Genomic DNA, 567351 nt, shown 5'->3' with positions numbered 1-567351 from the left:
TCTTTTCCAACACCACAGTTCAAAAGCATCAGTTCTTCCGTGCTCAGCTTTCTTTATAGTCCAACTCTCACATCCATACATGATCACTGGAAAAACCATAGCCTTGACTAGATGGACCTTTGTTGGTAAAGTAATGTCTCTGCCTTTTAATATGTTGTCTAGGTTGGTCATAACTTTTCTCCTAAGGAGCAAGCGTCTTTCATGGCTCCAGTAACCATCTATAGTGATTTTGGACCCCCCAAAAATAAAGTCTGTCACTGTTTCCCCATCTATTTACCCTGAAGTGATGGGACCAGATGCCATGATTTTAGCTTTCACTTTCATCAAGAGGCTCTTTAGTTCTTCACTTTCTGCCATAAAGATGGTGTCATCTGCATACCTGAGGTTATTGATGTTTCTCCTGGCAATCTTGATTCCAGCTCATGCTTCATCCAGCCCAGCATTTCTCATGATGTACTCTGCATAGAAGTTAAATAAGCAGGATGACAATATACAGCCTTGAAGTACTCCTTTCCCTATTTAGAACCAGTCTGTTGTTCCATGTCCAGTTCTAACTGTTGCTTCTTGAACTGCATACAGATTTCTCAAGAGGCAGGTCAGGTGGTCTGTTATTCCCATCTCTTTAAGAATTTTCCAGAGTTTATTGTGATCCACACAGTCAAAGGCTTTGGCATAGTCAATAAAGCAGAAGTAGATGCTTTTTCTGGAACTCTCTTGCTTTTTCGATGATCCAGCAGATGTTGGCAATTTGATCTCTGGTTCCTCTGCCTTTTCTAAATCCAGCTTGAACATGTGGAAGTTCACAGTTCACATACTGCTAAAGCCTGGCTTGGAGAATTTTGAGCACTACTTTACTAGCCTGTGAGATGAGTGCAATTTTGTGGTAGTTTGAGCATTCTTTGGCATTGCCTTTCTTTGGGATTAGAATGAAAACTGACCTTTTCCAGCCCTGTGGCTACTGCTGAGTTTTCCAAATTTGCTGGCATATTGAGTACAGCATTTTCACAACATCATCTTTTAGGATTTGAAATAGCTCAGCTAGAATTCCATCACCTCCACTAGCTTTGTTTGTAGTGATGCTTCCTAAGGCCCACTTGACTTCACATTCCAGGATGTCAAACTTATAAGTAATAACTTATAATCAGCCACTTCTCTAATCTCTATTTTTCACCAGATTCAAAAATACAGTATTTCCTATCAAATGTTCTACCACAGCAAAACTTCCCCTAAGTGGTTGTTTCGCTTCTAATATGTGAATTTCTAGGAAAGTTCCCATAGGCAGAGCCTCTACTATTTTTTCTAGAAGCTCATCTAGAAAGTAGGCATCAGGGACTGTATTCTACTTACAGCTGAGAAGCCTGTGTAGCTGTTACCAGAGTCAGCAGACCCTCAGGGCTGAGAATAACACCTCAAGGCTTCACACCCCCTCCCCACTCCCACCGCCAAGTCCATCGACTACCCGCCCTTCACTTCAAGTCCATGGTAACAGAACACAGACTGGCGCCTGATTTTCTCCTTTAGATGTGTCAGGTTACATACGTCTGGACTACACTTAAAAACAGAGGTGAGGCTTCCCTGGTGGCCCAGAGGTGGACAGTGTGCCTGCCAGTGCAGGAGACACAGGTTCAGTCCCTGGTCTGAGAAGATCCCAGATGCCATGGGCACCCAGAAGCCCACGGGCGACAAGTCCTGAGCCTGCGCTCTGGAGCCGGGGAGCCGCAACTACTGAGCCCGTGCGCCCTGGAGCCCTTGCTCTGCAACAAGAGAAACCACTGCAATGAGAAGCTTGCTCGCCTCAACTAAAGAAGAGCCCACGCAGCAACAAGGACCCAGCAGAGCCAAAAACAAGTAAATAATACAATTATTTAAAAAAAAAAAAAACCCTGAAGAAAAAAGCTAAATATTAACTGAGATTTAGCCAAGCTGAACAGAAAACATTATCAGTACTCCTAAGGCAAAAAGTGAGTAAAATATCATTCAACAAAATGCTGCAACTTGATGACTGGGCTCCATCTGCTCCCAGGACAAAGATTTTCAGCATGAGAGCTGATGACGCAGAGCCTCAACTCCAGGTGGGAGGGGAGGGAGAAGCTCTGTTTCATCTCTCTCTGCTCTCCTGGTATCACTGAAGGACCAGCCCTGGGGGAGGAAAAGACCTCTTTCTGAGGAGGCATGTCTGGTCCAGAGGGGGAGGATTGGTGTCCAGATCCTGCAAGGACTGGAAGAAGAAGAGGGGTGTCCTGGTTAGAGATAAGATCGCCCCATCCTTTCAGAGAAGCCCGTCCAGGAATGGGATGCAAGGCCCACTTAAAAAGAAATCTGGAATGACTTCCTAGGCTTTACCCACACCAGTTACTCAGTGATCGTGGCCTCCAATCGCTTACGCAATAGAGAAGGTCCCTTGTCAGTGAAGAGAAATAGAGGAGTGTGCTGTGATCTACCAAATAACACGGCAGTAGTTTGCGCGCAGGAGACGCAGTGGTCCCAAGTCCTTACAGGAATAGGTTACAAGGTAGCCAGTACAGGGGTTCTGAGAGGACGGCTAGTCTCAAAAGAGGATTAAGGGCTTCCCTCATAGCTCGGTCAGTAAAGAATCTGCCTGCAGTTCAGGAGACCTGGGTTCGATTCCTGCGTTGGGAAGATCCCCTGGAGAAGGAAATGGCAACCCACTCCTGTATTCTTGCCTGGAGAACCCCATGGATTGAGGAGCCTGTTCGGATACAGTCCATGGGGTCGCAAGAGTCGGACGCGACTGAGCAACTAAGCCACCACCACTTCCCTGGTGGTCCAATGATTAAGACCCCGAGCTTCCACTGCAGGGGGCATGGGTTCGAGCCCTGGTGGGGGAACTAAGATCTTGTTTGTTTCCTGGCATGGCCCAAAACAGGAAGGTCGGCCACCAGCTCTGCAGGACTACCTATAGACGCGCCAGTACCCCAAAGGGCAGCAACACCCTCTGGGACAGTACCCCGCCTCTGGTCTGGGAGGTGGCTGGGTATCAGTTTCTTCAAGGCTCCCTGTCCCCCAGGCCAGGGAACATGGTCCATTTCTGAGAAACCAGATATTTTTTTCTCATGAGTGTTCTTTTTCAATAAGAACCCCAAATGGTTCTTATATAACACAATGAAAGCTTAGCTGTTTTCTTACCCTTCACCAGCATCCACTCCTCCGGCGAAATGGACCATCTTCTAAGGCTCTCAAGTTCTAGGACTTCCCTGGTGATCCAGTGGTTAAAACTCCACACTTGCACTGTAAGGGTATGGGTTTGATCCCTGGTTGGGGAGCTAAGATCCCACATGCCACGTGGCGCAGCCTAAATCAGTAAGACTCTCCAGTTCACCTCAACTGGTACCTTCGCTGCCCTGAGTTTGCTTGGACACATACAGACCACGCCACCAAGCCGGGGCACGCACGTGGGGAGCCGGGGCACGCACATGGGGAGCCAGGGCACGCACATGGGGAGCCGGGGCACGCACATGGGGAGCCGGGGCACGCACATGGGGAGCCGGGGCACGTGAAGAACGCATTCACATGTGTGCATGTGACATGCATGCACACACACAGGAAGTGGACGTGTAACACACACTCACACGCACACACAGCACAACCTCTGTATCTCTGGGGCAAGATCTCAGATTCGGAGAATCGCCAAGGCTTTCAACCGAGGAAGAGAACTAGAATCTGACTAACTCCTCTGAAGTCTAAGGATGTTGAGTCATCTCTTTCTCGATGGGGAAGGAGGACATCGTGCCGGTGATAACTTTTCATCCAGAGGGTTCTGTGCCAGGCCACAGACTGCACACCGAGCCCCAGCCAACTGTCCCTGCAACAACACTTTAAGTTTGAAAAAAAGAAAAGGATTGGCAAAAGGGTGTGGACAAGTCACTACAAATCATTCCCACCGGTCAACCAACCTCAAGCATGGGTCCTGCTCATAGCAATACTTTTGCATAAGAAACACATGACAACTTCTTTGCATAAAAATCACTTCAAATAATTTTTTTTAATTGATTCTTACTGAGGACAGTGTTTCAATAGGCATTCCCCATCCCCACCCCCCACCATGGCTCAAGCAGTAAAGAATCCACCTTCAGTGCAGGAGACACAGGAGGCGTGGGTTCAATCCCTGGGTTGGAAAGATGCCCTGGAAGAGGAAATGGTAGCCCACTCCAATATTCTTGCCTCGGAAAACTGCACAGAGGAGCCTGGCAGGCTACAGTCCATAGGGTCACAAAGAGTCGGAGGTGTCAGAACACTCAAACACATCAACCAGAACCACCAACCCGCCCCTCCCGCCATCCACTGTGCCAGCTTCCTCATAGAAACCTGAGGCTGGACACTTCAGGCGAAGCTGAGACGCTCGGCCACCAAGAAAATGAATCACAGCTCTCTTTCTCAACCATGAACGCACCTCCACGAAAGCATGTCTTCAAGATAAAAGAAGTCCTCCCTTCACCCACTGTTCCACCCTGTCCGTTTTCACAGCTCGAGACAGCTGCATCAGCTCATCCTGTGCATTTGTGCATTTTTTTGGCGGGGGCGGGGGGGGGGGGGAGTCGAGAGAGGAATGCAGCGTGTGGGACCTTACGTCCCTGACCAGGGATCAAACCCACCCTCTCCACTGGAAGCATGGGATCTTAACTGAAAGCAGGGGACCACCAGGGAAGCCCCTCATCCCATGCATTTTTAAATACCAGCCAGTATGTGACGGGGAAGAGCATCTTTTTAGAGCCTTCCTTGATGAACTGAGTGGCTCAAATGGTAAAGAGTCTGCCTGTAATGCGGGAGACCTGCATTTGATCCCTTGGTCAGGAAGATCCCTGGAGGAAGGCATGGCAACCCACTCCAGTATTCTTGCCTGGAGAATTCCACGAAGAGAGTCAGACATGACTGAGCAACTTTCACTCTCTTTAAGGATGTGATGGGGAACAGCATGTTCTTAGAGCCTTCCTTGATGAACAGGAGTCTCCAGGGCTCATTCTCAAGATGATTTAGAGTTAGCTTAGTTCCAGCTGCACTGCCACTTTAAAGTCTAGACACTTCTAGAACAAAGGCTCAGACTGGATTAAGACTCAATTTGGCTTCCACTTACAATGCTTTCTTGGTGTTTTATTTTTTCTTTTTTTTGCAGATTAGTCTCCTACATTCCAATAGTTCCCAGAGTAATCGAAGTTCATGAAAAAGATAATGGAGACGTCAAATTTCTGACTAAAAGAGAGAACGAGGAAGTTGACGATAGAGGCTTGTCCTAGGAAGGCCAGAACTGGCCTGAACAGAAGGACGTGGTGGGGAGAGCTGGAGGGTTTTCTCCATATGTCGGTAGAGTCTACCGTAATAATGGAGGACGATCCGAAATGCAAGCATGCTGTTTTGGCTGTAATGGGTGCATATGTGTTACTATTTGTGAATCCTAAAATGAAAAACAGTTCCTGGGACCAGACTGAAGTAAGTTCTGTTGAAAAAGAGAGAAAGTCATCTATTTAAAACGCTCCACTTTCCATAGAGAAGGAAACAATGTGGAGATGTCTTTGCCTTATTTGAATAAATGATTCATCAGCTAAAAGAATAAAACCAAACAGTCTCGCAAATAGCTCTCCCAAGTGGATGGTGCTCTATTATTCATTACGGCCCCTCTGGGAGGTGACAGACCTCAGCTGTTTCACGGTCCTTCCCTCCTGTACCCTCATGCGACCCCCTCTGCTTGCTCCAGGGGCTTCAGGTGGCACCAGTCACAGCCTCAGGCACGCCGTGTGGCGTGGGGACTGTCTTTGCAACAAGGAAACCCCATTCCTCCTCGGTCTTGGACACGACAGCTCTAGTCCAGAGCCATCCTGGACCTGAGGCCCTTTGCCGCAGTGTCTGCACCTGGACACCTCTCCTCCAGCAACAAAATTCAAAGAAGCTGTGCGGGACTGAAAACAGCTGCGTGCGTGCACAGGGGGGCGAAATCACGGACCAAAGATACGAAAAGATCCCCAAAATCCCTGCTGTCGCTTCTGAAGGGCCAGGAGCAAACAGTGGGTGTCAGAAGCAAAAGCCTGCAAGCCGCCGCCAAGGGGGTGGGCACGTCCCGAAGCCACACCCCCAGCCTGACGCCCTGAACACACCCCCTACCCTCGCCCCATATAAGGAACAAGCTAGTTCTGGGGAGTAAGCAAGGGGCTCTGTTGTTCTCGCTTCTCCTGCTGTAGCAGGGGCCCCAATAGAGCCTTGTCTGAATTTGCTGTCTGGCTTATGATCAATTTCTATTAATTAAGGAGGCCAAGAACCCTTGTGGGTATCAGCCTTGCTCATGCTTCTTCTCCATCTCTCCAGCCTCCCTATCTTGGTGTTGCCTCAGACAGAAGCAGTTTATTAACAGCTCCTGGAGTAGGAGGGAAAGGTTTCCAGTTAGAACAACCTGCTAAGGACGATGCGTTTGGAGGAGGAAATCAGCCAGGTCCAGCCCCACAGGGCCGCCACTCTCCCCAGCTGATCCCGAGGAAAAGGAATGATTCAACTCCCCAGGATGATCTGAAAGCCTTTTGCCCTGGAAGGGTCTCCATTCAAGTTTCCAAGAGCCGAGAACCGTCTCACTAAGAAAAAGCAGAGTGCGGATAAGTGGTGCTTTCAGAGCTCGCTGAAGATGGTCTGGTGTGAGGTGCGTCCTCCTAGTCATCTTCACTCCTTGTCCCAGAGTCACTCTATCCAGCCTTCTCCAGCTGTCACGCACCATAAAAACAGCGGGGTTTTAGAAACAGCAGATCAAGCATCATCAGAGGAGACTGAAGGCTCTTCACACTCGCTCTCGAATGCAATTCACCCTCCGTGTCTGCTGCTTTGAGCGGTCCCGGCATCGTTCCTGGCTCTCCCTTTCTGAAGGTGGTGGAGGCAATGGGAGGCTTCGGGCTCCTTTCCATCCCCATCTTTGAAGGCTTAAAAGAGTTTTATTTCTCCTTCCATGCTCTACCCATACCAGGAAACCTGGGACACCCGGGAAAAGCCTCCAGCAACCTCGAAGGCAAAAAGGGTTTTAACTACGTGCTGTGATGGGTGTTTTTTTTGCCTTTTCATACTGTTCATGGGGTTCTCAGGGCAAGAATACTTAAGTGGTTTGTCATTCCCTTCTCCAGTGGAACACATTTCGTCAGAACTCTCACCATGCGGTCCATCTTGGGTGGCCCTACACGGCATGGCTCATTGAGTTAGACAAGTCTGTGATCCAAGTGATCAGTTTGGTTAGTTTTCTGTAATTGTGATTTCCATTCTGTCTGCCCTCTGATGGAGAAGGATAAGAGGCTTGTGGAAGCTTCCTGATGGGAGGAACTGGCTGTGGAGGAATCTGGGTCTTGCTCTGATGGGTGGAGCCATGCTCAGTAACTCTTTAATCCAGTTTTTTCTGTTGATGGGTGGGGCTGTGTTCCCTCCCTGTAGTTTGGCCTGAGGCCAGACTATGGTAGGGGTAATGAAGGGAATGGCGACCTCCTTCAAAAGGACTTCTGCACGCACTGCTGTCTTCAGTGCCCCGACCCCATGGCAGGCCACTGTGGTCCCACACCTCCGCCAGAGACTCCTGGACACCCACAGGCATGTCTGGCTTAGTCTCCTATGGGGTCACTGCTCCTTTCTTCTGGGTCCTGGCGTGCACAAGGCTTTGTTTGTGCCCTTCAAGAGTCTGTTTCCCCAGTCCTGTGGAAGTTCTATAATCAAATCCCACTGGCCTCCGAAGTCAAATTCCCTGGGGGTTCTTAGTCCCTTTCACCCATCCCCAGGCTGGGAAATCTGTTGTGGGTCCTAGAACTTTCACAACAGTGCAAGAACTTCTTTTTAATATGTGGAGAATAGGTGTGTGCCGAAGCCAGAAATTGTTACTATTCTCATGGTATCTTGGTATATTTTTGCTAATATGTTATTCCTATGAGCTCAGTATTTAGACGAAATAGCTAATGCTGCTTATGTTTTCAAATAAGCTACACCAGCCTTTGTAACTGCGTGAGCTTCTGTCAGATAAATTTATTTCGATCTTCACTGTTATAATTGATGGTATATACTAGAAACCAAAGAGCAAACTTTTTTTTTTTTTTTAGTGACTTTATTTTTGCAAGTGTACTGCTTCAGAAACCACCTCCACAAGAAATCACACTCTCAGTGAAGGAACGCAGGGCGAGGTCTGTTCATGAGGCCAGCCATGTGGACTCAGCTCGGTTCCTGCCTACTTCTGAAAAAGATCCCACAGATTCAGGAAAATGAACCAGAGTTCCAGCTGACATAACCTACCTAAAATGGGGAACAGGAAACTTTAGAATTTTACAATTTGTCTTAGAACTCCCAGCCCAGCGAAAAGCATTCAAGACATTTTCTAGATGTCTTAGCCATTATTTGCCTGTTAGCAAAAGGAAAAAAAAAAATCAAGGCTTAAAAACAGGCAACCAGGGTCTTCCTTGGGGTCCAGTGGTTGAGACTTCTCCTTCCAGTGCAGGGGGTGTGGGTTCGATCCTTGGTCAGGGAGCTAAGACACCACATGTCTCAGGGGCCAAAAAACCAGAAGATAAACAACAGAAGCAATACTGTAACAAATTCAATAAAGACTTTTAAAATGGTCCACTTCAAAAAAAAATTTTTTTTTAAGTCCCATTTAGTACAATGACTTTTTAACGGCCCCATCTGATTTCTTCCAGATTTGGTAAAATAGTTTAAGTAGCATGCAAAGTCACAGTAAAGCAGATGACCAAAGGGATGCTCTAAGAATGTCATAAAGACATGTCAGCTTTGCCAGCACAAGACTGATGACAGAGAAATGTCAAGAGTTTTGAAATCAGGTCAAAGAAAATGACTTTCTATCATCTTCTCATCATGTCTTTCACTCAAAATCAAACATTACAAAAATTTCCAGGTGCTTAAAACAGTCTTAAATATGAGTTAGACTGTTAAAATCAGAAAAGGAAATTAGCTAGCTTTTGGAGGGCTCACAATGCACTCCCTTTTGGAGTCCTGTTCTAAGCACTTTATATTCACCGTCATATTCAATTGCCACAAGAGCTCTATGAAGTAGGTCCAACTGTTACCCCATTCTACAGATGAGGAAACTGAGGCATAGCAGTCTTACATCCCTCGCCCAGAACCCAATTTGTTAACCGCATCACTGCACTTTCACTTAGGGAGGTGTGACCTGGAGCTTGTGACATCCCCAAACCCCTGCTTTCCTGTCTGCAAAACTTGGATCATACTACCTACGAGACAGAGCTGTATAAAGACTGGCTGAAAGGAGACATTACAGATAACTTATCACATTACCAGGTACAGAGGGGTGTCCAATAAACATGAAATTCCCCTCGCCTTTCATCGCAGCAAGAAAAGACCAGAAACTTCTGGGTCATTAAACCACCGAACATTTTCCAGATTGGCTAATATTAAACCACGGCTTCTGATCCTGCCATTAGGAAAACTCACCTGGCCCTGACATAAACTGACCGCATGATGCAAGATAAAGCAAGCCCAGCACAGGAAAGTAAGCGGATCGTGCACCGCCCAGTAAGGCGCTAAACGATTTCTGTCCACACAGTGTTCTTGCCTAGAGGGCTTTCCTCCTCTGCTAAGCCTCAACTTGTCTGCACCCGAACAGACAGGGGATACGAGGTCTCCCCTTGCTAAACAGGGGTTCCTGTTGTCCAGTTGTTGCAGAAACTTCGGGTGCACGATGTGTTCTAAACTGCTGAGCTGTTCATTCTTCCCCCGGGGTGATATCAGGGCTGGACTGGGGCCTGGTGCTAACGGGGCGGGGGAGTCATGGCGCTAATCTGGGGTCTATAACCATCTGCATGGCACACAGTCCAGCTAGAAACAGATGGCACACTCAGAGGGGTTTAACTAAAATGAATGTAATGGGAGGAGCTGCACACAGAGGGATGGGGTGAGGGCAGACAGAGCTGGATGAGGAGCCTGGAGTCCAGGCAAACATGGAAGACAATCACCAGCCGGAGCGCTGAAAAGGGGGAGGCTACGAGAGCCCCCGAGAGCTGCCTCCACGGGGGAGGCGGGACCAGGAGCTGTGCCTGCGATGTCACTCGCCACAGGCAGAATCCTATTACATTCCTTTGCTCCTCTCCTGAGACAGGCTGGGACCTGGGACCCTTTGCTGTAAGGCTTGCACCCGGACACACATCTCCTTGAGCAACAAAATACAAAGAAACGATAGCAGACAAAAAATAACTGCAGGCATGCAGTTGGGGCAAAATTATGAACAACGAGATACAAAAAGACCAAAAATCCAACTGCCACTTTTGAAGAGCCCAGGGCAAAAGCAGAGTACCGCACATGCCCCCTGCACACTGCACCACCAGGGAGGTGAGCAAACCACCTAAGCTACCCTCCACTGGACCCCCGGACCCACCCCTACCGTTACCTCATACCTCACCAAGGTGCAGGAGGGCATAACTGAGGGGCCCTGGGGGCCTTCCGGCCTTAAAAGCACTCTCTACATTCTAGGAGGATAGGGACTTCCCTGGTGGTCCAGGGGCTAAGACTCCACACTCCCAATGTGGGGGGCCCAGGTTCAATCCCTGGTCAGGGGAACTAGATCCCACGTGCCACAATCAAGAGTTTGAAAGCTGCAACTAAAGGTCCTACAGGCTGCAATGAAGATGGAAGATCCCATGTGGCACAGCCAAATAAATAAATATAATTTTTTAAATTAGCAAATTCTAAGAGGATAAACTAGGTTTTCAGAAAATAACCCCTGGACAGCTCAGGAGCGGCAAATGGAATGCAGGATTAGAGCTCCACCCACTCACACAAGATGCCAGGCGGTTAACACCCAGAGATTCTGCTTTGGGCAGACGACGCAGAATGCAACTATGTGAGCCTCCTTGGCAAGACATAAAGTCGTGCGCACGGCTTTTCAAATTCAAAGGTCAAGTAGCATACTCTTCCATGATCCGCGCCTGTACCAAAAACCTATCAGAAGAAGATTCAATACATTTTAGCCAAGTGGTGGCATTCTCCCCCAAACTCTATTTGCAGACACTCAAAGAGCAAATTTTCCCAAGTCTTAAGAACTCAGAGTTTTTGATCACCCAGCCTCAGGCCAAGCAGTTTTCCATTTCTGATTTACCTGGTAGAGCTTACAAAACAGCAGAAGCTAACAAAGTCCACAGTCCAGGAGAGACAAGGCTTCCCCCAAGCACGCCTCCTCCTGAAACGGCAGTTTGCGCGGCGATCTGATTTCCCTGCCGGAGTCTTTGAACTCTTCGTGGTCTAAGTCCTCATTAACTGACACATGATTGTAGGTTGTGTGAGTCCCGGGATAAGACAGGATCCTGCCAATGGTTTATCCCCAGGAAAGGGAGACTTGACAACTGCTTCCTCCCAAGTTATTCTTCCAATTATGCTGTATCCAAGAGGAAAATATCCCTTCTTTCATCATTACAGTCAAATATTCTCAGGTGGCAGCTATGGGTGCCTGGGAGGCCACATACTTCGCTAAGCAAGGTGAGGGCAAACTGAAGTTGCTCGGTTGTGTCCGACTCTTTGTGACCCCATGGGCTATAGCCTATCAGGCTCCTCCATCCATGGGATTTCCCACACAAGAATACTGGTGAGGGCAGGATTACTGCAATAACATGTTGCTGTTGTTGTCGTTGTTGTTGTTCAGTTGCTAAGTCACACCTGACTCTATTGCGACCCCGCGGACTATGGCCCACTGGGCTCCTCTGTCCATGGGATTTCCCAGGCAAGAATCCTAGGGTGAGTTGCCATTTCCTTCTCGAGAGGATCTTCCCGATCCAGGGAGCAAACCGGCCTCTCCTACATTGCAGGCAGATTCTTAACTGCTGAGCTGCCAGGGAAGCCCTGTAATAAAAAAGCTCCTCTTACAGATGTGTCCTTCAGTTGAAAACATTCAACCACACTGGAAGGGACCACCTTCCCTTGAACTCATCCTGACCCTTAGGATTGCTGTCCTAGAGTACACAGCCCAGAAGCAACGAGAAAAGGAATAAGAAGGTGAAAATGACCACAAGACTCTTCTCATTTCATAAATAACATTTAAAAGCCCAAAGAGTTCACATATTCTGGGGGTAAGGGGAGGGCTGAGCAGATTACGAATGAATTCAACATTTTTGCAATTAGAGTAATGAATCTAATCATTTCCTTTCTTTCATAGTAATTCTAAAATAAGATGTATTTTGAATGTTTATAGACTCGTCAGCATACCAATAAATTACTACAAAGTTAAATTATTTTTCACACACTCAACAAAGAGTGAGTATCTACTGTGTGTCAGACACAGTACTATGTGTACTGGTCTAGAAGCTGAGAATTTGATGAGACAAAAGACAGATCAGATCTCTTCTCCAAGCTGAAGGGGAGACACTCAACAAACAGATGCATAAATAAATGAGCATGTATCACAACACAGCGACAAACGTTATGATAAATGTGATACGTAGACAGTAAAGAGCGATGCTAAGGTCGTGGACCCCAGAGCCAGACAGCCTGGTTTATTTCTCGGCTCTGCCACTTCCTCAATCATTTGGGGGAAATTATATAATCTCTCTTGGCCCCAATTTCCCCTTCAATAAAGTAGAGATAAGAACAGGATCTAGCTCAGGGGGTTTTCTGTGAGAACTGAATAAGGCAGTTCATTTCCAAGAGTTTATAACAGTGGCTGACATATAAAAAGTCCTTTAGAAATGCTAACGCTTCCTACTTTAAGTTGGGGTGACCCGGGCAGTCTTCTCAGAGGAGGTGACCCCACGTGAACATCTGATAAAACAAACAGGCAGAGTGAAAGCCTCAGAAAGGGGTGAGTCAAGCCTTCTTTATGAAACAGAAAGGACACCAGTGAGGCTGGACTAGCACGAGAGGGAAGAGGGGGCTGAGATGCGGCCAGTCACGCAGGGTCTTGATGGTCTTTGCTAGGAGTCGGAACTTGCCCCAGAAAGGGGAGAAGCCACTGAAGGGTTGAAGCAGGGGACACCCAGGGCCTGGTTCACACTTTTGAAAGATGCAGCTGCTTTCATAACAAAGAGAGTTACTAATGGGTCAGGAGTAGAAACGGGGAATTAGAAGGTAATCCGAAGGACTTCCCTAGGGGTCTGATGGTAAGACTCACGCTTCCAACGCAGGGGGCGTGGGTTCAATCCCAGGTTTGGGAACTAAGATCCCACCAACAAAAGAGAAAGCAATGTAAGTGGCTCAGATGAGAAACTGATGACCTGGTCTCTGGTAGTAACAGTGGAAATGGAAAAGGCCAGGGATTAGCAAATTACGGGCCAAAACCGGCCCCTGGCTTGCTTCTGTAAATGAAGTGTTCTTGGAACACAGCCATCCCCATTCACTTACCTACTGTCTACTGCTGACTTCCTGCTATGGTGGCCTTGTTGAACAGTTCTTACGGAGACCACAGGGCCTGCAAAACCCATTAACTCTCTGACTTCATAGCCAAAGTTTGTCAACTCCTATTTTGGAGGAAGAGTCTACAGGATTGGAAAATGGATCAGGTGTGGACAGAGAGAAGCATGGAGGATTATTCCTGGGGTTTTGGCATGAATAACTCAGTGGTGCCACTTTCTGAGACAGGGTTGGCTTGGAGAAGAGAATAGGAAGGGTGGCAGGAAGAGAATGATTACTTTGGACGTATTGGGTTTGAGATGCCTCTTAGACACCCAAGTGAAGAGTCTAAGGAGGCGGCTAGATGTATAATCCAGGAGCCCTGGGCTGGAGGAACAAATGCAGGAGATATCTGCAAACACCTCTCCCCTTCTCTACACTTGCACTGCCATCATAGTCTCCACCTGAACCCTTGGGGCGACCCTCTGAGTCTTTAGGGGACTGGGCAGGATGGCATCACCTAGTCAGGCACTGCAGACTGAGAAGGGACCCGTGCTAAGGCTGAGCCTGGGCCCCTCCAATGTTACGAAGTCATGCAAAGCAAGAAGAGCCAGCAAAGGCGACTAAGAGGAAGTGCCGAGTGATGGAAGATGCTGTCTTGACAGAAGTCAAAAGGCAACTGTGTGTAATAGGCTCTAGGTTCACCCACCTCAACAGAACTGACTCAAATGCATTCCTTTTTATGGCTGAGTAATATTCTGCGGTATATATGCACAAATTCTTTATCCACTCATCTGTCGACAAACATCTAGGTTGCTTCCATGTTCTAGCTATTGTAAATAGTGCTGCAAAATTTGCTGTATGATGCAGGGAGCTCAAAGCCAGCACTGTGGGACAACCTAGAGGAGAGGGATGCGGAGGGAGGTGGAAGGGAGGTTCAAGAGGGAGGGGACATATGTATACCTATGGCTGACTCATGTTGACGTATGGCAGCCACTAACACAATATTGTAAAGCAATTATCCTCCAATTAAAAGAGAGGCAACTGTGTCAATAAGGGGTGGGTCAGCCATGCTGAAGGCTGCTGAAAGGTCCAGAAACGAAGTGACTGCTGAAACTGAAACTGGCGAGATGGGGAGGGCGGTCTTTCAGTGGAGGCAGTGGTGATGCAAGGAGGCCTAACGGGTGGAGCTGGAGAAGAGAAGTGGGGGCGTCTTGTAGGGACAGCAATTACCAAAGGCCGAAACGTTTCATTGTGACGGGGGGAGAGGTGGGCATGCTGGAAGGAGACTGGAAGACAAAGGAGCGTCTTTATAAGACGGGAGACGCTAGGGAATATTTTTGAGATGATGGAAACCATCCCGCTGAGAAGGAGAAAATTATGGAGCAGAGAGAAGAGCGTGAGCTCCTTGAGAGGTGGGAGGGGTGAGATGCAGAGTTGGACTTAGGGGACTTAACTTGAGGACCTTCCTGATTACTTCCATCTTCTCCACACATGTGCGAAAGCTCATCGGCCAGGGCGGAACGGTGGAGCAGGGAAGAGAGTGCAGGACGCTTCAAGTGAGACGGACTTAGAGGACAAGCTTATGGTTGTTGGGGAGGAGGGGGGAAGAACGTGGGGGAAGGGACAGTTAGGGAGTCTGGGATAGACACGTGCACACTGCTATACTTAAAATGGATAAGGGTGAGGAGGGAGGAGAGGGGGGTTCAGGATGGGGGGACACACATCTGTGGCCGCTTCATGTTGGCTGGTGTGTGGCGAAAACCACCACAATACTGTAGAGTAATTATCCTGCAATTAAATAAACTTTAAAAAGCAAACAGATAAAAAATAAAATGGAGAACCAACAAGGACCTACTGTATGGCACAGGGAACTTTGCTCAATGTTATGGGGCAGCCTGGATGGGAGGGGAGTCTGGGGGAGAGTGGATACAGGTATATGTATGGCTGTGTCCCTTCGCTGCCCACCTGAAACTGTCACAACATGGTTAATGGGCTTTAACCCAATACAAAATTAAAAGTTTAAAAAAGAGAAATGAGAGATTGCTACAGGATCATCGGCTGTTCATCAAATATCTCTTCGATCCTCCATTGCATCAACAGAGCTAACTAACATAGCAGGCGCTCAAATACGCACTAATTAAGGGTCCAAACTAATGTTTGGAGTGGGATTTCTGATATCTCCTTTTCTAGTGAAGGTGTTGAGTTTGTGGGCAGTCCAGACGTCCAGGCTCTCTGCATCAAATGTGATGCCTGCCTGGCTATTTGTTGAAGGCAGGGTCTCCGGTATCTGTAAACAGTTAAGTCAAATAACCATCCCTCCCACGACAAATGTCACCTCTAGTTGACACAGGCTGATAAACATTGACACAGAGATGTTAAGACGACTGTCGGAGGCATTCTTACCCTACTAGCATGTCAGCCAAGGGCGAACACCCAGTGTCTCAATCACCCCAGGCAGTGGTTTGTGACTGGATCTCCTGTCCCGCCCCAGGCACTCCTTTGATCGATACAATCGATCCTATACCAGAACAAATCTCCCTTTCTTTTCTTTGCTATCTGCTCATTTGCTGTCAGATTCCTCTCCTTTTTTCCCTCTACCTTCTTGCTTTCTCCTTTTCCATTTCTCCTAGCTTTGTGGTTATTGTTTAGTCACAAAGTCATGTCCAACTCTTTTGCTGCCCCATGGACCATAGCCCACCAGGTTTCTCTGTCCATGGGATTCTCCAGGCAAGAATACTGGAGTGGGTTGCCATTTCCTCCTCCAGGGGATCTTCCCTCCTTCTCCAGGGATGGAACCCCCATCTCCTGCACTGGCAGGTGAATTCTTTACCACTGAGCCACCTGGGAAGCCCTTCTCCTAGCTTCAGTTCAGTCAGTTCAGTCACTCAGTCGTGTCTGACTCTTTGCAACCCCATGAATCGCAGCACGCCAGGCCTCCCTGTCCATCACCAACTCCCAGAGTTCACTCAGACTCACATCCATCGAGTCGGTGATGCCATCCAGCCATCTCATCCTCGGTCGTCTCCTTCTCCTCCTGCCTCCAATCCCTCCCAGCATCAGAGTCTTTTCCAATGAGTCAACTCTTCACATGAGGTGGCCAGAGTTAAATGTCTTATTTTAATGTCCCTTGGTTACTCTGTCTCTTCCATTTATCATCTCTTCTCTGTTGTGCTCAGCCTCCATTCCATCCTAAATCTATAAGAGAAGCGCCCTTCCTCCAGCATCATCCGTGGACAGACAGACCTAAGATTCAGCAGGCTCCCCTTTGAGATTGAACACGGACATGCCAAAAAGGCAGCCACCTGTCATAAAAGAAGAGCTATTGGGACTTCCCTGGTGGTCCAGTGATTAAGATCTCACCTTCCATTCTAAGGGGTGCGGGTTCGATCCCTGGTCAGGGAGCTAAGATCAGGCATGCCTGGCAGCCAATAAAACAAAACATAAAACAGAGACAGGGACTTTCCTGGTGGTCCACTGGTTAGGAATGCCCCGTGCAATGCAGGGGACTCGGGTTTGATCCCTGGTCGGGCAACTAAGATCCCATATACCATTGGGCAGCTAAGCCCACACACCACAACTAGTGAGCCCACGTGCCACAACTAAGACCTGAGCGGCCTAAAGAAATAAATATTTTTTTAAAAACAGAAACAATATTATAACAAATTCAGTAAAGACTTTGGTCCACATCAAAAAAAATCTTAAGAAAAAGAAAGGTACTGAAATGAGGCATTGAAGTGGTTGTGATACAGGTCAGAACCATCTTACTGCTTTTAGCATTTCAGCTATTAGGTGACCGATGACAGAAGCCCCTTCTGCCTTTCCCAGCGTGGCCTTTGGGCAGACACTTCGTGACTATGCGACATGTAGGTAGGACGCTATTCACTCACTTTGCAAATATTTATTGAACCCTTCCATCAGGGAGCCAAGGTCCAGATGTGAGGCCACACAGTGCATAAATGAAGGAGAACACGTGGGATCTGCGAAAATGTGTTTTTAAAAACCCTTCTATTTTAGGCATGATGCTGGCTGGCTTGCGGTATTTCTATTTAAAAGGGAGGAGAAACCTGCCCCCTCAATGTTCTGAGGGAGATAAGAGTGCTGACGGGCCCAGAGAAAGGGAAAATGTCAGAACATGTTCCCAGTTTTCAAAGACAGCCCTCCAGCACGAAGACAACTGGGCCCCTGGGCACGGCCGCCCTGGGGTCACTGGCTCCCGCGTCACTGGACACCACTGCAGCCCGGGGCCTGCATCCGCCTGAACCTGCAGATCCTCACTCCTGGGCAAAGGGCAGGAGGCAGTGCGAGTGCCGTCTGAATTTTGCTTCGTTTTTGTCTGCTTCTTCTGGCTTTTGATGTTCTGAAATTTTCTTTGAAGCTAGTAATGTGACAAAGATCAAGGACCGCAGAGTCAGACTAACTGAGATCCGAAGACTGACTCAGCCACCGACTGCCTGTGTCATCTCGGACAGGTGCCTCGCTCCTGATGAAACCCTGTTTTACAATCAGATGAGTGGAAGACAAGCTATGCTATAGAAGTGCTGTGAGAATTAAATATAATGCATGCAAAGTGCTGAAGTGGTGCTTGAAATGACAGCTATTATTATCGGCAGAATGCTAGGTTTGATTTCAGGAGCCCAGGGTGATCTAAATGTCATCTCTTGAACTTAAAACGCTGCCTGCTTAAAATCCTACCCCAAAAGATTTAAGGAGAAAGGAGGAAATTTTGTCCTCAGGAGTTGGCGCACTATGCCTGCCAATGCAGGGGTCACGGGTTTGATCCCAGGTCCGGGAAGATTCCACATGGCATGGAGCAAAAAAGCATGTGCACCACAACTTTTCAGCCCACGCTCCACAACAAGAGAAGCCGCTGCAGTGAGAAACCGCACACCGCCAAGAGCAGCCTCCACTCGACCCAACTAGGGAAAGCCCACATGCACACGCAGCAACAGAGACCCAAAGACCCAGTGCAACCAAAAATAAATAAATATATTTTTAAGTTAACAACAACAAAAAAAGAGTTGCCACAAGATACACATATACACATGCAGTCATCTCTAAATAAAATGAAAAGATGGCAAAATACTGAGTGAAGGAAGTCATACAGAGAAGGTGAAATATCATAGGATGTCCTTTATATGTGCAATCTAAAATGAAATGATACAAATAAATTTATTTAGAATATAGAAACAGACTCATAGACTTAGAGAATGAACTTATGGTTGGGGGAGGAGGCTGGGGGAAGAGACAGTTAGGGAATTTGGGATGGACATGTACACACTGCTATATTGAAAATAGATGACCTACTGTGTAGCACAGGGAACTCTGCTCAGTGTTATGGGGCAGCCTGGATGGGAGGGGAGTTTGGGGGAGAATGGATGCGCGTCTATGTGTGGCTGAGTCACTCCGCTATGAACCTGGGACTATCACAATATTATTAATCGGCTCTATCTAGTATAAAACAGTAAGTTTTCTTTTTTTTAAGATGGCAATAAAATGAGGAGCTACCTTCTACTTGTGCGCTTCCTCGAAGAAAAAAAAAAAAAGACTATTTCACATCTCAGCCCTGGCTCCCAGCCCAGTGCCTTGCCCAGTTGCTGGAGCTGAACTCCGTGCCCACATCCTGGTTTTACTGGAACCACGAAGCAGGAGGCGGAGGAAGAAGAAAGCCTCACTGCCACATCCATGCAGAGGGGCTGGGAAAGGGGCCGTGGAGAGTGAAGAGTCCAACACACAGTTCCCGCAGCCCCTGGAGTCCCCCAGCGCCCAGGCAAGAAGCCGGCTTGGTGACAGCCTCTGTTGGGCTCTCGGATCTGCAAACAGAAGAGCAACAGTGGCATCTTCAGGGCAGCCGGGGGAACTTGGCTGGGGAGGCAGAGAGAAGGCGTGCAGAAAGCCCTGCCTTCGGAACACACTCTGCTGCGATGTCAGCCTGCCCTTTCTCTACCTGAAATGACAGCTGTGTGCGCCAGGGCCGCCCACCCCATGCCAACCCTGAGGCCCCCGCACCCAAGCTGATTGCTGACATTCCTCCCGCTTGCTGTTCCAAAGATGCCAGCCAAACTCTCATTCGTGGATCCAGAAACTCAGAGGGTATAGGTCAGTTGGAGTCTCTAGGGCAAGCAACTGAAAGTGTTTTGATTTTGAAATATATCAATAAGATATTGGACTGCCCATAAAACCCCTGGGGAAGCTGGGGAACCCTGCTCAGCAAAGAGACAGGAACCAAGGAAAGTGAACCTTCAGAATCTAATCGAAACACAAGACACTGGGGAGGTCACCCCTGGCTGTTGCTGGCAGCTGGATGTTACAGTTGGATTCAGTGTCTCTGCTGCCCCGGGAGAGTGGATGTTTGTAGGGGACACCTCTGTCACCGCCAAAATGAAGTCTCCCTGCTCCTTGACATCACTAGCTCTCCATCTAAAGTCCCAGGAGGGTTGTGTCTGATCGGCCAATCCCAGCTCAGCTGCGAGTGGAACAGAGAGATGTTGCCAGACAGCGGTGATTCTCAAACACAGAAGAGAGATCCTGCGGGCGATGGGAAGCCAAGCAGCAGCAAGTGTCCCTACCAGATGGGGTTGCAGTGACAACAAAGAGCAGACCTGCCACCAGGAAGCGCTTTGAGTTTGTGGGACGTTGCAAGAGAAAGTAGAAAAGGAAGTCAAAATTCTAGGTCTCAGTGCTTGTTCTGTCTCTGATTATGTGGCAGGAATAAATGAGCTTCTCTGGGGTTTTTGTCAGACAGAATAATTATCCCTACCTCCTTTCCAGGGCTGAAGTGTACATGGGATCACGTTGTGGATGGACTTTTGACAGTTACACCTAGTAAATCCATTCTGGGTTTAAAGCCTCTCTGGGTCCCAGGTTACCCACCTGTCAAATACCCTAGGTTGCAGGGCTGCTGCTGCTGAGTCGCTTCAATTGCGTACGACTCTGTGCGATCCCATAGAGGGCAGCCCACCAGGCTCCCCCGTCCCTGGGATTCTCCAGGCAAGAACGCTGGAGTGGGCTGCCATTGCCTTCTCTGAGGTGGCAGGGCTACGGTGAGGTAAACTAGAATACTATCTCTGTGCAGTTGCTAAGTCATGTCCCAACTCTGCAACCCCATGGACTGTATCCCGCCAGGCGCCCCTGTCCATGTGATTCTCCAGGCAAGAATCCTGGAGTGAGTCGCCATTTCCTCCTCCAGGGAGAGTACTATAAAGGAATGGCTCAATTGACAGACTGAAATTTTTTGATGCCTGGGATTTGTCTCAAAATCATGGGGATGGTGGGAGGGAGAGGATGTGGGGCTGGGGCATTCATGAGGCTGACCATGACTGAGTAACTGTAAGACCCAGCTGGTGGACATACCGGTATCATTCTCTCTGCATTAATGTGCATATGAAATCTCCAATAATTTTTTTTTGGGGGGGGCAAATGAAGGGTCTTGGAAACACTTAGAAGAAACAGGTCATACTCTCCAAATTTTATTATGAGTCAGTTAGGCGTCCTCCCCACCCCCACCCCACCCCTCCTCCCAGGCATCGTTTACTCAAGCAGGCATTTGAGTCTTTTCCTCACTGCCCACTACCCTCCTCGCCGCACTGGTGCCAATGTAAGGTTCTATCAGGGGAAACATCTTTGAAGGTACAACACTGGTTTGAAACCAAACCCAAAAACCCAAAAGAAATAACCGAGCAATGAAAACCAGAAGCAAACGAGCGCGCGCGCACCCCTGCGCTCCGACCGCGTCCCGAGCATCTGTGAAGTTACTTTCCAATGAACGAAAACGGACTCCCAGGTCCCTCTTCCTAACATCGCATTCGGTGGATGCCCAGAGGAAACAACGAACAAGGACGCCCCAGAAAGCTGCAGGCTGAGAGCCAGGGATGGGGGTCCAGCGGTCAGCTCCGTGCGCCCACCCGGCTCCCAGCCCGACCCGGACACGGCGCCGGCCGAGGGCCCGGAGGAGAAGAAGGCCGACCCAGGGGAAGGGGACGGGCCCAGTGCCATCGACCCCTCGCAGGGGAAAGACCGCGATCCGGCGCCGCCGCGAGGGGCCTGGCGAGGGGACCAGAGCATCCCGAGGAGGGGTTATAATCAGACCGCCGGCGCTTGAGGACATTTAATCGCGACGGGGAAGCGCTGCACCAGCGCTAGGAGAGGCTTCAGACCTGAGTGAGGCTGCGCCCCAACACACCTGCGGGCTCAGCGACCCAACAGCCACACAGGCTCCGTTTTTAAAAAGTGCCGCCCAACCACTGAAAAAAAACCAGTTTAAAAACAGTGCCGCCCATCACTGGCTCCGCCCCTCGGCCGCCCCGAACAAGCCCGGCCCCGCCCCCACCCACCGGGCGGAAGCGCTTCCGCCCTCAACCAAGATGGCCGCGGGGCGGCGCGGCCGGGCGGAAGTGCCCTGCTGGGGCGCCGACGCGTCCATCATGGCGGCCGCGGCCGCCTCTCCGGCTCTGAAGAGGCTGGACCTCCGCGACCCCGCGGCGCTCTTCGAGACCCACGGCGCGGAGGAGATCCGCGGGCTGGAGCGCCAGGTGCGCGCCGAGATCGAGCACAAGAAGGAGGAGCTGCGGCAGATGGTGGGCGAGCGGTACCGCGACCTGATCGAGGCGGCCGACACCATCGGCCAGATGCGCCGCTGCGCCGCGGGGCTGGTGGACGCCGTGAGGGCCACCGACCAGTACTGCGCCCGCCTCCGCCGGGCCGGCTCGGCCGCGCCCCGGCCGCCGCGGGACCCGCAGGTCAGCCCCGCGCCCGCGCCCCGGCCCGGCGGGCCTGGCCCGGCGGGGAGGCGGGCGCCCCGGCCGGGGCCCACCCGCCTCAGGAGGCGCCCCCGCCGCCCCCTGCCCCCGCGGCCGGCGTGCGGCACTCCTGCCGCCCTCCCCGCGTTGCTGGCCGTTTCCCCGCGGCTCCTCGGGAGCCTCCCGGGCTCCAGGCCTCGCCTCCCTCACCTCAGTCCTGGGGTCGCCGGGCTTCCTTTCTCATGGAAACGCTGGGTGTTCAGCCCTGTTCCCGGTTTCCCGACATCGTTTCGGGAACAGTTCTCCCCCGTGTCGACCACCTCCCCTCCCCGCTCGTTCCTTCCTCCCGCCCCCCACCCCCACTCCACTCCCAGGAACAACTTCCAGGCTGCAAAGAGGCCTGCGACCCTTTGCAGCAGGTCGTTGGAGGGTAGCCACCAGTCCCCGGGCTCTCATCTTTTAATAGAGGAACAGGTTCATTTTAAGGAACTAAGGTGATAAGGAATCTGCCTGCCAGTGCAGGAGACACAGCAGGTTCGATCCCTAATCCAGGAAGATCCCACATGCCTTAGAGCAGCTAAGCCCCCTGCAGCATAACTGTTGAGCCTGTGCTCTTGAGTCCGAACACCCTAGAGCTGGGGCTCCACAAGAGAAGCCACTTCAATGAGAGGCCTGCACACAAACTCCAAAGTAACTCCCTCCCTCACCGCCCCCCCTTCACCCCGCCACCCCCCACGCCCCCTTCACCCCCCCACCCCCGCCCCCGTGAGAATCGGTGGATTCAAAGGTCCCTGGAAGAAAGCAGTGGAAGGACAGGCAACCCTTGACCACCAGGCTGAGATACTCAGTTCAGTTCAGTCTCCCATTTGTGTCTGACTTAGAACTGGGCAAACATAAGATCTACATGACCTTTGAAGAATGTCATTTGACAGGAAGGGAAAAGGATAGATTGGAGGGGAGAGAGAAAGCACAGAGTGCAAGAGCAAGGTTTTCGGGTCCACGTAAGGGTGAGATGACCATAACCTGCAGTGGAACCCGGGAAGTGACGGCGGGAACCTGGGCGCAGACGTGTCAGCAGAACCATCAGAAGGACGTGGACTTCCTGGGATGTGGTGGTCTGTGCAGACATGTTGAGGGAGGTCAGATGGCTGTAATTTTTGGTAGGAAGATGAGCCTCGTGTTAAATGTAGTGATTATAGAATGAAACAAAGTCCCAGGGGAAGTGTCCAGACACAGCAGAAGAGGCTCGATGGGCAGTGGTGAGGTCTGCGTGCTGTGCTGTGATCTGCATGGAGGTGACGCTTCAGGGAAGAGAGCGGTGAAGAGAGAGGACAGACTTAAGATGAGTAGAGGCATGAGGCTGGACCCAAATTCAGGGGAAGGTTGGTGAAGAGGAACAGCCAGCAGCGAAGCCCACAAGGCAGTCACAGCAGCAGGAGAAAGTGTAGGAAGCATGACCATCAAACGCAGCAAGGTCAAAAGCTCCCTGGAGGGGCGACGCGTGGGCTCTGGGCCGAGACACCCCAGGGGTCCCTGATACCTGCCTGTGGGGTGACCAGATTTGGTTTGCCCCTCTGTGGGACAGGGCAAAGGTAGACCTGGTAGGAAAAACTTAACTCCAGTAATTCTGCTCTTCCAACCTCGATGCCTTGCTGAGCGGCACTGAATCCAAGTTCATGAAAGTTCCGTACCCCTGGACCCCCCATACATCTCCCCTAGCCGGCCCCACGCTGACCTGGCTCTTGTTTGTCCTGACTCAGCTCTGTGCCTTTGCCTGCAGCCCCAGCAGCCATCCCAGGAGAAGTTCTACAGCATGGCTGCCCAGATCAAGCTTCTCCTGGAAATCCCGGAGAAGATCTGGAGCTCCATGGAGGCCTCGCGGTTTCTCCACGCCGCCCAGCTCTACCTGCTCTGCTGCTGCCTCCACAAGCTGCTGCAGCTGGAGTCTTCCAGTTCCCGACACAGCCCGGTCCTCTCCCGGTTCCCCATACTCATCCGGCAGGTGGCGGCCGCCAGCCACTTCCGGTAAGTGGTCCGCCAGCAGGACCGTCTCTGGTGATGGCCATGCTGCACTGCTCTGATTTTATGGAGCGTGTCTTCTCTCTCCACATGTACTAGGGCTCTTCTCCGAAGATGTCAGAAGCTCCCTGTGACCTTTGCCATCATCTCTTTAGGTCAACCATCCTGCACGAGAGCAAGATGCTGCTCAAACGGCAAGCCGTGTCCGACCAGGCTGTGGCCGAGGCCCTGTGCTCTGTCATGCTCTTGGAAGAGAGTTCTCCGCGCCAAGCCCTGACCGACTTCCTGTTGGCCAGAAAGGCAGCAATCCAGAAACTTCTCAACCAGCCTCACCACGGTGGGCGTGGCTTCTCTCCTAGATGTGGGCCTCTGATGTGGGGATGGAGCAGGATGAGCTGAGGGAGTCCAGAGGGTTCTCTGTTTCTAACTTTACCGAAGGACGCTGCTAAAAGAAGGTGGTTTCTTCTCACAGGTGCTGGTATCAAGGTGCAGATTTGCTCGCTGGTGGAGCTGCTGGCCACCACTCTGAGCCAAGCGCACGCTCTCTTCTACACTTTACCAGAGGGGCTGCTGCCAGACCCCTCGCTGCCGTGTGGCCTGCTCTTCTCCACGCTGGACAGCATCACCAGCCAGCACCCTAGCGGTGAGCTCTTAGCCAGCCTCTTCTATTGCCTGGTTCATTCGTTTATCGGGCACCTGCCATCTGCCAGCTGCTGTGCTGGGCCCTGGGTATACCGCAGTGGATTGGACAGATACGGCCCCACTTTCGTGGAGGTCACAGTCTAGGGGTGGAGGCAGATGTTGAACTCACGAATCCACAGTATCTGCTTAATATCAGTCCTGGTCATTGCTCTCCAGGCTGAGTGCAGCTTGACTTGGTAGCAGTGAAGGGAGGGACCAAAGTCAGGATATTTAATTGCCCTGCAGCATGTAGGATCTTAGTTCCCCAGCCAGGGATTGAACCCGTGTCTCCTGCATCGCAAGGCAGATTCTTAACCACTGGACCGCCAGGGAAGCCAGGACAGGATATTTAAACTGAAACCTGAAGGTTGAGTAAGAGGCAAAGAAGAGAGTTCCAGGCAAAAGGAAGAGCAGGTGCAAAGGTCCTGAGGCCAGGAGGATGTTTGAACTTGAGGACGTGAAAGGAAGCGGGGGCAGTGGTGGGAGGGGAGGAGCGTGAGGAGGTGTGCGGCCGGTTTCTCTCGTGACCAGTGAACAGATGCTTTTATTTGGTGGCATTTGTCCTAGTTGGAATTAGATGCACGTGGCCTTTACGTGGCAGTGGTTCCCCGAGCGGTGGAGCAGATGCTGAGAGCTCACTTGAGAGGCTGTCACCACGAACCAGGTGACAGGTGGTGGGGGCAGTAGAGACGGAGCTGACTGGACAACGCGGACGTGTGTTTAGGAGATGGTTGTTGAGGGATTGGCTGTGGAGAGTGTGGAAGGGAGGTGTCCACGTTTACTAGAAAAGGAGACTGTTCTGGTTGGAGTACAGTTGACGCACAGCGTTGTGCTCATTTCTGGTGTATAGCACAGTGACTCGAACATTGCTGTTCAAGCTCTGTTACAGTTTATTGTAAGACAATGAATACAGTTCCCTGTGCTGTTAGTAGGGCCTTGTTTATCTATTTTATATATAGTAGTTTATATCTGCTAATCCCAAACTCCTAACCTTCCCCCCTCTTTTCCCCCTTGGTAACCGTAAGTTTGTTTTCTATAAGTTCATTTGATCATTTTTTTAAAGTTCCACTCTGAGTGATATCATCCGATGTTTGTCTTTCTCTTTCTGACTTGCTTCAATTTGTGTGATCATCCCTAGGTCCGTCCGTGTTGCTGAAAATGGCATGACTTCATCTTTACGCCCAAGTAGTGTTCCATTGTATATATAGAGCACACCTTTATCCGTCCCTGTGTCAGCGGATGTTTAGGGTGCTTCCGTGTCTTGACTGCTGCAAACAGCGATGCAGTGAATGTTGGGGTCCATATATCATTTCAGATTATGGTTTTGTCCAGATGTGCACCCGGGAGTGCGACTGCTGAATCTCATGGTAGCTTTATTTTTAGTTTTTTAAGGAACCTCCACACTGTTCTCCGCGGTGGCCATGTTCCCGACAGAGTAGGAGGGTTCAAAAAGGAGTTGGCTTAAAAGGGCCGATGATGACTTTACTTTTGAAAACCTTGCCTTGGAAACAGCTGAGACCTTGGAATGGGACTAGAGAGGACGGGCAACTGTGGGTCCAGAGCAGAGCAGTGAGCGGTCCGGCGAGAGACACACCCGCCTTGCATCCGCATGGCTGTTGTTTGAGGCCTTGGAGGTGGATGACGTCATCAGTAGGAGGAGCTGGTGGCGGAGGACCGAGCCTCAGGAGAGTCCAGAATCAGAGACAAGAAAAAGGAAGAAGGGAAGGGGGCAGAATGTGGTGGCAGGCAGACGTGTGTCAGTTGGTCTCATCTATCCTGCTCTGTCTTTGAGCTCAGCAACTGCTTTTAAAATGCGAGGATGACACAGCCCTTTTTTCCTCCTCTCTCTCCTTCCCCTTCTGTGCCACACTCCCTCCCAGATGAGGGGGCCCCTGGAGCTACTCTACTTTTCTTTCTCCCCCTGTTTTCCGGGGTCCAGTCTGGCTGCCCCTAGAGAAAGACTGGGTGACTTTTGGAAACCCCTCCCAGGTCCTGTGTTGACTTCCCGGTGACGCCCCCGCCTTGGTCCTCGTCTCCCCAGGAAAGGGTGTTGGTGTTCTGCAGGACGAGATGAAGCTGTGCAGCTGGTTCAAGCACCTGCCCGCGCCCGTTGTCGAGTTCCAGCCGGCTCTCCGGACGCTGGCGCATCCCATCAGCCAGGAGTACCTGAGGGACACACTGCAGAAGTGGATCCACGTGTGAGCAGCTCCCGGGGCAGCGGGAACCGCCAGCACCGCCGCCTCGCATGGCCATGGGGAAGCGGGAGGGGCCGGGCCTTCCGGCGGGCCTTGGGGTCGGGCCGGCCCCCCATTCAGCCACCTCCCACCGCCCTCACAGCCGCTAGCCACCTCCGGGAGAACCAAGAAGGAATGTGTGTTTCAACATACTGTGTGGAGGATTTTAAACCCCCTGAGTCCTGCCACTCCTATGCTTTTATTTAGAGCAGTTGTGCTTTTTTAACTGACGTCTAATCTATAGTGTGGTGTTAGTTTCAAGGGTACAGTAACATAATTCAGTTATGCCAATTCTGATTTCCGAATTCTGAAAATAACGTTCAGATTCTTTTCCATTATAGGCTACATGTGCTGCGTACAGTTGCCTGTGCGATACTAGGTTCCTCTTGTTTACCTGTTTCCTGTACAGTACTGTGTATATGTTAATGTCAAATTCTTTGAAGTCATGCTCTGGGGCTCTAGACTTCCTTGGAGACAGGCCGGTTCAGGGAGTAAGGGTCGGCCTGGTGAAGGGGCTGGAGGCGCCACCTCCCATCCAGCCAGAAATGCTATTTATATATACATATATATATTTTTATAAACATGCTGAGACATACAGACATTTATATTTATATAGTAGGACTCAGTTGAGAGGTTTTCAAGTAGAGTCCAGCTCTTTTTCTTAACAAAGGCGAGGAGACTATGTAGCCCCAGAGAAATGCTTCTGTTGCAGGTGTAATGAAGACATCAGAAACGGGATCAGCAGCCTGCTGATGTACGTGACAAGCACGAAGGGGCTGGCGGGGATCCGGGATGCCATCTGGGGGTTACTCGCCAACGAGTCGATCCACCACAGCTGGGATGTGGTCTGCCGGCGGCTCCTGGACAAGCCGCTCTTGTTCTGGGAGGACCTGATGCAACAGCTGTTCCTTGACCGGCTGCAGGTGAGGTGGGAAGTCCACGGGCCAGCTGCCCGCTGGCCAGTCCTGCCCGGTGCCACCTTTTGACTATCTGGGTAGATTCCCACCGCTTCCTATAAGTACGTTCTTTCCCTGCCAACTTATGCCCCGGGTGACTCTTCTGAATAATGAGCTGTAAAAATGAACAGAGTCTGCTGCTGCATAAGAGGCCAGGCCCCGTCGGGTGGCTGGGGACGCGTCCGCCCCCATCAGTGACGACGCACCCCTCTGCCACCGCCGCCGGGCTATCTCTGAGCGTCGGGGAGAACACAACGCTGGGGTCGTCTGCCACTCGGTGCTCTAGGTTGAGATTTCCTGGAAGCAAGTGGGATTCGAACTCTTCTCCTGTTCTCTTTCAGACTCTCACCAAAGAAGGCTTTGACTCCATTTCCAGTGGTTCCAAGGAGCTCCTCATTTCAGCCGTGCGGGAACTTGAAGGCAGCAGCGCGGCTTCAGGCAGGCACCTCCACTCCGAGCACAACATGGCTGTCTTCCTGTGGTCCGAGAGCCCCGGCGACCTGCCCCCTGATGCCGCCTGGGTCAGCGTGGCCAGCCGGGCTCCGTTTCAGGGCAGCGGGCTCTCCATGAAGGCACAGGCTGTTAGCCCTTGTGTGCAGAGCTTCTGCTCCGCCCTGGATTCTAAACTGAAGGTGAAACTGGAGGACCTCCTGGCCTACCTCCCCTCTGGTGACCCGTCGCCCCGCCAGGACACCTCCCCCGCGGCAGCTGAGAGCTGCGCCTTCGACAGATTCGCAGACGCGGAGACCGTGCAGGAGACGCTGCGGACGCACTCCACGGCCTGCATCCAGGACATCGCGGACTGCATCCAGGCAGAGCTGCAGAGCATCGAACAGGCTATTCAAGGGCAGCAGGACGTGCTCGATGGGGCGAAGCTGCACTCTGCCCTCTTCATGGCCCGACTATGCCAGTCCATGGGGGAGCTGTGTCCCCACCTGAAGCAGTGCATCCTGGGAAGATCGGGGAGCCCCGAGCAGCCCGCCCGGGATTCCCGGGCTCTGAAGAAACAGGGGAAGGGGAAGGCGCAGGAGGTCCTCCCTACACAGGCCAGGTGGCAGGACGTGAAAGAGCTCCTCCTGCAGCGGAGCGTGACAGGCTACCGGGTGTGGGGCTCGGCGGTCGTGAGGGTGAGTGACACGTTAGCACGCTCCTTCCGTGCCTGCCAGGCTTCCTTCCCCACCTTGTCCCTCTCTCATAGTCCAGGCTGGCCAAGCTCAGCAAGGCCTTTTAATAGTAAGGGAATAACCATTCTTGTTTCACAGTTGCTTTATCTCTGCCAGAGAGCTCAAGTGTAAAAACTGCCTATTTATTTTAGCCTAGATTTTAGAGACTGAAACACTGGATTCTTTTTTTCTTTCCTTTGATCTCATGAGAAGGAAAGACTTTCTTCCTGGACAAGGGGCTCTGTTCTCTGATCTTCAACGTAAATATAATCCCTGTCGCCTCCACTGGGGTCTTCAGAGGGGTCTCCTGTGTAGCGTAGTCGGCAGGCAGACCCCACCGCTGGTATCAGCAGTTGGTCAGAAGGAAGTGATCTCGGCCACTCGCCATCCACAGGCAACCTGTGCGGCGGAAGCTGGCCGCACGATCACTCAAGTAGTTTGACGCAAACTCTACAGAGGCTCTGAGTGGTCTGTGTGGATATCTGGGTTTCATCACCAGGTTCTGGCCCATGGATTCGCCCAGTCATTACTCGTAGACGATGCTGGCTCTGTCCTGGCCACAGCCACCAGCTGGGAGGAACTGGAAATCCAGGAGGAAGCGGAGTCTGGCAGCAGCATCACGTCCAAGATCCGACTCCCTGTACAGGTGAGCAGGGGCCACCACGAGGGGCCTGTGAACCGAAACGGGGGAAGCCTGCTTTGTGGGAAGGAGCGGCTTTAGGAAGGATCATCCAAATGCGGCTCCTGAGGAAGAGCGGATAGTATGCGCGCCTTCCTCCTGTGGGGCAAAGTGGGCGGACAGCCAAGCCCGTGGACGGTTTGAGAAGCCCATTCAGCTCCTCTCCTGTTGTAGCACAGACTCTCTGCTAGAAAACAGCTTGCCCTGCAGTGGACTCTGCAGCGGCGAGCAGCGTGTCGGGTCAAGCCCAGGGCACCGGGGGAATGAGGGCAGACGCCACTCGGGCCTGTCCACTGGTCTGCTCTGAGGGGGCGGACTGGCCGGGTCAGAGTCCCAAAGCAGAAGCCTCGTTAGGCTCCTGGAGCCCACTCTCCGCACGTCTCATTTAATCAGTGCAAGTTGGCAACTCAGCATTCCTTTGTCCCTCTAGCCGTCCTGGTATGTCCAGTCCTTCCTGTTTAGCTTGTGCCAGGAAATCAATCGAGTTGGAGGCCATGCCTTGCCAAAGGTAACCCTGCAGGAGATGCTGAAAAGCTGCCTGGGTCAAGTAGTTGCCGCCTACGAGAGGCTCTCAGAAGCCAAGCAGCTGAAGGTAGGCCTGCCAATTTCTTCCTGTTAAGAACAGAAGTAAAAGCCCCAGGTTGCTCTTGGGTTTGGGCAGCTTTCATCCAGGAGTCCAGGTGTTAAGGCCCACTCACCCTGGACAGCCTAACGCAGTGGCTTCCGCCTCTGGGAGTTGACTCACCCCCACTCCCAGGGCCAAGCAGCTTCCATAAGGCGGCAGGGACGAAAACTTCAAAGTAGAGATGTGCTGTGCACACCCAGCCATGTCAGGTGGTCAGGCAGGCTCTGGGCAGATCATTAACCCGTCTGCTCAGGACTCGCTGCGGGCACGTAGATGGGGCGCGGGGGCGGGGGGCGGGAGAGGAGCAGCAGAGCCCACCTGTGTCAGGGGCGTGCATCGCCCAGCCCCCCGCCCGTCACTTGCTGGAAGCCCCCTACCTCCAGCTTACTCCCATTCATCAGTCCTGTTTCTAAGATGGACCAGCTCCTGACTTGGGAAAGAGTTCAGATGAGTCTTCTCTCCTGAGCGTCCTCAAAAAGGCCTCCCCTTTCATGCCGGGAGCTTTTTTCCTTTAAAGCGACCGTCTGCAGCACCTGAGACCTTTTTCTAAGGACCGGCTCTCCTCCCTGCCATTAGCTTTTTAGTTTTGTTCAAGACCAAGTATCTACTGTAAGTTGCTTTTGTTGTTGTCATGAGATAAAACTGGCCTTCTGAGTATAAAAAGCTTCTGAAATAACCAGCTGAAACACAGACAAAACACGAAGCTGTTTATTCTCACCTTAATGGGTGGGGATGGGAAATTCATTTGCAGAAAGAAGGTGCCTTTCCAATGACCCAGAATCGGGCACTGCAGCTGCTCTATGATCTGCGTTACCTCAGTGTCGTCCTGACAGCCAGGGGTGAAGAGATGAAAAGCGGCCGCTGCAGACAGGACCCCAGGTAGCCGTGCCCACCCTCCCAGCGCGTCTCTTCCTGCCTTGCACGGCCCCCTTCTGCGAAGCCGCGGGAGTCCGCCTCTTCCTGCCCATTCCCTGTTTATTCTCAACACAACTCAGGCTCACGTTACCAGCAAGATAAAGAATGGCCACCCACTGGATCGATTCCAGGGTCGGTAGTTCGGTCTCGTTCCTCTGAGTCCGCCTACCAACTGTTAAGTGTAACTTGAGCCTCCAGTGCCCTTCCTGAAAACAATATGGGGAAGTTATGTACTTGACTTAGAAGACATCCCACCAGGTTCAAACTCCTAAGGATTCTTTAAGCACAGTGATCAGTGACAAGTGGAGCTAAGGCAGCAGTTACGGAGAACAGACCCACCCGTTCCAGGACTTCTCCAGCATTACAACAGCCTGAGCTTGGTTTCTGTCCTACAAAAGCTGGAGAATGACCATCTTAACCCTTTCGTTAGAGTTGAGAAAGTGGCTGACTACCTGGAAACGCTCATCGACCCATTTGACCTGGACGTTTTCACACCCCACCTTCACGGCAACCTCAGCCGCCTGGTGCAGCGGACCTCCGTAAGTCGTGGGAGAACACACTTGCTCTGAGTGAAGGGCCAGGGGCTCAGGTCACAGCCCAGACCTGCCCACCGCGTAACTGAGGGGTGGGGACAGCCAAGACCCAGCTGAATTAGTCAGTCACGGGTGGAGAGAGGTTTAGATTGAACCTCAAACCTCACAGCCCAGGCAATGGGATGACCCCTTTAGTTGTGGGTAAGGACTATTAAAGTTTTATCAGGGCTTTAGAAAGAGGAATGAATCAGAGCTACTCGACTCTGAGACTCTGACCTGCCGGCAATGATTTGCAGTATTAACACACTCAAGAGAACATGCCCCCACCCAAGGATGGTTAGAAATAAAGCAGTGACCGATTGCTAACAGGAGCAGTTTTCTCTCAATTGGACAACGCAGCACGCAGCCTGTCACCCTGTCCCGTCTCTCATCCCGCAGGTTCTCTTTGGACTGGTGACAGGTCTGGAGAACCAGTTCACCCCCAGGAGCAGTACATTCAACTCCCAGGAAGCCCACAACATCCTGCCGCTGGCGTCAAGCCAGATCAGGTGAGGACGCCGAGCGGCCCCTGCTTGGCCCCCAGCCCCCCGGCCCCTCCGCTGAGCCGCCTTCGTCTTGTCCGACAGGTTTGGGCTTCTTCCACTGAGCATGACAAGCACACGAAAGGCCAAGTCAGCTGGCGGAAGCATGGAAACCAAAGCCCAGGTGAGTGTCCGACCGAGAGTTCCTCCCCAGGGAGCCCGCCCCGCCTCCCACCAAGCCGCCCGCTCAGCCCTGCCTCAAATAACCGATCGGGACAAGTGGCAAGGTGCACTAATGCTGCTTTTAATGGCGGCGCAATAAGGAAGTACACGATGTTACTAGCTTGAGCTAAGAGGTTTTAAAAGATGCCCACTGACACTATCAAGTAGCCTCACAGTAGAAATGACTCAGGCTGCCACGGCTGTAGGAAATGTGCAGGACGGACCGGGATTACAGCTTGTGATTAAGATTAAGAGGGTAGAAGAATTAACTGCTAACCCAGCACTATGACTGTACTTATTTGGGGGGAAAAAAAAGGCTCTGTTTCAGCGATGGTTTCGTCTCTCATTTCTCTTAGGCGGGTAGGGAGTCTGCTTCCTCAAGTTTCACCTGTTCTTGTTGATGGACGTTTTGTCTCAGCAGGCTGCCATCTGCTAGGATAGCTGCGGGAGTCCTCCAGGGGTCTCTGAAGTGTGTTGTGTACAAGTGTGTCTGAGAGCTCACACAGCTCCCCTCCTTCCAGCATGTAGTCCTCGTTTGCTCTCTGGTTAGATAAAAGTACTCGCAATGTCTCCTTTCCATATTCCCTGCCATCAAACCCAGTCAGGTCCAAAATCCTCAATCAACACCAGGTTTTAAAACTTGGAGATGGGAGTAAAGGGGGGAAAAAAAGGTCTGTGCACAAGCCTCCCGCTCCTTAGCCCAGACCTGTGCTCTTAGCTTTCCCCACAGCTGTCCACGTTCCTTCCAGTAGCTGACTGTTCAGCTCTGTCCCCGAGAGGAACACGCCACGGGGAGGAGGCACACACTCCCCTTCCTCCAGTCCTCGCTCCCGGTGTCGACTGTCCTGCCACAGCCCCTCAGTCTGCCGCGTGTCCTTTCCCATCTGGACTAAGCAGTGCCCTCCAGGAGCTGGCCGTGCTGCTCAGACCCGCCGTGTGCACGCCGCATGGACCCCTGAGCGGAGTCGGGGGTGGGCGGCTGGAGGTCCAGGTGACATTAAGGCACTTTCCTCTCCATACAGCGGCAGGTGGCGCCCCCGGCGCTCTCCCGAGCAGACGACCCCAGGCAGGCCGGTTCCCTGTTCAGGCAGCTGGTCGCTGACGAGGAAGACTCGGCCGCACCCTCGCTGTTCAAACTTGGGTGGCTCTCCAGCATGACCAAGTGACGAGGACGCTCCGTCTGTCTAAATAAATACTCCTGCGTTATTTCTCCTAGAAGTGACTCTGCCCCTTTGTTTCTGAGCCACACCAGTCTCTGTGGTGGCCACGGTGGGATGTGGCCCCCTCGTTCCTACTGGGGCGGGGATGACTTTAAGCGTAGAGCCAGTGAAGTCCGTGCCCCAGAGTTCACAGCACTCGTGACTCCAGACCTCCGTTCCTATAGCTTAGACTGCATCAGCCTTCACTGGTGCCTTCTCACACCGCAAGGCGGAATTAACCAGGGAGCTCACACCAGCTGTTGGGGGACAAGGTGGTGCCTGAGACCGGAAGTCACTTACGTGTTCCGTAACTGTCCAAGCTGAGCAGTGTTTCCTAAGTCTGAGACGCAAGCTCTGGAGGAACAACAGTTGACAAGGTATCTGGGGTCCATGAATCAGAAAGCCCCTTCTCTCTGGAAATAAAAATATATAGCAGAGAAAAGACAGCTGTGGGAAGGGAGCTGACTCACTCACAGCCTATCCGGGGTCTGGCCGCCCTGTCCCAGAGGACCGCACTTCCAACAGGACGTCCACGTGCGAAGAGGTAGCATGGCAGCCGCTTCAGTGCAAGACTGGTCCAGCTCTCTATTTTTTTCCATGGAAAGTAGATCCTCTTTACTAGTTCATTTAAAAAATTGAAGATCCTGCAGTTTTAAAAGGCCTTTTTACATAAAGTAGAATTTCTAACTGACAGACCTGGAAAGCCGTCTAAACTGGACAGACTACGGGTTCAACACACAGATGGTGTGTCCCCCTGTGGCTCCCTTGAGACCCACCCTTAGAAGAATCCTATAAAAACTGCTTCAAAGCCCCTTGGAAATCGCAATAGTGCAGCAAACCACAAGTAAACAACAGCCTGTTAACCTATTATCTCAAATATAGACTGAAAAGCCAACAGGCATTTTTTGTGCAATTTTTTTTAAAACATCGTTAACTTGAAATATCAAATCTGCACAGCACTGTCCCTTCACAGAAGGCAAGAGTCTGCCGGCGCGTCACGAGGGAGGCCGTCCCCGGTGCTGCAGGCTGTGGAAGTGGGCCTCCTTCAGGGTCTGGTTGATGTGGAAGTAGGGGCCTTGGCACAGCGCAGACGGCTCAGGCGCGGGCTGTGGGGTGTGGGGGCCAGACCCGGCGGCGAGGTGGTGCAAGCTGCTCTCCGGCCCGCTGGCCCTGTCGGGGCTGTTGATGCTGCTGCTGCTGCTGCCGCCGCTGTCACTGCTTGAAGACTGGAACAAGGAAAGAGACACACATCACAGTCAGGCTGCTGGGGTCTCAGGAGCTCTACTGGGGTTTAACTTCAGATACCCTGGGCTTTCCTGGTGACTCAGACGATCAAGAACCCACATGCTGATGCAGGAGACCTGGGTTTGATCCCTGGGTCAGGAAGATCTCCTGGAGGAGGAAATGGCAACCCATTCCAGTATTCTTGCCTGGGAAATCCCATGGCCAGAAGGGCCTGGCGGGCTCCAGTCCACAGGGTCACAAAGAATCAGGACCAGACACAACCGCACACCCACAATTAAGCGACGGCTCCAGCAACTGGGCCAGCAGCGCCCTCCTCCACTCACAACTCCACACGACACTGTGCCAGAAGGGATCAGTGCACGAGGAGCAAGAACTCCGGAGGTTAACGCTCTTGTGTAGCATTTTCTTGGGGAGGGACACATCTAAATTTATATTCCCTTAAGACAAAAACATTGGTTTTGAAATGCCTGCCTTCCATCATGTGAAACCCACAGATTAGAAAAAAGACTGGAAAGAAACACATCACAATAGTTCTGTTAGATGGAGGAATTCTAGTTGGTGATTTTTTTCTACCATTTCCTACAACTGTTTGCAGTGTTTTCATTATAAAAATAAACACATATATGCTGTTCCAGATACTTTAAACATGATTTTTAAAAAGCTAGTTCTATTTATTTTCTGATAAAAAATTATACCTAACAATATGTATATAAACTGAAATGGCAAAGAAAGCCATGGTCACGAACGTCCCTTCTTAAATCAAGAAATATCACGGTCCACCAAATCATTTGCAGTTACTTATAGCAGCAGCAGCAATTACTGTACATTTACCTGAAGACCTAAGAAGTCAAAGCCAATTCAAACAGAAAAACTGTGTTCCATGAAAAGTCTCCCCTGACCTAGAGTAGAATCAGCTAGAACTGCCGCCGGCATACCCAGCTTAGCATGCCAGGTGACAAGCAGGCCACTCCACTAGGGAAGAAACCCACCACCAAGAGCATTTTGCCTCCTCTTTGCTTTTCTTTGCCACTTCTCATTACAACCACTGTCTGAAAATTAAAGCAAGGACTAGAATCCGTATCTAGCAAGTCAAGTTTACATCTTAGATTACTTCACACTCTAACAGCAAAGCTGACACTACTCTGAGAAAATGCAGTTCTCGCAGATAAACAGAAAAGACGGCTGTGCAAATGCTGTGAAAAAGGGGAACGAAGGGGACAGAGACCTTCAACTTCTAGTCTAAGTACTTGTAGCTCAGTTTTAAAAACATGTCTTAAAATTTTTAGAGCGGCCTTGTTTATAATAGTTAAAAATGGAGACAACCTAACTGTCTAAAACTAGAAGCGACTGATTAAACCGCAAAGCGACACACACAGAACGCAACACAAGAGCTGTAATCCGCAACGACGAAGCTAGGCAGCGGGCTAGCCGACGGCGAAGACGCACACATGCTGAAGAAGACCTTTAACACCGTCTTCACAGGCTTCAGAATGATGTACAGTAAGTCTGCTGGTTTTCAAAGCGCTTATGTATACACATAAGGACACCAAAAATATTCTGGAAGGACAGACATGCCAAAATAGCGTTTAGACCTACTTTTAAAAAATCTTTATTTTCTATAGCTTCTACAAAAAAATACTTCTTTTAAGGACAAAATGCAGTCATTAAAAGAACTAAAGAGAGCTACTTCAAAAGAGAGTAAGGTCTTCAATATTTTTCTAACTCTAAGACTGAGACTTAAAGTAATACAACGATACTGTCAGTAAGATTTTAGGAAGGCCGTTTCATCTCATTTAATCTAACAGCTTAAGAACCTCTGAACTATTCCAGCTGAATCATTAGCAGACCGACAGCAGACTGATGGTGCTTTTAGACTAAGAGAACCTACTGAGAGCCTAGGAATCCAGGTGGATGCACTTTGTATGTCGTTTAAATACACATAACCCTTCCACACGTGCCGTCATTAAAGGCGAGAACGAATCTCTCAGAGGGCACTCATTCCTACTTCTGCCTTCTGAGACCAGTCCTGGCACTTGGGGGACGGGGCCTTCAGGGAACATGTCACCATCCACAGATGGGCCAGCAGCAACCGGCGTAATATAAAACAGTGCCCCATGATCAGGGTACTGGTTCCGTGAGGCTTCCTCTCAACAATGCGCGAGTATATTCGGTATGTACAGGTCACAAAATGAAGCATTTCTATGGGACCACTTCAGAAAGTCTGAAAAGTTACTCTAATAGATCTTAACTTTATGGGATAAAGGAAAAACCACTATTTCCTTTTAACCCTGAAGGTGTAGAACTAAATTTTAAGTCTCTAGCAAAGCCTTAAGATATATGCAGAAATCAATCGTTTTGTCTTATAAAACTGAAAACCTGAGACAAGAAAAAAAATTGCATTTCCCCCACTTGGTAGAGCTTTTCTGGATCGGATTGTTTGGAGGGCCAGGAAGGGAAAAGCATCAGAAAAAAGCACTCAAAAGCCTGAGAGAACGCAGAGGGACACGCACTGTTTCTGGCAGAAAGAATAGGTCTAAATCGTGGAGCAGGGAACAGAGAAGCCGAAGCTCCTTCTCTTAGTTCACGCGGCTCCAGTGATACAGCAGAGGGTTAGTAAAGAGAGCCTGGTGCTCAGCTAGGCTGCCCTGAATTTTACTTTCCCACAGTGTGAAGTCAGTTTAAGAGAGAGCCCATTTAAACCCATGGTAGGAACAAAATAACTCTGAAGACTCTTTCTACTAATAACCTTTAGAAAGTCCCCCAGGCGGGACTGTTAATTAGTGAGTCTCTGCTTCATAGAGAGAGAGCTGGGATACACGTGTACATTTATTACCTAGAGCTGTATGCTTTCTCTTAATTAGAAAAGCAGAGCAACATCGTATTTTATTTTCCTTCAAGCCCCGGCTTCCCCTCACATCCATCTCCAGGTTCAGTGGTGCTTTTAATTTACATGAGCCTGAAAAGAAAAAAAAAAAAATCTTGCTGATTGTATTACACACTCCATCCCTGGAGTGAGAATGAAAGTTCACCCTAAGGCCACTGCAGAATGCGAGTTACGTGCACGAGGTGCTCCCAGCCAAGTCCATCACGGCTTCTAACTTGAAACGGTGCCCTCGAGTGCCCAATGACTTGAGAGAGCGCCAGGTCTGCTAATGCCAGTGGGCCCATAAGACTCCAAGTAAGTTCAGCAGGCCAATTAAAACTACTTCCTAAATATGCATGGGAAGAAAATACAGGGGTCACTTTGTGTCCATAAGTAACTGCATATCCTTACAAGAGAGAGTTGGACCACACCATCTGTTTGAAGTTTCTGCCTAAAAACATGTATGTATCCTCATTACTCAATGAGACAACAGTCAGGTTCAAGATGAAACTGCTTGGGTAGCTATCCGTGCTCGGAGCTAATGCAAGGTATCACAAATATTTCAAGAACTTGAACAGTGAGCCTTCCCTGGTGGCTTAGACGATAAAAGAATCTGCCTGCAGTGTGGGAGACCCAGGTTTGATCCATGGGTTGAAAAGATCCCCCGGAGAAGGAAATAGCAACGCACTCCAGCAATCTTGCCTGGGAAATTCGACGGACAGAGGAGCCTGGTGGGCCCCAGTCCAGGGGGTCAAAAAGAATCGGACACAACTGAGTGACTAACACTTCTAAAACTTTTGAGTGTTCCTCCATTTTGAATGGATCTTTTAAAAAGTTACTGGGTCAATGCAAATGTAATTATGGTTTCGGACCGTGAATTTTACATCAGTATCAGTCAGTTCAGTTCAGTCGCTCAGTCGTGTCTGACTCTTTGCGACCCCATGAATCACAGCATGCCAGGCCTCCCTGTCCATCACCAACTCCTGGAGTTCACTCAAACTCATGTCCATCGAGTGGGTGATGCCATCCAACCATCTCATCCTCTGTCGTCCCCTTTTCCTCCTGCCCCCAATCCCTCCCAGCATCAGGGTCTTTTCCAATGAGTCAGCTCTTCCCATGAGGTGGCCAAAGTATTGGAGTTTCAGCTTTAGCATCAGTCCCTCCAATGAACACCCAGGATTGATCTCCTTTAGGAGGGACTGCCTGGATCTCCTTGCAGTCCAAGGGACTCTCAAGAGTCTTCTCCAACACCACAGTATAACTAGGCTCAAACATACCTTTATTAAACAAAATAGGAACTATTTCAATCAACACATTTTCCCCAATGAGAAATCGGTTTGTTTATTTCTGTTGCATAAATATCCCTGCTTCAGGATTTGATGAGCTCCTGGAAAGCATTTTCTGCCTCCTGCTGGTTGTGGAAGAGTTTTCCCTGCAAAAGGTTGTCAAGACACTTGAAGAAGTGGGAGTTGGTTGGCAAGAGGTCAGGTGAACACAGCATGTGAGGCAACGTGTGAAGCACTGGTTGCCTGGCATGTGATCAGGTGCTGTCGCGGAGAACTGGGCCTTCTCTGTTGACCAATGCCAGGTGCAGGCGTTGCAGTTTTTGGTGCATCTCATCGATTTGCTGAGCGTACTTCTCAGACATAATGTTTTCGCTGGGATTCAGAAAGCTGTAGTGGATCAGATCAGTAGCAGACCACAAACAGTAACCATGACTTTTTCTGATGCAAGACTGGCTTTGGAAAGTGTTTTGGAGCTTCTTCTCAGTCTAACCACTAAGCTGGTCGTCACCAGTTGTCATATAAAATCCACTTTTCATCACACGTCTCAATCCAATTGAGAAATGGTCCATTGTTGATGCACAGGATGTGAGATGATGGCACTTCAAACTACGACTTTTTTCATTTCCCGTCAGCTCATGAGACCCCCGCTTTCCGAGCCTTTCCACCTTTCCGGTTTGCTGCAGACGCCGCAGGACCGTAGAGCGGCCAACAGGGAGTTCTTTGGCAACTTCCCGTGTAGCTGTAAGAGGATCAGCTTTTATGATGGTTTCAGCTGACCACTGTCGATTTCCCACGGCCGGCCATTGCGCTCCTCATCTTCAGGCTCTCGTTTCCTTTCCAAAACTCCTTGAACCACCACCGCATTGTACGTTTGTTACTGTTCCTGGGCCAAATGCACTGCTAATGTTGCGAGTTATCTCCACTGCTTTACAAACCATTTTGAACTCAAATAAGGAAATTACTAGAATTTGCTTTTTATCTAACATCATTTCTATTGTCTAAAATAAATACAAACAGCAAGTAATAAGTCATATTAAAAAAGATAAAACCCACAAACGCACATTAAAATGACGTATAACATAACCTCATTTATCTAGAATGTATTCCCATGTGTATGTGTGCTACGCCACTTCAGTTGTATCCAACTCTTTGTGACCCTACTGACTGAAGCCCGCCAGGCTCCTCTGTTGATGGGATTCTCCAGGCAAGAACACTGGAGTGGGCTGCCATGCCCGCTTTCTTACCCGGAGATAGAACCTGGAGTCTCTTCCATCTTCTGCACTGGCAAGTGGGTTCTTTACCGCTTGCACCACCTAGGAAGCCCTGTATTTCAATATCAAGTGGCAAATTTCAATGTTGCAAAACTGCAATTACTTTTGCAGCAACCTAATAATTTCAGTTACTTTGCTACAGGGCTGTTTTTTTAATAGTTTCTTAAATTTATTTATGTTTCTTTTGGCTGTGCTGGGTCTTCACTGCTGCACAGGCTTTTCTCGAGCTGTGGCGAGCAGGTCTGCTGTCCAGTTCGGGCGTGAGGGCATCTCCTTCCGGGGGCTCCTCTATTCGCAGAGCGCAGGCTCTAGGGCACGCGGCCTGCGCAGCTGCAGCTCCTGGGCTCCAGAGCACAGGCTCAAGAGTTGGGGCTGCACGAGCTCAGCCGCTCCATGGCAAGTGGGATCCTCCCAGGTCAGGGACCGAACCTGCGTCTCCCCCAGTGGCAGGTGGATTCTTTACCCCTGAGCCACCAACGAAGTCCCCTGCTACAGGGTTTTCAGTACACAACCTTGACACAGCACCCCGAGTCTGCCAAAACAGTTTTGTCTCAGGCTGGTCGTACTACCCTAGACAGGTTAACGATGAGAATGAGCAAAAACAAAGTCTTAAAATACCCTCTTACAAAGCTATGCTAAATATTCCCAGGGTCATATAAATTAAAAAAAAAAAAAATCACCTAACATTCTGCTAATTCTTATAAGTTAAGACAAACGGACTTATGGCATCCTAGTTTTAATGATGCACAGATCCCTCTGGTTCTACTGTTTTTGCCATGCCTCTGCACTCCTAATAAAACACCCTCGGGGTTCCAGGGAAATGACATCAAAGATTTCCCTTCTAGTAGACACAAGAACAAGACAGAGGCTGTTCCAGTTAAGCCACCTCTGCTTTATTTCCACATCTTCTCGTTCTCTACCTGCTGTGATTTTATAATGATCCAAAAAATCTTTAAAAGCTCAGTCTTGGTAAGTTAAAAGTATTTTTAAAAAAAGCGGGGGGGGTGGTGGTGAGACCTCTGCCGGTCCAGTGGCTCAAAGTCTGTGCTCCCAATGCAGAGGGCCCTGGTTCGATCCCTGGCCAGAGAACTGGATCCCACACACCGCAACTAACAGTCTGCATGCCACAGCTAAGTCCTGCCTGGCACAGTGAAATAAAGTTGTTTTTTTTTTTAAGTTGGAGTCTTTGTATTTAAAAACAGTACAGCTTTCATTCACTCAGGTAGCAGTACTTCTTGTAAGGCATTTACCCACACACCAGAGGCCAGATTCAGTGGAAGTGTCCAGTGGCGTTTTTTAAAAGAAAGATGTTCAAGCTGAAAAGAAAGAGCATCATTCTTATAACCAAAGCTACAATTCAAACCAAGACGGCCAACCTAAGAAAAGGTCAGCCTAACTCAATTAACTTCAGCTAGTTTTTACCCATCCGGTCACTGTGTGAGGTCAGGGAATAGGGCTTTCTTTGGAAAGGACTCAACAGGAAGACGCAAAGTAACCAATTACTTCACTTACTCACCAGACAGAAAACAGAACCTGCTTTAGACCTGAACTACCAGGAATCATCTAGAATGGCTTTCAAAAAACTTTTTTATTCCTATACCTATAAACTATATCTCAATTTTCAAAACACTACCCTAAAGCTCCCAAGTCATTAAATCTAAGCCACTGGAGTAAACATTCAACGTCTTCAAGGCAAAGACTGATCAAAGCTGAAAAGAATACCAAACCCCAATTTCTTTACTAAACTTGCTTTTGAGGTAATATAGTTTCAGAGCATTAACTGGGGGAAAAATATTCTTCTCTGTTCCCACGATTCAAGAGAAGTCCAGGGCCTAGCAGCACTGAGCATATTTAGCAAAGTCCCTCAGACCTTCTGATCTGTCTTCCAGGAGATGCTCACACTGTGGGTAGCTCACATTCTGGGGCTCACTGACCTGCCTCGTACTAGCTATGTATCTCTGGGCAAGTGACTTTATTTTCTGTGGCCCAATTTTTCCATCTAAAAAGTAGAGATCATAACACCCACCAAAGTGACAGGAAGAAAATGTACAAGTAGATTCAGAATTTCTCTTTACGTAACTAATCTGGCAAGTCGGTTCACATTCTTCAGCTTCCTAGAATCAAGGAAAAAAGAGGCCCATACCATCTCCATTTTACAGATAAGCATGACTTAACTTGTGGCACAGGTCAAAATAATTCCAACACCTCATGCCTTATTTCCCAGTACCTGGCAATATTATTACATGTAGGAGAAAACGGTGAGCTCTGGAAATTAACCAAATGAAAGTTGTTCATGTGACAAGAAAAAAATTCTAAACTTAAGCATTTCAGGAAAGACAGGAAATGTTTCTCTTAAGTGTTTTAAGGAAATATACCTTGCTGGCCCTAGCTTAGAATTAAAAGATGCCATTTTCACTAATAATAGACTTCATTATGCAAATTAGTAAAATTAAGAATCCACTAGTAATGACTTATCATTATATTCCCCTTTGTACACAATTGTCAACGAGCACCCAAAGGTCCCTAAACTGGCTATTCTTACACTATAAACATAATGATCTACTCCAGTGGCAGATTTAATTATTCAGGACTTAACTTTCCATTTTAAAGGTATCTCCCCCTGCCATTTGCTGCTCCAGCACTCCCTGGGTTTGCTCAGCCACATTACTCAACAGCACCAGACGCCAGTAAATGTGACGAAACTAAGGGCCTACCAGCAAGTTCAGGTTACCACGACAGGTAAAAAGTACCTGTGCTGACTGTTAATTATTACCTGGGCAATCCAGTCCACGCTTCCGACCAATAACTACAGAGTGGTTTAATCGCTGAATTTCTCTGGACAAGTAAGAACAACACACATGAACCCACAGGCTGAACAACAATACACCAACTTCTTCCGTGAGACCAATGCATGGCACCAGAAAGGAGTGAAGGTCATTCTCCACAAACAGCAACCAAGATACAACCAAACCTAATACTAGGGAGCAGTATTAAATATAAGAGATCAGAAATGCTTGATTTTTTAAAAAAAAATGACCATTTACACTCCTGCTCTCAAGCAGTAAAACTGTAGACACAGGAGGAAAAAAGATCAATACAAAAAATAAATAAATAAAAAGATCTACTGTACCTTTGAACTAATGCAAACATCAAACAGCAGTTCTGACATACAGGCACAAGTAAAGAATATTTACACTGGTATCATGAAAGCAATCATCACACACTCTTTTAATGAAGTCTTAACTCAAAAGAATCGTGGAAACTCAATTCTTATCGTTAGATGTTCATGGCAGCCTTTAATCTTTGGTTTTTTCCCATCTGTGAAATTCCCTAGTTATTACGTTAACCTAAAGCTCAACACTTTCCTACTACTCTAAAGGGGGGGGGAAATGATACGAGGATTTAAAAGGGGGGATAAAAGCTACGGAAAACTCAGTCTCCATGTAGAAGGATCGAGTCTGCTCTGGGGTGCATCAGCTGCTCTTGAATGAAGATTACCTACCTGACAGTTACTGATTTTTTCCCTCCTTGAGGGAGTTACTTTGGATTTCTGCTAAAGACCGAATATAGATCAAATCCTACTATCAAGAACTAAAGTACAAAGTATTCTGGTTATGCGAGAATTGGGAGGCATGGAGTTCTGCTTTAAGTGACAAGGCTGGGGCTTAGGGACCTTTGCAGGGAGGAGTTTCTCTCTTAGGTCGACAACTGTTGAGGGTCAAAGCTTCAGGTGCGTCATTTATTAATAATAGCAGCATCTGGTCAGCTTCCCTGCCCCACTGCAGACCAGGCATTCAAGTGCACAGGAGGGACACAGAAGCACCCAGGAAACCTCAGTTCAGAGGCTCATCCCCCGAACAGTGGTTGGGACTTTGCCTTCCAATGCAGGGAGTGCGGATTCCATCCCTGGTTGGGAGCTAAGATCCCATATGCCTCGAGGCCAAAAAAAGCCAAATCATAAAACAGACACAATATGGCAACAAATTCAATAAAGACTTTTAAAATGGTCCATATATTTTTTAAAAAAACTTTAAAAAATAAAAGAAGTTGTGGCTTCTGAAATACCAACAAGGGTTCAAAGATGGGCTTTCAGAGGTCCATAAAACCCATAACATACAAATTCTGGGCATGTGTATGTATTACTACATGCAAACACAGGCTGTTTTGCTGTGGAGAAGGTGGGTAGCATCCTCAAAACAGCCATGACTCAGAAGCAAGAAAAAAAAAGGTTAGAAACACTGCAATCAAGTCAGATCACTTTTCTCTACTCAAATAATTTTCATTCCCCAGAAGTGGCTCAAGCAGTGAAAACAGCAGGTGCTCTCGACCACACTTCCTACCTCTGTGTCCCAAGAATCGTGAAAGACAGGATTTCTACTGCTCCTTTTGGTCTGTGGGGGGAGATGGTGGTCTTCTTCACTGCCATTCCTTCTCCTTTTCCTGGAATTAAGCCACAACGAGAAGAAAAAAGAATTGGTCTTCTGCACACTTCAAACTGTAATTTAAACATATTAAATTTGCCCTCTTGCCTGAGAGATAGATCGTCATATGATAATCCAACAGGCAAAAAAGTTAGAAGAGCAAAAATGAAAAACAACAGGAGGAAAGTCAAGCTTAAATTAGTACAACTAATTTCTAAGAAGAAGCCTGACGATTTGAAATGCTTACTGGGAATAAACAAGCGCAGGAAGACATTGATGACTAAGCTCTCCAACTCTACCTAACGAAGGTGATCTCGTCCTCCATTTCCTGAAATTACCATTCCAAGTTATCCTAATTTTACTCCTGTCCATGTGGCAACATCTAAGACGGGAGTGGCTGCCTTTGCCTATTTACACTTAAAATCCTTATAAAACGGTGCTACAAAGGAAGAGCATTAGAGGTTGGAGGCAGCCTCTCTTCTTTCATTCTCTTTCATCTCTGATTTTCCCCCAATTATCACATTAACACAAAAGCTCTCTGCCCTCTAACGCATCAAATTACTTTTCTGGACAATCACTGCAAAGGCAGCTCTCCGACACATTAACTTGATGGCTGGCTGCACCACCTGGTATTGTTAGAGAAGTTACTTTACCAGCTTGTTACTGTTACACTGCAGCACCGGTTGCTTAAAATGTCCAGGTTTAAAGAAAAATCACACCTCTTTCTCAGTCAAGTACTCTGAGGTGTATGATGGAGACAGAGTTTGCATGTTTTCTACGCAAAAACTAGTGCTGGTAGGACTTCTAAAACTCCAGCTAGAAAACAAATTATTAAAGGAGGTATACTTTTAAGTCAAACTGCATGGAACTTTGCTGCCCTGGTGGCTCAGCAGTAAAGAATCCACCTGCAATGCTGGAGCCACAGAAGACTTGGGTTCAATTCCTTGGTCGAGAAGACCATCGGAGGAGGAAATGGCAACCCACTCCAGTACACTTACCGTGGACAGAAGAGCTACAGAAAATTCTACTGGACAGAGCTGGTGAAAGGTTGATTTATACAAAGCAGCATAAGCTGTTATAATGAAAGCTCTTCAGGGTTCAAGTTGCTCTATCTAGAGGGTAAGAGAGCTTTGTGGAAAATACTGAATTTGAACGCACAGTATTTTCAATACAGTTACACATTCTACGTGAGTAGAGGGGCTTTGATCAGGTCTGGACGTCGGCAAAAATTTATCACCCTAAGCTCAATTCTCTCTCACTTGTGAATGCATCTAACGTTATTAATCGATGGGTATGGACCCAGTTTAGGCTTGGAAAGATAAATATGGGGGGTATGATTCTGAGGAAGCACTAGCCAACCAGCAGGGACTACACCGGTCTAAGCCTCAGTTCAGTTCAGTGTGTTCGACTCTTTGTGAGCCAATGGACAGCATCATCCTAAGACTCAGCTGTTTACAAAAGAAGATCGGCTCCTCACCTTTCTCTCAGGGGATTAGATCTTACCTTGATGTACTGGAGGCTAAAAACTAGATAAATATCAGGCTTTAATAATCATTAAATGGATGTGCTAGTTGAACCAAGAAATCGCTACACCCAGCTTCCGCCCAAAGAGAAACTCCTCGAATGATGGCGACGGCCCCTCAACTCCTCTTTTATCAGCGTTCCAACAGATGATTGTGCCGGGGCTGCTGAGTCACAGCCAGCAAACTCATGGCCTGACTACAACTTTCCAGTTTCCTCATTTATAATGGGAGAGAAGGTTACTATCTTTCCAGTGACAAGACGATGAACGTCAAGAGGATGGGCTGGTTTTGAAGATTTCAATTAAACTGAGAAAGTCACATGAAATATCCCTGCTTCATAATTAGCTGATGTCTTCAGGTACCAGAAGATCTCTCCGGCCTTTTGGGAGTTCTCTCCTTTGGATGGTTCTGGATTAAGAATGAGCCCTATATGTTCTTCATTCTCCTTTTTCTAAGCTCTTTGCAGAATTCATCCTTGAAGCATTTCTTTCAACATCATGAATATTTTACAAAACCATAGCTTCATGTTCAACATAATCAGTCAGATTGTAACTTTTAACATTAATGCCATAGGCCAGGTTATAATTTGATCAGTCACCCTATAACTAATTACATTCTCCCTAGCCATTTAGTTACAGATTATTGTTTAGCATCTGTTACTTCTCAGGATGGCAGAATATATCACTTTTCATCACTTCACTTCTCTCCAACCCTCCTGTCCCCTCCTAGAGACTGAGCACAGAAGAAATCCTAGAAAACAGAGACTAGTGGTTTTCAAACTTTATTTTTAAAATGACAGAACTATTTCACCCTACCAAAAAAAAACCCTTCAATTTATGGAAGAGACACTGCATGTTTTAATTGGAGTAGGGACCTCCCTCCCACACCGGGGTTCCCTGGTGGCTCAGCTGGTAAAGAACCTGCCTACCAACGCCGAAGATGCAAGAGGCTGGGCTCGATCCCTGAGTCGAGAAGATCCCCTGGAGAAGGAAATGGCAACCCACTCTGACATTCCATAGACAGAGGAGCCTGCTGAGCTACAGTCCATGGGGTTGAATAGAGTCGGACACAACTGAGCAAGCGCAGGCGCACATACCCATACCCACCCCTCCTGTATGAAGATCCACCATCACAGACCAATGCTTCCTCTTAAAATTGAGGAAACAGATCCGCAGATCTGAACCGACCTGAAGATGCTAAGACAGCTGGATCTGATCCACTGTACTACACAACACATGGGAGCAGAGAAAGCACTGCCAACTCACGTGACTTCTTTCACAGTAAAGAAGTTACCATGTGAGACTGTGTGAACGAGATAAAAGGAATCTGCTAGGAGTATAAGTGCATCCAGGGTATTTGTGTACAGCACTGGATAAAAGGAATGTTTTTCTGAGAAATATTTAGACTTTTTCAGATATGTGAGACATCCCGAGGGACTGCTGGAAGTACAAACTGGGTGTGGGAAGGAAAAAACTGGCAGTTATATCAGGCTTACTATACGTAAGGATCCCGTGACTAATCTCAGTAGCAAGTTGGTACACTGGTCCCCTAACTTCAAATTGAGCCCACTCTTCTTTCATATACAAGTAGAGGTTTTATGGCCCTCTCACTACATGACCCAAATCAATATGCAAACGTTTGGAGAACTCTTGATTCTCACTATTGCCCTAAAGAACTTCCAAGATGCTTTCCAGAATCTCAACCCTATGAATTAATACGCTCTAGGGTCAGGTCCCCGTGGAAAGACTGTCAATTACATTCAAAAATCACTAAATACATAGAGGGACAAAAAAAACCTACAGCATAATTTACCAAGGCAATCCCAGTCTCATTCACTTAAGCCTCACTGAGATTATTTTGGGGAAAAAAAAAAAAAGAAGAGAACAGTGAACCTAGAAGTTCAGTTCAGTCGCTCAGTTGTACCCAACCCTTTGCAACCCATGGACTGCAGCTCTCTCAAGCCTCCAGGACCATCACCAATTCCCGGAGCTTACTCAAACTCATATCCATCAGGTCGGTGATGCCATCCAACCATCTCATCCTCTGTTGTCCCCTGCTCCTCCCGCCTTCAATCTTTCCCAGCATCAGGGTCGTTTCAAATGAGTCAGTTCTTCGCATCAGACGGCCAAAGTATTGGCCTAGAAAGACCCAGGTAAACCAACTGAGCTTTCTAAATCTGCTTCCTGATCAGAAGAACGAAAGATGGGACTTGGTGATAATCTACAGTTTTCAGTTCAAACTCCACGATGAGGGATTTTTCTAATTTCGAATAAAGTCCATCTTCTCCATTCTGGGGTACAATCCCAACTTTTCCCTCCCTAACCTGTTCACAGAGGTGAGAAATGAGAAAAAGGAAAGGAATCTTCAGCACCCTCTAGGTTAAGCCCCGGCTCCAGGCTCGGAGGAAAAGTGCGTCGCAATATAGCCCTACCTCCCGCCTTCGGAGTCAAACGGCTCGGCACCCAAACTGTTTAGAATTCTGCCTGCTCTTCACGCTACGGCCAAGGAGGGAAGCCACAGGTCATGACTTCAGCCCTAGCCCATTCTGCGTCCACGACGGCCCAGCAGGGCACAAGGGCTTCGATCTGACCTAACCCTTCCGTCCTGCGGAGTTAAGCCCAGTCCTTCTTCCCGACCTTGGGGAGACCGGCTACCCGCCCCGCCGTCCCCTCAAAGGCGCCCGAGAGGCTCCTCTCCAACATCGGCCATTCCTCCCATCCCCCCACCCTCCTAAATTTAGGACAGGGAAGCTTTGGGGCCCCCTTCTCTCCGCCGGGACCGACCGGACTTCATTCCAAACAGGGAAAGATGGGGGCCTGGGGGAAGAAAGATGGGGTCGAGGGGTGACCCGGGCCCTGAGGAGTCACCGCTCCGGCGCCCCCGGGGATCAGGTTCCCAGTCAGCCGAGCATCCCTCCCCTCTCCCCGCCCGGACAGCAAGGCACCCACACGGAGACTCGCAGGGCCCAGGCTCGCTCGGACCCCGCGTCGCACCCGCCTCGGCTCCGTGTACCCCAGGACACAACACCGGGCGAGGGGCTGAGGGGAAGAGGGTGCCCTGCGGACTCACCTGGGGCGGAGGCGCTCGCTCATGGCAGCAGATGGAGACGAGCGACGCGGCGCCGCTCCGCGAGGAGAGGGAACCGAGGGGGTCGTGTTCCGGCGGCCGCCACGCCCACCCCCTCGGGCCTTGGCTCTGGCCGCGGCTCTGGCGGAGGCGGCCTGCACTGAGTACCCCTCGGGGGGACCCGTCCCTCCGCTACTTCCGGCGTCTGCTCCGCGCCCCCCCATGTCGCCGCCGCCGTGGTACCGCCCTCCCGCGAGTGCGCAGTGGCGCGAGCTCGGCCGCGCCGACCGGTAGCCCCGCCCACAGGAAGAGGCGGGCTCGGGGGGTGGGGAGGAGCGACCAGGAGCCTCTGGGAAAGAGGACCTCGTTAGAGGTGGCCCGGGCTTTTGCCTGTTCGCAGCCGAGACGGCCGGCGTGAGTCCAGCCAGGCTTCAGTGAAATTAAACCGTGTCATAATCATATGATACAAGTCTTTGATTTAGATCCCTGTGAAGCCATAGTTTAAAAAAAAAATAGCGGAGAAGCATCAGGCAGCCGTGTAGACGGCTTGCCCCGGGGCCTAGTCCAGGGAGTTGGGCCGCGTCGCCTGGGCTGCGCTGAGGGAGCTCGTCGCGGGAGTTCCTGGGGTTTTTTGTGTCTCGCGAGGTGAGACGCCGCCCGGGCGGAGTTTCTACAGGCGGCGGTGCTGTCTGTGGCCTCCGCTGTAGGCCTGGGCGCGGATGTGGAGGCGAGAGGAGAGTGAGGGGAGGGCTTTCTGAAGCCGAAGGCTCGGCGCCCCGGCGCCCGGGGCTGGGGGAGACTGCGGGGCGGCCGGCCGGAGCTGCTCGGTGGTCCCACCCAACTCCCTGGAAGCCGCCCGACCGCTCTCCTGAAAAAGCAAGGGAGAGGGGGGCGAAAAGCCCACTGGAGGGCGCGGGAGGGAGGGCTCTGAGGTCAGCCCGGTGCCCAGGAGGCTGGTCACACGTCTGCTCTCCAGGACCCCCAGGTAGAAGTGCCCTAGTGGTGACCCCCGTTGTTTTGGATTTGCCCCAATAGTTTGTTCCTCTCATTCATTTCATTCCCTCGAGTGACTGCCCTAATTGTGTCTTCCAGAGGCTGACCTTAACATCGAATTCACCCTGCCCGCCTGGCTAACGGCGGTCGTGGAGCGTGCAGACACAGGAGAAACAATCGCAAAATTAGCTTCCTTCTACAAAAACTCAGGTAAGAAAGTAGTTAATGTAATAGGGAAGGACCTTTGTTTTCCAGCGCAAATTAATCCCTAGAAGGATGCTACTTATAATCTCAAATTATACCTAATGGCCCAACTCTGGGAATCCTACCTCCCAGGTTATGAGCTTGAAGCTAAAATACCTGTTTAGCTCCAAGGAAACAGCCTAACCGGGCTCACTTGTGAATGACTGCAGGCACAGGAAATGAACACACCCCCTCCGCAGGGTGATGGGAACCAGGAAGTGTTTGACTTTCCTCCCTCCCCTTTGAGGGTTAAAGAGGCCTGAATTGTAACTGGCAGCATGGTTCTTTGGGACACAAATCCACCATCTTCTCAGTCTGCTGGCTTTCCAGACAACGTCACTGGTCCTTGTACCAACAATTCCTCTGGATTTATTGGCCTGTTGTGCAATGAACCAGAGGAGCTTGGACTCAGTAACATTAAGGCACCCGCGTTGAGACGTTATAGCTCGACGGTACAGGAAAGATCTCAGGAGGATTCAGTGAGGATGGAGAGCATGTAGGCAGACACCTCTAACAGAGGTCTCAATCCCCTTCTAAAATCATTAGTCCAAGGCCTGTGCACTGACTTCCGTGGTGTGTCTTTTTGTAAATAAATGGTCCCTGTATATGTGTGCTTAGCCCTGTTTGACTCTTTGCAATCCCATGTTCTGTGTCCTGCCAGGCTCCTTTGTCTATGGGATTATCCCAGCAAGAATCCTGGAGTTGATTGCCATTTCCTTCTCCAGAGGATCTCACAGGGATTGAACTTGCAGCTGCAATGGCAGGCAGATTCTTTACCACTGAGCCTCCTGGGAAGCCCAAATGGTCCACAACATTTATTATATTATCTAAGGGGTACTTCCAAAGTAAGAAAAATTCCTATAAAGTCTATCGGCAGAAGAGTTTTATTTTGCCTGACTTCATGTAGGACAAGGTGTGTTGGTTGCTCTAATATATGGGTTGGCCAGGGCCAGGCCCAGTGCTCAGTTCTGAGAATACAGCTGTGCCCAGGAGCTACCTTTTCCCTACCCTTTGGAACTTAATTGAATAAGAAATGTAAACAAATAACTTTCATCTGAGCTTTGGAATGAAATGCTACCTTTTCCTGACTGGAGAGTATAACAGAGGCACCAATGGTATGTGGTTTAAGTATTTTTCATTTTTTTGGCGGCAACATACAGCACGTGGGATCTTAGTTCCCCAATTAGGGATCAAGCCAGTCCCCCCTAGAAGCCAGTAGAAGTGCAGAGTTTAAGGAGTTTTTTTTTTTTCAATGTTATATGGCATAAATTTCACAAAAGTGTCAAGCTAAACAAATTTCCCATTAGTCCATTGTCGTACAAACCGAGTAAAAAAATTGGGACCATCTTCCCTCCGTTTATGTATTATGTACATTAGCCATACTTCTGTGTGTGTGTGTATGTATGCATGTTACTAATGTGTTAAACGTTAGTAGCATTCTCATTTTTCATGCTTAGGTAATTGAAGTTACCTAAAGTTCTAATGCTTTCTTGCACCGCATGGATTTTTCTATACATACTGCTATAGTCTTTTATTCTTCAACTTTCTTCCCTTGAATGATGTGTTTTATAACAATTTCTTTACACTCGTGTTATCCAGTTGCCTTGCTACAAAGTTAAATAGCAAATATTTCATTCTGGCTGGCATTTTGGACACCTTTTCCTTCCACCAACCATTAATTCACTAGATATAAGTCCTTTTGCCTGGCTCGCCTCCTAGTTAGGGATGTAGAAAAACCCCTTTGGTCATCTTTTGTAATGATTGATTCCTAGAAGACCTTAAAAAATCTGAAATAACAAGAAGAAATGGAGTCAGGAACATTGACCTTAAAGTCCAACTGTGTCTGTTTTATACCTATAGAAGAAAAAGAATGAATCAAAATAAATGTTTTAAAATGTCTTTTAGCCTGGCTTATTTCAAATGAATTTAAAAGGTATGACACCTAACTAAGGCGTGAGTATTTACAGACTGTATGCTTCCTATCTCCTTGCGTTTGTCTATTCCAGGAATAGGAGAGTGCTGTTTCACCCGGGATGGAACTGTGTCCTTACTGTAAGAAGCCATTTAAACGATTGAAATCCCACTTGCCGCACTGTAAGATGCTAGGAGCAACTACGCCTGCTGATCAAGAAATTCATCAGTGTGAGACAGCTACACTCACACGTGGTAAAAAAATCAAAATGCCAATCAGAGACTCAATTAAAGCAAAAGAGAAAGAGTTAGGGACAGACAGTAAGAAAAGACATCTGGAACTGAAAGGGAACAATTCAGAACGGACAGTCAGGTCCCCTTCAGCACGAGCTATTGGTTTGGAAAAAGCAAGTCATAAAAAAGCTGATGAAGACATCAAGAGTCAAGTTAAGCCCTCCCTCAAAATGTTAAAGGATACTAAACCAAAGGTTGCTTTCCAGGGAGAAACTACAGCTCAGTTTTCTGCGTCAGCAAACACCAGTTCTACAAAAGAACTTGCCAAAGCTTTGCCTCAATCAGGAGAAAGTAGAAATAACCCTTCAGAAATTGAAGCACCTTTACCTCCTGGCCCAGTGGCACCTTCTCGGTTGAATCACGATAGGAAATATTCTTCAGCCTGCCTTAATGATGTGCAAGCCACTTCAGCTGATTTAAGATTGGACAGGGTAGATGCCTCAGGACAGAACCTCATAGAATTATTCAGTGCACCTCTTGGTGATGGTCATAGTTCTGTGAATTGCAGTCACAGGGTTCAAAGAGGAAGCATGTCGTCATCAGGCAGAGAAAGAGACTCCAAGGCCAAGGATCACCTCTTAGGAGTCTCTACTGATAGAGACTTCAGGACTGTGGCAAAGAGTGCAGAATCACAGATTGCTGCTTTTAAACTTAACCCCTTAGGTAAAAGCCAGGGCAGGGAGAACCAGGGGAAAGCACTCCACCTTGGAGCAGAGACATACGGGAGCCAGGGAGGTGCGGAGAAAAGTGTATCTGTGACAGAAAGGCAGGATTGGGCTTCCCTGAGCCATGATTCAGTCACAGAGAAGAAACCTCGAGACAGAGGTTCCGGTTTACACTTGCTCCCGCTAACGGGGACAACTTGCCCTGAGCGTCTCCCTCTAGCACAGTCACGTAACCAGAGTCCCACCTCTCTGGCTGTAAAATTTCTCCAGGAAGAGAAAGCAGAAGCCGGCAGCCGGAATCGAGTCCCTGCTGTGAAGGCGTTGATGGCGGGTGAGGAGTGGGCTTCTCTGACAGCTAAGCTGGGCTCTCAGCCCCCAGCATCGCGCCCCCAGGGGCTGCAGTCTGCACATTCAGCCCAGCACCATGCTTCCAGAAGCCCCTTGGCTGGTCAGACCCTGTCGAGCGCCCTGGGGCTGGAGTGGTTTCCAGAGCTCTATTCTGGTTATCTTGGCCTCGGGGTGCTGCCAGAGAGGCCCCAGCGTTGGAGCACTCTGGCCCAGAAGCCCCTGCTTGTCATCAGTCCCCAGGGCGAGAAACTCTCCCAAGGTAAGCACGCTCAGGAGTAAGCTCGTCCAGGCGGCTCCATGCCTTCTGAGTTAATGGGTTAGCATCCTCTGTACCCTCGCATTCCAGGGCCCCGCACTTGTCACTGCTCTCAGAACATGACTTCCTGCTCCCAGGGGTCAGTTTTAAGGATGGTTCATCATTCTCCCCTCCCCCCCACCAAGAGCTGAAGGCAGGACTACAGCAGGCTGGCCGGCAATGCTGATTAACACTTGACCCTCTACACTTGGAAGAGGCACAGCTTCTTCTAGAAACTGGGTGGGTTTCCATGCTGACAGACTCAGGAGAAGCATAAAGACTTCAGGGTCTGCTGTGCTTAGATTTCAGGACCAGGTTGGGCAGAAAATGGGTTCTGGGCATGTGGTCAGACACAGCACCTGGCGGCTCTGGCAGCAGATGGGGTGTTTGGTTTGGGGGCGGGCTGGGGTTAAAGCTGACCTGGGAGGCAGGGCAGTCAAGGCAGCGGAGGTGGGGGGTCAAGGACGAGCGGCTGAGGTCGGGGGAGGGGTATGGCCAGAAGTGGGCAGTCTGCGCTTCCAGAGTTGTGGCCGAGAAGGATTTTGTTCCCGTCTGTTGGTCACAGCCTGCGATGCGAGCTCAGTTTGGGTTTCTGTATTGGGGAATGTGTGGCCATCACATGGCCTCTGATTCTGTTATAAACCAAAAACCGTTGAAGTGGGCTCCACCATTAATGTTCAGACTTCGATGCTGCCAGTGAACGAACGGGAGAGGCCAGAGGAGACCCTAGTGACCCTTCAGTTAAAGTCAAGATTTAATTTGTCGTTTGCCCAAGGACTTCAAGGCCATGGAATCTACAAGGATTGAAAAGGGGCGTGGCTTCTCAGAAAGCGTCATAGCCTCACCCAGCAGTGGCTGTCCCTGACAGCCACAGGTTGAAGTTGAATTTGCAGGCAGTCTTTGCGGAGGAGCTTGGGCCATATAGGCTCTGGCTCAGGCAAGACCTCGGATGAGCCTTCCTCCTCTCTCGGAAGCCATTCGTCCCTTGGTACTTACAGGCAGGGCCAGTGGGGTAACAGTTCCTGAGGTAACTGTATGTGCTGGGATACCTGTGCGTTTGCCTCAGTTACCTTAAGTGATCTTATGCCAGTCCTGGGAGATGGCTCTTACCCCTTTTACATATGAGGAAACTGAGTTTCAGAGAGGGTGAGTAACTGGCCCAGGGTTCAGTCAGTCTCGAAGGTCACTTGGGTCTCTGCTAGGCGTTTCCAGGCAGTGTTTCTCCTGCTGGGCTGTTGGGCTCTGGGCTGTAGTCACTTACTTTTCATTCAGAAGGCAGCCCCAGCGCACAGCTAGTCCTTGCATATCAGGTACCCAAGCAGACCCAGGTGAGGGGATTGCCCGACCGAAAGGCACCCGAGGCCTTCAGCTTGATGAAGCAGGGTAAAGTGAGACGCTCTCGTGGCCAGAGAAAAGTGGCTGTGCTTGGAGACCCAGGTGTGGCCATCTGAGGGCACCCGGAGCTGGGCTTCGCTAAATCAGGAGTGAGGGAAATGAGCCTGTGGGATTCGCCGGCACGAGGAGCTTCGAGCTTCGGGGAGATAGATGCTCATGGATGTAACTACCAGGAGGAGTCATTTCCTGGTCTGAGAGAAAGTGGATTTCAAAAGTCCAAGATTTCGATCTCAGGAGACTCGACAAGGCCCAGGGTCTGAGATCCCTCAGCAGTCCACCAGCCGCCTTGAGAGCGCCGGCTGGGCCTTTGGCAGAATTCCAGTGCTTTGGCTTCAGGGCAGGAGGTTTGAGAGATCTGTTCCCAATCTGGACAGGTAAAAGTGTCACATGGTCATTTATGATTCCTAGCCGTCATGCCCAGAGAATGATCTGAAGTAAAGCCTCAGAACCTACTTCCAGACGTGTCCTCGGTGTCTCTGAAGATGAGCCACGTCTGAGAAGAGCTGCTGGATGCTGGCGCTGATGCAGGCCCCTGGCACCCAGGAGTGGACTGGCAGGGAGAAGGTGGTTTAGGGGAAAGAAACCAAAACACAGTTTGTGTAACTACAAAAAACAAACCTTGCCTGATGGGGAGACCAGAAGGTCAAGTAGGAAAACCTTGTCTGGTCCTGGGTTTTCAAAGGCCCAGAAACCACTAAATAAAGGCTGTTCTCTAACCTGCACACGGGGGTGCCATCAGTAGGGTGTCCATGTGAGGGCTTTGAGGAGGGGCACCTGTGGGGAACAGGCAGGGAGCGGTGGGAATCAGAACCTGAGCAGAAGTCTGACAGGCCGGGGCTAGGTCCCCTTGTCGACCAGAGGAGCCCATAAAAGGGGGTGTTGAAGGGAAGCACGTGTGAGTAACCAGTAGCCTGAGAATGAGAGGTGAGTCGAGCCATGCCTCTGGGGTTATAGCCAGGCCAGAGGGGTGACGGGAACGGTTAAGGCACAGACCGTGGCTGCGGGTTTCTGACGTCTGTGTCAGCGGAACCCCGTCCCAGTGGGGCCAGTTGCAGAGCAGTGTCGGGGGTGAGGCGGCAGAGGCCGGCCGTGCGCAACAGCCCCAGGCGCACGACCATTCCTCAGGGATGGAGGTCAGAACCCAGAGCATCAGGGGGGTAGGCAGGGAGTCACGGAAAAGAGCTCCAGCAGGACCCCTATGGGCTTGGGCCTGGGCTCTCCCAGCAGCGGGCTGCTTACATATTCCAGCTCTAGGCCTCAACTGACGTCATCCGCATCAAGTGCCTGGACCTGGAATGAAGTGAGCGGGCTCAGCCGGCTGGAGAAGACCCCGGGAGCCGCTGGGGTCCTGACACTCCAGGGAGAGGTGGTGCCGTTGCAGGCTTCCCAGAGCTGAGCCATTTTTCCAAGCTGGATGGGTTTGCCGTGCTCTGTTTTCTAAGATGTGAATCTTCAGCTTGCCAGAGAGATAGCTTTTGTGTGGTTTCTGAGAAGCCAGCATGGTGCTTGTCATTTTTAATAAATGGATGATCATTTGCATAGTATTTTTACATCTGCAGCAACTTCACCACACCTGCCAAACCAGTTGTAAATATTTAATTTACACTTGATCCTGGTGAACCAAACCGAGACCAGAGAACCAGCAATAGTAGCGATTCCCAGCCTGTCATTAAACGTGGAAAGCCGCAAGGGCAGGGGAACTGTAAGTACATAGCAGAAACCTGCCTTCCTGGTTCTGCTTTAGTTATTCTCATATCGAACATAAATAATAAGCATGTGCTGGTCAGCGGTGGTGATGGGCCGATACAGTAGACCTGTCAGCTGTCGGCAGTAGTAATGAGTAATCACCAGGACAGTAGCAAGCCGTGCTGTTTGCTGAGAAGGTGTTCAACAGGCGAGAGGAAGTAGAAGTAACTCACCAAGCCTGTCCCGGGGGTCATCTGGGCGCTATATTCATCAGATGAGAGATGATCCAGGTCCCGATCCCTCCGGCCCCTTAGTCTGCCGAAGAACCTTTTCTCGTCACCGACTAGGTGGTTTGGCCTCCGGTGCTCACACGTCCACAGCCCAGGGCAGACTGTCACCCACGACTTGGCATGTACTTTTCCCGCAGCCTCGCCCTGGGGACCTCGGGCACCGAGTGCTGGGGAAGAGGACGGATTTAGATGAGCTGTCACAGTGACTTCTGTTTGGAACCCTAGTTCCTTGGTTGGAAAGAAGCGCGACGGCGGTGAGGAGCTTGGAAGCCCCGGCCAGCTCCTCTCTCAGGAGGCTCCTGGGAGCTGTCCACACAGGTGAGGCCCGAGTCGCGCCTGCGGGGCTCTCTCGCTGGTTCCAGACTTTCTCTTCCTTCAGCCAGGGCTGTCACAGCCCAGCTCGAGAACTGGGAAAGGACGGCTTGCGAGCTTCCCAGCTTCCTCCCTGCCTTTCTTCATCCTGGAGTCTGACGCAATTAAAGCACTGAAGTGAGACAGCTGCCGTTTATCAAACAGGTTTCATTTTTTTTCAGTACCTGCCCACCTCTGCTGTCCCCAAGTGAGGAAGGCTCAGCTGCAAGACCACTTGTATTCAGCTCCTCCCCATGAAACTTTTAACCAGACTCCCAAAATAAGAGTGACTAATTGAAATTGATTAAAATTAAGCTCTTTTGGTTTTCGCCTTTTCGTTTGTTTAAAACACACATATATAATACAGTGGTATGTAAATTCCTCGCGCAGCAATTCCTTTGCCTGAGCTGACCGGGTGACTTGAGTCCCTTGCAGACAAGGGCCCAGTGGCCTGCCCTCTAACATGAGCCCTGCTTCTCTGCCAACAGGCTGGATCCGGTGCCGCACCAGTGTGAGGAGCGGAGTCGGCGGACTCACCTTGCTCTTCACCGGCTGCTTCGTCCTCTGCTGCAGCTGGAGCTTCAAGCATCTGAGTAAGCCTCGCTCTGCATCCTCAGCAGCAGGCCACAGCCATGACGCACACCGCTGAGGGCTCCTCTGAACTGCGTTTTCATTTTTCAGTTTGGCACTGTCTGACACGCCCTCATGAACAAGCTGTTGCCCGAGGCTCTGGGGTATTTTTTTGGGAGGTTTTGGTTCTAATGTCCTTGATCAGATGTGACTAGAGTTTACATAGCCGCTCTTCTGCTCCATCGACGATGGTCGCAGGAGATCGGGTGCGCTTTCTCAGTAAAGCTGTTGAGCTGTTTGCCTGTTGGAAGATGAGGGCTCTCCTCTTTGGTGACTTTCTGATTGCTAAGAACTTCTTTTTAGGATGGAAACCAAACAGCTTTATATCCTGAGAGATGAGAAGCGAACGCAGCTGTCACTTGTCAGTGTGTCTAAGGCTGAGAGCTGTTTTATTTAACGGACTTTTAACATTAAAGGGAACCACCACCTTTCTAGTCACGCATTTCAGCTTGCTCCAGATCTTACCAGAAGGAAAATGCCTAGATTGCACTCCTCTTTTAATTCCAGATAACATTTGCTCACTTTTAAAAAGTATTATTGTATTGAAGAAATCAGAAAAGGCCCAGTATTCTTCCACAACAGACAAAATACAAATGCTTTCAGATGAAATTTTTCAGTGCAAAAGTGTAAGATCATTATTAACACTAGAGGCCAGTAGAATTCACAAACTTCCAGAATGTCAGGTTTGACCCTGAGCTAGGCTTGGCGACTAATTCAGTGCCAGGACAGAGGGTGTGGGTCAAGACGTGCATCACGTCTGCAGCAAGTTCTCACATCCTGACTAGCCAGCCACGGCTGCCCACCGACGCCTCATACACGTGGCCATCCGTGAGAAGAAAATTCCTTTCTGATCACGATGCCTGAAATCCCACGTCGTTCCACAGGGAAAAAGCCTCCCCTGAAAAAGAGACCACTCAGGTAATGCTGGAGTTTCTGTTTCACATCTTTAAATTGAGACTGAGGAAAGTGAGGCAGAAACTTACCCCTGTACCTAAGACTTTATTTCTAAATTTATAAAACAAATACAGGGGGATGATCTTCAGGGGCAAGAGGTAGAAGCCGTCAAGGAACTGCCTCGTAGACCCTTATGTTTGTCTCTCTTTATCCCAAGAGCTGCAGCGCTGGCGTAATCAGCGCTGACCTGGACGCCACGGAAAGTTCTGGCGCTCTGAGTGAGGACGGCGGAGACTGCAGAGCGCGTTTAAGGGCGGAAACTGCCCGGCGGGCACTGAGGGGGCAGAGAGAATAAAATGGCTGGAGCCCAACCATTCTGGAGGAGCCAGGTGTTTTTTTTAATTTGGACAGGTCTGGTTCTCTATGGATATTTCTTTTGGCTTGTTCTCAAAAGTGACTGAAAGTTTTGGAGAAAAACTTGAGGTTGTTTAATAGTAAAGGCGGATGTTATTCAGGGAGATGACAGGAGTTCATCGTTAAAAATTTAAAATAGCTGTTTCCTCATTCTCGGTAAAAATAATCCCAATTCTAAATCATTTCTCCCCAAAACTGTTGTCTGCATCTTGGCATCGTGCTGTTCATCTCTGCCGGATACTGGTTCAGAAGAGCATCTGAAGTGGCTGGAAGTCAGCTCACGTTGGACCCTTCCCCTTGGGGGCGGGTGGGCTCCTCCGGGTCCTTGACCAGCTCTCAGCAGCTCTGAGGGACAAGCAGAGGGTGGGCTCAGAGTTGCAGGTGAGCCTCTGGAAAATCCTTGGCGGGTGATTTTTTTTGCTTTTTCTTTTAAGCTGATTAAAACAGCACACTCCACTGAATGTTAAATCATCTTTTCCACATCTGCAGTGACTGGAGCAGTGAGTAAGTGGATTCTGCTTCTCAGCTCTTCCTGGAAGCATTGCAGAATCCGATCCCTACACCCCCCAAGAAGCTGAGTGAAATATTCACATATTCCTCCCACTTCGTTAGGGCTACGTAAGGAGGGTGGGTTTGGGGGTTTCTTCCCTGGTCAAAATATTCCACGTTGTTCTAGTTTTATGACTTCTGCTTTGGACCCTAGACGATAACTTGGATAAAGGCATCGTGGAAATCCAGTGTAGATCGCACGGATGGATAAGGTTTTCTGATCCTTTTCTACTATCAAGGGTTGATTATGTCTCGGATACACGTGTGCCCCTATTGGACCAGTGAGTCTGTCTGGGTCTCAGCTTTGCTTGTGATCCTCAGGCCAGAACACGCATTTGCCCCCACTCCTCCAGAACTACAAGAAAGCGGGTGTGCTGTTGTAAAGCCAGCTCTCACGCATTTGCACCTCTCTCCCAAGAACTCGATACTGGCTTTATCTCCCTTTTCTGTTCTTCAGTCCCCTGCCTCCCCACCCTCTCTGATTGTCCCCAGTGGGGGTATAATTCTGCCTCAGATTCTCCTGGGTAAGGAGAAGGGGTAGTGGGATTGTCCACAAGGAAGACTTCACAGCTGAGGAAGAGTGTGGTATAGGTATAACTAAAATAGAGAGAGGTCAGTGTGCCTGAGAACGTCACCGGAAGCCCCTCTGGAAGGGCTCTGTGGCCTGCCTTTGTAAATGCCCCAGGAGATGCGCGGGGAGGAGGCCCTCCCGCAGCTCCGGCTCTGCCTCACTCGGTCAGAGCCGCTTGGTTCAGAGGTGGGTGGGAACAACTTCTGCGCAGGTCCTCTCCCGCCCCAGCAGGGTCCGCAGACCATGAGAGCCCACAAGCACGGGCCTCTTCGTACGTGAGGTCTCCGGGACACAGCCCGGGTTGTTGGTGAGGTGCTTGCTGGCCGTCACAGTAGAGCCTGCAGCGCTGAACGTGGTTCCTCTGTGGCCCTCCACAGAAAGCCTGCCGACCCCTGCCCTGGGCCAGCAGGACCTCACAGGCTCCTCCCTCAGAGGGATGAAGACCACCCAGGGTCCGCCCTAAAGCGTTCAGGGCTGGGACATGTTTCAATAGGAGCCTTTCTGAACTCAGTACCTGTCGAGATCGTTTTCCTCACTACTGTAAAGAAACCAGTGCATTAGTGGGAGCTTCCCGGGGTGAGCAGCATCGCTTAGATTCCACTTCCAGAGCGGCTGCATGAATTCCCACCACAGCTTCCAGCCACGTGCCAGGAAACGCAGCCTGAGAACCCACCTCCCCTCCCCTGCTGCAGCTGAGGCCATGGTGATGCCCAGGCTCCCCCGTCCTGGACTCCAGGGCAGGTCCCGTCACCCACCGGTGTACCACAGCACCTGACCACCCTGCTGTAACTCACGTGGCCAGGGAAACGGCGGGTGTCCCTGCTGCCCACTTGAGATTAATCCTGCCTTTAGTGGAGAGAGTATGTTTTTCTATATATATATAAAATTCTCAGCTATTGCGAATGAAATCTTCTTGTATCATAAGTGGAGTGTTTTATGGGAAGCCCTATCTGCTGTCACTTCTTTATCACGCCTTCCTTTCCTGGTTTACCTAAGTTACCTGGTTTACCTGGTAACCTACCTGTAACTTACCTGGTAACTTCCTTACCTTACCTTTACCTGGTAATCCTCAGTTACTTTTAATACCTGCTTCTCCTCCGACACAGTGTTGCTCCTACATATTACTACTGCCACTCTCCATAACAAAGATATTTCTAAAAAATATTCCTCTTCTGGTTACGTGCCTCTGCTGGACACTCACCTGTGAGATAAGCAGCACATCTGTTCTTGGACAAGTGATCTAACTTAACTGGAGCCTCCTTGTTCCAGGCCATAAAACGGGGACAGTTACACCTGCCCTGCAGAGACTGGGTGAGATGGGAAGTCTCAACATAGTAGGAACAAAACACCACCACCTTTGCCGACACCTCCTGTGGCCTCGTCCTGCGTCCACATGCTGAACTGGAATCCAGCAAGAGGCCCCACCTCCATCCAGCCAAACTCTGGCTACCACCCAGGCGCTTGCTTTCATCAGCCAAGCCCCGTGCACCATTCTTCACCTGCCGCCCGCTCACGACCACCCAGGGAGGCCAGAGCAGCCGTCACACTCCCCTAGAGAGAGGGTGCAGGCTTGAGAAGGTTGGTGGTCTGGCTGCGTGCCGTGTGTCACATACCCGCCCAGGGAGGAGCTGTCTGCTGGGCCAGCGTGCTCTTGGACGACCTTGCCCCCCGCCCTCTCCCCTCCCACCAAGTGGGACGAGGCCGCTGCCTGTGTCTGCAAGACCTGCAGGCCTGGTCCCTTCACACCGCCCCTCTTCTCTTCCTCCAGCGGCCCAGCCTGGCCTCCCTGCCCCTCACCCTGGGGGTTAGGCTGCCCAGGGGCTGACTTAGACGATGACACAGATCACACGGTGCTTGCTGCCCCACGTCACTTCCTCACCTGGGGCAAGCCTCATTGGTACCATCTACCTCCCCTCCCTGGCCCCGTGATCCCTCACGTAAGATGAGCACAATCAAATCCTGAATTTAGGGAAGCCGTTCAGGGAAGCAGCTGTTGTGCAAAGGAAACTTGATTTAACCGCCAGTTTACAGCAGCAGCTCAGGCCACATGCAGCGGATGTGCCCAGGAGCGGCGTGCGTGCGTGCGGCCACGGGGAGCCGAGTGGGCTGCACACAGGTGTGAGCTGCACCCTCAAGCTGGCTGTGCAGGCAAGGCGCTCCACCGCTCTATGAGTAACTCGCTGCCACGGACAGTGAGCCCCCACTCCTGCTGCGTCTTCAGCAGCTCGCTCACTTACAGGAGAAGAGAAGCGGGAGGCAGGCTGCTTCGGCCTCTCCTGTGCTGGTTAGGGGGCAGCAGGCTTGCTGAGGACAGGGCCCAGCACGGCCTTCCGGCGTCTTCACTATACATAGAAGGTCCTCCAGTTCCCCAGACCAACGTGGGGTCTTTTTTTTTAATGACTCTTACCAGTTGACTTTTACAGCTCATCTTTCAACACTAAAAGAGAAAAACTTAACTGTGTGACTTTTTGTAAATTCACACCCCAAGAGAAAAAAAGTGCCAAATTGTCTCAGGCACCATAGGAGACCGTTAGCTGGCTTACCAAGGAACCTGGCTTCTACTCTTAAATGAAGTTCCTCGTTTGGCCTGAGAAAGGCCTTGAGATCCACGCCCAGCATCGCTAACCCAGAGAACAGGGCTGGACGCGTAAAGAGGACAGCCATTGTGTGCAGAGGGCGAGCCCCATGCCCCTCTCACCTCTCATCCCAGCAATACTGCTGTCTTGCAAAACAGAGAACGCAGAGGATAATTTAGAGTCTGTCTCTTGAAGGTGTGAAACATGATGGGTTTCTTCCTGATGAACCAAAGATAGCAACCAAGAAAGGTCAGGTGTGGGCTTCCCTGGTGGTCCAGTGGTTGAGAATCTGCCTGCCAATGCAGGGGACACAGGGTCAATCCCAGATCCAGGAAGACCCCACAGGCTGCGGGGCAACTAGGCCTGTGTGGGAAACTACTGAGCCCCCGGGCCTAGAGCCCGAGCTCCGCAGCCAGAGGAACCTCCGCGATGAGAAGGCCGGGCTCCGCAGCTAGAGAGGAGCCCCCCTCACCACAAGTGGAGACCCAGCACAGCCAAAAATAAAATGAATTCTTTAAAAAATGTAAGATGGGTGACATTCCCTTCCTTACCAAGCTGCCCCCTCCCCCCACCACATCTTAGGACCATTATGTATAAATAACTCAAGGGATCATTGGGCAGCAAAACACGGCCTGAAAGATGTTTAACTTGTTAGCCTTTTAAAGAAAGAAAGTCTGTCTGGCAGGGGAAGCAAATAAAGTAAGGTTGAGACCTTACAATTGGAACATTTGGTTTACCAGCCAAATTGCCCCATTCTCTTTTTTTTTTCATTCTCTCTTAATTCGCCAAAACCTGAGTCTGGCTTCTTAACCCGCTGCTAATCACCCCTCCCCTCGTCCTCAGCCAGCAACAGCGCAGCCCCATCATCACTCACCCTGTAGCACAGGCCCCACTCCAGCACCTGAGCCCCAGGCAGTGGGCGGCCCCTGACTCATGGGGCCTCGTCTGAGGATGAGGAGGCAGGCACTCTTGCCAGGGAGCGGGGCTCGCAGGGTTCCCAGGCAGGAGGACGTATGGAACCCAGGGGCTGCTTGACAAGCTGCAGATAAAGTGAAGCCAGGAGAAAACACCGCAGAACGCCCCCCCACCCCGTGTACAGACACCCCCCGGGTACAGACACCCCCCGTGTACAGACAAGGCGGCTTTACGCAGAGGGCCTGGCCAGGCGTTCAGGCAGTGAATGGCCTTGTTTTACAGCTTAATTGCCGAAAGCATCCCTTTGGATGGAGGTTAGAAATGCGCTTGTGAATTCCCCAGTGCAGACGATCACATCCCCGCTGCCATCAGCTGTCCCACTGGGGACCAGCAGGGGTCGCCCTCCTCCCCTGCCAGCACCACAGCCTAGTGCTCCGGAGGGAAGCCTCATGCCCAGAGGTGTCCAATCCTTTGGGAAACCACGGACTGTGGCCCACCAGGCTCCTCTGTCCATGGGATTTCCCAGGCAAGAATACTGCAGTGGGTTGCTATTTCCTTCTCCAAGGGATCTTCCCAGCCCAGGGATCAAACCCACATCTCCTGTTTCTCCTGCACTGGCAGGCAGATTATCTACCACTGAGCCACAAGGCGTAGCACTGGATACAGAACCCCTACTTAACAAGAGTTCAGTAGCTCCCCCCAGCACCCATGCTCCCCATTTGGCCTCTGTCAAACTTAACCAGCATCCAGCCATCCCCACCAGGGACCAGCAAGCATTTTCTATAGAAACCCAAACAGTAAATATTTTTGGCTTTGCAGGCCATCTGGTCTGTGTTGCAGCTACTCAACTCTGCCATCACGCCGTCGTAAGCGTGAGCACAGTCAGAGACAGGAAATGTAAATGATGAGCTTGGCCCCGTTCCAGTGGAACTATTTATAAGCGTTGGAATTTTCATGTCCATGTGTCAAAAACTACTACATTGGGTTTTTCTTCTTTTTTCTTCACAACCTTTAAAAAAAAGTCACCCTTAGGTTCCAGGCTGTACAGAAACAGAGGGCCCGATTCGCCCCGCAGGCTGTGCTTTGCCGACTGCGGATTATCGTTCAGTAGCTCAGTTGTGTCCGATTCTGCAAGCCCACGGACTGCAGCGCTCCGGACCTCTCTGTCCTTACAGTCTCTTGGAGTATGCTCAGACTCGTGACCCCGGATGCAGGCCCTCATTATCAAGGCTTGTTATCAGTGGGAGCAGCGTCAGTTCCCACGGGGACAAGCCACAAGCAGGGTGGCCCTGACGCAGAACAGCTCTAGACCACAAAGCCTCAGCTTGGCCGCAGGTTCCTTCATTAAAACCCACACGTGTGTTAATTGAGCCAAAGAGGGAGAGGGGCTCAGGGGCTGAGACGCTCTGCGGAAAGCAGAGATGACAGAGGTGCAAGGGGGTCTGGGAGGAAAGACCCCGTATGAGCACCTTTCCCGGGATGGGCATTCAGAGCAGATGGTGTGACAGTGAGAGCTTGTGGGAACAGTGCAGGGCTGGGGAGTCAGGGTTCCCCAGGGAGCTGCGTGCTGGGAAGGAGTGAGCACGCCGCCCCCTGCCTGCCTGCACTCACCTTCAGGTAACTTGGGTTGAATGAAACATTCATCTTGGGACTGAAGGAGGCATGGCGAGACAGACAATCACAGCCTGGCTCTAAGCCCCCCTTCCCACCACCGGCTCACTAACACCCCCTGCACGAGCCTGCTGCCCCGATTGCGTGTTCTCAGAACCCCACAGAGAAAGGCCTGAGCACTAACAGAGTTCAGCACGGCCAGCAGGACCAAGGAGAGGTGGGCGCAGGAGGAGCCCCGCCCCGAGAACCTCAGGAGTGGATGCTGGCCGGACGCTTCACTCCCCACCTCGGGAAATGAAAGGTATGGAAGGCTCTAAAAGCCACAGCGGGCCCAGCACAGGGTGGGGGCGGGTCGGGGGTTGGGGGTCGGGTTGGTCTCTCACACTTACTGTGCAAATTGGCATCTGGGTCCTTCCAGGCAGAACCCAGCTAAGTAGTTGGTACACTTTGTCCTGCAGACATGTTGGTACTTACACAGCAAACCTGCTGGGCAAAGAGAGAATGGCCAGATGGATTTTCTTTAGCAAGGGAAGCGGGAGGCAGAGCCCACAGGCCGCCTCAGGAAGGTGCGTCCCTCCCCTGCCAGGAGACACCCCCACATCCCCTGGAGCCCCCTTTCCGTCAGGGCCTCACCGTGCTTGCAGAAACCTCGGTTGTACCACGGACAGTCCTGGGTCTTGAAGGCCGGCTTCACGTGGAGGAATGGACGTTCCTTGTTGCGGTCCCCTGAAAATCCCAGGAATCCTTGCGCACAAGCAGGCACGTCTTCAAGGTCACGTCCACCCTCCAGGAACAAGACTGCCCCTGCCCCGTGCATATAGGCCACTTGCCTGCCTTCTGGGGGTCAGCACTTTTTTGAGGACAGCAAGAAATTTCTCCTCCCTCCTGCAAGCTAAGAAAGGTGGATCCCACGCGTATTGGCTCACTGGGGCTTGGGTATGAATACACTCATCTGGAGGAGGTGGGGCAGGGCCAGATGTTCAGAAGGAGGGATTGGAACTGAAGGTATTCAGAGGCTACTTGGGAGAAGGAACGAGGAGAGGTGGGGAAGAGGAGACCCCTAGCCAGCAGCTAGAGATCCGGGAAGACCCCGACCCTGTGTGGAGATGTTGCTCCTCTGTCCACGGGATTTCCCAGGCAAGATACTGGAGTGGGTTGCCAGGCCCTCCTCCAGGGGATCTTCCCGACCCAGGGATCGAACCTGCATCTCTTATGTCTCCTGCACTGGCAGGCGGGTTCGCTACCACTAGCGCCACCTGGGAAGCCCTGTACCATGGTTAAAGCTTCATCTCTACGATGAAACCAATAAGGCTTCCAGAACCTACATAGTTCTTTCTGGGGGAAATGCCGCAAGAGCAGAGCACTGCTTCAAAGTTGACACAGAGATGAAATAAACAGGACCCAGAGGGACACCTGTGGTCTCACGGAGCCTGTGCTGTAACCTGTCTGTCTGTGGCTCTGACCAAAACTCCTGGTTCCTAGGAGGAGCCAGCCTACTGGCACAGACCACCAGGAGTTTGGGGAGGGAGTCTAAGCCCGCTTAGCTTCCGCGCAAGGCCTCAGGGGCTCTGAAGGGACCAAGAGGGAAGATTCAGCCCTTTTTTCACCTCATTCAAGCAGAGAACTAGGGAGTGTTTCCAATCTCATCCTCCTTAAAAGCCTACAACTTATCAATGAAAGATCAGAAGGAGAAATTAAGGAAACAATCCCATTTACCACTCCATCTAAAAGAATAAAATACCCAGGAATAAACCTATCTGAAGAGGCAAAAGACTTGTAGTACTCAAAAAACTAGAAGATGCTGATGAAAGAAATCAACAATGATACAAGCTGATGGAAAGATATACTGTGTGCTTAGACTGGAGGAATCAGTAGTTTTAGAATGACTGTACTGCCCAAGGCAGGGGTCGCCCCGATGACTCCGTGGTAAAGAATCCGCCTCCAATGCAGGAGACACAGGTTCAATCCCTGGGTCAGGAAGATCTCCTGGAAGAGGAAATGGCAACCCACTGCAGCACTCTTGCCTGAAAAATCCCATGGACAGAGAAGCCTGGCGGGTTACAGTCCACAGGGTTGCAAAGAGGTGAACATGACTTAGCGACTCAGCACAACACACAGTGCCCAAGGCAATCCACAGATTCAACACAAGCCCTATCAAATTACCAATGCCATTTTTCACAGGATTTTTTTGTTTTATATCTGTGTATGTGTGTATAATAGATAACCAACAGAGACCTACTGTATAGCATGGGGAACTGTACTCAGTATTTTTTAATAACTTATAATGGAAAAAGATCTGAAAAAAGTGTGTATATATATATAAATGAATCACTTTGCTGTACCCTGAAACTAACACAACATTGTAAATCAACTGTACTTAAAAAAAGAAAAAAGAAAAAAGCCTGCAACTTAGCGCTTTCCAGGGCCAAAAGGAACACCACAATGTCAATTCCACTGGTTTCCAAACAGGTCTATTCTACACCTCGGGCTTCTGCAAAGCAAGGTCTCGCCTGAGCCCAAAGAACGCCATGGCTGCCCCAGAATTCAACCCTCGCCCTTTCGCAGTTCTCTCATTTCGCAAAGGAGGACACCGTGGCTCAGAGAGGAGAGACCCCGCGTCCACACTGTGTGCTTGCAGCTGTCCGCGTGGGCTCTCGGCACAGCGCTCCCTCTGGGCTCCGGCCTTCGGAAGAAGGGAGGTGACCCCCTCTCCCCCACCACCGCCCGCGACTGGCGAGCAGGGGCAGAGGCGGCCTTTTCCGCGCCGCCCGGTGCGGCTGTCCGTTCCTCTGTCCGCCAGCAGGTGGCGCCCGCACCCCGCCTGCCGTCGGCCGGGCCGCAACGGCTGGTACGCTTGCGACGGACACTCATCCACTTACAGGGCCAGGACCCCCGCTTCCTAGCTCCTTTCAGCGGCCCTTTCCCGCTGCTACATCTCCCCAACAATAGTTTTTAAGTAAAACCATTCCTTCCAGTAAGACCGATAATTACACTTTGATATGCACAGTATATATAATAGAGATATTCATTCATTTACTCCAAGAGCCAAAAAAGAAAAAACCTGGCTTACACATCACAACCCTGGTGTCCACACAGGCCCTCACGCTGGGGATTGCTCCAGGGCAGACAGGGACCTGGTCCTGTTCCCAAGCCAGGCCCAGCACGGCCCCCAGTCCCCCAAGGAAACCAGGCAAGGTTAATTAAAAGAATAAAGAGTCGTTTAAGCTTATGACCAAGGGGGACCAGGCTCCGGATAAACTCGGTCCTTTCCTACAAGGGACGCAGCCCTCACAAACTGCCGCCACTGGCCGGGAGGGGCAGGAAACAGGATTTGAGCCTGAGGGAAGCTCTTGTTGACCCTGAGAGGGGGCGCCTTCTTCCTGGATACCCAGGACTCCCCCCAGCCCATCAACACTAATGAGGAACAGCTGCCCGCAGCCCCGCTGTCATCTCAAAGCCCAGCCGCCTGGCTCAGAGGTGTCCCTGGAGGCTGGCCCCTCTCCCTCCGAATCCCCCTTCCGAATACAGTGTGAAAACCACTGGACTAGATAATCCTTAAGGCTTCTTCCAGCTCTGAAAAGCACTGAACTGTGAAAGTTTATCGGGAAAGCTAAGGCCTGAACCCATGCACAGATCCCGTTCTTAAAGGAGGTGGTGGCTTCCCCCTGCACGGCTCCTCGACGGCAAGAGAAAGACTGGGGTCAGAGGGAGGGGACGCGCGGGTCCGCAGCTGACCACACAAGGTCCCTGCAGGGGCCGAACTTCTGAAGCTCGTGACTGCCCCTTCAGTGACGTTCTATCCCTTCAGTGACGCTGCGGTAGTTTAGTTGCTCAGTTGGGTCTGACTCTTTGCCGCTCCATGGACTGTCCCATCCTCTGTCCGTGGGATTTCCCAGGCAAGAACACTGGAGTGGGTTGCCGTTTCCTTCTCCAGGGGATCTTCCCGACCCAGGAAACGAACCTGGGTCTCCTGCACTGCAGGGGGATTCTTTACTGACTGAGCTAGGATGGGAGCCCCCAATCAGTGATGCCAGTTTTCCGTTTAGGGAAGCGATGTGAAGCTGTCTTCTGAAGAAGTGAAAAATAGCGAGACGGTTGAAAGAGGCGGCAATGGGGCAGGTGCGTCCAGCCCCACCGTGAAAGTGTGGGCTGTTTGGGAAACACTGGCTCCGACCCTCCCTGGGGCTCCAGATACTGCCTCCTTTCCAGACAGCCCGTCTGGCTGTGTGATTAGCCGGACGGGGCAGGGTAACAATTCGGCCTTTGATTCCCGCCCCACCCTCCCCTTCCCTGGGGCGGGGTGGGGGTGGGGAGGATGGGCTTCGTGTGCCTGAGCCTGGCAGGGCAGTGGAGCAGGGCTCAGAAGACAGGTCCAATTTTTCTAGAGGGTTGGAGAAGCAGGGTGGCCTGGGCTGCCACCTGGGAGCTCGAGACCTCCTTTGGGGGCCCTTCCCAAACCTCCTTCCCCTCCCTCGGGGCAGGGGGCAGCACAGGAAAGGGCATCGCCCACCGGACTTGAAGGAGAATTGGCCCTCGGGCATCCTGGCGACGTTGTACTGGTGAAGGAACTTGCACTGACTGGTCGCCCTTCTTGCACGCCACCGGCTTCTCCCTGCCCCCCCTCGGTCGTGCCACAACGGGCACAGCTTCCCTGGGGACCCAGAGCACCTGGCTGGGGGCTCCATGCACCCATAGCCTGGCCCAGCTCAGCCCTAGCAGGAGGTACTGGCGTCCCTTCCCCTGGCAGAGGCTAGAACTGGGGGCCAGAGATGGCTTAACAGCCCCCAGCCCTCTCTGCCCGACATGATGCTCTGGCCCTTCTCGAACCGCAAGAATGCCCCCCCAAAGCACCCATCACACCCCATCCCCTCCAGCCTGACTTTGCAGGGGTAAGGCGGAGGGTGGGGGGGTGTATGGTTTCCAGCCCTGGTCTTTCCAGCCCCCAACCCAGCAAGGTCCCAGCACAAAGGAAGAACTCGTTAAGGGCCTGCGGAACTCATGTCTTAAAAAATAATACAAATGCTATGTTTCCTGATTCCGGAGATCTGACGTGGTGACGTGAGAGCCAACCTTGTAACAATTCAGAAGGAAATGGAAAGGTTATATTTCGCTCTTTGTCGGTCTTCATTCAGGCTGTCTTGCCATCGGCAGGAAAGATACCCCTCGGTTTCTAAACAGGACCAGTGTTGTGCTGAGCCAACTCTCTGGTAGCATTTTTGGGGTGTTGGGGAGGTGTTCTTCTGATGGTCTTACTCTCCACCTCTGGCCATTGGCTCACCTGGCTCTGACCTTCCAGACCTAAGAACACTTTTATTTCTTTGCAAGAGGGTATCTCTGTGAAACCCTGCTCTAGAGACTGGATGGACCAAGCTGAGGATTCAAAGCCTGGAGTGACCAACCAGTTCATTTCTCCTCCTCACCCCACTGTCCAGGGCCGCCCCAAACATAAACTAGTCACGTGGCCACACGGGCTCCCGGTCCCCTGCCTGGCCTCCCAGCTTCCCCAGAGCAGAATCACTTGGATCCTAAAAGCAGGTCCTAAACTCATTCCGAGTTTCTCAACCTGGCTCTCTAGAAGAGACCCCCAAACTGGAGGCAAGACTTCTGGGGGCAACTGGATTTCTACAGGAAGAGCCCGTGAGTGGTTCAGAAGCCAAAAGATGGGAACCCCTGATTTATGTCAGCCCCTCCTCACAGAATGTCTTCACTGGGGGAGACGGGTTTGGAAGAGTGAACGGTTGGGCCCCATTGGGGAGGGGGAGACATGTTTCTGAGACTGCAGCCTGAGCTTTCTTAGGACACAGGAATGCAGGGGGCCGCTGAACAGGTCCCAGATTAACTCAGAGGGGCAGGAAGGAAGACCCTCTCCTGGCCAGGGGAGAATTATGAACTCAGGGGCCTCCTGGGAGCAAACACCTGACACCCACAAACACTCCCCCCTGCAGCTGGGCAGAAAGAAGGGAGTGTCTCCTTGCAGGCAGCTGTGCCTGCCCTAATGGGTGCTATGCAGTCAGGGACATCCCTGGGAGGTGGTGGGTGGCCCCCTTGATGGCCCCACACACTTGCCCTTTGCCCTGAGAATGAACTCATGCCCCTTCCTACCTCCCCTTCCTCACGTGCAAATCCAGCACCCCAGTCCCAGCCAAGCTGAACCCCTGCCAGCCCTCACCTCTGCCCACTCACCTTTCTCGCAGAGCCCTTTGGTGAAGAAGGTGCACAGAGCTATGCCCGACTCTGGGGGCGAAGAAGGCAGAAGGGACGCTGTGGCGGCCGGAGGGCCTTCACTCCCTGCCCTCCGAGGCGTGGACCTCTAGGTGCTGGCCTCCGGTAACCAGCCTCTGGACTCAACAGTGCCCTGAACTCTGCAGTGGAGACGAAGGACTAGGGGCCCAAGGCCAGCCTGGCGCTCAGGCAGCCCGTGGGGTCGTCCCAGTTTCTTTCAATTGACCCCTCTAGGGTCTCTGCTTGACCAGCAGCCAGCCCCATTTTCTGGCTTCCTGGAGAGGATGTAAGGGGGGACGGGGGCTGCCTGAGAAGCAAGGGGCTATGCTGGGGGCCCCGGAAGGACAGGACGGTGGGCCCAAACCCTCCTCCACCTCCCTGGTGAGCAGCTGAGAGGAAGCTGGGGGTGGCGGGGGGGGACTCGGGGTCCCGGCCGCACTGTCCATGGCCTGAAAATCAGCAGTCCAGTGCCCTTCTGCGTCTCCACGTCCTTCTCAAAGGCAAAGGCCAGCCGCTCCAGCCCCACGATGCCCTCCTGCACCCTCCCCGCCCTGCTGAGGCTGCAGAAAGGCGCTCAGGCCTCCAAGGTGGACCTTGTTATACAGCTCCTCGGAGCCCCTTAAAGGGCCAGGCTCTGCGGAGGCCCTCCACCCCGCCGTTTCCTGCTCCTGCCCCACGCAGGGGCGCAGAGCCCGCGGCCCCACACTCCACCCAGGGAACACAAGACCCATGCCCGATGCGCGATGCTAGGGAGAGACGAGCGAGCCCCCCACACTGCTCGTCTGCAGGCTCCCAAACACGCAGATGTCCCCAAACCTGTGTTCAGGTGACTTTGTGGGGTTTTTTGGCTCAGCACCGGGTCTTGGTTGCAGCGTGTGGGCTCTAGTTCCCCGACCAGGGATCGAACCCAGGCCCCCTGCATCAGGAGCTCAGAGTCTTAGCCACTGGGCCGCCAGGGAAGTCCCCCGGGTTCACACTTTTCACGTGAAGGCACAGCCGCTGGTGTGAGCTGTGAGGAGAGTTGCACAAGCCAGCCCCAGCGAGGCTGCCTTAATGCTCTGATTCACAGGAGCTGGAGCCCGGGAGCCGGAGGGCGAGGGGGTGGGGCGAGGGTGCGGCAGAATCAGGCCCCCGCCCGCGGGGACCCCTGACGCCCCTCCTCCGGCCTGAGTGACAAGCAGGAGCGAGCTCTTCACACGAGAGCAGGGAGAGAGGAGCAATCCGGGGGAATCGGAAATCTCTGAATGAATAGCGCTTTGTTCGCCCGGCACACAATCCCGAGCCGGCCGGGGCGGGCCGAGCGGGCCGCGGCCTCCCAGCCCGGATTCCGCGGGCCACCCGCGCGCCTCCCGCCCCTGAGAAAGCGCTTTGTACACGAAATCTCTATGCAAATGTTGTTTTGTAATCACTACACCACCCCTGCCCCCAGGCCCGGGACGTCTGCAGAGGCTCTCAAAGGAGCACTTGAGGACTCTAACCCGGGCCGGCCTCCACCTCCGCCGCTCTGGACCCCGCGGCCTTCCCCCTCCACCGGGCTGAGGTCTCTCAGCGTTGCGGGGGAATGGACGCCCGCAGCACAGGCGCCCTCCTTGCTGAACAGAGCGGGCAAGGCCGGCAGCACCCCGCAGGCCCGCAGCTGGGCCAACAGGACGGAGCCTGCTGGCTTTTGTTTCTGCGTGGCCTTCGCTCCCAGGGTTGTCGTTGTTGTTTTGAACTCGGGTCAGAAAAGGAAACAGACGGAGAGATAGGCCCCTAGAGCCCCGGAGGGGAGGGGTGGGGCAGGGACAGGATCCAAGAGACTCCAGAGCTCGGGGCTCCTGCCAGCTGCACCCCCGGGAGGCAGAGGGCCGGGGTGGGGGCTGTGGGAGGTGGGCTGAGGGTCCCTGGGGTCGGGACCCTGCTTCTTTGGGCCCTAGCCACGGACATTGACCGGTGCCTCCAGAACACCTTCATCTGTGGACATGGGTTCATGGCGGGCTCCCTCCGGCCCACCTGGCAGGGAGGCGGGGACGTGGGGAGAAGAAAGACCAGGCAAAGCCAAGGGCACACCGCTGGGAAGATGGTCGGGGGGGTTCACACCCAGGTCTCTCTCCATAAACACCCCAGAGCATCTCTGTGCCAGGAACTGGAGACCCCGAAACAGGACTGAGACCCTGCCTTCAGTCTAGGGGGAGACGTTCACCGGCACAGGTCTCCCACAGCAGGACAGCAAGGCAAACAGAGGCACAGGTGCCAAGAGGGGCGCTCGCTGTTCAGGGCTGGGGAGGGGTGGGAGGCTCTCAGAGGGGGGGTCTGGTGACGATGGGGGAGGGGAGGGAATGTGTGTGGGGGGGTCAGCAGTGTGAGAGCAGGGGCGGAGCACCACGGCAGGCCAAGGCAAAGTCAGGGCCTTGGTTTGGTGGAAGCATCGGCCCTGGACCTGGAGCGCCTTTTAGGACTCTTCCCTATTTTGTTTTAATCATGAAGCCCATGGGGAGCTCGTTCAAGGCTAGGAGAGTCACCCACACAGCACCCTGGAGAACAGAGTGTCAGGAGACCACTTCACGGATGGTACAAAATAACAATTATAGTCCTGGAGACGTCTTTGGGGGCGCCTCCTAGCACCTTGGTGGCCCGCAAAGACGTCATCATAAGGGCAGACAAGGAGACAGCCCCTCATCCACCCCAGCCCCGCCCTCCTGTCCTGGCCAAGGCCCCCCACCGCCCCCCACCCCCAGAAGGTGCATGCAGGGTGACACCGGTGGGGTCCCTCCTCCCCGGCCTTGCTGTGGTCAGTGCGGCGTGAGTGACAGCTCTGTGCACGCAGGCTGTGAGCTTCCCCAAGTCCCCCCGAGTGGGCCGCCCGGTCTCCTCCAGGAGGTTCCAAGTCCTCACCTCTCCTGCCTGTGGCTGTGACCTTATTTGGAAACTGGGTCTCCGCAGACACAGACGCAATTAAATTAAGGATCTCAAGGTGAGATCATCCTGGAATTCAGGTGAGTCCTAAACACAATGACAGGTATCTTAGAAAAGAAGGCGACTGGAGACGTTGAGATGCAGAAAAGCCCCACAGAAGAAGCCTCGAGACGCCGGGAAGAGACAGGAGGCACCTGAGGGACCCCACGGAACAGGGGCTCCTCCCGCAGGGGCTCTGGAAGGAACCAACCTGTGAAGCTCCACGCGTGTGCCAGGTGTGCCCAGCCGTGTCTGACTCCTCGCACCCCCTTGGACTGTAGCCCTCTGGGCTCCTCTGTCCATCTCCAGGCAAGAGTGGGTTGCCATTTCCTCCTCCAGGGGATCTTCCCCACCCAGGGATCCACCCTGCATCCTTGGCATCTCCCGCATTGGCAGGCGGGTTCTTTATCACTGCACCACCTGGGGAGCCCTTTGACACCTCAACTGTGAGAGTGAATTTGTTGCTTTAAGCCACCGCTTTTGTGGCCATTTGTTACAGCTGCTTCAGGAAACATCTTCCCACCTGGAGACTGAGCTTCCGCAATTCCTGCCCTTTTTACAGAGGCGCAAATAAGCATGCAGACAAGTTGGGTGATTGGCAAGGTCCCACAGCTAATGAGCATCACAGCTGGGAGCTGGGGGGACTTCCCTGGTGGTTCAGAGGTTAAGACTCCGCACTTTAGGGAACAAAGATCCCGCATGCCACGCAGCCAAGAAAAAAGTAAAGAAAAACTTGGACATGACCTAAATATCCATCAATTAGTCTGCCTGGTTGAAAAATTATTTTTTAAAAAAAGAAGAGGAATTGAGAGTCAGATCTGGAGGTCTCCCATCTGGCAGGCCCTTCGCATCTTCTCTGTCTCAGAACTGGGGAGCTGCCCACCCCGCACCCCCATTTATATTCCTCCCTCAGGGTTCTGGAGTGGACCATGGATCATGCAAGGATAAAAAGCCAGCCCCAGACCAGGGGAACCCTGGCAACAGCTGGGGGCGGGGGCTGGGCTGGGCTGGGGGTAGGGGAAGCTCTGGCATGTCCCCTCTGGAACCTCCCATCTCCTCTTCTGTGCCCTGGAGCTGATCCCCCAGCATTTGTGTTTTCATTTATTAATTAATTCATGGCTGCAAAGTGGACGTGCAAATCACTGTACAAACAGTGGTGTTCATTTTTAATCACCATTATTACGAGCTTCTTGTTGAACTCAGACTGTGGATTTCCTGAGTCATCAGCCCCACGCTCCTTTCCATTTATGAACGTACAGCTCTGAAAAGCAGGGGCTTCAGGGGCTCTGCAGTTCTCCGCTGCCTGGAACTGGCCGAGGTCATGGAAGTCATGAGCTCTGCCAGTCCTGGGATGGGTCCCAGCCGGGGCTTTTTTGGGTAGCGTGTGGCCACACACCCCCTGGGTACCCATGCATCTGCCTTACCCCCCACTCGAATGCTAGCACTGGCATCGGGCAGGTCAGGGTTCACACCTTGGTTCTGTGGGTCCCCAGCCTGCTGTCCCAGGCCACCTCTCTGAACCTCAGATTCTGCGTCAGTAAAAGGGCGTGGGTCACATCTGGCGTGACCTCCAGGGGAACTGAGGTTGGTGAGAAGTCTACGTGGATGCCTGACACAGCAGATAGGTGCTGACCCGATGTTTAAGGGCCCAGGTGTCCCGCTCCCAGGTCCCTGGGGCCACCCTCCTCCAAATTTATTATTCCGTCCAGCCCCTGATAAAAGGTTCTTCGGGGTGGGGGCAGGAGACTCCACGCCGTGCAGGTGTTGCTGGAGGGGCTCTATGTCCAGTAGGGATGGGCCTGGCTGCTGGAGAGCTGTTGGGGGAGGGCAGAGGGCAGAGGAAGCGCCACCCCACCCACCCCGGCCGTGACCCTCAGCTGCTGCTCTGGGCCAGGAACAGTGGACCCGTGTGCCCTGCCCCTTTGCTGCTCTTTGTGCCCGAGATGCCACTTGGCGGGGACAGCTGTTGGTCTCACAAGAGCCACTGGACGTGCAGGGCGGGGATGTCCAACAGCAGGGACGGTCCTGCTGTGTCCCTGCCCCAGAGCTTGGCCTCTGGGAGCCCACGGTTCTAGAAAATCTGCTCTGGGTGGGGCATCCCCTTCCCCCAGGGGCGCAGACCCAGTAACAGGGCTGCTGACCCTCCCACATTGCTCATCACGGCCTCCTCCAGTCTTCTGCAACCGCTCAAGTGGCTTCTACCCATTTTGCAGATAAACCAAGGCCCAGAGAGGTGAAGAAACCGCTTAAAGCTCATGCAGCAACTGGGTGTCAGAATGGGAATCTAGACTCCTGACTCTGTGTGTGTGTGTGTGTGTGTGTGTGTGTGTGTGTGTGAGTGGCTCAGGCGTGTCTGACTCTGTGACCCCATGGACTGTAGCCTGCCCGGCTCCTCTGTCATGGGATTCTCCAGGCGAGAATACTAGAGTGGGTTGTGATTTCCTCCTCCAGGAGATCTTCCTGACCCAGGGAACAAATCTGCATCACAGGCAGATTCTTTACCGTCTGAGCCACCAGGGAAGCCCAGACTCCTAACTATTGAACCTACTTCAGTCAGTTCAGTTCAGTTCAGTTCAGTCACTCAGTCATGTCCAACTCTTTGCAACCCCATGAATCACAGCACGCCAGGACTCCCTGTCCATCACCATCTCCCGGAGTTCACTCAGACTCACGTCCATCGAGTCCGTGATGCCATCCAGCCATCTCATCCTGTGTCGTCCCCTGCTCCTCCTGCCCCCAATCCCTCCAGCATCAGAGTCTTTTCCAATGAGTCAACTCTTCGCATGAGGTGGCCAAAGTACTGGCGCTTCAGCTTTAGCATCATTCCTTCCAAAGAAATCCTAGGGTTGATCTCCTTCGGAATGGACTGGTTGGATCTCCTTGCAGTCCAAGGGACTCTCAAGAGTCTTCTCCAACACCACAGTTCAAAAGCATCAACCTACTTACTGGACTACAAAACCCCAGGGAGAAAGCCATTTGTTCACTTCTACAGTTGAAAAGAACCAGTGCTCACTGGCTTGGGTGAGCTTCCCGAAGACCACCAGCTCCGTCTGCAGGACCGCAAGCTCCTCCAGTCAACAAAACTGAAGTTCAAGAAAGGCATCCCCCACCCCATCCAGGCTGGTAAGACTGCTAAGACCTCCGTGACCCAAGGCTGTGCCTATGGGATGGCATGTGGATTGTACTTCTAGCCTGAGAGTCAAAGAAACAGGACATTTGGGGCTCAGGGAATCAGTCCCAGCCCAGGGAATGTCCCAACAGCTTCTCTCTTCCAATGAGAGAGAGAGACTGAGATTTGAAGGTACCACACTGCTGGCTCTGAGGTTGAGGGTAGAGGCACAAGCCAAGAAAACAGCCTCTAAAAGTTGGAAGAGGTGAAAAAATGAATTCTCCCCTGGAACCCCCAGAAGGAAGGCAGGCCTGCGCGAACCTTGATCCTAGCTCAGTGAAGGCCCTTTCTAACCTCCAGAACTGTGAGACAATACGTGTGTGTTGGGCTCCCAGGTGGTACCAGGGGCAAAGAATCTGCCTGCCAAAGAAGGAGATGCAAATGACTGGGGTTCGACCCCTGGGTCGGGAAGATCCCCTGGAGGAGGAAACGGCAACCCCCTCCGGGATTCTTGCCTGGGAAATCCCATGGACAGAGGAGCCTGGCGGGCTACAGTCCACGGGGCCGCAGAAAGTCAGACACTGAAGCCACTGAGCGGGCACCCATTTGATACAGTAACAACATGGAAAAGCAGACAGACAGGAAAGCTGTCGGTAACAGGCAGCGGAATCCTACGATGCAGGACACAGAGGGACTGGGGAAGAAGACCACCTTGGTCTCACCTGGGCAGCAAGGACGGGGGCCCAGGAGGCCATGGAACGGAGGCGAGGCAGGCGGTAAAGGATGGGATTCCCAGCATCAGCGCACAGGCGGATCCACTTCTGGCCCTGGGTGGCTGGATCCGGCTCTCCAACTCTTGCGAGACTTTCAAGGAGCTGGGACAAAAAAACAGACCAAAAAAGGGACTTCCCTGGCCGTCCAGTGGTTAGGACCCTGAGCTCCGGGCTGAGGGGCAGGGGTTCAGTTCCTGGCCAGGGAGCTAAGACCTCACATGCTGTGTGCGGCAACGAAAAAACGAACCGACAGACAAATCCCCCGAAAAAGTCAAGGAGCTGGGAGCTCGGGAAGGGTCTTGAATCTGAGGCCTTGGGAGTCACGGAAGGAGCTGCCTTTGCAGCCTTGGGTCTGCTCAAGGGTCGAGAGTCACAATAGACCGTAATTGTGAGCAAGGTTCTAGTATCTAGTTCCCACATCTGGAGGGACGCTCCTGCACCCCTCATCCTCACTCAGGGGAGGAAGAGGAAGGTTTCTGTAGAACACAGGCCACCAGCTGGTCGCAGACACCATGATGGATGAGTCCTCCCTGGCCCGGCCTGGTGCACTCACTTTGATGGATGGGGGCCAAGGTCACAGGTTCGATCTGCCTTTGGGTCAATTGAGTCCAGACGACAAAGTCCATTTTCATCATCAAAGACTACCCTCTGGTCTGTTATCTCCAAATGATTCTTGGGTCACGGGGCAGACAGACAGGGTGCAGATGGAAAAAACCCTCCAGCCCTGACTGTTGACAGGGAGTCAATGGTGCCCACTTTGTGTGCAAAGCCCAGGGGGTGTGGGTGGCAGGAGTGTGCGAGCAGAGGGCAGCCGCCCCTCCCCACTGCCAGCCTGGACGAAGCATCCTGACCCCCGGGTGGGGGGCTGGGGAAGAAGACAGGGCCGCAGGCGGCAGGGGGGTGGGGTGGAGAACCTCGCCCAAGCTGGCCTTCCTGCCTGTCAGACGGTCGTCAAGCCCACCCAGCTGCCCTGGCCTGTGTTACTCCTTGGCGTGGCCCTGAATTCTATCTCTGGTCCAGGATGCCCCGTCTAGATGAGCAGCTCCAGACACATGGGGAGTCACCCCCATCAGCTCGGGACCCACGGATAGGGCATACACAGCAGACACTTATTTTTCTCAGTTTGGGAGGCTGGAAGTCCAAGGTGAAAGTCCCACCTCGGTCGGCTTTTGCTGAAGTCTCTTTGGCTGGCTTCTCGCTGTGTGTGTCTTCACATGTGGATAGAGAGTGAGCTCTGGGCTCTGCTCTTATCAAGACACTAGCTTTATCACAAACTGGCCTTCCCTGGTGGCTCAGATGGTAAAGAATCTGCCTGCAATGCAGGAGACCTGGGTCCGATCCCTGGGTTGGGAAGCTCCCCTGGAGAAGGGAATAGCAACCCACTGCAGTATTCTTGCCTAGAAAATGCCATGGACAGACCATGTGTCACAAAGAGTTGGACACAGCTGAGCAACTAACTAAGATGGTAGGTGTTGCAGGAGGGCATCAGAGGGCAGACACACTGAAACCATACTCCCAGAAAACTAGTCATTCTAATCACACTAGGACCACAGTCTTGTCTAACTCAACGAAACCAAACCATGCCTGCAGGGCAACCCAAGACGGGCGGGTCATGGTGGAGAGGTCTGACAGAATGTGGTCCACTGGAGAAGGGAATGGCAAGCCACTTCAGTATTCTTGATTGAGAACCCCATGAACAGTATGAAAAGGCAAAATGATAGGATACCAAAAGAGGAACTCCCCAAGTCATTAGGTGCCCAATATGCTACTGGAGATCAGTGGAGAAATAACTCCAGAAAGAATGAAGGGATGGAGCCAAAGCAAAAACAATACCCAGTTGTGGATGTGACTGGTGATAGAAGCAAGATCCGATGCTATAAAGAGCAATATTGCACAGGAACCTGGAATGTCAGGTCCATGAATCAAGGCAAATTGGAAGTGGTCAAACAAGAGATGGCAAGTGTGAATGTCGACATTCTAGGAATCAGCGAACTAAAATGGACTGGAATGGGTGAATTTAACTCAGATGACCATTATATCTACTACTGTGGGCAGGAATCCCTCAGAAGAAATAGAGTAACCATCATGGTCAACAAAAGAGTCCAAAATGCAGTACTGGGATGCAATCTCAAAAACGACAGCATCTCTGTTCGTCTCCAAGGCAAACCATTCAATATCACAGTTATCCAAGTCTATGCCCCAACCAGTAACGCTGAAGAAGCTGAAGTTGAATGGTTTTATGAAGACCTACAAGACCTTTTAGAACTAACACCCAAAAAAGATGTCCTTTTCATTATAGGGGACTGGAATGCAAAAGTAGGAAGTCAAGAAACACCTGGAGTAACAGGCAAATTTGTCCTTGGAATGCAGAATGAAGCCGGGCAAAGACTAATAGAGTTTTGCCAAGAAAATGCACTGGTCATAGCAAACACTCTCTTCCAACAATGCAAGAGAAGACTCTATACATGGACATCACCAGATGGTCAACACCGAAATCAGATTGATTATATTCTTTGCAGCCAAAGATGGAGAAGCTCTATATAGTCAACAAAAACAAGACCAGGAGCTGACTGGGGCTCAGATCATGAACTCCTTATTACCAAATTCAGACTCAAATTGAAGAAAGTAGGGAAAACTGCTAGACCATTCAGGTATGACCTAAATCAAATCCCTTATGATTATACAGTGGAAGTGAGAAATAGATTTAAGGGCCTAGATCTGATAGATAGAGTGCCTGATGAACTATGGAATGAGGTTCGTGACATTGTACAGGAGACAGGGATCAAGACCATCCCCATGGAAAAGAAATGCAAAAAAGCAAAATGGCTGTCTGGGGAGGCCTTACAAATACCTGTGAAAAGAAGAGAGGCAAAAAGCAAAGGAGAAAAGGAAAGATATAAGCATCTGAATGCAGAGTTCCAAAGAATAGCAAGAAGAGATAAGAAAGCCTTCTTCAGCGATCAATGCAAAGAAATAGAGGAAAAGAACAGAATGGGAAAGACTAGAGATCTCTTCAAGAAAATTAGAGATACCAAGGGAAAATTTCATGCAAAGATGGGCTCGATAAAGGACAGAAATGGTCTAGACCTAACAGAAGCAGAAGATATTAAGAAGAGGTGGCAAGAATACACAGAAGAACTGTACAAAAAAGATCTTCACGACCCAGATAATCATGATGATGTGATCACTCATCTAGAGCCAGACATCTTGGAATGTGAAGTCAAGTGGGCCTTAGAAAGCATCACTACAAACAAAGCTAGTGGAGGTGATGGAATTCCAGTTGAGCTGTTTCAAATCCTGAAAGATGATGCTGTAAAGTGCTGCACTCAATATGCCAGCAAATTTGGAAAACTCAACAGTGGCCACAGGACTGGAAAAGGTCAGTTTTCATTCCAATTCCAAAGAAAGGCAATGCAAAAGAATGCTCAAACTACTGCACAATTGCACTCATCTCACATGCTAGTAAAGTAATGCTCAAAATTCTCCAAGACACGCTTCAGCAATACATGAACCGTGAACTCCCTGATGTTCAAGCTGGTTTTAAAAAAGGCAGAGGAACCAGAGATCAAATTGCCAACATCTGCTGGATCATGGAAAAAGCAAGAGAGTTCTAGAAAAATACCTACTTCTGCTTTATTGACTATGCCAAAGCCTTTGACTGTGTGGATCACAATAAACTGTGGAAAATTCTGAAAGAGATGGGAATACCAGACCACCTGACCTGCCTCTGGAGAAATCTGTATGCAGGTCAGGAAGCAACAGTTAGCACTGGACATGGAACAACAGACTAGTTCCAAATAGGAAAAGGAGTACGTCAAGGCTGTATATTGTCATCCTGCTTATTTAACTTCTATGGAGAGTACATCATGAGAAACGCTGGACTGGAAGAAACACAAGCTGGAATCAAGATTGCCAGGAGAAATATCAATCACCTCAGATATGCAGATGACACCACCCTTATGGCAGAAAGTGAAGAGGAGCTAAAAAGCCTCTTGATGAAAGTGAAAGAGGAGAATGAAAAAGTTGGCTTAAAGCTCAACATTCAGAAAACGAAGATCATGGCATCCGGTCCCATCACTTCATGGGAAATAGATGGGGAAACAGTGGAAACAGTGTCAGACTTTTTTGGGGGGGGCTCCAAAATCACTGCAGATGGTGACTGCAGCCATGAAATTAAGATACTTACTCCTTGGAAGAAAAGTTATGACCAACCTAGATAGTATATTCAAAAGCAGAGACATTACTTTGCCGACTAAGGTCCGTCTAGTCAAGGCTATGGTTTTTCTGGTAGTCATGTATGGATGTGAGAGTTGGACTGTGAAGAAGGCTGAGCGCCAAAGAATTGATGTGTTTGAACTGTGGTGTTGGAGAAGACTCTTGAGAGTCCCTTGGACTGCAAGGAGATCCAACCAGTCCATTCTGAAGGAGATCAGCCCTGGGATTTCTTTGGAAGGAATGATGCTAAAGCTGAAGCTCCAGTACTTTGGCCACCTCATGGGAAGAATTGACTCATTGGAAAAAACTCTGATGCTGGGAGGGATTGGGGGCAGGAGGAGAAGGGGACGACCGAGGATGAGATGGCTGGATGGCATCACGGACTCAATGGACGTGAGTCTGAGTGAACTCCGGGAGTTGGTGATGGACAGGGAGGCCTGGCGTGCTGCGATTCATGGGGTCACAAAGAGTCGGACACGACTGAGCGAGTGAACTGAACTGAGCAACTAACGCACACACACCCACTCTTGTGCCCTCATCTAAGCCTAATCATCCCCCCAAGGCCCCACTTCCTGATAACCACCCGCTCCGTGCAGCCACCTTTTAATACACCTCAAATCTGACCCCAGGATGAGAAATCAGAAAACCACCTCCGTGGGACTGCTACTCTGAGAAGACCCTCAGAGTTACATGTTACTGGCTAAGATGAAGAGCCAGCTTTCTGAATTAAAGTAGGTAACAAGATGCAAGTATGTCCATTTCCCTCCCAGAAGGCTCCATAAACATTTTTATACTTTGAATTTAAAAAAAAGTGACCTAAAAACCTTTTTAAATTGGGATTTTTTTGCCTTTACTTTTTATTTATTTTCACTTTTGATCTTCACTGTGTCTTTGGGGGGAGGTGCTGTGCTGGGTCTTCGTTGCTCCCTGGGCTGCTCTCTATTGGCTGCGAGCAGGGCCTGCCCTTCTTTGTGGTCCAGGCTTCTCATTGCACAGGCTTTAGGACAGGCGGGCTCAGTAGCTGTGGATTTTCGCCGCTAGAGCCCAGGCTCAATAGTTGTGGCACATGGGCTTAGCTGCTCCTTGGCACGTGGTTTTTCCCCAGACCCAGGATCGAACACCTGCCTTCTACATTGGCAGGCAGATTCTTCACCACTGAGCCATCAGGGAAGGCCCTGGCCTTTATTTATTTATTTTTTTAAAAAAGGAATTCCCTGGCAGTCCAGTGGCACCACCCAGCGCTTTCACTGCAATGGGCCAAGAAAAAGAAAAGGTATCCCACCACTCTGATAAGAGCTGTGGTTTTCATTACCGCGGGGATGTTCAGCAATGTCGGGGGCCATTTTGGACCGACGTGGGGCATGGGTGGCTGGGGATACTCCCAGCATGCAGTGGGCAGAGGCCAGGGACTCACCTGGCTCACCTGCTCACATCCCCACGGGGCGCAGGACAGCTCCCGACAACGAAGAAGGATCCAGGCCCCCTCGTGCCCACAGTGCTGAAGCTGAGAAATCCCGCTCTGTCTGGAAGAATCGAAACTACCTCTCTCGGATGAATGATTGGGTGGTTTGGGCCTGGCCCTCCATAGTGTTGGTTTTATTCATCTGTGCCTTGGCATCAAGCCCTTAAGCAGACTCGCAGAGATGGCGTTTGCGTGACTGAATGTGTTAGGAGGCTATTTGCTTTTTTCTTTTTAACTTTTGATTTTCTGTTGGGGTATAGCCAGTTAGCTGTGTTGAGATAGTTCCAGGTGAACAGTGAAGGGACGCTGCCATACAGATACGTTTCCATTCTGTTACGAGACTGTACTGGGGACACTGGCTGAGACCCCAGCCCTGCCCTCTTATCTCACAAGAACCCCTCTCAGAAAGAACTCAGTGTCAGAAAAAGCCGCTTCTGGAATTGTTCCAACCGCGTGGCCTTTGTGAGTCTCGTACCAGGGGGATTTCCCTCTTCGCTTTGACTGGCAGGAAGCTCAGAGCCCGCTCTGCGGTAGCGCACTTCTATGTTCCACCCTCTTGGTTCAGTTTGTTCCAGCCTAGTTTTTTCTCTGATCTATTTTTATCCCATTGTATTTTACATATTTTTGTAAGCTGCCTCCAATTCCTTGGGGGAACAAAGCAGGATAAAAAATAAAAAAAAAAAAACACAAAATTCAGCAGGGCCCAGTGGCCTCGGCTTTTTTTTTTAAATATATACAACATAGTGAATGTCACTTCAGTGTTGGAGATCCCGAGAAGGCAGCTCTCCGGCTCCTCCTGTCTCCTCCTGGGAATCTTGGAGAACAGAAGCTCTGTGTGTAAGAGCAACAGGCTTCAGAGGCAAAACCTCCAACCTCCATCTGCCTGCAAATACCTTCCCTCCCCTGAAGCCTTCTCCCCAGCTCCCATCTGGCTGTTGGCGGGAAGCCACAGGGCCCCAGGAGCCTTCGAAAGGGAAATCGATCGACAAGCTCACCCGCTTTCACTCCTGACTTTGCTCTCTTGAATCTTTTTCTTTTCATTCTTTTTTTTTTTTTAATTGAAGTATAGTTGATTTACAACATTGTGCCAAACTCTTCTGTACAGCAAAGTGACTCAGGTATATATATATTATTTTCTAAATATTCTTTTCCACTGTGATTTATCCAAGAAGACTGGATAAGCTTGTTTTTCAATATTTACTTATTTTGGCTGCTCTGGGTCTTAGTTGCGGCATGCGAGCTCTTGGTTAAGGCATGTGGGATCTAGTTGCTTGACCAGGGATTGAACCAGGTCCCCCGCCCTGGGAGCTCAGAGTGTTAGCCACTGGACCACCAGGGAAGTCCCAGGACCTTGTTTATCCACACTTTTCTGCGTCTTGACTCAGGGTCTTTGGGGTCTAGGGATACTCTTGTTGCTGATCAGTCACTCAGCCATGTCTGACTCTTTGCAGCGTGGACTGCAGCACGCCAGGCTCCCCTGTCCTTCACTGTCTCTTGGAGTTTGCTCAGATTCATGTCCATTGAGTCAATGATGCTATCAAACCATCCCATCCTCTGCCACCCTCTTCTCCTCTTAGGGGCATTTTGCATGTAGGTTATTACTGCAAGGGAGGGGCCATGCCAGGCAGGGTCCCCACCTGAGTGTGGACTCCGGACATTTGGGAGGCAGCCGTGTGAAAGCCAAGTTGAGACAGGGAAGGGTGAGGGTGTCAGGTACCCCTGGAAAAGCCAGCCCTGCCCCCTCTGGCAACCAGCACATTCCTGGCTCTGCCCTGCGCAGTCCACCTGGTCAGGCTGTGCCTCCTCTGTCACACCAGAGCCAAGCCAGCCCAGTCCGCCTCCCAGGGTCTGCTCAAAAGACTGCAGCCAGTCTTCCTTCTCCAGCCTCTGTCTTCCCATCTGTAGAATGGGTGGGTGGGCGGTGAACCAGATCCTAAAATGTGCCGATCCTTAGAACGCCCCTCTCTGCAGGTGTCCTGACCCCTCTTCTTCTTCTTTTAGTCTTGGTTGTGGCATACGAGATCTTTAGTTGCGGCATGGGGGATCTAGTCCCCTGACCAGGGATCGAACCCAGATCCCCTGCAGTGGGAGCAAGGAGTTTTAGCCACTGGACCACCAGGCAAGTCTGTGTCCTGACCCCTTTTATCCCTTTTCTATTTCTTGTGTCCATCTCCTGGGAACATGGCGCAACCCTGGTGAAGAGGAGGAGGTGGCTGGGGTGTGAGAATGGAGTCAAAGGGGAGCCCTCTGGCACCAGCCTGGTCCCCAGCCAGGAGGAGGGCGCGAGGCTGTGGCTGGAGACAGAGGCCAGCCCCAAGCAACGCCAGGAAGGGCAGAGGCACCACCTGCAGAGCCCTTTGGACGATGTGAAGCGGCAGTAGCTGCTGAAAGGGTCCTGGCACTGCCAGCCCCTCCCCTGGCTGCAAACACACCCCTCTTCCTCTTGGGCACACCCCGACCAGCCCAGCTGTCAGCTCAGCCTTTCTGCACCGCTCTGCCCAGTAGGGCACTGGCCCCACCTGGTCATCCCAGGCTCCAAAGTGGACATCACCAGGTTAGGATGGATAGTGGTTGCAAGCAAGGGCTTTGGAGCCGGTGCCTGGTCCATATCCACCTCCTCCACTTTCCAGCCCAGTGGCCCAGCGGCAGTCTTACGACACACACAGCCCTCACATGATCACAGCAGAGCCGTATGCACCCAGTAAAGAGCAGAGCCCCTCGACGGATCGGGGAGGCCGAGGGGAGGCGCCTTGGCAGTGGCTGGACCAGGGCGGGGTTCGTCCTAAGGCATCTCTGAGCCGCGACTGCAGCCCTGCCTGGTGCAGGTTTTGGGGGTCGCATGTAATTTTCGGAAATGTTAGCTGCCATCTGAATTAAAATTACTGAGTTATTACCCAGAGAGAGTTCCCAGCTCTTGCTTTGAGCTGTCAGAGGTAGAGGGAGCCCTACAAAGGAGCTCAGAAAGAGAGATGCTCCATGGGGGTCCTAGGCTTCTCAGGCAAAACTCAGAGGCCGAAGGGGAGAAAGGACCACCCCCCAAGCCCCTCAACGACTGCCCTGCCAGCCCCAGGGAAGCTCTGGTTCATCTGTTTGTATAACACCTCATGACAAAAACAACTGTGGTTTTCTTTTTTTTTTTAAGTTGAAAGTGACTGAACTAGAACCTAAATTTTAAAGATGAAGAAACTAAAACCTCCCAGAGAGGGAACAGAACGGGCCCAAGGCCGCACGACGAACCAGGGTCCGCGCTGCTGGCTGGGCTGGGCTTGCCTGGTTATCCTACACTTGTCTGGTGGGCGCATTGGGCCCTGGTCGGAAAGCATGCTTCCGAAGTGTGGGTCCAGCCGGGCCTCTGCAAGCCCCCGGGTGGTCCTGAACTGTCAAGGAGGTCTGCAGCTTTGGGGGAGGGGCTGGCTGCTCCCAGCCCCTCAGGGATCTGGGTGAGTGGCTCCGGGTGCAGTGGGCGGCTGGGGGGTGGGGAGGGGAGGTACACGATGTCTCAGAGGCATGGCCCTCTACACCTGCTTGAGCCTTTGCTAACAGGGCATTCCTCTCTCCAGTCCCCCCGGAGCTGGGAGACCCATCATTCCCGCTGGGCTTGGATGTCCCCCCACAACCCGGGCCACCACCCAGCCTACTCATAACTTCATGCCTCTCATTACCTCTAATGAGCCAGTCTAGGGACAGAGGGACTTGGCGACATTTTAATTACGCTTCTAATTGCTCCCCAGGAGAATGATGAGCACATGCCTGAATTTCTCCCCGGGACAGGAGCAGGGTTTCCCAAACTCAGATCTCAGCCACGCCGGGCCCCCAGGTGGAAAGGAGGGCATTGGAGGGGCAAAGACAGCCCCACCCAGGCTGACAGTCGTGCCCTAGGGATGCGCCCACGCAGAAGGGAAGGGGTGAGGGAGGGGCTGACCGCCGGGCTCCCGGGGTCCCACTCGGGGCTGACACACCCCGGCTTCACTTCTCCAAGTCACGAAGCTTTGAGGAGCGTGGAAAGGAAATCAGCCCTGTTGACTCTGCCACTTGGTGACTTTGGAGAAGGTGGCCCCGTGGCCTCTGGAGCACGTCTCTTCTACAAAATGGGGACACCAGAGTCTGCCTCCCAGGCCAGGAGATTGAAAGGAGACCACACCTCTGTAAGGGGATCCGCCAGGTCAGATGGGAAAAGGGAGGGAGGGCAGGGAGGCCCCTTTGCTGACTTGGCTTGTGTGTTCTGGTGCTGACAGCTCCCGCGCGCGACAGGCACCTCCCTGGGTTTAGGAACAACTCGGTAAACATGAGGCTCAGTTGTGTCCAACTCTTCGTGACCCCATGGACTGCATGTAGCCCGCCGGGCTCCTCTGTGGGATTCTCCAGGCCAGAACACTGGAGTGGGTTGCCATGCCCTCCTCCAGGGGATCTTCCAAACCCAGGGATCGAACCCAATTCATTGCAGGCGGATTCTTCACTGTCTGAGCCAGCAGGGAAGTCCTGAGAGCAGCAAGATTCCCATTTAACAGACAAGGAAAACGAGGTACAAAGCAGAACGGTGACTAAGTGCCTGGGGACCCCAGCTGGTGAGCAGCAGCTCAGACACCAAATCCCAGAGCTCCCAAGGGCCTGCCTGGGCAAACGGGCGCACAAGGCCGAACCCTTCGAGAAGCTGGAGAACTGTGCAGGAGGGGCAGGCCCCCGAGACAGAGAAGCCACCTCAAGCCCCCGAGAGCCATGGGGGCTCGGGCCGCCACAGGCCCCCCATCTGCACCCTCCTGTCTATCCTCCCCCACATTCTGAGATAACCCCAACTCCAAAAGCAGAGACAGAACACCAGGCATGCCGTAGAGCCTTTTATTTTCCTGTTTCCTTGCTCTTTTAACATTTTCACAGAAAAAAATATACAGTTTGGAATCTGGAACTGACCACTGTCTAGGTGGGTGTCAGGGCAGCTGGTGGGGGGCAGGGGGGCTGCACGGCTGGAAACCAGGGGGCACCTGAGGGCACTCCCTCCATTCAAAAACTAAGCTACAGTCTGAGTGCGTGTCTGCCTCCGCCCTGGCTGCATCCCGTGCTGGTTCTGTCTGTCCGTCCCCCTCCCTCCCTTGGCTACAAGGGCACATGGGGAGGTGAGTCAGCTTGAACTCTGGAGGCTCACACCCAAGCTCAACTCAAGGACACAGGGAAATCCGAATTCCAGAACGAAAAACACTAACTTTTTAGTCTAAGTATGTGCCAAATCAGTCACAGGGCATACTTACACTAAAGAGAGTATCCTCTGCACGCCTGAGATTCTAATTTAACTCAGCATTCTGTTTTTTCGTTTTGTTGCTAACTCTGGCAACACTGCCCTTGTGGCTGTTGACTCAGAGGTGGGGAAGGGGGTTCCCTGGTCAGAGGCTTGAGAGAAGAAGGGGAAGTAGTCAGTCCCGGGCTGGGGGAGGGGGAAGGAACAACCCAATTCAAAGAAAGCTTTTATACCCCGCCCCCGCCCCCCCTAGGAATGACAGCTCTTTTAATAATCATTTTCCAGAAATTTCCTACACTGGCTGCCTGCCCAGTTGTTAATAGCTATGGGGGAGGGGGCCAGGGAAAGACACACGCAGACCACCCCCTCCCACCCCATACAGCTCTAAATAAAGTTTGGAAGCACTTAGTATAAACGCCTTTTTCTAAAAGGGTTCGTCTTCCTCCTGATGGCGGGTCTACAAACACCGCTTCAGGTATTGCTCTAGAAAGATTTAAACACAAGAACCAACAGACCCAGAGGGACAGAGTCAGGGCTGTGGCCTGGCCTCTTGTCATCCTGGAAGGCCCCGTCTTGATTGAAAATTCAAGCCGCCTGGAGCGCTCCTTCGGTTCTGCATCCCGTTCGCGTCCCGGAAGGGGTCGCGTTTAGTGTACACTTTAGGTCCGCTTTGCCTCCAAGGGGTTCCCCGTTGCAGACGACCTGGCACAACAATTTATTCTGATGGCCACTGCCAGTCACGGCAGAAACGCCGGGACAAAAGAGGCGAGTCAGCTGTCCTCAGCCCTGGTGCCCCCGCTGCCCCGTTATTGCCGCACGTGGCAGGGACTCGGGTTGCCAGCGAGCATCCACAGGAGGCCTGGGGGGCGGGGAGAGCTGGTGTCTCCTGCATGCACGCAGCCCCGTCCGAAGAGCTCTGGGGCAGGGCAGGGTGTGCAAAAAAAAAAGTCAGGCACCCAAGCCAGATGCAAGTCCTCCTGGGCCCCCAGGCTCGGCGCGCACCCCTCATCCATGAGGCCCAGGGTCAAAGCCTTGGCTGCCTCCGCGGCGTGGCTGGGGGCAGGGAAGGGACCACGCCCAGAGACCCCCACCTCTGGGCAGCCTCACACTCGGATCTCATCCTCCTCCTCCTCGTCCATAAAGGAGAACTCGGGGTCGGGCGGCTGTGCAGGGAGGGTGGCAGGGGCGCGGTCCGGCCCCCGGAAGGCCGGGCTGCGCTCCTCCAGGACGCCCGACGTGCAGCTGGACAGCGAGCTGCTGTCTCGAGTGGTGTGGCTGCCTGCGCTGCGGGCCGAGCCAGGGCTGGGGGCCGCCGCCGCCGCCCACCCCTCATCCTGCAGGGTGCGGGAGGGCACGTCTGGGCCCCCCTCACCTTCCTGCCCTGCCGCTCGGGGCCCTGGGGCTGGGATGCCGGCTGGGTCCCCGTCACCATGGTAACCGTCGTCCTCTGGTGCCCCCTCCGGCTCCCACTCGCCCCCCTTGTCCATGACGCTGAGCACGTCGCCCAGCATGGAGGGCCCCAGGTCGATGTGGAAGGACATGATGGACTCAGCATGCTTCAGCCCGAAGCTGGCCTTGGGCACCATGGGCAGATCCGCCAGGTCCCCGAAGGCCTGCTCCTCCAGGAGTGGGTCTGGGGAGTGCGGGGCGGCGGCCCCGTTCCGCTGAGGCGCCGCCTCCTCTAGGCTGCCCTCCGCGCTGGCCTTTTTCACGGGGCTGGACGACAGGCTCTTGGGCAGCTTGCTGGAGCCCTTCTCTGTGGCTTCCTTCTCGTTCAGCTGCGGCAGGGACATGGCGTTCTTGACGAAGAGGGCCGAGTCCCGCAGGGAGCCCAGCACGTCCCGCTGCTCCCTGTCTCCCCGGGTCACCGACTGGGACCGCTTGCTGGCCCGGAACTTGCGGGACAGGAGGCTGCGCTTGGAGGACGACGAGGAGGAGGACGGGGCCTGCTCGTCCACAGACTCGCCATCCAGCTCCCCGGCCTTGCTGTTGAGGAAGGAGGTGTCCCCGAAGGCATCCCCCGCCCGGCCCACGTGCATGGTGTGGCGGAAGTCGCCCAGCGGGGCGCTGATCATCTCGGCAGTGAGGTCCACCCGCGAGCGGCGCTTGGAGTGCACCGAGCTGGACACCAGCTGCTTGAGGATCGGCATCTTGCTGGGGTGGAGGACACAGGGGGGCCCTCCCAAGGCAGCAGGTGGATCGGGGGTCAGAGGTGAAGTCCGGTGGAAGTGGATCGGGAGTCAGAGGTGAAATCCGGCGGGGGTGGATGGGAGAGGCGGGGGTCAGAAGTGGATCAGGGGGTTGGAGGTGGATTGAGGGTCAGAGGTGAAGTCTGACAGAGGTGGATCGGGGGCTCAGAGGTGAAGTCCGGCGGAGGTGGATCCGGGGGGTCAGAGGTGAAGTCCGGCAGTCACACGTGAAGTCCGGCGGCCAGAGGTGAAGTCCGGCGGCCAGAAGGGGCAATGAGGAGAAGATCACAGGGCTGCAGGAAGAACACAGCAGGGCAAGGGTTAACCCAGCTGTCTCCCCAGCACCAGAGCCCATCCGGCCCAGGGGCTGCCATTTACACCTCCTCCTCCCACCCAAGTGAGACAGTGTGAAATAAGCCAGCGATCAAATTCAGAACCCTGCCAGCTCCCTCCTGCACAGGCTCTGGGGCTAAGCCAGCGCCCTGTGGAGTTCAGGTAGCCACTGACATGCCTGTCCTGATGCTAGAGAGAGAGCCGCTCTGTCGTCTCAAGGACCCTGTCTCCCCCCACCCCACCTGGATGCTGCCAGCTAGTGGGGGAGGTGCAACGGGCAGGCAGCAGACTAGGGAGGGACTTGACTACTGCAAACGACCAGTCTGGAGACAAGCTTTAAGTTCTCTGCTGCTGCTAAGTCGCTTCAGTCGTGTCCGACTCTTAGCGACCCCATGGACTGCAGCCCCCCAGGCTCCTCCATCCATGGGATTTTCCAGGTAAGAGGCCTGGAGTGGGGTGCCACTGCCTTCTCCAGTTCTTCCTGCTGGCTGACCTCAATCCCTGTGCAGTTAGTGGATGCCTCAGCCTGAGTCACAGCCCCGAGAGAAGGGGTAGGACAGGACAGGCCCCAGGGAGGCAGGGCAGACACCTCCATGGACCTGGGCAGCCCGGCTCACTCTCTGAATCAGAATGAGGGTGGGGCCGCCAGGAACCACAGAACCAGCTCCCCAGCCCTCCGGTTCTCACTGGGTGTCCCAGAAGTGAGGACCCCGCCTGCCGCACCTCCTCCGTGGGGCCCTGAGCTCTGCCAAGGGTCCACCCTCTGCCTGCGTCTCAGGGACCAAGACTGGGAAACGCTGTTTCTTTAATCATTAGGGGTGCACAGGGCGGTAGGGACTAGACAACTGCAGACACCCCCAACCCCCAGGATGTTTAACCTGAATCAAAGAACATCCTCGGGGAGCCTAGGAGAGCCTCCGAAAGCTTGTACCCCCAGCCACGCGACTCCTGGCAAGGACCAAGGTGAAGTCCGATGCTGAAGCCAAACCAGCCCCAGCAGCCCAGGGCTGAGCAGAGCGGGGAGAGGTGGGTTGCCTCTGGCAACTCAGGACGCCCCACAGCGTTTCCTCCTCACTCTTGATTCTGCCCCAGGCTAGCCGCCACATCCCACCCGGCCCTGCTTCCCCTCCCCCCATCCTTCACCTTCTGGCTGAAACAGCCCGCCCGGGACCACCCAACACAGACCCCCCCTATCTGGTGCCCGGTCCCTACCTCCCTCCTCACCTCTCCCTGACCCCTGTGGTCTGCCCAGCCCTGAGCTTGTCTCCTGGACTCCGAACTGGACACAAACAGTCCCCTGCCTGGAACACTGGTCCCCTGGCTCACCCAGCATCCTCAGGGCTCAGCTGAGATGTCACTTCTTCCAGGAAGCCTGCTTTAGCCCAGCGAGATCCCCCGGCCTCCTGGTCCCCCAGCCCCCGCACTGCGGATGGCCCTGGCCCCAGCGGGCACTGGCTGTGTCGTTCTATAGCTGCTGGCTGGACTGTCATCTCCCCACCAGACCATGAGCTTCCGGAGGGTTGCAACAGGCCCGTCGCCACTGAAGCCCGTCTGGCGGTTCTTGGCACAGTCGGTCTCCAAACACCTGTTGAAAAGCCACCACCCACCCGGGTCTCTGGGTTGCTGCCTTTCTGCCTTCCTGAGCCCAAGGACAACGACACCTCAGCCTACAGCTCTGGGGCTCCGGGCCTGACCTCTCTAAGCCCTCCCACTCCCCCCCCAACCACGCGCTCCTTCCTTGTTCCTTGTCCTGCAGCGGATGCCCAGTCTGATGGTTCCCCTGCTAGCACGTGCCCCCCCCGCCCCGCCCCCAGGCAGTCTCAGCACTCGTCACTCCAGCCAACAAAGTTCTCCGGGGCTGGCAGGCAGCAGGAGCCAGGCACTGGGGCTCACCTGCCACATGGGTGATGCAGGCTGGCAGAGTCAGGTGAGGACATCTCTGAAAGGCCTTGAGGTGACCCCCCTCCTCACCAGACCCTTAGGAAAATTCGCTTCCGCCACCCCTGACCTCACCCCTCCCTATACCCTTGGATCTGACCTCTAAACTATCAGATGTGGAGCCACTAGACCAGGTTTTGACAACTGTTTTCCATGAAGGTCCAGACAGCAAAGATTTTCAGCTGTACGGCAGTTATGGTCTTGTTCTCAGCTACTCAAATCTGTCTTTGCAGTGGTAGGAAAGCAGCAGTAGGCTGTATGTAAACAAATGGGCGTGGCTGTGTCCCAATAAAACTTTATTTATAAACACAAGTGGTGGGCCAGATTTGGGCCATAGTTTGCTGCTGCCTACAGTAGATGCAGGGCCATCCCTTCCACATTTATCCAGCAGAGAGTCATCGTATGTGACTCTTGGGGGCAGCAATGGGGTCTCAGGCCAACTTTAGGGAAAACTCTTTGGCTAATCAAGAGTGGAGTGTGTCAGTTTCAGAACTGTTCACATTGAAGGAAATCAAATCAGGTCTCTAAGGCACTCTGGATACTAGAGGATCCCACAGGCTTCCGCTGCCATCAGGGCAGTGAGGCAAGAAGAAAAGGTGAGGGTCTGTGTCCTCAACCTGCCTGCAGCTCTGCTCCTGCCTCTGGTCACAGAAGCCTCGGCTCTCAGCACAAGTGCTTCATTTTCTGGATGAGAAAACAGGCTCACTGCAGCGAAGTGACTTATCCAGGTTTATGTGCCAAAGGGCAGAGCTGGGCTGGAGGCCGGCCTCCTGCTCCAGGCCTCTTTCTGCTCCTTGCCAGGCCTCTTTCTGGCCTTTGGTGGGTAGCACTTCCCGTTAGGGACCATTTCCAACTCCCTTCCCCGACTGCTGGCTGGAGAAAGTACCTGTCATATCGCAGAGACGCTGACCCTGCTGATACCTGGAGCCCGAGAGTCCTCGGTGGTGGGGGCTTATCCCGCTTCCTGTAGGCTGTCTGGCCGCATCCCTGGCCTCTACCTGCCAGATGCCAGCAGCACCCCTTCCCCCACTATGACTGTGACAACTAAAGCCTCTCCGGATGGGCCGAGCGTCCCCCATGGTGGGAGGGCGGGAGCACCTGGGTTGAGAATCCCAGTCCTGGAGTGAGTGTGTATGCCTGCTCAGGCAGGAAAAAAAAAGCGGGGGGTGGGGGTGGGAGGGAGGAACAGGGGAGGAGACGAAAAGGATCTGAGCTGTGGGATCTGTGACAGGAACCTCCAGAGTTGTGTAAGAGTCTCAAGCTAACAGCAGGAATCCCCAGGCCCAGGGAGCAACGTCAGGCGCTGCGGTTTCCCCGAGCTCAAGTGCTTGTTAGAGAGAGTGGAAAGGACACCGCAGGCCCCGCTGCCCAGGACTCAGCCGGGATGGTGTGGACCGCCATGGACCCCTGCAGGGGCCAGGGGTCCCGGTCATTGTGGCTCCAGGACAGGAAGGGTCCCCACCATCCTATCACCCTCTGCCGGGACATTCTCAAGGGGAGAGCTGGAGGTCAGGGTTCAAGGGGCCGGCAAGGAGAGCCCTAGGCCCCTGCACAGCCCTGCACCCCAGGAAGGCAGGGCAGGTCTGGCCAGCGCTTATCTGCCACCCCTGGTCTCGCTGCCTGGGGGTGGGGACAAGGGTTTGTGGCTCCTGAGAAACCAAACCATCTTCGACCTCCAGCATGAGAACACCCCAAGTCCTGAGAGCGGGGGCCTAGGTGGAGTCAACCCACTGGGCACCCTGCCCAGGAAGGAGGACCCGCAGGACCCAGCAGCCCTGGGGCCCTACAGCTGCAGCTTCAGGACTAGTCAGAGCCCACTCACTGGGCTGTTTCAAATCTCTGGTCTTACGGCACCCTCATGACACTGTCAGCCTAAGCTCTGAACAGGGAGCAACTTGGGGGTGAAGAGGTGAAACTCTGAGGATAAGAACAAGCAGGTGGTCTGCACCAGGTTGGGGGGCGATGCTGAGTGCCACCCAGAAGGGGACTGTGCCCAAGGGCGCCATGGCCTCAGGAAGGGGCTCTGCTAAGCCCTGTGACTCAGCTCAGGGGAAGTGGCTAAAATAGGCAGCCACTCCCCATGGCACACCCTGGGTGGGACGCCCCCGCCCCTCTCCTCACCCGGGAAGCCACATCCCACTTTCCTGGCCGAGCAAGGGAAAACAGAGCCACATCTTGCCTCTCTCCCTGACGCCCTCGCCTCCTCTGGAATCCGATTCCTCTCCTCTTGGCCCACTGAGCACAGGGCAGGCCAGGCCAGGACACTGGTTGGATCGACTCTAACCACATCTTCTGTCGTCTTCCCTGGCAGGCTGTCCAGAGGGCACTTCCCCACCTCATCACTAGCCCAGTGGCTCCCAGACAAACCTGAGCTCCTCCAGGGCAGCTGGACAGGCCTCCCAGTGTGCAGCTGGCCTGTAAGCTCACCGGGTACATGGAGGACTCACATTTCCACACCCACGGCCACAGCTACCTGCCCCCTCCAGCATTTCTGCTTCTAACCACCCAGGCCATCCCCAAGCAACGTGGCTGGACAGAAGGGGGCATTCGAGCTCAGTTGTGCTCTGGGTTGGATACAAGAAGCTTTTTCAGGCAGAGACGAAGGGAAGCAGGAATTCAGGGCAAAGAGGATGGGTGCTTGGACAAGGCTATGGTTGTGGAGATGGACGGGGCCAGGATGAGGGTGCGACAAAGGAGCTGGACGAGGCGGGGTGTGCTAGGGTTAGGACACATCCAGGGCCGGGTTTGGAGGTGGATACCCCAGGGCCTGAGCATCCCCGATGGGGGAGGAGACGGAGGACAGACTCCCAGGGGAGCTGGAGCCCAGCGGGGGGGGGCGGTCTCACCTGGTAGGCCAGGGGCTTTTCACTCGGGGGGTGCAATCAATGCTGTACCGGGAAGAAGCTGACTTTGCAGAATGGGACGGGGCAGTGGGGTTGTGCTGAGAACATCCGACAGCTGGAAGAACACGCTGCAGGGGATTGTGCAAGAAATGCGGGCGCCAGGGGGGCCATGGGCGCCCCGAGGCTCTGTCGCTTTCTGAAATGCTCACCCGCCTTATCCTGAGAAGATAAGGAGTCCCAGAGAAAGCGGAAGACTGCTTTATTCCAACAGCCGGCCGGCCAGCCAGCCGGCGGCAGAGGGAACCAACGAGACTTCAGGAGCTTTGATGCCTGTTGCTACACAGGGCTGGAGGGACTTCGGCGGGGCCGTGGGGTCACTTTTGCTGCCTTGAGTGTATCTGGAAACTTTTCGTCCCCTCACTAACACTGCCAGCAGCCCTCTCTATTTGAAAGTCTGCTGTTGCCACAAGGATGTTAAGAAGCCCAGTCTTAAAATAATTTGAGCCTGAATAGCCACAATTAAATTAAGGGAAGGAAAGAAAAAAAAAAAAGAGCCCAGGATGGAAGCACGAAATATCATTATTATAACTCCTGTACCCCTTGTGTATCTGCGGAGCAGCCATCTCGGAGATGAAGAGTCTAAATTAAGAGATTTGCCCTGGGGTCATGGACAGAAGCCAGGGCTTTATTCCCACAGCCCAGCTCCCATCACTTAAAACAGTGATGCATGACCCAGAGTGTGGGGACCTCAGCACATTAAAGCATGGAGCCTGTAATCTCTATACACATGCACACAGATACATATTTTATGGATTATAAATGAGGCTATTGTCAATCCATGCATCAGTTAATAGGTTTGAGTTTTCCTTAAAAAAAAAAAAAAAGCCAAAATACGACATAGTAGTTCTTGTGTTTTTCTTCCCACATCTCAGTGGATTTTTTATTTTTTTGGTTATAAAAAAATTATTTTGGCCATGCCACATAGCACGTGGGATCTTCGTTGTCCAACCAGGAATCGAACCCACACCCCTGGCACTGAGTCTTAACTGCTGGACCACCAGGGAAGTCCCTCAGTGGATTTTGTGTGCACCCCTGGGGGTGGTGCTACAGGATGGTACCCACAATGTCATGTGACACCCACAGACCCATCCACAATGCCTTCAACTTCAGAGATTCCCAAGACTGAGAGGGGAAGGACAGCCCAGAGATGATCCCATCCAGTGGCCTTGACTGGGCTATTGGGGTGGAGAAGAGTACTTGCCCAAGGCCATCGAGCTGGTGGGGAACCCAGGGCGTGCTGACGCCCAGGCCCCCGTCTCCCAGTCTCGATAGGTCCTCGCAGATAACACGGGCTTTGACTCACTCCAGGCATGGCGCCAGACCTTCTTCAGTCTGTTACCATCTTGGTGGCACTGAGCCAGGAAAGGGGAAGAGGAGGACTTCCCTCCCACTGAACAGCAGGTACCAGGTGCCACCAGGCAGGGAGGGAGGTACAAAACCCCAGCCCAGGAGCTGCTCAGAGTCAAAATGACCCCAGACGAGATGGTCTTGGGGCATCGTCAATTACAGAAGTTTCTTTAAACACTCAACTTTAAATCCAGAAGGATCCAGGAGCCTCCACAGTGGGAAACGCACCCTCTGGAACTATTTCAGAGCAGAAAAAAGTCCCCAACACAGATAGCCACTGACGCCTCATTCATAATATCAAGAGACTGGAAAGAGCCTAACACTCAGCAATGAGAACATGGTTGAGAAAACAAGGACACATTAACCCAACAGATTACCTGCCAGCACAACAAGCAGTCTATGAAGACCACGCAGGACGTGGAAGACGATCACCAATCGACCTCAACTTAGACTTGTTTACGTGCAGTGATCGCAGACGGCACATACATACGCGTTCTCGAAGAAAGGCAAAAGGGCAGGCAGAGAAATTAGAGGAGTGACATCAGGCTGGAGAGGAAAATGGGCTTTTGTAAAAAAAAAAAAAAAAAGTTTCCTTTAATGTGGCAGTGCTGTTTTGATAATAATAATAGTAAAAAATCCCAAAGCATCAAAGGCTTAAGGAAAAAATTTTAATTTCCAAACCAGCTTTAAACTATCAGATTCTCAGGCTCCGGCAGCTGCAGCCCATACAAGGCACCGTGTAGGGGCTGGGAGGAGAAGGGCAAGGGCGTGGGGCTCAGGCCACATACTTTCAAATCAAACGATCAAAAAATCTCCCGTTGATGCCTGTCCTCTTTCTCTCTCCCTCCCCCTAAATCCGCACCTCCCCCAGAAGGACAAGTTTATCACAAGTTTATTATGTCCTCGTTTTAAACTGCCTGGGAGGACAAAGTGGGCAGCCTATTAAACTAGGTGGCAGGGGAAATAGGGAGCTTAGGACCCACTCCCTGCCCCCAGGAACCTGCTTTCCAACAACTAGCAATACAGAAATGACAACCTCCACCTCCCACCTGGGAGACTGGCCAATTTCCAGTGACACGAAAGCCCAGAGCTGGAGCCAGCCTCCCAGCGGCCATCCCCCAGTGGTACCCTGGGCAGGGGGCAGTTTGGTCCCTGTTGCTTCCACAGCCCCAGCCCGGGTCTCCTGATGGCTACCACAGAACAGAGGGAACGCGAAGAGGCGGGGGTCACCTGAGGACACGGGGAGGACACCCCAGGGCCCCAGGCACTGGCCGACCACCAGCAATGAAGAAATAGGCATGCCGTTAGCAGTTCCCATACACCGGGTGCCTGCTGTGTGCCAGGAATTGTGTGGCGGCATCATTAAATGTAGGCCCCTGGCCCCGCACGCAGGGTGTTGCAATTGCCCCTATTGTACAGAAGAGAGAAACCGAGGCTTGGATGGAGTGAAGGCCCTCATGCTCTCTCTCAGCTACTAAATGGTGCTTTGAGCCCGTTTCTGGCAGACCTTGGGACACAACCTCCAGCTTATTCAGATGTCCTCAGCTGAGAATGTGCTCATGGACAGAGAGATGGCGATAGGGTGGGATTAGGCAGGCTGTTTATCTGAGACCTGGGGACCAAGACTCACTTGACGGACACCCCCATCAGCCATCTGCTCCCAAGGATGGTTCAAACGGGCCCCTCCTTACTCCAGATCTCATCCCAGCTTCCTGCTCTGAGGACCCTCCCTGGGAGGTGAGAGGTGGGGAGGATCCCCTGAAGCAGAAGCCAGGACTCGCCCAGCAGAGTCAAGAGTGGGCCCAGCACGAAGCCCCACTTCACGTGTTTCTCATGCCTGTCCCTGTTCCAATCTCCAGCTTGTGTTTCTCGGTAGTTGCCGGAAAGGAAGGCCAGGACCTGGACCCCATCCCTGTCCTGAAACCTCCCAGGCTGGGTGCCTGGCGCTGGCTCCACCCTCCCCGCCTCTCCGAGTCAATCTAGACCTTGGGTTCATTGGCCCACGGGAGCTACAAGTCCCATTTCCTGGAGATAAACATACTCTGGTGAATAGATTCTTCCCGGAAGGAAGGGAAAGTGAACAAAGCCCCAATTTCACTACATGCTTTCCGCAGCAGCGAGCAGCCACCGCCCACTCTCCAGACATCCCTGGGGGAGGGGGGAGGCGGGAGAGGAGTGCCACGGGGGAGGGGGATGAACTGGCTCCAGGTAATCAGGACACTGGCATGGAGCACAGACCTTAAGGACCCCACTGTCTGCTGTCTGTCCAGGTGTTACTACATAACATGGGCCCACACTGTCCAATACAGCAGTCCCCAGCCCGGTGGCCATGGGGCATTTGAAATGTGCACCCCAAATGGAGTCCAGGTTGTAATGTCCAAGTTGACCTGTGCTAAAGGGTTAAATAGACATTGGACTTCAAAGACTTAGCATCAAAAAAGAGTGCAAATTAGCTCATTTTCCACAACGGATGGCAAGTTAGAATTGATCTTTTCAAATGATAATATTTTAAATTATTGTCAAATGATAATATTTGGCATACACCGAGTTAAAGAAAATGGTCGTTTCACCTCTTTGTATTTTTGCAAATGCATCTATTTAAACCGTAAATTATATAGGAGATTTGCACGCTACCTCTCTGCGATAGTGCCGATTTAAGATGTTTTTCTCCGCCCCTCCCCCCACCTTTTTTCAAAACACAAGCAGCACTTTCCAAGGCAGAGGGATGAATAAAGCCAACCACTGTTCGCATTTGAGTGAAAATGGTTACATGTTCATAAATACTGCTACATTATTTTAGATAAAGTCCTTCTAGCCTCAGTTTTACATCCAGCAGGCCACTGAAGAATGCTAGGTTGCTTCCGTTTCCTTCCAACTCTGTAACAAGCAGCCTTCCAGCTAAGTCTGCCCAGGTCCATTTCCGGAGGATACATACCGATAAGTGAGTAAAATTACTTTTGTTTCTCTTGTTCACTTGCTCACCAACATAGGGATGACACTGTTTTTTTCCAATACCAGGCATTATGGTGCCCTTAGTTGAAAACAACAAAACCACGATCACCACCACTTTGCAAACTTATAATCTGCATTTTCATTTTTCCCATTACTAAAGAGGGAGGGCATTTTAGAAAATATTTCTCTAATGAATTGCTTGTGGAAGCCATTTTACCCAATTTGGGGGCAAGGTGGCAGGGGGGTCCTTCATCTTTTCCATTGGATTTGTATGACTTTAAATCTTAAGGCTCTTAGGAATGTTGACGATATTTTGCAGATATTTCTACAAGTGTATCATATGCCTGTCTACAATATGGTGATTCTGTTGTTTTCTTTTCCATGGAGTGCTCATTAGTTTTTGCATGGTTAAATCTGTTTTATAATTTCTGGCTCTAAAACCATGAAGCAAAGACCTTCCCCACTCCCAAGTTTTATGAAAGTATTCACTTCTAAAACTACCAGGTAATGTAATGATGAAAAATTACTCATGGAGATAAAGATATTAGTAAAGGAAATACAAAGATGTCTGTGGCTTGAAACTGCGGGTCATTTAAAAATAGATAAAAAATTAAAATATAGCCAAGTTACTGATTCTGTATAAAACTGGTATAAATGATGAGTACAGGATCAGATGCTACCTTCATCAGATATATATAGATATAGATAACACCACCCACGGTTTCTCTGGACTTCCTTTCCTGCTTTTTTGTTTTTACTTCAGTTCAGTTGCTCAGTCGTGTCCGACTCTTTGGGACCCCATGGACTACAGCACGCCTCCCTGTCCATCACCAACTCCCGGAGCTTGCTCCAACTCATGTCCATTGAGTCAGTGACGCCATCCAACTATCTCATCCTCTGTCATCCCCTTCTCCTCCTGCCCTCAATCTTTCCCAGCATCAGGGTCTTTTCAAATGAGTCAGTTCTTCACATCCTGCTTATTGGTCTCTTATTTATTCCGAAACCAGGTCTATACTATCAGCTCTATGAAATTCGTTTTGAGTATTCAGTAGGATAATATCCCTGCTTTAACTTTTTTCCTGAAAACTTTTTGGCTTTTCTAATGCAGTTAGTCTTCCCGAAGGACTTGAGACACACTTTATTAAGTTCCAAAAGAAGTCCTGATGGAATTACGTTGGGATTGAAAGCAAACAATAAATTAATTTGGGGAGAGTTGATGTTATCACAACATCATGTCTTCATATCCATTTATCCAAGTCTTTTAGATATTCCCCATTAAATTCTGTGGTTTTTTCCTTCCTACAAGTCTGACACACGTCTTGTTGTGTTCACTCTGAGTTATTCTATGGTCTTTCATTGTGAATGGGTTTTATATCCAGCCCCTTTCATGTAGCTGTATCTTCTGACTGGTGGTAGCTGGTATATGGGAAAGCCGCAATTTTAAAATTTCTATCTATTTAATGTCTACCCTACTAAGCTTGTACTATCTTTACACACCCTAATCAACCATATGATTAAATCTTTTGAGCTTTGCAAGTACACCAACCCAGCATCTGCAACTAATAATAATTCTGCCCCCTCCGTTCCTCATTCTTATCTTGCTCAGGGTGCCACCATTGCCAACATAATGTTGGCTAGGCGCTCGGTTCCTGGCATTACAGCTGTCCTGAACCCAAGTCACCCAGCACAGTAGCCCCGCTCACATCAGGCTGTCGAGTGATCGAAATGTGCCGAGTGCCCCCAAGGAACTGAGTTTTTAAAGCTTCTTCCATTTTAATGATTTTAAATGAAAAAACTGATGCTTGATTCAGTGATTGGAAAACCCAAGTATGTTTCAAACACCTTGAGGGTGTGAATCTACTTCCCAATTCTGAGGGGGTATTTATGAGATTTAGCATCCCAGCTGACGTGTGCTACAGGTGTGTAAAATATTGGAGAAGGAAACAGCTACCTGCTCCAGGATTCCTGCCTGGAAAATCCCATGGACAGAGGAGCCTGGCTGGCTACAGTCCATGGGGTTGCAAAAGAGTCAGATACAACTTAGCGACTAGACAAACAACAAGTGTAAGATACACAATGGACTCTGAAGACCTTGTATAAAAAAATGATGTAAAAATGATGTAACAATATCTTGTTAATATTTTTTTATGATTACATGGTGAAATGACAGTATTTTGAACATGCTGGCTTAAATATAACATTAAAATTGATTTCACCAGGGCCCTTCCCTGATGGTCCAGTGGTTAAGACTCTGAGCTTCCAATGCAGACATGTGAGTTCAGTCCCTGGTTTTTGGAAACTGGAGCCCCATGTGCTACACAGCATAGCCAAAAAATTAAAACAAAATAAAAATGTATTTCATCAGTCTGTAGTTTTTTAAATGTAGCTACTGGGAAACTTAAAAATTTCTTTATGTGCCTGGCATTATATTCCTATTGATGATGCTGTGTTAGAGGTATTTCTGTTAATCATGATACTCATCACTGGATTCATGAAGATATTCTCAACCATCTTAGAGAATTTACAGTTCTCACAGTTTTAGGAAAACGATGCCAGTCACTTAGGCTGAGTTGTGGGAAAACGCACTGCAGTTTGGATAATTAACTTACCCTTTGATTGCAAAAAACTACAATGTCCACTCTGGCTTAGAGATTAGGAAATGATACCTTAGACCCTATCGTGGACCTCAGATGGATATGCCCCCCCTGGACCGTAGGTCATGGAGGAAGTATGAGAAATAAAATGGAGATCAAAATAGCTTTACCCTATACCAAGCTGGCTGCTTTATCTTGTTTAAGCTTCCCTTTTGGAGGGGCAAGTAAGAACACCATCCTAGGCATTTGAAAGACCCTAAGTGCTCTTCCCAACAATCCCATGGAGTTACCAGCATCATTCCCATCTTACAGATGAGAAAACTGAGGCTGAGAGTTACATGCTTCCCCTGAGCCACACAGCTGCTAAGGACAAGTCTGCCTGATTCTGAACCCTGGGCTTTTCCGACTTGACCATAAGGTGTATCACGGGAGCGCTGTAAGCATTGCTGGGGGTGCTGGACTCAAATCTGACGAAGGTTATGGATTTGGTTATGAGCACCCACCAGACAACCACTTTGCACAGAATTTCAGGTTAAAATAGCGCAAGTCCAGGCTTCTCATTCCCCACCACTGCAGGGAAAGGACAAGACACATCCCGTGACATATAGACCACAGCCGCCCCCCACCCCAGGAGGTCCATGGTGTTGGGCAACCATGCACCTCCTGGGCTGGGGATGGGCCATTCTCTCTCCACCCTGCTCCCTCTTCATCCCAGAAGCCTATGCCTTGGGCCAGAGGAAGGAGAGCAGGAGGGCCGGCAGGGAAGGCTTGGCATGGAGGGAGAAAGGCCCTGCCCCATCACTAACCAGGAGTTACAGCCTCTCGGGAGGGAAAGGAGTGAGCCCTGACCTGGGAGTGACAGGAAGCGACAGCTCTGGAGCCAAGCCTAGAGGAGCCAGCGGCTCAAGGGCAATCGGCAACTTCACTTGTTTACCCCTCTTCCCGGAGGGGTAGGGGTGGGTGTCTGGTGTGTGGGTGTCAGTGTGTTTCTCCAGCCACCCAGCTCCCATCACAGAGGGAAGAAGCTGGAGGAGGGGAGGAAGAGGAGTGCCTGCAGGGGGCCCATGCTCCTCCCTCCTGCCCAGGGCCTCAGAAGGAAACGGCTGGGCTTGAAATCAGATCGGCCTGATCTTGTTTGGTTTCACTTGGCTTCTCCTAAGAGCAGAGTGCTCAGCTGAGGGAGGAGTGGGGCGTCAAAGGACGCCCTGGGTATCCAGAGGGAGCCAGGTGGATCAAGGCTGGCTCTAGAGCAGGCTGGTGAATTTCCACCTTGACTCTGTGGGATGGAGCGTGCAGCCTGGGGGACCCTGGAGCCAGACTCTCCCTGGTGACCAGCTGGCTCGGCCACACTGGGCAAGTTACTTGTGCCTTCGTGTCTTTATTAGTTTACAAAGCGACTGAGAACACCACATACTTGCTAGCACTGCTGTGAAGATGGAATAAGCTAACACAGGTAAAGCCCTTACACGAGGATTCGTAAGGGGTGAGCACTCACCCGTCTGCTGTGAAAATGATGCTATAACGTGTTCTTTTTCAGCAGGTGCCCCATCTCTACACCTTGAAAAGTAGAATTCCTGCATCCCCTGGGATTCTCTGCCAACGGTCACTCCCCAAGCTCAAAGAGGACACGTACCTTCAGTGTCGCCCGAGGGCTCCTATCCGAAAGGCCCCCGGGCTGACCCCTTGCACAGTCCTTGGGGGCACCAGGATGAATTGTTGCGGGGTGCGGGTATCCTCGGGGCTCCCAAGCCCAGCTGTAGACTGCCTAGTCCAGACCAGCAGGGGGATCACGCAGCCCCTGGGCTTGGTCTCCTTCCCCATGTGCCTTCCCTTCTCTCTTCTTTACCTTTTAACCTTTAAAGAAACAGGAGGAGGAGCCTGGCTTTTCTCAGACGGGACTTCAGCTCTTTCTGATTTCAGTTCAATATGGAGGATGAGGCCCTCCCGTTCCTCCCTCCCGTTCCTCCCTAAGATGTAGGCTAGCGAGTTTAGAAATCGGGGGGACCAGCTACCAGAAGCAAATAATGGTTGATTATCAACATGATTAACCCCCAGTTAGGACCTAACCCGGTCCTCATCAGAGGTGTCCACAGACGGTGATGCCAGCCCTGAAGGGGTTCTTTTGTACCCCCTCTGGCTCTCCATTCCCACCATCTGACTGAGACTTCAACCCCAAGGGCAGGGGAAACACAGGGGCTTCTCTTGATGTCTCAGTGAGCCAAGGAGAACGTTCTGAGGAACAGAGAAGGGTTGCAGGGAGTGGAAACCTGAGTGTGGAGAGGAAGGAGGGGCGGGGAGCAGACACCTGACCACAGAGCCCGGCTTCACTGTCATGGATCTGAAACTGGGGTCTGCAGACCAAGTCTAGTTACCCCAAGAGCTGCCTGGATGCAGGTAGAAGACCCCTGAGATGCTCCCAGGGAGGCTAGAGGCTGCTCTGGCAGACACTGTCTGCCACCCTGCTGAGTAGGGGAGGAGACGGTGGTCAGAGCGGCCCTGGCTGAGCAAGAGATGCTGTCCCTAAGGTCAGCCCCAGGGCTCCTTCTCGTCCCAGCTCTGCGGCTTCTCAGATGCCCTCAACCCCCGAGGATGAAGGAATGAGAGGAAACGCCAGCGGTTTCTTACCAGCTGGGTAACCCCAACTGGGCTCACCTGACCCGAAAAGGAGCCCCTTTCTAGCTTGGGAGGCTGAGTGGGGGCCACCAGAGCCTCTGCTCCTGGCAAGAGGGGTTCTGGACGTCAGTGCTGCCTCCCTGGCCTGGAGCCCCGAGCTGCAAGCTGGTAGTGCCCGAGGAGAGACTCTGATAGAGTTCCTGGACAGAAGCCCAAGGCTCCTTGTATTTTAAGCTAGAGTTTCAGGGACTCAGTGAGTGGGAATGCCGGATCCTTCAGGGCTCGACTTCCTCCTCGGCACCCCGTGAGCAAAGGGCCATGTCCAGTCACCACATGAGTCCCTCCCAGCAGGATCCCACCCTCCCTGAGTCCCCAGAGGTGCTGGCTCTGAGGACACTCTGCCCACGGGTCCAGGGCTCGGTTCCCTTTCCCAAGGTTGCGGAAAGGCCTCCAGCACATAGGTCAGGAGATCGAGGCTCTCACAGCTTCCAGGGCCAGATTGCTCAACTCCTCTCCCTCCGCCCCCAAGCGTATCTCTGGCATCAACCCAGATCCTGTTCCTCCAAGGGACAGGCTCCTCCCTCCCCCCACAGGGACAGGATCCTTTGAGCCTGTGGAAGCTCCAGCCACTGGAGGCTGGAGCCACTGCCTGACAGCAAGTCTGGCCTCTGAGGCCTCCGGTCCCAGCTTGATCCCACCTTCCTGCGCAGAGGAGAGGGGGCAGGGAGAGGGCGAAGGGCGGCCTGCTGCAAGCACCTTGCCCGCCACACCTGGGCACAGCCTGTCCTGGCTGCAGAAATCAATCAGCCGTTCCAAAGGCGGAGGCGGCGAGGAACCCTGAGCCAGGGCCAACCAGAGGTCCTACCGAAGGCTCCTGAGGGTAAAGAAAGGTCTAGGGTCCTTCTCCGGGGGTCAACATCCGCCCAATCCCCCCCAACCCCACTTCTCAGACAACAGTCTCTGGGCCTGGGGCTCCCCGGTCTCCAGTCCTGTGAGGGCTGGACTATCAGGTTCCATGAGGCAACAGGACCAAAGTCAGTTGGGTGTGTGCCTACATGGGATTGGGGTGAGCATTGATGAGTGGGTGGGTGGGAGAGAGAAATGAGAGGGAAATGGAAGAGGAGTCAAGAGAGAGGTGGACATTCCAGAAAAAGATGGAAAGAATCCTCCAAGTTGAGGCCTGAACTAGGGAGCATCCATGAGCACATGGTCACCCATGAGCTGGAGCTCCAGGAACTCAGGGAGAGGGCAGAGCGGCCGGCGGAGACTCCAAACCCCAGGCTCATCTCATCACACCGACCCCCTCCCAGTCCCTGCAGGGTCCCCAGGATCCCTGGGAAGACCAGGAGAAACTGACCGGGGGTCTCCCAAGGTTTACGGAACCCCCATTTGTGGGAAGGAGCAGCTGTCCCCAGGGAGTGGAGGGGCAAAGTCCAAGTTCAGAGGAGATAAACCACAGTAATCGGGTGATCACACGGGCTCCTCACACCGGGCAGCTGATGAAAGCTGGGACCCACAGGCCCTGCCCCGCCCCCAGACTCACACAGGGTCCTGGCTACCCCCAAGGGATGGCGCCTCCCTTGTCCCAAGTCCTCTTACTGCCTCTGGAGTCCTGGGGCCACCTAGAGGCTTGGCTAAGTCCAGGCCTGGTCCAGCAAACTCCCCTTTTCTGGGGGAAACCCACAGCTCAGCTTCCCCCTTCCTTTGTGCCCTGTTCTTTGTTCTCTTAAAATTCAGTCCATCCTGCCGGGGGGTCCCCTCCTCCACCTCGGCCTTGGAAAGGGGCGGAGGGAGTAGGGAGTTATTAGAAACCCAGACTCTGCAAAGAAGTTGCGTTGCTGGAGGCCCTCCTGTAACCGGGCCCCTCATTGTTTACGCGGGCTGGATGGCGGAGCTTGCTCTGGTCCAGATGGCCGCTGGAGGGGGCGGTCAGGAAGAGGAAGATACCACCCCCCTCCCACCACCACCGGCACCTAACCTCCCCAGGAGAGGAGCAGCGGGCTTCACACAGCTCAGGGACCCTTGCCCGCCGTTCAGCTGCTCAGCTAAAGGGGCAGAGAACAGACACCGGAGACGCAGCCCAGGGCCGTGGGAGCCTGTCAGATCGCAAGCGTGACAAGAAAAGAGAAAGCATTGTATTTCCCCTTCGTTCTCCCGGGGAGAAAAAGAAAACTTCCCAGGCGCAGGCTACGGCGTCGCGTCGGGAAACGAGGAATCTGGTTTGAGTTAGCCGAGAGCACCCCTCCCCCAGACACACACTCACACACACACATACACACACGCCCTGGCCCGTCCTCCCCCGGGAAGCCCGCCGGCCCCCCGCTCCGATTCCCGCCCAGCTCCCCCGGCGGCCCGGACACTCACCCGCGGCGGCCCGGCGCGCAGAGCGGCTCACCCGGGACGCGCCCGGGGCTGGTGGGGGGCAGTTTTGTGCCCCCGGACGGAGGGCGCTCCGGGGAGGGGGCGGGGCTACAGACGACCGATCGCGCTCCACCGCTCGGAGCGGGTGATTAAATCATTAACCGGCCGCTCCCGGCTCGAGGCCAGGCCCGGAGCGTTCGGCCGAGTCCCGCGCGCGGCCACGGGCCGGGCTCGGAAGCGGCCCCACCCGGCCGATCGGCGCCGCGGCCGTCCCCCTAGCCTCGGCCTCCCGGTCTCCCGAGGAGGCGGGCGCACGGGGCGGGGCCGGGCGAGCCGGGGAGGGAGGGTGCGGGGCGGGAGGAGGGTTTGTTCGCTCGGCCGTTCCCTCCCGGGCGGCTCGTCGCCCCTCTCCGCGCGGCGCGGTGACACGGGGCGGCGTGTGCTGCGGCGAGTGTGCCAGGGCGAGTGTGCACGCCTCTGCCACTACGCGCGAGCGATCGGGTTCTGATTCATGGAGAACTCTGCACACACGCCCCACTCTGGGGCACCGCGCGCCGCCGAAGGCTGTGCTCCCGCCCCAGTGTCACCCACCCGGGCGAAGGGGTGGACCGTTCAAAGCCGGGTGGTCCCCCGTCCCCACCCCCCCCGAGCAGCGCCTGGATCCGACCGGCTAAGCCCAGTCTGGGGAGGGGAAATCGACCGCCACCACCTCCCTCCCCAGCCTGGATCTACTCGGACACCGGTGCGTGGCCCCGGGCCCCAGCCTGGCTACCCCGGAGCGGGCGCAGGAGTGGGGACACCCGGCCCCGCTCCACAACCCGCCGCCCCTATCGCGGCTTTTTCAACCCCCTCCGCCCCCTTGGTCGGGGGCGGGGGGGAATCGAGGTCCCCACACCGAGCCCACCCAGGCCCCGCAGGGCGCCGGGGGACTGTCGCGGCCAAAGGTGGGGTAGGGGGGTACCCGTCGCCTACCTGGGTCCCCAGAGACGAGAGCGCCGGGTCGGCGCAGCTGCGCGCTCAGCTCCGTGGGCTCAGCGAGGCGCCGGGGCTGGCGGCCCATGTCCGCTCGGCATCGGTTTGCCTCTGGCTCTCGGGCTCGGGGCTGGGAGCCGCTCGGACACTCCCCTCCCGGGCTCCGCCCGCGCCCCCCCCGCGCTGATGTCACCGCGCCGCCGCAGCCAATGGCCGCTGCGAACCGCGGCCGGGCCGCCCGGCCTCCTCGGTTCAAATCGCAGAGCCGGAGCCTCCGGGAACGGCGTGTGCCGCGGTTCCGGCCGGTGGGGTCCCGGCGCGCCCCCGCCTGGCTGCGCTCCGGCCTTGACCGCTTCACCTGGGGCCTGGGGGTCAGGGGCGCGACGCCCTTCGGGGGCCTAGCGCGAGCTCCCCCGGCGGCTCCTCCGGGCTCGGAGCGGAGACGGGACCCGATAACCCCCGCCCCTCCCTCCCCGTCCCAGTGCAGGAAACGCGGGAAGCCCCCGGGGTCGGCGACGCTGCGGGCAGGGATCCTCTCCGTCCCGGACTCTTCCTGGAGACAAGGCGGGGAGGGCTCGGCCCCGAGGCCAGGCCCGGGGTGGGCGTTCGGAAGACTCGGGCCGGGGGCCCTGTCTCTGATTGTCCCGATTTCCCACATCCGTGCCCCTAGCCCCCCGAGTGTTCGCCCAAACTAAGCTTCCCTGTGCGGCAAGTGAACCTCGGGGGCCAAGCACTCCTGAGACCCGCCGCCTGAATCCTATGAGAATCTCTGTAGAGAAGTAGCTTCCACTTGAAAGCGATCGCTGTTAATAAACTGCCTCAGGAGAGAAGAGACAGCAATAAGTTAAGCTCTCTAGCTGTTAGCAGCTCCCTGGCCTGGGGTTTTAATTTTCAGGGAAGAGGGTCAGGCCGTGCGAGGCTGTAGACTCCCTCCCACTGACCTTGGATGGGACCCCCTCACTTCTCTTTGGGCTGGTACCTTCCCCCGCAGGCTCCCAGGAAACCCTCCCCCAAGGCTGGCATCCCAGGTCCCTTCCACCTGAAATCAAAGCTTAAGTTTTATCTGTCCCCCCAAACTTTCTGGATTCTCTGAGACACCTCCCCTTTCCCCAACCCTTCCCTCCATTGTTAACTAATTGTTTTGTCCTCAGTAATTGGTTCTCCTTTTACAGGTGTCTGAGGTTTGCCTTTCCCAACTAAATGGCCTATCAAACAAGCGTCCCTCCAGGACAAAGTCTTTGAAATTCTTCCACTCCTTATCCGAACTCAATGCTTTGCATCTGAGGCTCCTTCCACAATCCTTGAACATTCATTGAGGTTTGCCTTTGGGGATAAAGATAAATTGAGTCCAATCCCTGCCCTCAGCATGCCCTCAGTGGATGCAGGTTGCTCCAGGAAGGAGCTCTGTAGATACTACTTGGGGCTTCTTGGTGGCCCAGTGGTTAAGACTCTGGACTCCCGCTGCAGGGGAAAATGAAAGTGAAACGTCACTCAGTCATGTCTGACTCTTTGTGACCCCATGGACTGTACAGGCCAGAATACTGGAGTGGGTAGCCTTTCCCGTCTCCAGGGGATCTTCCCGAACCAGGAATCCAACTGTGGCCTCCTGCATTGCAAGGTGGATTCTTCACCAGCTGAGCTACCAGGGAAGCCCCATTGCAGGGGGCGCAGGTTCAATCCCTGGTTGGGGAACTAAGATCCCACATTGCCATGTGACAGGGCCAAAAAAAGTAAATGCTTCTAGACACTCGGGGCCATTGCATTGCCAATACCCTGGCAGGGAGTCTTGATTGAAAGAAAATGCTGGGAAGGATAAATTAGGAATTTGGGAGTAACATATACACACTACTACACATAAAATAGATAAACAAGGACCTACTGTAAAGCACAGGGAAGTCAATATTTATGATTCACATATGATTCACATTGTGGTATAGCAGAAACCAACACAATACTGTAAACCAATTATCTTCCAGTTAAAAGTAAGTTTAAAAATATTTGTAAAAGCAATGTGGGAAAAGAATGAATAAATAAATGAATATATATATATGTATATATATATATCACTTCGCTGTACGCTTGAAATTAACACAACCTTGTAAATCAACTATGAGTGAGTAGAAGTGTACGTTTCTCAGTTGTGTCTGACTCTTTGTGACCCCGTGGACTGTAGCCCGCCAGTCTCCTCTACACAAAAATCCTGCAGTGGGTTGCCATTTCCTTCTCCAGGGGATCTTCCCAACCCAGGGATTGAACCTGCATCTCCCGAGTTGCAGGTGAATTCTTTACCCTCTGAGGCACCAGGGAAAATCAACTACATACTTCAACTGAAAAAATAAAAAGAAAGTGCTAATTTTGCCTGATGGTTGAAATCCCATTTCTGGGATTAGGCCTTGGCTTCCTAATCATTTGCTGAGGCTAAGTTTTGCTTCTGCCTTTCAGACTAGAGCTGCCTAGAGAGAATCAGAGGAAATTCACAAAATGGAAAACTTGAAGCTTGAATGCCTATCTTGAAATTTCTGGCAACTTCTAAGCCCCTGACTTTGGAGAAGGATTTGAGGTCTTAACTGCACCTTTGGTGAAACTTGACCTGTAAGCCTTTAGGCCGGGACGTGTGTCTTGGCCTGTTCTGCTGCTGGGGCCTGCCCGGGACTCGGCGGGCGTGATCCTCACAGCTGCATGGGCCTGCCTCCCTTGACCCGGCCACCCCCCTCGAAGCACACAGCTCCCAGCCATTGTGCATACTGGGTGCTGGGCATTTTGGTTCACATAATTTGACCCCAGCCTTCATGAGATCCCTTATGCTGGTTAATCCTGTTCCCTTGCAGAGAAGTCGGAGGCCTGACTCACTCAGGTCTGGTGTTTGCCATGAAGCAGGATTCCGGGCAGGTCATGTCACTTTCTGGAAGCTCTATGACTTCCCACCTCTATCCAGAGTCCCCCACCCCCTGAATTTCCTTCTTCTGACGTTAGATGAGAAGGTCCCGAAAGGACCCCTCAGGGTGTCACCGGGGCTTTGACCATAGCACAGTTTGGGACGGAGCCTGGGTGGCCCGAGGCCCTGCCCCCTCCCTGGGCTTTTCACCCCCACCGTTCTGGGCAGAGGCTCCTCCTCACTTCCCTGTTCTTGGGAACCACCTGGGGCCCTTTTTGGGGGCCTTGGCCACCTCTGCAGTGCAGTCAGGGGAAATCCCCAGGATACCAGGGCCCGGGGCTCAGAGAGAGGCCCTCCACCACGTGGCAAAGGCCACTTCTGGGGCCTCTTTTGCCCCAGGCTTCAGGCAAACGAACATCCCCCCTCCCTCCACTCCACTTCCCCCCTGCCCCCTCAGAGTAACACATCAGAGCTCTGGGGCAGCCAGCACACACCAGTCCAGTTCAGTCACTCAGTCATGTCCAGCTTCTTGCGACCCCATGGACTGCAGCATGCCAGGCCTCCCTGTCCATCACCAACTCCCGGAGCTTGCTCAGATTCATGTCCATAGAGTCAGTGATGCCATCCAAGCATCTCATCCTGTCGTCCCCTTCTCCTCCTGCTTTCAGTCTTGGCCAGCATCAGGACTTTTTCCAATGAGTCAGTTCTTCGAATCAGATGGCCAAAGTATTGGAGTTTTAGCTTCAGCATCAGTTCTTCCAGTGAATATTCAGGGTTGATTTCCTTTAGGATGGACTGGTTTGGGTCAGTGCACATAGAGAATTAGAAAGCAGGTCAAGGGACCCTTGGGGACAGGATGATATCTGATTGTTGGGGTTTTTTTTTTAATTATTTCTGTCAATTTTGGCTGCCCTGGCTCTTCCTTGCCACTCGTGGCCTTTCTCTAGCTGCAGAGCACGGGATCTAGAGCTCAGTCGTGTAGCACATGGACTGCTACCCCGAGTCATGTGGACTCTTTGTGGAGCAGGGATCGAACCTGTGTCCCCTGCATTGGCAGGTGGATTCTTAAGCACTGGACCGCCGGGGAAGGCCTTGACTGGTGTCTGAATCGCCAGTCTGGGTCAGGACTGAACCAGGTTTAGTAACCCCCATTCCCTGCCCCCCTGGAATGAACTCCCTGGGGCTCATTTATTCTCCCGAGACAGCAGGTCCAGAGGACTCAGGGGGTGAGGAAGCTGCTGTGTCTCAGGAGACCCCTGGCCCGGAAGAAGAGATGCCGTTCACTGGACTGGGGACTGTCTGGGGACAGGAGGCCACAGGAGGGCTGAACTGAGCCGGGAGAAGGTGATGAGGGGTGTCACTGGGTAGTGGCAGGGCAGGGAGGCTGTGGAGTTTACTGGAAATGAGTCCACACGCGGGGTCGGAACCCCTGGATTGTGTGACCTCGGGGGCGGCAGTCTGTCTGAGTCACAGCTGCAGGAGCTCACAATCCAGACCAAAGGTGGTTATCAGTCGGTGGAAGCTGTCCGAGGCTTCCCTGGTGGCTCAGGGGTAAAGAATCCGCCTGGCGATGCAGGTAGACACGCGTTTGATCCCTGGGTGGGGAAGATTCCCTGGCGGAGAAAATGGCACCCCACTCCAGTATTCTTGCCTGGAGAATCCCCACGGAAAGGGGAGCCTGGTGGGCTGCGATCCACAGGGTTGCACAGAGTTGGACAGGACTGAACACGCACACACAGAAAGAAGTAAAGCCTGTGGCCCTGCTCTGCCAACTGTCGAATCTGATGGAGGGGAACCAGTTACAGTTACCATTATTATTGCTGAGTCAGATCTCAGGTTTCCGGGGCACTGTGGCCAGGGGAAGGACAGAGGGCACAGCCCACCCTGGCCTCACCCCACTTAGGAGGCCTGTCAGTGTATCACCAAGCTGTCAGCACGTGGCCCTGACCGCTGAGCTGGGCTACTTCCAGGAGGTGGGAGGTGACACCACGTGTCTTATTTATCCAGGAGGGAGAAAAGAATGCACAGGGAAGATGTCGCAGAGGTCTGGGCTCCTCAGGGCCTCAGCGTAGACGTCAGGGAACGACAGGAAGTTTGGAAAGTGGGGGGACCCCGGAAGGAAAGCTCCATGTGGTCCCCAAAGTCCTGAAGCCCAGGGTTTCACCCCCCAGTGACCCCCAGGGCCAAGCAGGAGAGCCCAGGCTTGTCCCCCCAGCAGAGGCGGGACCTTGCATCTAGACCAGGACCCCAGGCCCCGGGTGCAAGTCCCACTGTGGCTCACTGACCTGAGACAAGTCACTTGAGCTCCTGGGGCTCAGTTTTTTCATCTGGAAATGGGGACTGCACGGTGTGAAGTTGGTGGATCACGCAGGTCAGAGGTCAGTGTAAAGCTGGGACCGCACCAAGGCCCCCACATGGACACCAGCCAGTCTCAAAAGTCAGGGCCAGGTTAGACCTTGTAGAGCGAGTTTACTCCTGAGCGCCCTTCCTTGGGCACAGAGCCCTGCTAGTGTTTCCCAGAAGTGAGCTAACAGAAAAAGATGAACCACATTATCGGCAAGAGGCGGTCCTGAGCCGCTGATAAAGGCTCTGCGGGGCTCCCCCAGACGGACATGCTTCTGTCATTGTCTCCGGGGAGCTCTGTTGGAGGGCGGCTCCTGACAACCAGATATGCTCCTGGGCCTCCAGAGGGATGAGCAGAAAAGGGACTGAGGAAGAAAAGAGCATCTGTTTGAGCCCAGAAAAGGCTGGTCTTCTCCCCCGAGAGACCGCCTCGGAGGGAAATGCAGCCTGGAAGAAACGCACTTAAAGAAGGCGGACTGCTGTTGCGTGTTGAGGCTCTACCGGAGGCTCAGAACCCTGCACTTCAATCCTCATTGCCATCGTGAGTCCCATTTTTCAGACGAGAAAGAGGAAAGATTATGGGGCTCTCCTGGTGGGCCAGTGGCTGAGACTGTGCTCCTGATGCGGGGGCCTGAGTTCCATCCCTGGCTGGGGAATTCGATCCCACATGCTGCAGTGAAGACAGATGACCCACCCAGTACAGCCAAATAAATAATTATTTTTTTAAAAAAAGAGAGAGAAAAAGGCTAAATAACTCGCCCAAGATGACACAGATAAGTCCAGATCGTACACAGGAAAAACCCAAGCAATGGGGCTCTGGAGTCCTCAGCTCCAGCTGCAAAACCACAAAGCAGCAGGAAAGGAAACAGATTCTCGCTGGAGCCCGAACGATCTTGTTACTGAACCGAGCCATGGTGGGCAAGGGACGGTCATCAGGGGCACCAGCATACTGAGGGGACAGACTCCCATCTGTCAAAGAAGGGTTCACACTGTTTCAAGGAGAACCGAGGCACTTTGCTTCAAGGCAGTTACAATGATGTCACCCTCTGCCCCCTCCCCACCCCCAGCCCCAGCCCACGTCCACGCTGAAGACCTCGATTAAATCCGTTCCTGGAGCCCAGCGCACAGCCCAGGGGTGAAGAGGCACTGAAGACGTCATTCAGCATCCTCTTTGTCCCAATGTGATATGACACGTTGCCCAGAGGTTCCAGGGGCTTAAAGGAACAGCATCCTCAAACCAGCAGGTCTTGGGGCCTGTGTGCACTTTGCGGGGGTGCTCTCACCTCCTTCCCTCCCTTTGCACTGACTCCCAGGTCCTTGCGTTGATCATCTGGGGCTTGTGTTCTTCTGTTGGACCCTGGCGTCTCCCTACCTTCTGGGCACACAAAGGGAGGCTCTGAAAGAAATTAGGCTTAAGCGATATCTGTTTTGCCCCCTTGAGTCTGCCCTCTACGTTCAAGGCAAAGAGATTATGTGTTGATCCAGTGGCTGTAAAAAAGAGGTGAGAGTGGAGAAGTGTCTGACATCTCTGTACTCCTCCTCCTCCTTTTTTAGAAAATTGTTTACTTGGCTGTTTGGATCTTAGCTGTGGCTCATGGGAGCTTTAGCTGTAGTATGTGGGACCTAGTTCCCCAGGCAGGGATTGAACTGGACCCCTGGCATTGGGCGTGCAGAGTCTTAGCCACTGGACCACCAGGGAAATCCCTCTATATCCCTTCTCATTTGTGGGGAGAATAAGGAAGATGTGTAGAGAAACATGTTTGTGGGCTGGGTGTAACTGTCAAAACTCATCATGGCGGCTACAGAGTTTGTTTTCGCCAGGGTTTTCAGTTCGCTAATGTGGTCTTGGCACACACGTGTGTGTGTGTGTGTGTACATATGTATGTCCTTCCCCTGCCCCTGTGATGCCTTTGAGTCATAACAAAAGCTCATCCTAGCCTGATGTCAAGGCTGATTTACTCTCCCCAGCCTGACAGCTTGATGCCGCGGGATGCTAGCGCTCTCTCCCCTCTCAGCCCTCTGTCCCTTCCACAAGCCAGTTGTTCTCCAGAAAGCAGTCACGGCTGAAGGCAAAGGACATGTTAGGTAAGCTGGCAATAAGAGTCAGTTTCAGGCAGCAGATTTCTGAGTAGCAAGTCAAACCTCAGCTGAGTGGCAACTAGGGAGTCTTCCAGCAAAATAAAATATTTCTCGTCCAAGGCCAGTGGGAGGTTACTCAGAGAGAGAACTGTGGTAAGGAGGCTTATGGGTCTCGAAATGGAATTTATAATAAATTATATGAAAAGTAAAAGATGCTTGGTCATTGGAGGGAAAGCGATGACAGACCTAGACAGAGTATTAAAAAACAGAGACATCAACAAAGGTCTGTCTAGTCAAAGCTATTGTTTTTCCAGTAGTCATGTAAGGATATGAGAGTTGGACCATAAAGAAGCCTGAGCGCCAAAGAATTAATGCTTTTGAACTGTGGTGTTGGAGAAGACTCTTGAGAGTCCCTTGGACTGCAGGGAGATCCAACCAGTCCATCCTAAAGGAAATCCACCCTGAATATTCATTGGAAGGACTGATGCTGAAGCTCCAATATTTTGGCCACCTGAAAAGTATAAGGCAGATTCACATAAAATGTGGCTTTCTCTTTTTTGTTGGAGGGCACTTTAGCAGGATCTTAGGGATTGAACTCGAGCCCTCTACAGTGGAGGTGCGGAGACCTGACCACTAGACCACCAGGGAATCCCCAAAATGTGGATTTCTGGTTCTCGAAGAACCTGCAGCACAGGGCCCTCCTCCCCGGCAGCGGCGAGCGCCACCCCTTGCAGGAGGCTGTCGGGCTCCCTGGCTTCCTGGGCCTCCGTCTTCTGAGGCCTCATGTCATCTAGTCGCTACGCATGCCTGTTATGTTATTTCCCTTCCTCTCTGTCGGCTGCTCTTCTGTGGGTCCTTGCTGCCTGCTCCTGGGGCATCTGTGTGTCCCCCTGGGTCGGGGCCGTGTAGACACAGCTCCCTGGGGCAGAACCCCAGGAAGCCCCCTCCCCACCACCGGGGTGAGATCCCTGTGTTGTGACTGGACCAACTCCACCCCCATCCAAGGGCAATGGAAACAGCCGGCCACTGATTCACAGCCCCGCATCTACCAGACTGGTCCAGGCAGGAGGACGAGGCTGGACAAGCACAGGCAGCGGGGTGATTACAGACGGCAGGCCGAGGTGGGGACGGGAGGTGAGCGGGGAGACTGCAAACAGATGTGCTCACAGCCACCGTCTAGAGCTCAGCACCCCGCCGCCCCCACGGGGCTCCTTCCAAGAAATGACAAGGGGGCTTCCTCCTGAGGAAGGTCCTCTGCCTTCCCGCTTTTCCCAGCCACCCTTGTCTTCTAGAGTCTTCCCGTGCCTTCCCAGCTATTGGCTGGCCAAGTCCCCTAACAATACTAAAAAAGGTTTCCCGGGGGCTCAGCGGTAGAGTCCGCCTGCCAAGCAGGGGGTGCAGGTTCGATCCCTGGGTGGGGAAGATCCCCCGGAGAAGCGAATGGCAACCTACTCTACTATTTTTGCCTGAAAAATTCCACGGGCAAAGGAGCCTGGCAGGCTACAGTCCACGGGGCCACAGTGTCGGACATGACTGAGCACGCGCGCACACACAGACACACAGACACACACACACACACAAACACAGAGTGAGCAACGCCAAGGCTGCCAGCCGTATTTTAGTGTCACCTCTGGTGCTCTGAACTCAGGAATGACTTTTTCCCCAGAAGAGACAGTGGAACAGAAGCAGTCCAGGACCGGGGAGTCAGAGCTGTGGCTCCAGCTGGGGTCCCCACAGGGGTGTGGGCAGGTCCCTTCTCCCCGAGGAGTGCTGAGCGCCTTTCGAACTGGGGCACTTGGTGATTGGACTTAGACAGTCCCCAGGCATGGAGGATGTCACTGAAGACCCTGGTCCTTTCCCCTGGGGCAGGGGACTAGGGCCTCTGTAAGACGAAATGAGCTCATGAATGTGAAGCACTTGGCAGAGTGTCTGGTGAGTGTGAACTCTCGCTCTTACTTACGTGCATTGTTACCATTCTTGAGTCGCTAAGTCATGTCCCACTCTCTGCGACCCCATGGACTGTAGCCTGCCAGCCTCCTCTGTCCATGGGATGTTCCAGGCAAGAATACTGGAGTGGGTTGCCATTCCCTTCTCCAGGGCATCTTCCCAACCCAGGGATTAAACCTGTGTCTCCTGCATTGCGGGCAGATTCTTTACCACTGTACCACCTGGGAAGCCTATTATGTGTGTACTTGACTGCATTTGAGAGTCCCTTGGACAGTAAGGAGATCAAACCAGTCAATCCTAAAGGAAATCAGTCCTGAATATTCATTGGAAGGACTGATGCTGAAGCTCCAATCCTTTGGCCACCTGATGTGAAGAACTGACTTATTGGAAAAGACCCTGATGGTGGGAAAGATTGAGGGCAGGAGGAGAAGGGGGCAACAGTGGACAACACGGCTGGATGGCATCACTGACGCAACGGACATGAGTTTGAGCAAGCTCTGGGGGTTGGTGATGGACAGGGAGGCCTGGTGTGCTGCAGTCCATGGGGTCGCAAATGGTCGGACACGACTGAGCGACTGGACTGGACGGAACTGGCTGCATGTGGGTGTCCTCCAGGCTGCTCTGCTGTTGGGTCCTAGAAGGAAACGGGGGATGGAGAGCCCGGCCTTGCGAGGGTGTGTGGACCTGGGCTAGGCCAGAAGCCTGCCTAGGCTCCCACGGACCAGGCACACGTCAGCCTGAGAAGACAGGCAGGTTCTGCCCCCACCCCCTGCTCCCCATCTGTCCCCCCGGCCCCCTGCCCTTACTCAGCGACGGCCACAGAGGGAGCGAGGCCCCCGGAGTTCCGGTCACCAGCATCTGTGATTAATATTTTGCAGGTTAGTGGCGGGTGAGGGTTTTTCCTGACCTCGGGGAATGACTGTTGTTTGGCTCTCAGAGGTGGAAACAATTTAAGAAGGGGGGAGGTTGGGGAGAAACAGGAAAATAAGCATCCCATGGTTGCCAATTTCACTCAGGGCCTGGCTGGCAGTTTTCTAGAGAAATCTAAAACTGTTGGGGGAGGAGCGGAAGGGAGGCCTGAGGTCTGGGCGGTGCCCACCTGGGCTTCTGCCAGCCTCTGCGAGGCCACTGAGCCACGACTCCCAGAGACAGATGATGTACATCGGGGCTGCAAGCAAAGCTTATTACCTGTTCCCTGGGGCTGCCGTAACAGATGACTGCAAATGGGGGGTTTAAAGCCACAGAAATGTATTCTCTCACAGTCCCGGGGGCTGGAAGTCCAGAACCCAGACGTCAGCAGGACCACGTCCCCGCTGTGAGGCCCTGGGGAAGAAGCCTTCCTCGCCTCTCCCAGTTTTAGGTGACCCGACCATCCTTGGCACCCTTGGCTTGTGACCACATCCCTCCAGCCTGTGCCTCCATCTCCAGGTGGCCTCCGTGTGTCTGTGTTTTCTCTTCCCCTTCCAAGGACACCAGTCACTGGCCCGAGAGTCCACCCGAATCCTGTGTGACTTCATAGCAGCTAAGACCCTGCAAAGACCCTGCTTCCAAACAAGGCCATAGTCAGAAATTCCAGGTGGACATGAATTGGTGGTGGGGGCATGATTTAAACTGGGCTTCCCGGGTGGCTCAGTGGTAAAGAATCCGCCGGCAGTGCAGGAGACACAGGTGATACAGGTTCCATTCCTGGGTCGGGAAGATCCCCTGGAGGAGGGCTGAACAACCCACTCCAGTGTTCTTGCCTAGGAAATCCCAGGGACAGAGGAGCCTGGTGGGCTATGGTCCATGGGGTCACAAAGAGTCAGAAGGAACTGAGCACGCACGCAGACTCTTCATCCTGTTACAGCACCCTCAACTTCCTAAACCCCATAAGGTCCCGCAAAGTATAGACCAGACCAGGAGTCAGCTCCTGAGGTTGTTTTTGTATGGCCCAGGAACTATGAATGATTTTCACATTTTAAAATGATTCAGCAAAAATAAAAACCAGAATGATATTTCGTTACTTGTGAAAACGGTACAAAATTCTATCTCCAGGGCTCATTAATAAATCTTGATTGGATCATAGCCAGGCACATTCGCTTAGGTATTGTCTTTGGAGGCCTCCTGGCCCCCAAAAGCCTGAAATATTTACTATCTGGCCCTTGACAGAGAACCTTTGCTCAGCCCTGCAGGCGGACATCGTTATCCTGAAATAATGTTTCCTGCCCGGCCTGTGGCCACTGGAAGGGTGGAGGCCTCTCCACGGGCTCACGGGCTCACGTCTCCTCCTTTAGTTCAAGCAGTGTTTGAACCTGGGCTGAGGGTGCTTGGAGGTTAAAGACAGGAAGCGGTGGAGCCTGGTGGACCTGGGCTGGAACCCTGGCCTTCACCCGGCAGGCACGTTCCTCCACCTCTTCAGTTCTGTTGTTGTTCAGTGGCTAAGTCCTGCACAGCTCTTTGTGACCCTATGGACTGCAGCACACCAGCCTTCCCTGTCCTTCACCATCTCTCACAGTTTGCTCAAATTCAAGTCCATCGAGTCAGTGATGCCATCCAACAATCTCATCCTCTGTTGTCCCCTTCTCCTCCTGCCTTCAATCTTTCCCGGCATTGGGGTCTTTCCTAATGAGTCAGCTCTTTGCATCAGGTGGCCAAAGTACTGGAGCTTCTCCAGGTCTAGGTGTTCTTATCTGCTAAAGGAGGAAGAGGTGGCATTCCTGCATTCCTGATGAGCCTGCAATGTGGATAACGAGGCTGCAGAAAAAGCTTTCGGCACAGTGATGGGCGGGGTCCAGTCGACAAAGACCATCTGGTATCGTTTTTTGTCTTGTGGCTCCAGTTGGCTCAGGAGGTTACAGGCAAAAATGTCAAAGACCTTTTACATTCTCTAACCTACCGGAGGAGCTTCCCAGGTGGCCCGGTGGTAAAGAACCCGCCTACCAACGCAGGAGATGTGGGTTTGATCCCCGGGTCGGGAAGATCCCCTGAAGAAGGAAATGGCAACCTGCTCCAGCATTCTTGGTGGGAAATCCTATGGACAGAGGAGCCTGGTGGGCCACAGTCCAAGGGGTCGCAAAGAGTGGGACACGACTGAGTGACTGAGTATACAACCTGCCAGAAGTTCCCAGGCATCCTGGGGAGAGCTCCCCCAAAGCCACATGGGTCTAATTACACCCCTGTCAACACTGAGAAAAGGAAGAAAGGGGAGCATCTCTCCTCTGCTGGGGGGTCAGAGTAGAACTCTCCAGGAAGGCACAGGTTCTGTGTGCCCACCTTGCTCTCTGGCCCTGGCGGAGCCTGGGCTGGGTAGACTGCATCCTGACTTCCTGCCGAGTGTGGACCACAAGGATCCCTGCTGGAGAGTGGAGGATGGAAGGAGAGCCAGTGGAGAGAGGGTCGTGGCTCTCCAGTGCCGCCCACTGCCCACCACCCCCAAACTGGCACTGTCAGGCTGGCTTCATCCCGCCTTCTCTGTCTGCAGGCTCCAGTAACTTCCTCCCTCCATGGCAGGCTCGGGGTGGAAGTGCTGCCCAGCTGTTCCTAACCCCAGGTCCTACGGTTCACCCTGTGGCTCCCCCAAACCACATCGCAACGTGATACATGGTCTATGAAACTTTCCTCGAATGGCCCTAGTTTGATCGCCCTGTTGCCTTCCAGCATGTCAGTTACACTCTAAAAAGTCTTAGCTCTGCCCTGCAAAATCCCCCGAATTTCTAAGATGCAGAAGTTTCCAACTGACAACATTTCCAGCTTCGGAGAGTCCTGAGGCCGGGTAGAGGATGACTTGGTGAGGGAGCCGACTGCTTGAACCAGAACTGTGCCTAAAGCCATGAGCTCTTGGACGACTTCACATAAATGTCATTTTATCCACCAACAATAGCAATAATGCCTTAAATGTGTAGCGTGTTTTACGGCTTACAAATCACGCTCACGTGTAATCTCCCTGCTGACACCCAGACACTCTCGGTGAGGAGCCCAGTGCAGTTTTCAGCATCTCCCTTCTCTGGTGGAAGAATCTGAGGGTCTGTAAATTTGGCTTGAGCCCCTACATCTGGTACACAGTGAGGATCGGAACCAACTGGCTGATCTAACATGTAAAAAAATAGAGGCTGCCTGGTTAGATTTGAATGCCAGATAATGACAAACAATGTTTTAGGATAAATATATCCTATGCAAAATTTGGTTTGTATTTTATCTGTCAACCCTAAGTGGACCCTAAGTTTTCTACGTTCAAGGCCTGTGCGTTCTGTCATAGCAACTGTGCCGACCAATAAGATTAATACAGATGGCTCAGCCCAGCTCTGATTCCCCCCACCCCACCCCCACCTCCGGATTCCTACCAGATGTCACAAATAATTGGTCAGTCTGGCGAAGTGGGAGGGGAGGAGGATCTGTCTCTTGTCCTCTTAGACATATGTATAAACAAGGCCTCCTCCGTCGGGAAAGTGGGCAGGGCAGCTTCCCAGACCTGGAGCCCTCGGTAGGGAGAACTGGCCTGGAGACCACACAGACCCTCAAGTGGCAGGATAAAGAGTCAGAAAAAAATAAGAGGGGGGAACTTGCATCAGGACCCTCTGAATCTGGGGTCATGGTATCCCCCTGCCCCCAGCCGAGGTGAAACTGAGCAGAAGGCCCAGCACTGGAAGAAACCCAACTTGCTGGCACCTCCACACCACCCAAGTCACACTTGTGTCCAGTGGATGGTCCTTGGGTTCTCCCGGACCTTCAGCATGCAGTCCCAGGGCCCCACCTGCAGGGCATGTGTCAAGCTGGGCCCGCTGGCCGCCTCCACTGTCAGTGACCACCCACCAGGAGGAGGACCAGGTCATTTATTGACCCAGTGAAAGGGAGTGTCATAGATAATTACAGCAGGACAGAAGTTGTGGCGCAGAACCTATCTTGACCCTATTCATCGGCTGCTTTATCTGGGCTTCACAGGCGCTGTTGAGCAGATTATTAATACAAACCCTTCAATACTAGGAGGCGGCAGGCAGTTTGTGCAGGGGTGGAGCGGTGTGTGTGGGGGGTGTTCAGCCAGCCCAGCCCGCACTGTCTTGCAGCAAACACCCCCCCACCTGCCATGAGAAGGAGCCCTTCAGGTCAGAGTTAGGTCAGTACTAGGCTGGTCCCACGTCCACACACCAGCCTTCAGGGCCAAGTCCAGAGAGGTCGTCCTGGCATTCAGATCCTCGGGAGCAATGGGTGATATTCTTTGGGCTCTGACCCTCTGTGTCCTCTGGGTTGACCTGGGCATTGGCTGAACCTCTCGCTAAGAAGGAATAAACCCCAACCTGAGGGGCTTAGTTGACTGTGATGGTCAACTTTGGGAGGAAAGGGAACCAAACACTATTTAGTCATTTTCATTCCCAGGGTACAGATAAGCTTCTGAGCAATTGGCTTTAGACAACCCAGGGGGAAGTGGTGAGGCCTCCTGGGTTTCCTGGCCTCTTGGGGCCAATGTGGGTGGGTGGGTGCCGTGTGTGCTGGAAGCCTTGGGGCAGGCAGTTGGCAGCCCTTCTTGAATCTGGTGAAGCCAGTCGGCTGACGGAGCTGGAGCTGACCCAGGCTCATCTTCCGTTACCCTCATATATTGCACCCTAACACAACCTCCTCCATAACGCATAACCTCCAGAACAAGCTGCTTTAAGTGATTCCTCCCTGCCGGAAGCGAGGATGTCAGAAGGAAAAACAGCAGTTGAACTCTCAACCTGCAGACTGCAACCACACCTCAGAACCAAAGTGCTTTGCCATCAAGATGGGGAAACTGAAACACAGAGCCTCTGATAGTTCTGGACGCGCCCTTACGTGTGCAAGACAGAGAAACTGGGAAGGAGGCGGCCAGGATGTCGCCTCCAACTAAAAGTTTATTTCTCTGTGCTTTGTTCTGTGAGTCTGATGTCGCAAGGGCAGAAGTTGCATCCGTTCCACAGACAAGGCAGGGGAGGCTGGTGGAAGTTGAATTCAAGCTCAAGTTGGAATTTCTGGGAACCTAGGTCTGCCAGCCCCACACACTATTTGGTTAGCCTTGCCAATCAAGAGTCCTTTTCCTGATTGGTGATGCTGAGAGTTCTTAGAAAAGAAATCTGAGAGGCCTCTTTGATGTTTTCCGGGTGAGGTTACTTTTGCTCAGTGGAGAGAAGGAACATTACCTATAATCCAGGCAGGTACATTGTATCACCCTGTGTCTCATTGGTTTTGGAAAGCACCTTCCTTTCCCCTCCCCCCTTGCCTCTCAGCAGATTCACCGTCCCCATTGTTTCGGTCAAGGAATTGTCTTTTTTCCCCCTCTCTCTCTAGTGTATTTGACTGGTATCGTTGCTGGAAACAGTCATATACCGTGCCCACTGGCCACAGATAGGGAGGGGCCGGTTGAGGATTAGAAACGCTGAGACTGAATTCCAGAACACCAAGAGGCTTCTCTTGGGTCTGCTGCTGCTAAGTTGCTTCAGTCATGTCCAACTCTGTGCGATCCCAGAGATGGCAGCCCACCAGGCTCCCCCGTCCCTGGGATTCTCCAGGCAAGAATACTGGAGCGGGTTGCCATTTCCTTCTCCAATGCATGAAAGTGAAAAGTGAAAGTGAAGTTGCTAAGTCGTGTCTAACTCTTAGCGACCCCATGGACTGCAGCCTACCAGGTTCCTCTGTCCGTGGGATTTTCCAGGCAAGAGTGCTGGAGTGGGATGCCATTGCCTTGTCCATCTCTTGGGTCTAGAACAAACAAGCTTCTACCACCTGGAAGACACGCTTTTTGGTGGCTCAAGCCCTTCCTTCAGATCCCATTGTTTCCTTGGCTCTTCTTGTCAGTGTGGTTGGTGGTAGATTACCTGTTTCCCCTGAGAAACTAAGAGGGATTTCAAGGGACCAGGCGTGTGCATGCGTGCGTGCTCCATCTGGTCTGACTCGTTTGTGACCCCATGGACTGTAGCCCACCAGGCTCCTTTGTCCATGGGATTTCCCAGGCAAGAATACTGGAGTGGGTTGCCACTCCCTTATCCAGGGGATCTTTCTGACCCAGGGATCGAACCTGAGTCTCTGTGTTGCAGGCAGATTTGTTACCAGGGAGCCACCTGGGAAGGTGGGGGGATAAGTTAGGAGTTTGTGATTAGCAGATACTCGCTGCTGCTGCTGCTCAGCCACTTCAGGCGTCTCAGACTCTTTGCAACCCCAGCGACCATAATCCCCCAGGCTCCTCTGTCCATGGGATTCTCCAGGCAAGAATACTGGAGTATTCATGAATAATGGGTTGCCACTTCCTTCTCCAGAGGATCTTCCCCACCCAGGGATCTAACCCACATCTCTTAAGTTTCCTGCAATGGCAGGCAGCTTCTTTACCTAACAAAGGCCACCTGGGAAGCCCAGATACTTACTACTATATATAAAATAGATAACCAATAAGGACCTACTGTATAACACAGGGAACTCTACTCAGAATTCTGTAATAACCTATTAGGAAAAAGAATCTGGGGGAAAAAAAGGTATATATATGTATGTGTATAACTGGATCACTTTGCTGTTCACCTGGAGCTAACATAACAGTGTAATCAACTGTACTCCAGAAAAAGAAAAAAAAAAGATACTTCGAGTCTCGGTCTGCAAGTGACCTCTCTAGAACCAAGCCCACTCTTCTGACTCATTCTTCTGGAATGTCTTCCCCTTGCTATCCTTTAACCGAACATCCTCAAATCAGTTGGCATGGACTCTAAGCTAATGTGGTTGGGTTCGGTATTGTGTACAGTGTGAAGGTTTTAGGCGGTCAGAATCGCCCTTGAAAATCCCTTACTCACCTTGAAAACTAGTTACAGAGTGGGCAGGGCTTGTCCTGTCATATATACAGAAGCTCCCTTCTCTGACCTCCACTTAACAAATTAGCCGTATTAGCTGATTCTTTCTGCTAAACATGAAGAAATTCATCAACCTCCAAATGCCGAAGGCTAATGGCCTGCTTTCTGCCATACCCACACACTCCCACTCCTACCAAACTGAGTTGGATGTTTACAAACAGTCGCTGAGCACTGTTCCCAAACTTGTTTATGCCAGTTGTGCTTTTTATAGTAATTACATAATTTAATGAAATATGATGTAAGTGAGTAGGACAAGCATGAAAAAGGAGACGAGTACATCGGATGCTTTGGAAAAGAAGTACTTTGATAACACAAAGTTTCCAAAATGAAAGAGTGTGGAGTTAGTCATGGACAAGAACTGTAGAGCATTAGGGAAAGAATAATAACATCTAGGAGCTTCCCTGGAGGTCCAGTGGTTAAGAATACATGTTCCACTGTGGGGAGCACAGGTTTGATCCCTGGCCAGGGGACTAAGATCCCACTGGCTGTGGGGCATAGCCAAAAACAATCAAATCAAATAAAATCTAGGATTTGGCTTTTATACCAATTCATCATGTCTACTCTGGGACGTGGAGATTCTCTGTATTCACCCATTCCCCCAATTCTGGGGATAGCAGTTGGTCCTGAGACTTCCGTTCACTTCTTTTATGAATCTAAGAAGTGTTGATTTTTCCATTTGCTTGGTTTCCTACTCGTTGTTTGAATGGGCTGGCACTTTCCAAGCTCCTCACAAGCCAGAAACTGGAAATCTTCAGTTCCAAGTTCCTGTACATTTTTGCTTTACTTTAAAGAGGCCGAAACTGGAATTCACTGATGATACATTTTAGATGTGTAAGAAAGACCAAAACTCGACACACAGAAAAAAAAAAAAAAGGAAAAGCGCTACATCCACTATGAACAGATTGGTGGATTAACCTACATTTTCAAATTTTAAGTAAAAATAAAGTGAAGAAGGTACATACCTACTTACATGCTTTAAATTCCCTGCTTGAATTATGTCTTGATTGGTTGAGTAGCCTTTGTATGTATAAATATCTGGCATGCACTATACAGGGCTTCCCAGGTGGCTCAATGGTAAAGAACCTGTCTGCCAACGCAGGAGATGTGAGTCTGATACCTGGGTTGGGAAGATGCTCTGGAGAAGGAAACGGCAACTCAGTCCAGGATTCTTGCCTGGAAGATCACATGAATAGAGGAATCTGGAGAGCTGCAGTCCATGGTACCGAAAAAGAGTAGGATGACTTAACAAACAAAACAAAAAACTCATTATACAACGTAGACTAAATAAAAGACGTGTACTATGTAAAACTGAGCGGCATCACAGGTACTATTTTATTATGATGATTTTCACTTTTGGCCACACCCATGGCACGCAGGATCTCAGTTCCCTGACCTGGGACTGGACCCATGCCCCTTGCTTTGGAGTGCAGAATCTTAACCACTGGACTGCCAGGGAAGTCCTGCATTATCTGTTCTATTAAAATTATTTCTCATCACTCTCTCTTATTTGAATCCATCTGACTTAACTTGTGGGAGAGGAATGTAGTTGAGCCTAAGACCTGTGTACTCAGAAATTCAGCAAGTCAAGCCCTAACTCTAAATCCGGGTGGATTAACTAGGATAGAGTCACAGCGGTTCTTGCTACATCAGATCACTAGGATATGAGGTGCTGGCTTTGTCAAAAGTAAGGTGGAAATGAGCAAGAAAGTTACCCTCACGTAGCAGAGAGGCAGCGTTTATCTCTAGAACCAGCCTGCTTTAGAACAAATCCTGGTTTTTCCAATACTCAGGGGCGAGCCACTTAAGTTCTCCCTGATCCAGTTTCCCTCCCAGGGGGTAAGCACAAGGATTCTAGGAAGTTAATCAATGTAAAGTGATTACAGCAGTGTCTGGCACAGGGTAAATGCCACAGGAGCATTGTTGTTGCTCAATTGTGTCCGACTCTTTGCGACCCCGTGGACCGCAGCACACCAGGCCTCCCTGTCCATCACCAACTCCCGCAGCTTGCTCAAACTCATGTCCATCAAGTCAGTGATGCCATCCAACCATCTCATTCTCTGTTGTCCCCTTCTCCTCCTGCCCTCGATCTTTCCCGGCATCAGGGGCTTTTCCAGTGAGTCAGCTCTTCACATCACGTGGCTGAAGTATTGGAGCTTCAGCTTCAGCATCAGTCCTTTCGGTGAATAGGAGCATTAGCAACTGCTATTATTGTTCATCATTATCATTTTGCCTCTAATTGGGCATAATCTAAGAGGCTCTTATCTTGAAAGTATAAAATAGGGACAGTTGCTGGTGATTCAGTGGCTAAGATCCCACACTCTTAATGCAAAGGGCCCTGGTTCAATCCCTGGTAAGGGAGCTAGATCCCACATAAGAGATCCCACACTCCACAATAAAGATGGAAGATCCTGGGGGCAACCAAAATATATATAAAATATATATATATTTAAAGTGTAAAATAAACAAAACAGTGCATTTCACTTGAAGGCACAGACGTCCACTCACCCGTGAATTAAGAAAGCAGAAAAAAATTTGAACCTTTGACTCTCTTTGCAAAACCACAGCAAGGCTAAAAATGGGTGTTTCAGAATCAGATTACTTGAGAGTGATATGGGGGTGGGGTTTCCCTCCAGGGAGAAGAATGAATGTTGCTTCAGAATTCCAAAAAAAAAAAAAAGTTTATTTATAAAATACTGACAAGTTTGACAGGACATGGGACCTCTTGTGGTATATATTTCAAATCAATTTCTTTGTTACCTTTCATTCAAAAAATAAACCTGCTAACAAGCTATATGACATATATATATATATTTTCTTACAGATAGACACCTGCCATAATGAATACTCTCCCTATAATTTTTCTTATATCTTTTAAATCAAAAAAATAAAGATTTGTGTTGGTTTTTGTTTTTGGAGTCTATATGTGTAAAAGAAGGTAACACATTTAAATGCTTTTGGTTATTTTTACAGAAACAAAGAGAAGGGGGGCGTGTCCCAAGAGGGCACCTGTGCTGGGGGGGTGGTCGGGTGGCCGCTGGGTAGGTCCCCACAGAGGCACTGGGGAGCCAGAGGCGGGTGTTCAGGTGGTCCCCCTCCCCGCTGGTGCCCTCCAGCCCCTCACAAGTGTGGGCACCTTCTGCTGGGCACCAGGTGAGGGGAGCCCCTGCCCAGAGTGGGGCATGGGAGGGCGGAGGGCTCTGGCACCTTTGAAAGCTCTGCCCAGGGAAGTGCGGGCAGAGACAGAAGGCCTCGGGCCAGCGAGCTGCTGGGCGGGGCAGCAGGAGGCCTCCTCTTCCTTCTGAGTCTGGGCAGTGTCAGTCCGGAGACTGGAGGGGAGGCGGCCGGTGCCAGGACTCCCCGGAGCCCCGGGAGGAGGGCGCTTCTGGAGCCCCGGGCAGCGTTTTGGTCGGTCGTCTTGGCAGTCTGGGTGCTGAAGGGACGTGAACACAGGAGGCGCGGCCAGAAGGGCAAAGGCTGTGCTAGTGCGCCAGGTGTGAGCTGCCCGGGGCAACACCAGGTTTCCGGCGGGCACGGCGGGGCAGGGCCAGGTGAGGAGCCAGGTGCTGTCCCCAGGTGAGCCCGCTCCAGGCGGAGTCAGGCCAACACGGGGTCTGACGTCACGGGCCCAAGAAGCCAAAGGGCAGGGAGGCTCCCCGTGACCCACGGGCAGTGCCCACACACACCTTTCCAGCGCGGCCAGGTGTCCAGACAGGAGCCGCCACTGCCCCAGCAGATATGTAAACACGGACAGGATCAGTCCTCCGGGAAATCTAGAGGCCCACGGCTGGGAGCCGGGCTTCCAGGTGTGGCTGGGGCGGTGGAGGCACCGTTCCAGGTGGGTGGGGATGGACGGAGGGCGGGACTCTCACCGGGGGCCGCCCGCCTCCCGGCTCCTCGAAGAGCCCTGGTTGGCAGTGTCCTCGCCTTGCCCTTTCAGACAACAGAGCCCAGCCTCTCTGCCTGTGTCTCACTGGAGGCAGTCGGCCCCTCCGAGGGGGTTGCTGACGCAGGTACTCCGCGCAGTGTGTGTGTATCCGCGCGCGCATGCGTGAGCCCAGGTGAGCGAGAGCCCAGGTGAGCGTGGGCGCCGCCCCACAGGTGCACGCGAGCGTCAGCGCGGGTGTGGAGGCGCGCGTGGGGCGGGGAGGGCGAGCGTCTTAATGCACAAGGTGACCCGTGGAAGGCAAAAGGGATTTGGCCTCCTGTGACCTGTATGCGAGTGTACACACAGTTTCTCCCAGTCCCGGCTCCCTCCCCCTAGTCCCGGCTCCCTCCCCCCAGTCCCTCCCTGGCCTGGGCAAAAAGAGGTTCTTCATGTAAACCAGGAAGAACTTTCTATGGTTCAACACACAGCAGAGAAACGGATGAGGTGGTTCTAAAGAGAGAGGGAGGGAAGGGCAACTGCCAGATGAGTCTCAGGCCTGTGTCCTCCCTGGGGGGAAAGACCCTGCTTCCCTTTCTAGACCCCCTGAGCTGGGAAGGTGCTGTTTGGACCCCAGAGGTGGGTCAGCCTGTATGTGGAGCCATCTTCCCACTTTTCCCCATCATGTTTCCTGGGGGTCCCAGTGCCTGGGGAGGAGCCCCCAGCTGGGTGGCATGACCTTTCCACCGGCCCCCGGCCCTGGTTCCATTCCAGGCACCCGTGTCGGTGGGGAGGGGGACAGCCCTGCAACGTCCTTGGCTTCTCAGCTCCTTCCTCGTTCTCCACGTTGCCCTCAATGGGGCGTGGCCTCCTCCCCTGTGGTCAGCCTGGCAGGCGACTGGGACTGGAGCTCCCCACTGAGGGGTCCCACCTCGGCCACCCCTCTCCCAGAGCAGCCTGGGGGGTGGGCCTCTTTGCAGGGCTCCGGGGTGGGTGGGGTGGGGTGGGCACCCAGGGAATTTGCTGGAAAGGCTCCTCCTTAAACCCTTGCATCCGGAAGCTCTGAGCTGATGGGAAGACCCAGGACACCAGAAGTAGCTTTTTAAAGAACATTCCTCAGGGCAGCGTGCGTGCGTGCGTGCGTGCGTGCGTGCGTGCGTGTGTGTGTGTGAAAGCTCTGCCTCCCATCAGCTATAATTGTCCCGTGGTCCCATCTGACCTGCTCCTCTGGAGTCCTGTCTGTACACCCCGGGAGCTCGTGTCCAGTTTGGAGGAGGCCCCTCCTTGCTGAGCCGAGTCTGGAAGACGTTTCTGAGGGTTTCGGTGGCCTCTGCCTTTGTAAACCAGGTGCTGGGAGCTCCAGCCTCTGCACCAGGGACTTGGCCCACCCCTTGGGCTCCTGTGCCCCTGTGCTGAGGCGGCAGGGGTCTTAGACACGAAGAACAGTAGGCTGGGAATGAGGGACACAGATCTTAAAGTGAGTGTCCTGCTGGCTAGGAGGACCCAAAGAGATTTCTCCTGGGGAGGATCCCTGGACCCTTTTCCTTGCGAGTGCATGGTGTGTCTATGTAGGGGGTGGTGGTGTGTGTGTGTGTGTGTAAAGGTGTCATGCCTCACCCCAGCCTAGCCTGCAGTCCCTTTTCTTGTCTCTGTAGCCCCCTTTTCTGTCTTCCTTTAAGAAGGTGGGGGGGCAGATGGTACCTGAATTAGAAGAAGGAAAAAAGTCCAAGCGTCCTTCTTCCAGTCCCGACGGCCTGCCCCACGCTCCGTTATTCCAGGGATGCTGGGCCGGCGGCCCCCCCCCACCCCGCCCCCCTCCCCGCTCCCCATCCGCTCCATTCCGAGTCCATCTCTCTGAGTCTGTGCTCGGGGGATGGGGGTGGGTAAGTGAATTCAAGTAAAGGAGTGACTGGGTTCAGTGGGTAGGAGTTGGGAGCATCCCCCCAGCCCCAGGGACCTCCTCTTCCTTGTGTTCACAACAGAAAAGTCAGTTAGGAGCAAGGAGCTGGGTAGGCAGTCTCACCCTTGAGCTGGTTTCGTTTTCCTAAATAAACCAGATGCCTGGTGGGGACACTGGGCGGGGGAGGAGCCAGGCTGCAGGGGGCGGGGGGAGGGGCGCCTGCCCCCCAGGATGCCCGTCCTGGCACCAGCCAGCACTGGGTCCAGAGCTGCAGCACATGGGGAAAGGAGCAGCCGGCTGGACTTCCAGAAGCTTCCTGGCCCCGGTCACGCCCACCTGACGGCCCTCCAGTCCTTGCCTTCCCTCCCTCCTTCCCTCCCTCCTTCCCTCCATCGGCCTAAACTCACCGGTGTCCACTGTAGCTGCCCCCACCCCGCCCCCCGCTCAGCCTCTTGAAGCCGCAGCGAACCCCACAATCTCGAAGCCACACACGTCCCCTTGCGGTTTTTCTCCATGCTTCTCCACACTGGCTTTGCTGGCCCTGGAATCTCTGGAAAAATAAACTCAGGAGGTGAAAAGTTGACTTGGTTTCTTGGCGTTTTTGTTTTTTGGCAGGCGGTGCGGGGAGGGGTGGAGAGGAGCTGGGTGCCGTGTTTTCTTTTTCCTCTTCCACCGACGAGGACGAGGACGACATCAAACGAAGGATGAAAACCCTGCGATGGGGGCCCGGGAGCCGGGGGCGAGGCTGCTGGGGGGACGGTAGAGGGTGCTCTGCTGGCTCGGGGGGTTCTGGGGGTTCTGGGGCGTTGGGGTCCGACTGGCCTTGGGCCGGAAGAGGCTGCCCTGCTGGGCGCTGCTGCTGTTGGAGAGGGTGGCGTGGTCCGGCTCGCCCGGGTCACTCTCCGTGTAGCTGTAGGCCTGGGCCCGAGAGATGCCCTTCTGCTGGCGGCGCCAGGAGTTGTAATAGGTGGGGTCGCTGATGTAGTGGTTGACAAAAGAATGGGCCTTCTGGTGGCTCGCGTCAACCTCGTACTCGCTGTCGCTTCCCTGGGAGGACAGAGAACCGATGGGGTGTCAGTGACCCTGGGGACGGGTCAGCACAGTCAGGGCTGGGAGGCGCAGAGCACTCCGGGCCGAATCGCCTCTCAGTCTCCTCCGCGCCCTGCACCGTGAGCATCTCAGCCCCGAGTCTGCCACGGGGGTGAAAGGCATTCAGAACACGCGATGGGTAGGAAGTGTCTCCCCCAGAGCTGGCACAGAGCCTGCGGACACCGACGTGACCCACAAGACCCAAGTTCTAAGCTTTTGAAAAAAATCAAAGTGAGGGATGGGATGCCAGGTGGGAGGGAGGGAATATATATGTTATATGTTATACACATATATGTTATATGTTATACACATGTGTTATACACGTTATATGTTATGTTATACACATATGTTATATATACACACACACAATATATGTATATATTAACACTTATAGTTGATTCATACTACACAGTAGCAACCACCACAACACTGAAAAGCAATTATACTCCAATTGAAAAATAAATTTCGATTAAAAAAGAAAAAGAGCTCCATGAATCAGTAAAAGAAAAAAAATCAAGGTGAAATTCACACTGCACTGTCGAGGGTCTGATTCACCGGCATTTGGTAGGTGCACACTGTCGGGCAGCCATCACTTCTTTTCATTTCAAAGCATTTCCGTCATCACCCCAGAGTAAAACCCTGTGCCCACTAAGCAGTCGCTCCCCACTTCCTCCTCCCCAACCTGCTCCCCCCAACCCCACCCCTGGCAACCACCCATCCACTCTCCTCTCCGTCTCCCGGATTGACCCATTCTGGATATTGCATAAAAATGGAATCACACCACGTGCAGCTTCTGTGTCTGAGCTTTTTTCATTTAGCATGGTGTTTTCCGAGGTTGCACGCGTCATGGTTCTTTCCTTTCTGTATTTCTGATGCTTTGTTATTTTTGCTGACCCTGGAGGGACTGCCCCTCCCAAGACTAGACAGGTCTTAGAGAGCAAGCAGCTGTTTATACCCAGAGCCCCTGCCTGCATCGCCTCCTCTGATGGGAGCTTACACGCTGACTTGGACCCACTATTGCCTGCCTCCAATCATCCCAGGGTCAGGTACCAGACAACTAGGGGCAGCCCCTACCCTCCAGGGTCCCCTGAATTCATTCAAACTCTGCTAAGCCTGCTTGCCCTGCCTCTGCTGCTGCTGTTAAGTCCCTTCAGTCGTGTCCGACTCTATGCGACCCCAGAGACGGCAGCCCACCAGGCTCCCCCGTCCCTGGGATTCTTCAGGCAAGAACACTGGAGTGGGTTGCCATTTCCTTCTCCAATGAATGAAAGTGAAAAGTGAAAGTGAAGTCACTCAGTCGCGTCTGACTCTTCGCGACCCCATGGACTGTAGCCCACCGGGCTCCTCCATCCATGGGATTTTCCAGGCAAGAGTACTGGAGTTGGGTGCCATCGCCTTCTCCGGCCCTGCCTCTGGGAATCTGAATACAGGGCACGGGGTGAGTTTTCCTGTTTCCTTCCTGCTCCATCCGCCTCCTCACCAAGACTGGTACCTCGTCGTGTGGCTCCACGTGGCCTGCTGTGCCTGCTCTTCTGGGGATCTGTGAATAGCAAGCTATCTTTCCACTAGCAGTCATCTCCTGATCTGCTGGCCTCATCAAACCTGAAGAATAACCAACCAACACTTAAAAATAGAGGTTCAGGGACCTCCCTGGTGGTCCAATGGTTAAGAATCCACCTGGCAACGCAGGGGATGTAGGTTTGATCCCTGGTTGGGGAACTAAGACTCTCCATGCCACGGAGAAAGGAAACCTGAGCACTCTGGAGCCTGAACACAGCTACCGAGCTGGCACACCCCAACTGGAGAGTCCGCACGCTGCAACAGAAGCTCCCATGCGCTGCAACCAAGACTCGATGCAACCAAATAGATAAATAAAAACAAATCTCTAAGACAGTAAATAAAGCAGAGGCCCATGCATGATACACTGAGCTCCAGTCCTGGTCCAGCCTCTGACTTACTGTGTGACTGGGGACAAAGCCAGGACCAGATTGGAAGGCCTTCAGAGGCTCCTGGCGCTGAACAAAATGCTGATGCTCACCCACGTGTGATCCAAAATAAAAGCCACACTCAGTTACAAAAGAAGCATGAGAAAGGTTATCAACAGAAGTTCTGAATTTTCACACGGTGATGACCCTGAGGCTCTGGGGGAGAAATAAAAAAAATTAAATTATCCTTAATACGGTTGATATTCTGGGGTCCTTGGCCCATGCTCTAGCTGGCTTTTGGGAAAATCGGTGCAAGACAAGAGTCCATCTGGTTTGTAAAGTAACATTCGACTCTGAATTGTGGAGCTAAAAATATCATGTATCTCTTCCCCACCCCCAGCTCCCAGCGATGTTTTGAGAACTAAAAAGACAGCAGATGGAAAGGCCTTTAGAACTCTCTGGAAGGGATGCACTGGTTTTAGTGAACAGTACATGCTCAACAAATATCATTCCAGAAGACCAAGCTCGAGTTGCCTCATCTCTGCCCAGTGAATACATGCTTAGAGGCAGTAAATTCATTTTATCAGCCAGAGTGGGATACACATTGGCAAAACCCTGCAGTCCAGTGAGCCTAGTATAAACAAGTCCGGGATAATCATCTGTGTCTTGCTCTACAGGCGAAGAAAATGGAGGGCTTCCCTGGTCATCTGATGATTGAGAACCCACCTTCCAACGGAAGGGACGCCGGTTCGATCCCTGGTCTGGGAAGATTCCACATGCCTCGGAGCAGCTAAGCCCGTGAGCCACAACCACGGAAGCTGGAGCGCGCCTAGATCCCCTGCCCCACGACACAAGAAGCCCCTGCAGAGGGGAGCCTGCGCACGGCCACTACCCACCGCAGCCAGAAGCTAAGCACAGAAATCTTAGAAAAGGAAAAAAAAATGTGCCGGGAGCCAGTGTGAGGAATCCCGCCCGTGACAAGGTCATGAGGAAGGAAGCTGACATACGCAAGGCGTGCTCAGACTTCAGGGACCCCTCTGGAAATTCCTAAGCATGTACCCCAACAAAAATCTGCCGGTTTTTGTGCTCTGCTTTTCCACTCTTCTGACATTTTCTGGAAAAAGTCAATTCAGGGCTTTAGTCTTCTGCATTTGAAAGAGTGTTTCAATCCAAAAACCCCTCTGAGGGCTTTCTAGCCTGCCTGCAGGACTCGTACAGCTGCGCATGTGATTGTTTGAGGCCTCCTGACCGCAGGAGGCACAGGAAGCTTAAAACATCCTAGGAATGTAGGAGCTTCCGAGGAGTCAAAATCTTTAGATTAGGACTGATTAAAAGTTTCATTTGTTGAGTCAATACTTGCTGCCAAATTTTCATATCCTTTATTTTTAGATATAGTTGGTATATAGAAAAACAAGTAGTAGACCTGGTATTAGCAACATTAGATCTTTGAGTTAAGTACCTTCTTTGTTATATCCCACTGCACCTTTGTTCTATAGAGATGTAACTTTAATGCTTTAAGGAGATGCAGATTAAAGAAAAACACTTCAGGGGAAACAAAATTAACATTCATTAAGGAAGAGAGCCAAAAAGTGTTAACAAGCCTCTTGGCCAGAAGATAATGTAAATCACCTGAGACCTTTTGTATACAAAATGATGTACAGAAAGAGTCTGGGCTGCGAACGCTACATAATTCTGTGTTACCCATTGATCTCCATGTTTTATCAAAAGTATAAAAGGCCTTCTGAACAATAAAGGAGGGGACCAGTTTCTCAGACCAGTTTCTCGGACCAGTTTCGCGAACTAGTCTCTCGGCCTGGTTTCTTGGGACTCTGGCTCCCCCCGTGTCTTTCTCTCTCTCTCTTCTTCTCTCCCTTTCCCTCTCTCTGCTCTTTACTTTAACTTCAGGCTGAATCTCCACCTGGGGCGCGGAGGCTCGCCAGGTCTACTTACTTGCCCTGGCTGTTAAGACCCGCACGAAAGGGAGCTTAAGGCGAGGGACCCTTAGATAGTCAAGCGGGCGCCGGTGGCCCAACGTAGATGGTGCAAATTCCTTGTCTGGAATTTTATTGGTCTTCTGCGTAAACCAAGCTATTCAGCCCTCTTCCTCCACTTAATCTTCTTACTACACTATAGTTTCTTAATCTAATCTTATATTAATAAATAAACAAGTCTTTCCACGCCAACGCCGTCCACCCTTCGAATTCCCTGGATCCACCGGGGCTCACTATAGTTTCTTAATCTAATCTTATATCAATCAATAAACAAGTCTTTCCACGCCAACGCCATCCACCCTTCGAATTCCCTGGATCCACCGGGGCTGGACCCCGGCAAAAAAGAAAACGGAGCGTTGCCCTTGCCGGAAGGTTCTGAGCTATGTATGGGAAAGGTAGTGTGCACCTGTTTTCAGGAACTCCAAGCCCTTTACGGCATCTAAGCCTTCAAGAGAAACGGGTGCAAAGCACAGAACTAAAACCACACCAACTCTGGAGCAGGCTCTCTGCCAGACAGGAGGAAACGCTGACTTGCGTCTTTAAATTTCACACCTCTGTGCTGCAGCTACGATGACGCTACTACCTGAGTGCTGATGAGAGAGTGATGGTTTTGCCCAAGGAAAGGATGAGCTGGACCTGAGCGTGGACTGGCCTGATTTTCTGAAATGTACACACGCTCTGAACTCCCGAACTCCTGCCTGGAGGTCACAAGATGGGAAGGGGAACTCCTCTGTCCTCGAGGGGGATGTTAAATGCTCCCAGACTGCTCTGCTGATTCATGTGCTCTGGCTCTCCTCCTCCCTCCCCCTCCCCAGCCCCCACAGCGCTCCCGCCACCCCAGCAGGCACTCCCAGGACCCCCACCGTCTTGGCAGGCAGGGCCGGCTGCCCACGACAATGGAGAGTCCCTCACTCGTGCTCCCTGTGATGCAGAGCAGCACAATACAAGCGCTTTCTTTGCCGACAGCCCAGCTGCCAGCCCGGGAGCGAACAAAGGGGCTGCAGAGACCGCAGGGCTCCGTGTGCCAAGGGCAGGCAAGGGGGCCGGGGGTGGGCTCCTGAAGCCTGGGCCGCAGTGAGGCCGGCCCAGGGGCAGGAGGTCTGAGCCAGTCGTGGAGGATACGGGAGGCTGGTGGGGCGCGGTCCCTGGGGTCCGGGCGCAGTGAGGGTCTGTGAGTGTGGGGATTGAGAGAGGGCCCCCACAATTTTCCCTGCAGGTCAGCTCCCTCTTGGAGGGCACCCATCGACCGGCTGGAATGGTTGCTAGATGTTCCAGAACTTCAGCCAGCCCCAGGCCCCAGCCTTGGAGAGGCATCCCCAAATCACTGTGGGTCTGGAGTGAATGAGTCTCCAGGCTCGGGGGACGGGTGGGGAGACAGAGGCACCACCTGATTCTGTCCCTTCCCAGCTGGGTAAGTGTGGGCCTATCACTTATCCTCTCTCGGCCTCAGTATCCCGGTCAGTACAATGGGTGGGTCCTGACGTTAACGGGATGAACTGAGCTAATATATGCGATAACAGCATAAAGGTATCATTAGGGGGAAAGTGAAAGGGGTCTGTGTGACATGGGGCCTGAAGCCCCTCTGGGAAGGATCACAGGGGCACAGGATAGGGGAGACAGACTCATATTTTTAATTAAATTTCTTTTTGCCGCACCGAGCAGCTTGCAGGATCTTAGCTCCCTGACTAGGGACCGAACTCACACCGCAGACTTACCACTAGACCGCCAGGGAAGTCCCAAGGAGGGGCTGACCCAGTACTCAGACACTCTGGGAAGGAGAATGCTTGGTTCCTGCCTACCCACAACCCCACTGCCACCCCCAGGATGAAGCTGCGACTAGCAGGGTGGGGAAGGAGCCTCTCTGGCCCTCTGGGGCCCAAACCAAAGCCCATTTATGAAATCATCTCCTGCCTTAAGGAGCACCTTAAGTTAAGTTAAGCACCTACTGTGTGCCACCGGACTGGGACACCAAAGCCAGCAGAGGAGGGGTGTGGTGGGGCGGGGGTCGGGGGGCGGCTAGAGTCTGGCCCGCCCCTCCCCCAGCTCCCCAACACCGCAGGAGGGGGTCTCTGCATGCACTCCCCTCTGTCTCCACCTCGGAGAACATCTGTTTCTTTTCTAGATGGGGGTGGGGTAAGAAGAGAAGAAAGCAAGCGGGGTGGGGGGGGGCAGGGGCTCCCACTCCTGCTTTCAACTCTTGCCCAGCCCTCAGTAATTGAATGCAGCTTCCCAGTCGCCGGCCCAGCACAAAGGGGGCCTTTCATGGCCAGTCCCTGGCTGCCAGGCAATCAGGCCACCGCTTCAGCTCCCAGGCCTCTTAACAGCAGCTCAAAGCCACTCCATCAGCAATTACCGGGGCCCGGGGAAGGGGGAGAGGGCAGCCTCCAGGCTCAGAGCGAGCGAGGTGGGGACCTGAGGGAGGGAGGACCCTGAGAAAGGGCCGAGACAAAAGAGAGGGAGCAAAGGAAGGCCTTTCTCTTTTCTGCTTCTTTCTGGAAGCAGGGACAGTGGTATCAGATCAGCAGGAGACAGGCAAGTGCTGTCCTGGGCTTGGGGACCAGGCAGAGAGCCCTTGGTATGTGTGTGTCCCACTTTCTGTGACCCCCTGGACTGCAGCCCGCCAGGCTCCTCTGTCCACGGGCCTCTCCAGGCAAGAGTGCTGGAGTGGGTCGCCATGCCCTCCTCCATGGGATCTTCCTGGCCCGGGACAGAACCCTCATTTCCTCGAGTCTCCTGCAGGTGGCTTCTTCACAAACTGCGCCACTGGGGAGTCCACCTGGGAGCCCTTATCTTGTGGAATCTCGGAAGCCTGGTGGGAAAGTGTTGCCCCAGGTGGGGTGTTATGCTGGGCAGCTCCTTTGGAGACTGGCAGCTGGAGCCCCTCCCTGACCCGTGGTCCAGGTTCCCCCCGGAGGACATTTTCCTCCAGGGTTCTTGGGCTCCTTACCCCTCCCAGGTGCTAGAGAGGGCCCAACCTGTGCATGGCCACTAACTCCAACCAGGCCTCCCCCAGGGGTCATGGGTTAAGAAGTGCCATTCTTAAACAACCCTTAGAGCCACTCCTGGCTAACTCTTCGGATTGGGTGCTCAATAAACAATATACAATCTAACATGTCCTATGTATTGATAACATAAAGGAAGCTGAGCGCCGAAGAATTGATGCTTTTGAACTGTGGTGTTGGAGAAGACTCTTGAGAGTCCCTTGGACTGCAAGGAGATCGACCAGTCCATCTTAAAGGAAACCAGTCCTGAACATTCACTGGAAAGATTGATGTTGAAACTGAAACTCCAATACTCTGGCCATCTGATGTGAAGAGCTGACTCATTTGAAAAGCCCCTGATGCTGGGAAAGATCGCAGGTGGGAGGAGAAGGGGACAACAGAGGATGAGATGGTTGGATGGCATCACTGACTCAATGGACATGAGTCTGAGTAAACTCTGGGAGTTGGTGATGGACAGGGAGGCCTGGTGTACTGCAGTCCATGGGGTTGCAAAGAGTCGGACACAACTGAGCGACTGAACTGAACGGAACTGATTGATAATTCCTTTTTCTTATAGGCTCAATTTCACGATAATGAGCTTACAGGGCTGACCCAGGACATCACAGAGAACTGAGTACTGATTAAGAGAGGCTTGCCATTGCCTTGGAATTTCTCTCCCACTGAGATTTACTTGTGTGCTAACTATGTGATTTTTCTACCCATCGTGGGCTCTGACTTTGAAATGAGGCTGGACGGTGGCCATACTTTGTCTTTAGAAGTTCCATCACAGAAGCCTCAGCCTTTGTGGGTCCCCCTGCCGGGGAACCTCCTTCTCCTAGACCCCTGCAGACACGGCCCCCAGCCCCACCCTGTGCCTTCTGGAGGGAAACCGGCCCCTCCCTCCTCCAGCCTCCACCCACAGCCCCACTCTGGGCTTTCCCACGTGGCAGCATGTGTGTTTGTTTATAAGAAGCCTTGACTTTGTGTTTATTCCCATATTACAGGGAAATGGCTGGGTAGCTAGAAATGGAAGAATCCAGTTCTGGAGGGTGACTTTTCGGTGGTCTGATTGAGAGTTCCAACCAGGTGGCACGGGCGGAATTCACTCTCCGGGGGCCTGGGGGGCGGGGACTTAAGAAGACAGCCAGCCTGGGGGTCGGGGGGTGGCTGCTGACCCTGAAGGAGGTGCCCAGGAGGACTAACAGCGCCTCTCCTGTGAGCCCGGAGCTAGAAGTCGTGAGGCTGGGTGCTGCTCGTTCTGGACACTGACGTGCAGTCCAGCTGCCTCTCACGGGGCCGAGCGAGCAGCACAGGGAGTCATTTATGGAGAGCGCTGGCGTCTGCAGAGATGCAAGGGCCCAGGTGGACCCTGGGAGGTTCGGCCACCAGTCCGTGTCCCCCCGCCCCAGGGCACTGGTACGCTGAGCATCACTCAGCGGACATCTGAGGGCGGCCAGCTGCTCTTCTCCTGTCTGCCCCCCACTCTAGCCCACACGGAGCCTGGATCCTGAGTTTGCGTGTTTGGACTTGAGTCAACTTGCTTACGGATAAGGCAATGGCATCCCACTCCAGTACTCTTTCCTGGAAAATCCCATGGATGGAGGAGCCTGGTAGGCTGCAGTCCATGGGGTCGCTAAGAGTCGGACACGACTGAGCGACTTCACTTTCACGCATTGGAGAAGGAAATGGCAACCCACTCCAGTGTTCTTGCCTGGAGAATCCCAGAGACGGCAGGAGCCTAGTGGGCTGCTGTCTATGGGGTCGCACAGAGTCGGACACGACTGAAGCGACTTAGCAGCGGCAGCAGCAGCAACTCGCTTAAGCTCTCTGACCCGTTTTCCCATTCGGACAAAGAAGATGTGACTGAGGCCTGCCTCGGAGGGGCGGGTGAAGCTACCCTGTGGTGGGGCGCTCGGGTGGCCCACGGCGGGTGCAGCTGTTGTCATCAGCCACTGCGAAGGGCCTCTTTGAATGTCTGAGATCTGATGCTGGTTGAAAAGGACTAACTTACAACCACAAATCTTTGATTCTCTATCCTGCTAACCATACTTGGTCTTGAGTCTGTTCAGCCTGATGACCTTCTCCAATGACCCTTTCATGGTTTCAACAGACACGCACAGAGTGATTGCCTCCCAGTGACATGCAGCATGTTGGGGGTACGGCATGAACAAAACTGTCACGGTCCCTGCCCTCAGGGAACTCGTGGCGGTGGTTATGTGCTGTGTCCAACTCTTCTGACCCCATGGACTGTAGCCCACCGGGTCCCTCTGTCCATGGCATTTTCCAGGCAAGAATACTGGAGGGGTTGCCATTTCCTTCTCCAGGGGATCTTCCTGACCCAGGGACTGAATTCAGGTCGCCTGCCCTCAGGGAACTTAGCTTTCAGAGTAAATAAACCCAGGGATTCCCTGGTGGTCCAGTGGTTAGGACTCTCTGCTTCTACTGCAGCGGGCACTGGTTCAGTTCCTGGTCGGGGAACTAAGGTCCCACATGCTGCTAAGGTCCCACATGCTGCGTGGTGCAGCCCCCACCACCCCCCCAAAAAGAAAAAGGACAGAGTAAATAAACCCAAGTCAACTGAATCCAGCCCCAAATCAAACCCCGAACTATCCCAAAGGCTGCACGCGGAGCTCCAGGTCTGGGCTGTGGTCCTCAGATCTGGCATTCTGGAACCAGAAAGCCTCCTCTCTAGGGTGTGTGCTCCCAGAGAGGGCAGGGGGCAGGGTAGTGACTGGTCCCAGTTTGCTATGGAAACAGTGTTCAAGTGAAGGGCTTGTTCTGAATAAATGAGACCAGTAGCTCCAAGGAGGGTTCGGGGTGCTCTGTCCATCCTGGGGTGACTTCTGAAGTGGGGTGCTCCTGGGATGGGAATTCTTCTCCCAGCAACTTCTTCAAGGCTGGGGGGCCCTGGCATGGCCTCAGGGGCCAGCTCTGTGTCCCATGTCGGTGTCTCCCAGACTCACGCAGGGTGCTCACAGAGAGCTCCCGGGACTGGGGCAGTCCCTTGTGGACTCAGAGGGTTACTCTCTGAAAGGTCGGGGCTCAGCTGATGAACGTCGATCACAACGCCCTCTGCAGAAGGTCAGGGGGGCTGAGCAGAGTCAACAGGGAGCCTCTTCTGCCGGCCACCACGATGCCCTCTCCACAGACGGGAAGGGGCTCAAGAAGCCCTTGGTGACGGCTCCACTGACACGGGGAATCCCTTCAATCTTGTTTTTTTGGCTGCGTTGTGAGGCATGTGCGATCTTAGCTTCCTGACCAGGGACTGGACCTGTGCCCCCTGCATTGGAAGCCGAGAGTCGTAACCACTGAACCACCAGGAAGTGTCCCTCTACCTTTCTGACTTTTACCTTGGGAACCGACAAGCCAAAGGCTCATCACCACCTCTGGGGAGAGAGAAGAGTGCTTCAGGAAGCACGGCCGAGTGAGTGCCAGTACGGGCGTGGCAGCAGTTAACTACTCACAACGAGATGCCACAACCTGGATCACGTGGGTCCCCATGTAAACCAGGCTAAGCTGCGTCTTGGCCCCTGCCAGCTCTGAGCTGTGGTGTCAGCTCCAGCCTCACCGGCTCTGCCAAGGCCGATGGTAACCCTGGAGCTGAGCAAGATAGCAATGAGCAAGAGAGAGGCCTTCAGTCCACGGGGCTGCGACCGGCCCCCAGGCTGGCTGGCACCTCCTGCCCGGGCAGCAGCCCCACTTCCCGCTGGCCTCTCTTCCTTCTCACCCTCTCCCAGGACCGGACAGGAGGTCCAGGGCGTGGGACACCGTGGCCTTTTGCGGCCCTTTCCTTGGCAACCAGCAGGCTTGGCCAAGGCCAGGAGGGCTGGGGCGAGAGGCTGTAACATCACTCGGCTGGAATGCACCAGACTCCCTCTCCCCAAAGCCTGGGGCAGAGTGTCCATGCATGACCCTGCCTGACCACCCAATGGCAGCCTCTCTAAAGCTCCATGTCTCCCAAAGGCACCGTCCCCTTCTCAGTATTAAGAGCTGACATTCATTGAAGGTAACCTCAGCAAATCCTCCCCACTGTCCCACGAGCCCATTCTGCAGCGAGAGAAACTGAGGCTTCAAGATATTACTCAGTGCACACATGACGCCCTTGACTCCTGGGCAGCAGAGCCAGGACGCAACTCGGGTCTGAAGCTCCAAAGCGTAACGCCTTAATGGTCCGCACTACTTCCCAACCTTGGGGGCCCAGCCCCCCGCTTCTGGAGCTCATTCTGACCCTGACTAGCTAGGTTCAGCTGTTCTCCAGCTCTGGCGAGCAGGGCTCCGGTGTCTGCATCCCCCTCCTTGTCTTGGAGGAGAGACAGGCCAGGACGACCGGGGACGGAGCGTGTCGGGGGGCTCCTGCAAGACTCTTGCTCTTGGGAGTTCCAGGGACCCCAGCAGCCCAGGGGCAGACTGAGCACTGCTCGGACTTGGCGGTTGACCTCAGTGCGCTGTCAGGGGGATTTCCTGGGGCCCCTCGGTCTTTCCAGCCCATAAAGCGAGGAGGGCAGGAAGCGGTGGGCAGGCCCATAGTCCAGGGTGGGGGGCTTCACACATCACCCCCACCGAGAGTGGGCGCCAGGCCCTCCTGCCCCTCACCTGAGAGTCGGAGATTTCCGAGGGCTTCTCCGTCAGGCTGCTGCTCTCCGCCGGGATGAGGTCGTTGTACTTGGTGACGTCCTCGTCAGAGTAATGAAGGCTGCCCGGGCTGGGCCGAGGGGGAGACCTGGGGAGAGTGGGGGGCTGAGGGGAGACTTGGGGAGAGTGGGGGGCTGAGGGGAGACTTGGGGAGAGTGGGGGGCGGGGGAGACCTGCGGAGAGTGGGGGGCGGGGTTAGACCTGGGGAGAGTGGGGGCTAAGGGGAGACCTGCGGAGAGTGGGGAGCAGGGGGAGACCTGGGGAGAGTGGGGGCGGGGGGGAGACCGGGGGAGAGTGGGGGGCGGGGGAGACCTGCGGAGAGTGGGGGGCTGAGGGGGAGACCTGCGGAGAGTGGAGGGTGGGGGAGACCTGCAGAGAGTGGGGGGCTGAGGGGAGACCTGGGGAGAGTGGGGGGGGGAGACCTGGGGAGAGTGGGGGTGGGGGGCAGGAGGTCCTCTGCGGGACCCTCCATCTCTCCTTCCTGTGTCTGCACTTTGACAGGCCTGGGCCCTGGGGCGCAGGGTCTCGGGCTGGAGGCCCCTGGGTGGGTGTGTTTGTTTGTGTGTGTGTATGTCCCTAGGGCTTGTAGGTCCAGCACCAACCTCCCAGTATGTGTGTGTGTCTATGTGTGTGTGTGTATCTGTGTATGAGTCTGTGTGTGTGTGTCTCTCTCTCTAGGACGTGTGTGTCTGTGTGCCTGTGTGTGTCTATGTGTGTGCCTGTGTGTGTTTATGTGTGTGTGTGTCTCTGTGTCTATGTGTGTGTGTGTCTATGTGTATCTGTGTGTGTGTTTATGTGTATGTGTCTGTCTATGTGTGTCTGTATGTGTGTGTCTATGTGTGTCTGTGTGTGTGTCTGTGTGTGTGTCTATGTCTGTGTATCTGTGTGTGTCTATATGTGTGTCTGTGTCTGTGTGTGTGTGTGTGTGTATGTGTCTATGTGTGTGTCTGTATGTGTGTCTGTGTGTGTGTCTATGTGTGTGTGTCTATATGTGTCTGTTTATGTGTGTGTCTGTGTGTGTCTGTGTGTGTTTGTATACATGTGTGTTTCTGTGTGTCTATATGTGTGTGTGTCTGTGTCTGTGTGTGTCTATGTGTGTGTTTGTGTCTGTGTGTCTGTGTGTCTATGTGTGTGTGTGTGTCTCTCTCTGTGTGTGTCTCTGTGTGTGTGTGTGTCTATGCATGTCTGTGTGTGTGTCTATGTGTGTCTATATGTATGTCTGTGTGTGTCTGTGTGTGTGTCTCTGTGTCTGTGTGTGTCTGTGTGTGTGTCTATGTGTGTGTGTGTCTGTCTATGTGTGTGTATCTATATGTGTCTGTTTATGTGTGTGTCTGTGTATGTGTGTCTGTGTGTGTGTTTGTATATGTGTGTGTGTCTCTGTGGGCGTCTATATGTGTGTGTGTCTGTGTCTGTGTGTGTGTGTTTTTGTGTGTGTCTATGCATGTCTTTGTGTGTGTCTATATGTATGTCTGTGTGTGTCTGTGTCTGTGTGTGTGTGTGTCTGTGTGTGTGTCTATGCGTGTCTCTGTGTGTGTCTATGTGTGTGTGTCTATATGTATGTCTGTGTGTGTGTGTCTCTTTGTGTGTCTGTGTGTGTGTGTGTGTCTCTAGGACTTGTAGGCCCAGGACCAACCTCCCACCCTGGCTCAGGGCCTGGGGCGCTGGGGAGGCTGCACCTTGATTCTGCAGCGGTGCTCCCAAGGCCCCAGGCAGGGGGAGTCTTGGCAGTGAATGTCACACAGCGTTTCTGGGCCCCACTGAGACCCCCTGGCAGTGGAATCCTAGTCTGGACACATGCCCCGCAGACAAGCTCCCCAGGTGACTCTCAAACTCACAAGGTGAGCTCTAGAGAGTGGACGCCGAGGGTCGGGGGAGAAAAGGGGCACACGGCCTCCCTCCTTCCATGTCTGCTCAGAGACCAGAGACAGGCTAAGGGCCGCCCTACCTTCGAAAAACCAGCCCTGGAGAAAGCTGTGCACTTCCCGGGGAGTGAGAGGCCTGCTGGGTGAGTCATCTCACAGACACCCAGGACGGGGCGCCTCGGGCGCTCCACCTGCTTTGGGGTGCGTGAGAGGCAGCAGGCTGGGCTGGGAACCGCGCAGGCTCCCAGGGGCCCTGGGCAGGTGGCTGGGGTCCCCCATGACTCTGCCTTACTCATGTCTTCCCAGGAAGGGGTGCCAGGGGGCACTGCCCAGGGCCCGATGCCCTGTGATCAGCCCCGTTGGCTCTAGGAAACCTTCCTAGCACAGAGGCCCTGAACCCCGGCTGCCCCGCCCAAGCCGGAGGTGGCTTCCTGCTGAAATGCCACTCTGAGAACAGTCTGGTGCCTGGTGACCGTGTCACAAGCAATACCCCTGTCTCCTGCAACCCCCTGTACCGTATCTGCGTGGATATTATGCCAATCAACAAAGCTGCATCTTTAAGCTACTTAGAAACAGCATAGTTAGCAGTAGCATCACTAGATGAGACAGGAAGACACAGGATACTAACAGGAGGGGGGATGGGGGGCCAGGCTAACACTGTCTCGGCGACATGCGCCGTGCCTGGGTCAGGCCTCAGGAGCCTGGGGATAGTTCGGGGCACGTGGGATTTCTGTGTGTACACAGCGATGAAGGGGACACACAGGGCCTGCGGTGTGTGTACACTGGGGGTGTGAGAGGCGGGCGAAGCGGGCTGTGGGTGAAACGCCCTCTTGTTCCATGTGGCAGGGCCCTGGAGCCAGCCTGGCAGGGCCGCGGTGGCCCTGCTGGGCCCGCACCACGGCCTCAAACAGCTCTTTCTTTGGAAAGCTGGCTTTGGCAGGAGATGAGAGCTCGGCCTGGCTGGCCTGCGCACCCCTCCCGTGGAAAGTCCTCCTGCTGAACACACACGTCGCCTCTTCCTTTCAGGACCAGACAGAGGGAAGCTTTGTGAGCTGGCCCTGGGTGAGGCATCCCCTCAGTCCCGCGGGCACCTCCGATGAGCGGCGAATGTTAACGGGGCCGAGGCTGGAGCCCCTGAGCTGCAGCCCAACCTCTCCCTCATGCTCTCGATGCCTGAAATTGCCAGGTCAATCAGGTGACGCTCAAGTGAGCCCTAGCAACTGACCCTGACCTTGGAAATGGGCAGTCTGGTGGGCCACAGCGGGTGGGGCTAGTAGAGGCCCTGGGTGGAGAGGAGTCAGGTGAATATAGCAGCTGGTGCAGCCTGGTCCTTTCCTGGTTGGCTCTTCTTGGATGCGGCCTTTTGAGGACAATGTGGGGTATGTAGACTTCAAGGGTGGGTGGGAGAAAGCTGCCTACAGCCACAGAGGGTGTGAGTAGGTGCCTGGGGAGAGGGCATCCCCTCTTTCCAGAACAGGAAGGTCAGGCGAAGGCAGAAGCAGTCATGGGGGACTCCTGGCAGCTCTTGAGTGTGTCTGCCCAGCCCATCTTCGCTGGGTGCCTCTCACCTTTTGGGCCAGTGGCTATCAGGGCTTCAGGCCTGTACCAGGAGCACTTGGCCCCAAACAGCAGTTAGTGGTTTGCAAAGTTGTGCAAGCGATTTGCATCCTGCTGTGGTTGGCAGACACCCTCTGTCCCCAGCTCCTCGTGACTTTCTCCCCACCCCGCTGTGGAGCTGCCTGGGCCTGGCTCTCTGCCTAGTGACCATTCCCAGCGAATGCTGCTTCCCGGGGGGCTGTCCTGGTGGCGCAGTGGTAAAGAATCTGCCTGCTGGTACAGATGTGGAGGAGGAAATGGCAACCCACTCAGTATCCTTGCCAGGGAAATCACATAGAGAGAGGAGCCCAGCGGGCTAGTTCATGCGGCCACAAAGAGTCAGGCACAACTGAGCATGCTGCTTCCAGGACGAGGTGAAGCCAGCTGCATGCTGCCTGCTCTGTGGCCCAGGCGATGCCGGCCCCACCTCCACCCGCCCAGGACCCCATGCAGAGAGCCCATTACCTGGTATACAGGCCATTCTTTCGGCAGAAGGAGTTCTTGACAGAGAGTCGCCGGTTGTTGAGTTCCAGAGCAGGAAAACTGCTCTCATCCAAGCTCATCATCTCGCCATGACCCAGCGCACCAGTCTTGGCACTGTTGCCTGGGGAGGGCAGAGACTGACGTCCATCACTCACTCCATCCTTTTAGACCGGGTGGCCCCTTTCCCCTATGGCTGGGCTGCCCCCTCTTTCTTTTGTTAGGGTTGAAACCAAAACTGGAGATGGAGATTGTGAGGCTGTGTGCAGGAACCCTAGGAGACCCCCACGCCCATCAGAGCAGGTGCTTTTCCAGGAGAGAGACCTCCCCAACACCACCTTTGCCGGAAAGGGAGATGGTCACGAGAAAGTCCGGTCCAGCCAGCTCACCTGCGTCTGTCTTCTTGGCATACTTCTTGCTCTGGCCTCGGATGATGAGCACAAAGACGAGGAGCAGGATGAAGATGAGGCCAACGAGGGCGATGACCACCAGGAACCACCACTCCTCGTAGAAGGGGTTGGCTTTCTGGGCTGGAGCATGGAGTGGGCGTCAGGTCCGTGGTGCTCAGACCCGTCCTGTCTCCAAGCCTCCGGCTCCAGGTGGGACCCGACCACCTGCTCTCACACTTTACGGGCAGGTGAGTCTGTGCCCTCTGAACGAGATAGAATCTTGGCTTGGTAGGGATGGTTTCATCTCAAGGGCCAGCTCTGGTTTATCAGTAAAGGGGTTGCCTGGAGGGCTGGTTTGAGAAAGGGCTGAGGCCATTTCTAGACTGACTGATTAGTGATGTCTGCTAAAGACACAGGAGGAGGGAGTGAGTTGAGAGGGTTTCTCGACTCCTGAGCGCTGGGATTGATTAGTGATGTCTGCTAAACACACAGGAGGAGCAGGGTCTGTGTGCTTGCTATTTTTTCTTTCTTATTTTTCCTTGCCACTTATGGCCCAGAGGCTACCTTGATAGATGTCAATGTGTGTTAGAAAGGTGCTTGCCTGGCCTGTGGTGGCCCTGGGACAGTTTCTCTCCCAAGGTTCAGTAGGGACAGAATCTTATCTGGTAGCCGGGAGGGTGGACATGAGCAGGTCTTCAGAAAGGCTCCTCCAGGGAGACTCCCCTTCTTTCAAAGCCCCCAGGACTGTGCTCCCTGCACCAGGCTGGTACTAATCCATGTTGCTGACTGAGGGGGCTGGCTCTTCTATTTCAGGCTTGAAGTGCTGACATCCTGTCATTTGGTTCTATCAATCAGGCCAAGGGCAAAAGCACACGGCTCCTGAAACTGGCCCAGTGAGTAGAAACTTTGAACGCTATTCCTGTCTCGGGGGAAGTGCCTATTAAAAGTGATTAGATGTGGGGCTGCAGGTTTCAATATTGGTCCTCTGTGAGCTTGGAGGTGATGGGAAGAGAAAGGCAGGAAGGAAGGGGGAAGGATGGAGCCCTGCCCTCGCAGGGAGCTGCTCGCTCAGGCCTGAGCTTCACAGGCTGCGGGCTCTGTGTTGGGGGGTGGTTTGCATGGATACACACAGTGTATGACCCGCCACCCTTGGATTTCCTGGGTGATGAGCCCACGGAAGCTCCCATCTTGGGCCCGCCCACTCATCCTCAAGCCGCTGGGCCCCCTGCCCAGGGCTTCTGGAATCCTTGGAAAGGAATTCCCAAGACCTCTGCCCTCTACATCCTTCTGGAGTTGAAGGCCGACTCGGGCCCCAGCCCAACACTCTTGGCTTCGGAGAACTGAGAGGACAATGCCTTCTGGGTCCCCAGCCCAGTGTTTCTGGGGCTGGTGCCTCGCCTCCCTCGTCCCTGCCCCAGACCCCCCACCCCTCACCCCTCACCCCGTAGGTGGTACCTGGCACAGACTGGGAGGGGCTGCTGGGCGTCCCGAAACCGTAGTCATTGACTGCGATGACCCGGAAGTCGTAGCTCACACCTGGCTTGAGGATGTCCATGCTGAATGTGTAGGACGTGACCTCCTTGGGGATGTCTTTGATGAGAATGTCCCAGAGCCCCTCATCTGTGGGGGGACAGAGACGGAGGCACCTATCAAGAGGGGGCAGTCTGCCTGACCCTAACCGGTGCTCCCTGACCCCAGGCCTGTCGGGCCTGTTCCCTCAATACCGAGGCCCCTGTGCTTGGCACCGAGTAGGTCCTCGGGAGATACTTTTTATAAGTATCTGACCCTTTTATTCTTTTTTTATACTTATAATTAATTAACTAATTAATCCCAGCCATGACTGCAAGGAAATCCAACCAGTCCATCCTAAAGGAAATCAGACTTGAACATTCATTGGAAGGACTGATGCTGAAGCTGAAGCTCCAATACTTTGGCCACCTGATACGAACTGACTCATTGGAAAAGACCCTGATGCTGGGAAAGATTGCAGGCAGGAGGAGAAGGGGACGACAGAGGATGAGATGGTTGGATGGCATCACCAACTTGACGGACATGAGTTGAGTAAGCTCTGGGAGTTGGTGATGGACAGGGAGGCCTGGTGTGCTGTAGCCCATGGGGTCGCAAAGAGCTGGACAGGACTGAGCGACTGAACTGAACGGATGCCATGCAGCCTGTGAGATCTTAGTTCCCTGACCAGGGATTGAAGCCAGACCCTGGCAGAGTCCTAACCACTGGAGCACCAGGAACTCCCTCTCCCTCTTTTTAATTAAAATTTCTGCAAAATATTGAAAAATGTATCATAAATGGAAAACTTTTTAACACCCAATCCAACGCCACCTAACGCCACCTAAGGCTCCAGTGAAGGAGCCTCACCTTTTTCTTGTGCAAAAGAAATCTATAGATTCATTTCCCATGACAGTAAAAAGTGCTGGCCAGCAGGCTTTTAAGAGGCTGCCTAATGTGCTATCATAAATCCCAGGTGGCTCAGACGGTAAAGAATCTGCTTGCAATGCAAGACACCTGGGTTTGTTCCTTGGGTCGGGAAGATCCCCTGGAGAAGGGCACAGCAACCCACTCCTGTATTCTAGCCTGGAGAATCCCAGGGACAGAGGAGCCCGGCAGGCTACAGCATGGGGTCACGAAGAGTCAGACATGACTGACTGATTAAGCACAGCGTTCTATCATAAAGGTAGGCCCTCCTTTACTTGGGGTTCCCTGGTGGCTCAGATGGTAAGAATCCGCCTGCAATGCAGGAGACCAAGGTTCTATTCTTGGGTCTGGAAGATCCCCTGGAGAAGGAAATGGCAACCCACTCCAGTATTCTTGCCTGGAGTATCCCATGGACAGACAGGCCGGATGGGCTACCGTTCTTGGGGTGGCAGAGTCGGACACGACTGAGCGACTAACACTTTCACTTAGCCAGGACCCTATTTTTCTGCTCCCTTTCCACAAAAGCCACACAGGGTAGTGCTCCTGACTGCAGTCTGCCCCTCCTTGACACCCCCACGCAGGAACAAACGGTGTGGCCAGACCACAAGCTCTGAAATGAAACGCTGTGTCTCCGGTCTGCAGCCCCGGGACTTGGCTGATGTGCAGCGCGGGTCCCGTGGATCCCAAATGTCAGGTGGGTCCCTCCCTGGTCTGCAGAACGTGGCTTCTCATGTCTAGTCGGTTCTGCCCAAACCAAGTACAGTGGTGCAGGGGGAGCTGAAGACGAGGGCGATTTCACCCTCAGAATGAGGGATCTGCATCCCCAGCCTTCAGGGAGTCCTGGCTCGATCCTTCCTCTTATGCTCTGCCCTTGATTGCAACTATGTGGACCGAGTCACAGCCCCCAAACCCAGAACACCAGGTCCCACGCTGGGCCTCCCAGGGAACGCTGGAAAATCCACAGGGCTGAAGTCCCGGGCCAACATTCCACAGCCTGGCACCCCGGCAGGCCAACTTGAATGGAAAAAACAGGCTCCAGGCCCTGGATGGGAGAAGCAGGAGGTGGTCTCCCGGCCAAGTGGAGGGAGGGACCATCTGGAGTGAGGAGGGAGCCAAGGCTGCCTGTATGTTCCGGCTACACATTGGATCTGAGCTGCTGGACATAATAGCTGTTTACATGATATTTGCGACTGCGATTATTAGCCCAAGATTAAGGCAATGACCGGGTGCTGGCGGCTTCCTGGAACTGCTGGAGTGAATTATTTGCTATCGAGATGATTAGCGCTCAGCCACCCTGTGGTACTAACCACGTCGCTGGGATGTGCCAATGGCCCCATTAGAAGTATTAGCTCCCAAGATGCCAGCTTCCCAATTAGCATTTGCTGCTTGTGCGGGAGCAACACAGTCTTCTTTTTGCCTTTCTTTTTCATCTTGGGTTACCTAGTCATGCATCCATGGAACATCGAGAACAAGCCTCCAGCCTGCACTAACTCGGGCACCTCTGATGAACTGGAAACCTAGCAACGGAGGGAGCTGGCCAAGGGCGGGAGCTCCTGGTGGGAAGAGGCGCTTGAGGGGCCGCCGTGGGTGTCACTGTGACCCGTCAGTGACTTATCCAGCCTCGCCTGATGCCTTCAGAGGTTCTCATGATTCGATTTCAGGCTCGAGAGGAGAGCCCGGGACGTGATAGGTACTGTGGCGAGAGCCGGGAGGCAGAGATGGCCTTCAAAGGCGCGCTGGTTCTCCAGGGGACGGCCAGCCTCCTCGTGGGGCTTTGGTCAGTGGGGTCGCGTGGAGGCGATGGGCATTTAGCCAATGGGAGCCCAAACCTTCGTTCCTCTGGCTTCTTGGATGACCCCCCCGACTCGAGCTGGTCCTCACCCGGCGATAAGCCCTGTTCCCCAGGGCCTCCAGGGTGAGCCTTAACTAGGGTGTGAGTCCCGTGTCCCACCTGCCACAGGGGCCCCCCTTGCTTCCCCCGGCAGAGCACAAGCGCCTGGTCACGTGATAACCCCCAGCCGGCTCAGTCTGGGCGGACGTACCTGAAGGCCGAGCCTCGAGGACGTAGCGGGTAATGGGCCCTTTGCCTGGGTCTCCGCTGGACCAGTGAATGGCAATGGCTGAGCTGTACCGCACGATGATAGGCACTCCGGGTGGGCCGGGGGCACCTGCACGCACACACACGGTGGGCGAGGGGATGCCCCAGAGCGGGGCCAGGCACCCCGCCCGTCTCCCTGAGCTCCAGTAGGAGGACCCAAGTGCAAAACCCTGGCCAGGGTCTCTGGAACCCCTCCACGTGCCGTGCCCCCAAGAAGTGTATCCCGGCCAGGCTTGCAGGACCTGACTTACTCTCCACTGGGTCACCCACAGCCCCCGCCTTCCAGGAGAGGTGTGTGGGGTGATGCCACAAAGGCCCCCAGCTGCACTGGCTCTAAGGGCGAGGCCAGAGAGGAGGCCGAGGCCACAGGAGGATCTGGGGCCCCTGCCACCATGAGGGAGGAAGGACCTAGCCCTGCCCCGGGGATGGGCTCTCCTGGGGTGACAGATGCCTCAGGGGCCGCTGGGGGTGCCAGCCCCAGGGCCCAGAGCATGAGGGAGGAGCTTGCTCTGTAGGCAAAGGACAGAGCCTGCTCTGTCCGCAGAGCATCCTGTGCCCCTTCCTCGCCAGGGGGCCCTGCCTTGCTGGCTCCTACGGCCCCCAGGGGCCCTGCCTGCTGTTCCCCCATGCGCCTGGAGCCCTGCCTCCTGGGAGCCTGGACACAGCATGTGCTTCCTCCATGCTTGCAGGACAAGGGAGCAAAGCAGGCAGTGGGGTGTGGGCAGCAGGCTGGCCCGGGGCCTTGGGGGAAGGAGCCGAGAGCACAGCTTCAGACTGAAGCGCCTCCAGGCCCCGGGGGAGGTGACCGGCCAGATGGCAGGCCAGGGGCTCACCTCCTGAGCCTGGCGGCTCATGACCCAGCCCTGCCCACGGCCTCGGAGGGCCTCAGAGCCTGCCTGCCTTCCTTCCTTCCTCCCTTCCTGCACCAGCATCCTGCCCACAGCCCAGGGCAAAGGTGGAGGGCCTGGGGCCTGTGGGACGCTGCCCGAGGCGGTGTGAGCAGTGGGGTGGGGTGGGGCTCCCAGGACCCTGGGCTCTCACTCCCTCCAGGGCAGCACCTGGGGTGGAGTGCAGCTGTCGTCCAGACGAGAAGCTTCCAGCCCACCCGCGGAGCTGGCCTGGAGGGAAGAGGGTGCCAGGCTGCACGTCCACTGACCCCTCCTCCAGCGGGCGCAGCGCGGCGCTTTCTCAAAGCCTGCTCCTTCACGCTTCCTCCCCGCCCCCCCCCCCCCAACCCCGACACTTCAGGCCTCAGGTTAGAACACCGTGTCCTCCAGGCGGGCCTCTCCAGGCCCCCCGCCCCTGCTCTGTCCCCCTGATCCCCCGCCAGCTCCCTTCCTGCTTTTGTTTCCCTGGGAAGCGGCTCAGGTGAGAGGCGCCTGCCTGCCTGGGGAGGGGCTGGGGGCAGGTGGGAGGGCAGCTCCCTGGCAAGCTGCCCGCTGCAGCCCTGCAGGCTGTGTTCCAACCCTGGGAGCCTTGGGAGCCAGACTGCCCTTCTTCAGAACCAGAGGCGGGGAGAAAGCGCCCAGTAAGAGAGTGAAGGGTGGCCGCCTGGAACCCGCTTCCGCTGGGCAGCAGAGGCCACCCGGCCGGGTCAGCCCCTCTAAGCTCAGGGAGGCGGGCAAGGAGGATGGGGAGGAGGGGCTTCAGGGGGAGCATGGTGGGGGGCTGTGTATGTTCTCGGTGGGGGCTGGGGGACAGGAATCCAGAGAGTCTGGGAGGCGGCCTCCACATCAAGAGAGGACATCCAGCATGAAAGAGGCCCTGGGGGGCTAAGCCTCAGCCTCAAGAAGAAGAGTTCCCCCAGCCTGAGGACAACCCCAGGGAGGGTCACAAAGCCCAGACGAAGCTACTCTTTCCTCCCTGGTCCCCAGTGTGCCCCATCACCCCGGGACCAGCACACAGGGCCTGGCCTGCCCCCTGACGCTGCCCCTCTGTCCCCTGTCTAGGGAGCATGGGGCCAGCAGGCTTCCCTGGACCCGGTTCCATACCTGCAGACCCCCAGAGCCCTGGTTCTCACAGTTGGTACCCGAGAGCCACTTGGGCTCTTTTGTTCAAATGCACATCCCCAGGGATGCTCGGGCCCCAGGAATCAGCATTATCACGAGAACCCTAGGGGTTCTGACATCAGTGTCTCCTTGAGAAATGCTCTGATGGCACAGGTGACCCCTGCAGCCCGGCTGGCCCTCCCTCACAGCTGGCCACCCCACCCCTCCTCTGCCTCAGCCACCGTCAGAATCCTACGGAATGCTGGTCTCTTTTCCCACGCGTCCATACAAATGCCGCTCCCCATGCGGTGTTCTGGAATCGCTGCCTTTGTTTATTTTGTTTTTAAATTAAAAAAATTGTTTTTAATTAATTTATACGGCTTCACTGGGTCTTAGTTGCGGCAGGCAGGATTTTGATCTTAGCTGCGGCATATGAACCCTCAGGTGGGGGCCTGTGCGATCTAGTTCCCTGATCAGGGATGGAACCTCCTGCGTTGGGAGCGAGGGGTCTTAGCCAATGGACCATCAGGGATGTCCCCCCTTTAAGTGCCCCTCTTCTCCTCCCCGATCCTTCCCCTCAGGCCCACCCCACGTCAGAAGGGGGCCCCACACCCACCCAAGGCTCCCCTACCTTCTCCAGGGCCTGTGGTGACGTTGGCTTCGATCTCAGGCCCGTAGGTGAAGGTCTTGGCTCTGATGCGGAACCTGTAGGTCATCCCCTCCGCCAGGTCCTTCACCTTCAGCCACAGGGGGCTGCTGCCCTTCACATCCACCGTCACGATCTTACTGACTCCTGTGGGGAAGCACACGGCCTGTGAGGGCCGCAGGCCCTGGCCCGGGAGGCCGGCGGGGAGGGAATGGTCAGCGCTGGCCAGGGCCCGCACCCCCTGGAGTCAGGCTGGGACCAGCACCCTTGACCACATGGAGTGTTTCCAAGACCATTTTCAGAACAGAGTCCTGTAAGCTGTCCTCAAAAATATATACATTTATGCTGCCTGCCTGTCCTTTCTTGAGTGAAAAACCACAGCGTCCTTTAGCATCTGCAGGGAAAAATCAACTCTCGTTTAATTTAACCATCGTACCTCACACATTGGTTCCCCCACATCCCATCCCTTAGAAATCACGTTCCAAGGACCATCTTTTAGGAAGTGCTTCAGTAAAGACAGCGCCATCCGGAGTCGGAGGATACACACGCGTGGCTGTACCCACAGCCCAGGACAACCTCAGATCCGGCCCGGCTCCCTCCCTCCGCAGCGCCAGCGAGAGCTGGGGGCTCACGCTGGCCCTCCATCAGCTGCACCCACCAGGCTCTTCAGGGCCAAAATGAGGACGCTACGGCGCCCCGAATCTTAGCTACTAGAGGGGAGGCTGGGACGGTCTCTAGGAGGTGAGAGTTTGTGCTCTGTGCCTCCCAAGTCAAAGTCCTCCAGCCTCTCCAGGACCCGGTTTCATCTCCCATACCCACCGAGGAGCTGGTCACCCCAGGAGACAGACTTTGCAGCCAGCAGGCTGGCTTCAGAGCACAGGGCTGGCCCCGGCTTCTCCGGGCACGTCTCCTGCCCTGGCTTCAGTCTGTGCTAACGAATGAGGGTATCAGCAGCATCTTAGGCAGGTGCTACGAGGTGGAAGAAAATAACTGAGCACCTGGCTGGGGGGTGGGAATGAAGTCCTGATGGACAGATTGGTGGGTGCTCCAGGGGGGCTTCCCGAAGGGGTCACGAGGCTGCGGGGTCACGGGGTCGATGTGCCGTGAGACCTGGGATGCAGCCCTGGGTACACGCCCCTCGACTTGCTGGAGCAAACCCCTCACTGGCCTGGGTCTTGGTCTTCCCTACAGGGAGCCAGGGGTGCGTCCTTGTTCCCTGCATCCTAGTGAGGCCTGCTTGCTGCCGACCAGAGTCTGGGGCTGAGGTGGGAGCGGGGCGCAGGCACACTGCTGGCCCAGCTGGGCACCGTCTCACCGGCCCAGGCTTGAAGTTCTCGTTAGTGAGCTGTCAAGGGCGGATGGGGGTCTGGAAGGCCTCGGAGGTGCCATATGGTCCAGATGCCGCTGGGCTGAGTGACAAGCGGGCGAAGGGACCACACTCCTCCGGGTGTGGACCCCCGAGACACCCCGAGAGCCCGTCTGGCCCTGCGTCTGGCGCCCATGACCCCTGTCTTCTCCTTTCTGCGGGAGGAACAGCTCCTTTCCTGGGTCCCACTCCTGACCACACCCCTGAGGCCCTGCTGGGCCCTGGAACTGGGCACAGGCCTCCCGGGGCACAGTCTCCTTCCTGCCTTTCTGACTCAGCAGCAGTGATTTCAGCTGCGGTGGGGCAGCCCCTCGGGGGCCCGGGAGGTGGGCAGGGTCCTGTCCAGGGCCTGGAGGGAGGGGTAGGGCAGGGGCTGTGAGGAGGGCTCTGAGCGTCGCTCACAGGACCAGGGCTCAGGGCAGCAGCGGGCAACCTGCAGAGCCAGGGGCTGGAGCCGAGGCTCCCAGAGGGCAGCGAGGTGCATTGACCCCCCCAGACTCCTGAATTTGCTCAGGAAGAGGCCCCAGAGCTTTGATCAGAGTCTCAGAGGGGTTCCTGACCCCACGAAAGGCAGAGAAGAACTAACTCGGGGTCAGGTGAGTCCCTAAGGCTGGGGGATCATATGTAGGATGGAACCTTGGGGGGTGGTCCATCTTTATTTTTAGTCTTTTTTTTTGTTTGTTAAATTTCTATTCTTTAAAAAATAAATTTATTTATTGGGCTGTGGGCTGTGATTCATTTGAAAAGACCCTGATGATGGGAAAGATTGAAGGTGGGAGGAGAAGGGGATGACAGAGGATGAGATGGTTGGATGGCATCACCAACGCGATGGACATGAGTTTGAGCAAGCTCCGGGAGTTGGTGATGGACAGGGAGGCCTGGCGTGCTGCAGTCCGTGGGGTCGCAGAGAGTCAGACTGAACTGGACTGACAGTCCTTCACTGTGGCATGCAGAATCTTTCAGTTGCTGCAAGTGGCCTCTTAGTTTCGGCGTGTGGGATCTAGTTCCCAGACCGGGGACTGAACCCACGGCCCCTGCATTGGGAGCACAGAGTCGTAACTGCTGGACCCCTGGGGAAGGCCCCTGGTCCGTCTCCATGATCCATCTCGGGATGGGGTATTCTGCCCAGGTGTTTTCCCTTCTTCCCCATCTCGATCCACTGATGGGGAGAGCATACTTAACAATTCTCTCCTAGGGCTCAGGAGGCCGGGGCTGCTGCTCCAGTTTGCCCTCAACTTGCTGCTGTTTGACCTTGGCCCTGCCCCATCCCTGCTCTGCCTCCGTCTCCAGTTTATAGGTGGCGAGAGGCTCATCGCTTGGACTCTGCGTAGTGACGGTGGAGCAGAACCATGCAGAGGGCAGGTTTGGGGAGCCCCGCTGGAAGGGGGCCGCACTCACCATCCACGGGGGTGCAGGGCTCGTACACCAGCCGGTAGCCCTCCAGGACGCCGTTGGGGAACTCCGGGGGCCCCCAGGACACGTTCACGGAGGTGGTGGTCAGCTCGCTGAACCTGACGGAGCTGGGAGCGCTGGGGGCTGGAGGGAGAGAGCAGAGGGGCTTTGTTTCCTCCCTTCTGGAAGTTCAAAGCCCTGGGTCTGGTTCCGAGGAACCAGCAGGGGCATGTGGGTCCCTGGACAAACAAGAAAGCGGGGTTTCATGTGAGAGAGGGCGGGAGGGGTCGCTTGAGGGCACCAGGCCCCTCCCCTCCCTCGCTGACATCCTTAGCAGACTTCCCAGGGTCAGGGTCCAAGTACTAGGAGAAAACAGGATTTTGTTTTCAGAAAGTTGGAGAACTCAGGCTTCCTCCTGATAAGTGGCCCTGAGAGCAGGACCCCTGGAGTTGCTGCGGCGGGGGCAGGGGGGTGCCAGGTCATGTCCTGGCTTCCCTGGCAGGGGGGTGCCTGGGGCTTAGAGCATCAGGTGGGCATTAAACAACCAGCCCTGCCATGGACACAGCCTCTCTCTTGTCCTGGGGCCCCAGGGATTATGGCCAACAGAAACCATGCTGGCTGAAGAAGCCGGAGCCAGGACCTGTCAACTCTCTGGAAGATGTTTTCTTGGCCTGAGAACCCGACCCTGAAAACATAGGAGGGGAGAGGTCTGAGGGGGAGGACAGAGAGGAAGTGTCCAGCCTGTAGCATCCTGAGCTGGCTCCGGGGGGCAGGGGACAGCCAGGCTATTATTGTCCAGCGCCGCCTCCCCACCGAGCTAGGGCTGATCCGGCCCGGCTTCCGCTCGGGCCCCGGGAGGCAGCGTCAGTGAGCCGTCTGTCAAGGGGGGAGGTCAGGTCTGCAGGCCCTTCCTGCCTCCGCTCTGCGCGAGGGACGTGAGGCGGAACACTCCGTTCCGGTGACGGAAGCATCCAGGCTCCCGGGGGTCCGCATCCGGCCAATGACACTGACAGAGCGTGGTGGGGCCAGGCAGACAGACCCCCGGGAGCCAGGCGGAGGAAGGAGTGTCCCCAGAGCCAGAGCCGGTCCCCGAGGAGGACAATACTTGGGAACGGACTCCACGGGGTCTTGTCTCTCTAAGAGAAAGATGATGGACCGAAGAGGGAGCAGCAGCTTGAGAAAGAGGCGAGGTTTGGCCCAAAGGCTTGTATTCAAATCCGTGAGGAGGAAACTGCACGGCAGGCAAAGGAGGGGACTGAAGCGGTGAAGATAGCCCAGGACTTGCTCAGACATCCGGGGCTCCAGCCTCTGCTCTCCGCACCGACCAGCGGGGGACCATGAGGGAGAAGCCTCACTCCTCGGGTCACCTGTGCTCATCGTGAAACGGGCCCATCCGGGGGTTCCGACAAGATCAAGTGCATAGTACTACTGAGAAGGCGCATGAGTGTGTGTTTGTGCTAAGTTGCTTCAGTCATGTCCTACTCTTTGTGACCCCTTGGGCTGTAGCCTGCCAGGCTCCTCTGTCCAAGGGGTTCTCCAGGCAAGAATACTGGAGCAGGTTGCCATGCCCTCCTCCAGGGGATCTTCCTGACACAGGGGTGGATGCATCTGTTACATCTCCTGCATTGGCAGGAGGGTCCTTTACCCCTAGCGCCACCTGGGAACAGCAGCTCAAGTGGCAGTGATGCCGTCTAGAGGGGTGCCCTGCATGTGTGGGCTGCAGGGCTCACACCCCGCCTGCTCCTCCCCTGCGCTCCCCTGCAGCCTCCTAACGGACCTCCCCGCCCCCATGAGCCTGTCTTCTGTTCAGCAGCCAGAGCCATCTTTCAAAAACATAAGCCAGATCCTGTGGCCCAGCTGCTTACTCTCACCAACGGCTCCCAGTCGTGCTTAGAATTATTGCCGGACTTCCTCCCGAGGCCCCCAGACCCTCTACCCCCTGACTCTCACTCCCGTTCTCTCAAGCTTCCTGGCCTGCACTCTGGTCTCTTGGCCCCTCCAGCCTCCAGGCCTTGGCACCTGCTGGTCCCTGGGCCCGGAACCCCCCCACCTCCAGGACTTCCCGTGACCGGCCTCTTCTTCCCACTGAAATCTCAGCCCGGATGTCAGCCGCTCAGCCGGGCCTCTACGGGCCAACCTCTCTGAAGCCATCTGTCCACCCCTTGCCTCTGCCCTGAGACCGCTCACAGCCCCTGCCACCTGAGGTTAATTCCTCTAGATGCTTGTAACCAGCCGACTCCCCCGCTAGGAGGAGGGGACTCACAGGTTCCTTCGCTGTTATGTCCCCCACATCTAGCACAGTGCAGGCCTAGAGAAGGCGCTCAGTAAGTGAACAGTGGCATGATCAGAGCTAGGGAGATAAAAGCAAGTTGGGTGGGAACAAGGCAGGGAGCAGAAGGGGGCTGGCTGGGCGCGGACCGGCCGTCAGCAAGGAGGGCTTCGGTGGGAAGACGAGGGGAGGAAGGGCTAGATTCGGGGGGCCTGGCCAAGGCTTCCTGGGGATAGTGCCTCTCTTATTCTTTTTTTTTTTTTTAGTGTGTTTATTTATACAGCTATGCTGGGTCTTAGCCGTGCCTCTCAGGGTCTTTGATCTTTGTTGGGGCATGCAGAATCTTTAGTTGCAGCACATGGGATCTAGTTCCCTGACCAGGGATCGAACTCAGGCCCCCTGCATTGGGAGCGTGGAGACCAGCCCCGATCGCTCAGCTGCCTCCTCCCGCCCCTGAGCCCAGGTGCCAGGTGGGCCCCCCTCGCCTCCCCATCCGCCCCTGGCCTCTCCCCCACCTGCTTGCTGGGTCTGGCCCCGGGTGGGGGTGCTCCGAGGCCCGTCCCCGGCGGCGTTGAAGGCTGCCACGCTAACCATGTAGGTGGTGTAGCCTGTCAGGTTCTTGAGCTTGACGCTGTTCTCGGCCAGGAAAAGCGTTTTCACCCGCTCAGTCAGGTTCCGCCGCTGGGCCTCCCAGAAATAGATCTGTGGGCACAGAGGTGGCAGAGTGAGGGAGACCATGACCCAGCTTCCCCCTGCCCGTGCCTGATCCCAGGGTCTAAGACACACTGCCGCTCGAACTATCCACACGCCTGGACGGCAGGTGCGAGTCACCCAGGAAACAGTTCTTGTCGCTTAGCCCCTCAGTCATGGTTGACTCTTGGCGACCCCTCGCACTGTACCCTGCCAGGCTCCTCTGTCCAAGGGATTTCCAAGGCAAGAATACCAGAGGAGGTTGCCATTTCCTCCTCCAGGGGATCTTCCTGATCCAGGGATCTAACCCACGTCGCCTGCATTGGCAGGAGGGTTCTTTACCGCTGAACCACCTGGGAAGCCTAGGAAATAGTATTTAAGAGCTGCTTTACAAAGCCGTCCAGAACCTTGGTTTTCACAGCGAATCCTTCAGTCCCTGCTAGACTGTAAACACCACGAGGGCACAGAGCCCGAGTCTGCTGATGGCAGGCTTGTAGGATTTAGCGCAGCCTGGGCACTTAGCCCTCAGAAGAGTCACTGTAGGTTTAAACCAGTTCCGTTCTGAGGCTCCGGACTGCAGGGCAGGTAGACTCCACCCCAGCAGAGGCGGGTTCAAGGGCCAGCCTATCGGCATCACCCGGGAGCTGTCGAGGGGTGCAGGCCCCAGCGAGCCACGCACACGGCAGTTTGCACAGCCCGTGGTAGAGGTGAGCACGCCTGGGCTGACCCCAGGGCACTGCTGACTCGGGCAGGTGACTTCCCTGTGCTGCAGCTGTGTCCTCTGTACAGCCGAGGTCAAGGACACACACTTCCTAGGACCAGCGTGATCGAGGGCAAAGAAGGGAGACGCACAAGGCTGCAGGCAGTTTTAGTCCAGGAGCACAGCAGGTCCACAGCGCTTACAATTACAGGTGACCCTAGCACAGCACGGATCTGAAGTGCCTGGGTCCACTTCTTCATGGATTTGCTTTCAACAGATCAGTACAACAGGGTCCGCGGTGGGTTCTATCAGCAGATATGGAGAGCCGTCTGTGAAACAATCCCCTGAGGATTCCGAGGGAGGGCTCTACTTCATATTAACCGGGGGTTAGGGCTCGCTAAATCCCATGGACGGAGGAGCCTGGTGGGCTGCAGTCCATGGGGTCGCTAAGAATCGGACACGACTGAGCGACTTCACTTTCACTTTTCACTTTCATGCATCGGAGAAGGAAATGGCAACCCACTCCAGTGTTCTTGCCTGGAGGATCCCAGGGACGGGGGAGCCTGGTGGGCTGCCTTCACTGGGGTCGCAGAGAGTCGGACACGACTAAAGCAACTTAGCAGCAGCAGGGCTCGCTAGCCGCGAGAGAGGCCGCGCATCCTTCCCTAGTTTCAGAACTCTGCGACCAGAGCAGGCGGAACGCAGGGAGCCTGAGGCCGCGGGGATTAGAGAGCATTTGGCACCACCTGCTGGCCAAAGGCGTTTCTGCATGCTCTGGGCGTCTCAAATTTCTCAATTTGCCTGGAGAAAGCTCATAAAAGTGAGAAAAAGCTAATAAAATTGCCCCCACCTGGCATGTGTGAACTGGCAGTTAGGATGCCTCAGTACTATAAAATCCTTGTTTTTTTTCCCTAACCCCTCCCTTTTTCTTTATTTTTCCAGTCTTCTGATGGGTAGATGTGTGGGAGTTGAGATAGTTTCATTAAATCCCTCGTTCATGGGTTCACTGTTTGGAAGGAATAAATGAACCCTCTTGGAGTGGATTCAGGGAAGAGGCAAGGGGCACAGACATTTTGGGGGAGGGTTCATGCTAGAAAGGGGCCAACCGGGAAAAATGGCTGAAGCAAACGTGAGGTCAGGAAGAGGCGTTCAAAAGATGGAACATGTTTTAGAGCGAGAAAACTGAAGATGCAGGAGAGGGGGTGCCAGTTGCTCGCATCACGTTCTTGGCACGGGGGAGGGGGGGTCCAGGACCCACGGCCACCTCACATCCATAAATGGGCAGCCTCTGCAGGTGGGTCTCGCCGTGAGTGCTGAATCCAGCAGACTTCTGTCAGATGACGATTCGATGACATTTGTGCAAAACAGCCCAAGGACCTGAGCCTTGAGCACCCCAGCAGGTGGCATACGGCCAGGTTGTTGTGCGGGCCGGTGGTGGCCAGGTGTCTGCAAGGAAACGGCTCCCCGGAGGGCCCACATCTTTGGCTCCCTTGTGTCTTAAGCACTCAGAATCATGCCTGGCACACCTGTTGGTGATCAATAACTATTTGCTGATGGATAAACACTGTCTGCAGACGGGAACAGGTGCGGGAATGAATTATAGCCACTACTTTCTATCTCTTCTTCTCAATTCCATGCCCGCTTTTTGCAGCTGAAGTAGAATCGCTTTATGCCGTTGTTAGTTTATGGTGTCCAGCCATGTGGATCAGCTACATGTGAATGTAGATCCCCTCCCTCTTGGAGCTCCCTGCCACCGACCCCTTCCCAACCCTCGAGGTCATCACAGACCACGGGGTCCCTGCCTCTTCTGGCTTCATCACAGGCACCAGGCTGTACTTCAGCCTCAGTTAAGTCAGGTCCAAGCCCACACGTCACATAGCTGGCTGTCGCTGGAGGAGAGTCACACTTTCAGTTCACGGGCACGGCCTCGAGTGGCCGGTCACCGTGCTACACCGGTCTGGTCCACCCACTGCAATATCCCACCTCGCGGCTCCACGCATCTCTTCCCCGTCCCTGCTTCTAGCTGCGGGCCCTTCACGGAGCACCAGAAGCCGTCACGGGATACTCCAGACCCTCGATTCCCCACCTGGACCACCTCCCACCCTGTGTCCCCACCTTCTGCCTCCCTCCTGCGGCTAGGGCCGAACTGCCGGCTCCCTACTGAGGTGACCCCACCTTCCTGCGCTAAATCCCAGGCCCTGTCACCTCTTCCAGGGCGTCACCCACCAGAGCTTCCTCTCGTCCCCGAATCACGAAATTCTTCCTCTTTCCAGAACTGTTTCTATCAGCACACACGAGTTACTCCTCCCATCTTAAAACCGCCTCCGTTGACTGTCTTTTTCCAGCCTCTACTCTATTTCGTCACTTTTCTCTAAAGCAAAGCTCCTCAAAAGGGATGTCAGTACTGGCTACCTCTCCTCATTCTCTCTCGAACCCACTCCAAGCAGGCATCCCCTGCCCTGAACTCTTATCAGAGTCACCTGTGAACTTGGCCTGTTTAATGAAATCATTCAGGGCTCTGGAAACTCCTGTAAAGGGCCAGGTAAGAAATATCTTAGGCTTTGCAGGCCACACGGTCTCTGTTGCACTTATTCAACTCGGCCTTGTGACTTGAAAGGAGCCAAAGGCGATCTGTAAACTAATGGGTGTGGCTGTGTGCCAATAAAACTTTATTTATAAAAACAAGCTGGGGGCCGGATTAGGCCCATGGGCTGTGGTCTGCCCATCCCTGAATCACTGCCTCCTAGGTCTCTTCTTGCTTGAGCTCTCGGGGATGGTACATCTGCTTCCTCTCTCCTTCTGAAAGCACAGTCTGCATGTGGGTTTTGAGAACTCGATCACTTGTTTTGGTCCTGGGGCTCAGTTTTCAGACGTCTGGTATTTTCTATCTAACCATGTCTAATCTCCAGGCTTTTGGTACCATCTGTGCGCTGAAGGCGTTCACCATTCACATCTCCAGCCTGGAACTTCTCCCTTGGACTCTGCACCTGTGTGTCCAGCTCCCTTCAGCGTTTTCCCATGGATATCCAACAAACATCTTGAACCTCTTCCTCTGGCCCCTCCCCCCACAGTCACTGCCTCCTTTTTTCCTGCTCTGTAGCTGGAAGCTCCATTATCCAACTGCTCGGAAATCCTCATTGCTTCTCCTCCTCTCACGCTCCACGTTCAGCTCATCAGCAAATTCTGTTGGCTCTATCCTTCGTGGGGAAGCAAGAGCAAGCGCTTCTCACAGCTACTGCTTGGTCTAAACCCCCATCACCTGAGGCTGCCGCCCCCTCTTCATGGTTTTGCAGTTGCCCTGATGCAGACTCCCCTCAATGCAGCAGCCAGCACAAGCTTTAAAACCCAAGTCACCCAGGGCCGTCTTCTGTCCCCAAGCCCCCCATGGCTGTCATCTCATTCAGCCAAAGCTCAGAGGGCTCCGGGTGATGCACTCCGTCATGCTGGGTCTCTCTGCTGGGCTTTGTATGCGCCTAGCATCCACTGACCCCAGGGCCTTCGCTCGTCAGTCCCCTTGTTCAGAACACTCTTCTCTCAGATCCATGCGATTCACACCCGGTTCACCTTCATCTTTGCTCATGTGGCAGCTTCCCATTAAGGCTTCTCCCGAAGACCCTGTTTGAAGTCCCAAACATGCCCCTTAACCTGCTTCACTTACCACCAGCTGGAGCCGCTCTTTGCTTTGCGCGTCACTAGCCTTCCTCCCCTACAGTTTAAGCTCACGCTGTCTCTGATTTAATCTCAGTATTGGGAACACAGCTGGGCACAAAATAACTACTCAATAAACACGTGTTCCTGAAAAGGCCGGCTGTACCGACCTGCTTGCCCCCACACACGTCACAGCTCACCCTGGCGTGACCACTGGCTGGTGGTGTGAACACATGGTTGACGTTAAGGTCGACGAGCATGGATGCTAACGCAGGTCTTGTTGCTGTTAAGTCAGTTGTGTCTGACTCTTTGTGATCCCATGGACTGCAGCCTACCAGGTTCCTCTGTCCATGGGATTCTCTAGGCACAAGTACTGGAGTGGGTTGCCACTTCCTTCTTCAGGGGATCTTCCCAACGCAGGAATCAAACCCATGTCTCTTGCACTGGTGGGCGGCTTCTTTACCACTAGGGAAGCCCAGTGCAGGTCTGGGAGGCAGCAATGCTCTTCCCCTCATCAGCGTCTATGCTTGGTTGTGATGTTCCCGAGCGTGTGGGCCTCTGTGGCGTGATGCTTGATGCCTGGGCACCCACACATTTCTGGGGACTGTGCATTAATTGGAGGCGTTCCCATCTCCCCAGCCTGGTGTCTGCCAAGCTAGAGCAGGCCCCGCCAGGCTCCTTTGTCGTCCTTGGGGAGGCATATGCTAGGGGTGCAATATTTAGTTCTCTCAGCTGGCGCTGCTCAGGAGCATCATCCATCTTCAGAGCCTCCTTGGCGAGATATCTCTCCTTCTCGCTCCCGCCTTCTTCACCCCATACAGAGCCAGACTCCTATATATGGGGTCTCCACGAGCCATGTGACCCAGCAAGGCCCCCGCCTGTGCGACCAGGGCTGAACCAGGAAGCTCCCGGTGGCTCCCACCCTTGCCACCTTGCCACTACACTGGACTGCCCTCTGGAACAACAAACCACCGCCAGGAATCAGAGCAGTGCTGGACGCTGGCGTGGGAGCCAGGCTTCAGACACGGCCACAGGCTGATTGTCCAGCCAAGCAGCACATCCTTATTGTCATTACTGTTGCCACCTCCTCCAGAGGCTGGTGGTTCAGACGGTAAAAAATCTGCCTGCCATGAGGGAGACTTGGGCTGGGAGAATCCCTGGAGGAGGGCATGGCACCTCACTCCAGTGTTCGTGCCTGGAGAATCCACATGGACAGAGGAGCCTGGCGGGCTACAGTCCACGGGGTCACAAAGAGTTGGACACGACTGAGCAGCTAAGAACATCCCAGTGGCTGTGTGCCCAGCGCTCCCTCCCCACCCCCTACACGGCGAGGGCCAGCAGACCTGGAGTTTGATGCTCTGCTGCCAGCTTTTTTGGTGACCTCATTGAGCCACTAACTTGGGACTCAGTTTCCTCATCTGTGCAATGGGTACAATCATTATACTCTACCAGTTTTAGCAGGCTTTCAGGCATCTTAAGTGAAAACTGAAATGTTAGTTGCGTAGTCATGTCCAACTTTTTGTGACCGCTGCCAGGGTCCTCTGTCCATGGGATTCTCCAGGCACGAATACTGGAGTGGGTTACCATTTCCTTCTCCAGGGGATCTTCCCAACTCAGCGATTGAACCTGGGTCTCCTGCCTTGCAGGCGGATTCTTTACCATCTGAGCGACCAGGGAAGTTCTAAAGGGCTTAGCAAATACTGGAGATGAATAGAATCCTGTCACAACCTGTCATAACACATGTCATTGTCTAAAATCTAGAAATAACTTTAAACAAGAGATTTCTAAGACCTTGTCAATTCAATTAGCATCCATACTGTAACTAGAGTTGGCCAAATAACCACTTCAAGGGGTCTCACGTTGGCTTCGGGAGCTGGTGGGCTGGGCGGGGGTTGTAGATGCTGCGGGGATGGTACAAGCTGGGGTGTGGCCCAAGTTTCTAGCATCTGAGTGCCACCTGCCCTAGGGACACCAGGAGGATGGGTAGCGTTTTGCTCCAGCTGCGTGTATTTCAGTGGGTTGGATGCAAACAGCCAAGAGAGTGAGTGTAGACCCAGGACCTCTGCCCCTCACCACACCTGGGTCCCTCCCAAGCCCCGCCGGGCCCTGTGTCCCCGGGACCCCCTTCCCTGCCCGAGCACCCCTACCTTGTAGCCCTGGATGTCCCCGTTCTGGCTCTCCAGCGGAGGCGGCTCCCACGTCACGTCCAGCTGTGTGGCCGTGGGGCCATGGACGGCCACGTTGCGGGGCGCTGCTGTGGGCACTGTGGGGTGAGAGGGGTCCTGAGTGTGCAGGGCCCCCTCCAGGGAGGAGGCGCTGGGCTGGGCCGGGCCCCTAGATCCCAGAACCCCTCCTGCTGGGCTTCTTGGGGCGGAGGAGGGCCGGGGTGGGAGGGGGCTGGAAGCGCAGCTGTGCTCACCTGCCTCCCCGACAAAGACCTCGTGCGGGGGGCTGGAGGGCCCCTCGCCCACGGCGTTGTACACGCTCATGCGGATCTCGTAGCGCCGGTGCTTGTTCAGGTCTGCGGGCGACAGTCGGGGAGGGGCGAGACACAGAGCTCATGTCACAGAGGGCGGAGGCTGCGATGACGCTCCCCTGCCAGACTGGACCCTGGAGTGCAGGCCCAGGAAAGGACAGGGAACAGCTAGGGGGCGGCCGGCCCGCGGCGGCGGACGCCTTGGCTCATCCCTGGGACCCCGCACAGGATGCGACCATCCCAGACACTTTTAGGACCAAACGGGCCACTACAAACATTCACGCTGGGACAACAGGTGCGAATCCAAAGTGTCCTGGACACGCTGGGTCACAGGCCACTTCTTCCCTGCCTGTCCTGGGCACCCTGATCACAGGGGTGCCAGGTTCCCAGCACCTCCCCATCCCCCCTGCCCTCCCTTTCCCCAGGCTAGTCTCCCTAAACCAAGTCTCAACATGGGGGCAGGGCTCAGCCTTAGAGAGAGGGGCTTACTGGATGTGAATTCGGCGCTAAGAAGCCCTCTGTTCCTGCTCACTTCGGGGTGTTTGGGGGAGACACTTAGAAGCTGGGAGAGGGGGCAGCTGCAGGAATATGGGCCTGACACCTGGGGGGGTCACTGTGCCTGCTGAGGGGGCTCCTCTTTGCTCCCCCCGACCCAGGTGGGCGTTCTAACCACCCTGACAGCCCCAGGCCTGCGCCCACGAGGAAGGAAGATGAATAACTCAGTCTAATGTGGGCCCCTAATGGGAGGCCCCCTGGCTCAAGGCTCTTGGTCTTGGGGAGAACCAAGCACCCTCCGGGATATTATGAAAACAGTGAGGGCAGGGCTCCAGGGCACTGGCCAGGGACCTGTCCTGGTCCCTGGCGGAAGAAGGGGCTCTGCTCACTTCAGGGTGGAACTCGGCGGACAAGACAGCTGAGCTGACAAGTGCCTCTGATGGATGAGACGGACGGCAGCAGCGTGACCCCCCACCCATCCAACCAGCGGGACCACCAGGTCCTGCCGCGGACCCCGTCACCATCCCCGGCTCCCCAGAGCATAAGGCCAAAGCCATTTTCCTTTCTCTTCTGTCCTGATGGATGAGGGCTGGGGCAGACCCTCCCGGGAGACCCCCTACTTTTCTGTGCATTTCAGGAAAGTCGAGTGTGTGCAGGAAGGCGCCTTTCCTCAAGCAGCCTGAGGTGGGCGTAGCCCTGGGCTGCAGGCCGGCGTCCTCGGAGGCCCCTCTCCCCTCCCCGTGGGAGGCCTGGCCCGTCGGGGAGCTGCTGTGCAGGGGGACTTACTGTCCAGCTCGTACTGCGTGAGGCTGGGCCGGCTCAGGTTCCGCATGGAGTAGAAAGCTATGGGGTGGGGTCAGGGGGGTGGTCGGGGCAGGGGGTGGGGTGCGGAGGGGGCCGGAGGGAGACAGCAGACAGAGGAGGTTAGTACACACACCCACCGCGCCACAGAGACCCTGATGAGGAGGCGGGATGGGAAGACACATGCAGAGGGAAGGGCCTTCCAGATTCCTGAGTTAGGGGCTGGGGCGGGAGCGGGGCGGGGCGGGGGCAGGCAGCTCCCAGGATGATGCTGCCCCACCCTGGCGTGCACCCGCCGGAGGTCACAGGGCACCAGGAGTCCCTGGGAGCCCAGTACCCCCAGATGGAGACGGTTCTGAGGGACCCTCTGGGCCCTTGTCTAAAGGCTGAGTTCCTGCCGTGATGGAGCGGTGTCGTTAATTTCCTCATATGAACCAGAAGCCATTTTACTACTAGGAAATATGACTGTATTATACACAGGCCTATAAAATCACAACCACCAGCACATGTCTGCCAAAAGATTAAAAAAAAAAAAAAAGAATGCAAGCTGTTGGATCAGCTACTTCTGAGTTTTTTTCTATTAATTTTCCTTGGCTCCGCGTTCAATCATCTTGTCTGCTAATACCCTCTGGAAGACAAGGAGCAGAGGGTTTAAGAGAAGGATGGAAGGAAGCGTCAAGACGGATCAAGAGGATCTTAGGCTGCTCCTCCGCTCCCACCCGTCTCTGATCTGGTCCCACCGCCCATCCAGGGACTGATTCCTGTGACCCCTGCCCATCCCCAGCAAGAATCAGTGGGGGGTGGACCACAGCACGCCATCTCCCAGACTGGCTCGACTCAGTCCCAAGCCTGTTGCCTCGGGGCCACCCTCCCGCTCTCCCCTACGTCTCCTATTCGCCTCTACTTGGGCCCCCTGCCCCATCACCAGCCGTCATCTTCAAGTTCCCGAAGTAACTGTCCTAACCGAAAGCAGGGCGCATCCTTCCTTAGCTTGAATGATTCTGCGGTTTCTACTTGGCTTCTCGCGTCTTCCTTCCAGTTGCAGAGGCCGGCTGGGCTCCGAGGACCCCAGGGCAGAACAGTAACCTCCCAGAGGAACCAGAAGGGGCCAGACTGCTGCCCTTGGGACGCGACCACGCTTGGTTTTGAGTCCTTCCCACCTCAGGCCCTTTGCACATGCCAGGACCCCCCCACCCCCGCTTCTTTAAGACCTGGAATCATCCATCAGGGCCATTGCCAAGGGCATCCCCTGGGACGTCTTTTCTGACGCCGGCTTTAGGCTCCCCTGGAATGTGCCCTTCACAGCGGTCAGGCCAGCGGTCTTAGACGCCCCTACCAGGGCTTTCTTCTCCAGCACCTGGCTCCTCCTCCAGCCCGCTAGCTCTGAGAACGCAGGGACCCTGTCTGTCTTGCTCCCTGGTATCCCCCGGTGTCCGGGGGCGTGTGAAGTGCTAAGGAAACACGCACTTGGTGACTGAACGGGACGGGCTGAGACGCACACACGGGGAGGGCGGCAGGGTTCCAGGGTAACCAGGTTCCGGGAAGCTGGGAGGTTCAGGCTCCGCCCACCCCAACTCCCTCCGCTGTCACTCACAGGTGAGCTCCGCCCACTTGGCCCCTGGGTTGTTGATGCCGCGCAGCGTGAAGCCCCTCATTCCGTCGTAGAGCAGCTCTCGGTAGCGGATCCGGAAGCCCAGGAGGATTCCGTTGATCTTGTCCTCCGACGGCGGCTGGAGGGCAGGGGGTAGGAGGATGGAGCCGGCTGGGCTGGACCGCGGCGGCAAGTTCCCTTCCACTCGGCCCCTCCTTCCCTCCCTCCCTCCCCACACCGCCTCCCGCAGGCCTAGAGCAGGGACTGTGTCTGGACCAGGAAAAGGAATTGAAGTGGCACTGAGCAGCTTTAATTTCCGAGCATTTCCGGCGAGGTTATTCCACCCCTGTAGCATTCTCTGTGAGGCAGGGCACGGCAGGGATCACGACGCCATTCCCACCGCACAGAGCAGAAAAACGAGGCTCAGAGATGGAAAGGAGCCTGCCCAAGGTCACCCAGCATCGTGGGGGCCCTGAGCACGACTCTGGATGCAGGGCGAGTCTTAGAGTGTCATTCCTTGTCTAGAAACTTCCTCACATGATCACCCACCCTGGCCAAGATCTCTTGGAGTTTCCCAGGAGTCAGGGAACTAGGTAGAGGCCCCGCCCTGCTGTTCAGCGAGACCCAGGGCGAGCGTGTCTCCCTGAGCTGCGCCTCTGTGTCTTTATCGTTTTCTCGTTTGCTTTCTGCTCCCGTCCTCAGATGAGCTGGAGAACAGGCTTCTGGAGAAGGTGGAAACTACCTTTTATGACACCTCTTCTAAAAAACCTGCTGCAACAGTTCAGCCTTTTATGAGCTCCTTAATTGCGTCCCTGGCTGCATCTGGCACCTCCCTGCTGCTCACTCCATCAGGACGCCCCGCCCTGCTCCAGCCTCCACTGGCTCCTGGTTGCTCCAGGTCATTTTCTCTTTGGGGACCGTCCTCCTCAGGGCGGGCCTGGGGATGGGGGAGGGTTGGGGAGGGTCCCTCCTGTTTCCTCCTCAAAGGCTTCTCCTTCAGGGGATCGGCAGGTGGGCAAAGGTTGGCACCTGCCCCTCTAATCCTGAGAAAAGGAGACACTAGTTCCTGGTTTTGGGGCCTCTGGGGGTGACTGGACCCCATGGCTGGACTTCAGGGGGTTGGGGAGGGTCGTGAAGGTACCCAGGGGCAGCCGGCTCTCTGAGAAGTGTCCTGGGTCTTCCTCCGGCCATGTGAGAGGCAGTGCCCACATGAGCAGTGGCTGGGGGTGGGCAGGGATGGAAGGGGGATTCTTTGTACCTGGACGGTGGGTTCCTGCTCACAGGTCAGAGCCCGGCCCGGGCACAGGTGAGGCACACACACCTGTGTCTGGTCTCTGTTGGGAACCCCTTCACTCAGAGCAGGGCTGGGTTCACGGAGACCCTGGACGCCCCACGCCTGTCTCTGTCCGAGGATTCTGCTGACCTCAGGGCACCTAGGGCCAGCCAGCAGCTGTGTGACCTGGGACTTTCTCATCCCCTCCCTGAGTCTGGGTCCTCATCCACACAAGGGTATGTGGCGGGATCTGATTACGGGGTGAGGAGTGAAGGGTGTGTCCGTATACATGTGAGCATGCGTGTCTATGCACGTGGGCACCGTGTTCCAGTCCTGCCGGGGCTGGTGAATTGCTGGTCCGAGCACAGACTGTGACCGAGTCTGCGTGGGACATGGGCCCCTCCCCGCCTGCCGGGCGTACCTGCCATCGGATCAGCACCGAGGTGGTGGTGTGGGGTGTCACCGACACGATGGTGGGCGCTTCGTCGGGGGCTGTGGGGAGAGGTGGGCAGCTGAGCTCTGGGGCCCCTGGGAGGCCATGGGGACCAGGTTCCACTGACCCTGGTCCTGTTTCAGGCATAGTCCCCACCCCCACCGCCCGCCCCAACTCCTGCGCAAGAATAGCCAATGTGGATGGGGAGAGGGGCCGGGACCCTGACCCCAGCGCAGACCCGAGGGCCTGGAGCCTCCCCTCTCTGCCCCCCACGGGTCTCCCCACGCTGACGCGGCTTTCTGGGGTTGGCCATGAGCTCGGAGATGTGAGGACGCCAGGCTGGCTGAGGGTGCTGAGCCCTGGAGAAGGTCCCTCGGACCCAAACCTCCTTGGGAGTCTGCCCAGGGAGCCAGACCAAGGATCTAGCAGGCCTAGGGTCCTTCCATCTTTGGAGGCCTCCTCGCCACAAAGAGAATGCCCAGCACCCAGCAACTGCCCAGGGGACCGAGAGAGAGACCCAAGCAGAGGGTGCTGACCGGCTTGCAGGGTGGTCAGGGGCTCTGACTCCTCGCTGAACTCGCTGTCTCCGATGTCATTGGTTGCCTTCACGCGGAACTTGTAGGATGTGAAGGGCTTGAGCCTGTAGAGGAGTCGGAATAAATGAATGGGGGAGGTGTCCCTCTAGGTCCCCCCAGGGCAGCCCCAGAGGGCGAGGGTCCATTACACAGACAGGAACATGGAGGCTCAGAAGGGCGGTCTGCTATGAAGGCAACAACCTGGGGCTTAGGCCAGGCCCTGGGGCCCCTAGACCGGGCCAGCTCGGGGCGTGGCCTCACCCTTGGTCCCAGCTAGACGCCAGAGGTCCCCAAGTGGAAACGTCCACATATTTCCTACTTCGGAGGGGCCTGCAGGCGGAGTAACCCCACTGGGAGCTGATCCTGCCCCTAAGAACTGCCAGCCCGCTCTTGCACTTAGTAAATTCAGGAGGGGCTGAGGGTCTCAAGAGTTAACCAGCACTTCATCTCCATGAGGCTCATTTCCTCTCCAGGCAAATGGCTTCCTTTTTGATTTATTGGGGGTGCGGTGGGGGGTGGGGAGGAGAAGAGTATTGCTCAAAACTCTCGGTCACGTCAACTGGAATATTAAAAATACAATAGTATAAAATACAATACAATACAATAAAATACAATACAATAAAAATTCCTAGTAGGAATTAAATTGAAGGCAGGATTTCGGAGCGGAGCTCCACTCCCCTATTAAAGATGGAGAAGGAGATGCCGGCTGGCTGGCGGGATCCAGCTAATGAAGAGTGGCCAGCCTCTCTCGAAGGAGGGGCTTCTAGACTCCAGAAATAGATAATTAAGAGGCAGCCCTAACAAGGCTCCAGGGAGGGTGGGGAGGGAGGTTCAGACACAGCTGGAGGGGATGTGTGTGGATGGGGAGGGGTCTGGGGGATGGGGGCTATGGAAACCATGTGGGGCTGGGCTCCGGGCCCCCAGGAGTCCCTTTCAGGGTGGTGCGGCCCCGGCTGGGTGGGGCAGGGTGGAGAGGCTGGTGGCCAGACTGCGGGGCCTCACCGGTCCACGAGGAAGGTGGAGGCGTTGTGGCTCACGGAGGCTGAGTGCAGCGCCCACCGGCCGCTGGGCAGCTCACGAGTCTGGATGGTGTAGTAGCGCACGGGGGACAGCCCGTCGCTGCCCGGCTCCCAGGACAGCAACACGCTGCGTGCCTTCACGTCCTCCTGCTGCACCACCGGCTTGCTGGGGGGCTGCGGGCGGTCTAGGGGGGTGCGCGGAGCAGGGGGCAAGCCGGTGAGCAAGCGGCAGGGGGATAAGAGAGGCACGTTCTTGCCCACCTCCCCAGCCCACTTCCACGCATAGTGGACCCGACAGTTAGCACTGGGGCTCCTGGTCAGCGGTGGTCCCCGGACTAGGAGAGGCCTGGGTGTCTGGGAATTCACCCCACTCGCCCCCCAGGGCTGACAGTGAGAGGTGTGGACATCGGCTCCTTCGACCTGTGTTTGCACGGGGCTGTGATGGGACCTAGGCTGGCCCTGATGGAGTGGGGCTGAGCCCACGTTCCCTCCACGGGACTCGGCATGTCTACCCCCTGTGCATGGTTCCCTCTCGTGTCCCCACGCCCTGTGGCGGGGGTTTTCTGCACTTTGGCTTTGGGTGAATGGGTCTCTATTGACAGGGCCCGTCCTGCACACCGTGGGCTGTGTGCCCACACCCACTAGATGCCAGGACGCCTTCCTCTCCAGGTGTGACAACCCAAAGGCCTCCAGACTTTGCCCAGTGGCCCCCGGGGGGGGGGCCAAGTCACCCTGGTTGAGAACCACTGTCCTGGGTTTTTTTTCTGGGAACACTGTCCGATAAGTCAGGTTCACAGGGGTCTGGGGATCAGGCCTGCTGCTGGGGAACCCGATCCGGGGTGGGAAGCCGGGTCAAGGCCACAGGGCAAAGGCAGCCGGGGCTCCGGGCTGCGGCCCCGTTTTGTACCCAACTGGACCCCTCTGTCAAGGGGGCAGGGAGTGAGGAGGGAAGTTGGCCTCACCAACCCGCCCTTTGGAAAACCAGTACCGGCTCAGAGCAGGGTCCTGGGAAGGGGACCGCCCCGCCCAGCTCCGGAAGTCTACTGGAGCCCGTGCCGGCCTTGGGGACAGAGAGGGGAGCCCATTCTTCATTCGGGACCAGGACAAGAGACTCACAGCTTGTCACTGGCCCACCCCTGGCGGGGCACCAGGAAAGGGGGTGAGTGCCTGATCCCTCCCCAGCCCCAGGGGATGGTTACCTCTCTTCTCGGTGGTCACCACCAAGGCCTCGGCAGCCTCTCCCCACCCCTTGCGGGTCTGGGCCGTGATGCGGAACAGGTAGACAGACTCCGGCTTGAGGCCGCTGGCCGTGAACTGGCGGGCGCTGGGCGCGAGCACCTCCACAGCGGCGGCGTTGGCCGAAGTGGCATTGAGCCGGTGGGTGATCTGGTATGCTGCGGGGCGGGAAGGGGGGTTGCGGCGCTGGGAGGCAGGGCAGGCTGCCCCCAGGGCCCCAAACCCGAGGCCGCCGCAGCATCTGCCCTCGAGCCACTCTGGGTCGCTCTTACATCCTCAGCTGCCCCCTGGGGAGTGTGACTCTGGGGGCCTTGGACCGGTGCGTCCCACCCCTTACCCAGCCCAGCCCCCAAGGAGGACACTGAGGCTCAGAGAGGCCAGACCACCTGCCAGGAAGTGACCGAGCTGGAAGTCCAGCCAGCCCAGGTCTTTCTGAGTCCAAGTCACGTGCCCTCCCCACCTCCACTCTGCAGAGGCGTGACTATCACCGGGAGGTGCCGGGATTGAGAGCCCTGAACTGGACACACGTGGTCCAGTCCCCACGTTACAGGTGAGGGGCTGAGGCCGTGGAGGGGAGCAGACGGGCTTAAGTTCACACGGCTGCTGATCTCAACTCTGCACCTCCTCCTGCATGTGTGAGTGTGTCTGTATGTGTTAGGGGAGGAGCCTTGGATATGAAATGATGCTTCCCATCTACAGCATCCCTGCTGGGGGCCGTGGGCCCCATTTCCCACCTGTGATAGCCCCTGGGCTGAGCCTGTCAGGGTACCCTGACCTGGCCACACTTGGAAGCCATGGCCGAGGTTTACCAGATGGCCCGTCGCCTGGGGCCCTGGGGTTCTTGGGGCACAGAGCTGATCAATGGTCCTTCCTGGCCCTCTGTGGGGGTACAGAGCTAATCAATGATACTCAAGAGACCTGAACCTGACCGTGCCCTCCAGCTGATAACCTTACAGACAGTTTTTAAGTTGACGTTTAGTCGATTCACAGTGTTGTGTTGATTTCTGCCGCGCAGCAAAGTGACTCAGCAATACGTGTACACGCACACTCTTTTTATAGTGCGCTCTTCTATTACGGTTTATCCCAGCGCACTGAACACAGCTCCCCGTGCTCTACAGTAGCGCCTCGCCGTCCATCCACCCTAGGTCAGCGTCTGCTGACCCCAAACTCCCCCTCTCCCCCTCCCCCTGGGCCACCACAAAGCTGTCCTCTGCCAGACTGAGATTTCTAGTGGGAGAAGTCAGACCCTTTCTCGGGGATATGTGAACACTGCCTGGGCTCAGTCTCCCTCCTGCCCACGCAGAATCTGCCTCCTTTGTTTCTTACACCTCCTGCTTCTGTGGCCCGGGCCCGGGAAGGGGAAGGCCTTACCAAGGATGATGCCGTTGGGGGCAGCGGGGGGCTGCCAGACCAGCCGCACCGACGTGGTCCGCACCTCCGGGAACAGGATGCCCACGGGGGGTCCCGGGACTGGGGGGCACAAGGGAGGAGCAGGTGACCGAGTGGCCACCGCTCGGCCCTCAGACCCACCCTGCTCCCGCAGAACAGCTCGGGGGAGGCAGGGGATGACCCACCCTGCTCCCACAGAACAGCTCCGGGGAGGCAGGGAATGACCCACCCCGCTCCTGCAGAACAGCTCGGGGGAGGCGGGGGATGACCCACCCCGCTCCCACAGAACAGCTCGGGGGAGGCGGGGGACGGGCCGCTTGGCTCAGTGAGCTGCGGGGGAGTGTGTGTCTGCGAGTGAGCATGGGGCAAGGACATGTGATCAGGGAGGTTTACATATTATTTGGCAGGAAGTAGAAGGGACCCAGGCTGCAGTCGGGGGGAAACGGAAGTGCCCATCCCGAGCCAGCACTGCTCTTCTTTCCAGACTTCTGTCTGGAATCCCCAGATCTGGGGCGCCCTGTCCCAATAGCTCCCAGCGTGCTTCCTGGGTCTGTTCCCCGGATCCACCCTCCCCAGGGTGCAGACTTGCCCTTCTGGACCCAGGAATGGCCAATGGGCGGCTGTTTCAGGGCACACATGTGGATGGAGATGGCTACAAGCCGGAGGGGAAGGAGTGAGGAGGGGAGAGAACCAAGGTGATGGGGGCACAGGTTTTCCTGCGCCGCTTCCATCCCGCCGAGAATGCCAAGGAAGCTGAGATTTCTAAATTTGAACTTGGCCTTCCAGGTCATTAGGAGGGTATATTTGTCAAGGCGGAAGGATAGAACATATTTAATTTAACACATCATTAGCTTGATTTATCGCTTTCGAGAGCAGAGACATATGGTGTTTGGGCTTCTTTTGGCCCTCTCAGCCCGACCCCACCGATGTTTGTGCTGAGCAGCGTGTGAGGATGCGTGTGGGCAGGAAGCGGGGGAAAGGGCCTGTCAGGGCGGCCTCTGATGGGGCGTTTTGCCGCAGAGACGGACGCCTGGAGCTCAACTGGCGTCACTCATTGGCAAACAGGACCCGTAGGCTTGTGCAAAGGGAAAATCAGGCCTTTTCCCTTGCACAGACCTGCACTCGGCCTGAGCCTGCCCCCAGGGACAAGGATCAAAAGGGGCGCAGATTCTCTTTTCTTGCCTCAGAGAGGCTGGATCAGACGCCAGAAGGCCCCTGCGCTGTCATCTCTTCCTCAGGGATGAGGTCTGTTGCTAGCCTTCCCTGCAGTGGGCAGGTGGCCCTCAGAGGCCCGCTCCCCCAGGGGAAGCCTGAGGCCACGGTTCCCTTTGGGGCAGAGGGAGACCCCAGGAGGGGCAGGGCTGGGCAGGGGGCAGTAGGGAGTGGAGCACAGCTCCAGACCCCCGGGGGTGTGACCTCACCGTCGTCCAGGGTCCGCTCCAGAATGGGAGGGTGGCTTGGTCCCCCGTCGCCGATGCGCGTGAAGGCCAGCACCTGGATCTCGTACAGCACGTACTTGCCCAGGCCTGTGAGCTGGGCGCTGCGGGAGGAGTTCCCTTCCACCAGCCAGAACCGGGGCGGGGCGTCCGAGTCCTTCTCCTTGTACAGCACCTGTCAGAGCCCAGCGCAGGGTCAGGGCCGTGGGCCGGGTTCTGGTCTTGCCAGAACGTCTCCTGTCTCCTCCCCAGGAGCTGGATGGGGGGCGGGGTGAGGATGAGTAGGTGGACCCGGGGCCCCTTGGAGGGGCTTGGTCCCCGGGTTACAAGCTAGTGCTCGGGACAGGCGGGGGACACAGAGATGTACTAAGCTGCAGAGCTGGAGATTCCTCGGGGAGCATCCGGCTAGGAAAGCAGGCCCAGAGAGGGGGCCTGACTTGCTCAAGGTCACACAGCCAGGAGCCACAGCGCTGGGATGTCTCATGACTTCCAGGCTGGGGCTGTAGGTGCAGGCTTGGGAGGAATTCTAGAAGATGATGGAAACTGAATCTGGGCCCGTGGGGCTGAGAGTGAGTGGCCCAGTGTGGCCTCCTGGGGCAGGCAGAGCTGCCCCCCCAGGACCCCCCAACCCTCATGGGAAGCTTCCCCACCCGCAAGGGAGGACTCCCTGGTTGCCGTGGTGATCTGTGGACGCCAGCAGGCAGATCCCCTGTGTCCAATCTGGAAGGCAGCGTTCTGGGCGTCAGGGGCTCGCCAGGACTGGGTGCCTGGATGGGGAAGCAGGGAGCCCCTCACCTTGTAGCCCAGCACAAGCCCGTTGCGGTCGGCCTCGGGGACCTCGTTCCAGCGCACCAGCATGCTGCTGGAGGTGGTGGCCAGCGCAGACACGTTGGTGGGCCCGGAGGACGGCACTGGGGGAGGGGGGAGAGGGGAGGAGGGGCTCAGGACCCAGTGTGGACCCCGCAGCGGAGGGGTGGAGGGGGTCCAGGGAGGGGACAGGGGCGCGGTCCCCAAATAGCAAACTAGCCCGCGACCGTGATGCTCTTGGCTCCGGAGCATCACACGTGCTGCCTCTGGCGCGAGGTGAGCCCCCTGTGACCCCCGCTCAGACTCACGACAGGATGAGCCTGCATTTCCTGCCAGTGCAACCGCGGGGGGCGGGCGGGGGGGGCCCAGTGGGAGGGGAGCCGTCATTTAAAGGGCGTCAGGAGGAAGCCACAGGGTACCCGCCACGTGCGGATGGACGAGGGCTGCCTGCAGGCTGGGAGCGCCTATTCTGTGGGTGTCCCCTTGCCAGGCCCCTGTGAGCGGCTGCTTGTATTTCTGGAAGGTTCTGAGAGCTAACCCAACCTGCTCCCCCTTCCCCTCCCCAACCTCCAATCGTGGGGTCTTGCAGGCATCACTGGGGTCAGGGTTAAAGGACACAGAGCCAGAACTATCCTCCTGGGAACATGTCCCCCTAACTTGGGAAACAGTGCAGGGAAGGATCAGGTACTAGAGACATACACACACACACAGAGAAACCACACATACACGCACACACACACATGCAAACATACACACACACAGAAACCACACACACACACATACACAGAAACTACACACACACACAGGAACCACACACACACACACAGGAACCACACACACACAGAGGAACCACACACACACACACACAGAAACCACACACACACACACAGAAACCACACACAGACACACAGAAACCACATACACACACACAGAAACCATACAAAGACACACAGGAACCACACACACACACATGCACACACACACACAGAAACCACACAAAGACACACAGGAACCACACACACACACACATGCACACACACACAGAAACCACACAAAGATACACAGGAACCACACACACACACACGCACACAGAAACCACACACAGACACACAGAAACCACACACATACACAGAAACCACACACACACACACACAGAAACCACACACAGACACACACACACACAGGAACCACACACAGACACACACACACACACACACAGGAACCACACACACGCACACCACACGCACACACAAGAACCACACACACACACAGAGAAACCACACATACATGCACACACAGAAACCACACATACACACAGAAACCACACACACACACAGGAACCACACACACACACACACGCACACACACACAGAAACCACACAAAGATACACAGGAACCACACACACACACACACACCACACGCACACACAGGAACCACACACACACACAGGAACCACACAAAGACACACAGGAACCACACACACACACATACACACGTACACAGAAACCACACACACACAGAGAAACCACACACACACAGGAACCACACACACACACACACACACACACACAGGAACCACACACACACACACACGCACACACACACAGAAACCACACAAAGATACACAGGAACCACACACACACACACACACCACACGCACACACAGGAACCACACACACACACAGGAACCACACACAGACACACAGGAACCACACACACACACACACACAGAAACCACACAAAGACACACAGGAACCACACACACACACATACACACGTACACAGAAACCACACACACACAGAGAAACCACACACACACAGGAACCACACACACACACACACACACACAGGAACCACACACACACACAGAAACCATACAAAGACACACAGGAACCACACACACACACACACACAGAAACCACACACACAGAAACCACACACACACAGGAACCACACACACACAGAAACCACACCACAGAAACCACACACACACACATGCACACACACACACAGAAACCACACACATACACACAGAAACCACACAAAGACACACAGGAACCACACACACACACACACACAGAAACCACACACACACACAGAAACCACACAAACACAGGAACTACACACACACACAGAAACCACACACACACAGAAACCACACACACACAGAAACCACACCACAGAAACCACACACACACACATGCACACACACACACAGAAACCACACACGCACACACAGGAACCACACACACACAGGAACCACACAAAGATACACAGGAACCCCCCCGCCCCCCACACACAGAAACCACACACACACACAGAGAGAAACCACACACACACACACACACAGAAACCACACACGCACACACGCACATACGCACACAGAAACCACACCAGACACATAGAAACGACACACACACACAGAAACCACACACACACACACAGGAACCACACACACACCCACACACACACACACAGAAACCACACACACACACGTACACTCACACACACACACAGAAAGCACACACACAGAAACCACCCCCCCACGCACAGAAACACACACACGCACACACACACATACACACAGAGAAACCACACACACACACACAGAAACCACACACAGAGAAACCACACACAGAAAGCACACACGCACAGACACACACACACACAGAAACCACACACACACATGCACACATGCACACACACACACAGGGCATGCTCTGTCAGACGCTGAGCACAAGCAGGCGAATGAGCCCAGGACATTTCTGCACCGCAGCTCCAGCCTTAGGGACCCAGGCGGGGTGTCCCCAGGCCACAGGGAGGTGGCCTGGGTGAGGGGCGGGCACCCGGGGCGGTACCTGACTCCCGGGTACGGCCCGTCACCGCCGGGCTCCAGGGCCCACTCCCGACAGCGTTGAAGGCCTGCACCTGAGCGCGGTACTCTGTCCACTCCTCCAGGTCCTCGATGGTGCACTCACGCTCCACGCGGTCGTGGACCACGTGGCTCAGCGTCTTGCCGTGGCCGTCTGCCCGGCTGTACTTGATCTTGTAGCCCACCGACTCGGGGTTCCCGTTGTATGCCATCTCCGGGAGAGGCTGCAGGAGGGGTGGGGGGAGGAAGACTGCTGTGAGGCCTGCCCCACGCTGTGCAGACCTGCCAGGCTCGTGTGGCCTCTTCCAGGGAGGCTTCGGGATTACCCAGCCCACTGTCCAGCCTCTCTGAGCATGGCTTGGTTGTGTGACTCTGTGTTTCTGACAGCCCCACCTTCTCCCTGAGTCTCCCCTTGGGCTCAGAGGAGAGGCAGAATCCACTCTACAGTGCATATTACAAATTTATGACCCTGCCGAGGGGGCTGGCCCAGGAGGAGCGGCGTAAAGGCTGTCTAACACCTGGCACCTCTGGCCATGGTCTCTGCCACTAAACTCCCACCCTCAGCCTGCCAGCTGCTGCTGCTGCTGCTGCTAAGTTGCTTCAGTTGTGTCCGACTCTGTGCGCCCCCATGGACTGCAGCCTACCAGGCTCCTCCGTCCCTGGGATTCTCTAGGCAAGAACACTGGGGTGGATTGCCATTTCCTTCTCCAATGCATGAAAGTGAAAAGTGAAAGTGAAGTCGCTCAGTCGTGCCCAACTCAGCGACCGCATGGACTGCAGCCTACCAGGCTTCTCCATCCATGGGATTTTCCAGGCAAGAGTATTGGAGTGGGTTGCCATTGCCTTCTCCGAGCCTGCCAACAGATACTTATTTAACAGCCTACAGCATGCCCGATCTCAGCCCGTGTCTGCCCTTGGAGAACAAGCATGCGGAGACACCGTCTCTACTATAGGAGCCGCTGTCAGGAAGTCCTTCCGCCAGCACACCTCCGTCTCTCCTGTGCATTTTCAGCCTCCCTCTTCTTGGTGTCTCAGTGAAGAGGAAAAAAAAAACCAAACAGCTTCCTCTCCTGGGCCTGTGACTAGGCTGGTGAGGCTGAAGCCACTGCCTTAAGTTCATCTGGATGAACTTGGTGGTGCTGACTCCAGTGGAGAGGTGGGCCTGTCAGGGGCAGCCTGTGACCCGGGCAGGCGCTGGAAGACTCTTGCTCTGACGGTGGCAGGGCTGGAGCTGGGGTGCTCTCAGCCCTCACTGGCCCCCGCTCTGCTTCCCTAAAGAGCCCCTGATCCACGGGCCCCCACGTTCTGACCCACTTTCTCCAGGTCCTCAGCCTATGCCTTGCCGCCTCCATACTCCCTCCCCGGCCCCCCGCTCCTGCAGACACTTAGTGAAGCAGACCAGAGACCATTAAGGCAGCGATCGATGCGCCTGAGAGCTCGAGCTGGGCCCACGTCTCAGGCTCCCTCACCTGCTAAGGAAAGGTAATGGGCCACGCCATTAGGGGGGCCCCGAGGGGCCGGGGCCCCGCACTGCCCAGAAACTGCCTCCTGTGCCCCTCCGGCCCCCACCCTGGGTATTGGACGCCTCAGCCTTTTAGTACTTGGAAACCTTAGAGCAAGGAGCAGGGGGCAAACGGAGAGCCAGCCTGGAGGGGAGTGCAGCAGAGGAAGGAAGTGGGGATGGGGGGTGGTGGGCTGGGCAGGTGGATAGCTTCCCGCGGTACCCACGCCTGGGGGGCTCCTTGTTCATAATTAGTGCTCAGCCAGGGCTGACAGCCACTAGCACCTCCATCAGGCTGTTTATGAAAGGTAGCAATGACCTGATAAAAAATAACCCTGATAAGCTTTGGTTCTGATAAACCAAAGCTCGGTGCTTTTTAAGTTGAGTTTGGGACAACTAGTAAAGATCTTTCAGTTCAGTTCAGTTGGTCAGTCATGTCTGACTCTTTGCAGCCCTGTGGACCGCAGCACGCCAGCCTCCCTGTCCATCGTCAACTCCCAGAGTTTACTCAAACTCATGTCCATCGAGTCAGTGATGCCATCCCACCATCTCATCCTCTGTCGTCCCCTTCTCCTCCTGCGTTCAATCTTTCCCAGCATCAGGGTCTTTTCAAATGAGTCAGTTCTTCGCATCAGGTGGCCAAAGTATTGGAGTTTCAGCTTCAGTGTCAGTCCTTCCAATGAATATTCAGGACTGATTTCCTTTAGGATGGATTGGTTGGATCTCCTTGCAGTCCAAGGGACTCTCAAGAGTCTTCTCCAACACTACAGTTCAAAAGCATCAATTCTTCGGCGCTCAGCTTTTTTAGTGGAGGCCAAAAGGAGTTGTGTGGGGACTTCCTTGGTGGTCCAGTGGTTAAGAACTCACCTTGCAATGCAGGGGACGCGGGTTTGATCCCTGGGCGGGGAGCTAAGATCCCATACGCCACGCAGCAACTATAGCCCCTCCCCCGATACTACTGAGCTCACGTGCTGCAACTAGAGAGTCTGTTCGCCACAACTAGGATCCCACATGTGGCAACTAAGACCTGATGCGGCAAGATAAATAAATCAATAAATGATTGTTTAAAAAAACGAGTTGGTGGCTGGAAGGGCCAAGTGAAGCAGAGTCGGGCAAGCTCCCCCTGAAGCTAGGGTTCCTGGGTTTTCTAAGAAGCCGGGCTGTGCCGAGCTGGCCCCACGTCTCCTTGCTTAGGAATTCCTCCTGGCTTGCTGCTCTCTGGGGCTTCATCCCGGGAAATGCTGTCCCGGGGGGAATGTTCTCTTTTGTTCCCCAGGAACAAAAGCATGCTCAGGGTTTACGGTGGTGGGTTTTGGGGCCAGACTCCCTGGGTTGGGATTCTGAGCCCTGCTGTTAACTAGACGGTGTGGGAGGATGGAGGGAAGGCTACTTGGGAAAGTTATCCCACCTCTCTCTGCCTCAGTTTCCTAATCTGTAAAGTGGGGCCAGGATACTGTCACAGGCTCCCAGGGGGAGGGCTCAGTGTCCAACACTGACAGCACTCAGAACACTCAGAACAGTGCGTGGCAGGAGGGGAAGCCCTCAGCCGTATCACTAACTTGTGCAGGGTCACGTGGGGTAACGACCCTCGACGTGGAGCCTATGGGGACAGAGCTTAATGCCTCTGCCAACTCCCCCCGAACCTCAGGAAGAGCCCCTCACTCTCCGACTGGGTGGGCAAGACTGATTGGGTCTGAATCCCAGAACCACCCCAGGGAGCTGTGTGACTGGGTGAACGCGTAACCTCTCTGAGCCTCAGTTTTCTTAGCTGTAACTTGGGATAGCTGTAACTTGCAGGATTATATGGAAGAAAAAAGGCAAGATGCTTGGCACATGGCAATGTTCAATAAAGTGTTTTCTAACTTCTCGTCATGCAGAACGTTTGTTCGTTTGGCTAAGACTGATGGCCGGAACCGAGAAGAGGGCTGGAGGTGAGCCAGTGGATGCCCGCTTCTGCAGGGCGATGAGGCCCAAGGCGACGTCCCGCCCCCACCGCCCTTGGCGCGCTCGCGGGGGCCTCACCACCCAGCGGAGCCACAGGCTGGTCTCACTGGCCGTGCGCAGGGTCACGTTGGCCGGGGCCATGTCAGGGGGTGCCTGGAGGGTCTGGATCTTTCTAGAAGGCTGGCTGGGTGGGCTGGTGCCCACGATGTTCACCTGGCGCATGCGGAAGCTGAGCGGGGGGGAGAGAGGGTGGGCGCAAGGGTGAGGGCAGGCCCCCAGGGCCGAGCCCACCGCCATGTGGGCAGCCCCTGGCCTCCGCGCCCCATACCTGTAGTAGGTGAAGGGGTTGAGGTCGGGCACCTCCATGGAGCGGGCGTCGGGCTCGTTGGGGAGCTGGTGGATCAGCTGCCACTCGTCTCCCTCCCCGACCACGCCCACCTGCAAAGAGAGACCCCCTTAGAGCCGGCCAGCCCGCCAGGCTGAGCTGGGGGTGCAGGCCGGCCCATGCAAGGCTTTGACAGGGCTCACCTGGAGGACACCAACTGGGGCCCCCTTCTTTCCAGGCCCTTAAACATGACTTCAAGGGTGACCCCGAGCCCACCTCCATCAGAATCTCATGGGACGCTTATTACAACACAAACCCATTCCTGGGCCCTGCCCGTGAAAGCGTCAGAAACCCTGGGAGTGGTACCCAGGAGTCTGCTTGTTCAGTAAGCGTCCCAGGTGATTCTCCTGAACACCCGGTAAGTTTCTAAAACTCCAGCTAGGGGGTTCCCTGGTGGGCCAGTGGATAAGAATCCGCATGCTGACGCAGGGGACACGGGTGTGATCCCTGGTCTGGGAAGGTCCCACGTGCTGCGGAGCAGCTAAAGCCCATGTGCTTCAACTACTGAGCCTGGGCCCTGGAGCCGCGAAGCGCAGCTGCTGAGCCCGCCAGTGGGAAGGACTGAGGCCCTTGCTCTAGAGCCGGGGCTCCACGAGGGGAGCCAGCGCAGCGTGAAGCCTGTATACCGCGACTAGAGAAAGCCCACGCGAAGCCACGGAGACTCAGCGCAGCCGAAACCCCCAGCTGGATCAGAGTTTCTGGGGCTGGGACCCAGGCACTGCAGTTTCTGGACGCTCCCCTGTTGCAGCCAAGCTGAGAACCCTGAGTGCAAAGGAGGCAGCTGGTCGCAGGTCGCCACCCTGATCAGAGGGTGTGTGTGTGTGAGTGTGTGCGCGTGTGTCTGCACGTGTGTGTGTGAGTGTGTGTGCAGGTGAGGCAGAGGGGAACTGTGGACGCTCTTGGTGTACCTGGCCTTCTGTACCTTGCATATGGACTTCACACTGGTGTAAAAACACGCACAGTTTGCTCTCAAGAGCAGGGGCACGGCCAAAGCGAAGGGCAGGCTGCCCGCTCTCCCCTCCGCAGGCTCTACCTGGGCCTCCACCAGCCAGCGGGAGATGGAGGTCTTCCCGTCGTAGCCTGGCTTGAACTGCAAGGTCACGGAGCGCGGGCCGATGTTGGAAATGCCCAGGTTGGTGGGGGCTCCGGGGAGTTCTGGAAGAAGGAGACAGGGCAGAAAGGCAGATTAAGAAGAAGGTCCTTCCACGTCGAACAGGGCTCTCTGGGCACAGAGGGGGCTATGTCACATACTTCCTAGAAACCTCCTCCTCCGAGCACGACCGAGGCCTCACCGCTGCCCCCAACACAGGCTTCCGTCCTGCATCTATGGCTCGCTGTGTTCAGACCGGGGACGGGGCAGGCTCGGGGCTGAGAGAACCTCAGGGCCACGCAACAGGGGCTGAGCTTCCTAGAAAGAATCCTCCTCTCCATCCACCCATAACCCGCGACAGTGCTCCCCAAACGATGCTGCCTGAGGGAGATTTGGAGGAGGGGTGAGGGGAAGGAGGAGGAGACCTTGTATCCTGACCAGGAGCCTTGAGGTTCAGGATGAACAGAAAGAGCTCAGGTGCCAGGGTCAGACTGTTTCCGATGCTGTGTGTCTTTGGGCAAGTTCCTTAACCTCTCTGTGCCACAGTATCTTTCTTGGTAAAATGGAGATGATAATATCACCTACCTCAGGGATACCGTGTGTGTGTGTTAGTTGCTCAGTTGTGTCCAACTCTTCGCGACCCCATGGACTGTAGCCCACCAGGCTCCTCTGTCCATGGGACTCTCCAGGCAAGAATACTGGAGTGGGTTGCCATGCCCTCCTCCAGGGGATCTTCCTGACCGGGGATTGAACCTGTGTCTCCTGCACTGACAGGCAGATTCTTTACCATCTGAGCCACCAGGGTTACTGGGGGGATTCAGTGCATTGATGCATGGAGCTCTGGGCTGGGTGAGCACTTCACCAACAGTCAGTGCTGCTTTAAATTATCAAGTAATTTAATAACTACCTAGTGGCAAGGACGGTAAGGAATCGGCCTGCAATGTGGGAGACACAGGTTTGATCCCTCGGTTGGGAAAGATCCCCTGTAGAAGGAAATGGCAACCCACTCCAGTATTCTTGCCTGGAGAATCCCGTGGACAAAAGAGGAGCTGGGCAGGCTACAGTCCGTGGGGTCACAAAGAGTCGGACACAATTGGGCCACAAACAATCTCCTTGTCACCGTTATTATCACGTGGGGTCGGCCGAAGCCCAGTTATCTCAACCATCCCGGTGGGTGGGCGGCTCCAGGCATCCTGGCCACATGGCACAAACACAGACTCACAGAGCCAGAGGGGAATGCGTGGGTATCTAGATACAGACGAGGAAACTGAGGCACAGGGGCACGTGACTGGCTCAAGGTCGCAGAGTCTGGCAGAAGCGGGGCTGAGAGGGGGCCTCAGCTTGCTCTTTAAACTGGGGGTGGGATTATTCACACCCTGCTCTACCCCGCTCCCAACTCACATTCCCACTAGCTGGAATCCCATTTGGACCCTTCAGGTGGCAGTGAGATTTCCTTCCCTGAGTCACAGATCCCACTGCGCGATGCAGAGCCTGGTGTGGGCACTGTGGGGGAGGGGGGCAGCGGCCAGGGGCGGAGGAGAGAAGGGTGGGGGCCTGCGGGGTCTGGGCTCCCCTGAGAGCCAGACAAAGAAGCAGCAGAGCCCACCCAGCCTTGCCATCATGAGGGCGAGGCCAGCCCTGGGGGGACCCAGGGACCACAGACCCCAAGGAGGGGCCGGCTGTGCGGGACGTAAGCGCCCGCCATCAGGAGGAGAGCGGCAGGAGCCGGGCGCGGGCGGCGGGCACCCACCTGGAGGCACCCCCGAGGAGATGGTGGAGGCCGACACCTGGCCCTGGCCCTTGGCGGTCATGGCGGCCACCTCGATGGTGTAGGTGGTGAGCGCGGTGAGCCCGGTCACGCGGTATTCCAGGGTCACGTTGGGCAAGTAGTGGGTCACGCGCGTGTTGGTGCGGTTGTACTCCTCCCAGGAGATCCGGTAGCCTGGGGAGAGCCCGCAGCACACTGTGAGCTCAGCTGCAGTGGCCTCGGCCTTCTGCTCTGCTGCTCATGTCCCCAGGAGTCTGGCGGTTGGACACGCGCTGGAAGCAAGGTGCCTCCGGGGAGGTGGGAGCATCGTGGGTCGGAGGGGGGCGCCCTCGCTGTGTGGGGATTGCAGACACGGTGAAGAGCTGGGGTGTGTCACAGAGCAGAGGGGCTGAGAACCTTCTCTGAGTCTTCTCCAAAAAAGACTGGTCTGCTGAGAGGCTCTGGAGGGACGCTGGGTAGGCGGTAGGGGGATGGACAGGATGACCCTTCCTGGCCCGGCTCACGCCCCGCGTCGGCAACACTGAGGGGCCTACCTGTGAGGATGCCGTTCCTCTCCCCTGGCTCCTGCCAGCTGACCTTCAGCGAGGTGTCCAGGACGTCACTGAAGCTCAGGTGTCCCACAGGCCCAGGCACTGCACCCCGAGAAGGCCCCCCACCCCACCCAAGGCCAGTTAGAGCCAGAGAGAGACCACCGTCTGCAAGATGACCCGTGGGGCTCCAGGGGCACCCCAGGCTGGAAGACAAGAGCAGGGCTGCCCTGTGCCTGGAGCGCACAGCCTGGCCCGTGGAGGAGGGGGCGCGTAGGGAGTCGGGGGCAGAGGGAGCCGGGACCGGGGGCTGCCTACCATCCTCATGGGTGCGCACCAGCTGCGGGGTGCTGCGGGGCCCGTCCCCGGGGGTGGTGAAGCACAGCACTGAGGTGAAGTACTCCGTGAACTTCTTCAGGCCAGACACGAAGCCCACGTGGATGCTGTCTTGAAAGTTGGGCCGGGCGGTCACCATGGTGACCTCCTCTTCCTGCTCCGGCTCCCAGGCGATGAGCTGCAGAGAGGCCAGGCACTCAAGCAGGGCGGCAAGAACGGGACCAGCAGAGGCCCAGCGCTTTTCCAGAGGCTGGGCCACGGACAGTGTCCAGGAGCCCAGCTCCCCAGGATCCCTCCTCCTAGGGATGGGAGGCCGCGTTGGTACCCACAGGCCCCTGGAGCATCTGTCCTCTGGGAGCTCACTCTGGGGTGCTTTTCCATTCCCTGAGTGACTTACTCTAAGCAAGGCAGCCGGCAAGGTGCTTTCAATGAATCATCTCTCATTCAGTCCCCACGGCAACCCCGCAGGGAGGGACTTGACCAAGATCTGCTACATAATTTGCAGATCCAGAGAAAAATGCAAATGGAGACCCCCTTGTTTAAAAATTGTTAAGAATTTCCGGAGACAGCAGCAAAGTGCTGAACCAAATATGCAGTCCTTCCGAGTATGGAGACTTGAGTGGCTACATAGGCACGAAGCCAGTCTTGTTTTTCACTGATGATGATAACAGGCTCAGAGAGGCTGAGTGACTTCACTATATCCCACAGTGGCTAGAAGCTGAGGGTCTCTCTTTCCAATACCTGGACTCCCTTATCTTTCTCTGTTTGGGCTAGGGCAGTTCTCCCGTGGAACTTCAGTGTGTAGTTAACTCTAATCCTTTTAAACTTGTTCTGAGTTGGGACTTTAACCTTAACCATCTGCTAGAGGTGGAGTGTCAACAGGAAAACCCTGTCTGGAAATTCAGCATCACTTTTCATTTAATCTCCACTCTGTACATCCCACCCATAGCTGCATTAACTCCCCGCCTCCCCTTCCATCTCTTCCTGCCTCCTGTTTTTTAAAACTGGAGTGTAGCTGATTTACAGTGTTGCGTTAATTTCTGCTGTAACAGTGTACAGGAGAAATCGCCAAGTGATTCAGTGATACATATATATGTGCGCATGCGTGCCAAGTTGCTTCAGTCGTGTCCGACTCTTTGCGACCCTGTGGACCATAGCCCGCCAGGCTCCTCTGCTCATGGAAATTCTCCAGGAGAATTCTGGGGTGGGTTGCCATTTCCTTCTCCAGGGGATCTTCCCAACCCAGGGATCCAACCTGCGTCTCTTACGTCTCCTGCAGGGGCAGGCGCTTTCTTTACCACTAGCGCCACCCTGGAAGCCCCATACATATATACACATTCTTTTTAAATATTCTTTTCCATTACGGTTTATCACATGGTTCCCTGTGCTGTAGAGGAGGCCCTGTTGTTTATCCATCCCAAATATACTGGCTTACACCTGCTAATCCCAGACTCCCGATCCATCCCTCTCTCCACCACCACCCCCCACCCCGAGGCAACCACAAGTCTGTTTTCTGTCTGTGAGTCTGCTTCTGTTTCACAGATAAGTTCCTTTGTGTTATGTTTTTGATTCCACTTGTAAGCGATATCCTACGGCATTTGCCTTTTTCTTTCTGACGCCCTCAGTGTGATCGTCTCTGGATCCATCCATGTGGCCGCATCTTTCTGCCTCTTGGTCTCTTGCCCCCCACTCCTTTTTCTCTGGGCCCTTTGTCTGTCTCTAACAATGACAGCTGGTCTCAGAGATTTCCTCCTTTATTTGAAGTTGATTAAATAGCAATTAATGGTGAAAAGCAACACGGGATGAGTTTTAATAAGCCCGGGTATTTATAGACATAAAACAATACCATGCCAATGTTTCCTGATTAACTCATGCCCATAACAATGCTTAATCTGCTCCTTTTCATGGCCGCCTGTTTATAAAGGATGTTTGGAAATTTAATTGGTATTGTGAAAAGATAGCCGATAGCAAGTTAATTAGACACTAATTAGACCCTAAAAATACTAATCAGAAATACTAAGTGGCATTTAATAAGTATGTTAAATACCCTCCTTATTTCGGTTATCTTGTTTCATAGCAATTAAATTGCTGAACTTCTTTGGAGTAGATGAAGAAACAAGTTTGATGTTCTAATTTAATTTAATTAATGTAAATTCAAATTAATTATGCCATTAGAATTAATTGCGCGGTGTATTCTCCAGTAAGTGCAAAATCTAGGTAAATATAATCTTACTGGGTTTAGACCAGTTATGATCACTACAATTAAAAAAAATATATAAGGGACAAAGAACGTCCCGACAAATGCATAGAAACAAGATCACAGGGAACTGTCTTGAGAAATGACACGGAAGACGCGCACAGGGTGACGAAGCCTGGCGCGGTGGAGTCACGCCCGGGGCATGCGCACATACAGGCCAGAGACCAAGATGGCGGAGGCGGCTTCAGAACGTTTACTCTGGAGTGTGGACCACCTGTCCTTCCACAGCTGCACCTGAAGAGGAGGGGCTGAAGGCTGAGGGCTCTCCCTCAGGGCCCGGAAGGCAACAGAAGCGTCTTCCGTGCCCTCTAGTGCCCTCAAAGGGGCTGGGCTCCGGCAGCCACGGGGTGGAGTCTGTGCTCCACGTACACGCACAGGGCCTGGCAGTGGGTCAGTCCATCACCGACGAGGCCCATTTCACCATTGCAATGAGGACGAGATGGGAATCACTGTCCTGCGCTGTTACAAAACCAAAACCAAGGGGCCTCCCTGGTGGTCAAGGGGTTAAGACTGTCTTCAATGCAGGGGACATGGGTTTGATCCTTGGTCAGGAAACTAAGCTCCCACCTGCATGGGGAAACTAAAGCTCAACTCTGTCATTTACTGGGAAAGTCAGTCAACCTCTCTGAGCCTCAGGATTATAGGAGACACTATCGGCTACCCTGATGGTTGTAGAGAAAAGGGCTGAATTGATGTGTCTTTTTTCTGATGGAGGCAGTACAGTACAGGCTCGAGTGTCCAGGATAGTACGTTGGGCCTGCTAGATACTCGAGTTAAAAAAAGAAGGGGAACTTCTCTTTTTCTCCCTCCCCTCCTCTTTCTCTCTATTTTTCTATCTCTTTGCATTTGCACAGATTTGTATAAAACATCCTGGAAGGATATGTAAGAAATTAACAACAGTGATTCCCTGGAGTGGGGAGAATTTCAAGGTTGGGTGGGAAAGAAACAGGCAGATGAGGGGCTGGGGTGGGAAGGGGGTGGGACGGAAGGAAGATTTCTGTTCTAAGTTTGCCTTTTTTTATGTTTGTTGGGTTTTGAATTGGGTAAACATATTTCTGGTTGAAAATTAAATTAAAAAATGAAAAAAATAATGGGGCAATTTGGCAACAGCAGCAAAATTATATATATCTACCTTTTGACTTAGCAATCTTATGTCTAAGAATCTATTCCAAAGTTGTACGTGAAAATATGAAAAGATGTACGCATAAAACTATTCACCGTGGAAATGTGAAACAACCAAAGATAGGAAACAACCAAAATGTCTTCACTAGGGAGCTGGTTGATCAAACAATGTGAGATCCACCTCATGGACTACAATGCAGATTCTTTTAAAAGGAACGTGAAGTATCTCTATATACTCCTACAAAGTGATCTCCAGGATACACTGAAAATAACAGCAAGATGGAGAAAGTATGTATTGTACGTTGTCATTCATCTGAGGTGAGGAGACACATTTATGTATGCATGCATTTGTTTCTGTTAAAGAAATGGAAGGGAAAATCAAACCAAACCAACACACAAAAAGAAATGAATTCTACTGGGAAGGAAGAGAACCAGAATTCACGCTGATTTTCTTGGAGTTAACTTTTCTTTGTAGATTTAACCTTGGAACCATGTAAATATGCTCCATAATTACAGAACAAAATTAAATGAAAAAATCAATCCCTAAAAATCAAAACCAAAATGAAACAAATGAACTTCATAGTGTATTGAGTTGTAGCAAAAATCAGAAAGAAACCCTTTCAAAGACTTTGCAGCACAGAAAGGGGTAGCGGAGTATATCTTGCTGGGATACACCCTAAAAACAGAGAGACCTACAGATCATCTGAAACTATTTTCAGTAACCACAGTGTTGATATTACTATTCTGAAACTGTTGTGGGTGTCTGTGGGATCAAGTAGGTCAGTGATTCTTTGGTGTGAAAAGAATTCGATTTTTACTATGGAGAAAAGAGAGAGAAAAGACCCATGAGATTATTTTAAAAGAAATCTGAAAGTCCTGAAACTGAATTGGAAGTATATGTTTTATCTTTTAAAATAGTATTTTTCAGTTGTCCATCCACAGAGCTTCAAAACAACAGTCAATGCTAGAACCAGGAGCATCCCCATTGCTCAGATTCTGGTATCTAACTATCATTTAAAAGAAACAAGGGTTCCCTGAAGATGTGGCTGATCCCAGGCACGCTGCAGGGGAAGAAGATAGTTTGGGGCATCCTGTCGTACCAGAGAGCAAGGAAGCTACCAAAGACTCCTGGGGCTGGGACTTCCCTGGTGGTCTAGCGGTTAAGAATCTGCCTGCCAACGCAGGGGATGCAGGTTTGATCCTTGGTTCGGGAAGATTCCACATGCCTCAGATCAACTGAGCCTGTCGCCACAATTCCTGAACCCACGTGCTGTTAACTCCTGAAGCCCGTGCACCTAGAGCCTGAGCCCAAAGCAAGAGAAGCCACCACAGTGAGAAGCCTGCACGCAGCAGCAAAGACCCCACACAGGCGAGAGAGAAAAAGAAGGTGCCTGAGCCCACAGCAGGACTCAGCAGCTCGAAGAGGCAGGCGATGGGTCAGTCTGGCATCAATAAAAGTAATAACAGCAGTGGCTTGAAACATAACAGACGTATTAAAAATCCCTAAGGACATAATAATACTAACAACAACAACAACACGGATGCCTCCTTCTGCCCCCATCCAAACTCATCTATCACCTTAGAAGATGCTGAGGAACCAGTTCATTCCTCTGAAAATTGTTAACTTACGGAAAAGACTTACCATGCTTTTCCTAGATGAACTAAAACTTCAGGTAACCAAAAACCTGTTAAGGGAAAAATTCTTTTTCGGGGGGAGGGGGTGGGGGGAAAGTATTTCAGCTCATAAATTGAGACAAAATCACAACATTCACGTCTCCTCCTTTTGCAACCCCTACTGAGATAACGGACCACACAAGGACCATCAGTGGCCACTACATCCTAGAAAGAGAGACAGTCGGATGCTTTGCCGTCTAATGAAAATGCACAGCACCATCTAGGAAGTAATATTTTGAAAAAAGATATTCAAGCCTGAATCTGATCAAACGTCTCATCCTAAATTCCAATTTACTGCAAATATACTGTTCAAAGGAATAAATTAAATGACCCCACAGGGATGCAATCAGCCGATCCAGCCAGGCTGTGGAAAATTCTATACGATAAATGACTAAGTTTCTTTACAAAATAAACTAAAAAGGAGAAAAAGGGGGACAGAGAACCCGTGGACCAACTGAAACCTAGAAAACGCCAACCAACTGCAGCTGTGTGGCTTTCCTTTGGATCCTGAGGCAAATAAACCAACCAGTAAAGGAAATGATTTGGAGACCAGGAGATTTGAACACTGACTGGGTATCTGATGCTATTAAGGGGACCATTGATATTTGAAGGCACCATAATGAGAATGTGGTTACTGTGGTGAGGTTTTAAGTAGAGACTTTATAATGTTTCTCTGCGGGAATATGAACGGATGAAAGGATACAATACCTGGGATTGTCTTAAAAATATTCTAGGACAGAGGCTGGAAAATAGAGGGAACAGGGCTTCCCTGATGGTCCAGTGGTTAAGAATCCACCTTCCAATGCAGGGGAAGCGGGTTCCATCCCTGGTCAGGGAACTAAGACCTCACGTGCTGCAGGGCAATTAAGACCTCACGCAGCCATGTAAATAAATAAGAACAAAATAGAGGGAACATGCTGGGCCATGTGCTGGTAACTGTTGAAGCCAGGGTGCGTTATGGTTTTATCTAGTCATTTTAGTTTCCTCTCTAACTCTGTAGATGTTTGAAATTTTTTCACAATTCAAAGGGGAAAAAAGGTCCCTTCTTACTGAAGGATGGAAGAGATAAACACTGCTTTTTTTTCTCCCTGTGACACTGAAGGTGGAAGGAGCAAGAAGCAAAATTCCCACCTGTATCATCTGCACTTGGAGAAAATCAGTTACAGTCATTATTTGACAATTAAATCACATGACACTATTTTTAATACAAGGCAAGGTGTAGGCTCTGGAGTTGGAATCTGAGCTTTTCGGTTACTTTGAACAAATTACCTGTCCTCACGCCTCAGTTTCTTCCTCTACAACATGGGGTGATGGGAACGTCCCTGGTGGTCCAGTGGCTGAGACTCTGAGCTCCCAATACAGGGAGTTGGTCAAGGAACTAGCTCCCACGTGCCGCAACTAAGAGTTCACACGCTGCAACTAAGACCCGGCACAAATCAATGTTTAAAATAAAATAAAACGAGGGACGTTCCTGGTGGTCCAGGGGTCAAGACTCTGTACTTCCAATGCAGGAGGTGTGGGTTCGATCCCTGGTCAGGGAACTAAGATCCCACGTGCTGCACGGCCAGAAAATAATAAAAATAAAGAAATGCAATGGGGGTGATGATAACAAGCCTTCCTTCTTAGGGCTCTTGTGCACCTTGCCCAAGACAAGTATGGGAGAGAAGCCCATACTGCCTGGCGCTAGAACGTGCCCTGTCTAAGCACGAGCGAGTCTTCCTTACCTGTTTTTATGCTCCAGCTATTTGGCCTCTTCCTTCCCGCTGACTTTCAGGGAGCAGGGAGTGGGTGCTGGGCATTGCCCAGACCTGGGAGTCAGGTGGGCCTCTGTAGCCCCCTCTCTGGCACATAATGGGTCTTTGCACTAATTGTCCTGGCCACTGAGCTGGTCTCCTTGGCCCTCTGGGAGCCATTTGCCTTAGAAGTTTGCAGCCCAGGGCTCCCCAGGGTGGAAGGAAACTTAGAGTCAGCAACAAGAAGCTAATTGTTCCCAGCTCAGCTCCTCTGCACGATTCGAGCCTCCCCCTTCCCTCCCCTGCCGCCCCCCAGAGTCCCAATTAAGAGGTTTCTCCAGCCAGCCAGCACTGTCGGTGAGAGCTGCAGCCTCGGCCCAGGAAGGCCGGCTCGGCCTCGGTGATGCACCTTCCCGGGAGGAAGATGCCACAGCTGGAGGGTGTCCCAGCCCAGACCCTCCCTCCTTTTTGCCGTCCTGTGCCAAGTCACTTCAGTCATGTCCGACACTGCGGCCCCATGGACTGTGGCCTGCCAGGCTCCTCTGTCTGTGGGATTCTCTAGGTAAGAATCCTGGAGTGGGTTGCCATGCCCTCCTCCAGGGGATCTTCCTGACCCAGAGATGGAACATGTGTCTCACGTCTCCTGCACTGGCAGGGGGGTTCTTTACCACTGAGCCACCTCCTTGGTTCACCAGCAGAAAAATCCTCTCAGTGATTTAATCTCAGTCTCTTCCTGTCCACCACCTTGACCTTGAAGCAATAAAGGCTGAGACTGCAGGTCCTAGAAACACTCTTGGTTGTTGCACATGGGTGGTTTAAGAATGTTCTGGAAGTGTCTGCGGTCACTGCCAGGTCGCCAGATCCCTGGCCTCCAAGCCAGAGCCCGAAGTTCTTCCCCCCGCACGACTGGCTTCCTGGTGACATGTGTCACCACCCCCCGCCCCCCGTGCTGCCTGCCTGCGTGAGAACATGGAGAAGGCGGCCGTCTGCACACCAAGGAGACAAGCCTCAGACAGAACCAACCCCGAGGACCCCCGGATCTCGGCCTTCCCGCTTCCAGAACTTTCAGGGGATACACTTCTGGTGTTTAAGCCGCCCAGACCGTGGTGCCGCGTGAGGGCCGTCCACGCAGCTAGTCCACTTCCACTCCTGTTTCTAGCGTTTCCCTAAGGCTTGTTAGGTGTTTGCCATTCTGCTCAAAAAATTACAAATATCCTCATTTAATCCCCACATAGCCCCAAGGAATAAAAATTAGCATCATTTTCATGCACAAATGAGGGAACAGAATGTATCTTGCTTCCCCAGCAGCTAGACGTGCAGAGTCGGGCTCAATAAATATTTACTGAAGGAAGGGTGCTCAGATGGACTATCACACTCGTCCAGGTTGCCGGCGAGAGGCAGAGCCAGGACTCTAATCCAGGCTCTGAGTCCTAGTCCAGCCCTTAAACACACTGCGGGGGTCAAGTACAGTCCAAGGACTTGCACGCTCCCCTTAGCTCACGGCTCAGGGGTAAGAGGCGCGTTTTAGATTTTTCTGATAGGGCCACGGCTCTGCGGAGGGTCTGCACCTGAAACAAACCTGGTTTTGTTTCTAACCCAGTCTCACTGAAACTGCGCTGTTGCACCTGGTCACAGACAGGTCAAGGTCTGTGCTCCCCGGGGCCTGGATGTGGACTTGGGGACAGCCCAAGGCCCTCTGCCTTGATCACGTACATGTCCTCTGCTTGGCCTGAACCGGTGATTTCAGAAACAGCGGGGATGCCCTCCTGCACCCTCCAGCTTCGCTCGTCTCCAGCCCGAGTCCTCCTTGCAGGCTTCCACCCCGGGCCAGGAGAGACCTCACGTACCTTGTAGCCCTGGTTGATGCCGTTGATGAACTGGGGGCTGGGGGCATTCCAGGTGAAGCGGATGGTCGTGGAGTTGGTGGCTTCGGCGTGCACGTTGCCCGGAGGGACTGTGGGGACTGGGGGAGAGTAGAGAGGTGGGGGTGTGGGTGGAGGGGCCACTGTCTGTCTGTCTGTCTGGCCCAGGGAAGCAGAGGAAACACATGAGGTTTGCAGACATAGCTTTATACTGCCCCTCCCCCCACCCCCCAGCCATGGAGACTTGAGATGCTCTCTTGCTGTAGATTGCCTGTGTGCTCAGTCGCTAAGTCGAGTCTGACTCTTTGTGACTCCATGGACTGTAGCCCGCCAGGCTCCTCTGTCCACGGGATTCTCCAGGCAAGAATACTGGAGTGGGTAGCCATTCCCTTCTCCAGGGGATCTTCCCAACCCAGGGATCGAACTGGCGTCTCCTGCTTGGCAGGCGGACTCTTTACCACTGAGCCACCTGGGAAGCTTCTGTAGATTAGTTTGGGTTTAATAAAACCGGTCTGGCCCATTTCACAGGATGCCCATAAATACAAGTGATGAATCTGAAAATGCTCAGGGTGGTTTTTAGGTATGATGCTAAATGTAAGCTGTTTCATGATCCAGTTAATGGGAAACTTCGCAGAAGGTCCCTGTGCCCCTGAAGCCTCTGCCTTCATCACACCCACCCCAACCTCTTCATCTTCTCCTCCATCCTCCCGCCCTACAGGGTAACTGGGCACAGCGTCCAATAGCCTGCTGCTGCTGCTGCTGCTGCTGCTGCTAAGTCGCTTCAGTCGTGTCCAACTCTGTGCGACCCCACAGACGGCAGCCCACCAGGCTCCCCCGTCCCTGGGATTCTCCAGGCAAGAACACTGGAGTGGGTTGCCATTGCCTTCTCCAATGCATGAAAGTGAAAAGTGAAAGTGAAGTCGCTTAGTCATGTCCAACTCTTAGCAACCCCATGGACTGCAGCCCACCAGGCTCCCCCGTCCATGGGATTTTCCAGCCAAGAGGACTGGAGTGGGGTGCCAGTGCCTTCTCCGGTGCAATAGCCTGGGGCTGGATTAAACAGGTGACATGGCTGAGGCGGTCAGGACTGGCGCTGCTGCTGCTCGGTCGCCCGGTTCTGTCCGACTCTTTCTGACCCCATGGACGGTAGCCCTCCAGGCTCCTCTGTCCATGGGATTGCCCAGACAGAGATACTCTAGTGGGTTGTCATTTCCTTCTCCAAGGGATCTTCCCGACCCAGGGATCAAACCCAGATCTGCTGCACGGCAGGCAGATTCTTTACTGTCTGAGCCACCTGGGAAGCCCACGTTAGGACTGGGCGAGTATAGGATCCCACAGGCACAGAGCTTGGAGAAGGAGAAGCAGCGGGCACTGTGCCCACTCACCCCCCTGTAGCGTCCACTCGGTGACTTTGCTGCTGTAGACGCCCAGCCCGGCGCTGTTGTAGGCGGCCACCTCGATCTCGTAGTTGGTCCAGATGATGAGGTCCTCGAGCAGCAGGTTGTTGACTTCGGCATCCGTGATGTTCTTATACTGGTACCCGACAGGAAGCCCGGCCAGGCAGTACCTGAGGAGAAAGCCAGGATGCCAAGGGTGAGAGTCAGCCTGCGTGGCCCCGTGTCCAGGAAACTGTGATGGTGGAAATGGTCCACATCGGGTAGCTGCTGGGCACCTGAGATGTGCTTAGGTGCAACTGAGGAATTACATTTAATTTAATTTTCTCGTCATTTAATTTCTTTTTATTAATTTAAATAGTTGCAAGTGACCAGAGGCTACCCTACTGGATAACACAGGTCTAGGGGATGTGTCTGGACTACTGTTTTTGATGGGGGAGGAGGACGTTGGTGGGATGGTTAACAGGATGCTGAGAGCTCCTGGGAAGATCTCACTGGTTTCAGCTTTGTGGGGTCATTGATGGGAGAGTGGTCTCCAAACTTTGGGCTGATTTTCCTTTTTGCTCTAGGAGAATGGCTCCCTTTTTTGACAGCCACTCACTTTGCTGGAGACAAAAGTCCTGAGGCTACCTGCTCTACCAAGTTCCACCCTCCACTGGGAAGAGAACACAGGGAGATAAAGAAATGGGATCTGAACAGGCACATTTTGGAGGATGGATAGCTTACGGGAGAACCACAATGCCCATGTACTTTCGATTCTAACTATTAGGGAATTAGAGGCCCCAGGTTACTCTGAGGCATCACGAAGCCCCACATCAGCGGTTCTCAAAGCCTTAGTGTGCGTTAAGGACACCTGAAAAGCTTGTCAAAACACAGCTTGCTGGGCTCTCCCCAAAGTTCCCCATTCAGTAGTTCAGGGGTGGGAACTGAGAATTTTCATTCCTGTCTAGTTCTCATACTGACACGGCTGGTTCAGGGACCACACTCTGAGAACCGCTGCCCTTTAGTCACCAGAAAACCCACAGCACAATTAACTGACTATGGAGTAGCCAAACCAATAATAACTTCTTCCAAAATTAGGGGCTTTCAATGCTGTGAGTGTTCAGGAAAGAAGTGTATGGGAAGTTGCCCAGCATTTTGCAACCAGCCCGAGTTCAGAATATTGATGAGAGTTCTCAGTAGTTTCAAATAACAGGCCCAAATTTTCTTTTCTGAACACCAAATTTTAGTTACAACTTAATAATATGCTTTTAGGTTACCAATAAGGAGCCTGGTGGGCTACAGTCCATGGAGTTGCAAAGAGTCAGACACGACTGAACGACTAATACCTTCACTTCTTCAAAGTGTCCACAGTTAAACTGAAAAATAAAAGGCTATAAAACTGGGCTTCATTTTGCCATAAAGACCAAAGAAAGGAATTCCATGTTTTTTTTGGCCGTGCCATGCAGCATGTTGGATCTTAATTCCCTGACCGGGGATCAAACCCATGGCCCCCGCAGTAGAAGCACAGTCTGAACCACTGGACCACCAAGGAAGTCCCCAGATTTCCATGTTTTAACCATTCTTGGCCAAGTAGTTTACCCACTGGGGAAACCTGGCCTTGGAGAGTTGCCTGTCTCCCTATAGCCCTGATGTCTGACAGACTTGCCCATGCATACAGCCTTAAGGAGACTTCACTGTAGCTCCTCTCTCACCATTCCTATTGGATTCAGAGGCTCTCACCGCTGGAAGTTCTTCTGGATGTCTAGCCTCAATCCTTCCTAGTGTAGGGTAGGCATTTCTTGTCTGGTCCTTGTTAGAGAAGGACCTGCCACGAACCTGCTCTATTTCCCAACCCACTCCCAACCCTCCCCGTCTCTGCCCCCTTCTCCCCTCTGCTGTCCTTGGGGTGGATGCCTACCTGATGATGTAGCCCTTGAGGATGCCGTTTTGGTGGTTCTCAGGGGGCGGCTGCCACTGGATCATGATGGACTGGTTGGTCCGGCCACTGGCGATGACGTTCTGTGGAGGGGCTGTGGGGGGCTCTTCAGGAAGGGAGACCCTGGAAAATACCAAGGACGGACAGGTCTTTTCACTCCTTGTCTCGACGGCAAACACGGAAGTTTAAAGGGATATGAAGAGACCCCACCCCTACTCAGTCCCTGCAGACTCTGCGCAATTGCTGTGTGCCTTTGGGCAAGTCATTTAACCTCTCTGAGCTTGTTTCTTTATCTGAAAAAGCAGTATAATAAAGCTCCATTTGTCTGCTTTATAAAAGTGGTTGAAGCTCGAATGATGCAATGTCTTTTCAAAACACTCCCTGTTGGCAAATTGTTGTTCAGTCGCTAAGTCACGGCAGACCCTTCGCGATCCCATGGACTATAGCCTGCCAGGCTCCACGGGGTTCTCCAGGCAAGAATCCTGGAGTGGGTTGCCATTTCCTCCTCCAGGGGATCTTCCCGACCCAGGATTGAACTTGCGTCTCCTGCAATGGCAGGTGGGTTCTTTATCACTGAGCCACCAGGAAAGTCCCTGGAAAGCACCAGATGAGTGTATTTTCTGTGCGGTCGAGGGACCCAGGCCTCGGTTTCCCATTTGTCAAAGAAGCTGCCGTCGGGTCTGGTGGAGGTCATGAGTGTTTGAAAATTTTAGAAGTGTTTAAAACACTCACCTCCCTGTTACCAGCTGGTGGTGAACTCGAAACAGGCTTCCTCCACTAACCAGCTGGACCTTGACCCGGGTTGGGCAGGCCGGGTAGGGCGAGAGTTTGAGCCCTCCTCCGACCCCATACCCTGAAGCCCGGGGCCACTACATCTTTCTCTGGCATGGCCTGGCGACGAGGCGTTCCACCTCCGTGGATTTTTCACATAACTGACAGGCATCCGCGAACAATAAGAGTTAATTATTTCTGATGATGCCTTTCCCTGTTTGTTTATTTTTGTGTGTGTCCCAGTGGATAGCTTTTCTAAAATGTACCACACCCTGCCATGTCTTTGTGCAGTCCCGAGTGAGGGTAATTTAAGCTTTTGCTGTGTGACTCAGGGCCCTTAGGATGCAGATTCAGTAGGAAGATGACTCAGTGTTACAAAGGGAAGCCTGAATGACTGGAGAAGTTATAGGATGGTTTCCCTGCACTGCAGGGCTTCCTGTTATTGGGAGTTCGTGGCTCTGGAAGGTTGAGTCTGTGTTTATTTGGTTCTCGGCACCGCCCCTCATGGTCCAAACGTGGCCTGGCCCACAGCAGATGCTCAATATACAGTAAATGAGGGCCCTCCCTGGTGGTTCAGTGGTTACAAATCTACCTTCCAATGCAGGGGCGCAGGTTTGATCCCTGGTTAGGGAACTAAGATCCCACGTGCCCCGGGGCAGGGGGCCCATGAGCCACAACCACTGAGCCGGTGTGCTCTGGAGCCCTCATGCGACAACTCGAGAGAAGCTTGAGGACTGCCAGGAGGGATCCCAGGGCCACAACTAAGCCCTGCTGTAGCAAGAAAATGAAAAGAATAATTGCAAAAAAGCAAAACAAAAATGGTGAATGACTAAATCTCCATGCCACTTCCTCCCCCTGCTAGAGTGTCACGCCTCAATGGCGTCTGGCTCGTAAAAGCCAGAAGGACTCAAATTCACGGGAACTGCAGGGAAAACCACAATGACTGGTCTAACCTGGGTGTGGGGAGGGGTCTGGGTACACATTTGAGAGCAAAGCGCATTCATGGCTCCCTTAGCAAAGATTATGACTGCTTATTTCTGGGCTCTCGATTCTGCTCCATTGATCTGCGTGCCTATTTTATTTCTGTGTCTGTGTGGCTGTGCTGCCCGGCTTGTAGGATTTTAGTTCCCTGAACAGGGATGGAACCCAGGCCATGGCAGTGAAACTGCTGAGTCCTAACCACTCAGGGAATGCCCTGTGTGTCTCGTTTTGGAAGAGTGGCTGTGTTGGTGACTATAGCTTTGTAGTATAGTTTGGAATCAAGGAGTATGATGCCTCTGGCTCTGTGCTTTGTTCTCAGGATTGTTTTGGGTATTTGGGTATTTTTTGTGGCTCTATACACATTTCAGGATTGTTTTTTCTGTTTCTGTGAAAAATACCATTGGGATTGTGATAGGGATGGGATTGACTCAATAGATGGCTTAGGGTGATACAGACATTTTAACAATATGAACTCTTCTCAATGGGGAAAGGACAGTCTCTTCAATAAATGATGTTGGGAAAATTGGAAGTCCACATGCAGAAGAAGGCGACTGGACCCGTATCTTACACCCATCACAAAAAAACTTTTTTAACTTGAAATGGATTAAAGACAAACTTGAGACCTGAAACTACAAAACTCCTAGACTAAAACGTAGGGGGAAAGCTCCTTGGCATTGGTCTTGGCAGCGATTTCCTGGATATGGTACCAAAAACACAAGTAACAAAAGAGAAACAAATAAGCAGGACTATATCAAACTAAGAAGCGTCTGCACAGCAAGAGAAACGACAAGATGAAAAGGCAGTCTACAGAATGGGAGAACATATCTGCAAACCATATATCTGATACTGGGTTAACATCCAGAATATATAAAGAACTCATACAACTCAGTAGCCAAAACCTAAACATCTGAGTAAAAAAATGCACAAATGGGCTGCACAGTTTTTCCAGAGAAGACAAATGAATGACCAATAGGTCCATGAAAACATGCTCAAGATCACAAATCAACAGGGAAATGCAAATCAAAACTACAGCGAGGAAGCACCTTACACCCGACAGAGTGGCTATTATCCAAAGACAAGAGATAACAAATGTCGGCAAGGTGGGGCTAAAAGGAGCCCTTTAGGCGCTGCTGGTGGGAAGATGAATTGGTCTAGAAACTATGGAAAACAGCATAGAGGTTCCTTCCGCCCAAAATTAGAAGCAGTACTACATACAATCCAGCCATCCATAGGACCTCAACAACGTATCTGCACCCTCTTATTCACTGCAGCGCTGTTCACAGCAACCAAGAGATGAAACCAACTTAAACGCCCCATCAAGGAATGACTGGTTAAAGAAGACGTAACATAGCTACACAATGAAGTATTTTCCAGCCACGAGAAAGAAACTGCCATCTGCAACAATACGGATGGGCCAGGGGGCACTGTGCTCAACGAAGGCAGTCAGCAGAGGAAGACAAACACTGCGTGACCTCACGGCTACGTGCAATCTGGGCGAGCCGAGCTCAGAGAAACAGAGGAGAGTGGTGATTAATAGGGGCTGGGGGTGGAGGGAATGGGGAGATGCTGTTCAGAAGGTGTAAACTTGCAGGGGTAAGAGTAACCAGTTCTGAGGAGAGAATGCACGCCTGGTGATTATAGCTAATGACACTGTATTATCCCCTTGGAGGTTGCTAAGAGAGGGGATTTTAAATGTTCTCACGACAAAAAAGAAGCGGTAATTATGTGACAGGATGGGGGTGTCAGCTAACACCACAGGGGTAACCATTTTGCCATATAGGAGCGTGTCACACCACACTGCACGTCTCAAACTCATACTGCTTCATGCCCATGATATCCCAATCCACCTGCAAAAAAGCATTATAAAAAAGAGCAAAGCACACAGCTCTGGGGCATGGGATTGGGGGTCACTGTCACTCTGACTGGATGTCTCCTTTCTCATTAGAGGACGCTGCTTGCCCTACCGGGATCTAGGTGGGTAGATATGTGCCTCCTACATATAAGTAGGTATTAGAGTGGATGAGCTATGTTGCTGTTCAACTGTCGTCATTTAAAAAAAAAAGGCTTGTTGAAGGCTTCATGGGGTCTGAGCCATGCAAAGCATTGCACACGGAGGTCCAAGGGGATCCTTGGTGATTCTGGAACTTTACGTACACTTGGTGACAGAGATGTGGAGCAGAATGGGGTGACTGTTGGAACTTGCGTGCCTCACAGAGAGACGCACAGCTCAACCGGATTAGTGCTTATCCCTTGTCAGGCGCTGCTCACAGCCCTTCACTCGTAACGCCTGATTTTTTTCTGCCTCCCTGTGAGACTGGCGTCAGTACGGTTACCCCCATCCGTCCGAGAGGAGCCACCAGGACGCGCCTGGGCAGCCGGGGGCCCCCCGCCACGGTGGTTTTGGCAGCAGATGGCCCCGCCCGGCCCCCACCCTCCACTGGAGCCCCCGATGCCCACCCTGCGCCCCTCACCTCTCCGTGTCCTTGCTGAACTGTCCCTTCCCCACGTCGTTGACAGCGCAAAGACGGAACTGGTAGGACCGTGCGGGGACCAAGCCCTTGACGGTCACTGAGGTAGTTTCAGGGTCCACGCTGGCCAGGAGCACCGTCCAGGGGGCATCTGCCGGGACAGAGGGTGGAGGCAGAGGTGGGCATCTTTGGGGGGCATGCTTCCTCCTGCTCCCACTCCCTGCAGCGCTCCAGCCTCATACTTAATGCCTCTCGCCCAGCTTGGTCCAGTAGAGACTGGCCATGTCACTTTCCTGGGTCCTCTTAGCCCGCGTGTCCCAGGCGTGGAGGGTACTGACTGAGGCCGGAGCCGGGCTCACCAGAACTGAGATGCACTTGGCCTTCCTATCCTATTTCCCCCTCAAATTGATGAGCAAGCTGTATTTAAAACACCCTTCAAGTGATGCCTGCTAATTTGGGAGCTCACAGCTTGGGGGTGGAGGATAAGGAGAAATAAGAAGAAAACTAATGACCGGCGTCTGGGAGACTTCTGGGCGCTGGGCTCCGGGGCCAGCCAGTGCCTCACCCTGCTCCCTCATCACAGGACGCAAGGGAGGCGGACGCCGCGGCTCCGCACTGGGGAGCGGGCCGCCCTGCCTGCGGTGGGTGCGGGGTGCGGGCGCGGAACCTTACTGTTCTCGGACATCTCCAGGACGTAGCGGATCAGCGGGCTGTTGCCGTCGAAGGGCTTGGCCCACGTCAGGTTGATGGCCCTCCTCTCCGAGGTACTGAGGGTCGCCACAGGGTGCTCGGGGGCATGAGGCAGCTGCCTGGAGGAGACAGGCGCGGTGGGCCCCCCGGGAGGTCTCGAGTCAGGGGGCGCCAGGACTCGGTCTGAGCCCCCGTGACGTCTAGCACTCAGCCCCCGGCCGAGCCTTCCGCCCTCTATCCAGAGGCCGCGTGCCGGCTTTGGAGCCCAACCGGCCAAAGCCGTAACCCAGGCTCCCCGCCCTAGACGGCGGCCTCCCCGAGCTGGGAAAGGCCCGGTCAGGCCTCCCCGGCCCCTCGCTCCTGCGCCTCCGCGTCCCGAGGCGGGCAGGCCGCCCTCACCTCACGCGCAGGTGGGCGCTGCGGGAGTCGTTGCCGCCGGCCGAGAGCACCCGGCAGGTGTAGGTGCCGATGTCCCCGGACCAGGTCTGCGAGATGCGCAGGGAGCCGCTGCCGTCCAGGCGGACGCGGGGGTTGCCCTCCGTGCTCAGCACGACGCCGTCTTTCTCCCACACGTGCCTGAGAGGGGGAAGAGCTGCTCAGGAAAGAGAGGCAGGCGAGGTGGGGTGGGGGCTGCCGGGGGTGGGCTCAGCCCCGGGCAGGTCTGGAGCAGGGAGCTCCAGAGGCGGGCCCCAGGCCAGGGCGGGGCTGGGGGTGGGCACCGACCGTCACGCCTGCGGCGGGGGTCTGGGGGAGCGGCTTGGGCCAGGAGCGGACCCACATCGACTCAGCATCCAGTGTTCACACCTTCAGTTCAGGTCCAGGTCCCAGCCTGGTTGCTTCTGACCCGAAGCCACCACCAAGCCTCCCAGAGTGGGTACAAGCTATTCTCCCAAAGAGGTTAAAAGATTAGGGCTGGAAAAAGGATGAACGCGTCCGCCTAGACTACATTTGGGGATTAGTTTTATGAAGAGAACCATCACATCAATGCGTCACTGTGACAAATTGACCTCAGTGTCCAAAAAAAAAAAAATCACTTTAGCTTTGGTCAGTCAGTACAAAGGGGGACTTGAGAAATTACACTCACGCCCGCGCCTGACAATGAGAAATGCCTGCTCTGGGTTTGTTCTGGAGGAGACACTATAATTGTCAGCAACACACACCGGGTGCCAGCTTCTGGGAGGACGCAGGGCGGCTGCCCCCCAGGGAAGGTGGATCAGGGCAACCAGGGCAGGGGCTGGGCTGGGGCACTTTGCAAATAAGCCATCAATGACTCAGTGTGGGGGCGGGGACTGTCTATACAGCCCTAGAACTCTCTGGGTTTAGGGAGGCTGAGATGGCTAGACAGAATGAGCCTGTACTATTTTTAACTTAGTTAAAAAAAAAAAAGTCAGAAAAGTAGCAACCACAGATGAGAAAAGAGTAGGAAAAAAGGAGAGAAAATTCAACAGATATCCCCCGTTGTTGTTCAGTCGCTGAGTCGTGTCCGACTCTTTGTGGCTCCATGGACTGCAGCATGCCAGGCTTCCCTGTCCATCACCAACTCCCAGAGGTTGCTCAAACTCATGTCCATTGAGTCGGTGATGCCATCCAACTATCTCATCTTCCGTTGTCCCCTTCTCCTCCCACCTTCAATCTTTCCCAGCATCAGGGTCTTTTCCAAGGAGTCGGCTCTTCGCATCAGATGGTCAAAGTATTGGAGCTTCAGCTTCAGCAACAGTCCTTCCGATGGATATTCAGGGCTGGCATTTGAGGGTAAACCTTCCAGACGCCTCTCTCCTGGCCCCTGGGCAGTTACTACAGTGCTTCTGTGTTCTGGGCTTGAATGTTCCCTGGCCACGTACTGTTGCTGTGGTGCTGGGGATGTCTATCAAATGCGGTGTGCCTCACCTTTCTCACTTGTCATATGACAGAAGAAACACCATCCACCCCATAGGGTTGCTGTAAGGACTGTGTGAGTTAATATAAAATATTGGAGTAGCGCTGGAAACATGGTGATTGGTAGAAGTTATAATATATGTTTCAGTTCAGTTCAGTGGCTCAGTCATGTCCGACTCTTTGTGACCCCATGAATTGCAGCACGCCAGGCCTCCCTGTCCATCACCATCTCCCGGAGTTCACTCAGACTCATGTCTAGCTAGTCAGTGATGCCATCCAGCCATCTCATCCTCTGTCGTCCCCTTCTCCTTCTGCCCCCAATCCCTCCCAGCATCAGAGTCTTTTCCAATGAGTCAACTCTTCGCATGAGGTGGCCAAAGTACTGGAGTTTCAGCTTTAGCATCATTCCTTCCAAAGAAATCCCAGAGCTGATCTTCAGAATGGACTGGTTGGATCTCCTTGCAGTCCAAGGGACTCTCAAGAGTCTTCTCCAACACCACAGTTCAAAAGCATCAATTCTTCGGCACTCAGCTTTCTTCACAGTCCAACTCTCACATTCATACATGATCACTGGAAAAACTATAGCCTTGACTAGACGGACCTTTGATGGCAAAGTAATGTCTCTGCTTTTCAATATGCTGTCTAGGTTGGTCATAACTTTTCTTCCAAGGAGTAAGTATCTTTTAATTTCATGGCTGCAGTCACCATCTGCAGTGATTTTAGAGCCCCCCAAAATAAAGTCTGACACTGTTTCCACATCTATTTCCCATGAAGTGATGGGACCAGATGCCATGATCTTCGTTTTCTGAATGTTGAGCTTTAAGTCAACTTTTTCATTCTCCTCTGTCACTTTCCTCAAGAGGCTTTTTAGTTCCTCTTCACTTTCTGCCATGAGAGTGGTGTCATCTGCATATCTGAGGTTATTGATATTTCTCCTGGCAATCTTGATACCAGCTTGTGTTTCTTCCAGTCCAGCGTTTCTCATGATGTACTCTGCATAGATGTTAAATAAGCAGGGTGACAATACACAGCCTTGACGTACTCCTTTTCCTATTTGGAACCAATCTGTTGTTCCATGTCCAGTTCTAACTGTTGCTTCCTGACCTGCATATAGGTTTCTCAAGAGGCAGGTCAGGTGGTCTGGTATTCCCATCTCTTTCAGAATTTCCCACAGTTTATTGTGATCCACACAGTCAAAGGCTTTGGCATAGTCAATAAAGCAGAAATAGATGTATTCCTGGAACTCTCTTGCTTTTTCCATGATCCAGGGGATGTTGGTAATTTAATCTCTGGTTCCTCTGCCTTTTCTAAAACCAGCTTGAACATCTGGAAGTTCACGGTTCATGTATTGCTGAAGCCTGGCTTGGAGAATTTTGAGCATTACTTTACTAGCTTGTGAGATGAGTGCAATTGTGCGGTAGTTTGAGCATTCTTTTGCATTGCCTTTCTTTGGGATTAGAATGAAAACTGACCTTTTCCAGTCCTGTGGCCACTGCTGAGTTTTCCAAATTTACTGGCATATTGAGTGCAGCACTTTCACAGCATCATCTTTCAGGATTTGAAATAGCTCAACTGGAATTCCATCACCTCCCCTAGCTTTGTTCGTAGTGATGATTTCTAAGGCCCACTTGACTTCACATTCCAGGATGTTTGGCTCTAGATGAGTCATCACACCATCGTGATTAGCTGGGTCATGAAGATCTTTTTTGTACAGTTCTTCTGTGTATTCTTGCCACCTCTTCTTAATATCTTCTGCTTCTGTTAGGTCTAGACCATTTCTGTCCTTTATCGAGCCCATCTTTGCATGAAATTTTCCCTTGGTATCTCTAATTTTCTTGAAGAGATCTCTAGTCTTTCCCATTCTGTTCTTTTCCTCTATTTCTTTGCATTGATCGCTGAAGAAGGCTTTCTTATCTCTTCTTGCTATTCTTTGGAACTCTGCATTCAGATGCTTATATCTTTCCTTTTCTCCTTTGCTTTTTGCCTCTCTTCTTTTCACAGGTATTTGTAAGGCCTCCCCAGACAGCCATTTTGCTTTTTTGCATTTCTTTTCCATGGGGATGGTCTTGATCCCTGTCTCCTGTACAGTGTCACGAACCTCATTCCATAGTTCATCAGGCACTCTATCTATCAGATCTAGGCCCTTAAATCTATTTCTCACTTCCACTGTATAATCATAAGGGATTTGATTTAGGTCATACCTGAATGGTCTAGTGGTTTTCCCTACTTTCTTCAATTTGAGTCTGAATTTGGTAACAAGGAGTTCATGATCTGAGCCACAGTCAGCTCCTGGTCTTGTTTTTGCTGACTGTATGGAGCTTCTCCATCTTTGGCTGCAAAGAATATAATCAATCTGATTTTGCTGTTGACCATCTGGTGATGTCCATGTGTACAGTCTTCTCTAGTGTTGTTGGAAGAGGGTGTTTGCTATGACCAGTGCATTTTCTTGGCAAAACTCTATTAGTCTTTGCCCGGCTTCATTCCGCATTCCAAGGCCAAATTTGCCTGTTACTCCAGGTATTTCTTGACTTCCTACTTTTGCATTCCAGTCCCCTATAATGAAAAGGACATCTTCTTTGGGTGTTAGTTCTAAAAGGTCTGGTAGGTCTTCATAGAACCATTTAACTTCAGCTTCTTCAGCATTACTGGCTGGGGCATAGACTTGGATTACCGTGATATTGAATGGTTTGCCTTAGAGAGATCATTCTGTCGTTTTTGAGATTGCATCCAAGTACTGGATTTCAGACTCTTTTGTTGACCATGATGGCTACTCCATTTCTTCTAAGGGATTCCTGCCCACAGTAGTAGATGTAATGGTCATCTGAGTTAAATTCACCCATTCCAGTCCATTTTAGTTCGCTGATTCCTAGAATGTCGACATTGACCCTTGCCATCTTGTTTGACCACTTCCAATTCGCCTTGATTCATGGACCTGACATTCCAGGTTCCTATGCAATATTGCTCTTTACAGCATCGGACTTTGCTTCTATCACCAGTCACATCCACAACTGGGTATTGTTTTTGCTTTGGCTCCATCCCTTCATTCTTTCTGGAGTTATTTCTCCACTGATCTCCAGTAGCATATTGGGCACCTACGGACCTGGGGAGTTCCTCTTTCGGTATCCTATCATTTTGCCTTTTCATACTGTTCATGGGGTTCTCAAGGCAAGAATCCTGAAGTGGCTTGCCATTCCCTTCTCCAGTGGACCACATTCTGTCAGACCTCTCCGCCATGACCCTCCCGTCTTGGGTGGCCCCACGGGCACGGCTTGGCTTCCTTGAGCTAGACAAGGCTGTGGTCCTAGTGTGATGAGATTGGCTAGTTTTCTGTGAGTGTGGTTTCAGTGTGTCTGCCCTCCGAGGGCAGATGATATATGGTTACTGATACAGTATATTTTGAGTATAAATAATACCTGGTTGCTGGTGTAGAGCACAGGGAGCCAAGCTGGTGCTCTGTGGTGACCTCGAGGGGTGGGACTAGGGTGGGTGAGCAGGCATTCCAAGAGGGGTGGGATATATGTAGACGTATGGCTGATTCACTTTGTTGCACAGCAGAAGCCAATACAACATTGTAAAGCAATTATACTCCAATAATATAAAAAAACAATACCTAGCTATTCATCCATCCTGATTTTAAAGCTGCCGTTTCCACCCAAGACAATATCATAAATTCCATTTAATGTGACATTTCTTCACCATGGTTCACTTGGCTGCAGAGCACTTCAAATAATCATTCCTCTGTAATTGATCCTGTAATGATGGGCATCCAATTTACCTCCTTGTTTTCTTTTTTTTTTTTAATAAAATTTTTTTTGGCCACATCACACAGCCCGTGGGACCTTAGTCCCCAGCCAAGTATTGAACCTGGATTCTCTGCACTGGAGGCAGGGAGTCTCAGCCACAGGACAGTCAGAGAAGTCCGAAGCTCCTTGTTTTGTGATCTTACAGCTAATGCTGTGATGAACACCTCTATGGCAAAATATTTGCCACATTCTAAATCACTTCCTCGGGTATAAATTCTCAGCAGTAAATCACTGAGTTAAATGTTAAGGCTTTTTATACAAATTTTGCAAATCACCAAAAGTAATCACCGTCAGTTCATCTCTTTGACTAGAGAAGGATCATCCTCATGGGTACTGACAGGATAGGCAGAATTTTACTGAAGTGAATCTAGCTGCAGAGGGTAACGCCTGCTTATGAAACAACCTGTGGCAAGCAGACACACTCTGTCCAAGACACCAGGCATTAGGAAGCAGCCATCACTGCCTGCAGGTGCTTGTGCCAAAACAGCTGAGCCTGAATCTAAAGATCAGCTTGTTCTTTAGTTGCTAAGTCGCGTCCGACTCTTTACAACCCCCTGGACTGTAGCCCGCCAGGCTCCTCTGTCCATGGGATTTCCCAGGCAAGCACACTGGAGTGGGTTGCCATTTCCTAACTCCAAGGCATCTTCCCAGCCCAGGAATTGAACCCACATCTCCTGCACTGCAGGCAGATTCTTTACTGCTGAGCCACCAGAGAAGCCCCCATGATCAATTACTTACATCTAATCAGAAATACAAGGGATAGAAGAAGAAGTGAGCCACAGCATGAAAAAGCTGCTGGCCAAATCCAGATGTGGGCTATTCTACAGCAAGGATATTCTGCAAATTATGGCCCACTGCCTGTTAGTGTAAATAAAGTTTTATTGGCACACACACACAGATACACACCCATTTGTTTACAGATTGCTTATGACTGCTTTTGAACTGCAGACACAGACGTAAGAAGCTGTGACAAAGCCTATATGGCCCTCAAAGCTTAAAATATTTACTCTCTGGCTCTTTACAGAAAACATTTGAGGATGTTTCTCCTATAGAACCCGGTTTGTCCAACTTATTAAGTGCATGAAAACAAGACAAAAATGAAAACCAAAATAGAGACAAAAATAAAAAGACAGGGAGCCATGTAGAATAGAAGAGACACAGCAACTAAACGTAACGGGGGGATCCTGTTTAAACCGTGAGTGAAACTAACTCTGTGTACAAAGGCTTTCTGAGACACTCATGGTGGCTGAAACACGGGCTGGTGTCAGAAGAAGCCAAGGAATTGTTCACTGTCTCAGGTGTGAGAGCGGACGTGGCTGTTATGTTTAAAGAAAAGTCCTTTTTAGTAAGAAATGCACATAGACATATCTAAGGGTGAAACTGCATTTTTGAAATTTGCTTTTAAAAGAGCTTTGCACTTTAAAAAAAGCGTGGGGAACATTCACGAAACAAGATGGGCAAATGCGGATGATTGTTGAGGCTGAGAGGTAGTCCAGAAGGACTGAGGATGCAATTCTCTCTTCTCTGGGGTATGTTTTAAAACTTTCATAAGAGAATGTTAAAAAAAAAAGAACCCATCAGTCCTTTTAACTCAGGCGACATTTCCCCCCAAATAATCCATAAAGATATAGCTGGCTGTTGAGCAATTTTGATGAGTGGTTTTTAGCTTTAAGTAATATTAGATAGTCCTCAGGAAACAGAAGACGTGCAAAAATATTTAGTTATAAGGGCATTCAGAACGATATTTCCTAATATTAGCAGCAATTCAGAAATAATCAAATTACCCAGCGTTAGGGAATTGGTAAGATAAATTATGGGGCGTCCACACAGTGGAGGACGGAATAGTCATGTAATTGAGTTTACTCAAAAATATTTATTGACAGAACAAGAGGTTCGTAACAGGTTCTTCAGGGAAAAAGCAGAGAACACAGTGTTTTTAGTTTCTTCAAATGGCATTCAAATATTCCTGTCACTACAGGAAGGAGAATGAAAGTGAAGTCGCTCAGTCATGTCTGACTCTTTGTGACCCCACGAACTGCAGCCTCCCAGGCTCCTCTGTCCATGGGATTCTCCAGGCAAGAGTACTGGAGTGGGGTGCCATTGCCTTCTCCAATGCATGAAAGTGAAAAGTGAAAGTGAAGTCGCTCAGTCGTGTCTGACTCTTAGCGACCCCATGGACTGCAGCCCCCCAGGCTCTTCTGTCCCTGGGATTCTCCAGGCAAGAGTACTGGAGTGGGGGGCCATTGCCTTCTCCAGTGCATGAAAGTGAAAGGTGAAAGTGAAGTCGCTCAGTCGCGACCTCGTGGACTGCAGCCCCCCCAGGCTCCTCCGTCCATGGGATTTTCCAGGCAAGAGTACTGGAGTGGGGTGCCACTGCCTTCTCCCAGACACCTCAGGGACTTCTAAAATTACTGAAGTCTGGGGGCCCATCCCACCCCTAAGACTCCCCTCCCCTCACCTGGGCGATGGAAGGCAGACAAGGGCGGGAGATGTGGAAGTGGATTTGGTCACAGATTTTTGCCAATTTAGGGGGATGGAGGGACTGACTCTGCTCTCTCCTCCATCTAGAAAAGATTGTCCTAGATGGGTAAGTCCATCCTAATGCGAGGTCTCCTCCAGTAAACTGGAAGCACGATTTCTCATCTGTAGTTCACTGGGGGGCCTGGAATGTGGGCCTACAGCTATATTGCAAGGGGTCCCTGAATCTCTTTGTTCACAGGAATTGTCCAGAGTACAAATAAAATGTGCAAGCATTTCCCAAGTATTTGTAGATAGTTCAGTTCAGTTCAGTTGCTCAGTCGTGTCCGACTCTTTGTGACCCCATGAATCGCAGCATGCCAGGCCTCCCTGTCCATCACCAACTCCCGGAGTCCACCCAGGCCTACGTCCATTGAGTCCGTGATGCCATCCAGCCATCTCATCCTGGGTCGTCCCCTTCTCCTCCTGACCCCAAACTCTCCCAGCATCAGTCTTTTCCAATGAGTCAACTCTTCGCCTGAGGTGTCCAAAGTACTGGAGCTTCAGCTTTAGCATCATTCCTTCCAAAGAAATCCCAGGTTGATCTCCTTCAGAATGGACTGGTTGGATCTCCTTGCAGTCCAAGGGACTCTCAAGAGTCTTCTCCAGCACCACAGTTCAAATGCATCAATTCTTCGGCGCTCAGCCTTCTTCACAGTCCAACTCTCACATCCATACATGACCACAGGGAAAACCATAGCCTTGACTAGACAGACCTTAGTCGGCAAAGTAATGTCTCTGTTTTTGAATATACTATCTAGGTTGGTCATAACTTTTCTTCCAAGGAGTAAGCGTCTTTTAATTTCATGGCTGCAGTCACCATCTGCAGTGATTTTTGGAGCCCCCCAAAATAAGGTCTGACACTGTTTCTACTGTTTCCCCATCTATTTCCCATGAAGTGATGGGACCAGATGCCATGATCTTTGTTTTCTGAATGTTGAGCTTTAAGCCAACTTTTTCACTCTCCTCTTTCACTTTCATCAAGAGGCTTTTTAGTTCCTCTTCACTTTCTGCTATAAGGGTGGTGTCTTCTGCATATCTGAGGTTATTGATATTTCTCCTGGCAATCTTGATTCCAGCTTGTGTTTCTTTCAGTCCAGCGTTTCTCATGATGTACTCTGCATAGATGTTAAATAAGCAGGGTGACAATACACAGCCTTGACGTACTCCTTTTCCTATTTGGAACCAATCTGTTGTTCCATGTCCAGTTCTAACTGTTGCTTCCTGACCTGCATACAGATTTCTCCAGAGGCAGGTCAGGTGGTCTGGTATTCCCATCTCTTTCAGAATTTTCCACAGTTTATTGTGATCCACACAGTCAAAGGCTTTGGCATAGTCAATAAAGCAGAAGTAGATGTTTTTCTGGAACTCTCTTGCTTTTTCCATGATCCAGTGGATGTTGGCAATTTGATCTCTGGTTCCTCTGCCCTTTCTAAAACCAGCTTGAACATCAGGGAGTTCACGGTTCACGTATTGCTGAAGTCTGGCTTGGAGAATTTTGAGCATTACTTTACTAGCATGTGAGATGAGTGCAACTGTGCGGTAATTTGAGCATTCTTTTGCATTGCCTTTCTTTGGAATTGGAATGAAAACTGATCTTGTTTTTTCATTCCAATTCCAAAGAATTTGTAGATAATATTTTATTTATTAATAAAACACCAAAGTCTTCCTTAATTAACAGAGCTTTTTGTTACGATAAAAATTTTCAAGTGACGGATGCTAAGATGATAGTGACTATTTCTGTAAGTGTCTGAGACCCACAGCTGTGTTCTACGAGGGTAATGTGTGGGTTCTCTTGGAAGACATTTTTACAGTTGGTATATTAATGTTTAACAACACTCTGATAAACCCCAGGATAAGCAGGTTCTGGATTATTTGATGGCCACGTTCTAACCACACCTACGTGATTTCAGGGCTCACGTCCGTGTTTGTGTGGTACCACACGATGACTGTCCAAAGGGCCGATGTTCACTGTTTAATGAGGTGTTTCTTTAAGTGGGGCCTGAGTCAGAGCCTCTGAGAAGGGGTGTGGGGCTAAAAGTCTAGTCTCCTTGAATGTATGCTGGTGCAGCCACCCTGGAAACCAGTCGGGAGGTTCCCTATGAAACTAAAAATAGAGCTAGCACATGCGCCAGCAATTCCACTCCCGGGCGCATATCCAGACAAAACTCTGCTTCAAAAAGATGCCTGTGCCCCAGTGCTCACAGCAGCATTGTTTACACCAGCCAAGACACGGAAGCAACCTAAATGTCCATCAACAGGAATGGATGAGGAAGACGTAGTGCATATATCCAAGGGGACACCGCTCGGCCCCAAAAGAGAACTTAACGGTGCCATTCACAGCAACGTGGATGCGATTAGAGGTGGTCATACTAAGTGAAGTAAGTCAGAAAGACAAAGACAAATATCACACGATGTCACTTACGTGTGGAGTCTAAAACTTAACACGAAGGATCCTGGCTCTGAAACAGGCACAGACTCAGGCATAGAGGGGGTAGACTGGTTGCCAAGGAGGGGGGCGGTGGTTGGGGGAGGAATGGAGTGGGAGGCTGGGATTAGCAGATGTAAGCTTTTATACATAGAATGGATAAGCAACAAGTCCACTGTATAGCACAGAGAACTATATTCAAAATCCTGTAATAAACCATAACGGAAAAGAATATTTTTTTTAGAGAAGAATGCGTGTGTATGCGTAGAACTGAATCACTGCTGTGCACCAGAAGTTAACGCAACACTGTGAATCAACTGTACTTCAGTAAAAATAAAGGGAAATGAGGCAAATATAAATATCAAGAAATAAAGCCTAGTACCCTTGGCTTCCTGGGGTCCCACCTGGCACGGCCCCACGGCCATATGCCTAGTGGCCACCAGGTGGCGCCCCAGGACGCACTCGGGTCCCACGCGGCGCAGCCGAGACTCCAAGGGGCGTCCCTCACTGCCCGGCCGGCCAGCTTCCTGCCAGGGGCTTCAGCGGTGACGTTGCCCATAGAATAGAACAGCACGAGGGACTATTTATTTCTATGGAGGCAGTTACTTTTTTTTTTTTTTTAAAACACAGCATCCAAAGCTCAAGAGAGTCTGAAGGGGCTATTTTCTCCCAGTTCTGGCTTGGAAACCTTGCCCAGCACAGCCCAGGAAGTGTTCCTGTGCCCCGCCTGGCGGGTTCCCAGCTTGCAGGCCTGTCTTGGCTGCTCCCTGCGCTCCCAGGCCTCCCCAGGGGCTTTCCTGGTTGCACCCGGCTCCCTCCAGGCTTGCGAGGTCTGGGCTCCCATGGAGGACGGCAGGGGCAGCCCCTGTCTGGGCCCTGGGCCCCTCACGAGCATCTCACTGGGGGTCACCCCAGGGCCCTCCACTGCCCCAGGCATGTCAGGACCCCCACGCCTCTTCACCAGACCCGTCTGCTATCCACAGGTGGGGAGAGGGTCTAAGATCTGTGGGCGAATGCTAGCAGTGGGGTCCCACGCATCTCAGAGCTTCCGCGTCTCCCCAGACAGAGGCTTCTTCCTCTCCCGCTCCCTAAGGACCCCGCCCTCTTTCCTATGTTTCTCCAGCTTTCACCCCCTCCCCCCACCCCAGGCTGCCCCCTGCAACTCAAGCTGGCTCAGTCCCCAGGCATGTACTTCGTTGCTGTTCCGTTGCTCAGTCGTGTCGGACTCTGCAACCCCATGGACTGCAGCATGCCAGGCTTCCCTGTCCTTCACTGTCTCCTGGAGTTTGTTTGGAGGCAGGCCCATTGAATCGGATGGACATGCTTTCAATCATCACATCTCTGCTGCCCCCTTTGCCTTTTGCCTTCACTCTTTCCCAGCGTTAGGGTCTCTTTTGGGCCGCAGGGTCCCCAGGTCTCAGTCCTGAAGTGAGTCTGTACGTGGCTGCTCCCTGACCTCCACGGGCCGCACTTACCTCCCTGCATGGACACTCAGCCAGCAACCAGCGACCCCCGAAAGCTGCCCCTCCCCTCTTGCCTCCAAGGGGCCTCGGCCGCAGGAGTACCTGACGGTCACTCGGGGGTCGTGGGTCACTCCGCACACCATGGAGGCCTGGGTGCCCTTGATGACGCTCTGGTCCTGGGGAGGCCTGGTGATGCGGGTCCGGGCTGAAAGACAGCGGGGAGGTGGCCTGGTGGGAAGGTGGACAGGTGGGCCCTAGGCGGACAGGTGAGATGCAGGTGTGGTGGGGGGTCCTTCCGGTGAGCTGGGCCCCTGCGGCTGCGCTCTACAGTGGACTGGTCCACCACGGCGAACATCCCAGAACACTAAGAGCCACGGGAATTCTGGGAAGTGATGCTCATAGCGGGGCTCTTTTAATTTCGTGCCCACGGGATGGACAAAGAAATAGACGCCTGGGGATGATCATGGCCGTGCTCCCCGGGGTCCAGCCAGGGTAAAAACAGGACCTCTGGCTCTAAGACATCGCCCACCAGGCCCCTGGCACTCAGGCTAGGAGGGCGGCCCACCCCTCCGTGTGGCGCCAGACCCCAAGGGGCAGGAAGGGGCTTGGGAGCTTCCCCCAGAGCAGGGGCCAGGAAACCATAACCTGGGGGTCAAGTCCGACCGGGGGCCCGCCTGGGTAAATCCCCTCCGTGCTGGCACCCAGCCACGCCTGCTGCGTTCAGCACTGCCTACGGCTGCTTTCCTGATGAAACGGAAGAGTTTGTGGAGCTGTGACAGAGACTGTCTGGCCCACGGGGCCTGAAATACTTCCTCTCTGGCCCTTTCCAGCAGAAGTGTGCGGATCTCTGCCCTAAGGCCTACGCGCACAGCTGTTTTCTCTCTGCTCGGCAGGAGCAGCGAGAGCCCTGCCCACCCAGCACTGCCCTGGGGACCGTGACCTTCCTGCTCCGTCCTCTGAGCTCCTCTGTCCAGGTCTCAGGACCATGTGGGCTGGACAGACAGGTGGACGTGGGGCCGCTGGGGCTCATACACGCTCAGTGCACGCTCACACACAGGCGTGGAAAGGACCCCGGCCCGGCCTGGGCACTCACCCCACACCACCAGGTCTGCCGAGGCTTCGTCCGCCCCTCGCGAGTTGGTGGCCAGACAGGTGTAGGTGCCGGCGTCGGAGATGTGCGTGGGGCTGATGAGCAGACTGCCCGACTCCAGGAGTGTGAAGCGCGGCAGCTGGACCGAGCCACTCGCCAGAATGCGCTCCCCTGGGGGACATGGGCACGGGTGGGCTCAGGCTGCCGGCCCGCTGCCCCCTGGCCACCCCCTGGCATTCGGCCATCACCAGGGGCCTGGACCACACCTCACCACTCCCCTGTCCCCCTGTCCCAGGGTGAGCTCCCAACTTTAGGAAGGCCAACTGCATGTCCCCTGGAGGGGGCATGGCGAGGGTGGCAGGGCTGCGGACCAGCCTGGTTTCGGACCTGGGGACAGACACAGGACATGCGGTCCCAGAGCAGGGGGCCTGCACGGAGCCCGGGCTCCTGCTGTCTCTCCTCCCACCACGCTATCTGCCCTTCAGCAGGGAAGACCAGCGCTGCCTCCCGCCGGCGAGCACAGCCCTCAGAGGCAGCTGGCACCTGGGCTGGGGGGAGCGCAGACAGCTGCGACAGGGTGGTGACGGGCCGCCTGCAGAAGGATGCTTCTGGAGTCACCTTCAGGGGAGCGCAGAGGAGCGGCAGGCGGGAGCAGCCAGCGAGGGGGTGTGGCGGGGGGCAGCGCTGGTGGGGACAGACCTCCCACTGGGGACCCGGGGACCCTGGTGGCTGGAAGGAGAGAGGGAGGGAGACCCTTGAGTCAGAGTGTGTCTGAGAGTGTGTTGGTGGTGACCATACCTATTTATAAGAAAGTCGCACCTGCCTGTACCGAGGGGACTGTCCATGTGCAAGCTTGTGGGTGAGTGGGTCCCTTTGCACACGTGTGTGGGCATACTGAACTGGTGAGTGTATCAGGTGGGCATGTTTATTTCTGGGTCTGGGCACACACCCCACCAATACTGACGAAGCAGCCCCTCTGGGTCACTCTGTTCTAAGCTCCAGGGAAACGGCAGGGGACAAAACTGAAAGCCTGGAATCGTGGGAGGCGGGGTGATCAGTAGACTGAATATGCCGATGACCTTGTGTATTAAAAGGTGGGGAGACCGAGCAGGGAGGGGGCGGAGGGAGGCTCTGGGTGAGAGGAGGGTCATGAGGGCAGAGGCTGGGGGTGTGAGTGAGTGACAGTGTGTACCTGTGTGTGTGTCCCTGGGGAGGGTTGTTACATGAGTGTACAATGCGGAGGCGTGGAGGAGGCCCGGGGTGGGTGGACTAGGGGGACAGCTTGGGCTTTGCTGGCTTTGCCTGGGGAGGGGGTGGGCCCCCCTCCCCATACTAACAACCTCCACCATGGAATTACGTCAGCCAGCACGGGCTGGTCGACTTCCCAGACACAGTGCAGGCCCTTCCCAGGCACCCGCTCATCTAGTTTCCATGCTGCTCCCAGGGACACATCCCACAGCCCCCCAGTTTATAGATGGGAACGTCAAGGCTCCGAGTGAGTAAATATCTCACCCAAAGTCATGGGTCTCACCAGAGGCAGAGCCTCTGGAGCCTGGAGCCGGACAGGGCAGCACATGGTGCGTCCCGTGTGTAGAAGAAGCCCCCTGGGGTTGTGCAGTGCACGACCTCCCCAACTGTGCCCGGGAAAACCCCCCTGGCTGGCTCTGGAGCTGAGCCCCAGGGCTGCCAGAGACTTTTGGCTACCCTCTAAAGTCAATCAGTCTCAAGTACCTTTCTGCCAAGTGATGGCCGGCCGGGGTGCCCCCGAAGTCTCACAGGCCAGCACCACTGACATGCCGTCGATCACCGTGCTGTCCAGGGGGCCCCTGGTGATGTTGGGGGCGATGCCTGCAATGGGAGACAGTGGGGTGTCTTAGCCGCATCCAGTCCTGTCCTGCCCCCGACTCCCATCGGTGTGGGTCCCTCTTCAGGGAAGGATGCAAGTGTTCTGGGAGCACCCGGTGCTGGGAAGAGCCAGAGTGCCCACGAGTCCCCCCTCACCACCTGCCCCGTGGAAGGACCCTGGAAGGGTCGACCCAGGAAGGACGCCAGTCCCTGCCCTGCCTCGATTCTCAAGCCTCCATCTGGTGGAAACTGAGGGCTCCCAAGGGCAGCTGACACCCTCCATGACAAGGGAAATGGGATCACCTTTCATTAAACAAGAAATCGAGGCTCTGGTTTGTAAAAGGAAAAACCAGTGCCGGCCACAGAAGCAGCAGGCGTGACAAGCCAGAGGGACCCCGCTCCGGGGGGAAAGCCTTCTGGGATCCTATTCTGCATCTACAGCAGCCTGTTCTCAAGAGGCCCCTGGCTCGGAGGAAAGCTGGGTGTGTGTGTGGGGGGAGGGCGGGGACTCGGGCAGGACAGCGAAGGGGACTCACTGGTGACGGCCAGGTAGGTGGAGGTCTGGGCCTCGCCGGCTGCGTTCCGGGCAAAGCACTGGAGCATGCCGGTGTCGTCGGGCACCAGCCCGCTGATCTGCAGGCCCCCATCGCCTCGCTGCCGGAAGCGGCTCAGCCTCCCTACCTCCACGACGGCCGCATCCTTGTACCAGGTCACGGAGGGCGGCGGCACACCTGGGGGGTCGAGCGCCCACCATCAGCTACCTGCGAGGGATGCCCCGGCCCCGGAGGCTGGGCTGCAAGTCCTTAAGGTGGGGGGTGGGGCAGAATCCCTGGTGTGTTCTGGTTTCTAGAAGCTTCTCAGTGCGTGCTTGTGTGCTAAGTCGCTTGAGCATTGTCCGACTTTTTGCAACCCCATGGACTGTAGCCTGCCAGACTCCTCTGTCCATGGCGATTCTCCAGGCAAGAATACTGGAGTGGGTTGCCATGCCCTCTTCCAGGGGAGCTTCCCGACCCAGGGATCAAACCTGTGTCTCCTTTGGCTCCAGCCCTGCAGGCGGATTCTTTATCCGCTGAGCCACTGGGAAAGCCCGAACCTTCTCAGAGGTGCCACTATTGGTCTTGGAAGCGGGGAAAGCTGTTTTAGATTCTCAAATTCTCATAGAGTAGGCATTCCAAGCAAATTTACAAGTTCCCGGGGTTAGTTCAGCTTGGAAAGGCTGGACATACTGTATTTTCTCCTGGGATATTTAGTGGAGTCTTCTGTATGCTCTGGGAACCTCCAGCCGGCCTTTCCAAACCCAGGCGAGCACAAGCCCAGTGTCTAGGGGTTCACAGGTGGAATGGGGGTTTCTTCGGAACCCCGTCCTGCCTGGTCCGCACAGGGAGGAGTGTGGGGGCTCTTCCTAACCCCTCAGCCTTGACCGAGCTGTGTCCCCAGCCTGGCACCCCTTCCCCACATCCCCTGACCCTCCCATCTCTCCCTCTGCATCTCTGCTCAAAGGTGACTTCCACAGAAAAGCTCCCCAGGCTCCGTTCGAATGACCACCCTCCAGCGCCGAGCCCATCAGCCTGCCTGCTTCTCCTTCCCCCGCACTTTTCAACCCCGACACCCGTATTTCACCCACTCCAAGCTACGCCTTTGTTCGCATCGTAATGTCTCTGAGACGAGGACGTGTCTTACAACCGACAGCATGTCATAATTTAATTGGCAGCCTTTTTTCTTTCTTAGTGGCGCATAAAATAATGGGGCATCTTACAACCCATGGCATTGTAGATGAAATGAAATAAGGCATCTTTATTTGTTTATTGGTTTGTCTGTCTCCTTCATGAGAACGCACAGTTCTGTAATAGCAGGGATCTGGCTCTTGGGTTCATTCTGTGCCTCTCCAGCCCTGAAAACAGTCTCGGCACACGTTGCTCAAAGTATCAGATACTCAGTCGTGTCCGACTCTTTGGGACCCCCATGGACTGCACCCCGCCAGGCTCCTCTGTCCATGGGATTCCCCAGGCAAGAATACTGCAGTTCCTGACCCAGGGATCGTGGTAAGCCCACCCCCCACCAAATGTTTGTCCAATAAATCACTGTCTTCCCCGTGTGTGATCTCAGGACGGGGATCAGTGTGCCCCCTCCTCCTCCACGGGCCCTCCCTCCTGCCAGGGTTACAGTCTCCTCTCTGCTCATCCTGTCATCCCATTACCCCAGATTGCACCCTGGTTTTGGGGTGTCTTTTAGCTCAGCTGGACTCAAAGGAGAAGGATGGGAAAAGCGGTAAGGGTGCAAGAACTCTGAAAGGGGCTGGGGGTTAAGTAGAAACGGTCGGAGGAGACGAAGCAGAATGGCGCAGAGCCCAGGCAGAGACACAGCCACGTCCTAGCAGTTCTGACGTGACGACAACACCGCATTGTCGCAGCTCTCACATTACGGGCAATTTGAGTCTGTCACCTGTCCTGAAATTACGGTAATTTGGATTCATTTGTAACCTTCAAGTTATGGTAACGCGGGGTTGATTTCCAGCCCTAAGATTACGGTAATTTTTCCTGTTTGCTTCCTGGGGTGTCTGCTTACAGCCAGACTGACTCTGCGCAATGGTGAGAGGGTGGTGGGCTTTAGAAAAGTCCGTGTCAGGGAGGGGAGAGGTTGAAGGCCCCCTTCCAGCCAGGCCACCAGGTTACCTTTGGCGCGACAGGGGATGTCCACCACCTTCTCCATCTCCGCTGTGATGTGTCTCTCTGGCTCCTTGACAAACTGAGGTGGCTCTGCAGGAGGAGGGACCGGGGGAGGGGATCAGAGCCATGCTCCTGCTGATATGGCTCCTGATCGGGTCACCCGTGCTGCCCCTTCACGTCGGGAGGACTCCAGCACTCCCACCCCGTCTCACCCAGCACGGACAGGTAGGCGCCACGGACGACGGAGGGGACGCTGCTGCTCCGCAGGACGGCCTCACACTCGTAGTAGCCGGCATCGCTGGCCGTGGGGTTGGGGATGGTGAGCCGGCGGTTGTAGTCACTGATGCCGCTAGACAGCAGCGCCCCATCCTTCTTCCAAACGATGTGCAGCTTGATCAGAGGCCTGAACGGGCCGAGGGACGAGGCGGTCAGCTACAGAGCCTCCCAGAGGCTCGGGAGGCAGGGCAGGGCGTAGTGAGGCATGCAGGCGCCAGGGGCCGGGCGCCTGAGTTTGCCCTGCCCCTGACACTTCCTAGGTGCAGGCCGTTGTGTGCGCTAGTCCTTCAGGGCTCTGGGCCTCAGTTTCCACGTCTGTACAATGGGGACAACTATGCCCTGCTCCCCGGGGGTTGTGGTGAGGGGAGACCTGGCCCCATGATAACTCGTGCTCGAGGGCTCTCAAGAGCCGGAAATTGGCCCTTCCACGTGTCTCTCTGCCTCCGCTCTGCCCCATCCAGTGTAAGTCAGTGGATGGGAAAGTGTGGAAGTCCGGAAATGCACATCCGGGCTCTCAGTTGCAGCATGCAGGAATCTTTAATTGCAGCATGTGGGATCTAGTTCCCTGACCAGGGATCGAGCCCAGGCCCACTGCTTTGGGAGCACACAGTCTTAGCCACTCGACCAGCAGCAAAGTCCAGCTTTCCTCTTGCCCGTGCCTTCATACAAGGAGGCCGCGGCAGCAGAGGCGAGCAGCTGCTCCCCAGGCTGCTCTGGATGTCGGACGCGAGTGGACCCCGCACCAACCCCAGGTGTCCTGGGCTGGGATCCTCTCCTCTCGGGTGGGCCCTGCTTGCGTCCGGCAGCTCTCTGACCACCGGCCCATCACCCCTCCTCCAGGCTAAATACCCCATCTTCTTTCGTGGGTCCTCACGGGACATTTCTGGACCTTTGTGAATTCCACCTGGTCTCCTTGGAGCCCACATCAGGAGTGCCCACTGGGGTTAAAGGTCGGGGGGGGCGGGGGCAGGACCCACCTGGCATTGGCCACACACTCCATAGTCACCTCTGAGGTCCCGGCCACCACGCTGGTGTTCTTGGGAGGAATGATGATGGCTGGAGCGATGGGGTCTGCAGGGCCGCCGACATCTGGGGAGAGGAACAGACGCTGGGAATCCCATCTGAGCCCCACCTGTGCCAGAGGGACGCTGCGGGAGACCTCTGTCCTAATGGGGGGGGGGTGGGCAGACGCCCCAAAGCCCCAGAGCTGAGCCTTCAGGCCCTGACCCCGGGGACCCTCCCCTCTTCCATCCTCCTCTGCTGGTGGGTCTCTGCACAGTGTCCAGGCAGAGCCCACGGGAGACCTCAGGATGCAACCCACGTCCCTCCATAATGCAGCCATGCCCTCGTCCTCATCTCCTGTCCTGGCTTATTTTGGCCTTCAGAATCCTTCCCTCCAGCTGCATATATGCCGTGACAAGAACAATATGTTGTCAGTAAGCCGACCACATCTCATCAGCTGGCTTCTTCATTTGCCACCTCTTCCACCAGAATGCAAACTCCCCATACTGGGCTGAATACTGTCCCTCAAGTTCATGTTCATGACAGCTGTGAATATCCCCTTATTTGCAGAGAGGGGCTTCGCAAGTGCGGTCAAGTTAAGAGGAGGTCCTGCTGCGTCAGGGTGAGCCCAAAGTCCAGCACGATAAAACAGGTGACTACTGAGAACGTGCTGTACAAACAGGGGCCTCTATCGGAGGCCTGTGGCCACCTGAACTGGAAGGAAATCCAAAGAAGGGGGGAGAGATGTATACGCAGGGCTGATCCACCTTGTTGCACAGCAGAGACTAACATAAGACTGGAAAGCAACAATAAACTCCAAGAAAAATTAACTAAAAATAACACGAAATAAAACTGTCAGTCGCTCAGTCATGCCCAACTCTTTGTGACCCCATGGACTGTAGCTCGCCAGGCTCCTCTGTCCATGGGATTCTCCAGGCGAGAAGACTGGAGTGGGTTACCATTTTCTCCTCCAGGGGATCTTCCTGACCCAAGGAACAAACCCGCATCTCCTGTCTCCTGTATTGGCAGGTGGATTCTTTACCTGCTGAGCCATTAGGGACACCCAGTAAAGGCAGGAGACTTTGCTGCTTTATTCTTTGAGTCTTTTGAGAAGAGGCCAGGCTCTTCTCTTTGTGGTCGGCCCAAGCCCCGTACTGCAGAAACTCCACTATGTCCTGTACACCTGCTCCCTGGCTCCTGAAAATACAAGCCCGGAGGACTTTTTCTCTCATTACAAATCCATCCAGTTGGTGCCTGTCCAGGAGGCTCCGGAGGTGGCAGGCCATAATGACTCACACGGCCCCGGGTCAATGGCAAATGTACATCCTTTATGGGGAAGTCAGATCGCCCGGTCAGCCCTCGGGAAAAGGTTTTCCTGCCGGGCCTCCCAGGCCTTGCTGGGAAAGGCCCTGACAGTATGGGAATAAAAAGTAAAAAATAAAGTAAAATGAAGGGGGAAAGAAAGGAAGCGTATAAACCAAAATAATTGCAACAATATAAAAGCCTCATGTAGGTGCCATAAAGAGCGATCGGATTGAAAGCTGCTGATATAGCCGAATCCATAAAAGTGTGCTCTGCGTTGTTTATGACACGCCGGGCCCCGCAGGTTCCGAGGCCCAGATTAATGGGGCTCACGGAGGAGACAGACAGTCAGAGCCCCACGGCCCTGGTGGGTAAACAGAGCCCCTGGAGTTTAAAAATATGGGGGTGCCCCACCCTGCCCCGCCGGACCTGGGGCTGCCTTGTTGGCTTCAGGAGCTTAAAGAGGAGACTGACAGCCCTCGAGGGTCCTGGGGCCTTGTCCAGGCCCAGGTGGCAGCTGGCATGGCTCGAGGGAAGGGGCCCCTTCTGGATTCAGCAAAGGAGGGCCTGGGGCTCAGGAAGACCTGGTTCAGAACCTTGACCCCCCCTACCCCCGCCACCCCCGGCATCCTGGGCATGACCCTGGCTGCTCTCCTCACCCCCCAAGTCTGTTTTCTCAGCTGCAAAACAGGGGTTAGAAGTCACTGCCTCTCAGGGTTGTGTGGGTTCAGCCCCTGGCTCGACAAACCTTCTCTGGCCAAGGGCTCAGTACACGCCAGGCTGTGTGCCAGGCACAGGGATTCCCCACCAGGGGAGATGGGCAGGGCTCCGTCCCCCTGGCTTGCAGTCTGAGAGAAGTCAGATCAGCGCTTAGACATTCATGAGATTAAAGGTGGCTGCCACAGGCGCCTGGAGGGAGGATCCTGGGGCGTGGCTAAGTTGGTCAGGGGCTGGTGCAGAGTGCCTGGCCCCTAGTAGGTGCTCACCAGGTGACAGCCCCTCCTCCGGGGAGTTGTCTGCTGTGCTTGGGGCGGGGGTGGGTTTTTTTTTTGCTTCTTCCCCCCACCCCCAGCTCAGCCTGGACCAAATGACGGGTCCAGAGGCCACCAGGAGGTGAAGTCATGACTCTCGGGGGCCACGTGACCGAGGGAAAGAGCACATGGATACTAAGGGCTTCAGGAGGTCAGCAAAGCCTCCAGGGCCTGGGGGACGGAGAGGGACTCAGGGAGCCAGAGGGAGAAGAGCATTCCGGAATGGGGGCCCTGTGTGGGTGCCGGTGAGACGAACTGGGGAGCTGGAGGTAAAGGTGGGTGCCAAGCCCAGGTGGCCTCAGAGCGCCAGGAAGGGTTGGGGGAGAGCGCCTCCCAGCAGACGTGAGGGTCCTGGCCCACATGCCGCCCTGCCCCCAGCCCCCTCTCCTGACCCGTCAGGGCGTCTCCTGGCGGAGCCCGTTATGTCCTCAGAATCCTTCTTAACCCAGAGCCAACAACGGATTGGTTCTTGAGGTCGTTCAGTCGCTAAGTTGTGTCTGACTCTGTGACCCCATGGACTGTAGCCCGCCAGGCTCCCCTGTCCAACGGGCTTCCCAGGTGACTCAGCGGTGAAGAATCCGCCTGCCAATCCAGGAGATGTGAATTCGATCCCTGGGTTGGGAAGGTGCCCTGGAGAAGGAAAAGGCAACCCAACCCGGTATTCTTGCCTGCGAAATCCCATGGACAGAGGAGCCTCGGTACAGTCCACGGGGTTGCAGAGTCGGACTCGACTGGGAGACTAAACAACAAAGACAGCAGGCAGCAGACTGGAGCAGGTGGAAGGCAAGCACCATTCTCCATGCCTACTAGGGGAGGCAAGGCAGATCTGACTGGGGGAGGTCGGATCAGGGCCAGATTACTGAGAATTTACAAACTGGGCTAGGAGCTGGGAGTCGGCCCCAGGCGAGTTCACGGGCACAGAGCGGTGGGCAGACGTGAGGATAAAGCATCTCGAGCTGGGGCCTCTTTACAGAGAAATGTTAAGCCCAAGAGGAGGACACTCTTAAATCCTAAAATTCTTATCCCCAGCCCTGGGAGATATGTATATTATAGTGTCCTTTCTAGGGAAAAGGCAGCTGAGGCTCAGAGTAGTGAAGGGGCTTCCCCAAGGCCACACAGCCATGGTCTCAAGGCTCGGCCTCACCACTCCTGCTCCCCTCGCTTGTGCTGCGGGCTCCCTGTTTTCAAAGAAGGGAGATGGGCTGGAGACGGTGGCGGGAGGTCAGAGTGAAGGTGCTCAAGGGGGGGTCTTCAGGAGCAGGAAGCTGGAGTTCCCCGGGGGTGGGGGGAGATGTGCCCGGAGAAGATAGGAAGGGGGGCTCAGGGAAGCCCAGGCACCAGGTGTGAGGCAGTGGCTGCTGCTGCTAAGTCGCTTCAGTCGTGTCCGACTCTGTGCGACCCCATAGACGGCAGCCCACGAGGCTCCTCTGTCCCTGGGATTCTCCAGACAAGAACACAGTGGAGGCAGGGACAAAGGGCTGAGAACCAGGCATCATCCGGGGGAGAAGGAAGCAGGAGGCTGGAGACCTGGGTGAGACAGGGAGGGTTCTAGAAGCTCAGTTTTCAAGGTGCCAGGGAGGGGGTCAGTGGGGCTGAGCCCTGAGCATCAGGGAGAATCAGGGTGGAGGAAGTGGGTTTCTAACCGGGAGGTCGTCAGGGATAAGGCCTGAGAAAGCAGGGGAGTGGGAGGGGGCCAGGACTGGGAGTGAAGACCTGGGGCTGCGTGACCTCTGCAGAGTCGAAAGAGCCAACAGCAGGTGCTTCTCGCCAAAACCGGGGGATGTGTGCGCCTCTAGACATCCAGGGAGTGGCCAACGGGCTGAGTGTTGCAGGCAGGGAAACCTGGTCCCATTATCAGCCTCGTACATCATTAGTGAATGTCACCGGGAAGTAAATTGCTTCACCTCTTCACCTGTTTCCTCAGCTTTCTCATCTGTAACTCGTGGAGGGGAGTAGCAGCCTGCCTCCAGGGACTGCTGTTAATGACGGAACAGCGGTGCCTGGATGGTGCCCGGCCCACGGGAGCAGTATAAAGGGAGGCTCTCGGTGTGAGGGGAAAGCTGAGGGACCGCTCAGGTGGACCCGCCCTGGGAGGGCGCACCTGACTGCCAGGGGCTCTTTGTCAGGGGTAGGGGTGGGCTGACTCCAGGTCTCCAGGAGGCCGGCCAGGGGGAGGGGGCAGGCACAGGATGCAGGGCATCCGCTCTGGGCAGTGGAGTGAACGGGGCCCCAGGGATCCCCTGGAAAAGCTGCAGGCAAGGCAAGCGCCAGCATCTCCCAGGCGAGCTTGTGATGTGGGTGGGGCCCTGGGACAGGAGGAAGCTGGGGGGTCCCCACCCAGGGGTGAAGCTGGGTCTCAGCCAGCTGCCCCAGGACAGTTTTGATGATAGGTATGGTGGGGGGCACCCACTTCGACCCGTTATTCGCCGTCACTTCACTGAATCCTCCCAACAATGCTTTGCCACAAGCATCATGTTGGGTGTGTGCGTGTGTGCTTAGTCGCGTCCGACTCTTTGTGACCCCGTGGACTGTAGCCCACCAGGCTCCTCTGTCCATGGGATTTTCCAGGCAAGAATAACACAGCAGGCTGCTATTTCCTCCTCCAGGGGATCTTCCCAACCCAGGGATCCGACCCATGTCTCTTGCGTCTCCTGCATTGCAGGCGGGTTCTTTACCCGCTGAGCCATCGGGAAAGCCCATGCTTTGCCACAGGCGTCCAGATGAGGAAACTGTGGCTCAGGGACCATGTGACTGGACCACAGGCCAAGTGGGTGGAGGGCAGGGAGACAAGCTGCCCCTCTGCCCTGGGCCGGCTTCCAGCTGCCCACGAGCCTGGGGCCTACCTGCCCCATCCAACATGGGGGTGGGGGGAGAACCACAGGGGGCCGTGAGCTCTTGAGTGACCGATGTCCCTATGGAAGGGGATTGAATTTTATCTGATTAAAAGCAGATCCCCGAGTCAGTTATTAGAACACTTCTAATTATGTATAGAACAATTTGGGCTTCTGATCCCACCTTTCTAGCTGTACATTTTATGAAATCTAAATACAGATCATGTATTCCAGATGAAAATCCAGCATCCAAATTTGAGGAGATGTGCTTTAAGTGTAAAATACACACGGATTTTCAAAGACTTAAAAAAGAACCAGTGTAAAGTAGCTCATTAATATTTTCTATCTTGATGGTATGTTCAGCTGATTATATTTTGGATATATTGGGTTAAATAAAGTGTAATTAATTTCGCCAATTCCTTTTTCCTTCTGAAACAGTGAGCTACTGGCAAATTTTAAATTGCATATGTGGCTCATATTATAATTCTGTTGCATGGTGCAGCTCTGATCAGGACCCAGTGGGACCACCAGCCAGGTACGAACTTGTCAAGAGCTGTGGTGGTCCGAGTGAGGTCACCTGGCTGACACCTGGGCAGGGGGCAACTCTGGGGGTCACTGGCCTTTGCTCTCTCCATCTCCATCTCCAAAGAGCATGGATGTTTCCCGAGGGATGAGGGATGCGAAGAGGCTGCCTGCCCTGAGCAGAGAGGGGGTGAGGGCGCAGGAGTGGGGAGCGGAGGGCGAGACAGATGAGGGAGATGCTGCTGGAGGTGGGCGAAGTCGCAATTGCTCCCAGGAAATTGGCTGGCAGGCCGGCAGCTGGGGGATTTGTGTCAGCGACAACCACCAGAATTTGAAGTGCAGTCACTCGTGGGAGGAGAAATTAGCTGAAAATCAGCTGATTCTGCTCTCAATCCAGCACAAATCCTGAGAGCAGGGGGCGAGGGGCAACAGACAATGGTGTGGAGGAGGCTCCGGCAGACATGGGAGGGCCGAGGGAACCCTGCCTGTTTCTTGTGGGCCCCCCGGAGGGCTGGGGGAGGGGGCAGAGAGCGAACGACCCCCCTGCCCCCACCACCACCTGGGCCGGCCGGGAGGAGGCTGGTGCTGGGAGAGGAAGGCAGAGCAGAGTCGGGGGAGGAAGGCTCCAACCTTGGGCTCAGGGTCAACTGAGTCACCCAGGGAGATGCCTGACCTTGACTCGGACCAAATGGCTCGATTCCATTAGACTCCAGGTTTTCAGAACACTGGAAAATACATGGAGAAAAACACCCCCTCTAATGGCTGCTTTTCTCATAGAAACCGCAGCCCCAGACTGTGGGCTGGGCCCCCAGGATGCCAGGATGAGCAAGATCCTGGCTCAAGTCAATGTCAGAAGTCACACCTGTGACCCCCATGGGTCAGCACGCAGACTGGAACTCTGCTCCTCGCATCCAGGTCTCTTTCTCGGCAGACAGGGGCCTGGTCTGGGGGAGGGGGTCACTGCAGATATGGGAAGGGGTTCTGCAGGTGCCAGAAGGCCCAGGCACGGGCAGGTAGGGACTGGGGAATGTTCTGGGCTTTCTGCAGCTTCCCAAGGGGCTCGGTGGTAAAGAATCCACCTGCCAATGCAGGAGACGTGGGTTCTCTCCCTGGGTCAAGAAGATCCCCTGGAGGAGCAAATGGCAACCCACTCCAGTATCCTCTCTGGAGCATCCCAAGGACAGAGGAGCCTGGCAGGCTAGAGTCCTTGAGGTCGAAAAAGACACGTCTTAGTGACTCATCAACAACTGGGCTTTCTGGGCCCTGGAAGACAGAGGCTGGGATCAGAGGAGGGACATGGGAAGGTCCTGCGCTGGCTGGCACCCTCCTTGTGCTGCTGGTGGGGACGTCCCCGCGGGACCGTGGGTAATAAATGAGCCGGCTTGTGGAGCAGCAGCTGTGCAGATGCGGAAGACGTGAACATCTGGCTCCCGCAGGCGGCGTGGCGCTCGGCCGCTGCAGGAAGCTCTGGCCCCATCCCACGGACTCGGCGACTCCCCACCTCCTCTGCCTCCCGGGGGTGGTGTGTGTGTGGGGGGCTAGCGGGGCCGGGGAGAACGCCCGCTCCCCCACCCTACCCCACCCGACATCTCCATCAGGGCCGGGAAACCTGCCTTTGGTCTCGGCTAGACAAACGCTTCTCCGTCAAGGAGACTCAAGGAGTCACCCTTTCCGTTTGCTCCCCTCCGCACTCTGCCGCTGAGGAGAGGCTTGCCTCTCTCCTGCAGGGTGCGGGACAGTCTCTGGCGATGGACAGGGGAACTTTGAGGCGGGAGCCTGGGCAGAGAGCCTGTGTTCTCATCAGCAAGGATGGCTCAGCTCTGACTGCAAGTGGCGCCTCTTATGTGCCAGCTGAGTACAGGCAGTCGGCACCCTTCTTTAACAACGAGCTTCCCAGCTCCTGGTGGGCTCTTGCCAATGGCCCCTGAGCCCCAGGGGTGGCTGTAACCCTCTCATGCACACACTTTTCCCAACATTTCATGCCTCCCCCGGGTCTCCAGGGGGCCTGCCGACGACCAAGCTAAGTGTCCCTGCTCCTGAAACCATCTCAGATTCATGGGGATGGAGTCCAGAGTTCAGCACCCTCCTGGTTCCCCGGCTCGCGCTTCCACAGCTGGCACGCCTCCTCCTCTGGACGGCTCCTCCCCTGCCCTTTCCCAGCCTCCCCCCTCCACGCCATTCCGTCTTCCCCACGAGCCCCGGGAGCCCCATTCCCAAGATTTAATGACACGCTGACTTACTCTCCACGGCGAGAGTGATGGGCTGGCTCGTCTTGTTGTCCCCGTTCTTGTCGTTTACAGCCTGCACGTAGTAGCGGCCCGCGTCGGGCGCCACGGTCGACAGGATGACAAGCGTGTTCTCCAGGGTGATGGCTCTGGGAAGCAGAAAAGGACTCCTCTGACAGGCGGGCCTCCAGGGATGCAATGCGAGCAGGCACATGAAGCCAGGTGCCCAGTAGCCCTTTCTCCAGCCCACCCCCCGGCACCACTGACTGCCTGAACTCCAGCCACGATTAGTTTGCAGAGAATCCCAATACTTCACCAGCGCTGGGGACCAGATACAGAGCATGTCCAGGGGTCTGAGACTGTCCAGGCGACGCTGCTCTGTGTCCACCCCAGGCCTGGCTAGGGGCCGGAGCTCCCCCAGAACTCTACCCTTGCGGGTCATTTCTGCCCCAGGAGGGTCCAGAACTAAAGAAATTCCTTCCCCAGAATGAATGCATGATGAGAGATGATAGTACATCTAGAGATGAGCAGACCCATTCCAGAATCACTGCCTTAGCCTAATCCTGAATCTGTTCAGGCTGATTCAAAAGCCACGGCCTGCCTCTGACACAGCCGTCTGGGGTTCACACGTCCCCCTCAGCCCCCTCTTAGGGTGAAAAAAGGAAGTGAAGGTAGTTGCTTCAGTCGTGTCTGACTCTTTGAGACTCCCACGGACTGTAGCCCATCAGGCTCCACTGTCTACAGAATTCTCTAGGCAAGAATACTGGAGTGGGTTGCCATTCCCTTCTCCAGGGATATCTTCCTGACCCAGGGGTCAAACCTGGGTTTCTGCATCGAGGCAGATTCTTTACTGTCTGAGCCACCAGGGAAGCACCTCCATTTCCTTTACCCTGAATCCAGCCGATTAGAGGGGCTGTCAGGGCTGGTTGAGAGGGAAAAGGGAAACCGGCTGGGCAGCGGGGCGCAGCCCCTCAGCCCCCACGTCCGCAGGTTGGGTGAAGGGCTTGTCCAGGCGGAAGCTGGGCACCCTCCAGGTGTGGGGGCAGGAGCCCTGCCTGGGCCGGCTCTGCCCAGCATCTCCTCTCCCTCATCCTCCTGATGACGAGCAACAGCATTAGTTTGTCGAGTCTATCTCCGGATTTTAATGTGATATGCCCGAGACAGCTGTTAAACATCCTTAATGTTAGTTTAACAAGGACAAATCCAGTTGAATTCTTTTCAAATTCTCCCATTAGGTGAATGTGACAGACTTTTAAACGGGCTCTCAAATAACCCCGTGAATGCCTCTCCAGCTTGGTCTCTCTCAGCCAGGCTGGGCCAGGGTCCCCCCTATTCTGGTTTTTGGGATTCCAGTGCTGGGACTTACATTGCCTGCTGCGCTCCAGGAAGTGGGAAGACTAAGCCTTCCTCTCCAATTCCAGGGAACCCTAATGATGTCCTTTTTTTTTTTTTTTTCTGAAGAGGTCTTTTAACCTCCAGCTAATCCTAAAGGAAGTCAACCCTGAATATTCATTGGATGCTGAAGCTGAAGCTCCAATACTTTGACCACCTGCTGTGAAGAGCCAACTTACTGGAAAAGACCCTGATGCTGGGAAAGATTGAGGGCAGGAGGAGAAGGGGACGACAGAGGATGAGATGGTTGGATGGCATCATGCACTCAATGGACATGAGTTTGAGCAAGCTCTGGGAGATGGGGAAGGACAGGAAGCCTGGCGTGCTGCAGGCCATGGAGTCACAAAGAGTCGGACACGACTGAGCGAGTGAACAGCAACAAGTGGGGTGATGGGAATGAGGACAGCGCCAAGCTGAAATATTTTCAAGTCAACACAGTGGGACAGGGATGGCGACCATGTCCCCATGAACGTGCCCAGAGCCCCCAGCGGAGAGCAGGGAACCCGCTGCAGGGACCTGGTCCTTTAGTGCAGCTTGTGGAGGTGGGTGAAGGCTGCGGGGGAGGGAGGCTACCTAATCCCGAGTCTGTTTCAGTTCAGTTCAGTCGCTCAGTCGTGTCCGACTCTTTGCGATCCCATGAATCGCAGCACGCCAGGCCTCCCTGTCCATCACCAACTCCCGGAGTTCACTCAGACTCACGTCCATCGAGTCAGTGATGCCATCCAGCCATCTCATCCTCGGTCGTCCCCTTCTTCTCCTGCCCCCAATCCCTCCCAGCATCAGAGTCTTTTCCAATAAGTCAACTCTTCGCATGAGGTGGCCAAAGTACTGGAGCTTCAGCTTTAGCATCATTCCTTCCAAAGAAATCCGAGGGCTGATCTCCTTCAGAATGGACTGGTTGGATCTCCTTGCAGTCCAAGGGACTCTCAAGAGTCTTCTCCAACACCACGAGTCTGTTTAGGTTGACTCAAAAGCCACAGCCTGCCTCTGACACAGCCTTCTGGAGTTCACATGTCCCCCTCAGCCCCCTCTTAGGGTGAAAAAAGGAAGTGAAAGTGTTACTTGCTTAGTTATGTCCGACTCTTTGCAACCCCATGGACCATAGCCCACCAGGCTCCTCTGTTCGTGGGATTCTCCAGGCAAGAATACTGGACTGGGTTGCCATGCCCTCCTCCAGGGGGTCTTCCCAATCCCAGGGCTGAGCCTGGGTCTCCTGCATTGCAGGCAGATTCTTTACTGTCTGAGCCACTAGGGAAGCTCTAAAGCTCTTTAAGTTGGCAGGAAATAAACTTCCACGGTGCTAAGTCTCTGGGTTCAGGGGTCTGTCTGTGATGCGGCCAGAGTGGCTCTGCCTGCCTCTGGAGGAGAGCTCTGTGTCCGGGACCCCCGGGGCCTGGGTTTGAGTTCCCAGTGAGCGGAGTCAGCAGAGGGCAGCGAACACAGGAGGCTACTGAGAAAGGTCCCCGGGCTCACAGCCTTCAGCAGGATGACCATCCCCTTGATAGATGGTTCTGGCACGACCCTGTCGCTCACTTCCAAAGCGCACCAGCTACCTGCGGCACTCAGGAGGGCTTCCAGTCGGCTCGCCCAGGGGCACCCATGCTGAAGGAGGCTGCCAGGGTTCTTGCAGGGTATGGACGTCAGGGGTCCCCTCTCAGCAGAGGCTGGGTTACGTTCTTCAGCCACACTCCCCTGGTTTCAATTTCTTGGGTCTGTCCCACTTCTCTTATTGACCCTTCCGTTCCCTCCAATGAAGCCAGCCCTTTTTTCCCGGCTCCGGGGGTGTGGGGCAATTGATCATTTAATTAGGAGTAAAATAAATCACCCTAGAACCTGCCCCCAAACCCTCAGCGTGCATCTTTGTTAGGAATCTTGTCTCCTTTCCAACAATGAGTATCAAGGAAGGGGTGGGGGTGGGGGGGGCTGCTAATCTCTGCTTCCGCCCCAGGAGGGACAGCGGTCCTCTGTAGATAGCGCAGCTCCTGTGCCCCGACGGCTGATAGCGCTCACCAGATGCATATCTCCGGCAAACAGACACCAGAGGATTTGTTTCCAGGGACCTTTCCTCTGGGTTACGAATATTAATCTGCTATAATTGCTGAGATAAAAATGCCCTGTATTCTCGTGTGTGTTTGGTAGGAGGGCTGGAGGGGGTGGACGTGGCCAGGAAGGTGTGTGTGAGGGCGTTCTGTTCTGGTGACAGCGGCTGTTGGGAATGAAAAAAGGGGGGGGTGATGGCAGAGGCCAGGAACGGCCAGAGGAGGTGGGAAGCTGTCAGGAAAGGGGTGATGGGAGTGAGGCTGCAGAAAGAGCTGTGTCTAATGTGGCAAACCCCGGAGACAGATGTCCACTCGGGCCCTCCGGTGGCAATGGCGCACGTGGTTCATCCACGCTGGCGCTCTTCCCGCGGAGTCTGAGTCTTCAGGGTCCTCCTCAGCACAGTATTCCTGCAGCCACTCCCAGTCGGGTGGAGGGCCCGGGAGATTGGCTCAGAAAAGGGAGTCGGGAAGCGGCCAGGACTTGCTGCCTGTCTCAGCACCCACGTGGCAGGGCGATCCCCTCCTGCGACTCAACCTTGTCTCTGCGTTAATGGTCCTCACTCGCAGCTTTTATTGAACTTTCACTAGGCCTAAGGGAGCCTGGTCCTCACACACAGCATGGGTCCACCTATGAACCCGGGGTCCCCCTCAACCACCACCTGCTCTGTAGCAGCAACCCCACCAGGTGACTCTCTAGGTCTCTCAAGAGCAGAGTTAATTTCCCTTCATCTTTAGTCTGACTTCTACCACGTGACTTGCCTTGACCATTGGGATGTCAGCAGAACCTTGACTTTGCTGGTTCTGTGACTGCCAAGAGGAGGTGTTAGGGCCGGCTGGCTGGAGGCTGGGGCAAGCAGATCAGAAGGAACCCACCCAGACATTCTAATCAGCCAGCCCCGAACAAGCGAGAGAGCCAGGCCAAGCTCACCAGTCTGCTGATGTGAACAGTAAATGCATGCTTTTCTCATCAGGCCGTTGGGACCGCTTGTTATGCAGCACTATTGTACCTGGAGGTAACGGACGCGTTCCAGGAGAGTGGTTCTCAACTGTGGCTGCATGCCGGAATCACTGGGGAGCTTTTAAAAATCCCGACATCTAGGTGCATACACACTGTTTCCATGCAATCAGAGCGTGTGAGGGGCAGAATCGAAAGATCAGTACATTTCAAATGGTGCCAAATGATCTCGGATGGTAGCCAGGTTGAGAATCACCAGATCAATTTTCCACAAGTACAATCACTTTATCCTGTTTAGCCCCATGTCTTTGTCCCTGCTCTCAAATAATGTCCACGCAAAAGAGAATTAAAGATCCTGATTCTGGTGGTCCACTGGTTAAGAGTGTGCCTGCCAATGCTGGAGAGACGGGCTCAGTCCCTGGTCTGGGAAGATGCCCCATGCCACAGAGCAGCTAAGCCCGTGTGCTGCAGCTTCTGAGCCCGCAAGCTGCAACGACTGAAGACAGCGTCTTTAGAGCCCGTGCTCGGCAACAAGAGAAGCCATCACAATGGGAAGCCCTCTCACCGCAACCAGAGAGTAGCTCCCATTCCCCGCAACTAGAGAAAACCTGGGAGAAGGTGATGGCACCCACTCCAGCACTCCTGCCTGGAAAAATCCCATGGACGGAGGAGCCTCGTAGGCTGCAGTCCATGGGGTCGTGAAGAGTCGGACATGACTGAGCGACTTCACTTTCACTTTTCACTTTCATGCATTGGAGAAGGAAATGGCAACCCACTCCAGTGTCCTTGCCTGGAGAATCCCTGGGATGGGGGAGCCTGGTGGGCTGCTGTCTATGGGGTCGCACAGAGTCGGACACGACTGAAGCGACTTAGCAGCAGCAGAGAAAACCTGTGTGTAGAGATAAAGACCCAGCACAGCCCAAAATACACAAAGACATACATATCTGGGCTTTCCTCACAGCTCAGTTGGTAAAGAGTCTGCCTGCAATGGAGGAGACCCCAGTTTGATTCCTGGGTCTGGAAGACCCGCTGGAGAAGGGATAGGCTACCCACTCCACTGTTCCTGGGCTTCCCTTGTGGCTCAGCTTGTAAAGAATCCACCTGCAATGTGGGAGACCTGGGTTCAATCCCTGGGTTGGAAAGATCCCCTGGAGAAGGGAAAGGCAACCCACTCCAGTATTCTGGCCTGGAGAATTCCACGGACTGTATAGTCCATGGGGTCACAAAGAGTCGGACACGACTGAGCGACTTTCACTTCACATACGTAGTTTAAACAAGACACTGAAACCATTATACAAAAAGGCCCTGACTCTGGAGTTGGTGAGCCTGGAACCAGCTGCGTGAGATTTGGCAAAGCAGTTAAGCTCTGGGGGCCTTCACTTTACCATCTGTAAAATGGGAATAAAATCAGCAGCGTCCTAAGGTTCTCGTGAGGGTCATTCATTCAACAGATATTTCCTGAACGTTCACTCTGGTGATCGAAAAGTCAAGGAGACAGAGCCCCTCTCGCTGGGAGGCGCGTGTCTGTCCTGGAGCAGAGGGTGATGTGTGGTGTGCATAGCGGAGGCCGGAGAACCCAACAGGTGCTCCGTACTGCCACGGCTCTTGCCAGGATGTTACTATGTTACACGATTATAACATCTCTCGTGGAACCTCATGCTTCCCGAAGGCAAGAACTGGCCATCTCGGCTGGTGCTTCCTGCAGAGACCGGACAGGCTCCGCCCTCAGCGGACCTGTGGCCCACGTGGACCAGGACAAGGGTGGGCTTCCCCCTCTGCTGGGAGCAGGGGAGAGTGGGAGTCCAAAAGAGGAACGCCTCCGCTGGCTGTCTCCCGGGGGCGTCAGGAGAGCCACTGTGTCCCACCCTTGACCCCTTGCCCGCCCTCCTGGGAGGTGTCGGCTCCATCCCTCTGCCCACAAGCCCGGCGGCCACCACCCCTGACATGGGCTACACAGAAGGGCCCTTGTTAGCGCTGAAAGGACCTTGTGTTCCTCTCCCTGCCAGGCCTCCCCTCCTCCCTGCAGCCAGAACACACAGCCGCGCACACCGATGGACACCCAGACACACCCGCCCGCCCAGCAGAAACACCCAGAGCAGTCCACCCTGCCTGGGAGATGCCAGCGCCTGCCTGTGGGCCCTGAACCCTGGCCTGGAGCCACAGGGATGGAGCCTCTGTCTGTGCCAACTTGAGCTTTTGGAGTGCTCTGAGAGGCAGAATTATTCTCCAGCTGAGAGACAGGGGCCAACACCCTGGGATTCCCCAGGAAGGCCGAGAGCTGTCCTAGTTCCAAGTCTTGGCCCAGGGTTTCCCAGAAAGGCCCCCTGGGAACCCGGCTGCCCTCCCTGGGGATGTCCTCCACCTGGCTCCATCCCAGAGTGGAAAGGACCTTGCATCCTCAGCATCTGGGGGTTCTGTGTGGCCCCAGGTCGCCTCTCCCGGGTGGGGCTGGCTTCTCACACCCGCCCCCGGGGGTGGGATGGGGTGGACGCTCACATGCGGCTGCTGGGCGGAATCTTGCGGCCATCCCGAAACCAGGTCACCTGCGGCCGCGGGAAGCTGGAGATGCGTGGGGCACGGATGACAGCGGCCTCTCCGTGGGAGACGCTCTGGTGCTTCTCGCCCTCCTCGAAGCTCCCCATGTCTGCGGGAGGGAAGAGCACACGGAGGGGTCAGCGACCGGAGGTCAGCAACCGAGACTGCCCGGCTCCTGGGTGGGGAGTGGTGGGAGCCCAAGGAAATTACAGGGCAGACACAGGGTGGCCACCGGGGAACAGCCGCCGCGTTTGGACCACCTCACGCGGCCCCCTCACCCCCTCCCTCACGACGGCGTGCTCCGCTTGGTGCTTTTGGGCTTTATATCCATTTACGCCTGTATGTCCATGAATCAGTGGATTCATTCAACAACCAGGAGACGTCGGTCATTATTTCAAAGAGTTTACAATGGAAAAAAAAAACCTTCTGAAACACGCTGGTTGACGTGTCCAATAGCATGCACATGGTTGGGATGGGGCAGAGGCAGGATGTGAACTCAGACCCTGGAGTCTGTCCCTGGTCCCCTGCCCTGTACTGTGGCAAGGGTTTAGGTGTGGGGTGAAAGGCACTTCTGGGGGCCAGCTTCCTGGCCCTTGCATGTGAGCCTGCACAGACGTGTCAACACAACATCATGTTGCTCCTTTAGAAGCATGTCTACCCCATCAGCAGATAGAGAGGGGACCATGGGTCCCAGCTCTGATGTTCCATCAGCCCGGAGGAAAATGGCAGAGATGCAGGTGGGAAGGCTTGATTGCCCACCTGCCTGCTGGCGTCAGGGTGGGCTTCGACTCTAACAGCAGAGGCTTATTTATTTCAAAAAAGAATGTGTATATTTATGTTGTGCTCGTCCTCAGCTGCTAAGTCATGGCTCACTCTTTGCGACCCCAGGGACTGTAGCCTGCCAGGCTCCTCTGTCCATGGGATTTCCCAGGCAAGAATACTGGAGTGGGGTGCCATGGCCTTCTCCAGGGGATCTTCCCAACCCAGGAATTGAACCGGGGTCTCCTGCATTGCAGGCAGAGTCTTTACCAGCTGAGCTCCAAGGGAAGCCCAAATATATATATATATATGCATATATAAGTCAATCACTTTGTTGTACATCTGAGACACGGCATTGTGCACCAATTATACTTCAATTAAAAAAGCTGGCTGCACCAAGATTTACCCTCATCCATGTCCCCTCCCCTTGAATCTGAGGGATCTGTGAGTAAAAGTGATGCTATGTGACTTTCCAGGATAGGTCATCAGAAGGATATAGCTTCCACCTGGCTCTCTGGACACTCCAGCTTGGAATCCTGCCGCCACGTTGTAAGGGAACTCGGTCTAGCCCACACGGACCCAGAAACAGCTTTTGTGCAGAGGATCCGAAGTCCCAGACGACAGCCAGCATCAACCCTGGACACGTGACTGAACATGAGAGCCCTCAGGTAATTTCAGCCCCTAGCCTTTGGTTCTTCTAGTTGAGACCTCAGTCATCAAAGAGCAGAGACAAGCTGTTCCCATCATGTTCTGTCCAGACTCACAGAATCTGTGAGCAAGTCAAATTATTGCGGTCCACCCCCTGGAGAGGGAAATGGCAACCCCCTCCAGTATTCTTGCCTGGATGATCCCATGGACAGAGGAGCCTGGCAGATTGTAGTCCATGGGGTGGCAAAGAGTTGGACATGACGAGCGACTGAGCAGTGCCTGATGTCTGGGGTTATTTGTTATGTAGCCATAGAGACAGGAAGAGTATATTAAAGCGGTAAAACGGTCTAATATTCATTGTATCAGAATATTGGAATCCTATGCATTTTTCACAGTTTTAACATCAACCTCTCCAACAAAGATTACCTCTGCCACCCAAATAGTTGCTGACCCTACACCAGGTTTCTTTCTAGTTGGACTTCACATGGCTTTTTCATTTCATCTGCATAGTAATACGACAAAGCTCAATTTTCCTAAATGCGTATCTTTTAGTTGTTTACTAATTTTTATTACTTGGCTCTGTCTATAAAAAAATTGCATCAATAAATCACATTGATTTCAGTCTTCACAATAATTTTATCTATTTAAAAAACTTTTCACAGAACTCTGAAGATATATTTGAACAATTTAAAGCAATTTCATGGTAATGGTGTTTCTTTCTTCTCTCTCGGGTTTTATTAGCTCCATTTCGTCAGTGAGGAAATTAAAGCTCATGGAGATAGAGTGGTTTATCCAGCTTGAGCAGTCAGGGCGGGGCCGGCCAGCGGCCAGCGAGCGTCCGGACTCGCCCCTGTCTTGGCATGCCCTCGCCTCCTCCACGACTTTGCCCCTGCATTCAACTTCTTCATACACCTTCTTTATCCCTTTCTGCTACACTGAAATCTTCATGAGGCAGTTCTATTTAATTACATTCATGAGGAAATCCCTCTAAGGTACCTGGCCCCATACTCTGCACACAGCAGTTTCCCTCTAAACTCATCAGATACCGGGACTTCTCTGGTGGTCCAGTGGCTAAGACTCCTGGCTCCCAAAGCAGGGGGCCCGGGTTCAATCCCTGGTCAGGGAACTAGACTGCAGATGCTGCAACTAAGGCTCAGGGCAGTCAAATAAATACATGTTTAACAAGTCACCCAGTACTCTCACGGACAGCGCCGAGTCCCCTCTGTGGGTCAGGCAGGCTCTGCGACAGGTGCTGGGAACTTACGGCAGGGTTAAGGGAAAAATCACAAGAACAGCAACCGGCAGCCCCGCAGCGGCACATTGAGACAACAGTTAGGACGGAGAAACAAGGTTTCTCTACGAGAGGAGGCATCAGAGAAAATCTGCTTTATCTACTGGGAGGTGGGGGAGGCTTTTTCTAAAAAAATGATTTCTGTCTGGTTTTCGGCGGTGCTGGTCTGCGTTGCAGGCGGGCTTTTCTCCAGCCACAGCGAGCGGGCGCTCCTCGTGCCGGTGGCTGCTCCAGCTGGGGGGCAGGGACTCTAGGGCCCGTGGGGTCCAGCAGTTGTGGCTCCTGGCCTTGTTGCTCCGTGGCACGTGGTGTCCTCCTGGAGCAGGGATTGAACCTGCGTCCTCTGCGCCGCACAGGTGTATTCTTTACTGCTGAGCCACGAAGGCGGCCGGAGGGAGGCTTTTTAAAGCAGCGCTATATAAAGGGTAGGTGTTAGCCGCACGCGTGTGCGTGTGCCTGTGTGTGGTTGGCAGTCGTAAAGTCCAGAAGGAGGAGAAGGTGTGAAGACTAGGAGGCAGGAGAGAAGGGCTAGTTAGAGAGAATTTAAAAAGCGCCTGTGGGGTCAGCTGGTGGAATAGATGGATGAATGGCTGGATGGAGGGATGGAGGAAGGGAGGGATGGAGACACGGGTGACTGTATGTACATACGGCAGGATGGACGGGTGAAGGGCGGGCAGAGCTGACCTTGGTCCAAGCCTTGCCGCTGCTGCTCCCATCCGCCTTTCCATCTCACAATCTCCCCTCGCTGTGGCTCTGAGACCCCCGAACCCTCCTGATTCTCTCCACTCACTTTGCCAACTGGGCTTGCTAGGTCTTCCCAGGGAGCCCCTTGTCTCTGCTCATGGGACCCAGGGCATAGGTATGTGTGTCCCGAACACCAGCTGCAAGGGGGCTGCTTAGCCAGCCACTGCCGGGGAAAGGCTAGAGAGAAGTGCATGCTGGTGGGGCTGGGGGTCCAGGATCTCCTAGGGAAACTCACTCCCACTGAGGTGGAAACACAAGGATTTATTTACTGCACTTCCTCTCGGCGATGCATGCTGGTGAATAAAGCATACCGTGCCTTGCAGCTCTGATCTAACGCCCTAGGAACTCCCCTGAGAGCAAAGATGTATAGGCCTGGGGCCCAGCTAGACGGGGCCTAAAAATTATTCCTAATGTCTTTGTTCTATCTTAAAAGGTCTTGTAAAGCATGCATTCCACTTCAGAGCATATTTACCGCTTTTAGCTATTTTTAAATAACTTTTAAATAACTTTAGTTATTTTTAAATAACTTTTTTTGGCCATGCCACACAGCATGTGGGATCTTAAGTTCCTCAACCAGGGATCAAACCCGTGCCCCCTACAGGGGAGGCGTGGAGCCCTAACCACTGGACCACCAGGGAGGTCCCACTTTTAAAACAATTTCATCATGAAGTATGTCATGCATAAAAAAAAAGAGTGAATATAATTTTATGAATAGTTCAAAGAAGAAGAATAAATGCTCACATACCCACCACTGGGAAAGGCTGAGGGCAAGAGAAGAGGGCAACAGAGGATGAGATGGTTGGATGGCTCAACGGACATGAGTTTGAGCAAACTCCAGGAGATGGTGAAGGACAGGGGAGCCTGGCGTGCTGCAGTCCACGGGGTCGCAAAGTGTCAGACACGACTTAGCGACTGGACAATAACAGCAGCAACAACCCACCACCCAGTTTAAAGAACAGAAGACAAACCAACCTCACCTCCCTCCCCGACAGCCTCCTCATCACCGCCACGCCCCCCAGAGGTCTAATTGCCATCTTGGATGCTCTGTCCATCATACCATTGCTCTCTTTCTTTCAAGTTTCCCCGCATATAGATGCATCCTTGAACACTTTATGGATAATTTAGCCTGTTTCGAAGCCCTCTGGATTATCTTGTGTGTCATCTGCTCCGCAACGTGTTTGTTGGGGGCTCCACCTCTGTCCTTGTACTCGGCTTGGTCATCCTCAGAGCCGCCTGGGTGTTTGTATATCAAGACAGGGTGGTGCTGCCGCAGGCGGGCTTGTTATTGATGTTTCGGTGTCCTGCTAAGAACAGTCTTGTGTGGGCCTGCTAGCACTCGTCGCTGAGAGAATCTCAAGAGGATGTGCCTAAAGGTGGAAGGGTTGTAGGCTGTGCACACATCGATCTTCTGAGATAAAGCCAAGCTGTTTTCCAGATTTGCATCAATCTGCCAATTCACACTCCCGTCAGCAGTGGCGGGAGTTTCTATTAACACCTGGTCTTGCTAGGCTCTTTGGTTTTTGCCCGTCTGGTGGACATGGGATGGTACTTCATTGTGATTGTGAGTGTTTCTTATGAGGCTGCTATTTCTCCATCCAGTCGCGGCTCTAACTCCAGCCATCCACGACTTCCACTGCATCCTAGGTGACATCCAAACACCCAGCTGCATTTGAGAATGTCACCCTTTGTCCCCAGGGCCCCACCTCCTCAGCCATATCTCTTTCTCCCTTCTTCCACATTTAACAGTCCACTCAGGTTGAGGATTAAGAAGAATGGGCCGACCGCTGGCATTCTGGACATCAACCCCAGCCCACGGGACAGTGGGGCTGATGCCCTCAGCTCTCATTTTGCACAGGGGGCTGCTAAGTTGCCCCGGAAAACAGGGAGCAGGAGCCCTCGGCCCTGTGATGGGTAGGCGGGGCTTGTTGCTGGGGCTGGGGGTTCCAAGTCTGAGCCATCGCCCACCCAGGGAGGCTGGGATACCGTCAGGACATTGCTCAGATGAGGAGGACTAAGAGGAGCCTACAGAAGCTGGGAGGCCTGGCGTGCTGCGATTCATGGAGTCGCAAAGAGTCGGACACGACTGAGTGACTGAACTGAACTGAACGGAACGGAAGCTGGATGCTGACTCCAGAAGGTTCTCCCAACCTTCTCAGCCATTTAACCCACTTGCCGCATGCCAGAAATTTATGGCAGCTTCACAAAAACAAAGAGACTCAGGGTGGGGCCAAGAAGAGAGATGGGCGTGGGGGGTGATGTTTTATCGACTTCTCTTTAATTGCTGTAATTAAAAACACGTAAAGAAGCTTTTTGTAACGACTTTGCCATCATCATTAGTGGTTAGCACAGCTGCCTTATTAATTTCCCATTAGAACCCGATTCACAGCCCTTCTTTGGAAAGTGGGGGGTGGGAGCCAGGGGTGGGGCCTGTCGGGCCTGATCTGACCCAACCCCTCTGCTGAACCCCCAGGACAAAACCCTCCCACCCTGGGGGGCAGAACTGGTAAGAAGGGAAGATGCGGGGTCTGGAGAAGCATCGGTACCCTACCCATCCTCAGAACGGCAAGCACCTGGGTGACAGTGTAAACAGGAGGGCCAGACAGATTCAGGCAGTGTGCCGGGCACAAAAGCCCAGGAGAGCCCCAGGACTGCGATGGGTGGGGGAGGGGAACGATTTAAGGTGGCACCCGCTGTCAGGGTCCTGCAAGCAGACGGTGAGTCCCTGAGAGGGAGTGCCTCCTTAAATTTTCCATTCTCCTCGCCTCACCCTAGTCCCAGCCCTGGAGAGCAGAGGAGATCAGACAGAAAGAGAAAGGCTGTGGATGCCTATTCCAGGAAGCCTTCCCTGGTTGGCCTGGCAGAGAAGAAAATGTACTCGTCCACCCCGAGGGTTCTCCGGGCTGGGGGCCTTTCATGATGGTTTGTGTGCACTGATTGTTAAAAATCTTTATTGAATTTTGTTACAATTGTTCCTGTTTTATGTTTTGGTCTTTTGGCCTCCAGGAGTGTGGGATCTTCCCTCCAGAGACCAAGGATCAAACCTTTTGATTAGAAGGCGTCTCTAACCACTTGACTGCCAAGAAAGCCCCTTGTATGCACTGACTGTAGGCACTAACAGTAGCATTCCTTTTTCACAATGAGGAAACGAAGGCACAGAGAAGTTAAGTAACTAGCCCAAGGTCACACAGCCAGGGATAAGTGCGTGCTTGCTTGCTCAGTCGCTTCTGCCGTGTCCGACTCTTTGCGACCCTACGGGCTATAGCCTGCAGGCTCCTCTGTCCATGGGATTCTCCAGGCAAGAATACTGGAGTGGGTTGTCATGCCCCTCTCCAGGGGATCTTCCTAACCCAGTGACAGAACCGGGGTCTCCTGCATTGGCAGGTGAATTCTTTACCTCTGAGCTACCAGGGAAGCCAAAGGATAGGTGAGGGGAATTTGAGCTCAACGTTTGTTCTTGGGTAGGTCCACGGCTGGGTCCACAGCTCTAGTCTTTGGTTGATGGGGGGAGGAAGGAGGAGGAAGATGGTAGAAATACCGGCTGTGGGACCTTGGGTTGTCCCCAGATCACCTTTTTTTTTTTTTTTTAATTTATTCGGCCACATCGGCTGTCAGTTGTGGCACGTGGGACCTTCCTGGATCAGGTGGAATCTTTTGTTGCAGTGCACAGATCCCCTACCTGTGACGTGGGCAGCACGTGGGCTCCTAGTTCCCTGAGCAGAGATTGACCCCACATCCCCTGCCTTGCAAGGCAGAGTCTTAACCACCAGACCACCAGGGAAGTCCAGTCCTCTGACCTTTCTGAGGCTCAGTTTCCCCCTCTCAAGATGTAGCTCCCGGGACACACCTTCCTACCTCGGAGACCTGCCCTCAGGGACCCACGGAGGGAAGGCATTTGCACAAAGACACTGGAGGGTGGGGCGCTGGGAGGCTCCTCTGTGGTTCCTCGGCATCTCCTTAGGGACGCGCTGTCCAGCTTGGACCTGTGGCTCTGATTGTTTTGCAGGGTCTTAGGTGTGTGCTCACCTTTCCAGGGGGATGGAGGTTGTGCTTCCTTCTCCACCTGCAACCCCTCCATTCCCCAGGTGCCCAGAGCCCTAAGCTAGTCAGAGGCTAGATCAGGGCTGGAATCCACGCTTCCTCTCCCCATCCCCACGAGGGTCATGACCTGGCACGTGAAGAACCCTGAAGCCCTCTGTCAGCACTTTCTGTCTGCTGGTTCCAAAGCCGGGGACGGGGGTTTGATTCCTGGTCGGGGAACTAAAACCTCATATGCTGCAACTAAAGATCCCATGTGCTGCAACGAAGACCAGGCACAGCCCTCAGCTGCACGCAGGTGAACAAAGAGGCAGACCAATCCAGAAACACATTTGCACACTCACATGCATGAACGCACACCCACACTCGAACACAGACAGACACACTCCTAGGCTGTCTGTGGCCCGACCCACGGCTGCCTCTGCACTGTTGGGTTCTGGGAACCCGCTAAACGGAGCTCCGTGGGAGCCCTCCAGCCAGCAGCCCTGACCTGTCATTTTAATTCAGAGCTTTCCCGCTCCTCTGAGGAAGCCGAGGTGTCCTTAGTGCTGATTTACGGGACAATCGGTCCTCCGCTTCTGATTACGGCTGCTCTCCATAGTTATTGTAAACACTCCTCGCCTCACTTAAGGCTTTCTTCTCGACTTCTCTCCCCTGCTTCCCTCCAAAGTAGCAAGCTCTCTGCTGCGTTAAATCCGAGTCAAGCCCTAGTGGGCCCTGCATGAGGGGGTATCTTTAGTTTTTTTCTTTTTTAGAAGGCAAGCTACTTTCTTTTAAAATTTTTATTATTTTAAAATTTTATTTTTGGCCATGCCCCACGCCATGTGGGATCTTAGTTCCCCAACCAGGGATTGAACCTGTGCCCCTCCTGCATTGGAAGCTCAGATGCCTAACCACTGGATCACCAGGGAAGTCTCAAGGGGGTCTTCTTTGTAAAAAAAAAAAAATCAGGGCTCATTAAGGTTTCCCACACTCCCATGGCCCATTGGGCAACCTTAGATGTCTCCCCCTAAAGACCCCAGAATGAAACGGCCCATACTGAGGCTTATTTCTAGCATACGGGGTCCGCAAAGGGGATACTGAGTCATGGTGGGGGGTGCAGGTGGAGCTGATTGGTGCAATGGGTTCTCCTGAGGCTTCTCTCTCATCCCCCATCTGAGGACGCTCTTCTGGGTCCTGGTGGCAACGAGGGGAGGCTGTCACCTGAAAGGCTCAGCGAGGGCCTATTCCTTTACCCTCTGCTCCCTCCAGGAACTCTGACTGCTCACCTCCCCTCTCCCTCTTAGAGAGCTGAGATCCACCACGAGGCATCTTGCAGCGCTTCCCGAGACTGTGGGGACCTCCAAGCTCTTACTGCTTCAGGGCTGGGCGAGCTGGAGGATGGAAAATTCCAGGTTGTGGGGGCGCATGCGTGCTACATCTCCTCAGTCGTGTCCGACTCTTTGGGACCCATGGACTGTAGCCCTCCAGGCTGCTCTGTTCATGGGATTCTCCAGATAAGAATACTGGAGTTGGTTGCCATGCCCTCCTCCAGGGGATCTTCCCGACCCAGGGGTCGAACCTGCACCTCTTGCACCGGTAAAGAAGCAGGGGGCTTCTTTACCACCAGCACCGCCTGGGAAGGTCATGGTGGGGAGGGGGGATCCTGGGAAATCTGCCAAGAAGACCCTGGGGAAGTCTGCCATTATGAAGATTCCCCAAGTTGGAGGCCAAGCCCAGAGGAGACCCTCAAAGCAGGTGGCAGGCCTCCTTTTCAAAAAAGAAGCAACTGGTCCCTTCTAAAGAGTGCTGGGGACTTCCTTGGTCGACCAGTGATTAAGACTCTGCCCTCCCAACGCAGGGGACATAGGTTTGATCCCTGGGAGGGGTATTAGGATCCCATGTTTGGCGCAGCTATTAAAAATAAATAAAGGAGTGCTGGACTCACAGCCAGCAGAGGTGTTCCATGTGTCGGCAGTGTGGCTTTGAGAGCCTGGGCCTTGGTTCCGTCCACTGTAAGTGGACGGCACCAGCCCGGATAGTGGGAAGGGCCTCCACGGGCACCCACCAGAACGGAAGGCCACGGCTGGGGTTTGGCTCTGCCCAGCATGTGGCCGGTGGGCAAAGACCCTGCAGATGCTCTCCGCTTCACGGGCCCCTTCCCCCGGCCCCGCGCGGTACTCACAGGCCACCTGGACCTCCGTCTGTCGCTGCAGCAGAGCGCCCATCCGGTTGCGCACGATGCAGCGGTAGAAGCCGGCGTGGGTGCGGTCCAGGCTGGTGATCACGTACCTGGGGGCAGACGAGACAGCCAGTGAGCAAGTCAGGCAGCCACAGGGACGCAGGGTCAAACTGGGGGTCAGAGGTTGCCACATCACCCTCTTCCATGACCAAGGGCGCCAGGGAGCCCTCAGCTGTACCATGGGGGTGACAGCAAGGTCCTATAAGAAGATCCCTTCCAAAGGCTCTGGCTCAGATGCCTAGGAGCAGGCCTGTGCTCCAGATGCCATCCGGGCAAAGCCATCTGGGCAGGCTGTGTGGCTTTCTGTACGTGTGGCCCCGTGGCCAGAGTGCATGAACACAAGGGGGCCCCAGGGGATGCTCTCGGGGAGCACCTTACTGGCCCCAGAGCTGCAAAGTCTGGTCCTGGGAGGAGGGCAGCTGGAGAGCAGCTGTGCGATGCACTCACCCGGCTGGGGGCAGGGAGGAGGCCAGGCTCAGTTTGCGAGGAGCTTCTGGCAGTGAGACGTGGCAGGTGGTGGGTGCTCTTGGGTATGGAGGGGCTAGTTCCCTTGGCCCCCACCCCATGATCTCCCTGCTGATCTGGGCAGTGACTAGCCCAGCAGCAACCTCTGAGGGTCCAGGGGCTGGTGCCTAGGATGCCTCCCCTACTCGTGGGTGTCCTCGGGCTTACCCAACTGACTGGGGGAACAAGCTCACTGCACCCTGCCACCAGGCTATGCCAACCCTGGAACAGAGTAACATATTTGTAGGCATTGCCAGGTTTTCTTTTGCATGAGTTCTCATATGAACCTACCACCGTCACCACCACCACCACCACCATCACCACCATCAGCAGCATCATCACCACCATCATCAGCACCATCATCACCACCATCAGCAGCATCATCACCACCATCACCACCACCACCACCATCACCACCATCACCACCATCATCGCCATCATCAGCATCAGCTCTCATGATGATGAAGCAGCTGCCACTTTCTGAGCACCACCTGTGCTTCAGATGCGGTATTAAGTGCTTTTTGTTTATTTCTCTCTCTCTTTTTTTGCTGTGCAGCTTGTGGGATCTCGGTTCCCCGACCAGGTGTGAAAGCTGGACACTTGGCAATGAAAGCACAGAGTCTTAACCCCCGGACCTCCAGGGCGTCTCTCCATTCCTTTGTTCACCTCACACAGCAGTTCCCAGACTACTGGACATCATGGACCAATAACATTTAAGCCATTGTAATACATTTTAATCTGAAATTTTGTGTCACGCCCACGACACTAGCTTCACTTCCTTCATTTTATGCGGATGGGGAAGAGGTCGTAGGTCTGAATTTGAGAGTCTTTTTACCCAATCACGCTACTAACCCTATGGAGGGGATACTTCTACTATACCCCCATTTTAGAGGTGAGGAAATTAAGGTTCAGAAGTACCCATCATTGACTTGTGGTTTCTGAGGCAGTAAGAAGCAGCGCCAGGGACTCATGGAACCTCTCTGACTCCAAGCCCAGCTGCTAACCTGCTCAACACTGACGTGCGTGCAGGCATGCTTAGTTGCTCAGTTGTGTCCGACTCTTTGTGACCCCCTGGACTGTAGCCCGCCAAGCTCCTCTGTCTATGGGAATCTCCGGGCAAGAATACTGGAGTGGGCTGCCTTTCCTTCCTCCAGGGGGATCTTCCTGACCCAAGGACAGAGCCCACATTTTCTGGGTCTCCTGTATTGCAGGCGGGTTCTTTATGGCTGAGCCACCCGGGAAGCCCGCAGCACTGACATCCGACCACACAGGACCCAACATTCGGGCCTGGGATGGCATGAGCCCCAGACTCACAGGTGGGTGTGTGCTAAGCCTGCTCTGACTCTGCAGCAGTATCACCCAGAACCTCCTGGCTGTCCGAGTCTCTTATCTCTGCCCCTGGTGACAGCTCTTATCTGTCCCTCACTCCTGTGCTCAGCGTGATGTTGGGAAGATAGCGGGTACCCAGGCTCTGGCAAATCTCCCGTTCTCCCTCTCCCCCACCCTCAGGCCCATCACAGGCCCATGGCTCCCTGGGGGAGGGGGAACGACAGCTTTGGATAAACTGTTCCGGTCTTAAAACCGATGAAGTGACCTGGCAGGGAAGATAGAAGGAGAGATTGACTGGAAAAGCTCTCTATTTTTAAAAACGGAATCAGATACTACTAAAAAGCACCAGGGAGAGAAGAATGAACAGAAATGACCAAACTCACAAAAAAGATGCTCGGCCAGTGTCACAATGAAAGAAAGTCCAATCAAAACAAGACAGTATTCAGATGGCACCAAATTTTCTTGTACGATTACACCCACGGCTAGAGTGAGGTGGAGGTGAGGCTGACCACAGATCTGCTGATGACAGAGTAAGTTGGTCCAACCTTCGGGGCAGAATCGATCCAAATCAGAATATTCAAGTCTTCTGACCCTGAGGCTAGACTCCAGGGAGCTGGCCTTTTATCCGTACTTACAAAAATGTGGCAAAAACCAGGTATGAGGATGTTCACTGCGGTTTGCTTGTAACAGCAGAGACAAATGAGAACCAGAAGCAGCATAAACATCCACCAGAAATGGAATCGAATCGATTAATAACGCCATAGCCATAGAACGAACAAAGAACACCTCTATGGGACGAGACAGAACAGCCTCCAAGACATACAAAGCATGAAAAGGAAGTTGAAGCTGGAGACGGGGGATATTTATGGAAATAAAAACATGAGAAAGTAAAAAGCTAAATAATATCACAGCTGAGTATTAGGGACAGGAGAGAATGTATTCTTATCTCTTGATAAGTTATTTATTGATACAGCCTGCCAAATCCTTAGTCTAATGTTTAGGATCATAAAAAGAATTTTGAGTTTGTGAGCCAAAAACAGTCAGGGAACAGTGTAAACTGTGTAACGGGTAGGTAAACTGGAATAGTGTGTATTTGTATATATTTGCACAGAGACAATCACATATACGGGCTTCCCTGGTGGCTCAGTGGGAAAGAAACTGCCTGCCAATGCAGGAGATGCAGGTTCAATCCCTGGGTCAGGAAGATCCCCTGGAGAGGGAAATGGCAACCCACTCCAGTATTCCTGCCTGGAAAATCCCATGGCGGGAGGAGCCCGGTGGGCTACAGTCCACGGGGTTGCAGACACGACTTAGCAATTAAACAGCAACAATAATCATGTACCCATTCTGGCTTGGACATAAACATTTTTCAGGATTCTTCATCTCTTGCCTTTTGGGAGAAGTATTGAAGACTCAGAGGAAGGTAAACTTCTGCCTCTGGAGTTTATGTCTTTCTGCACCATCAGAATGTTCTTTATGGTGTGCATATATTGCTTTTATTTTAAAAATAAAATTAAAAAATGCACTTTGAGCATATAATGTCAGTATACATTATAAAAAAGACACCAGGGACTCATTGGATCTGGGGTTTGTCTGCTGGTATCGGTGATGCGTAGTGAAATTTAAACTTTAATAAAAGTTGATTTCGGCGTAAAGCACGAGTTCCTTTGCTTCAGCCAGGAAGCCCCAGGCCCCACCTGGGGCCCTGAGGAAGAGCCGTGGGTGCAGGTCTGCCCCTCCCTGAGACCAGCAGAGGAGAGCTGGCTCTGGGCCCCACCTCAGCCACCTCTGTGGGAGGGGGTGGGCATCCTCATTCCTGCATCTGTGGTCGGCCTTGGTGTGGGGTGGAGCCCCTCTCCCCGAGCTGTCCCTGGTGCTCCCCTCCCTGCCTGGGAGAACTATTTCTGGCTTGTAGGCAATATTATTTAAAGTAACAGTGCCGCCCACTGCCTTTCCTACCAGGGAAACCCGCTTCGCTCCACCCAGACTGCCTCCCCGTGGGTGGAAGAGGCAGCTGGCCAGCCTCTCGATTTGCAAATCCAGAGTGGCTGGTGGCATCACAGCATCGGAGCATCCAAGATAATGATCCTGACAGGTCCTCATCCCCCACAGGGCTCTCTCCTGGGCCCCGGGATGCCCACAGCTCCATCTGCCCCGCCCACCTGCGGCTGCCGGCCTGGCAGGGAACTGGAGGAGCCCAGTCCCGTCGAGGTTCCTTCCAGGGGCAGGGGGATGGCTGAAATGCTTTGTGAGGAGGGTGTACACGTGATTGCCCATGATGGAGCCTAGCACTAGAGGGGGCGCTGGGGCTTCTGATGTTGAGGAAGCTAGGCCTGACATCTGCTTCTGCACTTTTCAGGGGTTTGACCTGGGCAAGTGATGGAAATGCACAAACCTCAGTTTTCCCATCTGTAAAATGGGGACAATAATGGTTATCGTGTACATGTATATGTATGGCTGAGTCCCTTTGCTGTTCATTTGAAACTATCTCAACACTGTTAACTGGCTATACTCCAACACAAAATAAAAAGCTTAAAAAATGGCCACCTTTTTAAAAAATTGAAGTATGGCTGCTGTACAATATTATAGAAGTCACAGGTGCACAATGAAGTGATTCAGTTTCTAAAGGTTATCCTCCATGTGGGGGAGAATGGGCACATGTATCTGTATGGCTGAGTCCCTTCACTGTTCACCTGAAACTATCACAGCATTGTTAATCGACTATATGCCAATACAAAATAAAAAGTTAAAAAAAATAAAGGTTGTACTTCATTTATAGTTAGTATAAAATATTGGCTATATCCCGTGTTGTACAGTATATCCTTATAGCTTGTTTTAAAGATTTGTTTTTTTGATGTGAACCATTTTAAAGTCTTTGTTGAATGTGTTACAATATTGCTTCTGTTTTGGTTGTTTGGCTGTGAGGTATGTGGGATCTTAGCAGTCTGACCAGGGGTCGAACCTGAACCCCACGCACTGAAAGATGAAGTCTTAGCCACGGGACCAGCAGGGAAGAGCCGCTTTGTAGCTTATTTTTTACCTAATAGTTTTTCCCTTTTAATCCTCTACCCCTTTGCTACCCCTCTCCACTTTCCTCTCCCACTGGTAACCGGTCTCTAGAGCTGTGAGCCTGTTTCTTTTTTTTATTATATTCACTATTTTTTAGATTCTATATATAAGTAATGTCATATACTGTTTGTCTTTCTCTGGCTTATCTTACTTGGCATAATGCCCTCCAAGTCCATCCATGTTGCTGACAATGGCAACATTTTCACTCTTTTTCATGGCCAAGTAGCGTCCCACTGCATGGAAATACCACATCTTCTTCATCCACTCACTGGTGATGGACACTGCGGTGGCTTTGATAATGGCTGTCTCTGATGTAAGCCCCAGACTCACATGCCTTGCACACGGCAGGTGCCATGCCTATGCCTGTCACACGAGGGTGCAAATGGATGGGTCACTGGCGGGGCGTGGAGAGCGCTGGGGTGAGGTGGAGAGGGTCAGAGGAGAGGATGGAGAGGGTGCGGAAGGACCCTGCTCCCTACCTGAGTGAGACGCAGTAAGAGAGCCATGCCAAGCAGCAGGGGAGCACGGGTTCCCCGGAAAATTTGTTGGCTCCCCGTGGGCGTGAACCCCGACTGTCTCAGCCACCCACCGCGGATCTGCCATACCCGCTGGCTTCCTCACCCTTTTTTTAAAAAAAAAATTTAAAAATTTTTATTATTTACTTATGTGGCTGTGTCAGGTCTTGGGAGTTAGTTGCATCATGAAGGATCCAGCTCCCTGACCAGGACTTGAACCCTGAGCCCCTGCATTGGGAGCTTGGAGTCTTAGCCACTGGACCACCAGAGAAGTCCCTTCTCATCCTTCCTACTGGTAGAAGGGTTTTGTCTCGGTCCTCAGTTTCTGGCAGACCCTGTCCCCTTGCCCCCCTTCTTCAAGGACACTGGGGACAGCAAAGGAATGACCCCTCCTTTTCCAAAGGCTGCCCCCCCAGCCTCTTGGTCACCTGTTTGTACCCTCCTCCTGGCTCGTCTGTCACCTCACTCTCCATCCAATGAGGAACAGCTGCAGGGGTGTGGGGACACCTGGATTTACCTGTCTCTAGGCCCCAGCACAGGACCACTTATTTATTAATTATAGGAAATATATTCCTGGGGTTTAAAATTCAAAGAATAAAAGAAAAAGACACAGCACACCTCTCTCCCATCCCTGTCCCCAGGTGCATGGTTATCCTCAGCTCCTAACACACACACACACACACACACACACACACACACACACATGAAACCACTGTTAGTTTCTTGGGCATCTTTTCAGAATTATCAGGCAAATGCAAGTAAATTCCTCATAAGGTGAGGAATCTCCTGGATGGGAGAAGCTTGACTTCCTCCCAGTTAAAAGGAGCAGGTGGTGCAGAGAGAGCCTGGAGGGTGGAGGTGGAAAGAGAGACACATAGAACCCACCCGTCCTGATTTAGCCCAAGGGACCCTGGTCACGAAGCTCTCTCCTCCAAGATGAAAGGCTGGCTCGGGGTGGAGGGTGCATGGCGACAACCCAGACAGGAGCCAGGATGGACAACTGGATTTTTAGAGACACAAGACGGACAGTGGCGAAAATAACTGTCTGAAACACGTGGTGTCTTCTCCAGCACACAGGGAAATGCACAATGCCCTTTTTGGTTCGAGTCCTTGAGTGTCATGGTTGATATTTAAAATGATTCTTACTCACATTAAATAAGATATTTCAATTCCACAAAGCTGTCAGGAGCTGATGCGGACACCAGAAATAATAGGCCCACTCTCCTTGTGTTGTCCTCGTTAATAAATCAGATGCGAGAGACGCGTTGCGTGGTGCTCACATGGGGGAGGGTGCGTGTGCACTCACATGATGTCTATATACATACACGTGTACAAACACACACGCACGTGTTATATATATACATACACGTGTACAACTCACACCTGCGGACACACATATACACATGTGTATACGCATGGCATAAACGCACTCATGTACACCCAGATGGTAAAGAACCCGCCTGCAATGCAGAGGACCCAGGTTCAATCCCTGGGTTTGGGGTGGGATCCACCTGCAGGGTGGATGCAGGTGGGGCCGCCGTGGATGGAAGGGGGAGAGGCCCCTGCCTCTGACCACAGAACGTGGGGGATAAAGGGATGCCGGGTCCAAGACGCCGGTCTCTGCATCCCTCTTTTCTGGCCTCAACTTGCCCCTGCGCAGGCGGATGGGGTGGCCACAGCACAGGTGAGCAGAGGGGCAGGGGGCCCAGGGCTTGCTCGAACGCACAGGTGTCTGCAGCACCCACAGCGTCAGGGAACAGCGGGCACCAGGCTCATAGAGACCCCGCCGCCCAGAGCCCAGAGCTCCCCTTTGGCCCCAATTCTATCAAACTTCCAGCTGTGTCTAAAGAATACAACCACCGTCACCTCTCCACATGCTGCTCTCCAGCTCATGGGGAACCCCTCTGCCTTCAGCTAGGAAGTTGCCTCCAGGAAGCCTTCCTGAACGTCCTCTGGGCTGCCACAGGGCTCTGCCTGGTGCACGGTTCACCATGTAGTTTAATGAGCCGTGTACTTGTATGCGAGTCCCGGAGGCACCTGCGCTCCCCAAGCGTCACGCCTGGAACAGTACATGTTCAGTGAATGCTCCCTGAGTGAGTGAATGAGACGGCCAGCGCAGAAGGCCAAATTGTGCCCCCAAAGACAGTCACGGCCCGTGTAGGGGGGCGAAGGGTGGGAGGTGCGGGCGGGTGGCCACAGCACAGAAGGTCTGAATGTGAGATTTCACAAAGGACCATCCCGGCGAGGACAAAAGGACTCTTTAGTCCTGTCTCCTCATCTGTGAGATGACTCCGACTCTAATCACAGTCTGAGAGTGAGTCTGACGCAGTCCCAAAGAGTGATAGACTGGACGAATCCCGCTTTGGCCTCAGATTTTCACTATAATCCTACCTGCATCACTTGTTAAGCAAGGGGCCTTAGATAAGGGGCTGAACCTTCTTAAGCCGGGGGCACTCCACCCGTGCTCCAGCCGCAACATAAGGGCGGCTGCTTTATAAAAAATGCGAGCAGGACTTCCCTGGCGGTCCAGTGGCTAAGACTCCACATTCCCAATGCAGAGGCCCAGGTTCGATCCCTGGTCAGGGAACTGGATACGGCAGGCCGCAATGACGATCAAAGATCCTGAGTGCCACAGCTAAGACCCGGTGCAGGCACAGAAAGAAATAAATGTTAAAAAAAAAATAAAAGAAAATACGCGTGAAGGTAGTTCCGTTCTGCGGCTTGTTTTGTTACCACGCGTTTGTGGCGATGCCACAGATACATGAGGGGAGAATCGGAACATAACTTGAGCTTTGCATTTGCTGTGTGAGCTTTTGTCTGCAAGAAACACTCAGTAAATCCAGAAACCTGCCCGCAGGTGAATGGAGCCACATAGTTCCCGGGACACGCACACCTTGGGGGCCTCAGCTCATGGGTGTGTTACAAGCTCACCTGCCCACATCTGGTCTTATAATCCTCTTTCCATTGCAGACAACCCTCCTTGCACCCTTCATGATAACTCAACAGCTACAAACCACCGACGCCCACTTCCACGAGCAGACTTCAGGCCCTTTTGAAGGCCAAGTACATTTACTGTGGCCTTTATGCATTTCTTACCCACTGAATGTTCGGGGGCATGAGTAATCACCCTCATCACGTTCCTCTTTTTTTCCCCATGTGTCCCTAATGAAGCTCTGGGTGCGCTTCCCAGGTGTCTCAGTAGTAAAGAGTCCGCCTGCCAAGCAGGAGACAAGAGTTGGATCCCTGGGTCGGGAAGATCCCCTGGAGAAGAAAATGGCTACGCACTCCAGTATTCTTGCCTGCGAAATCCCAGCCTGGTGGGCTACAGTCCGTGGGGTCACAAAAGAGTCGGACGACTTAGCGAGTAAACAAGGACAATGAAGTTTTGAGTGTGGCTCTCACCCCAGTCCCCCCACTAGCCCTGTGGTTTTTAACTGCACGGTTTTGGAGTGTGGTGACGTCTGCCATCGTTTCTATCTCATTTTAGCAGAACCGGCTGCGAAGCTCTAAACTCAGTGTCTGACATTTGGTAAGCACTTGAGAACTGCGACTTTATGAGTCTGCCATTGCCACTAATCACTGGACCCAGACTGGAGAGTCCACAAAGTGCCAGGCACTGCATTAGGCTCTGGCGTCAGCAGTGCTAATGACGACCGCAATAACAGCACAGCCATAGTCCTCCTGGCATTGGCGTCCCCCCCAGCTCCTCAGCTTGGAGGACATGTTGTCCCTGCTGCCATACCCTGCCTAGCAAGGCCCTCTTCCCCAGCCCCACAGCCAGGCCCTTCATTTCCGTCTGCCACCGCCATCCCTCGGACATCTCAGGATCTCAGGGGAGAGAGGGAACAAGGACTTGCTCCTCTTACAGCAAAAGTGACTGTTGCGGCCGCTTTAATGGGCACAAGGGATGACGGGTAATTAATACTAAGGAGGGCAGGGCCAATGTGCATGGTAAAAACATTCCCTGAAGCGGGAGCCTCCTGTGGGCATAGAGTGTGGGGGATGCTCTGCCCGACCAGCTCGCGCTTCCTGCATGGCTGAGTCCTGCTCCCTGGTCTCCACCAGGCTCCTGATTTCCCCAGGACAGATTTTGGGGGGATTAATGAGTGAACGCCGGGAGTTGGTGATGGACAGGGAGGCCTGGAGTGCTGCGATTCATGGGGTCGCAAAGAGTCGGACACGACTGAGCGACTGAACTGAACTGAATGAATGCTGATGAGGCTGGAGGATGAACCACTATCCTTCTGGGGTGCCTCCAGCTTGCTGGGCCAGGTCAGGTGGGGGGCACTGGGCAGAGGCGTCCCTGGACGTCCCGCCGTGCCTGCGGTTGGCAGCTTGGGTGGGGGGGCAGGGTGCCTGATGAGCTGCCCGCTCCCTTCCTGCCCAGACCAGGCTCAGGGTCAGGATGGATGCCCTTCCTGTCTACCTGGGGTGAGGCTTCAGATGGCCCTGTGTCTCTCTTCTCTGAGTCCCGAGGCTCAGGCATCCAAGCGGGGCAGGTGCCCACTCCCTGAGCCCTCCCCTAGCTCCCGGCTCTCTAGGTTATATCTCCTTTTGGGAGAGTCTTGGCCACACTGCCACTGAAGTCAGAAAACAGGCTTGAACAACTACTAGAGTCCAGAGCTGGGCTGGGGACTTGGGGGGCAACAGCTCTCGGGGTGGTGGGCACAGGTGAAGAAGGAGGGTTGTGGACTGTCTGTGTGTATTACTTGCTGTGTAACCTTGGGCAGGCTGCCAAATCTCTCTGTGCCTCCATTCCCTCAGCCATAAAACAAGGGTAATAATAATAATTATCATAAACAAACCAGGCAGTTCTACCCACTTTACCTACAGAATAATGCATGTACTCCCCTTTACCTATCCTATGAGATCAGAATTCATCTTATCCACATTCGGCAGGTGAAAAAGATGAGGACACCAAGGCACAGAGAGACTAAGCAACTTGTCCAAGATCACACAGCCAGTGGGCCTTCGACTCTGTGCTCTTCACCACGACACCATGGTCCCTACCTGCAGGCACGGTGCAAGGGTGACATGACATCTCACCCGCCGTGCTTAGTAGGACAGGGCCTGGCATGAGGCAGGCAGCAAGCACGTGCTGAGAGTTAGCTGCCACTGGGATTACTCATGTTACTGCCATTCACTCACTGTGTCCTGGGAGAAAGGAGCTCTGCCCTCAGCCCCTCTGACAGTCTCCTAACACCTGCCACAATGCTCCTGTCCTGCTTGCCAGCCCCAGGAGCAGCGTCCGAGCTTCGGCTGCCATGCCATCCAGTGTTGGAGCTAGGATGGCGGCTGCCCTGAGCCCCAGAGCCCAGAGCTGAGCCCCTACCTCCTGTGCTTCCCAACATCTGCTCAGACCCTGGGCAGCTGGCCCCACAAAGCATCCCACCAGCCCTGATCGTTCTGGCCTGGGTCTAGCCTGATTTGCCTCCACCCTCTACTCATCCTCTTTGGACAGGCAGCCGCTTCATAGCTTTGCAGCCACTCCAGGCAGGATGTGGCAGCTACCCTCCGCCCCTACTCCCTAAATCCGGCCTGGCCTCAGGACTTCACCCGCAGAACCTGGTGGAACATTACAAAGCCAGGGCTCAACAGCCTTGCAGCTTCCACGTTTGCCTTCCCAGACCACTGCCCCAGACTACCATGGCACGAAGGCTGGTAAGCCACAGGGAGAGACCAGCAGCCCAGCTGTCCTCGCCATGACCTGCCAGCCTCGTTGACCGCCCGCTAAACGCAACGTCATGAGAGCACGCAGGAGGGACCAGCCCAGAAACAGCAAACCACGGTTGGGTGACTAAGGTTTGGAGGCAACTGACTAGGAGCTGTGGCCGCGGCCAGGCCGGGTGTGCACCTGTGGGCGGGGTCCTTGCTCTGTTCCCCGGGGGTCAAAGGCCAAGGAGCAGCTGCAGCGGCTGAGCTTCTGGACGAGGCCAGCTGCGGGCTGACCGCCAGGGACTGCGCCCGACCTCTTTTGGGGAGGCTGGCTTTCTTGGTTGCTGCTTCTTGTTCTGCAGGCAGGAAGCTCCCACCTGCTGCCGGCTCACACTGAGCTGGGGAACTCTCGGGCATTTTCCAGCCCCCAAGGGCTGCTGGTTAGAGCCGTAAACCCTGCTTTCAACCCCACCCCTCCTCCAAGCCCACCCCCAGGAGGTAGGCTTTAAAAAAATAAATTTGCTTATTCACTGGGCTGTGTTGGGTCTTCGTGGCAGCATGCAGGGTCTTTGGTGAGGCACGCAACTCTGCAGCTGTGGTGCAGGGGCTCCGCAGTGCAAGGCTTCTGTGGCTCTGAGAATGTGGGATCTCAGTTCCCCAGCCAGGGATGGAACCCACATCCCCTGAATTGCAAGGCAGATTCTTCACCACCTGACCACCAGGGAGGTCCCAGAGCACTTGGGCAGCCAGCTGGGAGCCGGTCTCTTCCTTGGCCAGGATGGCAAGTTCAAAATCACAAACTCCCCCGGCACCCCCTCAGTCAGAAAGCAGAAAGTGGGTCGCAGCAGAGACTCCTTTTGGGGGAATGAAGACCCAGGGGAGGGACCACTTGAATCCTCCCACACTGAGAAATCTCATGAACAGGTCTGATGGGTCTCTGAGGGGTACGGGTGGGGAGACGGGGAGTCAGGCACCAAGGCAGCCCCCAGGAAGCAGGGGTCATTACCAACTCCCCAGGCATCCGTCTAGCCCATTTGCCTGCCTGAGCACAGAACTGAGGCAAGATATAATTAGTTTCTGTGTCCTGGCTGAGAGCCAAGGCGGGAGGGGGCACCCCTGGGAAGATCTGGGGAGGCAGGAGTCAAGAGGGAGGCTCTCAGGGCAGCCTGGGGTCTCCAGCCCAGCTGTGTGGGAAGGAGGAATGAGCATCTCATTTCCATGCACTGAAACAGCCCTGATGAAAAACATACGTGCCTCTGCTGGGACCTCCCTTCCCGTCCCTCCCGGAGGACCTCGGGCACCACGTGACCGCTGCCCGATGCCCATTCTCCTGCACTGGTTACCAGGGATTCGGGCCAAATCCAAATCCATCAATTTCAGGTGATGGATGATCAAGCCCGCCCTAATTTTCATGTTAAGCTTCCTAGTGGTAGAAATAAACAGCCTCGGTTCGACCGAGAGGAGCTTTCCCTGGGAGCCTTTAATAAAGCAGTGGATGCTTCCTCTGGGCGATCGGTCTGCACTCTGGAGAGTCTGGGTGGACGAGGCCACCTGCCCCCAGGGCTGCCCGGGTCAGAAAGTAGGAGAGGAGCAGGGAGAGAGGGTGCGGCTCCTGTGTGCACACCCGTGTGTTCTAGGCTGTTCTGGGCAGGGGGGCTGCCACTGGGTCCACGTCCTTCACTCCGCCCCTGATTTGCAGCAAGACCCTGGATGTGTCCCTTTACCCCCGGCTCTCAGATTCTCCATCTGTAAAGTGGGAAGCCTGATAACAGCCTCCTCTGGCCCCCAGGGAGCATTAAATGCACTAAGGAGGGCTCACGCATGTACCCGGGTGTCGGGTCACACCTGGTGCCCAGGCGTGGCCTGTGGATGGGCCCCCCAGAGCTGCGCCAGCCGCACAAGTGTCAGTGAGCTGAGGACACTGGAGTGGCCCCTCCCCGCCTGCCCCCTCAGGGGAAACTCATGGCCTCAGGGAGGTGGTCTTCCTGCCTGCCTCCAAGGGTTCTCAGGACTGTGATGCCTCGGAGCCACACGCTGAACCACGGGGACACACGAGGACTCAGTGGGTACCCAAGGGGAGAGAAAGGAGCAGACAGAGCCTGTGACCCGGGGCCTGGCCACAACCCTCACCCCCAGCACAAGCTGTCTTCCCTATATCCTGAGATGCTCAACCTGCCAAAGGAAAAGCCCCCGATCTAATTGGATCGGGGGGTCCGCCTTCTCCTGAACTTGTCATGGTGAAATCGGAGCGGTGCTGAATGGAGACTGGGGAGGGGCCTGGGCTTCGGCTCTAACCCTGGCATCTCCGGGGCAAGTTGCCCGCACCTCTCACGGTGTTCCGAGACTTAGGCTCAGGCTTGGCCCCGTGGCCAGGGAGCCATCCTGCGGTCATGGTTCTCCCCCCGCCCCAGGCACGTGGACCCGGGACCCCTCCACCCCAAGCTCAAGTCCAGCCAGGCAACACCTACCATCCATCCCCGGCTTCCTCGGCAGTGGGGGGCCCACCCCCCTCTCCAAGCCAGGACCCATTAGTGAGAGAGTGAGGAAACTGGTTGCTATGGAAACCGAGACAGCCAGTGTTTTAGAGACTCTCGTTTCCTTTTTTCCCCCCTCTCTCTTTCCCCTCACATTTTGAACTTACTCATCTTAATTGGCATAATTATTGCAACGGCACCCTGAGGCGGGGGAGCCAGCCGTGCCCCTCACTGCCCACCCCTGGCCCCGGCCCTGCGGGGTCTCTCTGCCTCCTGCCTGCCCCTCTCCCGGCATCTCCCGTCACTCACCAGCGGACCCTGAGGCCGTGGCCGTGGCCGGTGCCCTGGGGCCCAGGAAGGACCTGTCCTCAAGCATGGCGAGGACTCCACCTCAGGGTGTGGGATGGGCCAGGCTTTCGGGGCCTCCGGGCGGTGTCAGGGGGCGTTCTGGGGCTCCTAGGGGATCAGGTCAGGGATGCTATGGATAACAGAGACCCCTTCCACCAATGGCCTCAACCTCCACCACGGCTTTAAAAAGCGAGACTGCCCAGTGGAGACCAGGGCACAAACAGTACCAACACCTGTGGAGCCGGCGCCTCCCGGTCACAGGGCGGATGAGCTCCGGCCAGGCATCCCGGGGACTCAGAGGCTCTGCCTGGGTCTGGGCAATGGATGTCACACCTGCCTTGCTCATCCCACTCCAAGGACCAAACACGGCGTTGATGAAAGCAACTCTGTGCCACAGGAAGTACAGACAGCTTGGGGCGGGAGAGACCCCCTGCAAGAGGGGCTGGAGGGGGACGAGCCCTCTCCGCCCTCCCCCTCCCATGCCAGGCCCCTGAGCCCGGCTCCAGCAGGGAGAGTCTGCATGCACCGGTGCCCAGCTCTGCTGCTCTGGTTCTCAAAGGCGGGGTGGGTAGGTAGCCTGCACCAGGGTACCTTTGGCAAGATCTGGAGAACTTTTCGGTTGTCATATTCGGGGGAGGCGGCTCCCAGCATGAAGTAGGTCCACACCCTATAACACAGGGCAGCCCCTAACAACAAAGAATGACTGCGTCCCCCACAAACATTAAGAACGCCCAGGTCGAGAGACCCTACTCTCCTTATACCATCCGCGGAGGGCCCCTCACACTCGGCTCCCACCCCATTGCTAGGGCCCCCCCGGATGCACAGGTGGGGTGAGCTGGGTACCTCCCAGCAGCCTCCCAGCAGCCTCCCTCCCAATCAGGATCCTCAGAGGTGGGAAGAGTGGCCTCGGGGCCGGGGGCCAGGGGCCGGACAGCTTGGCTGGGGGGTCTCATCCTCCTCCTGGCCTGCCTCCCCCACCCCTCCCGAAGGATTCTGACATTTCTAAACTCGTTAACTTTTAATTACTACCTTCCCTCTGCCTGAGTACACTGGCTCCATGCCACGTACATCTCTATTAAAATTCAATTTATGCCCATCATAACTAATTCCTGCACTTCAGCTTTCTCACCAGCAGCCTTCAACGTTCAGACAAGATGTCCAAACTCACGGTCGAACTGGAGTAAATCTCCAAAGAGGCTGGTAACACGCAGACAGGGTCTGGTTTTGTTGAGGAAGAAGGGGTCCAGACTTCCCAGGAGGGTGGGAATGAGGCCGGGGCAGAAAGAGTACGGTGGGGAGAGAGGCGGTCCAGACACCAAGCACACACTGGCTCCTGGGCTGGAATCAACATTTCCAAAGATCAGCAGGAAGGGAGTCGCAGGTGGGGTGGGGTGGGGAGGGAGCTGGCATTGCCTTTTGGCTGATCCTCCTCGCCGAGCTCTGGGCCAGGTGGACAGACGGTCCTAATTCTCCATCAGGTGAACCAATGAGCATCTCCTGATGTTCATTCATCAGGCTTGGAGGAAGGAGACCTCACTCGCCTTAGTCCTGTGACTTTGAGCTTTGGGCGGGGAGCTGAACCAGGAAGATGTGTCCCTCGTGTATGGAGATGGCTTCCCTTAGGAGCTGGCGATGTGCAAGGACTGAGAACAAGAACTGAGGTGAGCATGGCCAGCGCAGGACAAAGCAGGGCTGGACGGCCGTCTGGAGTGTTCGTCATCAAGAGTTAGGGACGTCCCTGGTGGTCCAGAGGCTAAGATTCTGCGCTCCCAATGTAGGCGGCCCAGGTTCGATCCCATATTCGTAACTACTAGAACCCATATTCGTAACTAGGAGGTCAGATGCCTCAACTGAAAGGTCTCACACGCTGCACCTGGGCTTCCCCGGGGGCACCGGTGATAAAGAACTCATCTGTCAACGCAGAAAACCTAAGAGACGTGAGTTCGATCTCTGGGTTGGGAAGATCCCCTGGAGGAGGACAGAGCAACCCACTCCACTGTTGTTTCCTAGAGAATCCTGTGGACAGAGGAGCCTGGCAGGCTACAGTCCATAGGGTCGCAAAGAGTTGGATGTGACTGAAGTATCTTAGCACGCAGGCACGCTGCAAACTAGAAGATTCCGTTTGCTGAAATGAAGACTGGAGATCCTGCGTGCCGCTACTAAGACTTGGTGCAGCCAATAAAAAAACAATGAAAAAAGAGAGTGGATGTGTGCGAAGCACTTAGAGCAGGGCCGGGTCCACGCTCTGCTCCACGTATCAGCCATGACTGGTTCCTCCGTGGTGATTTAGGCTAGCTGGGGCTGTGCCCTGGCAATGCCTCTGCCCTAGGGGAGGGCAAGCAGGGTGAGAGAACTCAGAGCCGGGGCACAGGCTCAGGGTCCCAGAGATCCTGGGTGAAACCTGGCTCTCCAGGTCTGGCTGTGTGACTGTGGGCAAGTCGCTAGGCCTCTCCGAACGGTGATTCCTAACTTTGGGGCAGAGATAATAATAATGGCACCAACCTCCCAGAATCGCTGCTGGGAAGAGCCTGGCTTGGTTCCTGGCCCCCACGTGGTGTGTGCCCTCTGGGAAGCCCACCAGCCTCTGCCTCCCTGGCCTCTGCCGCCTGCCCTTGCTCGTGTCTACGGGGAGGCTGGGAGAGAGGACGGGGTCACTGCAGCTGGCCCCGGGGGCTCCCTTTCATCCTCTCCTCTGAAGGGTTTCAAAAGCGGCGGCCGCTCTGCAGGAGTCCCCTACTCTGTGGCCACAGCAGGGCTGTCACTAGTGGGGGTCTCTGCCTTCTCCCCACCCCCGAGCCAGGTGGCTCCCCGATGCCATGCCCCCCCAAAGGATGTCAGGCTGGCGGAGGGGCTGAGGACCCAGCGGGGGCCAGCCAGATGCCAGGCCTGGCTCACCTGAGCCTCCCTGCTCCCCACCCCCACCCAGTAGGCCCAGCCTCAACTGGTCTCACGCCTTCATCCTTGCACCCCAGAGGGTCTGAGGGGCCCCCTGCTTCTCGCTTCTGGGGCCAGAAGAACAACACACAGTGACGAGTGGGGCCAAAGGAGCCCCATCAGGGACCTGTGTGCGTCGGTGCAGAAAGGGCAAAACACTCAGGTGGCAGGCCTCCTGGATTGGCCACTTGCTCCCTGGACGAACCCAGCCACATTCCTGAACTTCTGCGAGCTTCCGCAGAAGGAGGGTAAGAACACCTCCCAGTGTTGCTGTGAAATGATGTATATTAAGTTCTTGAAAGCGAGTGAGCCTGAATAAACAGTAGTTCTTCTTTGGATTCGTGTGCCTGACTAGGCGTGGGAGTGTGTGTGTGTGTGTGTGTGTGTGTGTGTGTGGTCTGCCTTGCTGATTTGTTTTTCCTATGTGATTTAAAAATTTTATTTTTACTTTATTTTTTTGGCTGCCTTGGGTCCTTGCGCCTGTGTGCAGGCTTGCTCTAGTTGCATTGAGCGGAGGCTGCTCTCTGGTTGCAGAGCGCAGTCTGGAGGCCCGCTGTGGCTTCTCTTATTGTGGAGAATGGGCTCTAGGGTGCTCGGGCCCAGCTGCAGTGCGCAGGCTTCACTGCCCCACGGTATGTGGGATCGTCCCAGACCGGGGATTGAACTGGTATTCCTTGCATTGGCAGGAAGATTCTTAACCGCTGGACCATCAGGAAAGTCTTGCCTATTTAGGTGTGAGAATACTTACAGGAGGAGGCACTACTGGGCGGGACAAATAACGCGGTTGACGGCTCTGCCAGGACGTGGTTACAAGGACGGGAGGTTAAGGTCTATGCTCCACCCTCCCCATGGCCACTGCCTCACCTGCCGTGTCTTCAGCTGGTGGGAGAGTCCCCATCCATGCAGCCCTGGCCAGTGACACAGACACCAATGGAGCCTGACCTGATTCAACCTGGAGAGACGCCCCCGACGCCCCACGGGAGGGAAGGGTGCGAGGGATGCGAGAGCAAACTGGCACAGCAGGCTCCAGGGCAACGCAGAGGACCTGGCCTTTATGTGAGCTACCACCCCACAGAGCCAGGACGTCACACAAACACATCTATGCTTTGCGTGCTCATAGCTCATAACCACTAAACCGGAGAAGGCAATGGCACCCCACTCCAGTACTCCTGCCTGGAAAACCCCATGGATGGAGGAGCCTGGTAGGCTGCAGTCCATGGGGTCACTAAGAGTCAGACATGACTGAGCGACTTCACTTTCACACATTGGAGAAGGAAATGGCAACCCACTCCAGTGTTCTTGCCTGGAGAATCCCAGGAACGGCGGAGCCTGGTGGGCTGCCAGAGTCAGGGGTCTATGGGGTCGCACAGAGTCGGAAATGACTGAAGTGACTTAGCAGCAGCAGCAACCACTAAATACATGTATGAGACCTAAGGAATCACATGTACGCAGAGCACCATGACGCCTTAGTGGCTGTCGTTTAGTTGTTAAGTTTGTCTGACCCCATGGACTGTAGCCCGCTAGGCCTCTCTGTCCATGGGATTTTCCAGACAAGAGTGCTGGCGTGGGCTGCCATTTCCCTTGGAGACACACTCACCCGCACATGACATTTCTGGTGGGTTTGCTCTTTGTCTCCTTATTCTGTTAAGACGACACCCGCTGTAACCTACCAGCTACCATCATTTCATGTCTGTCGCACCTTGACTGCATAACCCTCTAGAGTAGGCATGACTGTGCCCAGTTCCAAAGTGAGAAAACGAACTCAGGGTGGCTAAGCATTCCTGCCCAAAGTCACAGAGCTAGTCACGGGAAAAGCATGAAAGTATTCAGGTGGGCCTAACCCCAAAGTCCAGGTTTTTTCCATTCCGCCCCTAAGGGTGGATTTAGACCCACAAACCTTGCAGAGTTCCTGGCGCTCAGAAAGAGGCCAGGGCTTTCCTCCGTGTGGCTGTCTCTCTCTTTCTCTCTGTCCCCCCCTCCACACACACACTCCACACATCCCTGGCTCATTCTGGGACAGAGCCCACTGAGAATAAAGATCCTCGGAGACTGGATGTGCATGCTAACTCCTTCCTTTGAACACGGAATGGGAAACAGTTAAATTTACAACGTCGCTCCCAGTTTTATTTTCTCTCAACTTGCTGAGTAAATTCAGCCATCTTTCTGCCTGAAAATTGGATATTATCACCCAACTCAAAACCTGGGGTTTGCAAGAGACAGGAAGGCCTCAGCAGAAAGCAGTGGTCAGAGAATCATGGTGAGAAGCTGACTGATCTCTTACACGACGGGGTTTTTAGTATGCATTTATTCCCAAGGGGAAATCAGAATCTTCAGTTGAGCCAGAAAGCAAGAAAGTGCTAGAAATCCAATGGGGACAGGTCAAAAGCACTCCAGAGCCGGGTTGAAGAAGCTCCGCTGGCCAACTCTGGGTGACTATGAATGTCCAAACGAATAATGATGGGAATGGATTAAAACACAGATGAAAGATTATCCATGAGTACATATAGGTGTTACACTATTTTAAAGGGGGTGAGAAAGGAAAGGTCTCTTTCATGAAATAACGCTAACTAATACAAGAAAGGATGGAAAAGGTGCTAATCACAACTATCTTGGTAATAATTGATTCAGGTGAGACTCATCAATGGATGTCAAACCACTGGCTGGGAGATTCCTGGGGAGAAGAATATTCACACAGTCTCCAGTTATCATCCAAAAGGGAGAAATTACATCGATACCCTGACAAGGGAGAAATCTGTGAATGTCATCTTGACCAGTTGAAAAAACCTACCGTCGCCGATAATGGGACAAGCTGACATCAGGTGCATGTAAGTGTGAAGTGTTGAAAAGGATGAACATCTAGAGAATATCCCTGCCAAAAAGATGAACGTAATTATGAGGATATAACTGGACAAATCCACACTGGAGGACATTTTGCAAAACTGGCTGAACTCTCAAAAATGTCAACGCTGGGAAAGACAGGAAAGAAAAATGAGGAATAGTTGTGGAGTCTAAAGAGTCATAACAACTAAACCCAGTGCGTGGTCCTTGATTAGATCCTGTATTAAATAACAATAATAAAAATGTCCACACAGGTATAATTGGGACCCATGGAGAAATCTGAATATGGACTGTGTGTCAGATAGTAATATTATATTAATATCAATGTGCAATTTCCTGAGCGTGAAAATTGTGTGGTAGTTCTGTAGGAAAACGCCTTCTTCTTGGGAAATTTTACTTAGGGGTGAACTGACATAATATCGGCAACTAATTTCTTTTTTAAAAAATTATTTATTCTTATGTATTCGGCTGTACCAGGTCTTAATTGTGCATGTGGGCTCTAGTTCCCTGACCAGGGATGGAACCAGAGCCCTCTGCATTGGGACCACGGAGCCTTAGGCACTAGGCTACCTGGGAAGTCCCAACTAATTCTTAAATAATTCATGAATGCATATATGTGTACACAGAGCAAGAGAGAGTGCAGGTGATACAAAATATTAACAACTAACGAATGGTAAAAAGGTATGCAAGTGTTAATGGTACCATCATAGTTTTTCCAATATTTGGAAATTTGCAAAATTAAAAAGCAAAGAAGGAAGGAAGGAAAAAGCACCCTGCCCTCCCCAGGGGCGGAGGCGGCGAAGGGACTGGTGGGGGAGCTTCTGTCTGTCTGCCCAACAGCCTTTTCCTTTCTTCTGCTCAGAGTTCTCATTTTCACTTCCACCGCTGGGCTCTAGGGGGTGGAGCTGCTGCGCAAAGTCCCGGGACTGGGAGCAGACTTGCGATGCGACCTGACCAATCACAGCTCTCCGTGCTGGTGCCCCACGGGGATTGGTAGGGGCAGATCCAGGCTGGACCAATAAGAATCCTTCCCTGGGTCTTTCTACATGGATCTCTTCGTACAGGGAAGTTCCTTCTACTCAGATCATGTGGCTGTAAGCCTAGGATTCTTGGACTTCTCAACGTCTCACTGCGTGAGAATAAAGTCTGAATCCAGAGGCAGGCACAGCTGAGCAGCCCTGAGCCCAGAGGCCCTGGCAGTATCTAGTTCTTGGTTCTGTTAATAAGTCCTGAGACTCCAGGAACTGCCAAGGCACCTGAAGCTCTTCCTTCATTCTGCGGTTTACTTGCATGGTCTTATGTAAATAATTAGAAGGCAGAGTATGTGGAGATGTATTAGGGACAGAAACGAAGGGCAGAGAGAGGCAGAAATGAATGTGTGTGTGTGTGTGTGTGTGTGTGTGCACGCGCGCACGCACGCACGTTGTGTTTGAGAGATTTACTGAGAGCACACAGGTATTCTATCCGGAAAGGCTTTCCCAAAGAGCTGGGACCCTGGAGGAAACAGCAAGAAGGTTCTGAAAGGGACAGTATTCTAAGCGGAGGAGACAGGACAGTTTGGACAAAGGCAGAAAAGAAGGCTGTCCTGGGCATAAAAAGCCTTCCTAGGGGTGAGGAGGCAAGAGACTGAGCTCCTCGAATGGAAGTTCATTTATGTCCCCCTGAATAACTCCCATCCAGCCAAGCTCTGAAATGCATCTTTGTTCTCTAGAACTTGCAGGGTACGGTTAGCAGAAAGATGCTTAGGATATATATACATGGAGGAGGCGATGGCAACAATCTTTCTTCAATAAGAGGCAGCGTGGGTGGTGGTAAAGAATTCAAGCCCTGTGGTCATCTGACTTATATCTGAAGCCCAACTCAGTAACTTGACCTTGCGTGGACTGTTTAAGCCTCAGTTTGCTCATCTGTAGAATGGGGGAGAAACAATGGAACCTACCCATAGGACTGCTGACAGGATTAAAGGAGATACTCTCAGAGAGCCTATCATAACATCAGCCGTGAAATAAATTCTTTTTTGGTTGCCAATGATTATTATCATCATTACCATCATCAACAACACCTGTACCCTGACAACAATCCGGATGCTTCCAGGGTCAGGGGGCTGACGGGGTCCAAAGAAAGCTCATTCCATCACTGGGCGAATCTGAACCTGAAGAGCCAGGATGTGCTTCTGTGTAACACCCACCCCCTTGTCCTCGCAGTTTCAGGCACCAGAAGAACCAGATAAGGAATCAACTCTCCTCCTCCTGGGTCCTGCCTCCGGCTCCCTGCCAGCGTAAATCCAGGGCAAAGACACCACTGAGAGTGTGGTATGCCATCGGCGTGCTCTGGGGGTGCCCACTCAAGCACGTCCACCATCCAAGAGGCTCCAGGGGCTCATCATGGAAACTGTTAAAACTGCCCAGGGTGCCACAGAGCTTTTAGGCATGGTTCTGGGACCCCGACTGAAAACCATCACAGGGACGGCACAGGGAGGCCCCTCTGGTCTCTTTGTGGCTCCCTGGAGAACCAAAGCACAGAGTGGCCAGACGTGGAGGGCCTCCTTCATCCAGGCCCAGGCCTCTCACCACCCACAGAGGGGAGGGTGGTCCTCCTGCCCTGGCCCCTCCTGCTCTCTCATTTGCCAAAGTGGCCACTCCCAGTGAAACCCAGCAGGAGCTTGTGGGGCTCCTGGGCACCAAAGTCTTCTTATGTGACTGTTTTCTTCTGTGCAGGAAACAGCCTTCTGCCTCCATGACCTTCCCTGAGGTCCAGAGTTGCTAATCAGGGAAGGGAGGGGTTGCAGAGACAAGGGAGGTGTGGACAAGAAGCAACAGTGGACGCTTGGGGTGGGGTCCTGGCTCCACCTCGAGGCACAGAACAATATCTTTGAACTCTTTACAGAATTAAAGCGGTAGTGTTGGCCTCCCCTGTGGCTCAGATGGTAAAGAACCTGCCTGCAATGCAGGAGGCCTGGGTTTGATCCCTGGATCAGGAAGATCCCCTGGAGAAGGGAATGAAAACCCACTCCAGTATTCTTGCCTGGAGAATTCCATGGACAGAGGAGCCTGGAGGGCTACAGTCCATGGGGTCAAACAGTCCAAATAGTCGGACTCGACTGAATGACAAACACACACAAAGTCCAGGCAAGAATACTGGAGTGGGTTGCTATATCCTTCTCCAGGGGATCTTCCCAACCCAGGGATCGAACCCAGGTCTCCGGCATTGCAGGTGGATTCTTTACCACTGAGCTACCTGGAAAGCCCACTTACAGAAGGAAAAGTCCCAATAAAAGGAAGATGAAGTATTTAATGAAGCATTCTTCATTTCAGAGGGAAGGTCACAGCTTGATAACCTCAAGAACCACAGAAACTCATCAGGAGACCACCTAAAGCCAGATTAAGGGAGTGCACGCCCTAATCTGATCAGCAACCCCACCCTTGAACCACTGCTATAAGTAAGTGAGTAAGTGAGTAAGTGAAGCTCAGTCGTGTCCGACTTTTTTCGACCCCGTGGACTGTAGCCTACCAGGCTTCACTGTCCATGGGATTCTCCACGTAAGAATACTGGAGTGGGTTACCATTTCCTTCTCCAGGGCATCGTCCTGACCCAGGGATCGAACCACTGCTATAGAACTCCCCAAATCCTCCTGGGTTGGGACACACAGTTTTTGAGCCTGCTATGTCCCCTGATGAACTATGGAATGAGGTTCGTGACATTGTACAGGAGTCAGGGATCAAGACCATCCGCATGGAAAAGAAATGCAAAAAAGCAAAATGGCTGTCTGGGGAGGCCTTATAAATAGCTGTGAAAAGAAGAGAGGCAGAAAGCAAAGGAGAAAAGGAAAGATATAAGCATCTGAATGCAGAGTTCCAAAGAATAGCAAGAAGAGATAAGAAAGCCTTCCTCAGTGATCAATGCAAAGAAATAGAGGAAAACAACAGAATGGGAAAGACTAGAGATCTCTTCAAGAAAATTAGAGATACCAAGGGAAAATTTCATGCAAAGATGGGCTCGATAAAGGACAGAAATGGTATGGACCTAACAGAAGCAGAAGATATTAGAAGAGGTGGCAAGAATACACGGAAGAACTGTACAAAAAAGATCTTCACGACCCAGATAATCACAGTGGTGTGATCACTCATCTACAGCCAGACATCCTGGAATGTGAAGTCAAGTGGGCCTTGGAAAGCATCACTATGAACAAAGCTAGTGGAGGTGATGGCATTGCAGCTGAGCTATTTCAAATCCTAAAAGATGATGCTGTGAAAGTGCTGCACTCAATATGCCAGCGAATTTGGAAAACTCAGCAGTGGCCACAGGACTGGAAGAGGTCAGTTTTCATTCCAATCCCAAAGAAAGGCAATGCCAAAGAATGCTCAAACTACCACACGATTGCACTCATCTCACATGCTAGTAATGTTCAAAATTCTCCAAGCCAGGCTTCAGCAATATGTGAAGTGTGAACTTCCTGATGTTCAAGCTGGTTTTAGAAAAGGCAGAGGAACCAGAGATCAAATTGCCAACATCTGCTGGATCATGGAAAAAGCAAGAGAGTTCCAGGAATACATCTATTTCTGCTTTCTTGACTATGCCAAAGCCTTTGACTGTGTGGATCACAATAAATTGTGGAAAATTCTGAAAGAGATGGGAATACCAGACCACCTGACCTACCTCTTGAGAAATCTGTATACAGGTCAGGAAGCAACAGTTAGAACTGGACATGGAACAACAGACTGGTTCCAAACAGGAAAAGGAGTGCGTCAAGGCAGTATATTGTCACCCTGCTTATTTAACTTATATGCAGAGTACATCATGAGAAACGCTGGACTGGAAGAAACACAAGCTGGAATCAAGATTGCCGGGAGAAATATCAATAACCTCAGATATGCAGAAGACACCACCCTTATGGCAGAAAGTGAAGAGGAACTAAAAAGCCTCTTGACCAGAGTGAAAGAGGAGAATGAAAAAGTTGGCTTAAAGCTCAACATTCAGAAAAAGAAGATCATGGCATCCGGTCCCATCAGTTCATGGGAAATCGATGGGGAAACAGTGGAAACAGTGTCAGACTTTATTTTTGGGGGCTCCAAAATCACTGCAGATGGTGACTGCAGCCATGAAATTAAAAGATGCTTACTCCTTGGAAGAAAAGTTATGACCAACCTAGATAGCATATTCAAAAGCAGAGACATTACTTTGCTGACTAAGGTCCATCTAGTCAAGGCTATGGTTTTTCCAGTAGTCATGTATGGATGTGAGTGTTGGACTGTGAAGAAGGCTGAGTGCCGAAGAATTGATGCTTTTGCACTATGGTGTTGGAGAAGACTCTTGAGAGTCCCTTGGACTGCAAGGAGATCCAACCAGTGCATTCTGAAGGAGATCAACCCTGGGATTTCTTTGGAAGGAATGATGCTAAAGCTGAAGCTCCAGTACTTTGGCCACCTCATGCGAAGAGTTGACTCATTGGAAAAGACTCTGATGCTGGGAGGGATTGGGAGCAGGAGGAGAAGGGGACAACAGAGGATGAGATGGCTGGATGGCATCACTGACTGGATGGACGTGAATCTGAGTGAACTCCGGGAGTTGGTGATGGACAGGGAGGCCTGGTGTGCTGCGATTCATGGGGTCGCAAAGAACTGGACACGACTGAGCGACTGAACTGAGCTGAACTGATGTCCCCATTTGCCTGGCAAAACAATAACGCTATTCTTTTCTACTTCACTCAAAACTCTGTCTCTGAAATTCAAACTGGCACCTGTGTACAGCGGCCGAGTTTTCGGCATCACCACCAAGCCCATCCAGACCAGTGTTGGGGTAGAGGGAACCTGGGCACCAGGGTCACCCCAAACGCTGGCTTCCTGGCTTCAAGAAGAAAAGGAAGGTTTCCTGGGAAGGACAGATCCTCAAGCAATTAAATCCCCCTCCTCTCATTTGCCTTCCTATCTGTGATCTGTGTCAACATCCCCAGGGCAAGACAATCTTGTTTCCCCAACAAAACCAATTATGCACATCAGGCCTAGGGATTAAGTACCAGGCACAGGGTCGGGAGCCAATCAGACTGGGCGGGATGGGGGGACAGGAGCAGGAATGGGGGAGAGCCGGGAGAGAGGCTGGGTGAGAGAGGCTGGAGGCCGTCTGGCTTCGGGGGTGGCTGCCTCACGCTCACTCTTCCACCTGCCCTCACTGAGACCTGAGCCTCTCTCTCTCTATGTGCTCCCCTTTCTTCCCACTTGCCGTGTCCTGGGGAAGCGGGCCCGGCCAGCCCACAGCACCATGCAGGGCCATAGCAGGAAGCGGAGATGAGTCCAAACGCCCATGGCGCCCCACTTCCGTGTTCCCCCTGAATTTCCCTCCCGAACAGAATCTATCCATCACTTATGGATCCCGGGTAGTCACATGCCACAGCTCTCTGTTGGACTCAGGCCCCTCCAACAGCTTCCCTGAGACAGCAGCATCTTCTCAGTAGGGAGCGGGTGGGGATCTGGTCACAGCTCACGCTGGCATTGAGCTCCTCTGCCCCGTCCAAGGCTGCCTGGACTACCCTATGGGGCAGCGCCCCCAGCCCACCTTCCAGTCATCCTCTGCTGGCTTAGCCGGCAGATTCTTCTCACCCCAGGGCAAGGCTGCTTTGACTTCCCCCCGCCCAACCTCCTGCAACTTCCGCCATCCCAGCCCCCCTGTAGCCCTGGCCAAGAGCGTCCCTGAACTGCCATCCCAGCCCGCTCCCCCTTCAGGTACCACTGCAGGACACGGCAGGACCCTGGCAGCCGGGAGGGACGGGGCGGCGCGCTTGCCTGTACTCCAGGGAGAACCTGGTCAGCTCCCGATTGTTGTGCAGCCACTTGAACTCCAGCGGCCAGCTGCCCTCGGCCATGCACGTGAGCACGAGGCGGTTGCCCTCCAGATGCACCTGCGTCCGCGCCGGCTCCGTCTTGAAATAGGGGGGCACGTCATCTGCGGGGAACAGAGACACCGAGGCGCTGGTTACCACTTCTCACCTGCCTGCAGCCACTCACCTGGAGCCCGTCCTCTGCAGACCGGGCAGGCGCAGCGGGGAACGGGCGAAGGTCCTGTGCCCGGGAAGGGCCGGAACTCAGGTCAGGGCTCGTAGGCAGAGCGGGTTCTCCCCGCCAGCCTCCTCCCAGAAGCCCCTGGGCCCAGCCCAGCCAAGCACGAGCCCCCCGCAGCTCCCCTTGACACAGACAGGGCACGCAGGACCCCAGGCTTCAGGGGACCACTTAGACCAAAAGCTTTGGGTGGAAACAGAGGCTTTCTGTCTTCCGGCCAGTTGGAAAAGGGGCAGAAGTGAAGTAGATGAAGGGGTTGACAAAAGAACTGGGAGACGCAGCAAGGGGGAGAGGGCCGCCACGCCCACCCTTGAGCAGACCCGTGTTTTAGGGGAGGGGCTGGGCTGGGGGAGGGGCCCGCACTGGAAACAACACAGGGACCAAAGCACTACTAGGTTCTGGGTTGTTCCAGGGGCTTTAACATCCTCTCACGGATCTAGCTCACAGCCAGACAGGATCAAAATCCACCTTTCAGAGAGGGGTTGGAAACCCGCCGGGGGTCACACAGCTGGAAGGCAAGCAGCCAGCCCTGCAGGCTGAGCACTCAACCCTGCACTTGAGCATGAGGGTGAAATGGAGAGGAAGATGGGTTTAAGGCACCCACACGCGGACTCGACGCCTTTGCGTCTGAGAGATGGAGGAAGTGAGCTCCAGGAAGCACTGTTCACCAGCTCATCCAGCGAGCACACTCTGTGTGGGGGCTCTGATCACCTGCTCTCAGGGGTACGGCCCGGGGACCCCGCAGCCCTGAGCTGCAACCAGGGCGAGTCAGGTCCAGGCCTGAAAGTGAAAAGTGAAAGAGAAGTCGCTCAGGCGTGTCCGACTCTTTGCCACCCCATGGACTGTAGCCCACCAGGCTCCGCGGTCCATGGGATTTCCCAGGCAAGAATACTGGAGTGGGGAGCTGTTTCCTTCTCCAGGAGATCTTCCCGACACAGGGACTGAACCTGGGTCTCCCACATTGGAGGGAGACACTTTACCCTCTGAGCTTGCCAGACCCAAATCCAAGCACTTTCCACCCATCACCCTGCCCGAAGGGTGGGCGGTGCGCAAAGCCAGAAAGCTGCTGGCAAATCCGGCACTGGGCACCTCCAAGCCTTGTGGGAGAGGGGTCCCGGCACCACACCCTGTCTGTGCTCAGCTGCCTGGCTGTGGACATGCATTCACCTCTCTGAGTCTCAGTTTCTCCATCAGGAGACACAGGAAGAGAAGCAGCCACTGGGATATCTTAAGAGTTAAATGGGATAGTGTTAGTCACTCAGTTGTGTCCAGCTCCTTGCGACTCCATGGACTGTAGCCCACCAGACTCCTCTGTCCGTGGAATTCTCCAGGCAAGAATACTGGAGTGGGTTGCCATGCCCTTCTTCAGGGGATCTTCCTGACCCAGGGATTGAGCATTGCATTGCAGGCAGATTCTTCGCCGCCTGAGCCACCCGGGAAGCCCATTGTTAAATGAGATAACAATTGTGAAAATTCTAGGTCTGTGCCTGGCCCAGAGTAAATGTTCTGCAAACGTTCGTTTCTTTTCCAACATCAGAGAGCTGGTGTTCCTGGCAGGGAAGGAGGTTCCATCACCCTCAGCGCTGGCTGAGGTTCCAGACAGACTTCGGTCTGAGAGTTAACGACCCACTAGGAGCCCAGACAGTGAAAAACACAAGGCATTATTCTTCAGGCCTCAGATATGGGACCAGCCAGAGAAGAGAAAGGGGCACTTGTCTGGGGTCGGAAGGCAGTGACTCAAGGGTGGAAGGGAGTGAACCCAGCTGTGGCCTGGCAGGCCGGGTCGGGGTGTGTGCAGGGGCTGGGGAAGCAGGGCCCCTCCTGCATCTCAGGTGGAATCTTTGGAGGATCAGTGGGGCTTGGTGGCCTGGATTTCCACTCTATCCTCTCACCCTCAGATTTAACCAGGGTTGGGCATCCTTGGGTTTCAGATAAGTTTACGCATTTGTGACAAAGCCTCAGTCTGAGCTTATGCACAGACGGACAACTCAGGACAAGCCGAATGTCGGCTTGGGGCCCAGGTCCACCAGCTGGCTGCAGAGATTCCCACCCAACCCCAAGGTCTCTCCATCTTCACTAGAGACTGTGGGGAGTCTTCCTGGAACCCCAACCCTGCTACAGACCCTCCCTGTGGGGGCCACTGGAGGGCAGGCCAGGGGTGGTCCGATGGCGGCTGGAGGGCAGGTGCAGACGTGCAAGGGGCGCACCCTGGACCACCCTGCCCTCGGCCTCTCTCCCGCGGGTGCCGGTGTTCCCAGCCCGGAGCTGACGCTGCTCACTGGCACGTCTGCCCATCACGCGTAACAACGGTCATGTGAGCACGCTGCCTTAAAGACGCCGAGGCGGCGCCTCTCCTAGAGTGTGTCCTGAGGGGGTGTCTGCCACCCCCGGTCCCTCATTTCTGGGGTCCTCATGCATCTCTGGAGCTGGTGAAGGGCAGAGAGGCAGGCAGGCCCTCATTTGCCAAGAAAAACGATCCTCCACCCTCGGAGGCAGCCGGCTCCTCTCAGTTTAACAAATGGGCACATTCGCACTTCAAAGGCGCATTCATATTCTCCAGCAGCTTTCAAGAGCCCTTTGAATCGCGTTCTTAAAAACCCTCTGTTAGCTCCTGTCATCCCTCATTTGTTTTAAAACAATAACGCTCCCAGCCCCCAAAGATCAGATCCCTTGGAGGTGGGCTGACTCAGAGCCAGAGGAGTCGGTGGTGGTGGTGGTGGGGGGGTGGGCGGCGGGCATGTTTGCACACGCACACGGGCACACGCGCCCGGCACCCACACACCAGGCCTCTGCCACCCGGCTCGCGGGTCATGTGCCCCCCACATCCGCAGTCGCCAATGCATTCCTCAGGCTCTCCTAGGGGTGCCAGTCTGGAGTCAAATGGCTTCTGCTTGGATGGGCTGATTCCAGAGGCTGCTGGAGATAATGACTTGAGGGAAGAGGGGAGGTGGGGCGTTAGCCTTTCCTGAGAACCTGCTGGGTACCCAGATCAGAGCGTCTTCCCTCATTCCAAGCGATCCCAACAAGGCCTCCTGGCTGAGGCCAAGGCTCCTAGCCCCAAGACCCTGAGATGTGGCCACACCTCCTTTTCCCGAAGATGAAAGGGCCCTCATGTCGGGACTCACATCGGGATACAGGGATTTGGGAGGGAGGCCCACGCAGAGCTGAGAGCAGGTGTGGCAGTGAGTCCTGCCAGCCTGTTTTCCTAGATGGGCCGGCCCTGCCCCAAGGCAGGGGGGCTGGGAGTGTGTGAGCTGTGGCAGGAAAGACTGATGGGGAAAGGATGCTGGTGGGAACAGCGTGTGTGTGTGTGTGTGTGTGTGTGTGTGTGTGTGTGTATGTCTTTGAGCATGCGTCTGTATGCATCTTTGTGTGTATGTATGTATTCACGTGTGTGTGTCTGTGTGTTTACGTGTATGTGTCTGTGTGTCCACATGTGTGTCTGGATGACTCTCTGCATGTATATCTGTGTGTCTGAGTGTGTGTGTGTGTCTCTGTATGTCTTTGAGCATGCGTCTGTATGCATCTTTGTATGTGTGTATGTGTTCACGCGTGTGTGTCTGTGTGTTCATGTGTGTGTCTGGATGACTCTCTGATTGCATGTGTATCTGTGTGTCTGAGTGTGTGTGTCTGTGTGTTCACGTGTGTGTCTGTGTGTTCATGTGTGTGTCTGGATGACTCTCTGATTGCATGTGTATCTGTGTGTGCGTGTGTGTGTGTGTGTGCGCGCGCGCACGCACTTATGTGCAGGAAAAGATTTCTGCGTCGTGGCCGCACTGGTGGGTAACACAGATCATTGACCTTGGGCAAATGACTTTGACTTTCTGCATTTCAGTGTCCTTAGCTGTAAACTGGGGATATGTTTGTTGTGAGGCTTTAATTAAAAAACATAAAGTGCTTAGGAAAGGCAAGTGACTGGTGTGTGCTATGGGAGAAGCAGTTATTACTGCTCTTGATCATATAGGCAGGGGGGCAGATCCCCTGAGGGGGGGAGAGCTCATACACTCTTAGCAGGGGCCAGTAGCCTCTTAACCTTAGTTCTGGGATTGTGCAGTACACAACTTGGACTACTGTACACAACAGCCCTGCTAGCCACACTCTCAGTGGGGAAGGGGTAATGGAGAGTGGAGAAGGGTCGACAGAATCAACGTTCCACAGATGTCATTCTCGTCAACTCTTCCTCACTTTGAAAACGTACACCTGGAAGATTTCTTAAGCTAGACAAAATGATTCAAAAATTCACACTGAAGAAAACCACAAAAGAATAGACAAGGAAATTCTGAAAAAGAACGGCAAGTGGAAGAGGTTAGCACACATACCAAACTGTATCAATAAAGCTGCAGTCATTAAAGCAGTGTGTTCTTTTTCAAATGGACTGATGAAGCGATGAACCAGAGTCTAGAAATACACCCCAGTATATATGGGATATTTAAGAGAGGCTTAAAGTAGAATTTCAGGTCAGTGGGGAATAGATCAATTATTCAACAAATGGTCTTAGAGCAACCAGGATGCCATTTGAGGGAAAAAAATCAAGCTGAATCTACTCCTCACACTTTACCACAAAATAAATGCTAGATGGATCAATGTTTTAAACAAAAACAAATGAAATTCTAAAAGAACTAGGAAAAATCACAGGGGCTTAAAAAATACACAATCTCAGCAAAACAAAGAATTTGCCAAGTACTTTCTAAGTACTACACAAACTCCAGAAAGTCATAAAAACAGATTGATACCTTCAACTCTATAAAAATCTTGCATGGATAGAAAAAAAAAACAACCCATAAACAAAAAGCAACAAATGACAAACTGGGGGAAAATATTTGCAACTTCTATCATGGACAAAGAGCTCATTTTCCTGATATAAAAAATATTCTCATAAATCAATAAGAAAAAGATGAACAAACCAACAGAAAAATGGGCAAAAGATATGAACCGTTCACAGAGAAGAATTACAAATAACTTGGAAACACAAAGATGCTGAACTTTGCGATAAGAGAAAGGCAAGGCAAACTCAATAGGATACTTTTTTTCCCTATCACTTTGGCCAAGATTTGAAAACACGATAAAACCCTGGGGCTGGCCAGCCTGCGGAGATCCAGGCCTCATGCACACAGCTTGGCAATTCCATCAAAACTAAAAATGCACCCCTCCATCCACCAACTCTTTGAGGAATTTCTCCTTCACACACACACACACACACACACACACACAAGTGACAGCTTTGCACGGGACACTGTATTTTGTAATAGCGAAAGCTTGGAAATGACCTGAATGTCTGTCAAGAGGGCGCTGGTTAAAGAAATGATTGCACCTCCAAACAGTAGAATTCTCTGCACCGAAAGGCTCTGGAACAAATCCTGAGACCTACTGTTAAGTAAAAACAGCAAGGTGTAGAATGGGGTGTGTAATTGGCTATCACTTGGGCACACTTTTTTTCTTCAAGGATAAAAATAGATTTGCTTGTACAGGCACAGGCTTCTTCTAGAGGGTCACGTAAGACACTGGGCTTAGTGACGCTTTAGGGAGGAGAACTGGGGGACTGGGGCTGGGAGGGAGAGGCCCACACTTTTATTCTGTGTCTTTTCGTAACTTTTAGAAAGTGTTTTAAGCTGTTGCTGTTTAGTCGCTAAGTCATGTCCAACTTTTTGCAACCCTATGGACTGTAGCCCTCCAGGCTCCTCTGTCCATGGGACTTCCCAGGCAAGAATACTAGGGTGGGTTGCCATTTCCTCCTCCAGGGGATCTTCCTGACCTGGGGGTAGAACCTTGCTGCGTCTCTTTTTCGAGAGCAGGCTTGGAGATTCTAACAGAGAGCACAGCTACTCATATGCTTGACCAAAGATGGGTCCTCCTCTGTCAGGGATGGCTGTCCTCTTTGACCAAGTGTGCAGCTTCAGGAGGGACGCATGTAGGGCGGTGAGGCAGGAAGGGGACACGGGCCTAGCCAGCCAGGTCAGCCGAGTCACCCTGGTGATCAATGGGGGTGACGGACGTCGCAACCAGATCGCCCTCACATCCCCGAGTCTCTCTTTCCGGGCAGGCAGGCTCTTTACCGCTGAGCTACCAGGGAAGCCCCACTGTGCCCTATAGGTATGGATTATTTATTTATAATCAGCTGGTAAAGAATCTGCCTGCAATTCGGGAGACCTCGGTTTGATCCCTGGGTTGGGAAGATCCCCTGGAGAAGGGAAGGGCTACCCACTCCACTATTCTGGCCTGGAGAGTTCCACAGAATGTATAGCCCATGGTGTCATGAAGAGTCAGATACGACTGAGCGACTTTCACTTGGCATTCATTCACAATCAGCTGTATGCACATAGACGCAAACACGTTTGCGAGTGGAGAGGATGCGCGGTCACGGGCAGCCCAGCTGGTCATGCAGGAGAGGACGGGTCTTCCGTGTGCCCGGGACTCAAGGGTGTGGAACGGCTTGGGGCGGGGAGGCGGGTCCCTGATCACCAGAGCCTAAGCTTCTTCTCAAGGAAGAGCCACCAACAGAGGCGAGCAAGCGGCCTTAGTCCTGGGCTTCCGCCTAGTTCCCCAGACAGGGGCCCCTGGCCGCCTGCTCCTCTGAATTCCCACTAAACACCCCCACCGTCATTCTTCCACTGCCAGCGCCAGGCGGAATGGTCCCACACAGATGCTTACCGCAGCTTTAACCTCTCCCCTCCCTTCAGCCCCTAGCGCAATAAGGCCATATTTCTCTGGAGCCTACCTCCATGTCTCCTGGGATCTGACCTCCCAGCCAGCTCAGCCCTGGGAAGCCCACCTCGCCTGGAGCCAGACCCCCGCCGGCTGGGAGTGCCAGCCAGGGTGAGGACCTCCACTCACCACTAATGCTGCTGATTGGCCAAAAGATGTCTGTGTGCCCTCCAGAGCCCGCTTCATGGGGCACCAAGCCTGGACCACGCCCTCCCCAGCTCTGAAAGACCCCACAGCCTCTGCTACTCAGCCATCTCGACTTCTCTGGAAAGCTGGGGACAGGGTGCAGGTTGGGATTCCTGCAAACTTCTCGCCTCACCACCCCCTAGCCTCTGCACTAGGCTAGACTGACCTCTGTGGTCCTGGATTGACCTCCGTGGTCCTGGATTGACCTTCGTCCTGGATTGACCTTCGTGGCCTCCTAACTGGTCCCCACCCTGGATCTGGCTGGAGCGCAGGTCAGAGGCAGCGGCGGCCCCCAGCAGGCCCCTCTCCACCCTCCTCTCCCCACACTTCTATTCCTGCTGCCTCGATTTCACACGATCGCGCGAACTCCCCACACATGAAGTGCTTTACGTCCATTGCTTCAGTTAAGAGTCACAGGGACTTCTCAAGCCAGTGCTACCTTTGTTCCCAATTTACAGATGAAACTTACTCGTTCATACGACCTAGCCACATAGACGTAAACCCAGATCTGGCAGGCTTCACAGTTTGGAATCTTTCTGTAGGTGACATGGGGCCTCCCTATGAGCTGTCCCACTCTTCACACCCCGACCTGTGGCCTCACAGGGGCTAAGTGAGGGATGGTGGCCTCTCGGAGGGATTGGAAGTCACAAGCAGGGGCTACACTGGCTTGCTTTCAATGTCGTGGGTCAGGCCTAGATTGGGGGTGAGGGTGAACCAGATGGGCTGGCCAGGCATGGTCCAGAGGATTCTGGAAGGATAATAGGCCACGATCGTCCAGGGAAGAGCGGTCCACCTAGGGGTGAGCATTATGGTGGGCTTGGCTAGTGTGGTGCAGGCAGGGAAGCCTGGGGATAAGACTTCAAAGGGTCCAGAAGATGAACAGATGTGGGTGGGAGGGGTCAAGTAAAATGAGGCAGGGGCTGGTGTCCTGAGGGCTTCTTGGGAAGGAAAGGCAGACCTGGGGTCCCCATCTCACAGCTCTGCTCGCCACCCAAGCCCCCAAGCGCACCCTTTCCCAGGGGGCTGGCTTGAAGGTCCCAGTGGAAGACAAGAAACTGAGTTTAAATGCCCTTTTTTCTCCAAGTAAAGTGTGACCTTGAGCACAGTAACCTCCCCAGCCTTACTGGTCTGTTCATGCAAGAGATTCCAACCTCTGCCCCAGAGGCTCCTGGGAGAACTAAGTGAGCCAACCTATGTCAAGTTCAGAACACAGTGCTTGACCCCTATGGATGCTCCTTTTTGCTCTTCAGGCCCCTGGAGGTGATCACAGGAGGAGGAGGAGATGGGGAAATGGGGTCCAGCTGTAATATCACAGTCCCACCCATTTTCCCCTGACTTGGTGGCACCCTCTTACAGAGCCCATTGTCTCCTGAATGTCCCAAGTCTGAGCTTTTAGAATTCAGCTCCCTTCAAACTGGCTCAAGAGCCAAGTCTGGCTTCGGGATGGCTTGTTAGGCCCTGAGCAAAGGTTTGGGACCGGGGTAGGAGCAGCTGGAGCTTCTGCACCACGCCTGCGATGCCTTTTCCTCTGAAACCCAGGTCAGGGACGTGCTGAGCCTGGGAGCTGCCAGGGCTGGGGCTCAGGAGCAGGGAGCTGGGGGCCCTGAAGGGCGCCATGCAGAAGTCTGTTTGAGCCCGGCCCCCTAGAAATGTTCGGGGTACACAGGCAGCAGGCAGATGCTAGCAGGCAGACAGGGGATGCCAGGCTCCCCAGCTGTTCTTCTCACACCCCGTGCCTGACACGCCTGCCTGCTCCTGCCCACCCCCAGCCCCTTGGTCTCTCCCCTCCAGCTCCCCTTCCCCTCCCTGCTTCACCCACAAATGAGATGCTAATTTATGCCCCTTTCCTGTCTCCTAGCAGATGCCTGGCCCAGCTCAGCCCGGTGCTGCCTGCATGCCAAATGCTTCATTAGCCAGGAAAGAAGGCCCTCGCCCTCCTTAATCTAATCCTCACCGGTGACCTTCAGGAAACCGGGCACCTCCTGACGTTGGGGGCCTGGGAAGGCGCAGCAGTCAATTATACCTCGGCCTCCACAGCTGCAGCCGAATGGATTTCTCGCTCAGAAAAGCGTGTTCAAAAAGCATCTAATGGAACGGATCATCAATTTGTTTGAATACACATCTAATCTGATTAAGGAGGGGCCCAGCCACCAGGGCAGCCAGGGCAGCCGAGCCTCGACACGGCCCTGGGGAGTGGTGAGCCGGGCGGAGGGGCCCAGCCTGGGGAAAGCGGGGGTTTGTGTGTCCCAAGCACCCCGCCTCCATCTCCCCAGCTGGCCGGCCCACTGTACATCAGCCAGAGAGTCTCCCTCCTGCCTGCTCCCTCTTCAGGGCTCAAAGAGATGGGCTTCGTAACTTTCTTCCTGACGTTCAGCGCCAGGGCCCCCAGACGTCTGGGGTTACGTCCCTTACAGCAGGTAAGACACAGACAGGGGTGCATGCGTGATGACGCCCAGGCTCGTGTGTCTTCCACGGGAAGATTGCGGATGGGACCCTTCACCTCCCGGGCCCCAGAGCTGGGCGGTGAGTCTGGCCTTCAGGAGGCCCCAGAGCCATGGAAAAAAAAAAAAAACAAAACCAGACACGGGAACTTGCGGTTGAACTTGGCCAGGCCACTTCCCTCTTGAGAGCTGATAATCTTCTATGTTCTTCCCACTCTGCACGTTCTGGACAGTGGGTTACAAGCCGGGCCCCTGGCGTGGGGTTACCTGGATCTGAGTCCTGGCTCAGCTTGTCGTTGTTCAGTCCCTCAGTCATGTCGGGCTCTTTGCGACCCCATGGACTGAAGCCCACTAGGTTCCTCTGTCCATGGAATTCTCCAGGCAAGAATACTGGAGCGGGTTGCCATTTCCTCCTCCAGGGGAATCTTCCCGACCCAGGGATCAAACATGTGTCTTCGGCATTGGCAGGTGGGTTCTTTACCACTGAGGCACTTGGGAAGCCCCCTGGCTTGACTACTCTCCAGCTACGGGACCCTGGATGTCTCTCTGTAACCCTTCCGCATCTCAGAGTCTACAATGGAAAAAGGGGATAATAGCGGTGCCTACCCCATAGCCTATGGAGAGGGGTAAGGCATTCGGCCAGCACCTGCACGAAGAGCCCACACAAGGGGAGCTCCTATTATTACTTGGTGTAACCTCTGCAAACCTATCTCACAGTCGGGGGGCCTCCCGTGGAACCACACAGGTAAATAACACAGGAGCACTCCCAGCCTTGCATGGAAAAAAGATGGTTCTCATTTCCGATGGGTTTATTCTGCAATTAACGGAGGGGTAGGGAGCCCTGCCATACATTTCAGCTGCAGGGTTCAAAGATTAAACTTATACCATTGATTAGAATGCTTTTATCTAACGGTGCTATTATCATTTCAGGGTATTCAGATTCATTAGAGCTATAAAAATGGTGAGAATAAAATTCTCCCTAACTCCTGGAATCCCTCCCAAGAAGCTCCGTGATGCCACGTGGAGGACGCTTGTCTTCCCCCTGGTGACCCTGAGGTGACTCACTTGCAGCAATTCTGCAGCTTCACAGCTGGAACTTAAGACAACCCCGCACCTCAGGGTGGGGATGAGGGGCTTGCCAAAACTCAGGTTTAGGGGTCAGCTGCCTGGCCAGGCCCCAAAGACACTTGCCCCCCCTGGCATCGGTCACTCCTCCAGCTGCTTCTCTTTAAGGTCCCCTCTCAGGTGAGCTCTCTCCATCGAGTGGGTACCACTCTGACCTGCTCCCGTATGCTCGGATGATGGAGAAACGCCCACCTCCCACAGGCCTGGGGAAGCCGAGAACAAGGGCTAGGCGGCTTGGAGATGCTTCTGGGAGCTCACAGCCGTTGGAAGCCGTGTCTACCACAGCCAGCGACCCCTCCACCAGACGCAGGGTGCAGAAGGGCTGGGTGTCCTGGGAGCAGTGGACAGTGGTCCTAAGCTTCACACGGCACATCTCCCAAGGGTGATCCCCCTTTCTGCCTGCTTCCTGCCCTTGAAAAAGGCCATGACCTCAGGGAAGATGGAGCACTGGGCCTGAGGAAGGGGTGTCTGACTTAGCATCAGGACTGATCCAGAGGAGAGGCTGGGCCGGGCAGCTGGCCTCCCTGCTCCCACATGGGCACTTGCACTGGTGCTTTCTCCCCGCCTCGCCTTCCCTGGGATCAGGCCGGGGCTGGAGGCAGCTCAGCCTTGGGAAAAGGGAAGAGAAGAGGACGTGTTTGTGGCAAGCCTAACGCTCGCTGAGCTCCCTGTCTTTTCTCATTTAACCCTCACGGCCACCTGTGGCAGGGGGCGGGGGTGGGGGGGCTTACGCTTCCTGCCCCTTTTATGACTCTCATCAGAGGAGACCTGTGATCCAAGCTTCAGAGCCGGGTTTCGAACCCATGGCTGCCTGCCCTCCTGTGAAGCCTCCGAGGTCAGCGCCGCGCCTGGATACCAGGGAAGGAGTCTGCGGCGGGGCCGGGAGGGGGAGGGAAAAGCAAAGCTGAGCCTGCCTCCGCGCAGAGGCTGGGAGATGGAGCCGCCACCGGGAAGAGCACGCATTTATCAGGCTGCTGACCCCGGCGCACCGGCGTTTTGTGGCGCGTAACAAAGACTGCGGAGCAGAAAATTGGAGTTCAATTTGCCGTCCGTCCCGTGCAGCGTGCAGCCCATTCCAGCCCCTGGCAGGCACCTCCGCACTTCATCATAAATAATAACACCACGCGGCTCGATGGCCCTTTCAGCAGTTACAGGCCCCGAGCAATTTACAAGCTGGATGATACACGGGGGCCTGCACGCGCCTGCCTGCTGAGCACGTGGCCCCTCCCCAGTCACCTGCACGGGCACACGTGCCAGCGTCCTGCCTGCTGCCACTGCCTGGGTGTAGTGCCCAGTGGGAGGGAAATAGACCCCGGGCAGCCCTGAGCATTTCCCTGGGCTCCTTCTAAGGCCCTGGTCATCGGCAGGAAGCACCCCCCTCCACCACCAGCCTGGCAGGGACCGAGTCCTCGCTGCCCCTGCTGGACCAAGAGTAGGTGCCATCCATCTGTCTCTTTCCTCCTCTTTCAGAAAGAGACTCTGAATCCCAGGTGGTGCTAGTGGTAAATAACCCACCTGCCAATGCAGGAGACATAAGATACGTGGCTTCGATCCCTGGGTCAGGAAGATCCCCGGGAGGCAGGCAGGGCAACCCACTCCAGTACTCTTGCCTGGAGAATCCCATGGACAGAGGAGCCTGGCAGGCTACGGTCCATGGGGTCACAAAGAGTCAGACACGATGGAAGCGACTTAGCGTGCATGCACTGGATCTCTGATCCAGCCTTGCCTCTGTTACACGAAGTTTCTCTCCTCTAGACCTCACGGGGGAAGGTGGGGGTACAGGAGTCATCGGGACCCACCCCTTCAACCTCCCACTTAACAGAAGAGACGCCCAGGGGCCCCACGTCAGTTGCCTCGTGGAGACCAAGCCAGGAGCTCGGGAGAGCCAGGTGGAGGAAGCCCCACCCAGGGGCTTGGGTGACCAGCCAGTTTCCTCTAAGCAGGCCTGGGGTCTTTCCAGTAGGCAGGGGCTTTGGGCGGAGCGTGCCGGGGGCCCCCTTTCTCCCTCTTCCCATCAGAGTGGAGCCATGGGTATGAAACACCCCAGAAGAGGTGAACGCAGAGACAGCACAGAAGTCGGTAGCTGCCAGGAGGTCGGGAGAAAGCGGGTAGGGTGTGATTGCTTAATGGGCAGGGGGGTGGGTGTCGTTGCTGGGGGATGAAAGTGGTTGGGAATCAAGTAGAGACGGTAAGTGTCTCACATTGCAAACGCACTCAGTGCCACAGAGCGGCTCCCTCGAAAGCGCTGGTTTTGCCTATGAGTCTCATCTCAGTTGAGAGAAGGCAAGACAGCCTCATCACAGCGCGTTTCTCTGTCTCCTTCACTCAGCAGCCCCCCCGGGCTCCCGCACCCTCTCTGCCCCCAGCCCCCTGTTTCCCTGGGGGAGGCTGGGGAGGGCTTCGAAGTGCTCTTTCACACCCTAAGGGGTGTGCTGGCCCCTGCCTTCACCTCCTCCCCTGACGGGATGCTCAGGGTCCCTCCCAGTTCAGGGGCCTGCGGGGCCTGCTCTCCGGGTCACGGAGGGTGGACAGGAACTCCAGGACGTCTCACGGGAACGGGGCCAAATGCCCATCCTGGCCTCAAACACCCTCCCCAGCTGCTGCCCAAGCTGATGGGTTGAGTGCACGAGGGCAGACCGCCTCCGCTTTGCAGGTAGACACAGGCTCCCCGCTCTGCGCTTCTGAACTGAGTCAGAAGCTGAGTTTTCTGAGCAGTTGCTTCCTCAGTGTGGGAGGGGAGTCCTGCCTCACCCCGCCCGCTGGGTCTCAGGAAGCTTTGCTGGGATAAAACTTAAAGAAAGCAGGCCCAGAGGCCTGGCTGAGTGTTCACTGCCTGGGGCCTGGGGCGGGCCTCGCTCCAAAGGCCTCCCGTGGTCCATTCACCATCCTGGATCCAGGATGGGCCAGCGTCTGGCAGGGTAGGTAGGGTCCCCCCACGTCTGGTGCCTGGGAAGCGGCCAGGGTGGGGTTATAGGTAAACATCACGAGTGAGTTTTCTTGATGCTCCCACAAAACCCAGAGTCACCAAAAGCCAACAACCCAGAGTGTGAACGGAGGATGAGAAGTGGAGGACGCAGGCTCAGCCTGAGGTGCAGGAGGTGGGGGCTGACCCCACGCGCAGGTGGGGATGATGGCCGGGGGCTGTCTGGACCCCCATCCCCCAGGCTGCAGCTGCCCCCGCGACCCACCTGGCTCTGGCCGGCCTCCGCCTGCTCACGTGCGCCGGTAGCAGGTGGCTTTTCTGGACGGCAGCCGGGCTGGCCAGCTTGGAGAAGCCGAGGGCCAGAGCTGGCTGAAAGGAGGGGAGCGGAGGGGAGGGGCAGAGACAGGCAGTGGCCCCCCATCCTGTCCCGGGGGGCTGCATTCAATACCCTTGCCCGGGAGCCAGCCGGGACTCACCGCCCCGCCTCTCCATTCTGTCCCTTTGAAAGCCCAGCGCCCATCTGTCGTGTGTTAGAGGCGGCCGAGCTGGAGGCTGCAGGCGGGGGTGAGGGCGTCTGCCTGCCGCTGTTGATCCCGATGGTCACCCGCCCAGGGGAGGTCGGGGGCAGCCTCTCTCCTCAGCAGCACCCCTCCTGCTCTTGCTCCTGAAGGCGTGTCCCCAGATCTCATCAGGCTCCACAGCCCTCGCTGGAGGAGCCTGGGCCTTGGCAGCTGATGCCAGCTGCAAACAAGAGAGAGACAGGGATGCAGGAAAGTCATGCTAACGAGACACAGGCCAGGTTTACCGAGAGCGCCTCCACGGGAGCCGCGGTCCATGTCATGATGGGGTTTGTGTTCCTAGCGCTGGTCCCCAGCCCTCCTGTGTGAGGGGCGAGGCATGGGGGTGGCTGCTGGGGCTGGACCTCAGAGCCCTGAAAGCTGCAGGCCAGCCCGTCCCAGCTGTGTCTGTGGCCTCTCATGGGCTCCACGCACCCCAAACTGGAAGAAGCATCTCTCGAACTCGCCTGGTCCAACCCCTTTTGTTGGCAGATGGTGAAACGGAGGCTCGGGGGTTTCAGTTGAGGTCCAGCTTTTCTGATACCAAGTCCCTCTACCTCACTTGATAGCTCTTGGCCTCACTTCTTCCATCTATAAAATGGGCACAAGGGCTTCACTGATGCCCACTGCCCTCTTTCCAAGTTTAACTCCTAGATGGAGCAAGGGCTGGGTGCTTTGGAACGTTCTTCATGTGTCTCTGACACACTCCCTGTTATGGCTTGAATGATGTCTTCTCAGAGACACACTGAAGTCCTAACCCTGGTGCTGTGTTTAGTCACTTCAGTCGTGTCCGACTCTTTGTGACCCCACGGACTATAGCCTCCAGGCTCCTCTGTCCATGAGATTCTCCAGGCAAGAACACTGGAGTGGGCTGCCATGCCCTCCTCCAGGGGATCTTCCATTTCTGATACACGCCCTCCTGTGGCTTGAACTATGTCCCTCCAAAGATACACTGACGTCCTAATCGTGGTACCTGTGAATGTAACCTTAGTGGGAAATACAGCCTCTTTTCGGTGGGGGAGGAGGGGAATACAGCCTTGGCAGATGGGATTAAGTGATGATGAGGTGATCAGAGTAGGCCCCCCTCCGATATGACCGACACCCGGGGTGAGCAACCCAGGGGAAAAACAGGCATGTGATGCCAGTGCAGAGACTGGAGGGAAGCCTTGATAAACCTGGATAAGAGGAACGCTGAGGACACCAGGTGCTGGAAGAGGGAGGGAGCGGGGGAGGGCTGGCCCCGACAGCGTTCAGAGAGCACGGCCTTCAGAACTGAGAGAGCAGACACTGCTGCTGCATTAAGGCACCTAGTTGCTGGAGCGTGGTTATGACAGCCTTCAGAAACTAAGCCCTCAGGACCTGGAGGGGAGGGATGGGAAGGGAGATGGGAGGCATGTTCGAGTGGGAGGCGACATGGGTAAATATGGTTCATGTTGATGGTTGGTGGAAGCCAGCGCAATGCTGTAAGCAATCATCCTTTAAATAAGTAAATAAATAAATAATAGGGGACCTCCCTGGGGGCCCAGCGGTTTAGACTCTGCCTTGCCGTGCAAGGGGCGTGGGTTTGATTCCTGGTTGGGCTTCCCTGGCGGCTCAGGTGGTAAAGGATCCACCTGCGATGCAGGAGACCTGGGTTGGATCTCTGGGTTGGGAACATCCCCTGGAGAAGGATACAGGCTACCCACTCCAGTATTCTGACCTGGAGAATTCCATGGACTGCATGGTCCATGGGGTCTCAGAGTCAGACATGACCGAGTGCCTTTCACTTTCTCTCACTTGGGGAACTAAGATCCCACATATGCGTGGCCCAGCCAAAAATTAAAAAAAAAAAAAAAAGCCAGCTTGGAGCAGAGCCCCCAACTCTATGGGGTTTTCACAGCTGCTCCCCCAGAGAAGCGAGCCCCTCCTTCGTGTTCACTGAGCCTCCCTGGGAAGCCCCTGGGGCCCCCTGTCTTCTGCCGTGAAGGCACACGTCTCAGCCGTTTCTGTGCCCTTGGTCCCTTCCCTGGCTGCTGGCACAGAACAGAAACCCACCACCAAATGGAGGAAGACAGAAGGCAGGTCTCCTGTTTCCAGAGGCTTCTGCTATAATTTCTGACCACCCTACCTCCGACGCATCACGTCCTGTCCTTGGTGTCACCCCTCCACGTGCCCTCCTGGCCCCAGCCTCGTGCCAGCTGCCCTGCGACGGGGCCCCGGCTCTGTTGATGGTGACTGACGACACCCCGCATGCCCGGAAGCCCAGGGCGGCAGGACCGGCTTGTTGGCAGGAGGCAGTGGAGTGACAGACAGCGCCACACGGCCTTTCCAACTCATTCCCCGGAAGCCCAGCTTTTCTGGGAAGGAGAGCGGGGTGGCCCCCACCCCAGCCACCCACGCACATGGGTGCCCCCCTTTCTTCGTCCTTCCTGGGACCAAAGCCCCAGCCTCCCCGCTGGGGCGCAGCCATGGGCAGGACGTTTAGCTCTCCCGGGCTCAGGAAGCGGATACGATGTTCCTTGCACTCCCCATTTTTCTGCAGCCTTTAGTTGCTTCAGTCGTGTCCGACTCTTTGCGACCCCACGGACTGTAGCTCATGAGGATCCACTGTCTGTGAAACTCTCCAGGCAACAATACTGGAGTGGGGAGCCATTCCCTTCTCCAGGGGATCTTCCCAACCCAGGGATCGAACCTGTGTCTCCTGCATTGGCAGGCGGATTCTTTACCACTGAGCCACCAGGGAAGCCCCCTTTCCCTGCAGGGAAGCCCCCAACTGGAGACAGTAATCTAGGAGTCACTCCCTTACTGCCCTCTCCCCTCTGGCTCGACTCCCCACCCTGACCCAGCCAGGGTCCCACGTCCCCGGAGTCAGCCTCCGTCCACGGCTACGAGGACCAGGTGTCTCTGTGTGTGAGCCCTGAGCCCACGGAGACACGGCAATCCCATTACACAGAGAGGGAAACTCTCGCTCCAAGTCACGGAGTATCTTAGCCCACCCAGGCCACAGAGGCGGTCGGCGCAGGCACCGGGAGAGGGACACAAGGCGGTCTGTCCGCAAAGTCCACACTCCTTCTACCGTGACGCCCGAAGCAGGCTGCAGAGGTGAGGGAATGGAATCTGGGCACTCTGTCGGTGACCACCCGTGAGTCCCAGGGAGGCAGGGATGAGGGTCACAGCTCCCGCCATGAGCACACAGCTCCCGTGGACGGGGGCTGGACTGTAAACCGTCACACGCGGCATGTGGTCGGGGTCAGCAAACCCACTTCCCCAGGACCTGCATGAGCTCACGCAGGCCGGCTAGTTCTCCAGACCTGTCTCCCTTTGGGTCATGGCCAAGGTCATCTCTGATCATTGTTCTCTGGGAGGGGGGAGGCCAAGGTGTCATTGAGGGCTGGCCCTTGGGAGAAGAATTCAGGATGGGCAAGGGTCCTGTCCCCAGCAGGGTGAGACCCAGGAGAGGTGCTCATGGCGAGCTGACATAGGACTGGGTGGGCTCTAGAAGATGCCCTCCAAGGGCTGAGGCCAGGAGGGTCCCAGGAGACCTCAGGCATGCTGGGGCATGGGGAGCAGAGGGCCACCCGGGAGCTGTGGCTTGGTGTTGGGTAAACCCAGTGTGGGAAAGGGGGTGGGTTTACAGGAAGGCTACCAGCTACTGGAAAGGACAATAAATTAATAGAATAGGGCTGTTTGGCTGGTGACAAGGGATAAAACATGCGGTCCGAAAAAGCCCCATGGGAGCCTGTCACAAGGATGAATGAGAAGGCGAGATGGGGAAGGAGCCGGGAAGAGGCGCACGGAGGCCGAGGAGGCACAGGGCCCCCGACCTTCCTGTCTCCCCTCCTGACTCTCACCATCCCCCTTCGCTTCCCTCAACTCGACACACAGCATCAGGCCCAGAGCATCCTCTCCAGACAGCCCGTCCTGTCCTAGAACCTGCTCCTCCTGGCTTTCACTGGCCCTTCCACCCCACTGCCCACGCAGGCCCCCCATTCCCCACTAGAGGTTTTGAGCCCTGGACGCCCGTCTCACACAGAGGCTCTCAGTTGTAATCCAGGGTATACATTCATTCCTTTGTCCCTTCACTCTCCTTGCTAATTCAGCAAGTTTTATTGAGCACCTACTGTATGCGGGACGCGGCACAATGAGCCTCCGTCCTCTGGCTGTTCACAGGCTCACGGGGAGATGGGCAAGCCCTGTGATGGTGGAGGGAAGCCCGTGACACATGGCTGGGCCTGGAGGGTCCAGCAGGAAAGGTGGGACCTGCATCGGGCCGAGGAAGGCTGTCTCGGGCAGAGGGTGTGTGTGCAGAAGCCAGGAAGCGTGAGGCAGCAGTGGCTTCTGGGGACTTCAGGTGTTTCCATACGACGAGGACAGAGGGTGAAGGATGGCGGCTGCTGGGCATGAGAACTGAAGCGTGGCTGGCCCAGCGGCCACAGGAGCAATCTGCAGGCTGAACTTGGCTGTGAGCCCTGGCTTCTCCAATTAGGAGCTGCACAACCTTGGACAAGTCACTTAAACCTTCTGAGCTGATTTCTTCATTGGAGGAGAACAAGGTGAAGGTCATAGCTCCTGCCTCGCAGAATTGGGGTAAAAGGAAAACACGAGAAAATGCAGAGGCATCTGCTGGCCGGGTGTTTGAATACATGATTTGGGAGGGTAGGGGTCTCAGAGAATAAAGGGGCTTATGGATTGCACTCAGGAGTTTGGATGTCAGTTTCTGAGTGTGCGTGTTGTGCGTCTGTGCACACACGTGCGTGCATCCTGGGGGCTTGCTAGGGTGGTAGGACCAGCCCAAGCTCCATCTCTAGCCTCTCCCAAGTCTAGTCCCGTTTTGTTCCCTGGATCCCAGAGGAGAGTCCAACACAGTTCGAGAAGACGAAGAAGCTGAGGATGGTGTGGAGCAACCCTTAGAAAGGTTGGCGTAGAGGACACACACCTTCTCAGCACAGACTGTCTCAAGGTCATGACTCATCTCACCAACACTTTCGCTCAGCAAACACCAGTTACAGGAAAGGCCCCGGAATGCAAAGACGGACACGCAGCCCCACTGGGAGGCCCTGCAGGCTGGCTGCAGAGACAGCATTCTGGTGGGTGAGGTGTCTCGGAGTACCGCAAGCCGCGGGCGTGGGGACCACGTCCTGTGGGTCCTGGGGGCGGAGGGGGCGCTGAGGATTACTGGGACAGTCGGGGATCCTTGTGAGTCATTCTCTCATGGGTGAGTCCAGTGGTTCTGGGCTGTCACCTCTGCCCCGGTCACCTCGTGACACCTTGAGACACAGTGGGGACCAAGACCACACAGTCTCGGAGCTCATGAAGTGACAGCCGCTTTTCCCTGTCCCTCCTGCAGGACAGGAACGGAAGGAGGCAAAAGCAGATGCCAAGAGTCCATCGGGCAACTTCCCTGGTGGTCCAGCAGCCAAGACTCTGCACTCCCAATGCATGGGGCCCAGGTTCAACCCCTGCTCAGGGAATTAAATCCCACATGCCGCAACTAAGAGTTCGCATGCTACAAGTGAAGATCGGACGTGCCAAGACTAAGACCCAGCACAACCAAATAAATAAATATTTTTTAAAAAAGAGTCCATCAGGGGCTGCTGCTGGGGATTCCAGGGAGACACGATCTCCAGGGAGCAATACCTTCTTCTGGAGACTTCACTGTGTTTCATTTCTGGGGGGAAAGTACTTCCCTGCCCAGAGAGAGAGAGAGAGAGAGAGAGAGAGAGAGAGAGAGAGAGAGAGAGAGGACCTCCGAAGAGAGGAGGCTTTAGCTTGGACCCTGCTGGTGGTGAAACTGAGCAGGACACCATTGGGGCTCCTGGGCATGGAAGCCTTTTCATGTCCCCTGTTCCTCGTTTGTAGGGAACGGACTCCACACTCCACGAGCTTCCCTGAGTCCCACAGAGAAGATTCCAGCGGCGGGTGATCAGGGAAGGGCGTGGAGGCAGAGACAGGGAAGAGCAGCCAGGGAACAGCAGTGCAGCTTTGGGGCAGCTTTGGGGCAGGTCTGGTCTGTCTCAAGGGATACACACAACAGGATCTTTGAGCTCTTTACGGAACTGAAACCCCCAACAAGTGGAAGATGTCAGCGATCTTTATTCCAGGGGAGACTGGTGCTTGTGCTCAGTTGCTAAGTCGAGTCCTCCTCTTTGCAACCTGTAGCCCACCGGGCTCCTCTGTCCATGGGATTTCCCAGGCAAGAACACTGCAGGGGGTTGCCATTTCCTCCTCCAGGGGATCTTCCCAATTCCGAGACTAACCCGTGTCTCCTGCACTGGCAGGAAGATTCGTTACTGCTGAGCAGCCAGGGAAGCAGGGAAGGCCACCTGAGGCCAGATGAAAGGAGCCAGAGAAGCCATCAAGAGCTCACCTGAGGCCAGACGAAAGGAGCGCAGACTCTGCACACACCCCAATCTTCCCAGCAACCCCAGCCTCGGACCACCGCTAGAAAAACCCTCACCAAATCCCCCTGGTTGGGACACACAGTTTTCTGAGTCCGCCGTGTCCCCCTCTGTCTGGCAAAACAATCAAGCTGTGCTTTTCTGCTTCGCCCCAGACTCTGTCTCCGAGATTAGATTCGGCGCCAGCGCACAGAGGTCAAGCTTTCAGCATCAGTTGCTGTCGGGGCGCAGAGGAGTATGGGGGCTTGGGAGCTATTCTGGAGATAGATGGAGAAGGTTCCTTGTTAGATCGGAAGTAGGGGCCTGTCCGAGGGAGAAGGTCAGCAGTGATGGTTCCTGAGACTCAAACCCTGGAGGAGAGCTGGTTTGGGAGAAAATGCTGAGTCTAGTTCTGGGTGCATGTGGGTGTCCAGGTCTGGGATCTGGGGCTGGAGAAGGGGCCGTCGAGGATGCATCAGACAGAAACGGGAGCACCACGACGAAGGGGTTCTGACCACTGCTGAGCACAGCTCCAGAGCCTCAGGGAGCTCTTCGCGCGCTCTGGGTCCCACGGCCCCCTTGATGGTCTGGGCACACGCCGAGAGAGCACTGCCTCCCGTGAAGTGCCCGCCTCGTGCCAGGCTGTCCCAGGGCCTCCAAGGGCCGTCTCACTATGTCCGCACGGCGGCCTTCAAGGTCATCGCCGCCCTTCCAGCAGACGGGGAAGCAGCCGGGCAGTGAAGCTGAGGGTCTGCCCGAGGTCACGAGGGTGTGACCGGCAGAGGCGGGACTCACACCCACACCTGGCCAAGTCCAATGCCCAGACCGGGTCCCAAGGCAGCCTCCCACCTCGTCAAGCGCGAGGTGAACAGGGGCTGTCTGCACTGTGTTCTCCTAGGAGGGTTTAAGAATCAGGAGGTGTGACTGAGCCCCTCTGGTGGCTCAGTGGTAAAGAATCCATCTGCCAATGAAGGAGACCTGGGTTCTATCCCTGAGTTGGGAAGATCCCCTGGAGGAGGGCATGGCAACCCACTCCAGTATTCTTGCCTGGGAAATCCCAGGGACAGGGGAGCCTGGCAGGCTGCAGTCCATGGGGTCGCAGGGTCAGACATGACTTACTGACTAAACAACAACCGAGAACCAGCCCTCCCAGAAGGGCAGAGCTTAGGGGACTCACAGCCCCAGGACCTCCCAGCTGCCGGGCACCTATGACATCACCCCTCTTCTTCCAAAAGAGTCCAGGGGAAGGGCCCCAGTGGGGACGGCAGGGGCCCCTCCATCTCTCCCCCCATCCTGCTCTGTCTCCCTCTGTGGCTGTGTCCACCCATCCCCCATCCCTCCCCCACGTCTGTTGACTTTTGGACGCTGCAGAGCCACCATCCGCAACAGCAGGTCAATCTCTCCGTGGCTCGTCCACTTAAAACACATCATTTATCCCCTCAAGGTCAAAGCGTTTATTTCCCGGTGAGAAGAGGGCTAAGAGAAGAGTCCCTCTGGCCATGCCCCATCCCAGATAATGTATGGACTGACCAGTACATCCACCTGCTCTGCGCTGAGGCATAGATGCAGGAGAGGGCAGGTGAAGGGGCTGCCTCACCCTTCCTCCTCTGCCTCCTCTGGGGCCCCTGAACTCTCCTCAATTTCTGCAGCCCCCTCGGGTGGTTCCCTCTTGGGAATGTGTGTGTTAGTCACTCAGTTGGGTCTGACTCTGTGACCCCATGGACTGTAGCCCTCCAGGCTCCTCTGTCATGGTGTTCTCCAGGCAGGAATACTGGGGTGGGTTTCCATTTCTTCCTCCAGGGGATCTTCTTGACCCAGGGATTGAACCCACGTCTCTCGCATTGCAGGCAGATGCTTTACTGTCTGAGCCTCCTTGGAAGCCCTCTCACACTCATGGATCCTGAGTATTTCTTTTCTCTGTTCTTTCTTGAGTCTTCTTATATGCTTTGGACCACTTAAGCCTTCTGTAAGTATCTCCTTTGGGGAGACTCGACTCTCTTTTTATTTTTCATTTTTCCTGTTGTTGCTGTCCCACACAGCTTGTGGGATCCTAGTTCCCCGACCAGGGATCAAATCCGTGGCCCCCTGCAGTGAAAGCCAGACTGGACTGCCAGAGAAGCCCCTTGGCTCTCTCTTTAGTCACAGGGAGAAAATACTTCTCAGTCCAGAAGAAAGATGATTCTGGGGAGAGGAGGGCTGGATTAGCTTGCATTGAAAAGCTCTTACGAGCTGGCAGCAGGGCGCCCTGTTAATGAGTGACCGGGATGGGGGCACTGAGCTTTAGCAGAGGGCAGCCCGCGCTGGATGAGGAGGGATTGCCTTTGGCCCGTTGCCATCGCTGGGAGCTGGAGGCTTTGGAAAATCCACTCCAGCTCCTCAGGCCTCGAGTTTCTAGTCAGAAACTGGAGGGAACAACGTCCAGATGAAGGGTGGTGTCGTCATTAAACAGGATAGGCTGGGGAGCCGACTTAGAGAAGGCTTTTAATATAAGGGAGCCAGGTAGGCTGGTGTACTTGGTTGGACAGGATCCCCCTTGCACCCAAATTCATGGCCACCAGGAGCCTCAGACTGTGACCGTCACTCGGAAACAGGGTCTTTGCAGATGGAATTAGGTGTGATGAGGTCATACTGGAGTAATTCGTGTGTGCTAAGTCGCTTTAGTCGTGTCCGATTCTTTGTGACCCCACAGACTGTAGCCCGCCAGGCTCCTTCGTCCATGGAATTTTCCAGGCAAGAGTATTGGAGTGGGCTGCCATTTCCTTCTCCAGGGGATTTTCCCAACCCAAGGATCAAACCGGGGTCTCCTGCACTGCAGGCAGATTCTTTACCATCTGGACCATGGGCAAGATAGGATAGAAGCCTCCGTAACGCTGGACTATTCCCATCTGCCTGTGGGGCTGGTGAAGCTCAGTGTGGAGGGTGGGGGCAGACCCTTCCATCCACCCCCGCGTGGTCTAGGTTGAACCAATACTTAAAGGTGGGGGAAGCACGTTTCTTCACACTTTGCTCCAACATCTTATTTCATTTTCGGTGTCCTCATTTTTCTCTACAAGACCCACAGAAGACCAACGGCCCCAGAAACAAGTGTAGGGATAAGCTTGGGATGGATCTGGTCACTGGTGGGGCCTAGACTGCTGGTTGGATGGAAGCAATCATGTAAGAACCGCACCCTCGTTGGCTCATCTTAAATTCTGTCTTGCTCTTACTTTCACCTACCTGCCTCTAACTTTGTGGCCACTGGGAGTCTTAACACATGTCACGGCACCCTATTACCTTTTAGGAGGAAACTGATTTGGGCGAAGGCTGGTGGGAATGCCATACCCCTTGTGATGCCTACAGAGCTTCCAGCTAAAAGCCCTCGGGGAAACGTAGCCCCTTCTGTCTTCCAAACACGAGGCTCCAATTTCTCCTAATCAACTCCAAGAAGGCTTATGGGGTGTCTGGCCAGCCGACCACCCCTGAAACCCTCTGAACTGGGTTGCCCGTCGCCTGCTCCAGGCCCTTCTCTTGCCTCTCTGCCTCCTGGGTTTGTTGTTCTTTTCACTCCCCAGGTTCTGAAATGCGGGTGTTTCCTGGTTCCTGTTCTCAGCCTTCTCACACCCACCCTTTCCCTTTGGTAAGAAGATCCACCTTTTTTTTTTTTTTTTTCTGCTGTCAGCTATTGCTTAGATAGCTGATGCCTCCCAGATCTTTCAGCCTCATCTCTTGCCTGAATGAACTGACCTGATTTTGACGGCTGCCAGGCTGCAAGGTGTTCCCAGGTGGCGCTAGTGGTAAAGGACCCGCCTGCCAATACAAGGACACGAGAGACCTGGGTTTGATCTCTGGGTCGGGAAGGTCCCCTGGAGAAGAAAACGGCAGCCCACTCCAGGACTCTTGCCTGGAGAATCCCATGGACAGAGGAGCCTGGCAGGCTACAGTTCACAGGGTCGCAAAGAGTCGGACATGACTAGAGTGACTTAGCACTCACCCACAGGCTTGTAAAAGTCAAAAAACCCAAAGCTGAACTCAGGTCTCTGCAAGTTCATAGAATTCTCCTAATTCTCCGGCACAATCAGTAGTGTTTGTCCCCCATCCGAGCCACAGACAGCGGTGCCCACCCATGGCTCCTGCATCCTGTCACCCATCTAACTATCCCTCAAATCCACAAGACGCCTCTGCCCCTTCTCCCTTCATCTCTGCTCCAGGCTTCGTCTGCACATCCCTGGCTGGCCTCCTGGCCTTCAGTCATTAGCTTGAGCTCCTTAATTAAAGGGATTTCCAATTACGCGCTTCCTGCTACAATTCCTTCCGTGGCACCCCGTTGCCAATAGATAAAACACTCCTTAATGAGGATTGCTGTGGTTTAGTCGCTACGTCGTGTCTGGTTCTTGCGCGACCCCACTGACTGTAGCCTGCCAGGCTCCTCTATCCATGAGATTCCCCAGACAAGAATAGCGGAGTGGGCTGTCATTTCCTCCTCCAGCGGATCTTCCCGACCCAGGGCTTGAACCCTTGTCTCCTGCACTGCAGGCGGACTCTTCACCGCTGAGCCCCGCTGTCCCCGCTTAATGAGGAATACAGAACCCTTTAGTCACTGAACCAGAAACGTGATGAATGTTCTGGAAATACTGGTGAGATGGAAGAAGCCAGCAGCTGTGGCTTCCTACCCGCCCACCACACACAGCCTGATCCCCCGGGTCTGCTCCTGTTGATGCACCACGTGGCTTCCCCACCCACCTCCCCTGGGCGCTGCGGCCCGAGCCCCAGGGCTGGGGGGGATGCACACCTCCATCTCTGCACTGTCACCTCCATCGAGTCACCTTCGAGTGATCTCTTACGCATTTTTCTCTCTGTTTGGACCAGGGTTCTCACCTGGGGTTGAGGGGGAACACCTCCCCAGGGGACACGTGATGCTGTCTGGAGATGTTCCTGGTTGTCACGGGTGCAGTGGGTATGGAGTGGTATTAGCACCTAGTGGGGAGACCCAAAGACGCTGTGATGCCCCATATAATACACAGGACTGCCCCACGATGAGGAATGATCTGGCTCCAAATGCCAACGGCGAGGGGTCCCGGTCCAGACTTGGGCTGGGTCCACGTCCACGTGTTCCTGTGCTTGGGGGCCTACCCGGGTGCCGCACGCTGGTGGAATGAACAGCCCGGCGCTCTGCCCCAGCCCCAGAGCGGGAGCCAACCGCTTCCCCCGACAGGAGGCCTGGGCCCCGGAGGAAGGCTGCTGGCCGTCTCCCAGCCCCAGAGTCAGGTGCCGGGGAGGGAGGGGGCCCCTGGGAGCCCTGCCTTCCGGGAGAAGCAGCACCTCCGGGAGCCTAACAAGCTGCCAGGGCTGGGGTAACGTTGCCAGACGTGGAACCGCCCTTCTTACCCGCAGGGGTGCCAGGCTGGCGAGACAACAGGTCTGTTAATTAGGCTACAATGGCAGCCCCGGGGGATGGTTTCTATGAGGGAAGATGAGGCCGAGGCTCCCTCTTGCACTATTGTAGGTGGAGCCCGATGCTCGGCTTTGTTGTTTTCCAGAGAAGGAAGACGTCGGCCTGGCACTGGAGCGGCAGCGTGGGGTATCAGAGGCCTGCTCCCCACCCCAGGCCGCCCCAGCCCAGGGAGTTCTCTGTGGCCTCAAGCCCAGCAGTTGGCCCAGGTGAGCACTTAAGACATTTAATAAAGAGGGGCTGGGGCTTCCCTGGTGGCTCAGACAGTAAAGAACCCACGTGCTAAGGCAGGAGACCCAAGTTCGATCCCGGGTTGGGAAGATCCCCTGGAGGAGGAAATGACAACCCACTCCAGTATTCTTTGCCTGGAGAATCCCATGGACAGAGGAGCCTGGCAGGCTACAGTCCAGGGGGTCACAAAATGTCGGACACGACTGGGTGACTAAGTGTGCTCGCGTGCAGTAAAGAAGGGTATGAACGTGAGTGGGCCTCCTCGCCCCTTTCAGGGTCCGCCCTGGTCCTCTCTCGCCATTTCCCTGGATGCTCCGTCTCTCGCTCCTGTCTCTCTTGGGGCCGCTCCCTCCAGCCCTCCCCCCAGCCAGATGCCGCTCAGCCACGCCAGACACAAGCAGTGCCCCTTTCTGCGTCCCCTTGAGTTGGGGGTGCTGACGGGGTCGTGCCAGCCACCGCATCCCAACCCACCTCCTCTGCATCTCCGGTCCTGCAGCCCTGGAAGCAGATGCCGGCAGCCTGTCTGGCCATCGGTCAGTGGCTGGCGACACAGGTGTGTGTGTCCCCGGCGAGAGTGTAAACAGTCTGGGAAACCCCAAGGCCCTTATGACACTTCCTGGCTTCGGATCCACTGTGTTCCCCGCAGTCATATCCACGGCGGCTCCCCTTCGCTTACATTACTCCCTTCCCAAGGTGCTCTGTACTGCCACGTGGACTCCCCCGCTACAGAGCGTCGGGGACACTGACCGGACCCCAGGCACCAACAGGCACCCTCTCTGCAGACCCCGCTGGGGCACCTGGCACCAGCAGGCACCGCCCCCTCACCTCCTCCAGCCTGCCCTCCACTCGGCTCCTCCAAGGAAGTGCCTCTTTTTGAGACTCTGCCCCAGAAGAAGGGTCATTACTGCTAATGCCTTCTCTCCCCCATCTGTTGTGACTGTTTACACTCCACTTGCTAATTAGAGACTAATTAGCTGGTGCTGAAATTCATCACTTTCCAAACACAACACAACGTCCGGAAGAGCACAGCGATGCAGGCAACATCTGCACCTCTGCTTGGAGCCAAGGCGGTCCTGCTCCCCGCTCTGCTCCTCCGGCCCCCTCCTCCCCGCTCCGCCTCCTTCTTCCTCATGGTCCTCCCTTCCCCTCCTCTTCCTCACCTTCCTCTTTCTCCCCCTCCCCTCCCCCATCCTTCCATAAGGCCCCTGAGGGGCTGGGGATACCTGCTCCTGTATTCAGTTCCCCCAGCACAGCACAGGGCAGCGCAGGGCTCCTGAAAAAGTCCCCCGCACTCCCCTCTGACGGAGTGAAGGCGGGCATGAATGAATGAATGGGGGCCCAAGAGGAGCTGCGGCCAGAGAACAGGGGAGCAGAACCCCCGCCCCCGCGAGCAGCCAGACAAGAAGCCGCTGCGACTCCGTGGACGATGACGCTGGACGGGGCACGGGCCTGGGGAAGAGCATCCCTGAGGGGCGGCCAGTGTGGGAGGGATGCTCCGGGCTGGGGACCCGGCCTCTGGAAGGCCTCTGGGGGCCCTGCCTGTGGGCACAGGGGCAGAGGGCAGCAGAGGGAGGAAAGATGGACAGATGGAAAGAAGATTAAGTTGCAAAAAGCAGGACAGCAGACAGACAGAAGCCCAGAGAGAAGGAACGGAGCCGGGGGCGGCGGGGTCCGAGGGGAGGCTGCAGGGCGGAGTGGAGGCCCCAGCTTGGGGTGAGGATGCCTGATTGCATCTCCGTGGCCCCCGGGGCGGCCTTGATTGAAACCATCCATTTGCACAACTGTTGGGAGCAGAGAGGGCCCGAGCGCTGACCTCTCTTCCTCTCTCATCTCAGAGCACGAGGCTGCTATTCCCCAAGCTCCCTCTCTGCAACGTGGCGTGGGCAGGGGGGCCGGGAGGGGCAGTCCTGACTCCTCCGAATCATCCAGGCCTCCCCGGGGCACACCAGGAGCTCAGCGGCCTGCTGCCCGGGGTCTCAGGAAACTAGGGGGACACCGGCCTGGGCCTCAAGAGGCAAGCCTTGCTTCGAGCGTTAGCTGGGGCTGCAACAAGGAAGCTCAACAGCTGGAATCTAGGGGGACTCTCATGGGGACATCCTCAAAGACACCATCGGCCCCTATAGGCCTGGCCAGGGAACCAAGGTCACCTCGACTCCAAACCCTCATCTGCATGTGGGAAACAGGTTCACGTGTGCAGGTTGTAGGGAGTCTCACCTGGGCCTTCCCTGAGGGCTGGGTTACCGGAGACAGCCAGCCTGGGTCTCTGGAGACAGCCAGCCTGGGTCTAACTACTTCCTGGCCACTTTCTTGCTGTGTGGGTTAGGGTGCACTGCCTGACTCCTCTGAGCTGGTTTACCCATCTGTAAAAGGGAACGTCGACATCTCCCCTGTAGGGAGGCTGGTAGAACAAACGAGACCCGTTTCCCCTTTTCAGCCCAGCGTCTGGAATCTCTAAGTAGCGGTGAGCGGTGGCGGGCCTGGCAGACTGCAGGCTGGCTGCCCCGCCGAGAACACGGACCACTTCCTTCTTCCCTTCAGTCCTCATCCGCAGCAGTGAGCTGCGGAGCATTAACAAGCTCTTCAGGGCTCCCCTCGTAGCTCAGTCAGTAAAGAATCCGCCTGCAAAGCAGGAGACCCAGGTTCGATCCCTGGGTCGGGAAGATCCCCTGGAGAAGGAAATGGCTATGCACGCCAGTATTCTTGCCTGGAGAATCCCATGGATAGAGGAGTCTGGCGGGCTACAGTCCATGGGGTCACAAGAGCCTGCCATGACTTAGTGACTAAACCGCCACAGGAAAGATAAAGAAGCCTCGATTCGCAGTGCTTGTCAATGTCCGTGGTGTAAATACTCCCAGCCTGACCCATTTCAAGTTCTCAGTGGGCATTGCTGGGCATGGGCTGGGAAGAGAGGCACAGCCACCACCCACATGTCATCCAAGCAGGACCACGGAGCAGAAATCTCTGTTGGTGGCTGTGACTGGCGGGGGCTGCAGGGGAACTGGACCAGGCCAACTGGGCCCCTGAAGCCAAAGCTGCTCGGAGCGCAGGTGGTGCTGAGTGTACGAGTGGACCTGGCCTTGCGTGGGCATGGGGGGAGGGGCACAGGCAGCCGGGAGTAGTGCACGCCCTGGGTGAGGACCACATCCGCCCACAGACACACCTTTCTTCCTGACTCCTCCTCCTCTCTCCTCCCCTACCCTGACACCTTCCTTTGCTCCCGTCTTTTAGACACTTCCCAGGTGGCTCAGTGGTAAAGAATCTGCCTACCAACGCAGGAGACACAAGAGACATGGGTTCAATCCCTGGGTCGGGAAGATTCCCTGGAGGAGGAGATGGCAGCCCACTCCAGTACTCTTGCCTGGAGAATTCCATGAACAGAGGAGCCTGGTGAGCTACAGTCCACGGAGTTGCAAAGAGTCAGACACAACTGAGTACATCTTTTAAACACTTGGTGCATTTCAGGCGCTCTGTCTACCCTGCAGACAGGCCCAGTTCCTGCCCCACAGACATCACGAACCACACCAGTGGGTCTTACCTTTGAGCCTGCATCTGATTCCCTGGGAGGACATAAGATGCTTGGGCCCCGCCCCCCACAGGGTAGAATGCAGCAGGTAGAATCTGCATTTCTGACAAGTTCCCAGTGCTGCTGGGAACAAGCAAGCAAGTGGAATCCCTGAAGCAAGTGGTTGCCCCCCCGGGAGGTAAGTGATGCTGGGTTGGGGAGGGCTCGGGGTGATCGGGTTCAGAGGCTCTTTTCCATCCCAGGAAAGGCCTGACTTGATTCCTCCTTTGCCTCCCAGCCCTAAGCCCTCCCCAGTCTAATTAAGAGACAGTCATCAGCCTCGGGAGGAGTAAGGCACCCCCTCCCACCTCTCCCCTCTCCCCGCCCTCCAAGCTCCAGGCTAGGCCACCTGGGCACCTCTGACCACCCCTCTGTAGCAGGGTGAGATGCTGATGCGTTTTTAAGCAAAGGGAGAACGGGCCAAATAGGTCACAAAGAGACAGCAGGAGCCCCCATCCCCCAGCAAACGAGGGACCGAGGGACCGTCACTTTCCCCTCCTTCCGCCCACCAAGGCCTCCGGGGGGGGGGGGGGTGGGGGTGGGGGTGGGGGTGGGTCCCTTCCCTGGGCAGACGGGTGGAGCCGCCATTAACAGAACGCCTCCCAGCCCTGCCCGCGATGGGGGCAAGTGACCGAGGCTGCTGGGGCGTCTTCCAAGTTGGGGGGCTGTGATCAGGATGCGAAAGCCAGCCCCCTTCTCTCCACGGTCACCCTCTCTCCCTTCCTGCTGACACCCTAATCCCCCAGCCTCCTGAGTAACTAATCCCCCCAAATGGGATCAGGTCTCCGTCCCTTCGCTTTATTTATATAATGGGCTCGGGGACTCCGTCCTCTCACAAGCTTGGGGGCCGCGGGGTGTGGGCAGGAGTGGCCCCTGGGGTGCCGGAGCACGGCCCACCCTGAGGCTTTGGGGACCCTGGGGATGCCCTTGACTCAGCGGCTCGGGGCAACGATGTGTGGACACGTGTGCATGTGTGCGTGCGTGTGCGTGCGCGTGCGTGCGTGTGCGCCCATGTGTGTGCGTGTGCGCGCGCGTGTGTCTGGGCGCTCGCTTAATACTCAGCCGCAGATATTAATCCCTTTTTATGTAGAGACGATGGATCACAAGCCCCCGGAAATCAAACCTGAAACGTGGCCAGCCTCCCGCCCCGCTCCCCTCGCCCCTGCCACATGGACGTGTGCGCTCACGACGGAGATAAACGGAGAGGCCATCAAAGCAGCTTTTCAATCTGCCGATTCCGCGTAGGGGCCTTCAGAACTCCACGCTGCCCGCCCCCTCGGCCCCAACGCCTGCCGCCTCCGCCTTCCGCTCCCCACTCAGCTCCCCAGCCCCCACACTTTCATCTCCCAAAGTGAGATCTATTGACCCGGCTCATAAGGGATCCTTTTATGGGCTCCAGATCTGATAATGGAGAGGCCAGCGGAGAGGGTGAGAAGGGGCAGAGAGGTTGGCCTTGCAGCCCAGATGGAGGGAAGGGGCGGGGGAGAAAGGGCGGGGTTTTGTCGGGGGCGGGGGCGCGGGGCGCTTTCCTGCCGCAGACTGAGGCCTAGGCCAGTGGGCATGTGCCCAGCCTAGGGACAGCATCTCCATTCACGACGCTCCCCGACCCCCCATACCTCCAATGGCTGAAGGAAGAGGATGAAGAAGGGGAGGATGGACTTGGTCTTTCTGGGAGGCTGACCCCGGCCCGGCGCATGGCACCCGCTGCCTGAAGAAGGTAGGCCCGTTTAACCCTGCAGGATGGGTGGCCCTCTTCCCATTCTGCACATGAGGAGAGAATGGGCAGGTAACGTGCCCTGGGGGCGGACAGCTGGTACCCGGGAGATGAAGATCCACGACCCCCAGGGATGGTGGTTCTCACCCCTTGGCAGGAAGGGCCATTGGGTTAGAACACGGACTCAGAAGCCAGACAGACAGGACTCAAGTAGTTGCCATGATTGTGCCCATTTGATGGAAGGGGAGACTGAGGCACAGAGAGGTTAAAAACCTTCCTAAAGGCACAGAGCTGATGACCCTTATACCCGAGTGTCTGTCTCCTGAGCTGGTAACCTATATACCAGGGTGCCTGCACCTCTCCTCTGCTGGGCCTCCCCACTGGGTCTCTCTGCCCCCTTTTAAAGGGGTCACTAAGGGACTTCTGCCAGGAAGCCACTCTGAGAAGCTAGGGCCTTACACCAGGATCCCAGTCCTTAAATATGCAAGGACTGCTTTTCAATAAAGACATAAATAAGTAAACATGTGTGGGTGACGTTAGCGAAGAGGACTCGCTGAAGGAACCACCTTTCAGCCTCCTAATAAAGAGAATCAAACAAGGTCAAGGTCACGTTCACAATCACGCAGGGCCATGCCGGCCCATGCTGCGTGCTCAGTAGGGGCTCCTCCTGAGAAATACAATGAGTCCTTTGAAAGCAGCAAACTCTGCCGTGTGAGCGTGTAGGAGAGGAGGAGGAGGAGGGCAGGGAGTGACATCTATTGGACACCCACTGTATGCCACAGCTGTCTCTTCTCAAACAGAGGATCAAGAAGACTTCAGCCCTAGTATCCCCAGGACTCAGACTCCCCCACCCACTGCCCTAACCTTCAAGGGACTTAGTTCCCCACCCCTCAATTCTATTCTGGTCCCCTCCGTACACCCAGGAGTGTTACCTAGGGTAAAGTGACCCCCCCCCAAGAAGAAGGGGGCCAGGGACCTCAAGAGAAGGGCAGACAGAGGACAGGTGGGGTGGCCCCCATCCTCAGCAGTGCCCAGGCCTCCTGCCTCGCTTCTCTGTAGCCTCCAGCCCCAAAGAGGCAAGGAAGCCGCATGTGCACCGGCGCCCACCCCGCCCAGCCCCTAAGCTCTCAAAGAACTAAGGAGAGGCACTGGGGACATTTCCTTGTCGCTTGAAATTTGTTTGGCCATCACTCACCGGACAGGCTGAGCAGGTCCCTTAAAGAGGAAAAACAACCATAAATAGGAAGAGTGAGAAATCATTCGTTTGTCATCAAGGGGAGGTGAAGTCTGGGAGGGAGGCAGCCCAGCGGGGCCTGGGCAGGGTCAGCTGGAAGGGAGAGGATTAAACACTCAGTGGTACATCAACCCTGCTCCACTGCACACAGCTGGGCACGGGAAGGGGCCGGGAGGAGGAGAAAGCAGAGGTTGGGAACTGGGGGCTGTGGGGAAAAAGAACATGGGGGTCTCAGGTCCTGCAGGGGTGCTCTGGTGAAAAAAGATGACCCGGCATCACAGTTACCAAGTCACTCTCTTGAGGGGGAACAAGAGTCCTTGATGGGTTGAATTTTGTCCCACCTGAAAGATACGTTGAAGGCCTCATCCCTGGTACCTGCGAACGTGACCTGCTGTGGAAACAGGGTTTTTGCAGATGTATCCAAGTTAGAACGAGGTCCTTCAGGCGGGCCCGACTCCAACAGGACTGGTGTCCTTCTAAGAGGGGAGACTCTGGACACAGACCCCCAGGGAGGGAACCGTGTGGCGGCAGAGGCAGAGGCTGGAGGGATGCTGCTGCAGACAGGGTTGACCAGAAGCTCAGAGAGAGGAGGAAAGATGCTACCCCGATCTGCGGGAGCCTGGCCCTGCAGACACTTTGAATTTAGACTTCTGACCTTCAGAACCGGGAGACCATAAACCCCTGTTGTCTATGGGAGACAACAAACCAGCTTGTGGTACTGGGTTACAGCTCTTAAGAAACTCACACAGGCCCCAAGAGTGTTCGATGTCCCTGACTTGACTTCTCCAATAAATTCCCAACCAACATCTTTCATCGCCTTCCATCTAAAGCATAGGTGCCACCACTGACCTGGTTGCTGGGGCCACAACCTAGTAGTCAGCCTTGATCCTCTGTCTCCTTCAGCCCCACATTGAACCAGTTACTAAGTTCTAAGTTACTAAGTGGTTGCTGTCTCTAAGACATATTCCAGAATCCAGCCACCTCTCCGGCCCCACTGTTAATTACGACTCACCTGGTGGTGCCACCGTGATCTCTCGTTTGCAACCCCTGCCCCCACACTCAGCACCAACTATCCACAGCCTCTGGGGGCATTTTCCAAAGCAAGTGCAGTCCAGTCTGCCCCCATGTTTGACTGTCCCAACTGCCAGGGGACCCCATGATTCCACGCCTGTGTGTGTATTCAAAAGAACTAGAAGAAGAGGCTTTCAGGGATATTTGGGGACTTCCCTGGTGGCTCAGATGGTAAAGAATCTGCCTGCAATGCAGGAGACTCGGGTTCGATCCCTGGGTCGGGAAGATTCCCTGGAGGAGGCCATGGCAATCCACTCCAGTATTCTTGCCTGGAGAATCCCATGGACAAAGGAGCCTGGCGGGCTACAGCCCATGGGGTCACAAAGAGTCAGACACAACTGAGCAACTAACACACACTGATGATCCAGTGGTTAAGAAGCCGCCCTCCAAAGCAGGGTACGTGAATTTGCTCCTTGGCCAGGGAATTGGGACCCCACACTCCTGGGGGCCACTAAGCCCACGCCCAGTCACCAGAGAAGTCTGAGTGTTGCAATGAAGATCCAGTGCAACCGAAACAAGAGAAAATCATTTCTGAAAACATTTTAAAAAGACACCCACGCTCTGTACACCCACGTTCATTGCCACATTCTTCACAAGAGCCAGGAGGTGGAAGCGACCCAGTGTCCACTGATGGACGGACGGCTAAACAAAGTGTGGTCTACCCACATAATGGAATAGGACTCAGCCTTAAAAAGCAAGGCCGTTCCGACGCAGGCTACAACATGAATAAATCTCGAGGCGAAAGATTACGCTAGGTGAAATGAAGTGAACGGGAAAGTGTTGGTCACTCAGTCGTGTCCAACTCTCTATGAAATAAGTTAGACACTAGAAGATAGGATATGGTTCCCTTCGATGAGGTAGCTCAAGGGGTCAAATTCATAAACACAGAAAGTACAAGGCTGGGTGCCAGGGGCTGGGGAGGGGGCATGGGAGTTGGGGTTTACTGGGGACAGAGTTTCCATCAGGAAGATGAAAAAGTTCTGGAGATGGACTGTGGTGATGGTTATACAACAAAGGGAATGAGCTTACCACCACGGAACTGTACGCTTAAAAATGCCACAGTTTATGTTATTTTTTTTTTACCATAATAAAGCCATTTCAATAAAAAAACTCACATTTCCACAGCTTCCCAGTGACCCTGGAGTAACACTAGAGCCTCCGTCCACGGTCTGTGCAGCCCCCCGGGTCTGGGGGCCTCGGACTCCTGCTTTTCGAGCCCTCACTCAGCCTCCCGACAAGCCGCAATGACCTGCCCTCCCTGTGCGGTCAGCTCTCCGCTCGGGCCGCCCCGGAGCTCAGCAACAGTCAGCTCGCCCCAGGCACCTCCCCGGACCACCGGGCTGAGCTGGCCCCTCTGTGCCCTGGGCACGCTCCTTCACATGGCTCTGAGCAGCCACGACGACCTGAACTTGTGCACAAGCTTTCCTGGCTTACGGCTCTTCTGGCCTGGACATGAGGACCGGGACTCAGCTGTGTGCTCACAGCTGCTTCTCAGAGTCTAGACAGAGGAGGTGCCCAGAGAGCAAAGGGGTGAACTGGTGAGTGGCTGGACAGGTGAATCATTCCATCAGAGGCAGGAGGCCCAGGGTAGCAGGGAGGCACCCAGTCACACCCCCGTCCACGTCAGTGTAGCCAGGGAAGAGCCTTAAGTAGTTTCTAGGCTGTTTCTCTGGAATTGAGGCTAGGCTGCTTGTAGCCAGGGGGGACACTGACTAAGCTTTTTGGAACCCTCTCTTGCAGGCAGGCCTCGGGGATTGCACGGACATGGCCCTGGGCACCCAAGTGAACACACAGGAAGGGAGATCCTCCAGGTACTGCAAGTCTACAATAGGCTGGATCCCTGATGGAGGTTTTACACTATTTCCCCATTTTGTCCCCACAGAAAACTGAGGCTCAGATGCAACTGAGGCTCAGAGAGGTCAGGCTACTGGCTCAGCAAGACCCCATAAGCAGCAGCAGAATCGAGATTCACCCTTGTTCTGTGTCACCAGGGTCCCCTGCTCCTGACCACGAGGCAGCCCTACCTCTTCCCCTCCAGATAAGTCGCCATGCAGTCAGGGAACCAGCTAGAGTGGAGGACGAGACACACGGAAGCAAGGTGTGGAGAGATGGTATTGTGTGTGCAAGTCAAGGCTGAGGTTAGGTACAAGACGGAGACAGGAAATAGAGGAACCTCCCCCTTGGTCTTAGTGTGGTGGTCGTTGTTACTGAACTTCTTGTTTCGGGATAGATCGAAATGTACAGAAGAGTTACGAAGACAGTTCAGAGAAGTTCACACACAGCCAATAGCGTTCCCTACATTGCATGTTATCACGTGTGACTGTCACAACTAAGGAACCAAGGCTGATACCTTCTAAGTAAAACTTCGCCATCTACTCAGAGTCTTGTTAGTTTCCCCCTTATGGCCCTTTTCTTTCTTTCTTTTTTTTTATGGCCCTTTTCTGTTCAAGGGTCCCCTCCTGAATCTCATTCCCTACTGTTAGTCAATCAGTCGTGTCAGACCCTTTTGTGACCCCATGGACTGTAGGCCGCCAGGCTCCTCTGTCCATGGGATTTTCCCAGGCAAGAATGCTGGAGTGGGTTGCCATTTCCTTCTCCAGGGGATCTTCCCCACCCAGGGATCAAACCCGGGTCTCCTGCACTGCAGGCGGAATCTTTACCAGGTGGTGGCTCCTAGAAGCCCCTAGGCTCCTGGAATCAGTCACAGTTTCTGAGACTTCCTTCTTTCTGATGATCTGATAGTTCTGATGGTCTCGAGTAGTTTATAGAAGGTCTCCCCATTAGGGTTGCTTGGTTTGTTTTAATGCTTAAAGACTAGGGGGAAAGGATGCTACACACACACACACACACACACACACACACGCTAAATAAACACACTTTGCATCCAACTTCAACTCCTCCTGCTGTGACAATGATACTATTAGAGCTTCAATGAGGTTTATCTTTTATCGCATTTCTGATGTTCCTGGCAGAATACGGTATCAGTTACGCCATTTATTAAAACACCTATTTTATGAATGAGGACATGGAGGCTATCTGGGAAGCTTAAGCGTGAGGGCACCAAAAAGCGGTCACAGCATCCCCGACTTGGGTCCCCAGGCCAGAGCCCCTCGTCTGCCTCTGCCCCACGGGGCTTCAGTCTGCCTACTCTCCGAGTCAAGCCCCGTCTGGGAGGCAGGCAAAGGCACACGGAGAAGGGATCAGTGGTCCAGCATCGTCACTAGAGCAGGGGCAAGAGATACGCCTCAGAGCCCCCACCCCAGCCAGAGAAGGAGGTGCCCAGCTGTGGCTTCAGCTTATGCCCCAGCTGCCACACCCACAGCCCCGATACAAGGCTGTGCTGTAGTTGTGGTCGAGCGAACTGCCAGGGGCCAGGGGCCCAGTGCACCGGTCTCTGCCAGCTGCTGTGGGATGCCCTCCTCCCCCTGCCCCCTGCCAGTGTGGGAGGGGAATCCTCATGGCTGGGGATTGGCCACTGCTCTCGAGAGGGCTGGAGTACCCGTGAAGGAGGGAATCCCGGGGGTGTGGAGGGGCTGGGCTGCTGCATGTGCAGAGGGCTGACGGCTAAGGGCTCTGTGGCCTCCTGAAAGAGGGATCAGCGCCAGGCCTCAGCTCTCCCTGCTGGCCGAGCAGATGCGGAGGCGCGGATGATCTCCAAACCACAGGTGACACCAGAAGGACCAAGGTGAGCAAGCTTAGCAGGTGCGGCTCCCTGTTGAACGCTTCACCCACGTCATCTTTCAGCAGCCTCACCCCGTGTATCCCCATTTCACAGGTGAGGCGCCTGCGGCCAGTAGAGAGGCCAGGCACCTGCCGGTGGAGAGCCCCAGAGCCGGCTCCAAGGTTGGAGCTCACCCCGCCCTCCCAGCTTCTCTCTGCTGCCTCTGCATTTCTCCTGGCGTGTTTACCTTCCCGATTTAGCCAGCTTTTGTTTGGTTTGATATGAAAATGAGTTTGCCCAGAATGCACAGCAGCAGGAAGGAAGGGGGTTCAGGGCGGACCTGACCGAGTGGCAGGAAGGAGTGGAATTCAAAGCAACCTGTCACCCAAGGAACAGGAATGGGGGTCCACCCCCAGAGCATCCGGGATGGATTCAGATGCCAGTGTGGGAGCCTCGTCCCTGGGGCTCAGTTTGGTGAAGATCACGTGGGGTCTGAGGTCTGGGGCCTGGGTGCCCTGTTCTTGACCGTGCGTCCTGAGGACAAGCCCCTAAATCTCTCTGAGCCTCAGTTGCTTCTGCTGATAAACAGGGATCGCTGCACCTGTTTGATGGGGTCCCTCTGAGTCTGGGGAGCCCCTGTTGTAAACTGCCAAGGGCCATCGACTGGAGGTTGTATTTCTGGAGTCTCAGCTCCCAGGACCTCCGAAGTGCCCGGGACCCACCATCCGCATCCTGGCGGAGGAAGGGAGCAGGTTCCCAGATCCCGGCGGCCTCTCTGTATCTGGAAGGCCCATCCTCCAGACTGCCCGGCCCTGGCAGTTCTGGGGATGTGGCTCAGCTGGGGAAACAAGGCTGACGTTGGCACCTGCCCCCTCTGTGGGAGGGGAAAAGGGAGGGACAAGACAGGCTGGGGTGCTGCCACCCGGGTGCCCCTACAGCAGCCCTGGCAGAACGCTGCTGGTGAAGCAGGTCGTTAGGGCAGGAGGGATCTCCCAGCTGGGGTCACCCGGGCTGGGAGTGGCTTCCATCTCCCCAGGAACAGGTGGGGACATGGTGGGCTGACAAGGCAGCAAGGGGAGACTGAGCCCCCAGTGGAGGGGCCGCAGCAGGGGGCCCTGGGCCTCTCTGGCGGTACTGGGCCAGGCACTTGCCCACCAAGCCCCACCCACAAGGGGCCTGAAGCTTAGGCGACTTGGTGGTTTTCTTTAAGACTACAAACTATTGCACTTCCCTGGTGGCCCAGAGGTGAAGGGTGTACCTGCTAATGCAGGAGACACGGGTTCCATCCCAGACCTGGGAAGATTCCACGTGCCTCGGAGCAGCCAAGCCCCCGCACCGCAACTACTGAAGGCTGCGTGCCCTAGACGACGTGCTCTGAAACGAGAAGGCACTGCGGTGAGAGGCATACGCCCTGCAACTAGAGAGGAGCCCCCGCCCGCCGCAGCTAGAGAAAAGCCCGAGAAGCAACGAAGACCCTGCGCAGCCAAAAACAGGTAAATAAAACCTGAAACACAGAACATAAGCTATCAAATATGGAATTGCGTGTAGTCTCAGAGGCGTCCTGAGGCTTAAGTTCATTAGCTTCGTGAGAAATTGCCTTTGACCCCAAAAGGTGCCCGGCGGTGACCAGAGTCCGGCAGATGCTGAGATGTCATGACCCTCACTGGGAAACACACCCCCTGAGCAGGCCCCAGGGCGCATGCCCCACAGACTCAGTGGACCCTGGGTCACTCAGGGAGGGGCAACCCCAGTTCTTCCCCACCCTCCTGCCCAGGTCTCCAGAAGGGCTGAGGAGGGAGGAGACGGAGGTAGAGCCAGATGGGGGGAGGCGGATGGACAGGGACTGGCGTGAGCAATGCTCATCTTCCCGCTCAGGTGTGGTGTGTGGTCCTCCGGGGATCACCAGACCCCCACCTTGCCTGGGAAAGGAGTCACACTCTGAAGACAGACATCCCCCAACTCCAGACCCCGACAGAGGAGACCTAGAATCTATTTGAGCGGCGTCAGGCAGGTTCCCTTCTCCCACTGCGCAGAGAATCACTCTGCCAAGGTAAATATCAGGTTCCCCAAACCTTCCCCAAGATGGGATGCAGAACTGTCATTACAGAAGATGAAGCAGGCCGGGGAGGTCCATCTTCTCGCAGAGCTGCTGATGCGGGTCAGAGCACAGGGCAGGGCCTGGGGCAGGGTCCGCCAGCCTTCCGCCCCTCAGAGTCTAGCTGGATCAGCTCCAGGGGGGATGGGGGGTTGCAGGGGGGCAGGGACAAGGGCCAGGTGTGTCCTCCAGAAGCCCCCAGAGGAGGGGAGGCCAGGCAGCCTCTATGCCCTGGGCGGTGCCCTCAGCCAGCATGGACCAGGCACCTGCTGGGTGAGGCCTCCCCTGAAACCCTGTGACCGACGCCCGCCATGGTGAAGGTGGGGCGTGGAGGCAAGGGCCCTGATCACACGCGAGCACCTCAAACTGCAGGTGGGGAGAGTGTCTGGGGGATGCAAGGAGCACCCCATGGAGGAAGTTACCCAGCATGATCTTAAAGGAGAAGAGAAAGGCCGGCAAAGGACGGGAAGGTGTATGGTGCACTTGGGCAACAGGGACTGGTTTTTAAGGAGCCAGAGGTCCGGGCACAAGGAGATGAGGAGATACTGAAGGTTATTCCTTGAGGATGGTTATCTTTGCCGTTGGTGAACTCGGAGCTGGCCTGGCACCCTCAGCCTGCAGGCAGCAGCTCTGGGGACTCACTTGGGAAGCCTTCTTTGGCGTGCCCTGGCGTGAGGGCTGCGCCCTGTCCCGTGTGTCTCCCCCTCTTCACAGATCACTGGGCCATCAGCAGAGTCTGCAGCAGGATCTGGCATGTAGCAGGGGCTTCATCTATTGGACGGATGGATGGATGGATGGGTGGGTGGGTGGATGGATGTATGGGTGGGTGGGTGGGTGGATGGATGGGTGGGTGGGTGGGTGGGTGGATAGATGGATGGGTGGGTGGATGGATGTGTGGATGTGTGGATGGGTGGGTGGAGGGATGGATGGGGGGGTGAAGGGGTGGATGGGTGGGTGGGTGGATGGATGGGTGGGTGGATGGGTGGATGGATGGATAGATGGGTGGATGGATGGGTGGATGGGTGGGTGGAGGGGTGGATGGATGGGTGGATGGGTGGGTGGAGGGGTGGATGGGTGGATGGGTGGGTGGGTGGATAGATGGATGGGTGGGTGGATGGATGTGTGGATGTGTGGATGGGTGGGTGGAGGGATGGATGGGGGGGTGAAGGGGTGGATGGGGGGGTGGGTGGATGGATGGGTGGATGGGTGGGTGGAGGGGTGGATGGGTGGATGGGTGGGTGGGTGGGTGGAGGGGTGGATGGGTGGATGGGTGGGTGGGTGGGTGGAGGGGCGGGTGGGTGGGTGGGTGGGTGGGTGGATGGGTGGGTGGGTGGAGGAGTGGATGGATGGATGGATAGATGGGTGGATGAATGGCCACAAAAGCCTCGCAGTCCCAGAATCCTGCCATATCACACCAAGAATCACACTAAGAACCACCTCAGATACCATCACACCCAACCCCTTCAGTCCCAGGTAGGAAACAGAGACCTACAAAGGGGAAATGACTCCGATGAGACCACCGAGGACAGCAGGGGCATAGCCATGGTTCGAGCCCAGGTCAGGCCCATATGGCTCAAGCCCCGGCCTACAGTCCCCACGGTCGGCGTCCAGGCCCACGGTCTCTGAAGTCAGAGCCTGGGCCCATGGCCCCCAGGGTGCCCCCATCCCCCCACAGAGCTGGGGCCTTCCTAAAACCACAGCCAGGAGAGGCCAGAAGGGATTCCTGCGTGGTGGAAAGAAGAGGTGCAGGGAATAGCCTTGGGGCTGGGAGAGGGTCTCTGAGGAGGCCTGGGGGTGGGGTCACACTCCTCTGCCTCTTGGGATTGGGTTGGTCAGACAAGCTGGGAGACCATGGTTCGGAGACCGTGGTTCTGGAAGAGGCAGGCTGCGATTGGGGAAGGCTTATGTAACCCAGAACTTAGATGAGGGCAAGCCCCACCATACACTCGGACCACACCTCAGAAGGTGACCGTCAAGGGAATGGACAGACAAACCGCAGGCTGGGGGAAGGGTTTGCAAAAACACGTCTGATAAAGGACAGTTATTCAAAATTACAAATGAGAAAACAAACAGCTCAGTTAAAAAATGGGCCAAAGACTCAATAGGCACCTCCCCAAAGAAGAAAGACAGATGGCAAACAATCATATGAAGGGATGCTCCACGTCCTGCGTCATCAGAGAAACGCAAATTAACATAACAAGCTACCCCCTCATGCCCACGAGAAAGGCCAACATCTAAAACCCTGACAACATCAAATGCTGGCGAGGGTGTGAAGCAACAGGAACTCTCATTCCTGCAAATGCTACAGCAAAAACGTTGCGGCAAAATGGTACAGGCACTTTGCAAGACAGCTGGGCAGTCACCTACAAAACTAAACATTCTCTCACATGTGATCCAGCAATCGTGTTATTTTACTCAAAGGAGCTGAAAAACTTGAGATTACAGAAAAGCCTGCACGGAATATCTACAGCAGTTTTATGAATAATGGCCAAAACTCGGAAGCAATTACGATTCCTTCAGTGTGTTTGTACATGCTCAGTCACGAAGTTGTGTCCAACTCTCTGCGACCCGCATGGGCTGTAGCCCACCAGGCTCCTCTGAACGCAGGATCTGCGGCAAATGGATACATAAACTGTGGTCCCCCCCAGACAATGGAATATCATTCAACACTAGAGAGAAATGAGCTACCAAGCCATGAAAAGACACGGAGGAACCTTAAAAGCAGAGCGAAATCACTATGCACTGACTTAATAAAAGAAGCCAATTTGAAAAAACGACATACTGTATGATTCCAACTGCACGACATTCTGGAAAAGGCAAAACTATGTAGGCAGTAAAAAGATCAGTGTCTGCCGGTGGGGAGGGGGGCAGGGGGGGATGACAGGGCAGAGCACAGAGGATTCTGGGGGCAGAGAAACGACTGCGTGCGATGTTGTAATTGTGGATACGTGTCACTGTACATCTGCCCCAGCCCACAGACTGGACACCACCAGGAGCGCACCGCCATGGGAACCCTGCACTCTGGATGGTAACGCCGTGTGGACGTCGGGCCATCGACTGAAACGAATGTACCGAGCTGGTGGGGAACGTGGATAGTGGGGGGCGGGGGTGCTGTGCGCGTGGGGAGGCAGGGGGTCTCTGCGAATTTTCCATACTTTCTGCACAATGTAAAAGTGAACCTAAGCGTACTCTAAAAATGTAAAGTCTTAATTTTATGTTTCAAATTTTAATTAAAAAAATATATATATATATTTTTGCCGAGCCGTGCCGCATGTGGGAACTCAGTTCCCTGACCAGGGATGGAACCACACCCCCTGCATTGGAAGCATGGAGTCCTAACTGCTGGACTCACCAGGAAAGTCCCATAAAGCCTTAATTTTTAAAAGATACCAACTGCAGAGACATGGAGAAAAGGAGCCCCAGGGGCGTTTTGGCTGAGGCTGGGGAAGATCCCAGGGAGGGGGGAGAGGGAGGAGATGGGTCAGCCGTGCCGCCCCTGCCACCCACTCCCTCCCCAGCCCGGGGTGGGGGCAGGATGAAGGGCCCGAATTCAACCTCAGCTGGCAGGCGGAGGAGGGAAGGATCAATTAATTCAATTAATTCATTAGGCTGACATGTCTGCGAACATCGCTCCCGGGACTCGAAGGGCCTGGCAGCCAATGGTGGTTTAATGGGCACTTTCACTCTGAGATGACACCTGGGCCAGCTGCTCTTTCCAGGGCAGGAGACTCGGCTCGAGACGCGGGGAGCCACTGGCAGGCTGGTGCTCTGAAGCGGAGGACAAGGGGGATGTCCTTGGGCTGGGAGAGATCGCTGCTCAGACAGCCCCTCCTCCAGCCCTGGGCGACCAGAGGGGAGCAGGACACAGTCGGTGGGGAGACGGGCCTCAGGGTCCCTGTGGGTCCACGGAGGGGCCAGGCCAAGTGCCCTTAAACCCCTTTCAGTTCTGACCTTCCAGGACTTGTGATCTGGAGGGGAGCTTACATCTCAGAGTCCGTGGATGGTTTCTAAACACCCAGCCACTCTGGTGTCGGAGACCGGAGAACAGGGCTGCTCTGAGAGGTGCAGGCGCATCCTTGGCCGCAGAGCTCAGCAGCAGCAGAGGTGGGTGAGATCCAGCACCTTTAGCGGCTTCCCTGTGCCGTTCCCCTGGGAGCGAGGAAGCTGGACCCAGGCTCCAGGTGGTCACATCCTAGTCCCTTGCATACATTTCCCGGAGCGTCCGGTGCTGGCCCTCCTATCTATCTTAGGAACTTAGGGCAGGTCTGTAGCAGGCGGGTGGAGCCAGTCACTGCACCCCCTTCCCTCCTGGCAGGGCCTGCTGGTCCCACCTCAGATGGACTGTCCCACCCATGAAGATGTCCCTAAATGCTCCCACTGGCCTCCGTCAGGCTCCTGGTCATAAGGCAGAGAGGGAAGAAGAAACATGTTTCAAAATGCTGGGGATGGTGCTGTCCGCTGATCACGTGTTTCATCTCGCTTAGATCCGTTGAGTTTTATCGGCCCATTTTACAGACTGAGCAAACTGAGGTTGAGAGTGGTTAAGTCATATGCCCAATGTCTCAGAGTTAGGGGGTGACAGGGGTAGGATTCCAGCAAGGGTCCTTTCTGTTCCCCCAAAGCTTGGAGGACTCCAGGCATACCCCTGCCTGGGGAGGAGACGACCCTGCTGTTGACCCCCATCCCATCAGCCCCTGCCCAGCAGAATGTCCTGCCAGGACAGCCACAAACCCGGCTTCCTTGCTCCTCTTCCAGTCCTTCCCGACAGCTCCCAAGGCACAGGGCAAGGCCTCCCTCTGGGGCGGGCAGACAAGCCTGATCTTGTTTCGGAGATGCTGAAACTGATGCTCACAGTCCATGTGGCACAGAATCCAGGTGTGCTGTGTTCTCTGTTGAATGATCTTCCTCCCTCCCTCCCTCCGCAGCTCTTGGTGCCCACTGGGCAGCGTGACCTGCTCGAGAGAGAGCTGTCTCCTCCTGAAGACATGGTGTGGTCACTGCCCCGTCCAGGGCGGCCAGTGTGTGGGAGATCAGGTCTGCCTCTCACCAACCGTGTGACTCAGGCACACTCAGCCCTGCTGCTGCCCCGGGGCTGGGGGGGCCCTGGCCCCAGCCACTGGCTCAGACCCCCCGAGACGTGTCATCCACGCCTGCAGCTGCCGCTGTCAGCTTCCTCCTTCTCAGTGCTGAGTTTCAATGACGACCCCAGTTGCCTTCTAAAGAGATGCATCAAGGACTCCCGTCACCATGACGCCACCGGCCTTCTCACTGTTTGCTGAGACACCGGGCACCAGCAGCCCCTGCCCTGGCCCTGCTGCTGGCTGATTAAAAAAAAAAAAAAGAAAGAAAATTGCTTTCTCTGCCAAAGGAAAAAAAACCCAGCAAGTCCTTCCTTGTGAGGAAGCTCTTAGGCTGACCAGAGAAGCTGGAGTGGGGAGCGGGCAGGGGGCAGAGGAGGGAGGGGTGGGAAGAGAGGAGGTGGCTTTCTCTTCCAGGCAGCCTTCCTGGATTGCTGTGGAGCAGATGGCTGGCCAGCTGGGGTTGCTCACTATTGAAGAAGAAAGCTTCCCACTACTTCATCACTCAGGGTTCTGGAAGTAATCTTTTAACTTTTTGCTTGTACTTGATAATTAATTTTTATTAAGTAATTTGATCCTTCATTCATTCACCCAGAAACCATTCTCTGAAAACCTGGGAAGTCCGGGGCACTGTCAACAAGGTTCAACCCCTGCCCTCGGACTGTTTGCAGGCCAAGGGTTCGGATGAGGCACCATAAAGTGCTGTGGGGGGCGAGAAGTGGGGCAATCCAGGCTGGAAGCATCAGGGAAGGCTTCTTGGAGGAGGGGGTATCTAAGTCAAGACTTGATGGACAGATGGGAGTCAGCCAAACAGAGGTGGGGGCGTGCTCTAGAGGGAGGGGACACATGTGCAAGACCCAGAGGCAAGATGGAACACGGCAGGTCCCATGTGACTGCATTTGACTGGTTGGCAGTGGCTGAGGGCTTCTGGCATGGATAATGGCTGTTGGTGCCCTAGACTGAGGCTGGGAACCTTGGAAAAAGTGCCGGCAAGTTCCCACAGTCTTGGGGGTGGGGGTGCTAGAGTCAGCTTGTGTTGCCGCATGAAAGCCCGTGTGTATATCTCTCCCCAAATCTCTGTTCAGTCATTTCAGGTTCAGTTCACTCGAGTTCAGTCGCTCAGTCGTGTCTGACTCTTTGCGACCCCATGGACTGTAGCAGCATGCCAGGCCTCCCTGTCCATCGCCAACTCCTGGATACTCAAACTCATGTCCATTGAGTCGGGGATGCCATCCAACCATCTCATTCTCTGTCGTCCCCTTCTCCAGCCTTCAATCTTTCTCAGTCTTCAAATGAGTCAGTGTGGCCTGAAATCAGTCATGGCGGGAGCGCTTACACCATGGAAACTGGCAGATGCTACAAGCCCAGAGCCGGCAGTTAACACTCCCCAGCACAGCGCTGCTCCCCTCCACTCTCAGGTACATTCAAGCAGAGGAAGTTAGTAGCAGGATGTCAGAAGAGGCTCTGTGCTCAGGAGAGTAACTGGGGGTGGACCTGGGTTTAGAGATGACCGGTGTAGTGACAGCAAGTGACGAGCCACCCAGGGAGGGGCAGAGTGGTGAGGGAAGGGCAGAGGAGAGTCTGAGGGTTGAGCTCTGAGGACCCGAGCCTTCACAAGGAACCAACCAGCAAACTGTTGGAAATGGTCCGCTCTGAGCGTTATTCCTCGTGACACCCACCATTCTTTAGCATCAGTATTTCCTGGGCACCAGTCTTCCTAGAGGGAATTTTCCCTGCTCAACTGTGAGTTCAGTGAGGATGAAAAAAAAAAATCTGACGAATTCACAGATGGACTTTTGAATGAACGAATGAATGGAGAAAACTGTGCCCCTCTTGGTGGGCTGTCTGTTTTAGAGCATACGCTGCCAGCATCCCAGGGTTCAGCTTAGGTACTTAGTAAGTCTTGTAGGAGGTGATAAGGCAGAGAGTTAGTGAAGAGAGGCAGGATGAGGGTTAGTCGCTCAGTTGTGTCCCAGTCTTTGTGATCCCATGGGCGCTAGCCCATCAAGTTTCTCTGCCCGAGGATTCTCCGGCCAAGAACACTGGAGTCGGTTGCCATTCCCTCCTCCAGGGGATCTTCCTGACCCAGGGATTGAACCCAGGTCTCCCGCATTGTGGGCAGATTCTTCATCATCTGAGCCACTAGGGAAGGACGGGAGTGGACAGGAAGTGGTCCTGTCTGTGTGACCTTGGACCAGCCACTAAATATCTCTGAACCTCAGATCCCTCCGTCTGTAAAATAAGAACAATGACTCCTACTTCACAGAATAGAGAATTCAATGAGATGAGGAAGCTGATAAAGGTGAGAGTACCTGGCACACAGTAGGTGCTCAACCAACATGTACCTCCTGCCGCTCTGCTGCACACAAGCCCTGTGTTTTCCGGGCTCCAGGTCACCTGGGGTCCAGCTGCGTCACCCAGCCTGCCTCCTTGCCTGTTCCCTCCCTCCCTCCATGACTCTCCGTGCTCTTTTCTGGTCTCGTGCCCTGATTATTTCTAGATCAAGGTGAACTGGCCCGGCTCAGAAATATGCCTGATGGAGCTCTGACTAAGAGGACTCAAGCTGAACTTGGCGCTGTAGGGGGCAAGGGGAAGACGTGGGCAGAAGGGGCAGGGAGCATGACTCCCCCTGGCCTCTCAGCCACTCTGCTCCATTAACAGAAGGTTAATGGCTCTGTAATTTATTCTTCAGGATACTACCATTCCAGAAAAGGGCCCTAACCTCCTAACTCTTTGCCCAACTGGGAAAATAGCTCAATTACTGTGAAATGAGACGCTGTCCCATGTGAATAGATCAGCATAAAATGATCAGTAGAGAAGGCTGGACAGGAACAGTCACCTCTCTGGACACGGCAGCCTCCCCTAGGCAGTGGGAGGGCTGGAAGGGGCTGTGGGGGCCTCTTCCACTCCTACCCCCTGGCCAGGGCAGCCCCTCTGCCGCCATTCTCTCCCAGCAATGTTCACAGGGCAGGTGTTTAGCTGGAGTACAACCAGGAAACAGAAATGACTTGATGTATTAACACCCAGGAATCTGCTATAGGGCACTGGTTCCAGGGGAGCTGAGAAGGCAAACGGGGACAGGGAGGGACGCAGAGGCTAGCAAGACAGGAATCCTCACCAGGCCTAGGAGGGAAGGGTCCCAGAGGAAGCAGGGTTATCAGAACCCTGGGTGGGTTGCCGGGGGCAGCTAGGACAGGGCCACCTGTCTGCCAGGAGCTGGAGTCCCAAACAAAGCAGAGTGCTGCAAGGAATTCCAGGGGTGACTCAGAGATGGGGGCACACCCCAGCTTCCCTCTCTTTCCCACCCGCCGGCACCTCCCATCAGCCACGCTCAGCCCGAGACCAGCTGCCTCAGAGCCTGAGAAACCAGGAAGACAGCCATCTGCGATCCAGGACAGAGCAGGGGAAGGCCAAGGAAAGGATCTGAGAGGGAACAGCCCAGGAACGGCACAGGGGGTCCGGACGGTAGCCTGAAGCCACAAAGCAGGCAGGCGGGGGGCCCGGAGCCCCTCGCCCTTCCTTCCTTCCTGCCCCGCACCAAGGGCTCAGCCCACAGGGATGGACAGAAGCATTTGGCCCCTACCAGCTCCCTGTGCCTTGCTGATAAATGCCAGGGAGCTCCCGCGCCCAGCCTGATCCATCAAGCTCCCAGTGGCAGGTTGCAGGGCCAGAGACCTTGCCCATCAGGTGCTTAATCTCTCAGACAAAGAGCAGAAATGCAGTCCGAGCCGTGGAGACACATAGCACATCAAGGGCAGCTTCCAACTGTCTGAGTCAGAGCCCCGCGGCTCCTGCCAGGAGCGGAGAGGGAGCCTGTCTTTGGTCTTCCCTCCTCCGACGTCTCTGGAGGAGATGGAGGGAGGCCCGGAAAGGAAACCAGAGCTTTTTTCAGGCCTTTCCCGGCTCTCCTGTCTTGTTCCTCTCTGCTTAACCTAGCCTGGCCCAAGCCTCTTCTTTCTCCCTTCCGCCCTTCCTCCCACGACAAGAACCGAAAGCCTCCTAAGCATCACTCGTTCTGCGGGAGCCATGAATTCAACAGTGAGCAAGACAGGCAAGGTGGTCCCCACCTTCACGGTGCTTGCACACAGGGTTTCCAGAACTGCCCCCACAAGGGCAGGAAGAACCTCAGGTCTGCCCCACCCACCCCACCCTGCTGCTTCCAGAAGGAGCTGAGACCCAGGCCACCCACAGACCCAGTACAGGCCTTTTTTCCCCTGAACCCCTTTCCTGGAAGGAGGAGGTCGGAGAAGGGGGTGGGTGGGGAGGCACTGGACTCAGAGGGCTGTGATTGGATGCCACCAGGCTGACAGACAGCGGAAGAGACCAATGCAGATGGGCGGGTGGCCAGAGTGACAGTCAACCTAGCATCTGCGGCGGATGCCACGGCGGGTCCCGGCTGCCCGCCCCCAGCCCTCGGCCGGCTTCGCCCTCCCGTCTGGAGCGCAGCCCTAAATCTCTCTGACATAAAATATCGTCGGAGAGCCGCAGCACGGAGAGATTAAAAAACAATAGAGAGAAAGCGAAACTCTCGACTATAATTACCAGCCTCTAGCCGGCAGCAGCAAAGACGCACTAAAATTTTAATAGGAACCACTGCATTTAATTTAACGACACATTTTTTCAATTACCAGAATAATTGTTTTATTCATAAAATGAGTTTCAATAAAGAGGGTCATTTTCCTTTGTTTTTATTATTCATTTGTGCAACATATTTGAGATAGGATTCCCTCGTGTGAAGGCAGCTTGGAGGGGACCCGTGACATCTGTGTCATGAGTGAAAATCGGAGGGGGCAGGGGGGCCCCCCGGAGGGGTGGGCGTCCACACAGTCCGGGTGATGGCTGAGTGTGCTCCGCCAGGACATCAACCTCTGTCCCCTGCACCCCCCACCGGAGAACCTTCCAGAACGCACTGAAGTTCACTGTCACCAGACCCCTCTGACCTCTCCAGTCATACCCACCACTCGAAATTTACTGAGCTCCCTGTGGCCACTGGGAAGGATCCAAAAAATTACACTGCTAAACTGTGAGACAGCCAGAGCCCAGGGCCGCTTGGAGGAGAGGGAGGAAGTGAGCAAAGATAGTAAGTTAAAAAAGACAGCCTGTTGCTGGGAAATTGGGAGCCCCCGAGCCTCTGTTCCTGCCCTCCAAGCATCCGACCAGATGACTGCAATGACCATCACTTCCTGGGTGCTGAGCCCGTCCTACCCAGATTAACCTCCCAGCACACAGCAAAGCAGGAGCTGTTGTTCCACCCACTTTAGATACGAGAAACCGAGGCTCAAAGAGAGGAAGCTCCTTGTCCCAGATCTCCCTGGGAGGATGTGGGGACAGGATCTGAACCCGGCCAGGCTGACCGCAGAGCTTACACAGGATGCTACGTACGACGGCAGCTGGCCAGCTGGCCTCGAGGTAGGTTGCTTCTCAGAGTGTCCTCTGCGACTTCATCTTTGAATCAACTCGTTTGCGCTTCTCTCTCTGGCTTCGTTTACACTGCACTCTAAGCTGTCTCCCGGGCAAGCCCTCAGCTCGAGAGCCCTCACTCCAGTCCTCCGGCTGGCACTCAGAGACAGCGCCAGCTCCCAGGCTAGTGCAGACGGTCCCAGCCTCACACGGCTCCCAGGGAGGGATGGATGGATGCAGGTCAGTGTGGAGGCCGCTGTGGAGGCTGGGAGAGAAGGATCGGGGGAGCCCTGGGGTACCCCACTCTGGGCATGGAGGTGATGCTGAGCACGGAAACACGCTTGGTTGTCTGTTCATTCTGAACCCCATTAGAGCCAAGAGTGGAGAGACAGGACACAAGGAACCAGCGGTGGGAACCCTCAGCTGCCTCCATATGGAAATTGACATTGACGAACCAATGTCGGTGTCAAGGCCTTTAAACACGCATTACCTATTAGTCCCCATGGCTACCTTGGAAACTGGGTATTATCATCCCTGAGTTAATGACAGGGAAACTGAGGGCCCAAGAGGTCAAACAAGTTTTGTCCAGGACCATGCCATTCACGGGACTTCCCTGATGGGCCAGTAGTTGAGAATCTGCCTTTCACTACAGGGGACACAGGTTTGATCACTGTTTGGGGAACTGAGGTCCCACACGCCACCAGGGAACTGAGCCCACGTGCGCAACTTGAGAAGCCAGGAAGGCACAACTACAGAGAAGCCCCCACGCACCACGACCAGAGCCAGGCTGCGGGGCTTGCATTGGGTGAAGGCAGGGAGAAGCACGTCCCAGGCAGGGACGACAGCTCTCGCGAAGGTGCAGCAGGTGGATGGAGCCCACGGCCTGGAGGGGGTGCGTGTTGGGAGCTCGCCATCAGACCCTGGACTCATGCGGCCTGTTGCCTCCTCTGTCGACTGAGCCAAGTGCAGGAGAGGAGGGGCCCTCCCATGGACGCTTGTCTTGGCCAGGTCCCTGCCCTGGGCTGCGGGGGGAGCTCGGAGGTCAAGTCCAAGTCCCACCCCTGCCATTGGGCGAGCACTGGGGCTGGCCTGGATCTTTCATTCTCTCCCTCTGCACCTCAAAGCCTGGAGCTCAGATGGAGTTGGGGGTTGAGGAAGGGCCGAGGTGCCGGGGGTGGGGACCGGGAGTGGGGCTGCCAAGCACCAAGATCACATAAGCAGCAGATGTCAGCGGATTAGCGGCTCTGCCTCCAAAGCTGCCGGAGCCACTTAATATTCTGCAGACGGATCGCTTCCCTTTCATAAAAAGCAAACATTGAATTGAAATGCTGCAGACTCCAAACACCTGGGGAGGGCTGGAGGCTGGAAGCCGTGAATCTAGGGGGAGGGGTCCGGGGAAGGAGATGCAGGATGGGAGGGACGGGGTGTGGGCCTCCCTGCTGGCCAAGGAGTGCCAGTCCCCCCGGAAGGGGAGCTTCGGGGGTGCCTCGGCCCTGGGTTTCTGAGGCTCCCAGAAAATACCCAGGACTTTGGAGGGCATTGCCCGGGGGCCGGGGGTGGCTCGGGCCGGGGATGGACTGTTGGGAAAAGCCATGCCACTTGTTGGAAGTCGCTGTCATGAAGGGAGATAGATACTCGGGGACCATTCCTCTTCTTCCTCCTGACACCATGGACTGGGGGCGGAGACACAGCCAGCGACATGGGAAGCAGCAGGTTGGCTCCAAACAAGCAGATCAACAGAGCAAAACAGCAAACAGCTTTTGCTAAATATGAATAATTCCGAGAGCCCAGTGAGCTTTTATCTTATGAGCTTTTCTCTCTCTCTCTTTTTTTTTTTAAATAAAGGAAGATGACTTCCTTACATTAAATGGAGCTCACCACGTCCAGCCAGGACAGAGAAAAACAGCTTTCTCCCTCAGCCTCACGTGAGACCTGGAGTAGCTGGGCACAGCCTGTTGTTATTCTAGTCGACCCCATGGACTGCAGCACTCCAGGCTCTTCTGTGCTTCACTGTCTCCTGGATTTTGCTTGAAATCATGTCTGTTGAGTTGGTGATGCCCTCCAACCATCTCATCCTCTGCTGCCCTCTTCTCCTTTTGCCTTCGATCTTTCCCAGCATCAGGGTCTTTTGGGCATAGCCCGTTATTAACAGGTGGCATTTGCTTGGGTGCTGGCTGGTCAGAGGCCGTGAGTCACCTTCGGTTGGGGCACTCACATCTGACCAACATGGGACTTTTTTTTCAGCACACCTTTTGTGAAAACGATTTCTTAATTCTCGTGCAGCTGTTGTTCTTTGGTTATTCCATCTCTGTTCCCTTTGTAAACCTGTTCTGATTTTAACAGAAATACGGTCAGAGGAACAACCTAGCTTGTCTGAGAAGTACAGCATGGAGACCCAGCCGCCTGGGTTCACATCTGAACTCTGCCATCTGCTGCCTTCTGATGGAGCAGGGAGGATGCAGGGCAGAGAAAGGAGAGGAAGGCCTCACGTTCTGCCTGTGACCTGGCACAGAACATAGGCTCTCAGCCCACAGGTCCGCCGGGCAGACGTCGGAGGAGCCGGAGAATCCGAGGACGCGCGCCTGTGGTTGGCTCTGTATGTGGTCCCGCTGGGTTTCCTGTACAATCTCCCAGAATTCCTCCATTAATCACAGTGACCCTACCCAGGTAGCCATGGATGCTTTGTTCTGAAGCTAACTTCACTTGGAAGAAACAAAGGGAAGAGGGAAAGAAAAAAAGAAAGGACAGAATGGAACAATAATCAAGCTATGTCCAACATCTGCGTGGCATTAAAAACTTTTGGCCATTCTATGCAGCATGCAGGATCTGGTTCCCTGACCAGGAACTGAACCTGCGCCCCTGCAGTGGAGGTGCAGTCTCAGCCACTGGACCTGGCGCTTTAACACGTCCAGGCACTTCTACATGGACCGCGTCTCCTTTTCTCATCCAGCCGGGGACGTCGCAGCTTGGGCATTAGCCCATTAGACAGATGAGGATACCAAGGTCCACAAGGTCTTCCACAGGCATGTGCTGAATCAGGGGTCAAGCCAACAGGGCTTCCAGCAGGAGCCTCGAGGGAAGGCTGCCGGCTGGGGTCCTGACCCTCCCCCGTGGGGGTTCCCGGCCCTGAATCCTGGGGTTGTGAGTCACGCCACATAGGAGGGATGCCCACCTCCCAGCCCCTGCAGCTCCAGGCCTGCCTGCTTCCAGGTTCTTCCAGCCAGTGGCCTGGGTCCTAGGATGGGGTCTCATTTCAAAGGATGAAAAATCAGCCAAGAAACAAAGTAAGAGAGGAGAACACACCTGAGAAGGAAAGGGACCGCCTTCTCCAGCCGAAGAAAGAGAAAGCAAAAGAGTACTTCTGTTCACTGCTCAGTTGGAACCGCCCACCTTCACCAGGGCCCCCCGTGTGCAGAGGCCAGGAACTGAAATTGTGTCTGAGTCCAACAGGGACTCAGGGGTCACAGCGGCTGGGAGAGGAGGACCTGTCCCACCAGACAGATGTCCGGAGGGAGGGACCTCGACGGGACAGCACGCGACACAAGCTCACCCACTGACAGCGACTCTGGGAAGAAGCGCTCAGCCTCCTGAGCTCAGGCTCCTCACTAGTGACGCAGAGCTGACAGCCGAGTGGGCTACAGAGCTGGTCAAAGAGTTGGCAGGGCGTCTGGCACAGAGCAAGGAGTGGATGAATGGAATGCAATAAAGTATAGTAATAACATTATAACATAGCATAATATACATTACATTAGAAAGGGTATTCTTTTTGAGAGTTCTTGAGGCTGAGAACTTTCCCCTGACACAGGAGAAGGGGTTGGGAAGGATACACAGGTGAGGGTGCTCAGCTCCCCGCCAGGACTCGGACCATGTGGGGGCTGACAGCACCCCTCCCCCGCTCCCTCTCCCCCTCCCCTCCCCCATTCCCCTGCTCTAGATAAACTACATCTAGGGGTGTCTGCCCTCCAGCCTGCGGAGGGCCTCCCCACGGCCAGGTGGGCGGACCCAGCAGGTTGGGCAGGTAAGGTGAGCCCCTCCCGCGTCTTTCTGTTCACACCTTCCCATCCTAATAGATGCAGGGTCCTAAATGTCTGCACTCCAGGGTCATGGACCCACAGAGACCTCGCCCAGACAGGACACAAGACAGGGCGAGACAGCCCGAAGCCTTTAGTCCCCAAAGCGCGGGCATCACTGGTCACCGTGGCCAATTTACAGCATCTGGTCTTGACCTTAGGTCAGCATGCAGGGTTGGGGGTCCTCTAAGCTGTCACACAGAGGGGAGGCGGGTCTGTGCCCCAAAGTCCAGCCCCAGCCTTGCCTGGAAAGAATGCAATCTGGAAACCAGTGCTCAGGATCCAGACCCACAGGGAGCCAAGTTCAAACCCAGGCGGGATCGAACGGCTCGGCCCTGAGAGCCTCGGTATCCTCGCCTGGGAGATGCAGGCCCCGCTCAGCTGTGTCCGACTCTCTGTGACCCCATGGACTGTGGCCCGCCAGGCTCCTCTGTCCACGGGATTCTCCAGGCAACAATACTGACTGGGTTGCCATTTCCTTCTCCAGGGGATCTTCCTGACCCAGGGATGGAAGTTGGCAGGTGGATTCTTTACCACTGCGCCACCTAGGAAGCCCATCCCTTCTAGTACCACTGCCTTAAACCAGGAGAAGAAACTGCAGACAGGAGTCATTAAAATTTTAATAACCAGGAACACAAGGTTCCGCTTGGCTGGGACGACATCTGGGCTGTGGGAATGAAGCAGGGCTGGGTGAACTGGCTGCTGAGACTGCGCCTGGCGTCCACCTTCCAGCGGCCAGGACACGGAACGTTCCAGAGATGTGGAGTGCTATTTCCTCAATATTTAAAATCTCGCATGATGATGGAGGATCTGGGCTCAGCCTACAGGGTGACGGGAAAGCTGGCTGAGATTTCGGATGTTCATACCCTGCCCGGTGCAGATCAGTCGCCCCAGAAATGCCAGCTCCCTGCCCTTCCCTTGGGTCTGACTCAGGAGCACCAGGCTCCCCTCCCAGGAGACAGGCCAGAGCTCCCTCCTGCCAGCGAGAAAGGAGCTGGGACACCCTTGGGGGTCAGGAAGCAGGGAGCGTGGATGATGCCAGCAGGCCTGGCTGGCTGCCTGCTGGACACCAGGGCCCCCGCTCCCCCGCAGGTACAGGAAGAGGGGAGGAGTACAGGAACCCTGCCCTGTTCCTACTCACCCTGCCCAGGCTTTGGGGGATCTGGCGGGCGCCCCACCCCAGATACTCACAACTTGTGCATTTCTAGCTGTGCCAGGGGTGGGGCTGGGGCAGCTATTTTGGGTCTGGAAAGAGCTGTGGTGGGTGTGTGAGGAGGCAATGACAGGGTTGGCAGGGCCGGGCCCCCTCTTCTGGCCTCTGTCCACTCATCCCACCCACCCCTGCGCGTGGTCAGCCCACGGGACGGCCTCTCCCAGATCAGGGAGGGGGAGGAGGAGAGACCAAGAAAGGCACTTGGTTAGGAAGAGGAGACGTCAGCCCAGGGTCTGGGAGGTCCCCAGATGGTGAGGTGGCCGCAGAAAAGCAGCCAAGAAGACACGGTTTCCTGGGCTGCTTCAGAGCAGAAGCAGCCGGCGTCCTTCTTCAGGCTGTACTGTGTGGTTGTCACATGGTCCCCAGAGGTACACGTTACAGGGCTCATTTGGGGGGTGTGTGTGATCACTGTGTCAGGGGGACTATCTTCCAGTATGTGGCTCAGGGCTGGCCCCTGCCCCAGCCTCCAATGGCCAAAAGACTGGACAAGGAGCAAGTGGCCCCAGAGGGCTCCCTGGGGACTGCTGAGACCCTGCCGCCCCCACCCCCGCCCCCGACAGCTGGCTTCCCCTAGAATGAGCCTCTGCTCGCAAGGACTCTGTTTCAGGGCCAGAATCAAGGTGAGGACAGCCAGGCATTGGGGCAAAATTTAAACGAAGGGTGGCAAAAATCTGAGTCATCAAGATAAATATTTTAATGTAACATTTCAAAAAATACAAATTAACGTAAGACATTCCACAATGAACGAAACAGCAAGATGTTAAGTAAAGTCAGGCTCTGATGGCGTTGGCGCTGGGGTAGGGGGTGCGGTGAAAGGGCAGGGGCAAATTCAGTCTTCTGGGGACATTCTGATATTTTATTCATCATGTGACTTTCACATTAATTTGGATTTTTAAAAAATACTGCATTAAAACGTTATTTATCTCGATGACTGAATGTCTTGGGCACCCATTCAATTTTGTACTTGAGGCCAGAGCCTCACTCATTTGATCCTTGTTCCGGTCTTCCTCTGTTCGCTTTTTGTATCCAATTAGCCTGCCTCTTCCCCCCACTTCGCCTGTAAGAATTAGGGCAGGTGGAAATAGGGGAGAACGGCAGCCACACGCATTCTGAATGGAGCATGACGTCAGATGCTTCTCAAAGGAGAAAGAAGAGCCAGGGGGGTGGGAGGCAGGCAGGTGGGAGAGGAGGGGGTGGAGGCTGTTCTAGTGTCTGTCCAGAATGATGCATGAGGGCTGGGGAGACAAGGGGTGAGTCAGGGGGTCTGGGGACAGTCAGAAAGAGCAGGGAGAGGGGGACAGAACCTGGGCATGGAGGAGGTGGTAAGGAAGAAAGAGAAATATCACCAAGACGTGCTGAGCATTTTACCACGTGCCAAGGACTGGTGTGTCCGTGTTCTATACACTTTAACACACACTCATGCCTCCATCCTAAACATCCTGAGGAGGTGGGCTGACTTATTGTCCCCATTTTACAGATGTGCAAGTTGAGGCACACAGACGCTCTGGAGCCCACAGCACCCCGCTGGCGCTGGAATACCACCTCAGGCAGTCTAGCTGGAACCTCAGTGCTCTCACTATTTCCCGGGGGAGGGGGGACGACGGCCCCGCCCAGGTCCTCAGACCACTGCTGGCAGGGAACCTTGGGCAGGCACCCACCACACCCGGGAGATGCGTGGCCTCCGGGCAAGGCTGGACTGAGACAGAACCAGCGATGGATAACTTCGCTTTGAATCAGAGATGCGCTCTCCCAGAAGTCACAGGCAAATCTAATTTTTATAAATCATGTCCTATCTCGAATACCTTAGGGGAATTCATAACTTTAAAAAACCTGTCTGTGTTCCTTTATAATTGCTGCCTAATATAACTCTCAGTTTGAAATGCCATGAGCAACTCTGCAGGGCAACAGGACTCCAAAAGGGGCTCTTCAGGTGTACGTACCATCTTGGGGGGAAGGGAATAAATAAAATCCTATTTCACATGTCCTAGGTGAGTTTATTTTTTTCTGCTTTCTTACAGTAAATCTTTTTGTAACTCTTTTTTACAGCTATCCTGTTTTCTATTTTCCTGTCATTTCCAGACCAATTTCTTGAATTTGCTTAGACTTGTACCAACACAGCAGCCACTAGCCTCCTGAAGCCATGGAAATTTTAACTTGTCATTGAAATGACGTAACATTTTTAAATTGACGTACAGTTGCTTTATGATGTGTTAATTTCTTCTGTACAGCAAAGTGATTCAGTTCTACATACAGACGCATTCTCTTTAAAAAATCTTTTCTGCTATGGTTTATTATAGAATATACAGTTATTCTGTATATTATACAGTATATATATATATATAACTGTATATAGAGTTATTCTGTATATTATAGAATATACAGGACATATATATATTTTATATATAGAATATACAGTTCCCTGTGCTACACAGTAGGAGCAGGTTGCTTATTAAAATGAAATAAAATTTAAAATTTAGTCTCTCAGTCACACTGGCCACATGAGGCTGGCGCTGCCACGTTGGGCTGTGCAGAATATAGCACATTCGAATCACCATAGAAAGCCCGGCTGGACAGGGCTGGCTTGCAGCATGAAGTCTGTCTCCTCTCCCTTTTTTTTTGGCCACTCCACGCTGCAGGTGGGATCCCAGTACCTGGAGCAGGGACTGAACCTGTGCCTCCTGCAGTGGAAGTGTGGCGTCTCAAGCTCTGGACCACCCGGGAAAGTCCAAAGTCCCCCTTCTCTTAAAGTGAGGCTCTTCTCAGTCTGTTTGAGCTGAGCCTCTGGGATGTTCAGCTATACGTGATGAACAGCTGCTGTGACTAAGGTCCCTGGGTGGGTGCAGGCGTGACCAGGATCAACGCCTGCTGTCCTCCCGTGTGGCCTCGTGAGACCAAATGCCTGGGTCTGGGGCTGCTGGTAAAGGTGGCAGACCAAGCTCCCTCCAGCGGACGACAAGTGGCAACAAGTGTCTGAAGGCCCTGGAGAGCCGCCAAAAGCAGGCGACAAGGAGGGGAGTCAGTACTCAGTGACTTTTCCATGGGGCTCTGCTGATGGCGGACTCCAGCCTCTGCCAAGGGGGACAATGAAAATCCAGACGAAGTGAAAGTGTCAGTTGGTCAGTTGTGTCCGACTCTCTGCGACCCCATGGACTGTAGCACACCAGGCTCCTCTGTCCATGGGACTCTCCAGGCAAGAATACTGGAGTGGGGAGCCATTCCCTTCTCCAGGAGATCCTCCCAACCCAGGGTCTCCGAACCTGGGTCTCCTGCATTGGCAGGAGGATTCTTTACCATCAGAGCCACCAGGGAAGCCAGACAGAAAACCTGAAATCTTACTGACTTAAAGAGCCAGAAAACAGAGTTTGGAGGGACTGCAAATCGTCGGAGTGTGAGGGTGGGAATCCCAGAAAGGAGACTCAGTGGAAGCAGACTCAAATTCTGTGTATAAACTGTGCCCAAAGCATTGGCCAACCTGTGAAATATCCAAGCACGGGCCGCTCTAAGCAGCTCAACAAAGGTTAGAAGAACTGAAAAGAGATTTCTGCTACTGGCCACCACATGGGAGACAAAGTTTGGAGCTTGAGTCCAGCCAAATTAACCATTTTCGTTTGCTTTTAATCAATGCATTTGAGGGTAACATAACAAAATCCGAAGTCTTTACAACACGTCATTCACAATGTCCAGGATATGGCCCCAAACTTTCAGGCACACACACACACACACACACACACACACACACACACACCCAGAAAAATGTGATCCAACATAATAGAAATCAATACGGACTGTTTTACAACAGCTGTTCTAACTGTCCTTAAGGACATAAAGGAAAATATACCTGTAATGAATGTCCAAATAGGGAATCTCAGTGGAGAAATAAAAACTATTAAAGAGAATCAAATAAAAATTCTTGAATTGAAAAATACAAGATCTGAAATTAAAAGTTGATTGAATAGGCTTAACACTTCATTAACGAGAACAGAAGAAAGAGTCAGTGAATGTCAACATGGCTCAATAGAAAATATCCAACCTGAAGAACAGATCGGAAAAATACCTAAAACCAAAATAACAAAACACCAAACCTGGGGCCTCAGGGACTGTGTCTAAGCACCTATAAACGGAGCCCCAGAAAGAGAGGAGAGAAAATGCGGGCAGAAGAAGTGTTTGACGAAATAAAGGCTGAGTATCTCCCAATCTGGGGAAAGGCAAACTGCAGAGTCAAGGTGGTCATTCAAGGAGGACAGATACAAAGGGTAGTAGCCATTAACCCAATGACCCACAGAAGTGACCACCACCCCTGCTTTACCTTAAAACCAATGGACAGCAGGGTCCATCTCTCTGTCGGCTTCATGTACACTGTGATAGACAATATGACAATATCCTGTCCTCTCTAGACAGTGCAACAAAAAGGCTGAGGCTACGAAAGCTCTGTACTTTTGCACACGTTTTCCTAACTGACATTCAACAACTGTCTCCTGAAGAGCCAGGAACTCTCATCTCCATTTTTATTTTCTTATTAATTAAAAAATCGGAAATTGGCACTAAGGTTCAGAGACGCTGAACGACTCACCTACGATCACACGGCAAGTGGCGGGGCCAGGGCTGGATGTCCAGCTCCAAAGCCTATTTTCTTTCCTCCATGAAAAGTGAGATGGTGGGATGGCATCATTGACTCACTGGACATGAGTCTGAGCAAACTCCGGGAGTTGGTGAAGGACAGGGAGGCCTGGCGTGCTGCAGTCCATGGGTCGCAAAAAGTCAGACACGACTGAGCGACGGAACAACATCAATGATGAAAGTGTTAGCTGTTCAGTTGTGTCCGACTCTTTGCGACCCCATGGACTGTAGCCCGCCAGGCTCCTCTGTCCATGGGATTTCCCGGGCAAGAATACCGGAGTGGGTAGCTTTATATCCATGTGTATTCACCCTGGCCACACACTGGATTCACACATGTCGGGAGCTTTTAGAAACAATCTCTGCGGCAGATGAATCGATCAGAAACAGCAGGCATTGGGTCCAGATGCTGGAAAATTTGAAATCACCCCTCCAGGTGATTTTCAGGCATGGCCTGGGTTGAGAAACACTGTGGCTGTTATGCTGCAGTCTGGAAAATTCCAGGCAGAGGAAGAAGAGTGGGTCAAGCTGGTTCACACAGGTGGGCAGTGAGAACCTTCGGTCAAGGCCCTCAGGATAAAGGTCCAAGTCCCAGCCCTGTGAGTTTATAACCCTCTACCTCTCATCTTTCTCCTGGACTTCTAGGAAGTGCAGAGCTGTCCCCCGCTCTCGGCTCCAGAAGATATGGGAGTGATAAAACTGTCGGAGGAGCTTCTCCGCAGCAGGGCTTGAGTTACAGGAGGCTGCAGCGTCGGACGCAGGACACTTACTCTGGGTGAGGAACGAGCAGTGAGACCTCAGAGCCCTAACTCTCCCAGGCTCTGCTGGGGGAAGGCAGAGAGTCGGACAGCCCACATTACTCTCCTGGGAGCTGCCCGGTGGTTCTGGGGAGAGAGCGAGCCTGCGCTGAGCAAGGCGGACGCAGGACAAACGCCCCCTGGTTTGCTCTGCCACGTCCCCTTCCGGTCCCTGTGGCCTCTCACGCCTCCTAAAGCCAGCCTGGCCTCAGGACGCTGCTCCCACCACTGGTGCACTCGGCCCCGCGTCCATAGGACCCATCACTGGCTCTGTTTCCCTAAAGCCCAGCACAGAGCAGAGGCCCCAGAGATCGTTTCTGAGAGCATGTGAGGGTGAGTGAGGCTGGCCCCTGCTGCCATCTAACACGAGGTTAGCCAAAACAGGCCAACCGCCACTGCCAAAACAAAACGGGAACAAGACCGGAAGACGCCCTGAGCACCCCTCTTACAGTGGTGGTGATGCTGATGGTGCTAATGAGATGCTGGTGGCGACGCAGGCGCCACCCTCCACTGAGTGCCGGCTCCACCCTACCTCTTCCCCACTGCATCCTCCAGCCACCCTGCCAAGGGGACTGCTTTGGCTCCACCTTACAGACAGGAAGACTGAGGCTCAGAGACCGAATACCGCTTGCCTGTGGCACAACTGAGAGCAAAGCCAGGTCCATCTCCAATGCAGAAGCCCTTAGGGGGCGGCCCTACTCTCCCATTCCCGTGTTCCCCTCAAGCCTCGCTGAGCGGAATCAAGTTTAATCCCCAAAGGCCGCCCTGACCAGGCCTAGGCCTCCAGCAGTGTAGCCAACCCCAATGCCCTGTGTCCACTCTGGGGTTCCCACTCTGGGTAGCTCCCTGCTCTGAGCTAGCTCACGGCCTGGGGTCAAGGTGGCTACTGTGTGACCCAGCGTGGTCCCCAGGGGCCGTCCATACTCAGGCAGCTGGCAGCCCACCCAGGTCCGCTCCTGGCTTATTGATCTGGGCCTGGCGGGGAGCAGGCAGGAGCCCAGCCTTGTGGCCTGATGGGCACTCCCAGTGGCCTGTGTCTAATGACCGCAGAAAGCCATTACAGCCCACTTAGCTGTAAACAGCTCTCCACGGCACTCATTAGGGCCACTGAGATGCAGCGGGAGCCCTCCCCCTGCAGCACGAGGAGGTGTGTGCCAAGCTAGCAGGGGCTGAGCCTCCTTCTTACTGGAAACACTGCTTCCAGCCCGGCCCGGCTTCCGGGAAAGGTGAGCCCGGCTGGGTCCTGGCCAGCGGCCCTGCCCTCTGCGACCAGGGTCTCCCACGTCAGCGGCTCTGTCATTCCCGGCGCAGCAGGGATCAGGCTTTCCATGCCCCAGGGCTGGCCTGACATTCAACCTGAAGGCTAGCCAGCCTGCCAGATCCCCCAGGATCTGCCTGGTGCCCTGAAAGCACTGGCTGGGCCGGTCCACCTATACACACCCTCATGTCTATGGTGGGGACGTCCCACCTGTCATTAGAAAGGATGGGCACTTCTGGAACCTAAACTTTAGGCAAGTGAGACCCCAGGTGCTAGGATCAGGTACCGTCTCCCCTCAAATCAGAGCTCAAACCATCTCAGCCTCGATCCTAATAAAATCACGTAAGGGTTCCAACAGATAGAACAGAGCAACAGGCAGATGCCCTCATCCAAACAGGGATAAGGGTGGGGGTCCAAGCCTGTCTATCTTGCTGTCCCCCCACTCCCCACCCTGATCTACCCACCGCTTGCCATGATGACTGAAGCACCTCTGAATTCTGGGGTCCTAGGGACACGATTTAATAACCTTTGACCCGGCCTGGGGGCTTCTCTGGTGGCTCAGCGGTAAAGAGCACCCCTGCAGGAGACGCAGGAGACTCGGGTTTGATCCCTGAATTGCGAAGATCTCCTGGAGTAGGAAATGGCACCCCACTCCAGTATTTCATGCCTGGGAAATCCCATGGACAGAGGAGCCTGGCGGACTGTGGTCCGTGGAGTCGCAAAGAGTCGGACACGACTGAGCACGCGCTCGCGCACGCTGACAGAGGTAATGGACGTAAAATGAGAGCATACGGGTGGGCTCTAATCCAGCACGACTGGGGCCTTACAAGAAGAGAAGGTTAGGGCACAGACCCACACAGAGGGAAGACCACGTGAAGACTCAGGGAGAAGACGGCGGACTGCAGGCCTTGGACAAAGGCCTTGGAAGGAATCAACCCTGCCGATACCTTGATCTTGGACATCCAGCCTCCAGAGCCGGAGACAGCTGTCTGTTGTTAAACTGCTCAGTGGGTGGCTCTTTGTTACTGCTGCCCGAGCAGCCGTCCCTGACCGTCAGGGGTGGGTCCTCCTTTCTCTAACCCTCCATCTCATCCCATGCTTCTCCTGGTGCACACAGACTAAACCACCATCAGGCATTCCTTTCTGCTGGACCATGGAGCCCGTTTCTCCCATCGCTCGGCCTAGGATGCAGTTTGCTCTCTGTGCTGAAATCTGTTGTACCCACTCCCGGGTGCCAGCGGCCCTCTTGGGTGTGGCTCTAGCACCCCGTCCCGTACCCAGAGCAGGGAACTGTGGGCTGTCCCCTCTCTGGCGGGGTCAGCCTTCCTGCCCTCAACTGCACCTGCTTCTCTATGATACAGCAGCTCGCACCGAACCAGGGCCAGCTTTCCACGCATGAGGCCCAGGCGGCCTTTGAGTCCTGTTTTCAGAAGAGGCCATGCCGGGTATCATGCTCTGTGGTTGCTGTCTTCAAATTCTCAATAATTGTGTTTTGTAAGTGAGGTATGGATCTTTCTTGATTTATAATGGAGGTCACCATGAGTTGAAAATGCATTTAGTACATCTAATGAACATCACAGCTGAGCCTTGCCAACCTTGACTGTGCCCTGAACACTTAACATTAGCCTACAGTTGCACAAGATCACTTAACTCAAAGCCTGTTTTATAATAATGTGTCAAATATCTCATGTCATCGACTGATTGTTGAAAGTGAAGCACAGAACAGTGAAGCTATCTGGGTACAGAATAGTTGAAAGTGCATTCATTTTTGACTCGCGTGATAGCGGGGCTGCCTGGAAGCTGCGATCACGGCTGCTGTCCAACATCATGAGAGAGGATGGGACCATATATCGCCAGCTGGGAAAAGATCAATGTTCAAACCCTGCAGAACAGGTTCGGCTGACTGTGCATCATTTTCGTGCCATTGACCAAAGTCGAAACGCTAAGCCGAGCCATCGTTAAGTCGGAGACCCTCTGCGTTGGAAAAATAGCCGGTGCAGGTGAGCAGAAGAGAGATATGCAGAAGACAGCAAAGAGCTGGATGCTTCAGGAGCTATAACAGCACTTTTAAATCTACTTTTCAAACAAGGGCCACTTTTTCATTCTGGCCAGGGTCTTGCAAACTATACAGCTAATCCCACAGCAGATTTAAGAAAAACTCTTCAGCCCCCAGGGCATCTCGCTCGAAGTGCTAGTAAGGGGAGGCTGCTCTTAAGGATTTCTCGCCTTCCCGATGGGACCTGCGCTCATTCTTGCACCTGCGACTACCTGAGCTGACCCTGCTGTGATTCAAACGCCGCCTGCCAGGCTCAGCTCCGACAGTCCGCTTTCCACGTGCCACTCAGTCACTGATGGAAGTGGTGACCCTGCAGAGTCAAGGACATGCCCCTCGCTACCATGCTAAGACCGCCCTCCCTCCAGACGGACACCCATCCCAGGATAAGCTGCCACCCACCCTATTCTTTCTATTATTTTGTGTTGGAGTACAGCCAGTTAACAATGGTGTCACAGTTTCAGGTGAACAGCTTAGGGACTCAGCCATGCACAAACCTGCATCCATTCTCCCCAAAACTCCCTTCCCATCCAGGCTGGCTCGTAACACTGAGCAGAGTCCCCCGTGCTGCTCGGCAGGTCCGTGTCGCTCGGTTCTCCATTTTAAATGTAGCCGTGTGCACACGTCCATGCCAAACTCCCTAACTATCCCTTCCTCCCATCCTTCCCCTTGGCCGCCAGAAGTCCATTTTCTTAGTCTGTGAGTCTGTTTCGGCCACCTGCCTTCCTGAAGAGGGGCACCCCCTGGTTAGATGCCCCTCCTCGTCTCTCACAGGAAAACCGCCCTCCCAGCCTGGCTCCAGCCTGACTCAGGACCTCTAGGACTGGGCTGAGGCTGGAAGCTGGGGTGAGAGGGTCATGTTATTGGGGATATTTGGGGGACTGCATGGCTCACACTCTGAATCCCGACCCGGGGCTCCGATGGGTAGGGTGGGGACAGCCCCTCCTCTATATGACCCAGCATCTCTTGGGAGAGGGGAGAAACAAAGCAGAAAGTGAGCACACAGGCACGAGCATTTGGGGGTGTGCGCTGGGTGTGTGGCAGGAGCGTGTTGCCTTCTCTTTCCAGGCTGGCAACAGCTGGCGCTGCCTCTCAGAGCCTCTGGCTGTGACAATTACCAAAATGTTTACTATGTGTCACTATTAATAATGCAGAAGCTCCGCCAGCCTCCCTTTCAGAGAAAGAGAGCACCGCGAGAGCGCGGCCAGGCTCTCGGCAAGAGTCCCGCTGCCCTCCGTGCTCAACCCTGACCCTGCCTGGGCACCCCCCACTTCTCCTGCTCAGCCGGCCTCTCCCAATCAGAACAGGGCTCTCTCCCCACCCGGGTATCCCCCTGGCCCTTCCGATGCAGGCTTTGGAGCTACTCACTCAGGAAGTCTTCCAGCAGATTCCACCCCCACCCTCCACAGAATTGCACTCTCGCCTCCGTGTGTATAAGTGAGTGTGAGGGAGGCTCGTGTCTCACCGGCCTGCCCCCTTCCCCACCGGCTCTGTGAGCACCTTAAGGTTGAGACCTTCTCTTCCCGCCGGTCCCTCAGGCATGGCAAGCTCCTGCCCATTTGCCCCAGGAGCTCTACCCAGGCTATCTCCTCCCCCAGCAAATCCATCCCTCACCTCTTTGCCTAGTAACTCCTACACATCTTTTAGGGATCAGCTTAAATGTCCCCTCCTCCAGGAAGCCCTCCTGGACACCTCTTCTAGATCATAGATCCCCCTTTTGAGTATTTTTACAGACTCTTGTAACTTGATTAATCACTATGAAATTAAATAATTTCACCTAACGTTGTCTTATCCTCTAGACTGTATGCCCCCTGAGAGCACACTGGTTTTCGCCTGTGGCTGTGTTCTCAGCATACAGTAGTCACTTAATGAATGAAGGATCGCCCAAAGACCAGCCCTGATTCTTGCAGCCTTAGTAACAGGCAGAGTCACTGGTGCTGCTGGCTTCCCTCCAGCTCGAGGGAGCACTTTGGGCTGCCAGTGAGTGCTGCAGGGTCTGACATGGGGGTTAGGTGCCCCTTCTTCTGGAACATACCTGCACCTCTGTAAGGCACCCCATCCCCATCATAAGACACAGCTCCCCAAAGCTGAGCAGGGAGGGCTCTGGATAATAGACACCCCCCACCCCAAGCAAGTCACTGTTCTCTGGACCGCAAAGGCTGGGGGGAAAGTCAGAAGTGGCCCCCTGGGCGGGATGTCCTGGTTGTGCTAACAGTCCCCAGCCCTCACACCTGCCCACAAACGAGTTCCTGGGGGTAGAGGGTGAGAGCGCCCCTGCCCATCCACAGCTCCATCCAGGACTCTGCCCTCAGCTCGGAGTCCAGAGTCCGGAGTCCAGGCGGATGAATAGGCATGCGGGGGTAGGGGGTGGGGGAGGGTGAGTGCCAGGCTCGCCCACAGCTGCTGTGCCAGCCTGCCAGCCACCAGGAGCCTGTCTCTTAAACACAGATTCTGACTTCGAACAACAAGATGCCGGGGACACAGTCTCCCTGGACAGCCGGATCGGCAGAGGCAGCTTGGGGTGGGGGAGGAGCCCTCTAGGGAAGAGGGCTCCCCGCCCAGTGGCTCCCCAAGCACACCAACCCCTACTGCCCGACTGTCCCGCACACCAGCCAGCCTGCAGAGCTGGGCACGGGGACTCAGCCTCACCAGGTTCTCCCGGCTCCAGGACAGGGGAAGGGGTAGCCGGGGGCCCTGGTGAGGGTGTGGATGGCGGCAGGGGGCAGGGGAGGGGCTGACCAGTAGCTTTACTCAGTATCATTTTTTCCAAAGAGTCATGTGTCCTCAGAAGAAAAGGGAAGACCTCTGCCGACCTGAATATCCAGCTGTGGACCTGCCCACCTTCCCCTCAAAAAGAGGATGATGGCCGATGCCCAGGAGGCACCACGCCACCTGTCCTGCCCTGCCTCCCTCCTCCTGCCGCTGACCTGAGCGAGCTGGGGCACAAGGTGAGTCCTTCTGAGCCTTGAGCTCCTCCGTCTAAAATAAGAGGGGCGTGGACCTAGAGATTGTCACACTGAGTGACGTCAGACAAAGAAGGAGAAATGTCATATGACACCCTTATATGTGGAATCTAAAACGAAATGGTACAGATGAACTCGCAAAACGGAGACTCACGGGCTTCAGGAACAAACTTAGGGTTGCCTGTACGCACTGTGGATTTAAAATGGATAACGAACAGGGAACTACTGTGCAGCTCTGGGAACTCTGCTCAGTGCTCTGTGACAGCCTGGATGGGAGGGGGGTCTGGGGGAGAGTGCATGGCTGAGCCCCTTTGCTGTCCACCTGAGATAGTCACAACATGGTGAGTCAGCTATGCGTGCGTGCTGGTTAAGTCTCTTCAGTTGTGTCTGACTCTTTGCGACCCCATGAATCGCAGCACGCCAGGCCTCCCTGTCCATCACCAACTCCCGGAGTTCACTCAGACTCACGTCCATCGAGTCAGTGATGCCATCCAGCCATCTCATCCTCTGTTGTCCCCTTCTCCTCCTGCCCCCAATCCCTCCCAGCATCAGGTCTTTTCCAATGAGTCAACTCTTCGCATGAGGTGGTCAAAGTACTGGAGCTTCAGCTTTAGCATCAGTCCTTCCAAAGAAATCCCAGGGTTGATCTCCTTCAGAATGGATCTCCTTGCAGTCCAAGGGACTCTCAAGAGTCTTCTCCAACACCACAGTTCAAAAGCATCAATTCTTCGGCGCTCAGCCTTCTTCACAGTCCAACTCTCACATCCATACATGACCACAGGAAAAACCTTGACTACACGGACCTTAGTCGGCAAAGTAATGTCTCTGCTTTTGAATATGCTATCTAGGTTGGTCATAACTTTTCTTCCAAGGAGTTAGCGTCTTTTAATTTCATGGCTGCAGTCACCATCTGCAGTGATTTTGGAGCCCCCCAAAATAAAGTCTGACACTGTTTCCACTGTTTCCCCATCTATTTCCTATGAACTGATGGGACCAGATGCCATGATCTTCTTTTTCTGAATGTTGAGCTTTAAGCCAACTTTTTCGCTCTCCTCTTTCACTCTGATCAAGAGGCTTTTTAGTTCCTCTTCACTTTCTGCCATAAGGGTGGTGTCATCTGCATATCTGAGGTGATTGAGATTTCTCCCGGCAATCTTGATTCCAGCTTTTGTTTCTTCCAGTCCAGCGTTTCTCATGATGTACTCTGCATAGAAGTTAAATAAGCAGGGTGACAATATACAGCCTTGACGCACTCCTTTTCCTGTTTGGAACCAGTCTGTTGTTCCATGTCCAGTTCTAACTGTTGCTTCCTGACCTGCATACAGATTTCTCCAGAGGCAGGTCAGGTGGTCTGGTATTCCCATCTCTTTCAGAATTTCCCACAGTTTATTGTGATCCACACAGTCAAACGCTTTGGCATAGTCAATAAAGCAGAAATAGATGTTTTTCTGGAACTCTCTTGCTTTTTCCATGATCCAGTGGATGTTGGCAATTTGATCTCTGGTTCCTCTGCCTTTTCTAAAACCAGCTTGAACATCAGGAAGTTCACGGTTCATGTATTGTTGAAGCCTGGCTTGGAGAATTTTGAGCGTTACTTTACTAGCATGTGAGATGAGTGCAATTGTGCGGTAGTTTGAGCATTCTTTGGCATTGCCTTTCTTTGGAATTGGAATGAAAACTGACCTTTTCCAGTCCTGTGGCCACTGCTGAGTTTTCCAAATTTGCTGGCATATTGAGTGCAGCACTTTCACAGCATCATCTTTCAGGATTTGAAATAGCTCAACTGGAATTCCATTACCTCCACTAGCTTTGTTCTTAGTGATGCTTTCTAAGGCCCACTTGACTTCACATTCCAGGATGTCTGGCTCTAGATGAGTGATCACACCATCGTGATTATCTTGGTCATGAAGATCTTTTTCATACAGTTCTTCTGTGTATTCTTGCCACCCCTTCTTAACATTTGCTTCTGTTAGGTCCATACCATTTCTGTCCTTTATCAAGCCCATCTTTGCATGAAATGTTCCCTTGGTATCTCTAATTTTCTTGAAGAGATCTCTAGTCTTTCCCATTCTGTTCTTTTCCTCTATTTCTTTGCATTGATCGCTGAAGAAGGCTTTCTTATCTCTTCTTGCTATTCTTTGGAACTCTGCATTCAGATGCTTATATCTTCCTTTTCTCCTTTGCTTTTCGCTTCTCTTCTTTTATTAACATGCTCCTCTGGAGGGGCATACTCCTCTACCTATGGGGTCTCCCAGTTCTGACCTTCCAGGCGCGCTTCTTCCCCTCCGACTCTCTCCATCCAAGGGGCTTCCCTGGCCCTCCTGCCATCCCAGCCCAGCCCAGCGGTCTCCAGCACAGAAGAGGAGAGGGTGATTTATAAGAGAAGGGCCAAAGGTCTCAGAGCCTGTTGATCTGTTACAGGTGACAGATGCTGGCCGCTGCTCCTCTGTCCTTGTGGCTGATTAGAAAGCGTCTCTGGTGGAGGATTAAAGGGGGGCGGGAGCGAAGGGGGCAGAGGAGGATCCGGCACGGCCAGAGAGCTCACCGCATGGCCAGGAAGTCCACCCTCCGCTCAGGTGGTCCTGCTGTCCATCATGGGGGAGGCAGGGAGCTATGACCCAATGCTGGCTTCTCCCCGTCACACTGCCTGGCACCAACCCACCAAGTCTGCAAAGCCACCAGGCAAGGAAGGGTGTGCTGTTCCTGTTGGAGAGGTGAAGAATGGGAAGCTCAGAGAGGTCAAGTAACTTGCCCAAGGCCACACAGCTATAGACAGAGCCAGGACTGGGACGTAGATTTAGAATGAATCCTCTGTCTCCCAGGCTGTGCACTTCCTGCTGTGGTTTCCAGGGTCCAGGGCGATTCCGTGTAAAGGGCACAGGAATCAGGAGCTCATTCAAGTCAGCCTTCCAACCCAACAACCGCCATCAATAAGCTACGTGATCTTGGAGAACTTGTGGTCTCTTCTGGGGCCTCAGTTTTGCTGTCCGTGAAGTGGATGATACAGCATTTCTCAACAAACTTGACTCGGGATCACTGGTGGGGGCGGGGCGGTGGTGATTAAAATACAGATTCCTGGCTCCACCTCCAAGTATTCTGAGTCTTGGTCAGGACTGGATGCTGCTGACGCTGGCGGTCTGTGGACCACGCTCAGAGCAGGTCTTCGCTTGTGGGTTCCTTTCTGATCTCAAAATGCCATGGCTGTTAGAAGCCTGGGGATGACTGGAGGGCAAAGTGGAATCCCAGACAGTGATCAGGGCTTGTGTGGATTGGACTGTGGACTGTGTTACTCGCTCAGTCGTGTCCAACTCTTTGCGACCCCACGGACTGTAGCCCGCCTGGCTTCCCTGTCCGTGGATCTCTCCGGGCAAGAATACTGGAGTGGGTTGCCTTTCCCTTCTCCGGAGGAACTTCCTAACCCAGGGATCGGACCCTGGTCTCCTGCCTCGCAGGCAGATTCTTCACCGTTTGAGCCACAGGGAAGTCGTGATCAGGGCTTGCTCCGGACCAAACCTCCTAATTCCCACCAACCCTGCAGAGTGTGCTGGCTGCATCCTGCGGAGTTCCTCCCCTAACAGCTCCCACCCTCCACCAGGCCTGGCCACCCACTCATGCTGTCCATGGGGAGCACCCCCCCGCTCCATCCACCACACCCTGAACACAGGGCTCAGTGCCAGCCGACAGTGGGCAGCAGCGATGAGAAGGGGCTCCAGAGCCATCTGTTCACTGGGATCTGGAAACGTGGCTCCAACCCTTGGGAGCTGTGCAGCCCTGGGAAAGTTACTAGACCTCTCCGAGTCCCAATTTCCCTGTCTCTAAAACAAGAATAAGCCTGGAGCAACGTATAGGATAACACCGTCCACGGTCAAGGCACACACGCACGTTGGACCCATACAGCCTCACAGGTGTAGATGTGTGTAGACCGGATACTCCTGGAAAGGTACAAGAAGCGGGCAGCTGGACCTTTAGCAGGAAGTTAGGTCAGTGGCAGAGAGGGAAGACAGTGGTCCCCAAACACCTTTCTGGAGTGCTTGCATTTCTTCCTGCACGTTCGTAGCATTCTTCCGAAAATGACCGTCTCCCGGCTCACCGGGCTGTGGTTCGGTGATCACAGGCGGGCTTGAGCGGGACGCCCGCTGTACGGTGAGTGCTCGGCACGCTGCCAGCACTTCCTCCGGGCCCTTCCTCCGCCTTCTCCCTTTCCGGCCGCCTGGCTCTCCCGGGCCCACCTGCTGGTCTCCTGAACCAGAGTGCTTCTCTTCCTCCCGCTGCCCCTTTTATTTATTCATATTCCCTTCAAAAGGCAGGCGGGTGTGTTTGGACCAATCCATCCACATCCCTCATTCTGCTCCATCGGCCCCCTCTGTCCACCCTTCTCTCCCTCACTGAGACCAACAGCGTAAATTCCTTCTGGCTAGTAATTAAAAGCAGCCTCTTCCTTGGAGTGAGTGTACTTGCCGTAAATTAATAGCGGCCTTCTTAATCAAATCTTATCTCCTCCTCGAGCCATAAACACACGGAGCTAGAGTTGGTATCTCTGGGCACCCAGCTGTGAAATTTAATTTCTGATGCTTCAGCAGATGTCGTGGGGTGGGTGGGTACCTATCTGGGGCGGGGGGCAGCCCCACCTTGAGTCCTGGCAGCAGGCCCTGGGCCGACCAACTGGGTATACTGAACCGCCTCCGCGGATGTTCAGAGGCGGAGCGCGCCTGGCTCTTAAAACCTGACGGTGCAGAAGTTTAATCGTCGTGATTATAATCCCTGGCATTCATGTAGCTTATATTTTCATACATTTTTATCCCATCTGATTCCCATGACAGCTCTAGGAGGGAATGGGCTGGGAGTATGAACCTCATTTCAGAGACAAAAAATGAAGTCGAACATTTTTCAGAGTCAGATCTGGGTGGAACACTTGCTCTGCCGCGGTTTGACTGCCACTCTGACCCTCCAGCTCTTCATCACTTCAGGGGGATTTGTCCCATGGCTTTAATGCGAAAACGGGACAAAATGTCACCTGTAAATGGTCTGGTACAGCTCCTGGTAGGGGCCACACAGGTTAAAGATCTTCTCCTTTTTTTTTTTTTTTTTTTTTGGGCAGCACTGCACAGAATACAGGATGCCTGACCAGGGATCAAACCCCTGTTTCCTGCAGCAGAAGCATGGCGTCTTGACCACCGGACCAGCAGGGAAGTCCCGGAAGCGTCTTCTGCTAACTGACCCCTCCCAAGATCAAACATCCAGCCACAAATGAAAGCGCAGACCCTGACTCGAATCCTACACCCGTGGAATCCCATCTTGCAACTCTGGAGCCACCGGGCTGGGTCCCTGAGCAAATTCCACCCAGCCAGCTGGACGCTCCCCTCCTCACCATGCGAGTCCAGCAGCCACAGGCCAGAGGCAGAGCCAGGAGCTGCCCGGACGTGATCACGGGCGGGCCAAGGCAGAGCCTGGACGGGAGACGCCCCTGCCAGACCCGCGGCCACTGCCGAGAGGCTCTGAGCGGCCCCCGCCTGGGGCGGCCCCTTGGCACCGGCCCCTCCGCGGGTCACCCTGGCATCACCGCTCTGCTGAGCCGCTGCGCCTCTCCGGCGATGGCCCTCGGGCCACGGGAAGCCTGGTGGCCGTCTCTGTGCATTGTCTCTGTCACCCTGCAGGGTCTCACGTCATCCTGGCTCGGGTTCACTGACCGACCCAGACAGGGCTCCACGGCCACTGCTGAGCTGCTCGCTCATTCCGAGCCAAGTGTCGCTGTCTCTCCAGGCTCCTCTGGCCCTTCAGGAAATGAGCCTTTCTGTCTGGGTCCAAGTGGCCCCACCCTCGGCTCCTGGGCAAACAGCCAGCCCCAGGCTTCCCTGGAGCTGGCTCGTGGAATTTCCCTGAATTAGTTGCTCCTGGCCTAGAGCATGCAGCCCTTCTCCCCTCAAAGTCTTCGCACTGCCTTTGAGCTTGTTATAATTGTTTTGAGTTTTACTAGAATCTACACATTTGTTCCAGATTCTTGACATCCACAGGGCGGCACCTCTGCAGGAAACTCTGTTACTGTCCCCTCTCTTCTCAGTCCCACCCTCACTAACCCCAGCATCTCTAAAGCCTGACCATCTTAGATTATGCTTACGCGGTAGTTCCAAAAGTGGGGCTCCCCGGCACAGCCGAAGCGGCAGCACCTGGGAACGTGTTAGAAGGGCAGCTTCTGGGGACTCCCCCAGACACCAGGAATGAGCACCTCTGGGGGTGACACCACGCAGTCTGTCTCTGAGCCAGCCCTCCAGGAGAGTCCGATGCATTCTCAAGTTAGAGAATGTTCTAGGGCAGCAGTTCTCAACCATGGGTGATGCAACACCCACCCACCCCACCCCACCCCCGATGGCAGGGCAGAAGTCTGGAGACATTTTTGGTTGTTACAGCGGGCATCTAGTCCGTGCAGTCCAAGGATGCTGTGAAACCCCCTATGTCGTACAAGACAGCTCGGCTCCCTCACGACCCTGAACAAGCTGGTCCAACATGCCAAGGTGTTGAGGCTGAGAAATCTTGCTCCTGACCCATTCGGGCCAGGATGACCCTGCGATTCACACCTGAGAAGAGGGAGAAGACGCCACAGTGCCCCTCGGACTTCCCAAAGGCCAGGATGGCACAACCCCAGGGCAGACCCCTAAAACACGGGACCCCTCTTCTGCACTCTAGGTACACACGAAGCCACTTCGCTCCCCCAGCAGCCCCGGGAGAGGGGGCCCCTCCCAGTGACCCATTTTACAGGTGGGGAGCCCGCGACACACAGCGGCCCAAGGCCTCACAGCCAGTGCACGGTGGGGAGGGAAACCCAGAGCAGCTAACACCAGAGTCGGCTTCCTCGCCGGCTCCCTAAGCGGAGGTGCTCACTTGTTACTCAATGATCTATTTAAGCAAGAGAGACGGCAGGCCCTGCAGCCGCTCACTCAGTCTGTCTAGGAGCAGTTATTTAGTGCCGACGACATGCTTGTCTAGCAGCTAGCGGCTTTATGGTGGGACTCTGTATTTCCAGGCCACCAGAAATGCACACTCCAGCTGGGAGAGACTAAGATTAGCACACTCGAATGCACACATGCACACACTCCTAGAGGATAAGGCAGCATCTCTTTTGAGGTGCAGAGTTGTAGGTGCTCGGTGCACGTAAAGACAGAATGGAAGTGAGGGAGGCCCTGGGGGAGAGCTGAGCCTGGAGGTGAGGCTCAGATTTGGGGAATTGGGGAAGGGAGGCCAGTGAAACAGGAGGAGCACGGGGCAATGAACGGGGCCTTGAAACAGACAGAGGTCACACTTACCACTCACTAGTGGTGTGGGCAAGTCCCTTCTATCTCAAGCCTCAGTTTCCTAATCTGGGAAGTGGGGGCATTGCCACCTGCCACACAGCAAAGGGTGGGGATGCAACAGGGAGTCATGGAAAATCTCTGTTCACGGTGCTGTTCCTTTATCAGCTCTGAAAGTGTGAGTCGCTCAGTCACGTCCAACCCTGTGTGACCCCGTGCCCTGCAGCCTACCGTCAGCCCTGACACGGGGTTAATTTCTGTCTGGTCACTGGAGACGGGAACCTCACTGGCCTGCGGTGTCTGGGCCGTAACGGAGCCGTCCCCAGCCGGCAGGGCAGAGCAGCCGGTCCGCTCTGAGCAGCCCTGCAGGGCCGCAGGTGTCACAGAGGTGCTAAGTGCCGTTAGCACCTAAATATATCTGTGTCCTTGCACTTGTGATCAGGTGAACTCAATAGGGGCTGGAGAGGGGGCAGCCTTAAAGAGAAAGCAGCCAGCTGCTGGCCGCAAATGTCTGCAAACACATTCGCTCCTCTCTGGAATGTGGCCTTTTACAAATGTCCAGGGGCCTTGGGGAAGCCAAGTGCACAGATAGGATGCTGCCAATTACGGACTCTCGACAGTGGGGGCCACCCAGCATCTTGGCTCCACAGGAAACAGGGAAGCGACGGGGTCCTTTGAGAAAGGGAGGGCATTTGATGAAAGAGGACATTTAGCAAGACGGCTGACACAGCTGTCCATAGGATGGATGGAGAGGAAAGGCCAGATCAGAAGGGTCAGCTCGGAGGCTCTTAGTGGAATCCAGGCGTGAGCGGCTGTGGGAGGCTGCCAGGGATGTGTGAGAACGAACAGCTTGGCAAGTGATACCCCCATCCCAGCATCTGCTTCCTGGGTTGGAGAAGATGCACCAAGGCCCGCGGGTCACTCAAGACACACACCAAGGATTCAACATCCCCCGTCCATGGTAGAGAACGGCTCACTCTGCCCCTTCAGACTCTGGACTGTTAGACCTGCAATTCTCAATAGTTCAAAGCTTCAGAAAATAAGGATCTAAAAATCTCAGGAGCCAGAGGCCTGGCCAGATCTGCCCTTCCCCCACCTGCCCACCTTGCTAGGTGATTCCTTGCCTGCTAGCAGCTGGTTCTTGCTGCTCCTGATGTGGGGGTCACATCCAGAGGGCAGGCAGGGGTCCTCTGAGGTCAGGAGAGTCCACAGGGGACTAGGGATGGTTGGGACACTGCGCCTGGGGAGACAGAGCCAGGTCTTTGGGCACTCAGCCCTGTCTCTGGGTTAATAGGACACCCAGTGAAATGCCAGCCCCTGGACTGTTAGAGCTGGGGTTTTCAACAGTCCAAACCTGCAGGAGGGACTTCCCTGGTGGTCCAGTGGTTAGGATTCTGGGCTTCCACTGCAGGGAGCCCAAGTCTGATCCCTGGTCGGGGAACTAAGATCCCACGTGCAGCATGGTATGGCCAAAAGAAAAAGTGAAGAGAAAGTTGCAGGAAATGTATATACTTGTGACTGACGCATGGGACAGACTTACACTAAGAGATGGGTCCTTGTCTGTCTGAGATTTACATTTGCCTGGGCATCCTGTATCACAGCCGGTACACGCTGCACCTGGAGATACCGGGTGTGCAGGACCTAGGCAGCAGAAGGGAGCACTGACCGCCTGGGGCCCCACCCGCCCTCCACATGGCTGAGGCCGCTCACCTGTGGCACGGGGGCAGATTGGAGGACAGCGACCACACGGCCGTCAGGAACACTTGTGGGTGACAAGCGCCGAGTGCTAACAAGTGAAGCAGGGCTGGGAGCAACGCAGCTGCTGTTCAGCTGGAGAGCGGAGGCCTCCAGCGGCACCCTCGGCCTCTGCGGACACAGGGCGAACGCCACTCGCGGGCCAGCCTCAGTTTCTTGCCTGGGAAGGAGGGAGTTGATTCCCGTGGCCACTTTCCACTTAAAAACCTAATGATTCTAGGGGCCTGATCTGTCAGTAAGGATGCATTTGGGGAACCGTGGCTTGTCCCACCAAGAGCTCTTTAGCACAAAAGGGAAAAGTAATCCACAGCCAGAAAATAGGCCTGTGTCCTGCAGCCCCCACACACGATGCCTCCACGACCTCAGCACCACGTACCGCTTGGAACCACCAGGGCCGTGCTGTCCCCCTCACGGCGGAATCAGAGGCTGGGGCTACACGATGTTCACTCGTACCTGCCGGCAAGATTGCTGCTCTCGTGGTTCATCGCCAAGTCACGTCCTACTCTTGTGTGACCCCCTGGACTGTAGCCCACCAGGCTCCTCTGACAATGGGATTTCCCAGGCAAGCATACTGGAGTGGGTTGCCATTTCCTTCTCCAGGGGATATTCCCAAACCAGGGATCGAACCCAAGTCTCCTGCGTTGGCAGGTGGCTTCTTTACCACTGAGCTACCTGGGAGGCCCTGCAGGCAGAATTATACATGCACAGTTAGAATGTGTAAGAGCAGGTTTTTATCGGGATAATAAAAATAAAGATGATCAAAATGGGGTCAGAACCCATCCGAAGTGGGGGCAGCAGAGGGAAGAGACTGTGGCTTTTCTGTTTTCCAGGCAGGCCGGCTCGTGGAGCATGCGACGGTGCCCTTCCGCCGTCTCCAGACCCCTATTAGCACCTCCAGCCATCTGTCTCCGCCAGCATCCTGCCTGGTTAGCCCGCCTGCAGAACTGCGGCTGTCTGGAGTCTAACCAGGGCGTGCCTGGAGCCGAACTCCAGAGGGAAGAAGGGCGGAGAGGGCAGGGCAGGGCGACCGACCGAGGGCGAGGGCGGCTCACCGGGGATGCACAGGTAAGGAAGAAAGGCTGTCTGGATGGGCAGGCACGCCCTGCTGGCTTCCGGCCGGTCCCCCTCCAGAACGAGGGCCCACCGTGTGCCCCACATGACAGCACATGCCTGGGGGAAGGAATGGAATGAAGGGTCAGGGACTCGAGGCCCGTCTGCAAGGCCTTTCCCCCATATTTCCAGGTGTTAGCAACCTCTGCTCACAGGAACATGTTTGCAGTACATGGGGCAGGGTGGGGGGCGGTGGTGTCCACTGAACGGTGACTCGCTGGGTCCTGCAAGGGTGATGTGGGAAGGGGGCTTGGAGCCCCGCTGGGCAGTGTGCTCATTCTAGGGTGGATGATGACAGGCCCAGGCGGGCTTCCCTGAGCTCTCTGGATCCCGGGGTCCTGCACGACCGGCCCCTCTCCTGCCCTTCCCCAAGCACAGAATGGGTGTCTCCTCCAGGTCGTCCCTCAGCAGGAGTGTGGCCCCATCCTGTCCTCCGCCAGGTGCATGTCACCTGGGGCGAAGGCGGGGCTCTGTGGGTCCCTCCAAAGCCTGCAGGAACACCCACAAGGGCAGGGACCCAAACGCCTCTGCTCTCCAAGGTGCCCCAGACCCCGGCCACACTTGTGGCCACAACTGCAACTTCCCTCCTCACGAAGCAGGCAAGCTCCACTTAAGGGAACGAGGATGGTGGGTCAGGGGGAGCAGAAGGCTTCCCCTCCAAGGCCAGGGTGCTACAGGGGGCTGGATGGCATCTGCTTTTCGGGCACCTGGGGAGGACGGTGGTGGCTTGGGGCCCCTGCTCCCCGGCACCTCCTAGGCCGGCCAGAGGCAGGACACCCAGCTCCGAAGGACTGGAGGCCTGGAGACAGGCAGATGGCAGCCACAGTTGAACCTCTTCTCTGCAGTGTGCCCCCGCCAACCTGTGCCACCCGCGTGATGCCTCTGATCAGATCTGGGCTTTCTTACACACAGTAATCGGATCACAGGAGGTGTTAACTGGATTAGGCAGAAGGCTTCCAAGAGACGCAGGCGGGAAGAGGCTATTACGCGACTTGGGGGCCTGGGCACGTGATGAGAGCTGGTTTCCAACCCTGACCTCCCCTCTCCTTGTCCCTCGTCCAGAGTGAAGGGGCATACAGAGGGGCTTGGAGCCAGCCCTGGCTCCTCAGCCTTCTTCTTTTAATTAATGAATATATTTATTTATTGTTGGCTGCGCTGGACTTTTCCTGGTTGCGGTGCGCGGGGGCTACTCTCTAATTTCGGGGTGCGGGCTTCTCATTGCAGTGGATTTGCTGTTGAGGTGCACAGGCTCAGTTGCCCCACAGCATGTGGGATCTTAGTTCCCAGACCGAGCCTGTGTCCCCTGCACTGGCAGGCGGGTTCGTTACCACTGGACCATCAGAGAAGTCCCAGCCCTCTTCTAAATATGTCTCCATCACCTCCCTTACCCACCCGGGTCCTGTCTCAATGCCCTTCCATCTTGGAGCACACAGACCATGTAGACACTTTGCTTTAATCTCCTTTAACTTCCATGGGGAATCTACAAGGTAGGTCTCAGCACATCCATTGAACAGAAGGAAAAACAGAGGCTTAGAGGTTTAGGAAATGACCCTGTGACTCAAAGTTAATCAGTGATGAGTTTCAGATCCCAATCCAGGCCTCCCTGCTTTTATTTCCATTTCAAAAACCATCTCCCTAAACCTAGTCACACCCAACTCTTCCCTCCCAACCCTAACCCAATTTCTGGGTACCAGCCGTGGACTGTCCACCCTCTCCAGCTTCTGAGGCTGAATGCTGGACAGGGAGCAGGCCAAACTGGTATGGATCTGTGGGCTCCAAAGAGCGGTCAGACACTGGACCACTGCCCAATGCCCAACCCTCTCTGGCTGGAGTGTGGCCTTGCTGACCGGCACAAGAGGGCCTGAGTCACATGGCCTGAGTCAGCAGGCTTCCCTAGATCAGATGCCGTGAGGGTCCCCTCCACATCCCTAAAAGGTCCCCTCTTCCCTTCTGCTTTATCCCCCCTCCTCCCCCACCAAAGCAACTTATCAGCATCTAATACATATAAACTGCACTTCTCCTCCTATGCTTCGACTTACGTTACTTTGCTTTCATCCGAGGCCACAGGAGGAGGGGCGTCTGGGGTATAGGTGGGCCACATCAGTATATTTCACCATCGTACCACCGTACATATAAGACTGTCTCAAAATATGAGAACTTCTTATTACTTAAAATACTGACCACTTTAGAATTCTAATTTCTTCGCTGTTATACTGAAAATGTCGTCGTAATGCGCTTTCTCTCATTTTATTAGAGTTGATTTATATCGTATTAGTTTCAGGTGTTCAACAGAGATGCAAGAAGCCTCTAGAAGCTGAAAAAGGGCAAGAAAACAGATTCTCCCCAGAGGCTCCAGAAAGGAACACAGTGCCCCGACACGCCGACTTTACTCAGTGAGAGCTGTGTCACCTGTCTAACCACCAGAATTGTAAGATAATAAAATTCAAAAGAAAAAAATTAATTATCTATCCTGTTGGTTATCTCCCTATCAGAAGGTAAATGCCAGGAGAGCAAAGAGGTTTGCCTGTTTCTTTTTTTCCTACGACCAATGGGATCCTCAGCTCCCGGAACAGAGCCTGGGACCTGGTGGGTGTTCAGTGAGAGTTTTGTTGAATGAATGAAGCTGCGGGAGGGGGAAGGGGCCTGAGACGGAGCGGGGAGGACACACCTGCGCTTGTGCCAGGGGCTAGAAGGCGGCGTGCTGAGTGTGCAGGAAGCAGGCCTTGGGCACAGGAAGGGCTGTGCGCATGTCGGGGGGCTGGGGGGTGGTTGAGGCTGCAGCCTGAATGAGATGCCCCGGCCGTGTGACTGTCAGACACGCAAAGCAGGTGTGTGTGAGGCAGGAGGCGGGGCCCGCGGGCCCAGGTGGGCGGCGGTGCATCCTTGCCTTGTGCTCTGCGATTCTCCTGCCCTCCGGCTCCTGCTGGACGGTGAACCCAGAGGACCCCCGGGCACGGCATCAGAGCGCCCCCCCCAAGGCTCCCGGGAGCGGGGGACAGGGCCCAGGAATGCCTGCCCTGCATCATCGGCCGCACGTGTGGCCCTCAGCCCCGCGTGTGACAGGCCACACGAGGACACGGCCGGGGCAGCCTTGAGAGGCTCAGGGGAGTGGCCGGCACCGCAAGCTGCTTCCTGATGAGGTGCGGGGTCCTGGGAACTCGGCCTGGGGCCTGGGCCAGCCCCAGATGGCCCCAGCTGCTCCCCACAGCCCCAGGGATGGGCTGGAAGCTGGAGCTGCCACTGATGGGGGACCAGAGGCATTCAGGGGAGGAGCTGGCTGGGGGCAGTGTCCATGCAGGCCTGACCTCGCCCACCACCCTCCCTGCCCCTTCCCAGGCCCCGGCCAGGGCCTGTCCTCCTGGAATGCAGGGAGGCAGCCGAGAGCGCAGGGAGGGGCTAGGGAGCCGAACGGGGTGTCGGGGGAGGGGGAGGCCCCATCCTGTCCCCATCCTGCTGCCAAGCAGCCTGAGGGCGTCACAAACACTGTCCGGGCGTGCTGACCAGGAAACCCTTGAGACACAAGATTGCAGAAATCAGAGTCGCCGGCCTTTGGGGTTAGCGGGGAGGAGCCCATGACCCAGAGGGCCTCCCAGCTTCACGTCCCAGGCAGGCCTTCCCCCACTACCCGCTGCCTGTCCTGACATGCTTGGCCTGTTCTGGGCACATATGCGATGTCGGGCGGCCTGGCCGGGGGCAGTGAGAGGTCTGCAACACGGGGGTCCTGGGTGGCTCTGAAATGGACCCACAGGGCAATCTGGAGCGCCAAGGGGGCCGGAGCCAGGGCCCACGGTTGGGGTGGGCGGTGGGGCGTGCAGGTCTTGGCAGCCTGACAGGGTGATCTGGGATCAGCACGGGGTTGGGGGTGTCTGGGTCCCGTCCTTACTCTGACTCCTAGCTCTGTGACCTGGAGAGGTTGCAGGGTGTGGTATGCAAGTCCAATGGCGTTCCACACCAGGCCTAGAGACCTGGGACAGGCCACTTCCCTCAACCTCGTAAGCCTCAGCTTCCTTACCTGTAAAATGGGTCAGCAGGAATAGGAAGTGAGGTCACATCCCTGTCCGGGTGAGCTGCCTGTGTCTGCGCACGTCTGTCTATTCCATTTCTCTGCGGGTGCTGGCTGGTGGATGGTGGGTCTGGTTCGTGCAGTGCAGGGTCTGGAGCCCGGGGCACCTCCCCTCCCAGCAGCTCTCAGCACTCAGTGAGGCCACCCCAACTCTGATGGCCCTGCCCCCACAGGAGATGAGCAAGGACAGGGACGGGGACAAGGACAGGGGCAGGTGCCAGCCTCCACCGACCCTCCTGCCGCTACTCTGACTGGCCCTCGGCCTCCACAGCCTCCCCGTGGCAGGTCCCTGGGGACGGCTCCCCGTCATCGCCCGGCAGCAGCTCCGCAGAGGAGTGAGATGAGAGGCGTGGAGCGAGAGGGGCGACCTTGGCATCAGAGGCCGCCGTCTGCCTCCCTCCATCCCCAGGCCAGGAACGCACGGAGGGCCCTGACCACTCCCTCCGGGGCCCTGGTGGGCAGCTGGAAGCCCAGGGACCGTCTCCTACCTCTATTAGGTCCTTGGTCCACACCTGGCCCGGCACACCTGGACCCAGCTCACCTGTGCCCATGCCTGCCAATAGCCAGGCTGCTCCTCCGCTCAGATGAATTTCCTTTACCTTGAACGCTCCTGACTTTTGAATACCTTCTGCTCTTGCCTGCCTGCCCCAGGGCTGCAAGGGGAAGACTCTCCCTGACTCTGGCCACCCTGGACCTCCCTGCCTGGCACGGGCCTCTGGCCACACCCATTGCTGACTCGGGAGGAGAGGACCAGGTGGAAGAGGACAGCCTGATGCTGCGGGACTTCTGGGCTGAGATTCAGGAGGCCCGCTGTCAAGTCTCAGCCTAGCCATTCACAACTTCTGTGGGTAAGGTATTTCACTTCTGAGACCTCAGGGGCGCATATTTGCTTACGGGACTTTTGGGGATGATGCTTGGGAACTGGCTGGCATAGAGAAGGCACAGGATACCTGGGACCACAGACATCGCAGGCCACGCCATTCATCCTGGCTCTCAGGTCCCATCCAGTGGTAGCCGTGTACTGGCGATTATAAACGCACATTATATAAAGGCCTGAGTGTGCACGCCTAGTCGCTCAGTCATGGCTGACTCTTTGCAACCCCGTGGGCTATGGCCTACCAGGCCCCTCCGTCCATGGGCTTTACCAGGCAAGAATACTTGAGTGGGCTGCCATTTCCTTCTCCAGGGATCTTCCCAACCCAGAGTCTAACCCACATCTCTTGCGTGTCCTGCACTGGCAGGCGGATTCTTTACCACTGTCGCCACCTGGGAAGCCCACATAGGTGGACCTTGTCTCTGTATGTCTCTGCCGATTACGCTGGGAATCTCTACACGTTCACTGGAGTGTCCCCCTTGCACTCTGTGCTCATTGTTTCGCTCCTGGGGTACCCCTGTGGGGTAAATCTCCTTTTCAGTTTCAACACACGAGAAAACAGAGGCTCAGTGGGCTTGGGTCATTGCGCTGAGGCCACGGGGTCAGTTGGTGGCCGAAGTGAAGAGGTGCTCACAGGTGCCCCGAGTCCAGGCCTTTGCTCAGCATGTCTCTCCAGGGGGAGGTGCCGGGGGTCCCCCTTCCCCAACGCCAGTCACCACCAACATGCATGCCGTCTGTCAACATCACTCTTTGGGAACCGACTGAGCATGTGTGGGGTGTAAGGGTCGACAGGGGCTCAGGGGCAGCTGCTGAGGCTGGGGGGTGGAGTCAGGCGCCCACCCCCTGCCCTCCTGGGTCAGGCCACTCAGCCAGTGACCTCATGCTGGGTGGCTCGTCGGCGAGGCCCCCCCAGCAGCCGGCTGGCTGAGGCAGCCCCGTGCGCGAGGGGGTTTTAATTGTTTCTTCTCCAGGCTTGTTTACGACTCGATAAAATCCATAACACCGAGAGTGCCTGTCCTCCTTGGCTCCCTGCCTCCGCTCGGCTCTCGCTCCCTGGGGACCCGGCTCTGCTCTTTATAGAAACCACTCGCTAAACTGGACCCACTTTAAACCCGTAATTGTCAGTAAATGACCCTCCCAGAAAAGAAGCTGCAAGTTAAGTGTGAAGCTGTCAGCTGAACATGGATCGATGGCCTCTGCCTTCCCAGGGACTCGACCTTCCTCCCGGGAGCAGAGACCCCCTCCCAGGCCAGCCCCCAAGCCTCCGGTCTGTGCCACCCACCCGGGAAGAGGGGAGGGGCCTGGACACGTCTCGAGGAGAGGAGCAGACGTGGGTGCCGGCCTGGGCCTGTCACCAACTCTGATCCCCTGGGTAAGTGTGTGTGTGAGCATGCACACATGCTCAGTTCTGTGCAACTGTTTGCACCCCCATGGACTGTAGCCCACCAGGCTCCTCTGTCCATGGGATCCTCCAGGCAAGAAGACTGGAGTGGGTTGCCATTTCTTCCTCCAGGGGATCTTCCCGACTCAGGGATCGAAACTGCAAAACTGCGCCTCCTGCATTATCAGGCAGAGTCTTTACCACTGAGCCACCTGGGAAGCCCGGAAGCACCTCTCTGGCCTCCCCTTAACACTTATACAGCAAGTAAGTGGATTCAGCATCAGAGGTGTCAGCCTCTTTTTCAAACGTGGTGAACTCCCTAAGTGAAATTTCAAATAGATCCCTGGTAGATAAGACAGCTGAAAATAGACTTTGCAGGTTAAGGGGCAAGTGAGAAATGGAACCCCCACTCTGAAGGCACCAACTTCCCCCTTTTTCAATTTTGGCTGTGCTGGGTCTTTGCCGGGGCACACCGGCTTAGTTGCCCTGCTGCTGCTGCTGCTGCTAAGTCACTTCAGTCGTGCCCGACTCTGTGCGACCCCATAGACGGCAGCACACCAGGCTCCCCCGTCCCTGGGATTCTCCAGGCAAGAACACTGGAGTGGGTTGCCATTTCCTTCTCCAATGCATGAAAGTGGAAAGTGAAAGTGAAGTCGCTCAGTCGCATCCGACTCTTCGCGACCCCATGGACTGCAGCCTACCAGGCTCCTCCGTCCATGGGATTTTCCAGGCAAGAGTGCTGGAGTGGGGTGCCACTGCCTTCTCCGAGTTGCCCTGCAGCATATGGGATCTCAGTTCCCTGACCAGGGACCGAACCCGCCTCCCCTGCATCGGAAGGAGAGGAATCTTAACCACTGGACCACCAGGAAGTCCCACCACTCCTGCTTTTGGGTTCTCCAGTTGAAGTCAGGAGTTTCTGGAAGGCTGAGAAGGGGCCTGTCCCTCTATGAATCCCCAGTAACATCTAACATGCGTGTGTGGAAGGAGGGGTGGAAACAAGGCATAGAGGGAGAAGGGAAAGAGGCAGGAGAGGGAGGCAAACGCAGGACCCACTTTTTTTCCCTCTCACAGAGCTCAGGTGAGCTCTTCCATCCCGAACCATCCTCGCCTTCCCGGGACTCAGGACAAAATCAGAGGCTCCTCCAGCATCCCCTAGCAATATCAGCCTGCTCCTGGGACCCAGAGGGCCAAGCCAGTGGTCCCCAACACGGGGGTCCGGACAGTACACGGACAGCGCCCCACGCCCTGCCCGACGATACCATCGATGCGTCTCACACACCTGTGGCTGTCTGTCAGGAGTGAGAAGCCGCTGCTGTGATGAGTAAGGTAAACACCCACCGAAAAGGGACACTGCATTCACAGCCGCCCTCCGTCACGTGTTTTTACAAACAGAGGTTGCTACACAAATGCCCAGCAACACGTGGAGACCCTTGAGCTTCTCTGGGAGAGGGTCCCTATGCTGGGAGGGGGAAGGATGCCGGTCCCGCTCGGCCTGAGCCTCAGGCAGCCAGACCACCCCCCGCCTCCACCGCTGGATCCTCCACCTCACCTTCCCTCCGGGCTGGGAGCTCTGGGTTCCCCTCCAGGAGGCCGAGGCGGCCGCCTGCTGGGCCAAAGGCCGCATCTGGAACACATCCGCTTCATGAAATTAGTGGCTGTTTCCCAAGCCCCGGTTCCCTTGATCCCTCAAAGGCCTGTTCGTGCTGTTAACAAGGACAGTAATTTGTTCATTAAAAATGGGCCTCCCGGGTGCTGCCGATCTCGGGGAGGGAGGGCCTGGGGAGGCCCAGGGTCAGAGCCACCCCTCTCCCCCCACGGCCTGGCTCTGGTCACTCGGCCTCTGACTCCCCGAGTGACTCTGGGCATGCCTGGGACAGCTTGGGGACCGGTCATCAGGCAGCCCCGGCCACCCCCCGCCCCAGCTCCGTGACAGGGCTTTGTGGCCGTCCAATAGATGCGCCCAGCTGCATCTGGGATCAAGTCCCTGTGCAAACCGCAGCCCATCAGGAGGCATTTATTGTCATGAGAACACACAGGCCCTCTCTGCCTGTGGCCGCCAGCCCCACCCCACCCCCTGCCCGCGTATCCTTCGCTCGTCCTTGGAGCAGCTCAGATCCACTAATTCAGGGGCACTCGCTACTGTGTACTCCAATCTCTGCCTGAGCAGGGCTGGTCCACCCCGGAACAGGGGCCATAGCCTCGGGGCACGTACCCACAAGCGACCCATCCAGTCCCTGCACCCTTAGCAATGAGCTGGGTTTAATGACATCGACCTCTTGAGGTGGGGTACGGTGCTAGACAGGGTCCCCCAAAGCCTTCCTCATCCAGAACCTCAGAATGTGACCTTCTTTAGAAACAGGATTGCTGCCTCTATAATCAAGTTGGGATGAAGACATCCTGGACCATTGTGGCTCAGCTGGTAAAGAAGCCGCTTGCAATGCAGGAGACCTGGGTTCAATCCCTTGGTTGGAAAGATCCCCTGGAGAAGGGAAAGGCTACCCACTCCAGTATTCTGGCCTGGAGAATTCCATGGACTGTATAGTCCATGGGGTCGCAAACAGTCGGACACGACTGAACGACTTCCACTTTCACCCTGGATCAAGGCGCACCCCAATCCAATCGTGGTGGCCTGCTAAAAAGAAGGGAACCTGGACACAGAGACACACCCAGAGGGAAGGTGGTGAGAGACACAGAGACTCAGGGAAGACGGCCGCGTGGTCATGGAGGCCTAGGTCGGAGCAATGTGTCCACAAGCCAGGACTGCTGGGGAGGCACGGAAAGGCTTCTCCCAGGGATTCCAGAAGGAATCAGCCTTGCCAGCAGCTTGATTCTGGCCTCCTGAGCTGCTTTCAGTTGCCCAGTCTGTGGTGCTCTCAATCCTAAAGGAAAGCAACCCTGAATATTCACTGGAAGGACTGAAGCTGAAGCTGCAATACTTTGGCCACCTGATGTGAAGAGCTGACTTGTTGGAAAAGACCCTGATGCTGGGGAAGACTGAAGGCAAGAGGAGACGGGGATGACAGAGGATGAGATGGTTGGATGGCATCACCCGCTCAACGGACACGAGTTTGAACAAGCTCCGGGAGATGGTGGAGGACAGAAGGGCTTGGAGTGCTGTAGTCCACGGGGTCACAAAGAGTCAGACTCCGCTTAGCGACTGAACAACAGCAACACAGCAGCCACAGGGACCTCACACGATGGGCAGTGGGATGGGCAGGGCGATGGTCAGTACTGCGGCCACCTGGCTGGGCTAAGAGGTGCCCAGACGGCTAGTGGAAGGTCACTGCTGGTGCGCCTGTGAGGCTGCTCCTGGAAGAGATTAGTATTTGGATTGGTGAAGCATAGGGCCCTTGCCCATACGGGTGGGCACTGACCGCTCTAGGGAGGACCCCAAGAGCCAAAAAGATGGGGGAAGGGTAGATGCCCTTGGCTGAGCTGGATCATCCATTTCCTCCAGTTCTTTTCTCAGACTCCTGGTTCTCAGGCCTCTGGACTTGACCTTGACGTACACGACGGTCTCCCCAGGTTCCCCTGGACTAGACCACCACCACCGGCGTTCCCAGGCCTGTAGCTTGCGGGATTTCTCAGCTTCCATAATACCATGAGACAAATCCTCACATAAACCTCTTTCTAAATATCTCTATATTTGTTCAGTTGCTAAGTCAAGTCCAGCTCTTTGCAACCCCACGGACTATAGCCCGCCAGGCTCCTCTGCCCTCCACTAACTCCCAGATTTTGCTCAAATTCACGTCCACTGAGTCAGTGATGCCACCCAGCCGTCTCATCCTCTGCTGCCTCCTTCTCCATTGGCCTTCATTCTTTCCTACCATCTGGGTCTTTTCCAACGGATCAGCTCTTCACACCAGGTGGCCAGGGTACTGGCTCTTAGTGTCAGTCCTTCCAATGAGTGGAATCAACCCTACTCAGGGTTGGTTTCCTTTAGGATGGACTGGTCTGATCATGAATATCTTCCTATGGGCTCTTGCTTTCACTTCTCTGGAGACCCCAGACCGACACAGGCAGGTTTGGGAAACTGAGGACCGCGTGTTGGAGTGGTCCGCACTGGGGTCACAGGCGCAGAGCAGCAGCAGCCCTGGCCTTGGAGTTTCCAGCCCTCCGCCCCCAAGAATCCCTCTGTGAACCCAGGGAAGAGCACAGCCCCATACTGCAGCCATGCTGTGAAGAGGCAGCCGGGGCTGGACGGCCTGACCATTGGAAGGGCAGGGACCAGCTTCCTCCACAGCATTCCCAGCTCCAAGAACAGCCCTGAAACACAGCCTCCGCAGGAGACCCTGGGCTCTCACCCGGCATCTGTGACTTTCCAGCTCATGCACAGTAGAGGCTAATAACTGAATACACAGGAAAAAAAAAAAAAACCCCACAAAAAACGGAGTTCCTTAGCAAAATTCCCCTTTTGGATGCCAGCTGGAAATGAAGCTGGATGACTTTTCTCCCATTTTCAGTCTTTTAAATCCCAGGAAACCCACACAAGCCGGTCTGTGTTCAGGTCTGGGCATGGCTCTCAAAGACGAATGTTGGTTTAAGGCAGAGTTTCTAGCCCTCAGCACGACTGACAGCTTGGGCCGGATCTTTCTTCATGGGGCTCTGTCCTCTACATCCTTGACCTCTACCCGCTAGAGGCCAGGAGGGTCCACACCCTCCCAAGTCAGGACACTCAGAATTGCCGCCTGTCCTTGGGGTAAGTCACCCTCCCTGAGACCACCATGTGCTGGGCAGGGTGGGTATAGACATAGAGAGAGAGCCCAGGCCCTGCCTGTGGGGGCTCCCCTTTTGGGAGAGTAGCAGTTGATGGAACAAGGGTTCTGCATCCCAGGAAAGGGGAGACCACTCTGCCTGGCATCTAGGGGCCTTGCCTGGCGAAGGAGAAGCTTCCTGTTGGAGGGAGTGTCCAGGCAGAGGCTGGGCCCCTTGTGCCAGAGAGCTCTGTCCTGAAGCGTGGATCCACTCTGCCCCTTGTTGTTTAGTCGCTAAGTCACGTCTGACTCTTGTGACCCCGTGGACTGTAGCCCTCCAGGCTCCTCTGTCCATGGGATTCCCCAGGCAAGAACACTGGAGTGGGGTGCCATTTCCTTCTCCAGTGCATGAACGTGAAAATTCAAAGTGAAGTCACTCAGTCATGTCTGACTCTTAGAGAGTCCATGGACTGCAGCCTTCCAGGCTTCTCCGTCCATGGGATTTTCCAGGCACGAATACTGGAGTGGGTTGTCATTCCCTTTTCCAGGGGATCTTCCCAACCCAGGGATCGAACCTGCGTCTCCTGCATTGGTGGGTGGATTCTTCACCACCTGAGCCACCTGGGAAGGCAATCTTCCCCTAGAAGATTCTAAAAGACTCTGAGCTCCTACTACACTGATGAGATGGAAAATGACTCTTCTCTGAAATGCAGCCACCTCTGGAGCCAAAGATGGCCAGTGCCCTGGGTTCCTGTGATGCCACCCCAGGCTGGACTGCCTTCCCAGAGTGCCTGGGAGGCTGGGCTCTCCAGGCTTACCCAGAATCTGTAATCAGAGCAGCAGCCACTGGTGTTTCATAGTTCTGCACTAGGGACTCTGCAGACATGAGGTCACTATCTCTGCTCCTTGAACCTTCCCTATTAGAGAAGTATTATTAGTCCCACTTTAAAGGAGAGGAAACCAAGGCCCAGAGAGGTTAAGGAAGTTGCCAGAGGTCACGCAGCTTGTAAGTGGTGGGGATTCCAAGCCATGTCTGTCTGGTTCCTACTAACACAGGCCCTGGCATATCTGGACCCTCTGATGACAACCCCCAACTTGGGACACTTCCTGGGAGAACAGAGCCAGCAATCACGCCGTGACTCTTTTTCGCAGGCGCCCCAGGAGAGAGGCGTCAAAGAGGAGGGTGGAGACCTGAAGGGAGGCCCAGCAACACAGGGGCGGTGTCACTTGGCAGGAGGACAGGGGCTGTCTCAGAGCCCAGGGCCCGGTGGGCAGCGGGTCTCCCGCGATGCCACACAGAGGGAGCGCCCGGCCCGGCCAGCTCCCAGCCACGGCAGTGTTTATTTCCAGGGCGGGGCCGGGAGTGGTTTCCAGGTGGGGGTCCACGGAAAGAACGCGCTCACACACGCTTCGTCTCGGGCTGCCCTTGACCGCTGCTCGGGAACAGAGCCCCATTCAGCCCGTGCAAGGGGGCCCGCCGGCGTGGCGGGCAGCCCACGTTCCCGGGAGGGCGGAAAAGTCAACTCAGAGACGAACACCCTGTTGGAGCCAGGCCTGCTCCACCTTCGCCACATCCTTCGGCGCCTCTCCCAGGGGGACAGAGCTCACACGGGGCCCGGGAAAGGGGACTGCCCGGGGGAGTCACTGACTCCCGACACACAGCATCCCCACAGCACCCAGCACCCAGCATCCTGAGGGCCCAGTGAGCAGTGGGCTGGAAGGACCCAGAGGTTGTGGTGGGATCCCCACAGAGACCCAGGGCTGAGGGCAGGGGACAGCCAGGAGGTCTTTGCAAAATTCCAGGCCAGGCAGCCCTTGCTGAGCAAAGGGAGTGGCCGGGGGAAACGAGAGAGCAGAGCCGGGGCCAGGCCTGAGCTGCTGGGTGACAGGTGGGTCTCTCTCGGGGTGGCAGGCACGTGGGGGTAGGACCTTGGGGGCAGAACCTTGGGGGCTCCATTTGGTGGGGGGGGGGTCTTTGCTAAGGGCAGGAGACACTCAAACAGATACGTCCAGGCTGTCTGGGGCTCATCACAGACATCTTGGGAGGATCTGTGGGCAGCGGTGCACTTGGCACAGTGCTGGCATGAACCACGGGGGTGGGGTGGGGGCACGGAACACTGGCCAACACCCCCATTCAGGGGACATTTAGGGGCCACGGAAGGAGGGGGAGGCCCAAAATGGGCCTGGGAAGGAGCGTCAGAGAGGCAGCTGGACTCCAGGAAGCCAAGGAGAAGGGAGAGGTCACCGTTGCAATGATAGGCCAGAGCCCAAGGCCACTGAAGGGTCCGCTGGGTTTGGCGACATGAGGTCAGGGGCAACCTTGACTGGGAAGGTTCAGGAGGGGCAGAGGTCGGGGGCAGCAAGGGACGTGGGCAAATGCAGGTGGTATTGGCAAGAAGGCCTGGCAAGAAGGGGCAGGACCAGCCAAGAGAAACTAAGATGCAAGAGACTCAGCAGGCGTGCACTCACGGGAGGGACCCGGCAGACAGAGAGGAGAAAAGACGCAGGTGCAGATGCCAGGGGCACCCGAGCAGGCGAGCAGGGCGGGCTCCAGGAGCAGGTGGAGGGCCTGGCCTTGACCCCAGGAAACACAGGAGGGGAAGGAGAGGGGCTAGCGGTCAAGGGGGTCCCCTTCTCTTCGAGAAGGCAGGTGGGGCCACCGGTTAAGCAGTGGAGGAGTTGGCAGAGATGATGACCCACGGCTCCTGTCCCGGAGTTCTCCACACTCCTTTCCTGAACTGGTCCAGCATCACCTCCCCCAAGAGGGCGTCCTTGCTACCTAGCCCTGGATGGCTTTCCCTTCACCCCTCTAAATTCCAGCGCTCTACCCGGCATACCTCCATGCCGCAGCCGATGCGCCGGAAGCCGGCTCTGGGAGGGGTGTCTGGGTTCCTCACTAACTCTGAGCCCGTGCTGACAGGTGGCATCCACAGGCACATCACCAGTTCCTCCGGGAAGGCCGGGCACACGACAGACGCGCCGCATGTTTGATGAGTGACTTACAGATCTTCTCTGCACCTACACACTCAGCCTCCCAGGATCAGCCACGTCTGAGAAAGCTGACAGCCACCCCCGCTTCTCCGCTAACCCAGGGAGGCCACAGAAAAGTGCGGAGTCTGTCGTGTTCCTTCCTAATGTTTAAGGATAAAGAAGAGGAAAAAAAAAAACAAACAACCCATCCACTTGCACCAAAGAGAACGAGGGGGCCTTGTCGGAGTGCCAGTGAGATCTAACCAGCGCGATGGGGCTGTGTTGGTTTTCCTTTGCAAACATCCTCTTTACTTGTGGGGCCCTCAGGGTAGGGCACGTCATGCTTGTTTCTTATTCCTGCTTTGCTTCACGCCTCGACTCCCCACAGATGGACTCGGGACAAAGGATTGTGCCCTCAGAGGCAGCGGCAGTGGTCTGGGAAGCCAACTGAGGCAGCAGCCCCTTGGGTACTTGGGGGCATGGCAGGGGGCGAGGGTGGTCCCTGGAGCCCCTCCTCGGAGGTGGGGCAGGGGAGCAGACAGGCAGGATGGGCTGCCAGCGGGGGTGAAGACCGCTTTGGCTTCCAGCTCTTCGGGGCCTGCTGCGCTCCATGTCCTCTGCTATTTTCCATTCATCACCCCTCACCCCTTACACCAGACTCCGCAGGCGGAGTGGGCTGTCTCCATTTTGCAGACGAGGCTCAATGAGGTTTTGTAAATTGAGTGATGTGCTGTGGCGGGTAAACGGCCACATTAGGTTCCCAGCCCCGGTTTGGCTCACACCAGAGTTCATTTCCTTTTGGAACGCCACCCTCTAAATCCAGGGGGAATCCAGATTTTCAGTCTGGAGGGCGGGGAGGGGAAAGGGAAAAATCAAAGATGGGGCAATCGATTCTCTTACTTGTGGAAACCAAACTGGTACTTTTCATCCTGGAAGCACTCAGGCTGAGGGCCTAGGAAGGAGCTGGGGTGAAGACCAGGCCGAAGAGAAGCTTCTCAAGGCCAAGTCCAACAGAGGGGGTCCCAGCTGGTTAGTCGCTCAGTTGAGTTCCACTCATTTGCAACTCCATGGACTATAGCCCACCAGGCTCCTCTGTCCATGGGATTCTCCAGGCAAGGATACCGGAATGGGTTGCCATTTCCTGCTCCAAGGGATCGTCCCAACCCAGGGATCAAACCCACATCTCCTGCGTGGCAGGTGGATTCTTTACCACTGTGCCACCGGGGAAGCCCCTGCGGGGTCCCAGATGGACAGTGAAAAACAACGTCCCACACTGCCGTGGCCGGAAGCACTGAAACAGCCCAAACGCCAATGTCCGTGAGGGCCTCCAATATTCAAGACTCAGACCAGAGCCTGGGGCTAGACGGTGATGGGGACCGTCCCTTCCCGCCTGATTCATTCAACACTCTTCCCAGGAGAGGCCTCTCATCTCACATTCTCTGGGAGATGAAATGTGTCCCTGAGAGGCAATTACTGACTCAAGGGCCAAATGAGAGGTGTGGACAAGGAGCGATCGTGAGTGCTTTGTGGAACGCTCTAGATCTCAAAGAGGGAGGAGAAGAGATCTTCCCGCCAGGACGGTCCGGCCGTGAACAAGCCCAAACCAGGAGGCAGTGCTGGGCGGGAGGGCACCGGAGGCTCCGGCTCTGAGCGGCTGGTCCACCGTTAGCTATCTTAACTGTTACCTGCCCAGGTCCTCATTCATCCATTCATTCAAAGACATGTATGTGTCCAGCGTCTACCGCAGACTAGGCACTGTTCCGGGCATCCGATTCACCCATGTGTTGAGACCCAGGTCCCTGCCCTTGGGGAGGTGACTCTGATGACAGGGATGACGGTGAACAAAACACACAATAAACAGCCAAGTGATTCGATGTGTTAGAGGCGATACATGACGTGAAGAGAGAAGGGTGTCAAGCAAGGAGAGGAGGTCTGGGGCGTGGATGCCGGGGGTAGGTCACCGCTGGCTAGACCCCACTGAGGAGGTGAGGCCTGAGAACACACTAAGGATAAGGGCCAAACAGCTCTACTCGGGGCGGAATGTTCAGGGTAGCCAGACCTGCCGGCTCAAAGGTCCTCCAGGGGGCTGCACGGCGCACGTTAGGAGAGCGGCAGCCGTCTGGCTGCAGCTGGAGAAGAGAACCTGGGGGGCGGGGGTTCTAAAAAGCAGCAGACGGTCCACTGCAGGGTCTCATAAGCCATGTCAGGACACTGCAGGCTTCTGAGCAGAGGATAGAGGCTCTGATGCCTATCTTTTTTTTTTTTTTAACGATATTTTATAAGACAGTTTTGTTGTTGTTGTTCAGGGTTTTTTGGTGTGTGTGCTTTTTTGTTTTGTTTTTAAGCTGTGGCACGTGGGATCTTTAGTTGCAGCCTATGGGATCTAGTTCTCTGACCAGGGATTGAATCTGGCCCCCACCCCCCAACATTGGGAAGGTGGAGTCTTAGTTACTGGACCACCAGGGAGGGAAGTCCCTAGAACAGTTTCAGTTCAGTTCAGTTGCTCAGTAGTGTCCGACTCTTTGCGATCCCATGAACCGCAGCATGCCAGGCCTCCCTGTCCATCACCAACTCCCAGAGTCCACCCAAACCCATGTCCACTGAGCCAGTGATGCCATCCAACCATCTCATCCTCTGTGGTCCCCTTCTCCTCCCAACCTTCAATCTTTCCCAGCATCAGGGTCTTTTCAAGTGAGTCACTTCGTCGCATCAGGTGGCCAAAGTATTGGAGTTTCAGCTTCATCAGTCCTTCCAATGAATATTCAGGACTGATTTCCTTCAGGATTGACTGGTTGGATCTCCTTGCAGTCCAAGAGACTCTCAAGAGTCTTCTCCAACACCACAGTTCAAAAGCATCAATTCTTTGGTGCTCAGCTTTCTTTATAGTCCAACTCTCACATCCATACATGACTACTGGAAAAACCATAGCTTTGACTAGATGGACCTTTGTTAGCAAAGTAATGTCTCTGCTTTTTAATATGCTGTCAAGGTTGCTCGTAATTTTTCTTCCAAGCAAGTGTCTTTTAATTTCAAGGCTGCAGTCACCATCTGCTTTGATTTTGGAGCCCCCCCAAAATAAAGTCTCTCACTGTTTCCATTGTTTCCCCATCTATTCGCCATGAAGTGATGTGACCAGATGCCATGATCTTCGTTTTCTGAATGTTGAGCTTTAAGCCAACTTTTCCACTCTCCTCTTTCACTTTCATCAAGAGGATCTTTAGTTCTTCTTCACTTTCTGCCATAAGGATGGTGTCGTCTGCATATCTGAGGTTATTGATATTTCTCCCAGCAATCTTGATTCCAGCTTGTGCTTCATCCAGCCCGGCATTTCTCATGATGTACTCTGCATATAAGTTAAATAAGCAGGCTGACAATATACAGCCTTAACGTACTCCTTTTCCTATTTGGAATCAGTCTGTTGTTCCATGTCTAGTTCTAATTGTTGCTTCCTGACCTGCATACGGGTTTCTCAAGAGGCAAGTCAGGTGGTCTGGTATTCCCATTTCTTTCAGGATGTTCCACAGTTTGTTGTGATCTGCACAGTCAAATGCTTTGGCACAGTCAACAAAGTGATGTTTTTCTGGAGCTCTCTTGCTTTCAGATGTCAGGAAAGTTGCAAACGCAAAACAGAGAGCTCTGCTCTGCCCCAGTCCCCCGGCCTCGGCTACTGTCACCCTGCTACATCATCCGGGACATCTCTCTCACTAAGGAGCCGGGCCGCGCGTCGCAGGGAAGCAGCCACGTGTGCAGGTTTCGACAGCTTCCCCTCCTGTCCCACTGGCTCCAGGATCCCACTCAGGATTTGGTTGCCATGCCTCCTGGGACTCCTCTGGGCTGTGACGGTTTCAGATATCCTTTGTTTCTGAGGGCCTGGAAGGTCTGGAGGAATCGTGGTCAGGTATTTTGTGGAAAAAAAACCAGGCCCGTGGTTTTGTCTGATGTCTTTTCTCCAGGTCAGGCTGTGGTTATGGGTTTGGGGGAGGGAGGGCCCCAGAGGTGGAGAGCCACGCTCAGCAGGTCACATGGCATCAGGGGTACACACATTCCCTGGGACGCTATCACGAAGCATGTGGACCTGCGTCACCTGGCTGAGGTGGGCTGTGCCAGGTGAGTGCGCGCGTGCCCAGTCATGTCCGACTCTTTGCCCACCAGGTTCCTCTGCCTATGGGATTTTCTGGGCAAAAATACTGGAGTGGGTTGCCATTCCCTTCTCCAAGGGATCTTCCCGACCCAGAGATCGAACCCATGTCTCTGATGTCTCCTGTATTGTAGGCAGATTCTTTTACCACTGAACCACCTGGGAAGCCCCCACCATAAGATCACTCTTTTCTACTCCTCTTTCCAGATTCTACTCTTCAGAAGCAACGGCACTTAGCGCAGCCCAGGAGAAATGGGTCAATTCTATCTGAGAAGAGCCGCTGTAGGTTACTGTCTGGTCTGAAGAGGTTACTTCAGCCGCCCAGGGGCAAGATGACTGTGGCCGGGACCGTGGAGCAGCAGAGAAGGTGGTGAGAAGCAGCCGGATTCCTCACATGTCAATGAAAGCTATTAATTTAATCAGATTATCCTACTGGATGAGGCACGGGCGTAAGGCAGAGTGAGGTCAAGGATGGCTCTAGGGTTTTGGCTGTAGACAACCGCCCCCGGCGCTGCCCTCCACGGAGCTGCTGGAGGACACTGGGTTGCAGAGAGACGGGGAATTTGGCCTTGGGTGCGCTAGCTGGGGGCTGAGGCAGAGTCAGAGAGAGGAGTCCGGAGCTGGAGAGACAGGTCTGGGCTGGAGGGATACAGGAGCACATCGTGGGTGCAGAGATGGATGAGATCAGCAAGGTGATGAGGACACACGGGGCCGAGATGAGTCCCAGGACGCACTGACGTCAGAGGCTGGGCCAGAAGGAGGAGCCAGCGAGGGGCGTGCTTCCCGGAGGGTGAGTCCTGACCACGGAGTGTAAGGACCAAGAAGCCACCCCCCACCCCGAGCTCTTAGAATGCTCTGGAGTCATTGCCCTACTGGGATCCCCAGACATGGTGCTAAAGCCCCCTGAAATTATACCCACAAGTGCTGCCTGCTTGGGCATACACAAGGGTTTTTCTGGGTCTGGAAAGGAACCTCTAAGTTTCATCAGCTCTTCAAAAAGGGTCCGTGTCCTCTGGACAGAAACTTAAGACGCCCCGAAATGCACCTTGTACCCCCTGCTCCAGGCCCCAAAGTTGCTTGCCCCATCCTAGACAATGCCGAAATGTAAAAGATAATCAATTAGCTATTCTGCTACTGGCCTGAATTCCGTCCCATCGCACGTCCTAAGCGGCTGCAAATCCCAGGGGCAGCATGATTCTCCGTATCTAGGTCACCCTCCGGGTCTCTAACTCACAGGACGGCTGAGCTGCTGTTGGGACGCTGATGGCCAGGAGAGCCGACGGCGTCCCGAGTTTCCCCAGAGGGGCTGGAGTGAAGCGGGTGGCGTGTGCACAGGTGTGTGTTCACGCACAAATGTGTGTGAAGCGTGCAGCTGGTGTGCACGTGCATGTCTTGGTGACACGCCTGTGTCAGGGCGTATGGGCACACAGTGTGTGTTCTGTGTGTCCAGGAAGATCTGGGAGGGCATGTGTACATGTGTGTGTGTCAGATGGGGGGACGGGAGGGGGACAGGGCCTGCAGTGGGGACGTGGGCCCCACCTTCTCAGGATAAACTCGAGGATCGGTCAGAAATGTTGTGAAACTCTCCAAAGGACACGAGATCTGCTGCTCAGATGGAAACTGCATTTTGCTAGAAATCATGCCCAACCAACGCCATGGTCCTGCCGTGATTACGCACAAGTCCGCTCAGAGCAGCTCCGATGCGGTCAAGGTCAAGGCCTATGTGCAGCATTGGGGTGAGCTCCCGTTTCTCCTCCAGTCCCTTCCTCTCAGAGCTTGGGCTCAAGGAGGGGGCTCTGGGTCATCTCTGCCCCCCAACACCACGGAAAAGCAAAGACCCCTCACCAAGGTTCAGGCTTCTGGGCTCTGTCCCTCCCTTTTCTTGGCTCTGGGGCTGTGACAGAGGCCAGGCTGTGACCCCAGCTTCTCCAGAAACCTTTCTCTGGACCTGACCGGCCCCCCCAGCCGACCCACCCACCCTGGCGCTCAGCACTCTCCTCGGGGCCGCGCTGGGCCCAGCGTCCTCTGCTTGGCCTGGTCAGGCCTGCCCTGACCTGCCTGCACCTCCCCAGGACCGCCGGGGCCCGCTGCTGCCAGAAAGGGCTGGGTCGGTGCCCCTCCCTGCTGGACCCCCAGCACCCTGCATGACCACAGCACACGTGGTCAGTGGATGGAGGCCCAAGTCGTGTGTGTCACAGACGGGCAGCAGCTTGTGTCAACTGTTGAGTCTCTCCGGGCCTCAGACCCCTGTCTGTAAACTGGTGGTCCTGACGCCATCACTCCCTGGGCTGGCCTACTGTTCCCCCGAGGGGAGGGCCAGAAAGACCCCAGCAAGCTCAGGGTTCAGACAGGGGCCCCTGTGTCCACTTCAGCCTTGGGGTCCACCATTCGCCACTCCACCACGGGACCAAGTCCTGGCCAACTCCGCAGGGGGACAGGCCTGCCTCTCCCCAGCTTCCACTTCCCAAAGTCCACTTGGAGGAAGATGCCCCATGGTCCCTGGGGTGGACAGAGGCGTCTCTGGGGCCAGGACCTGCAGGACAAGGTGCCTACTGCTGCCCTTAGGATTCCGGACCCTGCGTGGGGAAGGGGAGGGACAGGACCTCACCACATGCTGGTCACGGAGACTTTAAATACCGCAGACCACCCCCCTCATCTCAGGAGGGAGCTCATATTACCCGTCAGCTACCAGGGGAGTCTCCCCACAGAACAGTTGTGAATTAAACATGCAGCCTAATGAGCTGATTTTATTAGTTTGCAAACGCATTGAGAACTCGTTATCAAAATAAACATCAATTCCTCTCACCCTGCTGCAGCCTCTTCCAGTGGGGAAGACGCACACAGGCTACGACAGCCGTGACCCAGCAGGAAGTGTGGCTCCAAGTGGGCCCAGGCGGGGTCCCACCCTCCCTCCCCGGGACCCTGTGACCCGTGTTGGGGTGGGGACAGAGGAGAGGCCGAGGGGAGGGGCTCAGTTGGTGATGACAAGAGCGGAGTGGGGGAGGGGTGTCTGACGGCGGTCCCAGGTCAGCATCCTCACTCCAGCTGGACTCCTGGAGTGCTAGGAGCCAAATAATAATAATAATAATAACTAGTAATAGCAACAATCGCAGCAGTGCTTCTTATATACCAGGCGCTGCGCTGTGTGTTCTTCTATTAACCCCAGGGGGAGGAACTATGACCCCATTTTACAGATGACAACACTGAGGCACAGGGGGCCTTTTCCTCTGCTCAAGGTCGTGCAAGCCAGCCATCCTGGCTCTCAGGCCCCGCGTCTGTGAGCCCCGCCCCCCAGACCCACTCAGTCCCCAATGTGGCTTCCTGGGGGCATGGGAGAGTTTACTCAGGAGATGTTCTTCTGCGGAGTTAAGTGAGGGCTGGGTTAAAAAACAGCAAGGCTAGTTTTCCCTGAAAAAGATCCCCATAATCCTGCGGCTGGGCAGGGGGCCGGAAGATGGACAAGCTGACCTTTGGAGGAACCCACTCCCCGCCAGCCCAGGCCCTCTCTGGCTCCGAGCCTGTCTCCCTGGAGACGCCAGTGAGTCGCAGGCCTCCCTCCCCCTTCCCCTGGCCCCAGGCCCCTGGGGAGAGATGGTTCCAGGCCGGCAGAATAAGCCGCGAAGCCAGCGGGACAGGGACCGTATTGTCACGCTCTGCGGTCCGTGCTCGCTTTGGAAAAGGATGCTCTAATCCCGTTTCATCCGCTTTCCGTGGCTGTCAGCTGTTTGGAGGCATTTGGGAGGCAGGTCGGTGAAATCGGAGCCTCTGCGCGGCCCCACCCCCACGGCTGGGCTCCGCCTCCGCTGGCCTGCGCTAGCCCATCCATCACTCTGTCCTGACCTCTTTGTTGGCCGGCCAACCCCCATCCAATGGCATCTCGGGCCTCACCCCCTGCCAGCTGCCCACCTTCCCTGCTATTTTGGTCTCACATTAGGACAGGGGTGGGCCAAGTCCCCTGCTAAGAGGAGGGGGGTGGTTACCACATGGACCTGGGAGCCTCCTGGATTCCACAGGGAAGGAATCAGCTATGTTTGAGGATTTTCTGCAATTGAGCTTAGACAAGGATCTCTGAGAAGTGAAGGGACCTGAACTTCTTAACCGAATTTCTTCTCCTAGCGCTGCAGAGAGACCAACAACCGAAAAACCAAAGAAACACCCAGGGCTCTTGCCTCGAGGCACGCAAGACACAGGGAAAAAAATCCAGCGCCCCTGGCGGGCCCCAAGATGGCCTCTGCCCTCCCTCCCCTCCCCCCTGTACTTTAAACTCAACTGCTTTAGCCTCCCAAGCTCTCAAGGCATTTCCAGCCTCAGAGGCCTTCCTCAGCCTGGAATGCCCTCCCACCTTCCTCTGCCAGCCTAGTTCCCACCCTACTTGACAACTCAGCACAGGTAGAGACGGCCCCCCAAAAAAGCTCTCCTCAACCCCAGGATGGACCCCAGGTCTGCCTCTGTTCCCCCGAAGGAACTAATGGTGCATCTTTCTTAGCAGTACTGGAGGGGGTTGCCATACCCTCCTCCAGGGGACTCTTCCTGACCCAGGGATCGAACCCACGTCTCTTATGTCTCCTGTACTGGCAGGTGGATTCTTTTACCTCTAGTGCCACTTGGGAAGCCCTCTTTCTTAGCACTTGATTTAAACAGTCTATGGGGTTGTCTGGGTGTATCTTGTCTCCCCCGGACTAGACTGTGAGTTGAGGCTACAACTTGAGGTCAGGAACCACAAAGCGCATGAGAATAGGCATCGTGCAAAGAGTTCACAGAGGTCCTGATCGTTGTACGAATCTGCCCTGCACGGAGTGGGTGCCCTGCAAGCGTCAGCTGCCTCTACGGTTGTCATTGTTCTTGCCATTGTCATTTTTATTTCCCAGCTCCCAGTTCCGTGCCTGGCACACAATGAGTGCGTACTTGGTACATGCGAAAACAGAATCTCGATCGTATGAGATTCTGTTTAGAGTTACAAAAGATACAGCGAGCAGACAACCTGAAAAATCACGGAACACTCTCAGTTGCAACGGATGAATCTGAGGCCCCAGAAGTAAAGTGAGTTGTTTGAGGCCCCCCAGTTGGTCTCTGGCTGAGCTGAGCCTGGAACCAGCTCCCCCGGCATGCTGCTGCGCTGTGCCCACTGCCCGAGGCCCTCCGCGCTGCAGGTCAGAGCTCAGGCCGGGCTCTATGCTCCTGCAAGCACAGTGAGCATAGATGTTTCTTCAGAACTCAGTTCTCAGCATAATGCTTGAAAGATGTTGGCTCAGGGCCTGGGACAGACCCACTGTGGGTGCTCCTCCCCAAAGGAAGAGAAAACACACAGGTCTTCCCGGCTCCGCTGCTGTTTCCATCCACAGGCTCATTCTCTCCACTACACATGACCCCAGGGCCCAAAGGGTCACTGTGGGGATTGATCTGGAGGAAGGCTCCCAAGGGGGCAATGCCCAGCATGGGGGTGTGGGCAGACAGGGTAGAGGGCAGGGTGGTCAGGAGCCCTTCAGAGGCTGTTTCTGGGCCACAGTCATGTCAAACTGAGGCCTAGAAGCAGCAAAAACACACAAACACACAGAGACTCATATACGTGCATGCCCACAAATGCATGTACCCATATCCCTACACACACATGCGCACACAGATACACACCCAGACAGTGCATACACGCACACACACACTTTCCCCTCCTGTGCATCCCAGTGTGGCAGGCTGCACAGAGCAGGGACCCAGTCCAGCGTGTGGAAACCACCACCTCCTCCCCAGGAAGCCCTGGGGACCACCAGAAAGGCACTGGCCTCAGGATACGGTGAAGGCAGCACTGGGCTGCCCCAGCCCTCCTGGGCCCCCTCCCAGGCAGCCCCTCCTGAGCTGGGCAGACTCCTCGAGCCCTCACCCCACAGCCCCCTCTGGCCCCAGCTCTGAGCACCGTTGCAGACACCAGGCGGCCACCATGATTTCACTCACTTAGGCAGGCTGATCAACTGCCTTTAGGGCCACTGCCCGAGATGTTTAGCCCTGCGTGTGTATCCATCTCTGTTTTGTTTTGTTCTTGGGGCTGAATTGCCACGTGGCAGCAGATTCTTCTTCTGAAGTGATGGAGACTTAGTCCTGGGTGTTTGGGGTTAGGCAAAGTACAAGTTCCAGGAAGGTTATAAAAGAAGGAACATGAGCAATGGGCTGGTCTGGGAGCACAGCTACTTTGGGCAGAAAATTAGGTGTCGCAAGGAAGACCTCAGTCCAGTACCTGAAAAGGTGCCTGAGAGATGGGGGAGCAGTGGGGGGTGTCGGGGGCTGGTGGTGCCAGGGAGGGTCAGTGGTCTGCTTAGTTGGGCTGCAGGCTGTCCAGGCGAGGTTTCCTTCTGGGTCTCTGCTGGGTGGGACGCCTGGGGAAGGGGATGGATTCCAGGCCTCTGGGCAGCAGGGTGGGGGGGCCTTCTCAGGTGGGGACAGCGGAGCGTGGATGGGGAGGCCGGGGTAGACGGGGTAGGATGCGAAGGGAGAGGAAGAGTGCTGGGCGGGTTTGAGGGTCTCACAGGCCCACCCGGCACCCAGGAGGCTGGACACAGTTACTGAAGGAGGGACGGAAGGAGTGAATGGCCGTGGAGGTGAACCCGCTTGTGGGTGGGCAGCAGTGGGCAAGAGAGCTGACCTCCACCCATGACAGAGGCAGAGGACTGCACTGGGGAGCGGAGGAGCCTGGGGGGTGCCTCTTAGCAGCAGCAGGAATAACCCACATCGCCCTTCTGATTCCAGACCTTGCAGGGGCCTTCCTCAGAGACTCCTCTGGCCATACCTCCTCTCTGGAGAACTTTCCGGGGAAAAGTCACCCTATCTCTTTAGGTTTGAACGCCGTCTTGCTCTAAGGCAAGACAATGAACCCAGAGACCCACCTCCCCTTTCTGGTCCCTGGCTCTGGTTTCGAACTCTGGGCCACGTGGGGCGGGAGGCGGCCGGCGGTGGTGACCGATGGTGCCACCCGGAGGCCTCGTCCACCTGGCTGGAGAGGGCTCTCCCCGCCCAATTTTCCCAGCAGCATCTCCAGGGGACACACAGCTTCAGGGGGAAGAAGGGGGGCTGTCCCCGCTATTTGTGTGGTTCTCCTGAACGATTTACCGTCCTAGCCAATATAACCTTCTCTCCCGGTGAATTAACTGGCTCTTCTGAAATCATAAATAATTAGTGAGTCCGGCCCGATGCCACTTAACAGGCTGTGTTTTCAAAGCACTTTACAGCCCATTAACTAAAGAATTCTCGAGGCCATCTCCAGGAGAAAAGGGCAAATCAAGAGGAGGAGATTGCAAAGTCAGCCGCAGGAAGTCATCTCCTCCAGCCCCCTGCCTCTGGGCAGGATCGTACTAAGCAAGAGGCAGAACCCGCACACAACCCTCCTTTGAAGAAGACGGCAAGAGGGAACAACCCAGGGCAAAACCGGACGGAGCAAAACAAGTTCTAACCAGGGCGGGCTGCTCTCGCATGAATCCACCACCAGACGCAGCGGGCCTGCCAGGAGGCTCCATGGAATGCAGCGGGTCAGCGAGGAGAGTCCGATGAGGAACAAGGTGGTGATTAATTTAATCCAAGGCAAAACCAGAGAGACCTTGATCCAATAAGCAGGTTTCCTCACCTGCAAGTAGGGAAAATGGTAATTTTCTAAGCCAGACCCATTCATTAGTCTGCAAATGACATGGTTCTGATACTTAGGAATGTCCCTCTTAATGAGCCCCCCTACCTTAGCCCAGACACATTTCAAATGTTGCTTCTGGCTTAGGGTATGAATGGCCATTCATGCTCAGTTGCCTCTCCCTCTGGAAAGGGAGGTTCATATCCGTGTTGATTCTTGTATAATTTGCCCAAAGAGGATCCTCTTGGCTGGGGGTGGGGTCGGGTGGGGTGGGGTGGGGGCAGGGTGCAGCAGGTCAAGCCTGGAGGGCAACAGAAGCAAAAGGAAACATCACTTCTTCATTTCTGCCATTCGCAACCACTTAAGTTTTCAATGAGGGTTTACTGAAAGCCTACTGTGTGCCCCGGGCTTCCCAGATGCTTCAGTAGTAAAGAACCTGCCTGCCAATGCAGGAGACGCAGGTCCAATTCCTGGGTCGGGAAGATCCCCTGGAGGAGGAAATGGCAACCCACTCCCGTATCCTTGCCCGGGAAATCCCATGGACGGAGGAGCCTGGCGGGCCACAGTCCACGGGGTCACGAAGAGTTGGACACGACTTGGTGACTGAACACTCACACGCTGTGTACCCAGCACGGGGCTGAGAAATGGGAAACAAAGAGTAAAGATTCTTCATCTCTGTCCTATGAACACAGAGAGCATTTGTCTCTGGAATCTCCTGGCTTGGCTAAAAACCCAACACATCCACTTAGAGCCCAGGAATGGCACAGGAGGGAAAGCACCCCACCTTTGCACTCATGGTTCATGGGAAGATGGGCCAAGCAAGAAGTCTTCTGCAAGGAAAGTGCCTGGGGAGGTAACTTCCCATCCCCCGGCTTCTGCCATCGTCACTAAAAACCTTCTCAGTGAAAGCCCAGGAAAGCCATAGCACGAGGAAGGGGAGAGTCAGGAGGAGATTCTGCTTCTGGCTCAGTGCAGGGAACTCCGGAACAGCAAGGAGATCCAACCAGTTCACCCTAAAGGAAATCAACTCTGAATATTCAGTGGAAGGACTGATGCTGAAGCTCCAATACTTTGGCCACCCTAATTCGAAGAGTCAACTCATTGGAAAAGACCCTGATGTTGGAAAAGATTGAAGGCGGGAGGAGAAGGGGACAGACGATGAGATGGTTGGATGGCATCACTGCCTCGATGGACATGAGCTTGAGCAAACCCCAGGAGATAGTGAAGGATGGGGAAGCTTGGTGGGCTGCAGTCCTTGGGGTCGCAAAGAGTCGGACCTAACTGAGCAACTGAATAACAACGACAAGGGACCTCCTTCCAGAGCGGCTGCCCCACAGCTGATACAGATAGAGAGCAACCACCTCGAGGTGGTGGAGAGTGAACCAAGGAAGGCAGGTTCTGGAGAAGACTTGAAGAAGCTCATGGCGCCACGTGAGTTTCCTGCTTTATATGGCATTTCCCCTCCTTTCTGTGACTTTGTTGTTGCTGCTACTTTACTATTATTTTTAAATTTTACTGAAGTTTAACTGATCTACAGTGGTGTGTTTAATTTCTGCGGTACAGCATAGTGATTCAGTTATACACATACGTATACATTATTTTTCATATTTCTTTCTGTTACGGTTTATCACAGGATATTGAATATAGTTTCCTATGCTATACAGCGAAAGTGAAGTGAAAGCGAAAGTCGCTCAGTCGTGCCCGGCTCCTTGTGACCCCATGGGCTATACAGTTGATGGAATTCTTCAGGCCAGAATACTGAAGTGGGTAGCCTTTCCCTTCTCCAGGGGATCTTCCCAACCCAGGGATCAAATTCAGGCCTCCCGCATTGCAGGCGGATTCTTTACCAGCTGAGCCACAAGGGAAGCCCAAGAATACTGGAGTGGGCGGCCTATCCCTTCTCCAGTGGATCTTCCAGACCCAGGAATCGAACCAGGGTCTCCCGCACTGCGGGCGGATTCTTTACCAACTGAGATATCAGGGAAGCCGTGCTATACAGTAGGACCGTGCTGTTTATCCATGCTCTCTCTATATATAATGACCTGCGTCTGTCAGCCTCACACACCTTCTCTCGCCCTCCTCCTCCTCCCCTTTGGCAACCACGAGTTTGTTCTGTCTGTGAGTCTGTAACTGTTTCATAGACGTGTTCATCTGCATCATATCTGATTCCATATAGGAGTGATATCATTTGATATTCGTCTTTCTCTTTCTGAGGTAGCATGGTAATCTCATGTTGCTGGAAATGGCTTTTTAATGGCTCAGTAATATTCCATTGCGTGTACATATACATCAGTTCAGTTCAGTCGCTCAGTCACGTCCGACTCTTTGCGACCCCATGAATCGCAGCACGCCAGGCCTCCCTGTCCATCACCATCTCCCGGAGTTCACTCAGACTCACGTCCATCGAGTCCGTGATGTCATCCAGCCATCTCATCCTCTGTCGTCCCCTTCTCCTCCTGCCCCCAATCCCTCCCAGCATCAAAGTCTTTTCCAATGAGTCAACTCTTCGCATGAGGTGGCCAAAGTACTGGAGTTTCAGCTTTAGCGTCATTCCTTCCCAAGAAATCCCAGGGCTGATCTCCTTCAGAATGGACTGGTTGGATCTCCTTGCAGTCCAAGGGACTCTCAAGAGTCTTCTCCAACACCACAGTTCAAAAGCATCAATTCTTCGGCGCTCAGCCTTCTTCACAGTCCAACTCTCACATCCATACATGACTACTGGAAAAACCATAGCCTTGACTAGACGGACCTTAGTCAGCAAACTAATGTCTCTGCTTTTGAATATACTATCTAGGTTGGTCATAACCTTCCTTCCAAGGAGTAAGCAAGCGTCTTTTAATTTCATGGCTGCAGTCACCATCTGCAGTGATTTTGGAGCCCCCCAAAATAGTCTGACACTGTTTCCACTGTTTCCCCATCTATTTCCCATGAAGTGATGGGACCGGATGCCATGATCTTCGTTTTGTGAATGTTAAGCTTTAAGTCAACTTTTTCACTCTCCTCTTTCACTTTCATCAAGAGGCTTTTTAGTTCCTCTTCACTTTCTGCCATAAGGGTGGTGTCATCTGCATATCTGAGGTTATTGATATTTCTCCCGCCAATCTTGATTCCAGCTTGTGTTTCTTCCAGTCCAGCGTTTCTCATGATGTACTCTGCAAAGAAGTTAAATAAGCAGGGTGACAATATACGGCCTTGACGCACTCCTTTTCCTGTTTGGAACCAGTCTGTTGTTCCATGTCCAGTTCTAACTGTTGCTTCCTGACCTGCATACAGATTTCTCCAGAGGCAGGTCAGGTAGTCTGGTATTCCCATCTCTTTCAGAATTTTCCACAGTTTATTGTGAGCCACACAGTCAAAGGCTTTGGCATAGTCAATAAAGCAGAAATAGATGTTTTTCTGGAACTCTCTTGCTTTTTCCATGATCCAGCGGATGTTGGCAATTACAATTGGTACATAGACATATGTTTCCCTAACACACCAATCACAGAGCCCAGGATACATTTCAAAATTACTCCACATACAAGGAACCAGGAAAATATGAACTACTCTCGAGATTAAAGACAACCAATGGAGAACAACCCTGAAATGAAGATGTTGCAATTAGCTGACACTGATTGTGAAGTAGTTCTTAGAAATAGACTCAACGAGACAAATAACATGATGCTCTTAATGAAAGAAAAGACAGTATCTCTTCAGTGAGCTAAAAAGAGATACATATAATCTATCAAGCCATGTGGAAATTTTAGAACTGAAAACTAAAGTACATTAAATTTTAAAATTCAGTAAATGGGCTTAACAGCAGAATGGAAAAAATAAAGTAAGTAGTGAGCTTTAAAATACACTTATGGAAACTATTTGATCTGAAGAACTGAGAGAAAAAAGATTTCAAAATGTTAGCAAAGCCTGAGGGACATGTTGGGCAATAGGAATGCGTCTAATCTAGGTGTTAGTGACATTCCAGAAGGAGAGGAGAGAACGGGGCAGAAAAATATTTGAAGAAATAATGGCTGACATTTCCCCAAATTTCTGGTGAAAGACAAAGTCCTTCCTGATTCCTCAGGGGAAGACACCTTTTCCCTATTGGAGTGTGTGTGTGTGTGTGTGTGTGTGTGTGCGCGCGCGCGCGCGCGCGCCCGGTTGTGCACACACTTGCAAACGCATCTGAGTGTTTGTGACCCCCCTGGACTGTAGCTTGCCAGGGTCCTCTGTCCATGGAATTTTTCAGGCAAGAATACTGGAGTGGATAGACATATCCTCCATACTCCAGGGGGTCTTTCCAACCCAGGGGTCAAAGCCCCATCTCTGGCATTGGCAGGCGGATTCTTTACCACTGAGCCACCTGGGAAGCCCTCCCCACCAGATTACTACTTCCTATTTCAACTTAACAAATACTCACGTAGGGTCAACTTGTGGCAGAAGCTCTTCTAAACCATAATAATGTTTAATCCTGACAACAACCTCAGGAAGCAAGTACGACCCTTCCCAACGTACAGATGGGGAAACTGAGACTCAGAGAGCCTAGGCTGCCTGTCCACAGCCACAGAGGCAGTCTGGCCCCAGGGTGCTAGCTCTTATCCACCGCCTTAGCTGGCTGAATCGTGGAAAAAGGAATTCCTGCATTTTGACCTTGATCCTGACGGGGAGGGCGGGAAAAAGGGACGAGGTCCTCCCACCCGCCTCCAGGTCCCCAGAGCTTGACTGGGACAAGACACTGGGGAACTGCGGCATCCCGACCCAGTTCAGTTCCCTCACTGCTCTGCAAGAGTGGGCTGGATAGGGAGGGAGTCGCAGATCCAGCCCAGGGCCACCGAGGGGACCGGATGCCATCGGGTCAACTCCCATGCACCCCGCGCCTCCTCAGGCCCCGACACACGTGGCTCCCTCCTGCCTGTGGTTCTGGCTGGGCTGCTTTGCACTCTTCCCTGATATTTAACGGATCCACAGTGTTGGGGAAATTGCACTTAAATAAGAGATGAGTTCTCACAGCCTGCTCCTGTGCTTGTCCCCTGGAGAATTTTCCATTTTGTTTATTTAAAGGGTGATTCCCTTTCATGTTCCTGAATCAAAGATGGCACCGCAGACAGACCATTAACAAAGCAGACCCTCTGGGCTGTTTTTTCAGGAGGATTGTGGGGTGGGGACACAGCTCAGGTCTCCTGCCCCTCCACAGATGGCAGTGGCGCTGGGCTGGGAGGATCTTAACAATGATCTTAAAATGCAAGATTCTGATTCATCACCTGTGGGACCAGGCCTGACAGTCTGCACTTCTAGCAAACTCCGAGTGGTGCTGATGGTCCAAGAATCAGTCTCAGGTGCATCCCAAGACCCTGGATTAACCTGGCTGAACCTGGGGAAGGCATAACCATAGCAACGGTGGTCGCGGTACTGCTGTGAATAGTCACAGTATTTCCTGAGCAGGTACTATATGCAGGATGCGCCATGTCACCCCCGACTATAGAAGAGGAATCTATCCATAGTTGCAGAAGGATCTTCCTGACTTCCCTCAGAAAGTCTGCCAGTCACAGGAGAGAAGGAAACTGGATCCTGGAGGATCAACATTTTCTAAGCAAGTTGCTGCCCCATTTTACAGATGAGATAACTGAGGCCAGGAGAGTATCTCACTGAGGTCCTAGCAAGCAGCAGGGCCAGGATTCCAGCCGAGGTGTGCTCTGGCCTTGAAGACAAAGGCATTTTGTACACAGCTTCTCACAGGAGAAGCCAACAGGCAATGCATTCCAGACAGGACCAGACAAGCCAGTCCCCGAGAGGCAGGGCTGAATCTCAGACCTTTCCCCTCCAATCTCCTGCCCACAGTGATCCAGACGATTCACCAGACAAAACCGGTGAGCTTCATGGACTTCCAGGCTTGCTCACCATCCTGCCTCCTCCTGTCTTACCCCAGAGCCCGAGACGAAAGAATGCCGTGCCTTCTCAGCCCAAGGAGAGGCACTGGGCGCCCAGAGAAGCCGGCAGGAGGAGAACAGGATCCCAGACGGCTGAGCTGTCTGAGTTTACAGACCAGGAAACGGAGGCCAAGAGAGGGAAGGGGAATCCCTTACAGGTCTGACCAGCGGGCAGCGTGGGCCTCATGGGCCAGTGACCTGAACTTAGGGGCCCTGAGCTCAGGCCAATGCTTTGCTATCACCATCTTGGAATTCTTAACAATTGATCACTAAGAGGCCTGCACTTTCATCTCACTCTGGGCCCTGCGGATTGTGTCACTGGTCCTGCAGGTAGGAGAGAGGTCTTGCTGGAGCCAGACCCTCTTTCAGACTTTGACCTCTTGGTGTGGTCACTGAGCAGCGCTGAGTGAGACAGAGCTGCACGCGATAGGCAGGCCAGTCCCCTGCATCTCCATCAAGGGAGGTCTTTGGAGAGTCAAGGCGTGAGGAGGGACCTTTTGAGGGTCGGAGAGGTGACACCTCAGAATGGTGCCTCAGGGGGGCCTAACGGCTTGGCCAAGGCTGGGGAAGCGGACAGAGAGGCCAGCTGTCTTTGGGGCATCGGTCTCTCCAAGGAAACCATCAGCAACACCACCTAACATCTGAGGGCTGGGCGGATGCGGGGCGCTCAGCTGTGCCAGCCGGTCCCAGGGTCCCGTGCAATGAGAGCCAAGCTCTTCACTTGGCTTTTTTTGGGAACGGTCATGGGAGAGGGGAGAGCCAAGCGGAGCTGATTCAGAAGCCTGGCCCGGAAGCCCCAGCTCAGAGGGGAGGCCTGGGGAGGGATGAAGCCAGACATTCGTTTCTCTGGAGGAGACAGGTGCTGGCATGGGTGGAGCTTCGGGAGGAATGTAAAGCTGGGCAGGCTGGGCTGGGAGAGACTTCATCGGGTCCAGCACATGTCAGGAAGATGGTGGGGGCGGGAGGGGAGAGTGTTTAGAGCCCTGGGGGCAAACACAAGGCTTCTGAGCCCCAGGGCGTGGGTCCCCAGGGTTTTCCAATGAGTCTGGAAAAAGGCAGCCTTCAGTCCACTGGGGTGGCCTCTTGATTCTGCAGCCCTGCTCCGTTTGGGCCTCCTGGGGCCCAGCTGACAGGGTCAAGTGCTGGCCGGGAACCAGGGCCCCAGGGGAATCTCCACAAGGCCGTCCAGTCCACGAACACTGCCAGGATGAGCTTCTTAAATTTTCGGAATTGATTCTACTGGCCTGTTTTGTGGTCAAGAGGACGGTTGAGGGGGCCCTGTGAGGCTTAAACACATTAATACACCTGGGACCCTCAGAATGGAACCTGGCGGGGGTGGCTTTCTATCCATCATGGCTATCACCCAGCTTCAGGGATTCCAAATGCACCCTCACATCTCTGCAGTCAGGACGCATCTTACTGCAGACGGAACGGCCGCATCTTCTCTTAGTGGCGCGTAAGATAGTGATGTGTCTTACAAGTGATGCTCCAGGTTCGGCCAAATATGAGACGGTGACAGCGATGCCCGTGGTGACCAGCATCCCGACTGCGCTTTTTCAGCCCCAGCTCCTTGCACGTGAGCTGAGGTCTGGGGTGCTCAAGTGCCCTTTTCCTTGTGGAAACGGGCAGGGAGATCCCAGGTGGCTGGAGAAGGCAGGAGCTCAGGGTCCCCAGGGGAGGCTGGTCTTGGGGGTGAACACAAAAGTCAGGGGCAGAGGCTGCAACTGGCTGGCAGAGTCCATGGCAGGCAGGTCAAGGGCAGGGTTGGGTGGAACCCTGGTTCCTTAATTCATTCAGTGGGGAAAGGATGCTTCCTCACGGGCTTGTTGAGAGGACCGGTGCATCCATATCTGGGTCACGGCAAAGGGTCAGTCCGTGGGACCTCTTGTTATCATGCACTGACTCCAAAAGCGAACTGTCTGGGGGATAAGCCAGCTGTGTGTCTGAGACTGAGAGCTGGGGTGGCAGAGGAGTGCCCGGGCTGAATGTCTGGGGAAAGGAGCTCTAAGAGCTGGTGCTCAGCCCTGTAAAGGGCTGTTCAGATGCACCGCACTCCAGCAGACCCTGGGGCTTAGGGGAGTCAATATGAGAGGTGATGCCCCTTCCAAATGCGCACCCCAGGGGCTGACTCTTGACCTCCCCTTTCCCCAGCAGAGGCCCTGGCCATGCGGTGCTGTCTGCACCCAGACCCCCCGAACCCGGCCCGTTCTGAGGCCTACCCTCCCTCCCTCCCTCCCTCCCAAGCCCCAATCCGGCCAATGTGAGCATCCCCACAGCTCAGGTGGAGCTGAGAAAGAGGGTCCAGAGGAATCATGGTCCTGCCAGAGGCTGACTTCTCGGTTAGGGTGGCCAAAGTGCTAACATCCATCACGGAGTGACGCCTGCAAAAGGCACCTGAAATCCCAACTGCCCAAGCCCCGTGGCTGAGCACACCTCACTGAGCCCCCTGGCCTCACGTCCTCCTCTGTGGAACTGGTTAGCCCTTGGTAATCTGACCTGAGAGGCTCTCTGAGCTGCCCTAGAGTTGTTGCTCATCCGCTACCCCTTAGGGAGACTCCAGGACTTCGGGCCAGAGGAGGGACCGGGGGAGGAAGACACACTCTCCCAAATGCAAGTGCTCATCACAGGGCTGGACAGACGAGACAGGCACGACCTGTGTTTCCTGCTCTCCTCCTGAAGCTTGCAGAGCTTCCAAGGCTGCCAGAGACAGCTGAGGGCGAGCCCCCAGAGGGCAGGGCTGCGGCAGGAAGCCCCTTGAGAATGTGGCCAAGCACAGCCTGAGCTCAGTGGTTAAGCCACCTCGAAGGTGTGCATTTGCTCCCTGTTAACGGCTGCTTGGCAACAAGAGGGGTGAAAACAAAGCCCCGTGGAGGGTCTCATCAGTGCAACAGGTCAAGAGAGAGGATCCAGGCTGGAAAAACAGTGAGGCTGTGCATTTGAAGACAGCCTGATTGTCTGTGTAGAAAACCTGACGGAATCCACAGAAAAGCGACTAGAATTGATCACCGGGTCTGGCCACGTCTCAGATCTGAGTCAAAATCCACTGTGTGCCTATATCCTCCAGACAAACCACCGGGAGTCAGAATTTTAAAAAGGACTGACAATGGCGTAAAAAACATGCAATTCCTAGGGATAAATCTGACAGATGATGTACAAAACCTGGACTGTGAGACCCGCAACATGTTGTTGAGAAGAAATCAAACCACCAAACGATGGAGGGGCAGCCCAGGCTCGTGGGCTGGAAAACTCAATGTGGTCGTATACTGACACCCTTGAACTTGGTCTCTATTATCGATGCAACTCCAATTGGGAGTCCCAGCAGGATTTTAAAAAATCTGATTCCAAAATTCATAGGTAACATTAAGCAAAATATAAAATGGACCCGACGATGGAAAGGACCTAGAAGAGGCGAAACAACTCTGAAAAAGAACAAAGGTAGAAAGCCGACACTACCTGGTTTCAGGACTTACTACAAAGCAGCAGTGACCAAGACCATGTGCTGTTGGGATAAAGACAGAGAAATGAAGCAGAACGGTGTCCAGAAATAGACCCACACGGACAGGGACAAATGGATTTTCAAAGGCACAGAGATAATTCAGTGGCAAAAGGAAAGTTTTTGAAAAAACAAGGCTAGAACAATTGGATATCCATTTGAAAAAAAGGAAAAGACAAAGATCTATGCAGCAGGCAGAGTGGGTGACCTAGGGCACAAGAAAACTCGGTGGAGACTTGGTGATGCTTTTAGGCTTTCTACATGTGTCAAGAACGATCAAGTCGTGCCCTTTAAATAGGCACAGTTAACTATGCCAAAACAAAAGCAAACACCCAAAGTTCCCTTCTACCCTACAAGTCCTCAGCTTCAAGGTCACCTCCTCCAGGAAGCCTCCTTTGAGGCAGGATTCTCAGCTTCATCCCTCTGCACACCCCAACCACCTACTTCCCACCTGCACTAATGTCCCTCACACTGGTCTCTACTGGTGACCGCAGGCTTGATGCCCACACGTGACCAGGAACAACTCGAGAGCCAGGACCTGCCTTCACGTGTGCTGGACCCCAGGCGCTATGCTTGGCTCACAGTAGGTGCTGGGAAAGCGCTCAAAGGGCAAAGAGAGGCTTTGTTGTCCATGACACACGAGGGTTATGCTGGCGCTTCTAGCCCAAGTTACTTGAGCCAGTGATGACGTCAGCCCTGTCCTTCCTCTCCCTGGAAGGAGGCCTCTGGGCTGGGTTTTTTTTTTCTTTTTTTCTTTTTTTAAAGGAAGGACGTTGGGAGCAAGAGCTTCTGCTGGTGAGAAAAGAAGGAAGGAGAGGAGGTTCCCGCCTCCCACGGGCAACACGAACTTCACGGGTCCTGCTAAGGGAGCTTCACCATCTGCCTCTGCGGGGGAAGCAGGCAGAGCCCATCAGAGCAAACGCGGCTCTGCAAGGCCACCAGTGTGGCATCTGGGTTCCTCACGCCTCCAGGTTAGTCCTTCTAAAGTGTGGTCCCCGGAGCAGCGGCCAGCCCATCACCTGGGAACCTGTGAGAAGCTCACGTGCCTGGCTCCAACCTAGATCAGATGCTCTGAGGGGCGGAGCCAGGAGATGGGCCTCCGAGTGAGCCCCCAAGCGGGACGCCATCAGGCTCAGGGGAGAGCCCACCGCTCCAGGCCACTCTCTCACTTCCAACAATGATGCAGGTGACCCCTGGGACCCAAGATGCACTCCTGAGGGTCCAGGTGCAAGGCACCCCCCTCCAAGGCTTTGGTTAGCCTTTCTTCCGTCCCCAGGTGTCCCAGGGCCTGGGACTGTGGCCTTGGATCTGTGTGTCAGCATCTCAGGGGCGCATCTTTGCTTCAGCTGGGACTCCCAGGCTGGGCCCAGAGCCCTCCCACAGTGGAGGCACAGGAGACGTGGAGCCAGGGGCCTGCTCCCGGCACCCCACGGCTGGACATTCAGAGTTCCTGGACAGACAATGGGTCCTCACATTGCAGGCGAAGTGGCCGGCACGGGGGCGTGGACAATGGGCCTGTGTTTCTCCCCCACGCCTTCCTGCAGCCGCTCTCAGCCCGGGCGCTGTGAGGGAGGCTGAACCATCAATAGCACAGCGGTGCACCCGACGGGTCCCAAGTGCCGCTGCCCAGCGCCCAGGCCGCAGTCGGGGGCCCCTTATCACACCCTCCCTCTCTCCCTCCCCGGGGCTGAACAATGCTCCTTTTTCCTGAAGGCTTCCGGCCTCTTCTAAGCTCTTCATCCGCAGAGGCCTCAGGAGAAAGGGATTCAGTGCCAACACCTCTCTCCTTCTCTGGACGTCCAGCCTCTGCCTTCCTGAGGCGGGGAGCACTGGCCTCGTCTCGCCCGGGCAGATCTCTCTTCATTAGTGCAATCACATCAGCAGTGACAGCAGCGTATTTACTGCTGCCCCGACGACAGCCATTTGTCACCCAGTGATGCTCAGCCTGGTAATGAGCTTGGGGCAGAGCTAATGAGAGGTGCTCCCCCCGACCCTTCTGGGCAGCTCTGGCCCCGCGCCGGCCTGCCCGCCGGCTCACCCCCCTGCCTACAGCCGCTCCACCAGGGCAGGGAGATGGGCTTCCAAACAGAGAGAACCAGGCCCACTAGGCTGAGCCTGACAGGAGCCGGGCCAAGTCAGCGAGCATCCGCCAGGAGGGGAGACATCAAGGTCGACGGAGCAGGAAGGTGTGAGCGCCCGGCACGGTCTCAGGGCAGGAGTCCTTCCTTCAGTCCAGGGCAGGGAGGGCCAAACAGCTGTGATGGGGAAGGCTGGCTGCCCCCAGGGGAGCCTGGGAGTGCGTGGATGCTCTGGGTTCTGCACCCAGAACCCTGAGGGCCTCACGAGGAACCGAGGAGGGGAGTGACCGAAACAGAGCTAGAACATTTAGGGCTGTAGGGGCCGGGCGTGGAGGGCCGCTGGGATGTAGGTGTCACTGTTGCTGTTCAGCCCCCCAGTCGTGCCCGACTCTGTGGCCCCATGGACTGCAGCACGCCAGGCCTCCCTGTCCCTCACCATCTCCTGAAGTTTGCCCAAGTTCACGTCCACTGCATCGGTGATGCCGTCAAGATGCAGATCGCCCTAAGGCCCTGCATTTAAAACATTATTTCCTTTATTTACTTGTGGCCACGCTGGGTCTTCATTGCTCTTGGCTCGGGCCTTCTCTAGTTGCGATGAGCGGGGTCTTCACTGCGGTGCTCACGCTTCTCGCCACGGGGACTTCTGGTGGGGAGCACGGCCTCTGGGTTTGCAGGCTTCCATCCTGTGCACACGGGCTCAGCAGCGGCAGTTTGCGGGCTCCAGAGCACAGGCTCAGTCGCTGTGGCACACGGGCTGAGCTGCCCCAGGCATGTGAGATCGTTCTGGACCGGGGACTGAAACCATGCTCCCTGCGTTGATAGGCAGAGTCTTAACCACTGGGTCATCAGGGAACTCCGCCGGGGCCCTGCTTTGCCAGAGCACCGTTTCTGGTGACCTCGGCTCTCCTGGAAGGTGTATGCGTGCGAGTAAGAAAGAGCCCTGGGCGGGGCACAGTTGCTACAGCCCAGCGCCTCTCACTGGGAGAGCCTTCGGGCTTTCCCTGAACACCCTGCTCCCAGCTCTTCTTCAGGCACAGTTATGTGGTGGAGCTGAGGTCTGACGCCTTCAGTGGCTCGTCCACTGAAAATTAAAGGGGGAGGTGCCGGAGGCCCCCAGGAGAGGCCAGGAAACAGGCCCCTGATGACATGGAAGCAAACACCAAGCACCCAGACAGCTGAGTCCTCTAGGGACCCAGGAGGCACCAGACCAGTCACGGCGGGTGGTTATGGTGGCCCAGGGTCGATTACGTCCGGGATACAACTATCTTAGGAGGTGGGTATGTATTGATACAACGTTACGGAAACACTTCCACACAAATGGCTGAAATATATATATGTGTGAGGCATCTTGGACTCTTAATAGACAATTTGACCCGAGAGATCATCTCATTCACGTTTTTCAAAGCCAAGTTTGACTTCTATCCCCGGGGGTTCCAGGAAGCCAGGGGGCGGATGAACCACATCTTCCAGCAACATCAATGGGCTTTAAAATACCCTTTGTGTGTTAAAATAGAATTCAGAGAGACTGAGGAACAGAATGCAAAATCTCGGATATTAAAAAAAGGAAAAGGTGGTGTGGCCGGTCCCAAGGCGCGCCGTCCACTCTCCTCCACCCCTAGAGCCCTTCACGGGAGAGCTTGGAAATGCTGTTGCTACGCCCCCATGCTTTCCCACGGAGGACCCGGGGAGCCAGGAGGGGCCCAGCGAGAATGAACCCTGGCCTCCGAGGCCGCGCGGCGCCACAGGCCTTCTTCCGTCTCTCTATCATCACTGTTACCCCTGCTTCCAGGGGTTAACTTCATTAATGGCGAACAATAATTTATGTCTAACACCTCGCTCCTTGCTGATGAAGGGTTATTATCTAAACTCAAGGAGTTTATAATTAAAGAAATCAGTCACACACACACACACACACGAAGAGATAATTCAGAATCAACAAGACCGAGTGTCAGATGAGACATCCAGGCTCTCGGTATCTGAGTGGCTCAGGGGTATTTGGGAAGACGCATTCCAGCCGGGGGTGGGGGGTGGGGGGTGGGGGAGGAGGGAAGGGCGCTGATGGCCTGGGCGGGCAAGGTCGGGGTGAGGGGAGACTGCAGCTGTGCTGAGGGCAGACTGGGGCGGGCTTGGCGGTGGTACCCAGTGGAGAAAGCCAAGAGGGCAAAGGTCCACCAGTAGGGTGTGGGGGAGGAGAGACGCAAGAGGTCCCAGCCTTCCGATCCTACTGTTAAGACCCCCATGGGATGGGGCTTCCCTAGTGATCCAGTAGTTAAGACTTTGCCTTCTAGTGTAGGGGGTGCGGGCTCGATCCCCAGTCCGGGAGCTAAGATCCCACATGCCTTGTGGTCAAACAAACCAAAGTAAAACATAAAAAAACAGAAGCGATGCTGTAACACATTCAGTGAAGACTTTAAAAATGGTCCACATAGAAAAATCTCAAAAACAAACCAAAAAAACCCAATGGGAGAATAGATGGGGCCTCTAGAAAGAGGTGTGAGTTTCTCCGAGACAGGCGAGGCCATGCCAGCCTGCAGCCGGTGCCCTGGCAGAGCACCTACCCGAGCTGGGGCAGAGCCTGGGGTCCCACTTGACGGCTCCCTAATCCCCAAGCAGAGTGGCAAGGTGAGCGAGTCGCAAACGTGGATGTCTCGACAGGATCAAAAGCTGTGACCTAAGAGGCAGTTAGGGCCTCCCTGGTGGCTCAGACGGTAACACGTCTGCCTGCAATGCGGGAGAGCCGGGTTCGATCCCTCGGTCGGGAAGATCCTTTGGAGAAGGAAATGGCAACCCACTCCAGTACTCTTGCCTGGAAAATCTCACGGATGGAGCCTGGTAGGCTACAGTCCATGGGGTCGCAAAGAGTCGGACACAACTGAGCGACTTCACTTCACTTCACTTCAAGAGGCAGTGAGTTGACCTGCCCTCGCTGCCTCTTATGGACAAGTCAAGGGACTCTGGCAAGTGGCTTCATGCCTCTGAACTTGCTAACAAGCTGAGTAACTGAATGCTTTCTGGCCCACACCCTTTACAGGTTGGGATAAAGAGGAAACTGAAATGCCCGTGAGCATCGCCCGCAGACAACTGAGTTTCTAGGAAAGGATCCCGTGAAGATGTCCACCTCAAGGCCTGAAGAGCAGATAACAGCTCCATATCTGGGTTCCCCGTGGTATATCTGCATGTTATGCTGGAGGCGGGCAATGTCTCAACCAAAGAAATAGATCCCTAATAGTGGAAGCTGAGATGCCAACTGGCAGGTCTGTGCAAGATAAAGGGAGTGGAGGTATTTGGTGACAGGGCACAAGATAAACTGCAGCCCCGAAGCTGACTTTGTTTCCTTGACACCAAGATGCCAGTAATGACACCGCTGTACAACTCACCCAGTGTTCACCATGCACAGAGCTCAAACCCTGTTACAACCCAGTGAGCTTAGGACAGCTGTGTCTCCATTTGACAGATGGAAAAACCGAGGCCCAGGGAGGCCATGTGCCTTATCCAGGGTCACCCAAGCAGTAAATGACGGGAAAATGAATTCAGGGAGTCTTCTATGTCTCAGGCCCCTTATGGGCCCACACTATCCCATCTGGACCCTCTGGAGGCACATTCTAAACCACCCCTTGTGGTTCGAAGCAGGAAATAGGACACCTGGACCAGACTCAGAACCGGCTTACCTTACCTGGGGACAAGCCCAAGCAGGCAGGCGCCACGGCTCAGACTCCAGGCAACACAGCCCCCTCCCACAGAGGAGTCTAGCTGCGGGGGATCCGGGGTCGTGGCTCCAGCAGGCCCCTGAGAGTCTCTGTGTTCACCCCAGAAGCTGAACTCTGCGAATGGGTTGCACTGTGGCCAGTAATACTTCCTCCTCTTCGGATTATCACATCATCAAAATTTCATCACCCCTCTGGGTCACTAATAGCTTCCTAAATGGATCAAACTTTAATTGCTTCTCTCCTCCACCCCCATTCAGCTTAGAAGACTCTGAAGCTCAGCCACGGGGCAGCCAGTCATGAACACCGCCCAAGGGCCCCTCAGGAGACTCCCCTAACATGTCCAGGTGCTCCCACCCCCCAGGAGGGAGGCCAGGGCAAAGCAGGAGAGGAGGCGAGGGAGGAAGGGGCTGCCCTCCTGAAGGCTCACGTTCTGCCAGCTGACGGAACCAGGGCAGAGGTGAGAGCCAGGAGGGTCAGGAGCAGGAGGAGGAGTTCCCAGGGTGATTTCCAAACTCCACGCCCATCCCGGGACCAGACCCTGCCTGCCAACAGCACCGCGGGCCTGGCACCTCTCATCAGGAAGACATCAGTGAAGGAGACTGTGGAGGCACAGGCCAGCCCGGGCAGTGGAAAGACGCCCCGCCGAGCCCCAGGTTCAAATCCTGACTTCCCAGCTGTGGGGCCTTGGGCAGGTAATTGCTGTGAGACTCAGTTTACCCACACACCGGAGGTGAAGGAGGGTGGAGGCAGGCCAGGACGGCATCACATGTGAGCTGGCTTCCCCTCTGGACATCCCCAGGACGGGGTGTGCTCAGGGTCTCAGTCGTGTCCGTCTCTTTGCGACCCCATGGACTGTAACCCGCCAGGCTCCTCCGTCCATGGGATTTCCCAGGCAAGAGTACTGGAGTGGGGCGCCACTTCCTATGCCAGGGGACCTTCCCCACCCGGGGACTGAATCCACGTCTCCTGCATCGGCAGGCGGGTTCTCTACCACTGCACTACGCCCCACCTGGGATGGGAAGTGAAGTGAAGTGAAGTCGCTCAGTTGTGTCCGACTCTTTGCAACCCCACAGACTGTAGCCTTCCAGGCTCCTCTGTCCATGGGATTTTCCAGGCAGTATACTGGAGTGGATTGCCATTTCCTTCTCTAGCATGGGAAGGAGCAGCCAAATCGCTCTACTTTGGGGAAGAAGCAAGCGAAAGTGAAGCAAGAGGAAGACATGGGAGAAATACAGAGGAAAGATACCATGGGGGCGGCGGGGGGGGGGACCCGGAAACAAAATGCAACCTGAGATCCAATCTGAAGACCCTTCGGCAGGGCAGACGAAGAAGTGCAGACGCAGTTAAATTAGCTTATTAAGTGCCTGTGGTGTGTCAGGCTCCACGCTGAGCGCTCTGCTTGTGCTATCTCACTTCTTCTTGTATTACAAACAAGCCAACGGGGCTTGAGCGTCTAAGTGACGGAAGGCAAAGTGGCAGAGACTAACCCAGAGTGACAGAGCTGGAACCCAGGTTGGCCCAGCTCCAAGCCACTGGCCACCCCGCACGCCCCCTCTCAACAGCATAAGGAGGAAAAAAAAAAAAAAAAACAACTCAAAAGGCAGGGAAGAAACAGCACTGGCTAGGGGTGGCTCAGGGGGGTTGCCTGAGGAATGGGCCTGTTTTGGGTTAAGTGACTGCTCTATATGAAATGCCCTTCTTGAGACCAGTGTCGCCCCTACGGTTGTGAGGAAGGCTCGGCATCACCAGTGTGCGCTGAGATGCTCTTTTTCCAGCACAGGGAAGCCTGCACTCCCCAGCTCCCTTGTTCTGGAAAGGACCACTGGATGGGGACCACGTGATCAGCTCTGGCCAATGGGCTGCAAGGGGAAGTGAGCCCGACTAGAGCGTTTAATTGCAGATGCAAGTCTTCCCCTCTCATGTGTTTCAAAAGGTGCCTCCACGCCTGGCTGGGCATTACCCAAGCCTCCTACCAGTCCTGCCAATATCCTCCCTGTAGAAAGATGGAGTCTGGATGACAGGGATTCAGCAAGGGCCCAACCCAGAGGGCAGGATGCTATAGGCAGCTGTACCTGGAAGGCCAGAGGTGGGAAAAGCTGGGAAGAGGGGCGAGGAAGTCTGAGCACGGCCTCCTGGCTCAAGAGAAACAATATTCTCGATGGACATGTACACACTGCTAATATTTAAAATGGATAACCAGGACCTCCCTACCGGTCCAGTGGTTAAGAATTCGCCTTCTTAGGCAGGGGATACAGGTTTGATTCCTGGTCAGGGATCTAAGATCCCACATGCCTCATGGCCAAACAACCAGAACATTAAAAAAAAAAAAAAAACTACCCCCAAAACCCAGAAGCAATATTGTAACAAGTTCAAGAAAGACTTTAAAACAAACGAAAAAAAGGATAACCAAAAAGGACCTACTATATGGCACAGGGAACTCTGCTCAACATTAGGTAACAACCTAAATGGGAAAAGAATTTGAAAAAGAACAGATACACGTATATGGGTAACTGAACTGCTTCGCTGCACACTTGAAACTCTGTACCCCTGGCTCAGGGAACCGGATGAGACAAGCTGGGCAGCCCCTGCCTCGCTTTGCCCCGGGACCCTGAGCAGCCCTGGGGGTCTCTTGCTCAGCCTCACTCACCAGCCTGGCTCACTGGCCCCGCCTCCCGCCCCCAGTGGACAGAAGTGGGTGGGAGGCTGAGCAAAGGCTGGGATGTCTCAGCAACCAGGCTCATTTTCCTTTCCATTACAGGCTGCGGGGCCGCCGCTGGCCCACTTGTTGCTATTGGCATCCCAAGGCCCCAGATTTATGATGACTCATTCCCCCAGCCTCGGGGCTGTCTGCGGCAACACGCTCCAGGCGGGGCCAGGGTGGAAATCCCACAGGCAGCACCCTAACACCCAGTGTCAATTCCAACTCAGTTTTCCAATTCCCTAAGGGGGCCCGGAGTCAGAGGGAGTGGGGAGGAGGGGAAGGAAAGGGGGTGGTTCCAGTCAATCAGAGGATCCCTGCAAGGGCTAGAAAACCAGCTCTGGGAAGGCTCACCAACACAAAGCACAGCTGTCTAACATCCGGCTTGTTTTGTGATGTAGCGAGCCCCCTGTTGCCAGGGGTATGCAAGTAGAGATCACATGGCCACTTGCCCCAGGCTTGTGGACAGGGTGGGGTCAGCACTGGAAGGTTTTTTGTGTTTCAAGTCAAAGGAACTGATCCATGTAAGTCCCAAGGACGAAGAACAAGTTCACTATTACTGTTTAGCTTACAGCCCAACTGTGTTCCGTGGTACAAGATCGAATGCATACCAATATGCAGTTTAACACATTATTTTAAAGTCAGCCCTTCAGGCACTGTTTAAACAGAGAACTGCTGGAAAGGACTTGGCCTCTTTCCCAGCCTCCCTTTCTTGATGGAACAAGGTTGCCGGCCCCTACTTTGGCCTTCCAGCAGAGGACATAAAGGAGAGGCGGTCGATAAATATTTGCTGTACAAATGCATGAAAGGGAGCATTTCGGAGGCAGGTATCAGGCTGCCAGCACGACTCAGTTCTCTGGGTGGGGGTCCTGAGTCTGTCCATCCCAGGTGGGGGCGAGGCTTCTCGGGCCAAGACAAAGCACCAAACTGTGTTGCTCATCGAAACACAGCCAGAAATGTTCCAGATTGCCCAGCCGAAGCCTGAGGGCACAGAGGGCGAGGGCTGTGCGGGCCGGAGAGCCACTTTTCTGGCCCTGGGAGAAGGGAAGGAGGGGAACACCCCCCCTCACCACCAGGCCCACCATCACGTGGACCTCCTGACACATGGCAGCTGAGCCCCAGGCAAGCACGCCACTCGGCCTCGTGGTAATTAGTAAGGAGCCCTGATCAATAAGTTATTTTTTGCTGTCAGTAATTAATAATTACAGCTTAGCCACACCATGTAATTAAACTTTCATCCCGTTCCCGTGAGTGCTGTTGGGCTTTCATTGTGATTACCTCCTAGCACTAAACTTTCTCCCTCCAGAGCCTCCAGGGCTGCTGGACCTCCCAGTCCTTCACTGCTTGGTTCCCTCAGCTCAGACCCTCCTCCGTGAACCTTCTGGGCCAGCTGGCTGGGCTGCAGCTTCCAGCCTCTGGGCCTCCCCGGGATGTTCCAGTAGCAGTGGTCAAGTCTCCGAGGCACGTGAGACATCTTGCCAGGTGCTTAAGATGCAACCACCCTCCAATGCAAGAGCCTGGGAGGCCGGACCAGCACTGCCAGAGGGCCGCTTTGAGTCACAGTGATGTGGCCACAGGTGAGGGAAAGGTATTCAAGGCCTTTTCGGTGGGTGGCCAGCCACCCACTCCTCGTGGTCCCTTGTTGCTGCTGCTGCTAAGTCGCTTCAGTCATGTCCGACTCTGTGCGATCCCATAGACAGCAGCCCACCAGGCTCCCCCGCCCCTGGGATTCTCCAGGCAAGAACACTGGAGTGGGTTGCCATTGCCTTCTCCGCGTGGTCCCTTGGCTTAGAGTAAAAACAATCATGATAACAACAATAACAATCACTGTTTATTAAGTACCTTCTAGGGCTTTCCCCAGGTGACTCAGTGGTAAAGAACCCGTCTCTAATGCAGGAGATGTGGGTTCAATCCCCGGGTCAGGAAGATCTCCTGGAGGAAGAAATAAGCAACCTACTCTAGTATTCTTGCCTGGAGGATCCCGTGGACAGAGGAACCTGGCCAGCCGCGGTCCGTGGGGTCACAAAAGAGTCGGACTCAACTGAGGGTCTAAACAGCAACGACAACAAGCGCCTTCTATGTACCAGGCTCTTGCTGGGCACCCCCAGGATACCTGGTTCCCTCTTATGGACTCAGCTCTTTTTACACATCACTGCACTTAGTTTGGGAAATACACAGGACCCTTGTGACACTGAGTTTCAGCGGAAATGGGCAAATGGTAGCTTTCAGTATAAACAGGTAACATTGCCAGGACCTGAAGAAACAACTAGGGTCAGTGGAGATGGAGTCTGGCGCTGGCCAGTGAGAGGTTTGTCCCCAGAGAGGAAGACTGCTTGGTTCCCCTCTATATCACGACTGAAGAACAGGGTTCATGGGCTCAAAAGTGACAGACAGGGCCAGAGGCTTTTGATGTACTTAGTCACTCAGTCGTGTCCGAGTCTCTGCAACTCCATGGACTGCAGCCCGCCAGGCTCCTCTTTCCATGGGAATTCTCCAGGCAACTACCCACAAAGGGTTAATAGCACAAAGAGAGACAAAGGAGAAACTCTGAACCCCGGAGCAGATAAGCAGCGACCCCGGAGCTCCATGCCTGACCCTCCTAACCCGACACATAAGGCAACACAGCCCCCAGACCTGGGCCGAGACCAGACTTCCCCACAATGCCCTGCATGGCCTGCCACCAGGCAACAAGGGAAGCAGGGGACCCGACGGAGGCTGGAAACACTCTCTGGGCCCAGAGAGCACGGATGGCGCGGCGGGGGCCTGGGCAGCCGCCCTCAGGAGGGCAGCCGGCAAGAGAAGTGGGACAGGGAGTGAATTGGAGACCTTAACTGCTTCTGATGGGCGAGCCCCTCCCATCGGAAGCACGGGACACAAGGCGGCCTGGCCTTCAGCAGGGCGGATGCGAGGGCGCTTGGCCTTAGGTGGGGCTGGGCCACGTGTGGAGGTGGGACGTGGAAACGACTCAGCGACATGCAAGGAGAGGCTTCAGGGGCCCTGGGGACTCCTGACAAGCTGGGTCCTGGGTGGGACAAGAACTAGCGAGCCGGCTGCCCAGGGACACCACGGGGTTACTGGAGTCTGTGCAGTAATTAAGTTGGAACATCCAGACAGAGTCCTTCCTGTGTGCCGGCTTTCAGCTAGTAACCCCACCGGCATCTCAGAACAGAGCTGGCACGTGTCCTAGGGCACACTGACCTGTTTCCTGTTGTCAGCCGCACCATCCTCTCGCAGGCCCTCAGAAGAAGGACCCTGTCCTAGGGTCCACCTCAGCTGCAGATGACCCTCACTGAAGGGGGAGAGGGGCTTAGAACTCACCTGGTCTGGGTTCTGACTCCTGCCCCCAGTAGCTTGGGGCGAGTCACCTAAGGTCCCAGACCTCAGTCTTGCCATCTGTTAAATGGCTACTAGAACAAGATGACCTCTGAAGTCCCTGCCTGCTGGAAGATTTTACGATGATCGTAAAAATAATAATAACTTTTATTACCTTACATTTGCAGGGCCCCGTTACAAAATTTCTAAGTGCTTTAACATAAATTACGCTGTAAAATCCTCCCCTCAACCCTGTGAGTGAGGGCTGATTATTTTTAATCTCTTTGATCTCAGCTCTCTGGAGCGCCTGACGCTGGGGGTATGGGGGTCCCTTCTTCCCTGCCGTTCTGGGACCCCAGAGATGGGGTGAGGCCCTTTTGAGGCTGGAGCCTTCGCAGACCGGAGCCCCCTATCCCCGCCACCTCCCCGCCCAGTACCCTCAGCGGCGGGTCCAGATCCCCTCCCGAGCCTGGACGAGGCAAGGCTAAGCCCGGGAACGGAGTCCTGAGCTCAGCCCAGGCTTCGTCTCTCTCCGCCCCCAGCAGGCGCCGCTCGGACACCGCGGGCACCGCGGTCTGGATCCGCCAACACCAAAGGCAAGAGGCACTGGCGCAGCCGCCCTCCCCCGCGGGGACCTGCGGGAGGGCTCGGGGATGTCTGGGTACCCGCCCTCCGGAGCGGGGCAGAGCGGATCACGCCTCCTCCTCGGCCCTGACAGCGCCACCCCCAAAGCCGCCCGCCCCTCTCCACCCGGAGGCCGCTCCCCGCAGCTACAGGTCAGAGCGGCGGCTGCAGACACAACTGGGCGGCAGAGGCAGGATGCTGAGTGTGTGTCTGGAGAGAGCGGGAGGGGAGACGGCCTCAGACCGCCCAGGGCACCGCCCCCCAGTGGGTCGCGGGCTGAGCTCGCGACCTCGGCTCCGGCGCGCACCCCGAAGCACCCCCGGCCCCGGCGGCCGGCCAGGCAGCCCCGCAACTGCCCTCCCGCGGCGTCCAAGCCGGCACCCCGCACTCTGTCCGGCTCTTTCCAACCGCCCTGCAGCCTCCCTCTCTTGCCCTGGGGTGGCCAGCGCATGCCCGGCGGGGCCTTGCCCGTCCCTGAGGACTCCGAGCCGGGGCCCAGGAGCCGCCTGAGCCGCTGGGTGCCGCCGGGCTTTGAGCCCCCCAACGAAGGGCCGCCCCTCCCACGCCAGCCCGAGGGCGCTCGCAGCGGGCGGGGTGGGTGGTAGCGACCCCACCCACTCCTCTAAGGCTCTTCTCAGCCTCCACGGGCGACGCCTCCTTACACGGACCCCTACCTTCTCTCATTCGGAAGCCACAAGTCTCAACAAGACCGCCCCATGCCCCGAAAAAGAGCTCCCAAACTCGGGGAACGGATCCTGAAACTCCCGGGAGAGGGCTCTGCCCCGGCCAAGACCCGGGTCCCGGAGGCCGTCGTGAGGCCAGCGGGCTCCCGCCCCCCGCCCCCTCTTCCCCACCCCACGTGGGGGTGACCCCCCATACCTTGGGCTCCGGTCGCGCGGATCCGGTAAAGGGCCACCAGCGTCCAGATGAGCAGTCCCCACATGGTGACCAGCCTTGTTTCCGGAGGGTCTCTTCCGTACCGTTTTATAATCCTGGTGGGGTTCGGTCCCCCGCGGCTCCAATCCGGAGCGGTACCCACCCGGGAGGGGCGTTGCTGGCGACCCCGACCGTTCCTCCTCTTTTTCAGTCCAAGTCCGATCCCCGGTGGCGCGCCGGGAAGGCGAGGGGCGAGCAAGGAGACGGAGGAGAGGCCGCTCTCGGTCTCGGGGCGCCTACCCCGTGAGCGCCCCAACTCCGACTTCTCCCGCGCAAGGCCGCCTCGGCGATCCGGCCGGGTCGCGGGCTGGTCTCCGGAATAAACCGACAACTTCGGGAAACTTCCTCCGGTGGCCACGTTGCCCGCCCCCCGCCCCCCGCCCCCTCCCCGCCCCCTGGTTGGGTGCTCGGCGCGGACGCAGTCACCGCCGATCCCGGCGCCGGGCCCCCGGGGCCGGGCGGGAGGCGAGCGCGGCGGTGGACTCGGCTGCGGGGCTTCTTTCAGGGGCGCGGGGTTCGGGGGGCGCGCTGAGCGTAGCGGTCCGAACCTCCCTAGGGCTGAAGTTTTCTTCTCTCTAACTTTGCAGCCGGCATCTGGCGGGGCCGAGCCACCCCTCTTGGCTCCACCGCCCCGGCGTCCAGTCCGGGGACTCTCGGTCCCTCCCGGGGCCGCCCGGCCCGGGCGCGCCCTCGGCTCCGCGCCCAGCGGGCTAGCAAACTTTGCGGGTCCAGCGGCCCGGCGCGCCGCCCCGCGCGCCCATGTCCGCGCCGGCTGCGGGGCGGCGGGGACGGCTGGTGGGCTCGGCGATCCCGGCTGGTGGCCGGCGCCCGGGCGCGGAGGCTCCTGCCGGCCAGAGGCTGGAGCTCAGCGGCTCTGCCCTCCGCCGCTCCCCGGCCGGAGCTCTCGGCGAGACCCGCGGAGAGCCCGGCGGGCGGCCCCGGCTGCGGGGGCGCGGCGCCTCCTCGGACGCCCGGCGCGCGCCGACCGCCCGGGCCGGAGAAGCAGCGGCCGCCGCCGCGCCCGCCTCAGCGCCTCGGCCGCGCCGCCGCCGCCGCCCGCCTCCGCCGCTCGCTGGCCGAACCCGCCGCCCTCGGCTTCCCGGGCTCGGCGTCCGGAGAGCCGCTCCTGCCTGCGCCGAGCGGGAGCTGCGGGGGCAGCGCGAGCCGGGGACGAGCGCGGCGGAGGCGGAGGCGGAGACGCGGCGAGGGGGGCCGAGCGCTACCCCGTGGCCGCGACTGGAGAGCAGCCTGCGCGCGGGGAGGGGGAGCGGCGGCGGCGGCGGCGGCGGCCCCGAGCCAGGCCCGGGAGCGAGCCCCGCGGAAACGCGAGCCGTTTGCGCGGCTGCGGGCGCCCGGCGTCTCCGGGACCCGCCGGAGGGCAGCAGTGGAAACCTGGAACCTTAGCCGGGCGGGATGCGCTCAGAGCCCCTGGGGTCTCTTGCCCAGCCTGCCCTTCCAGCCTCGAACCGGTACCCCTATCTCAGAGGCCTCATTCGACCTCTCTCCCCAGCTAGGAACCCCAACACCCTTCCCGGACGCTGAGTAACACGGGTGGACGGAAAGCCGGGAACAGGGGTTCAGTCAACTGGGCGATTTCAGTTTCCCCTTCCCAGGTCAGGCTTTCAAAAGTCTGGAACCGCTCAGGGTGGAGAGCAAGACGAAAGAGGCAGGGGACTTACAGATGGCCCAGAAAGTGAAGTTGGTGCCAAGGCATATGAATCCTTTGTTTCTTCTTCTTCTTTTTTTCCTTTTGAGCTTTCTTGCAAAGAGTAGAACGGTAAATTAGAGAAGCTATAAAAAGGAAGCTCGGAGGTTTCCTTCCTGATGGACCAGAGAAGTCAGCTGAACTCAGGAACTGAGCCCAGCATTCCCGAGGCAGACGCCCAGCACGGGATTCCAGGACTCAGTTACACAGTCCTGGGTACTCAACAGCCTTGCTTCCAGGGACCCCTTCCTGCATGAAAACACCCATCTGTGTATGTTGAAAATAATATTTATGACTGTGTTGGCACAGAGACGAATATATTAATATTACATATTGAAACCATTTTCTTCAACCTGAAAGTTCATCGATTTCTCCTGATTTCAAAAGAAAGGAAAACATTTCCCTGTCGTGTTGCTGGTGCTGCACCGGCGGAGCCGCGTGGCATCTCCCTGTCCCCTTGGTGTTTCTGCTGAGAGCAAAGAGCCGCGGAGATTCCACCTGCGGGCACGGTGCTTTTGTCCTCTCTCTCCCTGGCGGCCCTTTCCACCCCAGAGGGCATCCTTTCTGATTGCTGTGGAGCAGACACAGCCCTGCCAAGCTTTTATCACTTTTATATTCCCGTCTCACCTGCCTCGGAAAAAGAATCCTGGGCCGCCTCTGAAAGCAGCTGAGAAGCCAGCCTGCTTTACCTATGTGCTTCCATTGCCTAATCAAACAATATTTCATGACTTTCTGCCCCCCATGGAAACCTGTGCTTCATCCCAGGCTGAAGTCCTTCTGACTGGCTGACGAGTAAAGGGTGGGGGGGAAGCTTCGAGGGGCAGGTGGCCTAGGTGTGGCCAGCCCGCCTTCGTCTTACTGGCCGTGTCATTGCTGGCTGCTTGGGGATGACCAGCTGGGGCCTCGCACACGCCTGCCTGCACTCACTGCCCCGTCCTGGGGCTCAGGCCCTTCCCAGACCTCGGAGAACAGCTGTCCATAGGATGCTGTTACCCTCTCTGCTCACAGAGGGGGCCTGAGAGCCGGATTTGCAGAAACCTCTGCTTCTCAGCCAGCAAAGGACCCGCAGAAAGGCTGATCTCCGTTCTCTGAGAGTGGGCGCTCCCATCCACCCAAACGGCCACCTTCCTCGTGTCCAGTCCCAGACTTCGGCTGCCAGGAGTCTGAACCAGATGCTCCTAGGAGCTCTGAACAGCATTTATTTCTCTGTCAAAAGAGACATGGTTGCAGAATTGTGTGTAGCCCCATGTACCTTCTTCTGGGACTTTAATCCCCACAGGCCAGGGCTGAGCACCAGCCCGTGGTGGCTGGTGGTGGAGGAGGCGTCCTTCTGTGTCGGAAGCCTCCAGGCGTGCCTTCTTGTTAGAGAGCGAAGAGGACGGTACCCTTCGAGCAAATCTTTGTGTCCGTCCATCTGAGACTGTCTCCCGCCTCGGCCTGTAGGCACACAGACAGGAAGGGAACTGACTTTACTTCTGAGAGTTTCCCTGGCCCAGGAGGAGGCTGAGCAGGGAGCCTGCCACAGTGAGAGGGGCTAGTTATGGAGAAAGTCGCTTGCAGACACCATGACCTCATTCTTGCCAGTAGCGATGTAATTAGAGGTTGCAAGCGGTGCAGTTACAGTGGGGACCCTATCAGGAGGAGCCGCGTGGCTGTCCCAGGATCTCCTCTGCCTCCTGGCCCCTTTTAATTTGAGTCTGTGGGTACAGCTCTCCCGGAAAGCTTGGTGGCACAGGATCCGGGGCTTTCCCCTCATTTATATCCCACCTCCCTGCATGCCCAGAGCAGGCAGGCCCGCAGAAGGCTCCTTCTTGGCGACGCTCTCCCCATCCGCTCCAGTCTGTAAATTCAAGGTGGCGGGTGGGCACAGCCACTGAGATGAGCACAATTCATTTCAAATGAGAAGGAAAGGCCGGGGTCACCCCGCTGCCCCCGCCCCCTCTCCCATTCCAGGGGGATGCTGTGTGTTTAAAACATCATCCTTGTAGAAAATCCTGTGTGAGGGCCCCAAACAGGACCACGCTTTCTTAGCCTTCCATCCCACACATCCCAGCCCGTGCAAGAGCATTACTGCAGAACTTGGCCAAGGAGCCTTCGGTGTGGGAGGTGAATTACACCGTGTGCCAGCCGAGAGCGGGGAGACCAAGTCCAGGATGGTCAGACAGAGCTGTTCAATCTCCCAGAAGGCTAAGATCCTCCCCACCACCCTTCAGCCTCCAGCCCGTCTTCTGCCCCATCCTACACACAGAAACCAAAGGGTAGGCTGGGTCAGCTATTCAGTAAGATTATTATAGTTTTTTTTTTCCCGATTTTCTATTATCACAAATGTAATAACAACGAGAACAGAGTGTTCTTTTGCAGGGCCAGGCGAATCCTCCACCCGCAGGGACCAGGCGGGAGGCAGTGATCCTGCAGTAGACACGTGTACCCTCCCTGTCCTTACTCCCTCATCCCTGCTTCCCAAGGTGCTCCAGAGGCTGCCTGCAGCTGGAAGCCCTCTCTAGGGGTTAGTTTGCCGAGGATGAGACGCAGAAGAGTGAGCCTCAAGAGGAGGGGAAAGGACTAGACCGGACTCCATCTAGAAGGAGGGCTTCCCAGGGGGCGCGAGTGGTAAAGAGCTCGCCTGCCAACGCAGGATGTAACAGACGCGGGTTCAATCCCTGGGTCAGGAAGGTCCCCTGGAGGAGGGCATGGCAACTCACTCCAGTGTTCTTGCCTGGAGAATCCCATGGACAGAGGAGCCTGGCGGGCTACAAAGAGTCAGACACAACTGAGCAACTTAGAACACAGGCCATCTAGAAGAAAGAAGAAAGGGAGACCAGAAGAGTTAGGGTTGAAATGGCTTTTATTTATTTTTGGCAGCACCTTGCAGCATGTGGGATCTTACTTCCCTAACCTGGGATTGAACCCTCGCCCCCTGTGGCTGCAGATTCTCAACCACCGGACCACTAGGGCAGTCCCTGAAGTGGTCCTTAAACTACAGGTTTCAGGGCAGAAATACTTCCCAGACCCATCCTTCCCTCTCCCCCTTCCCCCTTCCTCCCCACTCCTTCCCCTGCTTCCCTTCCTCCACAGCATCTCATTCCCTGCTGTTCTTAGGGTTGTCATGGGCACCTCTGGGAAAGGTCCCCCAGAGCAGGGACCCTCAGCAGAGCCATCTCTGACCTACCTGAAGGGAACTCAGACAACTAATTGCCTTGAAACACGGCTCCTGGTAAATAATTAATGGCATTCTTTTTTTTGTTTGTTTGTTCTCTTTTGAGGGCGGAGAAAGGGATGGAGTCAAGTTGATCGAGAGGTTTATTAGTCTCCATCGGAAAAGAGGGATGCTCTGGGGTCCTGTCTCAGGCAGCTGGGGCTTCCCTGACCAAATGCTACAGGCTGCTGGCTGGGAAGTCCAAGGTCAAGGGGCTGGTGTAGTCAACTCTTGGGGAAGGCTCTCCCCGTGGCTTGTAGACCCCCACTTTCTTGCTGTGTCTTCATGTGGGAGAGAGAGTGGGGAGGGGAGGGGGAGGCTGGAGGGAGGGAAAGAGCTCTGGGCTCACTTCCTCTTTCTTTTAAAAAAGTATTTGTTAGTTTATTTTTGGCTGTGTTGGACCTTAGTTGAGTCCTGCCAGCTCAGTAGTTGCAGCGCACAGGCTTAGCTGCTCTGAGACACGTGGGATCCTGGTTCCCCAACCTGGGATCGAACCTGAATCCTCTGCACTGGAAGATGGATTCTTAACCACTGGGCCCTCAGGGAAGTACCCCACTTCCTCTTTTTATAAGGACACCAATCCCACCTTTGGTGTCCTATCCATGTGTGCCCATCTAAACCCAATTATTCATGTCTCCAAGAGACCCCATTTCCAAATATGGTCACATTTGTGAAGGTTGAAAATTGGGGGAGAATACAGTTTACTCTGCTACAGTCCCCTAACCCAAGATCTACCCCATCCTCAATTACGCGTTGTAACTTACTGTCACTCCCTTAGGAGAAAGGGCCCAAGAAAACAGCACATGTTCATGGCTGGGCTGGGGGAAGCCTGCTTCTCTGGCTTTCCTGTGCTAAGGCCAGAAGCACCATGGGGGTAGCTACCTGTCTCCCAAACCCAGGATCTGACTGGCTGCGAATATACCTGAATGGTCTGGGGTTTCATCCTCCACACCCTCCAAGAGGAGGGAAAGAGACACAGAGAGATGGAGGAGAAACCCACCAACACCAGTGCAGAAATGAAATGCACGTGGCCTGCTGGTCTGGAGCCAGATGCAAGCCAGAGAGATGGAGGTTAACAGACCACAGGAGACAGCATTTTTAAACAATAAAACTGCTAAATGTAGGCTAGGCTGGGGAAGGAAGTGAACGCATGAGGAAACACAGGCATCTGTTGTATCTAGGCCATTTCCAGTCACTCTGAGCCCCCAGCTCAGCATGCTGGGGAGGTGCAGTCACGTCTGGTGGAGAAGCAGTGCTCACACTGGACAGGAGAGGGCGCTATAAACACATACTGCTGGCAGGCCCAGGAAGGAGGAAGTGGGTTGGGGTCAAGCGTGCCCTTTGTGGTCGTTTCAGGAACAAAATCAGCATATATTTTACTCAAGAATGTCCTTAACGTGTCTACAATACAGTGTAGAGCACCGCAGAGAAGCCCGCCTCTGGGTGGCCGGGACATTGATCTTTAAATTAGACAAGGATTTAGAATCGTTTAAGGCCATTCAAAATCACAGAGCAATGAACTCGAACTTGAGCAGGGTTTATTTCATCTGCTTAGTACGAGAGGAAGCTGCGACTCTGCCTTTCAGAGCCATCAAAGGCAAGCTCTCCCAACTTAAAGGGCGAGTGCCTTTGATTGGGCACCGGCGGTGTCAGGAACACTCCCCTCTTGACTGTTTCGAAGCCACGCTACACACGGCAGGGCTGCCTTAAGGCTGGGGCCTGCCCATCCCTGAGCCTGAAACGCCCTTCCTCCAAATGTCCGCAGGGCTCACCCCTCCACCTTCACTGTGTCTCTGTTTAAATGGTACCCAGCCAGTCAACCACTTTGAAAAAGGAACCCACCCGAAGGGTGATGCTCAAAAACAGCCACTACTGGTAAGGGGGAGGCATTCACTGGTCAGCATAGTTGCTGGCAGGGCAACATGACCAGCACATGTGCCCTGCACACAAATGCACATATACACACGTGTGCATGCACACACATGCACACGCACACACTCACACACACACACACACACCCCATGCTTCCTCCGACTTTCTTTCGTTTAGCCCTTTTATCACCATGTGACCATTTGATGTGGGCTTCCCAGGTGTCTTAGTGGTAAAGAATCTGCCTGCCAATCAGGAGACTCAGGTTCAATCACTGGGGTCAGGAAGATCTCTTGGAGAAGGAAATGGCAACCCATTCCAGTATTCTTGCCTGGGAAATCCTCAGGACAGAGAAGCCTGGAGGGCTACAGTCCCTGGGGTTGCAAAAGAGTCTATCATGGCTTAGTGAAACAATAACAAAGGCCATCTGGTATACCTTAGATTTTAAATACTTGTCAGTATCTTTATTGCCCATCTTTCCCCACTGGAATATAAGCATCTTAAAGGCAGGGATTTTCACCAGTTTTGCTCTGTGTATGTCAAAGAACCACATTCAGACCCAGTGATAATGTATATTCAGGGAAATCAAAACCACGGGAAAATGTATATGAAGTGTGAACAGCCTTTCAATTTCATTACTGTATCTTTCCTTCCACTGACCTTGCAAATTGGGCTATTTACACCTCAAGTGTGTATTTTCCCATATTTGTATTTACAGCAACCATTACTACTGCCTGAAAATTAACCCAATCTCAGCCTGATGCCTGTAATTTACACAATCACACGTGGTGGTGGTGGTTTAGTAGCTAAGCCATTTCTGACTCTTTGTGACCCCATGGACTGTAGCTCGACAGGCTCCTCTGTCCCATGGGATTTTCCAGGCAAGAATACAGGAGTGGGTTGCTATTCCCTTCTCCAAGGGATCTTCCCCACCTAGGGATGGAACCCGGGTCTCCTGCATTGCAGGCGGATTCTTTACTGACAACCACCAGGAAAGCCCGTACGATTACGTTCATTCATTTAATTTCTAAGAAATAAGGTTTTACAGAACTAGTCATGTTGGAAAGCTCCGTGGAGTTTAGGCATGTGGTTGCTTCTCATTACTATGCAATCCATATGAAAATCATTCCACAGATCGCTTAGAGTTTTGGAACAACCCTGCAGTTACTTCCTCAGATAATAGAACTAGACTTGGCTCCAGGGCAGGCTGGTAAACTACAGCCTTCAGGCCAAATCCCACCTGCCAGCAATTTTTGTAAATAAAGTTTTATTGGCGCAATCACGCCCATTCACTTCCCTATTGTCTGTGGTTCCTTGCAGTTACTATTTAACAGCAGAGTTGAGTAGTTGGGATAGAGACCTTATGGCTTGGAAATTTAAATAGTAGTTGTGTGCATGCGTACTCAGTAGCTCAGTCATGTCCAGCTCTCTGCGACCTCATGGACTGTAGCCTGCTAGGCTCCTCTGTCCATGGGATTCTTCAGGCAAGAATACTGGAGTAGGTTGCCATTTCCTCCTCCAGGGGATCTTCCCAGCCCAGGGATTGAACCCATGTTGCCTGGATTGCAGGCTGAGTGTTTACCACTGTGCCACCTGGGAAGCTGCTATATTGGCTAACTGGCCCTTTACAGCAAAAATGTGCCAACGCTCACTCGAAAAGAAAATGACGCATTTTTCCATGTGTGTCCTAGATTTTGGGGTTCTGAGAGTGTCCATCTCTGCTCTTACCATCTTCTTGCAGGCCTGGCTTTCAGCCTGCCTCCCTGACCTTGTCTGAAGCTATCTGAGGGCAGCAGTTCAGGGATGTGGTACGCTGCTAGTCTCCCCACACACCTGTCTTCTATCTGGCTAAAAATGGCACCTGGTAGGAATCGATACAATATAAAGCGTGGGCCAGGCAACAGCATCACTCATTGTTAGTGAAATGCAAATCGAAACTCCAACGAGGGATCGCCTCAGCCTGGTCAGAATGACCGTCATCAGAAAAAGTCTATAAATAACATTAATACATGCTGGAGAGGGTGTGGAGGAAAAGGAACCTTCCTATGCTGTTGTGGGAATGTAAATTGATACAGCGATTCAGCCACCATGGAAAACCTAATGGATATTCCTTAAAAAACTAAGAGTTCCTACATGATTTCCTGCGGTCCCACTCCTGGGCATGTATCTGGAGAAAACTCTAATTCGAAAAGATACATGCAACCCCCCCCACCCCCCACCCAGTATTCATTGCAGCCCTGTTTACCTTAGCCAAGACATGGAAGCAACCCAAATATCCATCGGCAGAGGAGTGGATAGCCCTCCTTGGTTCAAGTTTCTGCCATCCCCCTCTCCTTGCTTCTCTTGATGACACAACCTAGTCCCTCATTCCTAAATGACTGCCCCTCATTTTTCACTCTCTCTCATTCAGTTCTTGACTTTTTCTAGGTAAATTCAGGAAATGAGATCAGTAAGACTTCCCTGGTCGTCCAGTGGTTAGTAATCCACCTGCCAGTGCAGGGGACCTGGGGTCAATCCCTGGTCCAGGAAGATCCCCCCATGCCAAGGAGCAACGAAGCCCACGCACCACGCCACAGCTACTGAACCTGTGCTCAAGAGCCTGTGCCCCGAAGCCAGAGACGCCGCCGTGATGAGAAGCCCACGCACCCCAGAGAGGAGCAGAGCCAGCTCATCACGACCGGAGAAAGCTGACGCACAGACAAAAATTCACAGTTCTTTCAAAAAGAAAATCAGATCAGTATATCTGAACTTCTTTCACTGCCTTGCTTTTACTGAGTTCCAGGCTGCCATTTTGCCAGTAGAGTCGCGGAAAGATGAAATGAGAAAAAGCGCTGAGAAACCAGATTCATGGGTTCTTGTTGAGTAAGTCATGCTTTTGATCTGAGCAGCCTCTTGGAGTGATAGTTGGGCTGGGTGTATTAAGATGCAAGTTCGGAATAATCTTCCCTTAGAACGTTGTCTGTATCGGAGCCCCTGCATTTCGGACGAAACGTATGATGCTAGCTGTAGCCTCCTAGCTTTGCAGACAACCTGTTGGCTATCTCTGCAGAGCATTTCTGCGGTCCTCATTCTGAAAGTTCTCCAGCATGTCCTGTTTCCCTCTGGACTGTCTTGTTTCATCCATCCTGTTTTGTGAGTCCTTTCCTTTGGAGACCTTCCTTCAGCTCAAGGATGTTTCCTTCCGTTAGGTTTTTGATAATTTCCTCTATTCCATGTGGTTCTCTGTTCCCCCATCCTAAGACTCTTAGTAGCTGGATATTGTACACAGAGGCCAAGCGTCTTCCCTGATGGCTCAGCCTGCAAAGCAGGAGATGAGGGCTTGATCGCTCCAGGGAAGGGCTCTCTGGAGGAGGAAATGGCAACCCACTGCAGTATTCTTGCCTGGGAAATCCCATGGACAGCGGAGCCTGGTGGGCTATAGTCCATAAGGGTTGCGAAGAGTGAGACCCATCTGGGCGCACGCGCACATGCACACACACACACACACACACACACACACACACGGCAAAGACAAGTAGCAAAGGCACCACCTGGACGTGCGGATTCTCAGTCCTCACCCCAGAGATACTAAATCAGAATTTGCATTTTTGAAAGCTCTTTAGGTGACATGTATGTGCATCACATTTTGAGACATGCTGCTTTAATTCACTCTCAGTTCATGTTTGACCGGAACGATGGAGGCTGCACACCCGAAGCGCATCACTCATCAGCGCCTCTCCCCCGGGCCCCATGCTCTCATCTTTCCAGGCTTAGAAATCAGGTGTCCCTCTTCTCTGAGGTCAGACACTTCCTAGCTCCCAAGGGAGCCTCCTCCTTCATGTGCTTGTCCCTCTCTGATATGCTCTTTTTTTTTTCCTTTCTTTTCTTTTCATGGAGTCTTTTCATAACATCTTTAAATAGAAGCAGGTATTCCCAGAGTGAAAAAGCTTTCCTTGACCCTTCTGCCTCTTCCAGTTACCATCCCATTTCTCAGCTGCCTTTTCCTGCCAAATTTCCTGAATTCGCGCCAAGCAAGTTCTGCTGTGTCTTTCTACATCTCCCTTCCTTAACCCCTTGAAATCTGGCTGGCAACTCACTGCGTTTAAAAACTTTTCTGAAAGGTCTTCTTGGCCGTGGCTGGTGGCTGTGGCCTTTCTGGGTTGTGCCTTTCTGTTGACTTTTGTGACACCTTGGGGTGGGGGAGGAGGAGGAGGCGGAGAAGTGGGGGTCTGGGCATATGACCGGTACCTCTTTCATCACCCCTCTGAGCAAACTCGGTGTGGACGGAGATCCTTCAAGCTGAACTCCTCACCCCTTCTCCTGCTCACACTCACCACCATCCACCCAGTGTCCTCAACTCAGTAGCACACCTCCACTCTCCTGGGTGCTTGGGAGGGAGCCTCAGAGTCAGAGTCGGGCACCTCCCCGTCTCATCCTCACTCTCCATCCATCACCAAGTCTCTGCGTTCACCTCCCAGGTCACTGACGTCCGCACTCTCTCCGTGTCCCCCTCTTCTGCCCTGGTCCAGCCTCCACCAGGTCCCACCTCGGCCTCTACCGTGGCCTCCTAATGCTCTGCCTCCATTTCTCCAGCCCCCGACTCCATTCCAGCACAGGGCGCCCATGATTTTTTCTTAGAAGTAAATCGCATGATGTGATTCTCCTGCTTACAAACTCTTCAAAGATTTGGTATCATTCAGAAATTATTATTCAGTTTTTAGATAGGACATTGTGGTTTGGTTCTCTTTCCCAAAAGAAAGTCCTCCTCTTTTTAGAGGTATGTTCTGTGATATTTCTAAGTGACGTGATGTGATATGCTGGATTCTCTCCAAAGTGCTACCCCGTGGATCAGGGAAGTGAGATTGGTTGTGCTGAAGCCAGGTACCCAGGGTTTCCTTGTGATCTTTTACTTTTGTGTGTTTGAACATTTTTACGATGAAGTTATAAAAACAAATTGCAAGGCTATTTTGTTACTCATATAAGGCAAAACAAACAAACAAACAAAAAAACCCTGCTTGTGAAGATACTCCATTATTCATAAAATTCAAACAAACCCGGAAAACATCCTCTCCATGGCCTGCACGTTCCAACCTGCCGGCGCCCTGTTGAAGCTTTTGGCTTCGTCTCTTGTCATGAACATCCTTCTGCGAGGCTCTGCCCTGCAACCCTTCCCAGCAACCTCCTCCTCTCCTTCCAAATAAGTCTTCTCTGATGGGCCTGGAAGCTTCTCCCGTCATTCCCAAGACCCCTCATCCAGCCCATCTCCCACAACCCCCATCAGCCACTTGCCGCTAACCCCCCTCCCCTGCCAGGCCTCTGTTTAAAACCAGTCTTTCAGAAATGCCCTCTCCAATCCCCAATTTAAATTTAACCTCCCCAGTTTACTTTATCTCTGCACCCTATAATTTCCCATCTTTGCACTTACCGCAGTTTAAGTCTGTTTTCCTCACCAAGCCATGAACTCTCTGAGGGCCGAGATCATGACTTCTGTTTTTTCACGTGGGTGTCCACCAACGCAGCGCTGCACAATGAGCTGAGGTGGTCGCCACGCCCTCAGTCCCCGTCTAAAGAAGTTCACCCTCAGCCATGAAAACGATAATTAAAATGAAAATACAATAGCTGGGATGCAAGATTCAGGTATCTGCTAGGCCAGATGAACAAAGTGATGAGTATGCTTTTCACTTTTTTATGATCATTTTCTCTTGTATTGAAGAATATAAACTGGGAGATGAGATTAAAGCCCCCTGCATTCCCCCCACCCTCTCCCACCCGGCCCCCCTCTTTCTTCCCCTAAGTAATTACTATCATGATTTTGGGATGGATTCAGTGTGTATTTTTTTTTATTATTACAAATGTGAGCATCCGTAAACAATCCGTGGTATTGTTTTATGTGTTTTTAAAAGTGCGTGTAGATGACACAATTCGCTACATCGTGTTGTGCTGCTCACGTTTCTCCCTCAGTGTTGTCATGTAGATATGTGTGTATGGGTTTATATTATGTATCAGTTCATCCACTTTAACAGCTAGACAGCCATCTACTGTATGCATACATTGCAATTTATTTATTCATTCCCTTAACGAGGCACATCTGGCTCATCTCCAACTTTCATCTCTGACAAGAATTCTGGGAAGAATGTGCCTGAACTTGCATCTCGCGCTTGCCTGGAATATCCCATGGACGGAGGAGCCTGGTAGGCTGCAGTCTGCGGGGTCGCTAAGAGGCGGACACGACTGAGTGACTTCACTTTCACTTTTCACTTTCATGCATTGGAGAAGGAAATGGCAACCCACTCCAGTGTTCTTGCCTGGAGAATCCCAGGGACGGGGGAGCCTGGTGGGCTGCCGTCTATGGGGTCGCACAGAGTCGGAGACGACTGAAGAGACTGAGCAGCAGCAGCAGCAGGCAGAGGCACCCCCCTCCTTGCCATTAGACTGGCCAAAATAAATGAAGGAGGGCTGGCCACGTGCCAAGGAGATGGGCATTCTTGTATGCTGCTGCTGGTGAAAGAAGTTGATACAATCATTTTAGAGAGCCAGTTGGCAATACCTGGTTAGGATAAAAACACTCAACCTTGTGGCCCAGCAATTCTCCTTTTATAATAAATCCTTATTATCAAAGCTAAATGATGGAATTCTTTTCTACTCAACAGAAAGCATTCTATATGTAGTAATCCTCTATGCCTCAGAGTTGACAATGCTTTCGCGCACATGTTAACCTAATTCGATACTCCCAGCTGTGGAGGAATGGGTTTCTTTTTGTTGTTTCGACTGCCATGTGTCCAACTCTTTTGCGACTCTACAGGCTCCTCTGTCCATGAGATTTCCCAAACGAGAATACTGGAGTGGGTTGCCATTTCCCCCTCCAGGGGATCTTCCTGGACCAGGGATTGAACCCAAGTCTCCTGGTTTAGCAGGCAGATCCCTTACCACTGAGCCACCCGGGAAGCCCTGAGGCTGTGGTATCTAACCCCTATTACAAATGGGGCAAAATACAAGGGCAGGTAATGAAGTTTGGTGCCAAGGCTTAAATCCAATGGTTTCACTTTTTGCCCAGTGTGTTTTCTTTACATATATATTATATGTATATTTAAATGATTTATTTGTTTGTCCTTTGGCTGCGCTGGGTCTTCGTTGCTATGTGCGGCTTTCTCTAGCTGCAGCGAGCAGGGGCTGCTCCCCAGTTGCGCTGTGCGCTTCTCTTTGCAGCGACTACTCTTGTTGCAGAGCGCAGGCTCTAGAGCGTGTGGGCTTCCCTGTTTGTGGGGCACAGGCTTAGTTGCACTGACACACGTTGAATCTTCCTGGCTCGGGGGTTGAACCCATGCTTCCTGCGTTGGCAGGCAGGCTCTCAACCCCTGGGCCACCAGGGAAGTCCCTGCCCAGTGCATTTGCAACCACCCTCCACGGCCTCACCATTTTCATGCGACCAAAAAAACAAACAAGCTCCAGGTCCTTTGTCAGAGATGCTGTTGGCCCCACAGCCAGACACCTTCCACCAGGCCTTGGACTCACACCCTGGGGACTGGGAGCGTCGGTGGCTAACAGCTCACAGCTTCTCCTTCTTTAGAGAATTGCCCACAGCCATCTGGAGCGGACGTACTTGAAGACGCCTGGAAAGTTTCCTCCGCCACCCTCGGTGGGGGTCCCTTAGCCAATGGCCCACAACAGAGGGACGCACAGCTGGCGTTTATGCTCCAGAGCTCCCCCGGGAGCAGACGGAGGCAGACCGTCTCAGCTGAACCCACATCTCAGCCTTGTTTCTTGCTCTGCCTTATTCTGCCTCCTCACTGCTCACACCTCCTCCTGACAGCATATCTTAGAGAGATCACTTGTACAAAATCTTATCCCAGGCTCTGCTTCCAGAGCAAGGAGTTCTCAACATTTAGCAGCATCAGAGTCACCTTCAGGCCTGTGTTAAACCACAGGTGGCTCACCCACCAAGTTTCTCTTTCTGTGGATCTAGGGGAGGGTCCCAGACTTTATATTTCTCTCTTTTTCTCCAAACTTCATATTTTAAAATTATTATTTTTGTTATTTTGGTTGTGCTGTGTGGCATGTGGGATTTTAGTTCCCTGACCAGGGATTGAACCCACGTCCCCTGCATTGGGAGCATGAAGTCTCAGCCACTGGACCACCAGGGAAGTCCCTTTTCCAAACTTTAAACTTTCTATTTTGTATTGGGGTATAGCCAATTAACCATGTTGTGACAGTTTCACATGAACAGTGAAGGGACCCAGTCATACATATACATGTATCCATTCTCCCCCAAACTCCCCTCCCATCCAGGCTGCCATGTAACGTTGAGCAGACTTCCCTGTGCTGTGCAGGAGGTCTTTGTTGGTTATCCATTTTAAATACAGCAGTGTGTACAGGTAACCGTAAGTTTGCTCTTGAAGCCTGTAGGTCTGTTTCTGTAAGCAAGTTCATTTGTACCATTTCCTTTTAGATTCCACATATAAGGGATGTCATAGATACTTCTCCTTCTTTGTCTGACCTCACCCATGACAATCTCTAGGTCCACTGTCCCTCTCATTTTAGAAGGAGGAGTTCAAGGCTCAGAAGGACTCACGTTCTGCCCCAGCTTACACTGCAGCTCTGTTTTCTTATCAGTTTTTTGGCAGCACCATGCAACATGTGGGATCTTATTTCCCTGACCAGGAATCAAAGCCATGCCCTTGGCAGTGGAAGCGTAGAGTCTTAACCATTGGACCACCAGGGATGTTCCCTCAAGATTTTGCATTTCTGATATGGCTGGGCTTTCCTGGTGGCTCAGATGGTAAAGAATCCGCCTGCAATGCAGGAGACCCAGGTTCGATCCCTAAGTCAGGAAGATCCCCTGGAGAAGGGAATGGCAACCCACTCCAGTATTCTTGCCTAGAGAATCCCATGGACAGAGGAGCCTGGCGGGCCACAGTCCATGGGGTCACAAAGAGTCAGGCACGACTGAGCAACTGAGCGTGCCATGCCATTCTAGGGGTCTGACCTGAGACAGCTGATTCCAGAAGAAACAGACCCTAGGGATGGGGTTTGGAGTCGGGTGACTTGCTGGCAATGGGGGCCCCAACCCCAGTGGGGCTGAAGGAGAAGTGTTAGTTTCTGGCTTGTGGGAAACACAATTTCTGTGATAGCTTATAGCTGGGAGGGGACACACTGGCTTTCACAGTATATCAGGCTCTGGAGCCATAGAGCAGAGATGTAATGCTAAAGACCGTGGGATCAAGAGGTCGTGTCCGAGAGCCGCTGCTGTATCAGAAAAAGAAGCTGAGAGGCCCAGGTGGTTCCATCTGCAATTCAGAGCACAGTATGGCAGTCACGGGAACGCTTTGGAAGGAAGGGCCTAATCTCTTGGAGCAGAAAGACTGATCAGGCTGAAAGCCAGGTTCAGTGTCTACTGGTAAGAGACGCAGATCCTCAGAGAAGTTCGAATCCTCAGCCTCAGAGGGTCTGCTGTGCCAAAGGCAGGTCCCTCGTGGGACGGGGAAGGGCCTGAGATTGAGAAATGGCATGTCCATGTGGTGGGGATTAGGAGTCCTGGAGGAGGCCCTTGAACCCTTGGGCCCCTTCAGAAGGGGTCCAGTCCCCGTTGTTAGAAGATAGTCCATCAACTCGGGCAACTGTGCCCTCATGGAAAGGGAACATCCAGGTCTTTCAATGGTCAGAAACAAATTCTGAGTTGGCAGTGGTGCCCAGCGTTACCACAGCTCCCCTGGCAGAGGCGTATCTAGGGGTCAGACAGTACGTGGAGTTCTGGGCTGGGGTCATCTCACAGCAGCCCCACTAGGTCCATGGACCCAACAGGTGGTCACTTTTCTGGTTCATGAATGTGTGATCATGAGGAATACACTTAGAAGCTGGAGCATCCTCACCTTCATTCCTTGGGCGGCGGAAGACGTGCTATCACATTTAGTAGGAAAGAGTGATCGTGGTGGCAAGGACCAAGTGCTTGATACTGACCAGCCCGCCCCCGCTAGACCAATGTCATAAATAGAAAGTGATGTTGCAAATGGGGAGTAAGGGCGGAGAGCAGGGCCCAGAGACTGCCCAGGTGCAGGGGTGGTGGTCTTCATTCTGTTCGTGTCGTCTGACCCCTGGAAGACTTGACAGATTGTGGCAGGTGACCGTGGACCCCTACCAACTGCGGCGGCAGCTGCTCCGACTGTGTCTGCTCTACTTCACGCAGTATCTTAAAAAACAAAAAACAAAAAAACAAAAATGCGGCGTCTTTAAGAGAAGAAATCACACAGTTTCTGGTCTATGATGTGCAGCTACTGATCGGGCGGGTGCGTTCTTTTCAACACCCCTTGAGAAGGAGGATTGGAAGCAGTGTGCATTCCCAGGGGACCACGGTCTTGGCCCAGGGCGCTGTGGATTCTCCTGCTCCGGCTCAGAGGGGCCTGGATGTCACACTCGTGGTACACGGGTCACGCTTCCCACTGCAGCCAACGACGCCGACGCTGGAGTTCGAAAGCCTAACCCCGTTGCCTTGAGGAGGGCCAGGCTGCGGTACTATTCACACTCCAGAGAACCTCTCGGGATCAAGCCGAGCTTGGGCTTTAGTGAAATCCACATCTCTGCCTCGAGTTCCTCCCCTTCCTTATTTCGTGTTCCCCGTTTCCTTCCAGGCTTGTCTTGCAGAAGGTCTTCCCCCCAGAAACCACTTGCACAAGAATGTTTTTCTTGGGCTCTGCTTCCAGGAAGTACAATAAAAGATGCTTCTCTCTCTTAACGTATATTTCTCAAGGCTCAATTAGCAGGAAAATACATAGAAAAATGCGAAACTTCCCCAACCCTAACTGTCACTCCATCTGCCCTTCCTGAGGGTCCTCACTGACCCTCTGATGATGTACCAGTTTCGTCACTTTGCTGTGCAATTCTGTGTGCGTTGTGTGTATACTTAAAAGTAAATTGGATAATCTTATACATATTTCTTCTGTGACTTGCTTCATGTGACAAAATGTCTCAGAAACCTTTCCATGACAATACCTATTTTTTCTGTTGTTGAAATGGCTCTATGGTATTGAAGATGCATTGTATCACAATTTATTGGATGACTTCCCTGTGGGGAAACAGAAGACAGATTTCAAGTGGAACGAAGACAATAGGGGGGATTGTTTCACACTTGTTGGGGGGCTCAAAAGAGCAGAAGGGGACACTGAGGCAGCTCAGATATTAATGCACACCTGGAGCTCAGGTCACAGGAACTGTAAGAAAGAGCAGTCACTCCCACAGCGGGGGACACCAGTGGGAACAAGCGGGGTGACCCTAACCTAAGGCTGGCCGGGGACTTCCCTGGTGGCTCAGTGATGAAGAATCCGCCTGCAATGCAGAAGATGCCAGTCGACACAGGTTCGATCCCTGGGTTGGATGGATTCCCCTGGAGAAGAGAGTGGCAACCCACTCCAGTACTCTTGTTGGGAAAATCCCATGGACAGAAGAGCCTGATGGGCTACAGTCCACGAGGTCGCAAAAGAGTCGTCCGACACGACTGAGCGACTGAACAAGAAACCCAAAGTACAAGACGTTCAGAAGGTGAGTAGGTGGACGCTGTGAGTTACAGCTTTCACTGAATGAAACTGAATCAGTGAAAAAAAAAAAAAACAAAACCTTCCCACTCTTATTTCTGATTACCAGTTAATAAGTAGTTTGAAAAACAGATAATAGCCATTTTTGTATCGTTTAAAATGGCGAATTACTTGTATCTTTTCTCCCGTTCTTCAGTGGAATATTTTAGCTTTTCTTGCAGAGTTGTGGAAAGATGCTCTCTGTCTCTTTATGAATTGTTCTTCTGTGGGTAATTCTGTTGTAAATATTTTTTCCCAGACTGTCACTTTGTTTCTGGTTGGTTTTTTGTGTGTGTTTTTTGTTTTAAAAAAATATTTGTTGGATTACATTGTTTCCCCTTTATGACTACTACGTTTTTTCTTAGAAAAGCTTTCTCTACCGTAAGAATGTTCTTTTTTTGTTTTCAAATAATGGTATTAATCCAACACTGTTTTCAAAGGTTAGATTTTGTTTATATTTGAACCTTTATTTTGAGTATATTTTTGCCTAAGATGTGATGAAGGGCGTAACTCCCCTGCCCAAAAGGGAGCAGACATAATTTACTGACTACGCTACCCTTTTTCCTGGTTTTGTTGTTCAGTTGCTAAGCCACGTCCGACTCTTTGCAACACCATGGACTGCAGCACGCCAGACCGCCCTGCTCACTGTCACCTAAATCTTAAACTAAATCACTTTGTATAAAGGTATTTTTTGGGGCCTCCATTCTGCTGATTTGATCTGCTTTTATGTTCTTGTATTGTTACTAAGATATGTTAGCAAACACCTGCATATTATGTTTTCCTATTCAATGTTTAAGGCCCTATATGTTGTGCTTTCTCCAAAAATTTTCCAGCTATGTTTGCTTTTTCCAAATGTCCTAACATTTTTCAACATCAGGATTGACTCATCAACTTAAAAATTTCTTGTCTGGATTTTAACTGAGATAGCATTATACGTATATATTAACATAAAGAGAACTAATGTATCTTCAAGATTGAGTCTTTCTATAGACGAATGCTCTCTCTAAGCCCTCTTTTGTGTCCTGTGAAGTTGTATCATTTCTTCACATACATATTTATTAGGTTTATCTGAGTATAAAGTGTAAAGTATAAAGGTTTATCTGAGTATAAACTCTAAAGTTTCTGTTGCAATCGTGAATGGCATCTTAAAATTCAACTTAATTTTATTTGTTCTAATAGCTTTCAGTTGATTCCCCTGTATACTTTCTTGATAATCACATTGTGTGAAAGTAGTGACGGTTCAATCTCTTCTTTGCCTGTATTTATACCTTATTTTGGTGACTCAGTGGTAAAGAATCTGCCTGCCAATGTAGGAGACCCAGGTTCGATCCTTGGGTTGGGAAGATCCCCTGGAGGCAGAAATGCCTACCCACTCCAGTATTCTTGCCCGGAGAATCCCACAGACAGAGAAGCCTGATGGGCTACAGTCCATGGGGTTGTAAAAGAGTCAGACAACAGAGTGAGCCACCAGACAACAGCAAATACCTTATTTTGTTTTATTTCCTCAACGTGCTGGTCTGTGCACCCACTACAGTAGTAAGTGGTACCTGTGATAGCGTTTAAACAGAAACTGTTCTTAGTGGGGATGATTGTAATGTGTAACTGTTTAGTCCCACGTTAGTGGTTGGTTTGCTATAGTGTAAAGGAAACTTTACCAGGTTGAGAAATATTTAGTCCATCGATCTTTCATTATTGAGATGGTCCAGTATCAGTAAGAGACTTGGTGGAAACAGGAGCTCTTAGCCTGATAAACCTGAAGATGAACCCAAAACTACCCTTCCTGGGGCTGTCTGAGCACCAGATGAGGCTGGATGCAAAGCTGATTTATTTTTCCTCTTGAGAATGAAGGGAAAAAATTCCTCCCCACCACAGCCTTGAATTCTGCAGAATAAAACCTTGTCATACCTGCCAACACTTTTCATTTTTAATGAGAAAAGGTGTTAGATGTTTATCAAATCTCTCTTTAGTATCCACCGAAATGATCAGAACATTTCCCCCTGTAATTTGTTAATGTGAAAAATGACATTAATATGTTTGGTAATATCAAACCATCCTTTCATTCCTAAAGCAAATTAAACTTCGGTAATTTTTTAGTACACTGATGAATTTGATTTAGCCATAATTTTTTTCTCTCTCTAAATTCTAATAATGAAATTAGCTTTTAGGTGTTTTCTTGCCTTTGGTGCCACTCTGGGTTTGGTATCTGAGTCCTGATATTTCGTAGAATTAATTTGAAACATTTTCACCTGTTTCTGTGTTCCTGAATAGTTTATATATCGTAGGAATCAACTGTGCCTTGAAGGATTACTAGAATTTGCCCATCGGCTCTTTGGGACCAGACCTTGAGCCAGGCGTGCCCTCTTTGTCATCAGACTCGTTGCCTGCCCTTTCCTGCCTTGCTCTGTGTCTCAGGGAGGAATCTTTCCAGGCTCACTGGTCCTCTGCTTCCGGGTATTTTGGCCAATGGGAGGCACTGGTTGGAAAGATGAAAGGAGAGAAGTCGGGATAAGCAAGGGGGTCCCTTTTCCCGTGGTTTGGGGAGCATCCCTGAGAGCAGCACCGTCCCCTGGTAGCGGAGCTTCAGTCTCCACCCTCAGCCCCTCCCTCAAAGACCAGACTGGCTCTGCTGGTGGTACTTCCTCCCTCATCCTGCCCACTTCCCACTGTTGCTAGGCAACCCTGGGATGCTCCTGGACTCTTCTGCTACCTATGGAACCAGTTCCCTATGTTAAACCCCCTTGGTTTGAAACACGTAGCGTGATATCTGTATTCTGAATGATTCCTGACTCAGATAGATATTGATCTGATACTTCCTTAATCAGTTTTGATTATTTACTTTTTGGGAGGGGAGTCATCTATTTCGTGTAGATTTAAAAAATTTGCTGAGTAAAGTCGTATATACACTGTTATGTTTTTAAAAATTGTCTCAATTTCAGTAGTTATGCTTCCACTTCTGTTTCTAAAGTTGTTTACTTGCAAGTCTGTATATTTTGTGATCAAACTTGTCAGACGTTTGTCTATTTTATATTAGCATCTTGATGGGGACGTTACATAAATCCTGATCTAATCTTCCTACCGACCTCACAAAAAAGGTTTCTATATCAAGAGATGGCAGCAGAAAATCACTCCTTTCTATGCCTGAGAGTGCATCCTTACTCAATTGCAGAAATGGTACCTGAACTCAGGTCTCTCTGAATTCAAAATCCAGATTTTCCTCATGGCATCGGGAGCGCCTGAATATTCTGAATGAGTTTAAAAGGATCCTTATAAACAGGCTTGACATTTCCTACAAAGAATAGGAATTTCTTTTGTAATTGGGGGAAGAAAGTTAATTAAGCTTCCACAAATGATTATAATAAAAATAGCTTTGAAAGGAGAGACAATGTCACGGCTGAGCAATGGAAAGCTTTAGAATGTTTGTAAAAGAGAGCTGCATCCTTGCCAGGTAGCCACCTCCAACCTGCTTTACTGGGTCCAGCAGGTAGAACTTGGCTTCCCCTTCCCCACCAGGTGAGACGCAGACGCTTTCCCCAAAGGTGAAGGTCATGCTCACCACTCTGATGGGGGCGTCTCCGAGCACCACTCAATGAAATATGTTTTGGGGAGATGACCACCATGTTATGCCCATCATGGCTCTTGCAGCTTGGAAATTCCACTCCGTTCTCTTTCTAAAGGATGTGGCCGGAACGGTTGGAGTTACGGGAGCTGAGATTCTCTGTGGAGATGGGGCTGATGCCCACTCGTGGTGTAGGCTGCCTGTTCTCCTTGGCCAGGGCAAGGAGTGAAGAATCATTTTCTCTGTTGACTTCCTCTTCAGCGCCTGATGGCAGTTTCTGATGGCAGAGAAGCCCTGCAACCTCCTGAAATAGCCTCTTTCTGGAAAGAATGAATGCAATACATACCACGGTATGCACATTGATTTCTATTCTTGGTTCTTATCAAGATTTATCCTTCATCCCTTCAGGTAAATAGTGACCTTGGACGCACCGCCTTCCATATTTGCAGCCTGGGTCAATGAATTTCAGTATTGACCTCGGGGGCCATCAATAGCTGCTTATTGTTCAGATATTTCAATGTCAATAAGTGGCCCCATGGAAGTGGGAGGGGGGCTGTCCAGCCAACCCAGCAACTAAAAAACCAATCCCTTTTCTCCCCATTGTCATCTCACACAGAAGGGGGCTGTTCTGAAATTGATTAACTTTTCTGCATGGAGTAGAAAAACAAATTCCCCAACATAGCCTGAATCCTATAAAGGGAACCGTCTCAGAATTACTATCCATTATTATGAAAGGAGAGAAACACCCCTGTGCATTCTATCTTCTCTGTGTCTGTCACACACACACACACACACACACACACACACACACACACACACACTGTCAAACTCACTCATAAGATCCAAAACATTTTGGAAAGAGAAATATGGTGCCTAAAGCAGCTACTAGGAGTCCGTTGCATCCGGCGCTTCCAAACCCAATCACCCACCCAGGCGGACCCGACTGAGGAGTAGGCAAGCTGGTGCAGTTCAAAGAGCTTACACTTTGGCATCTGACCCTCCTAACAGTAAATCTAGGCTTTGTTACTGACAAGCTATAGTTTCCTCATCTCTCTCATGCCAGTAGGTGCCTGGTACTTACTAGGCAACTCATAAATCCAAGTGCTTCTTGTTTGGTTTTGATTCTACTTGCTAAGTGGGGCTGGTAGGGGACCAGCACTCTCCGCTTGGCGTCTCAGCTCTCTGAAGGTCTCCGCTCTTCACCTACTCCTGTGTCACATTCAAAGGAGGATTACAAAAAAAAGAATCAATATGTGACTGGGACTAAACACTCTCTTACCATCAGATCATGTGTTTACTTGAGTTTGTGGGCCACGCTTCCAGATATTGGTTCACTTATTTGTCCACCTTGGTGTGTTGTCCTGGCTTGGAGGCTCCATGAAGGCGAGGTTGAGCCTGGAGCGAATTCCCTGGACCAGGGATGGGGGAAGGGAGCGGTGTCCCACTGGGCAGCACTGGTTCTCTCCCGTCCAGTGTGTGGTGTTGTCCTGGTGATAATGGAAAGATGCTTAGACTGAGGCAGAGGGAAGATGCCGGGAAAGAGAAGAAACCCAGGGCAGGCATTTTACAAACAGGACTTCATGGGGTGCTTGAAACGATCTTGAGTGACAGGCCTCAATATCCCCATTTTACAGATGAGGAAACAGAGGCCCGCAGAGTTTCAGAGCTGAGATTTGAACTCAGGTCTGCCTGATTGCAGGGGCTTCCCAGGTGGTGCTAGTGGTAAAGAACCCGCCTGCCAATGCAGGAGACATAAGAGACATGGGTTTGATTCCTTTGTTGGGAAGATTCCCCTGGAGGAAGGCATGGCCACCCACTCCAGTGTTCTCGCCTGGAGAACCCCATGGACAGAGAGCCTGGTGGACTATGGCCCATGGGGTCATAGAGAATCAGACACAACGGAAGTGACTTAGCACGCATGCACGTCTGCATGCTACCTGACTCCGAATCCCGTGGATGACGAAGCAGTTGTGTTTGAAGGATTCTAGGGGCAGAGGAGAAATAGGAAGGAGACAGTTAAGCATCTGATTTGGTTAAAAAGTTGGAAGAGATACCTTTATCCTGCCATGGGTCTGAAAGTCTAAGAATAGAAGAGAGCAATGCCAGCCTTGCTTGAGGCCACTCCTGGCACAGACCTCAGCCCTCAAAGCCCAGTTTCCCTTTCAGAGTGGATTTCACTAACCACAGGCTGGCTTTGGGCAGATTCCAAAGCCTTTCGCCTATTGCTTCCCTGGATTCATGCTGCCAGAAACCTCATCTTAAAGCAGACACCCCAGACTCAGAATACTCAGGCGGAATTACTAATTTGCATATGCAAACCAGCGCTTGTCCTCACACACAGTCCCCTTCACAACCAAGCAGGATTTAGATCACACGAGAGCAGGTGGTAACCATGTCTTCTGTGGATGGGGCTTCAGAGCAGAGAGGAGGGAGTTTTTCATTTATTGATTTATCAACTCCACAAATATGAATTATGTGCTTACCATGTGTCAGACAGGGCACTAGGAACCAGAATCTGGAGACAAAAGATGAAAATTCATGTGTTAGTTGGTACAGCAAGCACATATACAGACCTTGTTGTGGTTTAGACCTTAAGTCGTATCTGACTTTTTGAGACCCCCTTGGAATGTGGCCCATCAGGCTCCTCTGTCCATGGGATTTCCCGGGCAAGATTCCTGGAATGGGTTGCCATTTCCTGCTCCAGGGGATCTTCCTGACCCAGGGACTGAGCCCACATCTCCTGCATTGACAGGTTATTCTTTACCACTGAGCCACCTGGGAAGCCCCATATTGATATAGTAATTAGTATATATCTTGTGTGCGTGTGTGTGTGTGTGTGTGTGTGTGTGTGTAATTTATTAACAGGATTCTTGCCCACAAGGAACTCAAAGTTCAGCAGAGAAGACAGGCGTGCAAACCATTATGCTACAGGAAGAAAAATAGCAAACTGAAAGGACATAATACCAGATTGAAGCCTACATCTGCGGGAAGAAATGAAGATCCAAAGAGTGTAAACCTGAGGGCAATAGCAGATTATCTTTACATCTGATGAGAAAAATATTTTAAAATCTCTGTAAAGGACTATTGACTAAAGCAAAAATTATAACAATGTGGGTTTATACCTTATTAGAAGTAAAATATGCAACAGTGAAAGCACATTAGGCAGGAGCAAGATTTTTACACTGTTAGGAAAGCTATACAAAATGATTTAACGGTAAACGATGTTAGGTTGAAGATGGGTATTGTAACCCAAAGTAAGTACTAAAAATTTAACACAAAGAGGTATTACTTTGGAGGAGATTAAATGAATCATTGCAAAGTAATTAATCAAAAAAGGAAGCAAGGAGTGCAGAACAGGAGAGCAACAGGACAAACAGGAATATTGAAAGCAGATAAATTCAACTTCTATCTATTGATAGACAAATATCAATAATTTCAAAACTGTAAACAGACTGAACTCTGAAATGGAAAGACAGAGATCGTCAGAATGGATAAAGGCAAGAACTGACTACATGCTGTTTATAAGAAACACAATTTAATGTAAAGTCAGGGACAAGTTGAACGCAGTAAAAGCTGTATCAGTACAAATACCAATCATAAGAAAGTCAATGGGTCTAGAGGTGATCTGCTGCTGCTAAGTCGCTTCAGTCGTGTCCGACTCTGGGCGACCCCATAGATGGCAGCCCCCCAGGCTCCCCCGTCCCTGGCATTCTCCAGGCAAGAGCACTGGAGTGGGGTGCCATTTCCTTCTCCAATGCATGAAAGTGAAAAATGAAAGTGAAGTCGCTCAGTTGTGTCTGACTCTTCACGACCCCATTGACTGCAGCCCCCCAGGCTCCTCTGTCCATGGGATTTTCCAGGCAAGAGTGCTGGAATTGGGGTGCCACTGCCTTCTCTGCTAGAGGTGATCAGACAGAGTAGAATTCAGAATGAAGAGCACAGAAAGCATTCCATCACGTGACATTTCATACAGATAAAAGGATGGATGTGTCAAGAAGAACTAACAGCCTTGCACTTGAACTGTGTGATAATAATAATAAAACAACAACCAGCAGAAGTAAGGAGGGTTAGAAAAATACACAATAATCATCGAATATGTTCATGCCCTTGGATCATTAGTTGACATAACAAACAGGCAAAGCATCAGTAACCGATGTAGAGGGTTGGAAAAATACTGACAAATGATAGTTGAGCAGTGCTTAGCATCAACGGATACCTGGCGTCAGCAGATCGCAGTTACGCTCAGTACCTATAGAGAACACATGCTTTCCAAATGTGCATGAACATTCATCAAGATGGACCACGTGCTGGATCAAAAACGAGTTTCAAAGATTAAAAAGTTTAAGTGCCGCAGAGTATGTCCTTTAAGCTTTGCCTAGTTAAATTAGAAATGAATAGCACGACGAGCCTAGAAAATCTGCAAATACTTGGAAGTTAAACAATGTATTTCTAAGTAATCCCCTGGTCAAAGAAAAAAATCCTCAAAGTAATCAGAAACTATTTTAAATTACATGTAAAGCGTAATATATCAAAAGTTATGAAATGAAGCTGATGCAGTCTCTAAGGGAAATTCGCAGCTTTGAACGCTTGTTAGAGAAAAAAAGAAAGATTGGAGTTCACTTTAAGAAGGCAGGGGGGAAAAACATTACACCCCAAACTACAAGAATGGAAATAGCGGTTAAAAGGAGAAATCTATAATACAGATAATTAAAAAATAATAGATGATCAATAAGAATAACAATAGATAAAAATCAAGCAAAAAAATCAATCCTTTGAAATGATCAATCAGATTGAAGAAGCCCAGCAAGACTTACAAAAGAAAGAAAAAGGGAGAAAAGACAAATTTCCAAAGTTAGGAATTGAAGAGGCATCATCATACTGGACATAAAAAGGATGAGAAGGCAATATTATATAAGTTCCATGCCAATACATTTGACAACTTGGGTGAAATTGACAAATTATTTGAAGAACACAACCTAAGAGAACTTAGAAAACCCAAATAACCTTATATCAATTATAGACATTGAAATAAAAAAGCAAACGCTTTCACAAAGAAAACAGTTTCAGAGAGTTCTCTTGGTTACTCCTCTCAAATCAAATCATAGTATACGCAAAGAACGGCGTGGGCTTCTGTGCGGCTCAGATGGGAAAGAATCTGCCTGCAGGGCAGGTAACCTGGGCTGGATCCTGGGGTCAGGAAGATCCCCTGAAGAAGGGAATGGCTACCTACTCTAGTAGTCTTGCCTAGAGAATTCCATGGATTGAGGAGCCTGGAGGGGTACAGTCCATGGAGTCTAAAAGAGCTGGGCACAACTGAGGGACCTACACATACATACATGTTCACAATGGGGTACAACTCATTCGTCAGAAGAAATGAACTCCTGAGACACACAGCATCAGGGATGACTCTCCGAGACATTATTTGAACCAACAAGACCAGAAATAACACGCTGCATGACTGCACATGTGTTAAGACCGTCAAGAACAGGAAAAGCAAGCGTAGGGTGATAGACGTCAGAGGAGCAGTTGCTTTTGGGTGAGGATGGTATGGATTGACTGGTATGAGACCTTCGTTCCTGAGCTGACTTTGGGTAGGGTGATGATACAGTCATGGGTGTGTACAGCTGTCAACCCCCATCAAGGTGTTCATTTCCTTTGATGTAGCTTGAACCCTAGTATCAGAGAAGGGGGAGGAAGAGTAGAGGGGAAGAATCATAGAAACGGTTTTTTAAGTCTTCATTAAATTTGCTACAATATTACTTCTGTTTTACATTTTGGTCCTGAGGCATGTGGGATCCCAGCTCCCCGACCAGGGATTGAACCCACAGCACCTACACCAGACGGTGAAGTCTCGATCATTGGACCACCACGGAAGTCACTGGATATAAACTCAAGAAAAACAGATGTGATATTTGGACCTTGTTTGGTACCTGATTCAAAGCAACCAACTGTAAAAACTCGTATTTTAGACAATTAAGAAAAATTGATCATGAACTAGGTAATAGAAAGTACTAGATAATGTCTGTTATTATCGTTATTTGTTAGAAATACTTATGGATGGATAGGACAAAATGACGTGTGTCTGAGAGTTGCTTAAAAAAAAAAAGTGGGGGGTGCCAGGGGCAGCTGAAAGCAAAATGGCAAAATATTGACAACTGTTGAACCTGAACAAAAAGTGTGCATGGGTTACATTATTCTCCCTATTTTTGTGTCTGTTTACAATTTTCCATAAAAATGTTTAAGAAATAAAATGTAAGTGAAAAAAACTAACCAGAGCTTAGGTCATGCCCCTCTTCTGTTGAAAAACCCCCTAGCAGCTTTTCATCTCAGAGTGGAATCCGAAAACTTCTCCACGTACAAAGAAATCTATTAACGGGTGGATCACAGCCAGCATTTTTATTATTACGAAAGAGGACACCATGGAACAGAAGAGCAAAGAAGAAAAAATGCCAGACAGCGCAACACCCAGCAAGACAAGTGCTGCTCCATGAAATGTGCTGTTTGAGTATGTGCCTATGTGTGTGTGTGTGTGTGTGTGCCTGTGTGTGTGTGCCTGTGTGTGTGCCTGTGTGTGTGCGTGTGTGTGCCTCTGTGTGCCTGTGTGCCTGTGTGTGCCTGTGTGTGTGCCTGTGTGTGCCTGTGTGTGTGCCTGTGTGTGCCTGTGTGTGCCTGTGTGTGTGTGCCTGTGTGTGTGTGCCTGTGTGTGTGTATGTGTGTGTGCCTGTGTCTGTGTGTGTGTGCCTGTGTCTCTGTGTGTGTGCCTGTGTGTGTGTGTGCCTGTGTGTGTGCCTGTGTGTGTGCCTGTGTGTGTGCCTGTGTGTGCCTGTGTGTGTGTGTGCCTGTGTCTGTGTGTGTGTGCCTGTGTGTGTGTGTGCCTGTGTGTGCCTGTGTGTGTGCCTGTGTGTGTGCCTGTGTGTGTGTGCCTGTGTGTGTGCGTGTGTGTGTGTCTGTGCGTGTGTGTGCCTGTGTGTGTGCCTGTGTGTGTGCGTGTGTGTGCCTGTGTGTGTGCCTGTGTGTGTGCCTGTGTGTGTGTGCCTGTGTGCCTGTGTGTGCCTGTGTGTGCCTGTGTGTGTGTGCCTGTGTGTGCCTGTGTGTGTGTGCCTGTGTGTGTGCCTGTGTGTGTGTGTGCCTGTGTGTGCCTGTGTGTGCCTGTGTGTGTGTGCCTGTGTGTGTGTGCCTGTGTGTGTGTGCCTGTGTGTGCCTGTGTGTGTGTGCCTGTGTGTGTGCCTGTGTGTGTGTGTGCCTGTGTGTGCCTGTGTGTGCCTGTGTGTGTGTGCCTGTGTGTGTGTGCCTGTGTGTGTGTGCCTGTGTGTGTCTGTGCGTGTGTGCCTGTGTGTGTGCCTGTGTGTGTGCGTGTGTGTGCCTGTGTGTGTGCCTGTGTGTGTGCCTGTGTGTGTGTGCCTGTGTGTGCGTGTGTGTGTCTGTGCGTGTGTGTGCCTGTGTGTGTGCCTGTGTGTGTGCGTGTGTGTGCCTGTGTGTGTGCCTGTGTGTGTGTGCCTGTGTGTGTGTGTGTGTGCCTGTGTGTCTGTGTGTGTGTGTGTGTGTGCACATGCAGGTGTGTCTTTTTCCAGTAGCTGGTGGAGAAAAGGTTTAAGAAACACGGCCTGAGTAATATCCACCTCCACGCTTCACATCTCCCTGCCTTGGTTCCGCCCCCCCACCCCTTCCATGCAACCCTTCTCATTCCGCCTCTGTCCTGCCAACCTCTGCCCTAGGCCCCCACTCCACTGCCTTTTGCGCCTTCAGATATCTGCTCCAATGGTACCGTATCAGCAAGGTTCTCCCTGGTCATCTCGCAACAGCAGCACCCTCCAGCTTCCTTCAGTTTGAGTCCTTGTTTCACAGCACTTGTTATTAACTCCGTGCGCCATATACTGCTTCTGGGGTTCTCTGCTAACTAGCTCTCCCCTCATTCCTATCTCCTGGAGAAGACAATGGCACCCCACTCCAGTGTTCTTGCCTGGAGAATCCCAGGGACAGGGGAGCCTGGTGGGCTTCCGTCTATGGGGTCGCACAGTCAGACACGACTGAGGCGACTTAGCAGCAGCGGCGGCACTCCTGTCTCCATCCCAGGATGGAAGTCTGATGTAGAGAGGACCACAGCTGCATACAAGCCCGTGACCCTGGATGAGTCATTTAATTTCTCCCGGCCTCAGTGTTCTCATCTTTAAAGTGGGGCTAATGCTAGCACGTACCTCAGTGTTCTGGCTGGGACTGAATAGAGTGGCACGTGTTCATCGTTGCCATGGCATTGCTGGTGTTTTCATGGCCGAGCCTCCGCCCTGCCTGGTGCCCTGCCTGGCTTGACTCTGCAGAAGGAAGCTCTCCTCTCACCAGAGAGAAAGGGCTCCCTGATTGGAGCTCTCGTAAGTCAAGTGTCTCGTTTTTCACCAGCCTCCACTGTCCAGGCACAGACCCATCAGTCCTTGCTGTGCTGGGCAAGGGGCCAGCCCAGTCTATCTGCATCTCCTTCCCATCCCTTTGTTTTCTTTTTGTTAATTAAATGTGGGTCAGCTATCTACATGAATGACAACTGTTGCCATGCCAACCTGGAGAGGATCTTGAAGTGGCAGCATCCTTTGCCCTGCTCCAGGAGAAGCTGCTCCTCAGCCTCTCTCTCCAGGCCCTGGAGGCCCATGCCTCCTCCTCCTCGCCTCCCTCCCTCTCTCCTTCCTTCCCTCCCGCAGGATGCTTTTCCAGGTTTAACGCCTGTTTCCTGCCAACCAGCTCCCAAGCAAGCAGGACACAGGGCCACCAAGTCTTCCAGACAGGTCTTAAGATCCCCCCACCCCCCGCCGCCACTTTTTTTACGTTCAAAGGTCTCTTAGATCTTCTTCCCACCATCCCCCATACGTTTAGCATCTATCAGCTGAGAAAATGCATAACAATGAAAACTTACTATGAATTCAGTAACGCTTTTAATGTATTTTATTCATCCTCACCAGCATGAGGAATACTGATACATATATCTAAGAGGCATGCAATTGATTCTGATTCAGGCGATGGTGCCAAACGTTTGGCACCTTGTGAATTCATAGTCAGCTTCTCTGCCCCCAGCTCCTTGCTGCAATTCTGAGAAGACCTCCAGTTCCCTGCCTATAGGTTAGCAATCTGCACCAGCCCCTGCCACTCAGATCAGGACCCAAGGACCCGCATCTCAGACATCTTCTCGGGACCGGCTAGAAATACAGACTCTCAGGCCTCACTCCAGACCTACTGATCAGAGTCTATATTTGAAAAAGATCCTCCAGGTGACTCTTGTACACATTAAAATTTCTGAAGGCTGATTTAATATAGGCTGCTAGGGTCACCTACTGTCAGTCAATCAGCTTGCTGAGTGCACGGGCCTTGGAACTGGCGACCTGGGTGTGGATCCCAGGTCTTCATCCACGCAGCACATATTGGTGGGGTTCCTCCCAGCATCAAGCCCTGGGGTGCACACCAGAGAAACAGCGGAAGGAAAACCAGCTGCGGGCCCTGCTCTCTGGGCTCCCACAGTCAAGCGGGGGAGACACGTGGTAACATGTGACAGAAAGGCTCTGAGAGAGGTACACTCAGACCCCTCCATTCATTCTTTTTATTTCACAGACGTTTACATGCTTGAACGCATGGGAGCCTGTACAGTGGAACTTGACCTACAAAGGGTAGTCAAGGAGGGCTTCCCTGAGGAAGTGACGCTTGAATAGAGACCTGAGGGATGCACTGGAGTTCACTGAGAGAGGAGTGAGGTGGGTGATTGCAGAGGGTTTCACGGTCGACAGGCTAAAGTGCTGCTGAGAAGATAAGTGCATCAGGGACTGAGAAATCCCCGTGGGATATAACACAGAGCCGCCATTCTTGAACTTAGTGGAAATTTTCTTGGGAGCACTTTGGCTGAAGCCAGGGTGCCTGGTTGGAGGAGTGAGTGGCAGGGAAGAAAAAGAACAGGGTGAGCAAAGCTGGACTTCCAAGTCTCATGTTTGATGTTTTCCAGGAGGAGGGCTGGGGGCAGGGAGACACCTGGCAAGGATGCCAGCAGCCCCGGAGTTGGTGAGGAGGCTCGCCCTCACCCTGAGCAGAGAGAGTGGAGAGTAAAGCAAATGGGAGAGAGACCCCAGAGAGGACTTACCTGGTATATCTCAGGATCCCCCAAATACATACCTCTGTTGTCATTTTACCCCAAGGAGAGTGGCTTTTCAATGAAGTTCCAGACATTGGAATTTGAATATCGACCTTCCTACTAGGGTAGTCCAGTGGCTATTAGCAGGTATCAGTGCCAATTCTAGGCATCTGTATCGTGGAGAACAGTATGGAGTTTCCTTTAAAAAAACTAAACATAGAGCTACCATGTGATCCTGCAATCCCACTCCTGGGCATACATCCAAAGAGAACTGCAGTTTGAAAAGATCCATGCACCCAATGCTCCCTGCAGCGCTGTTTACATAACATGACATGGAAGCAACCTAGATGTCCACTGACGGATGAACGGATAAAGACGCAGTACGTATGCATGATGGAATATTACTCAGCCACGAAAAGACTGAAACGGCGCCTTTTGCAGCAACGTGAGGGGTCTAGAGATGGTCAGACGTAGTGCAGTAAGTCAGACAAGAACAGACATCATATGACATCACTTACATGAGAAATCCAGGAAAATGATACAAATGAACTTATTCACAAAACAGAAACAGCCTCAAAGACACAAACTTACGGTTACCAAAGGGGAAAGGCGAGGGAGCAAGATAAACTAGGCTATACAGCAGTGTGTACATGCCACTGCTTACAAAACAGATAACCAGCAAGGAGCCTGTTGTATATGACAGGGGACTATGCTCAGCGTTTTGTAGAGATGGAAAAGAATCTGAAAAAGAACACATCTATAACCTGAACCACTGTGCCATACACCGGAAACTCACAGAACTTTGTAAATCAACTATACCTCACTAAAAATGTTTTAAAAACTCCTAGGTGTCTGTAATGGAATCTGGACATTCACACACAAATCGTCAATGACAGCCATACACCCACTGAGCAGGGTGGTTGCAGGGATTCGTAAGACTTGACTCATCAGAGCTATGAAATGATGAGGGGGTATCTACACTGGTAGAGTGCATTCAAATCAGATTAATTAGTTAATTACAAATAAAAAGAGCCATTAAGATCATTAGGAACACTCAGTTGATTTAGCATCCCATCTGTAAACCCCTCACAGCTTTTCTCAGGACTATCTCATTGATGGGTGAGCCTGGCTCTCACGGCCTGATTGGTGAAGCTAAATCTGCAGCCCTCATTTATGTGACGAGCATGCATTTCCAAGTGGCTTGGTGGTAAAGAATCTGCCTGCTGGGCAGGAGATGTGGGTTTAGTCCCTGGGCAGGGAGGATCCCCTGGAGGAGGAAATGGCAACCAGCTCCAGTATTCTTGCCTGGAGAATCCCATGGACAGAGGAGCCTGGTGGGCTGCGTGGGGTTGTAAAGAGTCGGACACGACTGAGCGACTAAGCCACCACTGGGCGCCACGCCTTCAGCTGGGCCTGGGGACCCAAAGCGGAGTGAGACGGGGCCTCATCCTTGCCCTTTCTTGGGAGTGGGGATGGAGACAGCCCTGGGGTGACTGGTGCTGGCTCAGGAGCCAGGCTGAGTGCTGGGAACGCGGAAGGAAGCACAGCTTGGGGAACAGGAAGCCTGATGCCCAGAGAGGCTCGTGAAAACCACCGGTGACCTCACTGGTGCTGCCTGCTATGATGACATGGACGTCCGTCTCAACAGATCAGTGCTGCTGGACTCTGACAAGGTGTTGTTGCTGGTGTTCAGTTGCTAAGTCGTGTCCGACTCTTATTTTCCCAGGCAAGGATACTGGAGTGGGTTGCCATTTCCTTCTCCAGGGGATCGTCCCAACCCAGGGGTTGAACCCACTTCTCCTGCATTGATGCTGGTAGATTCTTTACCACTGAGCCACCTGGGAATCCCCATGCAGCCCATAAGTCTGCCCAAACCCATTCCCCATCTCCAGAATTCAGAAAGCATCTTGATGTCCTCTGACTTCCCAGGGCACATCCCGTCCCCGCCGAAGGAGGAGGCCGGCTGGCACTTCTCTCCCGCTTTGCGGCTCCACCCACATCGTATCTTTGCTCAGTGTTATGTTTCAATTAACAACCCCAATCCTCTGGATCCACTTCCTCATTTGCCAGGGTTATGCGGAGTGAAAACACTCACTCTGATGATAAATACTGGCTGCGGCTCTGTGCTCTGCCCAGGGCCCCAGCTCTGCCCACGCGGCGTAATTAAAAAAGCCAGCCACGTGGGCACATGGAAAGCCTGATGCCCCCTCCGGCCACAGAGAGGACACGGGAGGCCTGGGGACTCCAAACAGGCCATTAATGCCAGGCTGGAGCCACCAGCAAACACGGAACAAAACAAACCAAGCCAAGAGAGAAGCCTAATAAATCTTCCCAAAGCAGCTTTCACTTCGGCCGTGAGCTGGGACTGGGGGTGGGGTGGGGCTGCGGGGAGCCTGCTCTGGAAGGCGGCTCACTCCCTGCCTTTGCTCTGAGTGCTGATCCCTGGACCCCCGCGGCGGGGAGGCCGGGCACCGCAGCTCCCGTCTCTTACTTCCCATGTCACCCTGACCTGCCCTCTGGGGCCCCCTGGGGCAGCCTTGTCTCTGCTGCTTCCAAGCTCTCGATGCACGCTCTCGCCCCAGCCTCACCTTCCTTCAGCGTCAGCCCGCCACTGCCTTCCCTCCCACCTGGGTGGTTTGCCGCCTTCACACCCCTGTTCCCCTCCCTCTTCTCAGGATCTCGGGTGGGCTGGGCCACAGCGGTGAGAGCGCCAGATCCTAGCCACTAGACCAGTGGTCAGAGACATGGGCCCTGGCCCTCTGGCTTTGCGGAAAAGAACTTCCACAAAGATGGAAAGTAGGGAAGCAAGTGAGGTAGTCATTAGGAGAAAGCGTGCAGTACGGGTGGGCAGACACACCGGCAGACCCAGAGGGCAAGTCCCTGGGCTGCTGAGGCAGTCTCGGGGCAGACTGAGTTACTTTTGTGGGGCATTTCTTCCTGGTTTCCTTTGGCCAATCATTCTGATTTGCCTGGGTCACAGTCCATATTTGGTGCAGCTCAGGATCCTCCCAGGTGTGCGTACGCATCTCTTAGCCAAGATGGATGCTACCACGAAGGTATCTGGGTAGAGCATCCCTTGACATGACTCCCCTTTGGCCTCCAAAGAGCCTTTTCTGTGCCCATGTGGTTGGGGAGGTCTCCTGACTTCAGGAATGAGAAATATGTGGTCTGAGCAGGGCCCAGCCTCCTCCCTTAATTGTCCTGCTGTTCTTGTCTTGGATTTCCGGTCAGGAGTCTCCAACTGCTTTACCCTGGGGTGGGGGGCGGTGCCTGTGTGCCTCCTGCCTCACTCCCATCCGCCTGTTTCTCTCACCTTCTGCGCCTCTTCCTTTTTTTCGAGGCCGGCCTCCTGTCGCCCCTTCCCAGCAGCCTCTCCTTCTGCCTCCTTCCCTTTGTAGGTTGTGTGTTCCTTCCTGCAGACCCCGGGTGGGTCCTGGAGCAGCTGACTTCGCACTTGAGCTCTGCCCCTCAGTGAGCTGTGTGACTCTGGGCCGGTCGATCCCCCTCTCCGGTCCTCAGGTCTCCATCCGTGGGACAGCTTCCTCACACCCATGCTCTGGGGATTAAATGAGGAGTTGGTGATGGACAGGGAGGCCTGGCGTGCTGCAGTCCATGGGGTTGCAAAGAGTCGGACGCGACTGAGCGACTGAACTGAACTGATATGCCGAGGGGTCTGGTACACGGTGGGTGCTCATCTAAAGTCAATGGGACAACCCTCTTATCTGGACACAGTTGACATGGAACCTTCTCGTCCTCAAGTTGCCAGGGGTATGCTCTCTGGCCCTTCAGTGTGTCTTCCCATCCGACTGGGGGTGACCCCTGCTTCTGCTTGTCCTTCCTTACAAGAGCTGACGGACGGACCTATGTGCTGGGGTTGCCGAATTCTTGATGCTCTTGACCTGGTGGTCAGTCACCGGGATGGGTCCCCTTCCTCCTCGTCCCTGGGAAGCTGCCTGGCTTCCAGCTCCCTGCTGCTCCCACAGAGCTGCTTGGAAGGACAGCAAAGGGGTCTGGGTCTTCAGGCCTGATTTGGGGGCAGCATATTTTCCCCTGAGTTCCCAAGAGAGAGAGAAAAAAAAAACTAATTCTGTTTCCCCAACTCTACAGTCTGAGCTGCTTCTGTGCACCCCAGTCCCCTGCCACACACCCAGTTCCCTAAAGGTCAGGGTTCCCTACATTTCTGAATGCTCAGCCTGCCTTCAGCCCTTGAGTCACAGGGCCTAACACAATCTGTATTTCCAACAATAGGGAGTTTGTTAAATTACAGTGCCATCAGCACATTTATAACATATTTTCAATGCCAAAAAGCAGGTTTCAAAGCAGTATGTAAAGTAAGAATCTATTTTAGATAGAAAAAAAAAAAGAACCCTTCAACTATATTTGTATGGGAAGAAGATTGTCTGGAAGAATAACACCAAAATGTTAGCAACGGGTTTTGTTTTTTTTTACCCTGAGTGGTGGGCTAACAAGGGGTTTCGACTTCCTTCTTTGTGCATCTCCGTCTTTCCTGATTCGTTTACAATGAGCAGATATTTCTTCCGTCTCAACTAAATAAACAAATAGAAAAGCATCACTGGGTTCTCGGAGGCCTCATTTGCATATATTTGCATGCATCCCATCAACGTCATCCGTCAGAGCTCGGCACCATCAGCCTTCAGGAGTGGAAGGGCCCCAGAGTGCCAGCATCCTTTGTGGTCCTGAGGCTGCCATGGCGAGTAGCCCACACCTCCTTGGGAGGACCCTGGCATCATCCGTCCCAGCTGCCCAGCCCAGCAAACCTCCCCCACCAAGCCCTCCAGCCGGCATCCGAGTCCTCAGGGCAACTACGGCTGTGACACCACCTCAGAGGCAACAACTGCTCAGCTGTCACATTTCCAGCCTGGAAGCCGTCTTGCTTCCGCCCCGTTGGCAGCGCTTTCATGTTATTCTCACTGCTTTGACCTTAAGTGGCGGATTCTCCTTTCTTTCTCCTTTCCCTCGTGTTCCGCCTCCCCCCGCCTTTCTCTGCCTTGGCTGCGACTGTCTGAGCCAGGCATCTGAGCCGTCTCGAGCTTGCCTATTTTTGTACTTTGTGAAACCAGGGGATACGGAGGGCCAGGAGTCCAACGCCGCCTCTGGGTCCTGTGCTGACGCGTCTGTCTCCCCGCCTTGGCTGGGGCCCAGTCGCACCTCAGCAGCAGTTGGGGAGCATTCGCCGGGGGACCATCACATACACTCCGGTCAGTTCAAGTCTTATCTCATCCTCCATTGTGGGAAAAATGATTCATTCAAAACCACACACACTCACACACACACACACACACACACACACAGGATTGAAAGTCAGCTGAGAAGCATGGCTGTCCTGCTGTTCGATCAGCTGTACAGGAGACTGCCCCCAGTGACTTTAGGTGGGCCAGGAGCTCCCTGGACCACAAAATCCCAAGCCCATCCATCTGTCCTGGGGCTCCATGACAAGCCCCAGCAGCAGGTCACAGTTTGGGGGACACTGGTTATGCCCTTTATAGAGCTGATCTCATTTAGCCTCCACCCAAGGACCAGTAGGTTACATCCTGAAACCTCCACGGTCTCCACTTACCAGCCAGGTAGGTCATCCTGGTTGAATGACTCAGCATCTTGATGCTTCGATTCTCCTCATCCATCCCTGAGGACAAAATAACCCCTGCCTCCTGCGCTTCCTGTGAGAAGCAAATGAGTTCACCCATAGAAAGTCATCAGGACAGCGTCTGACCCTTGGGGCCGTCCTGTTCAAGTCGCTGTCTGATTTCCCTCCTCTGACAAGCTGGGGAGCAGGGAGGGAAGGGGTGGTCATTGAGCTGAAACGTGGAAACGTAGACTATTATTCCATCCCTCACCGCGGTCTCGATAATCCATCCGTGGTCTCTTCATTGTCTGGAGTGACCACTCTAGTGCCTGCCCTCATCCCACCGTGGAAAACGACGATGGAGACGCAATCCTTACCTGGCTGGTGAGCCGTGTGTGGAAGGACTGGAAGTTTTTTCTGTGCGGTTCCAAGCCCGCTGGAAGCTCTCTGCTGGGCCTGACCTGAGTCCCCGCCCCCTGTCGCTTCCTTCTCTTGTCCTGTCCTGCCCGTGGTGGAGGATCACACTGTCCTTCCGGGGGCCACAGCTGGTTATTACATTCTTTCTCCACCTGAGACCCCACTTCCCCACCTGTCCTTGGGGGGTCGTTTGCCCCCTCGCTAAATTGCTCTCGGTTCAAGATGGTGCAGGGAGAGAACTGGGTGTCGGGGTGGGGTTTCTCTTCAAGCTTCTCGCAGAGTTTGTGGGAAGAACACTGAGGGGCCCACCTGGCAGATTCCCCACGAGTCTCACAAGCATTTGCTGCTGGAGCCGCTGGTCCGTCTGGCTGGACGGTGAACCCTGCGGGGTGAGCCTCTGTCTTCCGTGGGTCTTGTATGGTGCCAGCTGTGCAGTCCACGCTGGACAGATGACAGGAAACCCCGGTGATGCCCACAGGTGTGAGGCGGGGGAGAGCCAGCCTGGGCTCCTCCTCCTCTCTTTCTGGAGGTGGAGATGCAGGAGGGCACCCTCTGCATGGAGCCTGGACGCTCCTGGTTCTTGGGGTCTGCCGACAGGCCTTTATGGCCCCTGGAGACAGGCAGACACGAAGCCCCACCCGCGGCAGCTGCTCCGTCCCCGAGTGAAAAGAGAGGCCCCAAAGCTGTGTCCACAGCCCGGCCCCCTGCCTCTCCCTCCGGTTTTCAGTCATCTGCGGGACCCCCAGCCTGCATCCGAGCACGGCCCCAGGAAGGGACGGGGAAGTCTGAAGTCATTTAATCTAAGTCTATGATTTTGTGCAGCTCTCAGAGCAGATCGGGGCTGGGGGAGCCTCCCCTTCTAGGAGGAGCGGCTGGTTGCTGGTGGAGCTGGACCCCTGGAGACATTCTCCAGCTGCTCCTTGCTGACCCCTCTCATGGCCCGAGGGACATGCGGACCCCCTCCCACGGCTGGAACATGCCCATGAGCATCTCTCGCTGAAGCTGTGGGTGTCAGAACTGGGTCTACCCATCAGACCTCAGGTGCCCCCAGGAGCTTGATGTGAAGGGCTCTCCCCTGAGGCTCTCTGGAGCCTTGTTCTCCCCTCGACCCCCTTCAGGGTGGCCCAGAGCCCTGTCTGTGGCTCAGTTCACACGTCAGAGCGTCCCGTGAGGGCAGCTGAGGCTAGGACCCCGCCTCCCCTGACTGTCTTTGCTCCAACACCTGTTGCCCCCCACCAAGGCTCCTATCCCGCTATTGCAGGTCCCTGTGGTCAGGGCGGGCAGACAGGCTTGGAGCCCTGCCCACGTGCTCCAGGGAGCTGAGAATCTCAGGATTCACCAGCCTGACCCTCATCTGCCCCGGCTGCCCACCACGACCCACAGCCACTCACACACATACGTGAACACACAATCACACACACAGCCATACATGTATGCACGTGCCCCATGTATCAATATGTGCGCATACAATCATATACATGTTCACACACATCTACACACTCACACATGCATGCACACACATCGTGCATATGTACACACACGTCCAAGCACACAGCCACACACACATGTACACAGAATCACACACAACCACACTTGCACACACACAATCATATGGACATATACAGTCACAACACACACACACAAACACAAGTCACACATCAGGCACGCACAACCACAAACAGGTGCACACACACACACCATTTGGGGGACTTTGGTCTCCCCTCCCTATGAATCCTGGGATTCTGGGATATTTGAAGGTAAGAGGAGCTTACGTTCAGCTGATCACCAAGCCCACCGGCCTCGGCTCAGGGCCAAGGTCCCGCCGAGGGCTCAGCCCCTCCTCTCTCTGCAGCACTCATGCTTCTAGAGAGAAGGAAGGTCTCCAAGGAAGTTCTCAAGGCTGGAAATGGATTTCTCAGTTTCCACATGCCCTGCGCTCCCAATCCAGGGCGTGCAAAGACGTAGCACCTGTTTCACTGACCCTCATCAGGTGGCAAGTGTGGCGGCGGCTGGAGTCATGGGGAAGGGGCAGCCAGGGGCTCCCCAGCATCCTGGGGGCCCCAGAAGAAGTTGGCTTCAGAGTCAGGGCTGCCGTGTGACTTTTGAAGATGCGCAGCCTGGTTTGTCTGTTTCTCGGTTTGGTTTTCCCCCTTGGCAGCGTCCTGCCCAGACAGGAGGGCTTATAACCCACTGCTGACTTGCTAGGGAGGGGCTGGGTCCACTTTTTTTTTTTTTTTAACAAATTAGCCCCTGGGGCCCCTAAAGAGCCCTTGTCTGGCCTCTAGTCCGTTGCCATTGATTACGGAAGGTTGAGAACCCTGGTCAGTGTCAATACCTACCTCTCCTGGTGGTCACGAGGATGCGGGGCACAGATGCTCACGAAGCGCCTGGAATGGATGGTCCCTGGCACCAGGCAGCCCCCAGCCCCACCTCATAAGCAGACACTGGCAGGTCCTGAAAGCTCGGGCTCTTCGTCCCCCAGATCAGTCCTGGGTGGACTCTGGGAAGGTCGAGGACTACTTCCCTCTCAGTCCTGAGAAACAGAATTTGGAGGCCCTGAGCCCCAGGATGAGGATGGTGGGATGGCATCACCGAGGGAAATGGACATGTACGTGGGCAAACTCTAGGAGATGGTGATGGACAGGGAGGCCTGGCGTGCTGCAGTCCATGGGGTCACAGGGCGACTGGGCGACTGAACAACAGCCCCAGTATGGTGATGGGCTGGGTGTGAACGTGGACCCCTGTGCCTGGTCCAGTGATGCCAGGGAATTGTCTGGCCTTCCTCGGTACCCTGGGGGACGCACCTGACCCCAGGAGCAGGGGCAAGCCCTCTCGGCAGGAGGCCACTGTGCAAAGCAGGAGGAGACCAGCTTCTGAATCACAGACCTGGGCTTCGACCCCATTCCTGCCCTTCACCAGCTGCGGTACGTTTGTCATTTAACCTCTCTGACCCTCGGGGTCTTCATCTACCCATGAAAGATGATACTCAGCCCCTCGTAAGATTCTAGTAGAGATGTGCCAGTTCAGTTCAGTCGCTCAGTCATGTCCAGCTCTTCGCCACCCCATGGACTACAGCATGTCAGGCTTCCCTGTCTGTCGCCAATGCCTAGATCTCGCTCAAACTCACGTCCATTGACTTGGTGATGCCATCTAACCATCTCATCCTCTGTCATCCCCTTCTCCTCCTGACTTCAATCTTTCCCGGCATCAGGGTCTTTTCCAGAGTCAGTTATTTGCATCAGGTGGCGAGAGTATTGGAGTTTCAGCTTCAGCATCAGTCGTTCCAATGAATATTCAGGACTGATTTCTTTTAGGATTGAAAATAGAGATGAAATAATAGTACCTAATAATAATAATGATAGTCAGCAGATAAGAATTGGTTCTTAAATTCTCTATTTAAAGTAGGTAACACACATAGGAGATGGGCCTTTTTAAAGAACAACTCTTGACGGCCGACAGGGCATCTTCCTGAGCGTTGGGAGTCCCGCAGATTCACAGCTGAGTTCTACTCTGGTTGATGGATTCAGGAAAATTCCTTGTGGGTAGTCATATTCAATAAGGGCCTGCCAATATAATTTTCTGTCAATTGTCACTTTGTGCCATGGGAGGCAGAGTGGACTCGGGGGCCCTGGGGGGAGCTTAGTGGAGGCCGGGCCTGCTTGAGCAACAGCCATGGGGCTGCTGACCTGGGGCCTCAGAGGGATTGTCTCGTCCTGATGACCCGGGAGGCCAGGCCAGGTCTTCACCGAGCCCTGCGCTGGCCGGAGCCTGCTGGGGATGACACAGGAGAAACGGTGCCCAGGAGCTGCAAGGCCTCTGGGTCGATGAGGTGGGTTCGGGAGCTTCTAGGAGAGACACGGCCGGCCCCAGACTGCCCTCCGAGATGTCCGCGTGAACTCCCCGGGTCCTGAGAACCAGGACGGGCCATTTACCAAGCTGGCTGAGGTTTTATTAACCTGCCACCCACCAAGGCAAGTAAATCAAAGAAGCCCATGTTATCGAACCGCTGGCCTCCGGCTGTGTGACGCAGCATCAAAGGCTGCCGCCTCTCGGTGGTGACAGGTGCAGACTCAGGACGCTTAGATAGTCACGTTATATTTCTTCTGGGCCCTGAAAGGCACTAGCAGCTTGCTGGGGTGTCTCGCTGTTGCTGGGGGTTTGCGTCACAGCAGATCTGCTGGACTCACTTCACTTTGCCCTGATGGTGTTGAAATGAGTTTCCCTTTCTGGGTTCAAACCCGCAGTCGACAAGGAGTCGTCCTTGGGTGTGTGGGTGGGGCAGAGAGGAGCCTCCTCATGAACAAGACGATGGGAAGTCCGTTCCAGAGAGTCAGTGCTCTGTCAGGCCCAGGCGTCTCCGTGCTCTGGTGCTTAAGTACACCTCCTTCCTCATCTGCACTTCTGGAGTACCCTTTCCTTCCCTCCTCCCCCTCCCTCCTCCCCTCTCCCCCTCCTCCTCTCCCTCCTCCCCCCTCCCTCCTCCCCTCTCCCCTCCCTCCTTCTCTCTCTCTCCCTCCTCCCGCTCCTCCTCTCCCTCCCTCCCTCCTCCTCCCTCTCCCCTCCTCTTCCCCCTCCCCTCCTCCTCCCCTCCCTCCTTCTCTTCCTCCCTCCCTCCTCCTCCCCTCCTTCCATCCTTTTCTTCCTGATTTCATGTATACATATGTCTTAGTCCTTTGAGCCGCTATAACACAACACTACACACGCGGTGACTTAAGCAGAACTTTATTCCTTGTGCTTCTGGAGACCAGCAGTCCACAATCAGGGTGCAGCGTGGCAGGTGAGGGCCGTCCTCCAGGCTGCAGGCTTCATACGTTTCCACCTGGTGGAAAGGCCTGCAGATCACTCCTGAGCCTCTTTTTATCAGGGCACTCATCCCATTCATGAGGGTTCTGCCTTCATGACCCTAATCACCTCCCAAAGGCCCCACCTTCCAATACCAGCCCCTTGGGCATTAGATTTTAAATGTATGATTTCTGGAGGGACACAAATTTTCAGACCATAGTACTGCATGTATTTATACATCCATCTGTCTATTCACTTATTCACCAAATCATTTTTGAACTCTTGTGCTAAGTACCAGGCAGCAACGGAAGAGAGGAAATGGCATTGTTCTGGCTGTGTGTCAGACTGCATTTATCAAAAGTGGCTGCAAAAATCTCTCCCATCCTATGAGCTCTTCTTCCGTGTCATCCTGCCATCCCCACATCAAGAGGCGGGGTCCACGCCCCTCTGCTTGGATCTGGTCTCAGTGACTCACTTGTAAGTGGTGGAATGCAGCTGAAGTCAAATGACACTGAATGGCTTCCAAGAGTGGACCAGAAACAGCCATACAGCAATCTGTGGGCTGTATGGAGCTCAGGTGCCCTCAGACTACCGTGTCAGGCAGGCCACGTGAAGATGCTCTGGCAACAACCCATCTGAGCTTCCAGCAGCAATCAAGTGGGAGGCACGTGAATGCACCCGAACCTCGGATGTCCAGCCTAGTTAAGCTTTCACGTGACCATGCTCCCTGGCTGACAGGGGATTGCCGCCGCCTAAGAGAGTCAAGTGGGAGCTACCTGGCTGAGCGTTCTCCAGATTTGTGACCCACGAGTCACAATGAAATGGAGTGGTTGTTTTCAACCACTGAACTGGAGGACCATTTGTTACACAGCACTCACTGACTGGGACGTGCTCTTGTGGAACTTATAGTCCAGTAGGAGACAGATGTTATAGTCCAGGCGTGAAGTGAAGTGAAGTCGCTCAGTCGTGTCCGACTCTTTGCGACCCCATGGACTTTTTAGCCCACCAGGCTCCTCCATCCATGGGATTCTCCAGGCAAGAGTACTGGAGTGGGTTGCCATTTCCTCCAGATGTTAAAAAACTAAAGAAGGGGGGATTTCATGGGGGCAGGAGGAGGAGTATTCTGGCCCAAGCAAAGTCCCTGGGGCAGCAAGGAGATGATGCAAGGAGGCCGTGGATGCAACAGGATGGGGAGCAGGGGACATCAGAGAGGAGCCCGGGCAGAGTCTCGGCATGATGGGAACTCGGCCACAGCCATGCCTGGAAGCAGCACCCGTGGCAGCTCACAGGCTGGCCAGTGACCACGGTGAGCGCCGTCTGTTGAAATGACACGTGCAAATCCCCATCGTCCAGCAGAACCCAGGTGCCCGAGGGGGTCGCTTTCCTGCTGAGGGCCCTAAAGCCCACCTCTTCTGGTAAAGGGCGCCGCTCCAAATTTAATCGCATGACCTTGGGTAGGTCACTTCGCCTCTCTAGGGACCGGCCTTGCATAGATGATCTATAGGGCCTTTCAAATTCTGTGAATCTAAGAATCAGTTCTAAGATGAGCCTCCCATCATGAAGAAAGCCCTCGCTAAAACTTACATAAATAGATTAAGTAGGCCAATGACGTGAAATTATATTTAATATGATTCATTATCAGCATGTGCTATATACAGAGCTATCTCTTTTCTCCCGACTGCCTACCTAATTTTCATGGCAACACAGGGTTCGGGAAGGCAGTCACCGAGCAAACGTGCCAGGGTTCCCCGGGGAGAGTCTGGTCGTGGGAAGCCACAGCAGGAAAACCAACGCCGTGCGCGTGGCTGTGGGCTGGCCGCGGGCCCACCTGCCTGCTCACGCCCCGAGAGGTGCAGCCGCTGCCTCTGATAGGCTCACCTGCCAGGCAGAGGCTGGTTTACAGTGTCGTCAACAGCACTGGGTTAAGCCTCCAACTCAGTGTCATTGAAAATGCAGGGAGTGGCCGGGCACCTGTGTTTGGCATCATCTCCTCTCTGTGACCTTGGTCCCTGCACTTGACCTCTGCAAGCAACAATGTCCTCTACAATGGGGATAAAAATGCCCAGCTCTCAACCTGAAAGGGGTGACATGGAGATGAGACAAGATAATTCCTGTCACTGTGATGGGCTAGGCGCCGCGTGCACGGTCTGTGCTGCGTAAACATTGACTGTATTTTCCCAGCCCTCTTCCTTCGCGCTGTTTTCTCAGGTAACTGGAGTTACGGCAGAACTGAGATGACACGTGTCAGGCCCACAAATACCGAGGGTCTGCTGTCTGTCTTGATGGGTAATTGACTGTTCAGAAAACACAGAGTAGGTTCGGCTCCTCACCACGATCCCTCTCGCTATTTTGATCCTGTCCCCGGTGAAAGATAAAAGCAGAAACACAGCCGTAAGTAATGTTTAAAGAGAGGTGCCCCAGCCAGGTGGCTCCAAGTGACATGTGGAGTTATTCGTGGAATAACCAGCAGGGTCCCAGCGCTTGTTGGGAATGCACGTTTGGGGCTTAAATGTGAGTGGGTGGACACACATGTGCTAAGCACATGTACACGCACACACACACATCATGGCTCTGTGTGTGTGTGTGTGTGTGAGTGTGTGTGTGCCTGGAAAGCTAACTCTTGTTTCCTTGACACAGTCCTGCTCTGCTTTCCAAGATGAAAGATACATCACCTCCCCCAGCCGCCGCCTCCCTCCCGTCTGATGAGGGCGAGAGGTGAGGCAGGCAGAACGTGGGAAAGGCAGGGAGTCCGGATGAGACGAGGACGGTAGCAAATCTGGACCAGCATTCCTGGCCCGAGCCTGCCAGGCCCCTCGCAGGTTGAGGTGGGAGGGGGGGCCATGTGTCTTCAGAGCAGGCAAAGAATTAAAAAAAAAAAAAAAAAGAAGAAGAAGAAAACCAAAACGGTTGCATCCTGAATCCATCTAGACAGTAAATTTTTGAGTCCCTATAAGCTAAAATCAATATTGGCACAACTGTGTGTCATTAAAAGCTAAATGAACATGACAAAGCCAAACTGCTGCCTATTAAACAAATGAGTTTTCTCCCTGCACAGGCACAGCGGGTTATTAAATTCTTTATTACAGGAACATCACCATTTGAAGGGGGTAAAAAGCCGTCTTTATGAGTCATCTGTATGTGTGAAGCAGCCCAGCCTTCTTGTGTTCACCGCCCCCAAAGACAGCTCTGGCAGTCCCCGACCTGGTGCCCCCGCAGGGAGAGGGAAGGGAAGGGAAGGAAGGAGGAAGCGGTGATGCGGGGGCACTCACTCACGTGGCATGGGTCCCTCTGATCTTTACTGATTCCGTCAACAAGCGCTTAGCAAACACCTACTACATGTCCGACGCTTTGCAACCCCGTGGACTGTAGCCCGCCAGGCTCCTCTGTCCAAGGGATTCTCCAGGCCAGAACACTGGAGTGGGCTGCCATGCCCTCCTCCAGGGGACCTTCCCAACCCAAGGACTGAAACCCGGGTCTCCCGCACTGCAGGCGGATTCTTTACCATCTGAGCCACGAGACTGACTCACACACTTACTGCATGTCAGGCATTCTGCTGGGCCCTGAGGATACAGTCGTGACCCACCACCACGGCCAGCCCTGCCTTGTTAACTCATCAGCACAGATATACTGGCAACTGCATCTCAGAAGACCCAACTGTCCGTGACCTACAAGCCAGTTATTTTCTCACTTTACATGAAGTCTGCAGGCAAAGTGGTTCCAGAGTTGTGTCACGACACAGTGATGGGATCAGAAGCAGAGGTTTTTTCCAGCTCTGTGCTCTACCCTGTGCCCTCACGGTTGCAAAGTGGCTGCCATAGCTCCCAACCTGTTGACCTCGCACACAGCTATATCCAACAGCAGTTTCTAATCCCACATGTCATTGGATTAGGGAGTGAAACCTTTTCCAGAAGCCCCTAAAGTTTCCCCTCAGGTCCCACTGGCTACTGGTGGTGGTGAGTGTACTCAAGCTCTCTGTGAGGAAGGCTGGAATGTGAGTCGCGTGAGATACACGTGAATGTTGGTCCACAGGCTCCCCAAGAAATGTTTCTCTTTCTATTTTCCAGGCATCTGTGATACTCCTGGGTCCTCACCTCCTAATGGCCCCCAAACCTGCTTGCTGTGTTGATACAGAGAAAGGGGATGACAGAGAAGACTTGCAAAGATGTTAAGCTTAAGAAGATGAGTGGGACCCTTTCTGAGCAGACACCCTGTCCCTGGGGGGTGTGCAGGACTATGCTCCCGGCTTCCACTGCCAAAGTGAGGACGCCGGCGGGGACTCCGGTCAGCCTGGCGCATACCCACCAGGCTCCCTCGTTTGCACTAGAGGGTGACTGGTCTTCCCTGCTTCAGCGCAGGGTCAGGTGCTGCCTCAGCCAGGTCCGGAAAGCAGTGTTTCAGGACTCAGACAACACTTCCGTGTACGTTGTTGCTCTTAACATTCACAATGACCAAGCAAGGTAGACACTATGGTCTCCCTTTTACAGATGAGGAAACTGAAGCATCTTGCCCAAGTTCAAATAGTATTCTTGGCAGGACTTGGACCAGAATCCTAATTCCCTGCTATATCCTCCATGTGGCTGTGGTTGCCAGTCTCTGCTCTGAACAGTTTCGGGGGCTGCAGGCTGAACGAAAGGGCTCGTTCTTTTGGTCAAATAGAGTCATGACTATCTCCTCTCAATTTGTAGATAGAATACATTGTGCGTATAATTTCTTCAGTTATAAACCCTGTTTCTCAGTGTTCTTTTTGGTCTTTTGACACATCATCCTGTCATCAGTATCGGAATCTCACGTTAAACAGGATTTGATCTAGCGCGGCATTACACATCTAGAGCCAATGTCTCAATAGTTCACAGTACTTTGCACAGACCTGCTATTCTGTGCTTTATCCCCAAATTAGTGGTTTGAAAACCACAAATTGTTGCACAGTTGCTTTCAGATCCTGAAAGGTTAATCTGGACCCCAGACAGCAAATCAGTTTCATATCAGATTCTAACATGAATTCTGGCATGACTTTGGGAGTGATTGTTGGAAGGGGTGTAGGGCTGCGTCTGGACTCAGAGGTGGGGGGGGAGATAGGGGCTCCATTAGTTATGCCTGCCACAGGCACAGGCCTTGGGATTGTTAACATGCTTGCCATTTGTCTGCACACCCTCATCCAGGCCCGTCCTTCTCGCAGAAGAAGAGAAGCCGGTTTCAACCCTTCTTGGTTTGGGTACCTCTTAGAATGAAGAACTGATGACTCAGATGGTAAAGAATCTGCCTGCAATGCAGGGGACCCGGGATCTACCCCTGGGTGGGGAAGATCCCCTGAAGAAGGAGAACCTTCACCAGTATTCTTGTCTGGAGAATCCCAGGGACAGAGGAGCCTGGCAGGCTGCAGTCCACGGGGTCACAAAGAGTTAGACACAACTGAGTAACGAACACTTTAGAATGAAGAAGGTGTTGGAGAGAGGACAAGCTAGGCTCATTTCCTCTGCCTGTTTTAAGTGGTAATTGTGATGGCATGAAAGATGATCACATAATATTATTTAAACAGGCTTTTTAATAGCCACGAGTATGGCCAAACTCCATTTGCAGACAATGGCCACGACCTCGCAGAGGGCAATGACTTGGGAAGATGAGAACACTGTTGGCAGGGAGCCCCTCGGCATCCTTGCTGGAGGAAGTTCAGAGCTGAGTCTCTCTGGAGGTGACGCGGCAGCCTGTGGAGTGTGGAAGGGCAGGTGCCCTGCTGCCTGGATGGAGGTGGGATGGACAGAAGTCCAGTTGCCCAGGATGGTTGGGGGACACAGAAGCAGCGACCCCTTCTGGCCAACAGAGGAATGGCATGGGCTTGCTAGTGAGGGTGGGAGAGAATTTAAGGTGAGTCTGAGCAAAGACAAGATGTGACCCTGCAGAGCAGGCTCTGGGAGGGGAAAACAGACTTGGGGTTAAAAAAAAGAGAGTCTGACATGCGTTGAGACTTTAAAGTCAAATCAAGGGAAACTGAGCCACGTGAAGCCTGTTACATGCCCCCGCCCTTGGGTTCAGGTTGTTGTTCAGTTGCTAAGCCGTGTCCGACGCTTTGTGACCCCACGAACCGCAGCACGCCAGGCTCCTCTGTCCTCCACTATCTCCTGGAATTTGCTCAAATTCATGTCCATTGAGTTGGTGGTGCCATCCAACCATCTCATCCTCTGCTGCCCCCTTCTCCTTCTGCCCTCGATCTTTCCCAGCATCAGCGTCTTTTCCAATGAGTCAGTTCTTCACATCAGATGGCCAAAGTATTGGTGCTTTAGCAAGAGACCTTCCAATGAATATTCAGGGTTGATTTCCTTTAAGATTGACTGGTTTGATGTCCTTGCAGTCTTGGGTTCAGGAGGGAGGTGTTTATGGCATCTAATGGATGCTCTAAGCTGGAAGAAAAGAATGTGAAATGTTCTGAATTCCAAGGACAGGGACTGGTGGCATCCTGGGTTGTCCCCCAGCCCTGAGGATCAGCTGAGGGGCCTTCACCATGTAAGCACTGCTTCTTTCATTTGAAGTAAGGGATTTTAAGCCACTACAGATGCCTGGGGAGTCAGTGAATATGCTTTGAAAGGTCCATGGGCTCTGTAGAAATTGTTTGCGAAATTTAGTGCGTATTTATGTACATTTTCTTTTCCTAGGGAGAAGGTTCATAGCACTCGTCAGATTCTCAAAGGCTTCTGTGACCCCCTCAAAAGAGGATTTATTTAAAGTATTTGTCTGTAAGGAGGATTATCCTATAAATGGTATTGGGATAACAAGCTAACCTTTGGGGGGAAAAGTAAAGCTGGATTCTCACCTAATTCTTTACACCAAAATATATTCCAGATGGAGCAAAGATTTCAATGTTACAGAAAAAAAAGAAACAATGAAAGTTATGGATGAAATTTGGGTAAATAGATTTATAACTTTAGTGTTAGAAACTAGTTTTCAAAACAAGACATGAGCTCCGAAGTCATTTAGGACAAGATTGATGAATGGACGGAGGAGCCTGGTGGGCTGCAGTCCATGGGGTCGCGAAGAGTCAGACACGACTGAGCGACTTCCCTTTTACTTTTCACTTTCATGCATTGGAGAAGGCAATGGCAACCTACTCCAGTGTTCTTTGCCTGGAGAACCCCAGGGACGGGGGAGCCTGGTGGGCTGCCGTCTGTGGGGTCGCACAGAGTCGGACACGACTGAAGCGACTTGGCAGCAGCAGCAGCAGCACAGAGAAACTAAACTTCAGGATGAGGAAAAGAAAACAAGGAACATATTGAGGTCAAAACACAAGGGACAAACAGGGAGAAAACATTTACAGTACAAGTCAAAGGACAAGAAACCAATTTATTAATGTATGGAGAGCTGAGGCAATCCATAAGGAAAAAATTAAAATGGCAAACACAAAGAGGTACACAGGACACAGGCAAGCAGCGCCTGTGAGAAGAGACACAATGAACCAAGAAACGAAGGGAAAATGCCCAGCAATTCATTAAATGATTTAGGAAATAAAAATTGGTACCCAAAATGGGATTACCATTTTTACCTTCAAAGACTGAACAAAATTTATATCAAATCGTATTTTACAACATGGATGTTTTGTATTTTATTTGATCTGCTGTATCTTAATATTTATATTGTGTCTGGTTTTCAACAAACAATGTTGTCAAGAACAATTTTGTAGCAAATCTGTGATTATTTACTTAAGATGGATTCCTAGAAGGATCATGAGCCTTTAGCACCTTTTAGCAGATCTGACCGTTTCTAAGGTGATGTGAGTCGACAGGCTGGAGCTGGAGCCACACACAGTACAAGGTTCAGAGCCTTCCTGGGAATGGAAGCCCTGGATTTGGAGATTTTTTAGAAAGTGTTGATTAATGTTCTGTGAACATCTGTTATGTGCCAAGGAGCGCAGCAGACATTTCCACACTTATTAGGTGTTTTGTTTCAACCTGAGACAGCCTTAAGAATTGAGGGGAGCATTTCCCCCACCCATCCTTGTGGAGATGAAGAAACTGAGGATCAGAAAGTTTTAGTAACTGGACTGAGATTGCACAGTGAAGCTGGGATTGCAGGCGCGAGTCTCTCTGGAGTGAGTCTGTGTACTTTTAGCTTTGCCAGCTGCACATCGGAGGCAGTAGCTGGTGGCTTGGCTGGAGGCTGGGGAATCAAGGAGGGAAGAAAGTCCGCTGGAGAAGACTCGAGAGTCTCTTGGACTGCAAGTTGACCAAACCAGTCACTCAATCCTGAATATTCATAGGAAGGACAGATGCTGAAACTGAAGCTCCAATCCTTTGGCCACCTGATGCAAAGAGCTGACTCATTGGAAAAGACCCTGATTCCGGGAAAGATTGAGGGCAGGAGGAGAGGGGAGCGACAGAGGATGAGATGGTTGGATGGCATCACTGACTCAATAGACATGAGTGAACTCTGGGAGATAGTGAAGGACAGGGAAGCCTGGCGTACTGCCGTCCATGGGGTCGCAGAGTTGGACACGATGGAGCCACCGAATAACAACAAAGGGAGGTAGGAGGACCCCAAAGACCGTGTTGTTCCTGTTAAGGATTTTCTGGAAGGTTGTTCCTATTCCTGGCTGCCCAGAGGTGTAGCTCTCCAGGGAAAGTTCTGGACAAGGACTGGGTGGACGGATATGAAATAGTGAAGGGCATAGTGAGGTCACCAGTCTTGCTTTGCCTGCTCCCAACCTTGACTCGTTCGGCGCATTTAAATGGGCCACCCATGCAGGACCTAAGCTTCCGGTCACCAGCATGTGTACACAAGTTTACACATAGCTGAGCAACACAAAAGAGGCTTCCACGGTCCCCAGGGAATTCCAGACCCTTGCCCATCTAATTGTTCTTCTTAACCCTTCTACGGGGTTCTTCCCCCAACAAAGCCAGTTCATCCTCCCCTTCACACTTGCCCAGACCAGCCCTCCCTAGATCATCCAGTTAAGGAATCCTGTTCAGGTCACAGTTTTAGAGAGCAAAAGGGCGGGTCTGATGTTACCTTTCAAATAAATTCTAAAGCTCCAACAAGTCAGAAGGAGTTTGGAGGCTCAGTTAATTTTCTAAGAGAAATCACTCTCTCCACTATCACTGTGTCTCAGCTCTGCTGTAGCCAAAGGAGATAAACGATGGTTCTGGAAACAGCCGGTGTAAGCAGAGAGATGAATCATTCCCCCACGTCTGTGACGGACAGTAACTCACTTCCCCTTCTCCGCTGTTATCCCAGGGTCGATACTGATCCAGGTTATTCCAAAATTATTTGGTGAGTCCTAAAGACACAGCACAATCAGAGAGAATGGTGTAGTTTAGTTGCTCAGTTGTGTCTGACTCTTTGAGACCCCATGGACTGTAGCCCACCAGCCTCCTCCATCGATGGGATTTCTCAGGCAAGAATACTGGAGCCGGTTGCCGTTTCCTTTTCCAGGGGATCTTCCTGACCTGGGGATTGAACCTGTGTCTCCTGCATTGGCAGGCAGATTCTTTACCCCTGAGCCATCCGGGAAGCCCAAGAGAGAATGTATCAAAAGCCTTAAAACAAATGTACATGTTTGACTCAGCAAAATTGTACTCTTACAGATTTATCTTAAGGAAATAATGTAATTTGCTCAAAGATCTATGTCCAATATGTTCTTCAGAGCCTCTTTTATACCGTCGGCAGATTGGAAGCAAACTAGTGTTCAATAAGAGACTGACCGAAAAAATTAATGTGGTGATTAAAAGCGATGCCGGTAGAAGGATAATGATGGGGCAGAAGGTTACTATGCGACCATTAGTGGGCTGGGCGGGGAGAACCAGCCGGAAAGCAATATGTACAATGTATCCCAATAAAGAAAAATGTTGAGGCAGGGGAGAGAGAAAGAAGTCCGAAAAACCTGTGAACCAAAAATGTTTCCCTCCAGGCGATGGATTTGCAGGCCATTTTTCTTTTCCTCATGCTTTTTGGCTTTCCACGTTTTCTGCATTGTCATTAGGAAGGCCATTTTAAAAAGATGGTTCTGGGAGAGGTGCTTTTGGTGGCTGTCTGAGGATGTATGTTTCAGAGCAATGCAGCCACCCAGTCGGGTTCAGGACGCGGGTGGCTGCGCGAGCTTGTGTGCCTGGGAGAGGTGAGCCTGGCCCTTGGATTCATCGCCTGTGATCGCTCTTACCTCTGATCCACCAGGGACAATCAGTATCCCAAATACCCAGCCTGTTAGACACAATGTTTGATGGAAGATCGAGTTTCTCGGATTAATGCTGGGTTGAAAAATGACCCACGAGTCCCCGGAGAGAGAGCAGAGCTGGAGAAACCTCGGTATTTATAACCCAGTCTCCCGGCTCGGGGTCTGGACACTGCACAATTTTGACAGATGATTCTCATGAGAAACTTTCAGTTTCCATTTGATTTTAGGCTCATAAACACAGATCGCAATTGAGCAGAGTTAGGGCTCTGCCTGCATTGGACCAGCCAGGGCTCGGGAAGCCCTTCCGGATGGCTCTGGCATGCCTGTCACCTGTGGGGGTTCCAAGACGCTCTTGGTTCTGGGAAGCTGCCCTTGGTCATGTCTGTGTTCTGATCAGGCTATCTGAAGTACCCACTTACATCCTGGATGTGGGCGCCTGCCTCTCCTGTTATCTGGCCAGGGGTGCGTCTTTCCCCTGCATCATCCCATCCTACCCGGCTTTGGTGGGTAGCGGGTGCCCAGCTGGTTCTAGGAGGCTGGTCTGGGACCCACCACCTGCTTTCCATCTTCACTCATCCATTCATTCATCGTTTGGCGATACCGAGCAGGGCCGATGTTGATGGCAGCATGGGCCGTGGTGTCAACAGAGGACGTTGTCACGGAGGCACCTGAAAGCGAGCATCAGGATGAGGGGTGGGGGAAACGAGAGGTAGGCGGGCTGATTCTCTGTTCCTTTCTTAGGTACTGAGGGCAGGGTGGGGCAACGTTGCTGTTTACTGAGGTGGAGGAAGCTGGAGGAGAACCTTTGGGGAAATGTCACTTCTAATCCACAGCTCTGTCCCAGGGGCTCCCCACGTGCCAGCCCCCTGACCCAGGGCTCTGATGTGTCACTTTGCCTTTTTGGTCAACCCCCTGAGTCTGCCTGCCTTCCCTGGTTGAGGCATCATTTGCAGAATGCTCTGGAGAAGGCCATGGGCAGAGGAGCTGGCAGGTTACAGTCCATAGGGCCGCACGGAGTCGGACACGGCCGAGCGAGCGCACACGCACGCTGAATCACAAAGCTGCTCTCATGCATGTTCCCCCCTCTCCCAGCACCTCCATCTGCTGTGAACCCCAGGGCAGTGGGCTCCAGCCCAGAGCCCGAGGTGACCTTCCGGTCCTGCTGCCCGGACCCTATGGCAGGGTCCGGGCACCTGTGGGCATTACTGCCTTATTGACTCACCGTGCAGCTCGGGCTCCCCCTCCACAGAAAGCCCCGGGCCCCCAGAACGGCTGCACCAGCCTCTGGTGTAGACCAGCTGCTGGGTCTCTGCTCTTTCATCCCCCATCCCGGGGGACCCTGGCTCTGCTTCCTGAGCAAACGCATCTGGACTCATCAGCCCGCTGACTGAAACATCTGCCTCCAGAAAGCGAAGGAGACAGCAGCCCTTTTGTAATCCCTCCTAACTGTCTCCAGCCCCAGGGGCTCTCGCCTCTGGGCCCTGGATTTAAGGACATTCACGGTGTTTCTAACGGCGTGTTATGGGCTCTGTGGTCCAGGTGGCGACAGGAAGAAGGGGGTGCAGAGGCTCCAGGGTGGAACAAGAAGACTGAAGCAAATCTTCGGTCCCCAGTGTCCCTGGGAAACAGACAGATGCCCACGGGAGAAGGCGAAGTGAGGTGGCAGGTGCCCAGCAGACCCCTTGGCCTCACTGCTTCCGGGGTCCCCTGCTACCGTCTGCTCCTCAAGAGGGCCATCTCTTTGCTTTGCCAGAAGTGGGGGAATGAACTCCCACCTCCAAATTAGCCTTTGACAGCGGCCAAGGGGAGGGAATGTAGAAGTCCCCAGTGGCCTTGCCCCTGGGCGCTAGTGGCATAGAACCCGCCTGCCAGTGCTGGAGACAGGAGGGACGTGGGTTTGATCCCTGGGTTGGGAAGATTCCCTGGAGGAGGGCCTGGCAACCCACTCCAGGATTCTTGCCTGGAGAATCCCATGGGCCGAGGAGCCTGGAGGGCTACAGTCCATGGGGTCACAAAGAGTCAGACAGGATGGAAGTGACTCAGCACACACAACATGGTATTAAGAAAAAGTGATGGGCTTCCTATCAGCCGGATGGAAAGGGGTCCTTCTCTGACTGCTGCCTCTAGTGAAGTGGGACTTCTGACGTCCAGAACCCAAGAAAGAAAGTGAACGTGTTAGTCACTCAGTCATGCCTGACTCTTTGAGACCCCATGGACTGTAGCCCACCAGGCCCCTCTGTCCGTGGGATTTTTCTAGGCAAGGATGCTGGAGCGGTTTGCCATTTCCTTCTCCAGGGGATCTTCCTGACTCAGGGATCGAACCCTGGTCTCCTGCACTGCAGACAGATTCTTTACTGACTGAGCTACCAGGAAGCCCCCAGCACCCCGTAGCCTCATAATTCAGCGATGGGGTTGCGTCCTGGGTAATGTTGACATGGACCATGGTGTGATTCCAGAATCAATCTTTTTATTTTACAAATGGGAGAACTGAGCCTCAGTGACCCTCTCCTACACCCTCAAGGCCCACCCTGTTCTCATCTTCCCTTATGAATGAGTTTTGCAAGTATTTATAATTCACTTCCATCCTCATAGCCCATCTCCACATCCTTTATGGAGTTTATCAGGGATGGCCAATGTTGACTTTCAAAAAGTACTCACAACCTAGAAGTTGAGGGTTATGTTTTATTTGATGCAAATTTTTAGGACTTCGAGCCCGGAAGACAGCATCTCAAGTGACCCTGAGTGAACTGCTCGGAGGAGGCGGTGGTGAGGGGAGGAGCCGGGTTATACAGAAGTTTGCAACAAGGGGCAGAGAGTCTGAACATCAGAAGATTATTGTTAATTAAGGGAGACCAGATATCTCAAGGAATTCAGTGCTTTTCTATGGGAAAACGCGAGTCTGGGCTCACTGAAGCCCCTCCTTTCATCTGCATCTCAGCTCTCTGGGGTCAGCATCCTGAGATTTGATTTTTCACATCCTGAGTTCCTTGCCCACCGGTGGGGATGGCAGCGGCTTGGTGGCTGCCAGGAAGCAGGCATTGCTCTTCCTGGGCTCAGAAATTCACATGTGGAGGGCCGGAATCCCTGAGGGCGGTGACATGCTTGTTTACTGAGACAGCAGGAAATACTCTGTCTCACGCCAACACGGAGGGCCACCCCATTCCAGACCAAGTGACAGGACCCCTGTGATCCAAAAGAGGGCTGACAATATTGCAAACCCATCTGAGACTCATGTGCAGCTGGTTGAAAGGTTGCATAAGAAACCATTTAGAATCTGCTTTTGATCCCTTGGGCCTCCGGCCTTGAAAGGCATGGAGGGGAGCCTGGTTCTTGTTTGAGCAGATGGGCCTGTTGGCAAATATACTTCCTTAGATTCCCCCCTAAACACACAACATCCTGTCTTGGGTGGGTGGCTGTGACACAAGGGACCGAACAGATCTCCGAGAACACCTGTCACAAGCGCAGCAACCTCTGTGTGCAGAGCCGAGAAAGCATCGGCATGGCTGCCTCTGTCTAAGGGGTGCGGTTCCTTTAAGGAGTGGGCCACCTGTAAGAGTCCCTGAGAGGGAAGCCCCGGCCCCTCCAGGCTCCCTGGGGACCTGCCTTAGGGGCAGTGGGCTGAGGTCTGGAGGGACCAAAAGGAGACAGGGATGCGCAAGATGTCAAGGCCCAGGATGCGTCGCTGCCACGCTTGGAGATGGGCTCAGGGAGGAAGTTTCTCCAAGGCCTGACGCTGATCTGAGAAAGCGTCTTGCCTAACACAGTGGTCTCTTGGTCCCTAACTTGTCCGGTTTTCTTCCCCAGGAGAGGCAGCTGACATCGCGGTCTGTTTGCAATAAGACTTTACTGTGGTTGGAGACAAAACAGGGGAGGAAGGCCTGCCTCTAGGCCTTTCAAAGAATCTCCAGTATCATTCAGCGTCTGTACAGAAAAAGCCCCCGAGACCCCTGACAGTCTCTGAGACAGTAGTGGCTGATGGCAGAGGGGCTGTCGCCACTCCATCTCCCGTGCCCCGAGTGGGTGTAGCTTGTGGTATTCCGACCTTCACCTGGGATGTAACCTCAGAATTCTTAACACTACGCCCCGGGCCGGGACTAACACTGAGGCCCAGAGCTGGCGCTGAAGGTGAAACTCATTTTCCGTGTCAGTTTAAAACTCATTCAGCAGGATAAACTGTGCAGCCATAAAGAAACGAAAATAAATCAATAAATCCTTACCCTTAAAAAAAAAAAAAAGCCGTTCACTGACTCAGGTGAACTTCTGACAGGTATGCAGATACTTTGATAAGAAATGCTTAATGATCATAAAAACAGAATCTATTGCTCACCTTGCTTAAAAGGTGAGGCTTTGTACCACACCATGAGGCTTCAGATCAGAGTATCACATGATCCACCTCAAATCTGACACGAGGGCCATTCTTAGTCTTTTATTTTTGGCTCCGCTGGCTCTTGTGGCCGCACGCGGGCCTTCGCTAGTTGTGGGGAGTGGAGGCTACTCTTCTTTGCAGTGAGCGGCTTCTCACTGTGGTGGCTTCTCTTCCTGCGGACCCTGGGCTCTAGGGCACGGACTTCAGTAGTTGTGGCACGCGGCCTTAGTTGCCCTGCAGCTTGGCACATGGAGTCTTCCCAGGCAAGAGATTGAACCCGTGTTCCCTGCACTGGCAGGCGGATTCTTTAACCACTGGGCCAGCAGGGATGTCCCCATCCTTGTGTGAGTTGGGAGGGTCTACAAGCAAATTTTGCCAGCCCCTCCCCAGGGGGTCCTGGGCTCCCCATCCAGTTTATAAGTTCTGGAAAGAGAGCGAAGCAGATGAGACCCATGTCTCAGTTCTCAGTAGCATCTCTCCAAGCTGCTCCTCCTACTTCTATTTCTCTCCTGAGCTCTGCTTTGGAGGGCGACCCTGTAAGTTGTCATCTGAACTGGGAGTGAAAGTGGAGTCGCTTAGTCATGTCTGATTCTTTGTGACCGCGTGGACTGTAGCCCACCAGGCTCCTCCGTCCATGGGATTTCCCAGGCAAGAATAACGGAGTGGGTTGCCGTTTCCTTCTCCAGGGGATCTTCCCAACCTAGGGATTGAACTCAGGTCTCCCGCATTGCAGGCAGACTTTTTATCATCTGAGCCACCAGGGAATCCAAACTGGGAGGGACCACTATTAATAATTACACCAGAACCACACACCAAGACACAGAGTCATCAATGAATGAAGGATATAAAGGCAAGGCGTCCCAAGCAAACAAGGATGGCCATGCCCTTAGGCCCTATGCTACTGTATGGAAATGCATGCCTGTGTGTGTATGTGCATGTGTGCGTGTGTGCGTGTGTGTGTGTGTGATGCGTGGATGTGCATGAGCGCTCAGTCATGTCCGACTCTTTGCAGCCCACCAGATTCCTCTGTCCCTGGAATTTTTTTTTTTTTTGTCCCTGGAATTTTCCAGGCAAGAATACTGGCGTGGGTTGCCATTTCCTATTCCAGATAGATGCGTGTGCCCTGGGGCAGTAAGAGAAAGCCCAGCCTCTCCCAGCTGCCCTGTGTCCCTCTGGCTCCTCTTGCCAACTCTCAGGTGTGAGACATACAGACGGATCGAGACCCTTGCTGAACTGACAAGGCTCCCGGAGGCTGGAGCAATTAATTGAGCCTTGCCCAGCTCTAAGCACAACCTCGGGCCTCTGTAAGGGCCTTTGAATTGCCACTTGAGTGAGTAGCTCTATTTCTTCTCTCAAAGTCAAGATTCTGCTCAGCACTAGGAGAGGAGGGCTGGCAAGTTGCTAATGCTGGTCCATTCAGCAAACGTCCCGGATTCTGAGCCGTTCCCAGGGACGCTCCTGTCCAGCAGCTTCATCCTGGATATGCCCACTTTTGGATCTTCTGTGCTGATGAAATTCAAACAGCTGCAAATGGAAGGGACTCTGGAGAGCTTTGAGCTCAACTGAGGTTCCTAGGCGAGAAGGTTTCCTGGGAGGGGAGGGAGGTAGAAGGGCAGCCCTCTGGTCAGCTCCAGCTCTGGTCCTGGAAAATGTCACCACGGATAGAAGAGACCCAGATGCTGTTGCTGCTGGCAGGGGGGGCCCAGGACAGAGGGCCGGGTACAGGACAGAGGGACGGGCTTCACCAGCAACGGCTGAGCTTAAAGCCGTGTTGAAAAGCCAAGACCCTCAGAACCAAGTGAGTGTAGCCCATGGAATCTGGGGGCCACTGCATGGAAATTGATCACTGTAAAGCCCTTTGGGGGGCGGGGCTCAGGCACTGGGGGGAGTCAGGCTGACCCCAAGCAGCCACCGGAGGAGCCCCCAGTAACTCAGTGCCCTTAAAGCTGCCTCTCCCCTGAGACGCTGAGTGCTGATTCTGCAGTGGATCCACGTGCAGCCAGCATCCAACACGGAATACCTGTGCACCCAGTATGCCCTGACCTGCGCTGGGCAGCGGCCGTGCTGTTCTGCCCAGACGGCCAACCATCTGGAACGTGTTAGGATTCCAATTTTCAACAGATTTTTCCCTCCCAAACCCGCCTGGCTTCACAGACACGTGCACTCAGATGGGAGGCAGGTGAAACGGAGGTCCAGCCCAGTGACAACCGTGAAGATGACAATGCCTGATAACCATACAAATTACAGCCTTCATCTTCCTCCTGCCCGTGGAGGAGGCCCAACGCTGCCTTCCTTCCCCTTGGTCTGTCTTGCAGTCACTCCTACTGAGCAGCTGCTACTATGGCCCCATTCGATAGATGCGAACACTGAGGACAGAGAGGTTAATTCATAAGGTCCTCAGCGAGTAAGTAACACATGAGGATTGAAGGCTACTGTCTGCCTTTGGGGCTCCCCGGACCTGTTACCCTCGGGCAGAGACAAATTTCCAGATGAGTGGGTTTTCAGCACTGAAGAAGCTAAGAAAGCTGCTGCGAGGGTGGACTTCATCACCCGGGACTGATCTTCATTTTCCAGGTTGGGAGGAGGCAGGGTGGGCCTTGGGGCACACAGCAGCCTGGCAGGTCCAAGCACGTGGGCATAGAACACAGCAGGCTCCTGACTCCCAGCCCACGGGGTTTTGGTAGCCGTCCAGTCGCTGGATCAGTATAGCAGCTCTGCCTTCATTAAGGTCCCAGCAAGAGGAAAGAACTAACCTGCCTGGTGCCCGGGGCCTCTGGGGTTACTGCTCTCTGACCGGATGCCGCAGGCCAGGGCATTGGGCACAAGGGAGCTGGCCAGGTGGGCGGCATGCATCTGTGCAGAGGGCAGGCGTCATGCTTTTTTTCTGCAGAGAAGTGCAAAATCAGTTTTCTGGTGGCGAGTGGCTGAACCTGGCTAGGGCAAGTGAACAGCAGGAGGGCAGCGGGCAGCTCCCGGGGCCGCACGTTTTCAGCGCCCGCTGAACTACGGCAAACTCTGCCAGCTTAGGCCTCCCTCCACGGAGCTCCGGTCAGCAGATGCGGGTGGGTGGCTGGGCATGGGGCTGGGAGGGGGAGCTGGCAGAAGAGCAGGAAGAGGAGAAAGAGGTTCTATCAGGCAACTCGATCAGACGTGACAGGAAACCCTCCTAGCAATGGGTTGTGGTTCTGCACTGCTCGGTCGTGCCAGACTCTTTGCAACTCCATGAACTGCAGCCTGCCAGGCTCCCCTGTCCATGGAGTTTCCCAGGCAAGAATAATGGAGTGGGGAGCTATTTCCTACACAGGGATCGAACCCCTGTCTCCTGCATTGGCAGGTAGGTTCTTTACCACTGCGCTACCTGGGACTTGTTCAGTTGCTACGTCATGTCCAGCTCCTTGAGACCCCATGAACTGCAGCACACCAGCCCTCCCTGTCCTTCACTACCTCCTAGAGTTTGCTCAGACTCATGTCCCTTGAGTCGATGATACCATCCAGCTATCTCATCCTCTGCTACCATCTTCCCCTCCTGCCCTCAATCTTTCCCAGCATCAGACTCTTTTCCAGTGAGTCAGCTCTTCACATCAGGTGGCCAAAGTATTGGACCTTCAGCTTCGGCATCAGTCCTTCCAATGAATATTCAGGGTTGGTTTCCTTTAGGATGGACTGGTTGGATCTCCATGCAGTCCAAGACAGTTCAAAGGCATCCATTCTTTGCATTCAGCCTTTTTTTTTACGATCCAACTTTCTTTATGGTCCAACTTTGTGCTCCAACCTGGAACTTAAAAGAAACCAAAAGAGAGGGAACGGGATGTCTCTTCCTGATTCCTTTCACTAAAATATCCAGGCCTGAACCTAGATGCTGTCACCAGGATGATATCATGTTGGTGTGTCCCTGTTTCTTAGCTCCGTTTCTTTCTGTGTTGGCTCAGGGAATTGAGGCAAGATGGTGCCTCCCAGCTCCCCACCTTGGGGAAAAAAGAGTTTTTTCTCTTCCACCAAGAAAAGACAAGTTCAGAGCCTGATTGTCTTTGGCCTGAATTGAGTCACATGATGACTCAGGAAGAAAGCCTGTGTTCACTGAGTGCGACTTCCTGAAGCTGGAGGTGGGATCAGTCCTGCGGGATGGGGGAAGGGTGATGGTGCCCAAGACCCGAGATTGGGAGTGGGTGGCCCAAGGAGCCATCCCTGCCTGTCAATTGGGACCGGGTTAACCCGCATGGGAGAGCGCGGGCGGTTCTTGGACAGAGGTATGTCTGGACGCCTGTGCCCCCCGGGGCCGAGGGAGGGAGGGGAATACACAGGTGTGGACAGGCAGACGCTGGGGGATTTGTTCTGAGAGAGCACAGTGGTGCCACCTCGGGAGGGCATCATATGGGAGGCAGTGGATGTGGGGGAACGGGGTCCCCTTGTTCCCTGGGAACAGCTAACCTGCAGAGCCTAACAAGGCCTGCCCAGCAGTACCGGATTTCCCCAGTGCTTTGACACCACAAGGCTTTCCATGCCTCGTGTCCCTGGATCTTCCCCATCTTCCTGCGCAGCAGGTCGGGCTGTTACCCTGAGGATCTCCTTTCAACAGGTGAGGTACCACAGAGCAGGCACCCTGGCCTCCTCTGGGGCTAAGCTGCGTGGGATGGAAGCTGGGCTCTGCTGTGGGACTTCAGGCCAGACGCTCAGCCTCTCTGTGCCTTGGCCTCTGTGCTTGTAAGAGGAGCTGATGGCAGTGCCCAAAGCACAGGGTGTGGCGAGGCTGAGACATGCTGGTGACATGAGGTTGCCACTTGGCGTGCTGCAGGGAGATCTGGGGTTGGCCGGCTGGATTCAATCCAGCAGCCGGCCCAGTGGTTTCCAGAGCCCACGACCGTGTGCCTGGAAACTTTGGATAAACCTTTCCATGGAAGTCTCTAGTGCTCTCTTGTGAACACTCCTTCTTGCAGCCAGGACTGCAAGCAAGACAGAGACGCTGCGGGACTGCCTGGCTGACACTGAGCTGGTGAGGCCGCCTGGCACTCTTATTAAACAGACTGGCTGATGCTGCCAATCTGAGCCGAGCCAGGGATGCATGACCTGGAGGTCTTTCTCCGGCTGTTTCCGCCTGGGTCAAGGCCTCCAGGGGTGGAGTGCTGAGGGTTTGGGCTTCTCTTCTTTGAAAGGGAAACATGGGGAATGGCAGAAGGAGGTGGTTTGCGCAGGTGGACTGATTGAAGGGGGGTTGTTTGCCTGCCGTAAAGGAGGAGACCTTCGAGCTTGGCTATCCAAGGTGGGAAGCCTGGTTAGGAACGCTGACTCCCCAGGCCTGCCCCCGACTATGCATCGGAATCTGCTTTGGGTCTGGTCCTCTTCGGCCTGGGGAGGTCCCGGTTTCCTCTGGCTGTGTAGAGTTTCTATGGAGGTTTCAGAACTCAGGAGAGACAGAATCTCAGGTGCAAGTCAGATGGCTAAGCTCTAGCCCCCACCTTTGAGGGCTGCGTTGTCCCATGTAGGCAGCAGCCACTAGCTGCCCAGGACTATTAACAGTAAAGCTAAAGCCCTGACTTCCCTGGTGGTCCAGAGATTAAGAATCTGCCTGCCAGTGCAGGGGATGCGGGTTCCTGGTCTGGGAAGATCCCACACGCTGCAGAGCAGCCAAGCCCGTGAGCCACAGCTGCTGAAGCCTGTGCCCCTAGAACCTCCACTGCGCAGCAAGAGAAGCCACCACAATGAGAATCACGCACGCCAGCTGCAGAGTGGCCCCTGCTCGCCACAATTAGAGATAGACCACACCCAGCAGTGAGGCCCAGCGCAACCAGAAAAATACAGAAAGAAAAAAAATGTCAAAGTTGAATACAAGCCAGGTGGTGAAGGACAGGGGAGCCTGGCGTGCTGCAGGCCACGGGGTTGCAAAGAGTCGGACACGACTGAGCGGCTGGACAGCAACAACGCAAACCAGTGGAAACAAAATACAGTGACTCGGCGGCAAGAGGCACGTCTCGGTGGTCAGCAGCCGCGGGCGGCCAGTGGCGACTGCAGAGTGAACACTTCCATCATCGTGGAACATTCTACAGGCAGCGTGGGCACAGCGGCCATTGGGTGGCCACGGGGGATGGGTGCCCCACCCAGCTGGGCTCTCACCGAACGGCAGCTTCCCTCTCTGGGTGGCGGGGAGGGTGGCATGTACGGCCAGCGTGCAAGTGACAGATGTGTGGGGACTCGGGGCCGGGGGCGGGGTGGTGAGAGCATGGGGGAGGGACGCAGAGGCCTCAGGAAGCAGCTGCGGAAGAACACCTGGTGCAAAGTCGAAGCTGGAGTTAGTTATGGTGAGAAACACAGGGGGCACTCAGAAGTCATTTGGCTCACACCCCACCCCACACCGAGCTTCCCCACTCTGTCTACTAGAGTAAGACCTGGAAGCTGGATTGAGGAGCAGCAGCCAGACCTACAGTTAGGTTTTGGACCCCAAGCCCAGTGATCCATTTGTTTGTTAGTGAGACAGTCAGACAGTGTGATGGAGTAGCCAGTGGGGGCTTTACCAGGAGGAGGGCACTTGTGGGGCTGGGGGCTGGGCGGCCGTTCAAGACGCCCCTTCTCAGAACCTGAGAACTCGCATCTGCTGATTCCTGCTGACAGCCACAGAGTGAGCTTGGAGGTGGCTCCTGCTCCAGCCGAGACCCCAGCCCTGGCTGACACTTTGACCACAGCCTGGTGAGACCCAGAGACAGAGGATCCAGTTAAGCCACACCCTGACCCAGAGAAATGTGCTGATTTAAACATTAAGTTTGGGGGCATTTGTAAAATGCATCAATAGATAATGAATATGTCCATCTTTACGGTCCATGAAGACTCAAGCACCACAGTTGAAGCCTTCTCCAGCTGTGATGTTGGAGAATACTCATGAGATTCCCTTGGACTGCAAGGAGATCAAACCAGTCAATCCTGAAGGAAATCAGTCCTGAATATTCATTGGAAAGACTGATGTTAAAGCTGAAACTCCAATGCTTTGGCCACCTGGTGCGAAGAGCTGACTCATTTGAAAAGACCCTGATTCTGGGAAAGATTGAGGGCGGGAGGAAAAGGGGATGACAGAGGATGAGAAGGTTGGATGGCATCACTGACTCAATGGATATGAATTTAAGCAAATTCTAGGAGATAGTAGAGGACAGAGAAGCCTGGCGTGCTGCAGTCCATGGGGTTGCAAAGAGTCAGACATGACTTAGCAACTGAGCAATATGTCCACAGGGGAAAAAGATTAATGAAGGAAGGCAAATTGGTCCTGGCAATCAAGCAGTGCAGTGAGTAGGTTGGTGGAGTTGCAGGAAGTGGAGAGAATGGAGGGGGACCTTGGCTGAATGACTGGACCCCACCAGGCATCCTCTCATGTGGGCCCCTAGGAACGGCCCTGAGGGCAGCCTCTGGGGATTTGTGGGTCCTCGGGTGGGGGGTGGCTCTCCTAAATCTCTGCTCCCGGGGCCGGCCGGCTCTCACTCCACATTCTGTCCACATAGCTATAAATATTAAAAGGCACCAGAGGAGAGATTGGGAAATCGGGCTGTGGGCAAGATACTGCTCTGAGCGGCGAGAGAAAACGAGAATGAAATTTCTTTCCTTTCCTGCTCCGGTATGGTTATTGCAAAAGGTGCTGCGGTGATAAGGAGTGGGAGGCTCGTGCCCTGTGGGCTTTGAGCGGAGGTGGTTCTGTGGGGGTCACTTGGAGAGGTTGGGGATGGGAACCACCTGGCCCTGGGTGCCAGCCTTCTTCACGAGGCTCCTGAGGCTCGGAGCCCCTCCCCAGAGCATCCCGGATCCCTGCTACTGAGCAGAACTCTGAACCAGCCCTGATGGTCCACACTGGGGCAGAAATCAAAGATTTGTTTTTGTTGTTTAGCCACTAAGTCATGTTTGACATTTTGCGACCCCATCGGCTGTAGCCCGCCAGGCTCCTCTGTCCATGGGATTCTCCAGGCAAGAATACTGGAGTGAGTTGCCATTTCCTTCTCCAGGGGATCTTCCGACCCAGTGATTGAACCGACCTCTCCTACACTGGCAGGCAGATTCTTTATCGCTGAGCCACCAGGGAAGTCCAAAAATCAAAGAAAAGGTAAAGCGAAATAAATAAAAGCAAATGAAGTGCCCCACAGGTGTGGGTCGCGTTTGGGGCGCTCTCTGTGGCAGTCTCCTGGCTCAGCGGGCACTGCTAGTCTTTCTCTGCATCCGCGTTTCCCCAGGATCTTCTTTCCATCCCCCTTCTCCTGCCTTCCTGCTGCCAGCAACCCATTTGCATACAGTGCGTCACCTCCCCATCCAGTGAGCTCAGCGGATTTATGATGGACCTTCCTCCCTAGATCACTTCCTGCTTAAAAACTTTCTATTTGTCCAAAAGCACCAGTAGGAACCCCAAATCCAAGAGTGTTAGCCAGACCCCAGGCCCTTGAGTAGCCCTTCCAATCACAGCCTTTGAGGCCTGCACGCCTGAGCATCACTGCTCACCCCATGACCCCCTCAAGCTCACCCTGAGCTCTGGTCTTCTCCCACACTTCCGGTGTGGCCTGGCAGAGCCTCACCACCCCCAGCCGACATCCTTTTCTGCACAAATTCCACCCCTCCTTCAAAACCTGGGTCAAATCTTACCTCTCAGCAAATCCATCCTTGACAATTGAAGCCCTAAGCGTGTTCTCTGTCCTCTGAACTTTGAAGCAGTTTTAGCCCGTGCAGTTCATTTGTTAATTAATCAAGCACTGTGCAGCCTTGAGACATTGTTTTTCTTTTTTTTTTTCCCTCTCTTCTAGCCTTGCACTGAGAGTTAACTCTTTGCTGTGTGTGCTGGGCTTAGTCACTCAGTCACGTCTGACTTTTTGTGACCCCCGCCAGGCTCCTCTGTCCACGGGGATTCTCCAGGCAAGAATACTGGAGTGGGTTGCCATGCCCTCCTCCAGGGGAATCTTTCCAACCCAGGGATCAAACCCAGGTCTCCCACGTTGCAGATGGATTCCTTACCGTCCGAGCCACCAGGGAAGCCCCTAACTCTTTGGCGGTCATTTAAATTTTGCTTGTTTACCCCGTGGCTTCCTGCCCTCTTGTGAGCTCCTTGGGGGTGAATACCATGATTATGTCCCTTGGGCTCCACTAGGAGCCCAGCCTCACACAGGGCCAGTCTGGGGTGAGAGGGGTTTTTGTTGGATTTTATTTTTTCCTTCCATAGGTCCTGGGATATGGTCCGGCCCTAGTTTCCCCATTTGCTCATTCATTCACTGACATCGCCTTTTGGAAGGCATCTTTTCCTACTTGTCCGTAAGTGGCATTTCCTTGGGATTCTGCCTGAGCCCTCTATTTTTCTCATAGTCCACCTCAGCCCTGAAGATTTGATGCTTTCGAACTGTGGTGCTACAGAAGACTCTTGAGAGTCCCTTGGACTGCAAGGAGATCAAACCAGTCAATCCTAAAGGAAATCAACCCTGAATATTTATTGGAAGGACTGATGCTGAAGCTCCAATACTTTGGCCACCTGGTGTGAAGAGCAGATTGATTGGAAAAGATCCTGATGCTGGGAAGACTGAAGGCAGGAAGGCAGGACGACAGAGGATGAGACGGTTGGGTGGCGTCACCAACTTGATGGACATGAGTTAGAGCAAAACTCTGGGAGACACCGAGGGACATGGAAGCCCGGCGTCCTGCACTCCATGGGGTCGCAGCGAGTCGGACACGACTGAGGAACTGAACGACGCCTGCCCCTGGGTACCCTCAGCCGCATCCTTTTTCTCTGCTCCCGCGTGCAGGCTGATGGCATCAGGATCCACCCCTCATTGCTCCCCGGCCTAGCTCCCTATGGAACCTCTTACGCTGCACGTCGCCAGAGTTCAGCGCCATGACTTTCAGAGTCAGACTCTGCGAGTATTTCACTGGATGCAGGAGTAAATGAGTGAGTGAGTGAGTGAATGCAAGGCTTCTGTGAGCTGTGTTTCCATTTCCCAACCAGCTCAGGCTCCACCATCGCAGCCTGGTACCAAGTGACCAAGAGCTGCTCAGTTTCTGCGTGCTCATCTCCTCCTCAACAGGTGAACTTTTCCAGGCAGCTGCCACCGTGCAGGCTCCTTATTCCTCCTCCTAGGTGGCCTCTCTCTGTGTTTTAACTCTCCTCCAGGGGCTCCAGGCCTCCCTTTCCGCCGTCCTTCCCTCCCCTTCCATGGTCCAGCTGTCTGCCGTTGCCCCTTTGGCCCCTCACGGATGTTATGAGATGAGTGTTTCTCAATCAAAGGTCCGTGGGTGGAGGTGATGTGTCTGGTGCCCTCTCTTGCTCGGTGATGATAGATGGATGTCGGGGTGCTCCTATTTCCCTCTTTCCTCCTCTTCTCCCTCGCGTTGGGGTCCATGGTACCATCTGGGTTTAGAAACGATGCTCCTTGTCACTGGAATGAAGTGTGGAACCGGGCCCATCACATTGCTCCATCAAAAGGATCCCCATCGGAGCAGCTGGTACCATTGCAAATGGATGAGTCACAGTTTCCACAGGTGTTGAGTCTCCTGGTTGGGGATGAGGACATCCCCCCTGCGGGGAGGGGGCAGGGAGCCAGGTCCCAGCCTCCTTGTCTCCCTGCATGTTCATCAAGAAGGGAACAGTGCTGGCTTGTGCTCCTGGATCCATCAGATCAAAGGGAGTTACTGGACCACTGTCCCCTACCCCGCTGGCTCCGTGGCCCCTGACTCCCTGGTTCCAGCTGAGTGTGCCTCAGAGCAGGGAGGGCAGGCGGGCTGCAGATTAGTGTCCCTACCCCGGGGGGTGGGGCGAACCTCACTCCACGCCTGGGGACTAGGTTTGGCAGGACAAACGGCAACAAGGGCAGCATGAGAGAGACTGGGATTGAGGAAAGGACGGCTGTAGCATAAAGAGTGTAAACAGCGCGTGATCTGAAGTCAGAGGATGGGATTCAAGCCCCACCTCTCCTCTCCCCACCCTGGGACTCTCTGTGCAACCTTGGAAAAGTCACTTATCTTCTCTGAGCTTCATTCGCCTCATCTGTCAACTGGCAAATCACAATGCCTCCCTAAGGGACTTCCCTGGCGGTCCGTGCTTCCACTGTAGGAGGCGTGGGTTCGATCCCTGGCTGGGGAAGATCTCACATGCTATGCCACCGAAAAGAGAAAGGATTAAAAAAACCCCAAAACCTCCCCATTAAGGGTGGCCATAAAAGATCAATGGGAGAAGGCAAGGGGATGAATTTTACAAAAGCTCTCTGCATGCAAAGCATTTCCATCGTCCCAATCTCTGTCTCCTACCAGCTAAGATAGAAACCCATGGTGATATTTAGAGGCTTCTAGAACCAGATGAGGGTTGATGACTCCCTGCCACCCAGCCTCTGGGGATGTGGAGGTTGGGGGCTGCTGGGGGGATGACACGGGGAAATCATACATTCTTTCCCCTGTAGTGCAGGGATGGTGGGAGCAAAGCCTGCCTCACCTGACTTTGCTGCTGTTTGTTATTCTTGGGCAGAAAGCCCTCCACCTGATTCCGCTTGAAGCAGGGCTGTCCGGGGTGATGCCGTGACAGCATGATGGATGGGGACCAGGCACGGCTTTCGACACCGCAGCACAGAGGCTGCATTCTTTATCTGGAGCCGCCGGCGGGAGGCTGCAAATAAGCTCTCCAGTTCCAGGGATCCCTGATAAAATTCCATTCCGCGCCCCGGAGACACAGGCTGGATTCAATCGCCCGGCAGACTGGGGAGGTGAGGGGCGTGTAGGGAGGAGCACACTGCCTCTGGGGAAATGGTCCTGAGCCTGGGGGCTCTCGCACCAGAATTCTGTAAAAGTCACCTGTCTGGGTCTGAGCAGAGACTCAAACCATCTCTGACACTCAATTGTCTTTCCCATTTGCAATCCGCAGTAGCCCAGGAGGCCAGGCCCTCGGGGCTGGAGTCTCTTCCCTGTAATTGAGATGTGAGCCATTCCCTCGGGGGACAGGTCCCTAGGAAGTGAATACATCACCCCCAACCCCTCTGAGATTCTGAAAAAGTTGGCTCAGACCCTCCGTGTTGTGCTTGCAGCCATCCCTGGGGACATTATCTGTGCAGAAATGGATATTAAACCCAATCCACTGGCTTTAAGCATCTTGTGAGTTTAGTGAGACTTGAGGGGTGTAGGGGCGCCTCTCGAGCTTCCAGGCTCCCTGGGTCACGACACCCCGCTGACCCCGGCTCTGCCTTTCTCCTCCATCCTTGCAGCCGACCGACTCCTCCTGTGTCTCTACAAGGCGGCTGTTCCCCCACCAGGCTCCCAGGACCCAGCTTCTATCTAGAGCAGCCTGACAGAGGCAGGTCTCTAAGAGGAATCTTCCGCCAACGGCTCAGAGACTGAGACAGCACCCCTCTTGCCGTACAATCTAATAGTTGACAGGCAGGCAGCTGTCCTGCCACTGGCCAGTCGCCTTCGTGTGGGTTTTTCACGTAGCGACCCATTTGGTCCTCCGGCGACACGGCGCTCTCCTTGCCCCATTTTGCAGAGGAGAAAATCAAGCCACAGGCAAGTTGAGTCCATGGTGAAGGTCACACAGTGAACCCAGACCATCTGGCTCAGGTCCTCCCATCATGCCCATTACCCTGGATGCAGATGGGCCCCTGTGAGCGCTCCCCCAGCCAGCAGCGCCCTGGGAGCCCTTCTAGAGGAGGCTAGAGACCCCGGCAGACCCCAGTCCCACCCTGGTTTCTGTTTAAGAACTTTCTTCCCAGCCATCCCACAGGGCACCACTTCCAAGGACAGTGGCTCTCCAGGTCAGGGCTGAGTGACCTGAGTTTGCACCCAGTCCTGGCTCCTTGAGGCTTCCCAGGTGGCTCAGTGGGAAAGAATCCAGCTGCCAATGCAAGAGATGTGGGTTCAATCCCTGGACGGTCAGGAAGATGCTCTGGAAAAGGGAACGGCAGCCCACTCCAGTATTCGTGCCTGGGCAGTTCCATGGACAGAGAAGCCTGGTGAGCTCGGGAAGGCTGTGTGAAAACTCAGGGAGAAGACGGCCGTCTCGGGCCAAGGACAGAGGCCTCGAGAAAACCAGTGCTACCGACGCCTTGATCTCAGGCATCCAGCCTCCAGAATTGTGAGAAAATGCGTTTCTGTTGCTTAGGTGGCCCAGCCCATCATCAACCCCAGCGTCTCAACAGCTGGCCGGGCTGGTGGGCTGCAACAGGTGGGTGGAGAGAGGAGTAGGGCAGGTGGGGAGAGGGGGCGGCCCATTCTCCTAGCAAGATGCAAGTCTGGCTCCTACTGGGGTCGGAATGAAAACCGGAAGAGGACTGGAGGGAAATTAGGACTTGGGCAGGGTCTGTAGGAGCTGGAAAACCATTGTGTGATGCCAAAGCCTGCACCCTGCCTAGGTTCATCCTGCCAGGAAGGGTCTGCTCAGCCCAGCCCACCACACCTCCCCTCCCCTCTCTCAGACCTTCTGGAAGGAGGAGGGAGTAAAGCCTTTCCTTCCCATTTCTTCTGTGTCCATCTTGAGGAACTAGCTGTCTGGCTCTGCTGGTCTCTTTTCTAGACGGCGCCTCCTCCAGATGCCCCTTCTCCATCGGTACCTCTGGCCTTTGCCAACCCAGCTTGGTTCCTCCTTCCCTTAGCGTCCTCTTCCAGCTCGAGCCTGTCCCCTCGTCTTGTCCAGCTCGTCCAGCTCGTCCACACCATCCACATCCCTGACACGTCATGTCCCCTGGTCCCCTGGTGAGTCTGTCTCCCATCGGTTCATCTCTGACTCTCAAGTACCTCGAATGCAGGAGTTCCATCTCCTTCTGGGGGAATGTGCCCGTCTTCCTCCTGCACGTGGGGACACAGGGCGTGTACTTCTGGCTCGGTTGTGAGTGGAGCCTGGTGCTCCTTGATGGGGTCTATGGGGCGCCCTTCCCGTCTCCTCCTACTGCTGTCTCCTCCTGGCCTGTCTCTTAGGATAAACAACCCAGTTGGGAGCACTTCAATATTAGTCTTTATGTGGACTGGATGAGATTTTCGATTCTCTGTTCCTAATTTATTAAAAAAAAAAAAATACATGTTCAGCAACATTCCCTGCTCCGTTCTCTGCAGGACTGGGAAGGAATCAAATGTTTCCTTATTTTCTCTCCCAAACATAGATTTTGTGTAAACTGTTTCCGCTGCTTCCTCCTCCTCGTCCTCCTTCTCCCCTCCCTTCTCTGCCTGAACCTCCCCATCTTCCTTCCTCTTCTCCTCCTGCTCCTTCTCGTTTCTGATATTCTGAAGGTCAGTGGCCTCATATGGAAAAGAGAGTCTCCAGTTCAGCAAAACAGACCATAGATTCCCGTCTGTTTCTCAAACACGCGCAGTTGTGATCATTCCGATGTTTCCTGCAGGGAAGGGGTCAGGGCAGAGGAAGAGGGTGGTAGAGGAGCTCGGACCCAGGCCCTGAGCCCCCTGGACCTGGGCTCGGCTCCAGTGGCTCTCCACCGAGACAAAGCCACCTCCTTCTCCTAAATCGTCCTCCCCAGGGAAGCAAATCGCTTGTCCTTCTGGTTCTCCCTGACCCTGGCCAGGCCCCTTCCTTTTCCCTTCATTAGAGGTGACAGACACTCCAATCTCCCTTGACGGAAAGTTTTGAAGTGGTTGAAAGGATTTCCTGCCTTTCCCCCGCCGGGAGCCCCGAGGAGATGGGGAGACCAGGGAGGCCAGCAGAGGATGCTGGCGGGGCTCCGGCCTTGGGTCCTCAGAAAGAACTGGATAGGGGCTGAGGGATCGGTGGGGGGCGGGGGGCTCCAGGATCAAACCAGAGGATGCTCCCAGTCCGCCCCCGGTCCGCGGAGTAGCATACCTCCCAGCCTCCAGGCGCTCAGGCTCTCCCGCCAACCCCCCCACCGCCCGCCGTCACCGGCTCCGCACAGTCACACCGCACCCGGGCAGGGGATGCAATCAGACTCTCGGCTATTAGTCCCCAAGTGGTAATTGAAGTGGTCTGATTGGACCCATCTATTAGGTCCAGGGAGCTGTGGGGAGACGGCTCTCCGAGCATTTCCTCCGCCTGCTAATCTATCTGTCTGGCATTTTATCTGGAGCCCAGAGCCCATGCTTGAGCACTCAGGCATTTTACGGTATTATTATTACTTAGCACTTATAACGCACTTCATCAATGAGAGGGCCGGGTGGCCGTGGCCGGAACGATAAAGCACGGGGCTTCGGATACAGATAAGGATCTCGCTCAGGCCTGTGTGATATTTGATGCCTGTGTCTTTGGTCCCCTGTGATCTGGTTATTAGTTATGTCTCCTCAAGGAGAAAACCAATCCTCTTTCTCCTGATAAATGGGAGCCGGGTGGACGGGAGGCTGGGGGTGGGGAAGGACACACTCAGGGGAGATCTTAGCGTGGGTTGCCCAGAAGCTGGCCTGGGACAGGACACTCAGGGCAAGGAGCGCCTCTGGGAGTTGACCCTAAGACCAGGAGGGGCGGGAGTTGATACAGGATGCCACGCTGTCGGGAAGGTCACTGCCACAAAAAAAAAGGGCACTCAGCTCCATGGCGGAAGTGGGGAGATGGTGAGGAGCACCCCAAAGTCATTCCACCCCAAGGATCGAGGAAGCTAGAACTTCTGTCCTCCGGTTCTGAGCTGATATTGGCTGGGCGGCTCCCAAGAGCATCAGCTCCCAGCTGTTTGACCTTGGACCCTGCGTGTGCTAAGAGAATCCCCAGCTGGGGACTCAAAGATGCTGGTCCAGTGGGTACCCAGGAGATGGCGGGGTGCTGGCAGGGCTCGATGGATGGGCTGTGGGGTCTGGAAAAAGGTGTTTGATCGAAGGCCCAGGAGAGGGGCCTTCCTCCCTCCTCCTCTCCTGCCAGCCCTGATGGTCCCCATGTCTATAGCTTGATCCTGACCTGATATCGTGGTGGCCAGTGCAGGCTGTACCAAGGCCCCCACCCAGCTGCTGCCCCTTCCCAGATCCTGCCACAGTAGCGGGTTCAAGCAGAGGTAGAGAGTGGTTCAGGTTCAAATGCCAGTCCTGGCGCCTCTGGAGGTAAAACCCAGGCAAGTGACTTACTGTCTGCCACCCTTGGTGTCCTGACCTATGACATGGGAGCAGCACCACCCCGCACGATTATTCTTGAGGATGAATAAGGAACTGTCCACAGAGCGCCTGGTCCTATACCCGCCACAAGACTCCATGTGTGCTAAGTTGCCTCAGTCCTGTCCGGTTCTTTGTGACCCCACGGACTGCAGCCCACCAGGCTCCTCTATCTGTGGGATTTCCCAGGCAAGAATACTGGAGTGGGTTGCCATTTCCTTCTCCAAAGGGTTGCATGCGTGCATGCTAAGTCACGTCAGTCATGCCCAGCTCTTTGTGACCCCATGGACTGAAGCCCACCAGGCTCCTCTGTCCATGGGATTCTCCAGGCAAGAATACTGGAGTGGGTTGCCATGCTCTCCTCCAGGGGATCTTCCTGACCCAGGGATCGAACCCACATCTCTTATGTCTCCTGCGTTGGCAGGAGGGCTCATTTCCCACTAGCACCACCTGCAAAGACCAGCACATGTCAATTTCCCTCCCTTTTGACCGCCTGCCCCCATCCCCACCCAGGACCTCACTTCCTGTTTGGAATATTTTGACTCACAAGAATTTCTTCCGAGGCCCACATTCTATGGAGCAGGTGAAGGACTCCCCATCTCCGGGACACTTTGTACACTTTCCATGCAGAAGGCAGGACATGCCCTTTACTGGATCCTCAGACAGCCTCCTGCCTGATGCCTGCAGTTGAAAACATCCCTGTACTCACCAGGCCAGGGCAAAACCGCAGGGCATCCCCTGAGGGGCCAGTGGATGCAAAAATGTAAATATCTTTCTAAAACTCCTTCCCCTTCCTGGAGATGGGGGAGTCAGGCACTACTGCTCGGGGCTTGAGGTTCTTCTTCAAAGGGCATCCCCCATAGGCAGATGGAAAACTTGCTAGGAAAAGCTTTTTCTTTTTTTCTTACATATTTTTTCTCCTTCACAGAATTCTTGCTGCTGTCTCAACCCGTAGCTTCCACAGAGCAATCAGGGAGCCTCAGGGAACCAGACATCTCCTGCTGCCTGGGGGCACCTCCTGCAGGAAGTCTTCCCTAATTACCTCGCCACCTCCAGCATCCCTTCTCTGCCTTCTCTTCTGCCTCTCTGCTTGGCAGGCTTCTGGCGGCCATATGGTTGACTTGTGGGGGGCGGTGGGGGGGGTTGCCTGTAAGGTCTGAAAAGTGTGTGTATAGTGGGGGAAATTGACATCTATCTCTTCAGAGAGATGAGAGGGTCTCAGAGGACGGGAATCGGGCCCCATGCTTCCTCTGAGCCTCCTGTGGGACCTGATGGATCCAAGGCCTGGGTGCGGGGGCCGCTGCTGCCCACTGACCATTTCGGTGGGTGAAGCTGAATCTGAGCCCACCACGAAGCTGCCTGCCCGGCCCAGGCAGGCTCCAGGAAGGCTCCAGGCAGGAGCCAGTGTCTCTGAAGCAGAAGGGATCCATTAGGGCTGAAAGGGCTGGCAGCCCTTCATCATATTAAACAGCAATTCAGTGCAGATTAAGAGGACACAGCATCCTTTCTCTTGGGCTTGGGGAAACCATCCATCCTCCTGGAGCCTCTGGGCGGGGGGCAGGTGGCGGAGCTCTGGGCAGGGAAGGGAAAGGACTCAGGTAGCCTCGTGGGGTTGTGCCTGGAAACGAGGCCCCGGTGGGTATGAGCTCTGGCTCTTCGGTAGCTCTGGTCCCCTGCCAGGTGGTGAGCGCCGGGTTTCCTACCTGGGGCCATCTGCTCAGCCGGAGTCCCTCAGATGCTCAGGGGCCCTGGTTCTTTCATCTTAAGTTGTGGCATACGGGACCTCCAGTCTTTGCTGCAGCACGCAAACTCTTCGTTGTGGTGTGTGGGATCCAGTTCCCTGACCAGGGATGGAACCTGGGCCCCCTGCATTGAGAATGCCACGTTCTAGCCACTGGACTGCCAGGGAAGTGCCGGCCCAGGTTTTTTCTTAAGATCAACTTCCCACTCCTTCCAAGGTCCAGAGCGGGGCTCCATCTCGGGCCCTGCCAGCCATCTACCTCCTTTGTCTGCCCTTCCCACATCACCAGCAACCAAGGCTCAGCCGTACCTTGGGGGAGGACCACCTCTCCCTGGCAGGCTGGCTGGGGAGGAGGAGGCAGGGATACCCTACGCACACTGTTCTTTGGAGGAGGACACGTGAGCAGCCTGAAGCTGAGAGCTGCACGGAGCAGGCAGAGCGGGGCTGGGAGAGAGCTCTGCTCAGGAGAGGAAGGGCAGAGAGGAGGGAGTGGGCATTTGTGGACGCCCCTCTGTGCCCCCGCCTCCAGGCCAGGCCCCTATCATGCGTCATCTCCTCACGTGACTCTAGCATGGTGCTCAGGGGTTCGAGCTGGTGGGTCGACAGAGCTGGGGTAGAATTCTAGCTCCTGGTTTCCACCTGGGCGGCCCTGGGTTAGTGGTTTGACCCGCCTAAGCCTCAGTGTGCTCCCCTGCTGTTACCGTTTGCTCACTAAGTCATGTCTGACTTTCAGACTCCTGCCAGGCTTCTCTGTCCATGGGATTTCCCAGGCAAGAATACTCATGTCCAGGCAAGAATACTGGCGTGGTTTGCCATTTCCTTCTCCAGGGGATCTTCCCGGCCCAGGGATCGAACCTACATCTCCTGCATTGGCAGGGAGATTCTTCAGCACTGAGCCACCTGGGAAGCCCGTGTTCATCTGTAAAGGGTGACTAATAACATTCCCTGCTCCAAAGATTAAATGAGGTCCTATGCCTAAAGCTCCTGGCAGCGGTCCCGACATGTGGACACACCCCTTAAATGTGAGCTCCATCCGTTATCAGCTCCCCTGTGACGTAGAAGTCACTGCCTTTATTTCTGCTGAAGGTAGCTGGGGCTCTAAAATATTCGGGCTCGCACAAGGCCGCCGAGTTAGAGGCTGGCAGGCTGAGATCCAGCCCAGGCCTCTCAGACATCCTTCAGCCTCCATGGGGAAAAGAGATAAATGAGCCCAGGCTTTGAGAGGTGCCCGCCTGCCCAGCCTCACAGCAAGGGCAGAGAGGCACGGCGGCCAAGCTCCTGGCAGCTGATGTGGCCGGGCGGGGCCCTTCCCTGGGAGTTGGAGGAGAAGCCCCTCCCGAGTGGGCCGGGATGTGGACGGGGCTCTGCTAACCAGGGCTGCAGACGGTCTCACCTCGTGCCGGGGAGGCTCTGTCCTTCAGTGGCCCAGGGAGGGGGTGGCAGTGGGAAGGATGGCGAGGCGGGAGGGCTGGGGGCTGCGGGCCCCGCACCCCCTCCCTCCCTCACAGCAGAACCGACTCTGGATAAACAATTACAGTCTATTTACCTCAGACCATATGGCGCTGGGAAACAGGTGTGCAGGTAATGAAGAGCCCGGCTCCAATTAAGCGTCTGGGAACCCGGCCGGATTCCTGCTGAATCTTTTGCTTGGGCTGAGGCCCACTTACAAATGAGAGCTAAATGGGACCGCGGCTCAACAGAGGCAGAAATGGAAGTCCAGAGGTACCCGCGTTGCCGGGCTGGGCCATGCGGGTGATGCAGAGGGTACGGGCGGGGGTAGTCAGGGTTCCCACCCTCCCCGATCTGGCAGGGAGGGCAGACCTCGCCCGGGGCCCTTGTGGCAGCACCAGTGTGTCTGGGAGTCATGAAGGGAGACAGTCTCTTGGCAACGCCCTCCTGGTACCTGCATCGATAGGGACGGGGGGTGGGGCACAGAGCGGGGACTTGGCACCCCGCCAGACTCTTTCAGCCTGCACCCTCACCAAGCACCTTACGTCTCCTCTGCCTGAATTCCAGAGCATTCGATACATGTGTTGAAGACTTGCTATGTGCCAGGCCCTGAGCTAAGCACACACACACACACACACACACACACACACACACAGGAACCAAATAGACAAGGCCTTGGTTCCATTGGATTTATTTTATGAGGATGGAGAGTTCAGGCATTTTGGTAAAGAACCCGCCTGCCAATGCAGGAGATGTAAGAGCTGTGAATGCGATCCCTGGGTCGGGAAGCTCCTCTGGAGGAGGGCATGACCACCCACTCCAGTATTCTTGCCTGGAGAATGCCATGGACAGAGGAGCCTGAAGGGCTACAGCCCATAGGGTTGCAAAGAGCTGGACATGACTGGAGAGCCTGAGCATACCCCGCACACCCAGGGGGACGGAAGGACAACCCGCGAGTGAGAGGGCGCAAATGAGGCCATTTCAGGGAGCGAGGCGTCCCGGAGGGAAAGCCAACCCTTTCTTGCTGGTTGATCTCTTCGCCATACTTGTGGGCCCAGCTCAAGGGCCCTCTACTGGGATGTTTCCCTGAGGCCTCCAGCGGTCAGTCCCCACCTCCTCCAGGCCCCTGGCTGTGCCTGTCCCCGCTCTGATCGCTTCAGTGGCCTTGTGCGTCCCTCTCTCCCGAAGATACTGACTCTCTCCAGGGCAGGGCGGATGTCCATCTCACGGCCGCTTCCAGAGCACGCTGTGGGGCCAGGCAGGCAGGAAGAAGGTCTGGGGATGGTCCAGACCCCCCCCCCCCATTTCCAGCCTCCCAGGAAGTTTGTCTGACCTGCTGAGAAGACACTGACCACTCCAGCCTGGCCTGAGACAATGGACAAACCGCGATTCTGGAGGGTGCCCAGCTGTGGGGAGGGGCCTCGGTGCCCCCTCTGATCACGGAGCTGGGCAAGGTGCCCCTCACCGTGCTGCAGGCTGAGCCCAAAGGAAGATGAACAGCTCCCGTCCCTGCGGCGGGCTGATGGGAGGCGGACAGGGGCACATGTTCCGATGAATCTCTCGTGTCAGATTTTACTGCAGAGTGGAGAGGCCGTGCAAAGCGCGGGAGGCGGAGAAGGCATCGTTTCTTCTGGAAGCCCCGGCTGGAGTGGCTGGTGAGGAGGAAGAGCCAGAAATGGAGAATTTTCATGCCCTTCCGCCTGCTTAATATTTTCACTTTCTTCTAATTCTGGATTTATGCCTTGCTTTGGGACTTGCCAAATCAAAATCCGCCCCTTTCCCAGTCTCCCAGCTGGGAGGAGGGACCATCCTCTCCCCAGTGCCATGGTTCCACTCTTGCCCCCCTGGGTCCCACTCCACCCTTCCTCGAGGATGCTGGCCCCATCCACACACAGAGCTCTCGCTAGCTCCGTCTGATTATAGACAAGATGCCTTCCCTCAGAAACACACAGTGGCGCTGCGGGAAATGGATGGCAGATAATTCCAGGGGAGATGCAGGTTTCAGATGAGGGGCTTGCACTCTTTCTGGGGGTGCAGGGTTTTCAGAGCCAGGATTCTGGGGAGCTCCAGGATCCAGCCTCCCTTCTGAACACGGAAAGCAGGGAGCAAAGTAAATGGCTTTCGAGGCGGGAAACAAATTGGATTTTTAAAAAATGCTCCGGTTCTAATGATCGGAGGGGTTATTCATAATCCCGGAGTAGAAAGTATGTCTTGAAATCTGTGTTTTGCGTTGACAGTTTCTCCCTAATGGGCAAGATCTCACGCATGATAGGGTCATAAAACACGGAGCTCTGGCTGGCCCTGCCACTCGTCTGATCTGGAGAGCGACTCTCTCAGCAGCGGGCAGAGGGTGTGAGGCCAGGGTCTCCTACCCCACCCCCGACCCTGCTGGTCCAGGCTTCGAGACTTTCCCCCGACCAACCCCCAGCAGGTGAAGGGGGAACGGGGGAGGAGGGAGCAGCAAGCAGAGCCCTTGATGTAGAATAATCCTTGAAGACAGAAGTTTCCAGAATGTCTGGATGGTCTACAGAACACAGATCTCCTGGCTGCTTTGCAAGAGAGTTTCATGTTCAAGACAGTCCTGTAAATTGGGAAATGCCACGTAGCCTGTCCTCTGTGTGACACAGAGTCACAGCGGCTCTGAGCATGGTCAGAGCTGTAAGGAGTCCCTCAGTAAAAAACAAAAAACAAAAAACACAAAAAACCACGTAGTTTGACTCAGCCCACTGGTTCCCAAATGTGTTTGACAATCAGCCCCGTGTTGACACAACCCCCGAAGGACATTCTGCAGAATCAGCGTTCCCTGAACCCTCAGTGATCATAGGCATATTAGTGTTGTTGTTCAGTGGCTAAGTTGTGTCTGCCTCTTTGTGACTCCATGGACTGTAGCCCAGCAGGCTCCTCTGTTAATGGAATTCTCCAGGCAAGAATACTGAAGTGGATTGCCTTTTCCTCCTCCAGGGGATCTTCCTGATCCAGGGATTGAACCGGCATCTCCTGCATTGGCAGGGAGATTCTTTACCACTCAGCCGCCAGGGAAGCCCCAGCCATATTATTGGGTTGGCCAAAAAGCTCGTTAGGGTTTTTTACAAGATATGAGATGATACAGAAAAACCCAGACAAGCTTTGCAGCCAGCCCAGTAGTTCCCAGAACCCCAGGACGGGCAGCTTAAGAAGCAGAAACTTATTTTCTTACAAATCTGTAGGCCGGACAACTGAGACCAAGATGAAGGCAGAGTTGCCTCCTGCTCAGAGGTCTGTCCTCAGCTTGTGGATGGTTGCCCTCTGTCTGTCCCTGTGTGTGTGTGTCCTCTTCTGAAAAGGACCCTAGTCCTACTGGGTTAGGGCCCATCCGTACGACCTTGTTTTGACTCAGTTACCTCTTCGAAGGTCCTATCTCCAGATGCAGTGACATTCTGGGGTCCTGGGGGCTAGGACATATCAATGGCAATGGATCTCGGCATTAGGACCGGAAGCTTGGTTATTGATGAATCCTGAAGGGAGTGGGGGAGAGAGGTCCCTGGCAGAAGGGACCGGTGCCATCCCACTTACACCTTCTAACACGCAGCAATGACATTGACAGTAACCGCTTGTGAGAGGCGCTTAACAGATACACTGTCCTTTTCCATCCATCATTTGATGTGGTCCTCACGACAACTGGTAAGGTGGGAAAGAAAGTGAAAGTGTTAGTCGCTTAGCCGTGTCTGACTCTTTGCCACTCCGTGGACTGTAACCCACCAGGCTCCTCTGTCCATAGCATTCTCCAGGCAAGAATACTGGAGTGGGTAGCCATTCCCTTCCCCAGGGGGTCTCCCCAACTTAGGGATTGAACATGGGTGTCCCACATTGCAGGCAGATTCCTTACCATCTGAGGCACCAGGGAAGCCTAGTGGGAGGTCCCATTATTATTACCACGTAACAGAATAAGACATCTGTGCTCAGAGAGGTTGTGTCACTGGTTTTAGGTCAGCCAGTAAAAAGTGGAGTGGAGGAGTGAGCCCAGATGGGCTTAAAGAACCAAATGTGAGGACCAGGCGCAGCTGGGTCTCCCCTGTGCCCTGAGATGGATGCGGCTATAGCTAGCAGCAGAGGCAAGCACCATCTCAGAGCAGCTCAGAGGCCCTGCCACCCCTGAGCCCGAGCACCCACGTGCGTGCCAAGTCATTTCAGGCACATCCAACTCTGTGTAACCCCATGGACTGTAGCCTGAAAGGCCCCTCTGTCCGTGGGATTCTCTAGGCAAGAATACTGGAGGGGTTGCCAAGCTGTCCTCCCAGGGAACCTTCCCCACCCAGGAACCGAACCTGTGTCTCTTGCATCTCCTGCATTGGCAGGCCGGTTCTTTACCACTAGCCTCACCTGGGAAGCACCATAGGTGGCATTAATTCTGATGAGGCTGGCACATGCCGGGGTCCACACTCTCTTTGCCAGCTTGGATGGAGAGCTGTCCTGGGGCTTCTCAAGGGGTTTCAGATGAGCCTGGCCTGCTGGATGCTCTAGGCATGTGGCCATTAGAGCTGGGAGCCCACCAGGGAGAATAAGCTGGAGAGTTCTTGGCTGTTGCGTGGACCAGACCAGGTTAGAGAGGACAGACACAGAGCTACGCCAGGCCTGAGCTCCTGGAGACCGAGACACAGGGGCGTCTGATGGTTAGCATCCACCAGGAAGGAGAGATTCGGGGGTGGGAGCAGTGAGATGGCAGGTCTGCGGCAGGAGTGGGTGGTGATTCAGCAGCACCCGGGAACCAGCAGACGCGCTGCCTGACCCGCTGTGGCCAGCACACCTGCTATTTTTCTCCTCGAGCCTCTCGGCAAGTTTCCCGCCAAGCCTGTTTTTCGTTGATTCTTCTTCCTGGTACCTGGACAAAGTGCTCGTGGCTCACTGTCCCCACCCCCATCGACTCACCAGGCACGCTGGCTGGGGACATTTAGACCAACACGCTTGACGAGGGAGGCACAGTGGTTGTTTGGAGGTATAGACAGGAATTCTAGGCCCAAGCCCCCAGTTCTGAGCTGAGGAGCCTGGGCAGTTGGTCTTTCCCCAAATCATAAGCTCACCATTTTATTTTATTATTTTTTTTACTGGCCACGTGGCACCTTAGTTCTCTGACCTGATATCAAATCCGCACCACCTGAAAGTGCAGAGTCTTAACCACTGGACTGCCAGGCAAGTCCCAAGTTCATCATCTCAAATGGGGCTAATGAATGAATGTCAAGGTCACTGTGAAGGTCCAATTGAAGGGCAGGTAGAAGCTTCCCAGGAGAAGACTGACCTCTGACCTCTGACCCCAGTGGGGTCACCTGGGCTTCGGGCAGCTTACACTAAAGACATGTTGGAGGACGCCAGGATGAGATTTTACCTGGAGAAGAGGAGATGCATTGAGACTATGTCTTGAAATATTTGAGTGGATATTGCAATGGCTTGAATGGTAGCCCTCCAAAGATTCACTCATGTCCTCACTCCTGGAATCTGTAGATCTTATTTGGAAAAGGGTCTTTGAAGCTATGTGCTAAGTTTCTTCAGTCATTTCCAACTCTTCGTGACGCCATGGGCTATAGCCCACCAGGCTCCTCTGTCCATGGGATTCTCCAGATAAGAATACCGCAGTGGGTTGTCATTTCCTCCTCCAGCCAATATTCCCAGCCCAGGGATCGAACCCACGTCTCTTATGTCTTCTGTGTTGGTAGGCAGGATCTTTACCACTAGCACCACCTGGGAATCCCCTTTGAAGATCTAACTAAGCTAAAGATCTCAAAATGAGATCTCAGAATTAGGATTCAGGGCAGGCCCTAAATCCCATGACAGATGTGAGAGAGGCAGATTTGAGATTCAGACACAGAGAAGGCGGCTGTGTGAGGCTGCAGGCGGAGACTGGAGTGATAGCTCTTCAAGCACAGGAGCCCCTGGGGCCTCCAGACCCTGGAAGAGGCAGGGCGGGCGTTAGGAAGTGGCTGTGTCCTCTCCACACTTTGTGTGCTGGAACCCTAAACCTCAGTGCGGTGGCATTATGGTATTAGGAGGTGGGGACCTTTGGGGTCATTAGGTCACAGGGGTGCAGTCCTCATGTGGGGATTAGTGCCCTTGTAAGAAGAGAGAGAGCTTGTTCCCTTCTCTGCTCCCTGCTCTGTGAGGACACAGCAAGAAGAGAGCCTTCTGCAAACGAGGAAGTAGCCCTTCGCCAGACACCGGCTCTGTCTGGGCCTTGACCTTGGGCTTCCCAGCCTCCAAAACTGTGAGGAGCCAACATCTGTAGTTTCGTCTCCCAGCCTATGGCATTTTGTGGCAGCAACCCAAAGAAAGACAGCCCTGTTTCTCTCTGCCTCCTTTCTTCAGACATGTACCCCCAAGCCCCTCTCCTTTCCCAAATCCTCCTACCCTCCCTGCTGCATCCGTTTGGCCAGCCTAGCATAGGAAGCAAGAGGCTGACTTACACCTCCCTCTTAAAATAATAGAACCTCGCTCCTCAGTCGACTCTTTATAGCAAGCAGCATGTCCTGGGATGGGAGTTTAGACTTGCAAGAGGCCAGGTCTTTGAGGTCAAGGATGGAGCTCTAAAGAGCAGGTGGGTGTATTCTTGGCAGGTAGACAGTCCTCCAGCTGAGGTTTTGGGCCGCTGATGGTTTCACCTGCAACCCTGCCCCCAGAGCAGCAGCATGGCTCCAGCGTCCCTAGTCCCTTCTGAGAGAGAATCCCGACGGAGATCCAGGCATTAGCTGCATCCCTAGGAAAAAAAAAAAAAACAAGGCAGATTCCAAGAAAAACAAATAAGCCAATTAAGAGCCTGGACCATTCCGGCAGCCGGGGCATCACGGGCTCTCATCTTGCAAGGCTTTCTGTGGCTTGGCTGCTGGGAAGGTACAGTGCGTCCCAATTACACTCTCCTCTGCGACAGGCGGTGTCAGAAGATTAAAGAAATCAAGCCAAGTGGCTCTTCAGCAGTCCCTCCCCCAAGAAGGAGACAGCCGCTGTGTGGAGGCGCTCCGAATACCAAGGTAGTGGTTAGCAAGAGAATTTTCAAGGGGCCTGTGCCTGCCGCAGCTGCCTTTACTAGCTGCGTGTCAGTAGTGCGTCTGGGGAGCCTTACCTGGGCTCCTCAGACTCATTTTCTAAGCACCTCTGCCTCCACGGCCCCATCGCCCCACCACGCACACCCTCCACTGCCTCCCAACCCCGCCGTGCACAGCCCTTCCTGATCAGAAAACTTTCTCTCCTCCAGTTCATTTTCTTTCATTATTTGAGGTCCCTTCCCACTTTCCTTCCTCTCTGTCTTCACTTCATTCTGCCTCTTCTCATCTCCTGTTTGGTCCCCGACTTTCTTTTCTTCTCCCTTCTTAAATACCCACCAGATCTCAAGGTAAAAAAGAAGCCACCGTGTGCTTTTTGTTTTCCTTTTTTCTCACCTACTCCCCTCCTGCCCCCTGGTCTTTGGAATCATAACACTGATAATAACGACCTCTTCCTGAGCACTCATGTAAGGCCCTGCATGGAGCGCTTCTCTCGTGGGAGCTAGTTTATCCTCACCAGATGTTATCAGATAAGAAAACTGATGCCTGGTGGCTCCGTGGTGACTTGCCACAGGTCACACGGATGGGAAGGGCGGGGACCAGGATTACGGAGCTCAGTTGCTGACTGCAAAGGTGGCTTCAGACCTGCTGCCTACACCCTTCCGTGGGGAACGGAGGAGGAAGACATGGTTAGGCAAGAATTTTGGAAGCACGCCTGGAAGACAACTCTGAGAGCATCTTCTCCAGACAGAGAGGACCAGGCATCAGGAGAGGAACAGGGACCAGGGTGGCATGACTCTGTCCCCCCACCCCCCGCCAAGCTCTCATATATGCTTGCCTGATGCAGAGAATTTCTGCTGCAGTGGAGCCCAGCTTAGCCAGCTCAGGCTACTATCAGAAAATACCGCAGACTGGCAGCTTAAATGATAGACCTTTTTTCCCACTGTTCTGGAGGCTGGAAGTCCACAACCAAGATGACAGCAACATAGTTTCCCACTGAGGCCTCTTCTCTGGGCCTGGAGGTGGCCACGCTCTTACTGCACGCTCGTATGACCTCTTCTGTGTGAAGCCATGTGTGGGGATTGGGAGCATTTTGAGGGAAGAGAGACCTGGGATCTCTTCACAAAAGGACACTAATCTCACCGTGGAGGCCCCACCCCCAGGATCCCATCGAACTCAGTTACTTCCTAAAGGTGCTTGCTGTCTGATGTTTAGTTGTGTCTGACTCTTCTTCAACTCCATGGACTGTAACCCACAACATTCCTCTGTCTGTGGGATTCTCCAGGCAAGAATACTGGAGTCGGTTGCCCCTTCCTTCTCCAAGGCATCTTCTAAACCCAGGGATCAAGTCTGGGCCTCCTGCATTGCAGGCAGATTCTTTACCATTAAGCCACCAGAGAAGGCCCTATCTCCAAATACTGTCACACTGAGGGTTAGGAGTTCAACATGAGTCTTGGGGGACACAGTTCAGTCCATAGCAGACCATCACCCCTCATCAGGGAATGGCACATCTTTCAGGTATGCTGGAGCAGGGTGGTGGTCAGAAACTCCTGACCCATACTTTTATTACACATGGAGGGGTGGGGTCTGACAAATCACATGACTTGCCCAGGATCACCTGGATGAGACTAGAGTCCGGCTGCCCTGCCCTCCAGCCTAAGGGTTGCTTGGCATTCCTCTGAGCCCTCAGTGTCTGTGGGGCCTTGGCTCTGCAGAAGGGGTCCTCTGATGCCAGCACATGCATCTGGGAGCAGAAGAAAAGATGCTGAGGGCGGGGCGGTGGGTGGTGGTGGGTGGTGGGCACTGGTTTTGACCATGGCCTCTGCTTCTGGTGGCCTGAGGATATGACCTGTGATTTGAGGGGGGGCAGTTTTATTAATGTCACCGCATGTGTCACTTCCTGGGGATGGCGTCCGTTGCGGGGGCCGGGGGTGAGTAGGGGTGCGGGGGGGGGTGGGCAGGATGTAGCCCCCGCCTTGCTTGGCTTCCTCCCTCCCAGGGAGGAGCATCAGGGCAGGGCTGGGGGTTAAAAAGTGGCCACGAGAGGAAAGCACGCGAGTGGCCTGCACAGCTAATGTGGGGCGTCTCCATTACCATAATAACTAGCCACTTAATAACTGACTTCCCTGCTAATTCTAACTGAAACACGGGACAGTATTTCCAGGCGGAGAGTGGCAGGCTCAAGTCTGGGCAGACATCTCGAGGGGCCCCCCGGCTTCATGTGGAGAAAACCGTGGGGCCTCCTCGGGCATTCTGCTGGAATAGGCCGAGGCGGCAGCGCTTGTACAGCTGCCAGGAACCACAGCTGATGATAAAAGCCATTAAAGGTCAGCTGGGAATAGAAAACTATTTATGTTAAATGTCACAGATTAAGCCGCAGAATGGGCCTCGGGTGGGGAGCAGAGGGTGAGGTGAGAAAGACTGGTCACCGTGCTTGCCTCTTGCGGGGCCTCGAAGGGGCGGGCGGCCTTGAGAGGTAGTGGATGGGGGCTGGGGCAGGGGGGCTGGTGAATGCTTGGTTTCCAGCTGCTCCAGCCTCGGGAAGCAGGTGGATGTCAGCAGCCACAGGTGATTGGCCAGGCTGACCACCCGTCTAGGTTGCTAGGAGACCTGAGTGCAGGCTCAGGGAGAGAGGACCCAGCTAGCCTCCATCACATCATAGTAGAAGGGGTCTGGGGTGTCTCCACCACATCAGAGGAGGTGACCCGGGTGTGTCCCCAAGGTCCGTGCAATGGACTCTGAGTCCAGGCAGACCGCTCTCACCTACAGAGGGGACCCAGGCCAGCTCTGTTTTCCTGTTTATCATCCTGGGTTTGGCATGGCTGTGCTTAATCATAATGGAGATTTAATGCAACACAACTGAGCCAAGGAGGTCACAGAGAGAGGACAGGACCTTCTCTTCTCCAAGGATCCTGGATATGGGGCTCTGAGGGCGCGAGAGGGACTGCCAGGCTGTGATGCTCCCAGGAGGGGCTTCGGGGCTCAGCGGGGCCTGGACCAAGTTCTGAAATGGCAATGCCGCCCAGGGAACCAGGTAGCCCGCAGTTTCCCCACCATAAATGCACTGGGCTCCCAACCCAGGCCTGAGCCCCGGCAGGAGTCCCCCGCGTGGTGTCTGGCCCCATCCATTCACCAAAGACACCTAAAGACGGAGTCTCTGCTGACAGGTGGAAACATCCCCCAGAAGGCCCCACAGGAAAAATCACTGCAACCTCACACACTGCCTACCTGGGGACTGTTCATTTTGCAGGTTGAGGCAGAGCCTTAATTTCCTTATTTTTCAACCACCCACCCTGCCTCTGGACCTCCCAGCCATTATATGAGTTGCTGCGTGTACAGGGACTATAAGCACATTTTAATATTGGTGTAAGCTGGCGTAATTAGGGAGGTAAATCTAGTGGAAATCCACACTCAGGCTAAATAAATAAATACCACCCAACCCTGTCCTTCCACCAGGTAACAAGAAGCTGGGCCGCAGGTCTGGGACACCCATGACTTGACTTTCCTCCATCTGTTAGGATTGACTATACCGTGTGAAGGGATCTCAGATAGATAAGGGGCTTTCCTGGTGGCTCAGTGGTAAAGAATCTGCCTGCAATGTAGGAGACGCGGGTTCGATCCCTGGGCCAGCAAGATCCCCTGGAGGAGGGCATGGCAACCCACTCCAGTACTCTTGCCTGGAGAATCCCACAGACAGAGGAGCCTGGTGGGCTACAGACCACGGGGTCGCAGAGTCAGACGCGACTGAGGAACCCACCAGCAGCAGCAGGTGGACACCCCTCCATCCCCGCCCTCCGGGATGGGAAACAGACTCCATAGTAGTCTACCAGCCCCTCCCCTCACCGGAAGGGGCTTCCCTTCGCTCTTCCTACATCCTGATTGGTGGCAGGATGACTAGATTGAAGTGACTTGACCCAGATAGACCCAAAGGAGAACAGGAGGGATCAAGAGAGGTCCCAGGAGGTCAGAGAGTCCAGGTGGGTGGGCAATGGATCAAGATGGTGGGGTGGGTGGGATTGGCTGGGGGCCGTGGGTGGGGCTCTGGTAGACCCCAGGAGGGGTTAGATTTATACCGGGCATCTGTACATATGTGTCTCCAGCCCGGTGCTCGGCACTGGAAATAAGGTGTCGAAGGAGACCATAACTGATGCTCCCAGAGGCTCACAGGGTGTAGGGAAGAGCAAGCATCCGCAGGAACTTAGAGCGCATGAGAGCTATCGCCAGGAGAGAGCGGTGGTCAGGACCTCAGAACGCTGAGGAGGACGAGGGCAGGCAGAGCTTCACCGAGGCAGCATCTGAGCCTTTCGGTCCTCAAAGGGAAGGTGTGTGCTGTGCTCAGTCGCTTCAGTTGCGTCCGACTCTTTGCGACCCCATGGACTGTAGCCTGCTAGGCTCCTCTGTTTATAGGACTCTCCAGGCAAGAATCCTGGAGTGGGTTGCCATGCCCCCCTCCAGGGGATCTTCCTGAGCCAGGAATCGAACCTACATCTTCCCGCGTTTCCTGCATTGCAGGTGGATTGTTTACCCACTGAACCGCCTGAGAAGGCTCCCTCGAAGGGAATAGCAGTACTGAAAGGCCTGGGCTGAGGGGGCGGGGAAGGATGGAATGGGAAATTTGGGGAAGATGGCGAGGGGTCTCGAAATCTGTGTTTAACAAGTTAATTGGAAATTAATTCTGAAGGCGCGGGAGAGCTTAGCCACTGGTGCTGAGCAGCAGAATGAGAGGACGTGGTCTGGATTTCAGAAAGAACACCCTGGAAGCTGCAGGGAGGATGTGCTAGACACAGGGGTTCCCCACCTGAGCCCCTGGGAATCATCTGGGGCCTTGCTGAACCGAGGATGCTGGGCCACGCTCCCCAGAGCTCCCTGTCCAACAGGTCTGGAGAATTTGCATCTCTAAGGAGTGATGCCGATGCTGCCGGCCCAGGAGGTATCTTGGGAGAAGCTCTGTGGTAGAGAGAGCCAGGAGGCCGGGGAAAGAGATGGTAACCAAATGAAAGGTGATGAAGGGATGGGTAGGTAGACTCACCCGCTGGGGAGGGAGACGCAGGGCCCAGATGTGGAGAGTGAGTAGCGGAATAGCGATAGTCTTGAATTGGCTGAAGCAGCAGGCGATAGACAAAGGCAAAGACATACAGAGCAGGGAAGCCAGGGGCAAGATGCGAGGCTTGGTGCCTGGCAGAAGCCAGCTACAGGGGCCGAGGACAGAGTGCCAGCTCAGGTTACTGAGCTGGGGCCCCATTCAATCCCTCTGGCTTCAGGCAGACTTCAGGTCTGGGAGGTAGCTGCAGCTGCAGGTGGGCATGGATTTGAAGGTCAGGAGGATGCAAGGGCACTGGATCAAGCACATCAGGCCTGGAAATAGCACTGCTGCTGCTGCTGCTAAGTCGCTTCAGTCGTGTCTGACTCTGTGCAACCCCATAGACGGCAGCCCACCAGGCTCCTCTGCCCCTGGGATTCTCCATGCAAAAATACTGGAGTGGGTTGCCATTCTTTCTCCAGAAATAGCACAGGTGGGAGAAAACCAGATTGCCTGCATGCCCTGAGGCTCCAGCCCAGGGAAAGCGCCCGTTGCTGGGCCCTGACCTGTAGCCCGGACCCAAGAACATCAAAGCACACAGCCTTCATCCAAGACCAGAGCCCCTGGGGCACGGGCCCTGCTCAGACCCAGCACCAAAGACGAAGGGTCTCCTGGGGTGGGTGGGGAATCTGGCCCAGGCAGAGCAGCACAGAGTCCTTCCCATTTTCTCTGCCAGCAGCCCCGGGGCAGACAAGAGGGCTGCAGTGGGGAGTGGGTGAGCAGATAGACCCCAGGAAGGCGTGACTCGAAGTCATCAGCTGAGGGGGCCCAAGCACACAGCTCCACCAACTGTCTGGTTCCCAGACCTCTGTCCCAAGTTGTGCCTGTTCAGTTGTGTCTGACTTTCTGTGACCCCGTGGACTGTAGCCTGCCAGGCTCCTCTGTCCCTGGAATTATCTTGACAAGAACAGTGGAGCGGGTTGCCATTTTCTTCTCCAGGGGACCTTCCCAATCCAGAGACTGAACCCACATCTCCTGCCTCTCCTGCAAGGCAGGCAGATTCTCTACCGATGAGCCACGGTGGGGGGGAGCCCCTCTGGTGGGAAGATGCCTGTTACAGGTGTGGGGCCAGTGGGGCAGGTCAACAAGGCAAGGAAAGCCGTCAGGGAGCAGCAGTGAGCTCTCGTAGCCCACTGTCCCCCTGGCAGGGGGCAGAGGGGCTGCCATTCTGCAGAGCCCATCCTGTGCCTTCCTACTTGTTTCTTTGACATTTTTAAAATTTTATTGGCTGCATCATGCGGCATGCGGGATCTTAGTTCCCTGACCAGGGATCGAACCTGCGCCTCCTGCAGAGGAAATGCAAAGTCCTAACCACTTGACCGCCAGGGAAGTCCATCTTTGAAGCTTTCAAAGAGTTCAGTGGGCCCCTAGAAACACAATCAGAAGGGAAGGTAGGAAGATGACAAATTTTTTCGCAGGGAAAGGGGACAAAAATCCCAAAACTCTCCGGCAAGGACTCTCCTCTGAGAGCCAAAACACCAAGGCGGAGACTCACCCTACAATCACCACCCCTAAAAGTTGACACCCACTCAGCACTTACTCCAGACCTAACTCGGATTCACATGCATCATCCGAGTTCTCATGACCCTGGGAGGAAAAATCATTATCGTTATCATCCTGGAGATGAGAAAACGGAAACTCAGAGCTAAGTATCTGACCCACGATCACCCAGCAAAGACCGGAGATGGGGGTGTCCCCTCTCAAAACCCACATAAGCAACTCTGCCAGCCCAGCGGCTGAGCCAAATCATACTCAGTGCTCCCCGGGCGGGTGGGGGGTGCGGGCTCCTTGCCCCGCGGCACCAAGCATCACCTAAGCTGGTCACACCAGCTGCATCCCCAACAGTTAGCCTTTGGCGGGCTGGCCTACAGGCCAAAGCTGCCCCGCCGCCTGTTTTTGTATGAAATTGTACTGGAACACGGGCTTCCACCCATTCATTTAGGCATGGCCCCTGCCTGCTTCCTCCCTCCACGGCTGGCTTGAAACGTTTCAACAGGGACCATATGGCCCGTCATACCTGCGAGATTTACTCTCTGACCCCTGGGCAGAAGGGTGTGTCAGCCCTCCATCTTCGATGAAACCGCCAGCTGCCTGAGTCTCACAGAGCCCAGCTGAGACAATGCTGAGAGCGATGTGCGTGTAGGCGTGCATGCGTGCCCGTGAGTGTGCGCCGTGGCCCCGATGGCGTCGGTGACACCCAGCACCGGAAGAGCGGGCGTGGGTGCTGTGTGGGCAGCGAGCTCCTCTCTAAGGGAGCCGGGTTAGAGGCTTTTATAGTCGGAATGGAACCGCGGCTGCTGCCGCCGCTGCCGCCACCGCACCCATTTAAGTCATTTTCTCCTAATTAAGCAATTATCTCGGAAAAAGCTGCTCCCATATCGAGGAACTTTTTTTGTGGAGGGTGGGGAGGAGCAAGATGGAGGTGCAGTGTTTGGGAAGACCCAGATATAGAAATGCCCTGACTGTGAGCTGCCATGCCGAGCAGAGCTGATGGAGATGGTGGTGGAGGGAGAGCAGAGCAGGCTTCAAAGCCTGGAAAGTGACACGCCGACCCTCCCCGAGCACTGTCAGCCCAAGCCAAGCACACACATGGCAACTAACTCATCACAGGAGATCTGAGCCCACCAAGGTCTCTGGGAAAGAAGAGCTGGATTTAGGGCGGGGACAGGTCCTTTTAAGTCGGCAAGGGCGAGCATGCAAAGGCTTAGAGGCCAGAAAAGGGGAGTTGGGGGGTGGAATTGGGGGGGCTCCATCCTTATGTTGGGAGGGCAGGTTGGACCACCCAGAAGAGCCAGTCCCAGAACATGAGGCTACACTGTCTTCCTACAAAGACTTCCCACAGTCACAGACAGGAGTAGTTATGGGCTCAACACTCCTCCAGGCAGACAATCCATAGATTCCCCCAACAAACTCTGGAAGCTGAGCCTGCAGGCTAAGGCTAGGATGGCCAGTAAAGACAGGATGCCCCAGTGTGCTGGACTTTCACATAAAGGATGGAAAAAGGCGTAATGGAAGTAGGTTCCGGGGGCACACTTATTCCAAGGGGGCTTCCCTGCTGGCTCACTTCAGTTCCGTTCAGTTCAGTCGCTCAGTCGTGCCTGACTCTGCAACCCCATGGACTGCAGCACACCGGGCTTCCCTGTCCATCACCAACTCCTGGAGCTTACTCAAACTCATGTCCAGGGAGTTGGTGATGTCGTCCAACCATCTCATCCTCTGCCGCCCTCTTCTCCTTTTGCCTTCCATCTTTCCCAGCATCAGGGTCTTTTCAAGTGAGTCAGTTCTTCGCATCAGGTGGCCAAAGTATGGGAGTTTCAGCTTCAGCATCAGTCCTTCCAATGAATATTCAGGACTGATCTCCTTTAGGAGGGACTGGTTGGATCTCCTTGCAGTACAGGGGACTCTCAAGAGTCTTCTCCAACACCACAGTTCAAAAGCATCAATTCTTCGACACTCAGCTTTCTTTATAGTCCAACTCTCACGTCCATACATGACTACTGGAAAAACCAAAGCTTTGACCTTTGTTGGCAAAGTAATGTCTCTGCTTTTTAATATGCTATCTAGACTGGTCATAGGTTTTCTTCCAAGGAGTAAGCATCTTTTAATTTCATGGCTGCAGTCACCATCTGAAGTGATTTTGGAGCCCCCCCAAGTAAAGTCAGCCACTGTTTCCACTGTTTCCCTATTTGTCATGAAGGGATGGGACCAGATCCCATGATCTTAGTTTTCTGAATGTTGAGCTTTAAGCCACCTTCTTCACTCTCCTCTCCCACTTTCATCAAGAGGCTCTTTAGTTCTTCTTTACTTTCTGCCATAACTGTGGTATCACCTGCATATCTGAGGTTATTGATATTTCTCCCAGCAATCTTGATTCCAGCTTGTGCTTTATCCAGTCTAGTATTTCTCATGATGTACTCTGCATATAAGTTAAATAAGCAGGGTGACAATATATAGCCTTGACATACTCCTTTCTGGATTTCCTGGTGGCTCAGGGGTAAAGAAGTCGCCTGCCAAAGCAGGAGACACAGATTCAATCCCTGGGTCAGGAAGATCCCCTGGAGGAGGAAATGACTCCCCACTCCAGTATTCTTGCCTGGGAAATCCCATGGACAGAGGAGCCTGGTGGGCTATAGCCTATGGGGTCTCAAAGAGTCAGATACAGCTGAGTGACTAAACTACAATAACAACAAAATACTTATGCCAAAGGCCTATCCGTTGTTTTATCCAGTCGTGTTGTTTCATCTAACAAGGCTTTCTGTAGTCTGCTTTCTTTTTCTCCATTCTGTAGTTTTATTTGCTAAATCTGGCCTCTTTGTCCAGGGCCCATGCTCTAACTGCCTTCTCCCCACAGTTCCCATGGAAGCAAATGATCAGTTTTCCCTCTGGCAGTCACTGGATCCAACCCAGACAACCCAAGGGATCTAGGCTGGAGATCTAGAAATTTCTAGCTCCGAGGGAGGTACAGAAAACCAGAGTTCCTTGTTCATCAGGTTGTGGTGGGTGTGTGTGCTAGGCAACCCATTAAAGTGGCTTTTTGCCTTGGAGTAAGATAGAAGAGGGCTTTCCTGGTGGCTCAGATGGTGAAGAATCTGTCTGAGATGCAAGAGATCTGGGTTCGACCCCTGGGGATCGACAGGGGACCCCCACACCATACTTCTCAACACAACCCAGGATCTCTGGGTCAGGAAGGTCCCCTGGAGGAGGGCATGGCAACCCACTGCAATATTCTTGCCTGGAGAATCTCATGGACAGAGGAGCCTGGCAGGCTATAGTCCACGTGGTCGCAAAGTGTGGGATATGACTGAGCAACTAAGAGACACACGGAGATAGAAGAAAGCCAGAAAGGAAGGGGGAAAAGGCCTTTGCTTTTGCAGGGAAGGGTAATCATTTGCATGCATGCTCAGTTGCTTAGTCATATCCATCTCTTTGCAGCCCCATGGACTGTAGCCCACCAGGCATCTCTCTCCATGGGATTTCCCAGGTAAAAACACTGGCGTGGGTTGCCATTTCCTTCTTCAAAGCATTTACTATAGTTGAAAAGAAAGTCTAAAAAGTCTACCATGGAGAGAGGTGTTTCTTTGAGAAACAGGGTGGACAGGACTGTTCCCATCCCCTCTTCCAACAGATTATTGACTGGCCCCTCATACGGATCTTTCCATGGTGAAAGCAGTGACTTTGTTTTTCCAGTGGAAAAACATCACCAGTGACTACAGGCCTTTGGTTCCAAGCTAGCAGGCATAGGAGTCAAGTCAGGTCCTGCCTGGGGGCGCACAGGTTGGTGGGCATGAGCACGATGGAGATTGTGCTGGGACTGCCTAGTCCCAGTTTGAACTCGGGAGCGACCCTCATCCTCCAGGGTGACCACAGGCCTGGCCTCTATCGGCACTGGGCTTGACCCACGATGGAGAAGCAGCAGGTGTTCCTTGGAGCTGCTCCTTGCTGCTTCACAACTGAGGGGTTTGTTGGAAGGATGCGAGGAAGGGTATGGTTGTGGGGGGTTCCCAGTCACTTCTCAGTGGAGCATGCGGCAGGCGGGGAAGCTGAGAACCACCAAGGGAGACCATGCCTTGTGGGTGAAGACCCAGGGAGCCCAGAATGAAATGCATCAGGTTCAGCTGATACTTTTGAATTGGTGCTGCAGATGAATTGAATTGATTTGGTGTTGGAGATGATTGAATTGAATTAGTGTGCGGGAAGACTCTTGAGAGTCCCTTGGACTGCACGGAGATCAAACCAGTCCATCTTAAAGGAAATCAACCTGAATATTCGTTGGAAGGACTGATACAGAAGTTCCAGTACTTTGGTCACCTGATGCAAAGGGTCAACTCACTGGAAAAGACCGTGATGCTGGGAATGATTGAAGGCAGGAGGATGAAATGGCTGGATGGCATCACCGACTCAATGGACATGAGTTTGAGCAAGCTCTGGGAGATGGTGAAGGGCAGGGGAGCCTGACTGCTGCCGGCTACGGGGTCGCAAAGAGTCGGACACGACTGAGCAAGTGAACAACACGGGCACAGAGGGGTCCTGATGCGCCTACCTCTCCAGCCTCCGTCTGCCTGAGTCTGGGGATCCAGGCAGACCTCACCCAGCCCTGAGGGTTACAGTGGATCAAGGCTGAGAAAAGCTCCACTGTATTTATTTATTCCCCAGAAGTGCAGAGGAACCTGCGTAAAAGGAAAGGGCACAGCGTGTAGAGACCATAAAAGGAGAGTTTATTTTTATGCAGTGGTAACCTGGGGAATTAATTCCCGGCTGACAGAGGTCACGCGACAGTCGCTGAGTTTTAAACAGGCGGAGAAGACCCTGGGGAAGCAGGGAAGAGGCAGCCAGGGCTGGGGAAGGGCAGAGCGGAGTGGGGTGAGGGGTGGGAGGCAGTGGGCTGGTCCCGGCAGGTGTGAGAGCTGGAGCCCCATTTCAAAGTGAGTTAGGCAGGGACTTTAAAGGCTAAACTCAAGGCTGATCTCATTCAGCCCACATTTTTCGGGCATCTACTGCATATCAGGACCTGGCTTGTTGCCATAGAGATTACAGTGTTGGATAAACTGGGGTTCTGGCTCTTAAGGCCCTCTGTCTTTCAGGGTACCAGCAATTGTGCTCGTGGTGATAAGGGTCATCAGGCATGTTAGACAGAGTGTAGCCAGGGAACCAGGTTGGAATTCTGCTGCTCTTACTATAAACTCTGCCATCTGGGGCAAGATGCTCATCTCTCTGTGCCTCAGTTCCCTAACAAAGAAAACAGAGTAGCTGCCTTCTAAGGTTGTTCTGGAAATTGATACGGATAGAAGTGGGCCTGCCACATAGGGCTTTCTATCTAAGGTTCTATGGTGGCCCAGTGCAATCCATTCATTGAAGCAGTCTGGGAAGGCTTCATGGAGGAGGTGACTTCCGACCTAGATTTTCAAGGATGAATAAGACACACATGAGAGGAGATAAGAGGCAAAACTTCTCGGTAGGGGCTCCAGGTTAAGAAGAACCATGGAAGTGTGAGAGTAAGACTAGAGGGGGCTGTCTGGCACTGGAGGCATGGTGTCCTGGGGTATTTTGGCCAACTTTGGGGAGACTCCTGTAAATGTGCAAGGCTGAACTCTGGATCCTGAGTAGTGGGCAGGCAAGAACATCTGCTCAGCTGCCTCATCTGTGGGATCGCTAAATGCGGGGAACTATTTCAGTTGAGGGCTTCCCTGGTCGCTCAGACAGTAAAGAATCCACCTCTAATGCAGGAGGCCTGGGTTCGATCCGGGGGCCGGGAAGTTCCCCTGGAGAAGGGAATGGCAACCCACTCCAGTATTCTTGCCTGGAGAATCCCACGGACAGAGGAGCCTGGAGGGCTACACACCATGGGTCACAAAGAGTTGGACACGAGTGAATGACTTTACCAATTTCACTGTCATTTTTGCTGAAGCCAGCTGTCCCCAGCTTCTGAAGGCACAATGTTAATCAAGTCAGAAACCTCAGGATAGGGAGAATGACGTGGTTGAAAATTTCCCACCAGCGGCATGGAAAAAGTGAACAACAAACAACCTGGTGAGATTAAGTTTACCAGCATGCTTTATTTTACCGAACATCAGCAGCATAGCATCGTGTCGCTACCTAGTAACTATGAAGGCGTTATTCATGAGCTCTTCTGCATTTTCTGCTTTAGACTGTGATGGAAATCTGGTGTGTAATTGACACTTATCGTGCATCCCTGTGCTGAGTCACTTCAGCCGTGTCTGACTCTTTGTGACCCTGTGGAGGTACGTCCCCAGCTCAAAGTCAAGTGCTCAATGGCCACTTGTGGCCTAGGCTCCCCTGTCAGGTGGCATTGGAAATAGAAAATCACTGAGTGAAACTCTTCCTCTGCTGGATGCACAGATGGTCCATATCCGTTTGGCTCTTCAAACACACACATCTGGAAATAAGGGCTTCCTGGCTGGCTGAGCTGTGTCTTATGTGCTGGTGCGTATTGAGTCCTTTAGTGTTGACGAGGAAGGGGAGCCTCTGGAGGTGATTGTGGGGTGGGGTGGGGAGTGGGCCAGCCGGAGAAGGTGGGGTTTCAGGGCATCCCCTATAGAAGCTGCTCCTGAAGGGCCTCTAATAACCCTAAGCTTCCCACTTCCGGAACCAAGGTCATGGTTCTAGGAATGATCAGAGGACGCCACCGGTGTCGAGGGAGGAGCCTGGGAGCGCTCCAGCTTCCACGGTGGTGGAGAGATCTCCCGTGCTTCTGCCTGTCACACGTTTGAAAAGACCCGAAGCTAAAGCCGCCCCTTCTCCCCAGCACGTGCACGCTCCCTGCCATCTGTGGACCTGAGCTGTGATCACAGAACCATCCGCTTATTCACTGCTTGCTAATGTGTGAGACATTGTGTTACATGCAAGAACCCGAGTAAGCCTCTCAACCACCCTTGAGATTGTTGTCCTTGTTCAATCGCCCAGTCGTGTCCGATTCTTTGTGACCCCGTGGACTGCAGCATGCCAGGCTCCCCTGTCCTTCACCATCTCCGAGTTTGCTCAAACTCATGTCCTCTGAATCAGTGATGCCATCCAACCAACTCATCCTCTGTCACCCCCTTCTCCTCCCACCTTCAATCTTTCCCACCATCAGGGTGTTTTCCCTTAAGACTGGTTCTATTATTTCCATTCTAAAGATGAGGAAAGTGGGGCCCAGAGAGGTTAAGCTGCTTGTCTGAAGTCACACAGCTAGTCAGGGTGTGGGGTGGGGGAGCAGTGCCCAGGATTTGGACCTGAGTCGGACTCCACCGAGGTGCCAGCCATTCACCCCTGCCCTTGTGGGTCTGCTGTCATCTGGAACCTGCATCATGACGAGAGAGGTGGAAAGCGGGGAGGCTGTAGCTGGTGACAAGGAGGGGGACGGCTGCGTCTGGCACTGCCATGCAGCTGGTCGGTCCCAGATGGCGGAGAACTGCATCAACCGCGTGGCAGGGCTGGAACGGACCCGAGTGCAGACAGGCTGCGTGATGAGGGTCTCCGCCCCGCCAGGGAGGGAGGAAGGCGGGGGGAGCATAGAGGGAAGGGAAGCCTGTGACCTCACCAGTCGGGCCAATGGCCAATGACATCACCAGGAGGGCCAGGAGCCAGGCCCGGCGAGTTATTTATGGAAAAGGCTGGCAGCCAGGCGCAGCAGCCCCTGAGCCAGCTCAGATGTGGCGGGGATAAAGCCTCCAGCTGGCCCAGTGGGGCCGCCAGGGCTGGGCGGGCAGACGAGGGGGCAGGATGGCTGGAGGAAGCTGCCAATTGGCGGGGCGGGAGGGCTCCTTGGAGCCTCCCTGGGGGGGAAAGGCAGGAGTGCCTGGGCTCCGCCTTCCTGGAGTCCACCCACCCCTCTCCACCCTTGCTCTGGGTGAGCCTCAGGTCTCTGCAGCCCCCCGACTCAGGGCGGAGGAAGGGGGGTCATCCATTCACAACTCAGAGACCAGATGGGCTCAGAAAAGGCAACCGGAGGATTTCAGTGGCTCTGCCTTGGTGCGTGTGAGGGCGTGTGCCCGCACGCGTGGCTGGTGTGTGTCCTTCTTTATCAGTGGGGCAGGTTCGCTCCCTGGCTCCTTGGATGCCGATGGACACCCGTGTACAAGTTAGTTTGTGAGTGTGTGGATACATGCATCTCTGAATACTGTGCGTGTGTATGTGTGTGCACAAGAGAGGGACAAGGGGACAGAGTGAGTGAGAAGCGGCAGACAGGGGGAGAGGCGTCCCTAGAGGAGAGACATCCTTGGAGGAAGCTGGGAAATATAATTTCCATGGAAGACACAGAAGCACCTACTGAAGCTTCAGCAAAACTAGACAAACCTTTCAATCCATTTATCAAACATGCCTGCGGCTCTGCTGCCCGGGCAGGAGCAACAAGAATGAAATATTGAGCAGAACCAGCAATTGTGGGGCTGGAGGAGTCCAATAAATAAGGGGTTACTGCCGCGCTCGTCCTGAGTCGATGGGGTTTGCTCCAGCAGGCGCCTCCGCCCATCACATCCAGGGGTTCTACAGGCACTGCCTGCATCCTCGGGCTCCTGACAATAGGCCTTGGGGCAGGATGCCAGGGGGTCATGGAGACCAGCTTGCCAAGCCCCGTGCAGATGAGCTTTGGTGTGAGAGCGGCATGGGGCCTTCCTCATTGTGCTTGCAAACCACCCTCCTTACCTTTAAAATCCTCCACGAAGGAACCGGATTCAGGTGCTCCCCATGGGACTCGGGGGGTCATTCTACGGGCCCCAGTGAGGAGCAGGAGGGGCTGAAATGGGGCCAGGGAGTGACTAACGGGGCTCCTGCGCCCAGATCCAAGGCTGTGCCGTCTACTGAGAACCCACCCCCAGACCCAAGCCTTTTGAGCGGTGGGTGGGTGGATAGACATCTCAGCACATCCACCGAATGGGGAACCCACCCTCCAATACTTCTGTGCCCCCTCATTCATGCCACCCCCTCCTTCGTGCCAGAAAAGGAGACATATCTTCACACAGCAATTTTCAAATCCACAGACAAGGAGGTCTGTACTGATCAGTCCACCTCCAATTCCACAATGGGCAGTGGCAGTGGTTTCTGCCTCCCCTTCCCCAGCCTCGCACAACTCGGGGCACCGCCCCGCACCCCATTGCTCATCATGTGGTTTCTCATCCCTGGATCACCACCTGCTCGTTACCTAACCTGCATCACTGCATCCTGATGTCAGGAGCCGAAAGGGCAGGGGACTCTGTCCAGGGCGGCCGCCACGGGAGGCCATTCTCTGAGCCCTCTCGGCCGAGACGGGGGCATGGGAAAGGCGCAGCTGAGTGGCTCTCTGGGTTGCCAGACTAAATACCTGGAATGCAGGAAATAGGATTAAACCTCAGCAGGAAACAGAGGGATAAAGGTTAATGAGGGAAGCGAGGAGTGCACACAGGCTGGCTGCTCCCAAGGACAAAAGGACAGTACCTCGGCTCTGTGGGAGCAGCCTGAGGTCACATGGTCCACCCTTCTGCTTTTACAGACCCAGCAGATGGGAGCCCCACTTCCTCTAGAAAGTGCAAAGTTCTTGGAATGCAAAAGCCCTATCGACAAGTTGCTCTTTGGCTGCCTGGATCACCTGCCTCATCACGGTTTCTGTTCTTATTTCCTGTTCCCCCAAGAACTTGGATTTTCTTATAGTTCTTGTGGGACCCAGGTGGGGCTAGTGGTAAAGAACTCGCCTGCCAATGCAGGAGATGTAAGAGACACAGGTTCGATCCCTGGGTCAGGGAAGATCCTCTGGAGGAGGGCATGGCAACCCACTCCAGCATTCCTGCCTGGAGAATCCCACGGACAGAGGTGCCTGGTGGACTGTGGTTTATAGGGTTGCAAAGAGCCAGACACGACTGGAATGACTTAGCATGCATGCACGTGGGACTAGGCAGAAGGCTCTCGTCTCCTCTGAACCTAACTCAGTCCCTGCCTTGCATCTCCGTTTTCTCACGCATCCTGGGGACTGCAGGAGGTCCGTCTTGCGACCCGTGCAAGAAGCAACGTCAGTAGGGTCGTGTGACCTGGTAAAAGCACCTGGTCGGCAGCTGAGACGAGCCTCTTACCCCAAAGGCATCCTTTTCTCCTTTGAAAGGATGTGGGTGGAAAGGCAGGAAGAACTTCCCACCAGCTGTCACTCTGGAATTTTTGGGACATCTGCATCCAGGGATGGAGATGGGGCTGAGCCGGCACAGGGTTGGCGGGGGGGCGGGGGAGGGGTGCCTGGTTCCCCGGAGCATTACTGTTTGGTCATACTTTTCATAAACCTGCAAATGAATGCCCTTCCAGATGGCTGGCCCCCTAGGAACCTACCCTCCCCCAGCCCTGTTTCCAGGCTAAGTGTGGGGAGGGGCCGTGAGCAAAGTTGCCAGGGCAACCGTCCCAACACCCTCTTTCCTCTGCCTGTGGAAATCTTCAAGGAGAGGAAGGAGTCATGTTCCTGGGGTGCTGGGGTGCAGCCCCACAGCATCAGAACCATGAAAGGCCCTGCGCCATGTGGCAAGCCCTGGTCCCCAGTCCGCTATCTGCATCCCAGCTGCCTGCTTTATGGGCTCCTTTAAAGACTGAACATCTGGGCTTCAGCCAGCCCTCCAATCCAGGGCGGAGGGGCTGTGCTTGTTGTGAGCTGGTGAGGCAAGAATGTCACTTCTTTCAGGAGGATCTTTCACCAGCCTCTTCCTTTTCTCATGGCTTTCCTTAAGGAGATGAGTCCAAAAGGTGATTAGGATGACTGCGACAATGTGACTTCACCCTGGACTCACTCTCTGCCGGGCGACCGTTCAGCCCTTCACTTGGGTTCTCTCTTAAAGTCGTACAACCATGCTACAAAGTGCGGCTTCCCTGGTGGCTCAGATGGTAAAGAATCTGCCTACCATGCTGGAGACCTGGGTTTGATCCCTGGGTCGGGAAGATCCCCTGGAGAAGGAAATGGCAACCCACTCCAGTGTTCTTGCCTGGAGAATCTCATGGACAGAGGAGCCTGGTGGGCTACAGTCCACGGGCTCGCAAAGAGTCAGACACGACTGAGCGATAAACACGCTTGACACACTACAAAGCAGGCGTTCCCATCCCCATGCTTCACGCGGGGAAACTGAGGCTGGGGAAGCTGTGGGACTTGCCAACAGGTACCGGTAGTGAGTGAACTCTGCTGGGCCCGATCCCCGAGAGGAAAGTGGCAGAGAAACCGAAAAGTCAGCCTGAGCGGTTAGCTCTTCTCGGGGCCGACGGGCCCGAACTTTCTGGCAGAGCACACAGAGCAGGTGACTCATCCCAGGGTGCCTGGGACTTCCTGAGTGTGTGCACTGAAAGCTCTGTGTCTGAGAAAGCCTCCTAGTCCTGGGCACATGGAGACAACTTTTCCGCGCCCCCCGAGGAGGGTGTACGCAGAGGAGCGAGTCGGATAGGTACCTTGATGCGGCAGCCGCAGCCTTTCTGGCACCAGGGACCAGTTTCATGGAAGACAATTTTTCCATGGATTGGGGGTAGGGGGATGGTTTCGGGATGATTCAAGAGCAAGAGGGTTTGAGCTCCTTTGAGAATCTAATGCCACCACTGTTCAGAGTGGAAGCGGAGCTCGGGCAGTAATTGGAGCAATGGGAAGTGGGTGCAGATAAAGGTGAAGCTTCACTCGCTCACCTGAGGCTCACCTCCTACTGTGCGGCTGGAGTCCTAGCAGGCCAGGGCTGGTACTGGTCCTTGGACCCGGGGTTGGGGACCCTTGCCTTGATGGGTGTTGGACACCCACCTGCCGTGGGGGTTTAAGGCTGTTTAAGGCTTAAGTTCACGGGCAGGATGTGAGATGCTTGCAAGGGGTCTTCCGGACAGCTCATCTGAGGCACTGAAGACCACCAGCTTGATCCTCTCCTTTCTCCACTAGAAAGGAGAGGATCAAGCTGAAATCTTTTTTTAAAAAAAAAATTATTTATTTGGCTGCATCAGGTCTTAGTTGAGGCATGCAGGATCTTTAGTTGCAGCCTGTGGGATCCAGCTCCCTGACCAGGAATTGAACCCAGGCTCTCTGCTGTGGAGTCTCGAAGTCTTAGCCTCTGGACCACCAGGAAAGTCCTCCCTGGACCAGCCTTTTACCAGGTCCGCACTGGCTGAAATATGCCCCACACCTCTGATAACCGCCGCACTGGCTCTCACCCTGACCACACCAGATCCCCAAAGATGGTAAGTGGAAAGAGACTGAGGATCGTTTCAGCCTCTTGTACCACCAACTGTGTCTGCCCTCCACGAGTCAAGTCACGGGGGAACTGAACTCACTGGGAAGCAGTGTGTGGGGTCCCTTACAGCCCAGTGCCAGGCCCCAGGCTGCTGGCGACTAGGGGTGGTGGGGAAAAGGTGAGAAGAAGAGGAGGAAGGCAAAACTCCCAGCAAAAAGGAAGTTCACTCAGATTTGTAAAGGGCACAATTTACAAATCCGTCACATATTTCACTAGGCTGGGATTTACGGATTAGCCTGTAATACTTAGGCGGCTTTTTGTAATAAAACCCTGAGCCCAGGCAGCCTTGGGGGAAGTGAGGAGGAGGAAGGGACTTCTCTCTCTATCTCGCTTTCATTTTCCCAGCATTTTTTGATCTAGGCAGCCCCATTAATCTGTGCTTTATCTGCCTATGGAGAAGGATTGAGCTCTTTATTGGATTTTTGTCAAGAATAAATGATTTACTTTGGGATATTGTGGAAGCGATTTTTGTGGTATTACACCATCTAATAAATGAAACAGCAGGGATCAATTCCTTTCTTGCAATGTGTTCAACAGGCAGGGTGAAATATACCCCACAATTATTTGGTATTGCACTCTATAGATATTTATAACTGAGTATGACTGCATGTATATGGGTCTGCCCAGCTGTGGGCACCTGTCCGGCCAAGATGTGATCCATCAGATCTAAAGCATTAGACTTGGGGGACCCATGCAACGGGCCAGTCAGACACCCAGCTCAAGTTCACTCGAGCAGGCAGGCCTGAGTGCTGGAGAGGAGTCAGGTTTAGGGGTGAAGGCTGGAGGTTGCCAGATGATGCTTACTAAGACCCTTGGCTTCTCCTGGAGAGATGGGAAACTGATGGGGGGGAGGGATGTCACAGCCACAGCAAGCCTGACAAACATCCAGGGTGGGGACATGATGCAGAGAAGCCAGGGTCCCATCCCGCCCTGTCCTGGGTGTCCTGGCCCATGCCTCACTGCCCTCTCTCCCAAGACAACACTTCAAGGGAAGAGGTCTGGAAATACTTGGAGTCTGAAGCTGGCTTTCTGCCCAGGTAGGCTCTTAAAATTTATATCCCTTCATAAGGTTTACAAATATTTATTGAGAGCCTATTATACAACAATGCTTAGCACATGCCTGGCACAAAGTAAGCCAGAGATAGATAGTTGTTCACAGACTGACTGAGCTTTCAAGATGATGTCTCTCCCCCAAACCCACATTGTTCTCATCAGCAGAAATGGGAAGTAAAAAGAGGAAGTAGAAAGTAGGGCAAGATCAGCCAAGCCCCTTCACTCAAGCCCCTCCTCTAGAGAAGGATTAGAATTACTCCAAAAGGGGCAAAGTCAAGAGGGATTGTTGTTATTGTTCAGTTGCTAAGTCGTGTCCAGTCCTTTGCGACCCCATGGACTGCAGCACACCAGGCTCCTCTGTCCTCCACTCTCTTCTGGAGTTTGCTCAAATTCATGTCCATTGAATCCATGATGCCATCCAACCATCCCATACTCTGCTGCCTTCAACCTTTCCCAGCATCAGGGGCTTTGCCAATGAGTCTGCTCTTCGCATCAGGTGGCCAAAGTATTGAAGCTTCAGCTTCAGCATCAGTCCTTCCAATGAATGTTCAGAGTTGATTTCCTTTAGGATGGGCTGGTTAGATGTCTGTGCTGTCCAAGGGACTCTCAAGAGTCTTCTCCAGCACCAAATTTCAAAAGCATCAGTTCACCAAATTTCGAAAGCATCAGTTCTTCGGTGCTCAGCCTTTTTTTATGGTCCAGTTCTCACAGATGGACAACCACAGCCAATGGGGTGATAACTGCTGCCAGTGAGAGATAACTATAGCCAACAGGGCCGTGATGAGCTGGCTAGGTGAGATCCTCCGTCGAGACTCTCGGATTATTTGATTGTACAGGGTCTGAGCTGTGCCTTCTGTCCCACACTGAGGCCATTGTTAGTAGGCCTTTGTCCCTGTTCATGGACTTAGAGTGTCTGATCTCTGAGCTACTGATTTCCTTAGGGGATTCATTTCCTTGACAGGCTGTCTCCCTGCCGCTTGTGCTGTAAACGTCGGCAGTGAGAGTGAGACCTTACAGCTGCCTCACTATCCTTCGCGTCATGCTTTTGTCCTATTTTGGACTGTCTTCACTGGCTGTGGGTTTTTTTTCCCCTGCCAGTCAGAATTCTTGGAGCTTGATGATGATGGGAGGGAAGTTTTAAGTGTGTCTTAGGCATGAAGAGTCTCTTCCTGCCCCCTTTGCAAAGAAAGAAGTAATGCTGTGTGAAACCAATTAAAAAATCATAGACAGTTCCCACCCCTTTCCCTGACAGTGGCAGCTCAGAGGCTTCTGTGTGTGTGTGTGTGATCAGTTGCTCAGTCGTGTTCGACTCTCTGTGACCCCACAGACTATAGCCCACCAGGCTCCTCTGTCCATGGGATTTTCCCGGCATGAGTGCTGGAGTGGGTTGCCATTTCCTCCTCATGACTACTGGAATAATCCACATACAGTCATGTGGATGGATCACGAGCAGAAGCTAGCTGTGGTCAACAGTGGAGGCTGGGGTTGAGCTTGGGGTCCTATGGCATTATACCATTTGCCCAGCTCCCAGCCAGGGGACAGTTAGGAGAGGTTTCCTTCTAATTCCTGAAGCTGACTTCCAGAAGTTCAACTTGGGTCTTGACCTTGGGCCCTTTTGGGGTTTTTGATGTTCCTCTCGACGTGCTCACACGCTCACATTCCAGTGGATATGAAAGTGTCAAGCAAGCATTATCATTTCTACTACAGATTCCTTTGAAAGATAGCTCCTTGGGATATAACACCTTTGTAGCAAGACAGTTATTGTCATCCCAACGTGTTATGCTGAGATCTTGTCTTCAGAGGGAGTTGCCGCTTTTGTTAGAAAACAAGTGTCCCCTGCATCTCAGCGGAGAGCAACGCTGTCTTCTGGCCGCGGATCCATGTCATCAGGGATGCTCCTATTTCTCCCGCGTTCCACATCCCCTGCATCGCAAAGTCCTGTGGGTTCTACCTCAGGTCGTCCAGAATCCCACCACCGCTCCTCTTTGTTCCTACCGCCGCCACCCTGGCGGGGCCACCAGCATCTCCAGCTGGCTTTCCTGATCCACCTCTGCCCAGGGCAGCCCACTCTCAACCAGCAGCTGGAGCTCAGAATCCCTCTTGTCTCCCCTCTCCCCACCGCAGAGGCCTCACCATGGCCAGAGTGACAGTGCTAACCACCATCTCCCTACCCTTCCCTGTTGGCCACAGTGGGAGCCTTGCCAGGGCGGCCACATAACCCAGACACGCTCCTGCCTCAGGGTCTTTGCTCTGGCCACTCCTTTCCCCGGGAATGCTTCTCCCACAGATGTCTGCATGGCCGACTCCTTTATGGCCTTGAGGTTTTTTCCCAGACATCAGGCGGCATTCTATAGAGGACTGGAGGCCAGACTGGAGCCACATGGCCTGAGCTCACAACCCTTTCCTCCCACCCGCCAGCCATCGGATGCTGCCAGTGTTATTTCACCTCACTGTGCCTCAGTTTTCTCATCTGTAAAATGGAGATAATAAGGACATTCACACAAGGCTGTAATGAAGATGAAATAATGTAACATTTGTAAAGTACTTAGAAACTGAAGTTGAGTAAGTATGATATAAGTGATCACTTAAAGGAATAAATCAAATGAGGCTGACATGGACCGCAGTATTTTTTAAATGTTTATTTGCTCATGTATTTTGTTGCACTGGGCCTTAGTTTCACAGGCAGGGTCTTCAGTCGTGGCATGCGAACTCTTAATTGCAGCGTGCAGGATCTAGTTCCATGACCAGGGTTCAAACCTGGGTCCCCTGCATTGGAAGCATGGAATCTCAGCCCCTGAACCACCAGGGAAGTCCCCCTGACCACAGTATTTAAACATGCAGTCAGTCCTCACCCAAGCTCCCTCCTCTTGTACTTTCATTCCGTTGTATGGGTGACCTCTAACTTCCTACATGATCTGCTTAGTTCTTACATTTACAATTTTTTTTAAATCTGTCTCCCTGGATTAAAATGGCTACAACATAAGCTCCTAGCAGGCAGAAATCTTGGTTTTGCACTGATATGCCTAGGACTACAGGAGGCATTCAGCCAAGTATTTGTGGAGTGAACAACTACAGTCCCTCGCACCCCCTCCCATTATAACCATTTTGTGTGCATGCTAAGTTGCTTCAGTCATGTCCAACTCTTTATGACCCTGTGGACCATAGCCTGCCAGGCTTCTCTGTCTGTGGGATTTTCCCAGCAAGAATACTGGAGTGGGTTGCCATGCCCTCCTCCAGGGGATCTTTCTGACCCAGGGATCAAACTCACATCTCCTGAATTGGCAGGTGGGTTCTTTACCACTGGCACCAGCTGGGAAGCCCTATCATCATTTTACAGACTTTTTAAAAGAATGCTTTTCTGACTATATAAGGAAGATATACAGAGAAGCTCCCACGGTGGGAAGCTGTCGGAGATGCCATACTGAACAGAAGGGAATTAGCTGAAATTCTACATCTTGGGATAGGGTCCTCCAAGGCTGACCCTGAGATAAGGTATGCGAGTTTGCTGCAGTTGTTGGACAAGTTATCAGAAAGCTAGTGGCGGAAAACAACACAAGTCTTTTATCTTACAGTTTCACAGATCAGAAGCCCAAAATGAGTCTTAGGCAGGCAAAATCAAGGAAAACACAGGGCCTGCCTTTCAAGAGGCTCCAGGGAAGGGTCTGCTCCTTGCTTTTCCAGCTACTAAGGCTGCCAGTCTTCCTGGGCTGTGGCTCCCTGCCAGCCAGCAGTCCTGCCGCTCTGAGCTCTGCTGCCCTCATTGCGCCTTCTCTGACCCTCCTGCCTCCTCTCATGAGGACCCTGTGCTTACATGGGCCCCACCTGAATCCCTCAGGATACACTCTCCACCTCCGGATCTCCCCTTAACCACATCTGTGGAGTCCCTGCTGGTGGTTGTTGTTTCGTCGCTAAGTCGTGTCTGACTCTTCGTGGCCTCAGGGACCAGGCTCCTCTGTCCATGGGGTCTCCCAGGCAAGAATACTGGAGTGAGTTGCCATGCCCTCCTCCAGGGGATCTTCCTGACCCAGGGCTTGAACCCAAGGCTCATAAGTCTCCTGCATTGGAAGGTGGGTCCTTTACCACTAGCACTACCTGGGAAGCCTGTGTATACGTATGGTGGTGGTGGTTTAGTCGCTCAGTCATGTCCGACTTTGCTACCCCATGGACTGTAGCCCACCAGGCTCCTCTGTCCATGGGATTCTCCAGGCAAGAATGTCGGAGTGGGTTGCTATTTCCTTCTCCATGGGATCTTCCCAACCCAGCGATCGAACCCAGGTGTCCCGCATTGCAGGCAGACGCTTTAAACTCTGGGCCACCAGGGAAGCCCATGTATGTCATCATATGTGTAATATCTACACATGCGTATACATGTATGCACATGTGTGTGCATACTGGTGGCTCAGTGGTAAAATATCCACCAGCTAATGCAGGAGATGCAGGTTTGATTTCTGGGTCGGGAGAGATCCTTCCTGGAGAAGGAAATGGCTGTCCACCCCAGTATTCTTGCCTGGGAAATCCCATGGACAGGGAAACCTGGCAGGCTACAGTCCACGGAGCCAAAAGGAGTAGGGCACAACTTAGTATCTAAACAACAGCAACAATATAAATATTATCTATATATACACACCACATACAAATTCTATAGACTATATACCAAATGATTAGCAAAAGCTATGGCAGAAAACAGCTTTCATTTATAATATAATTTGAATGTATTTCTACGCAGAGAATGTTTAATTTTGTACTTGAAAAAGGTTTTAACATCAAGAAAGATTTTAAACTACATGGAATAAAGCTAAATTGCAGGGAAGATGGAAAATCCGTGCATGCATAAGGAAGGAAACTTTTTACACATTTCTTCCTAGCTCTCTTTCCACACACGTGGCTTGTCCTGAATATGCAATTCTAAGTTCTCTCTTTTTTTTTTTAACTTACTCTTAAACCGTGAGCATCTTCCAGGCCATTAAATATTCTTTGCATATGTATTTTTAATGGCTGCATAATATTCCTTCACAGCTATGCCATCACTTATTTAGCCACCCTCCCATCAATTGCCCTCCTCACCCTCCTCATCACCACCACTTAATACCTTAACTACTTGGATGAGAAATGGTGGCTTTCACGGTCTCCCATCAATGGCTGTATATCTGGAACATTTCAGTGAATATCGAAGTCGCTGCTTCATTAATATAAAGAGGGCACAGACCAAAGCAAATGAATGTCTCCGTGACGCATCCTCCTGGAAGGAGCAGGCTCCCCCAAGCATCGTGACCTCCTCTCATCATGACCTCCGCTAAGCATGATCTCACTTGGGTCTTTATGTCTCCCCTGGCCCCCCAGTTCCTGGCACATACCCTGAACAGAGCCAACTTACCGATTACTTTCTGAAAAAATAAGTTTGGGCTAAAAATAGGGTTGGTATAAGAGCTTAAATAATTTTCCAAAAATAGACCTTCCTAGGCTTTGTGGCCTGTTACTTTGTAGGAGAAGTTACCATTTGGCCAACAAAGACGGTATATGGGTTGGACCGGAACTGTCAGGAGTCAACAGAAGCGGAGAGAGAAGTGGGGCTCATTGTTTTAACAGGATTTCTAAGCAAAATACTAGGGGTGCCTCCTTGCAGTTGCTCTAGTGGATGAGGGAGAGTGGGGGCTCGGGGGCTGGGGAGGAGTACACCGAGGGACAGTCCTCCCCTGCAGCCTGGCGTTTTATACCCAGTTGGCCGCTGGGGCCACGCATCTCTGGGGGAACAGGAAAAGCATTGACCTATTCTGGTTTGGTATCAACTCCATCACATTGGTAATCCTAAAATAGCTTTCCTGTCTTCTGAATAAAACCTTTTGCATTGAGCGGAATCTGGGAGAAGAGGTTAATTGAGGGTTGACTCACAATCTCAGGTTTGCAAAAAAAGAGGGTTAAGTGGAGCCGTTTCGTTGCAGTTACTTACCCTGAAGCTCCAGCCTTTCCACCAGGCCAATGAAGCTGCCAGGGAGAGCTGAATCTTCTCTTAGCTCCATCTTGGTACCCAGGAACTGGGATGCTGGGTCCTACCCTCAGGGAATTATAATCTGTGGGCACTTCATGATAAAGGAAAATTGTAAAAATCTGGTCCAGCTTTTTGGAGTCTCCGGCTTCAGCCTTCCTTTCTTCCCTGAACAGGAGCGATGGATGATTGTATTAGTGAAAGGGTCCAGTGGACTTCAAAGTGAGATTGGGTTCAACTCAAAAGGCAAATATGAAGCCAGCCATTGTTCAGGGGACTGTGTGTACGGAGCTGGATAAGACAGTCTGTGTGGTCAAGGGGATCTCGGTCTAGAAGGAACACAGACCTGAAAATAATCACAGTGGGGAGGGAGGGGCGGGCATACTGCTCATTCATTTATTCACTCAGCAGCTGTGGTCTGCAGTGTGCAGGCATCACACTATATTGTGGATTCCATGTGTTACAACAGACGTGGTCCTTGCCCTCAAGTAGCTTATAGCCCAGCAGGCAACGTAGTGCGTGCACGCTAAGTTGCTTCAGTCTTGTGCTTGACTCTTAGCGACGCTATGGACTGGAGCGCACCAGGCTCCTCTGTTCACGGGATTCTCCAGGCAAGAATCCTGGAGTGCGTTGCCATTTCCTCCTCCAGGGGATTTTCCCCACCCAGGGATCAAACTCACGTCTCCTGCGGCTCCTGCACTGCAGACGGATTCTTGACCGCTGAGTCATCGCGGAAGCCCAGGCAATGTGGACATTGAACAAATACAAACACAATACATCTTTGATTTTCATTTGTGATAAACACATTAAAAGACATGCAGGGGGACTTCCTCGTGGTTCAGTGGTTAAGACTCTGCACTTCTGATGCAGGGGGTGAGGCTTCCATCCCTGGAAGATCCCACATGCCTAAGATCCCACATGCCTGCCACGTGGTACAATAAAAAAAACAAAGACAGGCAGTGTCTTTTACACACACCCTCCTTCTTCACTGCGCCCTGACTCTGGATTCCTCTGATCCCCCAGATCCTGGCTGTCTGCTGGTGGGATGGGCATGGCCTGCAGCCTCTGGAGCTGGAAAGCTCGGTTTCAGAGCCTGCCAAGTTGCCTCCAGGTGCCTCGGTTTTCTCCTCCATACAATGGGGAGAACATCCATGCCTAGTACCGAGGGTGGTTGTGTGGGTTCAATGGACCAATGGAAGTGTGCCTCACACGCGGTCAATGGGCTGGAAGCTGCTCTTCCCACTATTTGTTTTGCGTGATGGTTAATTTCATGTGTCCACTGCACTGGGCCGCGGGATGCTCAGCTTGCTGGCTAAATATTCTGTCTGGGTGTGTCGGCCAGAGTGTTTCTGGAAGAGATTAGCATTTGAATTGGTGAACTGAGCAGAGCAGATGGTCCTCTCCAGTGTGGGTGGGTCTCCTCCAATCCACCGAGGGCCTGAAGGGAACAAAAAGGCGGAGAGCTTGAATTTACTGTCTGCCTGGTTAGCAAGGAGACATTAATCTTGCCTCACCCTCGGCACTGCTGGTCCTCGGGGCCTCAGATTCTGACTGCAACCTTCATCATAAGCTCTCTGGCTCTCAGAACTTCAAACTACACCGCTGGCTCCTGGGATCTCCAGCTCACAGACAGCAGATCATGGGAAGTCTCATAATCAGCTGCCATGATCATATGAGCGAATTCCATGTAACCTATCTTCCTGTCTGTCTATTTCTCCTGTTGGGTCTGTTTCTGAAGGACCCTACTGTTTATGATTTCTCCTCCAAAGCTGTGTGACTCGGAAGTTAGCACACAGTGATTTATGGCTTATTGGACAGAGCATTTAGTGGTCTCACCCCTGGGTCTCAGCCTGGAGCCAAGCCACCTGGAGGGCTTGTTATTAATAGAACAGATTGCTGGACCTCGCCCAGCATTTCCAGACTCCTTAGGTCCAGGGCTCCCCTGGTGGCTCAGATGGTAGAGAATCTGCCTGCAACACAGGAGACCTGGGGTTGATTCCTGGGTCGGGAAGATCCCCTGGAGGAGGGCATGGCTACTTACTCCAGTACTCTTGCCTGGAGAATCCCATGCAGAGGAGCCTGGTGGGCTGCAGTCCATGGGGCCGCACAGAGCTGGACATGGCTGAGCGCACATTCAGGTCTGGGGCAGGGCCTGGGGATGCTTACTTCTAGCAAGCTCCCTGGTGGTGATGCTGCTGGTCACGATCTGGGGACCACACTTAGAGGACCACTCAAATGCAGACTTCATTTGTATACGCCTATAAGTAGATCCATCATTGAGCACCCAAAATGTGCCTGCCCCTGTGCTAGGCGTCTTCACATACACCTCCCTTTATTTGCACAGCTCAGCAAAGCCCGCTTCGTCTTCTCGTTTTTGGAAGATGAAGTTACCAGTGCTCAGACAAGGTACATGTCTTGCCCAAGACCATGTGACTTGGAAGTGACGGAGCTGGTCTTGAGTTCTGACCTCTGGGTGTCCTTTTCAATGTTCTGCTCTCTCATGGCTTTGGAAGCTAATCAGGGGACAGAAAGTGTACCAGGAGGAATCTGCTGAGGAGGAGGAATCTGACGAGGAGGAGGGAACTGTCTGGGAAAGGTGTCCTACAGGCAGATGAGACCATAAATGTGTGATGCTTCTTGCGGAGATGAGAGAAATGCACCCAACTAAGAGGTCCAGACAGGCTCAGCCAGCTGATTGCAGATTTGGAGTGGCATCTGCCAAGGGTTTCCCTCGCAGGTCTCGGGGGTTTGGGACCTGGAACTCTGGCCTGGGTGACTCCCCATGATTCAGGAGTGGTGACACACGCCCAGCTGAGCTGAACAAGGTAGGCTGTTGCCCAGTCTCTCCTCTACCCCGCCCTTCCTCCCAGCAGCCCAGAAAACAGGTGTTGTCCATTAACAGAAGAGCCGCATCACTCTGGAGGAAGCACTCGGCCATTAAGGCTGTGACATCATGTTCCAATTTTGACAAATAGGACACAAGTGCCCAAGGAGCCAAGGGCGCCCAGTGCAGTCCCAGCCGCCGGCCTGAGTAAGGATGAGAGGGAATGGGGGTTTTGGCCAAGAGAAGCCCAGCTCAGGGGGCCCCTCCAGATGTCACTCGGCAGGCCTTTCGTCTGCCAGGAGCCTGGATTTGCTTCATGAGTCAGGCCTGGGCCTGTGGGAGCCAATGGCCAGGAGAAGGAGACTGCATGACAGTGGAAGACCTCCCTCTTACCACCAGCTTTTAATCTCGCTTGCAGAGTTGCATGACTCACCCCAGCCCTGAATCCAAAAGCTTCCAGGGTGCTGATTTGCATGTGATTTGCATGTGACCTGCATGCCACCCTGTCCCCTCCCTTTTTCTGTGGGGTTGAAAGTGAAGTGAAAGTGGTAGCTGCTCAGTCGTGTCCAACTCTTTGCGAGCCCATGGACTGTAGCCCACCAGGCTTCTCTGTCCATGGGATTTTCCAGGCAAGAATACTGGAGTGGGTTGCCATTTCCTTTCCCAGGGGAACTTCCCGACCCAGGGATCAACCTCTCTTGCATCACAGGTGGATTCTTTACTAGTGCGCCTCTGGGGGAAGCCCCCAGGTCAATTGCCAAGTAGCAAAAACATGCCGCTTGACCGTAAGCTCCACGGGCAGTGACAACATTGGGTTTTGTATGGTTTCATCAGGTTTTGTATTGTTTCGTCCAGTGTCCAGTGTCTGGAACACAGTAGGTGCTGCAAGGGGGCAGCAGTGGACCAACACGTGGAGGAACAGACGCTGCCTGTGACGGGACTGACTGCCCATCCTCCTCCCCAGCCTGCCATATTGGGCGTTAGAATGCGGTGTTTCTGGCATTGGAGCAGAGACTGGATTTGGGAAAAGGACGTTTTTTTCCCCAGTGAAAAAGCATCCTCACGCCCCTTGATAATCAAGCTCCCTCTCTTGGCAGAGAGGATGGAGAGGAAGAGAAAAACTTTCACTCCACAGAAGGGCATCTGCCAGTTTCCCACATAGAGACAGGATTGGAATAACTTTTTCAGATCCTCCCGTTAAGCTGACACATGTGGCCCGCTCCAACCCTCCACTGGGTTCCCTCCCAGCAGCACTTATCTCTGCTCCAACAGAACGGCTCTATCTCCCCGCGGCTGTCTTGCTTCACAATAGAGAGAGGCTCCCGCCCCAAAGAGGGTCTGGTGCAAACAGCATCAGAATCCAGATGGGTTGGAGTGCTGGGGGCGGGGAGGGGAGGAGAGGGAAGTGGAGGTGAGGAGAGGACCACCCCTCCAAGTCTGCGTCAGTCTGCACCTGGGGACACGTCGATGTTGTCCCTGGGGATGAGAAGTACAGGGCTGGGGCTGAGAGTGATCTGAAGATGACACAGCTAAAAAAGCATCGCTTAAAGTGGTGGAAGGTAAATGCCACTTCTAGGCCAGCACTGCTCCCCAGGCTTGGGAAGGAGATAATGAATTATTACCCAAGGAAATGAAACTGCTAATAAATTCAGAAGCAAAGCTGAGGGAGGTTAAACTCCATTTTTTAAAGGGAGCTGGTGATTTATAAAGTTCCCTCCCTCCTTGCCTCCTGGGCTCCATCAGGGACCCTGTTCCTCCTGTCTCCGGCACAGGCTGCCCCTGACACAGTCCCCCGGGCCAGGTCTCCGGCTGCTCTCTTTAGCCCTTCCCTCGTGAGACACGTCTACCCAGTGGCAATATAAAGCCCAAACTGGGCTGAGGCTTGGGCCAATTGATTTTGAGAGTTCAGTCTCCAAGGACTAGCCAGAGGAAATGTCTTTCTAAGAAGTCTATTCTGACCTTTGATCAACAATTGAGAGGTAGAACCGGCTCGCAATGGGCAATCAGGCTCTGGAGCTTGGCCCAAGGGCAGGGGGCAGCGCCCATGTGGAGTGACCAATCATCTTTGCCTCCCATTGAGGGCCACGCCTCCCAGCAAAGGCCACTCCTCCCAGCGGCAACCACGCCTCCCACTGAAGCCACGCCTCCCACTGAATGCCACGCCTCCCACTGAAGCCACGCCTCCCACTGAAGGTCACGCCTCCCACTGAAGGTCACGCCTCCTGGGGGCAGTCCCTCTTTGGGGACTTCAGGCTACCTTTTTAGCCCTACAGGTGTCAGGCGTCAATCCTAATCCTTCCTTGGTTTCCATTCCCGAAACTCTGCGCCCCCCATCTCGGCTCCCTTCCTCTTCGTGAAGCCATCACGTCCCTCGCTGCCTGACCTCATTGCCCGTTTCCCCGGCGACAGGCCTGTGATGTGACTCGTGGAGGCCTGCGAGCCTTCAGGTGGGTAGGACGGGCCCCAGCAGCTGCCCAAGAAGATGGAAGGAACAAAGCTCTAGCGTCTGTGCCATCACCCAGTACCTGGAAGTCGGGGAGGGGGCAGTGGAGATAGAGGAGGGGCAGGTGGAAGGTTGCAGCCCTGCCTAACTTCGCCTACCCTGATGTAGCCCCAGCTCCCTAGGGAAGGCAGAGGCTACCCAATCCCCTTCCCCCACACTCCTGCCCGGCAGCAACGATTTAAAAGCTTCTTGAGTGCTGGAGGAACTCAGTTTCTCCAATGAGTCAATTCCTACAGCCTGCCCCACACCTTCCGATGGTGTGACATAGAGAGAGCCTGACCTGGTCAGCTGGTGGGTCTGCCTCCAGCAGAATCAGGCTCCAGGGCACCCTTCTCAGAGTCTGGGGTCCTTCTCAGAGCCCTTGTGCCAAATGGCTCTCGCAGCTGGCCTCAGCTAGGACCGTGGACACGAGTTCAGTGATGGGAAAGCGACTCCCCCGGCTCCCCCGTTTCTGGTCTCTTCTGTTTCTGCCAGCTCCCAAGAGGATAATACAGCCTCCCTATGGAAACAACAGCTCTGGCCAGCAGGCTCTGTGTGGTCTGAAAGGCCCACTTCCACCTGAGTATCAGGTAATTTGCTTGCAGTCTGCATTATGTAGGCAAATCAGGCTCTGTTGGACTTCAGCTGTCCCAATTACCTGAGTAATTTGCATGTTTATGAGTGAGGGGGATTGAACACCAGCTCAAAGCAAATGGAAATTTCTGACTTTGGAGGCCCCAGAAGCCCTCCTGTGCACCTTTGCTCACCACCAGCAGGATGAAGGATGGGGAAGCCTGCAGCCTTGCAAAACCAGAGGAGGTGGCTGAGGAATCTCCCCATCTCAGGGCGTGACCTTACCTTAGTTTCTCCTCCAGGATCTGTTTCTCCAGAAACCCAAAGCAACGGCCTAAGAACAACTCCAAAGAAAAGTGGGAGAAGAAAGCGAGGAAAATCTTTAGTATTGATTGTTTATACCTAAGGAAAGAGAGGAGGGAGGATTCCCTGTAGCCCAGCCAGAAGATGAAGAGTTAATCCTATAATCTAGTCTGCCAGGGAGGAGGAAGTACTAAAACTATTTTCAAGCTGAATCGTGAGTGCAGAATGCTTGATGCCTGGGGGTGGAGCCCAGGATCCTGATACCATTTGAAAGCATCCATTGGGCGCTCAGAGTGTATGGAGCCCTGTTCTCAAGACTCCTTGGAATTCTGAAGTTCCCGGGGGGCGTTCTGCTATCTTCTATTAAAGAAAGGATCACCCCCTTTTAGTTTCTTCTGCGCGCCAGCTCCCCTCACCCAGGCCACAGCTCCCCACTGGGCTCAGTGAAGCACCTGCAAATGCCTGGTGACCTTTTCAGAGTTAGACCAATTACACTCCAGTGCAACAGCGTAAGAAATGCAAAGCAGCCCATGCCAACTCTCCTAGTTGATCTGAGTAAGAGCCAGAGCCACCCCGCGGGCCCTGGCTATGCACTGGAATCATCTAGAGAAGTTTTGAAACCACCGGTGCCCGAGTTCTGTCCCCAGGGAACGTGATTTCACTGGTATCGGAGGCAGTGGCAGTTTTTGAAAGCTCCCACATGACTTAAACATGTATCAAAGTCTAAGAACTGCTGAGCTGGAGGATTTGGGAGTTTTGAATTATTGAATGGTGAGTCTTTGGGCTGAAATTGATCAAATTTGATATTCTGCTAAAGGGAAGGCACGCTTCATGTTCTATTTATCTGGTAGGCTGCCATCATGAAACAAAATAATGATGGCAAAGTTTTCTTTTCGATATTAGTTTGCATGTGTGTGTGCTAAGTTGCTTCAGTGTGTCTGACACTGTGACCCTGTGGACTGTAGCTTGCCAGGCTCCTACATCCGTGGGATTCTCCAGGCATGGAAAATGTAATGGGTTGCCATTTCCTTCACCAGGAGATCTTCTCAACCCAGGAACTGAACATGTGTCTTCTGCTTAGCAGGTGGATTCTTACCACTGAGCCACCTGGGAAGCCCAGAAACTGTGCTTAAGAGACGACATTAATATTTCATTTATTCTTTCCGGCCAGGTACCAGATGGGTATTATCCCCATTTGACAGAAGAAACTGAGGCTCAGGGATGAAGACACAACTAATGAGTGTTCAGTTCAGTTCAGATCAGTCTCTCAGTCGTGTCCCACTCTTTGCGACCCCATGAATCGCAGCACGCCAGGCCTCCCTGTTCATCACCAACTCCTGGAGTTCATGGAGACAGTTATCCTTGGGCCTCTCCCATTATGTTTTCTTGTAAGTGGACTTGCAGGCCACCTTTGTCATGGTGAATAGCATTGAAAGACATAATGTCACCCTCTGCAGTCAGGGGTAGGCAGGCTGTCCATTTTAAAAGATTCAGGTTCCCTAATCTCGGGGTTTCTTTTCCCTTACACACCCTACAGTGTAAGCCCAGGTATCACCTGGCCCTCTTTGCAATGCCTAGTGGGAACTGTGGCTTAAGGAACAGTTGCAAAAACAACACCACTCTGGTTACCCCGGTTGCTGTGATAAACAGTCCCATATCTCTGACTGGGTGAGTTTCATGCCTTCTGCTAACATCAAGGAAACTATGGCAGGGCAGGCTAACTTCTTAACTTGTGGTGGACTGGGCATCTTAATTTACATCTGTTTTGAAAACCTGTACACTTAGGAGATGGATAAGCCAGAGGTGATATTAAAACAAAGCAAAATACATATTCCAGATCAATGATTGCTTTTCCCCTAGATAGAAAATAGCAACACAAATCAGTTCCTGTTTCATTCATTCATCTTTTTTATGAGCTGAATAAACAAATTCAACCTGCAACATGAATTAAAAGAAGGGAATTCCCTGCTGGTCCAGTGGTTAAGACTCCATACTCCCAATGCAGGGGGCCTGGGTGTGATCCCTGGTTGGGGAACTAAGATCCCACATGCTGCATAGCATGACCAAATAAATAAACAGATATCTAGTGAATTCAATTCCTTAAATAGATCCAGAGCTTTAGAGAAAAGTTACAAGAAATGTAAACCTTGGGTACATAACAGTACCCTGGTGGTTCCAAATTCCACTTGATTTTTAAACTCCATCAAGCTCCTTTTTTCTCTCTGAGAACATTTCAATTGATTCTATCAAAACAGCCTCTAGGCTTGATAAGCACGTCTGAGTCCTGGCTTTGCCTCAGCACCCAAAACCCACTCATCCTGTTGTATTCCAAACTGGAGAGAGATGATTTTTCCTCTTGTATTAACACTACTGGCCCTTTCGTTGGTGACCATTTCCCTTTGAGGTCTGAATCTTTAAAAGATGGTTTGTAACGAGACTGAGTCTCTTCTTCAGCCCTTTTTCACTCAGTTCTTAACTTAAACCAACTCAGTTATTAGGTAAGCATCCTTCTGAAAGCATCACTTCCTTTCATACTTGTTACCTTCTCTTCTGGAGGAGGGCATGGCAACCCACTCCAGTATCCTTGCCTGGAGAACCCCATGAGCAGAAGAGCCTGGCGGGATCACCAAGAGTCAGACAGGACTGAAGGGACTTAGCATGCCCACATGCACACTTTCTTGTCTAATGAATAAGAATTTAATATGCGACAGTAATTTCTAGTAGCATCTTCGTTATAATTTTTAGCTGCTAATTATTATTATTAAAATTATTAAAACTAACTACTATTTATATGGCAGGCCCTTTTAAAGTGCTTTATAAAGGATCTTAAATCGACTCAACAACCCTAAGTATTTTCACTTGAAGAAGATGGGGTTTCCAGGAGGTTAAACGTTTTGTCATCAGAGCAAGGAAGTGGTAAAGCTGGAGCTCAGAGCTATGTCTGTCAGCCCCAAAGCTACGCTTTCCCTCCCTTCTACCCCAGCTGCCCTTTTTGTAAACAATTTTCTTGAGATATAATTCGCGTCACATACAATTCACTCATTTAAACAACTCAGTGGCTTTAGTCTATTCTCAGATATGTGTGCTTCCGTCACCATAGTCAATTTTAGAACATTTCCATCACATCCAAAAGAAACCCTATCCACTCTCGTTATCACCCTCCGTCTCCCCATCCTCCTCCTCAACCCTAACCAACTGCCTTCTAGCAAGTCTCTTTCTAAAAAAGCCAAACCTTTTCTTCCCTCTCCGTTACATATCAGAGTATATTTATATTCATTTGTAAATTGATGACTTCTTTGGGTTACTGAGAAGGTTAAGAGTTGCCAAAAAACAGAAAACAACCCATGGGCTTCTCACTAATCCTCCCTGCGTTGGTTTTTGGCTCCTCCTCCTGCCCAGAGACCACCGAGAAGAACCTCAGACGGGCCAGGGGCCGCTCAGGTGACTGTGTCCCTGCCTTCAGCACCTGGTCCCAGGAAGCATCTCTTAGATCTGTGATGATGGCCTTAAGGACTGGGACCCCGGGAAGCTTCTTCCTGCCTGGACTCAAGCCTCACCTCTTATGACAGAGAGCAGCCCTCGCCATCTCCCCTCAGACAATCCCGTCCCCCTGAAGTAGTCTCATCAGTCCTTCCTGTGAGGGCTGATCTTGTCCAAGGAGGGTCTTGTCAGCAGCAGCCTAGCGTCCATCTGACTTTGCGGGAAGTGAGGTCCGTGTATGTGCCCATTTGGAGAAGGACTCACGTGCTCGGAGATTGGCTGGAGATACAGGGAGCCCCGGTAGGGTGGGGAGCATGTGGGGAAGGGACGCAGGGAAGGGAAGGTGAGCAGGAAGCCAGCACCCTGGAGGGAGGCCGGCTCTCCCTAAGGCAGGTCAATTCCAGGAGACACTGGAAAGACCCCTCAGGGGTACCCAGCCCTGAGGGTGAGGTGGCCCAGGTGTTTCAGCATCAGCCCCTAAGAGTCCTGGGCTAAGGGCTGCTCCCAGAGAGAGCCGTTCCCAGCTGCCTGACTGCCGTGCTCCTGCAGGCAGAGCGGTCTTATGTCATCTTGGGAAAATCCCTCCAGCAGAAAAATGAAGATACTGGCATTTGGGGCTTGGCGAGGGATCACGAAACGGTCTAATCTGAGGGTTACAGGTGGGTATCCGAGGCATCTCCTGTAGCCTGCTACTGCTGCTGCCAAGTCGCTTCAGTCGTGTCCGACTCTGTGTGACCCCATAGACGGCAGCCCACCAGGCTCCCCGGTCCCTGGGATTCTCCAGGCAAGAACACTGGAGTGGGTTGCCATTTCCTTCTCCGATGCATGAAGGTGAAAAGTGAAAGTGAAGTCACTCAGTCGTGTCCGACTCTGTGCGACCCCATGGACTGCAGCCCACCAGACTCCTCCGTCCATGGAATTTTCCAGGCAAGAGCACTGGAGTGGGGTGCCATCGCCTTCTCCTGTAGCCTAGCCCTGTTCTAACTCCTGCATACATGTATGCACATGTGTGTACACGTGCACAGGCACGCACACGCACACGCACGAGCATACACGCGCCCGTGTGCACACACACACACACAGCGAGTAGGATGGGAATGCAGCCTCCACAGAGCATACTCCTCCATCCCCGGGCTCTCCTCCTCCCAACAATGATCAGGGCTCACCTTTCCATAGTAATGAGAAGCAGCAAGGCATTTGATCCACCTCTAACCTACATCTTTTACTTCCAAAGCTGGAGAGTTTCCCACCAGGCTTTGCAAAGAGTATAGGACCTGGGAGTGGAGTTGCTCCAGGATGAAGGAAGGAATAAGCTCCTCTCCATTGTTTTGGGTCCAGAGGAAGGGCCCTCAAGCTTGCAAAGCTCATCAGAGAGTCTGGCTTTCAAGCTGCAACCTGACTGTTCTCCCTGCCCCACCCACAATCACAGGCCCTGGAGACTCAAAGGCCGGCAAGTAGCCTGGCTGAGTCGGAAAGACCAGTCCCCTGTCTTGGTTGAGCCTTTCAAAGCCCTTGTGCCTTGGGGGTGCCTCTTCTCCAGGAATGGAATAGAACGTTGGAGTTCTGTCTAGTCCAAGGCCATGTCCGCGTTGTTGCTAGTGGGCAGGATGCTCCTTCCTTATTCATCCCGTCACTTACGTATTCCTCCTTGAACTCATCCATTCATCATCTTCAGGGCTCAGGAACTGAGGGGACCATGGTAATGAGACAGTGACAAATAAGCAAACTTCTCACCCTCTTTCAGAGACCTCAGAGTACATGTGAGTCCAGCGCGGTCTGGAATCCCGGGTCCACCTCCTCAGCGGCTTCTTGCTCCGTGCCTCTGTGTATGTCTCCGCACATAGTAGGCTATGAGCTCACTTGGGAGAAGACCCGCGGCCTTGTTCACCACTGTATCCTTGTAACCCAGCGTCGTCCCTGGAACACAGCAGGTTGCCCAATAAATACTTGTGAATGAATGGATGGATGTGTGCCTTGGGGCAAAAGGCAGATTCTTGTATGTGTTTTAATGTATTTCTATGTCCCTGTGTTTGGGTATCAGTGCCCATAACTCTGTATCTGTGTCGTTTTTTATGCTGTATATAACTGAGTGTGCGTGTGCATATGTGTGTGTGTGTGTAATTTGTTAACAGACAGTCTTCCCTTCACAATATTTCAAGAGAACGAACATTTCTGCTTCTGGTGTCTGACTTCATAACCCCAGTCTGCATTTTCCACTCACTTCCAGCTCCCAGATTTTCAAATATTTATCCTCCTATATTTAAAACCCGTGAGATCTCTCTTTCTCACCCTGCTTGTGCTCTCTCTCCCTCCTTCCCACCCTGCCATCAGCTCTTCCTCTTCGCCTTATTTCCTCTTCTCTCCCAGATACATACAGGTGTTGGTAAAGAAATTACCCTACTGAGCCATGCTTTCACATCCAAATTGGGGTCATTGAAGGACACAAGTGAGCCACCACCACGAATCCTGGATGTTGAGCCCAGCAGGGAGGGGCAAAGAGATTCCAGTGCGCCTCCCCCAAACCTTGGCGGCTCTGAAGAGGATCCACCCTTGAGGGGCTTCCTCCAACCACAGCCTAGCTTCTTAGGAGGAGGAACTAATTCGTGTTTGCCCAGAGCTTCAGCCAGAGGAGCTGGCTAAATACCAGAGTTGCCTGGGTTTGTGGATACTTAGGATCTTGTGTCTGGGAGGCTAAAAGACCCTGATGCTGGGAAAGAAGGGGGCAACAGAGGATGAGATGGTTGAGTGGCATCATTGACACAATGAGTTTGAGCAAACTCTGTGGGATAGTGAAGGACAGGGAAGCCTGGTGTGCTGCAGTCATGGGGCTGCGAAGAGTTGGATACGACTTAGCAACTGAACAACCATGATGTCTTAGAGTTCTGATCTGAAGGCAGAGGGGAACCCCAGGTGGCCCCTCCCCATCCTGCTGGTTGTAGCAGAGCCTGACCAGGAAAGATCTACCGAGGGCAGTATTAATTACTGGACCTAATCGGTTAGGATTTTAAGTCCTAAATGAAGTGACGGCCTGTTGACTTTCAGTGTGAGAGTCTCATGTTCAGGGATCACTCAAATACCAGATACTGTTCTGAGGAACTCAAGGTGTGGCTTCTGCTCTCCCCCCTTGTCTGTGGATCAATGAATAAGGGAGGCTGATGTTCTCAGTTTCACATTTGGGCCCATAAGGACCTTGCCATTGCAGAGTCAGTGAGCCAAAGATACACAGACACATGCGCGCGCGCGCGCGCACACACACACACACACACACACACACACACACACACACACAAGAGACGTCCCGAAGAATGGATAACAGAAAGGGCCAAGATGGAAGCCACCAGGACAATCCATGGGGACAGGCAGCACCTGAGTTCTCCTGTGGTCCACTCCCCACAGGATGGCTCTTGTCCATCCTGTTCAGGGCCCCCAGAGGTTGACCCGAATGACCCACACCCGTGGGCTCACATGCTCCACGGCTTCCAGCTGGGTTCAGCCAGCGGAGCCCTGGCTACAGGTCATGGGGAGGGAGGAGAAGGAGGCGGGTGCTCTCTGCTCTGGCCATCACCCTGGAGTGCCAGCTCTGGTGCCCGAGTCCTTCCACCAAAGTCCAGGGCTCCTCTCGTGAGAGCCTCTGCCCTCGGGCTTCCCTCCTGAGCTGTGGTCTGGTCCCTCCCCTTGTCCTCTTGGCTTGGGGTCGTCAAAACTCCACTGCCTTCATCCCTGGATTCCTGACTCCCATCTGCCCTCACCTTGGCAAATAATCCCTTTGTAAGTAAACCCTCCCCAAATGACCTAATTTGGTTGTGTCGCCAGTTGGCGCTATAACTAAGAGGTAACAGGATGGATCAGGGAGATCTGTTACCCTGAATCGGATTTGGTCAGGGACTTGGTGCCCATCAGTTTGTCTTCATTATTGCTAGCATACGAGTGGATGTAGAAATGCTGTCTCTACCATTTAAAAAATATCTATTTACTTACTCTCCCTAAAACTAACGGTTTAATAGGTTGCTACGTGTGTGTGTGCATGCTAAGTCGCTTCAGTTGTGTCCGATTCTTCATGACCCCATGGACTGTAGCCCGCTAGGCTCCTCTGTCCATGGGATTCTCCAGGCAAGAGTACTCCAGTGGGTTGCCATGCCCTCCTCCAGGGGATCTTCCAGGCCCAGGGATCAAAGCTGCGTCACTTATGTGTCCCGTTGGCACGTGGGTTCTTTACTACTAGTGCTACCTGGGAAGCCCAGTAGGCTGCTAGACACACTATAAATCTGGGTTTCTCAAACTAGTAGTTGTCCCAGAGGGGCAGGAGTGTCAACGGGTTATTGATCAATAAATAACTTTCAATAGTTTGTTGATAAACCACCAGGTCACTTTTTGACACCCATCTTCATCTTGGTGGGAAATCTCATGAGAAGAAGCTCAGATTGTTTGGCACTTTTATTGACCTGCTGTGACTTCTGACTTCATGGAAGTTGGTTAGTGGCCAACAGTTATGAGCTAAATGTAGGCGTCTCCATCATATTCTAAGTGTCAGACAAGGTGTGAACAGTCATCCAGCAGATCTGGGTATAACAGCGAGCAGCATGGAAGAAGACTGTGCTCTGGCCTCTTCCTTTGAAAAACATCTTAATGAGGTGAGACTCCTTTCGGATTATCTCAATTCATGCCCTCTTATTATAGAAAATAGAAAAAAAAGGGTGAAGAGCTTCCTTTTTGCTTTGTTATTACTTCATTTCCACAGGACAGAAGTGAACCCAACCAATAGCAGTTTCTATTACTTAACTACTTTCAGAATGACTGGCTTAAGAATAACTAGTCTAGGGACTTCCCTGGTGGTCTAGTGGCTAAGACTTTGCACTCCCAATGCTGGGGGCCTGGGTTTGATCCGTGATCAGGGGACTAGATCCCATGTGCCACAGCTAAGGTCTGCTGCAGTCAAATAAATAGTTTTTAAAGAGAATAATTCATCTAAAACAAACAACTTGTGTTGGGTAGATGTGCCTACCCCCCCCCCCATCCAACACAGTGGGTTCTGAGCCCAGTAATTCTGTATTCCAAATTAATTTCTTTTGTTATCTAATGATGCAAGTTGTAATTGCCCTGCAGAATTTACATTTTCCTCCACCCTTAAAATCAGAGGGCTTCCCAGGTGGCACCAGTGGTAAAGAACCTACCTACCAACGCGGGAGACACAAGAGACGCAGGGTCAGGAAGACCCTCTGGAGAGAGAAATGGCAACCCGCACCAGTATTCTTGCCTGGAAAAATCCCATGGACAGAGGAGCCTGGCAGGCTCCAGTCCATGGGGTTGCAAAGAGTCAGACACGACTGAACACGCATGTAGAATAATAGAATAAAATCAGAGGTGCCGTGATCTTCATAGGAGATTTATTTATGGCCCTGGAGAGGACCTGGTAACTCTTGCTTTGAAAAGCAGCCAGACTCAAGTCATCCTGTAAAACCTTGGGACTTTGAGTGTTCGCCTGCCAGGATAGAGTCAGATGGCTAAGTTCTCCCGTTCCTACTCCCCCAGCCTCCATCCACACCTCCTCCCAGAACCGGCTGCAGAGGAGCCAGCCAGGATGAGCTGGAGGTTGTCAGGCTGGGACTGGCCAGGGGCCCAGAGGGGCGGGCACCAGCTGAGGCCCTGCTTCAACGAGGCAGCCGGAGCTGTACACACCAGGCTGGGGGTGGTCTTCTTCCCACCCGGCTACAGCAGCTGCTTGGCTAGAAGCTGTCCGTGGTGGACGCTTGCCACTCATAACCCAGTCTTTATGGGTGGGAAGAAGCCTCATCCAGACATACTTGGGGGACAGAAGGACCTTATTTGCCCTCCGTGTGTCCTTTCATATGGGAGCTCCGGGGACACTGGCCACGTTCACTTGGTCCGAAGACTTTGCTTCCATTCTAGCTGTCTCAACCATCATTCAGAACTTAATGTCTTATGTGAAAACACAAACGGTAGTGGGAGAATAGAACCCTTGGAGAAGTTGCCCAGAATGGAAGGGCTTTAAAATCCCAAAGTAAGACAGAATTGCAACACCTTTGTAGCCAACGGTGTTGACCCAGGAGAGTCTGAGGGTTGCTCAGGGTAGGAGAGAACCATGTGCGTCCTGGGGCCAGAGCTCCCCACCTCATTCATTAGGACTCTTCCAACCCGGACTTACTCTTCCAGGTCCTACTGCAGATAAACTTCTCTTAGCTGGTCCCTCTACACTTGCAGGCTCTGAGCATCTCAGATTCACCCATTTAGTTGGATTCTTGGGCTTAGAGTTCCCCCAGAGTCTTATCAGCTATGACTCTGCCATTTTTCTGCTCCAGAGAGAGCAGAGCAACAAATAATACACTTTGGTGTTTGCACGATGGGTATAGATTTCACTCAGGAAGGACTTATCAACGAGAAGGTCCTGAAATGGACAGCCGAGAAGAGTATCGCGCCTGGACTTCAGAGACGTTTAAACTCCTAAGGATCTGTCTTTATCTGGGGAGACCATGAACTAACGATGTATCCATGCTTCTTGGCCCTTAGGTTCCCCAGAGCCCTAGTCTTCGGCTTAAAATGAAACGTGGAGGAATGGCATCTGCTTCCAGGACAGTGTTCTCCTTGCTTCCCGGGAGCCTGGAGCAGAGATCTGGCTCAGTCAGAACTATCGCCCCTTTCCAGAGATGTCGTCAATACGGGCAATAGTCAGGGGGATGGAGACAGAGGATGGGGAACAGTGGCGATTTTCACCCAGGGCCGGAGAACCGTGTGCCGTCATTGGATCTCACAGAACACAGTCCAGCTGTGATCACCAACCCACTTGCTCCCCTGTAAATTGACTATGTCACAGCTAATTCCTCTTGGAGGTTTGACATCACTTACCCCCTCCGACTAATGAGGATCGGAAGGACATTTGGAAGTCATCCTGAGCCGTGACCATTCTCCTGGACTCTGCATTTCCAGCTCCAGATGGTCTTGAAGAGCGTCAAGAGGTGCACAGCTGCTTCCAGACACCTGGCTTAGCTTCAGAAGCTTAGATCATAAAAACCATCTGGCCCGTCCATCCAGTGCAGGTGGGGTTCCCCCCCAAACACTCCTGCCTGCGGCATCCCCGTGTGCACCTACATATTTCCAGGGAGAGCCAGGAAGATCCATCAAGATGACGTGGCCCCTGTTCCTTAGGAGCCTGTAACCTGGGTGAAGGGCAGACGCCGCAGGCCACCGACTCAAAAACTAAGACTCAAATCCAAAGGTGCTGGGGACTCTGCTCAATGTTATGCGGCAGCCTGGATGGGAGGGGAGTTTCAGGGGAGAATGGATACATGAATACGTATGGCTGAGTCCCTAGGCTGTTATACCTATCACAACATTGTTTGTTAATCAACTAGACTCTAATATGAAATGAACATTTTTTTAAAGAAAGAAATAACAAGTAAATGTTCCATATGTACTTGAACAAAAAATGTGCTGGGGATCTTAAATGACTATAGATGGTATCACCCCTACCATAGAACATTCTAGAAAAGGCAAAACTAGGAGACAGTGAAGAAAAAACCAGCAGTGGCCAGGGGTTCTGGGCAGGGGGGAAGAGGTGAACAGGGAGATGACGAGGGGCTCCGGGGGCAAGGAAATTATTCTGTATATTCCTGGAATGTGGATGCTGGACATATATGCTTGTTTCAAAACCCATACAATGTACAACACAAAGAGTGAGTCCTAGTGAAAACTGTGGGCTTTATTGAATAATTCTGCGTCGGTGTTGGGTCATCAGTTGTAACAAACATACTATGCTGATGCCAGGTGTTAATAGTAGAAGAAACGGGGGTGGGTAATCTGTATTTCTCTTTGGCTGCACTGCTGGCGGGGTCTCAGTTTCCCAGCCAAGGACTGAACCTGAGCCCCTGGCAGTGAAAGTGCGGAGTCGTAAGCACTGGACCACGAGCGAAGTCCCTCCACTCCATATTTCTGTAAACCTGAAACTGCTCAAAATAATAAAGTCTGTTAGTTTCTTTGAGTGCAAGGAGGAGGGGGAGAATGCTGGGAAGTTTCCCTGAAAAGGATGGGTTGCAGAGCGGAAGAGGGTGACCGGAAGGAGGAGCAGGAGGGCCTGGGAGACCGCCTCGATACCCCAAAACTTCTTAAAGACGCTCCTGCCCACTCAAAGCCCAGATCCACCTCTTTCTTGGACCTGGCAAGGATTTTTGTAAAGTCAGAGATCCTGCAAGAAGCAGGGTGGGGAGTAAGAGGAAAGAACACAGGGAGAGACAACAGCCAGGGACCAGTTCTCTGGTACCGGAGGCACAAACCACAAGTGCAATTACTCAAAAAAAGAACTTGAAATTAAAAAATGACTCCAAGCCAAGGAGGGGAGTACGTAAGTTACCGCAGCCCCGAGACATTTATGAATAATACAAATGCCGAGAGGTGGTGAAGCCGGAGCGCAGTTAATTAATATGTACAGGCGTGGAGATGCACTTGACAAACAATAGTGCTGGTTCTCCCTCGCTCCAAGTAAAAATATTTCCAGAAAGACTGACACGTTTATTATTTTCTAACATAATTACCTTATTGTGGAGCATTGGTAATGGAACCCATTAGAGGCGTTAAGCACCTGCCCGGCTCCCCTGAATGCAGTTTGGTGCCAGGTTGCTGGGGAGGGCAGGTAGGAGGCGGCTGGTGGGGTGTGCTGGGTGGGCGGAGGGGGCGTCCCTGGGGAGCACTGCTTTACCAGCCTGATGCCCCCACCGCCGTCCTCCGCCTCTCCCCAACCAAGCCCAGCTCGGTCCTCCGCCTTTGATTCCCTTTGCTGCCTCTCTGAGCCCACCGCCACCCACTTCTGGGTGCTTCTGTGAGCTGGTGTGGGCTGGAGGGGCAAGGGTGTAGCCTGGGCGCCCTGCCCCCACCCTCATGGTATAAGAAGGCTGTGAGGAAGTAGCAGAGGCAGCCGGATGGCTGGGTGGGGAAGGAGAGCCAGAGCCAAAGCCATTAGCGCAAGGCCAGACCACCCTAGCGGTAGAAAACTCAGCCCCGTGGCTGCTCTGGGGGCTTCCTGGTGAAGGAGGGTGGGAGCACTGCCTGGGACGCTGGGGCCTCGGGTTTGGTCCTCCTGGCTCTTTTGGACCAAAGACCCGAAGTCACTTGGCCTCTCTGGATCTCAGTTTCCTCATCCGTCACGTAGTGCCCATGCAGCGGGGGTTCCTGGAGGTGGGGGTGCCTGGCTTCCAGGGTCACAGCTGCCCAACATCCTACACACCAGTCATTTCAGACCAGAGGTGGTCTCGTCACTATGTCCAGGTCTTTTCCTCTGCGGGCAGGGACACGCATCTTAACAGAAGATGACCAAGCGACTCTTTCCCTGGAGAGGAATGCTGTGTCCTCCCCAGCTCCCGCGGGCGCCCTGCCCCACCCTGCCCGCCCAGGCCTCCCTGTTGGCAATGGGAAGCCGCCACAGGCACGGCCTCCCAGCCCCTCCCTCCTGTGCGCGCCCCGTCCTTGGCTTCTGGCCACATCCCATCTGCCCCATTGCTTTTCCTTGTCTCTTCCTCTGCACATCCTTAAACACTGGCCCTTTCCTGGATTTTGCCCTTGGGTTTCCTCCCTTGCCATTTTCTGGCCCTCCTGTGGCTTGATGGCACAGCTACATCTGTATCTGTACCAAACACCTGGCCCTGTCTTCAGAGCTCCAGGATTGGTTAATCCAGTTGTTGGCAGGGGTTGGGGGGGCTTTTTCCTGAGCCGGCAAGGTGCCTCCCACGATGACTGCCCCTTGGGTGAGCATGGTCAGAGGCCCCAGAGGAAGGTGTCTGCACCCCAGCACATCCTTGCCCCCATTGCACTGTTCAGAGACAGACAGTCTTCCCCACTCAAGGTCCGTGATCTGCCCAGACAGGTGGGCACGTGTATAGATGCTGCCTCCAGAATCTTCTATTCAACCCTAGCACCACCTCCACCATCTTGCTTCTCTTTAAAACTTTCCAGCAGTGAATGAAAGCTGGTCCCACTGAAGAGGGAGAAAAGATCCCCCGTGGGAAGCTTGGAGGGCTGACCCGTCCTTTGCCCCCCTGTCCTCGACATCTGCTCTCTGGGTCCCTGGAGGACAGAAAGTCCCTCTTCTTGTGTGCCAGCTCCATTCCCCAGCTGCCTGGCCCCCGATGCTGGGCCTCCGGAGTGGCTGTTGGCCGAGCTGTTGAGCAGGGCAGCTCCCTCGTGGGCACCCAGCCCTGCTGCCTGACAGGCTGCTTGCGAGGGGACAGGCCTGAATGACTGTAATATGATCCATGAAAGTGGATATTAAAGACTTTATTACAGGGTGAGGATGCCTAATTGCGACGTTCCTTTCAGGAAGCCGGCGCTGATGAGTTTAAGTTGCAGAACCCAATTATTATAACTCTGTCAGCGCAGAGGAGGGTGGAGGCGGGGGCCCGGGGGAGGCGAGCTGGAGGCGCAATCACCTGCACTTTATCCGAGGCACACTCCGCCGGCCTGGAATTTTAAAGAGAGATTGATTCAGCTCTGAGCTTCCCTCCGCCGCTCACCACCGTGCTGCTCTTGAGGACGGGTCCCTCGCTCTGCCCTCCCACTCCCCAAGGCTTCTTGCAGAAGAGGTGGCATTCATGAGCAACTGTAGGAAACCCCAGCCCTCCTCCCCACCACCGATCCCTGCCAGGGACACAGCCTCGTGTTGAGATGCGAGGTTGTCCAGGGCACCTCAGCATCAAACGGTCCAGCTCTCATGTTTCAAATGGGAAAGCTGACTTAAGAGGATGGGGGACCGAGATGGGAGACCTCCCTGGGTTACCCAGCTGCTAAGTGGCAGAGCAGGGCAGGACCCTTCTGGTCTGATTCTGGCCTGGAGCTCTGGCTGCATGCTCCAGGAGATACGCCAAGACACGTGGGGGCAACCAGAGTCTCCTTAAGGAGAATAGGCAGCTATAGGTTTTGCCTACTAGGCGTGTGGGAATCCGGCTGTCTTGGGATGAGCTCACGGAAAGAGACAATGGAGTCCTCGCTAGGGAGGGAAACAGCATCATCAAAACTCGTCATCACCTTGCTCCAAGACTGTTACGTGCTCTACAGATTCAACAGTCAGGCATTCAAATGTTCTGCGGCACCTACTGGGTGCTGGGCACTGTGGATGAAGGATACAGACACCTTTGTAGGCAAGGAACTCACAGCTTAAAAGGGAAGACAGATGTACAAGCCAATTGGTGATGAGGATACAGTATGGAAAACACTAGATAGGGATGGGCACACACACATCACCTGCTTTAATCACATAAATGTAAGTGATTGGACATACAGAGATACGACAGCGTAGTCTGCTTAGTGCCAACTGAATGGTGCAGGCAGTATAGGCTAGAACTACTCCACGATGAGCAAGCCCCGGCAGATTCACTAGAAAGGCAGGCTCTCATGGATGGGTGGGAATTTAAAAGACAGTGAAGGACAGGTGGGAGTTAGGACTGGGGAGAGGAGAGGTGAGTTCTTTCCCACCTCGAACTAAGAAAGTCGGTACCCAGAGTGCTCACTGCTTTTTATCTCCAGCCAAGAGCATCCAGCTCACTGTGCCATGGGGGAGGTAGATTAGCATCATGAGTATAGCCGGGAGATTCAAGATGCCCCACAATAATGATGAAGAGGAGACGGGGCAAAGTCCTGGAGACCCCACCCCCTTCCCTTGCACTGTGCGTGCCCAGAGTCAACTTGCCTGATTAATGTTCCCCAGCCAGGGTGCGCAGCCCAGAGAAGCCTGACTAACCAGGAGATGTGTCCCGTTTACTGAGACACAGGTCAGGGGGCAGCATGGAAAAGAACATGCTGTCGGAGGTGCACGTGGAGGTGGATGGATTTGGGTAGACAATCTGGGAGTTTAAGAGTAATATAGGGTTGGTGCTGAAATAATAAGGGTGTTTTTGGCTTATGGATGATATGTAAGACAATGAGACTGGTGGAGACATCTGGAGAGAAAGAGAGATTGAGAGAGAGAGAGAGAGGTGGGGTGGGCGGGGGGGTGGGGAATAGAGTAGAGACAGACAGACGGACAGGAACAAATACAGAGAGGAGTTGGGCACCCTGTGGCACTCTGGTGGGGGCAGGTGACCAGCAAAGAAAACAGAGGTAGGGGAAAGACAGAGGACTTTGATGCATGGGAGGTGAAGGAAGAGATGGTTCGAAAAAGTATGCTGCATGGGATGGAACCCTGCAGAGACACCAAGGAAAATGAGGAGTGAAGAGTGGCCAATTTGTCAACGTGGAGGGTCCTACAGACCTTGTCTCAGCAGGTTCAGAAGCCAGTTGGGAGGGGCTAAAAAGTGAATGGAGGCAGCAGGGGGACCACCACACAAGTGCGTGAACCCTGACCCTTACCTCACACTGCACACACCTCAGTCGTCACCAAGCGGAGGTGACCACACCCTGCACTATTAGCTTTTTATGTGCAAGCACTTATAGTTATGCAATTAAATTAAAGGAAGTGGGGTTAGAATGAACACATCTATCTAGCACTTTCTACACTGCATTATAATTGCTGGTTGACTTTTGTTATCTCCGGTGTTAAGCTGTGAACTCCCTGAACACAGAGATAGAATCTTGCCATCTTTTTATCTCCAGTGTAACTAAAAAATGGATCATAGATCTCAATGTCAAACCTAGAACTATAAAACTTCTGGAATAAAACATAAAAGAAACTTTTGTAACCTTAGGGGAGATCAAGTTTCTCAGGATACAAAAAGTATTTTAAAAAATGGATATTATAAGTCAAAAGACACACACAAAATTTTAAATTCTGCTCCTCAAAAATACCATTAAGAAAATGAAAAGGTAGACCACAAACTGGAGGAAAAAATTTACAAAACATATATCTGAAAAAAGACCTGTATCCAGAATGTATGAAGAATCCTTCAAATAAGACAATTCGATAGAAAAAAAAGAAAAAAAGTTTAAAGAGAAATTTCACTGAAATAAAGGAGTACATGAAAAGATGCTTAACATTATTATTCATCAAGGAAATGCAAATTAAAACCATAATAAGATACCACTATACAAACCTACGAGGATGGTGAAAATTTAAAAAGATATACTTACCACCAAGTGCTGGTGAGGATGTAGAGCAAATGGAATTCTCACGCACCACTGGTGAAATAACGTGACTGTTTTGGAGAAAAAATCTGGCAGTTTTTAATAAAGCCAAATGCACACTTATTACACAATCCAACAATGTAACTTCCATGTATTTATTTACCTAAGGGAAGCAAAGACACATCCAAAGACTCCAACCCTGTTGTTGGTTTTCAGTCATTCAGTCGTGTCCGACTCTTTGCAACCCCATGGACTGCAGCACGCCAGGCTTCCCTGTCCTTCACCATCTCCCAGAGCTTGCTCAAACTCATGTCCATTGAGCTGGTGATGCCATCCAACCATCTCATCCTCTGTCGTCGTCCCCTTCTCCTCCTGCCTTCAGTCTTTCCCAGCATCAGGGTCTTTTCTAATGAGTCAGCTCTTCAAATCAGATGGCCAAAGTATTGGAGCTTCAGCTTCAGCATCCGTCCTTCCAATGAATATTCAGGATTGATTTCCTCTTGGATAGACTGGTTGGATCTCCTTGCTGTCCAAGAGACTCTCAAGAGTCTTTTCTAACACCATAGTTCAAAAGCATCAGTTCTTCAACACTCAGCGTTCTTTATAGTCCAACTCTCACATCCATACATGACTACTGGAAAAACCATAGCCTTGACTAGATGGACCTTTGTTGGCAAAGTGATGTCTCTGCTTTTTAATATGCTGTCTAGGTTTGTCATGACCTGCAGGTCAAGAAGCAACAGCTAGAACTGGACATGGAACAACAGACTGGTTCCAAATCAGGAAAGGAGTATGTCAAGGCTATATATTGTCACCCTGCTTATTTAACTTATATGCAGAGTACATCATGAGAAATGGTGGGCTGGATGAAGCACAAGCTGGAATTAAGATTGCCGGGAGAAATATTAATAACCTCAGATATGCAGATGACACCACCTTTATGGCAGAACAAAGAAGAACTAAAGAGCCTCTTGATGAAAGTGAAAGAGAAGAGTGAGAAAATTGGCTTAAAACTCAACATTCAGAAAACCAAGATCATGGCATCTGGTCCCATCTTCATGGCAAATAGATGGGGAAACAGTGGAAACAGTGACAGACTACTCTGGGGGGATCCCAAATCACTGCAGATGGTGACTGCAGCCATGAAATTAAAAGATGCTTGCTCCTTGGAAGAAAACCTATGACCAACCTAGATAGCATATTAAAAAGCAGAGACATTACTTTGGCAACAAAGGTCCGTATGGATGTGAGAGTTAGACTATAAAGAAAGATGAGCACCGAAGAATTGATGCTTTTGAACTGTGGTGTTGGAGAAGACTCTTGAGAGTCCCTTGGCCTGTAAGGGGATCCAACCAGTCCATCCTAAAGGAAATCAGTCCTGAATGTTCATTGCAAGGACTGATGCTGAAGCTGAAACTCCCATACTTTGGCCACCTGATGCGAAGAACTGACTTATTTGAAAAGACCCTGATTCTGGGAAAGATTGAAGGCAGGAGAAGGATACAAGAGGGGATGTAATGGTTGGATGGCATCACGGACTCGATGGACATGAGTTTGTGTAAGCTCCGGGAGTTGGTGATGGACAGGGAGGCCTGGCGTGCTGCAGTCTGTGGGGTCCACGCAAAGAGTCGGACATGACTGAGCAACTCAATTGAACTGAACTACCTTTGTCATCAGAGAAGGCAATGGCACCCGACTCCAGCACTCTTGCCTGGAAAATCCCATGGATGGAGGAGCCTGGTAGGCTGCAGTCCATGGGGTTGCTAAGAGTCGGATACGACTGAGCGACTTCACTTTCACTTTTCACTTTCATGCATTGGAGAAGGAAATGGCAACCCACTCCAGTGTTCTCACCTGGAGAATCCCAGGGGAGCCGGGTAGGCTGCCGTCTCTGGGGTCGCACAGAGTCGGACATGACTTAAGTGACTTTGCAGCAGCAGCAGCAGCAGCAACAGCAGCAGCAGCTTTGTCATAACTTTTCTTCCAAGGAGCAAGTTTCTTTTAATTTAATGGCTGCAGTCATCATCTGCAGTGATTTTGGAGCCCAAGAAAATAAAGTCTGTCACTGTTTCCCTTGTTCCCCCATCTATTTGCCATGAAGTGATGGGACTGGATGCCACGATCTTAGCTTTTGAATGCTGAATTTTAAGCCAGCTTTTTCACTCTCCTCTTTCACTGTCATCAAGAGGCTCTTTAGTTCCTCTTCGCTTTCTGCCATAAGGGCAGTGTCATCTGCATTTCTGAGGTTATTGATATTTCTCCCGACGATCTTTGTTTCAGCTTGTGCTTCATCCAGCCCAGCATTTTGCATGATGTACTCTGCATATAAGTTAAATAAGCAGGGTGACAATATACTGCCTTGATGTACTTTTTTCCCAATTTTGAACCAGTCCGTTGTTCCATGTCTGGTTCTAACTGTTGCTTCTTGATTGCATACAGGTTTTGCGGGAGGCAGTAGGATTCATACAAACCCCAAACTAGAAATAACTCACTCAATCACCAGCAGAACGGATAAATAAATTGTGGCATATCCACACAAAGGAGCTCTATATTCAATGCTCCTTGGGATGAACTGCTGATATGTGCAACAAATACATGACCCTCAAAAAACATGCTGAGGGACTTTCCTGGTGGTCCAGTGGCTAAGGCTCCACGCTCCCAATGCAGGGGACCCGGGTTCAATGCCTGGTGGGGGCACTAGATCCCATGTGATGCAAGTATGAGTTTGCATGGCACAACTAACAGCGTGAGCTCGCGTGCTCTGGCTACAGACCCCGCGTGGTACAGGAAGACAGGAGACGCTGAGTGCGCAGCCTAAGGCCTGCTGCAGACAAAAAGAATAATTTTAAAACACACACACGGAGTGAAGGACCCCAGATACCGGAGAGTGCTTGCTGTAGGATTCCATGTACATGAACTTCTCAGTTCAGTTCAGTTCAGTTCAGTCGCTCAGTCGTGTCCGACTCTTTGCGACCCCATGAATCGCAGCACGCCAGGCCTCCCTGTCCATCACCAGCTCCTGGAGTTCACTCAGACTCACATCCATCGAGTCCGTGATGCCATCCAGCCATCTCATCCTCAGTCGTCCCCTTCTCCTCCTGCCCCCAATCCCTCCCAGCATCAGAGTCTTTTCCAATGAGTCAACTCTTCTCCTGAGGTGTCCAAAGTACTGGAGCTTCAGCTTTAGCATCATTCCTTCCAAAGAAATCCTAGGGCTCATCTCCTTCAGAATGGACTGGTTGGATCTCCTTGCAGTCCAAGGGACTCTCAAGAGTCTTCTCCAACACCACAGTTCAAAAGCATCAATTCTTCGACGCTCAGCTTTCTTCACAGTCCAACTCTCACATCCATACATGACCACCGGAAAAACCATAGCCTTGACTAGACAGACCTTAGTTGGCAAAGTAATGTCTCTGATTTTGAATATGCTATCTAGGTTGGTCATAACTTTTCTTCCAAGGAGTAAGTGTCTTTTAATTTCATGGCTGCAATCACGATCTGCAGTGATTTTGGAGCCCCCCAAAATAAAGTCTGACACTGTTTCTCCATCTATTTCCCATGAAGTGATGGGACCAGATGCCATGATCTTCGTTTTCTGAATGTTGAGCTTTAAGCCAACTTTTTCGCTCTCCTCTTTCACTTTCATCAAGAGGCTTTTTAGCTCCTCTTCACTTTCTGCCATAAGGGTGGTATCATCTGTAAATCTGAGGTTATTGATATTTCTCCTGGCAATCTTGATTCCAGCTTGTGTTTCTTCCAGTCCAGCGTTTCTCATGATGTACTCTACATATAAGTTAAATAAGCAGGGTGACAATATACAGCCTTGACGTACTCCTTTTTCTATTTGGAACCAGTCTGTTATTCCATGTCCAGTTCTAACTGTTGCTTCCTGACCTGCATACAGATTTCTCCAGAGGCAGGTCAGGTGGTCTGGTATTCCCATCTCTTTCAGAATTTTCCACAGTTTCTTGTGATCCACACAGTGAAAGGCTTTGGCATAGTTAATAAAGCAGAAATAGATGTTTTTCTGGAACTCTCTTGCTTTTTCCATGATCCAGCGGATGTTGCCATTTTGATCTCTGGTTCTTCTGCCTTTTCTAAAACCAGCTTGAACATTAGGGAGTTCATGGTTCACGTATTGCTGAATCCTGGCTTGGAGAATTTTGAGCATTACTTTACTAGCATGTGAGATGAGTGCAATTGTGCAGTAGTTTGAGCATTCTTTGGCATTTCCTTTCTTTGGGATTGGAATGAAGACTGACCTTTTCCAGTCCTGTGGCCACTGCTGAGTTTTCCAAATTTGCTGGCGTATTGAGTGCAACACTTTCACAGCATCATCTTTCAGGATTTGAAATAACTCAACTGGAATTCCATCACCTCCACTAGCTTTGTTTGTAGTGATGCTTTGAACTTCTAGAAGAGGCAAAACTATCTACCATGACAGAAAGAAGGCCAGAGGCTGCCTGGGGCTGGTAGTGAGTGTGGAATTTGTCTGTAAATACTCCTGAGGACACTTCATATTGTCCTTTGGCTTTTGACGTTGCGGTTGCATGGTTGTATATATTTGTCAAAGAGCAAACTGGGATTCCCAGGTGGCTCAGAGGTGAAGAATGGTCTACAATGCAGGAGATTCAGGAGGCGTGGCTTCCATCTCTGGGTCAAGAAGATCCCCTGCAGAAGGAAATGGCCACCCACTCCAGTTTTCTTGTCTGGGAAATCCCATGGACAGAAGCGTCGGAACGCTACAGTCCATGGGGTCACAAAGAGTTGGAGGCAACTGAGCAAGCAAGCACAGGGCAACGTGTGCCCCTGCTTCCCGGGGAGCCGTGTTAGAGGCCCAGCTTTGCTCTCCAGGCTGGTGAACTGAAAGTGGAGGTACCCTATCTTCCTGCCACAAGTGGCCTTTGTTTGAGGAGCTGGGTCTCATGCTTCTCTTTTGTACGAGCTCCTAAAGGAAGCCTTGCTGCCCTGGCAAGGGCTCCCAGCCATTTTCATTCCTTCCCCACCAGCCAAGCAAGCTGAATATATTTTGCCGCATGTAAAGTGAATGGAATATAGTGCACTAACTATATAATTTCCAAGCATGTGGGAATATGCACATTTCCACGAGCGCATAAATGCATAGATGCAAAGAAATTTCTTTGCATAAATGCAAAGAAATATCCAGAAAGATACACACCACAATGCCTGTATTGCTGACCTCTGGTTAGAGGTAAGGAGAAAGGACTGTGATTGAGGTAAGTGGTCAAAGGGACTTCAGCCTTAACTACGGGGCTTTAATTTTTCAAAAGGAGAATGTCCAGTCATATTCCCTTACACTTAGATTTTGAGGAATCATGACAAGCAGAAGTGAGCAGAGTTTGTTCCACCATCAAAAATCAGTTGAATATCTTTGACCTGTTTGGATCAGCTATTCCCTTCAATTATTTATTGAGCATCTATGTTTCTGGAAACATACGATGAGACAGGGTTCTTTTGTTCTTGGTTTCAGCCCTTCCTTCAGCTCACCCTCAAGGAAGCCAGAAAGCCAGTCTTTAACACCCATCATTAACTAGCTGGGGGACCAACTGACTCAAATTTTTAAACCTCACTTTTGCTGGCTCATAATAGCATCTGCCACAGAGCCCCCCTGAGGGATTCTGTGAGAAAACAGAGGCAATGAACATGGCTCAGAGTTTAATAAATAAGAGCTGAGGTTTGTGTTTTATTATTATTACCATATTTTATTGATTTTTAAGACAGTTTTTTCATGCTTTAATATTTCCGGAATTGGGCTCATTTTACAATCACTGTCGCAATTTATTTGGCAGTGTTTTTTTTTTTTCTCGGTCTATAAAATAATGGTGCATCTTATAATCGCTGGTGTCTTAGATTATATGAAATATGATGATAGCATTTTGCCTGTGGCTTTCCTGTGAGGTTCTGTGGATATTTAACCAACATTAGAAACAGGGAGAAAAGCTAATCCTCTTCCCAGCTGAGGCAGAAAGAGAAAAAGCAGGAATCATTTAATTAAATCATCACCGCCAGTACCCCAACAATAGAGTGTTCCATCTGGCTCAGCTGTCACTTTGGGGAAGGCTCATGCCAAGGGACTTCCTAGGTACCACTTTCTGGATATTTGCGACCTTGTCCTTGGATGGCCAAAGCTGGTCCCTTGCTCTTTGGTCAAGCAACCTCCATCAGCTTCTTAAGGTTCCTGGCCTACAGGCTTCCCTTTGGAACAGCAAATCATGAATGTCCTTGGGGTGGTTTTTATCCATTGGCTCTGTCCCCTCTCCCCCATGCCTTGGCCATCTGAAAATTCTGATGCCATTGTTGTGACATTTACCCATCATGAACCTTTCTAGCACACTCAATGGGTAACAACCTGAGGCTGACTTCTGCAGGAAGTGATTGCCTTGGAAAGAAAGCAGGAGCTCACAGAGTTGACGGGAAGGATGGAGAACTGCGCTGAGAAAATGAAGAGGAATCCCCAGAGGCAGACGGAACCAAACAGACAGGGTGTTCCCGTGTGGCCGCCTTACCGTTTGCCTTACTGACCCTCCAGCCCCAGGCGCACTGCTGTTGCAGTGACCTCCCACCTTCCCCAGAGCCTGCATCCATCACTCCCTCCACACTCAGTTCCCTCTGAGAGTAGCGAATGGCTTGACTCCACGCGTGTGAGCTTGCCCAACTTCCAGGGTGGAAAATGGAAACACTGGTCACGCGCCGCACCTCCCAAGACTCGCAATGGGGGATTCCTGTTGCTTAGGAAGGGACTACAGGTGCTCCAGACAGTTAACAAGTGGCCAGTGTTCACTCCATTTGTTTCCAGGAATGCTCGTGTTTTCATAGCTAGGGACGGACTCAGGTGCCCAACACTCAGAAATGTCTCCGGTTTGGTATTTTGTCTGCAGTTCAGGCAAGTTAATCCCCCCAGGGGAGGAAAGGCTTCTTACAGTCCAGCCTGGTATGTTAAGGAGCTCCTTTCCATACTCAGGGCTAGCAGAGAAATGAGTCCTCTGCACCCCCTAGTTATCCTTCCTGAAAAAGTAGAAACTACAGTGTTTTATTCTGTTACATAGGGTGAAGTCCTGGAGGAGGAAATGGCACCCTACTCCAGTATTCCTGCCTGGAAAATTCCATGGGTAGAGGAGCCTGGCGGACTATAGTCCACGGGGTCATAAAGAGTCAGACATGACTGAGCGCACACAGTGAAGTAAGTCAGAAAGAGAAAAGCAAATGTGTGTTAATGCGTATACGTGGAATCTAGAAAACAGTACAGCTGAACCTATCTGCGGGGTGGGAATAGAGACACAGACGCACAGGAGGGACATGTGGATGGAAGTGGGAAGGGAGGCTGGGATGAACTGGGAGGTCAGAACTGATGTGTGCTCATTACCACGTGTGAACTGGACAGTTAGTGGGAAGCTGCTCTATAGCACAGGCAACTCAGCATGGTGCTCTGTGATGACCGAGCTGGGTGGGAGGGAGGTCCAAGAGAGGGGATATGGAGCCGATTTGTTTTGTTATACACCAGAAACTAACACAAGATTGTAAAGCAATTACACTCCAATAACAAAGCTACCAAACAAAGGTCATCTAGAGTTACGAACTGTTGTTTTGTTGCTCAGTCGTGTCTGACTCTTTTGTGACCCCCATGGACTGTAGCCCGCCAAGCTCCTCTGTCCATGGGATTTCTTAGGCGAGAATATTGGAGTGGGTTGCCATTTTTTCCTCCAGGGGATCTTCCCGACCCAGGTATCTCCTGCAATGGCATGCGGATTCTTTACTACTGAGCCACCTGGGAAGCCTCAGAATTTATGAATTACCGTTTGCCTATATTGATGCTCAATGAAAGTAATATTTAGAGAAATCAAGACGCCTAATCTACCTTCTTAACTGACTCTTCACTTATCAATCACAGTGAAGGCCCACGGTTCTCCAAACATCCTGGAACTTGTTAGAAATGCAAATTCTTGGATCCCTCCCCAAACTGGGCAAATCAGACACTCAGAAGTGAAGCTCCGGAGGTGTAGTTTAACAAGGCCTCCAGGTGAATTTGATATTTGCTGAATTCTGAGAACTGCTGGCTTCATCTTGAATTTGACTCCCTTGAGAATCACCTGAGGAGCTTTTAAACTTCAGTGCCTGCTCCTCACCCCAAACCAATTGAATCTGCCTATTGAGAGAAGAGGCTTTTTCTTGTTAAAGTTGCCTAGGTGACTCATGTATAGCCAGGGCCAAGGGCCAAAGATGGAGCCCATGGTTATGTAGAAGGAGTCTTAACTTAGCTCATCTCTTAGCTCCCTTTTGAGAGTAGGTGCTTGCCTCTACTACCTTGAGATTTTTGTCTCTGAGATTCTCCCTACCTTTGACAAGCTCTTTCCTGCTAAACTGATCCTTCTCAGCAAAGGATAAACCCAATCCATCCAGGGAAACAGCAGCTGTGAGCAATAGTAGAAAGTTGCCATATACCTCCTTACCAGTGTGGAATTCCTGGTAACCAGTCTTTGCTTTCTCTAAAGATGAGTTTTCATGGTCCATTTTGCAAGCACGCCCTCCTCCCCTCCTCTAGCCTGAATCGCTGGCAATCGGAAGAGCCAGATGTTGCTTGGGTTAAAAACAGATGTTATTGTTTAGCACCAAGATCCTTCTCCATCCCAGTTCGGGATCTTGCCCGCTCATTGGCATCTTTTTCTGTCTTGCAATGAGTTCTGTTTCCCTACTGGGGGAACACGGCCGCAGGCAGCTTTAGGATTTCCTCATTTTCATAAAGGAGAAGGCAGTGGCAACTCTCTCCAGTACTCTTGCCTGGAAAATCCCACAGATGGAGGAGCCTGGTAGGCTGCAGTCCATGGAGTGTCGAAGAGTTGGACACGACTGAGTGACTTCACTTTCACTTTTCACTTTCATGCATTGGAGAAGGAAATGGCAACCCACTCCAGTGTTCTTGCCTGGAGAATTCCAGGAACGGTGGAGCCTGGTGGGCTGCCGTCTATGGGGTTGCACAGCGGACATGACTGAAGCGACTTAGCAGCAGCAGCAGCAGTATTTTCATAGACCCAAGAGGAAAGAGGGCGTCTGTCACTGGGTCTTAGTGTGGAAGATCCCCAGAAAGCCTTCTCATGGTTTCAACATGGCTAAGAAGCCAGGACTGGCTCACTCCCAGGAGCTGGTCCGTGACCAGGTTATAAAGGAGGTGCGCTGGAAGACACACCCAAAGCTGTTATAGGTCAGTAAAACCTTTAACCCCTTTTAGGTCAATCTGTTTTGCATAGTTGAGTCAATACATGTGTTTTCCTATGCAGACAGAGGCTTCCTTATAAAGGTCAAGCTTCCCAAAGCTTTAAGCTACACCAGCACACAGAAAGCCTGTTCGACAAGACCATTTTAAGAGGACAGGGAAGTGGGGGGGCTCAGAACCATATCATTTGAAGAACTGTTGGAAACCAGGATGTTTAACAAGGAGCAGAGAAGACTGGGGGTACCAGCTGCCTCGTGTTACTATTCAGACTCTTCAGGCAAGAGAATGTTAACTAGTTCTGCATGGCTTCCCATGCAAAATGATTCCCTAACTGGCCACAGCTTGAGGTCCGAATTCCTTGATGTGCAGTCGAAGACCTGCTCTGCTTTCCAGAGCCTTCCCTGATCTCATCTCTGAGTTCCAAAGGAAGCCAGTGTCAAGGGAATACCGCATGAATAACTCTTGTTAAAGGTGCAAGACCGACGATTCAGACAACTTCTTGATAGATACTGAGCTCAACTCCACCAAAGACAAAGATGATTGAGGGTCGTAAAGGAGAACAGAGAGGGGACACTATGGGGAAGTGTGAAGGGCCGTTTTGAATATGGATTTTGGCCCTATTGCATTTTCTGGGGGAATCTGGGCATGGCTTCTGGGGAAGCCAGGCACAAGTTTGCTCCAGTTTCTTTAGCACAGTGTTTGGGCAAGTCCTTGGTGCCTCGAGGGAGTTCATGGTTCATTGCAGGCACAGGAAGTGAGGGTCTTGGGGGAGAGCAGGGGAAACCAGGGATGTCACCTCTGCCTAGCGTGGTGCCCAGTAGCAATATCTGATGGATGGAAAAGTGAATGTGTGCGATCATGGTCTCTCATCACCCACCCAGAGCGAGCACCCCTGCCAGGGCCGGGTTCAACCAGCCTGGGCTCCACGTGTCAAAGTGTTTACAGTTCGTACTGCGGTGTTTTAGAGGCAAAGAGACCCAATGCAAAGAACCTGGGCTAGATGGATTTCCCTTCTTGCTAGGTTGTTACATGTGCAACTTCGAATAAGCTCATTGACCTTGCTGAGTTTGCATTTTCTCAGCTCTCAGAAGGGAGTAATGGCAATGTCCAGCTATTTGGGTTGATGGAGGAATAAATGAGATTTCGCAGACCAGGCATCTAGTCCACTCTAGGTAAGACGCTTGAGAAAACTTACTTTCCTCTTCCCCTAAATGGTTGTGATCATTTTGTCCTGTTCCATCTGAAAATGTGAGTTGTTGTCCAAGTGTTTTGGAAGACAGAGTGAATGTCTCAGCTGCACGATGTCATTTATAATGAAAAACTCAATAAAGGCTCCGCTTTTTGGTGAGCGGGATTTCTGAGGTCACTCAGGTCCACGAGGCCGCGTTAGACATCCATCTCCTTCATCTGGCCCCGCAGAGCAGGGTTTCCCCAAGAGGGAGCCATGTGTCCAGGGTCACCTGAGGATCACAGTCCAGCCTGACGTCCGGATCTCCAGTTCCTCCTCAGAGTCTGGGCATCTGGGTGTGAACCAGCTCTCTACAGAGGCCCTTCCATGCACTGAATTTTGGGTTCCAGGATGAGGCTCGACATTGTCCATCAGGACAAGGGTACCCCCTGTCATCCAGAGCCTCAGAGCCTTGCCAGATCCACAGCACGGCATCTTCCTGAGGTCACGACCCTCTCCAACCTCGGGCTTCCCTCCTCTTAACCTCTGTAAACTTCGGTTTCCCCATTTGCTAACTGACAAGAAAAACGCTGCATTTTTGTTCTGTGGAGTCACCAGCTGGTTCCAGTTTGCCCACTGAAAAGTCCTGACTGGGCCCACCATAAGGCTTGATCACCCTACTCAGCACATAACAGGTTCTTACGAAATGCTGGTCCCATTCCCTTGTGTAAGATTGCAGCGAGGGTGGAGATGACATCCGTAAACCTTTGCTTCTCAAGCATGGCACTTGATCCAGAGAGCTTGCTAGAAATACAGAGCCTCATTCTGCCCCTGACCTGCTGATTTGGGTCAATTGCGTCTCACAGGATGCCAGGCGACTCATTTATCCACATTTGCAAGTCTGAGAAGGACTGGCTTGGTGTTCTACAAATGGTAGTTCTTTTTAGCCAGTCCCCCAACAGAGCTTACAGAACAAGAGCTTCTCAAGCAAAGCATAACCCATCTAGATTTCCTTAAAGTCCTAGTCACTCAATCCTCCCTGACTCTTTGTGATCTCATGGACTATAGCCCGACAGGCTCCTCTGTCCATGGAATTCTCCAGGCAAGGATACCGGAGTGGGTTGCCATTTCCTCCTCCAGATCTTCCAGACCCAGGGACAGAACCCAGGTCTCCCACATTGCAGGTAGATCCTTTATTGTCTGAGCCACCAGGGAAGCCCCAGATTTCCTTAAGGAACAGTCTAGAACCAACTTCAAAGACCCTGGCCCTGGGGCTGAGGCTTTCACTCTTGTAAGTTTCTAGCAAGTAGTGGTAAGCTGAGAGTGGAACCAAGGAAAGTTCTAGAATTATGGAGTTCCACACCATAATTAGAGGTAGACTTGATTTAGTCCTGCTGGGTACTTTGGACAGCCCCACTCAGCAGACTCGACCTCGTCAATACTTCCAGGTGCTGGAGTCAGGGAGCTCACCCGAGTTACTCTGGTTGGTCCAGGTTCCCATCTTTGATACTCAGGTTGGATGAGTCATTGATTCAGCCTGAACCAACTGTGACGGTTCGGCTGGCAGAGCAGCCCATGGTCCTGGCAGAGGGGGCTGATCAGTGACAGCTCCCGAGGGGTGATGGCCCACTGGAAGGACACAGGATGTTCCCACCAGGCCCTGCAGGGTCCACTGAGTGCCCTCATTAGCACATGGCCCCTTTCAATGCCCAACCTGCTGGGGGTGGCCATTCAATTTCCTTTATCCTCAGAGGCAGTGCCTTGTCTGGCTTCACTGAATTAGCCCTGCGGGGCTCAGAGGGAACTTCAGACAGAGCCCTCCCAGATGAACTTGTAACATTTAATTATGGAAGCTAGGCTATCGCAATGTTTAAAGCCATTTACAAAGCCTGGGAGCTACAGAGCCTTCCTACTCCTGTGTCCAGGGAGGCCAGAGCAGCCTGTAGATCATTAGCCTCTAAGAAAAATCTCAGTTTGCATATTAAGGTCAGGAAATTATCCTTTCGATTTCCTCACTAAATGGCCAATGTACTTATCTTGTGAAGAAAGAGCAATTCTGAGACTCCAAGAGGATGCAAAGACCTCCAGAAGCCACTGGTCCAGGTTCCCATCTCTAAGCAGCTCGACAAATTCAGTTGCCAGATAAAGGCCAAGGGCACAATGGAGACGAAAACTCCTGTCATTAAGGAACTCCTAAAAGAATAGGGCAACAGACATAAGTGCCTAGGAGTAAGTGCAGGATAGAGGGGGAAACTAGCGCAAGCTTTGGGGATATTCCTGTCAGGCTTCCCAGAAGAGATGTCCTTTCCTTGGGGTTTTGAAGAATAAAGAGGAGTCATTCTTAAACGTGAAGGAGTGGGTGGGCATGAGCCAATAAAAGACATTTCAGAAAGGACCCTGCTCGCTCTGCAACCTGTATGAACAAAGTTTCTTCTGTCCAACTTGCTCCTCTCTCTGGAAGATTCTCTCCTGCTTTGCTCTCTGTGGGGTTGGAGACCTGGTCAGCATCTATTCCTTTAAAACTTTATATTGTAAACTCCTCAAGAGCTCTTTTAGATTTCCAGCAGCATCTGAAAGAGCTGAGCCCATCCTAGCAGAGCTCATAATTGAATTTGCAAGCATAGCTGGAACCCTCAACACCTGGTTTCCAGGCCCCTCTCCCACCTGAGCCAACTTGTGCCCAAATTCTAAACCTTCTGAAGTATGATTTTTTCCCCCATCAATTTAATCCTCATAGAGTTAAGAGAATGAGGCAGGATGAGTGGATTTATGGCCTTCAATGAATTTCAAGATGAATAAGAACAATCACAATTCAAGTCAAATTTCTGGCCAAGGATTTGATCCCTTTCAAGTAAAGAGTGGGCTTGGCCTGCCCGCAGCCACGGCAGTTCCTTAATGGGAATTTAAATGCTAGAAGCCAAGCGTCTGAAGCAAACATCTGGGGAAAGCCATCACCTTTGAAGCTAATTTCGTGACAGCTCTTTCGCCGCAGTGCCTTGGGAGACCCTACACGCTTTTAATTACTCACAAAAGCTAGAAAACGTCCTCCTTTTAGATCCACCTCTACTTCCCTGGGTCACATGGTGGCTCAGAGGTTAAAGCATCTGCCTGCAATGCGGGAGACGTGGGTTCGATCCCTGGGTCAGGAAGATCCCCTGGAGAAGGAAATGGCAACCCATTCCAGTATTCTTGCCTGGAGAATCCCATGGACAGAAGCCTGGTGGGCTACAGTCCAGGGGGTCGCAAAGAGTCAGACACAACTGAGCGACTTAACTTTAACTTTCTACTTCCCTGGTGGCTCAGAGGTTAAAGCGTCTGCCTGCAATGTGGGAGACCTGGGTTCGATCCCTGGGTCAGGAAGATCTCCTGGAGAAGGAAAGGGCAACCCACTCCAGTATTCTTGCCTGGGAAATCCCATGGACAGAGCAGCCTGGCGGGCTACAGTATATGGAGTCACAAAAGAGTCAGACACGACTGAGCAACTAAACAAACAGCAGCTCCACAAGCGCCTGCACATACCACCTTCTCCCCCAGCTCCCTCTGCCCCTCTGGGTGAATCAGCTATTTTCCCATGACCCAGAGGAGGATAAATGAGGGGTCCAGGGGGTCAGGGATTTGCCTGTAGTTGGTTAGAAAAAAAATTTAATAGCTGCCAGCCCCTGAGCCCCGCAGTGAAGGGGGCTGGAAGACGTTTTACTGATGACCTGTACACAGGAGCTGGTCCTGCCTCCCTGCCCGCACATCCGGAGGGAAGAGAGAGAAGCGCCCTGTCCTCGGGAGCCTCCAGGTTCAAAAGGGACCAGCGGCCAACAGGGAAGACAAGAGCCCCTGCCTCAAATGCAGGTCCTCCCCTCTGGATACCTGGGGAGGCTCCCTTTGGGGATGGAGGCTGAGACGAGGTACAGAGGGCACAGCATTTAAGGAGGTGACAGAGGATGAGAAATTTGGATGACATCATCAACTCAACGCACGTGAGTCTGAGCCAGCTCCGGGAGATGGTGAAGGACAGGGTAGCCTGGTGTGCTGCAGTCCATGGGGTTGCAAAGAGCCAGACACACCTGAGCAACTGAACTACTTTACTCCCTCTTAGGGGCTGCACTTTCCTTGCATGACCTTGACAATAAGTGAGTGCCTCCTTACATGCCCTGGTGGGGGGTGTGTGCCCCTTTTGCCCCTCCCCTTCTGCTAAAGGCTACTCTGAGTTGGGGGAAGGGAGTGGTTTCCAGATGCAAGAACAGCCTCCTCTTTGAGATGCATAAGGCCATTCTCACCTCAACACACCAATAAAGAAGTGACTCTGGGCACAAGTAACCTCCCCTCCGTGATGGACCTGACCCTATCACGGCGTCTCACACACCGTCTTTCTCCCCCAACCTGCCACTCCAGCCCCTTCTTCAGTCTCAGCTGGTGGCTCTGTGTCTTTCTACATCGAGTGTAACTCATCAGGAGTTTGGAAAGAGGAAGGGAGACCCAGGTCCTGCGGGAGGAAGCCTGGGTGGTGACGCCCTCCACCCTCCACCCACCCCTGGAACTGGATGGTGCCCGGAACCCCAGCCCATCTCGACAGCCTTGGTGCCTGCCCCTCTCAGGGGCAGGGTTCAGTGGTCCAGCCCTCCCCCCACCACCGCCACGCTGAGCATGGACGCCAGATGGGTATTCAGAAAACATGGGCTCTCACACCTCGGGAGTTACAGTCTGAGCCCCCAAGACAGCAACTTCTCTCTGAGGTGTCGGTGGAATGAAACCAAGTCTCTGCCAAACCTCCTTTTCTGGCAGGATGTCTGAGAAAAACCAAAGGAAGGGCTCCTTCCTGTGCACAGGGGAGGGCTGGGGGCGGGGGGCGGGCGGGAAGGTCCGGTCTGGTCATCTCAGGCCACCTGGACCTGAGCCACTGAGGATGCCCCAGAGGTGCGGTGCCCAGCACCCTGACGGCCTCGACTTCCTGGCTCCCTGCCTTCCTCGGGGGGCGACTTGGAGTGGGCCGAGGAGAGGCATCTGTCAGCGATGACTCCGCGTCGGCTCGCAGACACGCACTCCCTCTGGAGCTTGGGCAGAGTAGAGCCTCGCGGCAGCGTGCAAGTCTGGCGTCTGGCGCGCTGTGGCTGTTCCTTGGCTTCCAGGCGCCCGCCAGGAACAGAGTGAGGACTGGTGGGCTGAGAAGGTGCAAGATTGCAGCCGCACCTCCATTTCTCCTGCCTTCCTGTATCCTCACGCCTTGCATCTCCTATCGAGAGATGAAGTCCACCTCCCACCTGCATTGGTTTCCCAGGGTAAAAAAAAAGAAAATTAGACCATAGACTGGGTGGCTTAAACAACAGAATTTATTCTCTTGTGGTTCTGGAGACTGGAAGCCCACAGTCAAGGTATCAGCAGGTCCATGCTCCCTCCGAAAGCTCTAGGGGACAATTCATTCCAATTCAGATGGGTGGATGCCATCGGCCTTTGGCTTCCTTGCTTGTAGCTGCCTCACCCTGACCTCTGCCTCCAACTTGACAGGCCTTTCCCACCGGGTCTGTCTCTGTGTCTTTTCTTCTTCTAATAAGAACTCCAGTCATTGGATTGAGTGTGTTAATCGCTCAGTTGTGTCTGACTCCTTGTAACCCCATGGACTGTAGCCCACCAGGCTCCTCTGTCCTTGAGATTCTCCAGGCAAGAGTACTGGAGTGGGTTGCCATTTCCTCCTCCAGGGGATCTTCCCCACCCAGGGATGGAACCCGGGTCTCCTGCATCGCAGGCAGACGCTTTACTGTATGAGCCACCCAAGGAAGCCCCATTGGATTGAGTGCTCACCCCAAATTCGGGATGATCTTATCTGCAGCTTTAATTATACCTGCATGAAATCCTACTTTCACATAAGGTCACATTCTGAAGTTCCAAGAGGACATGAATTTTGGAGGAATGCTATCCAAGCACCCCTTGAATCTGATCTGCCCTTGTGTCTTGCTCTGGCTGATAGAACATGGTAGAAGGGACAATGTTTATATGTACGGCTGAAAGCTTTTGCTCATGCCCTCTGAACCTTGAGACCACCTGTGGACAAGCTCATGGAAGATGAAACACAGCATGGTGAGGGGGTCCCCGTCAAGCCATCCCAGTGGCCGGGCTGAGGACACTCTGAGCCAGACAGCTCCTGGCTCAGCTACCCAGCTGACCTCCTGAGCTCACAGACGTCTGGTCCACATCAATGAAGACTCCAGACCAGCTGAGCCCAGCCCTGCAAAATCAAGACTAAATACATAGTTATAATTTTAAGCCACCAAGTTTGAGGTTATTGGTTATACAGCAACAGGTGACTGAGTCCCAAGATGTCATTGGTTCCAGGTCAAGGCAGGGAAGGTGATACCATTTCTGGGGGAGCTGCTGAGTGTAACAAAAACTGGTGGCTTAAGATCTGGACCATCCACTAGTGACCTGGTGACCTGGACATCTTCTGCGCCACCCTCAGAAATGGTAACCAATGCTACTGAATCCACCAGTGCGTTTACAACGCGCACGTCCCAGCATCCCCCGGCAATTCGCTGAATGTGGAGCCGTGCACACAGTGATGCCTATTCAAGGTATGGAGGCGACCGTGGCGATCACAGCAAACACCAGGGTCAGAGGCACCTAGATTCGGGGGAAAGAAATGACTCATCGCCCACCAGCCTCTCAGGAAAGGTCTAATCCTTCCGTGCCCCAAAGTCACGTGGACATGGAGAGGCTGCCAGCGTGAAATCCCAGAGATGGAACCCCCCACCTGGCCGGGGCCACCGATTAAAAGCCCGAGAGTCAGCCATCAGCGGGAACCTTGAACATGCTGGCTGAAATTAATCACTTGCCTTGCAAGGGCATTTATTTTCTCCTTTATACCTGGAGAGAAATGGGCCGTGAACTGGAAATTTCCAGAGCAGTAGGCTGAACTTTTTGTCTGAATGGGAACAACTTTCTTTTAAAGTGCAACCATTTGCTCTGTTCAACTCCACCATTAAAGGACAATGGCCAATTTTCTGTGGACCTGGGATGTCGGTTTTGCCTAAAGAGTGAGGGAGCAGGTAATTTACTAACCTGGCTGCGATTGCCTGTGAAAACAGGTTATTTAACAGGATTTAAATACCGTGCTCTGAAGCTCAACAGCAGTGAGGAGGCAGCTGGAGAATTGGAGCCGTGTCTTTCCCTCCCAGTTCTTAATGATTGAAGACGGGAAAATCGGGAGTGATAGATTAGAGACGTGCAGAAAGAGACAAGACAGAATCAGGGTCAAAGAGATGGGCGGGATGACCCCAATCAAGAGAGGGTACCTGCTCTTTTTCAAGTGATATTAAAACAGGTGTGTGTTCCTTCAATCACTTAGCCGCCAATTTCATTCAACAAGTGACTTTGTTAAGGGGTCTGCTGAGCTCAAGGCTCTTACATTGGTATTAAACCAAAGCAGATGCCAATCTTTGCGGGCTTCCTGGAAGAGGCATTTGGAGGCAACTCTTAACCTAATTTGTAACACTTCTGCCAATTGTTCCTTGGCAACCTCCTCCCCTCTTCCCCTGAACTTGTGACTTGTTAAATGAAGGAATGAATAGAGTATGGAATTAGTGCCAGGAAGTCGTTTCCTCTGTTGACTGACCGTTATCTCGGGTTAGTGTATAGACTCAGTTTTCCCAATCTACAAAATGGGAATCATTGTACCCAACTCCAGCGATCATCTGCAGAACTAAAGAAAAATGTGGGCAGGACTTCTGGCAAAATACCAAGCACACACGAGTCAGACACAAGCGTCAGTTCCCCTCTCTTCCCAGTCGACCTTTGCCAGGCTGCACTGCTCTCTAAAATCTGCCCAGAAGCTTGTTTCTTCCAGAAGGCTTACTTCTGCCTAAAAGTTGCTGAATTAGATGTGGCTCTGCCCTTAATTGCCAATATACGCTGGATCATGGAAAAAGCAAGAGAGTTCCAGAAAAACATCTATTTCTGCTTTATTGACTATGCCAAAGCCTTTGACTGTGTGGATCACAAGAAACTGTGGAAAATTCTGAAAGAGATGGGAATACCAGACCACCTAACCTGCCTCTGGAGAAATCTGTATGCAGGTCAGGAAGCAACAGTTAGAACTGGACATGGAACAACAGACTGGTTCCAAATAGGAAAAGGAGTACGTCAAGGCTGTATACTGTCACCCTGCTTATTTAACTTCTGTGCAGAGTACATCATGAGAAACGCTGGGCTGGAAGAAGCACAAGCTGGAATCAAGATTGCTGGGAGAAAAAAAAAAAAAGATTGCTGGGAGAAATATCAATAACCTCACATATGCAGATGACACCACCCTTATGGCAGAAAGTGAAGAGGAATTAAAAAGTCTCTTGATGAAAGTGAAAGAGGAGAGTGAAAAGGTTGGCTTAAAGCTCAACATTCAGAAAACGAAGATCATGGCATCTGGTCCCATCACTTCATGGGAAACAGATGGGGAAACAGTGGAAACAGTGTCAGACTTTATTTTGGGGGGCTCCAAAATCACTGCCGATGGTGATTGCAGCCATGAAATTAAAAGATGCTTACTCCTTGGAAGGAAGGTTATGACCAACCTAGATAGCATATTGAAAAGCAGAGACATTACTTTGCCAACAAAGGTCCGTCTAGTCAAGGCTATGGTTTTCCCAGTGGTCATGTATGGATGTGAGAGCTGGACTGTGAAGAAGGCTGAGTGCTGAAGAATTGATGCTTTTGAACTGTGGTGTTGGAGAAGACTCTTGAGAGTCCCTTGGACTTCAAGGAGATCCAACCAGTCCATTCTAAAGGAGACCAGTCCTGGGTGTTCATTGGAAGGACTGATGCTAAAGGTGAAACTCCAGTTCTTTGGCCACCTCATGGGAAGAGTTGACTCATTGGAAAAGACCCTGATGCTGGAAGGGATTGGGGGCAGAAGGAGAAGGGGACGAACGAGGATGAGATGGCTGGATGGCATCACTGACTCGATGGACGCGAGTCTGAGTGAACCATGGGAGTTGGTGATGGACAAGGAGGCCTGGCGTGCTGCGATTCATGGGGTCGCAAAGAGTTGGACACGACTGAGCAACTGAGCTGCCCTTAAGGGCATTTGGAGTGGCCCTGCCCTCAACGGCACAGAGTGGTGTCTCAGAATGAGGGCTGGGGTCAGACTTTCCTAGTCCCGCGACTCACAGGTTGTATGAAATTGAACAAGATGTTTAACCCTGTAAGTCTCGGTTTCTCATTAAAGTCATAGTACATACTTCCCAGGGCTTCCTTGGCGGCTCCACGTCAAAGAATCCATCTGCCAAGGCAGCAGACGCAGGTTCAAACCCTGGGTTGGGAAGATGCCCTGGAGAAGAATATGGCAACCCACTCCATTAGTCTTGCCTGGAGAATCCCACGGACAGAGGAGCCTGGCAGGCTACAGTAGTCCATGGGGTCACAAAAGCATCGGACACGACTAAACAACAGCAACATGCCTCCTAGGACCTCCAGGGTTAAATGAGGTGACCCATATAAAATGCTGTCCTGTGGGCCAGGCACTTAGTACGTGTTCAGTAAATGACAGCTGTCAGCTCCCATCGCTATGACTCATGACCATGAGTGAGGGCTGTTTCCTAGAGGATGAGAAGGCTATTCCACTACTGCCCTTGATAAAGACATCTTTGCCTTTATTTGAAAAGCAAAATCAAACCACTGCTGCTGAAGCTCACCCCAGCAAAGGCGCTGGCTGCCTCCTTGGAAGAGACTCGCATCTTCCAAGCAGAAAGAGTTTTACATCCAGGCTTAATTTGCCCAATCACTCCACAACTTGGGCACTTCCAACACACACAGAGACTTTAAAGAGGGATTGTACTGGCTGAGGGAGCACAAAATGCTCGATGATGGACACACAGAACAGGGGAGAAACGCTCCTTCTCCATGTGACTCAGGAATGAATTCTCTGACCTCTTCCTGTTGCAGCCTCAGCTCCTCTTTCTGTTCTGCTTTAATTTCAGAATGACTTTTTGCTTCCTTGCAATAGCGCTGGTCTGAGGTAGATTGGAGGTGGGCAGCAGGAAGCCAGGGTGGAAGAGCCGTACAATACACCCCAACGATACACTTTCCAAACCCCAAATCAGGACCCACAGCCTGAGAGGGTTGCAGGTGAGTGCATTCGGGAGGTGGCAATCTAAGAGACATTGTTCGGTTGCTGAAATATTGCTGTTTCAATGGTTTATGGGCACAAAGGAATAGTGTTCTTGAAATCAGAGCTGTTCTAAAAAATCGAGGGTGCATGGTTACCATTTCAGGTCCAGGGAATCTAACGTGGAATTTTTCAATTTGCCACAAAACAGAAAATCAGAAGCAAGTAACACATAACAGTGGGAATCCCTGGGGGCCCACTGAGAGTTAGGCTTGTGTAGGAGATATGGCTCTCTATCAGAGTCGCTCACTGCCCTGGATATCAAAGATTAGGCATTATTATTTATTAGTTGTCGTTAACTATTGGCTATTTGTCGATGGATATCTCCCCAGCTTTATCCTGAGCTCCTTTTTTTGGTTAATATTTATTTATCCACTTCTGGCTGGGCTGGGTCTTCGCTGCTGCGTGGGCACGGGCTTTCTCTAGCTACCAGGAGAGCAGGGCTCCTCTTCAGCTTCGGTGGCTCTCCTGTCGGTGCGCACAGGTTCTAGCCCGGGGGCTGCAGTACCTGCAGCACCCAGGCTCATAGCCGCGGCTCCCAGGCTGTGGAGCGCAGGCTCTGCGACCGTGGCTCACGGGCTTCGGTGCTCGGGAACATGTGGGATCTTGGTTCCGGACCAGGGATGGAACCCATGTCTCCTGCCTTGTAAGGTGGATTCTTAGCCACTGGACCACCAGGGAAGCCCCTGTCCTGAGCTCCTGAGAGCAAGCGCTATTCAATGCCACACTCTTAGTAAAGTCTCAATAGATTTGCGGAATGAAAGGGCACATGTTTATCCCTGGAACGTGCTCTTCATCTTGGAAGGAAGCAGGCAGGAGAGTCAGCACCGAGAAATCTTCCTGTCCCATTGGGCTCACGATGGGTCCCTTGGCAAATGCCGCCACATTGGAGGAAGCAACAACCGTGTTGAATTGCAGTTGGGGGGCACTCAGCACCCATCCCAGATCCCACAGCGCCATGTGCTCAAACTCCATCTGTTTCCTTTCCTGGTTCCAGCAACATAGCCCAACATATCCAGAACCCAAAATGTGGTGGGGACAAGGATCCCACAAGCTCACCTCCCACTGCCCCACCACAGTCAGCAGGGACCCAGCGGTCAGTGCTCTCAGCCCCAGCCTTCTCCCTGTGTCTCCTTCCCATCCTTGGGTCGCATTCACACCCTTGCTCCCTCCTGAAGTTCTGGCCTCTTCTGTGTCTCACCTCCTGCGTGAGCTGTCAATATCCATCAACGGTGATGTTCCAACCTGCCGCATGTTGAAAAGGGATGGGCGGAGGGGGAGGGATGGATCTGGAATACAGGGTGGGGTGGGGAGGGGGAGCAGAGAGGAAAAAACACATAGAATTATTCTAAAAAGCAATTATATTGAAACATGATTGTCAAAATATTATTTTTTTTAAAAACCACACCAAACCTGTCGCAATCTGTAGTTTGAAAAACAAATGTATGGTAATTCATGTGCTCTTTCATTAATACATTAATCTTGTATTTTAATATTGCTCTAGCTGCAGGTCTAATAACTACTGTAATTTCAAAGTGGCGATGAGCATAAATAATATTTTGAGATACCTGCCAGAGCTGGAGTATGATATGAACATATCTGTCTGTTTTCTGTTGGTGTGAAAGTTTCAAGGGCTGCTACTATTTCTGTGTTTTGCCAGCTATATTCATAGTTAAGGGAAATGATCACTTTTATTTAAGGTTAATGAAAATCAAGGTTGTATGTTTCCCCACTCAAGTTCACTGAGCCCCTGAATTCTATCACGGACCCCAAAACACAAGCCCCATCAGGTCGGTGTCTCTTTCTGGTTTATACACAGCATCTGTTTATTTACCCCCCCCCCCCAGTAGTGTCTGACTCTTTGCGACCCCTCGAACTGTAACCCACCAGGCTCCTCTGTCCATGGAATTCTCCAGGCAAGAATATAGGAGTGGGTTGCCATTTCCTTCTCTAGGGGATTTCCCAACCCAGGGATCGAACCCAGGTCTCCTGCATTGCAGGGGGGCTCCTCACCATCTGAACCACCAGGGAAGCCCCTTCCCTAGTCATATCGCAGAGAGCCCCCTTAGCCTTTGGAGGCCCCAGGAGGTGTGGGTGGAGGCATGAGTGATAACCATTCGCATTCATCGTGGAATGAACCAATACTCCATGTTATGGTTTACCTACTTGACTCAGAATAGATACCAAGCACCTGAGGACAAAGACACGGGCTGCTGGGAGCTCTGGTCTACCCCCAAGCCATAGAAATACTGTTCTTCTGAGTCCAAGGTCACAAGCCAACAGTGAGAGAGGGGGTCTCTCTGTGTCTGTCTCTATCAGCTCCTTCCTCTGCTCCCCTGGGACCCTCCCTTCCTCGAGCCCCCCATGCCCCAGGAGCTGCTGAAGATTTCCACCACACAGGAGGTTACCCTTGTGTCCTCTTGCATTCTTCTTAAAGCCACACCCATGACACAGAGCCCTCAACCCCTTAGAGGCTCAGGGCTGGAGAAGAACTCAGTCTGTTTCATCCAGCTGTGCCACTCCACACTCAGACAAAGGGGCTCCGAGATGTCGAGCAGGTTGCCCAGGTGGTCAGCCAGGCAGTGGCAGACACAGGCTCTACCCCACGTTTGTGCTTTCCTATCCAACGCTCTTTCCATTCTGCCTTGGAGAAGCTGAGGCTGGAGGATGGGCAGCCTCTTCTCTGAACTGGCTTTCTCTCCTGGTGACAGTCCTGTTTCATCACCTGGAACGGTTGACACGTGGCATTTTCAGGGATCCCTGTCTGCCTACTGCCGGCCAACCTCTGGTTCTGAGCTCCCCCGGGGGAAGGACAGGAGCTCCAAACCCCTCTCCGAGGTAGAAGGTGGGTATAGGAATTTGGTATCGTCTCAATCCCAACCTTCTTAGGGAATGGCTGCCCAGCAGGAGGTGCTGGGCACCAGAGTCCAACGGATGGAGTGTGGTGGGAAACGGGGACAGTGCCAGGGCCGCTTGGCACCGCACTGGAGCAGAAGGAGGGAAGGCTGAGAGGAGTTCCAGGCAGTTGGGCATGTCACATAATTACAGGAGAAAAATTAGGCCAGAGCCTGGCTCTCTCTGCCTCTGTCTAAGTTATCATCGCCCTTATTATAAAGCAACTAATTATTAGCCTGGCTCATTAGCAATTATAAATCTCTAACTCCAGAACTTCATTTAAAATATGACAAGTTAGCACTTAATTATTTTCCCAACTGCCTCAATCATGCATGATGTTAAGGGACCCCGTTCCCATGGTTCTTAGGAGCTGTGCTTGTCCTCAGGTACTGGGGCCTGTGGGGGGTGGTCCCTGATTTGTTCCAGAAACCTGAGTGTCCCTGCCTGGATGCAATCAGACATCCTAAGATGTGGGGGGTAGAGAAATAGTGGCAGACTGTCCTCTCCTTCCGCTTTCCAGTAAAAACAGAAAGCATACATTTATTAAGTATTTCTGAACACCAGCTGCTCGGCGTGCCTTATCAGGTTTAAATCTCTGCATTATCATTGGAACTGATACTGTTCATCTCCATTTTACTGACGTAGGACCTAGGTCATGATGTCTGTTTCATAGGTCGAAAGCTACCAGCTTAGGGAGTAAACCCAAGGCGGCCTGACTCAAAACCCATACCTTGAGCTACGATGGCAGGTTCAACCAGCATCCTCGAGGGTGGAGAGACTGGCTCTGATTAAGGAAGAGTCCTAGGTAGGTGTTGGCCAGGACTGTCTAAGCCCAAATTCTCCCCGAAACTTGCTGACCTAATAGGGCCTATTGCATCCTGGTGTCTCTTATCGGTCCACAGTGGGTGGGTGGGAGGAAGGAAGGAAAACCCCCTCCCAGTTCCCAGGGCTGACATTTTTCATTATCCTACACACGGCTTTTCTAGCCTCTTTATCCTTCTCCAGTCATTCCATCCCTCACTGCGTCTTCCTCTTGGGCAGCTCCTGGAGGATGTGATGAGGTCCAAGAGATGGTCTGACAACAGGGCAAGGTCGCATGCTGCTTCCCATTCTCTGCGGCTTTCTCTCGGGTCTGAGGGACTGCCTAGGCCAAGCAGAGCTGCCTCCAGTGGAAGATCCAGAGCTGGGAGACCAAGAGGAGACAGACCATGAGTCCTCAGACCCACAGGAGGGACAAAACACCCACCTGGCTCGTGAGGCCCGCCACGAAGTCAGGCCAGCGTGGTTAAAGGAGCCCAGAACAAGTGAGGGGTCGGGGTCTTGGCTCTACCCCAGTCAATGGTGTGATTGTTATAGGCCGTGTGTTTTCCCACCTGCAAGGTAAGGAGAATGGTTTAGACAATTCTTCCATTGCTGACATGGATGGATGTTCCAGTAACGAACCTTCTGGTCATCACAGCCAGCAATTCAAATAGTACCTACATTCCGAGGTGGGAAGCTCATACTTTGAAGGACTCAGGTCACAAAATTTAAAGAAATGAGTGATTTCCATGACCCTGTGTATCTGAACACATATAATTATATGGGAGTGAAGAGGATGGGGAGGAGCAAAGACAGTTATAGGTTAGACGAGTGGGTGCTGGTTATTCACACCATGGGTTCAAATCCAAGGTCTGTAAGTTACAAGCACTCAAATGGTGAATAGCTTACGATGAGCAAGTCCCACCAGGATGCCCTGCAGAGTCTTGAGGAGGTCCCATGGATGAAGCCCATTTCTTTCATCCTACAGACCTAGGAAGGCTTCCAAAGGGTGAGACCCCTCCAGGTCAGGGCCAGCTGAGCGAGCAGGGTGGGGGTCCAGACCTCCAGTTCACAAGGCTCAGTCAGTTGACTGGAGAAGTCCGGGGAGGGTGGGCGAAGTCCTTTGATAAGCAGCTTGAAGAGGGTGGGCACGGCTGAGCTGCAACAGCCGCGAGACTGCTGTGTAAGGAGGGCCGTGTGGTTACCTGCAGGGTTTCTGTATCCCTGGGGGGCATGCAGTCTGGGGTCAGACTTACATGTTGACCCCAGACTTGCGAGTTGCCACAGACCCTCATGATATGGGCTGACATTCCTAAAATGCTCTATGTATATTAACTCGTTTAACTTTCACAGCAACCCAGATATCACCCCCATTGTATAGATGGGCAAATTGAGGCATCCAGCCTGGGAGCGGGTGAGTCAGGATTTGAAATAGATGGTCTGGCTCCAGGGTGCCCTGATCTTCACCACTAGGTTCTGCTGCATGTTATTGAAGCAGCTGAGCCTTGCTTGGGAAAAGGCAGCGAAGGGGGCTCTCACAGCAAAATATTGACTTTATACTGTGTTAATACAGGCCGGTATCTGCCAAGGTGCCCACACGCCTTCATCAGAGCCTACTCCCCTTCCACGAGATGCTCCTGGGGATGAGGGGTCCCGAGAGAAGTGAGTTCCTGGTAGGTCTGGACCATCCCTGAGTCCTCGGCTCCCAGCAGCCCCCTAGCTGTCTGGGGACACAGGATGACACGGAGCACAGCGTCCTCTGCTGGCCTGAACAGGAACACACCCCAAGAGAGCCCAAGCCAGAAGGAAGCCCACGCTGATTGGCCCTCTGGAGTGATGTCTGTTAGAGAGATGCTGCAAGAATTCCTGGAGCTTCAGGAACAAGGAGAAAGTGAGGGAAAGGATAAAGAGGAGACGATCCCACTGATCAGCAACGATGTACCCTAAGTTCACAACTGACAGCCCTGGGGGGTCTCCCAGAATCAGTTCACCCAGGCCAGGGGTTGGTGGACCTTCTTAGCTGTTTCTCAAGCATGAGGACCAAAGGCGACCTCCACTGTGACGCCACTAAATGGACTGGGGAGGGGGTTGCTGGTGTTGACAGTTGACCCCTAGAGCTTGGTGAGAGCCGCACAAGTGACCTTTGACGGTTTAAATGACATCAATGGGTGAGTGGGGCTTCCCTGGTAGCTCAGTGGTAAAGAATCCACCTGCAATGAAGGAGATGCAAATTCAATCCCTAGAATCCCCTAGAGGGGGAAATGGCAACCCATTCCAGTATTCTTGCCTGGGGAATCCTGGAGACAGAGGAGACTGGCCGGCAACAGTCTGTGGGGTTGCAAAGAGCTGGATACAACTGAGAGACCGAACAACTTGTAAAAAGCATAGGAGAGCCTCTGACCTGGTCAGGATTAGCCGAGTGGGCCAAAGTGGACCTGGGCTGCCTCTCCACCTAGGGAGCTGTCTGTCCACTGTGGTATGCAAGAGAGGCTGGGTAACCCCCTGGCAGAAGTCAAGTGCTAGATAGAGGTAAGACCACATCGTGATAACCAACAACCTGATAAGGCATATTCCATCCACCCATTTTCCCTAAGGAGCAGAGAGGTTAAGTGACTGCCCAGGGTCACTCAGGGCCGGGGCTCCCTGAGGTTGAATTCGACTGCAGAACCCAGGCGTTTAGAGCCGTTCTAGCCACTCCCTCTGTATGGCTGCCTCGTACTGGGCTCAAATGGCGTGGCTTGCCCCGACAAGCTTGGGTTTTGCTAGAAGACCCTCTTCTGCCCAGAGACCCCAGCCCCTTGCCGCTTCCTCCCCCAGCCCTCACCCCAGGCCTCTGGCAGTTTTCATTTATTAGGAAAACATGGGGATGGTGTTCCCTGAGTCAGGGCTGATTGGGGTCCAGCCGTTCTCCTGGGTTCCTCCCTGAAGCTCTGAGCCCTCACCTCCGGCAGTAGACGAGATGCCCCTCCCAGCTTTCAGCCACCCTTGCTGTCAAGTTGGGCTTCTAGAAGCCACAGTAGGTGATGCCTTCCTGCTTGGGAACAGCACCTCTCAGCAAACTGACAGGTAATTGGTCCCTAAATCCCCTGAGGAGACACAGGGAGGATGAGGAAAAATTATGGTTGTGGAACTGAGTCTTAAAAATTATATCACCTTTGCTGACAGCGTAATTACTCCTTTTTCCTGAGATTTAGTGCAAATCTCCAATCCTTGAACAGTTGAGGGGTATTTTAAGTCTCTTCCTCTACTATTCTCTCCTTCCCCTTAGCCCGAGGAGGCTGGATTCCTGCCATGCGCTATCTTCTCTGCCTCTCCTGGGACACAAAGTGACCCCGGGCCTAGTGATGTGAGAGGCCACCCAAGGCGGGAGGCGGTGATGGAGAGAAACCCAGAGGAAGAATCTTCCCTGGCACTTGCTCCTTGGCCTGCTTGGAACGGGTCCTGAGTGACCCCTGCCCACCTGTCTGAATGTCCCTTAGCTTCCGGAGTCCCCTCCCAGCAGAGGGAAACCTCACCTGTGGTCCCCTAGTCCGCTGCAGGGGCCCCCTGCAGGCAGAGCCCACCCTGGCCCGGGTTTCTGTGCCTCCTGGGATGAAGGGGGTTTCCAGGATGGAGCAGCCTAAAAGTTCAGAGGTTCCTTCCCATCCTCTCAGCCCAAGTGGGACGGATCAGTGGAGGCACTCCCAACCCTGGGGCCCCTTGGGGTGAACTGCCTGCCGTGGCGGTAACTCACTCACTGACGCGCTTCACAGCCTTCCTTCCTCCTGTCTCTCTCTCCCCACACTTCCTGGATCGGCCCCCAAGTAAACTGCCTACACCCAGACCCTCATCTCAGAGTCTGCTTTGTGGGGAGCTCAGGCTTGAGGCCCCCTCCCCCGTGGCTCACTCGGAATGCTGTGAGGTCACCAACCTCTGTTTGGAAGCGGGCATTCTCTGAATCAAGAGGGAGGATTTGGATGGTCTAGGAGCTCCAGGCCCATCAGCTACAATGTTCTAGAGAGGCAGCATCCCTTTTGCCAAAAGTAGGGGGAAAAGTTTGGGGACCTGAATTCTAGAAGCCACAGATGTCAGTATGCCTGGGAGTATCTCCCTCCCTCCCACCCCTGGATCCACACGCGAGGGTCCCTCCGGCATGCACAGCTCGGATGGGGGGCCTCATGACCTTGGCCTCTCCGGAGCTCTCAGTAAGAGCTGAGATGGGATTCAGGTGCCATGGGGAATAGATGTGCCAGCCTGTTCCACAGGACAACGGGACCAGGAACCAGAACTACAAGATTCTATCTTAACGTGGCTGTCAGGACAGTGAACACTCTGAGAAGGGGCAGAGGATGAGAGCAGATTATTTGGGGTCTGCACCAGCGAGGAACCGGACCTGCAGCTGGGAAAAGACAGAACTTAGACAGCTGCAGAGTCCAAGGTCAAGGGCCAGTTCGGGGAGATGAGAAAGCATGCTTGGGCCACCAGACTCAAGCCGGCTCTCGGAAGCATTTTCAACAACTCACAAGGTTTTGCTGGAACCCTGTGCCCTTGGGGACACTTCAGGGAAGACAAGGCAGAAGCCCATCAGGAATTCATTTCCCAAGGCAGCTAGGGCTGTGCCAAATCACCAGGCAGAAACCCTCCCACCCTTAGACCTTCTCATCCTAGAATCTCCGAGAGCCCAGGAGACCCCCTACCCCAGGGGGGCGTAGGGGTGGCAAGCAGGAGGTGCCCCCCAGTCTCAGCTCTCCGACACCTCCATGCAGTCCCATCACCACCACCCCAGTCCCCGCTTCAACAAGCACCCTCAGCACAACAGCTGGTACCCGACACACTAATCTCCTGCTTCCTGTAGGAGAATGTGAATAACTCACATTTCTTGTGTGCTTGGGGTTTGCTCAGCCGTGTTGTGAGCATTTTACAGACATTAATGCTTCAGTCCTCAAAGCAAAACGTGAGGAAGGTGGTGGTGAGATCCCTGCCTAGGGGACACGGAAATAAGCACACGGAGTCACAAGTCACGGCAGAGACAGGGTCTGAGCTCAGGCAGGCCGGATCCAGAGCACATCCCCACCACTGTAAACGCTCTTGCAGTCAGTCCTGGAAATTGGCTTCTTCCCTCCTCCTTGCTTGTCTCTGCTTAGACTGTGGTATGATGGTTAATTTTGTTCCAACTTGACTGGGTCACAGGGTGCCTGGACTTCTTGTCAAACCTTTTTCCGGGTGAGTGTGTGAGAATTTTCTGGGCAGGATTAACATTGGAGTCCGTAGACTGAGCGAAACAGACAACCTGCTCTAACGTGGGTGGGCCTTACTGAATCCCTGGGAGATCTAGATAGAACCAAAAGGCTGAGTCAGAGGGAACTCCTCCTGCCATGGACTCAGCCGAAATGTGGCTCTTCCGGGTTCTGGAGCCTGCTGGCTCTGGGCCGGAACTCACAGCCGTGGGTCTGCTGGTCCTCGGGCCTCAGGACCTGCTGCAAGCATGTCATGGGTGTGCTCGTCTCTCAGCCTCTGGAGTAACAAATCTCTTTGTGCACACACAAGCAGATGAGCACGTGTGTGCACACACACATATACACCGTTGGTTCTGTCTCTCTGAGAATCATATCTCACACAGTGGGGTTGTGCTCTTTGCCTCAGGAGCATCAGAAGGCTCCGCTTCCTTGGCGAGATCGCCGCTGTTCCCATCAGTGGGACTCCTGCCCTGGAGACGTGTGGCCGGAAAGAGCAGCGCAAGGCCTACCTGACCGATCAGAGCTGACCCAGGACATAAACACCAGGTGAAAACAGCCTTTCCTGCCTCGATTCCTTCCCTGCTGCCTTAATTACACCTATGAGCAAATGAGGAGAAAATCCACTGCGAGGAGGTGGGTGCTCACTCACTAAGTCATGTTCAACTCTTTATGATCCTGTGGACTGTAGCCCGCTAGGGTCCTCTCTCCATGGGACTCTCCAGGCAAGAGTGCTGGAGAGGCTTGCCATGCCCTCCTTCAGGGGATCTTCCCGACTCAGGGATTGAACCTGTGTCTCCTGCAACTGTTGAATTGCAGGGGGATTCTTTACCGCTAAGCTACCAGGGAAGCCAGACTGGGAGTCAAACTGTTTCTGAGAGGTGTCTGCAGCTCTTTAACTCCATTTGTGACGAGAATGCAGCCCTTAAGCACGTTCACAAGCCAGAGAGAAGAAGCTGCAAGCGGCCCAGCCATTCGGCCGAGAAGGGCGGTCCACACGGCACCTGCGCCCCAGCTGCAATGCGGGGTTACATCAGTGCTGGGGCACTGGGAGCAATCCCCAAATCCCCAGATGATAAAATGTTCGCCCTTCCACCCCAATGGCCACATTAGTGGCCCCAGAGACTGGTGACATAAAAAATGAGTCAGCCCCGAGCTATAGGACTCGTGCCAACGAGAGAAGACAGAATTTAAGGGATCAGAGCACCACCCCCCCCGGCCCACCTCCCTCCTCAGACCTAAGGTGGGTGAGTTGAAAGCCTCTTCTCTGGCAAGGGTGGGCAGCGAGAGTCAATTTTCTGGCATCGATCCTTGGGTTTTTCATTTGCCAGGCGCGTTGCCAGGAGAGGCCGGAGAGAGGCATGAGCAGAATGAATTTGGAAGGCTTTCCCTTGACGTTGTCCCGGGGAGCCGGGCTGGCAAGGTGCAGAAACGCGGGGCGTGGGTTCAGGGGGCTGTGTGGTCAAGCTGGGACCAGCTGGGTGCCCGGTGTGTTACTTTTGCAGGTCACTGGAGCCCAGGCAGAGGCAGGAATGGGGAGGCTGTGGGCCCATCGATGGCCCCACGTGGCTGGAGCCGAAGCTACAGGACTGACGTCAGCACGTCAGAGCACTTGGTGTCTGGGAACGGGCCTCCTGAGCCCCGCCGGTCTGCCCCCGGCTCTCCCTCCCCACCGCCCCCTGCCACCCCCTCTCCTGCAAGGAGGCACTTCAGAATCCGGCCTGAGCGCACCTTTGGCCCCTGCTATGGATGCTGTTACTCGCTCAGCTGTGTCCGACCCTTTGTGACCCCCATAGACTGTAGCCTGCCAGGCTCCTCTGTCCATGACATTTCCCAGGCAAGAAACCCAGAGTGGTTTGCTGTTTCCTTCTCCAGGGGCTCTTCTCGACCCAGGGATCGAACCTGGGTCTCCCACATTGCAGGCAGATTCTTTACCAGCTGAGACACCAGGGAAGTCTGAGTGACAACAAACAGGCAGGTCGCGCAGAGCCTCTGAGCCCAGACATCGTGGACGGGGTGGCAAGGGGCAGCCACCTTGCGGAGCTGTCATGAGGTCAGATCAACCATGTTCAGGGGAGAGATTAATTTCCCCGTGGGTCATCAAAACTGCGTTGTAAGGAGCAGACCTTGAGCCACCCAGGCCTTCACGTCCTCCCTGCCCTGATGGGTCAGGAGACACAGAGACGGGCCGGGGAAAGCAGCACTTCCCTACACTGAAACTAGAGCTTTTGTGGTCAGAGAGATGGGGACAAGGGAGAGATGGGGCAG

At 53.6% G+C, this 567351-nt stretch overlaps 5 protein-coding genes, 4 long non-coding RNA genes and 1 other non-coding gene across 30 annotated transcripts; 5 read left to right on the top strand and 5 right to left on the bottom strand.

The window, feature by feature from the left end:
• Positions 1-10477: 10477 nt before the first annotated feature.
• Positions 10478-10551, top strand: TRNAG-CCC (transfer RNA glycine (anticodon CCC)). Its single transcript has one exon. It is a non-coding gene; the product is annotated as a tRNA-Gly (tRNA).
• Positions 10552-21648: 11097 nt separating this feature from the next.
• On the top strand, positions 21649-33812 carry COG1 (component of oligomeric golgi complex 1). Of its 2 annotated transcripts, XM_069544057.1 has the most exons (15): positions 21649-22046; positions 23827-24071; positions 24221-24402; positions 24538-24708; positions 26788-26944; positions 27693-27903; positions 28278-28568; positions 28968-29063; positions 29599-29745; positions 30209-30370; positions 31155-31282; positions 31749-31857; positions 32290-32399; positions 32478-32556; positions 33617-33812. In XM_069544057.1, exons 1-15 carry the CDS (start codon positions 21672-21674, stop codon positions 33758-33760), a joined length of 2607 nt encoding a protein of 868 aa, XP_069400158.1. In that variant the 5' UTR covers positions 21649-21671; the 3' UTR covers positions 33761-33812. The 2 variants fall into 2 exon arrangements, with proteins under 2 accessions (XP_069400158.1, XP_069400157.1); XM_069544056.1 differs by having other exon boundaries at positions 28278-29063.
• VCF1 (VCP nuclear cofactor family member 1) lies at positions 32656-49782 on the bottom strand. 2 transcript variants are annotated; one of them, XR_011247249.1, is made up of 4 exons: positions 49472-49776; positions 44799-44898; positions 34094-35019; positions 32656-33778 (listed from the first exon to the last, which is right to left on the bottom strand). XR_011247249.1 is itself a non-coding variant. In XM_069544065.1 (3 exons), exons 1-3 carry the CDS (start codon positions 49690-49692, stop codon positions 34789-34791), a joined length of 552 nt encoding a protein of 183 aa, XP_069400166.1. In that variant the 5' UTR covers positions 49693-49782; the 3' UTR covers positions 32656-34788. The 2 variants fall into 2 exon arrangements, 1 of the variants encoding a protein (XP_069400166.1); XM_069544065.1 differs by having other exon boundaries at positions 32656-35019; positions 49472-49782.
• Positions 49783-49800: 18 nt separating this feature from the next.
• Positions 49801-59839, top strand: MTNAP1 (mitochondrial nucleoid associated protein 1). Of its 12 annotated transcripts, none has more exons than XR_011247246.1 (6): positions 49801-50113; positions 50561-50671; positions 52711-54181; positions 57814-57906; positions 58428-59487; positions 59681-59839. XR_011247246.1 is itself a non-coding variant. In XM_069544061.1 (6 exons), exons 3-6 carry the CDS (start codon positions 52738-52740, stop codon positions 59707-59709), a joined length of 1671 nt encoding a protein of 556 aa, XP_069400162.1. In that variant the 5' UTR covers positions 49838-50113; positions 50561-50671; positions 52711-52737; the 3' UTR covers positions 59710-59839. The 12 variants fall into 12 exon arrangements, 6 of the variants coding, with proteins under 6 accessions (XP_069400162.1, XP_069400161.1, XP_069400159.1 ...); XM_069544061.1 differs by having other exon boundaries at positions 49838-50113; positions 58428-58532; XR_011247245.1 differs by having other exon boundaries at positions 49849-50113; positions 57726-57906; positions 58428-58532.
• LOC138415442 (uncharacterized) lies at positions 54948-58299 on the bottom strand. Its single transcript, XR_011247252.1, has 2 exons — positions 56066-58299; positions 54948-55978 (listed from the first exon to the last, which is right to left on the bottom strand). It is a non-coding gene; the product is annotated as an uncharacterized lncRNA (long non-coding RNA).
• Positions 59553-72893, bottom strand: LOC138415441 (uncharacterized). Of its 2 annotated transcripts, XR_011247250.1 has the most exons (8): positions 72283-72893; positions 66733-66825; positions 66489-66582; positions 64448-64612; positions 63696-63792; positions 63235-63434; positions 62199-62304; positions 59553-60781 (listed from the first exon to the last, which is right to left on the bottom strand). It is a non-coding gene; the product is annotated as an uncharacterized lncRNA (long non-coding RNA). The 2 variants fall into 2 exon arrangements; XR_011247251.1 differs by lacking the exons at positions 59553-60781; positions 62199-62304; positions 63235-63434 and having other exon boundaries at positions 63696-63866.
• Positions 72894-89636: 16743 nt separating this feature from the next.
• Positions 89637-110486, bottom strand: CDC42EP4 (CDC42 effector protein 4). Of its 5 annotated transcripts, none has more exons than XM_069544053.1 (3): positions 110247-110486; positions 99132-99249; positions 89637-92526 (listed from the first exon to the last, which is right to left on the bottom strand). In XM_069544053.1, exon 3 carries the CDS (start codon positions 92192-92194, stop codon positions 91148-91150), a length of 1047 nt encoding a protein of 348 aa, XP_069400154.1. In that variant the 5' UTR covers positions 92195-92526; positions 99132-99249; positions 110247-110486; the 3' UTR covers positions 89637-91147. The 5 variants fall into 5 exon arrangements, with proteins under 5 accessions (XP_069400154.1, XP_069400153.1, XP_069400152.1 ...); XM_069544052.1 differs by lacking the exon at positions 110247-110486 and adding an exon at positions 109278-109537 and having other exon boundaries at positions 99132-99317; XM_069544051.1 differs by lacking the exon at positions 99132-99249.
• Positions 110487-129969: 19483 nt separating this feature from the next.
• On the bottom strand, positions 129970-404774 carry SDK2 (sidekick cell adhesion molecule 2). Of its 3 annotated transcripts, XM_069544046.1 has the most exons (45): positions 403574-404774; positions 278007-278166; positions 251508-251614; positions 241828-241975; positions 234961-235094; positions 227010-227121; positions 225969-226159; positions 225763-225846; positions 223627-223821; positions 222977-223093; positions 221249-221416; positions 220258-220360; positions 208469-208645; positions 208052-208188; positions 207383-207530; positions 203142-203282; positions 201233-201414; positions 199833-199948; positions 191182-191377; positions 190870-190968; positions 190319-190510; positions 188512-188633; positions 187422-187531; positions 187172-187322; positions 183635-183872; positions 180764-180879; positions 179954-180143; positions 178515-178613; positions 177107-177301; positions 175891-176092; positions 174850-174953; positions 174302-174372; positions 172611-172746; positions 171002-171058; positions 169664-169765; positions 169392-169507; positions 162722-162908; positions 159944-160081; positions 157165-157326; positions 154490-154615; positions 151473-151637; positions 150018-150158; positions 149614-149752; positions 145652-145778; positions 129970-134119 (listed from the first exon to the last, which is right to left on the bottom strand). In XM_069544046.1, the coding sequence occupies exons 1-45, from the start codon at positions 403635-403637 to the stop codon at positions 133766-133768; spliced, it is 6519 nt and encodes a 2172-aa protein (XP_069400147.1). In that variant the 5' UTR covers positions 403638-404774; the 3' UTR covers positions 129970-133765. The 3 variants fall into 3 exon arrangements, with proteins under 3 accessions (XP_069400147.1, XP_069400149.1, XP_069400150.1); XM_069544048.1 differs by lacking the exon at positions 171002-171058; XM_069544049.1 differs by lacking the exons at positions 222977-223093; positions 223627-223821; positions 225763-225846; ... (5 more) ...; positions 278007-278166; positions 403574-404774 and adding an exon at positions 221789-221899.
• On the top strand, positions 344397-351537 carry LOC138415433 (uncharacterized). The gene is made up of 3 exons (XR_011247239.1): positions 344397-344700; positions 344821-344996; positions 350110-351537. It is a non-coding gene; the product is annotated as an uncharacterized lncRNA (long non-coding RNA).
• On the top strand, positions 361199-365853 carry LOC138415434 (uncharacterized). Its single transcript, XR_011247240.1, has 3 exons — positions 361199-361468; positions 361610-361741; positions 362549-365853. It is a non-coding gene; the product is annotated as an uncharacterized lncRNA (long non-coding RNA).
• Positions 404775-567351: the final 162577 nt, after the last annotated feature.

The sequence above is a fragment of the Ovis canadensis genome, chromosome 11 (assembly GCF_042477335.2).
Source record: "Ovis canadensis isolate MfBH-ARS-UI-01 breed Bighorn chromosome 11, ARS-UI_OviCan_v2, whole genome shotgun sequence".
NCBI lineage: Eukaryota > Metazoa > Chordata > Mammalia > Artiodactyla > Bovidae > Ovis > Ovis canadensis.
The sequence above is the reverse complement of the archived record's forward strand: the minus strand, read 5'-3'. Positions and strand labels throughout refer to the sequence as shown.

Bases quoted from the DNA above. Each gene is read 5' to 3' on its own strand.
- COG1 (XM_069544056.1), top strand. From the start codon at position 21,672: ATGGCCGCGGGGCGGCGCGGCCGGGCGGAAGTGCCCTGCTGGGGCGCC. The intron at 24,403-24,537 runs GTGGGCGTGGCT...TTCTTCTCACAG, and splicing joins TCTCAACCAGCCTCACCACG to GTGCTGGTATCAAGGTGCAG. The intron at 31,858-32,289 runs GTAAGTCGTGGG...CTCATCCCGCAG, and splicing joins GCCTGGTGCAGCGGACCTCC to GTTCTCTTTGGACTGGTGAC.
- VCF1 (XM_069544065.1), bottom strand. From the start codon at position 49,692: ATGGGGGGGCGCGGAGCAGACGCCGGAAGTAGCGGAGGGACGGGTCCC. The intron at 44,899-49,471 runs GTGAGTCCGCAG...GCTTAATTCCAG, and splicing joins AGCGAGCGCCTCCGCCCCAG to GAAAAGGAGAAGGAATGGCA. The intron at 35,020-44,798 runs GTAGGAAGTGTG...TCCTTGTTCCAG, and splicing joins ACGATTCTTGGGACACAGAG to TCTTCAAGCAGTGACAGCGG.
- MTNAP1 (XM_069544058.1), top strand. From the start codon at position 52,738: ATGGAACTGTGTCCTTACTGTAAGAAGCCATTTAAACGATTGAAATCC. The intron at 54,182-57,813 runs GTAAGCACGCTC...TTGGAACCCTAG, and splicing joins GGGCGAGAAACTCTCCCAAG to TTCCTTGGTTGGAAAGAAGC.
- CDC42EP4 (XM_069544053.1), bottom strand. From the start codon at position 92,194: ATGCCGATCCTCAAGCAGCTGGTGTCCAGCTCGGTGCACTCCAAGCGC.
- SDK2 (XM_069544046.1), bottom strand. From the start codon at position 403,637: ATGTGGGGACTGCTCATCTGGACGCTGGTGGCCCTTTACCGGATCCGC. The intron at 241,976-251,507 runs GTGAGTACCGCG...TCCCTCCCGCAG, and splicing joins GACGGAGGTCCAGGTGGCCT to ACATGGGGAGCTTCGAGGAG. The intron at 174,954-175,890 runs GTGAGGCCCCGC...ACTCCTCTACAG, and splicing joins TCCACCTTCCTCGTGGACCG to GCTCAAGCCCTTCACATCCT.